We start from the raw sequence: 576,716 nt of genomic DNA on the forward strand, positions 1-576,716 counted from the left end.
AAATCCCCTACCCACAGACCCATCCCCCATAAAAGCACCGACCCGCCAACCCTCGCCAGCATTCAGCTACAGCCGCCTCACCAAGCACCAACCACCAGCATGAGAATCACCCGCGTCCAGTGGCTACCTTACGGCCAGCCGCCCATCAGAATCCGACAGACGCCCCAGCTTCTTCGCCGCCTACGCCGCACAAACCGCCCATCCTCCATCCGACTTTTCGTCAACCCAGCCCAGGAACCGACCACAATGACCAACCACTGGATCAACCTCCTGCAGCACCTCACCCCAGTCAACAGGACATTCACCACCATCACCTACCACCTGCAGTCACGGGGTCGTGACTTTTTCATGAGTGACGGTGGTAAATGCCCGCGGCCGGACCTTCCGCCCCGCCACCCCCCACACCACCACCGGGCCACCACCACCCCACCACCCAAGGAGGAGATAACGGACAGGTTAATGACCCAGGACAAGAGGGTCATCCAACCACCACTGACCTGTGCCCCTTTTTCCCGCAACTGCCCCAACACCAGGTGAGCCTAGATCTGCAACAACTTACACGGCGGGTTAACCATCGACAGCAGTGGGGTGGGACTGATCTAATATCAGTCCCTAGTAGTTTTGTGGTGACGACCACAGCTTCACCCCAACAGGGCAGGAGGTCCCTTGGTGAGCCACGAGGTGTTCGCACCTGCTGCCACAGCGAGCCACGAGGAAATACCACCCTCTGCCGCTATTCTGGTGAGCCACGAGGGTCCAGCACCCTCTGCCACAGTGAGCCACGAGGGAGAAATACCCTCTACCACTACCAGGACAGGAGGTCCTTTGACGAGGGAGAAACCCCCTCTATCACAAACAGGGCAGGAGGCCCAATCGTGGACTAGACGGGGCCAACACCCCTAGCCACCCCAAGGGTAAGAGCCCCTTGTATAAAGCCACAAGTGGGTCCCAGGGCCGATCGACCTGGTGCCACGGCTGTGTCGGAGACAAGAGAGAGAGTCGCCTCTGTGCTACCCTCCCTGTGTAAGAGAGAGAACACGGCCTCCATGTGTCCTCTAAATTCAGCCAACTCCTGCAGGAGTAGCTGGACACCACCCGGGAGAGTTGCCCCGAAAGTGTCACCCGAGCAGAGACCCGGTCTCAGTCGGGACCTACCTCCCACACCCGGGAAATTCTTGTCTTCCCCAGGCACCAGCAGGAGACGAGGCCGCAGCCCACACCTGACGGCGCGTCCCCTGACAGGCCTCCACAGCCCCCGTACCCCCAGGCAAGCCCAGCAGCCTACCAATGCTGACCTCCTCCTGCCGCAGACCCTCCGACGCCAGACACGACTGTTTCACCTGTTTGGCTCCAGTCCTGAGGGCCAACACAACAGGTCGAGGCCCCACATAGATGGGCCTCCCTGCACCACGACGACAGGACCCTGAGAAGAGGGTCTACAACAGGTCGAGACCCCAGGCAAGAGGGTCTCCCTGCACCATGACGACGGGACCAGAGAGGAGGGTCTACAACAGGTCGAGACCCCAGGCAAGAGGGTCTCCCTGCAACGCCTCAGTGGATTGGACCCGGGTCGAGTCTCCCCCCAGCGGGTATGGTGATTCCCGCCACGGGTGGAGCCCCCGGAGGTCCCCTTAAAGTGACAGAGTGATATCGCCCCAGAAAATCGGGCAAGATTAGTGACCTTCCCTCCTACAGTGAGACAGAGACAGTGATACAGTGACAGAGTGAATAAGAGGGATCCCATCTATAAGTGTCCGTGATTACTTTCCCTTGATTAAAGACTATGAGTTCTGGGCCCGTGAATCTAGTGTTATTCCCCAGCCCAGAGTAGAGGAGTTCCCCCTTACCAGTGCACGTGCGGGCGAGAGTCGCCGCGCCGAGCCCAGCCAGTAAATTATAGTGATCTGCTCCCCCTGTTCTCTTATAGTAGTAATCCTCCCCTGGCTCATCAAGCCCATACATCCCTATTGTACCAGTGCACTAAGACCTTTTGGACTTTAATGAAAGCCAGTCACATTCACTTATGGACCCTTAACCCATTGTAAAGTATAATTATAGTGTGTGTGAATATCCCGTGTTGTCTTAAAGTAACTTTGTATATCTGTATCCCCTGTCCAGAATATCATTCTATGTAATATTGTCACGGTGTTAGAATTAAGGTAATAGATGTGTTAAAGGTGGACTGCCTAGTTTTTATGTCCTGTTCCTTTGTTGGTGCTTTACTTCCGGTCCGGAAAGAGGACCCGCTCAGTAGCTAGTGTTTTTAGTACAAGGAGTCGGCCTAAAAACACTCAGCATAACAATTTGCATGTATTGTGGATAGATCAAAATAATAACCCCCAAAATATTGTTATGCTGGGTGTTTTTAGTCCGACCTCTCGTCCTAAGAACACCAGCGACTGAGTGGGGTCCTCTTTCCGGACCGGAAGTAAAGCACCCACAAAGGAATAGGACGTAAAAACCAGGCAGTACTCCTTAACACATCTATTACCTTAACTCTTACACCGTGACAATATACACAAAGAGATACTGGATATGTATAGAGACAGGAAACACAGAATTAGCCATCAATACAAATGGGTAGGGTTACACACACAATAGGTCACTCTTCACTTGTACATGGATATTCGATACTAATATTACAGTACCCAGATAATATTCCTAGGCAGAGACGGCGTTTTATATACTGAGTTCGTTTCACTAGGAGAGGACGTGACCAAGAGTGGGGGGAATGAATATTACCATAAGTGGGTAGGATGCGGGTCGCGACACTCGCGAGAGTTACTTAGTCACAGTAGCACTAGGTCATAAGTTTCTGATGAACTCCGCACGCCTCTGCTTTAACCCACGATTTCTATATGTTCTGTATATAGTTATCGGTCTTTTCTGTTCTGCCAGGTATCGGGTCACTGTGCACTGAGTGTAACTAAAGTCATTTATATATCACTTGGGCCTGTATTCTGTTATTTGTCACTGTACACTACTGTGGTGATTGTTCACTGTATTAGCCTTATTAGTGTCACTATGTACCCGTATTTTCTTTGGGTATCACCTGCTGCGCGTCCTGGACGTGAGAGAGGGGGCCCTACGGGGAGCCCTCCTGAAGGGGGCAGCGTACTGTTCGTAGGGACGTCACTGCCCGGGTGGTAGTCGTCGTTGGGGTGCAGGGAGGCCCTCCGATCTGGGGGCCTCGACCTGGGAGGAGGCCCTCACACTGGGGCCGCGTCGGTGGGGTGCAGGGAGGCCCTCCGGTCTGGGGGCCTCGACCTGTGATGTGGCCCTCGGGACTAGGGCCGAACAGCTTCAGGAGGCGGGCCTGGCGCCTCTGGCTCCAAGGAGAGAGGGAGCCTGGTGGTTCCACTATTCCTCTCTCTGCCAGTCGGGACGCGTTCAATAACTAATGCCCCGAGGCCGTCCCCAGAGGTGGCTGTGAGTGAGGGGCACATGGTGGCCACTCCCTCCCCCTTCACATGCGGTGGCCGTGATGGCAGTGTCATAGGGGGAAACAACCGAAGGGCGTACAGTGACCGTTCCTTCCCCGGTACGTACGGTGGCTGTACCGCGGTGTTGCCTGGGACTGACTGAATCAGCCCCACCCCGAACCTGCTGAGGGTTGCCCCACCTGCAGGGTCGTTGCCTCTTGCCGCTCACCTGGTGTTGTGACAGTTGCGGGGAAGAGGGGCTCTGGACAGAGGTGTCCTGGTGACCCTCTTGTCCTGGGTCACTAACCCCGCCGTGGTGTCCTCCTGGGGTGTTGGTGTGGTGGTGGCTTGGTGGTGGGGTGGGGGGTGGCGGGGTGAGTGATCCAGCGGCAGCGGGTATTTTAAATATTAATATTTGCTAGTTGTAAACATGCACAGCAACTTCAACATTTCAGTAACATTCAGAAAGCACTTTACACAATGTATACAACCTTACCAAGCAGGACAGTGGATCATATTGGCTGGTGGTGATGATTATGATGTTTATTTTGAAGAATTACATGGGTTTATAGCGTTTAGCGGATTTTGCTGGTCACTCTAGCGCATTTTTGTCAGTCCCATTTGGGAACACTGGCAGTGCCCAGTGGCCTAGGTACAGCTTACACGTTCGAATATTTAGTCTGGTCCACTGATCTTGCCACAGAAGATTTATTGATTTCTTTCCGAGAGATACTCGACCGTAGATCACGAGGAACGTCCCAAGTCTTCTCGAGTTCTACAGCCGACTTTGCAAGTAAGTCAGCCTGCTCATTGCCGTAGATGCAACAATGACCAGGCACCCAAATCAGCGTGAATGACTTGTTGTATGAATGCAACTTATTAATGATGTGGCCCTGGATCTCGTGAGTGTCCGTAGTACAAGATGCAATTGCCTGAAGGGCTGATTTTGAATCTGAAAATATGACAAATGAGTCATGCCTAGAATTGAGAGCATAGGCTATGGCTTTGTCAATAGCAAAAAGTTCGGAGGTAAACACAGATGTATGAGTCGGCAACTGATACCTGAGGGCACATTCGGTCGACCATGCACTTGCACCCACACATTCACTCGACTTGGAACTGTCGGTGTACAATTGGTGGGACCCCAATTAAAGCACGATGATGTTACGAAACAAGTGGTGGACCTCCGCCTCTGGCGCCTTGGCCGTTGGTGCTGGGAGCCATGATACATCAACGGTAAAGCCAGGTGGCTCCCAAGGCGCTAAATTTTTTTACACCAACTTGTCACAGTCACTCAGTAAAATGCCCGCCGTGCCCGCCGCCGGACCTCCCACCTCACTACCCCTCACACCACCACCGAGCCGCCACCCCACCACCACCCCAGGAGGACACACCGGTGAGTTTAGTGACCTCGGTCAAGAGGGTCATCAGGGCATCACGGTCCTACGTCCCTATTCCCCGCAAGTGCCCCAACCCCAGGTGATCAGGGGAAGTGAACTACTGTGCGGGCGGAGCAGTGATCGACAGAATAGGGGTGGGACTGAACCAAATTCAGTCCCAGGTAACACCGTATTGACGGCTTTGTTACACCCTCTAGGGCAGGAGGCCCAAGGGCAAGAGGCCCAAGGCTACGGCCTAATAAAAAGTAAAAAGGGGAAAGCGATCCCAGGCTACGGCCTAATAGAAAGTGTGAAGGGGAAAGCGACCCCAGGCTCCGGCCTTAACACACTAGGGAGAGAGAGTTGCCCCAGTGCATCACTCTCTTTCTGTTCTCCCCTTCAGGAGCAACATCCAGTGGACGGTCCCAAGCCACAGCGTGAGGGCGACCCCGTTTGCCCGGCAGATGTTCCTGTTGGGGCCGATCGGCTCCCAGCTACGGCCAGAGTACGGATCAGGGTAAAGAGCCCCTGCTACCGTACGTATAGCACTTCCCTATTACTGAAGCAACACCCCGTGAACGGTCCCAAGCCGCAGCGTGAGGGCGACCCCGTTCATCCGGCAGTTGTTTTTCATACGGGTAGACACTCGGCTCCGGCCGGGGCACGTACCAGGGTAGAGAATCCCCTGAAGGTAGACTCAATCCGTATTGGAGAGAGTGTGGCCTCTGTGCCCCTCACTCCGGCTTGTCTCCTACTACGGGAGCAACACCACGCCGGCGGTACCAGGCCGCGGCGAAAGGGCGACCCCGTTCACCCTATAGGTGTCCCCCGTACGCCGGGCAAGTTCACGGCTACAGCCAGAGTGTGTGACAGGGGAAAGCGACCCCAGGCTTCTGCCTCCAGACACACCCGAGAGGACACGGGCAACGTGAGTCCTCCTCCAGCCTCTTTCCCTTCGGGGAGCCCTTCGTCACCACCCGGGAATATAGCCCCGGAGGAGACACTAGAGTGGTGGCAAGGCCCGATATCGGGCTTACCGCCCACACCCGGGAGTTCCTTGTTCCTGTCCGAGCCCCGTAGGAGACGCTGCCGCAGTCCAGTCCTGACGGCGCCTCTCCCCCTTGGTGCCCGCAGTCCCAGGACGCCCAGGCTAGACTCTCCAACTCCCGACGAAGGTGATTCGGGCTCCCTCACTCCCCGGAGTCGGAAAAAGCAGGCCCGAATACTCCGGCTGTTTGGCCCCAGTCCCGAGGGCCACCTATCAGGTCGAGGCCCCCTGATCAAAGGGCCTCCCTGCACCCCACCGGCGTGGCCCTAGTACGAGGGCCGCCTCCCAGGTCGAGGCCCCCAGACGGGAGAGCCTCCCTGCACCCCACCTACGAGTGCAACTTAAAGTGACTATTACCCAGGAAACAGGGAAAACAGTGACAGTGACTCCGCAAGAAACCGTAGTCAATAGTGGCCCATCAGAACTCAATGCTAACGGGGCAGAATGTGAACTTTGTGAATTATCCTAGTCCCTCAATCGGTAGAGACGTGGCCTGCCGTTCTAATGGACCCAGGTTCAAATCCCCGCTGGGGCAGGGAACAGTTTAAGGATTTGAATTTCATTAAATCAGGCTTTACTGATCTACCAGAAGACCCGCCGACATGTCGTAAAAATACCCCCGCTAATACCAACACACCAGTCCTGTATGAGACAGCCCTGGCATGTATTCAATATGGACGGTGGGTGTTAGCGCCGAAGTGGTGACATGAAGAGGTGTATGGTATGTAGGAGGACTGTTGGGCCTTGATAGCAGGCTGTGAAGCCTATGCCCAGAGTCGAACACATAAAAAAATAAATAAATAAAAAATAAAAGAATCAGAGAGTTTTCTATGAACCTCGAGGTAAGGGCGCGGGCGAGTCAAAAGCTAAGTGTACGCGTCTCCGTGACAAGGTGACAGAGTCGAGTGTCCGCACCCTACTTCTTTTATAGTAATTTCCCAAACCAGACTCCCAACCTTGTTTATTCCTAAAGTGAACAATCCCATTTATATACTGCCTCCAAGTGACATGTAAACCCTATTATAGGAAACTCACAATCTCCCTGTGTGATTATTGTAGTGTGTATGATTACTCTGTGGAGCCAAGTGTTAACTCTGTATCTCTGTGTCCCTGTATCTTGAATATCATTCTATGTGTATTGTTACGAGTAGGATCAAGGTAATAGATGTGTTAAGGTATACTGCCTGGTTTTTATGTCCTGTTCCTTTGTTAGTGCTTTACTTCCGGTCTAGAAAGAGGACCCCGCTTCAGTAGCTAGTGTTTTTACGACGAGAAGTCGCCTTAAAAACACAGCATTACACTGAGGTCCACACCAAGCTAGTAAGTCAGTAAGTGGAGGCGAACGGCAACTGGCCAACGCACCCCCCGCAGAAGGTGGTGGTATTGACGCAGGGGGGTACAGGCCACATTGCCGACATTACTTTTCCTCGATGTTCTGAGGCCATAGGACCAAGCCAGGTGATCACGGCGAATACGGAGGGGAGGCGCAAACTTCCATTCGAGCTACACGGGTACACCGTACGGCTCCAAGACACATTCTCAAACATTTATTCTGCAACACATCCAATCCTTTCAGCGTGGCATTGGATACAGAGCCATACACCTGTGCGCCATAGTCTAGCTTTGATCGAATGAGGGACTTATACACCATTAATAAAGATTTTCTGTCGGCACCCCAGGTAGTACCCGCTAGGTAGCCTACTTGAGGACATTTACAGATTTATCACAAAGAGCAAGCAAATTATTAACTTGAATTTTGAAGTTCAACCGACGATCAAAATGAATTCCCAAAAATTTTGAAAAGGTACCACCTGATTATCCAAAGTTAACAAATTAGGTACGTTACGATTAGTGAAGACTACAGCGGCACATTTAGGGGCGGAAAACTTAACCCCACTGCAAGGCCCAATGGTGGACGGAGTCAAGGGCTGCTTGAATCCGCCCAGCCGAAAATTGTGCATTATGGGAAGAGTGCCATATTGCACAATCGTCAGCATAGGGCAAGTATTTAAGATTCCTCGGGATGGGAGCTGATGACAGAATATCATTTATCATAATGCTAAATAAAGTAGGACTAAGCACACTTCCCTGCGGCACCCCTTTTTCCTGGATAAATATAACCAGTGTTACGTTACGGGGCAATTTGACAGAGAAAGTCCTCTCCCTTAAGAAATTTGAAATAAAAATAGGCAAATTTCCTCTTAAACCATAGGCATAGAGCTTCATTAGTATATCGTGTCGCCACGTCATGTCATAGGCTTTATGGATGTCCAAGAACACCCCTATCATGAATTCTTTATTGGCAAATGCCTCTGCAATGCAATGCTCCAAATTCATTAAATGATCTCGTGAACTTCTGTATGGAAGCCACATTGTTGATCATTTAACAAATCCTTCGACTCTAAAACAAAAAGAAGCCTATTGTTTACCATTCGTTCCACGACCTTACTAGACAAGAAGTCAACACAATAGGACGAAATGAAGTGGGATTCATAAGATGACCAGCCTCTTTGGGTATCGGTATGATGTGCGCAAAGTGCCATGAGTTTGGGAACGTTCGAGAAGCCCAAATCTCATTGTACAATGCTAACATCTTAATCAGGTTGTCCTGATTAAGATGCTGGATCATACCATACGTGATGGTGTCTGGTCCAGGGCTGGTGTCTTTACAGGATTTAAGGGCAAGAAGCAGTTCATCTCTTCTCATCCACTCATCGACACACACATACCCTATCATTGCCTCTCATTCAACAAGTTCACCATCCATCCTCCTCATCTTCATGTATACCTGTGGATCATCTTATGCCGAAAGTGGATGTTAAATTGCCAACCTCTTACCAGCACAGATGTCCACCAAAGCACTACCATTCCCATCTACTTCAGCTGGCACACCGCACTGACCAACCACTCGTACATTCCCAACTTTGCCATTCATGTCTCCAATCAAAAGCACTCTCTCGCTCCTCTCAAATTTGTCCATACATGCTTCTACACTGGCCCAAAACTCATCTTTCACTCTTGCCATTCATTCCTCTGTCGGCACATATGAACATACAATCGCCCACGCCTGTATACCTACTTTCATCCTCACCCATACAATCTTTGCACCCACTGTTCCATACTCTCTTATATTCTCCTTCCACTTCTTGCATATCATCAGACATACTCCCTCTCTTGCCCTCTCATTCTCATTAACTCCCGCACATATACCTAAACCATACTCCCACTCGGTCAATCCACATATATCCACTCTTGCATCCTCAAGTCAGAGCGGTCCCGCCTTGGGGTCCGCGGGCTGGCCCTGGGAGGCCTGGGACTGTGGTCGCCTTTAGGTTAGGGCGCCATCAGGGGTTGGCCGCAGCACCTTGCCCGTGGGGCATCCATCAGGATCCGGCGTCATCCAGGGGCAGGCTGTAGGGTGCAAACCTTCCTTTGGAGACAGGGGCTCACCACCACTCCCGGACCAGCAGCACCTCCGGGGAACCACACCTGGAGGGAGAGAGAGAAGGATGTCCCACACAGCCAAGGGATATAGAGTGGGTCGCACAAGGGACCTTCCCCTCCGGGAGAACCCTCAGGGCTGTGGATGAAGGGCGCACAGTGGCTGTCCCTTTCCTGACGCGTACAGTGGCCATCGTCATGGGTCCACAGCCCCTTGGGGTAGCAGCAGAAGGACGTACAGTGGCCATTCCTTCCCCGGTGCGTACAGTGGCCGTCGTTGCAGGGCTGCTCCCGAAGGAGGAAGAGGCAGATGAGGGATGTACAGTGGCCATTCCCTCCCTGGCGCATACAGTGACTGTCACCGTGGGTCTGCCTGCCCAACAGGAAGTAGCTGAGGGACGTACAGTGGCTGTTCCCTCCCCGATACATACAGTGGCTGTTACCGCGGGGCTACTCCCGTAGGAGGAGGAGGTGGATGAGGGATGTACAGTGGCTGTTCCCTCCCCGACGCGTACAGTGGCCATCATCGCGGCTCCACTCCTCCTGCCTTTGCCTGTCAGTGTGTGCTCAGTAGCTGCCACACCGAGGCAGGCTCCAGATGTGGCTGCAGCAGAAGGACGTACAGTGGCCGTTCCTTCCCTGATGCGTACAGTGGCCGTCGTTGCGGGGCTGCAGAGGGAAACAGCTGAGGGACGTACAGTGGCTGTTCCCCCTCCCAGTACATACAGTGGCCGTTACCGCGGCGCTGCTTGGGACTGTTTCTGGAGCAGTCCCACCCCGATCTTGGCAAAGGCTGGTCTGGCCGGGAAGTAATGCCGCATTCCGGCGCCCGTCTTGCTCTGGGCCTGTGTCACATTTACCTGGCCCCCCATGGTGTCCTCCTGGGGTGGGGGTAGGGCTGTGGCTCCGTAGTGGGGTGGGGGGTACGTTGGTGGGGGCGCACATATTACTCTTAGTACCACAAGATGACCACGGTCTTTAGTAAAGAAAATTTGGAAGGAGTTAAGAAAAGAGATAAAGGTAGAAAGCAGGATGATTTCTACCAGGACCTGGTTGAAATCAACACTTAAAATAAGCTGGTAGAACGGGTATACAGATTAGATTTCTAATTATGTCATGCTTCCATTAGATGACTGTTTCTCAGCTTAGGATGGATCTCTCATAGTGAAGGGGTTATTCAAGAATATAACTCAGGTGTGGATTTACATGGGGATGAAAGACTTAAACCTCTGAATCAAAGCTTGTGGGAGCACCAAGAAATAAGTTCATATTGTATATCAGTAAGCCAGATGTGCAACTTATTCCTGTGCATTCACAGAAAGTATAGAAACTGCATAGCCAACCTGCGATATGTATGCTGATTTCGTTGAAAGCCACGATCTCACCTTCCTCTATTTCTGATCATTTAAATTTTGGGAAGGTGCTGACCCCCTTCTAAGAAAAAGGGGGGGGGTCATACTCCTTAAATATCATGTTATACATGAGAGTCCATTGTACAACATGGACTAAGATATCAAAGCCATATCTGCCCTCCTTTCATTACATCTGAGAATAATTGATTTGGTGAGGGGCTGACACACAAAAAAAATCATGGTTGGAAAATTATATACCGCGGAAGACTCTCAGAGTAACCAAACAAACTCTCCTGGAAAGTTTAACTCAAATCTTTCTCATTCCTGATTGTTTTTATTTTGGGGGACTGGCCCCCCCAAGAACCAGGAGGTTATGCTCCCCAAATATCGCATTATGGATGAGAATCCATTATACAACATGTACTACTGTAAGATACCAAAAGCATATCTACCTTCCTTTCCCTTATTTGAAAATTTATTACTTGGTTAGAGGGACTGACCCCCCTAAAAAATCATAGTTGGAAAACTGTATGTATTGGAAAACCTTCGAAGTAACCAGAAAAGCTCACCTGGGTATTATTTAAATCTTTCTCCTATTTCTGATCATTTTTATTTAAGGGAGGGAACTGACCCCCCCCCCCAAGAAAGACTAGGGGTGGGGGGGGTTACGCCTCCCAAATATAGCATTATGGGTGAGTCCATTGTACAACTTGTACTAAGATATCAAAGCCATATTTGCTTTCCTTTCACCACTGATAGTTTAATCTGGTAATGAAGCTTTCACCACTGATAATTTTTAATCTGGTAAGGAAGCTGACCCCCCCCCCAAAAAAAAAAAATAATAATAATAATGGTTGGAGAATCGTACAGTATATAGTCTAAGTGGAAAACCTTTGGAGTATCCAAAAGAACTCACCTGAGAATTTCAATTCAAATCTATCTCTTATTTCTGATTGTTTGGGGAGGGAGTTGACTCCCCCAAGAATCGTTGAGGGGATGACGTTCCCCAAGTATCGTATTATTGATGAGAGTCCATTGTTCAACTTGTATTAAGATATTAAAGCCATATTTGTTCTTCCTTCACTATTACCAAAAGTTTTTTATTTGGTGAGAGAAGCTGACCCCCTCTAAATATCACGGTAAGAAAACAGCATATAGAGGAACGCCTGCCTAGTAACCAGATGAACTGACCTGGAAGTTTCATTAAAATCCATCTAATAACCTAGTAGTTAAAGCACGCACACACAGAAAGACTATCTCGTACAATGGAGTAAGGAAAGATGCCGAAAATGATCTTTGCAGGATTGGTAAAAAAAAAGATCAACAAGATATAAGAACATGCCAAGCAAAATAGTGCGATAAAATCTATTATAATTGGATATACATATGTATGTAACTAAAAGGACCTCTAAGCAAGTTTAGCCTATAGCCCCTACTACTCCTAGTCCACAGCCCCTACAGTTTGAAAAATCTCTTCTAAATTTAATAAAATCCTCTGGAGGTGACAACAATAAACCAAACAGTTATGGCACTGGATTCGAGGAGTTGATGGACAGTAAATAAATAATTAAAAACACACAGGCAGTCTTATTCTCGTTGGCTATTGAGGCTTACAAATGTCTTTTCACCTTAATTTGTCCATTTTTTTTTTTCCCCCATTTTTTCAGCACCTTATTTCACACAGCATATTGGGAAAAAAATGCTACAGCTCTACATCTTTTACAAAGCACTTCTTTGTGATTAGCATTTTCTAGTATTAATCTAGTATTACACTGATCTCAGCAGTGAATATGGAGAGATGGCTAAGTTAACACTTTCCCAGGCCAGCCTTGCATAACTTTTCTACCCCGTTCCCGGGCCTGGGGTGAGTTTCCAATGAAATGAAGCTGTGTTGGCTGCGTTCACCAGAATGTTGTGCCATGTACTGAGCCGTGAAAAATCGCTCCAACAAATGATGCACTGATATGTCATCGACCCGGAATCGATTGGTCAACAAATGACGTGTCAGGGCGTTATCAGCCCAGAAGAACATTAAAATCTAAAGAGTAGGCCATGACACCTTCAGTTCTCTCTCTCTCTTTCTCTCTCTCTCTCTCTCTCGACAACTTCCAACAGTGTTCGGTGAAATGGGCTGTTGCCTATATATTTTCACTAATCTGCCTGTCACTACTCAGAAACAACCCCTTCCCCCAGGACACCATCCCCCTTCACCATCATCAGAGTGATAAACCTGAGAGAGAGAGAGAGAGAGAAAAATCCAAATTATTTAATGCCACAGCTGCTCATCATACATCTTGAAAAGTTGAAACAGTTCAGGTTAAACATGAAACATAAAACTGCAGCAAAATCATGTTTCCAACAGTATAAACAACAGGCAAAACAAAGCATAAGTATTATATAATTAGGTCATTCACTAAACAGTGCCATTATTAATGGATTACATTCTTTCACAGAAGTATACAGTACTCAAAAATATGTTGAAAGACTTTATAGAAAACAAATAAACAATAAGTACAGTACTTTTTTACTCCCAAGTATTAATAAGTACTTTTAAGTAGCTATCATTCTCAGGTTTTCTTTAATCCTAAAAACTTGATATTTACACAACTTTTACAAGACATTCCCAAACATACATTACTAAAATGGTGGCAAAATGATCAAACATTATGAAGAATGAAATCAACATCGCTGACAAGTCATACAGAGCAATCACAATACAAGCAATAGGCTCTAAGTGCACCGTAAGTAGAAACAAATGCCAGCTTAAAAATCAGTTGGCACTGGTTAAAGAAAAAATGAAGTAAGTATACTAAAGTATATGTTGGATGTGTAACCAGTAAATTTTGGTAGTCTTAAACCCACTCCATGCATGCTTTAATATTCTGATCAAAAACCTGTTTCATATATGCCTTGTGTGAAAAGGCAGCTTTGAACATTTCATTTATAAAGTCTATCACTGGCCTACCTCTTATTTTACTTTCTTCAAATGAACTACAATATATACTGTAAGATGTTGGAAAACAAGATGCCTAAAACTTTGGTATCATTCAATACATATTTCACCCAGTTGTCGTTGATCCACCCCAGTCTGTCTGACAGCAGATCCATCAAACACAGGCAAACAACCATCCCTGCAGGGCTGTCCTGTGCAATGAACCAATGTTCCCTTGTGGATGCTGCATTTGTATCTCTCCACCCAGTTAATAGGGGCAACATAGTAGCCTTCACTTCACCCCATGATCTGGTTATATGGTTACACCCAGGGTTGTACATGATTTTCTGGGTTATGGAAAATCATTAGACTTGTCACTCAGTGTAGAACCACCTGAGGTGGGAAGAAGAGTAATAAAAACTGACATGAAGGAAAGGGAGAAGTAAGAAGAAGGGATGGCTGATACAGGAATAAAATTACAAAGGTGAAGGAGGAAGTGACAAGGTGATGGTTGCCACCACCTACCACTAACATTTCACTCAGTAAAACATAATGAAGGTAGTATGGACAGCCTGTCACTATATAGTTACATGAAAACTTGATAACACATTCTTCTGAAACAAAATGTGACTGTTTCAAGAGGACCACAACCTCCATAGATGGAGAGTGGTGTCACACACAGTAAAAAGGGAATCTAATGTAAAAGCCTCCCCCCCCCCCACATCATCAGACTGCTATAACATCATAAAAACAAGCTACAACAGCAAATAAAGCTTGACAGGTACCTGTGACACCCTAAAGAGTTGCAATCCTGAATGATGACTCACTGAGGAAATCAGGCGAGATGGTTGAGATCCTCATTAGGTGAGATATTGATGTATGTTGTCTGGAGGAGAGAGACTGGAGATGAAGTGCTGAATTGTGAGTGGAAAGGATAGCAGGTACAAATGTTTCTGGAGTGGTAAGGAGTTTAGGAAAGGTAATGTTGCCATCATGAAGGCTGAGAGATGTATTTAAAAAAAAAAAAAAAAAAAAAGTGAAAGAACGATCATCAGACTAGTAGCTCAAAACACAATGTTAGTGCATCACAATGACACTGAAAAGGAACAATTTCATGAGAGTCTAACTGGTAGGTGGTGGTGACCATCATCTACTCAGATGATGTAGTGCTGCCTACTTTATCATTCGTTTTTTGTGCCTGCCCTCCTCTCTTCTTATTTCTCCCATCTTTCCTGTCACTTCTTATTCCTTTTCTTTCCTTTACAGGTGGCTTTACATTGAGTGACAAGCCAAATGGTTTCCTGTAAGCCAAGAAACCATTTACAACGCTGGGTGGTAACCATATAACCAAACTATTCGTGCTCCCTGTCAACAAGTGCGTTGGTGGAGGGTTAGTGCCCCTCTCCGTAAAACAAATAACTCAAGTCAAATGGCCACCCCTTATGGGATTATGGCGTCTGGCAGTAGATAGCTAGATAGACTAACTGCAGCTGCATCAAAAGAAATGACAGTGGTTGCAGTTGACCTAAATGGCCATGTAGGCCAGCACAGAGATGGGTACATATGTATACATTGTGATTTTGGCTATGGCAGCTGAAACACAGAGGATGTGAGAACTCTAGAATAAAGAGATGCCTTGGAAAAGCTTGTGGTAAACACAGCTTTCATATTAATATATAGCAGACAAGCAACATATCAACCCGGGGATGTATGTAGCCAGAAAAAATTATATAATGCTGTGTAAATGATATAAACAGCCTGTGGAACATAAGATATGCTGAGGAGTGTCACCCAAGAGAGACTGGTTGTGTGTGATGGTAATTTATGCTGGTCTATGAAAGATTAGGACATTTGCACTTAGACCAAACACCAGGACATTTGCACTTCAACCAAACATCTGGAGGTTAAAAAAGGAAACTGTTGGGGAAAGTTTCAGGCATGACAGCATTAAAGTAGATGAAGCAGAAAGGAAATGGAGCACAGTGATAGAAAGCCACCCAAATGCAAAGAATGCAGTCTGTGGATGGACTAAGGGTATTATTTTACAAGACACAAAGAAACCTGGTGGTGGAAAGAGGCAGTACAAAGCAGAATAACTTTAAAAAGAAGACTGTGGAAAGTATGGAAAAAGGGTGGCAGCAAAGCCTGATATAAAAAAGCCAGGTGACTGGCAAACTACAATGCGTATGAAGCAATGAAGACAGCCGAGTGAGAAAGATTCATGTATCCATCAGATGAGATATATATGAGGCGTCTAGAGCCAAAGGGGCATCCCCACCAATATACTGATTCTGAGTTAGGTAGGGGAGACAACAGGCTTAACCCTCTTCTCAGTGACAGCACTGGTTGCCATACAAGATTCGGCCTTCTGGACAGTGGTAGAGGGGCTCAAAGTCACGTGGGTTTGTCCATGCTGCCGGGCGAACAAATCAGAGCAGGCAGACATCTAGGCCACACAGCCCAAACCAATCAGCATTCTCACTCTCTGCCACTCCCCCAGAGCAGCCAATCAGCAAGCGTGTGGCCCGCCCGGTGTGCTGGTGAGGCTTCCCTCCTGTGTTCACTGAGGTGTATAATTATTACGTATTGGATTTTTACCCCATTTATCGTGGATTATTGGTGACAAGATGAGCTGTTGTTATTGGGGTTGAAGGGGGGGTGACAAGATGAGTTCATCACATAGTTACAGTGAGGAGGTGGTGCCTATAACCTCTCGTAAGTGTCAGAAGTGTGTGGAGAAGTGGAAAAAGGTAGAAAAGAAGAGGAAAAGAGAATGGTGAGGGGAGACAGCGGGAGGGGGTGTGGCACCGAGGAGGCAGAGTTGGATGTCGATCTCCTAGATGATGACCCCACCATTTAACCCCCCACTACCCCTTCTCAATTTACTTAAGCACTACACTACTTTTTTTTTTTAGTGTTATTATTTCAATCTATTATGGTAGAGGAAAAATAATAACTGCATTGATTTCAGTTTTAGTTGTCAAAAACGTGAAATTACAGTAATAATTATTCGTTTATTAAGTGAACTGGAATCTTCAGTTCATAAAGTTTTGTACATTAATACATTCGTTGATGTTTTTTCTGCTATGTTTTTAAATCCCTACAATATGTTATTATGCCCACTTATAAATTGGGGGTTTGGTTTACTGCCTATTTTGTGGTTACGGTTATTATTGTTTTGTTTTTTTGCCTTTACATGTAGAGCAGAGGCGCTGATGATCATTTTGATGTATAAAAGGTTTGTTTATTGCCTTCTGGTTATGACGTTGCCATAAACACAACTTTAAAGCGTCATAACTCAAAAGTACATTTTGGCGCCGATGCCTCTTTGGTTCTAGACGCCTCATATATATATATATATATATATATATATATATATATATATATATATATATATAAAGCAAAATCACAAAGCAGGTGATCAAGAACAAACCCGGACGTAAGAGATGAAAAACACATGAAGTAAGCTAATTATGAGATGCCACCCAGTGACAAAGAAGGAGGCCTGGAAAAGCCACTATAGCTGGTTGTTTAAAAAAATAAAAAAAATAAATAAAAAATAAGTTAATACAAGAACCAGCAGTCAGACAGAGCAGAACTGGGCTGGACAGGCAATTGCTCTGGTCGCAATGTAGGAGGCTTCTGGTGAGCCAGGAGCCAATCTATTATGTGGAGGTTAACCTACTGTACGTCATAAGCTACTATCAGGATAAGGATGATGCCTTGAGAAAATTATAGTTCTGAGGATGACTGCTTATGTAATGAAAGTGATGGAAGAAGGTACAGCAGACAGAGTAATGACAAGAAACAGCAGACTGCAAAATGGATGCAGGCCAAGCCATGAGACCACAGATGCATACCTGTATTTATAGTTATGTACCTGCACAGAATATACCTAGCTAAGAATGTGACTGCACACACATTTTGTTTCTGTGGACCTGGAAAAAGCTGTTGGTAGAGTCTCAGTGGAGGTAGTAAACTGTTCAATAAGAAGCTGAGGGCTGACAAATGTACAGTAGTGTCAGGATGGTAATGGCAAAGTATGAAGATGTTTGAAGCAGGACTGGGGTCAATTCATTTTTGTCAATTCAGTTCAATTCCAGTTCAGAATAAAATTTGAATTAAATCCACTTCAGTTCAGTTCATTCGTAAAAAAATCTTCAGTTCCAATTCAGTTGAATTCATTATGGTTGATATTTCATGCAATTAAAATGTTTTCAATTCAAAATCAATTTCAATCTAACCAGTACAAATAATCTAACAGAAAGAAATAAAAATGAGGTTTCAAATTTAACATCTTTATTTATTATAAAAAATGCTCAACCACACAACCCAATTACATTCTTTACCAGCTAAAAGTTCATATTGTTTAAATCTTTGTTGAGTCCAAGTTACTGAGGATTGCAGCTGATCATCATAAGTTGCTCAAATCTCTTATTTCCTAAACTGCACCTCTCTGGCCTGAAGAGCTTGCCAGCAATGGAGAAAAGTCATTCCACAGGAGCCAATGTAGCAGGAATGGCCAGGTATTTTGCAGGAAATAGTTTCTCAATTAAATGAAAATTAATATAAATTTAATAGGTTACTTCACTTGATATATTTTTACCTTTTTTTGTGACAGCAAACTGTATATTTTACTGTTTATTTGAGTATACTGTAAGTTAATTATTGTACAATAATGAATTCATATATTACAGTATAAATTATTATTTTATCAATTCAGTCATCAGTTCATATAAATTCACTTATATCAATTCCAATTCAATTAATTTTATTTTTATATTTTTCTCAATTCCAATTCACATTTTTTTTTTTAATCAATTCCAATTCAATTCATAACTGACTCCAGCCCTGGTTTGAAGTAGCATTAAAGTCAACAGAACTTACGGCAAAGAGTTTGAGGTTAAAGCCCAGGTGCATCAGAGATCAGTCTTGAGCCTACAGCTATTCATAATGGCAATGGAAGCATTGTCTCAAGACTTCTGGGAGAGGTGCCCATGAGATGCTACCCAAAAGTTCCCAAACTTCAGCCATATGGACATGTAGCCTTGTCACTGCTATCATCTTTCGAGTAATATCCTTGCGAGTTGATGCAGCAGTTCCAATGCCTTACTCACCACTGGGAACACCCCTGGAATTTTGTTTTTGTGACTGGCTTCAGCACACCCTGCAATTCTTCTCGTAGTTCCTCAATAGTGCCAAGTTGCCATTCTTTTATCTTCATTTTCAGTTTGGGGAGCAGGTTGAAGTCACAGTGGGCTAAATCTGACAAACAGGGTGAGTGGGAAACCACTGCATTAATGCCTATCAGATAGGACAGCACGTGTCAGCTTCTTGTCAGACTGCGGGAACTACACCCCAGTGCACCACTTTTATGGCTGAGTTGGGCTGTGAATGGGTCGCTGTAAAGTACTGACTGGCAATTTAATGGTTACTGACTGGTTTTACTGATGATGCAGTAATCCTTGTGAAGTTGCTGGCACTCCTGAGTGTTTGTCAGGCACTTCACAAGCCACTGGGAAAGAGATCTCCAGAGACTCAAGTATCAAAATGCTTACTGAATATTAATAAAATACTGTAATCTGTCTAGGTATGTGGTGAGGACATAGCAGTCTTGGTGAACCTATCTCGAAACTAGTCCATAACAAGAGGGGATCAGAATGGTCTGGCTTTTGTTGTTATGAACTCAATCTGAGTACTGTATCTGGTGTAACTGCTATTTATGCAGGACAAAGGTTTGCATTTTTAATATGCTGGTGCTCTTCGTCTTACTTTGCGGCTGTAATACAAGGATACTTAACAGTGCTTTGGACCAGTAAATTAATTTCCAATGATCTATCTATCTATCTATCTATTGCCAGACGCCTCAATCCCGTTCGGGGTGGCCACAAACAAATCGCCTCCATGTTGCCCTGTCCCTCGCCATTTCACTGCCCCACTCCCAATTCACACCCCCCTCTCTCATATACCTCTCCACCCCATCCCTCCATCTCATCCTCAGCCTCCCCCTCCCTCTTCCCCCCTCCACCTCACTCACATACACTCTCTTTGTCAGTCTTTCACCCTCCATCCTCTCCACATGGCCAAACCACCTCAGTGTATTCCTCCTAACACTTCCTATCACTGATATCTCTGAAATGATGGCTGAAATGCTTGAAGGTACTTGAAATTTTGGTGTGGAAATCAATTAATGCAACTGTACGGGAAGAAACAGAAAAAGAAAACTGGCTGAAGTCTGCCATGAATGTGTATAAAGATAATAATGATGCTGTGGAGGGAGAAAAGTATGATGGGTTACTTAAATTGTTCAATCAAATGATGAAGGCTATGAAAAGGATCACTGACAGCATGATCTGAGAGAGAGTATAAATACAATGCAGTTTGGTTTTATACCAGGAAGCAGTATGACTGACCCAGTAATCTTGCCTGACAACTACAAAAGAGAAATCCCAAAGAAAAAACAGAAAACTGCCTTTTCTGTTTTTTTTAGCTTAAACACAAGTTTTTGATCTGCACTGCCTATAATGTGAAATGGGAGTGATGTGAAATATGATCAACAAAAAGGGGGGGGGGGATTACATTTTGAAACAGGTTCATGATAAGAACAATAATGCATGCTCAGGAGGCTCAGACAAAAATTAGCTAACCTCCTAATCTCTTGCACTAAGCCTGACACTACAATACTGCTTTCATCTACAGGCGATTTGGAATCTGTCAGAATAAGCATTTCTTTAGTGACCAGAAACAAAAAGTAAGGCCATTTATCAAATGCAGTATGCTTGAACACACATTCTTTCATTTACAGTATTAAAATCTAAAACTGTAGGTAAAATTAAGTCATTTAATTTATATTGCATTAGTATTCAAAACCATCTTTCAGAACCCTTGACATGAGCAGCAAAAGTTATAATACTTTATAAGTATTTTGTTGGCAGTTTTAAAGGCTACCTAGTGGTTTCTGAATTCATGTAAAGTATTTCTCAAAGTAAGAAATACCTATACTGTACAAACACACCAGGTTATTCATTATTATTAGCTAGAGCTCCACTACCATTATTTTTCAGTAAGTGATAACTCTAAAATGCGCTTGAGTGTCTCCTCTTCCTGTCTACGCCGTGCATCCTCCTCTTCCTGGTGCTGCTGTGAGAGTGATAGTGCCATGGCCAACTCAGAGTCCATCACACTACCTCCTGGGGTCACAACTAGTCCTTCTGGTACCTCAACAGCAACTTTACCCTCACATTCCTTCACTATTTCATGTGGAGGACTGGGAGTAGTATCTTGGGCCTGGGTTCGCATGTTAAATGCCAGAGACTCTTCTATGGCTCTGAGAGGAAAAAGTAAATAAATAAACAGAGGTCAATGGCAAATTTGAAAATCTGTGTTCACTATTTCACAAAGAATTCAAGTCCTCCTTTGTGGCTCCATCTCCTTGTTTCCATAATGACACATACCTCTTTATAACATCTGCATGAAACTCTGATTATTGGAAAATGAACAGAAAATTCCAATCACAGTACAGTCCAACCTTATCATACAACTGGGTTACATCAAGTGACAACCAATCTTATAGCAATACCAGTATAACGTGGGTTCAATGGGGATATGGTTTTGGTTAAGGGTCATCCACCCTAAAAGGTCCAAAAACAGTTTCCATCCATCCATCATCCAGTCCTATGTTGCTCCATAGCAAAGCATAAGAACCCAGGGCTAGGTAAGTTGGTCCTGACATTTAAGATGATAGTGACCAGCCTCACCCATCCCTGAGTGGCATTACGTGAGCAATAAACCCCAACCATCCCTTGAACATAAACCTTCACCTGCTCAATCTGATTGGAGCACCTTAATTACCCACTCAACCACCAGGTTCCATACAGTAAAACCTCACTAGAACGGACTAATTGTGACTCAAGCCATTCTGAAAACAGTGCAACTCCGAAAAAAGTAACATACGGACTTCCCCCAGCTATTTTCATACATGAAAAGCATTATGGCCACAATCCTTCACCTCTCAGTTCCTTCTAACTCAGGCAATATCCCGTTTGCCTCTTAACTGTTCTCAAATGCCACTATAAATAATTTATTGCATAACACAGTATAATTTTAGTAAGGTTTAGACTCAATGAAGGCCATATGTAACACACAAAGGAAGATACAATATTTTCATTCATGAAAATGATCATGGCCACCATCCTGCTTCACCTCACCAGTTCCTTCTAACTCGAGGCAATATTCCATTTGCCTCTTAACTTTTCTCAAATGCCACTATAAATAATTTATTGTATAACATAGTAAAATTTAAGCAAGGCTTGGACACAATAAAACTCTTAAGGTGTGTGGTAGGTGGGGGTGCTCACCATCCACTCACTCAATGTAGTATTGCTTTGGGTGTCTGCCCTTTTCTCTCTCCCATCCTTCCTCTTCTGACCTTCTTTCCTTCATTCATTCCTCTTCTTTGCCTATGGGTGACTTTACACTCCCTTTTCTGTCTTCCTTTCCTTTATTCTTTCCTCTTCCTTCTGCCTATGGGTAACTGTACACTGAGTGACAAGCCAAATGGCTTCCTGTACACCAGGAAACCATTTACTATGCTGGGTGGTAACCATATAACCAAATTATGGCACCTGGTGGTTTAGTGGGTAATTAACCCCTACACCGCGGGCATGTTTACCGATGTTTTGCATGTGCCGCGGGGTTATTCGGGCTCCGACAGACTCTCAAAAAATATTTGCCAAAAATCAGTTATTAGTCCTAGAATATTAAAATTATATATGCTTTTGGCACATACCTTCAGCTTTCTCCTGGAATGTTTGTTGAGCCTTCGTCAGTTACCGTAGGACTTGTGGAGACCTCTGAAGTTGGGTAACGAAGTCTCCACTTTACATTTCCTGACAACCCGTAATATGATTACCACAGCCAGATATTAACACTATAAACACTACTCTATGATTTTCAAGTAGTTTGGGATCCATACTCCAAAAAAAAACCCAATGTGAAAGCAATGAAAATTACGAGCGCGTCTGACCGTCGCACTGGCACTAGTTCGCTCTTGGTACTCTGTCATTTATTATTCATAAAACCCCTCACACTTTATATTTCTATTACTATATAATACTTATATATATCTACGGTCTTTATCCATAAGTTTCCTTCAGTAGTATTAGTTTATTGTCACTGTAGGGATTCAATTTCTTTCAGTAAAATACGTAGCATTCACTTTCTCGTCCTGTATACTAGCACTGAGAGTGAATGTCACTTTCATCTTCACTCTCATAACTCATAGTATTCAGACATGCTAGAGTGAAACTTTCACTTTCATTACTCCTAGGGTATATACTAGTATTCTTATAATACTACTCATTTACATTTCTATTTACGTTCTCTATTTTATTTACGTTATTTACATTTCTATTTTATTTACACTGTGTTATGCACTGTCACTTGAAGTAACTTATAAAACTATTTTCCATTGTTCACGTATATTTACATTCATTACTTTCGTCTGGCAATGAATGAATGAATTACTTTCACTTGCTGTTTACACATTATTTACACATTATTTACAATTCCACTTGCACTGTTTTACTCAACAGAAAGACCGTAGTCACTCTTTTATCAATTGTCAGCCCTTTACCTCTTTCCACACGAGGTTTAGTAGGGGGTAAAGGTCACAGGGCCCTTTGCATGGGAGTGAAAAAGTCCCTGACGTCAGCAAGAAGAAACATACGTGCCCCCACTTCGGAAGATGAGAGTAAACTGATAAAGGAGGGCCGGGGTAGAGGCCTACTTAGGGGATATTCAGTGCTACCAATGTTAGCTCTTGAAACAGCTATGTCTAGCACTGAAATGATTGGCAGGAAATCTAGACAATACATTATAAATTAGGTAGTTCCAGGTGAATGTAAATATCACTTAGGCTTCTCCCTTCCCTCCTTACATGTATATTTATTACGAAAATAGATTATACGGCATATTTCAAGGGGAAAAAAACAGCAAAAATTAGCGAACGAGTGCACGTGAGGTGTTGTCAGGTGATAATTAGCCAATTCCAGGTGTATGGCACTCTCATTTACCTTATTTCTTTCTTGTATATATTATTTGGTATAAGAATAGGACATATGGCTTATTTCAATGGATGAAATCAGTGAAAAATTCCAGGGAAGATTTACTTAGTGTAGCACAGCCGGGCAGGCGAGAGGATAGGGTAATGGAGGGGGGGTAGGGAGGGGAGTCAAGAACGGGGAGAAATGGCTAAATTGTCAACAATGGATGGGAGTACAGATGAGATTAGGAGTGCTGACTAGTGTTGGACATTGGCAGTATTGATAGATGATACAAGCCCCCACTTGGAAGCCCGGGTGAATTCAAAATAACGCAGAATCACAAAAGCGACGCCCCGCGGTATGATCCCTTGCTCCCAAGCGTCACGAAAGTGACGCCCTGCGGTTAAGGGGTTAAGGAGCTCCAATCGGATTCAGCCCATGTAGGTTTGTACCTGAGGGTGGTTGGGGTTTGTTGCTCACATGGTGCCACTCAGGGATGAATGAGGCTGGTCGCTCTGATCTTGAATGTTAGGACCAACTTGCCTGGCCCTGGGTTCCTGCACTCCTTGTGGGATGACATAGGACTGGATGATGGTCTATCTATCTATCTAATGCCTTAATCCCATACAGGGTGGCCACAAACAAATCGCCTCCACATCACCCTGTACCCCACCATTTCACTGCCCTGCTCCCAATTCACACACCCCTCTCTCATATACCTCTCCACTCCATCCCCCCATCTCATCCTTGGCCTTCCCCTCCCTCTCTCCCCCTCCCTCACTCACATATACTCTCCTCATCAGTCTCTCATTCTCCATCCTCTCCACATGGCCGAACCACCTCAATGTGTTTCTCCTAACACTTCCTATCACATCCACATCCACACCACACCGTTCTTTCACATCCTCATTTGTCAATCTGTCTCTCCATGTGACTCCACAGGCTCCTCTCAAATAGCCTAACTCATTTCCACTGCTCTCACTCTTGACTTGTGTCCCTCCAATGAGGTCCATGCTTCACTTCCATAAGTTAAAGCCGATATCACAATACTGTCATGTAATAACTTTTTCACTTCCATGCTCACTTCCCTATTGCTTATCACTGCTTTCAAGGAACCAGCAACCTTTCTTCCTTGTTGTACCCTTTCAAGCACTTTACTCTCTAAACTTCCATCCTTACTCATCACACTACCCATGTACTTAAACATACTCACATTTTCCTTTTCCTCATCAGCCAACCTCACTGTACATTCACTGACTTCACCTCTCTCGAAGACCATAACTTTACTCTTCCCTACATTCACCTTTAGATTCCATTTCTTACACGCTCTCCCAAACTCATCCACGAAGCCTTGCAGCTCCCCTTCGTCTTCACTTAACAACACAGTATCATCTGCAAACAACAGTACAGAGAGTTTCCAAACACTGCCCTCTCTCATTAGGGCCACTCCAACATCCACTGCCCTACCTTGTGTCTATTATAACCCCATCTATATACAGACTGAACAACCATGAAGACATGAAACAACCCTGTTTCAACCCAACCTTCAAATAGGAAAACTCACTCATTTCACTATCCACACGCATTGCAGCCTTAGCACCATCATACATACTATTCACAGCATTTAACAACTTCCCATCTACTCCATATATTCTTAATACTTTCCACAATCCTTGTCAATCTACCCTGTCATATGCTTTCTCCAAATCCATGACGGCTGCTTACAACTTCTTTCCCTTCTCTAGAAACTTTTCCATTAAAGATTTAAGAATGAATATCTGATTTACATACCCTCTTTCCTTCCTAAAGCCTCCCTGTTCTTCTCCAACTAATTGCTCTGTTATTTCCCTAACTCTGTCAATAAATATCCTGCCGTATACTTTTCCTATTACACTAAGAAGACAAATGCCCCTATGATTACAACACACTTCTTTTTCTCCTTTTCCTTTGTACAAGGGAATAATTATACCTGACTTCCAATCCTCCGGGACTTTACCTTCCTCCCAGGCCAATCTGCACATCTTCCGCATCCATTCTACTACTATCTCTCCCCCATGCTTCAGCATTTCACCACACACTCCATCAATACTTGGGGCTTTCCCCATTTTGACTTTCTTCACTGCTTCCACAACTTCCATCCTACTGATTTCTTCCTGTCTTCTCACCTCCCTCCTTCTCCCTGCCATTCCCCAGCCACTTATATTCGCATTACTTTCATTCTCTATGTTCAACAATTCATTAAAGTGTTCTCTCCATCTGCTCACTTTTTCTCCCTTCTCAACCAGTAATCTACTATTTTTATCTTTCACTCCCCTACTAACTTCACTGCCACCCTGTCTGACCCTCTTTACCTCTTTCCAGAACATTTTCTTACATTCCCTCCACTTGACATTCAAATTCCTTTCAAATTCCTCATCCACTCTCTTCTTACTCTCTCTTACTAATCTTTTCATCTCTCTCTTCCTTTCTACATGTAACTCTCTCTTCCGTCTCTCAACTTCTTGCACGCCCCTATTTCTCATCCATTCATTATATGCTTTTTTTTTGTGTGCCACAGCCTGTCTTACCTCTTCATTCCATCATGCTGTTCCTTGCACCCCCTTTCATCTCCACTTCACCCCACACACCACCTCACATGGATTATGGATGGAGTAATGAAAAAAAAAAAGAATCTTACGTAACCGTTCCAACTCACTTGGCTCACCCTACTCTACCCCCCAACCTTGCTGAGTGTTTATCATCATTCAGCACCTGGTGAAGGATCCATCAGAGCAAATCCTTCAAAATCATTACCCATTATCTTCAGGGTTATCCTCAAGAAACAGTGAATTATCATCCTGATTATCTTCACTGGCAGGAGATGAATCATAGATGGGAATTGGAGGTGTAGCTTCTACCTTGCATGCCATGTGGTGTACCTAATTTTAAGCATTTTTCAAATGCTGTATTGTACACCTTATAATTCTTATTTTTCATGATCTTACAAACTAAAGATGTTCACTTTGTCTGTATATTTCACTTATCACTTGTCACCCTCACACAGTATATCAGGGACTTCCAGGGAAATGATGTGGGTTGACTGAGGCACAGCATGGGAGAACAACAGTGACACTGCCAGCCCGCCACCAACCGACGTATGAACACACAAACTGCTCGTCATGTGATTAATGTTTTGTGTCTTGAATATATATGAATATTAATGCAGACCCCTTTTCAAATTTTTTAGCATTCAGAATGTACTTCATTGGTATTGCTTAATTTTAAACACTTTTCAAATACTGTTCTGTACACTTTATGTACCTTGTTATTTACGATCTTACAAACTAAAGATGTTCATTTTGTATATTTCACTTATCACTCGTCATCCTCAAGCAGTATATCTGGGACTTCCAGGGAAATGAAGTAAGGGGAAACGACATGAGTCAGACTGAAACCAGAGCACGGGGACACAACAGTGATGCCGCCAGCCCACCACCAATCAACGCATGGACACAAACCGTGTGAACAATATGGCCGCTCCAGCCTAAGGGTAGGCAGTCCGGACAGCTTCTAGCTTTTTCAGAGTTTTCCCGATATATAAGAAATAATTCCAGTCAGCTCCTTGACTCTGAAAAAAGTGAATTCTGGTCTAGTGAAGTCCATTGTAGTGAGGTCATACTGTAATTTGGTTATATGGTAACCACCCAGCATAGTAAATGGTTTCCTAGTGCACAGGAAACCGTTTGGCTTGTCACTGAGTGTAGAGTCACCCACAGGCAGAAGGAAGAGGAATGAATAAGGAAAGAAAGACAAAAGAGGGAGTGTAAAGTCACCCATAGGCAGAAGAAATAGGAAAGAATGAAGGAAAGAAAGACAGAGGAGGAAGGATGGAAGAGAGGAATGGGCAGACACCCAAAGCAGCACTACATCGAGTGAGTGAATGGTGAGCGTCCCCACAATTTCCAACTCATCTAAAGTGGTTCCTTTGCCAGACTGAGTCATTGCCATGGATCTCCCTCAAGGCTTAGGGACAGCTGGTATCCCGGGACACTCACTAATGGTCATCAGGAGCAGGTGATTAATGATGAGAAGAGTGATCCAGTGAAGCAGCAAGAGAGTGATGCAATGAGGCTGGAGGAGAGTGGTCCAGGAAGCTAGGCAGTGAGGAGGAGGAGAAGGCAGACAAAATTGAGGCAGATAAGCCAAGATGGTGCCTCAGCGTTCTGCTGGTAGTGGGTCTCAGCTCTTCTTCCACGTGGGTTGGAAGAATGATGTTATGCTGCAGCTGTCTGCCTTGATCCCCTCTTCTTGTGGGCAAAAAGCTCACATTATGTATGAAGATCCTTTTCAACTGCGTAACAGGCAGTATCATTCGTGGCAGGGTTGGGATCCTTTTTTTGAATGAATGACATATTGCTCCATCACTGCCAGAAATCCTTTCAATGTCTAAATATGAACCACTAGCATCGGTTTCTCCTCCCCCTCTTCCCCTCCCAGCACATGGTCCCACTGCTGCTTCAGTTCAATGAGGTCTTCAGTAAAAGGTTCCTCTCTTTGCCTGTCGAGCACCTCTGGGACATCGTTCTTGTCCAATTTGTGAAGCCCTGTCTCGTTTGACAGGCCCATGAACTTCCTTCACCACTGAAGCCCCTGGATCAGAATGAGTGCATGCACTCGGGCCACAGCTTGCACCAAACCCTATTCAGAGTGTGGTTCTTCACTTCCTTCCACATAGTTCTTTTTATGTTATATTTCTTCCACATGATTTTGACCAAGTCCCTGTCCCTGGAGTCACTAGCCCTCACCAGTTGCTCCATAGTGCACTGCAAGTAGTGTGCCTTGAACATCACTATTATACCCTGATCCATTGGGTGGAACAAAGTGGGACTGTTGGGGGGCAAAAACACCACTCTGATGATGCTGACCCAGTCTTCTAAGCTGGAGGAGTGACTAGGTTCATTAGCTACCACCAAGAGAAACTGGCTGGCTAAGCTGTTCCTACTGGCACTGTCCTGGAACACGGGGGATACGAAGCCAGGAAAATATGAGTGGCTGAGGGAGACTGTGAGTCATGTCTTGGGGTTTGACTTCCATATCATCACAAGGTTCTCTTTCCAGTACCTGGAAAGTGCCCTATAATTCTCCCAGTGGTAGACTAATAGTGGGTTCAGTTTGAGGTCACCCTCAGTACTGTCCCCCAACAGGAGCATCATGCAGTCCTTCACTGCCTTAAAACCAAGCTCATGCTTCTCCTCTTCACTCATGAAAGTCTTATTTGACATTTGTTTCCCAAAGAAAGTCAGGTTTCATCGAAGTTGATGACCTGCTTTGCACCACAGTAGACTCTCAATTTGAGTGGTTAACGTATCTGGGAATATTACCACATAAATCAAAATGTGTAAATCACACCACTGAAACCCATGGTATAAAGCTAATTGGTATGGTGAAATCCCAAAATTTTCCCAAAGTCCCCTCTTTGACCCTCTTGAAAATTTTTACCCCCTCTGGTCAAACATAACATTCATTGTAGTACACATACATCCTCTATGAACATCAGTGAGCATAAAAACGGGTTGATTAGAGTGAACAGGGTGATAAATAAATGATGGTCACTTTCCATCACAGAAGACAAAGCTATTTGGGTGCCAGGGTATCTTCACACAATGACCCATCTACCTAGAGGTAAGTGAAAAACTATTTCAAAAGTAAAGTTTAACAAAAACTGAAGGAAGAAAAAGAGCATAGCGAATGGTAGTAATGAGGTGAGAGAGACAAGAGATGTGTATATGTGAGGGGGGGAGGGGGCTGACTCAGTGTAAGCAGACCATTTCAAGTCCCATAATTTTAGCCATGCTGATTTATGATGAAAAACTTAGTACAAAGGTGTGAGAGACAAGAGGTAGGCAGTGAGCAATATGTGTGTAAGTGGCTAGCTGATCGAGTGTAAATGACCATTTTACATCCTGTAATTTTAGCCATGTCGAACTGTGACCATCTGCTTTAGCAAAATTCTACAGAATGACATTTTCTTTACTCCAGGTGGAGTGAGCATGTGTCTACGTGGTCTGACAGAGTAACTTTGGGGGGATGGCTGTGGATGGGGTCGAATTCTGGGATTTTCTCACAACCCCCCCCCCCCAGTTTATTGGGCCATGTCACGGTTTATCTTTCAGCCCAAAACGTGTTTAGCACAAATTGGGCCCATGTAAATTGAGGGTCGACTGTATAACCACCTTCCCCAATCCACGTTTTGAGTAGTTCTGGGAGCTTTTCAGTTATCTCATGATCACCACTGGCTGACACCATGCAGCATTATGTTTCTCACGCGAGCATGAGCCTTGAACCTGTCAAAGCATCCCGTGCTGGCTTTGAATGACTCTTTCACCTCTACCCCAATCCTCTCCTTCAGATCATTCCATAGGGACAAAGCCTTAGCACAAATAAGCTCGTCCCTAAAAATTAATCCTTCTGCTTACGCTGTTAATCTTTCCTCTCCGTTGGGCTCCTCCAATCACAACCTTATTACCTTAACCTGTCCTATCGCTCCGGTATGGCCTGTGGACCCTCCAAAGAAAAATCGTCTGTGGCACTTTGGAGCTGCGGATTGGGAGGCCCTCAGGCAGTACTTCTTTGATTTTCCATGGAATGATTATTGCTTCCATGGTCGGGAGCCATCTGAGTGTGCCTTGCACATTACGGAGGTTATTCTCTCGAGCATGGAAGCATGCATTCCCTTCTCATATCCTTTGACTAATGCAAGAAAGCCTGGGTTTAATCACGGTTGTTCTAATGCTGTCCGCAACAAGGAGAGGGCCTGTAAAAGGTACCGAAGCCAACCCACCCCTGAATCACATCTTGTTTATGTTTCTGCCCAGAATCGTGCTAAGGCTGTTCTTCACTCTGCTAAAAATAATTTCATCCGTACTAAATGTTCTCAACTCTCCAACTCAAATTCTTCTCGTTCCTTCTGGCACCTTGCCAAAAACTTTCTAACAACTTTACTTCATCATCCTTCCCTCCTCTTTTCTATTCTGATGGCTCTGTAGCTATTTCTTCTACTTATAAAGCAGATCTCTTCACTCACACTTTCTCATCCAATTCCACCTTAGACGATTCCGGTGCTGTTCCTCCATCACTTCCCCCCTCAGACTTCCTCATGGCTGACATTAAAATTTCTTCAGCTGATGTATTGTCTGCCATCACTGGCCTCAATACTAACAAGGCATATGGGCCTGATGATGTCCCTCTTGGTGTCCTGCCTAGGTAAACTTTCGCCTTTGTCTGTCAACTTGTACCTTTCCTTCATGCTGGAAGTCTGCTCTCATTCAGACAGTCTCAAAGAAGGGTGACCATTCCCAACCCTCTAACTATCGTCCAATTGCTTTAACATCCTGTGTCTCAAAAGTTTTTGAGTCAATTCTTAACAGAAAAATTTTAAAGCATCTTTCCCATCACAAACTTCTTTCTGATCGTCAGTATGGATTCCGTCTGGGGCGCTCCACTGGCGATCTTCTCACCTACCTTTCAGGCTCTTGGTCATCCTCCTTTCGGGATTTTGGAGAAAGCTTTGCCATTGCACTTGACATCTCAAAGGCTTTTGATCGAGTCTGGCATAAATCTTTAATTTCCAAACTGCCCTTTTATGGTTTCTATCCTTCTATCTGTGCCTTCATCTATAGCTTCCTTTCTTGTCGTTCTACAGCCGCTGTTGTAGACGGCCATCGTTCTTCTCCTAGATCTATCAACAATGGTGTTCCTCAGGGTACTATCCTATCACCAACTCTCTTCCTTTTATTCATCAATGACCTTCTAAGCTGTACATCTAACCCTATCCACTCGTACGCTGGTGATTCCACCCTTCACCTTTCCATTCGGTTCCCGCAACATCCATCTCAGCAGTTACTTCAACAAACAAGGGATGAGGCTATGGCACACCTACTGTCTGACTTGGCTCACATCTCTGACTGGGATAAAAATAATCTTGTTGTTTTTAATGCATCAAAGCCTCAGTTTTTACATCTATCAACCCGACACAATCTTCCTCAGGAGTAGCCACTAATGTTTATTCAGCGTAAAACTGCATCATCCTTTAACATGCTTGGGGTTTCATTCACTCGGGGGAAAGATCATATTGCATCTCTTGTAAAATCTACTTCCAAGAGATTAGGTGTGCTAAGCTGACTCCCTACCTTCTTTACCACGGCACAGTTGTTGACTTTATACATGGGTTTTATTCGCCCATTTAGAGTACAACTCTCATGTGTGGGGAGGCTCCCCACATACAGCTCTTCTCAATAGTGTGGAGTCAAAGGCTATTCGTCTCATCAACTCTCCTCCTCTTACTGGCTTCCTTCAACCTCTGTCTCTTCACCACAGTGTTGCATCTTTATCTCTTTTTCTATCGCTACTTCAATGGTCACTGCTCCTCTGAACTGTCTGCTTGCATCCATCCACCTCTACAAGCACCAATCTAGCAACAACTCCCATCCCTTTTCTGTCCAACTCTCTAATGCAAGAGTTAATCGTTACTCCCAGTCCTCCATTTAGGCAACAGGTCAACTCTGGAACTGTCTCCCTCTGTCTGTATTTCCTACTTCCTATGATCAGTCTTTCACATGCAATGTGCCCAGGCATCTCGAAATGAACGAATCTTCAATTTGGCTCTCTTTTGTTTTGTTTTTGTTTTTTCTTGGAAGGAATGGTTTGTGGGCTCCTGGCCTTTGGTTCCTTCTTTCTTGCCTTAAAAAAAAAAAAACTTCCACTGATTCTGGTCCTTCATCCAGAATGTGAGTAGCCGCTCTGTCTCCTCCATGAAAGGGTTCCTGATCCTTGTCAGTCGCTTTGCAGTTAGGAAGAACACCTGTTCCCCAGCTGCAAGGACTGCTTCAGACTTTTTTATAGTGTACTGACAGCTAACTGGAGCAGCTTAAGGGCTTCAATGATCCTACCGACCCCTTGTCCAACCTTATGCTGCTTCATTACATCCAACTTAACTTTGAGGGAAAGGCTTCACCTTACCCTCTGAGTCTTCCCTTCTTCTACGTTTGCCATTAAGGCCTGAAACTTTACCAAACATGATTTCTATGTGTAAAGGTACTGTAATTCACAAATAACTTGTACACATCCCACTATAAATCACAAAGAACTCTTCTAGTTACACACTTGCTCTGCAATATTATGACAGTGATGGCAGTCTGATGGCTATGCACATGCAGGACGGCGATGTAACACAATGCAAGGAAAGACACTACCACCGCAGTGAGACATGTGACTGAGCAGGCAAGAGGTACAGGGAATTCAAAAGATGGCAGAAAGAAGGGAGTGTGCGCAGCTGACTCAGAATGTGGTTCTGCACACATAAACACTGGGTGGCCATCTCAAAATGCATGAGTGTCAGCTTTCATGTCACCATGTGGATGCATGGGAGCATCATACAGGGATTTCTTGGATTGTACAGGCAAAGATTTGTGACTGCTACACGTGGAAAGGATGTAACTTCTTAATGATCACATAAGTGGATGACCATAAAGCAATCAATAATATAACGAGTTTGGACTGTACTATGAAAGTATGCCCTATAATGATTTATCATTCAAAAATGTTACTTCTATAATCCCAAGATTTTATAAAAATCTGGTCTTACAAATTAACTGATAAGAACAGTACAATATATGGAAACTTGTACAGTATACAGCAACCAGGTACAGCATCTCACCTCTGCAACTGTGTGTCTTCCACTGACTGTAGTCCCAAATGTGCTGGGGTGTTAGGTCGTGAAGCAGGCTTGGGGTTGGATCTGAAAAACAAAGTACTTACAGTATATGGCTTATTCTATGACTAATGTTTTCATTTACACTGAATAAAATTAGGTGCCTTCTTTAACCATCTGAAAAAAAATTAATAAAAAAACTTGAGGGAATACAGAGTGTCTCCATGGCCAAATATGTATTTTTTCCCCTCACTCAACATGGACACCCAAAAGGAGGAGAGGTTATGCCTCTCTGTGACAACACTGGCATTTCAGAGATCAGGCAGACTCATCCTAAAATGGCTATACCTGAAGTGTTCACCATCTACTGTATTTAACTATTTGCAGCCAAATGCCAGATGACAAAATTGCATTTAAAAAAAAAAAAAAAAAAAAAAAAAAAAAAAGCCTCCATAAAACTCTGCTATTAAATGGACAGTGGGATGGAAAGATACCTCGCACCATTTTCTGTCATATACAGTACCTCTCCACTCCATCCATCCATCCACCTCATCATCAATCTCCCACACTCAGTCTATGCCATCAACTTCCTCACATTCATGCCCCTAGTCAAATACTCATTCTCTATCCAATCCATATGGCTAATCTATTTCAGGGTACTTCTAACACTTCCTCCCTGTACATCCACACCAACACAACAATCCCAAACTTCCCCATGTTTCTGTCTTGTCTCTCCACATAACTCCACAGGCTCTGCTCAAACAGCTCATTTCCATTCCTTTCATTCTTGACTGAGGTCCAAGTTTTACTTCCATATGTTGGTGTGGCAATCATAATACAGTACAGAGTATCTTCAAGGTGGGATTCTGTTATTCTGGCACTAAACTTGAAAAGACTGGTAAATGAATGGATTTTAGAATAAAACCCTCCACTTGCTGGCTAAAATGGTTTGGGGTCTTCTTTGGCTGTCTAGCCTCTTCAGCTATCTTCCTTCCCACTCTGCCTCATATAATCAAAGGGCTTAGTAGTACCTTATACAGCCATCCTACCCCTCCCCTCCATCTCTCTCTCTCTCACTCAGACAACTTGGGTACAGCAGAATTAAAGTAAATACAAAAGATTTACATGGCACATCAGTTTCACATACAGGACATTATTAAAGTGGACAGATTCACAATAATGTACTGTCAGGCAACTGGCTGATGCTTTCATTCAGCATCAATTAGGTCGGTTTTTTTCCACCACAACAATTAGGTAATAAGGTAGCCTAATCTATGCATGAAATGGGATGCTTGGCTACTCAGTCACTAAACTCAAGCCAGCAAATGGGAAGATTTTATTCTATAACCTTCCATTTTAGTACAGTCAAAACCTCATTCTTCATTTGTTTCGTTTTGTTAATAAGGGCGCCAACATGCTTCCATGCGTCAGCCTTGGTCACTAATGGTGGCTCTCCATGCTGCTCGATCTCTGGCAGCCCCCCTATTCAGTACCTTCTCTCTGAGTCAAATGCTGACCTTGTCCCAGGTCTTTTTTGGTCTGCCTCTTGCAAGCCTACTCCCAACTTTAACACTTCTCACTTGCAGCACCCAACTGTCATCCCCCATCCTCTCAACATGCTCACACCATCTCAATCTACCTCTCATCACAGCATCTACACTCAGTTCCATCCTTCCTCTTAACTTTCCCATCATTAACCTAGCACCCTCCCGCCAGGCCTCACATTCAAGAATGCACTGCATGTCCACCTAATCACTGTCATTTCTGTACGTCTGAGCTTGCGAATATTCTCTTCCTTTACTGCCCAGGTCTCACTACCACACAGCATTACACATGCTGTATTCAAGGATCCCTTAGCATGGAGGGATAGCCCTCTCAATGTAAGGAGAGGAAACAGCTCCCTGAACTTCTTCCACCCACTCCTCACTCTAGCCACAGAGCTAGCTCCAGTCCCACCTCCCCCATATAACATGTCTCTCAAGTAACAAAACTCTTCCACACACTCGAGAGACTCACCAGTGAGACCATTCCTTTCACACCTAACAATTTCCACATACTCTCCCTGACACACTGCACACATGAAATTAGCATTATCTTGTAGTCTACCCCTAATACCACTACACCTTTCATGTACCCACTTATCACCAACACTGCACAAGATGGAATTACATTCCACAGCATTGTGGCAAACCGCACATGGTCACTCTCCCTCTTCTTTGACAGTACCGCCGCCAGCCCTGGATCCCGTCACCCTTGTTATATCTGCATTTACTCTCAAGCCCTTGTACCCTATACCATCTCTCCACTTCCTAAATCTTTCCTATGTCTCCCTTTCATTTTCTCCAATCAACACCAATTCATTGACATATAACATCTTCCACGGGAATCCATTTCCGAAGTTATGTGAGCAAGTTTCAAGCACCATGATAAACAACAAGGGGATCAAGACTGACCCCTGATGCACACCAGCATTCATGTATAACTTATCATCCAAATCTCCATTCACTCTTACCTAGGTTTGAGCACCGACATACATAGCCATAACCACTCTAACCAGCTACTCCTCAATGCCAAGCTTTCTCATTGCATATCTTACCACCTCCCTAGGGACTCTGTCAAAGGCCTTCTCCAAATCAACAAAAACAAAGTACAGATCCCTTTCCTTTCCTACATATTTTTCATGAAGCTGTCAAACAGTGAGTATGGTATCAGTGGTCCCTTTGCCTCACATAAACCCAAACTGCAGCTCATCAATAAACAGTCTTTCTTTAATCATACCTTCTATAACTCTCCCCATTACCTTCATGATCTGTGCCAAAGTTTTAAGCCTCTATAATTTCCTCTCTCCAGGGCATCGCCCTTCTCCTTGTACATATTTACAATGACACTCTTCAACCAATCATCTGGAACAAACACTCATATATAGTTGTTGTTGTACTGTAGTTGTATGCTTTGTTGGTCAAGGATTGAGATGTTTTGCACAGATCATTGATGATTAACTGAGAGTTATATTTACTGCTGATTAAGGTGCAGTTGGCAAGGAATATACACATGTTTTACAGTTGATTAAGGCACAGGATGGCAATGGATAAACACATGGTGAGAGGAGTTTTTTGATACGTGACAGGGGGGTCAAACTCGAACGTGTTTGTCATCTATCATGAGGAAAAGTGCTTCCACCACAGAAAAGTTGGGGCAGAAGTTAGTCTGGAGATGGAAGTTGGTGTGTCAATGCACAGAGTACGTGAGCTGAAGTGGCTAAGAGTGTGTCATTGCTGTAGGTAACAGTAACGTCAGTAGTCACATACTGTGCCCAAGAAGGCATAAAACCTCATAGGCCCTCACTACATAAGTCGCGTCATCATGTGCGTGGTGGCATTTAAGTGTTTAAGGATTGATGTAGCTGTGGCATGCATATGTGTGTAAATATACCATGTAATTACAATGGATAAGATAGGCCAGTGTGCTTATATTGGCAGTGTAAAGATATGATGCCTATGCTGTATATTAAACACTAGGTCATACGGATGCAGAGTCTCTCTCTGTTACTGCAAGTCTGACAAATACAGTATATCAACTTGTCCAACTGGCAGGTCCTGTTACTATCCAGAAGACTAGGTATAATAGTGTAGCGTCTACCTATCAAATCAGTAACCAACCCCACTCCTACATCTCCTTAGGCCTTCAGCATTTCAGCAGTCAACCCAGACACACCTGCTGCCTTCCCCACCTGCATCCCGCCTATTGCCCTGTTCACAGTAGCAGCATCAATCAAACATCAAGGGTCAAACACTGGATATGCTGATTCCAAACCTTCCCTGTTCCAGTTAAACTCCTAAATCTGCAACTGGTAAATAATGCTCTCATCAGGCACCTTTAATATCCTCACTGTTCACCACTACCTTTCCATCACCTTTCTTCACACACAGTTCATCTATGATATCCCTGTCTTCCCTCTTCATCTTCATTGCCACTTTAAATATTCTTCCTTTCAACACTATTTAGGCTATCCAGCAAATGTCTCTGAGACTCAGCTTTTGCCCTGTATACCTCTTTTACAGCTCCACGCTTGGGAGCCAAGTACAGTCAAGCCTTGAGTAACATATGGTAGAGTAACACATTTTTGTACCTGCACGGTAAGCATTAATGCAACAGGTCATACTTAAATCAGAGAAAATCTTGAGCTCACGCACGAGGTGTCAGCGGGCCGGGTGACGTACTGTAATTTGAAAGTTGCATGCAGTGATGTCACCGGCCAGACTTGCCGTGATTGGCCGACTTACATCTGGGTACTTCCACCTCCAGTAACTCACACCCTAATGCTGCTGCTGCATCAGATGATGAGGTCAACTCTGTTGTTTCAGCCCTTGACTTAGATGCTGAAGAAGGAAATGCTGGAGCAGCAACATCTCAACAATGACAACAACAACAATGGGGGTGGAGACTGGGGGGAAAGTGCTGAGAAGCTAGGCATCAACATCACACAGTACCCAGCCTAACTTCCGTTATTATGTATGACTGTGACACAGTATTTCCAGATTTCCTGTTGGAATGAAGTGTTGACAAGATCCTTTGTTATTTTTTATATATTAGTGTATAGTTTTTTTTTTTTTTATGTTTTTAAAAAATATTCATAAATAGGGGGTTCCATTATCATACGTCATACTGAGCCTTTCATATCACTCACTCAGTGTAGGGATGCCTGGTTTCTACACTGAGTGACAAGCCAAATGGCTTCCTGTGTCCAGGAAACCATTTACTATGCTCGGTGGTAACCATATAAACAGGGTTTTTGGCCGGGTTAAGTGTCCTCCAGATTCCCCACTCTAAAATCATTTAATCAAGGCAAATGTTTTGGAGAGCCTCAGTGGGCCCAATACCTGCCCAGGGCCCCAAGCAAATGGGAAGATTTGCATGACCATGTAGACTGTGAGAGGTGTGAATCAAAGCAAGAGAGTGGAAGTGGTGAATGTGTCCAAGAGTGCGAGACATGCTGTGATGGCACTGTGTGAAACAAAGATGAAAGGGTATGAAGTGGAAGAGTGGGAGGGTGTGAAATGTGTCAGATCAGGCACGAATGGAAGGATGATGCAAGGAAGAGTTGCTTTGTTGATGAATGAGGTGTGGCTAAGTGAAATCAGAGATTACAAATATATCAGCTTGAGATGTATGTATGTCAAGTTCAAGTCTGAGTAAATGAAAGTATCAGTGATTGTAGTGTATGCACCATGTGATGACAGGAGTGAGAGCGAGAAAGACAGGTTTTGGGTTGAGCTGGATGAAGCAGTGGGAGAAATGCCCAGGAGCTATAAAGTGATCGTAATGGATGATACGAATGGAAGAGTAGGCACTGGTGCTGAGGATGACATAATGGGTTGTAATAGAGTACCCAGAGAAAAGATAACGGGAAGTGACTGAAGGATATGTGTCAGGAAAGGAGTCTGTGTATTTATAACTCGTATTTCAAACACAAAGATGCACATAAATATGCATGGCATGGAGGGAACAGGGATTGTGCTGAAAGAAGCCTGATTGATTACATGCTCGTAGAGAGGTTGATACTGGGAAAGGTTGCTGATACGAGGGCCAGGAGAGGACGATGTGGAGGTCTGTCAGATCATATGACTGTGGCATGCAAGACCAAGCTGAGAGGAGTGAGGTGGACCAGGAGAGAGAGGAGCAGCCAGGAGAGAGACTGAAAGTCGAAAAGCTGAGGATCAAAGAAACGGCAGATGAATACAGGTCTACAGTATGGGAGGAGTTGGAATCAGTGAATTAGAATGAAATGGATCTGGACAGCCTGTGGAATGCACATAGGGATTGCTTGGTTAGGAATGTTAAAGTCGTGTGTGGTGTGGCAAGAGTAACAACAAAGAAGAAAGGTACTGCATGGTGAGATGAAGAGGTTAAGAGAGCAGTGGAGGAAGAGAGGAAGAAGTGGCCAGAGTGGTTACAGAACAGGGGTTCAATTGAAAAAACAACTGAATACACTGAGAGTAAGAAGCACATAAACAGACTAGTGAAGAGGAAAATGAAGGAGGTAAATGATGCTCGAGGAGAAAAAATGAATGCAAATTACTCTAAAAACAGGATGTTATTCTGGAAAAAGGTGCGGAAATGTAGAAGTGACAGCAGAAAGAAATGTGAAAGTGTGATGGATGAAAGTGGTAGATTATTAACCCATGCGGATGCAGTAAGGACTTTATAGAAAGATTATTTTGAAAGCCTGATGGGAACAGAGAGAGCAGAGCCACTGTAAACATGATTAGTTTGAGGGATGTGCAGAGAAGGAATGCAATGCCAAGAAGCATGACACTCGCACAGATGAAGAACACTATGAAGCAGCTGAAAAATAGGAAAGCAGCTGGTACTGATGAGGTGTATGAAGAGATGATTAAGTGTAGTGGAGACAGCAGAATGAAGTGCTCATTGGAGATATGTACGAAGGCATGGATGAATGAAGTTGTGCCAGAGGAGTGGAAAAAGGCTGTGATTGTACACCTGTACAAAAATAAAGGTGGGCAAAGTGAGTGCAAGAATAATCATGGCATAAGTTTATTGAGTGTGGCAGGGAAGGTATATAGAAGAATTATTATAGAGAACGTAAGAGAGATATCAGAAGTCTTAGTGAGTGATGAACAGGATGGCTTTAGGAAAGGCAGAGGTTGTGTGGATCAAATACAGTAAAAGTCCTGAAATCCAAATGGCAGGGGACCAAGGGTCTTTCGGACTATTGGTTTTCTCGGACTATTGGAAGGGACCTCCGAATATGTCACACATATGTACACTCACAATCACTAATTTCTGCCCATGGGTGCCCCCTTCCTCCCCTGCATACCCAGGGAAGAGGGGAGGGGGGGACAAAATGAGCTCCACCTGCCTCAACCCCAGCTACCGACCCTCCTCCATACCCCTACCCAACCTCCCACCCCACCCATCATTCTTAACTGGCAGTTACATCTCAAGCTGACTTCATGCTTAACACATGCAGGCGGGTACATCCAAGGCCAAGAGCAAGTTCAAGCCAGATATATCCTTAGATAAAACCCAGAAAATTTTAAAAAAAGACCAGAAAATTTCAAAAATTTTTGCCTTGACAAATTCGGAGTACTGGGATTTTCGGATTATTGGTGGCTGGATTAGACAACTTTTACTGTATTTGCAGTGAGGCAGATAGTGGAGAAGGCTTGTGAAAAGGACTATAAGGTGTTTATGGCATTTATGGATCTGGAAAAAAGCATATAACAACGTAGGCACAGAAGGATTGTGGAACGTTATGTGCATGTATGTTGTAGATGGTAACCTGCTAGGTGCTGTCAAGAATTTTTATGATGGTACTGAGGCATGTTTAAGGATAAATAGGCATCTACTGTAAGTCAATGGTTCACAATCAGTGTGGGTATGCAACAAGGTTGTGTCATGTCCCCATGGCTGTTCAATATATATATGGATGGAGTTATGAGAGAAGTACAAACACGAGTAATGGCATCAGTAATGAATGGTGATGGACGGAATATCCCAAATTTGTTGTATGCTGATGCAGTGCTACTTACAAATACTGGACAAGAACTTGGTAGGCTAGTGCAGGCTTTGCTGATGTCTGTGAGTGTCGTGCCTTGAAAGTAAATGTAGAAAAGAGTAAAGTGATGGTAATCAACAGAGACGATGACTCCCAGTGTGATGTAACAGTGAATGAAGAGAGACTGGAGTTGGTGAGAGAGATCCAATACCTGGGAATAGTGATAGTAAAGAGAGGAAAATGCGCAAAAGAAGTGGAAAGTAGAGTGAGACAAGGAAGGAAAGTAGCTGGTGTTATGAAGGTCTTGATAAGAAACAGAGGCTTGAGTGTTGCAGCTGCACGAGGCTTACATGAAGGGGTGTTAGTGCTGACCTTAACTTATGGATGTAAGACTATGGTGTGGCATGAAAATAAAAAGTCAAGAGTGAAAGCAGTGGAGACGGGACTGCTGAGGAATGTATATGGAGTACAGAGAGTGGACAGGATACAAAATAATGTGATTTGTGGAAGATGTGGAGTGAGGAAGTCTGTGGAAGCCAGAATTGAAAAGAGTGTACTGTGATGATATGGTCATGTGGAGAGAATGGATAACAATAGAGTGGTGGAAAAGGTATATCTGAGCAAATATGAAGGAGGGAGGAGGCAAGGTAGGCTAAGGAGAAGGTGGAGGGATATTGTGGATGAGTGTGAGAAGAAGGGAGGTATGGAAGTTGGTGTGGCCAGGGGACTGACAAGAGACAGAGCTGGCTGGATGAATGTTGTGAGAAGTGCATGATCAGAGATTTGGTACCCTTGTTTAACTTGACAGTGTTTGGATTGACTGTATCAGATACGTTTATGCGAAACTACAGAATGCGATGAAAGTTTTCTGGCTTATCATATAGAGCCAGGATTCCGGGGGCTTGAATGATGAGTTAAAGGAAGCATGGCCCACTGTATTGGGGAAACTTGGTCTGTCTGGACGTTCCTACCCCTCACCCTGTCCTAGGGTGGGAAAGGAGGTCCGGATGATGATGATGATGTAATTTAATTGCCAAGTGCCGTTTTCCTAACCTGTATCATATTTTAATGGATGCCTCATGTGTGATGTATATAAAGATTTGGATTATGATTGCACCTACCTTCACCATCGCATGGTTGTGTGATGACTGTGCCGTGATTAAGGAATGCTCTTAATGCACAATACTGTTTTGGCGCAAGTTTTACTTAATGCACATTTTAGTCAAGCTGTTAAGTAGGTTATCATCACTGTGGGGTCTGGGGGGCAAAACCCCCTAGTTAGGGTTCAACACATCCATTTAGGCTTCCAGTGCTCTTTATGGTTTTAAAATGTATACATTTGGCTTTGTTTTGGTGTGCTGACGTCATGTCTAGTTGGCGAGATTGGCAGTAAACACACTATCAGGGACATTCAGGCAGCTTTCTGCAATATCGTTAGGTAGGTAAATTTCGTTTGTTCTCCAATATCTTTTGATCAAAAATCAAATGCTAATCATCTGAGATATATCTAGTACTAAAATTATTTTCCTTGAGAACGAACGTCTGTAAGAAAGCTTGAATCATCGTGTCATGGTCGTTTCTACCTTTTTTATTTTGTTAATGCTATTTTAATACCATTCATGTTCTTAATTTCAGTACAGTTATGTCTCTTTCAGTGTTTTGCCTGATAGGAGGTAATTTATGTGAGGTAACGTGGCAACGAGGGGTAAAAGTGAGAATTTTGGAAAGTCATCAGATTACACGGTACATTATTCATGCAAACATATTGTCTGAGTAATGTGTGTCTGAGTATCACAGTCAGTGTCCAGACTACACAGTCAGCATTACTTAAGACTGACTGTACTCCTCTTTGTTACCAACCCTTTTGCCATTCACGGGAAAGCCTTCTTTTCTCCTTAACTGCAGTTTCTATATCCTCATCCCACAACTACATTACCTTATGATGAGTAAATCTGAAGACAAGTGCTATGAACAACCTTCTCGCTCATGGTGCACCAAACAAGTTCACTCACACTGGAAGCAGTGTCTAGTTTTGTACCTTCACTAAGGAGAAATGACATGATCCTGTACACTGACAAGTGCAAGGAATGCATCATGGGAACCTGCATAGGGTGCTCATGGCTCACTTAACCCTTGCCGAGCTGCAGACCTCATTTATGAGGCACAATGAAGGCCTGCATGGGTTATGCTGCAAGCCTCATATAAAGTACAATTTATATTGATTATGAGGTCTGTCCAAAAGAAAACCAAACTTTTTAAGCAGCATACCAACTACCAGCATATCATGATCATGACAGGAGGGCTGTGTAGCAGTAACTTTGAAGTTTAGTCTAACACTAATCACAGCAAGCCATGTCAACACTAAGGTAAATGTGCCTGAGTGAACTTGTGTTTAGTGCACTTGGTAAAGTTTCATCTATCTCTTCTATCATCTGAAATCAGCTACCTGAGTGGATTTTGACTACAGGAAAAAAAAAAATATATATATATATATATATATATATATGGATCAAATCTGGAAAGTAGGGCAGCTGGGGGACGATAGTCATCTCACGCTTTGCAAAAAGGTCATGAATAAGGAGCGATGCATGTGCAGGTGCATTTAGGTTTTGTTTGTCCACACCTCAAGCCTTTTCCTATGCACTGCCTCCCTCAAATGCTTCAGGACGTCCAAGTAAAATTCTTTACTGTCTGACCACATGGAACAAACTCATGAGGAACAATATCCTTCCAATAAAATAAAAAAAAAGACACAACATCACCTCCACATCTAAGCTACTCTAATGTGTGTGTGTGTGTGTTTTTTTTTTTTTTTCTGGTTGTGGTGATGACGTTCTAACCCACTGCGATGACTGTCTTTTTGCTTTGACATCATAGCCATACACCCACGTTTCATCATCTGTTATGAAATTTTTCATGTAGTTTTTATCAGCATTTGAACAATCAAACAGCTCCTGACTGACTGTGACATGGTTCTCTTTTTTGCTCATCTGTCAGCAGGCGCAGCACAACTTTAGCGGCAACATTATGCATTTTCAATTTTTCGGGTAAAATCATGTGACACAAACTTTTACAGAGGACTGCTTCTTTGAAAGCTTCACAGACATGCAACAATTTTCACCAATCACAGCATGCACTTTCTCAATATGATCATTGTCTCTTGACATGGGTGGCCATACAGATTTCGGATCATCTTCTGTGAATGTTCTTCCTGATATGAACCGCTGGAACGACTTGTGACATTATGTATGGCTCAAACAATCCTTCCCATAAGCCTGTTGCAACATCTGAAAAGAGTCTATAAAAGTTTTTCCCAATCTGAAACAGAATTTCACACACATATATGTTGCTCTTCAAGATCCTTCATTGTTCAACTTGCAACAAATCGTCGTGTACTTAAAACATGTTTGCTCAAATGTGTGTAACTCGATGGCTAAGTGATGTGGTGTGATGCAATTAGTGTTAGACTAAAGCTCAAAGTCACTGCTATACAGACCTCCCATCATGATCATGCTAAACTGGCTAGTTAATGGTCTATTTAAAAAGTTCAGTTTCTTTTTAGACAGACCCCATACAAATCAATGCCTCAAGGAGGTAAACTAACTTACAAAGAATCAGCCTGGCACAGGTTATATGAGCAGATAATCCAGGGAGGACAGTTACCAAGCCTTGTGAAGAATTTTAACAGACGATATAAAGAAAGAAAATATGTACCCTTTTTCAGATCCATGACTCTAGGATGGCTCTCCCCACCACCATTTAAAATGCCTGGCCAGTGGTGTAGTTCATATAAGCTCACTTCCTCTCAGAGTGACTCCAAATTCACTCACAATGACCGAAAAATGGGTTAAGGGCTTTCCAAACCAGCTTTTTTTTCTTTTATATATAATGCATAAAGTTAATTCTCCTTAGTCAAGACACCTTGTAGTCAGAGGCATCAGCTCACTTTGTAACTTTATAAACAGAACTTACAATCTGGTATAAGAACTGGTTATAACAGAGCCCTGAACAAAACAGATGACATGGATTGTTGAAGAGCAATAACTTTTTTAGGGGCACTACAGTACTCAGCTACTGAGGGATGGGGAGTATTTTCCCCTTGCCCCTCCACCCATTGCAGATTTTCTAATGGATAATGCCTGGAAATTTTATTCAGCTGAAGAAGACCTCCTGCACTTCAAGTTAATGAGCAAGTTAAACAACATCAATCTTATATGAATCCTTTGTGGTGCTTTATCATATCATGGATATAATGTACTTGTCTGAACATTTTCTAGTCCATTATACTATGAACAGCATAGCACTACAGCATACTGACCCCTGATGGCGTGATGTTGGTCGATGATCAGCCTGCAGTGCTTCCCAAATGTCTACTTGATCCTGCTCAGTCCCAGCTTCCACCAGTGACTGCTGGATGGCATACTGGAGTAGTGCATCATCCTCTTCTAGGCTCAGTTGCACGTGCTGCTGGTCTGAGTGACCTATTGTAATATGAGTAGCATTAGCACTCCAATACATTATGAAATGACATGCATCCTGAAACATAACACAATTACCTATACAAGATGACATACATCCGGTAACAAAACAGTTTCTTATACAAGTGCTGTAGGAATCACCCTGAGTTTGTCTGATTATGTGGAGCAAATGGAGAGATAAACTATGACAGTGAAACAAGAGAAGGGAGGGATGAAGGAGAATAAGGAAGAAGGAAAGTTAAGAAGTAAGAAGAAAGAAATATGTTGGAAGAAGTGTACACTATGTGTGTGAGTCTCAGGTTGGACCTTGATTCACTGTACTTGTGAATGACCTTTCTGCATAACAAAGAAATATATGGAATGGTAGTTACCAAGTATTTAGCCATACTTCACTCATATGCAGCAGATCTCAGGTTCATGGTAACCAGCTATCTTATGCTATATAATGGAAAAACAACAACAGTATGTTTCACAATCAACTTACCAACTACAATATAACTGGCTGGAGGATCAAACACAGCTTCATCAATTACACAAGATAGTCTCTCTTCCTCACTCACAGTTGTCACATAATCTTTAGGTTCATCAACACCAAAGATATTGCCAAAGGTGATTCTAGCAGTGAGCACATGGAAGAGTGGAATTTCTGAAAGAGACAGACATAAACATTTAATGACTGCATATTACAATATTAAACTGTACATTAATGTCAGTCAGGACCAGTGGAGTTAGCTGTCCACTTTCATTATATAAAATATTTTACATGTGCTATCACTAAACATGCAACTGTCTGAAAATTGGTAAAGGTAATTGCGTTATCCCCATAATTTAACAACTTACCAGGATTAATGGCAGAATTTATATACCAAAACAAGTACAAAATAAGTAAAACAGTAGTGTACTATAATGAAAAGGTTCAGGTGTCACTGGTATAGTAACAACTATGGGAAAAACCAACAACTTACTGTCTTAGCCACTTTCAATTTAGTGTTATGCATGTCCCACCTTGCCTATAACCTCTAAAGACCGAATCTTATCGGTTTCACCTCGGGCGCAATTTGGGGTCAATTTTTCAAATTTTACCAAAGTAAAATTTTTTCTTACATATTTGATAAGCTTGAATTTACACACCTGAAAATGCCAATCTCAGTCCCAGAGGCCTAATGGTTACTGCAAAACTGCCTGTCAAAGATTATATAAGTCCCTCCTCATGGCAGGCGGGAAAACAGGAAAACATCTACTGAAACCTAATTTCTGCTAAAGAATCTTACCAAAAATCAATGAAATCAATGCAAAATATGTTTCTATTGATGAAACTAGGCATAGGAGTCAGCATGAGTTAAAAAAATAAAAATTGCCAAACTCAAAAAAATTTGGCAAAAAAACTAATTTTCATTAAAGAATGAAATCAATGTAAACTATGTTTCCATTGATGAAACTAGGCACAGGAGTCAGCATGAGTTAAAAAAAAAAAAAAAAAAAAAAGTTGGTGAGTACACAGACACAGGCCGATCATGGCAGGGAAATTACTGCACCATACTCAGGACAAAGGATTGGGAGGGAGAGAGGTGGAGGTGGGGTGGGGGTCTCTGGTGGGAGTGAGGGGGGATGAGACACACCTCCAAGGTGGAGGAAGTAGTGGGGGGGGGTATTATGGTGGGAGGAAATACAAATCGATCATAGCAGGGATATTGCCACATCATGTGATATACGAGTAAAGGGGGGTGGGGGAAGGTGGAGGAGAGGTGAGGGATCTCTGGTGGGGGCTAAGGGGGGATGAGGCACATCCCCATTGCTGGGGAGGTGAAGTGAGGGGTAGCATGACAGGAGGAAATACACACACAAAGCAATCATAGCAGGGAAATTGCTGCGTTATTCAATATAAAAGGGGGGTGGAGGGAGGTGGAGGAAAAGGGGTGACCGGGCATGAGACACCCCCCCCCCATACAATGTAGATGTGGTATTGGTGAGTAGTTTGGGTGGGAGGGGACACAGCTGGCTGTATCCAATCAGTCAATCAGCCAGAGGGAGATGGGGAGTAGCTGGGGGGGGGGAGGTCCTCCCACAGACCTGGTGAAGGAGCGGGATCTTCCTTCCCACCATCTCATCCCTTAGTTCTGATTGGGTAGAAACCATTTACATCATCAAAGGGGCTGGCTTAGTGCTCGGCAGTTTTAGACAGACCTTCTACAATCATCATAGTCCTTTATGGGTTAAGGCAACCTTGTTGGTACATCTTACTTACAATAACCTTATTTCATTTAAACCATACCACAGACAAAGAGTTGAAAGTGAGGACAGCAGGTACAAGGCGTTATCCAAAATTTTCCAGATTGGGATCATGACACCTAAAGGGGTTGTAGTAGCACGATGAGCTGCTAGGTGGAAGTACTAACATGCATTGTGAGTCAGTGTGCCATGTGGCGCGGACCTAGGCGAACATGGGGGTTAGTGACGTTCATTTGTTTGCTGTTGTGCACATGTCATCAGGCAATTTTCGGGACAGAAATAAAATGGAACAGCAAATTTACATCAAATTTCGTGTGAATCTCAGGGAAAATGCAACAAAGACCCTGGCAATGATTCAACAAGTGTTTGGTGAGCAATTCCTTGGTTGGACACAGGTGTTTCAGTGGCATGCACTGTTCAAGGCTGGTCGAACAACAGGTGACGACGACAACCACACAGGGGGAGCCCTCAACCACCACAACTCCTCAGAATGTTGCAAAAATTCAGCAGCTCGTACACATGGATTAACGCTGAATACGATGTATGTGAGGAGGTGGGAATTGATTTTGGGACATGTCAGAGGATTCTCAATGAAGAATTGGGCATGTGCCATATTGCAGCCAAATTTGTATCCAGACTCCTGATGGCTGACCAAATGCCATAATGCCTCGATGTCTGCACTGAGCTTCTTGAACTCGCCTCAGAAGATGAAACCTTCTTGTCCAGGCCCCCTGTGACTTCTTTCTGTTCCCCAAAATAAATATCAAGCTGAAAGGGCACTGTGGACATCCAGAAGGAACATAAGGTGGTGCTCAACAGGCTCATTAAAAAGGACTTTCAGGGAGCGTTCGAATGACGAAGGACGTGCTGGGACCGGTGTATCAACACACAAGGGAACTACTTCGAGGGTGATGGCAGCCAACAGGAGCTGCGATGAATTTTTGTTTTCTTGTAACATTAGTCCGGAAAATTTTGGATACCACCTCATATATGAGCTTATATGCTAACAATACTGTTTTTGTGACAGAAATGAGTTCTCAGAGTTTGCAGTTTTGCACAAAAAGAAAACTGAGAGTTAATGGGAAGAAAAGTAATGATATATGAAAGGAAATAATATGACAACAGATACTGGCAGGCAGCGCAGGGCAGAGGGAAGAAACAGCGCACTGTAGGATTGAGAGAGGATGTGAAATATTTGAGGAGGATCATTTCATTTCATTTCATTTCATTTATAAAGGCTCCAATATGCTAGCATGTGAATAAGCTAATGAGGAGGGAGAATAGGGATAGCATAGGTGAGCAATGTGTGAAGAATGAAGGAAGGGTTGTGGTGAATAATGGGGATATTAAAGACGCATGGAGAGAGCATTACAGCCGGTTGTTGAATGAGGAGTTTGACTGGGACAGGGAAGGTTTGGATCCTACAAATCCAGGGTTTGGCCCACAACCTTTGATTGATGCTGATACTGTGAGCGGGGCAATAGGCAGGATGCAGGCGAGGAAGGCATCAGGTGTGTCTGGGTTGACTGCTGAAATGTTGAAGGCCTCAGGAGATATAGGAGTGACGTTAGTCACTGACCTGATAAATACTATTATACAGTAAACCCTCTCTAATTCGGATCCCTACAACTTGGATATCGGATAATTGGATCTTTTTGACCGCCAGACAAATAATTTTAATTTGGATAGAAATACGATTTAAGTGACACGAGTCCGGACGTGGTGTTCAAACAAAGGTCCCCTTGTGGGGAATTCCCTCCAAACATTGCCTCCACGCCACACTGTTCAGTTCAGCCCATGTCTCTCTCCGTAACGGATGTCCTCTGAATGGTCTCCATCCTTCATTTATTACAGTATTTGTGAACTTTGTGGCCCCTCAACCTTGGTTTATAGCATCGTGATTGCTTCCATGAATAAACTGTGCCTTCTACTTCCTTTGGTAAGGGGAAATATAAGAGCTTGAGCCTGGCTGAGAAAGTAGCTGTGATCGAGGCTCATGAAAGAGGAGTCACACAAGCACAACTCATGGCGCAGTATGACCTGAAGAGATCAACTCTTCACGACATTCTGAAGGGCAAGGACCATGTAAGGGAGGCAATGAAGAAAACTGAAGGTGGAAAAAAGGGGAAAGATGTTTAATGGTCAAGGAAAATCCAGCACGAGAACTTGGATGACGTGGTGTACAAGTGGTATATGCAGGAACGAGATGAGGGTGTTCCTGTATGAGGCCTGGACATTCAGTATGCTGCAGAACGGTTTTCAGCTCACCTTGGAATCTCTGATTTCAAGTACAGCAGTGGATGGCTGTGGCGATTCAGGAGGCGCCACGGCATAGTGAACCACACCATCACGGGGGAACTTCTGAGTGCTGATGCTAGTGCCATGGACCCCTTTGTTGAGCAGCTGCGTCAACTAACTGAAGAAAAAGGGCTGCGCGAGTTTCAGATTTACAATGCTGATGAGACTGAGCTATTCAGACAGGTCCTGCCCAGAAATACCCAGCCCACAAAGGACATTGGCAGCACTCCAGGGCACAAAACAATGAAGAAGCACCTCTCGATTCTGGCTTGTGCTAATGCTGATGGTTCTCACAGACTCAAACCAATGGTAGTGGGGAAGAGTTGCAAACCTTGGGCCCTCAAGGACATCATGAGGAAGCTACTGGTGGAGTATCATGGAGCTCCTTCAGCCTGGTTCAACCAGTGAATCACAGAAGAGTGGTTCAATGGTTCATTTGATCCTGCAGCAAGGCAGCACCAGGCAAAGTATGGGATCAAGCTAGAGGATGTCAAAGCAGTTCTGCTGGATAATGCTCCAGCTCACCCTTCGTTGTCCAAGTTGTGTAGCAAAGAGAGACGCATCAAGACCCTGTTTCTTCCCCCTAATACGACATCTATAATCCAACCCATGGACCAGGGTGTCATAGAGAGTGCCAAGAGGCACTATAGGAACTTATATCTCCTGCAGTACCTTGTGGTGACAGAGGATGGGATGGAGCGGCAGGTTAAGTCGACACCTGGGGGAAGAAGAAGATGCAAAACTTCAGGTGGTACACAATAAAGGATGTCATTTTGAACTGGACTGAGGCATGGCAGATGGTGCCTCTTGCAACACTCCACAATGCATGGTGCAAGCTGCTTAAGACTCCCAAGTATCCAGTGCTTGGTTGTAACGAGTTTGAGGGCTTTGAGACCAAAAAAATCGTGGCAATGTTGGCACAGGCTGGACAGGGAGAAATCCAGGAGGAGGAACTGGTAGAGCGGGTGGAGCAAGACTTCGGTGTGCCTGGCTACCACCACCTGACCAAGGAGGAAATAGCCGATGACGTGCAGCGTGGTGAGACATCTGTCGAGGAGGAAGAAGAAGAAAGAAGTTCTCAGGGCCCGTCTCTAGCAGCAAGGCTGGATGTGACTGCCTCCTGCCTCAAGCTCACAGACTGTGTAGGGGAGTCCATTGCCCAACACTATGAGGCACTATGCATTATGAGGAGGCAGGTTATGTGGCTGCAGCAGGAAAAGCAAGTGCAGCCATAGATCTCAACCTTTTTCATGCCTTTGCCATCCCCAGCCAGCAAGAGGCAGCACACAGTGTCTGAGGTGTCAGGTGTATCCATCTCTTCCTCAGTGTTATCCACCTCCTCAGCCAGTCTCCACATCTCTGATACAGATTCACGTACCACAACCCCCAGCATCTCTCGTGCCAGCACCCCTAGCTCCAGCATCTCCCGTGCCAGCACCCCCAGCTCCAGCATCTCTCGTGCCAGCACCCCTAGCTCCAGCATCTCCCGTGCCAGCACCCCCAGCTCCAGCATCTCTCGTGCCAGTACCGAGGACCTAACTGTGGCAATTGCCAGGGCTACACCTGAGGTGCCAAGGGAAATCTTTGAGGACAATTAGTGCATGTGGAAAAGTACTGTAGTGCAAGTGGACATGTACAGTTAGTGATAAGAGGACGTGTACAGTTAGTAATAAGTGGACATGAACAGTTACTATAGTGATAAGTGGACATGAGGTTACTTTAGTAACAAGTGGACATGAACAGTTACTGTTGTGATAAGTGTAGTAATAAGTGTAATTTTTATGAACTGTACAGTACCTTCAGTACACTGAAGTGTACTGTACTGTACTACTGTGTTGCATGATTTCAGTTTCAAGGTTTAACAATATTTTACTTATTTTATTATTGTGCACTATTTTTTAGTATAAGGTAATAATACACTGCACTCTTCAATGTTTTTGTGAAAAAGCCATGTTTTAGTGACAGTGTGTGTACTTTAGGGACAGGGGCAGCCATGAGCTCTGATAATTAGGATTTTCAGATATTTCGACATGGGGTTCCCCCCAGTTAGTCTGAATTAGAGAGGGTTTCCTATATATGAGTGTGTTGTCCCATATGATTGGCTGAAGAGTGTAAGTGTAATGTGTACATGGGGAAGGGTGATGACCTGGAATAGGGGAAATTATAGAGGCATAAAGCATTTATACCGGATAATGAAGGTAATGGAGAAAGTACTAGAAGGTATGAGCAGAGAAAGAGTGAATATTGATGAGATGCAGTTTGGGTTTATGCCAGGCAAAGGGACCACTAATGCCATATTCATCATTTGACAGCTTCAGGTAAAATATATAGGAAAGAAAAGGGAACTGATTTGGAGAAGGCCTTTGACAGTGTCCCTAGCGAGGTGGTGAGGTGGGAAATAAGAAAGCTTGGGATCAAGGAGTGGCTGGTTAGGGTAGTTTTGGCCATGTACTGGGTGCTCACACCCAGGTAAGGGTGAATGGTGATTTGAGTGATGAGTTTTCCATGAATGTTGGTGTGCATCAGGGGTCAGCCTTGAGCCCCTTGTTGTTTATTATGGTACTTGAAGCTCTATCATGTGACTTGAGAAATGGACTCCTGTGGGAGATGTTGTATGCTGATGATTTGGTGTTGGTTGCAAGGAATGAAAGGGAGGTGGAGGAAAGATTTACAAAGTGGAGAGATGGTATGAAGCACAAGGGCTTAAGAGTAAATGCAGATAAAATAGAGATGGTGTCTAAGACTGGGGGATGGTACTGTCAAAGAAGAGGGAGAGTGGCCATGTGTGATTTGACACAACAGCATGGGAAGTAATTTATCTTGTGCAGTGTTTGAGATAGGGGGGTGCATAAGAGATGTAGTGGCATTAGAGGTAGACTGCGAGATAATGCTAATTTCATGTGTGTGGTGTGTTGGGGAAAGCATGTGGATATTGCCAGGTGAGTCTCTTGAGTGGGTGGAAGAGTTTTGTTATTTGGGAGACATGTTACATGCTGGAGGTGGGGCAGGAGCTAGCTCTGTGGCTAGAGTGAGGAGCGGTTGGAAGAAGTTTAGGGAGCGTTGCCTCTCCTGACATTGAGAGGGCTCTCCCACCGTGCTAGGGGATCTTCGTATCCGGCATGTGTTAGGAGTGTAATGTTGTATGGTAGTGAGACCTGGGCAGTAAGGGAAGAGGATACTGTATTCGCAGGCTCAGACTTACAGATGTGGCAGTGATTAGGTGCAAGGCACCGTTGAGTGCAAGGCCTGGGGGGGGCTAGGATTACAATGGAAAATTTGAGAGGTAGGCTTGGACTTGAGTGTATTGGTGTTGTGATGAGGAGAGGTAGACTGAGATGGTTTGGGCATGTGAAGAGGATGGGGGATGATAATTGGGTGCAGAAAGTAAGAAGTGTTAATGTTGGGGGTAAGGTAATGAGAGGTAGACCGAAAAAGACCTGGGATGAGGTCAGTGAGTGTGACCTCAGGGTTAAGGGACTAAAATAGGAAAGCTGCCAGAGATCGAGCGGCATGGAAAGCCGTTGTTAGGTGACCAAGGCCAATGCATGCAAGCATGTTGGGGCCTTCAAAAACTAAAACGAAAACAAAAACGTGTCAGTTTTGGTCACCTAATGGAGGTGTCCATGCTGGCTGACCTCTAACAACCTCTCTGTTCAGTCCCTTATCCTTGAGGTCACACTGTATGACCTATATCCCAAATGTTTTCCAGTCTCTCTCCTTAGTTCACCCTCAACATTTACATCTCTCACTCTCTACACCCAGTTTTTATCCTCCATCCTCTCCACATGCCCAAAACATCTCAGTCTACCTCTTCTGATCACATCACTAGTACATTCCAGACCCATACTTACTCCCAAATATTCATTTGCAATCCTTCCCTCCCCCCAGCCTGTCATTCAAAGATGCACTACCTTTGTGGTAGGTGTTGGCAACCATCATCCACTCACTTGATGTAGTGATGATTACTTCTTCCTTTACCATATCATTCTTTTTCTGTGTATGCCCTCCTCACTTCCTATTTCTCCCATCTCTCCTGTCACTTTTTATTACTCTTATTTTCTTTTCAGGTGGCTGTACACTCAGTGGCAGGCCTAATGGTTTCCTGTAAGCCAGGATATTATTTACAATGCTCGGTGGTAAATATAACCAACCCATACATGTTCCCTGTTAACAAGTGGGCTGGCAGAGGGTCAGTGCCCCTCCCCATAAAACAACTAACTCAGAGTCAAACGGCCACCTCTTACATAATTATGATGTCTGGCTATAGATAGGTAGATAGACTACACATCCATATGCTCATTCTCATGTCTGTATATCTGAGCCTTGGTAGAATGAATGCCGATAATAAATAAATAAATAAATAAAAGTGGAGAGAGAGAGAGAGAGAGAGAGACAGAGAGAGACGGTAGGGAAAAAGGACAGGGAGGGGATGAGCAGTGCAGGTGACACGAGGAACGAGACGCAGAGGTGGAGCAGGAGGGGTGGGGGGGTCACTCTGTGGGGGGTAGTGGCCGAGCCAGAGTTGCCAAATGGGACTTTATGCTCGAGTTTAGTCTCCATACGTCCCATCTCGAGCAGCCCTGTGGCGGGGAGTTTGATCGCCAGTTTTGTACAGAGCTTCCACAATCAACGTTCATAGCACTCCGTGCACCAAACAGCGCCAATGTCGATCGTCGTCCATAGCACCTTAGGGGTTAATTGTAAACCAACCCCCCCCAAGCCTCTAATCATCAATGTTATATTTGTACATTTAAGCCTATGAATATCCTCTTCCTCTACTGCTCAGGACTCGCTACCGTATAGCATTGCATTCTTAATACACATCGATTATAAAGATCCCGTAGCACAGAGGGAGAGCCTCTCAGTGTCAGGAGAGGCAACAGCTCCCAGAACTTCCACCAGCCACATCATACCTTAGCCAGAGCTAGCTCCAGCCCCACCTCCAGCACATAACATGTCCTCCAAATAACAAACTCTTCCACATAGTTAAGAGACTCACCAGCATGATCAATCCATTCATGCCTGACAGTCTCCATATGATCTCCCCAACATACTGCATACGTGAAATCAGCATTATTTCACAGCCTGCTTCTAATACATCTACATCTTTTATGCACCCACTTATCACAAACACTGCACAAGACGGAGTTACCTCCCACACCCTTATGGCAAAGTGCACATGGCCACACAACCTTTGCTTTGACAATATTGCTACCAGCCTACTGTAGATGTCAATATTTTTGTTTTATCCACATTTACTCCCAAGCCCTTGTGCCTCATTCTGTTTCTCCACTTCCTAAATTTTTCCTTTGCATCCCCTTCAAACCCTGCAGTCAACACCAAGCCATCAGCATACAACATCTCCCATGGGAGTCCATTTCTGAACTCATGTGATAGAGCTTCAAGCACCAGGACAAACAGTAAGAGGCTCATGACTGACCCCAAATGCATGCCAAAATTCACGGAAAACTTATCGTTCAAATCTCCATTTATTTTCACCTGGTTGTGAGCACCCATATACATAGCCATAACCACTCTAACCAGTCATTCCTTGATCCCAAGTTTTCTCATTGCCCACTTCACCATCTCGCTAGGGACTTTGTCAAAGGCCTTCTCTAAATCATCAAGAACAAATGTACAGCTCATTTTTCATACCTATATATTTTCCCTGAAGCTGTCAGATAATGAATGTGGTCCCTTTGCCTCGCATAAACTCAGACCACATCTAATCAGTATTCACTCTTTTCCTTGTCATACCTTCTAGGATTCTTTCTGTTACCTATATTATCTGATCCAAAAGTGTTATGTGTAGGGACTCCCTCCTACAATGAGACAGGGCACAGAAAAGGAAGGGGATTGAGCTATCCCTGAATCCTGAAGATTTGGTCAATGAATGTGCATGGATGTAGTATGATTGAGGCTAAAAGGGAGGAGATTCGGTGAATGTTTGTGAGAAGAAAGTTGGATGTGTTAGCTTTTAGTGAATCTATCTATCTATATACCTAGGCTGCTTCCCCAAAGGAAAGGGAGGTAGCCAAGACAGGACAACACACTCCCCATTTACTCACCCATTCAAACACATTCATTCGCATCTTAGCCCCAAAGGGGAGAACGGACAGATCCTCACTGCACCACACCACACAAGGGTCAACTGCGCAATGCAATCAGTGACATCAACAGCAGGGCCCGACAGCAGAACTGGTTTACCCCTGCCACATCATAACAGAACGATTCCCTTACACACACCTGACCTGACTAGCTGAGCAGACCAAATGCGGGAGAATATCCCCGCACGGCTGCATCATCACTTATTCACAATTTCTCTCCATTTATTTCTGTCACTCACAGCCACTCTTCCTTGCTCAACAGACATCCCTCTCGCATCCAGCGCTCTCTTCACACTGTCCATCCATCCTGTTCGTGGTCTTCCTCTCAGCCTTACAGAGGAAGACCACGAATAGGATGGATGGATTGTGTCCCCCCCGCCACAGGGGGGGACACAATCTGGCTGCACTATAAGGTGGTACTACTACTCTGCGGCCAGGTTATGTTAGGAGAATACTGCCACCGTATTCCCTGCGTGTCGTAAAAGGCGACTAAAAAGGGCGGGGTGAGGGGACTAGGGACCCCCTCCTCTGTTTTTTAGTTCCTAAAAAGAGACAGGCCTTTTAGTGAAATAGAGATAAAAAGGAAAGGTGAACCTAAGTTTTGGAAATGTGACTGGAAGGAGGTCAAGTGTTAATAGAGGAAGAGTGAGAGGAGTGGCCTTGTTAGTGAGCTCAGAAGTGCAGCAGTGTGTGACTGAATGGAAGGAGGTGTTATCGAGACTGAAGTGGGTGAAAGCGAAATTTGGATGCGACTTGTGGGTATTTGTGAGAGCTTATGGACCCTGTTAGCGAAAGGGAGTCTTTCTGGAATGATGTTGATGAGTGTCCACAGAGTTTTGGTGTAAATATGAATGTGGTAATAATGGGTGATCTGATTGCTAGAGTGGGAAACGTACCAGTTGAAGATGTCGCTGGTATGCATGTTGTGCCTGGAAGAAAAGATGAAGGGGAAAGAATGATAGGAATGTGTGTTGAGCAAAAGATGTGATTGGAAATACCTTGTTGGAGAAGAAAGATGTAAGTACAATACATGAGTGAGACAGGATGGTGGATGGGTTGTTGATAGAGCATTGATGAATTGTTTGGTTGTGTCAAGGAATGTAAGAGGAAGATTGTTAGATGTGAGAGTTTTGAGAGGGAATGGTGGAGGTATGTCTGACCACTACCGGGTAGAGGGAAAGTTGAGAGTAGAGTTGGGAGTGGCAGGAAGGTTTTGAAAGTGGGTGAGTTGAACAAAAGAGAGAGAATGATAGAGTATCAGGAGAAGCTGAAAGATGAGTGGAGCACAGTGAAAGATCAGGAAAATGGCAGTCGTTTAAAAATGCTGTGGTGGGGTATGCAGAAAAGGTGTGTGGTGTGAGAAGAGTGGGTGGTGGTGTAAGAAAGAAGTGAATGGTGGTGCGAGGAAGTAAAAATGGCTGTAGCTGAGAAGTGACGTGCATATGAAGTGTGGCTGCAGGGGAAGGATGAGGTGTCATATGAGAGGTATAAGGATGAGAAGGGCTGTGCGTGACATTAAAGTGGCAGCGGATGAGAGGTGAGGTAGGCAGTTGACTGAGAATTTTCAACAGAATAAAAAAATATTTTGGAAGGAGGTGTAGAGGGTGTGAAAGGGAGAGTCTGGGAAGGAAGAGTGAGTAAAAGCAGAGGATGGAAGGATGTTAATTGAGATGGATGGAGTAAGGGAGAGATAGGCAGAGTATTTTGAAAGATTGTAAGTGTAGAGGAGGAAAGGGAGGCTGAGATTATGGTAGATGGAAGGAAGCAAGGAATAAATGTGTTGGGAGAGTTGAATGATTCTTTGATCATGATGGAGGAAGTGTAGGGAAAGCTGCAGCTATGGACAGGGGGGTTGGTTTACAATTAACCCCTAAGGTGCTATGGATGATGATCGACACTGGCGCTGTTTGGTGCACGGAGTGCTATGAACGTTGATTGTGGAAGCTCTGTACAAAACTGGCAATCAAACTCCCCGCCACAGGGCTGCTCGAGATGGGACGTATGGAGACTAAACTCGAGTATAAAGTCCCATTTGGCAACTCTGGCTCGGCCACTACCCCCCACAGAGTGACCCCCCCACCCCTCCTCCTCCACCTCTCAAAACCCCACTGCGTCTCGTTCCTCGTGTCACCTGCACTGCTCATCCCCTCCCTGTCCTTTTCTGTACTCCCCCCCTCTCTCTCTCTCTCTCTCTCTCTCTCTCTCCACTTTTATTGATTTATTTATTTATTATGAGCATTCCTTCTATCAAGTAAATATATTTTATGCCTTTATCATGGTTCCTTGTGTCATGTGAGCTGCCCAACCCCTCCCTATCCTTTATCTCTACCCTCTCTCTCTCTCTCTCTCTTCATTTTTATTTATTTATTTATTTGTGCATTCCTTCTACCAAATAAATGTGTTTTATATTGTATTCAATACTCTCTGTAAGACGTTTGCGAAAATTACGTTTTTTGTAAATTCCTCCGGGTTATTCTCCATTCTCTGCCATACATGAGCAGTTGTGCAGTAAGTATTTCACGCATGAGAATGAAATAAACATTTTCTGGTGTGTAAAATCAAGCTCTCCAAATGTCAAAGACCAAAATTAGTCTTGATGAAAATTATTGTGGCAGGGGGGCAAGACAAGGCAAGGGAATTATTCAATTTATTTATTGCTTCTTTAGCTCTCTCTCTCTCTCTCTCTCTCTCTTGTACACTTCAAACTTTTTTATTTTGATTTATTTATATGTGTTTTTGCTTACAAGATGCTATACATGTATATACTGTATTTTCTTGATGCAGATTGATTTTCTATTTTTGTTTATTTTCTTCACTTTTGTTTATTTATTTATTACTTACGTGCATTCCTTCTACCAAATAAATGTTTTATGAATTTATATCATATTGCATTCAATACTTTCTGTGATATGTTTGCGAAAATTATGTTTTGGGAAAATTTCTCTGGTTGTTCTCCATTTTCTCCCAAATGCGTGCACTGCCTATTTTCAGCGTAGATGCGTCACTCTGTGGTTAGCATTTGACATATGGAAATGGTATATACATTTTCTGGTATGTAAAATCAACGTCTTCAAATAACAAAGTAAAAAATTTAGCTTCGTGGAAGTTGAAAAATCGACCCCTAATTGCGTTCTGGGGGATAGACAGGGTGGAGGAATTGCGTACCTTAGGGGTTAAGGAGTTGAGAGGAAGGTTGAGACTGAGTGCATTGGTGCTGTGATGTGGATGGGCAGATTGAGATGATTTGGGCATGTGGAGGGGATGGAGGATGACAACTGGGTGTGGAAAGTGATAAGTGGGAATGTTGGGGGTAGGGTTGTGACAACTGGGTATGGAAACTAAGAAGTGTGAATGGGGGTAGGGTTGCGAGAGGCAGACAGATAAAGACCAGGGATGAGGTCGAAGGGTGTGAATTCAAGGATAAGGGACTGAAAAGGAAGGCTGCCGGAGATCAAGAAGTGTGGACAGCTGCCACTAGGTGACCAAGGCCGATGCATGCAAGTATAATGGAGCATTTATAAATGATATAATATGAAATTAATGAGACAAGCTATTTTGTCCCCATTTGGTGATCGTCAGTAAGACTTGATTTATGGAGACTGCAGTGCAGAGCTGGGAGTTAGAGATATCAATCTTTGTGAATGGGTGTTTAAGCGTGAAGGAACTGTGAAGCACTGAGTCATCTGCATATGAGTGATTGGGATTACGGGTGACAGACGAGATCATTAATATGAATGAGGAATAGGTTTGGGGCCAGGTCTGAACCTTGTGGCATACCGGCATTAACTAAGTGGAAATTGGATTACACATCATCTACCTTTACTCTTATCTCTCTGCTATTGAGATATGAAGAAATAAGTGGGACAAAAGATGATAGGCCACAGCAGGGGAGTTTAGATACCAGGGAACAGTGCCACACTCTGTTAAAAGCTTTAGAAATATCATGGGTTACTGCACAGGTCTCTCCATGCTGGCCAGTTGACTGATGGACTGTATGAGTAATGAGACTGAGTATATCAACAGTAGATCTTTCGTGATGAAAACCATACTGTCGTCACTAATTGCGTTACTGAATTTATGATGTTTGACAATGTGCTTATTAATGACAATCTCAAATACCTCACCATGAGATGTGATAGCTCTTGGTCTGTAATCAGAGAGATCACAGGAGCTTTCTTTCTTTGGAACTAGGTGGATGTTGGCTTCTTTCCATGAATTAGGGAATGAAAAAGCATGTACTGTATGCATAGTCTGAATAATTTAGTTAGAACAGGAGCAAGTTCTGGGGAACACATTTTCAAAACAAATGGAGGAATTCCATCTGGACCTGAAGCTTTGTTGCGTGGTAAACTGTCTAAGAGAGACTTTATGTATCTAGTTTGTATCTTTAGAGAAGCAATTTCAGGAGAGTCAAGTTCTAGTACAGGAACATTCTGACTGACTGTCTTGAATGTAGAATTTCTGGGAAATATACTGGCAAGAATGTCAGCTTTTCCAAGGGGTTTATTTACAGTGTTTCCATTTGAAGATTTTAGTAAGGAAGTGGGTGATGGCTTATTAAAGTTACTTCAGAATGAACTGAGAGTTAGCCAGAATATTCTACTGTCCTTAGGAGTACTGTACTGAATAGTTTGGGTGCTTGGTTGTGAAGAAAGTTTGATTTGACAAGATTTATTACTGCTTTTGCATGGTTTCTAGCAATTTTCAAGTGCTTGAGGGATTCAGTAGTTTTGGACTTTAAATAAGAATTATATGCCAAAAACTTTTGGGTAGTTTCTTTGGTACAATTGATGTCAAACTATTTTAGGGTGTTTGATCTTTTAGTAAACTGCTGGCTGGGTATGAACAATTCTCTACCAGCATGTATTAAGTCATTAATGTGGGATTGGGTTGAACTGACATAAGTGGAGAAGAAAGGCTGCCATGGAAGATCAGCTAGATAAATTCTAAATCTATCCCAGTTTGCCCTATCAAAGTGCCATCTGGTTACCATGACTGGTTCAGAATGGGGAGGTTTGGGGCAACTGACAATGAGGTTTTGATGAGATTATGGTTGAAGCATCCAAGTGGTGACAGCTGTATGGAGACTGTACAGTACTATATAACTAGTGGAGGCAGGAGTGGAAGACTAGGGAAATTCCCCCTATGCTTTCTTGTAGTGGCAATAAGATCGGACAGTCCTGTTGCCATTCATACTATTATTAGTTCCATGCCTCCTTCTGGCTTTGGAGGGGGCAGATTATACCTGAGGTTTCCTTTATCCTATGATTTATATTTCAAATTAAATCAAAGAGCCTTAGTTTGAGATCTTCCTCATTCATGTGACTGTAGGAATTCAGGTTTCGTTCATCCGTTTTTGAAGTCTCCAACATGTTTGCATGCATCGGCCTTGGTGACCTAATGGTGGCTCTCCATGCTGTTCGATTTCTGGCATCTTCCCTATTCAGTCCCTTATCCCTGAGGTCACACTCAATGACCTCATCCCAGGTCTTTTTCAGTCTACCTCTTGCAACCTTACCCTTACCATTAACACTTCTCACTTCCTGCACCCAATTATCATCCCGCATCCTCTTCACATGCCCAAACCATCTCAATCAACCTCTCCTCATCACAACACCCATACACTCCAGTCCCATCCTACCCTGCAACTCTTACATAAAAAATCTAGCCCCCCTAGGCCTCACACTCAGGGATGCACTGCACACGTGTCACGAATTAATTCGCGACACTTTATTAGTAGCATATAAGGGAACGTCTGAATTTCAATGAAATGTGTAAACTTTCGCTCAGACCATTAACTGCCTCGCTTTTGCATTCAGATCGTAATGAGTTTCATAATCCTTGTCATTGTTTCATAAGTGACTGTCTTTCTGTATAGACAGTGCGTTTCACTGAGCGAAAAATTTTGTGCAGTTGTCGTTTTCACATTGCTCCTTGTCCGTTGAGCCTCCCACTGTTTAGATGAATCAGTCGGTGTTTAGTAGCTACAGGAGTAGGGTTGCTGTGCCAGAGCTGAGAGAGGAGGTCTCCTATCGCCTACAGTCTCTACCAGTTCAACAATTTCCCGTATCTACCCGCCTAGTTTGGTGATCAGTTGCAGTGAGCTGAGCAACAAGCAGTGCCTGCCCCTGGCAGAGACACCCAGTCTTGTGTAGCTTCAGCTCCATTCCCTTCACTGACCAGTATTTCCGTTCATTTTCCTAGCCTTAAGCCTGATTAGCTTTTGAATGAGTGAGTGAGTGTATTTCCTTTGATATTTGAATTCACTAGTCCCCCTGCGACAGTGAATTCCCCGCTTGAATTCATTTTTGAGATTCATGTAACATAAATTTATTTCTTTGTAATTAATAAATTTATAGTTCTTTTCCTTGAGCTTAATGTAATGTAGAATTGTGTTTCATTTCTCCACATTAAGCTTACTTTAGGTTGCTGCTCCTACTTTGCACAAACTCCTTACATTATTCACGACTGGTATTTAAGCCAGTTCCTCCATATTAAAACTTAAATCCGTTGTGCCAGCAAGGACCTGTCCATTATTAGTATTAGTTACTGATTGTCAGAGGGTAAGAATACTTTCTCAGAGGCTAACGGTACTAATGATACAGCATTCATGAGTAGATAGTCTCTGCAGTGTACTGTTGAGAAAGTTTATAAAATTCTCATCTTTAGAGAACTGGCGAAGTAAGCCAGGATAAAGTAGAACTCACTATTTGATTTTCACAAGTCAATTCCTTGTCTTTACTTTCACGTAATATTTGCATTTATTCCTGAATTTACATTCCCCCGTGACAACATCCACCTAATCACTGTCATTTCTGTGTGTCTGAGCCTGCAAATATTCTCTTCCTTTACTGCCAGAGTCTCACCAGACATGGGGTCTGCTTCTGGGTTTCTATTACTATTAATTTCAATTACTCTATTAATATTACTATTATAATTGCTTTAGTGGTCATCTATTACTATAACTATTACCAATACTTGGCCATCTATTAGTATTACTATTACTATTAATACATTATTTATGATAACAGTATTAATTAAACTGAAAATGGTTTTTATTTTTATTACTGCTGGGGGGCTGCTCCACAGAATGCACAAGTATGTCTAGATGACCTGATGGCCTGTTGATCACTCTCCATTCTGCAGTTTCCTGTGGTGTACCTGCAGCTTGGAAAGCAGCCAACAGGTAACCAAGGTGAGAAGGCTGTTTTTATTGATTATGGTAAATGGTATTAAAGAAGTATCTGTAATGGGAAAGTAATATACAATTATCTATTACTCTGCCTTCTATTACTATTACAATTACTCTTACAGCCAGGAACTTGTGATCTATTACTATTATTATTACATATTACTATTATCCCATGTCTGTACTTTACAACATTACACCCCTAACACATGCTGTATACAAAGATCCCTTAGCACGGCTGGATTAAGCATGTGGGAGGCCCGGGGCCCGCTTGGAAGGGAGGCCCCCTTTCCAACTCCCCCAATGGCATACACCACGGACTGGTAACCTAAATCCTAATATATAAATAGGACACTTTTAGTTAGGAAATACTGAACGGGGACTATTCATCCAATGCTGTAATATGTAATGCATAAACACGAAACGAAATGAACACAAGTTGCTCTGGTGGGAGGCCCCCTCTTGGTGGGTGGCCCAGGGCCCGGGCCCCTTGGGCCCCCCCTTTAATCCGGCAGTGTCCCTTAGCATGGAGGGAGAGCCCTCTCAATGTCAGGAGAGGCAACAGCTCCCTGAACTTCTTTCAACCACTCCTCACTCTAGCCACAGTGCTAGCTTCAGCCCCACCTCCAGCACAGAACATATCTCCCAAATAACAAAATTCCACACACTCAAAAGGCTCATCAGCAAGTTATTCCTTTCAAGCCTCACAATCTCCACCTGCTCTCCCCAACACACTGCACACATGAAATCAGCATTTTCTAGCAGTCCACCTCTAATACCACTACATCTCTTACGCAGCAAGATAGAATTACTTCCCATGTCCTTGAGGCATATCACACATGGCCACTCTCCCTTACCTTTGACAGTACCGCCACCAGACCTAGATACCATCACTTTTGTTTTATCTGCATTTACTCTAAACCCACTGACTCTCATTGATGTAAATAGGCAGCCGAACGTTTTGTCACTGTGACTCCTGTTGATGTTTATGAACGCACCAGATTGCAAGGTCCGTCATTTGCACATATTTCAAATTTTGCACGTGATTTTTGGTACATGTACACGGGACACCTTCTTCTACCCGATGCCAGGCAGGGAAAATGCCTTACCCCGCATGACCTCCCTTCTGCCCTGCACGCCACTGTCTTGGCAACTCACCTGTTACCTGTGACCTGGCCAGTACAGACATGTCACATGACGGTATGAAATTCAAGGCCAGAGTGATTCCCCAATCGATGACAATGTGGAGGACAAAGTTTACGTGGCGTTAGAGGAAGAAAGAGTCAGAAATGATGATCAGGGAATGTCGCCAAAAAAGGTGCGGTATGTTGATGTGTTTGGTGAGTGAAACAATCCTTATATCGCCCACATTACTATGTGAAAACCAATATACTCTTGTACTACATATAAATTCGTACCAAATAAATAAGTAAATAAATATAATGAGTGGCTTGGAATAGTTACCCCTCCCACAGAACACGTTTTCTCTGGAACCAGGCCCCATGGAAAACGCAGCCAGGTGAGGGTATTGTTACCTGTATCGGAATTTTTAAGCTCAAGTGAGCGATTTCTCTATGAATTTTCGATGTTTCTCATACAAGGCGGAGGGTTTAGAGAAAAAAAAAAAAAATGAAAATCTACCAGGATTGGGGGAAGTCATTGGTTAAAAATCTGCCGGGATGGAGCGGGTTAAGTCCTTGTGCCCCATACCATCTCTCCACTTCCTAAATATTTCCTCCACCTCCCTTTCATTCTATGCAATCAACACCAAATCTTCAACATACATCTCCCACAAGGGTCCATTTCTGAAGTCACGTGAGAGGGCTTCAAGTTCAGTACCATGATAAATAACAAGAGGCTCAAAACTGGCCCCTGGTGCACACCAACATTCATGGAAAGCTCATCACTCAACTCTCCATCCACTGGGTGCAAGCACCCACATATATAGCCATAACCACCCTAACCAGCCACTCCTCGATCCCAAGCTTTCTCACTGCCCACTTCACCACCTCTCTAGGAACTCTGTCAAAGGCCTTCTCCAAATCAACAAAAACAAATTACAGTTCCCTTTTTTTTCCTAAATATTTTTCCCAAAGCTGTCGAATAATGAATATGGCATCAGTGGTCCCTTTGTCTGGCATAAACTCAAACTGCACCTCATCAATATTCACTCTCTCTCTAATCATACCTTCTAAAACTCTCTCCATTGCCTTCATTATCTGGTCTAAATGCTTTATGCCTCTACAGTTTCCTCTTTCCAGGGCATCACCCTTCCCCTTGTACACATTTACAATTACACCCTTCAGCCAATCATCTGGGACAACACATGTATAATTGTATTTATCAGGTCAGCGACTAACCTCACTCCTATATCTCCTGAGGCTTTCAAACATTTCAGTAGTCAACCCAGATCCACATGCTGCCTTCCCCACCTGCATCCTGCCAATTGCCTCGCTCACAGTAGCAGTATCAATCAATGGCCAAGGGCCAAACACTGGTTCTGCTGGCTCAAAACTTTCCCTGTCCCAGTCAAACTCCTCATTCAACACCTGGCTGTAATGCTCTCTTCATATGTCTTTAATATCCTCACTGTTCACCACTATCTTTCCTTCAGTAATTTTTTACACACTGCTCACCTATGATATCCCTATGCTCCCTCTTCATCTGATTTGCAACCTTCAGTATCATACTCTTCCCTTTCACACGATTTAGGTTATCAAGTAAAAGTCTCTGTGACTCAGACTTTGTCCTATAAACCTCTTTTCTAGCCCTATGCTTGGCAACCAAGTATTCTTCTTTGTTACCACCCTTCTTCCATTCCCAAAAAAGCCAACTTTTCCTCCTTTATTGCAGCTTTTACACCCTCAACCCACCACCAAGTTACTTTATGTCTTGGGGGGCCTCTTGTCCATCTACATATTGAATCAGTAACTCTCAAGAGGTTAGTCTTGAGGGCTCTGTACTGTTCATCAACACTTCCGTCCCTGCTTGGCCACCACTCTCCTCATCTTGCTATAGAAGGAATCTCTTACTGCTCGATTTTACAGCTTCCATATTTTTCTCCTAAGTGTAGAGATCCTCTTTTTCTTCACCTACTCTAGCACCATGTCACATATCAAGAACATGTATTGCTGCACACACTCCTCACTCCCTATAACTTTACCATCCCTCACTAACCTCATATCAGCTCGTGACCAGGAAATTGTCTATCTGGCTGCTGTTTTCCCCAGACTTGTAAGTAATGAGCCTACTCTCTCTCTTCCTAAAATGTGTGTTGCATACAATCATGTTCATTGCCTCTCCAAACTCAAATATCCTTCCCCCTTCCTCATTTCTTGTACCATATGCACATCCCCCACACACTCCTTTTATCCTTGAGCTGCTTTACCTATATATCATTTAAGTCCCCACGCAAAACAGTTTCATCATCCACCACACCACTTACTACACGTACTAAGTCATCCCAAAATCAATCCTTCTCTACCTAATCCATGCCTGCCTGTGGAGCATTCGCCAATATAAATGCAACCATTTTACACACTTAATATTACTACAGGTATTACAATGGAGACAATGGTGGTGACAAATACTGTAATAATCAATATCCTGGAGTACACAGAAAAGTGAGTGGGACATAAAACAGTTAATAGTTCCAGATAAAAAATTATATTAGGTTTTAAACTTAAATTCAAGTATGAGGTTGATACTTGAAATATCAGATGATTACAGTATCTAAAAAAAAAGGGGGGGGTTATAAACCGTAACTAGCCTACTTACCTATTTTGACCGGAAATCCATTTGGCAGTTGCATCTGAATAAAATGCTTAAGCTTTGCAAAGTGTGATGAACTGATTGCCATGAGATCCACAATTGGCATCACCTGCTCCTGTAGCCTCAGTGGATACTCCTCTGCCAGCCAAAGATGAGCCTGAACAATCATAAAGTAAAATTCTTGGACATTTATACTAATAAAACAGACACTAAGTATTATTTTCATTTTGATACCTCAGTCCCTAATGAGTACTGTGTAATTCTATTCTGCATTCAAATTTATACTGTTCTACAAAATCATCTGTACTAAAAGATTTTTTTTTTTTCTTTACCTCTACACAGTAGCTACTCTCTCTTTGGAGGCACCCTGAGGAAGTGGCTTTAAGCCATCTTATGACACCACCCAGTTATCTTAAATGGTGACTGGAGTCAACCCAGGCACAGAGAACTGAAGAGAGGGTGCATTACAAATGGGGAAGTGAAGGAGCATTGTGGTGTGGATGTGGATGTTAGAAAGCATTGGGAGAAATACACTGAAGTGATCTGGCCATGTGGAAAGGATGGGGAGTGAGAGACTAATGTGGAGAGTGTATGTGAGTGAGGTGGGGGGGGGGAGACCAAGGATGAGATGGAGGGATATTGTGAAGAGGTATGTGAGAGAGAGGGGTGTGAGCCAGGAAGGGGTCAGTGAAATGGTAAGGGACAGAGTGACATGGAGGCGATTTTTGACCCACCATTACGGGATTAAGCCATCTGGCTAAAGAAAGATAGATAGATACGGCAGACATAATACGTAAAGTTCCAAACACCATTGGTATACCGAAGTTGTACTGTTCTTTGTAATAAATGCCAGGAAAGGATGCTAAAGTGGCAGAGTACATAGTGACAATAAGGATGAGCACACCAATAACCCACAGGTTCATGTATGACAATGCAAGACGAAATTATATATAAATATACTGTACATACTGTGTGTGTGTGTGTGTGTGTGTATATATATATACACAGTATAATGTACATGCATATCTACACTGTATATACAGGGAGGTCCCAAAGATACGAGCTGTTAGGTTCCATTTGGCATAGTCGTATAATGAATTCTCCTATAACGAAACAAGTAACTAATGGTAAAATATTGGTTGGGTTCATGGACCCCATCAAAGGTAAGTCTTCAAGCTAAAATATACGATACCAAACGCAACAAACATACCTACATTACTGAATTGTAAAGAAAGCAAACTGACAGAGCAAATAACATGACTACATATTAATTAAACATATAAAACATGCATAACACTCATCTATAGGTGGTAAGGTTGTGTTCGTGGTGGGAAGCTGGCCTAGCATTCACCAGCTGAGCAGCACTGCCAGATTCCCAAACCCATATTATCGTACCAAGCATGTTAAAATTATCGCTTTTTTATCAAAATTATCGCACTCATAAACAAAGGCATTTCTACCTACAGTAAATCCTCGTTTTTCACGACCTGGATGTTCCGCCAAAACCTCACGAACCATGAAACGTCGAATTGTGAAGTTAAGAATCAATGGGAAAAATAGAGGACCATTCCAGTGGGACATGTACCTACCCTATCAGAAAGTACTATAACACCAAAGAGGTCCTACCCAAATTTAAATGAAGAGTGTTTGCTACTGCTAAAACAGCATAATACAATAAACAGGTGCATGAAATGACATTAAAACTGTTATAAAGAGCTGCAACACCAAAAATCCTTACCAGAAATAAAGCGAAGACTAGCTTGAGTGGGAAGTGAAGGTGTGTTGAGAGTGGATGGGCTAGTTCCCGAATTCACTAACCATGGAAAAGCTGCCACTTTTCACCAGATTATTTAATTTTTGACATCAAAGCAGGTCAACTAAACTCCGGTCATTTTATGTGCCCTCTTTGTCACTAAAAGGATGGGACAAATTATAACAACATTATTTTACTCACTGCTACAAGGAAGAGAGGTTGTATTATACACTCAATCCTCGTAAATCGCGGCAATTTGGGTCTGGACCACTGCCGTGATTTATGGATGCCATGATTTATGAACAAAAACTCTTATGTGAAATATTAATTTGGGTCTGGACTTTGGCCAACTCGCCCCCACAGCACCCTACCTACACCTATCTAGGCACCATCAAACACAACCATACAAATTTAGGAATATTCAGTGAATGTGTTAAGGGATCTCACCTTAATCCTATGACGAAATTGCTTAAGCGATTGGAGTGGGGTGGTGTTGGGAAGAACTTAGAACCTCTCAGCACTTGTTCTTCTCAAACTCTTTCACCAGCTTTGAAAACTTCTCTCCCCTCTCAACACGACAAATGAGCTCCAAACGTTGACTGTACGACAACTGCGGCAGCTTCTTGACGTCGTACTGCTTAGAGAGCTTCATTGGGGGGTCGGGAGGGGCCATGGCAGGTAGGAGGCAGGGGGAAGTTGCACAAAAAAGGCAGGTAACTCTCATACTCCACGACGACGGTCAGTAGTGTGCGGACTGGCGGGACAAGAACAACAACAACATGGCGGCATTAGTATTCACTTATGCCACCAAGGATGCACGGTGATTGGTTGTTGGGTCGCAGTTTTTAGTTTGAATGCCACGGTTTACAGTTCTCCTCAGAAAAGGCCCACCTGGGTGCCTAGATCTGCGATTTTCGTGACTTAACAGTGATTTACGGTTGCCGGCAGTCTGACAGCCACCTAGCCGTGATTTACAAATCCGTGATTTATGAACACGCGATTTATGAGGATTGAGAGTAGTCAAATAGAATAAAAAATTGGTGGGCTGAGTCTACCATCTCTGTATTGGCACGGTTATCATTCTTTCCTTCCTTAGATATCGATAAGCTTTATTTTACATCCATTTCAGGTATCTGTCCATCAAAACAAAAATAAATAGTATTACAAGAAACATGTAACAATTCTTTGTTAAGAAATAGTAGCACGACACGACTGAAGATCGTACATTACGATCACAAACAATAACAAACTCACATGTGTCTACTGCCCAGCTGGACCTGCTGAGTATTCACGACACAACTGAAGATCATACGTTATGATCATAAACAATAACAGACTCACATGTGTCTACTGCCCCGCTGGGCTTGCTGTATATAGAGCATGGAAAACTGTTGCATAGAAAAATGGACAGTGCCTAGACTAAGCATCGGTACGCATCATCTGCTGAGCGTCAGCTGCTGGCTGGGAGCATCGAATTGTGGGGAAATTCGCAAATTGTGAGACAACTTGGAAACTTTTTTCCTGTGCGAAAAACGAGGTGTCGAAGTAAATTGCGTCCAAATAAGAGGACTTACTGTATCTATATACGTAGGCTGCTTCCCCCAAGGAAAGGGAAGTAGCTGAGACAGGATGACACACTCCCAATTTACTTAAAAGGCATTTCTTCTCATAAATCAGTAATTACTGTGGAATTCATATATTTATATGTGACTTGAGTTATTTAAGAGGAGCCTGTGGAGTCATGTGGAGAGACAGGCTGATGAATGAGGATATAAAGGAGCGTTGTGGTGTGGATGTGGATGTGATAGGAAGCATTATGAGGAACACACTGAGGTGGTTTGGCCATGTGGAGAGGATGGAGGGTGCAAGACTGACCAAGAGAGTGTATGTGAGTGAGGTGGAGGGGGGAAGAGGGAGGGGGAGGCCGAGGATGAGATGGAGGGATGGGGTGGAGAGGTATATGAGAGAGAGGGGTGTGAGTTGGGAGCAGGGCAGTGAAATGGCGGGGAACAGGGCGACTTGGAGGCGATTTGTTTGTGGCCACCCCAAACGGGATTGAGGCGTCTGGCAATAGATAGTTAGATTAATTAACATTATTGAATTTGCTTAACTGTTAAGTACAGTGCCTACCAGATTATCATACTGGTTATCATAAGAGTTACTAAATTCTCCTGTTGTACAAGTCTTACAGTAGACTTGTTAATTTTGCAATCCCCGATTAATTTTTCTGACTATGAAATTATGAAAGTTATCGCATTATTGCATGCAGGCTGTCGCACATAACAAAGTGTGCCAAAATATCGCATTTTGCGATAATTATTGGACGTCTGGCAATGCAGCACCTGAGCAGTACTGCTATTTCTCTCTGAGGTTGAGAGAAAATGGCGATGAGTGCATTTGCTGGGATGACTGAGTTAGAATCCCCACACCTCACCCCAGACTGAATGTCGTATCACTGGATTTTCAAGATTGTACAATGAAAATAGTCCCTAATTTACAAAGGTCGTATCATCAGTTTCTTGTATATCGAGTGGTCGTATAATGGGACCTACCTGTATACAGGTATACCTCGATATACGATACCCCTGGATGCGATACCCCGGCTTAGTGATGAAGGTAGAAATACCACCATATCGTGCCAAACGATGGCCAAACCCCAGTTTAATGATTTTTTTTTTTTTTTACTGATTTTTATGATATTTTAGACTAAACTTGTGTGTGTAGCTTGATTTATAAACTGTTTTCAAACTAAGATTAATGTGTTCCAGTCATAGGTGGTGTGAACATTGTCATTTTGAGGTACGGTTTACTAAGTTTGATTTTTCCAGACAAAAATTTGACAATCTTCAGATATTATTTGTTGGTTTTAGTGAGTTATTTACAGATGTTAGGCTTTAGTTAGCTTCCTTTACAGCTGTTAGGCCATTCAGATTGGCTTTAAAATTGTTTTTGGACTCATGTAGGTGGATTTAGAACTTGGTTGGGGGGGAAACCCAGGCTCAAAAAAGCATCCCTATACAATACTATACTTTACATGAGGCGCTGAGTTCACTACCGGGCTAAGCGCCAAAATGGCCGCCAAGCACCTATATGCACCAACAAGTAGCTAAACCATCCCTCTATATGTTGGAAGTAAAAAAGTGCTAAGAAACAACCTACAAAGGGGTCAAAATCCTGGGGTTTTATCCGCCCCTGTGTGGAGTACAACTCTCATTTGTGGGGAGGCTCCCCACATACAGCTCTTCTCAATAGGGTGGAGTCAAAGGCTTTTCATCTCATTAACTCTCCTCCTCTTACTGACTCCCTTCAACCTCTGTCTCTTCACTGCACTGTTGCATCTTTATCTCTTTTCTATCGCTACTTTAATGGTCACTGCTCCTCTGAACTGTTTGCTTGCATTCCTCCACCTCTACAACAGGCGCTAGCACCCGTCTGGCAGCAAACTCTCATCCCTTTTCTGTCCAACTCTCTAATGCAAGAGTTAACCATTACTCCCAGTCTTTCATTTATGCAACAGGTCAGCTCTGGAACTGTCTCCCTCTGTCTGTATTTCCTGCTGCCTATGATCTCCAGTCTTTCAAACACAGTGTGTCCAGGCATCTCAAAATGATCGGATCTTGAATTTGGCTCTCTATTGTATTTTGTTACTGCGGGCTCATGGCCTTTGGTTCCTTCTTCCTCAAAAAAAAAAAAAAAAAAAATTGGAAACACAACTCCCGGTGATCAGGTGACTTTGGACATTCGGTAGGGAGGTGGACGGCCTCTGTCACCAAACATGTACATCTGTGTTAGACCCGCGGTGGCAGCTGAGAAAGACTTATGCTGGTGGCCGTGCGACTTTGGATATTCGGTGGGGATGCATATGGATCTTTGACACCACTTGTAGGATAAGGTCAGTACAGTATTACTCGGGTGCTGGAAGTTCATAGGGAGTGGTCGGACCAGTGCGTGACTATGACCATTCATTAAAGGGGCAGACGGACGTTTTAGTTCAGGTTGTGGGTTACGGCCTATTTCCTGCTCATGGCTAGAGCCCAGTAGCAATGATACCAAATGTCTGAACATGTCAGCTGGCTGGCTGAAGTTCTTGGGGACTTTTACGTCTGGAAAATAGCAAGTAAATTCAGATAATGGCATAACAGAGCCAAGGTCCAGTATCGGAATAATTAACATGTCTGGATAAATCAGGGATTCCTGTATCATTACCAAAGAAATGTGCCAGAAACAAGAAACACTGCACCCTCCCTTTAGTTCTTTGAGTCTGGCATAGTTTTTCCCATCACCAGTTACAATGTCTGGGTGGTGACATAAGTGGCTCAAAGCTCCTTCCTAAGGATGTCTGCAGAAAGGGAGCATACAGCAAGAAATGAGTTTTGGGACCATACAAAAACTGTTTTTTTTTTTTAATATACGTATATGAATTCATTACTGATTACTGTAAATTTCATTAAAAGTAAATAAGTAAAGGAGTGTGGTCCCACCTGTATATCACTGCTACTAACTTTTAATATACTAATCTAACCTAATCGAAATATGATGCCATGTTTCCTCTAACGGAATCCCTATACTGGTGTTGGCCATGGTACAGTTGATGTTTCCTATGGACTGGTAGCTAAACCAAGTATCAAAACCAGCTAATTTACTTTCCATCAGTTGCTGGAAGCTGTTGGGAAAAAATTATTCTGAGATGTATACTAAGATTTGAACAATGTGAGAGTTCATCCCTACGTGTCAAGTGGGGTTGGTGGAGGATTAGTGCCCCTCCCTGTAAAACAATTAACTCTAAGCCATTGGCCACCCCGTCTGGGATACATGGCGTCTGGCAATGGATGGATGGAGAGTCTCAGCTTGGACTCTGAATCAGCATACAGTCACTCAAATGAAGGCTCACCGAGTGACTTTACTTTTGGCTGAATGTTCTCTATCTAAGAATGAAGAATGTGTGGCCAACTACCAAGCTTGCAGCCACATTTAAATCTTACAGCAGTATCCAAGCTTTGATGGTAGCCATCCCCACTCCAGTACAATAAAGTCTTGTAGTTTATTAATGCTATTTCAAGACTATATTCCTTAGCATAGGAAAGCCCCTGGTGATAAAAGGGTTAACCCTCCATTTTCAAAAATATATCCTAAGCTCACTAAAATTTTCTGGAGAAAGCACAATTAAATTAAAAATATATCCTCTGGCTGATGAGATTATGACACACTCGTACATGTGCATAAAGAAGAAAAACGAGAAAAGATCAGCATACCTTAAAGCTCTGTACTTTCTTGGTGATCTCCTTGGGTCGGCCTATGTCCCTGCCTTTCAAATCAACATCAGGGTCAAAGTACTCTTCAGCCGTTATATTGCTGGGGTTATTCATGCTACCAGCTGCATTCTAAAGCAAATGAAAACAAGAAAAAAGTTACTTAGGATGAAACTCTTATACATACTATTTTTGAATGGGAATAAATCCAGTTGTGCTGCATTATACTGATAATCAACTACATAATAGCACATTCTATCTGCCTGCCTATCTATAGCCAGATACCTTTATCCCAGATGGCTCAAACTGCCTCCATGTCACCCTATCCTCTGCCATCAAGCTATTCTTCTTTCAGCTCACACCATCCTCAATCATTGTCCTTCTCTAGCCCCTCTCCACCTCATCCTCAGTTTCCCCCTCCCCCTTCCGCTTCCTCCCTTACAGCTCACTTACATACACCTTCCTAGTCAACCTCCCATTCTCATCTCTGTCCACATGGCTAAACCATCTCAGGGTACTTCCAACACTTCCAGCATCCACATTATCACTATAATGCTCTCAACCTTCCTAATTCATTGTCTGCCTGTCCCCAAATATAGTAATCTCTCATTTATCCGGACATAATAGAGCCAAGAGCATGTCCGGATAGGGACAACATCCGGATAATGAACACTATTCCCCTACCAAACCCAGACCCTACCTATACCCACCTTCAACCTATACCTAACTTATTTGTACAGTACCTATGCTTAATTTGGCAGAGTTTTCTGGTCATTAAGGCATATTTACACATCAAAACACCCACAGGAATATCCAAAATATAGGTAGGCCCTTAATTCACGCGAGGGTTACGTTCCCAGACCCTTCGCATATGTGGTAAATTCGAGTATACATTCTGCCCTTGTGTGCACATAATTACACATGTCTACTAAGTATATTACATCTGAATAATACTGTTTATGCATTACATACACCTTATAAACTAGCATAAAGTATGAAAAACAACAAAAATGTAAGAAATTTAACACTGAAACCTGACAAGCACAAGCATTGGTGGAGACACTTCAGCAGTCTAGTGCACAAACCCTCACTGCCTCCCATATGCTACATTCTGCCTTCTTTATTGTCCGAACAGTTGACTCATTCACCCCAAACATACGGTTCCTAGCCAGTTCACAGGCGTAGGTGGAGACACTTTAGCACAGTCTGGTGCACTAGCCCTCACTGACTCCCGTATGCTACGTTCTGTCTTCTTTATTGTAAGAACAGTTGACTCACCCCAAACACACGGTTCAGAGACAATTCACCATGAAGTCAATTCACCATCAACACATGGACGATTCCCTGTCATTCTATAATTATACTTATTATTGATTAATTAATACTTTAATAACTAATTTTCAGGGAGATTTTATAACTCATATAAGTAAAAAACTAGTGTACTGTACTTGCTAAATAAACTGGTATGTAAATAAATGACGGGGAATCGTCCTGACGGGGAATTGTCGCCGACATTCCTCCCTTAAGTTTGTCCAACACTTTAACTTTCTCTGTCAGCAACATCACTTTACGAGTCCGTTTTGGTGTGTTACCACATGCATCACGAGCACTATGCTTAGGCCCCAGGTTCGCAGACAAGGCAAGCAATCACTGAAAGGCAGAAAAATAAGCCACAAATAACAATTCGCGAGTCATACATGGTTCGACCGTCTGATTCAAACTGACTGTGTGGACCGACCTCTCACACACACACACACATACATATATGTATGCACACGGGCAGCAGGTAGGCATTTTTATATTTTATTTATCTCTCTTGTATATTAAAATTATTTATTTGAATACCATAATTTTATGTTTTAATTATTGTACGAAAAATTCGTGGATAACCGAAATCGCGTGAAAAAAGTTCACGTGAATTAAGGGCTTACCTGTAATGCTAAACACCAAGAAAACCACTTTCCATTAGAAAATCATAGATAGAATGGGATTTTCTGGTAAATTGTGATTTTTTCAATATTTTTTCCCCTCTCTCGTGACCTGCAGCCTACACACAGATGTTACGCACAATTGCTACTAAATACCTTCTTATGCTACACACAGATGCTGCCTATGCTAGTCACAACCCATAATGATACACACAGCATTCAGAACCCACAATAATAATAATAATAATAATAATAATAATAAGTAAAACAGTAAAAACCTCTCCTCCAAATGTGGGGGTTATGCACTTTTTTGCCAAATTATGCCTGACACAGGTAGCCATACAGCACAACGAAACTTGTGTCACGTGTGATGGTTGGCTATTCACAGTCTGAGTCCCCTTTCATTGGCACTATGGGAGGCACTGGGGTGATGGTGGGGCTGAGGATCATCAGAGATGGTGTGGGTGAGGGTGTTACAGCTGGTGTCCCTTGGAAAGAAGCTGAGGGGAGAGACACATCAGATTCTGTGGAGGGGAGGCTGCTAGTGGGTGACAAGGAATTATTGGGAGTCCAACTGTCCTTCCTTTCCTTGGTTGGATGTGACGGTGGTGGTTTAACCCCTTAACCGCGGGGCGTCACTTTTGTGACGCCTGGGAGCAAGGGATCATACCGCGGGGCGTCGCTTTTGTGATTCTGTGTTATTTTGAATTCACCTGGGCTTCCAAGTGGGGGCTTGTATCATCTATCAGTACTGCCAATGTCCAACACTAGTCAGCACTCCTAATCTCATCTGTACTCCCATCCATTGTTGACAATTTAGCCATTTCTCCCCGTTCTTGACTCCCCTCCCTACTCCCCCTCCATTACCCTATCCTCTCGCCTGCCCGGCCGTGCTACGCTAAGTAAATCTTCCCTGGAATTTTTCACTGATTTCATCCATTGAAATAAGCCCTATGTCCTATTCTTATACCAAATAATATATACAAGAAAGAAATAAGGTAAGTGAGAGTGCCATACACCTGGAATTGGCTAATTATCACCTGACAACACCTCACGTGCACTCGTTCGCTAATTTTCGCTGTTTTTTTCCCCTTGAAATATGCCGTATTATCTATTTTCGTAATAAATATACATGTAAGGAGGGAAGGGAGAAGCCTAAGTGATATTTACATTCACCTGGAACTACCTAATTTATAATGTATTGTCTAGATTTCCTGCCAATCATTTCAGTGCTAGACATAGCTGTTTTAAGAGCTAACATTGGTAGCTCTGAATATACCCTAAGTAGGCCTCTAATCTATTTTCGTAATAAATATACATGTAAAGAGGGAAGGGAGAAGCCTAAGTGATATTTACATTCACCTGGAACTACCTAATTTATAATGTATTGTCTAGATTTCCTGCCAATCATTTCAATGCTAGACATAGCTGTTTCAAGAGCTAACATTGATAGCTCTGAATAACCCCTAAATAGGCCTCCACCCTGGCCCTCCGTTATCAGTTTACTCCCATCTTCTGAAGTGAGAGTACGTATGTTTCTTCTTGCTGACTTCAAGGACTTTTTTCACCCCCATGCACAGGGCCCTGTGACCTTTACCCCCTACTAAACCTCGTGTGGAAAGAGGTAAAGGGCTGACAATTGGTAAAAGAGTGACTACGATCTTTCTATTGAGTAAAACAGTGCAAGTGGAATTGTAAATAATGTGTAAATAATGTGTAAACAGCAAGTGAAAGTAATGAACGTAAATATACGTGAACAATGGAAAATAGTTTTATAAGTTACTTCAAGTGACAGTGCATAACACAGTGTAAATAAAATAGAAATGTAAATAACGTAAATAAAATAGAGAACGTAAATAGAAATGTAAATGAGTAGTATTATAAGAATACGAGTATATACCCTAGGAGTAATGAAAGTGAAAGTTTCACTCTAGCATGTCTGAATGCTATGAGTTATGCGAGTGAAGATGAAAGTGACATTCACTCTCAATGCTAGTAAACAGGACGAGAAAGTGAATGCTACGTATTTTACTGAAAGAAATTGAATCCCTACAGTGACAATAAACTAATACTACTGAAGGAAACTTATGGATAAAGACTGTAGATATATATAAGTGTTATATAGTAATAGAAATATAAAGTGTGAGGGGTTTTATGAATAAATGACAGAGTACCAAGAGCGAACTAGTGCCAGTGCGACGATCAGACGCGCTCGTAATTTCCATTGCTTTCACAGTGTTTTTTTTTTTAGTATGGATCCCAAACTACTTGAAAATTGTAGAATAGTGTTTATATCTGGCTGTGGTAATCATATTACGGGTTGTCGGGAAGTGTAAAGTGGAGACTTCGTTACCCTACTTCAGAGGTCTCCACAAGTCCTACGGTAACCGACGAAGGCTCAACAATCATTCCAGGAGAAAGCTGAAGGTATGTGCCATAAGCATATGTAATTTTATTATTCTAGGACTAATAACTGATTTTTGGCAAATATTTTTTTTGAGTCTGTCGGAGCCCAAATAACCCCGCGGGACACGCAAGTCATTGGTAAACAAGCCCGCGGTGTAGGGGTTAAAGAATTCATGGATCTTGGTCTGCCATGGCTCATACAGATCCCTTTGAATCTTTATTTTTGTTCGCATCTCCCTCAGGTGGGGGTAGAAGCTCTGCAGATCCTCGTAGTTGGAGTCAAGGATGTAGTCAAGCAGAACTTCTACACAATCTGAGGCATGGGAGGCTCTTTTATTTGGATCTGCGAACTCTGTCATGTCTTCCTCGGGTGGAGGCTCCTCTGCTGTCACCTCGGCCACGATCTCATCCTCAGTCTGGGTGTGGAAGCCAAGGTCACCAGCATTGAGATCCAGCCACTCCTCCAGACCCACCTCAGCCTTTCCTGCTCGGTGGGAGACTTGCCTGCATTCCTCTGCCGTGAACCCTTCAAAGGTGGCAAACTCAACCTCCACCAGCTGAGCCACGTTCCTCTGCCCAAACATGGCATTCCACCCATGCATGATGGTCCTGTTGGCTATGACGTCCCATGCTTTCCAAATGTTAATGACTGTATCAGGCATGTTGTATTTCTTCCATGCCTCCACACTCCTCCTTCCCCTTGTATCCTTCTCTCCTGCCTCCGGCTCCATCTCCACCACCAGGATATCATCCAGCATTAACCTCCTGTAATGCCTCTTGAAAGTGTTTATGATACCCTGGTAGTGCTGGCAGGAAGCAACATGGTATGACTCTGCAGGTCATGCATCACCAGAATCTCCTCTGAGGGGTGAGCTGGGGCCTTATCAAGAAAGAGGAGAGCCTTCATCTGCCCCAGTCGCACATTATGCTCCCTCATCTTGTAGTTCTTTGCTGACTAAACAAACTTTGTGAAGAACCAAGATCTGGTTATGGTGCCAGTAAACCAGGCCTTGGTGTTGCTGTCATACTTGACAGGCAGATTGTCCATAATTGGCCACATCGCATGTGGTCTCTTTGCGGTCCCCACCACCATAGGCCGCAATTATGGACAATCTGCCCGTCAAGTATGACAGCAACACCAAGGCCTGGTTTACTGGCACCATAACCAGATCTTGGTTCTTCATAAAGTTTGTTTAGTCAGCAAAGAACTACAAGATGAGAGAGCATAATGTGCGACTGGGGCAGGTGAAGGCTCTCCTCTTTCTTGATAAGGCCCCAGCTCACCCCTCAGAGGAGATTCTGGTGATGCATGACCTGCAGAGTCATACCATGTTCTGTGGGTTGTGTCTGTGTTCACACACAGCAACACAGATACTCAAGACTTGCTTTGCTTGTGGCCTGGGACACTGGACTGGCTTCTTGATGCACATGTGCTGTTTGGCAGTGCCTTCCAAAACATCCCAGTCTTGCCAGCATCATAAATCTGCCAGTCCTGAAGGTCTGTTTCACTTTTTATTGCCTTTATTTTGTCGACAAACGGCAGCATGCTCAATACATCAGCACTGCACCGCTCACCCACTATCTTTTTATGCACGATATTGAGTCGCTTTGAAAAGTTTGAGATCCAACCATCACTTGCATGGAAATCTTTTATTTCTAGTTTTTCTGCAAACCTTCAAGCAGCATTCCTTATCTCAGGTCCACGCACTGGCATACCCTGGGCTCTCTGCTGCTGGTAATGCTTAAACACAGCCTCCTCAAGTTTTTCTTATTTAGGCTTATTTAGAGACCGCTTTTCCAAAGATGAAGATTTCTTCAAAGAACCAGCACTCGCATCTGGCACCATTTTCAATTTCTTAATTTCTTTCTTATGCTTTCGGATTTCATACACCTGAGTTTTCCTGACCCTATATTCAGTCACGAGCAACCCCATAGGTGTACCACGTTCTATTTTCTCGATTATTTCCAATTTCTGGCCCAGAGAAAGCCTCACCCTTTCTTTATTCTCCTGCACTTTAGGCATGGCAAATGACTGCTTTGGTTATTTTCAAAAGCAAATGCACAAAAAAGTTTAATGACATGGTAGTCATGCACACTCGATGAGATGACGCGAATGGTATGGCGGTTGCTGGTAGACTGAGGCTGGGTGAGCAGCCTGGGACAAAGCAGCTTGTTTCTGTTAGTGACACCCCACGCCTCGTGACTGACCAGAAAAGGTCCGGTAAATTGCAAGTATCTAATGGAAAAAATAGTTCCGCTTGGGACAAAGCTGCTTGTTTCTGTTAGGGACACCCCACGCCTCGTGATTGACCTGACAGTATATATATATATATATATATATATATATATGTAGGTCACCACTCGCATAACGCTAGAATATTGTTCTCTGAAGCTCTCACTTTATGAAAATTCCACGTTACAGGGTTATATGTTTACAAGTTAAGGGTTTCATGGTACCCAAGCCAGCCTTAAGTTCACCTTTTGGGGCAATTTTCAGTTTTTTTTTCCAGGACATTTACCTACCTAATAAAGTCTTCATTTCATACAAACACCAGAGGATTCCCCACCTTGAATGAAATAGGTTGTGGGTTTGCTGCAGGAAGGTGGAGTGGAGTTCCTTGGCCAAAAACAAGAGCAAAGATCACACAGAACATATGTGTAGCCAGAACAAGAGGAGAGAGTAGGCTCAACCAGGGCAGGAATGCTCAGTGGACTGAGGCGATACCCCACGCAGACACATGACATCCATATGTCATTGGCTGATGCACCCCGCGCTATGACTATCACTGACCGTGTTATGTCTGTTCCAACCATGTTATGACCTTATTTTTCAGCATTATGTTTGAATCATGATCTGGGGCCTGTGGCAGTTTTCAAAAAAATTTCCAGCTTCCTCCATCCGTGTTATGTCTATCATTTTCGCACTGTGACACTTATTTAGCCTCAAATTATGCCTTCCACATAATGTGACTTTCACGCACTAGGATCACGCATTGTGCGAGAGGTGACTATATATATATATATACAGTATATTAAATATACAGGGTGTAACGCGACGTCTGACAAAAACGTACACCAGTGATCTATCATGTAATTTTGAGTATATTTTGTTCTATAAACATATGCTCTCTGCGAGTCCAGTTCAGTACCCAGCATTCGGCTGTTTAAGTGTAAAAGCTTCATGGCTTGCATGTACCATTAGGTGAGAGCTTCGCAGGGCGACGGGAGACAAGTATTATAAGCTTATACTGTACTGTATATGAAAATCCCATATCCTATCAGTACACACAAGTTTTAAGAAGAAACTTTACATAGCCTATTGATTCTTTAACATCAAGTCATGCATTTCTGCAATTCTTTTGCACAAATCGACTGTAATTTTGGATTAAATTCAAATTTTATGGCTTGCAAGGGAGTAGGGAGGGAGGGAGGAGAGGCTGGTGTGTTGTTGCCAGTTATGTAATATTTGGTTTGTAGAATATTGTTACTAGCATTACCATAACACCCACAGCTCATTTAAGTGAAAACACGTTATTGTAAAGGGAGATTAGCCTCACTATAAGTTAGGAAGAAAATTATTTATAACAATTTTTCTGCTGCAAGTAAACTTGGCGCCATTGGGTATCTCCACCTGTATTCCTCTCTGCAGCACTGGCATTACCATCGCAGAATCCATAAAAAAATAGACGATATCAGCATATTCTTCATTGCTATTTGTATATGGTATGCTGTTTCACGAACAAGTGAGAAGCTGAACACAGTGAACAACTGAACGTGGAGAACAGTATTTGAAGTGTGTGCCTCCCCACCAAATGTACCCGTTCAAATGACAGTGGACACAGGGTTGCCAAGTCCATGTATTTATATACAGATAGATAGATAGATAGATAGATATACCAGTACATATATATATATATATATATATATATATATATATATATATATACAGTATATATATATATATATATATATATGTATATATGTATATACTGTGGTCCCTCGCATTTAACTAGTTTCAAGTCAGCGATTTTCATGTTTGGCGACAGATTAGGAAGGGTACCAATCCCAGACATTTAGCAATTTTCTTACACATTCAGCGATGTGGGGCGTGATATGCCTTGACCGTCCGCCACCAGACGGCCATTACTATCATTGTTTTGAGCATCTGGCGACCTTGGGTGCTTTTTTATCTCTCACAGTGCTAAGCATCTGGCGTTTTTCGCTGGTGAGTAATGTATAACCATACACTACTGTATCTGTATAATGTACTGCTAATACACTTGTGTTTCATTTTCAGCACTTAAAGTAGGAAATCAAGGGTCAAATGAGAGACTTGGAGGATGGGCACAGACTAAACTGATATTTTTCCCATATCAAATACACTTCACACATACCAATCTCATATTTAGCGATGGTTTTGCCAGACTAATTAAATCGCTAAACATAAGGGACCACTGCATATATATATATATATATACAGTGCTAGTCAGAAGTATTGAGCACCTATGGCAGGGAACGCAATACTTCTATTGCCAGACACCTCAATCCCGTTTGGGGTGGCCACAAACAAATCGCCTCCAAGTCACCCTGTCCCCCGCCATTTCACTGCCCTGCTCCCAACTCACACCCCCCTCTCTCATATACCTCTCCACCCCATCCCTCCAGCTCACCCTCGGCCTCCGTTTTTGGTACTAAAAATTGAGCCAGATGTTTGGGGCGATAACATGATGTCACGGGAGCTTGAGGCCTTACTGCGTGCTGGTTGGTTCCCGCCTCAGTTGCCTACGGGCTGCATGAGAGAGAGGAACTCCGTCGCGTCTCCCTTTCGTATTGCGCCATTTTTTACTGAGTGTCCCGCAGTGTTTTCGCAGTTTTGGCTTTCGCCACTTTGTTATGGCACCTAACCGTGAACTATCGAGTGAAATCATATCCCAGATCATTGCTCTAAAGGAGGCAGGCCACCAAACAAATGAAATTAGTGAATTGGTTGGTGTGGCTATCGACAGTGCGTAGATGGTGCGCCCGTTTTCGAGTGGAAAACAGTGGTGACGTTCCCACAAAGAAACCGTGGTCTGGTAGGCCCAGGAAAATTTCCCCGAGGTTTGTTAATGTTTTAAAACGTGCAGAGGAGTCTAATCCTCGTGTGAGTGCAAGGAAAATAAAGGAGAGCAACCCGGAAGTGTTTGGTGAGGTTTCTGTGCGCACAGTGTCTCGAAGAGTCCATGAACTTGGTTACACAAGTCACAGGCCTGTGAGAAAGCCTTTGCTTACACGTTACCAGCAACTTCGTAGGCTTGCCTTTGCTAACAAATACCTTAACTAGGTTGAGGAGCAATGGTTGTCAGTGTTGTGGTCTGATGAGGCAACATTTAGTGTTACCTGTAATCGAGGAGCACGGGTGTACCGGCACAAAGGTAGTGACCCGCTTGACCCCCGTTACGTGGAAAGCACAGTTGAACACCCTGATTCACTCATGGTATGGGCTTGTTTCTCTGGTAAAGGTTTGGGGAAGCTTGTTGTGCTTCCCAAGAACTGCATATTGAATCGGGACATTTATCTGGAGCTTCTTTGTGATCATTTACCTGAGTCCTTCGAGCTCACAGGTGCGAGAGTGTTTCAGTAGGACTGTGCACCAGCTCATAAGGCCAAATTGGTCACCAATTGGCTTCGTGACTGCGAGGTATCATTCATGAAAGACTGGCCAGGCAATAGCCCAGACCTCAACCCGATAGAAAACCTCTGGTACCTCGTAAAGAAGAATTTCAAAGGGAAGGACGTGAGCTCTCTGCCTAAGCTGGAAGCAGCCATTCGCAACTCTCCTGGGACAAAATACCCTCCAGCACCTCAAGAACCTCGCCCTTTCACTTCCAAGACGTCTCAGGTCCGTGAAGAAGCGTAACGGATACCCTACGAAGCACTAAAGGTAAATAAAATGCATTATACCAGCACTGTAGATATATATATACTGTATATATATATATATATATATATATATATATATACAGTACCCTCGCGTCCAGCACGCGTTAGTCCAGCACGATTCGAGTCCAGCACGGTGAGCAATTAATTAGTATTATTTAATACGATTTAATTACTGCAGCACGAGTGTGTCAGAATAACACGCACAGAGCTCCGAGAAGTGGGCCAAATCCGCAGAGTTCACTCTAGCACGATCACCCCCGGTCCAACACGGCCATACTGGACATTCCCATGATGATGATAGCCAATGAAAAACTTGTGATCAAGTAGCCTTCCCCGCCCGCTATCGTGACGTGATCGTGATGCCGCCCAATTAAAAATGCTTCTAGTGTCACGTGATGTTTTGTTTACATTTCTCCCGCCACAGAGCCACTCAGCCGCATAATTGCATTGGAAGGTGCTTTTTTCTTGCTGCATTTTCTGCCCTTGTTACTGCATTTTACCCTGCTTACAATGCCTAGGAAGCCTTCTGAGAACCCCAAGAAGCGTCGGCACCTCCCTCAGGCCACCAAACTAGAAAGCATCGAGAGGAAGAAGAAAAGGGAGAGGAAAGTTGACACTGCCAAGGCCTACGACATGAATGAAGCCAACGTGATCATAATAAAAAACTTAAGACAAGATCCTGGCAGCCGAAGGCTATCACACGGCACTTCATACCAGGTTTGCCGAGGATACGATGGTAAATCGGAATGGTAACGTGGTAAAATTGCCGACGATACCACGGGCATTTGGAATTCATCTGGATGGATTCCTGCTGAGGATACGATGGGGAAAACAGTGTGACCAAAACCCAGACGACTCGACAGAGAATGTATCATACTATAGCATTGAATATTTAGCCTGACACTGAATACATATTAATATTCTAGAATAAATATCAATCGTTTTGAAACCCTTCTCATCGGCATGCGTACCAGTTTATAAACAAAGTTGCTTCTCCTTATTCTCTACTGAGTCAGCGACAGCAATCACTTTCCACAGTCACGAGACGGGGCTCTGGCAACAGTGTGAGAAGCATGCACTTTGCCGAGGATTAATGGACGAAGATAGTGATTCTGAGTGTGATTTCGAAGGATTTATGAGGGAGGTTGAGGAGGAGCAACAACTATTACCCGCTAGTGATGCCAGCAGCCATCCTCTGGAGACCCAGTAGGACTAACTACAGCCTTGGATACCACCTTTCATTCCCAGCAAGCCCACCAACACTATCCTAAAAGGTTAGTTATCATTCATAGCACAGTACCATTTATTATAATTACAATAGTACCAATATATGTATAGGTATATGGTAGGTATTTAGGGTGACTTTTCCGAGGGTTGCTGACATAATTCATTTTTCCCCATAAGCTCTATTGTTAGTCCAACACGTTTTTGGTCCAACACGTGACCCATGCATGACAATATTACCGTGCTGGATGCGAGGGTACTGGATATATATATATATATATATATATATATGTGTGTGTGTGTGTTCTTACCTAATTGTATCTTTACAGGAATGAGTCAAGCTCGTACTGTCCCATGTCTTAAACCATATTTATCGTACATATCCTTAAATTTGTGAATTGTTTTTGCACACACTATTTCATTCGGTAGTGCATTCCACTGATCAATTGCTCTGTTTGGGAAACTGAATTTCCTTACGTCTTTATCACCTCTCTTCTTATGCAGCTTTTTGCAGTGTCCTCTTGCTGATGCTTCTCCATATGTTAAGTAATCATTTATGTCTATTTTCTCCTTTCCTGATATGCACTTATATAGCATTATCATGTCACCTCTTTTCCTTCTCTCCTGTAGTGTTGGTAGATTCAGTTTATTTAGTCTTTCTTCGTAGCTTAGGTCCCTTAAGCTTGGTATCCATCTTGTAGCGGCCCTTTGAACTTTTTCAATCTTGTCTATATGCTTTTTGAGATGAGGACTCCAGACTACTGATATATATTCCAGGGTTGGTCTAATGAATGATGTTATTATCCTTCTTAGCATGTCTTCATTTATGTATTTGAAAGCTATTCTCATATTTGCAAGCAGTGTATACATGTTCCGTACCTTCTCGCTGATGTGGTCAGCCGGAGATAGTCTGTTATTGATAATCACACCTAGGTCATTCTCTCTTTCTGATGTGTATAGGGTTTTATTTCCTAACTTATAATCCCAATCAGGTCTTTTTCCACTTTTACCAAACTTGATTACATGACATTTGTCCACATTGAATTCCATTTGCCATGTACTACTCCATTCATGAAGTTTATTTAATTCTTCTTGTAGCTCCCTACAAGAGTCTGTGCTAGTAATTCTCCTTTGTATTTTTGCATCATCTGCAAACATATTCAGATAGCTCTCATTTCTAGTGTTACTGTTTATATCATTTATATCCATAAAAACATGATTGGTGCCAGCACCGAACCCTGTGGTACTCCACTAGTCACTTCTTTCCATGATGAGTAGGTTCCTCTTAGTACTGTCCTCATTTCTCTTTTTATGAGAAAGTCTTGCATCCAACAAAACAGTTTGCCTCAAATTCCTCCTTGATGGTACAGTTTCCATAAAAGTCTTTGGTGTGGTACTGTGTCAAAAGCTTTCTTGAAATCTAAATAGATACTGTCCACCCATCCTTCCCTTTCCTGTATTGTGTTTGTTACTCTGTCATAGTAGCGCAACAGATTAGTAACACATGATTTTCCTTTTCTGAAACCAAACTGTCTTTCTGTTATCATACTGTGTTCTTCTAGATGATTTACCCAAGCTTTTCTTATAAGTTTTTCTAATACCTTGCTTACAACACTGGTCAGTGATACTGGTCGGTAGTTGAGAGGATTTTGTCTATTTCCTTTCTTGAATAAGGGGACTATATTTGCTTTTTTCCAAATATCAGGTAGTTTCCCTTGACTCAAGGATTTCTTGAAAATTAAAAATAATGGTTTACTTAACTCCTCTGCACATTCTCGTAATACCCAACATGAAATTACATCAGGACCACTTGCTTTTCCTCTGTCTAATCTACTTAACTCCTCCTTATTACTTTTTCTGCTATTTGTATATCTGGTAGTATGTGTGGACATGCGTGTTCCACATAGTCCCTCTCAAAATTTTTTTCTTCTGTAAAAACTAATTGGAAATTCTTACTTAGTGACTCACAAATATCTTTCTCTTGTGTATAAGTGATTCCCTCGTCCGTAATGGATTGTATTATATCTTTTACTTTGGTTTTGCTTCTGATATAGCTGTAAAACAGCTTTGGTTGATCACTACTTTTATTTATTATATCCTCCTCAAACTGTTTTTGGGCTTCCCTCCATATTCTTGTATAGTCGTTTCTTGCCTGTTTGTAATTATTATATGCCCTTTCACTATTGTGTCTTCTGTATCTATTCCACAACAAATCTCTTCTTTCTTTTGATTTTTTACATTCTGTATTGAACCACTTCTGTATTTTCTTATCTGCTTCTTTGTGCTGTGGGATGTACTTCTGGACTCCTATTTCATAAAATTCACAAAATTTTTTATATACAGCATTTAAATCTTGTCCTCTAAGCTCATTTTCCCAATCAACTTCTAAGAAATACTTCTTTAGGTATTGATAATTTCCCTTTTTATAGTTTAGGCTCTTTTTGTAACTATCATTGCTGTTTACTATGTCATATGCTATCCTGAAGTTATAATTTAGTACTGCATGATCGCTTTTGCCGAGTGGAGGGTGATATACTAAACTGTCAATGTCATTTTCTTGCCTAGTAAATATTACATCTAGCACTGAAGGTACATCAAGTCCTCTTTTTCTGGTGGTTTGCCTCACAAGTTGCATTAAGAAAAACTCTTGTACGAGATCCAGGAGCTTTTGGTCCCAACAGCTTTCTTGGCTATTTATATCTAGAGTATTCCAGTTTATATTTGTATTGAAGTCCCCAGTTAGTATAATTCTTTCCGATTTCTCTTCCATTTTATGTAGCAATGATCTTATACTCTGAATTGTACTCTCTGCCAGGTCCTCATATTCGTCTCTTTCCCAAGTGTTTGATCTGGGTGGCATGTACAAATTGGCTACAATTACTTTACCTTCAGATGTGTCGATCTCTACTGCAATCTGTTCTACTTGTGATGGTATATCTAGGTTTATTTCCTTGACTTTTAGATTTTTCTTAGTTAATATTATAATTCCTCCTCTTTTTTTTAAATTTCTGTCTCTTCTCCATATATTGTATTCCTCTAAGTTTAGTATGTCATTGGATATCCTTGGTGTTAATTTTGTCTCAGTTAGGCATATTATTTGTGGTTCATTTTCTCTGACATAATCATTCATCTCTAGTAATTTAGATACCATTCCATCCACATTTGAGTACATCAACTTTATCATCTTGTTTATATACTTGTCATGACATGGTTCTACTACCTTCCTCCTTTTTCTTCCATCCTGTTTGTGTACCACTTTCGTACCTGCAATCCTATTACTTTGTAAAAAAAATTTCTTCTTCTCCTCTTCTGATCTTTCCTCATTTTTTGTTTTTGCTTCCTCCCTTTTCTCTTTCAGTAATTCCAGTTCCTCTTGTGTTAGGCATCTTTTTATCCATCCATTTTTGAGCTCCTCTTTTTCCATAAGATTCTTTGCATTTTTTAGTATCTCTTCCACAGTGTTTACACTCTGGAAAGTCACCTTTAGAGGTCTTGTCTTGCTTTTCTCGTATTTCCCTAACCTTTTGTGTTCCTCCATGTCTTTACTACAGATTTCCTCTGATACTTCTTTCAGTAAGCTCATTACATTTGCCATCTCCTTTTTGTCTCTAGTGATCTTGTTTTTAACTTCTTCCTCTTCTATACCAGTGATTACTATTGATTTATTTATCTCTACTGAATCTCTGACTAACTTTGGATTGTTTTGGATTATTTTTTTCACTTCCTTTTTAATACTTTTTTCCTCCACCTTTGTTTCTAAGTCTTTCTTTACTTTCACCATTTCAGCATACTGTACATGGTTTTTACATCATTTTTGTAGCTTTGCACAGCTTCATTCACCTGTGTTATCTTCTCCTCAATATCACTGCTCTGGTCCATAAGACTGCTTGCTTGCCTAATTGTCTCTGTGTTATTTTTGAACTCTTCCATAACACTCTCGTGACTGACTAATGTACTTGCCATTTCACTCACTTTCTTCCTAAGCGTACTCAATTCCACTGTTAGTTCACTGATGGCTGTGTCTTTCTTATTGGCCTCCCTTCCTAGTTTTTTTTATCTCTTTCTTTTGCAAGTGCATTTGCTTCTTTATTTCATCAATTTCATTTTTGAAAGCTATTTCTAGTTTGTGTACACGTTCAACCAGTCTATTGTGAGTCTCCACTTCAACCAGTTCTTGGTAGAAATCATCATTTTGCTTTTTACTTTTATCCCTTTTCTTTTACAAATTTGTTTTAATGAAGTATGTATCCATTTTGTAATACTAAATGAACAGAGTATGTACTTACAGAGTATGTACACTTTCCCCGTGTTGCTGTAGTCTAAACAAACCCAGCTGACTCAGCGCATCGTGGTTCTTTGTTCTGTTTGAACCAGTCTTATTTAAACTTATTATTTCTTTTCCTTTTAATAATGAAAAATCATTTAGTCTAACCTGGTACAGAGCTTGACTCATTCAAAGATACTAATTTAGGTAATGCCACTGGCCATGTTGGTCTGGTACGGAGCGCCGATGACGGACGTCTACCTCCGATGACTCCCTCTGTGTGCTCATATGTATGTGTGTGTGTGTGTGTATATGTACAGTATGTATGTATATATTCGTCACCTTCATAAAAAAACTAAGTCATTTTTCAACGATTTCCAGATTTTTGCTGAAATAACTCTTCACCACATAGTGCACCTATTGATATAGCTGCCTTTGTCAAGTCTAGGGTGTGAGTGGTCTAAAATGCTTCTCACGATTCTGCCTAAGTCAATGAAAATTAAGAAGATGAGACAGTTCTTTTTGATGTCTCGAAAAGTAGAAAAAACACTTAAGCAGTTTTTATTACGAGGGTGACTGTATATATATATATATATATATGTATATATATATATACACACACACACAAAAGGTGATACCCGAAAGTTCCAGTATTTGAATAATGTAGGAAAATATGTTACCTTACCTCCTAATTCTCACTGTCGCCTTCGAAATAGTCCCCTTGGGCATGTATACAGTGGTCCCAGCATCTTTTCCACAAGTCCATGCATCCCTGGAAGGCTTAAGACGTGATGGTCATGAGCACCCGTTACTGTTGGCCATGCAAAGTAGCCTCGGTGTCTTCGTGGGGTGATGGATGTCCTTCCTGTCGTCTGGTACCATTCCTTGAGGACATGGTTCACAGGCCACATCTTCAATAACTGGTTCCACCGCCATTTTGTCAAGGAGGTCAAACATTACCAGACGGAGAAACTGGGAATCCCATGCGACCATGTAAAGGCCCTCCTTCTCCTCGACAATACATCTGCCCACCCGTGCGACAAGGACTTGGTGGCTGAGAATGGCCGCATTAGGTGCATGTTTCTGCCACCTAATACTACTGCTCTCATCCAACCAATGGACCAAGAAGTGATCGTGACAACGAAGCGGCTATACCGACGGAAGTTCCTGGACGATGTGATGGTTGTTCTCGAGGACGAGGATGAGCACAGGGAGGGACGGGACATGCGAGGCCAGCAGACTTTGGAAAACCTTCGCCGCTACAACATCAAGTCTGCCATTTACAACTGGGCCAGTGCATGGAAGGAAGTCCCTTTCAAGACTCTAGAAAATGGTTGGTCTCGTCTGCTTCTCGGAACGGATGTGGAGCAAGATTTTCTACGTTTCGACGTGGATGACTTCCATGCACGTCTACGTGCGCACGGCGATGATGTTGATGTGGATGAAGTGCATGAGTGGTTGGATGATGCCGAGGGCGATCCTGGGTATCAGACCCTGTCTGATGTCGAGATCGCATCTTCAGTTGCAGGTGTCAGTACCCAGCTTGAAGATTCCGATGAGGACGGCGACGATGATGCAGACTTCTCTCAACATGACACAACTCCAGCCATCCCCAAGCTAAGCGCACTCCGGGGACACCTAGAGTTCGTTCTAGACTACCTGGAACACCCGGACTGCAACAGGGAGATGGGGCCCTTTGGACTTGTGAAGGAAGTGCGGGATTTCAGGCAGCGCATCATAAATCGTCAGAATTGTCGTTCCTTGCATCAATCAATGATTGACAGCTTTTTCAGGCTGATGAACCCCATTGTGCCCAGCCCTGGCTCCACTCTGCTGCCTCCCCAAGACTGGCCCTCATGCTCCGAGCCACAGCCCAGCACATCAGCCACGGTGGAGTCCCCGCTCGATGTGAGTTTGCGTCTATCTTCTGAGTCGTCTGCAGTGGGTACGCCCCACCACAACCCAGCGATACTCTCAGACTCTGACAGTAATTAAACGGCAAGAACTTCTCCACTAGACCACACGGGAATTTAGTGTTGTGCAGTGAAAGAAAAACAGTGAATACAGTATTGTTAAGAAATTAGAAATTTGAGTGAAAAGACCCCGTGGGGGTAGGGTTTTTTTTCAAGAATACTTCCCCAGTATCCCTGCTTGTCATAAAAGGAGATTAATAGGGTTGGCGGAGGGTAAGTGCCCCTCCCCGGAAAACAACTAACTAAAAAGACAAACAAGAAGCCTCAGACAAGGACTGACCAAACGATGACGACCCAGGACCGGACAAAGGACTTGGTAATGGCAACATGGAATGTAAGAGGAGCGAATGATGAGGTGAATTAGAGAGAGATTGTCCAGGTGCTTGAGGGTGCGTAAGTGGATGTATGTGGAATAACTGAAACAAAATGATAAGTGAGAGTGTGAGAGAATGGGAGTATGGATGGGGTATTATGTGCAGGAGTAGGTGAGAATGAGAGGGCAAAGGAAGGAGTATGTATAGTTGTGAGTAAAAGATGGAAGAAGAGCATACGACAGTACGGATCACTTGGGTCAAGGATTGTGTGGGTAAGGTTGAAAGTTCGAATACAAATGTGGGCAATTGTGTGTGTGTATGCGCCAACGCAAGATCGTGCTAGCAGAATGAGAGAAGAGTTCTGGACAAATGTGGAAGTGTGCATGGAAAAGTTTGGAAGGAATGAGAGAGTGTTTTTGATCGGTGATATAAGTAGGGAATGTGAAGGCGGATGGAATAGTTGGTGAGTGGGGTGTGCCTGCTGAGATAGATGAGAATGGCAGTGTGTTAGTGGACATCTGTGCTGGGAGGGGGTTGGTGATAGCCAATACCCTCTTCAGGCACAAAATGATCCACAGTTATACATGGCGACTGATGAGAAGGGTGGGTGGTGAACTGAATGAAAGGAAGGCAATGATTGATTATGTGTGTGTGGATGAATGGATGCGAAGATGTGTAATGGATGCAAGAGCGTATAGAGGTTGGGGGAATGGACTTTCTGACCACTACTTGGTGGTGGCCAGAATTAGGATCCAAGTAAGATGGAGATATAGAAGAAGGGAAAGATGAGAGGAAGGAGTAGTTGCAAGGAGAGTGGAAAGATTACAAGAGGATGAGAAAAAGGCAGAGTATAAGAGAGACATGGAGGAACTATTGGGCAAATATGAATTGGAGCAGATGGGGGACGTGAAAGGTGTGTGCAGGATATTTACAGAAGAAATATGTGCAGCATGTGATGAGGTGTGTGGGAGGAAGAGAAGACAGAGGGGAGTGCAAGGAACAGCTTGGTGGACTGAAGAGGTGAGACAGGCTGTGGTACAAAAGAAGAAAGCATACAATGAATGGATGAGAAATTGGGGCGTGGAAGAAGTTGAGAGGCGGAAGAGAGAGTTATATGTAGAAAGAAAGAGAGAGGTGAAAAGATTAGTAAGAGAGAAAGTAAGAAGAGAGTGGATGAGGAATTTGGAAGGAATTTGAGTGTAAAGTGGAGGGACTGTAAGAAAATGTTCTGCAAAGAGGTGAAGAGAGTAATACAGGGTGGAAGTGAGGTTAGCAGGGGAGTGAAAGATAAAAATGGTAGATTACTAGTGGAGAAGGGAGAAAAAGTGAGCAGAAGGAGAGTACACTTTAAGGAATTGTTGAGCATACAGGATGGAAGTAATGCGAGTATAAGTGGCTGGGAAATGGCTGGGAGAAGGAGGGAGGTGAGAAGACAGGAAGAAATCAGTAGGACAGAAGTTGTGGAAGCAATGAAGTAAGTTAAATTGGGGAAAGCCCCAAGAATTGATGGAGTGTGTGGTGAAATGCTGAAGCATTGGGGAGAGATAGTAGCAGAATGGATGTGGAAGATGTGAAGATTGGCCTGGGAGGAAGGTAGAGTCCCGGAGGATTGGAAGTCAGGTATAATTATTCCCTTGTACAAAGGAAAAGGGGAAAAAGAAGTGTGTGGTAATCATAGGGGCATTTGTTTTCTTAGTATAATAGGAAAAGTGTATGGTAGGATACTTATTGACAGAGTTAGAGAAAGAACAGAGGAATTAATTGGAGAAGAACAGGGAGGCTTTAGGAAGGGAAGAGGTTGTGTAGATCAGCTATTCATTCTTAGATCTTTAGTGGAAAAGTTTCTAGAGAAGGGAAAGAAGTTGTATGCGGCTTTCATGGATTTGGAGAAAGCATATGACAGGGTGGATAGACAAGGATTGTGGAAAGTATAAAAAATATATGGAGTAGATGGGAAGTTGTTGAATGCTGTGAAGAGTATGTATGATGGTGCTAAGGCTGCAGTGCGTGTGGATGGTGAACTAAGTGAATTTTTCTCTTTGAAGGTTGGGTTGAAACAAGGATGTGTCATGTCTCCATGGTTGTTCAATCTGTACATGGATGGGGTAATAAAAGAGGTACAGGGTAGGGTAGTGGATGTTGGAGTGGCCCCTAGTGAGAGAGGATAGTGCCTGGAAACTCCCTGTACTGTTGTTTGCAGATGATACTGTGTAGTGAAGACAAAGGGGAGCTGCAAGGCTTGGTGGATGAGCTTGGGAGAGTGTGTAAGAAACGGAATCTAAATGTGAATGTAGGGAGGAGTAAAGTGATGGTCTTTGAGAGAAGTGAAGTCAGTGAATGTACAGCAAGGTTGGATGGTGAAGAATTGGAAAATGTGAGTACGTTTAAGTACTTGGGTAGTGTGATGAGTAAGGATGGAGGTTTGGAGGGTGAAGTGCTTGAAAGGGTACAGCAGGGATGAAAGGTTGCTGGTTCTTTGAAAGCAGTGATAAGAAACAGGGAAGTGAGCATGGAAGTGAAACAGTTACTACATGACAGTATTGTGATACCAACTCTAACATATGGAAGTGAAACTTGGACGTTGTTGGAAGGACACAAGTCAAGAGTGAGAGCAGTGGAAATGAGTTATTTAAGAGGAGCCTGTGGAGTCACATGGAAAGACAGACTGACGAATGAGGATATAAAGGAGCATTGTGGTGTGGATATGGATGTGATAGGAAGCGTTTTGAGGAACACACTGAGGTTGTTTGGCCATGTGGAGAGGATGGAGGGTGAAAGACTGACGAAGAGAGTGTATGTGAGTGAGGTGGAGGGGGGAAGAGGGAGGGGGAGGCCGCGGATGAGATGAAGGGATGAGGTGGAGAGGTATATGAGAGAGGGGGGTGTGAGTTGGGAGCAGGGCAGTGAAATGGCGGGGGACAGGGCGACGTGGAGGCGACTTGTTTGTGGCCACCCGAAACAGGATTGAGGCATCTGGCAATAGATAGATAGATAGATAGTGAAAAGACAAACAATTTTTGGACTAAATTTAACGTAAATAAACTTGTGTGATCTGTTCTGAAATTGGTTTTATGAGTGGGAAGACTTAAACTGCAGAGTGCAACACTTATTAACCCTCTCAGGCACAGTCATGCAATTCGTGTGACATGTGGATTTTCTCAATTTGATCAGTCACTCGAATCGCATTCCTAAGCACAAAAAAATTAGCCCAAAATTAAGTTTCTGGTGAAATCGCGTCAAATTTTGACGAATTGTAGCGAGCATAGCGCTTTCCAATGGTAAGGCATTGGCAACACTGAGCTGCCTCAGTGGGCCCAGCACGTAGCAGTATACCTCAGTTTCTTCCAAGCAGCCAGGCAGTGGGTTGCGTTGTGTCTTAAGTCCCTTTAAACTCCTCCTAATTCTCCCCCTCCTTCCTGAGCCGAAGCCCCTATGGACTCAGGGGGGTTTCAAGAATACCCCCCCAGTATCCCTGCTTGTTGTACGAGGCGACTAAAAGAGTTGGTGGCGGATTAGTGCCCCACCCCGTAAAAAGAACTAACTAAAAAAGCGAATAAAGCGCCTCGGAGCCGGACGGACCATACGTTGACGACTAAGGAACAGACAAAGGACATTCTTAGGGTGGGAACGTGGAATGTGAGAGGAGTGAATGATGAAGTGAAAGAGAGAAAGACTGTTCAGGTGCTTGAGGATGCAAAAGTGGATATATGTGGACTGACTGAAACTAAATGGAAAGGTGAAAGGGTGAGAGAATGGGAATATGGTTTAGGTATATGTGCAGGAGTCAATGAAAATGAGAGGGCAAGAGAGGGAGTATGCCTGATGATAAGCAAGAAGTGGAAGGAGAATATAAGAGAGTTTGGAACAGTGGGTGCAAGGATTGTATGGGTGAGGATGAAAGTAGGTATACAAGCGTGGGCGATTGTATGTGTGTATGCCCCGACAGAGGATCTAGTGGCAAGAGTGAAAGATGAGTTTTGGGCGAGTGTAGAAGCGTGTATGGACAAGTTTGAGAGGAGCGAGAGAGTGCTGTTGATTGGAGACATGAATGGCAAAGTTGGGAATGTACGAGTGGATGGAGTGGTTGGTCAGTGGGGTGTGCCAGCTGACGTAGATGGGAATGGAAGTGCTTTGGTGGACATCTGTGCTTGTAAGGGGTTGGCAACAGCCAACACCTACTTTCGGCATAAGATGATCCACCGGTATACATGGAGAGTAATGAGAAGGATGGATGGTGAACTTTTTGAACGAAAGGCAATGATAGACTACGTGTGTGTGGATGAGTGAATGAGAAGACAAGTGTTGGATGCAAGAGTGTGGAGAGGGTGGGGGAATGGAGTCTCGGACCATCACTTAGTGATGGCCAAGGTAGAGCTGCAAAGAAAGTGGTTGAGGAGACGAAGGGGAAGACAGGAGGAAGCAACTCCTGTGAGAAGAGTGGAGAAATTGCAAGATAGTGAGAAAATGACAGAGTATAAGAGCATAGTGGAAGAAAGATTGGGAGGTATGAGCTAGAGCAGATGGAAGGGGTGGAAGACATATGTAAGATATTCATGGAAGAGGAAGGCGCAGCGTGTGAGGCGGTTTGTGGAGTGAGGAGGAGATGCAAGGGTGTGCAAGGGACAGCATGGTGGAATGATGAGATGAAACGAGCTGTGGAACAAAAGAAGAAGGCATATAGTGAATGGTTAGTGAGTAGAGGTAGGGGAGAAGATGAGAGAGAGAAGAGAGAGGTATACGTGAGCAGGAGAAGGGAGGTTAAGAGACTGGTGAAGGAGAGTAAAAAGAAAGTGGATGAAGAGTTTGGGAGGAACCTGAGTGTGAAATGGAGGGAGAGTAAGAAATTGTTTTGGAAGGAGGTAAAGAAAGTAAGGCAGTGTGAAAGGGGAAATAGTTGGGGAGTGAAAGATAGGAATAATAGATTGTTGGTGGAGAAGAGAGAGAAACTGAGGAGATGGAAGGAGCACTTTGAGGATTTGTTGAATGTAGTGAGTGACAGCAGTGCGAGTATAAGTGGTTGGGGAATGGCTGGGAGAAGAAAAGATGAGAGGAGGGAGGAAGAGATCAGTAGGGCGGAAGTAGTGGAAGCGATGAAGAAGATTAAGTTGGGAAAGGCCCCAGGAATTGATGGAGTGTGTGGTGAAATGCTTAGGTATGGGGGTGAGATTGTTGTGGAGTGGATATGGAAGTTGTGTAGATTGGCTTGGGAAGAGGGAAGGGTTCCAGAGGACTGGAAATCAGGTATAATTGTTCCTTTATACAAAGGAAAAGGGGAGAGAGAAGTATGTGGTAACCATAGGGGTATTTGCCTACTTAGTGTGACTGGTAAAATATATGGTAGAATACTCATTGATAGGGTTAGGCATATGACAGAGGAGCTAGTTCGAGAAGAACAAGGGGGATTTAGGAAGGGAAAAGGGTGTGTGGATCAGATATTTGTTATAAGATGTTTAGTGGAGAAGTATCTAGAGAAGGGAAGGAAAGTGTATGCTGCCTTCATGGACTTGAAAAAAGCTTATGACAGAATAGATAGGCAAGGTATGTGGAAGGTATTAAGAATATATGGAGTGGAGGGGAAATTGTTGAGTGCTGTGAAGAGTATGTACGAGGGAGCTAGGGCTACGGTGCAAGTGGATGGTGAGCTGAGTGAGTTCTTTGATCTCAATGTGGGACTGAAACAGGGTTGTGTGATGTCTCCATGGCTGTTTAATATATACAGGTAACTCGCACGGAACACGTGGGTTTCGTTCCTACGGTGCCGTGTTAGATGCGAAATCGCGTATATTTAAACTACTCCGTATTTTGCTCCCTAGACCCCCCAAATGTGTTGTTTTGCTGTTATCTGTCACTGGTAATCACTAGAAAGCACTTTAAGTGGTTAGAAGGTTTATTTAATGTTATAACTCACAAATACAGTACTCCACAGCAAAACTTCAACACACAAATACTGTACGTAAACACAAGGAAACATTCCGACGCCGATCATAGGTAATCTTATAAATCAGGTTAACTGGTACCAGTGCTTTAACATACAAGTACATACCAGAACAGTACATATTTAACTTAGAAATGCAGTACTGTGATATCGAATGATTTCAGTACTGTTAGGAATGGCTGGAAAAAAAAAAAGTTATGAATACATTTTCACCTTTTTGATATATGTTTATAGTAGTTTCGAGTTTTTTTTTACGTTATCGTTGTGCCCATGCTTGGAAAAGGGAGCGAAAGAGTTGAATTTTCAGTCCTAAATGAGAAAACTGCACGTCCTCCAAGGCTAGACTCTGCCACGGGAGAATAAAGTGGAGGGTCAGTCCGATTAGCAATAAGGAAGTTGTGTCACAACTTCCAGCTCCCACACCACGAGAATGGCTAAAAATAGAATCGTAATGCAGTTTCAGAAACAACAATAAGGCTAATTATTACGAATACAGATACAAAGCAGAAATAAATACGTTTACAGACGGGGAAAACGTACTTCTTCCGTCATAACATGTTCATCTTTCTCTATCATTTTACATTCGTCTTTATCATTTTACCTTGTTATTTTCGCAATATATATTGCTGTCTCGTAAACAGAGTGGTTGTTTGTGTTTTGCAAGGGAGGAAAAAGATTGTATTTTCTGTCTGGGTCGAGATAACGGGTGTAACTATGTGTGGTTTGGCATGGCCACGAGCGAAAAAATCGTACATCTACTCATCACAATAGCAGGTGGTGAACTGACAGATGATACATGAGAGGGTGAAGTCAAGGTCAGTCTCATGTCCCAGATTTTCGTTCACTTCCCGAAAGTTTTCACAGTTTTCTACAAGTTGCAATGCATCAAATGATCCAAACCATTACAGCAAACCTGAGCAAATAGGTAAAGATACCAAGACAAAAATGTATTTTTCTCTTATTATAAGTTTTTAACGAACAAACAAAAAAGGCAATATTCCGACGCCGATCATGGGTAATCATATAAATCAGGTTAACTGGTTACAAGGCTTTATTTAATGCTTTAATTGCTTACAAGTACATACCAGAACAGTAAATATTTAACTTACAAATAGTTTGTACTGTAGAAAAGCAGTACAATAAGAGTTTAACGAACAAACAAAAAAGGCAATATTCCGACACCGATCATGGGCAATCATATAATTCGGGTTAACTGGTTACAAGGCTTTATTTAATGATTTAACTTTATTTAAGTGCTTACAAGTACAGTACATACGAGAACAGTAAATATTTAACTTACAAATACTGTACAGTACTGTGGAAAAGACGAACAAATAAAAAAGGCAATATTCTGACGCCTATCAGGTAAACTGGTTATAAGACTTTATTTCTTGCTTTAACGTTATTTAATAGTACTTTAAGTTGCACATAAACTTACCAGAACAGTACAGTACTGTAAATATTTAACTTACAAATACTGTGCTACTGTACTCGGGAATGTCTCACTCACTGAATAATTTCCCGCCTAGATCGTCACGTAATCAAAACAAACCGCGCGCTGCGGTGACGTTCGAGGATTTGATCTTTCAAAGGCCTCTCCTGCGTTAATTTGTAGTTTTCATAATGATTTTTTAATCTTACGTTGTCTTATATGTATCCCAGCCCTTACCGTATATAATTGCGAGCGCGTTCCGTGAGATCGTGTTCCGTGCGAGTTACCTGTACATGGATGGGTTGTAAAGGAGGTGCAGGGTAGGGCAGTGGATGTGGGGGTGGCTCTAATGAATGAGGGTGAGATTTGGAAGCTTCCGGTGTTGCTGTTTGCTGATGATACAGTACTGTTGAGTGAAGATGAATGGGAGTTGCAAGGTTTGGTGAATGAATTTGGGACAGTGTGTAGGAGGAGGAGGAATCTGAAAGTTAATGTAAACAAAAGTAAAGTTATGGTGTTTGAGAGGAATGAAGTCACAGAGTGTGCAGTGAGGTTGGATGGTGAGGATATGGAGAATGTGAGTGCATTCAAGTACTTGGGTAGTGTGATGAGTAAGGATGGAACTTTGGGGGATGAAGTGCGTGAAAGGGTACAGCAGGGAAGAAAGGTTGTTGGTACACTGAAAGCAGTGATGAGAAATAGGGAGGTGAGCATGGAAGTTAAGAAGTCACTGCATGATAGTATTGTGATCCCTACCCTGACGTATGGAAGCGAGGCATGGACCTTGCAAGAGAGGAACAAGTCAAGAGTGAGAGCAGTGGAAATGAGTTACTTGAGAGGAGCATGTGGAGTGACGTGGAGGGACAGGTTGACGAATGAAGAAGTGAAGGAACGCTGTGGGGTGGATGTGGATGTGGTTGAGAAGATTAGGAGAAATACACTGAGGTGGTTTGGACATGTGAAGAGAATGGAGAATGAAAGACTGACTAAGAGGGTGTATGTAGGTGAGGTGGAGGGAGGGAGAGAGAGAGAGGTAGACCGAGGATGAGGTGGAGGGATGGAGTTGAGAGGTATATGAGGGAGGGGGGGGGTGAGATGGGGGGAGGGTAGTCAAATGGTGGGTGACAGAGCGACTTGGAGGCGTTTTGTCTGCGGCCACCCTTTGCGGGATTAGGGCGTCGGGCTATAGATAGATAGATGCATACATATTTGTATGTGATATTGTCGATGGAACATAGATATATGTTACAAAAAAGAATTGTGTCCGTTATGAATAGTTAGGCCTACGAGCCGATATCCATGTTCATTGTTGCGGGGTTTCGCCTCTCGCCCTCCCCAAGGCCCATGGCGTGATGACAAATACGTATATAATGAAGCCAATGCCTAAAGTGTATTATGTGTGAAAGATATTGTGGCTGGCTTGGTGAAATTATGGTACCATAGTGTGGAATGGGCCAGGCATCACGTACAGTTTTTATAGTCGGGAAGGAAGAATTAGAGGTGTTTAGTGATGGAATTATTGTGATTCTGATAGCGAAAATGCGTATGGAATTGTGTGAAATATACGTCAAACATGCTGCGGGTGTTCGTGAAGGAGTGTGGTGTGTGCCAATACAATAGAGTCGCAGTGAGTGTTCACAGAGAAACATTTCATGCATTCACTGACTTTGCTAAAACAAAGTGCAAGTGTCAGAGACAAGAAATATGCCACAGCCACATATACATACGTATGTTGTGCAGCAAATGTTTGTGGAGAAATCTATTGTGTGGATCGCATCCACACCCACACGCTCACCCACATGCACACGCTCACCCACACGCACACGCTCACCCACACGCACACACTCACCCACACACGCACATGCTCACCCACACATGCACACGTTCACACACTACATAACTCCTCATCTTCAAGCTACTGCCAGCATCTCAACACCTCTGGAGGAAGTGAGTTATCCGTATTTTGTTGATCTGTATACAGTAAACCCTCACTTTATCGCGGGATTATGTTCCAAAGGCACCCGCGATAAGCAAAAATCCGCGATGTATCGACGCTACCCCTAAAATGGCTATTTATTGTCTACTAATAAGAAAAACCAGTACAGGCACTCACTGATGATGAATGAGACAAATTGAAGATGATGATGATCATGAAGTTCAGTACAAGGTGTATATTAGTTGTGCAGCTCTTGAGAGGGCGCCTATGACGACATTTCTGCGGGTGGTGAGCGAAACGTAAGTGCGGGAGGTCGGTCTACCACGTACCACACAGTTAGTTTGAATCCGATGGTTGAACCATGCGTGACTCGCAAATCATTATTTGTGGCTTATTTTTCTGCCTTCCAGTGATTGCTTGCCTTGTCTGTCAACATAGGGCCTAAGCATAGTGCTAGTGATGCATGTGGTAACACACCAAAACGGACTAGTAAAGTGATGTTGCTGACAGAGAAAGTTAAAGTGTTGGACAAACTTAAGGGAGGAATGTCGGCGACAATTCTCCGTCAGGACAATTCCCCGTCATTTATTTACATACCAGTTTATTCAGCAAGTACAGTACACTAGTTTTTTACTTATATGAGTTATAAAATCCCGCTGAAAATTAGTTATTAAAGTATTAATTAATCAATAATAAGTATATTTATAGAATGACAGGGAATCATCCATGTTTTGATGGTGAATTGACTTGATGGTGAATTGTCTCTGAACCGTGTGTTTGGGGTGAGTCAACTGTTCTTACAATAAAGAAGACAGAACGTAGCATACGGGACTAAACGGGAGTCAGTATGGGCTACTGCACCAGACTGTGATGGAGTGTCTCCACCTATGCCTGTGAACTGGCTCAGAACCGTATGTTTGGGGTGATTGAGTCAACTGTTTGGACAATAAAGAAGGCAGAATGTAGCATATGGAAGGCAGTGAGAGTTTGTGCACCAGACTGCGGAAGTGTCTCCACCTACGCCTGTGCTTGTCATGTAAACTGGGAGGTGCGGTATGGTGGTGCGGTGCGGTCCTGCTCCTCTCTTTGAGGAGGGCGCATCAGCAGCAGCCAATCAGCGGCAAGTAAAAATGTAAAGCGTGTTTGGATTGGCTACTGGTAAGGCTCCAGCCAATTGTGTGCCACCTACCAATGAGTCTGGGTATTTCCTCACCCCATGCCATGATTTCGCTTGTATTTTATCAAATATATTAGCCGATTTTTAATTATCATTTTAATAGCTATTAATATTTTAGAATAAATAAAGATGTAAAATACCATAAACATATCCATTTCAGAATACAGTACTGAAAATAAAGATGTAAAATATGTACTTTACCCTAAAAATAGCCGTAGTAGGCTTTGTGGAAACCGCGATGAGGCGGGGTTTCCCGCAATGTAAAAATACTTAGGTTCCAATGAAAATTCCGCGATAAAGTGAACCGGCAATATCTGAACCGCATTATAGCGGGGGTTTACTGTATTGACCTATTTCTATAGTTCAATATTTTTTACACATATAAATAATATTTTTTACATACACACATATGAGATGTAAGAAAGTTGAGCTTCTTTGTCAGAACCTGGCAAAAAGACTAGTGGTCATGTCGAGTTTCTGACAGCACTATCAAAAACCTTATGATATTTTACGTGTATACTTTGAGTAAAAAAAGAAAATAATAAAACGTAATGAGCAAAAATATGTAGCCGTGGGTGAGGTAGGGAAAGTGTTTTTTATCTCGCGTGCGGGTGGGGAAGAGAATTCTACGTTTGTCGTCCAATTACTCCAAAACTATTGGACGTATCGATTTCCCGTAAGAACCATGATAAAGAGCAGTAAATTCTACATATGTTCATTTGCAGAATATAGGCCTCTGGGAGCATTTTCTGTTGGAAAAGTTGGGGGAACAGACTTTTGGTAAAGTCGAAAGTGCTTGGAGGAGTAATCTCACTTTGTCGGCCAATTACTCGAAAACTATTGAACGTATCGATTTCCTATAAGAACCATGATAAAGAGCAGTAAATTCTACGTATGTACACGACATAACAATGTAATATCTATAATAAGAATTCGTTACGTAGGCGAGAATATTGCATATGCTGTGCGCACATCACGAAAGTGACGTACGGATGTGAGTTCCCAGTCGTTTTTGGCGATTTACTCGAGAGCTATGAGGCGTATGGGAACCAAGAAATGCTCATTAGAAAGCTGGTGAAATTCTGCATAATATTATGCAATAAAAACATAACATCTGCAAGAAAATTTCCATATCAGAGTTCCTTGATATTCTTTCAAAAATGGCTTTCAGTTTTTGGCTATTTTCTCGAAAACTACAAATCTTATCAACACCGGATTTGTCTCTTTAGAAAGCTGATGAAATTCTCTATCAAAACTTCTAATAATATTTTCCTGTATGATGGAAAACACTCGAATGGTGATGTTAGGAAGTGAACGTGACATAGCGAAATATTATTCACGGCCGCCTAATGTTGTTTTATTCGTGTTTTCCTGTTTTTTTGTGGTGCCTATCAGCTAGAACAAACATCGACGAATAAGATGACATAGGTTTCATGGCAGTATATTGATGTTTGGGTGGTGAAAATAAGGAGAGAATACGTGTTATTTGCCGCACGCGAGCAGCCGGGCCGGGCGGCTTCGCAGATAAAGTCGTGCGCCAGAAAACTTACTGAAACTTATCGTGCGCGAGAGGGTTAAGTTACAATGGAGCATAAGTAAGACAAGAGTGCGCAGTGTGAAGAGAATGGACTTCTGAGTGCGAATGACTAAGTTAAGTGCAAGACTTCATGAACAGTGTACTGCAAGTGCTTCAGGATATCCTTCTCACTGTCAGAGTCTGAGAGGAGGCAGTTATTCATCGAGATGGCCATGGACTTGCTGTAAGTAGGCAGAATGTTTCATACTGTACTGTACTGTATTTTCCATACTGTACTTACCTCAAACACCTCATTTCACTCTTTTATGTCCCTTATTGCTGTGAATATGTAGTGTCTTAGGTGCTATGCATGTGCAGTAGGGAGGTGTTTTTCTGAGTTAGGCTAGGTTAGGGTCCATAACTACCAGTCCAGGAGCCAGGGACTTGTAAGTACCCAGAATGTTTAATATTGTATTAACCTACCTCAAAAACCTCATTTTATGGTTCTTTTGCATTTATTTCAGTCTTTTATGTCCCTTATTGGTGTGATTTGGGTCTTAAATAGGTGCTATGCATGTCCAAAGGGAGTTGTATAGGTGTTTTTCTGAGTTAGGGTCCATAAGCACAAGTCCAGGAGGCTGGTGCCCACTATCCGGACGGGACCACTTTCCGGACATGCCTTTGGCTCTATGACGTCAGATAGTGGAGGGATTACTGTATATATATATATATATATATATACACACAGTATATCCCCACAGTACGCAAGTTCCAAGTACGCGATCCCCCTTGTACACGAGGACCTATTTACAGTTACCTCTCAACTAACATGAGTTTAAAAAACATGTTTTCATTTTAACACGAGGAAATATTTAAGACGATATGTTTAACTAACAAGGGTTTCTCGATTTAATGTGACTTTACAAGTCCGTGATGGTTTCAAATTAGTCGCGCACGCCTTGGACAGTCCCAAGCTGATAGACCGTGTGTTGCAGTTTATGCATAAATACAATTTTTTATCTGTCAGTTGCTTAAACTGGTTTTATTCGAACTATAATACTCAAAAATGAAGTTTGGCCTGATTCTGAGCAATTTGGCTCATTTTCAGACAAAATTTGGCCAGGAAAGTGATGGTAGATCTAAATAGTTACAACTTGATGCTGCAGAACAGAAAGAAGAAAACCACTCAGACCAAGATAAAGCAGTTCTTTATGAAGAAGACAGAAAACTTAAGGGAGTTATCTTCATCACCAGTAGCACGGGAGTCAGAGGAAGAGGAAGAGGAAGAGGTAGGACAGCAGAGCGAGGAGGGACAACAAATTTAGGGTGGGGAGTGGCGGGAGGTGGGGTAGAGGGGTAAGGAGGGACAGCAGCAGACGACGAGTGATGCATAGATGAAGTGAGGCTGTGTTGTTATTGCTTGTGACCTACTTACTGTAATGAAAATGTTGCTTTTACTGTAGTGTTTTTATGACCTACTAATGCATTAACCCCTAGGGTACGCAATTCTCCAGCCTCGACTGTCCCCCAGGACGCAAAAACAGGCCAATTTTTCGACTTCCTCAAAGGTTAAAAGTTTTATGCTCGATTTATAGAGCTTGAATTTACACACCTGAAAACGCAAACCCCACCCTCCTAGACCCAATAGTTACCCAGCTATGGCCCGTCAAAGTTTATAATAATTACCCATCGCGGCCCCGGCAAGAAATACGCCGCTTGCACCTGTTTTCTTCGCAACAATACGTACAAAAATCACCAAAATCAATTTTTTTTGGTGTGTATAGATGTTATAAACCATTGTAATGTGCTTAGAAAAAAATAAAATAGTGACAAACCCCCCAAATAAATATGATAAATAAAAATTATCCTTCCTTCCTCTCCTCTCCTCATACCTCCAATCCCCTCCCTTCCCTTCCCTTCCCTTCCCCTCGCCTAATCTCCTCTCCCCTTCCCTCCCGACCGAGCTGTCAAATCTAGCAAGGGAAATTGGTCATGAACACCCCCAATAAAAATATGATGAATAGTAAAAATTATCCTCCCCTTCTCTCCCCTCTTCAAACCTTCAGTCCCCTTCCTCCCCTTCCCTTCCCTCCCCTCCCCTCCTCTCTCCTCTCCTTCCCTCCCCTCCCCTCGCCTAACCTCTCCTTCCCCCTCCCCTCCCCTCCAACTTGTCAAATCTAGTTTTCGTTTCGTTTCGTTTCGTTTCGTTTTGTAGGCTCCAACATGCTTCCATGAGTCGGCATAAAATAAAATGTCTTTTTCAAGTGGGTTTTGAATAAAGACAGCTTAAATAACTGTGGTGTGCATATCTGTATGCAGACACCAATAAATTACAGGTCATCATCATCATCATTGCCAGACGCCATGTATCCCAGACGGGGTGGCCAATGGCTTAGAGTTAATTGTTTTACAGGGAGGGGCACTAATCCTCCACCAACCCCACTTGACACGTCGGGATGCCAACAGCATCTGGTGTTCCCAGGCGGTCACCCATCCAAGTACTAACCAGACCCAACGAATGATTCAAAAACACGTGCCATAAAGCGTAAAAAATACGCAAAATATTCGAGGCCGGGGAGGTGCTAGGGGGTTCGGGTGGGGCGTGGAGGGGTGGGGGGTGCTGGTAAGGCCAGGAGGGGGTGGATGGGGATGGAGGGATGGGAGGAGACCACCACAAGACACAAAGGAAGGGCCAAAATGGAGTACAGGGACATGGAGGGAGGGTAGGGGGGAAATACCTTCCCCCCAGTTGACTGGGGAGGGGGATGTGGGGGGGGGGATCAACATGGGAGTGGGGGATGCATGAGGAGGGGGTGGGAGGGGTTGTTGTGGTAGTTAGAATGGTGGGAGGTAGGGTAGTAACAAGGTAGTGGAGTAGAGGGACGTGGCAAGAGGGAGGTGGGGGGTACACCCCCCACCGCCTGGGTACGGGCCTGGGTCCCCCCTCCAGTGTGTCCAACACCTAGTTCTGATTGGTAAGAAGCCATCTACGTCACAGCTAGGGTGGAGCCAGCTGCCGTCAGTTTTTTGTGGATGTTGTACAATCGGTGTTGCTCGTCCTCTTAACCCCTTAAACATGGCCATGAACAGTCGACATCCCCCCAAGTGGCGGGGTTGTATCGCGGTCTGAGTACCTGTAGGAAAATATTAGCCAAAAATCAGAGATTAACCCTAGAACATTATACTTGGTATGGCAGATAGTACTTACATTCAGCTTTCTCCAGAGACAGGTGTTGAGCCTTCGTGGACTACCCAAGGACTTGTGGAGACTTGCAAAGTTGGGTAAACAAATCTTCACTTTCACATCTCCAGCAACCCGGTTTCCCCTCTACCACAGCCTCATTCTGTCACAGTAAACTTTACACTACAACATAAAGGTAGTTTGGAATCCGTATTTGTACAATAAGCACTGAAAATAAGGCTAAAATCAACGAAGCGTACGGCCGACATGCAGCGTGGCGGCGGTCTTCCCGTCACTCAACAAACATTTCCATTTTCACAGCTAAAAAAATGTATACTACATTATTTTCAACCATATTACTTCCCAAAAGATCACCGCGGCGCGCTTTTTATTCTGCCATACGCCCGTCACTTTATTCTCATTCCTGTTGGCCGCTTGCACTGACTCGGAAGAGCTAGAACTCGCCATAATGTCACTTTGAAAGCCTGCGGTAAACTGACACTAAACAGGGGCAAACCGTGAGGAAAAAAGCTAGTATTACAACTGGAGAAACAAGCGTTTCCTATTAGCATAAACTGCTTGTGAAAGGAGAGCGCAGATTTACAGTTCTGTTCACTCAGAGCGCTGCCATGTATCACAGCCAGGCTGGCTGGGCCGTGGTGGGGAGGGGATGGGGGAAAAACGCGATACTGTACTTGGAAACAACGGAGGTCAGTAGTACAAAGGTAAAGTATGCTAATTGTAGCTAAAGGGTGGTGGTACTGATAGACAATACCAGCTGGAGCCTGCCTGCCCGCGGTTATTTAAAATTTACTAGAATCGCAAACGCGACGCTCCGCCGTTATGTCCTTTTCGTCGAGCGTTTGCGACGATCCGCGTTTAAAGGGTTAAGAAATTGCACAAAAAGCCCAATCGATGAGATAAACACTTGAGGGGTTAATAATGTTGAGGAACTTTCGGAATGCCGTGAATGAAGCAGAATTGAAAAAGAATCCGCATAAAAAATGAAAACAGTATGTATTTGGGGAGAAGTAAACAATGCTTCGGCCCAACTAGGGCTCAAATGTTGTTTACTTCTCCCCAGATATACAGTTTTTGTTTTTTACGTGGATTTTCCTTCAAATCAATATTGTTGCTTTTAAGTTTAGAGAAGCATAACTCCCCAAATGGGTAGACTTTTCCAGAGTCCAGGAACGTAACCCCCAATGTTACCATTGTTTCTTATGGGAAAATTATGTTTAAAAAACGCGTTTTTAACTAACGCGACCTCTCCAGGAACCTAACCCTCGCATTATTTGAGAGGTTACTGTATTTAATTATTTTTTTTAGTGTATTTTTTATAGTATGCGAACTGAACTCCTTGTAAGCGAGACGGGCAGTGACGAGTGGCCCAAATCTGGGGTCACCCCAAGTACACGACATTGCCCCCCCAAGAAGTGATAACAGGTAAAGGTCTATCTATCTATCTATCTATTGCCAGATGTCATAATCCCGTAAGGGGTGACCATTTGACTTTGTGTTATTGGTTTTACAGGGAGGGGCACTAACCCTCCACCAACCCCCTTGCTGACACGTAGGAAGCACGTATGGGTTGGTTATGTGGTTACCACCCAGCATTGTAAATGGTTTCTTGGCTTACAGGAAATCATTTGGCTTGTCACTCAATGTAAAGCCACCTAAAGGAAAGAAGAGCAAAAAGAAGTGACAGGACAGATGGGAGATATAGGAAGAGAGGAGGGCAGGCACAGAAAAAGAATGATAAAGGCTAAGGAAGAAGTAGGCATCCCTACATGAAGTAAGTGGATGATGGTCGCCACCACCTACCACCAATGATTTTTAATAACATCATATTAGGAGGACAGCCACCTGAGGACTGGAGAGATAGCTGGACAATGCCAATTTATAAAGGCAAAGGAGATGCCCTTCTGTGTGGAAAGTAATGGGGGGTCAAACTGTTGGAGTATGGCATGAAGATATTTGAAAAGGTGCTGGAAGGAAGGCTGAAGCAGATGGTAAAGATAGATAACTGACAGTTTGGATTTTGCGCAGGTAAATCCACAATAAATGCAATATTCATCATGAGACAGTTCCAGGAAAAGTTTCAACAGAGGAGGAAATGCTTGTACCATGTGTTTGTGGACCTGGAAAAAGCTTTTGATAGAGTACCAAGGAGAGTTATAGAGTGGGTCTTGAGAAGACACTGTGCCTGAGAGACTCACTGCTGCTGTCATGTCTATATTAATATAAGATCAAAAGTCAAGACAACAGCGGGAACATCAGGAAATTTTGGAATAGGAGTTGGGGTACATCAAGGTTCAGCACTCAGTCCACTGCTGTTCAACATAGTAATGGAGGAGGCAACACGGGAATGTAAGGGGGAAGGCCCATGAGAATTGCTGTATGCTGATGACCTAGTGCTGACAACGGGCAGAAGTGGTGGAAATGTTTAATAGATGGAAATATGGAATGGAGAAAAGGGGAATGAAAATAAATATGGATAAGACAAAAGTAATGGTAACAGGCAGGAAACCAGTAGAAAGAACTCAGTCAGGAAAATGGCCATGTGGATGCTGTGGAAGAGGAGTAGGAGTGAACTCAGTGTTGTGCACGGAGTGTAATAAGTGGTGCCATAAAAGGTGTTTTGGTCTGCAAAATTTGAGAGGAGTGAAAAATTTCCACTGCCCAGTCTGAGTAAGAAGAGAGGTGGAGGGAGATGAAGAAGAGGATGAGCTAGAGGTGAATGGGGGCACACTACAGGAAGTGAAGCAGTTCTGCTATCTAGGAGATGTACTGGACTGTGAGGCAGGGATGGAGAGATCAGTTAGAAGAAGAGTGGCATCAACATGATTAAAGTGGAAGGAAATAGCTAGCCTACTGGTCAACCAACACATACCATTGAGACACAGAAGTAAAATATATGATGCCTGTATTAGACCAGTACTGATATATGGTGCTGAAACATGGTCTTTGACAGATAGACTGATGAATGTTCTAAGGAGTACTGATCGTAGAATGTTAAGATACATGGTGGGAGTGAGATGGGACAACAGAGTTTTGAGTGAGGAGGCAGCCAGAAGATGAGGGGTGAAGGATCTCGATATCATCTTGAGGCAGAGGCGGCTTAGATGGTTTGGTCACATGAGGAGGAGTGAGGAAGGGAGATGTGTGAGAATAGCAGAGGAACTGGAAGTGGTGGGACGTTGGCTGCCAGGAAGACCTAAGAAGACCTGGAAAAGTGTTGTAATGCAAGATATGGAAAGACTGGGTATTGGAGAAGATTTAATCCAGGATAGGAAGCAGTGGAGAAAAGCCATCTTACGTCCAACCCCAGTCTGAATATGGGAAGAGAAGGATGAATAACGAAGATGATGATGATGATATTAATATAAATGATGGATGCTTTTGCATTTCCAGTTTACACCATTCACTAAAAAAAAGGCTTCATCTATTCAAAACTAATTATAACTCAATTTCGTAACACTGGCATCTTTGTACCTTCAGTACTAGATGCCTTAGTTGGAGCAAAAAGTTTGCCTCATATTTCACCACTCCTACTTCTCATTTTCCTCTGCTGGCAAACATTCATTAGACAGGTGCCAGAAAATGTGCCTCTGGCCAAAGTGATGATTTTTTTTTTTTTTTTTTTTTTTTTTTTTTTTTTTTTAAGGCAAGGAAGAAGGAACCAAAACCCATGGGCCTGCCAATTGCTCCCTCCAAGAAAAAACAAAAATAAGATAAGTAAGAGCTAAATTCAAGATCCACTCATTTTGAGATGCCTGGACACACTGCATTTGAAAGACTGGGGATCATAGGCAGTAGGAAAAACAGACAGAGGGAGACAGTTCCAAAGATGGCCTGTTGCATACATAATGGACTGGGAGTAGCAGTTAGCTCTTGCATTAGAGAGCTGAACAGAAAAGGGATGAGAGTTTGTTGCTAGACCAGTGCTAGTGTCCACCGTACTGGTGGAGGGATGCAAGCAGACAGTTCAGAGAAGCAGTGACCATTGAAGTAGCAACAGAAAAAAAGAGATAAAGATGTAACAGTGCGGTGAAGAGACAGAGGTTGAAGGGAGCCGGTAAGAGGAGAGTTAATGAGACGAAAAGCTTTTGACTCCCCCCTATTGAGAAGAGCTGTTGTGGGGAGCCTCCCCACACATTAGAGTTGTACTCTACACAGGGATGAATAAAACCAATGTAGAAAGTCAACAACTGTGCCAGGGTAAAGAAGGTACAGAGTCAGCACACCCAATCTCTTGGAAACAGATTTTACAAGGGAGGTAATATGTTCTTTCCAAGAAAAATCCTGAGAGAATGAAACCCCAAGTACATTTAAAGATGATGCAGGATTGAGCTGGATATTATTAAAAATCAGAAGATACTCCAACAAAAGATTTTGTCGGGTTGATAGATAAAAGATCTGAGTTTTTGATGCGTTAAAAACAACAAAGGTATTTTTACCCCAATAAGAGATATGAGCCAAGTCACACATTAGGTGTGCCATAGCCTCATCCCTTTTTTGTTGAAGCAACTACTGAGATGGATGCAGAGGAAAACGAATGGAAAGGTGACTGGTGGAGACATCAGTGTATGAGTGGATAGGGTTCAATGTACAGCTTAGAAGGGCATTGATGAATAAAAGGAAGAGAGTTGATGACAGGACAGATCCCTGAGGAACACCACTATTGATAGCTCTAGGAGAAGAACAGTGGTTGTCTACAACAGCAGCTATAGAACAACCAGAAAGGACACTAGAGATGAAGGCACTGACAGAATGATTGAACCCATAAAAGGGCAGTTTGGAAATTAAAGATTTATGCCAGACTTGATCAAAAGCCTTTGAGATGTCAAGTGCAATGGCAAAGCTTTTGCCAAAATCCTAAAAGGAGGATGACCAGGAGTCTGAAATGTACGTAAGAAAATCACCTGTGGAGCATCCCCTGCAGAACCCATACTGATGATCAGAAAGAAGGTTGTGATAGGAAAGATGCTTTAAAATTTTTTTTGTTGAGAACAGACTCAAAAACTTGTGAATTACAGGATGTTAAAGCAATTGGGCGATAGTTAGAGCGTTGGGAATGGTCACCCTTCTTTGGGACAGACTGAATGTGAGCAAACTTTCAGCAAGAAGGAAAGGTGCAAGTTGACAGCAAAGGCAAAAGAGTTTACCTAGGCAGGGTGTTAGCACAGAAGCACAGTTCTTAAGGACAATAGGAGGGACCTCATCAGGCCCATATGCCTTGTTAGTATTGAGGCCAGTGATGCCAGCAAATACTTCAATTGAAGACATTTTAATGTCAGCCACGAGGAAGTCAGAGGGAGGGAAGAGATGGAGGAACAGCATTGGAATCGTCTAAGGTGGAATTGGAGGAGAAAGTCTCAGCGAAGAGTTTTGCTTTATCAGTAGAAGAAATAACTACAAAGCCATCAGCGTGGATAAGTGGAGGGAAGGATGATGAGGTAAAGTTCTTAGAAAGGTTTCTGTCAAGGTGCCAGAGGGAGCAGGAAGAATTTAAATTGGAGGGTTCAGTGCTTTTAGTACGGATGAAATTATTTTTTGCAGAGCATCAGGTACTGATGAGGTGTATGTAGACTTGCAGAAATGCTGTAGTTGTTGTTATGGGTAATTGTAGTGGAGAAAGTGACATGACTGTGTTTGTTGGATACAAGGAAGCCTTGGTGAGAGGTACTGTACCATGACAGCAAGCAGGTCAGAAATGCAAGTTCAGTCTCTCCCAGACTCCTTTGTAATTTCCTTTGGTTTTCATTCATGCATTTTAATTATGGTGTCCATGCATTACATGACTATGTTGAGTGCTGTTCGATGCACAAATGCACACCACATTCAAAATTACATGAATGTGGAAACTTTTTATCAGGATCATGGTCATGATGACGATCATCATCAACAGTATTATCATTCTTTTTTTCATTTCTATCTAAGGACAGGGTAATGGAGGATCCAGCAATAAAGAAAGCATGAAAGTGGGAGAATTAGCTACAGCACATCCAAGGAAATGGGCTAAAATATCATTTACACAACATACCAGTCCCTAGGATCATGGCTCCACCTCACAGGTCTACCCACTTGCACATTGTTTCCTTCATAGTTGCACCTCGTATTGGTTCTCATGAAGAAAATAATATGGTACTGAAATCACAATATACATCACGGGAAGCAGTTTAGCATTTTAAATTTTTATTAAATACAGTTGTCACAGGGATTCACCTAGTCACTTGCTTCAGTTGTTACTAGTTTAAGAGCACACCATTTGAGTATGATGTTTTTAATAATTTTCTTTTACTTGAGAGTGAATGATCACATGGGAAATGTCATGATACTGCTGCTTCATTGGGTCATTGATTTGTTAACAGGAGTTAGTGTAACATGCACAATGATGACACTGCAACAAAATATGTGTTCACAAGGGCAGCAGAACACACAGTCAGCTAGAGCAGATGCACTTTCAAATTGATCTGGCAAATCTGGAAATTTTTTCAAGCATTTTCATTGGCTTTTCATGAATTTTAGGGATGTCAATAATTCAGTGGGGAAAAAAATTGAGGTAAAGATCTGGGTAAAATTTTTTATCAAATCTAGCATTTTGGTATTCTGAGGTAAAACAATAACCTGACCTTTAGCCATGAACAGGTTGACAGTCGAGAACACTTCAGGCTAACAATACCTCAATTCATAAGCACATTATGTTTAGAACTGTAGTCCAAAAACAATTTGGCATTGTATCTATAAACATCAAACTTCTCAAGAAAACAAGAATGGCACCTAGCATTTCAGATTTTCGAGATCTTATTGTACTTTGTGGACAGAAAGTAGTTATTCCAGCACTGCACATTCTGTATGAATACTTACTTGTTCCGGACTGGAGGAAGCACTGTTCTTCTCTTCCACCTCTGCTATATTAAGGAAGGACTGTATGGGACTCCTCGGTGCTGATTTTTCCTTGTCTGCTTCAGTTAGGTGTTCTGTGCGAGTCTTTGTGACAAGCTCTACATTCACAGCTGAAAATACCTGAGGAATCCAGGATCATTACTTGTTGCTTTGTTCCTGAAACAGGTTATATCTGGCATGCTACATTTGTCACTCCATACTGCTGAGTTATTACAAATATAAGGAAAAAGTGGTCCTTGAAAGCAGGAAGAGATAATAGCTGGAATTCATTTATGTGCATTTACTGTAGTTTCTATAATTTCCACTTACATGGTAGGATAGATGACTGAAACCTACACTCAGCTTTTTTCATTGAGGCAAAGATGCACTTGACAGGCTGGTGATAATTGGCTGAATGCAACATGTACTAATAACATCATTGTATTTGAGTCAGTCAGTATGTTTCAATTCACATTACTGGTAATCATTTGAAATACAACAATATTATTCGTACATGCTGCATTCAGCCAGTCATCACCAGCTTGTCAAGTGCATCTTTGTCTCGATTAAAAAAAGTGAATACAGAAAACTCCTTACAGGGTATAAATTAAAATAATCTTACAGGGTATAAATTAAAATAATCTGGGGTCTGACATGCAAAAATGGTCCGAATTCAATACTGTAAATTAATGTTTACACTGGTGCCAAACAGTTTGGTAGAACTGGCAGCTGTGAGGTTTATTTCACAAAGATCTAGTTCCTTCAGCTTGCCTCACCCTTAGTCCTCACACCTGTGTTAAAACCTCTATGTACCTAACCTGTTTATGCATATAAAAACTTATGAGGCTACAGTGTGGTGCTGCTCTCAAATTTTCTCATAAAAGTACTAAATTCTCCAGAAAAGCTCTGTGCACACACTCTATGATTACATTAATAAAGAGGCAGTCATGACAACAGTTTGGCACAGGGTAAGTAAAAGCAGTGTATTCAAAAGTGTGGAATGTTTTTCGTAACCTGCATTTCGTACTCTACTCTTCTCAATTTTTTATTTCTGGGTACATACTCAGACATACAACCTGTCCTTGCTGTGTTACCCCTTTCTGACATAATTTTCTGGTAAAGAGTTCAGATTAATAGAAATCTTTTCCATTCAGATTCCATTATTACCTAACCATTTGTTCTGTCAGTTCCCCCAGTTTACAATACCAATGGTATGGATTTTTTTGGTTGGGTCAAAAACCAATTAACTCATTATGTGACTCCCTTAGGAAGAGACTTGAATCACATGTCACTACCTAGACATTAAAGATCGTGACTGGAGGAATCATCCATGACTCAATGAGCTGAGTAGAAGGTGGTGCACTGCTTGTCTCTGATTTCTAATCTCTAATCAGGCATGATGACCTTCCTTTAAGGTCATCAAATATGTCTTCCACTCATCTGAAATGAGTGTAATACGATACTACTCCTGGGCTTCTCTCATTGGACACATTTTGGAATGTCACCCTTTTTTGTGGCTGACTATCCATGCCAACAACCCGCGTGCATGGCTATACTCGATGTAAAGGGAAGCAACAGAGAGGAAGGCTCCCTCAAGCTGGGCCTTGAAAATCAGGTACCCCTGAATTTACTCACTATCAGTGATGTAAGTGTTTTGGAGACTGCGAATCCTATTTCTTCACTCAATACTCCCTCTTTGGCACCACCCTTAGTAAGAGTCCCTAAGACAGATGAAGAGATGGCCAGAATCGAGGAGAAGGACTTGTATACTGAGCATTTGAACATACACAGAAGCTTTTAAGTGTTTCTGGTAAGGTGATTGGAGCAGGACAGACATCACACTATTCCCCGAGGCTCAGCTCCTCTGCAAACATGAAAGTTATAATTATGAGGGTATGCTGAAACCCTTGTTAAACTGAGTTAGGGTCATGCCCTGTATGAGTATATCTGCATAATACTGCCCATCCAACCTGTGTCGAAGTACAACCAGCCCGAGCCTGGTCACATCCTTTTAATATACCTGTACAGTACTGAAATAGTATGAGTCGAGAAATGCCAAGTGGAAATATCATGTACTGACCTAGGGTCATCAGAGGAGCTGTGCATAACATAACATGACACTCCAACATGCTCAGGGAACAGGATACACTATAGATTTCACTTATGTGAGTTATGACTTACTGCATTTCACCCACTCTAAGGTTTATTGAAATGCAGCATACACTGTATGTTGCTAACATTCAGGTGCATAGGAACTGTCACTGTAAAGTCTCAAGGAAAAAACAAAAACAATCACTCAGCTGCAGTGGAATAATGAGAGGGAAAAAGTAAGACGAGCAATCACCCCAAGCAACATTCCCAGGGGGGATGGCAATCACAAACTATCCCAATTTTATTTTTTGACACAAAATTATTGGCGAGCACTGAAGTAAATCAGAAATAGGTGCAATATAATAATATCATCATCCTCATCATCCGGCCCTCCTTTCCCACCCTAGGGCACGATGAGGAGTCAGACAGCCCAGGTTTGCCCAATCCAATGGGCCACACTTCCATTCACTTATCATTAAAGCCCACAGAATCCTGGCTCTATTGGATACACCAAAAAATTTTCACCACATACTGTAGCTTCACGTAAACATATCCAATTGAGTCGATCCGAATGCCGTCACGTTAAAAAGGGGTACCAAATCCCTGATCATGCACTTCCTCTCACAACATTCACCCAACCAGCTCGATCTCTTGTCAGTCCCCTAGCCTCTCCAACTTCCATACCTCTCTTCCTCACACATTCATCCGCCATATCTCTCCACCTTCTCCTTGGCCTACCTCGCCTCCTTCCTCCTTCAAATTTGCTGAGATATGCCTTTTTCACCACTCTATTATTATCCATTCTCTCCACATGCCCATACCACCTCAGTACACCCTCTTCGATTCTCCGCAACTTTCACGGATCACATTATTTTGTATCCTATCAACTCTCTGTACTCCACATACATTTTTCAACAGTCCCACCTCCACTGCTCTCTCTCTTGGCTTTTTATTTTCATGTCACACCATGGTCTCACACCCATATGTTAAAGTTGGCACTAACATGCATTCATGTAAGCCTTGTAGAGCTGCACCACTCAAGTCTCTGTTTCTTATCAAGACCTTCACAGCACCAACTACTTTCCTTCCTTGTGTCACTCTACCTTGCACTTCTTTTGCACATTTTCCTCCCTCTTCTACCACTGTACCCACGTATTTGAGGGCCTCCCCGACCAAAGGGGGCGAAGCGACAAAAATAAAATTTTACAGGAGAGGCTTTTAAAGTTCAACAAAGTGTTTGCAACTGTAACTTCGCTATTTATTGACGTACATTGCTCATTTTGATATCAAATTAAACCTTACTATCGCAAGTATATGAATCTGATGGAAGATAATGAAAATTGTGAAAAATAATGTACCTATTGCTTGTTGTTACAGTTGCATAATGTTGCACACTTATTGAACTTTACAGGCATCTCCTGTAGCGAAATATTACAATAATACTGATATTATTATTGTTAATAAGAAAATTAATGCCCACACTCACCCATTAGTACTGGAGAATGCAGTACAGTGCCAGTAGTGCCATGTACAGTAGTGCCAAAGTCTTCATCCATTATCCATAATCCATTGTCCATTATCCAGGCCAGGGTCGTCAACAGGGGTGGTCAGGGCAGGTGAGGTGTGACACTATCTTCGTCTAGGTGCTGGCACTGGCACATAGTCCAGAGTGTCATTATCTGGGTCGTCCTCTGGTGATGCCCCGTTCTCTGGTGCCACATCATGTCCCTCACCCAGTAGTGCTTCCTGGCGATCGAGTAGGCCCTGTAACCACTCCTTGGCAGTGGATTCAAGTAGGTGCAGCATACTCCTGAGGTCTGCAGTCTTCTCCTTTGTGATGACTCTGTCGTGAGTTAGCTTAGGTGACAGTGCCACCTGTGACAGGTCGAAGGTTTTCCTTGAATACCTGCCTCTGCCCTTCATCAAACGAGCTTTGGTGAGGGTGTCTGGGGTATCTGAATAATCGTAGTCCTTCTTGATGTAATACCCCTCTGGATAAGCAGTGTCAACCACCAGTTGACAGGCTGTGGAGAATCCAGGAGTGTGCCGGTTGGTGACATGTGTTGCAAGCTGCTTGAAGTCAAGGAAGTCCTCCCTCTTCATGGCCACAACGGGGAACTTCCTTGTCACAGCTGATGCTATTACATCCATGTAATCTTTGGTACTGGGCAGGTAGTTTGTCTTCCTGATTTTCTTCTCGATGTTGCCAAAAGCCCGATCGCAGGGCATGTACGAGTGGCCTGGCTTCAGGAATACAAACTCCACCCTGCACAGACGGCGCATGTGTACCTGTTGCAGGGCCATAAGGATCACATAGATGTTCTTGTTCTGCCCTGCACAGTTGTCACAGAACACTCGTAGTCGGACAAAGTCGTGTCCTGCATCAGCCTAGATTTTCAGCCACTTCAGTAAGCAGCTGGCAATTTCGTCTGAACCACGCCCTGCAATAGTCTCATCCCAGATAAACATGGTGGCCTGTTGCATGCTGACGTCGTATACGCAGAAGTTGTAGACCCACAGCTTCCTTTTGTAGAAAGCCACTCCTGCTCGAAGACGTGGGCATGGCAGAGTTTGCTGCAGGTCCATGGCCACCACTCGAAGGTCGTCATCGTCTGCTGCTAATGGGGCTGCTTCAGCCTCCTGCAGGAGCCTACGAGGGACCTGGGCTTCATCCTTGTGTTGCTGAAGTTGCTCCTCGATGCCAGAGACGTCTTCGCCGTCACACCTGCCATTCCTCAGCTTGACATCGAACGTCTCACAGGTGGCACACACATCATTCTTGGGGGGTTTAAAAACGATGTTATAGTCCCGTGTGAAGATTGTGTGGTAAAAACGTTGTGAAACCTTCTCATCCACAGGGTAATGCTGGTTCATCCAGATGATGTAGGCATTGTGGAGCTCTCCAATACTAGTTCCCTCCTCTAAGTATCGTCGATAGGGCGTTGTCACATGGCTGTAGTGGCTGCTGGTCACAGGTAAAGACTGGATGTGTTCATGAACATGATCCAGCTTGGTGCCAATGATGGCCCTTGGTGATGGCTTGCACCCACGTCGATCCAACACTGGTGTGCCAGATGGTGCCTCCTTCCTCTTCTCCACAGAATCTGCATCTTCTTCTTCCCCAGGCCATAAATGGAAGTGAAGGCAGTCTTGCACACCTGCACGTCACTGTGTTGCACACGCACATGGTAAGCATAGTTGGTGGTCCTACTGCTCATCTCAGCTGTGGTACGCTTTCTCTTGACAGGAACGTTCCTTATCATGGACTGGAGGTAGGCATTTTGGTGATTATAATCACCAATAGACCAAAAATCAGCGAAAATCTGGTCAATTTCTTGCCTACCCACCTTGTTAAAGCATCCATCTGGGCAAGGAGGGCCAATCTTACATGCTTTCATCACCTTTTTTGTTCCATAACTGATGTATTCCTGCCCTAGGTTACATTTTTTCTTTGCTACAACCTTGCCCCATTTGTCCACATTACGTTTCCTGATACGTCCTTTCTTTTCTATGTGTGTGGCGGCATCACGCTTTCTTTTGGCGGGAACACGTGTAGCGGCACCACCACCCTCACCACCAACACTTAAGTCATTCCCAGGACTATCACCTTTCCCATTATTGTCACTATCATCATCATCACCCATCACTGTATCACTATCATTGCCACTCACGTCAGAATAACCCCTTTTTTCAGGCACATAATGTGGATCATCTACCGAATCATCATTATCATCACCACCACTCTCATCGCCTCTGCCACTACCATAAAACAGCCGCCTTGGTATGATTTTCCCTGTTCCAGAAGGACCAGGAACACACTCATCACGAACACCATCCTTAGATGCCATTGTAGTAGCACTATAATGCAGGTAATCCACGAGTTATCGTATAAAATTGCAACAAAATCAGGAATCCCTTTGGACGCGTCCGTACAGCACAGAGTCAGAAGGCAGACAAACATGGCGAGGGAGCAGTCTGGCCAATCAGCGCGGACCTACCGCCCGCCTCCTGCACGCTGATTGGCTAGACACCCATCACGCCACCACCACCTCCACCGCCGCGCTCACTGCATTGGATTTGCTACCCTTTGGTCGCGGAGTTTGTCTCGAGCCGAGGCAGCTGCGTGCAGGTTTTGATGCGGCACCCTTCCACGAAATATGAATTTCAACCCTATTTCCAGTGTCGGAAGGGGGTCATTTCACATCCAACCGTTAGAGGAAGGGTTAAAGTAGTGCTATCTGGTGCTAACACAAAACTGGCCGGGACGGCGCTTCACCCCCTTTGGTCGCGGAGGCACTCATTTGAACTCACACCAATTCCAGTCTCTCTCCATTCACTGTAACATCACACTGGGTGTCACCTTCTCTCTCAATTACCATCATTTTATTCTTTTCTACATTTACTCTCAAGGCATGATGCCCACAGACATCAGCAAACTTTCCACTAGTCTACCAAGTTCTTGTCCGGTATTTGAAAGTAGCATTGCATCATTAGCATACAACAAATCTGAGATATTCCATCCATCACCATTCATTACCAATGCCATCCCTCTCTCCATTACTCACGTTTTTACTTCTATCATGACCTCATCCATATATATATATATATATATATATATATTCAACAACCATGGGGACATCACATAACCTTGTCGAATGCCCACACTGATCGGGAACCATTCACTTAGATGCCCAATTACACATACCTCACTACCATCAAAAAAACTCTTGATGGCACCTAACAGCTTACCATCATCCACCATACATGCGCAAAACGTTCCACAATCCTTCTCTGTCCACTTTGCCCTATGCTTTTTCCAGATCCATAAATGCCTTAAACACCTTATACTCCTAACAAGCATTCTCCACTATCTGTTTCATTGCAAATATTTAATCCACACATCCTCTGCCATTCCTAAAGCTACCCTGTTCATCACTCACTAAGACTTCTCATCTCTCTCTTACTTTCTCTATAATAATTCTACCATATACCTTCCCTACAACACTCAATAAACTTACGACACATTAGTTCTTGCACTTACTTCACTCACCTTTATTTTTGTACAGGGGTATAATCACAGCCTTTTTCCAATCTGCTGGCAAAGTCTCACTCATCTTAGCCTTCTTACATATCTCCAACAAGCACTTCATTCCGCTCTCTACATTACACTTAGTCATCTCTGAATACACCTCATCAACCCCAGCTGCTTTCCCATTTTTCAGCCACTTCACAGCATTCTTCACCAGTGCAAGTGTCATGCTTCCTGGCACTGCATTCCTTCTCTGGACACCCCACAAACCAATCATGTTTACAGTGGCTCTGCTCTCTCTATTCCCATTCATCAGGCTTTCAAAATATTTTTTCCATCTGATCCTTACTTCATCCCAATGGGTTAGTAATCTATCATAATAATATACTAAAATATACTGATAACATTATATTTATTATTATGTTGCACCAATTGCTGACCAAGTTCCTCATTGCAGGAAGCAGGGAGGGCTGGGGAGGTTTGGCCCCAGGTCTTTTCAGAGATCCTACCGAGTGGCTTTATTTAAAGACTGGCCACAAAAAAAGTCACTTATTCATGAGATACACATAAATCACCATTAGTTGCCACTGAGCAATAAACTGAAAACTGACAAAACAAAATAAGTGTTGGACATGTACAAACCACGCCTAGCCCATCTAAAAATACCTGTAAGTGGCAAGAACACTCTTCATGATGGATGCCTTCAAATGAGGAAGCACAGAATGAAAGGCCTATATATTCTCCTACTAGCAAATGAATTTTGAGGCACTCTCTACACTATGCCCTGCCTAAGGTACCGCTTACCTCTCTTCCTCCAATACTGCACTGAGGAAAGCTGTACATGCATGGAATGATGGTCTATCTATCTATAGCCCGACGTCCTAATCCCGCAAAGGGTGGCCACAGACAAAACGCCTCCAAGTCACTCTGTCACCCACCATTTGACTCCCCTCCCCCCAACTCACCCCCCCCTCCCTCATATACCTCTCAACTCCATCCCTCCACCTCATCCTCGGTCTACCCCTCCCTCTCCCTCCCTCCACCTCACCTACATACACCCTCTTAGTCAGTCTTTCATTCTCCATTCTCTCCACATGTCCAAACCACCTCAGTGTATTTCTCCTAATCTTTTCAACCACATCCACATCTACCCCACAACATTCCTTCACTTCTTCATTCGTCACCCTGTCCCTCCACGTCACTCCACATGCTCCTCTCAAGTAACTCATTTCCACTGTTCTCACTCTTGACTTGTTCCCCTCTTGCAATGCTCACGCCTCGCTTCCATACGTCAGGGTAGGGATCACAATACCATCATGCAGTGACTTCTTAACTTCCATACTCACCTCCCTATTTCTCATCACTGCTTTCAGTGTACCAACAACCTTTCTTCCCTGCTGTACCCTTTCACATACTTCATCCCCCAAAGTTCCATCCTTACTCATCACACTACCCAAGTACTTGAATGCACTCTATCTATCTATCTATCTATAGCCCGACGCCCTAATCCCGCAAAGGGTGGCCGCAGACAAAACGCCTCCAAGTCACTCTGTCACCCACCATTTGACTCCCCTCCCCCCAACTCACCCCCCCTCCCTCATATACCTCTCAACTCCATCCCTCCACCTCATCCTCGGTCTACCCCTCCCTCTCCCTCCCTCCACCTCACCCACATACACCCTCTTAGTCAGTCTTTCACTCTCCATCCTCTCCACATGTCCAAACCACCTCAGTGTATTTCTCCTAATCTTTTCAACCACATCCACATCTACCCCACAACGTTCCTTCACTTCTTCATTCGTCAACCTGTCCCTCCATGTCCTCCACATGCTCCTCTCAAGTAACTCATTTCCACTGCTCTCACTCTTGACTTGTTCCCCTCTTGCAAGGTCCACGCCTCGCTTCCATACGTCAGGGTAGGGATCACAATACCATCATGCAGAGACTTCTTAACTTCCATACTCACTTCCCTATTTCTCATCACTGCTTTCAGCATGCCTACAACCTTCCTTCCCTGCTGTACCCTTTCACGCACTTCATCCCCCAAAGTTCCATCCTTACTCATCACACTACCCAAGTACTTGAATGCACTCACATTCTCCATATCCTCACCATCCAACCTCACTGCACACTCTGTGACTTCATTCCTCTCAAACACCATAACTTTACTTTTGTTTACATTAACTTTCAGCTTCCTCCTCCTACACACTGTCCCAAATTCATTCACCAAACCTTGCAACTCCCATTCATCTTCACTCAACAATACTGTATCATCAGCAAACAGCAACACCGGAAGCTTCCAAATCTCACCCTCATTCGTTAGGGCCACCCCCACATCCACTGCCCTACCTTGTACCTCCTTTACGACCCCATCCAGATATATATTAAACAGCCATGGAGACATTACACACCCCTGTTTCAGTCCCACATTGAGATCAAAGAACTCACTCAGCTCACCATCCACTCGCACCGTAGCCCTAGCTCCCTCGTACATACTCTTCACAGCACTCAACAATTTCCCCTCCACTCCATATATTCTTAATACCTTCCACATACCTTTCCTATCTATTCTGTCATAAGCTTTCTCCAAGTCCATGAAGGCAGCGTACACTTTCCTTCCCTTCTCTAGATACTTCTCCACTAAACATCTTAGAACAAATATCTGATCTACACACCCCTTTTCCCTTCCTAAATCCCCCTTGTTCTTCTCCAACTAGCTCCTCTGTCATATGCCTAACCCTATCAATGAGTATTCTACCATATATTTTACCAGTCACACTAAGAAGGCAAATACCCCTATGGTTACCACATACTTCTCTCTCCCCTTTTCCTTTGTACAGAGGAACAATTATACCTGATTTCCAGTCCTCTGGAACCCTTCCCTCTTCCCAAGCCAATCTACACAACTTCCATATCCACTCCACAACAATCTCACCCCATACCTAAGCATTTCACCACATACTCCATCAATTCCTGGGGCCTTTCCCAGCTTAATCTTCTTCATCGCTTCCACTACTTCCGACCTACTGATCTCTTCCTCCCTCCTCTCATCTCTTCTTCTCCCAGCCATTCCCCAACCACTTATACTCACACTGCTCTCACTCTCTACATTCAACAAATCCTCAAAGTGCTCCTTCCATCTCCTCAATTTCTCTCTCTTCTCTACCAACAATCTATTATTCCTATCTTTCACTCCCCTACTATTTCCCCTTTCACACATCCTTACTTTCTTTACCTCCTTCCAAAACAATTTCTTACTCTCCCTCCATTTCACACTCAGATTCCTCCCAAACTCTTCATCCACTTTCTTCTTACTCTCCTTCACCAGTCTCTTAACCTCCCTTCTCCTGCTCACATATACCTCTCTTCTCTCTCTCATCTTCTCCCCTACCTCTACCCGCCAACCATTCACCATATGCCTTATTCTTTTGTTCCACAGCTCGTTTCACCTCATCATTCCACCATGCTGTCCCTTGCACACCCTTGCATCTCCTCCTCACTCCACAAACCACCTCACACGCTGCGCTTATCTCTTCCGTGAATATCTTACATACGTCTTTCCACCCCTTCCATCTGCTCTAGCTCATACCTTCCCAATCTTTCTTCCACTATGCTCTTATACTCTGTCCTCTTCTCACTATCTTGCAATTTCTCCACTCTTCTCACAGGAGCTGTTTCCTCCTGTCTTCCCTTCGCCTCCTCAACCACTTTCTTTGCAGCTCTACCTTGGCCATCACTAAGTGATGGTCCGAGACTCCATTCCCCACCCTCTCCACACCCTTGCATCCAACACTTGTCTTCTCATTCGCTCATCCACACACACGTAGTCTATCATTGCCTTTCGTTCAACAAGTTCACCATCCATCCTCCTCATTACTCTCCATGTATACCGGTGGATCATCTTATGACGAAAGTAGGTGTTGGCTATTGCCAACCCCTTACCAGCACAGATGTCCACCAAAGCACTACCATTCCCATCTACTTCTGCTGGCACACCCCACTGACCAACCACTCCATCCACTCGTACATTCCCGACTTTGCCATTCATGTCTCCAATCAACAGCACTCTCTCGCTCCTCTCAAACTTGTCCATACATGCTTCTACTCTCGCCCAAAACTCATCTTTCACTCTTGCCACTCGATCCTCTGTTGGAGCATACACACATACAATCGCCCATATCCTCTCCATCCAACCTCACTGCACACTCTGTGACTTCATTCCTCTCAAACACCATAACTTTACTTTTGTTTACATTAACTTTCAGCTTCCTCCTCCTACACACTGTCCCAAATTCATTCACCAAACCTTGCAACTCCCATTCATCTTCACTCAACAATACTGTATCATCAGCAAACAGCAACACCGGAAGCTTCCAAATCTCACCCTCATTCATTAGGGCCAGCCCCACATCCACTGCCCTACCTTGTACCTCCTTTACAACCCCATCCATATATATATTAAACAGCCATGGAGACATTACACACCCCTGTTTCAGTCCCACATTGAGATCAAAGAACTCACTCAGCTCACCATCCACTCGCACCGTAGCCCTAGCTCCCTCGTACATACTCTTCACAGCACTCAACAATTTCCCCTCCACTCCATATATTCTTAATATCTTCCACATACCTTGCCTATCTATTCTGTCATAAGCTTTCTCCAAGTCCATGAAGGCAGCATACACTTTCCTTCCCTTCTCTAGATACTTCTCCACTAAACATCTTAGAACAAATATCTGATCTACACACCCCTTTCCCTTCCTAAATCCCCCTTGTTCTTCTCCAACTAGCTCCTCTGTCATATCCCTAACCCTATCAATGAGTATTCTACCATATATTTTACCAGTCACACTAAGAAGGCAAATACCCCTATGGTTACCACATACTTCTCTCTCCCCTTCTCCTTTGTACAGAGGAACAATTATACCTGATTTCCAGTCCTCTGGAACCCTTCCCTCTTCCCAAGCCAATCTACACAACTTCCATATCCACTCCACAACAATCTCACCCCCATACCTAAGCATTTCACCACACACTCCATCAATTCCTGGGGCCTTTCCCAGCTTAATCTTCTTCATCGCTTCCACTACTTCCGACCTACTGATCTCTTCCTCCCTCCTCTCATCTCTTCTTCTCCCAGCCATTCCCCAACCACTTATACTCACACTGCTCTCACTCTCTACATTCAACAAATCCTCAAAGTGCTCCTTCCATCTCCTCAATTTCTCTCTCTTCTCCACCAACAATCTATTATTCCTATCTTTCACTCCCCTACTATTTCCCCTTTCACACTGCCTTACTTTCTTTACCTCCTTCCAAAACAATTTCTTACTCTCCCTCCATTTCACACTCAGATTCCTCCCAAACTCTTCATCCACTTTCTTCTTACTCTCCTTCACCAGTCTCTTAACCTCCCTTCTCCTGCTCACATATACCTCTCTCTTCTCTCTCTCATCTTCTCCCCTACCTCTACTCGCCAACCATTCACCATATGCCTTCTTCTTTTGTTCCACAGCTCGTTTCACCTCATCATTCCACCATGCTGTCCCTTGCACACCCTTGCATCTCCTCCTCACTCCACAAACCGCCTCACACGCTGCGCTTATCTCTTCCGTGAATATCTTACATACGTCTTCCACCCCTTCCATCTGCTCTAGCTCATACCTTCCCAATCTTTCTTCCACTATGCTCTTATACTCTGTCCTTTTCTCACTATCTTGCAATTTCTCCACTCTTCTCACAGGAGCTGCTTCCTCCTGTCTTCCCCTTCGCCTCCTCAACCACTTTCTTTGCAGCTCTACCTTGGCCATCACTAAGTGATGGTCCGAGACTCCATTCCCCCACCCTCTCCACACCCTTGCATCCAACACTTGTCTTCTCATTCGCTCATCCACACACACGTAGTCTATCATTGCCTTTCATTCAACAAGTTCACCATCCATCCTCCTCATTACTCTCCATGTATACCGGTGGATCATCTTATGACGAAAGTAGGTGTTGGCTACTGCCAACCCCTTACCAGCACAGATGTCCACCAAAGCACTACCATTCCCATCTACTTCAGCTGGCACACCCCACTGACCAACCACTCCGTCCACTCGTACATTCCCAACTTTGCCATTCATATCTCCAATCAACAGCACTCTCTCGCTCCTCTCAAACTTGTCCATACATGCTTCTACTCTCGCCCAAAACTCATCTTTCACTCTTGCCACTCGATCCTCTGTTGGAGCATACACATATACAATCGCCCATGCTTGTATACCTACTTTCATCCTCACCCATACAATCCTTGCACCCACTGTTCCATACTCTCTTATATTCTCCTTCCACTTCTTGCTTATCATCAGATATACTCCCTCTCTTGCCCTCTCATTCTCACTGACTCCCGCACATATACCTACACCGTATTCCCATTCTCTCATCCTTTCACCTTTCCATTTAGTTTCAGTCAATCCACATATATCCACTTTTGCATCCTCAAGCACCTGGACAATCTCTCTCTCTTTCACTTCATCATTCACTCCTCTCACATTCCACTTTCCTACCCTCAGAATGTCCTTTGTCCGTTCCTTAGTCGTCAACGTATGGTCCGTCCGGGTCCGAGGCGCTTTATTTGCTTTTTTAGTTAGTTCTTTTCACGGGGTGGGGCACTAACCCACCACCAACCCTTTTAGTCGCCTCGTACGACAAGCAGGGATACTGGGGGAGTATTCTTGAAAACCCCCCTACCCCCAGGAATGATGGTAATATCTAAATTACCATGTAAGAGTGAGGTTCTAGCACATCCTGCAAGGAATGTGCAGGAAGAATATTGAATGGCACACTAACTGAAAAATACACTGACTCTGCGGGAAGCATGCAGTGCCCTGCGTGGCATTTTGTCTGGGGACAAGCAGCAATGCACTCTATCCCAACCCCTCCTATCACTATTCATAATACATGGGTGATATCATATGATGGAAAAAAAAGCCTCTTCTTCACAGTGCTTTGAAAAACCTGTTTATTATCAACTTCTCTGATTAACAATCATAAACAAGTCTACCTGATACTTACTGAATTCGAGCTTAACGATACCTAATCTTATGCATATCGCACCTTCATAATTATTTAACAACTTAATTTTTTTGGTTTGAATCCTGCCATTTAATTTTATCTTTGTATCTTGAGATACCACCACATTCAACCCTTTTCATTAATCAGTCACATTCTGTACAATCTACAGTTCACAGCCATATGTGTCAATTGCATTTTACAGAATTCTTAGCAGCAGTAGATTCTGATTTTGATGCTTCTGTGTCCTTTAAAATACCATGAAAGTACTGTTTTTAGCAACAAGTTTATTCAGCACATCTCGCATAGTAAAACAATTACAGAATAAACAATCTCCATTAGACTTTTCATTACACTGAAGTCTCTTATTTTCTCTTACTATAGCTGGGCAACTTTACATAAGTCTATGGAAAAACTTTTATAATGAAAGGGTCAAATGCAGAGCATGTATGGAAAGAAGAAAACTCGCAGTCCTACACCTCTCTTCCTGTATCTGAGGGGTCATGGAGCTCATTTCCTATGTGGTAAGTAATGTGGGGTATCACTTTCCCATATCACACTTCGACCAATAAAAGACTAAAGTTTCCGATATACCTGCCAAGACAGAGCAATACTGAAAGATGTCCTCACCTTGCATTCATGACCATTGATGTTCTCACTACGGTCACTTCTCCAACCCCAAATGCCAGCCTTGTCCCTGTAATGCAAAAACAGGGAATGGAAAGTAAATAATGTTATGCATAACAACCACTGTAACAATAATAATGCAGTACTGTGCTGTATATATAAACCACATTAAAGACTGAACTTGAACCTCACAGGGTGATGGATACATAAATTTCACCTGCTCTCTGCAAAACTCAGACACACACATATATTAAAGGCCCTTTTCAAAAACTGCTTAACCTGTGGATTGTGAGCCACAGCTTAAGCTGGGTAGTGTCCCGTTGCGTGACACAGCCCAGGCTGTGCTGGTCATGCATCACCGTTAACTACTCTATCCCTACGCAAACTTACGCATGGCACTACGCAAAGACAGAGAGGGAGAGATTTTTTTTCTTTTCACCAGATGATGCCCTGGACGTTTATCTTCAAGTTTATAATAAGCAAAAACAAAAAAACATTTTTTTTTTCATTTATTCACTACTCCCCTACGTAAACTTAAGCATGGTCCTACGTTAAGACGGAGAGAGGTATTTTTTTTCACCAGATGATGTCCTGGATGTTTATCTTCAAGTTTATAATAAACAAAAACTAAAAAAAAAAACTTTTTTCCTTCATTTTTTGCACACCATGGGTTGAGATAAAAAAAAAAAGTTAATTGCACAATCCATGGGTTGAGCAACACTTTTGATGAATTTATATGAATAAAATAAAATACAATTTATAAAAAATTTGTATTAAGAATATATGGAGTGGAGGGGAAATTGTTGAGTGCTGTGAAGAGTATGTACGAGGGAGCTAGGGCTGCGGTGCAAGTGGATGGTGAGCTGAGTGAGTTCTTTGATCTCAATGTGGGACTGAAACAGGGTTGTGTGATGTCTCCATGGCTGTTTAATATATACATGGATGGGGTTGTAAAGGAGGTGCAGGGTAGGGCAGTGGATGTGGGGGTGGCTCTAATGAATGAGGGTGAGATTTGGAAGCTTCCGGTGTTGCTGTTTGCTGATGATACAGTACTGTTGAGTGAAGATGAATGAATGGGAGTTGCAAGGTTTGGTGAATGAATTTGGGACAGTGTGTGGGAGGAGGAATCTGAAAGTTAATGTAAACAAAAGTAAAGTTATGGTGTTTGAGAGGAATGAAGTCACAGAGTGTGCAGTGAGGTTGGATGGTGAGGATATGGAGAATGTGAGTCCATTCAAGTACTTGGGTAGTGTGATGAGTAGGGATGGAACTTTGGGGGATGAAGTGCGTGAAAGGGTACAGCAGGGAAGGAAGGTTGTTGGTACACTGAAAGCAGTGTTGAGAAATAGGGAGGTTAGTATGGAAGTTAAGAAGTCACCGCATGATAGTATTCTGATCCCTACCCTGACATACGGAAGCGAGGCATGGACCTTGCAAGAGGGGAACAAGTCAAGAGTGAGAGCAGTGGAAATGAGTTACTTGAGAGGAGCATGTGGAGTGACGTGGAGGGACAGGTTGACGAATGAAGAAGTGAAGGAACGCTGTGGGGTGGATGTGGATGTGGTTGAGAAGATTAGGAGAAATACACTGAGGTGGTTTGGACATGTGAAGAGAATGGAGAATGAAGGACTGACTAAGAGGGTGTATGTAGGTGAGGTGGAGGGAGGGAGAGGGAAAGGTAGACCGAGGATGAGGTGGAGGGATGGAGTTGAGAAGTATATGAGGGAGGGGGGGGTAAGTTGGGGGGAGGGTAGTCAAATGGTGGGTGATAGAGCGACTTGGAGGCGTTTTGTCTGCGGCCACCCTTTGCAGGATTAGGGCGTCGGACTATAGATAGATAGATTTTTTTTTTTTTTTTTGGACCTAATTAATGGCATTCAGAGAATTTTGTTCAAATTTACATTGCTAAATGTAGAAATTTTGATGAACAAATGGTGAACAAAAACTTCTGGTCTCGTCATGTGATAGGGTTGTGTCAAAAGATGACCTATCACTATCTATCTATCTATCTATCTATTGCCAGATACCTTAATCCTGTTAGAGGTGGCCACAAACAAATCACCTCCATGTCGCCCTGTCCCCCTCCATTTCATTGCCCTGCTCCCAGCTCACACCCCCCTCTTTCATATCCTCTGCACTCCATCCTTCCATCTCATCCTTGGCCTCCCTCTCCCTTTCCCCCCCTCCACCTCACTTACATACACTCTCCTCGTCACTCTCTCACTCTCCATCCTCTCCACGTCCAAACCACCTCAGTGTGTTTCTCCTAACACTTGCTATCACACAACTGATCGCGTAGTGAGGTCGATATAACATGGGTTCGATGGGGTTGGGGAGGGTGACTGTGGCTGCAAAACCTAAAATGTCCCAGAAAACCTCTGCTGGTTCCTCACTACCCAGGTGTTTTGCCAAAGTATGTAAACAGACACTATTACTGTACCGTAGACCCTCGCTATAAAAGGGTAATTGGGGCGAAGCCAGATTTGTTAAAGCTGAAAGTTCATTAAATCCGAGGGTTCCCCTTCCTCCCCAGGTGGGAATTCAAGCATGTGTTGGAAAATAATTGAATATAATATATTGTTTCATTTCATTTATAAAGGCTCCAACATGCTTGCATACATCGGCCTTGGTCGTCTAATGGCAGCTCTTAATGATGCTCAATCACTGGCAACCTCCTTATTCAGTCCCTTATCATTAAGGTCACCCTGTATGACCTCGTCCTGGGTCTTTTTTTGGTCTGCCTCTCGCAACCCTACACCCAACTTCCATACTTTTAACTTTCAGCACCCAAGCATTATCCCCCATCCTCTCCACACTCCTAAACATCTCAATCTACCTCTCCTCATCACAACATCAATAAACTCCAGTCCCATTCTTCCTCTTAACACTTCTATCAAAAACCTAGCCCCCTAAGGCCTGACATTCAAGGACGCATTGCACATCCATCTAATCATTGTCATTTCTGTACATCTAAGCCTGAAAGCATCCTCTTCCTTTACTGTCCAGGTCTCACTATCATACAGCATTACACTCCAAATGCATGCTGCATACAAAGATCCCATAGTACAGAGCAGGAGTCCTCTCAGTGCCAGGAGAGCCCACAGCCCTTTGAGCTTCTTGCAACTATTCTACACTCTAGCAAGAGAGTTGGCTCCACCCCCATCTCCAGCACATTACATGTCTCCCAAGTAACAAAACTCTTCCACACACTCAAGAGACTTACCAGCAAGATCAAGCCTATTTTGCATGACAATCTCCACATGCTCTCCCTGACACATCCCACATATGAAATCAGCATTATCTCAAAGTCTACCTCTAAAACCACTACATCTCTAATGGACCTACTTATCACAAACACTGCACAAGATGGAATTGCTTCCCATGCCCTTGTAGTAAACTGCATTTGCCCAGTCTCCCTCTTCTCTGACAATATTGCCACCACCCTACATACCATCACCTTTGTTTTATCTGCATTTACTCACAAGCCCTTGTGCCGTATACTATCTCTCCACTTCCTAAATCTTTCATCTTTCTTCCGCCTCCCTTTCTTTCTCTGCAATCAACACCAAATCACCGGCATACAAAATCTCCCATGAGAGTCCATTTCTGAAGTCATGTGAGAGGGCTTCAAGCTATCTATCTATCTATCTATAGCCCGACACCCTAATCCCGCAAAGGGTGGCTGCAGACAAAACGCCTCCAAGTCGCTCTGTCACACACCATTTGACTACCCTCCCCTCAACTCACCCCCCCCTCCCTCATATACCTCTCAACTCCATCCCTCCACCTCATCCTCGGTCTACCTCTCCCTCTCCCTCCCTCCACCTCACCTACATACACCCTCTCAGTCAGTCCTTCATTCTCCATTCTCTTCACATGTCCAAACCACCTCAGTGTATTTCTCCTAATCTTCTCAACCACATCCACATCCACCCCACAGCGTTCCTTCACTTCTTCATTCGTCAACCTGTCCCTCCACGTCACTCCACATGCTCCTCTCAAGTAACTCATTTCCACTGCTCTCACTCTTGACTTGTTCCCCTCTTGCAAGGTCCATGCCTCGCTTCCATACGTCAGGGTAGGGATCACAATACTACCATGCAGTGACTTCTTAACTTCCATACTCACCTCCCTATTTCTCATCACTGCTTTCAGTGTACCAACAACCTTCCTTCCCTGCTGTACCCTTTCACGCACTTCATCCCCCAAAGTTCCATCCTTACTCATCACACTACCCAAGTACTTGAATGCACTCACATTCTCCATATCCTCACCATCCAACCTCACTGCACACTCTGTGACTTCATTCCTCTCAAACACCATAACTTTACTTTTGTTTACATTAACTTTCAGATTCCTCCTCCTACACAGTCCCAAATTCATTCACCAAACCTTGCAACTCCCATTCATCTTCACTCAACAGTACTGTATCATCAGCAAACAGCAACACCGGAAGCTTCCAATAATAATAAGGGGCTCAAGATTGACCCCCTGATGCACACCAACATTCACGGAAAACTCATCACTCAAATCTCCATTCACTCTCACCTGCATGCTAGCATCCACATACACAGCCATAACCACTCTAACCTGACACTCTTTGATCCCAAGCTTTCTCACTGCAATCTGCTTAACTGTGATGGTAAACAGGTTTGGTGTGACAGAGGGGGGATAAGCTTATGAGGCTGAGTGAAGCACCTACTGTATGCTGGCACAGTCTTCCCGCCATGTCTCTTGCCACATGTTTTGGACTACCCAAACTCGCTTACGCAATGGCAGACGATGTCAAATCTGGGCCATTACATTGGGCCTATTCATGTTAAACTAGTTTATGGATCTCACTGCCAGTTATATGTTAATTATACGGTGAACACAAGTTTTATAGGTGACTTCAATATTGCACAATGTATGGAAACTGTTACAAGGAGTCACTGGGAAACTTTAGTATCTCAAAGACCTTGTGGCCCATACCTAGAAGATGCTCTGACTCTGCTTGGGAACACATACCCAGTACACAATGTTTCTAGAGGATGTATGGTCCTATCATTTTTTTTTTTTTTTATTATTGTTCTACTGTAAAACTACTGATAAAATCCATGGGGGAGTCTGTTCCATGTGAAGCAGATTTTGTCCATTAAAAATTTTCAAATATGCTGGTGTTGAGTCTATTCAGTTCCAGTTTTCAAGCACGGCTGGGTGTTGAATTTATGTTAATAATAAACTTTATACAGCCAAGACTGTCAAACCCATACAGTATCTCAAACACTTCAATGAGCTGACCTTGTAGTCGGTGAGTTTCTAATGAAAACTCTCCCAGAGCCCTCAGGTGACTCTGATAATTCAGACTCCTCATGGACAAAATAATTTTTGCAGTCCTAGTTTGAACTCTTTCAAGTCGATCTATGTCTCTCTTAAGTTGAAGCGACCAGAAGCGCATCTTAAGTTGAAGCGACCAGAAGCGCACAGCACATTCCAAAAGCAGCCATATTTAGGAACTGAAGAATGTAAGAATTATTAATTTGTCTGTACAAGTATGCTGATGAGTAAGTTTTGGTGGCAGAATGTAAGAGTGATTTACAAAAGACTGTGTCTGAATCTGCAAGTTTGCACCATAAGAAATTGTAAACTGAAAATGAATGCAAGCAAAAGCAGGAGAAAAGAATACAAAACATTAAATACTGATATGATGGAGAGAGGAATCAAGATGAACTGCAAAGTAAAAATGGGATGCAATGTACTTCAAAAGGATGGATGTTTGGGACTGCAGCAAGCAAAACAGGCAGAGACCCTAACAAGGGCAAAAGTTAATTAAAGTTGGGTAAATATGGGAGCACCTAAAAAATTCAGTTGGCAAGATATTTCTCCTCCACCTCATTGAATACACTTTCCTGCTCAATCTCTCACTACCCATTCTTTCTACAGTGCTACACCATCCCAGGTATTTCTAACTCTTTGCAGAACATACACATCACCACCAAAACACTCCTGATTTCCTCAATCTGTCTGTCTCTCTCCATGTTACTACATACACTACTTTCAGTTTATACAATTTCACTTCTCTCACTCCTGACTTGTCTAGTTTCAGCAAAGTCCAAGTTTCATTTCCATATATCAGAGTAGGGATTAAAATACCATCCTGCAACAACTTCCTTTATTTCCAGGCACCCCTCCTCTCCCTAATCTGTATTACCAACATCACTGTACCGGCAACCTTCTTCTCCTACTGTACCATTTCTTGTAATTCATTCTCTGACTCAGAACCTGGCATATAAACACTACCTAGATATTTCAATGACCTCATGTTCTTCAATTCTTGATTATTGTGCCTTGCTATGTACTTCAAGATTATATTCTTCTAAAAAACCATAGCTTTACCCTTTGCTATATTCAGATTCAGTTTACAAACCCTTCCAAACTCATTTACTATGCCTTAAAGTGTTCACTCATCTCACTTAACTTAAAAGTATCATCAACCAACAACAGTTCAAGCAATTTCTACTTCCTATCCTTTCTCAATAAGGACACTCTAACATTGACTGCCCCTACCTTGTACTTCTTTTATAAAACTATCTGTCCATATCTATCTGTCTATCTATTTACCTATCTATCTATCTATATAAAATTTCATCATCATCATCCAGACCTCCTTCCCATCCTAGGGCAGGGTAAGGAGCAGTAATGTCCACACAGCCCAAATTTGCCCAGTCTAATGGGCCATGCTTCCATTCACTCTTCATTCAAGCCCCCGGAATCCTGGTTCTATTGGATATGCCAAAAACGTTCACCACGTTCTGTAGCTCAAATAAACACATCCAATGGAATCCATCCGGACACTGCCACGTTACAAAGGGGTGCCAAATCCCTGATCATGCACTTCTCCTCACAACATTCATCCAGCCCGATCTCTTGTCAGTTCCCTAGCCTTACTGACTTCCAAACCTCTCTTCCTCACACACTCATCCACCATATCTCTCCACCTTCTCCTTGGCCCACCTTGCCTCTATCCTCCTTCAAATGTGTTCAGACATACCTTTTTCACCACTCTGTTGTTACCCATTCTCTCCACATGACCATACTATTTCAGTACACTCTCTCTGATTCTGGTGTCCACTGACTTCCTCACTCCACACCTTTCACGAATCACATTATTTCATATCCTATCCACCCTCTGTACTCCACATACATTCCTCAGCAGACTCATCTCCACTGCTCTTACTTTTGACTTTTCATTTTCATGCCACACCATAGTCTCACATCTATATGTTAAACTTGGCACTAACACTCCTTCATGTAAGCCTCGTACAGCTGCAACACTCAACCCTGTTTCTTATCAAGGCCTTCATTACACCAGCTACTTTTCTTCCTTGTGTCACTCTACTTTCAACTTCTAATGCACATTTTCCTCTCATTTCTATCACTGTACCGAGGTATTTGAACTCTCTCACCAATTCCAGTCTCTCTCCACTCACTGTAACATCGCGCTGAGAGTCACCTTCTCTCTCAATAACCATCATTTTACTCTTTTCTATATTTTTACTCTCAAGGAATGACACTCACAGACATCAGCAAAGCTCTTTACTAACCTACCAAGTTCTTGTCCGGTATTTGCAAGCAGTATTGCATCATCGGCATACAACAAATTTGAGATATTCCATCCATCACCATTCATTATCAATGCCATCCCCCTCTCCACTACTCATATTTTTACTTCTATCATCACCCCATCCATTTATATATTCAACAACCATGGGGACATCACACAACCTCATCGTACGCCCACACCGATCGTGAATCATTCACTTAGATGCCCATTAACCCTTACACACGCTTCACCACCATCATAAAAACTCTTGACGGCACCTACCAGCTTACCACCTACACCGTACATGTGCAAAACTTTCCACAATCCTTCTCTGTCCACTTTGTCATATGCTTTTTCCAGATCCATGAATACCATAAACACCTTATGGTCCCTCTCACAAGCCTTCTCTGCTATCTGTCTCACTGCAAATATTTGATCCACACATCCTCGGCCACTCCTAAAGCCACCCTGTTCATCACTCACTAGGACTTCTGATATCTTTCTTACTTTCTCTATGATAAGTCTTCCATGCACATTACCTACCACACTCAGTAAACTAATGCCACGATAATTCTTGCACTCACTTCACTCACCTTTATTTTTGTACAGGGGTACAATCACAGCCTTTTTCCACTATGCTGGCACAGTTCCACTCATCCATACCTTCTTACATATCTCCAACAACCACTTCATTCCACTCTCTCCACTACATTTAAGCATATCTGCATACACATCATCAACCCCAGCTGCTTTTCCATTTTTCAGCCGCTTCACAGCACTCTTCACCTGTGCGAGTGTCACGTCTCCTGGCATTGCATTCCTTCTCTGCATACCCCCAAAACCAATCATGTTTACAGCTGCTATACTCTCTCTATTCCCATTCATCAGGCTTTCAAAATATTCTTTCCATCTGGTCCTTATTTCATCCCCATGGGTTAATAATCTACCACCTACATCCTTCACACCATCACATTTCTTTCCGCTTTCACTTCTACATTTCCGCACCTCTTTCCAGAATAAGTTTCTATTTTCAGAGTAGTTTGCATTCATTTTTCTTCTTAGATCATCATTTACCTCCTTGTTTTTCCTCTTCACTAATCTCTTATGTGCTTCTTGCTCTCAATATATTCAGTTCTTATTTCAACTGAATCCTTGTCCTGTAACCACTTTAGCCACTTCTTCCTTTTTTCCTCCACTGCTCTCTTAACCTCATCATCCCACATGCCGTACCTTGCTTCTTTGTTGTTACTCGTCACTCCACACACAACTTTAGCATTCATAACTAAGCAATCCCTATATGCATTCTACAGGCTGTCCAGGTCCATTTCAGTCCAATTCACTGATTCTAACTCCTCCTCTACTTTGGTCCTGTAATCATCTCCCATTTATTTGATCCTCAGCTTCTCAGCTTTCAGTCTTTCTCCCTGACTACTCCTCTCTCTCCTGATCCACCTCACTCCTCTCAGCTTGATCTTGCATACCACAATCTTATGATCTGAAAGACCTCCACATCATCCTCTCACGGCCCTCGTATCAGCAACCATTCCCAGCATCGACCTCTCTACGAGCACATAATCAATCTCTTTCAACACAATCCCCGTTCCCTCTATACGATGTATATATACATGTGCATCTTTGTGTTTGAAATATGAGTTACAAATGCACAACCTCCTCTCCTGACATGTATCCTTTAGTCACTTCCCATTATCATTTTCTCCTGGTACTCCATTACAACTCATTATGTTATCCTCAGGACCAGTGCCTACTGTTCCATTCATATTATCCATTACCATCACTTTATAGCTCCTGGGCACTTCTCCCACTACTTCATCCAGCTCATCCCAAAACCTGTCTTTCTCTCTCTTGCTCCTGTCCTAATACGGTAAAGGTCTATCTATCTCTCTGTCTATCTATTGCCAGACACAATAATTCCGTAAGGGGTGGCCATTTGACTTTGAGTTATTTGTTTTACAGAGAGGGGGACTAACCCTCCACCAACCCACTTGTTGACACATAGGGAGCACGTATGGGTTGGTTATATGGTTACCACCCAGCGTTGTAAATGGTTTCTTGGCTTACAAGAAACCATTTGGCTTGTCACTCAATGTAAAGCCACCTGTAAAGGAAAGAAGAGCAATAAGAAGTGACAGGAACAATGGGTAGGAAGAGAGGAGGGCAGGCACAGAAGAAGAATGATAAAGGCTAAGGAAAAAGTAGGCAGCACTACATCAAGTGAGTGGATGATGGTTGCCACCACCTACCACCAATGATTTACTTAGTAAAGCCATGATCTTGTAGGTTTACTTTATCTTAGGTAATATGCATATGCTACAATCACCGCCACTCTCACCTTCCCAAACTTGAACTTGACATACATACACTTCAAGCTGACACATTTGTAGTCTCTCATTCCACTCTGCCACAACCCATTCATCAACAGTGCAACTCTTTCCTTGCATCTCCCTTGCCCATTCATGCCTGATCTCATACATTTCACACCCTCCCACTCCTCCACTTTACACATCATCTTTGTTTCACACTGCCATCATGGCATACATATATAGATATATATATATATACAGTACATCCCCCTAGTACGCGCCTATATGGGCAACAGAGGACGTCGCTTACTAGGAATTCGCGTACTGTGAATACATAAACTCATGGGAAAAATTACATATGGGCGGCACCCCCCTTCATGGGCAACCCTTGAGACGCCATTCAGACCTAAGTATTGTACTATACAGGGAAACTATCTAAGACATATTACCTAAGATAAAGTAAACCTACAAGATCATGGCTTTACTAAGTAAATCATTGGTGGTAGGTGGTGGCAACCATCATCCACTCACTTGATGTAGTGCTGCCTATTTCTTCCTTAGCCTTTATCATTCTTATGTGCCTGCCCTCCTCTCTTCCTACCCATTGTTCCTGTCACTTCTTATTGTTCTTCTTTCCTTTACAGGTGACTTTACATTGAGTGACAAGCCAAATGGTTTCCTGTAAGCCAAGAAACCATTTACAACACTGGGTGGTAACCATATAACCAACCCATACGTGCTCCCTATGTGTCAACAAGTGGGTTGGTGGAGGGTTAGTCCCCCTCCCTGTAAAACAAATAACTCAAAGTCAAATGGCCACCCCTTACGGAATTATTGTGTCTGGCAATAGATAGACAGAGAGATAGATAGACCTTTACCTGTTACCGCTTCTTAGGAGAGCAATGTCATGTATTCGGGGTAACCCCGGATTTGGGCCACTCTTCGCTGCCTGTCTCACTTACAAGGAGTTCAATTCGCATATTAATAAAAAATAAACTAAAAAAAATAATAAGTCCTTGCATACAAGGGGGATCGCATGCTCGGAACTCGCGTACTGTGGGGATGTACTTATATACACTCGATCTTCGTAAATTGCGTGTTCATAAATCACGGATTTGTAAATCATGGCTAGGTGGCCGTCAGACTGCCGGCAACCTTAAATCACTGTTAAGTCACGAAAATCGCAGATCTAGGCACCCAAGTGGGCTTTTTCTGAGGAGAACCGTAAACCGTGGCATTCAAACTTCCCCCCGCCTCCTAACTGACATGGCCCCTCCCGACCCCCCAATGAAGCACTCTAAGCAGTATGGTGTCAAGAAGCTGCCGCAGTTGTTGTACTATACAATCAACATTTGGAGCTCATTCATTGTGTTCAGAGAGGAGAGAATTTTTCAAAGCTGGCAAAAGAGTTTCGGAAGAACAAGTGCTGAGAGGTTCTAAGTTCTTCACAACACCACCCCACTCCATTCACTTAAGCAATTTCATCATAGGAATAAGGTGAGATCCCTTAACATGGCTTATTTCTTTTAATACATGCACTGAATATTCCTAAATATGTATGTTTGTGTTTGATGGTGCCTAGATAGGCGTAGGTAGGGTGCTGTGGGGGCGGGTTGGACGAAGTCCACACCCAAATTCATTTTTCACATAAGAGTTATTATTCATAAATCACAGAATTCGTAAATCACGGCAGCGGTCCAGACCCAAATTGCCGCGATTTAAGAGGACTGAGTGTATACACATATATATATATATATATATATATATATATATATATATATATATACTGTATATATATATATATATACATACATACAGTAATCCCTGTACTCTCCGGACGCCCACTTTCCGGACATCCCCACTTACCGGATATTTTGGTCTTAGGATCCAATGTTCCCATAATGGGCCAAAAATCGCAAAAAATTAAAAAAAAATCCGACTTTTTTTCGCCCGTAATTTGAACTCGGTGCACGCGGCGCGGACCAGCTGTGTTTTGGTGCATAGTTCCGCCGCCGTCCGCTAGAGCACCCCTGCATCCTCCCCACTTACCGCCCGTCTCTTGTTGTGAGTGCATGCTTGTGATCATGGCCGCCCACGTGCTCACTTTTGTGGTGGTGCCTTACCTGCTGCAGGCTCTGCTGCTGCTCTCGTGCCTCTTGTTAGTGTGTGTGATGATGGCCCCGCCACCTGAGAAGAGGAAGAGAGCGGTTTTGACTCTGGAGAAGAAGAGGGAGATATTGGACAAGGTGGATGCGGGATGGTCAACCTCACGCATCCTTCGTGAATTCAGCCTGGCCCGATCTACTTTGTTTGATGTCAAGAGATCCCGCGACAAACTCATGCAGTACATGGTTCCACCGCCATTTCGTCAAGGAGATCATCCATTACCAGACGGAGAAACTAGGAATTCCACGCAATCAAGTAAAGGCCCTCCTTCTCCTGGACAATGCACCTGCTCACCATTGCGACAAGGACTTGGTGGCTGAGAATGGGCGCATTAGGTGCATGTTTATGCCACCTAATACGACTGCTCTCATCCAACCAATGGACAAGGAGTGATCGTGACAATGAAGAGGCTGTACCGAAGGAAGTTCCAGGACGAGGTGATGGTTGTTCTCGAGGACGAAGACGAGCGCAAGGAGGGACGGGACACTGAGGCCAGCGGACTTTGGAAAACCTTTTGCTGCTACAACATCAAGTCTGCCATTTACAACTGGGCCAGTGCATGGAAGGAAGTCCCTGTCAAGACTCTAGAAAATGGTTGGTCTCGTCTGCTTCTCGGAACGGATGTGGAGCACGATTTCCTAGGTTTTGACGTGGATGCCTTCCATGCACGTCTATGTGCACATGGGGACGATATTGATGTGAACAAAGTGCGTGTGTGGTTGGATGACGACGACGGCGATCCTGGGTGTCAGACCATGTCTGATATGGAGATCACATCTTCAGTTGCAGGTGTCAGTACCCAGCTTGAAGATTCCGACGAGGACAGTGATGATGATCCGGACTCCTCTCAGCGTGACACTACTCCAGCCATCCCCAAGCTCAGCGCACTCCGGGAACACATAGAGTTCATTCTCAACTACCTGGAACACCCGGACTGCGACAGGGAGATGGAGCCCTTGGGACTTGTGGAGGAAGTGCGCACTTTCAGGCAGCGCATCATTAATCGCCAAAATCGTTGTTCCTTGCGTCTATCAACCATTGACAGCTTTTTCAGACCCGTGACCCCTGCTGTGCCCAGCCCTGGCTCCACTCCGTTTCCTCCCCAAGACAGGCCCTCATCCTCCGAGCCACAGCCCAGCACATCAGGCACGGTGGAGTCACCACTTGACGTGAGTTTGCGCCTCTCTTCAGAGTCGTCTGCAGTGGGTACTCCATCACCACGACCCAGCGACGCACCCCTAGGCCACCTGCGTCAGCTACTCTCAAACTCCAACAGTGATTAAACGGCAAGAACTTCTCCACTAGACCACACGGGAATTTACAGTGTTGTGCAGTGAAAAAAAACAGTGCATAGTGTTAAGAAATTAGAATTCTAAGTGTAAAGACTAAAGTGCAGAGTGCAACACTGATTTTATTGACTTTCAATGGAGCACAAATTAACTAGAGTGTGTTATGTTTAGAAAATGGATTTATGAGTGCAAAGACACTAAGTGCTGAGTGCAACACTCATTTCATTAAGGTACAATGGAGCGCAAGTAAGACTAGAGTGCGCAGTGTTAAGAGAATGGAATTCTGAGTGCAAATGACTAAGTTCAGTGCAAGACTTCATGTACAGTGTACTGCAGGTGCTTCAGGTACTCCTTTTTAAAGTCAGAGTCTGAGAGGAGGTGGGTTATTCTTCAAGATGGCCAGGGATTTGTTGTAAGTACCCAGAATGTTTCATATTGTACTGTATTTTCCATACTTACCTCTAAAACCTCATTTCACTCTTTTATGTCCCTTATTGGTGTGAATAGGGTCTTAGGTGCTATGCATGTGCAGTGGTGAGGTGTTTTTCTGAGTTAGGCTTGGTTAGAGACCATAATTACCAGTCCAGGAGCCAGGGACTTGTTGTAAGTACCCACAATGTTTAATATTGTATAAACTCACCTCTAAAACCTCATTCTCTGGTTCTTTTGCATTTATTTCAGTCTTTTATGTCCCTTATTGGTGGGATTTGGGTCTTAAATAGGTGCTATGCATGTCCAGAGGGAGTTGTATAGGTGTTTTTCTGAGTTAGGGTCCATAAGTACAAGTCCAGGAGGCTGGGGCCCACTATCCGGACGGGACCATTTTCCGGACATGCCTTTGGCTCTATTACATCGGATAGTGGAGGGATTACTGTATATATACAGGTAGGTCCCATTATACGACCACTCTCGATATACAGTTACCTTTAGGGTGAGGCGTGGCTGAATCGGTAGAGAGGCGGCCTGCAGTCCTGATGGACCCAGGTTCGAATCCCGGCTGGGGCAGGGAACAGTTTAAGGATTTGAATTTCATAAAAGGCAGACTTTTCTGATCTACCAAATGACCCGCCGACATGTCGTAAAAACACCCCCGCTAATACCAATACGCCAGTCCTGTATGAGACAGCCCTAGCATGTATTCAGTATGGACGGTGGGTGCTAGCGCCGAAGTGGTGACATGTGGAGGTGTAGGAGGACTACTGGGCCTTGGGATAGGCTACTGCCCCTGAGATATAGGCCTTGAAGCCTTTGCCCAGAGTCGGACACACACACACACACACACACACAAAAAAAAAAAAAAAAAAAAAAAAAAAAAAAAAAAAACTAACACGAGTTTAAAAAATGCGTTTTCATTTTAACAAGAGCAAATATTTAAGGAGATATGTTTAACTAACAAGAACAAGAGCAAATATTTAAGGAGATATGTTTAACTAACAAGAACAAGAGCAAATATTTAAGGAGATATGTTTAACTAACAAGGGTTTCTCGATTTAACGCAACTTTACATGTATGTGATGGTTTCAGATAAGCCGCGTGCACCTTGGACAGTCCTGAGCTGATAGACCGTGAGTGGCAGTTTATGTATAAATACAATTTTTTATATGTCTGTTGCTTAAACTGGTTTTATTCGAACTATAATATTTGAAAATGAAGTTTGGCCCCATTCTGAGCAATTTGGCTCATTTTCGGACAAAATTTGGCCAGGAACGTGATGGTAGATCTAAATTGTTACAACTTGATGCTGCAGAACAGAGAGAAGAAAACCACTCAGACCAAGACAGTGCAGTTCTTTATGAAGAAGACAGAAAACTTAAGAGAGTTAACTTCATCACCAGTACCACAGGAGTCAGAGGAAGAGGAAGGACAACAGAGTGAGGAGGGACAACAAATTTAGGGTGGGGAGCGGCGGGAGGTGGGGTAGCGGGGTAAGGAGGGACAGCAGCAGACAACGAGTGATGCAAAGATGAAGTAAGGCTGTGTTGTTATTGTTTGTGACCTACTTACTGTAATGAAAATGTTGCTTTTACTGTAATGTTTTTATGACCTAGTAATGCATTAATAATGTTAAGGAACTTTCACAATGCCGTGAATGAAGCAGAATTGAAAGAGAATCCACATAAAAAACGAAAACAGTATGTATTTGAGAAGTAAACTACGCTTCGGCCCAACTAGGGCTCACATGTTGTTCATTTCTCCACAGATATACTGTTTTTGTTTTTTACGTGGATTTTCCTTCAAATTAATATTGTTGCTTTTAAGTTTAGAGGAGCATAACTCCCCAAATGGGTAGACTTTCCCAGAGTCCAGGAACGTAACCCCCAATATTACCATTGTTTCTTATGGGAAAATTATGTTTAAAAAAACGTGTTTTTAACTAGCGCGACCTCTCCAGGAACCTAACCCTCGCGTTATTTGAGAGCTTACTGTACGAGAAACCAATGATACGACCTGGGTAAACTGGGCACTATTTTTTATATACAATCTCAAAAATTCAACGATATGACATTCAGTCTGGGGTGAGGCGTGAGGATTCAGCCATCCCAGCAAATGCTGTCACCACCATTTTCTCTCAACCTCAGAAAAAAAGAAATAGCAAGACTGCTCAGCTGGAGCGTTGCCAGACGTGCAATAATTATCGAAACTGAGAAGTTTTGGCATACTTTGCGATATGCGACAGCATGCATGCGAAAATGCGAAAACTTTCATAATTTCATAATCTGAAAAATAAATTGGGAATTGCAAATATAACAAGTCTACTGTAAGACTGGTACAACAGTAGGATTTAGTAACTCTTGCGATAACCAGTACCATAATCTGGTAGGTACTTAACAGTTAAACAAATTCAGTAACATTATTTAATTACTCCACATATGAACACAGTATATTAATTCCACAGTAATTACCGATTTATGTGAAGAAATGCCTTTGTTCATGAGAGCCATCATTTTGATCAAAAAGCGATAATTTTAACGTGCTGGGTATGATAATATGGATTTGGGAATCTGGCAACGCTGCTCAGCTGACAACCGCCAGGCCAGCTTTCCACCTCCAACACAACATTACCACCTACAGATGAGTGTTATGCATGTTTTATATATTTAATTAATGTGCAGTCATGTTATCTGCATACTATTTGCTCTTTCTGGTTGCTTTCTCAAAAGTTCAGTAATATTGATATGTTTGTTGCGTTTGGTATCGTATATTTTAGCTTGAAAACTTACCTTTGGTGGGGTCCCAGAATCCAACCAATATTTTAAAATTAATACGTGTTTCGTTAAACGAGAATTCATTATACAGTACTCCCTCTGTTATTCGACGTAATACAGTCAAAGGCATGTCCAGAAAGTGGGCCCCAGCCTCCTGGACTTGTACTTATGGACCCTAACCTACCCTGACTCAAAAAACACCTATACAACTCCCTACTGGACATGCATAGCACCTATTTAAGACTCAATTCACACTAATAAGGGACATAAACGACTGAAATAAATGCAAAAGAACCAGAGAATGAGGTTTTAGAGGTGAGTATACACAATATTAAACATTCTGGGTACTTACAACAAATCCCTGGCTCCTGGACTGGTACTTATGGACCCTAACCTAGCCTAATTCAGAAAAACACCTCCCTACTATACATGCATAGACCTAAGACCCTATTCACACCAATAAGGGACATAAAAGTGTGAAATGAGGTTTTAGAGGTTTTCATTCATTCATTCATTGCCAGACGCCATGTATCCCAGAAGCGGGGTGGCCAAGGCTTAGAGTTAATTGTTTTACAGGGAGGGGCATTAATCCTCCACCAACCCCACTTAATACGTAGGGAGCTAATTATGGAAAATACAGTACAATATGAAATATTCTGGGTAATTACAACAAGTCCCTGGCCATCTTGTAGAATAACCCACCTCCTCTCAGACTCTGACAGTAAAAAGGAGTACCTGAAGCACCTGCAGTGCACTGTACATGAAGTCTTGCACTGAACTTAGTCATTTGCACTCAGAATTCAATTTTCTTAACACTGTGCACTCTAGTCTTACTTAAGCTCCATTGTCTATCTATCTATCTATTGCCAGATGCCATAATCCCATAAGGGGTGGCCATTTGACTTTGAGTTATTTGTTTTATGGGGAGGGGCACTAACCCTCCACCAACCCACTTACTGACACATAGGGAGCACTTGTGGTTTGGTTATATGGTTACCACCCAGCGTTGTAAATGGTTTCCTGGCTTACAGGAAACCATTTGGCTTGTCACTCAATGTAAAGTCACCTGAAAAGGAAGGAAAAGCAACAAGAAGTGACAGGAAAGATGGGAGAAATAGGAAGAGAGGAGGGCAGGCACAGAAAAAGAATGATAAAAGTTAAGGATGAAGTAGGCAGCACTACATCAAGTGAGTGGATGATGGTCACCACCACCTACCACATAGCTCCACTGTACCTTAATAAAATAACTGTTGCACTCTGCACTTATGTCTTGCACTCGTAAATCCATTTTCTTAACACACACTCTAGTCTAAAATCCACTCCACTGAATGTCAATAAAATCAGTGCTGCACTCTGTACTCAAGTCTTTGCACTCAGAATTCTAGTTTTTTAACACTAAGCACTGTTTTTTTTCACTGCACAACACTGTAATTTCCTGTGTGGTCTAGGGGCGAGTTCTTGCTGTTTATTCACTGTCATAGTCTGACAGTACCTGATGCAGGTGGCCTAGGGGTGCATCGTGTCACGAGTCGGCTAGTGACATTGGCTTTTGTGGGAAACCACGAACTCAAGTGGAATCCCAGTTTATCGTTCAGTAACCGCTCATTTGGTCGGGAGTTCTTTTCAAATCAATTTTTCATTGTCACACGTGATCGTCTTTGTGTGAGACATTAGCGCTTCCGCTGAGCGATTTGTTTTGGGCGCGTTTTGCTTACTCTTGCCGTTAAAAATGCGGCCCCTAGCGCTCCCTTTTTCCCACGAGTTTATTCAGTCAAGTGTCTGTTGTGACGGAGAGAGGTTCTGTGCTCCAGCAGTGGAGAGTGAGAGGTCAGCTAGCACCCAGACTCCACTAGACTACAGTTCTCCAGGCTCCCACCCTTCTTTGGGTGATACACCACATTCCTTGACCAGTATTTCCTTTCTGTATTTTCCTAGGTTTAAGAGTTTAGTTAAGTGTGCTGTTTCTTTACATGCTGGCCAGCTCCGCCGCATGTTGTTTTTCTTAGGCGTAAGAATTTAGCTCTTGAGTGAGTGAGTGAGTGCGATCTCATTAATTTGATTTTGAAATGTAACATTAAATTTATTTTGTAATCAATAAATTTAACAGTTCTTTTTCTTAAGCTTGATGTAGTGTAAACTCGTGTTTCATTTTACCATAATTAAGCTTATTTCCCTTATAGCTCCTAGCTTGCATAAGCGTTTGCCATTCATAACTGGTACTTAGGCCAGTCTTGTTGTATTAAGCTTAAAATCCGTTGTGCCTCCTACGAGTTAAGCATCGGCAAGAACCTGATATTATTAACTAGTATTAGTTATTTATTGTCAGGGGTGAAGTAACTTTCTCCAGAGGCTAACAGTACTAATAATCAGCATTTCTGAGTATTTAGTCTCTGCTGTGTACTGTTGAGAAAGTTTATAAATTCTCGTTCTGAGAAAATCGGCGAAGCAAGCCAGTATAAAGTAATCACTGCTTGATTTAGCAAGACAATCATTGTCCCCGCTCTTCAATATTATTGAACATTATAATCATTTAAATAATATTTGGATATATTTTAAAAACCCCGTGACAATTGGCGACCTCATTCCAGGATATTAACTCCTAGCTCTAAAGCTATTCAAGAGATAATACTCACTCGTTCATATTTAGGTATTTATCATTAAAGTTTATAGGCACAAGTTTACTGGTGTTTACCGTTAATTTAGCAAGTGAATTTTTGCTTTATTAATCCATAGAGTACTTAACTCTATTTAGTACTTTATTTTTGGTAATGCTAGACGATTTTATTCGCTCCTGGGTAGCCGCCGTACCCATTGTGTTAATTATTGAGTCTTCTCAGTTATTTGCATTTTTGCTTTATTCTTTTCCAGTTAACTAGATAAGACTGGTCACCGCTAGCTTGTGTCTGTATTCTTTACTTGTGTTATTAGCATTCGTTTGCGAAGCAGTCAGTACTCAGTTTCGGTTGCTTAGTAAATTAGCGCCATGGCAGCCAGTGTCTATGTACAGGAAGCTAAAGAAATGAGCCTCACTGACCCAGAAAAAATACAAACCTACGTCCTCTCACGGTTTAATTATGAGCAGGAACGTGAGAAAGATGCTCGTGAAGAGCATAGAATCCAACGCGAACACAAGCGAGAACAGCGTAAGGAACGCAAAAAGGAACGCGAATACGAGCGTGAACAACGAGACAGAGAACGAGAACACGAACGTGCCGAGCGAGAAGCACGCAAAAAACATGAACTTGAAGTGCTGAAGCTCAAGCGAGATTCCTTGGCTTCAGATACATCTGGTGCAGTTGGTCAATGCTCCACGAGCGTTCTCCCTGCACATGTCCTGGCGACCCCACGCATCAAGCTTCCTTCATACAAGGAAGGCGGACGAATCGAGCCGTACATAGCTCGTTTTGAGGACATGGCAGACGTGTATCAACTGGATGAGGCAGCTAAGCGGCTCCAATTTCTTAGTTTAGTTGAGGGCCCTGCCCTCGATATTCTCCAAAGAATTCGTGGAGACAATCTCACGTATGAGATGATGAAAGCTGCACTCACTATGGCGTATGGTCTCACAGTAGATGACGCCAAAGTTCAGTTCATGCGAGCTCGTCTCAAAGACAAGGAGACAGCTGTTCAGTTCCTTGACCGTCTCACTGCTTACTTAGGTGAGTGGATGGAGAAAGATGAAACTCCTTCCACGCGTGAGGGGATAACTGACCTTATGCTGCGTACACAGCTAGAGAGGTCGTGGCCTGCTGTGCTCATAGCACAGCTTAAGATCTGCCAGGCGAAAGATGCCAGCCAAATGGCAGAAAAGGCTGACGCATTCTTTACTGCATACGGGTATCAAACTCGTAAGCAAAACACCTGGAACAGCAGAAAAGATACTGCCAAGTCTGGGAAGCCGTCTCAGACTGAACCCCAGCAACAAGGCCATTCTCAGAATAATGGCCAAGGTCCAAAACCGCAGTGGAAGGACCAGGGGCAAAACACTTAGAAACCTGAGCGGAAGCGGTACAACAGGTACCCTAACCAGCAGCAGTATCAGCCACGCAACTGACCGTCGGGGACAAACTTTTTCACCACCAGCTCAAAAGAGGCAGGAAGTGAACGCAGCCTTCATTTCTCAGCAGCAGCACAGTGGTCACGTCCCTACCAGTATGGGTACTCCTCCACAGTTCACTGGTCCCACAGTGACAGTGAACCCCCCTCCACAGATGGCCAATGTTCCATCTCCGCAGGCAGTGAGTACGACCCCTCAAGTTTCTAATTCACAAGGCACAATGTTTGCCGCATCAATTCAGCAGCCTCACGAGTGGCTAGCTGCTTCCTCCACAGGCCCTCCCACAGGTGACAGTACCTTCCTTGTTCAGCCAGGGTTTGTGGGTGGCATTCCTGTGAAGGTCCTGAGAGACAATGGTTCCTCAGGTTGCTCTGTCAAGCATAGTTTAGTTCGGCCTGAGCAGTACACAGGTCGAAAGATCCATGCAAACCTTATTGATGGATCAGTGAGATTGTTCCCTGAGGCATGTATCCAGGTGGCATCTCCATTTTATACTGGTACGACACTCGCAGTTGTCATGCCAGAACCTCTATTTGACCTTATAATGGGCAACATTTCTGGTGTCAAGGATAGTTGCACCGAACATGACGCTACTCAGACTTTGGCTGCGGTAACACCAGCCATGGCCAAGGCTCCAAATCGCGTCACTCCGTTGACCGTCGCAACGCCGCAAGATCTGATTCGTAGTCAATATGTTGTCCAAGAGCAACAGACTGACTCAACACTTGCCTCAGTGCATAAGAAGCTGGAGGGTAAAGTGATTAAGTATTCATGGAGAGGACAAGCCAGGTTCCTTCGTAAGCGAGTACGGCTGTACCATGAGTCACAGACACCCCAGGGTGAGGTTCGACTGCAGTTTGTCGTTCCTGCAGAGTATCGCCGAGCAGTGTTTGAATTAGGTCATTGTTCAGCGATGGGAGGTCACATGGGTCAAAAGAAGACCTCTGACCGCATCCATGCTGACTTTTTCTGGCCAGGAATGGGACGGAAAATAACGAGGCTCGTACGTTCCTGTGATGTGTGTCAGCGTACCACTGACTGGGGACGTGTCCGTCCTGCGCCATTGAAACCAATGCCCATAATCTCTGAACCGTTCGAGAGAGTAGCAGTTGACATAGTTGGGCCAATCTCCCCTAAGGCTAGTGATGGATCAAAGTATATCCTCACTTTGTTGATTTCAGCACACGGTGGCCTGAAGCCGTGGCCCTTAGGAATATAGAGGCCGTCACTGTTGCTGAGGCATTAATTGAAGTGTTCTGTCATGTAGGTATCCCTAAGGAGGTTTTTAGCGACCGGGGTTCGCAGTTCACTTCAGCAATGATGAACGAAGTGTTCAGGTTGCTGTCCATCCGAGGCTTAAACTACGCCGTATCATCCCATGTGTAATGGGTTGTGTGAGAGGTTCAATGGGACTCTCAAGAAGGTGTTGAGGCGCATGACCGCCGAACAGCCAAAGGAATGGCCGCGGTTCATTGCTCCTCTTCTGTTTGCTTATCGAGAAGCCCCACAGCATTCATTGAAATTCTCACCCTTTGAACTGATGTATGGAAGGTCGGTCCTCATTATACAATGGTGTTCTGTTCCTGAAAACCCCATCGTAAAGCAATCCATCGTATAGCAATCCCATTATAACATGGAGTCAATGGGGATACGTTCCCAGACGTGCCTTAACTCTCACATACACACACCTTAGCACTCACATACATGAAATATCCTTATGTTTAAACATTTAAAGTAACACATTAATAATGAATAAAGAGAAAAAAGCATGAAAACTACAGTATACAGTAGATCTTACCTTTACTGAAGCAAGCAATGGTTGTTTATGTGGTTCCTAGACAATTCGCCATGAAGTCAACAATTCGTCGTCATAATATGGACGTTCCCCGTCAGGACAATTCCCCGTCATTCTATAAACATACTTATTACTGATTAACTGATACTTTAATAACTAATTTTCAGGGGGATCTATCAAAGTCTATTTTCATTCAATAGCATTGGCTTTGGGTAACATTTGTAAGTTGCACTTTTAGACAATATTTAACTTGTTTCTACCTTGCTGTAGTTGACTTAGAATTATGTTCTAGCATCACCCACAGCTGTTTTCATTAATTTCCATTGGTACTACAACATCCTGGGTATATTTTAAAACGACTTTGAAGAGGTACAAGTACAGTACTAAAAAACTAGTGTACTTCCTAAATAAACTGATATGAAAATAAACGATGGGGAATCATCCTGACGACGAAAAGTCCCGATGGCGAATTGCCTTGTTATTGTTTTGATGGCGAATTGACTTGATGGCGAAATATCCCGAAACATTTATATAGACGTACCATGAAGATTATTTGTATAATTCCAAAGTATGTCGATCGTTCACTTAAGGTAATTAGGCATTTATATAAATGCCAATGTCTCGTATGTAGCCTTATGCTAAGATGAAGGATCGATCATAAATCAGCTGATTCACGATTCAATATATTATTATTTTTCATTTAATGCCCATGATTTGATGCCATATTTTACATTTACTATATAAACAATAAACCACCATCACTTTTATAACTTACATAATTAAAAAACTAGTGTACTTGCTAAATAAACTGATACGTAAATAAATGATGGGGAATCGTCCTGACGGCGAATTGTCCCGACTCGGCCTCACAGTCACAGGGACTCACAGCCCTCACTCATCAATGTCAGAACTGCCTGGCTGGGCAGGGCTAGCTAATGAGGCTGGACCGGTGGACAAGTGTGTGTGGTCTAATGCCGACAATGTGAGGACGTTTTTGTTGCATTTGCACATTCACTGTTCACTGAGCCGTGGATGATCCATCGTTGTTGCAAATCATTCCCATTGTATAGTGGGCATAGGGTACTAAAATTTTGACACTGTATAAGCGAAATATTGTACAAAGAGGCATCGTATAATGAGGGTTTACAGTACTTATTTTTTATTAATTAATACTTTAATAACTAATTTTCTGGGGGATTTTATAACTCATATAAGTAAAAAACTAGTGTACTGTACTTGCTAAATAAACTGGTATGTAAATAAATGACGGGGAAACGTCCTGACGGAGAATTATCGCCGACATTCCTCCCTTAAGTTTGTCCAACACTTTAACTTTCTCTGTCAGCAACATCACTTTACTAGTCTGTTTTGGTGTGTTACCACATGCATCACTAGCACTACGCTTAGGCCCCATGTTGGCAGACAAGGAAAGCAATCACTAGAAGGCAGAAAAATAAGCCACAAATAACAATTCACGAGTCACGCATGGCTCGACCGTCGGATTCAAACTGCGTGGTAGACCGACCTCCCACACACACACACACACACACACACACACACACACACATACATACATATATGTATGCACACGGGGAGCAGGTAGGCATTTTTATATTTTATTTATTTCTCTTGTATATTAAAATTATTTATTTGAATACTATAATTTTATGTTTTAATTATTGTACGAAAAATTCATGGATAACCGAAATCGTGTGAAAAAAGTTCGCGTGAATTGAGGGCTTACCTGTATATATATATATATATATATACCGTATTTCGCGGCATATAAGACGCACTTTTTTGTCTCAAAGTTACCTTAAAATATCCCCATGCGTCCTGCACGTTAGACTAAGGCAGGTTAGTTAGGCTTCACTGAGAAGAAACTCTTATAAAGATGATCATCTCAATGCTTAGCAACCACAGGTGTTTTCTACAGTATGCAGACTTGATTTTATTTTTAAAAATAATATACACTAGTGTGTATATGCAGCAGATTTAAGAAACACCCGAGATCAGAAACACATAAAACTTTCACGGGTTTGTTTACAGCTCAACTGGCTAACATCGTGATGATCGTGAAGATATTTAGCGGTTTAGCAATTTAACAGTTTAGCATCCGCACTATTCCAGCAAGCTAACGTACATGATCACTGGTGAACTGTCTGCTAACCTTCTGAAAGGCAATCATGACCACTTTGCTTGCCATCCATTCACTAACGAGCAAAGCAATCATACTGGAGAGATGCTGGCTAGTGAAACTGCCAAGTCATCAAAACAGACTTTTGTCACGTATGGAAATTCAGTAACCCTAATTAGGTCAGTTACTTTTGTGATATTTTGTGAGTGTATATATGCAGCAGATATTAAAACATGCAAGTTCAAGAACACAAAGCATTCACGGGATTGTTTTCAGCTCAACTCCAATACCGTCAAGGGGTTTAGCGGTTTAGCAACTTAGCAGTTTAGTGTCTAGCGTACACCCTACTCTAGCAAGCTAACGAAGTTACAGCTTCACTTTTTCAGCTAAGTGAAGTACTTTAGCAATGTCTATGCAACTCAAGGCACACCCAATTACAGTATTTTGTTATGAAAATAGGATAAAATTCACTGAGTAGCATAACTGATGCAATATCTGAAATAGCAGTGCCTGACAGGCATTCATATCAGCGTCCGCCATTTCTGCTGTATTCTTAGCAGACGAAGCGATCAGAATGATTGACAACGTTCATTCTCTGCATCTCTGCTGCCTAAGCAAAGCTCTCATGATCGGCAATATGGATCATTTAGGCCGTAACGTCCAAATTTGTTAGGTTAGGTTAGGTTAGGTTGTAAAATCGTTTGCCATTTTGGACGTTACGGCCGAAACGACCAGAATCCTAAGGTGTAGGTGAGAGTTTGGTGTGGGTGTAGTTAAGGAAGTAGAAGTGGGAAGAGTCAGGCTAGGGAACTGATAATCCGCTTATTATAATCCCTTCAGCCCAGCAATGTATTTTATAGGGTAGTTTATTCATGCTCGCCATATGATTTTATTCAGTTCAGGAAACATGTACTGAGGAGGTTAATGTGGGCTGTATCAAATGCCCCAAGTCTGAATATCGCCTGTGCTCAGTTAAAACGATTGCCAAGTTAAAATCGTATGAAGTGTGGTATAAGCAATTCAATGGATGGTACTGAGGACCATTTACTGTATGAAAGTGACAGTGAAACAGTGATGATGACTGAGGTGATGACTTCCAGTGATGCTTCAGGACTTGGGGGAAGTAGTGATGAATTCTCAGGATTTGAAGACGAGTGAAATTTTCACCATGTCAGTAATATGAAGTGAATATAGGTTTTAGGTGATCATGACAGATGCAGCCATGGAAAATTTAGGATCAATGGTGCTGTACACCTTTAGTCTTGCACTGACGATGTTTGGATGAATAAATTGTTTGAGATGTTTCATGTCCTTAAGTGATGATATTTATATTGAACAACCAAATACATTTTGATGTTTTTGGCATATAATAAAGCCACTGGGTACTCCAAAACGGACTGATGTAAATGTTTCAGAGGTGAGCGAATGTTGCATGTGGTGTGTACATGTGTGCGTGTGTGTGTGTGTGTGTGTGTGTACCATAGCAACTAGGAGGCAGCAGTGTTAAGACCAAAAATGGATGTTTTCACAGTACTCGAATGTTTTGAGATGGATGTCTGTTTTTAGCAAATTCTGGTAAGAGAAATATGCATTTTTAATTGTTGATGCTGCAAGGAAAACAGCTGACAGTAAGGGAGTGATACTGGGAGAAGAGGGTTGAGCCAGTTGTCTAGCGCTTGGGATGAAGCAGTGTTGCTAAGAGATAGTTTCACCATTCTCGACATGTTTTGAGATGAATGTCTGTTTTTAGTAAATTGTGATCAGTGAAGAACGTATTTTTAACTGTTGATGCTGCAAGGGAAACATCGCTGACAGTGAGGAAGTGATACTGAGAGGAAGGGGTAGAGACTGCTGTCTAGCGACTGGGAGGCAGCAGTGTTACTAAGGTGTAACAATGGATGTTTTCACCATAGTATGTTTTGAAATGAATGTTTATAGTAAATTATGATCAGTGAAGCATACATTTTTAATTGTTGATGCTGCAAGGCAAACATAGCTGACAGTGAAGGAGTGATACTGAGAGAAGAGAGTAAAAACAGCTGTCTATCCTGTTCCCAAGCAGCCTTGCTATATTGAACTTTGGTTGTAAAACATTGTAATTTGTGTATTTACAAGTGCTACCTTTTTATATTATTTGTGGAGATAATTACAGGTTAGTTAGAGTGCATGATTAATGATGGTAGTCGTCTGATATTGTGCTTGAGTCCAGGCAATGTGAGGAAATTCCGTAACAGGTGTGGAATATGACGGGGTTCTTTTAGGATAAATGAACTGATGTGAACATTCATTGTATTTTATGTTTTCGTCAGTGAATGAAAGAATAGAGTTTATTGACTTCATTTGTGGTTTTAAATTCATAAAATATTAAAAACAGTGTTTAGATCAGTTTACTGATACATTTTTATCAACAAAGTTGAGATGGCCTCGTGGTTTGAAGTCACGTTTTGTTAAGATGGGGTTTTGTTTTCTCTTTTCCTGTATCATTCTTTGTACATAAAAGAAGAAACTAAAGGATGATGAGCAGTACTGAATAGATTCTGAAAGGTGAGTGTTGTATCTAAGTGATAGTGGCTCATATCAGTCACGTTTTGTCAAGAAGGGGCATTGTTTTCTTTTCCTGTACCATTCTTTGTATATCAAAAAAGAAACCAAAGGCTGATGATCAGTAATGAATAGATTCTGAAAGGTGAGTGTGTATCTGTGTGGTAATGGCTCTTATCAAGAAACCTTACTGCAGTCTTGGTTGGGGCAAACTTTTTTTTCACAGAACTGCCCTGCCAGAATTAGGGTGCGTCTTTCACAATGCTGCGTCTTACATGCCGCGAAATACGGTATACATATATATACAGTATATATATGCATATATTAATGGTACAGAGTCCCAACTGACTCTGTCAGATACATTTATGTGATGTTATAGAATGTGAAGAATGTTTTTGGCATATCAGATAGAGCCAGGATTCCGGGGCCTTAATGGTGAGCAAATGGAAGCGTGGCCATTGGACTGGGCAAATTTGGGCTGTCTGGAGATTGCTACTCCTTACCCTGCCACAGGGTGGGAAAGAGGTCCGGATGATGATGATGATGATGAATTATATATATATATATATTTTAATGTGAAGAAGGAACCAAAGGCCGCAAACCCGCAAAATTGTTCCCTCCATGAGAAAAACAAAATACAAGAGGGGGCCAAATTCAAGATCTGATCATTTCGAGATGCCTGGACACACTGCGTTTGAAAGACTGGATATCATAGGAAGTAGGAAATACAGACAGAGGGGGACAGTTCCAGAGTTCACCTGTTGCGTAAATGAAGGACTGGGAGTAATGGTTAACTCTTGCATTAGAGAGTTGAACAGAAAAGGGATGAGAGTTTGCTCCTAGATTGGTGCTATTTGCCCGTTGTAGAGGTGGAGGAATGCATGCAGACAGTTCAGAGGAGCAGTGACCATTGAAGATGCGATAGAAAAGAGATAAAGATACAACAGTGCGGAAAAGAGACAGAGGTCGAAGGGAGTCAGTAAGAGGAGGAGAGTTAATGAGACAAAAAGCCTTTGACTCCACCCTATTGACAAGAGCTGTATGTGGGGAGCCTCCCCACACATGATAGTTGTACTCCACACAAGGGCAGATAAAACCCCTGTACAGAGTCAACAATTGTGCAAGGGTAAAGAAGGAATGGAATCGGCTTAGCACACCTAATCTCTTGGAAGCAGATTTTACAAGATATGTGGTATGATCTTTCCAAGGTAAGTCTCGAGTAAATGAAACCTCAAGCATGTTCATGGATCATGCAGGATTAAGCTGATTGTTATTAAACATTAGTAGGTATACCTGTGGAAGATTTTGATGGATTGATAGGTGTAAAAACTGAGTCTTTGGTGCATTAAAAACAACAAGATTATTTTTACCCCAGTCAGAGATATGAGCCAAGTCAGACATTAGGTGTGCCACAGCCTCATCCCTTGCTTGTTGAAGTAACTGCTGAGATGGACAATGCGGGAACCGAATGGAAAGGTGAAGGGTGGAGTCATCAGCGTATGAGTGGATAGGGTTAGATGTACAGCTTAGAAGGTCATTGATGAATAAAAGGAAGACAGTTGGTGATAGGACAAAGCCCTGAGGAACACCACTGTTAATAGATCTAGGAGAAGAATGATGGCCATCTACAACAGCGGCTACAGAACGACCAGAAAGGAAGCTAGAGATGAAGGCATAGATAGAAGGAAAGAAACTGTAAGAGGGCAGTTTTGAAATTAAAGATTTATGCCAGACTCGATCAAAAGCCTTTGAGATGTCAAGTGAAATGGCAAAGCTTACACCAAAGTCCTGAAAGGAGGATGACCAGGAGTCTCAGAGGTAGGTGAGAAGATTGCCGATGGAGTGTCCCTGACGGAACCCATACAGACGATCAGAAAGAAGGTTGTGATAGGAAAGATGCTTTAAAATTTTTCTATTAAGAACTGACTTGAAAGCTTTTAAAGTAATCCCTCTAATATCCGAACGCCCAATATCCGAACATCCCCACTAACCGGACATAATCGTCCCGGGATCCAATATTCCCAAAATGGTCCGAAAACTGCAATAATAGAGAAAAAAAAAAAAAAAATTCCTACCGGTAATTTGAACTTGGCATGCGGGGCGCGGGACAGCTTTGTTGTGGCGCGTCATTCCTCCGACGTCTGCTAGAGCGCCCCTGCATCCTCCTCATTTTCCGCCTGTCTCTCGTCGTAAGTGCACGCTCGTTGTCATGGCTGCCCACGTGCTCGCTTTTGTGGTGGTGCCTTACCTGCTGCAGGCACTCCTGCTGCTCTCGTCCTCTCCTTTGTGTGTGTGATGATGGCCCCGCTACCTGAGAAGAGGAAGAGAGTGGTGTTGGCTCTGGAGAAGAAACGGGAGATATTGGAGAAAGTAGATGCGGGGTGGTCTTCTTCCAGCATCCTCCGCGAGTTCAACCTGGCCCAATCTACTATGTTTGATATTAAGAGATCCCGAGACAAACTCATGCAGTACACGGCTGACTTCTCGTCGAGAAGCAAACGCAACGTGGAGAGGAAGGTGATGTTTACTCCCAAGTTTGCTGAAGTCGACCAATCCACATTGATTTGGTATCGACAGCAACATGCTGCTGGTGTGATGGTACGTGGTACGGAGCTGAAGGCTGCTGCTGAGAAGTTCGCAAGGCTTCACGACGCCCTAGACTTCAAGGCATCCAAGGGTTGGCTCTTCGCGTTCAAGTTACGGCATGGCCTTACCAACCGTAAAGCTCATGGCGAAGCTTTGGACGCTAACGAGGATGGAGTTGAGTTTCGTCACAAGGTGAAGGGCTTGATCAACAGGGAGGGCCTCACCCTCGGTCAAGTCTACAATGCTGATGAAACTGGTTTATTCTATCGCTCTTTGCCAACGAACACTCTAGCCGAGGAGATGGAGAAGCGTGTACCTGGCCGCAAGCTCTCCAAGGAATGGATACCTGCTTTGTGCTGTGCCAATGCTAACAGCATGCACCGGCTTAAGCCCGTTATTGTTGGCCGTGCAAAGCAGCCTCGGTGTCTTCGTGGGGTGATGGATGTCCTTCCTGTCGTCTGGTACCATTCTTTGAAGGCATGGTTTACAGCCCAGATCTTCAAAGACTTGTTCCACCGCCACTTCGTCAAGGAGGTCATACATTACCAGACGGAGACACCGAGAATCCCGCGCAACCAGGTAAAGGCCCTCCTTCTCCTCGACAATGCACTTGCCCACCTGTGCGACAAGGACTTGGTGGCTGAGAATGGCCGCATTAGGTGCATGTTTCTGCCACCTAATACGACTGCTCTCATCCAACCAATGGACCAAGGAGTGATCGTGGCAACAAAGCGCCTATACCGAAAGAAGTTCCTGGACGAGGTGATGGTTGTTCTCGAGGACGAGGACGAGCGCAGGGAGGGACGGGACACGTGAGGCCAGCGGACTTTGGAAAACCTTCACCGCTACAACATCAAGTCTGCAATCTACAACTGGGCCAGTGCATGGAAGGAAGTCCCTGTGAAGACTCTAGAAAATGGTTGGTCTCGTCTGCTTCTTGGAACGGATGTGGAGTACGATTTCCTAGGTTTTGACGTGGATGACTTCCATGCACGTCTACGTACGCATGGCAACGATGTTGATGTGGACGATGTGCGTGAGTGGTTGGATGACGACGAGGGCGATCCTGGGTATCAGACATTGTCTGATATCGAGATCGCATCTTCGGCTGCAGGTGTCAGTACCCAGCTTGAAGATTCCGACGAGGACGGCGACAATGATGCGGACTCCTCTCAACATGATTACAACTCCAGCCATCCCCAAGCTGAGTGCACTCCGGGAACACCTAGAGTTTGTTCTCGACTACCTGGAACATCCAGACTGCGACAGGGAGATGGGGCCCTTGGGACTTGTGGAGGAAATGCATGCTTTCAGGCAGCACATCATCAATCGTCAGAATCATCGTTCCTTGCGTCAATCAACGATTGACAGTTTTTTCAGGCCCGTGACCCCCGCTGTGCCCAGCCCTGCTCTACTCCGTTGCCTCCCCAAGACAGGCCCTCATGCTCCGAGCCACAGACCAGCACATCAGCCACAGTGGAGTCACTGCTTGACGTGAGTTTGCGTCTATCTTCAGAGTCGTCTGCAGTGGGTACGCCATCACCATGACCCAGCAACGCACCTCTAGGTCACCTGCCAGTGATACTTTCGGACTCTGACAGTGAATAGACGCCAAGAACTTCTCCACTAGACCTCACGGAATTTACAGTGTTCTGCATTGAAAAAAAAAGTGCGTTGTGTTAAAGATTTACAGTTGTGAGTGAAAAGACAATTTTTGAACTAAATTTAACGTAAATAGACGTGTGTTTTTGCTTTAGAAAATGCTTAGAAGAGTGGGAAAAGTTAAAGTGCAGAGTGCAACACTTAGTAAGTTACAATGGAGCACAAGTTAGACAAGAGTGCGCACTGAGAAGAGAACGGACTTCCGAGTGCGAATGACTAGTTCAGTGCAAGACTTGATTGAACAGTGTACTGCAAGTGCTTCAGGAAATCCTTCTTACTGTCAGAGTCTGAGAGGAGGCGGTTATTCATCGAGATGGTCATGGACTTCCTGTAGGTAGGCAGAATGTTTCATACTGTACTTTACTGTATTTTCCATACTATACTTACCTCAAACACCTCAATTCACTCTTTTATGTCCCTTATTGGTGTGAATATGCTGTGTCTTAGGTGCTATGCATGTGCAGTAGGAAGGTATTTTTCTGAGTTAGGCTAGGTTAGGGTCCATAACTACCAGTCCATGAGCCAGGGACTTGTAAGTACCCAGAATGTTGAATATTGCATGAACCTACCTCAAAAACCTCATTTTATGCTTCTTTTGCATTTATTTCAGTCTTTTATGTGCCTTATTGGTGTGATCTGGGTCTTAAATAGGTGCTATGCATGTCCAGAGGGAGTTGTATAGGTGTTTCTCTGAGTTAAGGTCCATAAGTACAAGTCCATAAGCTGGGGCCCAATATCCGGACAGGAACACTATCCGGACCTGCCTATGGCTCTATTACGTCGGATATTGGAGGGATTACTGTACAGGATGTTAAAGCAATTGGACGATAGTTAGAGGGTTGGGAATGGTCACCCTTCTTTGGGACTGGCTGAATGAGAGCAAACTTCCAGCAAGAAGGAAAGGTACAAGTTGATAGACAAAGGTGAAAGAGTTTGCCTAGGCAGGGTGTAAGCACAGAAGTACAGTTCTTGAGAACAACAGGAGGGACTCCATCAGGCCCATATACCTTATTAGTACTGAGGCCTGTGATGGCAGAAAATACATCAGCTGAAGAAATTTTAATGTCAGTCATGTGGAAGCCAGAGGGGGGAAGTGATGGAGGAACAGCACTGGAATCGTCTAAGGTGCAATTGGAGGAGAAAGTCTGAGTGAAGAGATCTGCTTTAACAGTAGAAGAAATAGGTACAGAACCATCAGAGTAGAAAAGAGGAGGGAAGGATGATGAGATAAAGTTGTTAGAAAGGTTTTTGGCAAGGTGCCAGAAGGAGCAGGATGAATTTGAGTTAGAGAGTTGAGAGCATTTAGTATGGATGAAATTATTTTTAGCAGGGCGAAGAACAGATTTAGGATACAGTAATCCCTCCACTATCCGATGTAACAGAGCCAAAGGCATGTCTGGAAAGTGGGCACCTGGCTCCTAGACTGGTAATTAAGGACCTTAACCCAGCCTAACTTTGAAAGCCACCTGAATAATCCCCTATCGGACATGCATAGCATCTATTTAAACCTATTTAAGACCCTGTTCACACCAATAATGGACATAAAGCATGAAATAAATGAAAAGGAACCAAAGAATGAGGAATTAGAAGTACCTCAGCCAGGGTACTTACAGCACGTTTGTGGCCGCCTTTTGTAAGGTTTTGGCAGTGGTGAAAATGCTCTTGAAGCACGTACAGTAATCCAGTGTTGTGCTACACTTACAGTAATTCTTTGCACTGTGAGTTATAACTATTTAACACTGCACATTGTTAATTGCATAAGCCCAGTTTCAACAGGAAGTTTCAATCGTCAGGTTTGCACTCCACAGTTAATCCTTTGCACTCTAAATTCTAATTTCTTAACACTGCACAACACTGTAAATTCCCGTGTGGTCTAGTGGTGAGGTATTGCAGTTTATTCACTGTTTATTCACAAAAAAATGAGCACGTGTGGCTTCCATTACGATAAGCTACCACTCGCGATTGAAGTTAGGCAATAACTGTTTGGGTGTTCGTGAGGGGGAAACAGTTGCCAGATCGCAAAGGCCACATTACCAAACTCCTTAATTTTCACTACTAAATTTAACTCTTCATTACCAAATTCGTAAAGTTAGCATTTATTCTTCACTAATTATATATACAAGTGGAAATACATGTAATCACTCTTCTTATAATTAACAGCATCAGCGAAGTTAAGCAACGTTGGGTCTGGTTAGTACTTGGATGGGTGACCGCCTGGGAACACCAGATGCTGTTGGCATCCCTACATGTCAAGTGGGGTTGGTGGAGGATTAGTGCCCCTCCCTGTAAAACAATTAACTCTAAGCCATTGGCCACCCCATCTGGGATACATGGCATCTGGCAATGAATGAATGAATGAATGATTATTTTCACGCTATGTATGTTAGCCGATTATTCAGAGAGAGCAAACAATCCACCATCTCCATCCTGTGTATCCTCATATATGTGAAGAATCCGTTTGGTAATGCATTACTCTGATTCATTACCAAACGAATATTTCATGACCAAACTGGCCCACATTTGGTAGTGAAAAATACCAAATGGCAACCCTGACAGGGGAGGGGGGAGGGGGAGGAAGGAAGGGGGGAGGGTCCGTGGTGTAACAGCTGTTTGGCACCGCGCGGCAATTTCAAATTATGGGTGCTAAAAAATTCGGATATTGGGGGGGATTTTTTTCTTTTTTTGGCCATTTTTGAGTTCCGAAGGTCCAGGCCTACAATATCCAGTAAGTGGGGATGTCCGGAAAGTGGGCGTCCGGAAAGTACAGGAATAACTGTAATTCCAGGCAGAAACGTATAAAAGATGTGATTCAGGGATGGGTTGGCTCTAGTACCTTTTGTAGGCCCTCTCCTTGTTGCGGAGAGCATTAGAACATCCGTGATTAAACCAAGGCTTTCTTGCATTAGTCAAAGGATATGAGAAAGGAATGTATGCTACCATGTCCGAGAGAAAAACCTCTGTAATGCGAAAGGCACACCCAGATGGCTCCTGGCCACGGAAGCAATAATCATTCCAGGGAAAATCAAAGAAGTACTGCCTGAGGGCCTCCCAATCCACAGCTCCAAAGTGCCACAGACAACATTTCTTTGGAGGGTCCGCAGGCCATACCAGAGCAACAGGACAGGTTAAGGTGATAAGGTTGTGATCGGAGGAGCCCAACGGAAAGAAAAGATTAACAGTGTAAGCAGAAGGATTAGTTGTAAGGAAGAGGTCAAGTATGTTGGAGCTCTCTCCAAGGCGGTCAGGGATATGGGTAGGGTGCTGTACAAGCTGCTCTACGTCATTAAGGATAGAAAAGGTGTAGGCTTGTTCACCAGGTGGTTCAGTGAAAGGAGAGGAGAGCCAAAGGTGGTGGTGAACATTGAATTGAAATCTCCTAGAACGCAGATTTCAGAGAAAGGAGAAATGGATAGAATGCATTCCATTGTAGAAGTATGATAGTCAAAGAATTTTTGATAGTCAGCAGAATTAGGAAATAAGTAAAAAGCGCAGATATATTTAGTCAGAGAATGACAGGAAAGATGAAGCCAGAGTGTAGAGAATTCAGGAGAATCAAGTTCAGGAACACGAAAGCATGATAAGTTGTTGCGTATATATACACAACAGCCACCTTTGGCTTTGAAATGAGTATAGAGAAAGTAGGAGGATACAGAAAAGGGTCTGCTGTCAGTTGCCTCAGACAGCTGAGTCTCAGTTAGAAAAAGATGGTGAGGTTTAGAGAAGGAGAGGTGGTGCTCAACAGAGTGAAAGTTAGAGGCCAGGTCGTGAATGTTGCAGAAATGAAGAAGAGAGTCAGACAGTGGTTCCAGGGATCTCGGGTAGTCACCACGAGAGAGGCAGAAGATGGGGGCATTTATGGTCCCCCCCCCTGGGGACTCCAAGGCCATGTGTGTTGCTGCCATGATTTTTTTTAATTTTGGAAAAGGAAGTGTGGTGTGTACTATGCATGTAGTTTGGTGTTGATAGTTAGAGAAATTTGTATTGGAGAGCATGCTGGCCTACTCTCTGTGTTACTGAGACACTGAAAAAGTTCAGCAAAGGGGGACGGTCGGGACCTAGTCCTGAGGGCTGATGAAACGGGAGCTCCAGCTCTCCCTGTCATCAGCTTTCCATCCACCTTGGGAGTACTACCCTGCTCGACTGGTGCTACAATCTACTCCTCCAAATGTATATATATATATAGATATATACAGATACAGACATAGATAGATAGATATATATATATATATATATATATATATATATATATATAAGTACTGTATATATGTATATACAGTAACCTTGCATCCAGTACGATATTTTTGTCAGACAGTACTACCAAACTGGATTAAATCCGTACTGGACAAACAAAAAACCTTATGGGAAAAATGAATAATGTCAGACAAGCCTTGAAAAAGTCCCCCCCAAATTCAACTTAACTACATTCTGATACAACTAAGATTATACAGTCTTTCCTCATACAGTACTTCGACGGAGGTATGTTCCGCCAAAACCGAGTGAAGTGTGAAACGTTGAAGTATGAAGTTAACTGTTTATGTGAAAAATTTAAAGTATTCTGCAGGGACAGCTAGGTCACCTATCTAACCTTCCTAAAAAAAATCCTCAAACAAGAAATATATAACTAATGAACTGAAGAGTATTTTTGGGTTACATTACATTGTAATCAGGGTCAAATTGGATGATAGCAACAAGTAAAAATAAAAAATGTATGAACGAGTACACAATTTATTCAAAAATTGACAAAATAAAAAAGAAAATCAAATGCACGGGTTAGGTGCAGATGTTCTTGTAGGGCATTTGAGGTTCTGTACAGGGTGGATGGAGGATAGTGACTAAGCGTGTGCGTGCATGTGTTTCCCTGTGTGTGTGTATTTACCTATTTACCTATTTGTGGTATACAGGAATTGAGCAATGCTCGTGTTGTCCTGTCTCCATATCCACATTTATCAAGTCTACCTTTACACACATGAATGTTTTTCTCATGCACCATCTCTTTGTCTAAGTCGTTCCAAATATTTAAGTATTTACCTAATATACCTAATTGTGACATACACGGAATGTACAGTACTATGCTCGTGGGTTTCCGTCGCTGTTTCTCAATAAGTCAAATTTAGCTTTAAACTCGTTTAAGTTTTTAGACTGGATGATCTCTTTGTCCAGGCTATTCCATAAGTCTATACTTCTGTAAGGAAAGCTATATTTCTTGATATCCTTCATGCAGCTTGACTTTTTCAATTTCATTCCGTGTCCTCTTGTTGCTTTCTTATCCCATACAAACAGATCTCCTTTGTCAATTTTATCTACTCCCACCATGGTCCTGAACACTGCAATCATGTCTTCCCTCTTTCTCCTTTCCTCTAAGGAAGGCAAATCCAGTTTTTCCAGCCTCTCTCTGTATGACAGGTCTGTCAGACTGGGGACCATCTTGGTTGCTGTTCTTTGTATTCTCTCAATCTTGTTCATATCTTTCTTTTTGTGTGGGCACCACACTACCGCTGCATATTCTAACCTGGGGCGGATCATGGCCACTATCAATTTTTTCATCATCTCCTCATCCATATAATGAAATGCTACTCTTATGTTAGTCAAGAGTTTATAAGTCTCTCCAACTATCTTGTTAATGTGCTTTTCTGGTGACAAACTATCTTGGACCAGCACTCCCAAATCTTTCTCTTCTCTCCTTTTTGTGATTAATTCATTACCCAACAAATAATTCAGTGATGGCCTCCTGGTACTTTTACCCATTTCCAATATTTTACATTTCTTTACATTAAATTTCATTTCCCACGTCCGGCTCCAATTGTGTATCTTATCCAAATTTTCCTGCAGTATTTTACAATCCTTCTCAACCTCTACCTTCCTCAAGATCTTTACATCATCAGCAAACAGACTTGCATAACTGTTCACTCCATCTACCATATCATTTACGTAAATCAGGACCATTACTGGCGCCAACACTGAGCCTTGAGGGACTCCACTTGTTACTTCCCTCCATCCAGACATCTTTTCCTTTATTACTGTCCTCATTTGTCTGTCTCTCAAAAAGTCTCTCATCCATTCCAGAAGTTTCCCCTTTAGTCCTCCTATATATTCTAGTTTCCACATTAGTCTCTTATGAGGTACCTTGTCAAAGGCCTTCTCTAAGTCTAAGTACACACAATCCACCCAACCATCTCTCTCCTGTACCACGTCAATTGCTCTTGAGTAAAAGCTCAACAAGTTGGAAACACACGACCTTCCACTTCTGAATCCAAACTGACATTCTGCCAAAATATTCATCTCTTCCAGATATTTTATCCATCTGTCTTTCAGGATTCTCTCACACAATTTTGCGACCATGCTGGTTAGAGACACTGGTCTATAATTCAGGGGTTCTTCCCTGTTTCCTCCCTTGTAAATTGGTACCACATTTGCCCTCTTCCATTCTTGTGACACTTTCCCCTCTTCCAGTAAGCATACGATTAAACTGTGAATTTTATCTGCCAGTTGTTCTCTGCATTCCTTCAGTACCCAATTAGAAATTCCATCAGGTCCTGGGGCTTTCCTTACATCTTGAGTTTACAGTAATTTATACACTTCTTGTACCTCCACTTTTATATCTTTCATCACCGGAACATTACTAATCACTCCATCCCCTTCCACAAGCTCCTTTTCTTTAGTGAAAACTGACTGGAAACGTTTGTTCATTATTTCTGCTTGCATTGCCGCATCCTTAAAGACCTCTCCTTCTACTTTCAGTTTGGTGATTCCTTCCTTTTGTCTCAGTTTGCCATTAACAAATCTATAAAACAGTTTGGGTTCATCCTTGCATTTGTCTATTATACCTTTTTCAAAATTCCTTTCTTCTTCTCTACGTATTCTTGTGTATTCATTTCTTGTTCTTTTATATTCTTCCTTTGTTCTGTTGTTACCTCTCTTTCTTCAATTGTTCCACGCCTTATCTCTTTCTTTTTTTGCTATCATACACCTTCTATTAAACCATTCCTTTTTCCTGTTTCGTTTCCCTCTTACTCTTGGTACAAATTTTTCCACTCCCAAATTATAGAGGTCTAGAAAGATATCCCACTTCCTCTGTATCTCTCGTGTCTCTGAATTTTCTCCAATCCACATTTTCAATAAAGTTTCTCAATCCTGTAATATTTGCTTTCCCAAAGTTGTATCTTCCCTGTCTATGAAGCTTGTCTCTTGAGTCTCTTAACATCTGGAACCCAATGACCACATGATCACTTTTTCCTAAAGGACAGAGATATTTCAATGATTCTATTACATCGGGTTCTTTGGCGAACAGTAAATCTAACCTTGCTGGTGTGTCCTCACCTCGAAACCGTGTCTCTTCTTTGACCCATTGCGTCATCACATTATTCATTATTATATATAATAACACAGTGCCCCACGAATCCTCGCCGCCTCCCGTGTACCATTCCTCCTAGTTCACCTCTTTACAGTTAAAGTCACCCATCAAAATTATATTATTGCTTTTCTCAATTACCGTATTTCGCGGCATGTAAGACGCAGCATTGTGAAAGACTCACCCTAATTCTGGCAGTGCAGTTCTGTGAAAAAAAAGTTTGCCCCAACCAAGACTGCAGTAAGGTTTCTTGATAAGAGCCATTACCACACAGATACACACTCACCTTTCAGAATCTATTCATTACTGATCATCAGCCTTTGGTTTCTTTTTTTTATATACAAAGAATGTACAGGAAAAGAAAACAATGCCCCTTCTTGACAAAACGTAACTGATATGAGCCACTATCACTTAGATACACACTCACCTTTCAGAATCTATTCAGTACTGCTCATCATCCTTTAGTTTCTTCTTTTATGTACAAAGAATTATACAGGAAAAGAGAAAAGAAAACAAAACCCCGTCTTAACAAAACGTGACTTCAAACCACGAGGCCATCTCAACTTTGTTGATAAATATGTATCAGTAAACTGATATAAACACTGTTTTTATTATTTTATGAATTTAAAACCACAAATGAAGTCAATAAACTCTGTTCTTTCATTCGCTGACGAAAACATAAAGTACAATGAATGTTCACATCAGTTCATTTATCCTAAAAGAACCCCGTCATATTCCACACCTGTTACGGAATTTCCTCACATTGCCTTGACTCAAGCACAATATCAGACTACTACCATCATTAATCATGCACTCTAACTAACCAGTAATTACCTCCACAAATAATATAAAAAGTAGCACTTGTAAATACACAAATTACAATGTTTCACAACCAAAGTTCAATATAGCAAGGCTGCTTGGGAACAGGATAGACAGCTGTTTTTACTCTCTTCTCTCAGTATCACTCCTTCACTGTCAGCTATGTTTGCCTTGCAGCATCAACAATTAAAAATGCATGCTTCACTGATCATAATTTACTATAGACATTCATTTCAAAACATACTGAGTATGGTGAAAACATCCATTGTTACACCTTAGTAACACTGCTGCCTCCCAGTCGCTAGACAGCAGTCTCTACCCCTTCCTCACAGTATCACTTCCTCACTGTCTGCGATGTTTCCCTTGCAGCATCAACAGTTAAAAATACGTTCTTCACTGATCACAATTTACTAAAAACAGACATTCATCTCAAAACATGTCGAGAATGGTGAAACTATCCCTTAGCAACACTGCTGCATACCAAGCACTAGACAACTGTCTCTACCCTCTTCTCCCAGTATCACTCCCTTACTGTCAGCTGTTTTCCTTGCAGCATCAACAATTAAAAATGCATATTTCTCTTATCAGAATTTGCTAAAAACAGACATCCATCTCAAAACTTTCGAGTACTGTGAAAACATCCATTTGTGGTCTTAACACTGCTTCCTCCTAGTCACTATGGTACACACACACACATGCACACATGTACACACCACATGCAACATTCGCTCGCCTCTGAAACATTTACATCAGTCCGTTTTGGAGTACCCAGTGGCTTTATTATATGCCAAAAACATCAAAATGTATTTGGTTGTTCAATATAAATATCATCACTTAAGGACATGAAACATCTCAAACAATTTATTCATCCAAACATCGTCAGTGCAAGACTAAAGGTGTACAGCACCACTGATTCTAAATTTTCCTTGGTTGCATCTGTCATGATCACCTAAAACCTATATTCACTTCATATTACTGACATGGTGAAAATTTCACTCGTCTTCAAATCCTGAGAATTCATCACTACTTTCCCCAAGTCCTGAAGCATCACTGGAAGTCATCACCACGGTCATCATCAATGTTTCACTGTCACTCTCATACAGTAAATGGTCCTCAGTACCATCCACTGAATTGCTTATACCACACTTCATACGAATTTAACTTGGCAATCGTTTTAACTGAGCACAGGCGATATTCAGACTTGGGGCATTTGATACAGCCCACATTAACCTCCTCAGTATATGTTTCTTGAACTGAATAAAATCATATGGCGAGCATGAATAAACTACCCTATAAAATACATTGCTGGGCTGAAGGGATTATAATAAGCGGATTATCAGTTCCCTAGCCTGACTCTTCCCACTCCTACTTCCTTAACTACACCCACACCAAACTCTCACCCACACCTTAGGATTCTGGTCGTTTCGGCCGTAACGTCCAAAATGGCAAACGACTTTACAACCTAACCTAACCTAACCTAACCAATTTGGACGTTACGGCCTAAATGATCGCCACTGCCGATCATGAGAGCTTTGCTTAGGCAGCCGAGATGCAGAGAGTGAACGTTGTCAATCATTCTGATCGCTTCGTCTGTTAAGAATACAGCAGAAATGGCGGACGCTGATATGAATGCCCGTCAGGCACGCTATTTCAGATATTGTATCAGTTATGCTACTCACTGAATTTTATCCTATTTTCATAACAAAATACTGTAATTGGGTGTGCCCTGAGTTGCACAGACATTGCTGAAGTACTTCACTTGGCTGAAAAAGTGAAGCTGTAACTTCAGTACTGTTTAACGTTATAACTGTTTTTCCTGTTTTTCGCTATTGGTATAATAAGACTGTTCACTTCTATGATACTCTTGTCAGGCATGAAACAAAATGTCACTAAGAGAAGCCAACCATATGAGGGTGACTGAATTTCCATATGCGACAAAAATCAATTCTGATGACTTGTCAGGTTCGCTTGCCAGCATCTCTCCAGTATGACTGTTTTGCTAGTTAGTAAGTGGATGGCATGCAAAGTGGTTATGATTGCCTTTCAGAAGGTTAGCAGACAGTTCACCAGTGAGCATGTTAGCTTGCTAGAGTAGGGTGCACGCTAGACGCTAACCTGCTAAGTTGCTAAACTGCTAAACCCCTTGACGGTATTTGCCAGTTGAGCTGAAAACAAACAGTGAATGCTTTGTGTTCTTGATCTTGTGTGTTTTAATATCTGCTGCATATATACACTCACAAAATGTCACAAAAGTAACTGACCTAATTAGGGTTACTGAATTTCCATACGTGACGAAAGTCTGTTTTGATGACTTGGCAGTTTCATTAGCCAGCATCTCTCCAGTATGATTGCTTTGCTAGTTAGTAAGTGGATGGCATGCAAAGTGGTTATGATTGCCTTTCAGAAGGTTAGCAGACAGTTCACCAGTGAGCATGTTAGCTTGCTAGAGGAGGGTGTAAGCTAGACGCTAACCTGCTAAGTTGCTAAACCGCTAAACCCCTTGACGGTATTGGCCAGTTGAGCTGAAAACAAACAGTGAATGCTTTGTGTTCTGGAACTTGCGTGTTTTAATATCTGCTGCATATATACACTCACAAAATGTCACAAAAGTAACTGACCTAATTAGGGTTATTGAATTTCCATATGTGACGAAAGTCTGTTTTGATGACTTGGCAGTTTCACTAGCCAGCATCTCTCCAGTATGATTGCTTTGCTAGTTAGTGAATGGATGGCAAGCAAAGTGGTCATGATTGCCTTTCAGAAGGTTAGCAGACAGTTCACCAGTGATCATGTACGTTAGCTTGCTGGAATAGTGTGGATGCTAAACTGCTAAACCGCTAAATATCTTCACGATGTTAGCCAGTTGAGCTGTAAACAAACCCGCGAAAGTTTTGTGTGTTTCTGATCTCGCGTGTTTCTTAATCTGCTGCATATACACACTAGTGTATATTATTTTTAAAAATCAAATCAAATCTGCATACTGTAGAAAACTCCTGTGGTTGCTAAGCAGTGAGATGATCATCTTTATGAGTTTCTTCTCAATGGAGCCAAACTAACCTGCCTCAGTCTAGCGTGCAGGATGCATGGGGATATTTTAATATAACTTTGAGACAAAAAAGTGCGTCTTACATGCCGCGAAATACGGTATTTTTTGCATATCTGACAACATCTCATGGTATTCGTCATCCTTCCATGCTCTCGTCCTTGGGGGAACATACACTACCGCCATATCTCTCTTAACATTCTCTCCAGTTTCTAATTTCATATATATCACTTCAGCCCTGCCTTCTCCCATTTCCACAGTATCTACATTTATGTTGTTCTTCACTGCTATCATCACTCCTCCCTTTTTTTCTTTTCTGTCTTTTCTCCACAGTTTGTATTTACCATCTCCCAAATGAACATCAATATCTTCTCTTAATTTGGTCTCTACAAAGCACATGACATCAGGTTCATGTTCTCTCAAGAAATCGTTAATTTCGATCCTTGTCGATATGAAACCATCAACATTAGTATATATCACCTTCAAATTATTTTTGACGTTTTTAATACCCTCTTCTCTCCTACTCTCTGTCCGTACTACTTCCTCAACTTCTGATCTTTCACAGCCATCCCCCTTAGTTTCCTTCACTTCTATTTCCTTAAATACCATTTCCTTACTTTCATATCCAATACTCTCCAAAAAAAAGTATTACATTCTTCCTCTGTCCTCTTATCATTTTTTTCCTTTACTTCTTCCTTTAATGATTTTAAAACTTCTCTTTCTTCTTCATTCAGATCTTTTCTTATTATAATATTTTCCATCCCTGCCTCTTTGCTTAATTTCCAAGTCACTTTAACCCCTTAAACGCGGCCGTGTACAGTCGTTCCCCCCCGAGTGGCGGGGTTGTATCGCGGTCTGAGTACCTGTAGGAAAATATTCGCCAAAAATCAGAGATTAACCCTAGAACATTATACTTGGTATGGCAGATAGTACTTACATTCAGCTTTCTCCAGAGACAGGTGTTGAGCCTTCGTGGACTACCCAAGGACTTGTGGAGACTTGCAAAGTTGGGTAACCAAATCTTCACTTTCACACCTCCAGCAACCCGGTTTCCCCTCTACCACAGCCTCATTCTGTCACAGTAAACTTTATACTACAATGTAAAGGTAGTTAGGATTCCGTATTTGTACAATAAGCACTGAAAATAAGGCTAAAATCAACGGAGTGTACGGCCGACATGCACTGTGGCGGTGGTCTTCCCGTCACTCAACAAACATTTCCATTTTCACAGCTAAAATCATGTATACTACATTATTTTCAATCATATTACTTCCCAAAAGATCACCACGGCGCGCTTTTTATTCTGCCTTACGCCCGCCACTTTATTCTCGTTCCTGTCGGCCGCTTGCACTGACTGGGAAGAGCTAGAACTCGCCATAATGTCACTTTGAAAGCCTGCAGTAAACTGACGCTAAACAGGGGCAAACCGTGAGAAAAAAAGCTAGTGTTACAACTGGAGAAACAAGCGTTTCCTAGTAGCATAAACTGCTTGTGAGAGGAGAGCGCAGATTTACAGTTCTGAGCGCTCAGAGCGCTGCCATGTATCACAGCCAGGCTGGCCGGGCTGTGGTGGGGGGGGGGGACGGGGGGAAAACGCGATACTTGGCAACAACTGAGGTCAGTAGTACAAAGGTAAAGTATGCTAGTTGTAGCTAGAGGGTGGTGGTACTGATAGACAATACCAGCTGGAGCCTGCCTGCCCGCGGTTATTCAAAATTTACTAGAATCGCAAACGCGACGATCCGCCATTATGTCCTTTTCGCCGAGCGTCGCAAACGCGACGATCCGCATTTAAGGGGTTAAGTATCTCATTTATTACACTTTCTGATGTAAACTTGACTCTCATTGGTCTTGTTTCCCCTTTCTTATAAGGCCCTATCCTCCTTACTTCCTCAATTTCTTTTACCCACTTGTCTCCTTCGGGGTCAATCTTGCCTAATATTCCTCTCATCAGGTTCGTATCTTTATCGAGTCTTACGAACCTAACCTTTTCTTCCTCTTCCCTGTTTCCAAATACTACCACACATCTGTTCCTTTCTACAGTTTCTCTCACTATTTTCTCTTTTTTTTTCAGTATTTTCACTACATTTTCTTCCATTTTTTTCTTGTTCATTTCCCTTTCTTCCTGGATGATCTCTCTTAAGCTGACCACTTCTTTCTGTTCTTCTTCTACGTGTGCCCACTTTGCCTTATGCTCTTCTAAAACACTACTCACCTTCTCCGTTTTATTAGTACTGTGTGTGTGTGTGTGTGTGTGTGTGTGTGTGTGTGTGTATGTGTGTAAGTGCGTGTGAGAGAGAGGCTTGTGAATTTCTGTACAGGGTGGATGGGGATAGTGACTAGGTGACATGGGCCAAATCCTTTAAAGCCGAACCCTGGTCCCATTTCATTTGGGTACCTCTGGCACGCTCCTGGTGTATGCCTTGATGGTGGCTACCAGCTCTGTTACGGTGAACAGGCAGTGAGATAATTTTTGCATGCTCATCTTGCCCTCCCTTGGCTGCTCTGGGCTTTCAGTCTCTTCCTCACTATATATCTCTGCCTCTGTCATTACCTTCGCAGCTGCCTCCTTGTCATAATTTGCCAACAAGAGAGCATCGGTACGCATGGGTGGCATATTCTCGGCCAGGGAGTAACAGAGAAGTGTGAAATTTTCATCCAATTTTGAGGAAAACAGTAGCTTTTCGTTGTCGAAGCGTGAATAGTTGAAGTGCAAAACGTCGAAGTATGAGGAAAGACTGTACCAACCTTTAACCCTTTAACCGCGGGGCATCACTTTCATGACGCTCTGGTGCAATGGATCATACCGCGGGGCGTCACTTTTGCGATTCTGTGTTATTCTGAATTCGCCCGGGCTCTGAAGTGGTCGCTTGTATCATCTGTCAGTACTGCCAGTGTCTAACAATAGTCAGTGCTGCTATTGTCATCTCTTCTCCCATCCACTGTTGACAATTTTGCCATTTCTCCCCATTCTTGACTCCTCTCCCTACCTCCCCTCCTTTACCTTCTCCTCCTGCCTGCCCCAGCTGCGCAGCGCTAGGCAAATCTTGTCCGGATTTTTCCACTCATTTCATCCATTGGAATGAGCCCTATGCCTTATTCTCATACAAAATAATATATATAAAAAAGAAAAAAGGTAATTGATAGTGCCATGCACCTGGAATTGGCTAATTATCACCTGGCAACACCTCACGTGCACTCGTTCGCTAATTTTCCCTGTTTATTTCCCCTTGAAATATGCTGTATGACCTGTTCTCATAATAAAAATATATATATAAGAAAGGAAGGGAGAAGCCTAAGTGATATTTACATTCACCTGGAACTACCTAATTTATTATGTAGTCTAGATTTCCTGCCAATCATTTCATAGCGTATATATTAGCAGCTGTCACCACACGGACGTTGGCAACCCTTCACTGCCCCTAGACCCAGCAGTCAGTTTACTCTCGTCTCTCAAGGTGAAATCACGTCAGATTCGCGTCTGTCCAATTCCTCTGCTTTTTTAGCCCCGTGCAAAGGTCCCTGTGACCTCTACTCCTACTAAAGCTTGTGTGGAAAGGGGTAAAGGGCTAAGTGACTCTGCTGTGGAACGTGAACTAGTTAATTTATCAATGATAATGATGGACAGTGACTATGATCTTTCTGGTCTCTAAAACAGTGCAAATGAAAATGTAAATTATGTGTAAACAGCAAGTGAAAGCAATGAATGTAAATATAACTGAACAGTGGAAAATAGTTTTATAAGTTACTGCAAGTGACAGTGCATAAAAGTGTAAGTAAAATAGAAATGTAAATAATGTAAATAAAATAGAGAATGTGAATAGAAATGTAAATAAGTAGCAATATAAGAATATGAGTATATATACTAGGAGTAATGAAAGTGAAAGTAATGAAAGTGACAGCTTCGCTCTCTACGCTAGTATACACGAGAAAGTGAATGCCTGGAGTGAAAATAAACTACTAGTACTGAAAGAAACTTATAGATAAATATTGTAAAGTAGTAATATAAGAATACAAGTACAGTATATATACTAGGAGTAATGAAAGTGAAAGTAATGAAAATGAAAGTGACAGCTTCGCTCTCTAAGCTAGTATACATGAGAAAGTGAATGCCTGGAGTGAAATTAACTACTAGTACTGAAAGAAACTTATAGATAAATATTGTATATAGTACTGAAAGAAACTTATAAATAAATATTGTATATATAAATAAGTGTATTAAAGTACTAGGAATATAAAGTGTGTGTGTGTTTATAAATAATAAATGACAGCTCCGCCTCAGAATATCATCGGGGAACCAGCATGGGAGGAAAGCTCGTATGCGCTCATAATTTACATTGCTTTCACAGTGTTTTTTTTTTGGAGTATGGATTCCAAACTACTTGAAATTCAAAGAATAGTGTTTGTAGTTATACTATCAGGCAGTGGTAACTATATTACGGAGTGTCGGGAAGTGTAAAGTTGAGACTTCGTTACCCAACTTCAGAAGTCTCCACAAGTCCTACGGTAGTTGACGAAGGCTCAACAAACATCCCAGGGGAAAGCTGAAGGTATGTGCCATATGCATATGTAATTATAATATTCTAGGACTAATAACTGATTTTTGGCAAATATTTTTAAAAAGTTAGTCGGAACGCGAATATCCCCGCGTGAGGTGCACGGACCACCTCCGACATGCCCGCGCTTAAGGGGTTAAGGTGAGTGGTGATGGGCTTGGGGGGGAAAGAGGAGGGGTTTCCGAGGCTGTAAAAGGTCCTACTGACCCCCTAGAGGAGGGCCTTCAGGATCCTGAGGAGGCATCTCTACCTCAACCTCCATCATAAATCCCTCATTGTCACACACTGACATATCGTCATCTTCGTCATCAGGGGGAAGTGCAATACTGCAAATTGACTGGAACATGTCACGAGTCACGAGGAAGGCGTACTGGACTGACGCGGCAGTACTGGGAAAATGTTCCTCGATGTTGGCTATCTTCCCGCGTGCTCACAGGTAATTATACTGGACGCAGCACAGCAGTACTAGAGAACAACTCCTCGGATTTGGCCCATTTTGCGCGGCAGATCCATACTACAGTAATACATTATTTTATTTTTTTACCAACTGTAGTGGATGAGAATAGTACTGGACAAACGTGTACTGGACACGAGGGTACTATATACAGTATATATATATACCTGTGTGTATATATATATATATATATATATATATATACCTGTGTGTATATATATATATATATATATATATATATATGTATAATATATATATGTGTATATATACAGTACAATCCCAGCTATCCGGTATCCAGACAAACGGAATACTCAGAAAAACGGGAAAATTCAAGGGCTGGTAAAAATGTCAGTAGGTTATAACTGTGCACCAATTTGAATGGACCACCAAACCTCCGTTTGATCGTGTCACGCAAGGCTGGGTGAAGTCAGACAAAGCGAGGTGAAGGCATTTCCGGCTAATGTAAATCCCTAGCAAATCCTCTTAACCACCCCTCCTCTCCCCCTCTTTCCCCTACTTGAATTCAGTCATCCTCCACACCCTCCAAAAATCACCAGTCTGCTTTTTGCCACCGGACAGTAAACAAGCTCTCTTGCTATTGTGTTCCTCTGATAGACGGTAATTTGTACACTCCAAAATGCCTAAAGTGCAAACTAAACGTAAGCGTATCGTGCTTACCTTGAAACAGAAGCTGGACATATGCAACAGACTTGAAAAAGGCGAACATTATAAAACACTAATGGCTGAATATAAATGTTAATAGGAATGAAAGTTTACTTTGTTGGAAGAAAAATAAATAAATAATATGCCTGCATTTCATACATACATCATTTATTTTATTTTCTGCAAAACAGCTGAGTGGCGGGTGAGGGGTGGAGTGATGGAGGTCAGGTGGAGATGAAGAAGAACAGTCGGGGTCAGAAACGTAAACAAAACTCACGTGGGGGCACAGGTGTCGTGATAATTCTACAGTGCAGTCTTAACGCATCATCAGTTCACTAATAAATGTTCAGCTTTTATTTCTTTATTTTATTTTTCAATTTTTATGAGTACAGTACATATAATGAATACAGTAATTTGGTAAACAATGGACTGGTGCAATTTGCAGTACTGCAAATTGCTAGACATTGCACGCACGTGCATTATGACCATGGTGTGTGTTTACAAGGCAGTTTTTCAGGCGGAATCTCTTAGTGTAACCCCTAATGTGACTGGTGAGTACCTGAACTGTATTTACTGCTGTGATAGCCTTTGTATGGATTTGACTTGAAAATCAGAAATACGGGAAAAATCTGTAACCGGGAAGGTAAATTCCCCGAGCCACCCGGTTAACTGGGATTGTACTATATATATATATATATATATATATATATATATATATATATATATATATATATATATATATACTATATATATATATATATATATATATATATATATATATATATATATATATATATATATATATATATATATATATATATATATATATATATATATATATATATATATATATATATATATATATATATATATATATATATATATATATATATATATATATATATATATATATATATATATATATATATATATATATATATATATATATATATATATATATATATATATATATATATATATATATATATATATATATATATATATATATATATATATATATATATATAAATATATATATATATATATATATATATATATATATATATATATATATATAAATATATATATATATATATATATATATATATATATATATATTATATAATATATATATATATATATATATATATATATATATATATATGTGTGTGTGTATGCCTGCTCCAGATTACTGTAAGTACAGTAGAGTGCAAATCCCCAGAATCCAAATTCCACATTTCCAAAAATGTCAATTTTCCAAAAGAATTTTGAAAGTCAGTGTCTGAAAGAACGAAACATTTTTAAAGAAAATGTTCAGCACCTAAAAAACTCCTGATCTTGTTTCCAGGGTTACTGCTATTTGGAATGATTCCACAGTAGTCTACTGTAATCCAAGCTAGCTTAAACTAAACTCACTTGAACCACAAGATTGATTTAAGAATTTTTGTTCTGCAAAGCTGTCTCCATGGGAAAGGGAGAGAAGAAGTAATCATTGTTTATCAATGAGTTTTCACACCTGAACCATCAAAACCATGATTGTGGGATAATTAACCAAGTCAAGATGCAACAGGTGATAAATGGAATGCAAATTAGGTGGATGCCTATACAGTACATGTAGGTGATGGTAATGATCCAGTTCCAATTTTCTAAAAGCCTCTTGATCCCAACTACAGTAAAAGTCCCATTATTCGGCAGCTGATTATTCGGTAGATCCGACATTTCGGCAGTTTTGAGAAATAGTCCCATTTACAAAAATCTTTGATTGTTCGGCAGATGTCCGGAATCATCTCAGCAGTCCAGGAAGTGTTATCTGTGACTTGTAGGCCTAATGTTTCATTACACTTCTGTATGTTCACTAATTTCTATATTTTTTCAGACTCAGGTATAGTATTATATTGATTACAATATTGGATAGTATCATACAGTACAGCAACCACCCCCTCCAAATTAGCGAGGGTTACGTGCCAAGCCCCCTCGCTAATTCTTGAAATTCGTTCATTCTTGACGCATTCCTGAAAGTGTCATTTACTGGTAATTGCGTAGCCCATGAACCACTGATACTGTAATGCATTACCCATAAATAATGGTGCTTGTTAAATTAGTTTCCCCATTGTTTTTAGCTGTACGGCTGTGACAGCTCTAGTATTTTTATTCCTCAGCATATTGGAGGAAGGGACTGTCCTGTTTAACTAAACCTAATCTAACCGAGTTTAACTGTACCTAATAATTTAACCATACCTAACCTAACCTAAAGTCAGAAAAATACTTAAAAATAAACTGGAGGAATATGAATTGCTAAGGTCTCTCTGATGAAAGTTAAACGTACATTAAGCGCTCATTCTTTTGTTCGTTTTTGTGTTTAATGTGAAAGAGAGTACTGATGCAAACAGTAATATATCCCATTAACCCCTTCATAACCTCCGGCACTGAACAACCCTTTACAGTACCAATGTTAGTGATATCAAGTCAGTGTGAGCTATAAAGAAAATTGAACAATTATGGGGAGGGAACGAAGGTCACTGGTACGTTTACACGACTCTATGCTAAGATTCCAAGCAGTCAGGCGGTCGGTTAATCTCAGATGTTTTCGCCCATTTGGTAAATGCCCCGTAACTTTATAAGTTTCTCCGTGACTCATAGCGAATCATAGCATGGGTTTGGAAAGCTAAATAACATTGCTAGGTGAGCCAGACGATTATTTTCACGTCTTTAAGAAAAACAAATTGATAGAAGAATGGAAGAAACTTACTCTACGTACTCAGAGGGATTAAATTTCTTCCATTTTCTTAAAGATGTGAAGATAATCATCTGGCGCACCTAACAATGTGTTATTTAGTTTCCTAAACCCATGCTATGATTCACGGGAGAAGTTACAAAGTTACTGTGCATTTACCAAATGGGCGAAAACATCTGAGATTAACTGACCCTCTGACTGCTTGGAATCGTATCGCAGAGTCGTGTAAACATGCCAGTGACCTTCGTTCCCTTCCCATAATTGTTCACAGTTTTTTACTGTAATGGGTTGTTCAATGCCGGAGGTTATTAAGGGGTTAATGGAATACATTACTGTTTCCATCAATACTGTACTCTCCCTTTCACATGTAAACAAAAAAAACGAAGAAAAGAATGAATGCTACATGTACGATTAACTTTCATCAGAAAGACCTTACCAATTCATATTCCTTCACTTTATTTTATGCAATTTTCAGACTATTTTATTTTGTGTTTGGAAAAAATACTGTATACAGCACTCACTGCAAACATATATGTAAAAACATAAGTAGTGATGAGTTCACCAATACAAGTGATGTACTGAGCTGGTAGGTAATATTATGTATCATTTCGGCCATCCAGGAAGTGTTATCTGACTTGTATGCCTACTGTGTCATTACACTTGTATATGTTCACTAATTTATATATATATATATTTCAGATTCAGGTACAGTACTGTATTGATTGCAGTATTGTACAGTATACTCTCTCCAAACAGTTCTAATACCATAAGTGGTGATGACAGTGTTCACCAATATATTTAAGGTACTGAGTGGGTAGGTTTTTGATTATTCGGTAAATCCAACATCTCGCAATCATCCTGGTCCCATAGATGCCGAATAATGGGACTTTTACTGTATTTCATATTTAGAGAACTGTGCTGGACCATACAACTTCTTTCTCTTCCCTAAATACTTTTCATTTAAATATCTTCACGAGAATATCTCATCTCTCACTGTCTCCCTTTCCTAAAACCCTCTTGTTTCTCTCCTACCAATCCCTCAGTTCTCTCCCTCTGTCAATAACTATCCAAATTTATCTTTCCCAATACACTAAGAAGAAAAATACTGGTAACCATATGACTGCCCTACAGTACACTCCTCTTTCCCCTTAAACGGGGGAACTATTATACCTGACTTCCACTCTTCTGGCACCCTACCATTCTTCTAGATCCATCAAAACATTTCCCAGATCTATTCTCTCACTATTTCTCCTCACATTTCAAAATTTTGTCACTGGTGCTTTCTGTGTTTTGATCTTCTCCACTGCATCACATACATTTATCCTAGTGATCCCTTCCTCCTTCTTGTCTCTCTTCTTCTCCCAGCTATTTCCTTAACCACTTACACCAGCACTGCTTTTATTTTCTACATCTAAAACCTCATTAAAATATTCTCTCATCAAATCACTTCCTCTTTCTTCTCCATTAGCAATCCTGTCACTTTTATTGTTCACCTCTTTGCCATCTTATCACACTCCCTTATTTTCCTGGCCTCCTCCTAGAAATGTTTATTACATTTGCTCCATTTTACTTTCAGGATTTTTCTACAAATCCCACTGACTCTCTTTTACTCTTTCTCACTGGTCTCCTTGCATCTCTTCTCCCCACACTCTCCTTCCCTCAAATTTCCATTCAGTCACTCTATGCCTTCTTTTCTACTACAGCTTGTTTCACCTTCAAACTCCACCATGGTGTTTCTTTCATCCTCTTACTTCTCCTATTCCCCTCCCCCCCCACACACACAAGCTCACATACTGCATAAAAATTTTGTGTTTCTAACTAACAACTTCCACTTCTTCCATCTGTTCCAAGCTCTATATACTCAAATGCTTTTCCACTTCTCACATGTAACAATATTCCATTCTTGTTTCCTTCCACAGCTTTTCTACTCTGCAACATTTGCTTCTTTCTGTCTACCTATAACTCTGTTCACTTATCACTTTTACACCTTTATCCTTGATAATGCTATACAGTGATCACACAAGCCACTCCCCAATACCATCTGCATTTAAGAGTCATGAGCAAATCTCATTCAGTCATCAATAAACACATAATTAAATAATGTACTGCTTTAGTGCTCAGTCAACTCTCCCTATACCTGTGTATCAGACTGTGCCCAGAAGAAGGTACAGGTTATTACCAGGCCCTTCTCACCAAAAACATCCACAAAGGCATTACCGTTCCCATCCATTTCAATCAGTACATTCCACTGGCCAACTACTCTATCTATTCTTGCATTCTCAACTTTACCGCTGTTATCTCCATTCAAAATCACTAATTTCTATCAAACTTCTCCAATTATGCTTCAACAATCTCCATAAACTCTATTCTTACTTTAGCCACTTTATCATCATTTGGAGCATATCTATGTACAACCACCAAAATTTGTTTTCCTTTTCCACATAATCATTCATCTAATTGCACCATACTCCTCTGTAATCTCTTTTCATCTGTACATACACCAAGGTATAAAATATATCCTCCTTTGCTTTGTCATTCTCATCCACTCAAGCACACATGCCCAATCCATACTCCTACTGTCTTGCACATTTACCCTTCCATTTGATTTGTCATCCTGCATACATCCACTTTTGCATCTTAAGTGAACAAACAAAACTGCACAAACTCCTTCTCCTTTGCTTCATCATTTGCACCGCTGACATTCCAGATTGCTATCTGCAGACTGCCCTCAGCCGAGGCTGAGGTTGTTAAGTTGTTGGGCTGTCTGAGTCTAATTGGTGGGTCAATCTTCTTCTATTTCTTCTCACACAACTTTGCCCATGTTTACATGGGGTCATTGTTTCTGATTAGTCATCTCCATTCTCCTCTATGACCCTGCTATATTCTTCTCCCTCACATCTCACTGTATACAGTCCATCCACCGTCTCCCTTGCCGACCCCTTCTCCTTCTACCCTCCACTTTCATGCCCATCACTCTTCTACCCATATAGTCCTCATTCCTTCTCATTACATGTCTGGGCCAATGAAGTCGCCTGTCCTGCACCTTCTTTGAGATTTTCACAATCTTAATCTTTCCCCTACTTCTTTCATTCCTATCTTACCCATTCTCATGACCCTACTCATCCATCTCAGCATCCCTACCTCCACCACCTTCAGCTTTCTCTCCTGTGACTTTTTTATAGGCCAAGTTTCAGAACTGTATATCATTGCTGGCCTTACCACCATTTCATATACTTTTTCTTTCACTCTTGCACAAATTTTTCTGTTACATAACACTCCTGACATAGCCCTCCAGTTTCTTCATCCTGTCTGTATCCTATGGTTAATTTCTGCATCCAGTCCACCATCAGTGTTATATTCGAGCCCAAATACTTGAATGTCCCAACTCTTTTCAGCTTTTCTCCTAGCACACTCAAATCTCCCTGTTCTTCTTCTCCAATAATGCACAGATATTCCATCTTTCTCCTACTAATTTTACGTCCTCAATCCTCCATTTTCTTTCTCCACTCCTCCATAATTCAACCTACTGAAAAAACTGAAACATAAATTACCTTTCAAAGCTGATCTTCTCTGTATCAATGTATGTAATGGCGATGGGTGTGGTTAGGCGATGTGAGACCATGCCTGGGTGTGGGCGCAGGTAAGCCTGGGCCTGCTCTGGAGGCAACGTCCGGATGTTCTCAACAAACACCTTGAAAGGGAATCAGTATCATAATGGGTTACTATTTAAAATATATAGGCATCTTTGCTATAAGTGACCGATAAACAACATGCACAAACCCTTTCATGAAAGTGCTCAATTAACCTGTGGACTGTGCAATTACCTTTTCTGTATCCCACCCAGTGGTGTGCAAAAAATGGAGAAAAAAAAAGTTTTTCTTCTGTTTTTGTTTATTATAAACTTGAAGATAAACATCCAGGGCATCATTTGGTGAAAAAAAAAAAATCTTTCTCTCCCCGTCTTAGCGTACGGCCATGCGTAAGTTTACGTAGGGGAGTAGTGAAAAAAATGAAAAAACAAAAACAAATTTTTTTGTTTTTGCTTTATACACTTGAAGATAAACATCCAAGGCATCATCTGGTAAAAAAAAAAAAAAAAAAAAAAATCTCTTCCTCTTTGCGTACTGCCATGCATAAGTCTGCGTAAGGATGGAGCAGTTAGTGGTGATGCACAGCCAGAACAGCCTGAGCTGTGGCTCACAATGTGATGCTACTCAGCCTTAGCTGTGGCTCGCAAAGCGATGCTACCCAGCCCGAGCTCTGGCTCGCAATCCACAGGTTAAGGATTTTGTATGGACGGTCTGGGTTCAGTGTATGCATAAGTTGACGGCTTTCAGAGCATAAAACCCCCAGTGCCTCGAAATGCGATAAGTATACATGAAAAACCATACTGCAACAAGTACAGTGTAAGTTTTAATTTGACTATACAAAATAAAGTACTCCCTTGTTATCAATGGTTTGGACTAAGGATTTTTTTTTTTTTTCTCACATTCATCTCATCCAGTGCTGCCCCATGAGGCATGTAGGAGCCAGGGGTTAGGCAAGTTGGTCCTGACATAGAAAATGAGAGTGACTAGCCTCACTCACCCCTGAGTGGCATTACGTGAGCAATAAATCCTAACTACTCCTTGGATATAAACCTGAACCAGTTCAATCCAATTGGAGTGCCTTATTTGCCCACTAAAGTACCAGGTGCCATAATTTGGTTATATGGTTACCACCCAGCATAGTAAATGATTTCCTGGTGTACAGGAAACCATATGGCTTGTCACTCAGTGTAGAGTCACCCACAGGCAGAAGGAAGAGGAAAGAATGAAGGAAGAAAAGACAGAAGAGGAAGGATGGAAAGAAGGAAGGAGGAGAGGAATGGACATATTCCAAGAGCAGCACTACATTGAGTGAGTGGACGGTGAGTGCCCCCTCCAACCACTTTCATGACAGGAATTAATAATTGATTATTTCCAAGGTACTCACTGGCAGCATCTTCTTGCCAACCCAAGTCACTTGCTTTCAGCTCTACCCATTTCCTTCTATGAATCTCATTCTCACTTTTAATAAATAACAAAATATTCTTCGTGTCTGTAGCTCTTTCCGTGGGGGAGGAGGGAATGTTTATATTAATATGCACAAGGTGGTGCTAGCCTGTCTCCTGTATTGTATTACCATTTGAAAGTAGCTAGTCGCCAGCTTTTGGCTCTACTCATTTCCATATAACTCACGAATATCCATCCATTCATCCATCACCCAATCTTATCTTGCCCCATGAGAAGCGAGGGAGCCAGGCCTAGGCAAGTTGGTCCTGACATTTAAGATGAGAGTGACCAGCCTCACTCAACCCTGAGTGTTATTACGTGAGCAATAAACCCCAACCACCCCTTGGAGAAAAACCTACACAGCTCAATGCGACCCACTAAACCACCAGGCGGCATAATCTGGTTATATGGTTATCACCTCACGTAGTAGATGGTTTCCTGGTGTACAGAAAACCATTTGGCTTGTCACTCAGTATAGTCAACCACAGGCAGAAGGAAGAGGAAAGAGTGACAGAAACAGACAGAAGAGGGAGTGTAAAGCCACCTGTAGGCAGAAGGAAGAGGAAAGAATGAAGGAAAGAAAGGCAGAAGAGGAAGGAAAGAAGAGAGGAAAGGGCAATCACCCAAAGCCGCACTACATCAAGCGAGTGGATGGCAAGCATCCCCACCTCTCACAAATATCTGTCTATCTATCTATCTATCTACTGCCAGATGCCTGAATGCAGTAAGGGGTGGCCACAAACAAATCGCCTCCAAGTTGCCCGGTCCCCTTCCATTTCACTGCCCTGCTCCCAGCTCACACCCCACTCTCTCATATCCCTCTCCACTCCATCCCTCCATCCCATCCTTGGCCTCCCCCTCCTTCTCCCCCCCCTCCAACTAATTCACATACACTCTCCTCATCAGTCTCTCGCACCCCATCCTCTCCACATGGCCAACCCACCTCCATGTGTTTCTTCTAACACTTCCTATCACATCCACATCAACACCATAATGCTCCTTCATTTCCTCATTTGTCAGTCTGTCTATCATCATGACAACACATGCTCCTCTCAAATAACTCAGTTCCACTGCCCTCACTCCTGACTTCTGTCCCTCCAAAAAGGTCCAAGCTTCATTTACATACGTTAGAGTTGGCAACACAATACTGTCATGCAGTAACTTTTTCACATCCATGCTCACTTCCCTGTTTCTTATGACTGCTTTCAAGAACCAGCAACCTTTCATCCTTGTTGTATCCTTCCAAGAACTTCCATCTAAACTTCCATCCTTACTCATCCCACCACCTAAGTACTTAAATGCACTCACATTTTCCACTTCCTCCTCATCCAACCTCTCTGTACATTTAGTGACTTCATTTCTCACGAAGACCATAACTTTACTTATCCCTACATTTATCTTTAGATTCTGTTTCTTACACACTCTCCCAAACTCATTCACTAAGTCTCGCAGCTCCCCTTCGTCTTCATTTAACACAGTATCATCTGCAAACAACAATACAGGGCATTTCTAAACACTGCCCTCTATCATTAGGGCCACTCCATCATCCACTGCCCTACCTTGTAGCTCTTTTATAACCTCATCCATATACCAAATGAACAACCATGGAGACATGACATATCCTTGTTTCAATCAAACCTTCAAACAGAAAAATTCACTCAGTTCACTGTCCACACGCACTGCAGCCTTAGCACCATCATACATACTCTTCACAGTATTCAACAACTTCCCATCTACTCCATATATTCGTAATACTTTCCACAATCCTTGTCTATCCACCCAGTCATATACTATCTCCAAATCAATGAAGGCTGCATACAACTTCTTTCCCTTCTCTAGAAACTTTTCCACTAAGGACCTAAGAATGAATATCTGATCTACACAACCTCTTCCCTTCCTAAAACCTCCCTGTTCATCTCCAACTAATTGCTCTATTATTTCCCTAACTCTGTCAAGAAGTATCCTACCATATACTTTTCTTATTACACTTAGATGACAAATGCCCCTATGATTACCACACACTTTTTTTTCCCCGTTCCCTTTGTACACGGGAATATTTATACCTGACTTCCAATCCTCTGGAACTCTACCTTCTCATTCATTTCTGCTGTACACATCCTACGCACCCACTACTCCATCCACTTTCATATTTCCTACTTTTCCATTCATATCTCCAATCAAAAACACTCTCTCATTCCTTTCAACTTTTCCATGCATGCTTCCACATTTGTCCAGAACTCTTCTTTCACTCTGCTTGCACAATCTTGAGTTGGCACATACACATGAATATCACTCCCACTTATAATAAACAGCAAAATTTTCTTAGTGTCTGTAGCTCCTTATGTAGAAAATTATAAAATATTTTCACAAACATGAATGCTGGTGATCCCAGCCTGTTTCATTAGTGTTATGCAGCTATGTTACTAGTTGCGTGCTTTCGTCTCTTCTCATTTCCATGTACACATCTCACTCTTGCCTTTAGTAAATAACAATAGTCTTAGTGCCTGTAGCTGAAAAAGTAGTCAATGCATATGAGACAGGCCTATAGTGGAAAGGTATGTAGAGTATAAAGTAGAGGTAGTCCCCGCTATAATGATGAGATGCGTTTGGGAAAACCCATCGCTAAGCTGGGGTATCATTAAACGGGGACGTCATAGCACAAAAAATATAGAGATGCGTCTGGGAGCCTTGGGATTCCCCCCCCCAACTAAGTCCAAAACTCACCCAAATGAGTCCAAAAATAAGCTTTTAGCTCACCCACATCCCCAAATAGCTTTAAAACAAGCTAAACTAAATCTAAAAGCAGTTTATAACTCATCTAAACCCAAAAATAAACTCTTAAAAAAAAAAAAAAGTTCAAGAAAAAATCAAACTTAATAGACTGTACCAAAAAATGACAGTGTTCACCCCACCTGTGACTTAAACACATTACCATAATCTAAGTCTAAAAGCAGTTTATAAATCAATGGAAACACAAAATTTTAGTCATTAAAAACCATATTAACATAACATACAAGTGGCTGTATAAGCATTATATAATGATTACATTATGGCATCCATCAGAAAATCAGTATCAATGGGATTAACATATCAAAGGCATCCTAGGAATGTAATCCCATCAATAATGAGGGAGACCTGGATGATAGCAGAGCTATGTGCTGAATGGAAGTGGACATGCAAACCAATATACTGACACATTCTGCAGTAAGAAGGGTTACAGTATGTCTTATGTAGTGGTATATGCATTGGTCAACTGCTTGATAATACTCATACGTGGGAATGGAACTTCTTTGCCAGTGAAAGATAAGCTACTAAACTGAAAAACTGGATCTTGGAAATGTCATATTTAAAAGCACAATGGAATAAGTGATGAACAAGTTCTAGAATAACTTCTGATGACACATGTGAAGAGAAGAAACCACAGGACATAAATATTAAAATTTTCAGTCGTCAGGATGTATTTTTTCCTTTAAGATTAATGGCAGATTGTCTTGTTTTGAAGAAGATCCCCCCCCAATTGAAAAAATTTTTTTGCATGTCCAAAATATTTTTTCACTCTTTATAAGCAATTTTTGGGGGCACAATTCAGGAGGCTATCAAAGCCAACTGCAACATTCCACAGTCATTTGGAGTACTAACTTCAGTGTCAGAGATCTAAGGAGTGTCTGCTTGTTTCACATTATAACGTCTCACGGGTCACTGACCTTCCCCTGAAGTAATAAGTTACTTGTCCCCTCTTGAAAATAGTGCTTAACCTGATAACTACAACTAACATCACCTTATACCCAGTGGGCATCTGTTGACTTTTTTTTTATATATATATATATATTTTTTTTTAGGGTGGGGGGAATTACATCTCCTAGCAACTCTAAATGCTTATTACTTTTATGTCTTGGTATCCCATAGTTCCCTTCATAAGAACTGCAGTTTCCAAGAATACAGTCATGGCCTGAGGGGCATTCTCAGTGGTCTCTCAGTGAGGTTATGTTTTTAATGCTGCTTTGTTAAGTGAAATTAGTACTGCATACAGAGGAATATCCGATGTTCAGTGCTATCAACAGTACTGACAAAACTGGAATTCTGGGTAGGGGATTTGGTTTTACTGTGTCTGTATTGCTTTAAGGAAGGGTAACAGCCTGAAAATAGGCTTGCCAAAGCCACCTGTACTGATCTTGGAAGGTTTATTTTGTCTTTATGCTGCCTGGAATGCTGTCCAGAATATGTATGGATGGGTTCCATAATGCTTGTGGTAGGCTTTACCATGTTATTTTGTTTAGAAAGACTCTAACATGCCTGCATGCAGTGGCTTTGGTCACCTAATGGCAGCTCCCCAAGCTGCTCGGTCTATGTATTTAGTCCCTTACCCCTGAGGTAAATCTTTATGACCTTGTCCCAGGTCTTTTTCGGTCTGCCTCTCGCAACCCTACCCACAATATTCACACTTCTCACCTTCCACATCCGTCATCCTCCATCCTCTCAACATGCCCAAAACATCTTAATCTACCCCATCTCATCACAACTCCAATATATTCCAGTCCCATCCTTCCTCTCAACTCTTCAAATGCAATACTAGCCCACCCAGGCCTCTCATGCAAGGATGCATTATACATCCATCTAATCACTGGAATTTCTGTATTTTTGAGCCTATGATTATCCTATTCCTTTACTGCTCAAGTCTCACTACCATACATCATAGCACCCCTAACACATGCAGCATACAAAGGTCCCTTAATAAGGAGGAAGAGACCTCTCAGTGCTTGGAGAGGCAACAGCTCCCTGAACTTACTCTAACCATTCCTTACCCTAGTTCCAGCCTCACCTCCAGTACATTACGAGTCCCCAAATTACAAAACTCCTCCACACACTCAAGAGACTCACCAGCAAGGTCAATCCATTCTCATCTGACAATCTTTAAGTTCTCTCTGACACACTGCACACATGAAATCAGCATTGTTTCACAGTCTACCCCAGATACCACTACTTCTCTTATGCACTCACTTATCACAAATACAGTACTGCAAAAGATGGAGTTACATCCCACACCCTTGCAGCAAACTGCACATGGCCACATTCTCTCTCCTTTCACAGTACCACCACAAGCCCTAGATATCATCACTTTTGTCTTATCCATATTCTCTCATATCTTTGTAACACAATTTTCTTCTCACTTCCTAAATCTTTCCTCTGTATCCCTTTCATTCTGAGGAGCAGACTGTAGCACCAGTCGAGCAGGGCAGTACTCGCAAGGTGTGTGGAAAGCTGATGACAGGGAGAGCTGGAGCTCCCATTTCAGCAGCCCTTGGGACTAGTTCCTGACCATTCCCCTTTGCTGAACTTTTTCAGTGTTTCAGTAACACAGAGAGTAGGCCAGTATACTCTCTAATACATGTTTCTCTAACTGTCAGTACCAAACTACATGCACAGTACATGCTACACTTCCTTTTCAAAATTAAACATGAAAAATGGCATCCAGTAACCAAGCCTCGAAGTCCCCAGGGAGGAGACCATAAATGACCCCACCATCTGCCCCTCTCCCAGTGATGACTCTAAGAGCTGCCTGGAACCACTGTCTTCTTCATTTCTGCGACAGTCATGACCTTTCCTCTAACTTTCTCTCTGTTGAACATCACCTCTCCTCCTCTAAACCTCACCTTCTCTTCCTTACATTGACTCAGTTGTCTGAGGCAGCTAACAGCAAACCCTTTTCTGTATCCTCCTACTTTCTCTATACTCAGTTCAAAGCCAAAGGTGGATGTTGTCTATATGTACGCAACGACTTATCTTGCTCTCACGTTCCTGAACTTGATTCTTTTGAATTCTCTACTCTCTGGCTTTGGCTCTCCTGTCATTCTCTGACTAAATATATCTGCGCTGTTTACTTATCAAAAATTCTTTGACTATCTTAATTCTACGATGGAACGCTTTCTATCCATTTCTCCTATCTTTGAAATCTCCATTCTAGGAGACTGCAATGTTCACCACCACCTTTGGCTCTCCACTCCTTTCACTGATCCACCTGGTGAACAAGCCTACATCTTTTCTATCCTTAATGACCTAGAGCAGCTTGTACAGCACCCTACCCGTATCCCTGACCACCATGGTGAGAGCTCCAACATACTTGACCACTTCCTTACAACTAATCCTTCTGCTTACGCTGTTACTCTTTCCTCTCCGTTGGGCTCCTCTGATCACAACCTTATTACCTTAACCTGTCCTATCGCTCAAGTACAGCCTGCTGACCCTCCAAAGAAACGTCAGTTGTGGCACTTTGGAGCTGAGGATTGGGAGGCCCTAAGGCAGTACTTCTTTGATTCTCCCTGAAATTATTATTGCTTCCATGGCCAGGAGCCATCTGAGTGTGTCTTGCACATTATGGGGGTTATTCTCTCGGGAATGGAAGTGAACATTCCTGTCTCATATCCTTTGACCAATGCAAGAAAGCCTTGGTTTAATCACGCTTGTTCTAATGCTGTCCGCAACAAGGAGAGGGCCTATAAAAGGTACCAGAGCCGACCCATCCCTGAATCACATCATTTTTATATTTATGCATGGAATCTTGCTAAGTCTGTTCTTCGGTCTGCTAAAAATAATTTCATCCATACTAAATGCTCTCAACTCTTCAACTCGAATTCTTGTTGTTCCTTCTGGCACCTTGCCCAAAACCTGTCTAACAACTTTACCTCCTCATCCTTCCCTCCTCTTTTCTACTCTGATGGCTCTGTAGCTATTTCATCTACTGATAAAGCAGATCTTTTCGCTAAGACTTCCTCCTCCAATTCCACCTTAGACGATTCTGGTGCTATTCCTCCATCACTTGCTCTCTCTGACTTCCTCAAGGCTGACATTAAAATTTCTTCAGTTGATGTATTTTCTGCCATCACAGGCCTCAATACTAACAAGGCATATGGGCCTGATGGGGTCCCTCCTGTTGTCCTCAAGAACTGTGCTTCAGTGCTTACACCCTGCCTAGGTAAACTCTTTTGCCGTTGTCTGTCAACTTGTACCTTTCCTTCTGGCTGGAAGTTTGCTCTCATTCAGCCAGTCCCAAAGAGGTGTGACCATTCCCAACCCTCCAACTATTGTCCAATTTCTTTAACATCCTGTGTCTCAAAAGTTTTTGAGTCTATTCTTAACAAAAAAAACTTTAAAGCGTCTTTCCTATCACAACCTCCTTTCTGATCGTCAGTATGGGTTCCGTCAGGGACGCTCTACTGGCAATCTTCTCACCTACCTTTCAGACTCCTGGTCATCCTCCTTTTGGGACTTTGGCAAAAGCTCTGCCATCGCACTTGACATCTCAAAGGCTTCAATCGAGTTTGGCATAAATATTCAACTTCCAAACTACCCTCTTACGGTTTCTATCCTTCTATCTCTACCTTCGTCTACAGCTTTCTATCTGGTCGTTCTATAGCCTTCGTTGTAGACAGCCACCATTCTTCTCCTTGATCTGTCAACAGTGGTGTTCCTCAGGGCTCTGTCCTATCACCATCTCTCTTTGTTTTATTCATCATTGATCTTCTAAGCTGTACATCTAACCCTATCCACTCATACGCTGATGATTCCACCCTTCACCTTTCCATTCGGTTCCTGCAATGTCCATATCAGCAGTTACTTCAACAAACAAGGGATGAGGCTATGGCACATCTAATGAATGTCTTGATTCGTATCTCTGACTGGGATAAAAATAATCTTGTTTTTAATGCATCAAAGACTCACTTTTTACACCTATCAATCCAACAGAATCTTCCACATGAGTACCCACTTATGTTTAATAATATCCATCTCAAGCCTGCATCAACCTTGAGCATGATTGGGGGTTTCATTCACTCGGGATTTATCTTGGAAAGATCATATTACATCTCTTGTAAAATCAGCTTCCAAGAGATTGGGTGTGCTAAGCCGACTCCGTACCTTCTTTACCCATGCACAGTTGTTGACTTTATACACGGGTTTTATTCGCCCATGTGTAGAGTACAACTCTCATGTGTGGGGAGGCTCCCCACATACAGCTCTTCTCAATAGGGTGGAGTCAAAGGCTTTTTGTCTCATTAACCCTCCTTCTCTTACTGGCTCCCTTTAACCTCTCTCTCTTCGCCGCACTGTTGCCTCTTTATCTCTTTTTTATTGCTACTTCCATGATCACTACTCCCTTAACTGTCTGCTTGCATCCCTCCACCTCTACGTCAGGCGCGTGGTACCCGTCTAGCAACAAACTCTCATCCTTTTTCTGTCCAACTCTCTAATGCAAGAGTTAACCATTACTCCCAGTCCTTCATTTATGCAATGGGTCAACTCTGGAACTGTCTCCTGTCTGTATTTCCTACTCCCTATGATCTCTAGTCTTTCAAATGCAGTGTGTCCATGCATCTTGAAATGAACAGATCTTGAATTTGGCTCACTTTTGTTTTGTTTTTGTTTTTTTCTTGGAAGGAATTGTTTGTGGGTTCCTAGCCTTTGGTTCCTTCTTAATCGCATAAAAAAAAAAAAATCAACAAAGTCATCAGCATACATCTCCCACCAGAGTACATTCAAGTATCCTGACAAACAATTAGGGGCTCAACACTGACCCCTGATGCATGCTAAAATTCATGGAAAACTAATCATTCAAACCTCCTTTCACTCTCAACTGGGTGCGAGCACCCATACACACAGCCATAACCACTCTAATCTATAACTCCTCGATTCCAAGCTTTCTTATTGCCTACCTCACCACCTCCCTTGGGACTGTGTCAAAGGCCTTTTCCAAATCAACAAAAACTAAGTACAGTTTTTCCTGAAGCTTTCAGACAATGAATATGTCATCAGTGGCCTCTTTGCTTGACATAAACACAAATGGCATCTCATCAATATTCACTCTTTCTTTATTCATACCTTCCAGAACTCTCTCCAGTACCTTCACTATCTGGTCAAAAAGGTTTATGTCTCTATAATTTCCTTTTTCCAGGGCATCACCCTTTCCCTTGTACACATTTACAGTTAAATGTACATTCTTCAGCCAATCAACTGGAACAACACACTCATATATAATCATATTTATCAAGTAGTATTGCTCTTGGGTGGCTGCCCTTTCCTCTCTGCCTTCCTTCTTTCCTACCTTCCTCTTATGTCCTTCCTCCCTTCCTTCCTTCTTTCCTCTTCCTTCTGTCTACAGGTGACTCTACACTGAATGACAAGCTAAATGGTTTCCTGTACCCCAAGAAACCATTTACTACACTGGGTGGTAACCATATAACCAAATTATGGCGCCTGGTGATTTGGTGGGTAATTAAGCTGCTCCAGTTAGATTGAGCCGGTGCAGGTTTATATCCAAGGGGTGGTTGAGGTTTATTGCTCAGGTAATGCCACTCGGAAATGAGTGAGACTGGTCAATCTCATCTTAAATGTCAGACCAACTTGCCTAGCCCAGGGCTCCTACACTCCTCTTGGGGCAACACAGTATTAGATGATGATGATGATGATGATGATGATAATGATGATGATGATTTATCAAGTCAGTGACTAACCCCACTCCTATATCTCCTGAGGCTTTCAATATTTCAGCAGTCAACCCAGACACACCTGCTGAATTTCCCACCTGCATCCTGCCTATTGCCCTGCTCACAGTAGCAGCATCAATCAAAGCCCAAGGGATAAATATTGGATCTCCTGGCTCCACACCTTCCCTGTCCCAGTCAAACTCTTCATTCAACAAACAATTATAATCCTCTCTCCAGGTATTTTTAATATCCCCACTTTTCACCACTATCTTCCCTTCATCATTCATCACACACTGCCCACTTATAATTTTTTTTTTTTTATGCAAGGAAGAAGGAACCAAAGGCCAGGAACCCACAAACTGCTCCTTCCAAAGAAAAAAACAAAAACAAAATACAAAAGAGAGCCAAATTCAAGATCCATTCATTTCAGGATGCCTGGACACACTGCGATTGAAAGACTGGAGATCACAGGAAGTAGGAAATACAGAAAGAGGGAGACAGTTCCAGAGTTGGCCTGTTACATAAATGAAGGACTAAGAGTAATTGTTAACTCTTGCATTAGAGAGCTGGACAGAAAAGGGATGAGAGTTTGTTGCTAGATGGGTGCTACGCATCCATCATAGAGGTGGAGGGATGCAGGTACACAGTTCAGAGGAGCAGTGACCACTGAAGTAGCGGTAGAAAAGAGATAAAGATGCAACAGTGTGGTGAAGCGACAGAGGATGAAGGGAGCCAGTAAGTGAAGGAGAATTTATGAGATGAAATAACTTTGACTCCACCCTATTGAGAAGAGCTGTATCTGGAGAGCCTCCCCACACATGAAAGATGTACTCTACACATGGGCGAATAAAACCCATATATAAAGTCAACAACAGTGCAGGGGTAAAGAAGGTATGGAGTTGGCTTAGGTCACCTAATCTCGTGGAAGCAGATTTTACAAGAGATGTAATATGATCTTTCCAAGATCAGCACCGAGAGAATGAAACCCCAAGTATGTTTAAGGATGATGCAGGATTGAGCTGGATATTATTAAACATTAGTGGGTATTCCTGTGGAAGAGTCCGTAAAAACTACAAGCTTACTTTTATCCCAGTCAGAGGTACGACCCAAGTCAGACATTAGGTGTGCCATAGCCTCATCCCTTGTTTGTTGAAGTAACTGCTGAGATGGATGTTGCAGGAGCGAATGGAAAGGTGAAGGGTGAAGTCACCAGCGTATGAGTGGATAGAGTTAGATGTACAGCTTAGAAGGTCATTGATGAATAAAATGAAGAGAGTTGGTGATACGAGAGCACAGAGCCCTGAGGAACACCACTGTTGATAGACACAGGAGACGAACAGTGGTCATCTACAACAGTGGCTAAAGAACGACCAGAAAGGAAGCTATAAATGATGCCACAGAGAGATGGATAGAAACCATAAGAGGGCAGTTTGGAAATTAAAGATTTATGTCAGACCCAACCGAAAGCCTTTGAGATGTCAAGTGCAATGGCAAAGCTTTTGCTAAAATCCCGAAAGGAGGATGACCAGGAGTCTGAAAGGTAGGTGAGAAGATTGCCAGTGGGGCGTTCCTGACGGAACCCATACTAACGATCAGAAAGGTTATGAGGGGAAAGATGCTTTTAAATTTTACTGTTAAGAAAAGACTCGAAAACATTTGAGACAGAGGATGTTAAAGCAATTGGGCAAATGTTACAGGGGTTGGGAATGGTCACTCTTTTTGTGACTGGCTGAATAAGAGCAAACTTCCAGCAAGAAGGAAAGGTACAAGTTGACAGACAAAGGCAAAAGAGTTTACCTAGGCGGGGTGTAAGCACAGACGCACAGTTCTTGAGAATAACAGGAGGACAGTTCTTGAGGACAACAGGAGGGACCCCATCAGGCCCATATGCCTTGTTAATACTGATGCCAGTGATGGCAGAAAGTACATCACCTGAAAAAATTTTAATGTCAGCCATGAGGAAGTCAGAGGGAGCAAGTGATGGACGAACAGTGCTGGAATCATCTGATGTGGAATTGGAGGAGAAAGTCTGAGCAAAGAGATCTGCTTTATCAGTAGAAGAAACAGCAACAGAGCCATCAGAATAGAAAAGAAGAGGGAAGGATGATGAGATAAAGATGTCAGAAAGGTTTTTGGCAAGGTGCCAGAAGGAACAACAAGAATTTGAGTTGGAGAGTTGACAGCATTTAGTACAGATGAAATTATTTTTTGCAGAGCGAAGAACAGAGCATGATTCCAGGCAGAAACATAAGCAAGATGTGATTCAGGGGTGGGTTGGGTCCGGTACCTTTTGTAGGCCTTCTCCATGTTGTGGATAGCATTAAAATAAGCGTGATTAAACCAAGACTTTCTTGCATTAGCCAGAGGATATGAGATAGGAATGTACGCTTCCATGCCCGAGAGAATAACTTCCTTAATACGCGAGGCACACTCAGATGGCACCCAGCCATGAAAGTAATAATCATTCCAGGGAGAATCAAAGAAGTACTGCCTGAGGGCCTCCCAATCAGCAGCTCCAAAGTGCCACAACCAATGTTTCTTTGGAGGGTCCACAGGCCATACCGGAGTGACAGGACATGTTATGGTAGTAAGGTTGTGATTGGAGGAGCCCAACAGAGAAGACAGACTAACAGTGTAAGCAGAAGGACTAATTGTAAGGAATAGGTCAAGTATGTTGGAACTCTCTCCAAAGCAGTCAGGGATATGGGTAGGGTGCTGTACAAGCTGCTCTAGGTCATTAAGAACAGAAAAGATGTAGGTTTGTTCACCAGGTGGATCAGTGAAAGGAAAAGAGAGCCAAAGGTGGTGATGAACACTGAAATCTCCTAGAATGGAGATTTCACAGAAAGGAGAAATGGATAGGATTGTGTAATATCGTAGAAGTGAGACAGTCAAAAAATTATTCATAGTAAGTAGAATTAGGGGATAAGTAAACAGTACAAATATATTTGGTCAGAGAATGAGAGGAAAGCCAAAGCCAGAGAGTACAGAATTCAGAAGAATCAAGTTCAGGAACATGAGAGCAAGATAAGTTGTTGTGTACATATACATGACAGCCACCTTTAGCTTCGAAATGAGTATAAAGAAAGTAGGAAGATACAGAAAAAGTTTGCTGTCAGTTGCCTCAGACAGCTGAATCTCAGTTAAGAAGAGAAGGTGTGGTTTAGAGAAGGAGAGGTGGTGTTCAACAGAGAGAAAGTTGAGGAAAGGCCGCGAATGTTGCAGAAATGAAGAAGTGAGTCAGACAGTGCATCCAGGCATCTCACTGAGTTGTCACCGGGAGAGGGGCGGATGGTTGGGGCATTTATGGTCCCTTCCCCGGGGGCTCCGAGGCTTGGTTACTGGATGCCATTTTTCATGTTTAATTTTGAAACGGAAAGTGTAGTGTGTAATGTGCATGTAGTCTGGTGTTGAAAGTTAGAGAAACTTGCATTGGAGAGCATGCTGGCCTACTCTGTGTTACTGAAACACTGAAATAGTTCAGTAAAGGGGAATGGTCAGGAACTAGTCCTGAGGACTGATGAAATGGGAGATCCAGCTCTACCTGTCATCAGTTTTCCATCCACTTTCGGAGTACTGCCCTGCTCGACTGGTGCTACTGTCTACCCGTTTTCCCTCTCCATCTGATTTGTCACCTTAAATATCATATTCTTCCTTTCTACACTATTTAGGTTATCAAGTAAAAGTCTCTGAGACTCAGACTTTGCCCTGTAAACCTCTTTTCTAGCCTTACGCTTGGCAGCCAAGTACAGTATTCCTCTTTGTCACCACCCTTTTTCCATTCCTGGAAAAGCCTTCTTTTCTCCTTAACTGCAGCTTCAACACCCTCATCCCACCACCAAGTTACTTTATGTCTTGGGGGGCCTCTTGTCTATCCACACACTGAATCAGTAACTCTCAGGAGATTGTTCTTGACAGCTCTGTACTGTTCATTAACACTACTGTCGACGGATCCCTGTTCAGCCACCACTCAACTCACCTCGCTAAAGAAGGCATCCCTTCCTGCTTGGTTTTTCAACTTCCATACTTTCCTCCTAGGTACATAGGTCCTCTTTTTCATTATTCGCTCTTTAAGCACCATGCCACATATCAATAACTTGCGTTACTGCACACACTCCTCGCTCCCTACTTTACCATTCCTGACTAACCTCCTATCAGCCCTCTTGACCAGGAAATAGTCTATGTGGCTGCTATTTCCCCCAGACTTGTATGTAATCAACCTACTTTCTCTTTTCCAAAAAAGTAAGTTGCACACAATCATATTCACTGTCTCCCCAATCTCACATATCCTGTCCCCTTCCTCATTTCTTGTCCCATATGCACATCCCCCATGTATTTCTTCATATCCTTGAGCTGCTTCACCTACATGACCATTCAAGTCCTCTCCCAAAACTACAATCTCATCATCCCCTATACCACTTACTACACATGTTAAGTCATCCCAGAATCTATCCTTCTCTGCCTCATCCAAGCCTACCTGTGGAGCATACACCAATATAAATTAAGCAATATCCCATCGAACAAAATTTTCACTCCTAATGAACAAAATTTTCACTACTGTTATCCTTTCACGTGGTAGGTGGGGGCGCTCACCATCCACTCACTCGATGTAATGCTGCTCTCGGGTGTCTGCCCTTTCCTCTCCTCCATCCTTCTTTCCGTCCATCCTCATCTGTCTTTCTTTCCTTCATTCTTTCCTCGTCCTTCTACCTACGGGTGACTTTACACTCCCTCTTCTGTCTTTCTTTCCTTCATTCTTTCCTCTTCCTTCTGCCTGTGGGTGACTCTACACTGAGTGACAAGCCAAATAGTTTCCTGTACACCAGGAAACCATTTACTACGCTGGATGGTAAACGTATAACCAAATTTTGGCACCTGGTGGTTTAGTGGGTAATTATGGTGCTCCAAACGGATTAAGCCTGTGTAGGTTATATCCAAGGGGTGGTTGGGGTTTATTGCTCACATAATGCCACTCAGGGATGAGTGAGGTTGGTCACTCACACCTTAAATGTCCAGACCAACTTGCCTAGCCCCAGGCTCCTATGCTCCTCATGGGGCAACGTAGGACTGGATGTTGAAAGAATTATGAAAATGAAAATGCTTATCCTTTCACTTACTCTCATAACATTCATGACATATTCCACCCTTTCTCCCCAACTAACACACCCACACCACAATATCCATTTGTTCCACCCTGCCAGGGTAACTTGTAGCAACAATCTTTCCTGGCAATAATTCTGGCTGATCCTCCCCTTGACCTGACTTCTTGCAAACATCCAACAACCACCCACCTCCTACTCAACGCCTCAGTTACTTCCCCTGCTCTAACTTTCCAAAGTCCATGGCGCCACTCTGATCTCCTTGGGTGATTTAGTTTCCTTAGACTTGCTTTGATTACCTTTCTTTTTTGTCATAATTGGTAAATATAACTGGGAGAGACAGACCACAGGCCCCACCCACCCTCACAGTCCCAAGTCCAGGCATGGAATTTGGGACCTACAGCCCACAAGCCATGACCAATGGTTGTGGCAGTGGCCTCAGGGCACCCTGCCAGGACAGCTGCAGGGACACCCTCCAAGCGTGCCTTGATAATGTAACTGCCTCACCATTATTCATCCACTGATATGGGAGTCTCCTGGGTGACTACTCCCAGGTTCAGGCCCCTCTCTACTGAGTGGAAGCAGAAGCCTGGGAACCGCAATGCCCTGTACCCTCTAGCATAAATCTGAGCCCCATTCCATCCAGGTGTAAAAATCTATGCTGGCAGAGCCTTTGTCACACCTCCACTCAATAGGCCCGCCACTAGATAACACAGGCAAAGTTTTCTGGCTGCATGCCCTTGCTGGCATCAACCCCTGTGATGCAGTGGGGTACGTTATGTGATATGACAAACGCGTGTAGGATAGTGCACGTGATAGTCAGAGAAAAGTGTTTGGGAGAGTATGTTGGTCAACTCTCCATGTTAGTGACACACTGAAAAGGTCAGCAAAGGGGCATGGTCAGATATTCTGGTAGCTAAACACACACACACACACACACACACACACACGAGCAGCCGGAGAGAGAGGTCGTCCCAGGCATCGCTCCTAACCTTGAGTAGTTTCAGGAATTTTGTCTGTCCTGTCTCCTAGGGTCTTTCTTTAAATTTAAAATAATGAAAGTTGGTAGACTACCAAAAATGTAAAGATTTGTTGGCAATAGTATACATGAATGTTTGTGGCTTATTCGGTAACAGCTGTTTAGGTACTTTACCGGTACGTTAAAGATGGCCGAAAATGTAAACAATGAGGGAATGGAATTTCAAGGATTTGATGCTAATACTAATGTCATGGACCTGGTGAAAACATTAATTATGAGGATTAGTGAACTCGAAAAAAAAGTAGAGAATCTAGTGATAAAGGATGTGTCAGGAAATACGGAAACCACCATACAGAGTCTAATCCAGTCCAACGAAACAGCCAATGAAGAGATTAAGAATTTGAAGAGGGAAAATGTTGAACTGAGGAGGAAACTTGAAGAGAGTACTAATAAAACGGAGAAGGTGAGTAATGTACTAGAAGAACACAAGGCAAAGTGGGCACACGTAGAAGAAGAACAGAAAGAAGTGGTCAGCTTAAGAGAGATCATCCAGGAAGAAAGGGAAATGAACAAGAAAGAAATGGAAGAAAATATAGTGAAAATACTGAAGAAAAAAGAGAAAATAGTGAGAGAAACTGTAGAAAGGAACAGATGTGTGGTAGTATTTGGAAACAGGGAAGAGGAAGAAAAGGTTAGGTTCGCAAGACTCGAGAGAGACACGAACATGGTGAGAGGAACATTAGGCAAGATTGACCCCGAAGGAGACAAGTGGGTAAAAGAAATTGAGGAAGTAAGGAGGATAGGGCCTTATAAGAAAGGGGAAACACGACCAATGAGAGTCAAGTTTACATCAGAAAGTGTAATAAATGAGATACTTAAAGTGACCTGGAAATTAAGCAAAGAGGCGGGGATGGAAAATATTATAATAAGAAAAGATCTGAATGAAGAAGAAAGAGAAGTTTTAAAATCATTAAAGGAAGAAGTAAAGGAAAAAAATGATAAGAGGACAGAGGAAGAAAATAATACTTTTTTTTGGAGAGTATTGGATATGAAAGTAAGGAAATGGTATTTAAGGAAATAGAAGTGAAGGAAACTAGGGGGGATGGTTGTGAAAGATCAGAAGTTGAGGAAGTGGTACGGACAGAGAGTAGGAGAGAAGAGGGTATTAATAATGTCAAAAATAATTTGAAGGTGATATATACTAATGTTGATGGTTTCATATCGACAAGGATCGAAATTAATGATTTCTTGAGAGAACATGAACCTGATGTCATGTGCTTTGTAGAGACCAAATTAAGAGAAGATATTGATGTTCATTTGGGAGATGGTAAATACAAACTGTGGAGAAAAGACAGAAAAGAAAAAAAGGGAGGAGGAGTGATGACAGCAGTGAAGAACAACATAAATGTAGATACTGTGGAAATGGGAGAAGGCAGGGCTGAAGTGATATATATGAAATTAGAAACTGGAGAGAATGTTAAGAGAGATATGGCGGTAGTGTATGTTCCCCCAAAGACGAGAGCATGGAAGGATGACGAATACCATGAGATGTTGTCAGATATGGCTAGCTACTTGCAAAAAATAATTGAGAAAAGCAATAACATAATTTTGGTGGGTGACTTTAATTGTAAAGAGGTGAACTGGGAGGAATGGAACTCGGGAGGCGGCAAGGATTCGTTGGGTACTATGTTATTAAATATAATAATGACTAATGTGATGACGCAGTGGGTCAAAGAAGAGACACGGTTTCGAGGTGAGGACACACCAGCAAGGTTAGATTTACTGTTCACCAAAGAACCCGATGTAATAGAATCATTGGAATATCTCTGTCCTTTGGGAAAAAGTGATCACGTGGTCATTGAGTTCCAGATGTTAATAGGAAACGTCGAGCCAAGAGACGAGCTTCATAGACAGGGAAGATACAACTTTGGCAAAGCAAATTTTACAGGATTGAGAAACTTTTTTGAAAATGCGGATTGGAGAAAATTCAGAGAAACAAGAGAGATACAGAGGAAGTGGGATATCTTTCTAGACCTCTATAATTTGGGAGTGGAAAAATTTGTACCAAGAGTAAGAGGGAAAGAAAACAGGAAAAAGGAGTGGTTTAATAGAAGGTGTATGATAGCCAAAAAAGAAAGAGATAAGGCGTGGAACAATTGGAGAAAGAGAGGTAACGACAGAACAAAGGAAGAATATAAAAGAACAAGAAACGAATACACAAGAATACGTAGGGAAGAAGAAAGGAATTTTGAAAAAGGTATAATTGACAAATGCAAGGATGAACCCAAACTGTTTTATAGATTTGTTAATGGCAAACTGAAACAAATGGAAGGAATCACCAAGCTGAAAGTAGATGGAGAGGTCTTTAAGGATGCGGCAATGCAAGCAGAAATAATGAACAAACGTTTCCAGTCAGTTTTCACTAAAGAAAAGGAGCTTGTGGAAGGGGAGGGAGTGATTAGAAATGTTCCGGTGATGAAAGATATAAAAGTGGAGGTGCAGGAAGTGTATAAATTACTGGAAACTCAAGATGTAAGGAAAGCCCCAGGACCTGATGGAATTTCTAATTGGGTACTGAAGGAATGCAGAGAACAACTGGCGGATAAAATTCACAGCTTAATTGTATGCTCACTGGAAGAGGGGAAAGTGCCAAAAGAATGGAAGAGGGCAAATGTGGTACCAATTTACAAGGGAGGAAACAGGGAAGAACCCCTGAATTATAGACCAGTGTCTCTAACCAGCATGGTCGCAAAATTGTGTGAGAGAATCCTGAAAGACAGATGGATAAAATATCTGGAAGAGATGAATATTTTGGCAGAATGTCAGTTTGGATTCAGAAGTGGAAGGTCATGTGTTTCAAACTTGTTGAGCTTTTACTCAAGAGCGATTGATGTGGTACAGGAGAGAGATGGTTGGGTGGATTGTGTGTACTTAGACTTAGAGAAGACCTTTGACAAGGTACCTCATAAGAGACTAATGTGGAAACTAGAATATATAGGAAGACTAAAGGGGAAACTTCTGGAATGGATGAGAGACTTTTTGAGAGACAGACAAATGAGGACAGTAATAAAGGAAAAGATGTCTGGATGGAGGGAAGTAACAAGTGGAGTCCCTCAAGGCTCAGTGTTGGCGCCAGTAATGTTCCTGATTTACGTAAATGATATGGTAGATGGAGTGAACAGTTATGTGAGTCTGTTTGCTGATGATGTAAAGATCTTGAGGAAGATAGAGGTTGAGGAGGATTGTAAAATACTGCAGGAGGATTTGGATAGGATACACAATTGGAGCCAGAAGTGGGAAATGAAATTTAATGTAAAGAAATGTAAAATATTGGAAATGGGTAAAAGTACCAAGAGACCATCACTGAATTATTTTTTGGGTAATGAATTAATCACAAAAAGGAGAGAAGAGAAAGATTTGGGAGTGCTGGTCCAAGATAGTTTGTCACCAGAAAAACACATTAACAAGATAGTTGGAGAGACTTATAAACTCTTGACTAACATAAGAGTAGCATTTCATTATATGGATGAGGAGATGATGAAAAAATTTATAGTGGCCATGATCCGCCCCAGGTTAGAATATGCAGCGGTAGTGTGGTCCCCACACAAAAAGAAAGATATAAACAAGATTGAGAGAATACAAAGAACAGCAACCAAGATGGTCCCCAGTCTGACAGACCTGTCATACAGAGAGAGGCTGGAAAAACTTGATTTGCCTTCGTTAGAGGAAAGGAGAAAGAGGGGAGACATGATTGCGGTGTTCAGGACCATGGTGGGAGTAGATAAAATTGACAAAGAAGATCTGTTTGTATGGGATAAGAGAGCAACAAGAGGACATGGAATGAAATTGAAAAAGTCAAGCTGCTTGAAGGATATCAAGAAATATAGCTTTCCTTACAGAAGTATAGACTTATGGAATAGCCTGGACAAAGAGATCGTCCAGTCTAAAAACTTAAATGAGTTTAAAGTTAAATTCGACTTATTGAGAAACAGCGACGGAAACCCACGAGCATAGCACATTCCGTGTATATCACAATTAGGTATATTCTTAAATATTTGGAACAACTTAGACAAAGAGGTGGTGCATGAGAAAAACATTCATGTGTGTAAAGGTAGACTTGATAAATGTGGATATGGAGACAGGACAACACGAGCATTGCTCAATTCCTGTATACTACAAATAGGTAAATACAAATAGGTAAATACACACACACACACACACACACACACCATGTCATGACAAGTATATAAACAAGATGATTAAGTTGATGTACTCAAATGTGGATGGAATGGTATCTAAATTATTAGAGATGAATGATTATGTCAGAGAAAATGAACGACATAAATTATGCTTAACTGAAACAAAATTAACACCAAGGATTTCGAATGACATCCTCAACTTAGAGGAATATAATATACGGAGAAGAGACAGGAACTTAAAAAAAGGAGGAGGAATTATAATTTTAACTAAGAAAAATCTAAAAGTGAAAGAAACAGAATTAGACATACCCTCACAAGTAGAACTGATTGCAGTAGAGATAAATACATCTGAAGGGAAAGTAATTGTAGCCAATTTGTACATGCCACCCAGATCAAACACATGGGAAAGAGACGAATATGAGGATCTGGCGGAGAGTACAATTCAGAGTTTAAGAGCCTTACTACATAAAATGGAAGAGAAATCAAAAAGAATTATACGACCTGGAGATTTTAATACAAACATAAATTGGAATACTCTAGACATAATAAGCCAAGAAAGCTGTTGGGACCAATAGCTCCTGGATCTTGTGCAAGAGTTTTTCCTAACGCAACATGTAAGGGAAAGCACCAGAAAAAGAGGACTCGATGTACCGTCAATGCTAGATCTCATATTTACTAGGCAAGAAAACAACATTGACAATTTAATATATCACCCTCCATTCAGCAAAAGTGACCATGCAGTACTAAATTGCAACTTCAGGATTGCATATGACATAGATAACAGCAATGAAAGTTACAAAAAGAGTCTAAACTATAAAAAGAGAAAGTATCATGACCTAAAGAGGTACTTCTTAGAAATAGCTTGGGAAAAGGAGCTTAGAGGACAAGATTTAAATGCTATATATGAAAAATTCTGTGAACTTTATGAAATAGGAGTCCAGAAGCACATCCCACAGCACAAAGAAGCAGAAAAGAAAATAAAGAATGGTTCAATACAGAATGTAAAAAATCAAAAGAAAAAAGAGATTTGTTGTGGAATAGATACAGAAGACACAATAGTGAAAGGGCATATAATAATTACAAACAGGCAAGAAACGATTATACAAGAATAGGGAGGGAAGCCCAAAAACAGTTTGAGGAGGATATCATAAATAAACGTAGTGATCAACCAAAGCTATTTTACAGCTACATCAGTAGCAAAACCAAAGTAAAAGATAAAATACAATCCATTACGGACGATGGAATCACCTATAGACAAGAGAAGGATATTTGTGAAGCACTAAACAAGAATTTCTAATCAGTTTTTACAGAGGAAAAAATTTTTGAGAGGGATTATGTGGAACATGCATGCCCACACATACTACCAGATATACAAACATCAGAAAAAGATATACAGGAGGAGCTAAGTAAATTAAACAAAGGAAAAGCAAATGGTCCTGATGAAATTTCATGTTGGGTACTACGAGAAGGTGCAAAGGAGTTAAGTAAACCATTATTTTTAATTTTCAAGAAATCCTTGAGTCAAGGTAAACTACCTGATATCTGGAAGAAAGGAAACATTGTTCCCTTACTCAAGAAAGGAAATACAGTAATCACTCTAAAATCCGGACGCCCAATAACCGAACATCCCCACTAACCGAACCTTATCGTCCTGGGATCAAACATTCCCAAAATGGTCCGAAAATCCAAAAAAAAAAAAAAAAAAAAAAAAAAAAAATCGATTTTTTTGCCGTCCGGAATTTGAACTTGCCGCACGCGCCGCGTGAGAGCATTGTTTTGGTTTGTCATTCCTCCGATGTCCGATAGAGCGCCGCTGCATCCTCCCCACTTCCCGCCTGTCTCTCACCGCGACTGGACCTACGCTCTTCGCCATGGCTGCCCACGTGCTCGCTTTTGTGGTGGTGCCGTACTTGCTGCAAGGCCTCCTGCTGCTCTTTGCCCTCCTCTTAGTGTGTGTGATGATGGCCCCGCCTCCTGAGAAAAGGAAGAGAGTGGTGTTGACTCTGGAGAAGAAACGGGAGATATTGGAGAAAGTTGATGCGGGTTGGTCTTCTTCACGCATTCTCCGCGAGTTCAACCTGGTTCGGTCTACTTTGTTTGATATCAAGAGGCCCCGAGACAAACTCATGCAGTACACGGCTGACTTCTCGTCGAGAAGCAAACGCAACATGGAAAGGAAGGTTATGTTTACCCCCAAGTTTGCAGAAATCGACCGATCCACGTTGATTTGGTATTGACAACAACGTACTGCTGGTGTGATGGTACGTGGAACGGAGCTGAAGGCTGCTGCTGAGAAGTTCGCCAGGCTTCACGACGCCCTAGACTTCAAGGCATCCGAGGGTTGGCTCTTCGCGTTCAAGTTGCGACATGGCCTTACCAACCGTAAAGCACATGGCGAAGCATTGGACGCTAACGAGGATGGAGTTGACGAGTTTCGGCACAAGGTGAAAGGCTTGATCGACAGGGAGGGCCTAACTCTCGGTCAAGTCTACAACGCTGATGAAACTTGCCTATTCTATCGCTCGCTGCCAACGAACACACTAGCCGAGGAGACGGAGAAGCGTGTACCTGGCCGCAAGCTTTCCAAGGAACGGATATCTGCTTTGTGTTGTGCCAGTGCTAACGGCATGCACCGACTTAAGCCCGTTGTTGTTGGCCGCGCAAAGCAGCCTCGGTGCTTTCGTGGGGTGATGGATGTCCTTCCTGTCGTCTGGTACCATTCTTTGAAGGCATGGTTCACAGCTGTGATCTTCAAAGACTGGTTTCACCGTCACTTCGTCAAGGAGGTCATCCATTACCAGACGAAGACACTGGGAATCCTGCGCGACCAGGTAAAGGCTCTCCTTCAACTCGACAATGCACCTGCCCACCTGTGCAACAAGGACTTGGTTGCTGAAAATGGCCGTATTAGGTGCATGTTTCTGCCACCTAATACGACTGCTCTCATCCAACCAATGGACCAAGGAGTGATCGTGGTAACAAAGCGCCTATACCGTCGGAAGTTCCTGGACGAGGTGATGGTTGTTCTCGAGGACGAGGACGAGCGCAGGGAGGGACGGGACACACGAGGCAGGCGGACTTTGGAAAACCTTCGCCGCTACAACATCAAGTCTGCACTGTACAACTGGGCTAGTGCATGGAAGGAAGTCCCTGTGAAAACTCGGGAAAATGGTTGGTCTCGTCTGCTTCTCGGAACGGATGTGGAGTACGATTTTCTAGGGTTTGACGTGGATAACTTCCATGCACGGCTTCGTACGCACGGCGACGATGTAGATGTGGACGATGTTCGTGAGTGGTTGGATGACGATGAGGGCGATCCTGGGTATCAGACGTTGTCTGATATCGAGATCGCATCTTCGGTTGCAGGTGTCAGTACCGAACTTGAAGATTCCGACGCTGAAGGCAACGATGATGCGGACTCCTCTCAGCAGGACACTACTCCAGCCATCCCCAAGCTGAGCACACCCCGGGAACATCTAGAGTTCGTCCTAGACTACCTGGAACACCCGGACTGCAACAGGGAGATGGGGCCCTTGGGACTCGTGGAGGAAGTGCGTGCTTTCAGGCAGAGCATCATCAATCATCAGAATCGTCGGTCATTGCGTCAATCAACCATTGACAGTTTTTTCAGGCCCGTGACCCCCGCTGTGCCAAGCCCTGGCTCCACTCCGTTGCCTCCCCAAGACAGGCCCTCATGCTCCGAGCCACAGCCCAGCACATCAGCCATGGTGGAGTCACCGCTTGACGTGAGTTTGCGGCTGTCTTCAGAGTCCTCTGCAGTGGGTACGCCATCACCACAACCCAGCGATGCACCCCTAGGTCGCCTGCCAGTGATACTCTCGGACTCTGACAGTGAATAAACAGCAAGAACTTCTCCACTAGACCACACGGGAATTTTGAGTGTTGTGCAGTGAAAAAAAGTGTGTTGTGTTAAGGATTTAAAGTTGTGAGAGAAAAGGCTCTAGAAAAAAAATTTAACGTAAATAGACTTGTTTGTTTTGGCTTTGGAAAATGAAAAGAATGGGAAATGTTAAAGTGCAACACTTAGTAAGTTACAATGGAGCAATATTTAGACAAAAGTGCACACTGTGAAGAGAACGGACTTCTGTGTGTTATTGACTAAGTTCAGTGCAAGACTTCAGGAACAGTGTACTGCAGGTGCTTCAGGAAATCGTTCTTACTGTCAGGGTCCGAGAGGAGGCGGTTATTCATCGAGGTGGCCAGGGACTTGCTGTAAGTAGCCAGAATGTTTCATACTGTACTTTTTTCCATACTATACTTACCTCATTTCACTCTTTAATGTCCTTTATTGGTGTGAATAGGGTGTTAGTAGCTATGCATGTGCAGTAGGAATGTGTTTTTCTGAGTTAGGCTAGGTTAGGGTCCATAAGCACCAGAATGTTTATTAATGTATGAACATACTTCTAAACCCTCATTTTATGTTTCTTTTGCATTTATTTCAGTCAATTATGTGCCTTATTGGTGTGATTTGGGTCTTAAATAGGTGCTATGCATGTCCAGAGGGAGTTGTATAGGTGTTTCTCTGAGTTAGGGTCCATAAGTACAAGTCCATAAGCTGGGGCCCAATATCCGGACAAAACCAATAACCGAACCTACCTATGGCTCTATTACGTCGGATATTGGAGTGATTACTGTATATATAAATGATATAGACAGTAACACTGGAAATGAAACCTATTTAAATATGTTTGCAGATGATGCAAAAATACAAAGGAGAATTACTAACACAGACTCTTGTAAAGAACTACAAGAAGAATTAAATAAACTTCATGAATGGAGTAATACATGGCAAATGGAATTCAATGTGAACAAGTGTCATGTAATCAAGTTTGGTAAAAGTGGAAAAAGACCTGATTGGGATTATATGTTAGGAAATAAAACCCTACACACATCAGAAAGAGAGAAGGACCTAGGTGTGACTGTCAATAACAGACTATCTCTGGCTGACCACATCAGTAAGAAGGTACGGAACATGTATACACTGCTTGCCAATATGAGAATAGCGTTTACATACATAAATGAAGACATGCTAGGAAAGATAATAACATCATTCATCAGACCAACCCTGGAGTATGCATCAGTAGTCTGGGGTCCTCATCTCAAAAAACACATAGACAAGATTGAAAAAGTTCAAAGGGCCACTACAAGATGGGTACCAAGCTTAAGGGATCTAAGTTATGAAGAAAAACTAAATAAACTGAATCTACCAACACTACAAGAGAGAAGGAAAAGAGGTGACATGATTATGCTATATAAATGCATATCAGGGAAGGAGAAAAATAGACATAAATGATTACTTAACGTATGGGGAAGCATCAGCAAGAGGACACTGCAAAAAATTGCATAAAAAGAGAGGTGATAAAGACGTAAGGAAATTTAGTTTCCCAAATAGAGCAGTTGATCAGTGGAATGCACTACCGAATGAAATAGTGTGTGCCAAAACAATTCACAAATTTAAGGATATGTACGATAAATATGGTTTAAGACACGGGACAGTACGAGCTTGACTCATTCCTGTAAAGATACAATTAGGTAAGAACACACACACACACACACTGAGAGAGAGAGAGAGAGAGAGAAAGAGAGAGAGAGAGAGAGAGGAAGAGAGAGAGAGAGAGAGAGAGAGAGAGAGGACACACATATCACCTTGCTCTGCGCTGGCCACCCTTGGCCACAACTAGCCATATGAGTCAATCTCTGTACTAGGTTAAATTAAATGATGTTCTCATATAGCAGAGCAAGTACTGTATAAGCAAAAGTGTCATCCAATTAACAGAATACATCAAAGTAGTGCAAGAATCTGCTGACAACTCATCAACAGCTGGATGTTGTCTGTCGGCGGGTAGCAAGGGAAATGCAAATTTGTCTATCTATCTATCTATATACTTAGGCTGCTTCCCCCAAGGAAAGGGAGGTAGCCGAGACAGGATGACACACTCCCCATTTACTCATCCATTCAAACACATTCATTAGCATCTTGGCCCCAAAGGGGAGAACGGACAGATCCTCACCGAACCACACCGCACAAGGGTCAACTGCGCAATGCAATCAGTGACATCCGCAGCAAGGCCCGACAGCAGAACTGGTTTACCCCTGCCACATCATAACAGACCCATCCCCTTACCCGCACCTGACCTGACTAGCTGTTCAGACCAAATGCGGGAGAATATCCCCTCAGGGCTGCGTCATCACTTATTCATTCACAATTTCTCTCCATTTATTTCTGTCACGCACAGCCACTCTTCCTTGCTCAACAGACATCCCTCTCGCATCCAGTGCTCTCTTCACACTGTCCATCCATCCTATTCGTGGTCTTCCTCTCAGCCTTACACCTCTCACATCAGATCTAGTTATCTTTTTTACCAATCGCTTATTATCCATTCTCTCCATATACCCAAACCATCGCAACACCCTCTGCTCAACTCTACCAGCCATCTCTCGAACAACTCCAGTTCTCCTTCGCACTTCATCATTTCGCACCCGATCCATACGCGTCACTCCACACACTCCTCAGACACCTCATCTCCATTACATTCAAATTTGTAGGGACTGTATAACATACTTTTCTGAGTGAAAGTACCACCAAATGAACACCATCTTTAGTAAAGTGAATGTGGAAGGAGTTATGAAAAGGGATAAAGCTAGAAAACAGGACGATGATTACCAAGAACTGGTTGAAATGGAAACATATAATAAATTAGCAGAGAAAATGAACAAATTGAAAAAGCTTTCAAAGTGAAACAGATGAAATTAAGAAGCACTTACGCATGCAGAAGGAAGAAAATGAAAAATTAGTAAAGGAATTAAACAAAAAAGACATAACACTAGATGAGCTGTCAGTTGAGGTGGATTCACTTAGAAGTTTAGTGAAATGGCAAGTACAGTTGTCAACCATGAGAGTATTATGGAGTTCAAAATGATACAGAAACATTTAGGCAAGAAAGCAGTCTGACAGACCAAAGCAGTGATACTGAAGAGAAGATAACCCAGGTGAATGAAGTGATGCAAAGTTATAAAGATAATGTAGACAGTATGTATGCTGAAATGATGAAAGTAAGGAATGACTTAGACACAAAAGTTGAAGGAAAAAAGCATTAGAAAGGAAGTGAAGGAAATCATTAAAAATAACCCAAAACTGGTTAAGGTTCAGCAGATATCAACATAATCTGTAATAATCGCTGGTACAGATGAAGAAGAAATGAGAGACAAAATTTCAAGAGACAAAAGGAGATGGCAAATATAATGAACATATTGAAGGAAGTATCGAGGAAACATGTGATAAAGACATAGAAGAACACAAAAGTTTAGGGAAATATAGGAGAAATAGGTCAAGGTGAGGAATTGGAAAATGTGAGTACGTTTAAGTACTTGGGTAGTGTGATGAGTAAGGATGGAGGTTTGGAGGGTGAAGTGCTTGAAAGGGTACAGCAGGGAAGAAAGGTTGCTGGTTCTTTGAAAGCAGTGATAAGAAACAGGGAAGTGAGCATGGAAGTGAAAAAGTTACTACATGACAGTATTGTGATACCAACTCTAACGTACGGAAGTGAAGCTTGGACATTGTTGAAAGGACACAAGTCAAGAGTGAGAGCAGTGGAAATGAGTTATTTAAGAGGAGCCTGTGGAGTCACGTGGAGAGACAGGCTGACGAATGAGGATATAAAGGAGCGTCGTGGTGTGGATGTGGATGTGATAGGAAGCGTTATGAGGAACACACTGAGGTGGTTTGGCCATGTGGAGAGGATGGAAGGTAAAAGACTGACGAAGAGAGTGTATGTGAGTGAGGTGGAGGGGGGAAGAGGGAGGGGGAGACCGAGGATGAGATGGAGGAATGGGGTGGAGAGGTATATGAGAGAGGGGGGTGTGAGTTGGGAGCAGGGCAGTGAAATGGCAGGGGACAGGGCAACTTGGAGGCGATTTGTTTGTGGCCACCCCAAACGGGATTGAGGCGTCTGGCAATAGATAGATAGATAGATAGGTCAAGGCCTCTGAAAGTAACCTTCCAGAGTGTGAACACTGTGGAGGAAGTACTAAAAAATGTAAACACACTCATGAAAAAGAGGAATTTTTAAAAGTATGGATAAAAAAAATCCTAACTAAAGAGGAATTGGGAATACTAAAGGAGAAGAGGGAGGAAGCAAAAACAAAGAACAAGGAAAGATCAGAAGAAGAGAACAGTGAATTTTTTTTACAAAGCAATTGGATTGCAGGTACAAAAGTGGTACATAACCAACAGGGATTAAAAAGAAGAAAGGTACTAGACTCATTTTATGGCAAGTATGTAAAAATATGATTAAGATGATGTACTCAAATGTAGATGGAATGGTGTCTACATTATCCGAGATTAAACAATATACCAAAGAAAAGGAACCACATATTATTTGCCTAACTGAAACAAAATTAACCCCAAAGATACCAAATGATACCCTAAACTTAGAGGAATACAATATATGGAGAAGAGACAGAAATTTAAGAAAAGGAGGAGGATATGGAGAATGTGAGTGCATCCAAGTACAGTGGGCTCGCACAGTGCGCGAGAGACTGGGCAGCCCACGACCTCGTACACTGGGAATTCGCGTACTAGGAATACATAATCTTATGGGAATAATTACATATGGGCGGTACCCCCTCATATCTGGACATTTTTTGGCCCTTAGAGACATAATAAAGGTCATATGTTTCAAACATTGTACTAAAGCTATAGCTACAATAACAAAAATATGGGTAGTCACCTTAACAACAGTAGACAACAGGCCTGATGACCTTAAATAACAGGGGTTCCGAGGCACGGCAACACTTACAGTGCCGCACTCCCCACTGCACCAACACTTCCCTCCACAGACTCCTCTTGATCACCTTCCCCAGGAGCATCAAAGTCACTCACTTCGGCCATAAACCCTTCAAAGTCCAATGCTGACACCTCTGACATTGCATCCTCTTCATCCTCAACAGGAACAGGAGCAGACGATGTCGCTGGTTCCGCAATTTCACCAACTTGAGCCTGCTGTGTGTAGCTTGTTATGAGCGTCTGTCTTCTCCTGTTTATTTCTTCCCTGTGCCTGTCTGTGTAGAAACGGAAGAGTTTATCGATACCAACCAGAACTTCCTCCGTTCTTAGGTTGCTCACTTCCTGTTCCTTCACCTCTTCCTTGAGCTTATCCATGGCAGCAAGGATCTTGCTAATGTTTGAGATACACAGCTCAGTCCTGCCTTCCATCACATTAGGCTGCTCAACTTGACTGTCTGGTGTTCGGCTCTGTGTCAGCCTCGTCTATCCGTTGCAACACTTCCTCGGGAGGCTGTTCCTCAGTAGCAGTGTGCACTTCTTGTATGTCCGCCAACGTAACGTCCTCGAAACCTGGTACAGCTTGTGCTGCTGTAAATGTTGCTGCCTCAGCCTCAGCCAGTGGTTGAATGGCCGTCTCCTGGGTGATGCATAAGTGAGGCACGAGCATTCGCCAAGTATGGTTCACCATTGCAGGTATAATCTGGTGCCAGGCTTGTAGGAGAAATTCAACTGCGTCCTTCACAGCAAAGTTACGCCAAAATGTCTCAACAGTCATGGCATCTGTGGCAGGTCGGGATACAGGTGCTGGTGGAGATGGAACGGGAGCAGAATGCTCATCAAGGTCTTCGTCATGATCTTCTTGTAGGGCATGAAGCTCCTCTTGTGTGTCGGTCTTCCTGCGTAGGTAGTCGTACACCTGCTTATGGTAGAAATGCTTCACTGTGGCGATTAGTTCTTGATCCAGGGGCTGCACTAGTGACGTCGTGCGGGGTGGCAGAAACACAACACGACAATCCTTATGAAGATCTTCAAGGTATGGAGGGTGACTTGGTGCGTTATCAAGCACAAGGAGCACCTTAAATGGAATGCCCAGTTCCCGACACTTGGCCCTGGCATCAGGGACACACCGCCTCGTTAACCACTCTGCCATAATGTTCCCGGTCATCCAACCATTTGCGGACTTGTACCAATACACGCCACTTGCATCCATGTTCGTGAGGTTTTTGTAGCACCTTGGGTGTGAAGCTGTGTGTACAACAACTGGCCTCATCTTGTGGCTCCCAGACAGGTTTACAGCGAACATTACCGTCATCTTACACTTCTGGAGCTTGCGACCAGGGGCTTGTTTCTGTCTTTTAGCGATGTAAGTTGATTTTGGCATGGCCTTGTAATATAACGACGTTTCATCGATGTTGTAGATCTGGTCCTTGGTGTACTATCACTCTTCAATAATCGCTCGAAATATCGAAGGATAGTATCTCGCAGCCAGCTCATCAGCAGAGGCACGTTCACCAGACACTTTCACGTAATGGAGTTCCTTGCGCTTGAGAAAACGGTCCAGCCATCCAACCGATGCCCTGAAAGGTTTTTCCACTTTTAACCTGCGAGATGCTGCCTTGTAAAAGAGCTGGGCTTGGTTCCGAATAAATATTCCATTCAGTGGAACACCTTCCTTTTCTTTCCTCATTATGAAGGTGGCAAGATAGCACTCCATTAGTATCATAGCACGATTTCCCACCAGCGAACGGCCGTCTAGGTCAGAGGCACCCTACGTCTTCACTACAGCCTTTATGGCTTCACGGTTCTTCCACACAGTTCTCACTGTAGATTCAGCCAGTCCCAGGGTTCTCCCGATAGCCGTGTTTCCTTGACCCTCCTCCTTCATCTTAATGATCTTTAACTTGGTGGCGTGCGTCAGAAGTTTCTTAACTCTTGGGGTTGGAGCCATGGTGCGGCGAAGTACAGGCAGCACAAAAAAACACCACACGTTGTACACGACAGGTTAGCTGTAGAGAGCAGATCCACACAGTGCACAAGCCAGGACTGTTATGGCGCGCCCGCTCCCTTGTACCCCAAGCTGCGCAGTAGAATGCCCGGGAATTTCTGCGCATCAACATGACGACACGCTGTGTGACGGGTGGTCGCGCAGTAGTAGAAAATGGCATTTTTGAGCCACTCCTTGCCTCTGCCTCGCATTCTGTGCAGTAAACTCGCGCATTCAAGGGTTTTTGGTTATGATTTTTGGTCACTTGCGCACAATGCGAATCGTGCACTGCGATGACGTGCACTGTGCGAACCTACTGTACTTGGGTAGTATGATGAGTAAGGATGAAACTTTTGGGGATGAAGTGCTTGAAAGGGTACAGCAGGGAAGGAAGATTGTTGGTTCACTAAAAGCAGTGATGAGAAATAGGGAGGTAAGTATGGAAGTTAAGAAGTCACTGCATGATAGTATTGTGATCCCTACCCTGATGTACGGAATGGAGGCATGGACATTGCTAGAGGGGAACAAGTCAAGAGTAAGAGCAGTGGAAATGAGTTACTTGAGAGGAGCATGTGGAGTGACATGGAGGGACAGGTTGACGAATGAAGAAGTGAAGGAACATTGTGGGTGGATGTGGATGTGGTGGAGAAAATTAAGAGAAACACAATGAGGTGATTTGGACATGTGGAGAGAATGGAGAATGAAAGACTGACTAAGAGGGTGTATGTAGGTGAGGTGGAGGGAGGAAGAGGGAGGAGAAGACCGAGGATGATATGAAGGGATGGAGTTGAGAGGTATATGAGGGAGGGGGGAGTGAGTTGGGGGGAGGGTAGTCAAATTGTGGGTGACAGAGCAACTTAGAGGCGTTTTGTCTGCAGCCACCCATTGCGGAATTAGGGGGTCGGGCTATAGATAGATAGACAGATAGATAGATAGATAGGAGGAATTATAATCTTAAGAAAGAAAAATCTACAAGTCAAAGAAAGAGAACTAGATATACCCTCACAAGAAGAAATGATTGAATAAGAGACTGACACATCTGAAGGGAAAGTAACTGTGACAAATTTACAAACACCACCCAAAACAAACAGTTGGGAAAGAGGTGAATATGAAGACCTGGCAGAAAGTACAATTAACAATTTATGAACATTACTACATAAAATGCAAGAGGAATCTAAAAGAATGATATTAAATGGAGGTTTCAACTAAAATATAAAATGGAATACTCTAGATGTAAGAACAGATTAAGAACATTACTACATAGAACGGAAGAGGAATCTAAAAGAATTATATTAAATGGAGATTTCAACTCAAATATAAACTGGAATAATCTAGATGTAAGAAGCCATGAAAACTGTTGGGATCAAAAGCTCCTGGATCTTGTGTACTGCAGAAACTTTTCATAACACAGCATGTAAAGGAAAACACCAGAAAAAAGAGGACTTGATGATCCATCAGTACTAGATCTTATATTTACTAGGCAAGAAAATGATACTGACAATATAATGCATCACCCTCCATTCGGCAAAAGTGACCATGCAGTAATAAATTGCAACTTCAGGACTGCATATGACATAGTTACCAGTAATGAGAGTTACAAAAAGTCTAAACTGCAAAAAGGGCAACTACCATGTCCTGAAGAAGTACTTTATAGAAACAGATTGGAAAAAAGAGCTTAGAGGACAAGATTTAACCCATGGATTACAAACTAAAGCTCATGCTGGGTAGCGTCGCATTGCAAGCCACAGCTCAGGCTGTGCTGGCCATGCATCACCGCTAACTACTTCACCCCTATGCAAACTTGTGCATGGTGCTACGCAAAGACAGAGAGAGAGAGAGATTTTATCTTTTCACCAGATGATGCCCTGGATGTTCATCTTCAAGTTTAAGATGAACAAAAACAATTTTTTTTTTTTAAATTCATTTTTCACTACTCCCCTACGTAAACTTACGCATGGCCCTATGCAAAAACAGAGAGAGGGAGAGAGAGAGAGAGATTTTTCTTTTCACCAGATGATGCCCTTGATGTTTATCTTCAAGTTTATAATAAAAAAAAAAAAAAAAAAAAAAAATCTTCATTTTTTGTGCACCACGGGGTGGGATAGAAAAAAAGATAATTGCGCAATCCACGGGTTAAATATTATATACAGAAAATTCTGTGATTTCTATGAAATAGGAGTCCAAACTTACATTTCCCAGCACAAAGAAATAGAAATGAAAATAAAGAAATGGTTTAATACAGAATGTAAAAATCAATAGAAAAAAAGAGACTTGCTGTGAAATAGATACAAAAGATACAATAGTGAGAGGGCATATAATAACCATAAACAGGCATGAAATGATTATATGAGCATAAGGAGGGAAGCCCAAAGATGGTTTAACCCCTTCACCACGAGGGTGACTAATCTCGCGTAATACCGTGTAAGAGGCTTTCCCCCCCTCCCCTCATTCCCCCACACTACTTTTCCAGGGAAAAGCTGCTATCTTACAAAAATAGCTAAGGTGTTTTGTATGTTTGTTTATTTGTGTGTATGTGAGTATATGCCAATGTGTGCAAGACTGAATCTGTCACTGGTTGTGCTTGTAATAAAAACAACATACAGCAAGCTCGCCCCTAACGCAAGGGTTTCATTCCAACCACGTCGCGTTTGGCGCAAAACCGCGTAAGATTTAACTACTCCTTATTTTGCTCCCTAGACCCCCTAAATGTGGTGTTTTGCTGTTATCTGCCATTAGTAATCAATATGAAGCACTTTAAGTGGTTAGAAAGTTTATTTGAAGTTATAACTTACAAATACAGTACTGCACAGCAAAACTTCAACACACAAATACATAAACACAAAGCAACAGTCCGATGCCGAATGGTTTCGGGACAATTCGTTGTCAAGTCAATTCGCCATCACAACAATAACAAGACATTTCGCCGTCATTAATGAAGACAGCTGTGGGTGATGTTAGAATATAATTCAAAGGCGAAATAAGTATATTTATACAATGACGGGGAATCGTTCAGGGTGCAAATTGTCCTGACGGGGAATCGTCCATGTTTTGAGGGAATTGTCTGACGGTGAATTGACTTGACGGAGAATTGTCTCGGAACCTGCCGATCATGGGTCAGGTTAACTGATTACAAGGCTTTATTTAATGCTTTAACTTTATTACGTTGGGTCTGGTTAGTACTTGGATGGGTGACCGCCTGGGAACACCAGATGCTGTTGGCATCCCTACGTCAAGTGGGGTTGGTGGAAGATTAGTGCCCCTCCCTGTAAAACAATTAACTCTAAGCCCTTGGCCACCCTGTCTGGGATACATGGCGTCTGGCAATGAATGAAAATGAAAAACTTATATACCAGAACAGTAAATATTTTACTTACAAATACAGTACTGTGGAGAATCAGTGCAGCAAATCTTTAATGAACAAATAAAAACGGCAATATTCCGACGCCTATCGGGTAAACTGGTTATAAGACTTTATTTCTTGCTTTAACGTTATTTAATAGTACTTTAACTTGTACATAAACTTACCAGAACAGTAATGTAAATATTTAACTTACAAATACAGTACTGTGGAAAAGCAGTACAGCAAATCACATGATCACGTGATCAAAACAAACCATGTGCGCTGTGCTGAGGTTCGAGGATTTGGCCTTTCAAAGGCCTCTCTTGCGTAAATTTATAGTTTTCGTAATGGTTCTTTAATCTTATGTTGTCTTATATGTATCCCAGCATTAACTGCGTATAATTGCGAGAGCATTTGGCAAGAACGTGTTCAGGGCGAGCTTACTGTAATTTGAAAAATATTTTTGGGTAGGTTTATCATAAAAATTACAGTGCAGTGAAAGATTATGTATACTGTATATAAATTAATTCAATGTACTTACCTATTAGAAATGTTTCCTCTGAACTCAAATCTAGGCCAACATTTTCTTGGCCTTCTCTCCCCTGCTTGGCCCAGGCTGTGGCGTATCCTGGCTGGGCCTCTGACGATAGTGTTCTATTAAGCTGAGGCCAGGTTAACCTGTGTAACCAGGACGGTGGTACCTGATGTCTTTATGCTTTGGGTAGCACACCTGACATCTCTTTTTCTTGTTTCCAATCAACTTGACAAACTGATGGGTGTCACTGGACACAACAATCTTTCTTTTCTGGCATCCCTTTTCCTGTGATTCACTGAGAAGTACTGCACCACCCATGTTGTTTTCAAGAAGCATCTCTCTGATAATATCTAGTATGTTCTGGATACTATGAACGAGTTCCGTACCATGCAGAACATGAAATAAATACCCAGTGTCTTGAACCTGGCTGTGCTTTTGCGATTTACATATGGTTCAAGAAGCTGGTCAGCCATGTCTACATTGCCCACCAGTTCATTATACTTCTCTATGTGTTGGGGCTTATTGTAGAAAACAGTTTTGTGCCCAAAATAGGTCTTACACTTTTCCACCATGTTTGCCTCGTATTTAGTAGTGAGCACTGTGACATCTTTGTTGTCCTGCCACTTCACCAACAGCATATTATCTTTATGAGAAAATACAGATTGATGTCTTTCAAACTTTTCCTGCTCTAATTCTTTGGGTGGTCCCCTACCTTTCCTCACAACACCTGTCGTTGTGGTATTTCTCGATTCTAGATAATTCACCAACCTTACACTTAAGTACCAATTGTCTGTGATTACATACCTACCACAGTCCAGCAAGTCATTCATCAGAAACACCACCACTCTCTCTCACACATGGATAGATCACCAGTACCTTCAACATTCACGCCATCACCCATCTTATCATAATACAGGTGAAAGGTCCAAAAGTATCAGCACCACTCTAGGTTAGATGGGCACAGAACAAGGGCTTTCACTCCAAACCTAGCCCTCTTTGTCTTTATAAACTAGCGAAATCTAATTCGTCCTTCTATCTTGCATTTAGAAAAAAAAAAAAATGCCTCATCAAAAGCAACAACTTCACCTGGTTTCATTATCAATTGGCTCCCGTCTCTCAGCATGTCCAGGTAAGGCTCAATTATGTGTTTCAGGTTTCCCTTTCTTTACAATTTCAAGTGGGGTAAAACATAGGAGTGTCATGCTCACAAACTTGTCTCCATTCATCACTTCAGGGCAGAACACTGCTAGGGCACCATACAACATACTTCTGCTCCAGTACATGTAAATGTGGAGCAATTTCGTTATTCCCATGGCAAACAAAAGGCTGATAAAAGTGTCCATATCACTTTTTGAAACTGGACACCAAAGAGTGCTGTTTACTTTACTCTTTTTCTGTGGGTGTTCACTGAAAAATTTATTTGCCTTAAAATCTGTCAACTCACATATTTGCTTCACCACATCTGCATCAAAAAATAGCTTGAAAGAGTCAAAAGGCGACACAATTACAGATTCACTGATCACTGGGTTCAGGCCGAAAAAATCAGTCATAAATTCAGGCACGTGGTTGGGACGTGTGTCAGCAAATATGTCGCTTATCAACCACAAGCCACCTTCGATTTCTTTTCATGAACATAATCAAATTCATCAAATTCATCACTCTCAAGTTCTTCACATGACGAGTCACTGATATCTGACTCTTGAGCCGACGGCTAACAATCCTCATCACTCAAGCAATCGCGAGACTCCTCAAGAATACTCTGTGATTCAGTCAAAATTCACTGTGGAGGGAGCAATAGTACTCTCTCCTATGACACACAAACAAGACTGATCCCGGCAGGATGCAGAGTTACTGTCCACCATGCCATCAATCATGTGCCCTCCCATATATATTGGGATTTGCTGAAAAAAAAAAAAAAGTAGGTGGGCAAAGTGGGTGGAGCTTACTTTGTCCTTAGTAACATATACGAGCCAATATGAAAGGCCCTAGCACAATAAACTAAACCTTCCGCTGTCTCCTTTGGTGGTATTGATATATGATGACACAGAGGCATCATAGTGTGCGCGCAGTGGAGGGTTATGACATAAGCGTCATCGTGGCGAAGGGGTTAAGGAAGACATTACAAATACAGTAAAAGTAGTGATCAACCTAAACTATTTTACAGCTACATCTGAAGCAAAACCAAAGCTAAAGATAAAACACAGTCCATTACAGACAAGGGGATCATCTATAAACAAGAAAAAGATATTTGTGAAGCACTAAATAAAAAATTTCCAATCAGTTTTTACAGAAGAAAATAATTTTGAAATAGATGATATGAAACATGCATGCCCACACATCAGAAAAAGAAGTATCGAAGGAGTTAAGTAAATTAGACAAAGGAAAAGCATATGGTCCTGACAACATTTCAGGTTGGGTGCTACATGAATGTGCGGTAGGAATTAAACAGACCAATATTTTCAAAATTCATGGAATCCTTAAGCCACAGTAAACTACCCGATATCTGGAAGAAAGCAAACATTGTTCCCCTATTCAAGAAAGGGAATAGACAAAATCCACTCAACTGTTGACCAGTGTCACTGACCAGTGTTGTAAGATACTAAGCTGATAAGAAAAGTTTGGTAAACCATCTAGATGAACACAGTGTGACAGTAGAAAGGCAGTTCAGTTTCAGAATGGGAAAATCATGTGTTACTAATCTATTAAGCTACTATGATAGAGTTACAGAAACTTTACAGAAAAGAAAAGGATAGGTGGACAGTATCTATTTAGATTTCAGAAAGCTTTTTGACAGAGTGCCACACCAAAGACTTTTATGGAAACTGTACCATCAAGGAGGAATCCAAGGCAACCTGTACTGTTGGATGCAGGATTTTCTTAGAAAAAGAGAAATGACAACAGTACTGAGGGGAAATTATTCATCATGGAGGGAAGTGACTAGCGGAGTTCCACGGGGCTCAGTTTTGACACCAACTATGTTCTTAGTATATATAAAGGAAACAGACAGTAACATTGGAAGCTATCTAAATATGTTTGCTGATGATGCAAACGTACAAAGGAATATTACTAACACAGACTCTTGCAGACAGCTACAAGAAGAATTAACCCGCCGCGTCCCGTTGACATATATATACGTCCACACGTTTTGTCAGTCAGTCCTGTTGACGTATATAAATGCCCATCAATTGCAAGGTCCCTAATTTGCACAATTTTCAATTTTCGCGCATGATTTTTGGTATGTATACACGGGACACTTTCCTCTACAAGATGCCAGGCAGGGACAATGCCTTACCCTGCATGACCTCCACCCCCCCGCACGCCATTGTCTCGGAAATTCACCTATTACCAGCGACCTGGCCAGTAAAGACAAGTCACGCCTCAGTACGAAATTCCGGGCCAGAGTAACTCCCCAATCGATGACAATGTATTTACGTAGCATTAGAGGAAGAAACAGTCAGAAATGATGATCAGGTAAAGTCACCAAAAAAGGTCAGGTATGTTGATGTGTTTGGTGAGTGAAACAATGTTTATATTGCCTATATTACTGTTTGAAAACCAATATACTCTCGTGCTACATATAAATTTGTACCAAATAAATAAATAAATACCATTTATGAGCGGTGTGGAATAGTTACACTCCCACAGAACTCGTTTTCTTTGGAGCGAGCCTGATAGAAAACCCAGTAAAGTAAGGAGTACTGCTACCTGTATCGAGTATTTTAAACCTCAGGTGAGCGATTTCTCTATGAATTTTCGATGTTTCTCACCAAAAGTGGAGGTTTGAGCCAAAAATTTTTTTTTCCAAAATTGGTCAGGATTGGGGGGAGTCAGTGGTGGAAAATCGGTCGGGACGCGGCGGGTTAAAGAAGCTTCATGAATGGAGCAATAAATGGCAAATGGAATTTAATGTGGACAAATGCCATGTACTTAAGTTTGGTAAAAGTGAAAAAAGACCACGTTGGGATTACAAGTCGGGAAGTTCAACCTTACACATATCAGAAAGACAGGAGGACCTAGGACTGATTATCAATAACAGACTATAACCGGCTGACCACATCAGTGAGAAGCTACGTAACATGTATACACTGGTTGCAAATATGAGAATAGCATTCACATATATAAATGAAGACAAGCTGAGAAAGATAATAACATCATTCATCCGACCAACCCAGGAGTATGCATCAGTAGTATGAAATCCTCATCTCAAAAAATATAGATAAGATTGAAAAAGTACAAAAGGCGGCTACAACATGGGTACCAAACTTAAGGGATCTAAGCTACAAAGACTTGAAATATTGAATCTACCAACACTGCAGAATAAAAGGAAAAGAGGATACATGATTATGCTATATAAATGCATCTCATGGAAAGAAAAAATAGACATAAGTGAATATATAATCTATGGGGAAGCACTGGCAAGAGGACATTGCAAAAAACTACATAAAAAGAAAGGTGATAAAGACGCATGGAAATTCAGTTTCCCAAATAGGCCAATTGATCAATGGAATGCACTATCGAATGAAACAGTGTGTGCCAAAACTATTCATAACTTAAAGATATGTATTATAAAATTGGTTTAATACATGGGACAGTATGAGCTTGACTCATTCCTGTAATGATACAATTAGGTAAGAACACACACAAAGTAGAGAGAGAGAGAGAGAGAGAGAGATGGAGAAATGAATTCACCAAGCTAGGCAACAAAGGCCATATAGCCCTGCTAGGTTACAGGAGGGAGCTACCCCTCCCAGTAACAGTAGCTGTGGGTGGGGCTCGAACTTGCAACCCCCCGGCCACGAGCTTGATTCTCTACCACTGAGCTACTGTGCCCACAGAGAGAAAGAGAGAGACGACTACCAGAGAGTTAAATCCAATTTCAGGGATCAACACAGGTGTATGTTTATCTGCAGCTGGCAAATGATATAAATTTTGCATACCTTAAAGCATAAATGATATTTAATATTACGGCTAATGTGTGTCCAGCCAAGATTTTTTGTACAGTACTTTAAAGTAAAAATGCTGTGTTTCATTATTTAGGTAAGGACCAGAAGTTTACATGAGTAATGAATTTTATATATGACTAATTATCAAGATCTGGCCTAGTTTTTAAAAGCTAAAATATTTGTCTAATGATTAAGTGTTGTGTATTTTTAGAGTGGCACAAAAGATACAATAGGTGCCTATGTTGTTTCCCGTTATTTGGCCAATGGAAAAGACATTACTTTTGTATTAGTGTGGCTTAATATTTTAAAGTATTAAGGCATTTCACAGTTATCACTTTATAGCTTCTGTAAAATAAAAATGCAGATAAAAATGATAAACCACTTGTGATATTTTGATACAGTTTAATACATTAATCTATATATAATTCTATAAAGTATTAAGCCCTAATGAGAAAGGGCAGCATCTGAAAACTTCCTGCTGTATTGTTTACAAATGATGCTGTATTGTTAAGTGAAGATGATGGGGAACTGCAAGGCTTGATGAATAAGTTTGGCAGAGTGTGGAAGAAATGGAATCTAAAGGTGAATGTAGAAAGAATAAAGTTGTGGTCTTTGAGAGAAATAAAGTCACTGAATGCACTGTGAGGCAGGATGGGAAGGAAATGGAAAATGTGAGTGCATTTAAGTACTTGGGTAGTGTGATGAGTAAGGATGGAAGCCTGGAAGTTGAAGTGCTTGAAAGGGTTCAACAGGGAAGAAAGGTTGTTAGTTCTTTGAAAGCAGTGATATGAAACAAGGAAGTGAGAGAGAGAGAGAGAGAGAGAGAGAGAGAGAGAGAGAGAAAAGTTGCTGCATGATAGTAATGTGATACCTACTCTTAATGTATGGAAGCGAAGCTTGGACCTCGTTGGAAGGACACAAGTCAAGAGTGATAGCAGTGGAAATGGGTTATAAGAGAGGAGTATGCAGAGTTACATGGAGAGACAGACTGACAAATGAGGAAGTGAAGGAGCATTGTGGTGTGGAAGTGGATGTGATGGAAGGCATTAGGAAAAATACACTGAGGTGTTTTGTCCATGTAGAGAGGTTGGAGAGCAAGAGACTAACAAGGAGAATGCATGTGAGTGAGGTGGAGGGCGAGAGGGGGAGGAGGAGATCAAGAGTGAGATGAAGAGATGGAGTGGAGAGGTATATGAGATATGGAGGTGTGTGCTGGGGTGAGGGCAGTGAAATGGCAGGAGTCAAGGTGACATGGAGGCAATTTGTTTGTGGCCACCTGTTAAGGGATTATGGTGTCTGGCTATATAGAAATCCTTTGATTATCTGACATGATGGACCCAAAATGTATGTTCGGATATGGATGAAATCTGGATATGGAGCAATATCCTCTACTGTACCTATACCCAACCTACTGCCTATACCAAACCTATATGATTGGTACCCCTTCTATTTGTGGCAATGTCCCCCGGTCTTTCAGCTGTATTTAGACATCAAAACATACATGGGAATATGCAATAAAATGTTAGACAATAAGAAAACAATGCATAAACAACAAAAATTCACATATATCCTACCTATATGTACAGTACCCCTCCTGATCGTGGAAGTTTTTCGATCTTTCTGCTATGCAGACATCAAAACACACATGGGAATAACCATTATAATACTAGACACTAAGAAAAAAATGCATAAACAATAAAAATCCACAAATACCCTACCTACATGTACAGTACCCCTCGTAACTGTGGCAGCCATCTTCGGTCCATCAGCTATGTAGACATCAAAACACACATGAAAATATCCAGTATAATGCTGGACACTAAGAAAACAATGCATAAACAACAAAAATCCACAAAAAAATCAATGAAGATGACGGCTGCAAAAAGAATTTTAACCCTCTTGGGAACCGTAAACTTCCAATAAGCTTCAGGGACACCAACAGAGCCAAGAGCCCAGCTATGGCTGCTTCTGCACGCACAAAGAAAAACATTTCCACTGCCAAATTTGCCCCCGGAAGTTGGTTATATTGGTATAAATTGTATACCATCATCTTTGCTGGTGTTTATAAGCTGATAAAAATACACAAAACTGATGAGTAATAGAACAGAAATGCAGTGGGAATAAACTTGTTCAAGAGTACAACACAGCTTCAAATAACTTCCAAAAACATCCTAGCACAAAATTCTGCCCACACCATGCAAGAGTTAAGCACACGTCTAGATGTAGTATTTCGCGAGCTTTTTTGGGGTGTTTTTGAAATTTTGATACAAATTCGATTAAATCACCAAAAACTCAAAAAATCACTCATGGTGATGCAGGGAGGTAAGTGGTGGGAGGCCAGGCAGGCAGTGCACTAAGCAGGGGTTTGGGAGAGCAGGGGTACAGGGAGGGAGACATGCCTGACAGCACTAAGTGGGAGAGGGGATGGAGGAGGCACGGGTTGGGGCAGGGGGGGGACTTTAACCATTTAGTGATGAGGTAACAGGCATTTTTGCTCTGCTGGTTGGTTGGGGTCTGTATTGTTCACTCGCAGCGGTACGTTCCCAGTGATCCAAGCAGCCAAGGTACAACAGCCGTACAGTGAAGAGACAGACAGCAGTTTTTGCTCACCTCATGGGTTAGGGTCTGTATTATTCGTGTGTGGCTGGTAGCTTCAAAGTGATCCACGCAGCCGTGGGACTTTGACCGTTCAGTGAAGAGGTGGACAGCCATTTTTGCTCAGCTGATGGGTTAGGGTTTGTATTACTCGCACTGCGGAGGGTACGTTCCCAGTGATCCAGCAGCTGGGGGACTCTGATCATTAGGCAAAGAGGCAGACAGCCATTTTTGCTCAACTGGTGAGTTGCAGTCTGTTACCTGCACATGGCCAGAGAGACTGGCTGGCAGCCCAACCGATTTTTAAAAAAATATGTTGGCCACCCAACTGTCAGTGTCAGCAATTTTATGTTCCAATAAGGACAAAGAAATGCAGATAAATTAATGTAGTGTGTGTGTATGCACAAACACAAGATCGTGCTAGAAGAGTGAGAGAAGAGTTCTGGACAAATGTAGAAGTGTGCATGGAAAAGTTTGGAAGGAATGAGAGAGTGTTTTTGATCGGTGATATGAATGGTAAAGTTGGGAATGTGAAGGTGGATGGAATAGTTGGTGAGTGGCGTGTGCCTGCAGAGACAGATGAAAATGGGAGTGCGTTAGTGGACATTTGTGCTGGGAGCGGGTTGGTGATAGCCAATACCCTCTTCAGGCATAAAATGATCCAAAGGTATACATGGCGAGTGATGAGAAGGGTGGGTGGTGAACTGAATGAAAGGAAGGCAATGACTGATTATGTGTGTGTGGATGAAAGGATGCGAAGATGTGTAATGGATGCACGAGCTCAGAGGTTGGGGGAGTGGACTTTCTGACCACTACTTGGTGGTGGCCAGAATTAGAATTCAAGTAAGATGGAGGAATAGAAGAAGGGAAAGACAAGAGGAAGGAGTAGTTGCAAGGAGAGTGGAAAGGTTACAAGAGGATGAAAAAAAGGCAGAGTATAAGAGAGAAGTGGAGGAACGATTGGGCAAATATGAATTGGAGCAGATGGGAGACGTGGAAGGTGTGTGTAGGATATTTAGAGAAGAAATATCTGCAGCATGTGATGTGGTGTGTGGGATGAAGAGAAGACGGAGGGGGGTGCAAGGAACAGCATGGTGGACTGAAGAGGTGAGACAGGCTGTGGCACAAAAGAAGAAAGCATACAATGAATGGATGAGAAATAGGGGCGTGGAAGAAGTTGAGAGGCGGAAGAGAGAGTTATATGTAGAAAGAAAGAGAGAGGTGAAAAGATTAGTAAGAGAGAGTAAGAAGAGAGTGGATGAGGAATTTGGAAGGAATTTGAGTGTAAAGTCAAGGGACTGTAAGAAAATGTTCTGGAAAGAGGTGAAAAGAGTAAGACAGGGTGGAAGTGAAGTTAGCAGGGGAGTGAAAGATAAAAAGGGTAGATTACTAGTGGAGAAGGGAGGAAAAGTGAGTAGATGGAGAGAACACTTTAAGGAATTGTTGAACATAGAGGATGGAAGTAATGCGAGTATAAGTGGCTGGGGAATGCCTGGGAGAAGGAGGGAGGTGAGAAGACAGGAAGAAATCAGTAGGATAGTTGTGGAAGCAATGAAGAAAGTTAAATTGGGGAAAGCCCCAGGAATTGATGGAGTGTGGTGAAATGCTGAAGCATGGGGGAGAGATAGTAGTAGAATGGATGTGGAAGATGTGCAGATTGGCCTGGGAGGAAGGTAGAGTCCCGGAGGATTGGAAGTCAGATATAATTATTCCCTTGTACAAAGGAAAAGGGGAAAAAGAAGTGTGTGGTAATCATAGGCATTTGTCTTCTTAGTATAATAGGAAAAGTGTATGGTAGGATACTTATTGACAGAGTTAGAGAAAGAACAGAGAAATTAGTTGGAGAAGAACAGGGAGGCTTTAGGAAGGGAAGAGGTTGTGTAGATCAGATATTCATTCTTAGATCTTCAGTGGAAAAGTTTCTAGAGAAGGGAAAGAAGTTGTATGCGGCTTTCAAGGATTTGGAGAAAGCACATGACAGGGTGGATAGACAAGGATTGTGGAAAGTGTTAAGAATATATGGAGTAGATGGGAAGTTGTTGAATGCTGTGAAGAGTATGTACGATGGTGCGAAGGCTGCAGTGCGTGTGGATGGTGAACTAAGTGAATTTTTCTCTTCGAAAGTTGGGCTAAAACAGGGATGTGTCATGTCTCCATGGTTGTTCAATCTGTACATGGATGAGGTAGTAAAAGAGGTACAAGGTAGGGTAGTGGATGTTGGAGTGGCCCTGGTGAGAGAGGATAGTGTCTGGAAACTCCCTGTACTGTTGTTTGCAGATGATACTGTGTTGTTGTGTGAAGACGAAGGGGAGCTGCAAGGCTTGGTGGATGAGTTTGGGAGAGTGTGTAAGAAACAGAATCTAAACGTGAATGTAGGGAAGAGTAAAGTGATGGTCTTTGAGAGAGGTGAAGTCAGTGAATGTACAGCGAGGTTGGATGGTGAGGAATTGGAAAATGTGAGTACGTTTAAGTATTTGGGTAGTGTGATGAGTAAGGATGGAGGTTTGGAGGGTGAAGTGCATGAAAGGGTACAGCAAGGAAGAAAGGTTGCTGGTTCTTTGAAAGCAGTCATAAGAAACAGGGAAGTGAGCATGGAAGTGAAAAAGTTACTACATGACAGTATTGTGATACCAACTCTAACGTACGGAAGTGAAGCTTGGACGTTGTTGGAAGGACACAAGTCAAGAGTGAGAGCAGTGGAAATGAATTATTTAAGAGGAGCCTCTGGAGTCACATGGAGAGAGGCTGACGAATGAGGATATAAAGGAGCGTTGTGGTGTGGATGTGGATGTGATAGGAAGCGTTAGGAGGAACACACTGAGGTGGTTTGGCCATGTGGAGAGGATGGAGGGTGAAAGACTGACGAAGAGAGTGTATGTGAGTGAGGTGGAGGGGGGAAGAGGGAGGGGGAGGCCGAGGATGAGATGGAGGAATGGGGTGGAGAGGTATATGAGAGAGGGGGGTGTGAGTTGGGGGCAGGGCAGTGAAATGGCGGGGGACAGGGCGACTTGGAGGCGATTTGTTTGTGGCCACCCCAAACGGGATTGAGGCATCTGGCAATAGATAGATAGATACAGCAAATGCCTAACATCTGTATGCGGAGCATCTGGATAACTGAGTGATTACTGTAGACAGATAGATAAAAAGATTAGCATTTTCACATTAGCAAGACAAAATTAGATCTGCAAGCAATAACAAAATTTTGCACTAAATTCCTCAAGGTTTGAGAAATGTAATCGTAATCAAGTTGCATAAATGTTTTAATTACAGTAAAAGTCCTCCAATCCAGCCACCAATAATCTGAAAATCCCAACAGAGTACAGTACTCCAAATTTTTGAAGGAAAAATTTTTCTGAATTTTTCTGGGATCCATCTAAGGATTTATCAGGGTTGGACTTGCTCTTGGAATTGGATGCACCTTCCTGCAACTATTCATCTACACTTCTATGCATTTCCGGTGAGCAAAACAATAACCCATATCATTTTAAGTGTTTATTTAATGACCATGTACACTAACGATCACTAATTTCTGCTCAGGGGTGCCCCCTTTGTACCCATATATACCCAGGGAAGAAGGGAGGGGGGGACAAAATGAGCTACACCTGCCCCAACCCAACCCCCCACTTCTCATTCTTAACTGGCAGTTGTAGCAATTGGGAACTGCTGACCGGGAAGCCCTACGGCAGTACTTCTTTGTTTCTCCCTAGAATGACATTGCTTCCACGGCCGGGAGCCATCTGAGTGTGCCACTCGCATTACTGAGGTTATTCTCTCTGGCATGGAAGCATAGAATCCTTCCTCATATCCTTTGACTATTGAAAAAAAGCCTTGGTTTTATCATGCTTGTTCTAATGCTGTCCACAACAAGGAGAAGGCCTATAAAAGGTATTGGGGCCAACCCATCCCTGAATCACTTCTTTTTTATGTTTCTGCCTGGAATCGTGCTAAGTCTGTCCATCGCTCTGCCAAAAATAATTTCATCCATACTAAATGTTCTCAACTCTCCAACTTAAGTTCTTCTCACTCCTTCTGGCACCTTGCCAAAAGCATTTTTAACAACTTTACCCCGCGTTGGGTCTGGTTAGTACTTGGATGGGTGACCGCCTGGGAACACCAGATGCTGTTGGCATCCCTATGTGTCAAGTGGGGTTGGTGGAGGATTAGTGCCCCTCCCTGTAATACAATTAACTCTAAGCCCTTGACCACCCTGTTTGGGATACATGGCGTCTGGCAATGGATGGATGGATGGACCTCATCATCCTTCCCTCCTCTTTTCTACTTTGAAAGCACTGTAGCAATTTCTTCTACTGATAAAGCTGATCTCTGCTCAGACTTTCTCCTCCAATTCCACCTTACACGATTCCGGTGCTGTTCCTCCATCATTTACCCTCTCTGACTTCCACATCGCTGACATTAGAATTCCTTCAACTGATGTATTTTCTGCCATCACTGGCTTTAGTACTAACAAGGCATATGGGCCTGATGGGGTCCCTCCTATTGTCCTCAAGAACTGTGTTTCTGTGCTTACACCATGCCTTGGTAAAATCTTTCGCCTTTGTCTTTCAACTTGTACCTTTCCTTCATGCTGGAAGTTTGCTCTTATTCAGCCAGTCCCAAAGAAGGGTGACCATTCCCAACCCTGTAACTATCGCCCAATTGCTTTAACGTTGTGTATTTTAAAAGTTCTCGGGTCTATTCATAACAGAAAAAATTTAAAGCGTCTTTCCTATCACAATCTTCTTTCTGATCATCAGTATGGGTTCCGTCAGGGATGCTCCAATGGCAATCTTCTCACCTACCTTTCAGGCTATTCCCAACCCTGTAACTATCGCCCAATTGCTTTAACGTTGTGTATTTTAAAAGTTCTCAAGTCTATTCATAACAGACAAAATTTAAAGCGTCTTTCCTATCACAATCTTCTTTCTGATCATCAGTATGGGTTCTGTCAGGGATGCTCCAATGGCAATCTTCTCACCTACCTTTCAGACTCCCGGTCATCCTCCTTTCGGGAACTTTGCCACTGCACTTGACATCTCAAAAGCTTTCGATCGAGTCTAGCATAAATCTTTAATTTCCAAATTGATCTCTTATGGTTTCTGTCCTTCTCTCTGTGCCTATATCTATGGCTTCCTTTCTGGTCGTTGTATAGCTGCTGTTGTAGACAGCCACCGTTCTCCTCCTAGAACTATCAATAGTGGTGTTCCTCAGGGCTCCTGTCCTATCACCAACTCTCTTCCTTTTATTCATCAATGACCTTCTAGGCTGTACATCTAACCCTATCCACTCATATGCTGATGATTCCACCCTTTCCTTTCCATTCAGTTCTCGCAACGTCCATCTCAGCAGTAACTTCAACAAACAAGGGATGAGGGTATGGCACATCAAATGTCAGACTTGGCTCATATCTCTGATTGAGGCAAAAGTAATCTTGCTGTTTAACAAACAAGGGATGAGGGTATGGCACACCAAATGTCAGACTTGGCTCATATCTCTGATTGAGGTAAAAGTAATATTGCTGGTTTTAACCCCTAAAGCGCGGCCAATGGACAGCTGACCCCCCCGGGTGGCGGGATTTGATCGCGGTCTGAGTACCTGTAGGAAAATATTAGCCAAAAATCAGAGATTAAACCTAGAACATTATACTTGGTATGCCAGATAGTACTTTCATTCAGCTTTCTCCAGAGACAGGTGTTGAGCCTTTGTGGACTACTCAAGGACTTGTGGAGACTTGCAAAGTTGGGTAACAAAATCTTCACTTTCACACCTCCAGCAACCCGGTTTCCTCTCTACCACAGCCTCATTCTGTCACAGTAAACTTTATACTGCAACGTACAGGTAGTTTGGAATCCGTATTTGTACAATAAGCACTGAAAATAAGGCTAAAATCAACGAAGCGTACGGCCAACATGCAGCGCGGCGGCGATCTTCCCATCACTCAACAAACATTTCCATTTTCACAGTTAAAAACACGTATACTACATTATTTTCAATCATATTACTTCCCAAAAGATCACCGCGGCGCGCTTTTTATTCTGCCTTATGCCCGTCACTTTAATCTCGTTCCTGTCGGCCGCTTGCACTGACTCGGAAGAGCTAGAACTCGCCATAATGTCACTTTGAAAGCCTGTGGTAAACTGACGCTCAACAGGGGCAAACTGTGCGAAAAAAAGCTAGTGTGACAACTGGGGAAAGAAGCGTTTCCTATTAGCATAAACTGCTTGTGAGAGGAGAGCGCAGAGTTACAGTTCTGAGCAGTCAGAGCACTGCCATGTATCACAGCCAGGCTGGCCGGGCAGTGGTGGGGGGGGGGAGGGGGGAAAAAACGCGATACTTGGCAACAATGGAGGTCAGTAGTACAAAGGTAAAGTATGCTAATTGTAACTAAAGGGTGGTGTTACTGATAGACAATACCAGCTAGAACATCGTTGCCCGCGTTTATTCAAAATCAACTTGAATCACAAACGCGACGATCCGCCATTATGTCCTTTTTGGCGAGCGTCGCAAACGCGACGACCCGCGCTTTAGGGGTTAATGCAGCTGAGACTCAGTTCTTACATCTATCAACCCGACAAAATCTTCCACAGGAGTACCCACTGATGTTTAATACAGTACTCTTCCCAATATCCGATGTAATACAGCCAAAGGCATGTCTGGAAAGTGGGTTTGTCCAGATACTAGGACCCTGCCTCCTGGACTGGTATTTATGGACCCTAACTCAACCTAACCATGAAAGACACCTCAATAACTACCTACCAGACATACATAGCACCTATTTAATACCCTATTCTCACAAATAAGGGACAGAAAGCATTAAATAAATGAAAAAGGAACCAGAAAATGAGGAATTAGAAGTGAGTATGGATAATATTTTGCAGTGTACTGGGTACTTACAGAACCTCCATTGCCATTACGCAGATTAACCCGCCTTCTCTAAGGCTCAGGCAGCGGTGGAAATGTTCTTGACGCACGTACAGTAATCCAGTGTTGTGCTGCACTTAATTCTTTGCACTGTGAGTTATAACTGTTTAACACTGCACATTCTGTTCTTAATTGCGCCACGCCAGTTTCAACCACCAATTTCAACTGCCAGTTTGCACTCCACAGTTAATCCTTTGCACTCTAAATTCTAATTTCTTAACACTGCACAGCACTGTAAATTCCCACGCGGTCTAGTGGCAAGGTATTGCAGTTTATTCACTGTTTATTCACAAAAAAAGAGCATGTGCGGCATCCGTTACCATGAGCACATCTACTCAGGATGGTAGTTAGGCGGTAACTGGGGAGGGGAGGAAGGAAGGGGCCACAGGTAAACACAGCTGTTTGGCGCCGCATACCAAGTTCAAATTACGGGCCCAAAATGTCCAGGTAATGAGGTGTCCAGTTATTGGGTGTCTGGATAGTGGGCAGATTACTGTAATATCCAGCTCAATACTGAATCATCCTTACACACACTTGGGGTTTCATTCTCTTGGGATTTGTCTTGGAAAGATCATATTGCATCTCTTGTAAAATCTGCTTCCAAGAAATTAGGTGTGTTGAGCCAATTCCATACCTTCTTTACCCTTGCACAGTTGTTGACTTTATACATGGGTTTCAGTTGCCCGTGTAGAGTACAACGCTCATGTGTGGGGAAGCTCCCCACATACAGCTCTTCTCTATAGATTGGAGTCAAAGGCTTTTTGTCTCACTAGCTCTCCTCCCCTTACTGGCTCCCTTCAACCTCTGTCTCTTTGCCAAACTGTTGCATCTTTATTTGTTTTTTATCGCTAATTCAATGGTCATTGCTCCTCTAAACTGTCTGCTTGCATCCCTTCACCTCTACGATGGGCGTGTAGCATCTGTCTAGCAACAAACTCTCATCCCTTTTGTGTCCAGTTCTCTAATGCAAGAGTTAACCATTACTCCCAGTTCTTCATTTATGCAACAAGTCAACTCTGGAACTGTCTCCCTCTGTCTATATGCCCTTATTATCTCCAGTCTTTCAAATGCAGTGTGTCCAGGCATCTTGAAATGAACGGATTTTGAATTTGGCTATCTGTTTTTTTTTTTTTTTTTTTTCTACTCTCATCTTAAATCACTCTCATCTTAAATGTCAGGACCAACTGCCTAGCCCCAGGCTCCTACGCTTCTCATCGGACAACGTAGGATTGGATGATGGATGGATGGATTCCTTGGAAGGAATGGTTTTCGGGCTCCTGGCCTTTGGTTCCTTATTCCTTGCATTAAAAAAAAAAAAAAGTTACATCTCAAGCTAACCTCATACTTCACACTCTACTGTAGTCACATTACTAATACACAAACATAAAACACTAGGATATGTAAAAGATATATAACAATGAACATACTGCAGCAAGAAATTAATGCATTATAACGTTGACAGTAAAACAAAAACCTTAACAACAGCCAACCCAAGCCTCATGCGTCTGGTGCTTTCATTCGTGCGTGTCTGTTTCTGCATGTGTGTGTGTGTGTGTGTGTGTGTGTGTGTGTGTGTGTGTGTGTGTAATGTGTGTGTGTGTGTGTGTGTGTGTGTGTGTGTGTGTGTGTGTGTGTGTATTTACCTATTTGTAGTATACAGGAATTGAGCAATGCTCGTGTTGTCCTGTCTCCATATCCACATTTATCAAGTCTACCTTTACACACATGAATGTTTTTCTCATGCACCACCTCTTTGTCTAAGTCGTTTCAAATATTTAAGAATATACCTAATTGTGATATACACGGAATGTACTATGCTCGTGGGTTTCCGTCGCTGTTTCTCAATAAGTCGAATTTAACTTTAAACTCGTTTAAGTTTTTAGACTGGACGATCTCTTTGTCCAGGCTATTCCATAAGTCTATACTTCTGTAAGGAAAGCTATATTTCTTGATATCCTTCAAGCAGCTTGACTTTTTCAATTTCATTCCATGCCCTCTTGTTGCTCTCTTATCCCATACAAACAGATCTTCTTTGTCAATTTTATCTACTCCCACCATGGTCCTGAACACCGCAATCATGTCTCCCTCTTTCTCCTTTCCTCTAACGAAGGCAAATCCAGTTTTTCCAGCCTCTCTCTGTATGACAGGTCTGTCAGACTGGGGACCATCTTGGTTGCTGTTCTTTGTATTCTCTCAATCTTGTTTATATCTTTCTTTTTGTGTGGGGACCACACTACCGCTGCATATTCTAACCTGGGGCGGATCATGGCCACTATCAATTTTTTCATCATTTCCTCATCCATATAATGAAATGCTACTCTTATGTTAGTCAAGAGCTTATAAGTCTCTCCAACTATCTTGTTAATGTGCTTTTCTGGTGACAAACTATCTTGGACCAGAACTCCCAAATCTTTCTCTTCTCTCCTTTTTGTGATTAATTCATTACCCAAAAAATAATTCAGTGATGGTCTCCTGGTACTTTTACCCATTTCCAATATTTTACATTTCTTTACATTAAATTTCATTTCCCACGTCCGGCTCCAATTGTGTATCCTATCCAAATCCTCCTGCAGTATTTTACAATCCTCCTCAACCTCTATCTTCCTCAAGATCTTTACATCATCAGCAAACAGACTCGCATAACTGTTCACTCCATCTACCATATCATTTACGTAAATCAGGAACATTACTGGCGCCAACACTGAGCCTTGAGGGACTCCACTTGTTACTTCCCTCCATCCAGACATCTTTTCCTTTATTACTGTCCTCATTTGTCTGTCTCTCAAAAAGTCTCTCATCCATTCCAGAAGTTTCCCCTTTAGTCCTCCTATATACTCTAGTTTCCACATTAGTCTCTTATGAGGTACCTTGTCAAAGGCCTTCTCTAAATCTAAGTACACGCAATCCACCCAACCATCTCTCTCCTGTACCACATCAATCGCTCTTGAGTAAAAGCTCAACAAGTTTGAAACACATGACCTTCCACTTCTGAATCCAAACTGACATTCAGCCAAACTATTCATCTCTTCCAGATATTTTATCCATCTGTCTTTCAGGATTCTCTCACACAATTTAGCGACCATGCTGGTTAGAGACACTGGTCTATAATTCAGGGGTTCTTCCCTGTTTCCTCCCTTGTAAATTGGTACCACATTTGCCCTCTTCCATTCTTTTGGCACTTTCCCCTCTTCCAGTGAGCATACAATTAAACTGTGAATTTTATCTGCCAGTTGTTCTCTGCATTCCTTCAGTACCCAATTAGAAATTCCATCAGGTCCTGGGGCTTTCCTTACATCTTGAGTTTCCAGTAATTTATACACTTCCTGCACCTCCACTTTTATATCTTTCATCACCGGAACATTTCTAATCACTCCCTCCCCTTCCACAAGCTCCTTTTCTTTAGTGAAAACTGACTGGAAACGTTTGTTCATTATTTCTGCTTGCATTGCCGCATCCTTAAAGACCTCTCCATCTACTTTCAGCTTGGTGATTCCTTCCTTTTGTTTCAGTTTGCCATTAACAAATCTATAAAACAGTTTGGGTTCATCCTTGCATTTGTGTGTGTGTGTGTGTGTGTGTGTGTGCATATTTACCTAACTGTATTTACCTAATTGTGATATACAGGAAATGAGCTACGCTCGTGGGGTCCCGTCTCTGTTTCTCAGTAAGTCAAATTTAGCATTAAACTCGTTTAAGTTTTTAGACGGGATGAACTCTTTGTCCAGGCTATTCCACAGGTCTATACATCTATAAGGAAAACTATATTTCTTGATACCCTTCAAGCAGCTTGGCTTCTTCAATGTCATTCTATGTCCTCTTGTTACTCTCTTATCCCGTACAAACAGATCTTCTTTATCAATTTTATCTACTCCCATCATGGTCCTGAACACAGCAATCATGTCTCCCCTCTTTCTCCTTTCCTCTAAGGAAGGCAAATCCAGCTTTTCCAGCCTCTCTCTGTACGACAGATCTGCCAGACTGGGGACCATCTTGGTTGTTGTTCTTTGTATTCTCTCAATCTTTTTTGTATCTTCCTTTTTGTGTGGGGACCATACTACTGCTGCACATTCTAACCTGGGGCAGATCATGGCCACTATCAGTATTTTCATCATCTCCTCATCCAAATTTGAAATGCTACTCTTATGTTAGTCAAGAGTTTATACGTCTCTCTAACTGTTTTGTTAATACTGTAGTCAAAAGTTTATACGTCTCTCTAACTGTCTTATTAATGTTTTTCAGGTGACAAACTATCCTGGATCAGCACTCCCAAATCGTTCTCTTCTCTTGCTTTTGTGATTGGTTCATTACCCATCAAAAAATTCAGTGATGGCCTCTTGGTACTTTTACCCATTTCCAATATTAGGAGGAGGAAGCTGAAAGTTAATGTAAGTAAAGTTATGGTGTTTGAGAGGAATGAAGTCACAGAGTGTGCAGTGAGGTTGGATGATGAGGATATGGAGAATATGAGTGAATTCAAGTACTTGGGTAGTGTGATGAGTAAGGATGGAACTTTGGGGGATGAAGTACGTGAAAGGGTACAGCAGGGAAGGAAGGTTGTTGGTACACTGAAAGCAGTGATGAGAAATAGGGAGGTGAGTATGGAAGATAAGAAGTCACTGCATGATAGTATTGTGATCCCTACCCTGACGTATGGAAGCGAGGCGTGGACCTTGCAAGAGGGGAACAAGTCAAGAGTGAGAGCAGTGGAAATGAGTTACTTGAGAGGAGCATGTGGAGTGACATGGAGGGACAGGTTGATGAATGAAGAAGTGAAGGAACGTTGTGGGGTAGATGTGGATGTGGTTGAGAAGATTAGAAGAAATACACTGAGGTGGTTTGGACATGTGGAGAGAATGGAGAATGAAAAACTGACTAAGAGGGTGTATGTAGGTGAGGTGGAGGGAGGGAGAGGGAGGGGTAGACCGAGGATGAGGTGGAGGGATGGAGTTGAGAGGTATATGAGGGAGGGGGGGGTGAGTTGGGGGGAGGGTAGTCAAATGGTGGGTGACAGAGTGACTTGGAGGCGTTTTGTCTGCGGCCACCCTTTGCGGGATTAGGGCGTTGGGCTATAGATAGATAGATAGATAGATACATTTCTTTGCACTGAATTTCATTTCCAACATCTGGCTCCAATCATGTATCCTATCCAGATCCTCCTGCAGCATATTACAATCCTCCTCAACCTCTACCTTCCTCAAGATCTTTGCAACATCAGCAAACAGACTTGTATAAATGTTCGCTCCATCTGCCATATCATTTACGTAAATCATGAACATTACTGCTGCCAACATCGAGCCCTGTGGGACTCCACTTGTTACTTCCCTTCATCCAGACATCCTATCCTTTATTACTGTCCTCATTTGTCTGTCTCTCAAAAAGTCTCTTATCCATTCCAGGAGGTTTTCCTTCAGTCCTCCTATATGCTCTAGTCTCCACATTAGTCTCTTATGGGGTACCTTGTCGAAGGCCTTCTCCAAATCTAAATTCACACAATCCACCCAACCATCTCTCTCCTGTAGCACATCAAATGCTCTTCAGTAAAAGCTCAACAAGCTGGAAACACATGACCTTCCACTTCTGAATCAAAACTGACTTTCAGCCAAAACATTCATCTCTTCCAGATATTTTATCCAAATATCTTTCAGAATTCTATTGCACAATTTTGCAACCATGCTGATTAGGAACACTGGGATATAAATCAGGGTTTTTTCCCTGTTTCCTCCCTTATAAATTGGTACCACATTTGCCCTTTTCCATTCTTGAGGCACTTTCCCCTCTTCCAGAGAACACACAATTAAACCGTGACTCGTATCCACCAGTTGTTCTCTGCATACCTTCAGTATCCAATTGGAGATTCCATCTGATCCTGGGGGTTTGCTTACATTCTGAGTTTCCAGTAATTTATACACTTCCTGTACTTCCACTTTTATATCTTTTATCACTACATTTCTAGTCACTCCCTCCCCTTCCACAAACTCCTTCTCTTTAGTGAAAACCGATTGGAAACATTTGTTCATTATTTCATCTTGCATTACCGCATCTTTATACACCTCTCCTACTTTCAGTTTGGTGATTCCTTCCATTTGTTTCAGTTTGCCATTGACAAATCTATAAAACAGTTTGGGTTCTTCCTTACATTTGTCTATTATACCTTTCTCAAAATTCCTTTCTTCCTCTCTACGTATTCTTGTGTATTCATTTCTAGTTTTTTTACATTCTTCCCTTGTTCTGTTATTACCTCTCTTTCTCCAGTTGTTCCACACCATGTCTCTCTCTTTTTTTGCTATCATCCACCTTCCATTAAACGACTCCTTTTTCCTGTTTTCTTTCCCTCTTAATCTTGGCACAAATTTTTCCACCCATGAATTATAGAGGTCTAGAAAGATATCCCACTCCCTCTGTATCTCTCTTGTTTCTCTTAATTTTCTCCAGTCTGCATTTTTGAAAAATTTTCTCAATCCTGTAAAATTTGCTTTCCCAAAGTTGTATCTTTCCTGCCTATAAAGCTCGTCTTTTGGCTCCACATTCCCTATTATCATCTGGAACTCAATGACCACATGATCACTTTTTCCTATAGGACACAGATATTTCAAAGATTCAATTACATTGGGTTCTTTGGTAAACAGTAAGTTTAATCTTGCTGGTGCATCCTCACCTCAGAACCATGTCTCTTCTTTGACCCACTGTGTCATCACACTGTTCATTGTTATATTTAATAATATAGTGCCCCACAAATCTTCACTGCCTCCTGAGTCCCATTCCTCCCAGTTCACCTGTTTACAGTTAAAATCACCCATTAAAATTATATTGTTGCTTTACTCAATCATTTTCTGTAGATAACTACCCATGTCTAACAACATCTCCTGGTATTCATCATCATTCCATGCTCTTGTCTTAGGAGGAACATATACTACCGCCATATCTCCCTTCCTATTCTCTGCAGTTTCTAATTTCATATTAATCACTTCAGCCCTGCATTCTCCTATTTCCACGGTATCTACATTTAAGTTGTGTGTGTGTGTGTGTGTGTGTGTGTGTGTGTGTGTGTGTGTGTGTGTGTATGTGTGTGTGCGTTCTTACCTGATTGTTCTTACCTAATTGTATCTTTACAGGAATGAGTCATGCTCGTACTGTCCCGTGTCTTAAACCATATTTATCGTACATATCCTTAAATTTGTTAATTGTTTTGGCACACACTATTTCATTCGGTAGTGCATTCCATTGATCAATTGCTCTGTTTGGGAAACTGAATTTCCTTACGTCTTTATCACCTCTCTTCTTATGCAGTTTTTTGCAGTGTCCTCTTGCTGATGCTTCTCCATATGTTAAGTAATCATTTATGTCTATTTTCTCCTTCCCTGATATGTACTTATATAGCATTATCATGTCACCTCTTTTCCTTCTCTCCTGTAGTGTTGGTAGATTCAGTTTATTTAGTCTTTCTTCGTAGCTTAGGTCCCTTAAGCTTGGTATCCATCTTGTAGCGGCCCTTTGATCTTTTTCAATCTTGTCTATGTGCTTTTTGAGATGAGGACCCCAGGCTACTGATGCATATTCCAGGGCTGGTCTAATGAATGATGTTATTATCCTTCTTAGCATGTCTTCAATTATGTATGTGAATGCTATTCTCATATTTGCAAGCAGTGTATACATGTTCTGTACCTTCTCGCTGATGTGGTCAGCCGGAGATAGTCTGTTATTGATGATCACACCTAGGTCTTTCTCTCTTTCTGATGTGTATAGGGTTTTATTTCCTAACTTATAATCCTAATCAGGTCTTTTTCCACTTTTACCAAACTTGATTACATGACACTTGTCCACATTGAATTCCATTTGCCATGTACTACTCCATTCATGAAGTTTATTTAATTCTTCTTGTAGCTCTTTACAAGAGTCTGTGTTAGTAATTCTCCTTTGTATTTTTGCATCATCTGCAAACATATTCAGATAGCTCTCATTTCCAGTGTTACTGTTTATATCATTTATATACACTAAAAACATGATTGGTGCCAGCACTGAACCCTGTGGTACTCCACTAGTCACTTCTTTCCATGATGAGTAGTTTCCTCTTAGTACTGTTCTCACTTCTCTTTTTATGAATAAAACAACACTCGGTGGCTGTGAATAAAATTTCGCAATGTCACGTTCAATTCCCAACGTCACCATTTGAGTGTTTTCCATCATACAGGAAAATGTTGTTAGAAGTTTTGATAGAGAATTTCATCAGCTTTCTAAAGAGACAAATCCGGTGTTGATACGATTTGTAGTTTTCGAGAAAATAGCCAAAAACTGAAAGCCATTTTTGAAACATAATCAAGGAGCTCTAATATGGAAATTTTCTTGATGTTATGTTTTTCTAACATAATACTATGCAGAATTTCACCAGGTTTCTAATGAGCACCTCTTGGTTTCCATACGCCACATACTTCTTGAGTAAATCGCCAAAAACGGCTGGGAACTCACGACCGTACATGACTTTCGTGATGTGCGCACAGCATGTGCAATATTCCCGCCTACGTAACAACGAATTCTTATCATAGATATTACATTGTTATGTCGTGTACATACGTAGAATTTACTGCTCTTTATCATGGTTCTTATAGGAAATCGATACGCCCAATAGTTTTCGAGTAATTGGCCGACAAAGTGAGATTCCTCCTCCGAGCGCTTTCAACTTTACCGAAAGTCTGTTCCCCCAACTTTTCCAACAGAAAATGCTCCCAGAGGCTTATATTCTGCAAATGAACATAAGTAGAATTTACTGCTCTTTATCATGGTTCTTACGGGAAATCGATACGTCCAATAGTTTTGGAGTAATTGGACGACAAACATAGAATACTCTTCCCCACCAGCACATAAGATAAAAAACACTCTTTCCCTACCTCACCCATGGCTACATATTTTCGCTTGTTACGTTTTATTATTTTCTTTTTTTATTCAAAGTATACACGTAAAATATCATAAGGTTTTTGATAGTACTGTCAGAAACTCGACATGACCACTAGTCTTTTTGCTAGGTTCTGACAAAGAAGCTGAACTTTCTTACATCTCATATGTGTGTATGTAAAAAACATTACTTATTTGTGTAAAAAATATTGAACTATAGAAATAGGTCAATATACAGATCAACAAAATACGGATAACTCACTTCCTCCAGAGGAGTTGAGATGCTGGCAGTAGCTTGAAGATGAGGAGTTATGTAGTGTGTGAGCGTGTGCGTGTGTGGGTGAGCGTGTGGATGTGGGTGAGCGTGTGGGTGTGGGTGAGTGTGTGTGTGTGTGTTTCTGTGGCTGCGGCGTATTTTCTTCTCTCCTTGCGATACATTTGCCTAAAACACATGCGATCCATACAATAGATTTCTCCACGAACATTCACTGCACGACATACGCATGTATATGTGGCTGTGGCATGTTTCTTGTCTCTGACACTTGCGCTTTGTTTTAGCTAAGTCAGTGAATGCATGAAATATTTCTCTGTGAACACTCACTGCGACTCTATTGTATTGGCACACACCACACTCCTTCACAAACACCCGCAGCATGTTTGACGTATATTTCAAGCAATTCCATACGCATTTTCACTATCAGTATCACAATAATTCCATCACTAAACACCTCTAATTCTTCCTTCCCGACTATAAAAACTGTACGTGATGCCTGCCCCATTCCACACTATGGTTTCATAATTTCACCAAGCCAGCCAAAATATCTTTCACACAAAATACACTTTAGGCATTGGCTTCATTATATACGTATTTGTAATCACGCCATGGGCCTTGGGGAGGGCGAGAGGCGAAACCCCGCAACAGTGAACATGCATATCGGCTCGTAAGCCTAATGCTTCATAACGGACACAATTCCTTTTCGTGACATATATCTATGTTCCATCGACAATATCATATACAAATATGCTCACAAATATTGCATTATCACACTGAGTTCATAGGGGCTTCGGCTCAGGAAGGAGGGGGAGAATTAGTAGGAGTTTAAAGGGACTGAAGACACAACGCAACCAACCGCCTGACTGCTTGGAAGAGACTGAGGTATATCGCTACGTGCTGGGCCCGATGAGGCAGCTCAGTGGTGCCAATGCCTTACCATTGGAAAGCGCTGTACTCGCTACAATGCGTCAAAATTTGACGTGATTTTGCCAGAAACTTAATTTTTGGCTATTTTTTTTGTGCTTAGGAACATGGCATGCGAATCGCGTGACTGTGCCTGAGAGGGTTAATGTGCTTTTCTGGTGACAAACAATCTTGGACCAGCACTCCCAAATCTTTCTCTTCTCTCCTTTTTGTGATTAATTCATTACCCAACAAATAATTCAGTGATGGCCTCCTGGTACTTTTACCCATTTCCAATATTTTACATTTCTTTACATTAAATTTCATTTCCCACGTCCGGGTCCAATCATGTATCCTATCCAAATCCTACTGCAGTATTTTACAATCCTCCTCAACCTCTACCTTCCTCAAGATCTTTACATCATCAGCAAACAGACTTGCATAACTTCACTCCATCTACCATATTATTTACGTAAATCAGGAACATTACTGGCGCCAACACCGAGCCTTGAGGGACTCCACTTGTTACTTCCCTCCATCCAGATATCCTATCCTTTATTACTGTCCTCATTTGTCTGTCTCTCAAAAAGTCTCTCATCCATTCCAGAAGTTTCCCCTTCAGTCCTCCTATATATATTCAAGTTTCCACATTAGTCTCTTATGAGGTACCTTGTCAAAAGCCTTCTCTAAGTCAAAGTATACACAATCCACCCAACCATCTCTCTCCTGTACCACGTCAATTGCTCTTGAGTAAAATCCCCACAAGTTAGAAACACATGACCTTCCACTTCTGAATCCAAACTGACATTCAGCCAAAATATTCATCTCTTCTAAATATTTTATCCATCTGTCTTTCAGGATTCTCTCGCACAATTTTGCGACCATGCTGGTTAGACACACTGGTCTATAATTCAGGAGTTCTTCCCTGTTTCCTCCCTTATAAATTGGTACCACATTTGCCCTCTTCCATTCTTGTGGCACTTTCCCCTCTTCCAGAGAACACATGATTAAACTGTGAATTTTATCCGCCAGTTGTTCTCTGCATTCCTTCAGTACCCAAGTAGAAATTCCATCAGGTCCTGGGGCTTTCCTTACATTTTGAGTTTCCAGCAATTTATACACTTCTTGTACCTCCACTTTTGTATCTTTTATCACCGGTACATTTCTAATCACTCTCTCCCCTTCCACAAACTCTTTTTCATTAGTGAAAACCGATTGGAAACATTTGTTCATTATTTCAGCTTGCATTGCTGCATCTTTATAGACCTCTCCTTTTACTTTCAGTTTGGTGATTCCTTCCATTTGTTTCAGTTTGCCATTAACAAATCTATAAAACAGTTTGGGTTCATCCCTGCATTTGTCTATTATACTTTTTTCAAAATTCCTTTTTTCTTCTCTACGTATTCTTGTGTATTCATTTCTAATTCTTTTATATTCTTCCTTTGTTCTGTTGTTACCTCTCTTTCTCCAATTGTTCCACGCCTTATCTCTCTCTTTTTTTTGCCTATCACACACCTTCTATTAAACCACTCCTTTTTCCTGTTTTCTTTCCCTCTTACTCTTGGTACAAATTTTTCCACTCCCAAATTATAGAGGTCTAGAAAGATATCCTACTTCCTCTGTATCTCTCTTGTTTCTCTGAATTTTCTCCAATCCCCATTTTCTAAAAAGTTTCTCAATTCTGTAAAATTTGCTTTCCCAAAGTTGTATCTTCCTTGTTTATGAAGCTCGTCTCTTGGCTCGACGTTCCCTATTATCATCTGGAACTCAATGACCACATGATCACTTTTTCCTAAAGGACAGAGATATTTCAATGATTCTATTACATCGGGTTCTTTGGTAAACAGTAAATCTAACCTTGCTGGTGTGTCCTCGCCTCAAAACCGAGTCTCTTCTTTGACCCATTGTGTCATCACATTATTCATTACTATATTTAATAACATTGTGCCCCACCAATCCTCGCCGCCTCCCGAGTACCATTCCTCCCAGTTCACCTGTTTACAGTTTAAGTCACCCACCAAAATTATACAGTAAAAGTCCAATATTTCGTCATCCAAATCCCCGGCAAATCTGACATTTCGGCAGTTTTGAGAAATAGTCACATTTACGAAAATCTCCGATCGTTCGGCAGATTCTCCGATTTTTTTCGTCAGTCTTGAAATTCTCCATGAGGCTCGCCAGCTAGCTACCCGCCTTTACCCGCCTTAGTGAGTGAGATAGTGAAAGTGATGGAACGAGTCTACCACTGCCATGAAGCTCAGAGGCTAGCTCTTTCTCCTATAGCATAAAGAGAGGACAAACATGTAGTGAGTCTAGCATGGGAAAGAGAATCTGTTTCGCCATTCTTCCGCCATTCTTCCGAGTTGTTGCCGTGCTGCTGCCGACTTCTCTTGATTCTTCTGTGTGCTTTGTGAACTTCGTATCGAAATACCTCTGAAATTACTATTCGAGTGTGCTGTAAGCACTGTAACATCAGACAGGAGCTTTGTAACACCTGAGTGGACCAGCCGTGTGTTGTGAACAGTATAAACATCTTCTGCGTGCTTTGAAAATGGCCTCCACGTGTGGAAAGTTTACTGGTGTTAGCAAGAAGCGTACACATAAGATGTTGACTATTGCTCGGAAAATTGAGCTGTTGAAAAAATTAGAGGCTGGCATGAGTAGGAAACAGATTATGGATGAGTTTAACGTAAGCTCCTCTGCTCCCTCCTCTCCATCACCAACAGCAGTCTCTGACCCTCAAGCTCAACTGCCGCAGCAACAGGGAGAAGAGTCCTTAGAGCCTGTTGCAGGACCCTCCACTGCTGGGGACTTCTTCCAGCAGTAGCAGACTCCAATCAACCCCTTCTATTGTACATATGTAAATAAGGAACCTACTATAAGTTTAGGTAAGTGCATGTGAACTTGTAGGCCTACTGTACCATTAAATTTATATACAGTATGTTCACTAATTTCTTTATTTTTCATATTCATGTATAGTACTGTATTCATTACAGTATTGTACAGTATCAAACAGTATACAGTACTCTCTCCAAACACATTTGTAATGATGTGAGTAATGATGATAGTGTTCACCGAAACATATAAGGTACTGAGTGGGTAGGGTTTTCGATAATTCGGCAATTTTGATATTTCGGCACTTGCCTGGTCCCATAGATGCCGAAAATTCGGACTTCTACTGTATTACTGCTTTTCTCAATTATTTTTTGTAAATAGCTAGCCATATCTGACAACATCTCCTGGTATTCGTCATCCTTCCATGCTCTCGTCTTAGAGGGAACATACACTACCGTCATATCTCTCTTAACATTCTCTCCAGTTTCTAATTTCATATATATATCACTTCAGCCCTGCCTTCTCCCATTTCCACGGTATCTACATTTATGTTGTTCTTCACTACTATCATCATTCCTCCTCCCATTTTTTGTTTTCTGTCTTTTCTCCACAGTTTGTATTTACCATCTCCCAAATGAACATCAGTATCTTCTCTTAATTTGGTCTCTACAAAGCACATGACATCAGGTTCATGTTCTCTCAAGAAATCGTTAATTTCGAGCCTTGCCGATATTAAACCATCAAAATTAGTATATACTGTATCACCTTCAAATTATTTTTGATGTTTTTTATACCCTCTTCTCTCCTACTCTCCGTCAGTACCACTTTCTCAACTTCTGATCTTCCACAGCCATCCCCGTTAGTTTCCTTCACTTCTATTTCCTTAAATACCACTTCCTTACTTTCATATCCATTACTCTCCAAAAAAAAGTATTACATTCTTCCTCTGTCCTTTTATCATTTTTTTCCTTTACTTCTTCCTTCAATGATTTTAAAACTTCTCTTTCTTCTTCATTCAAATCTTTTCTTATTATAATATTTTTCATCCCAGCCTCTTTGCTTAATTTCCAGGTCACTTTAAGTATATCATCTACTACACTTTCTGCTGACAACTTGACTCTCATTGGTCTTGTTTCCCTTCTTATAAGGCCCTATTCTCCTTACTTCTTCAATTTCTTTTACCCACTTGTCTCCTTCGGGATCAATCTTGCCTAATATTCCTCTTACTAGGTTCATGTGTTTCTCGAGGCTCACGGATCTAACCTTCTCTTCCTCCTCCCTGTTTCCAAATATTACCACGCATCTGTTCCTTTCTACAGTTTCTCTCACTATTTTCTCTTTTTTCTTCAGTATTTTCACTACATTTTCTTCCAGTTTTACCTTGTTCATTTCTCTTTCTTCCTGGATGATTTCTCTTAAGCTGACCACTTCTTTCTGTTCTTCTTCTACATGTGCCCACTTTGCCTTATGCTCTTCCAATACACTGCTCACCTTCTTCGTTTTATTAGTACTGTCTTCTAGTTTTCTCCTCAATTCAATATTTTCACGCTTCAAATTTCTTATCTCTTCATTCGCCATCTCATTAGACTGGATCAGACTCTGTATAGTAATCTCCATATTCTCAGACACATCTTTAAACACTAGATTCTCCACTTTCTTTTCAAGTTCACTAATCCTCATAATCAATGTTTTAACCAGATCCATGACATTAGTATTTCTATCAAATCCTGGAAATTTGAGTCCCTCAGTGTTTACATTTTTGGCCATGATTGAGGTTGGTTACAACTTACAGTACGAAAACAGCTGTTACCGAAAATACTACAAACATTCATGTATACTCTTGCCAGTAAATCTTTACATTTTTCGTAGTCTATATTAACTTACACTATTTTAAACCGAAAACAAAACCATAGGAGACAGGACAAACATAATTCCTGAAAACTACTTAAGGTTTGCAGCTGTGGGTGAGCCTTGGCCTGGGAGCAGTCAAGACATTTCCGTTCGCTATGGCTGATCGCTCTTGTGTGTGTGTGTGTGTGTGTGTGTGTGTGTGTGTGTGTGTGTGTGTGTGTGTGTGTGTGTGTGTGTGTGTGTATTCTTACCTAATTGTTCTTACCTAATTGTATCTTTACAGGAATGAGTCAAGCTCGTACTGTCCCGTGTCTTAAACCATATTTATCGTACATATCCTTAAATTTGTGAATTATTTTGGCACACACTATTTCATTCGGTAGTGCATTCCATTGATCAATTGCTCTGTTTGGGAAACTGAATTTCCTTACGTCTTTATCACCTCTCTTCTTATGCAGTTTTTTGCAGTGTCCTCTTGCTGATGCTTCTCCATATGTTAAGTAATCATTTATGTCTATTTTCTCCTTTCCTGATATGCAATTATATAGCATTATCATGTCACCTCTTTTCCTTCTCTCCTGTAGTGTTGGTAGATTCAGTTTATTTAGTCTTTCTTCGTAGCTTAGGTCCCTTAAGCTTGGTATCCATCTTGTAGCAGCCCTTTGAACTTTTTCAATCTTGTCTATATGCTTTTTGAGATGAGGACTCCAGACTACTGATGCATATTCCAGGGTTGGTCTAATGAATGATGTTACTATCCTTCTTAGAATGTCTTCATTTATGTATGTGAATGCTATTCTCATATTTGCAAGCAGTGTATACATGTTCCATACCTTCTCGCTGATGTGGTCAACCGGAGATAGTCTGTTATTGATAATCACACCTAGGTGTGTATAGGGTTTTATTTCCTAACTTATGGTGTGTGGAAGGAAGAGAAGATGGAAGGGGGTGCAAGGAACAGCGTGGTGGACTGAAGAGGTGAAACAGGCTGTGGCACAAAAGAAGAAAGCATACAATGAATGGATGAGAAATAGGGGCGTGGAAGAAGTTGAGAGGCGGAAGAGAGAGTTATATGTGGAAAGAAAGACAGAGGTGAAAAGATTAGTAAGAGAGAGTAAGAAGAGAGTGGATGAGGAATTTGGAAGAAATTTGAGTGTAAAGTGGAGGGACTGTAAGAAAATGTTCTGGAGAGAAGTGAAAAGAGTAAGACAGGGTGGAAGTGAAGTTAGCAGGGGAGTGAAAGATAAAAATGGTAGATTACTAGTGGGGAAGGGAGAAAAAGTGAACAGATGGAGAGAACACTTTAAGGAATTGTTGAACGTAGAGGATGGAAGTAATGCGAGTATAAGTGGCTGGGGAATGGCTGGGAGAAGGAGGGAGGTGAGAAGACAGGAAGAAATCAGTAGGATAGAAGTTGTGGATGCAATGAAGAAAGTTAAATTGGGGAAAGCCCCAGGAATTGATGGAGTGTGTGGTGAAATGCTGAAGCATGGGGGAGAGATAGTAGTAGAATGGATGTGGAAGATGTGAAGATTGGCCTGGGAGGAAGGTAGAGTCCCGGAGGATTGGAAGTCAGGTATAATTATTCCCTTATACAAAGGAAAAAGGGAAAAAGAAGTGTGTGGTAATCATAGGGGCATTTGTCTTCTTAGTATAATAGGAAAAGTGTATGGTAGGATACTTATTGACAGAGTTAGAGAAAGAACAGAGAAATTAGTTGGAGAAGAACAGGGAGGCTTTAGGAAGGGAAGAGGTTGTGTAGATCAGATATTCATTCTTAGGTCTTTAATGGAAAAGTTTCTAGAGAAGGGAAAGAAGTTGTATGCGGCTTTCATGGATTTGGAGAAAGCATATGACAGGGTGGATAGACAAGGATTGTGGAAAGTGTTAAGAATATATGGAGTAGATGGGAAGTTGTTGAATGCTGTGAAGAGTATGTACGATGGTGCGAAGGCTGCAGTGCGTGTGGATGGTGAATTAAGTGAATTTTTCTCTTTGAAAGTTGGTTTGAAACAGGGATGTGTCATGTCTCCATGGTTGTTCAATCTGTATATGGATGGGGTAATAAAAGAGGTACAAGGTAGGGTAGTGGATGTTGGAGTGACCCTGGTGAGAGAGGATAGTGTTTGGAAACTCCCTGTACTGTTGTTTGCAGATGATACTGTGTTGTTGAGTGAAGACGAAGGGGAGCTGCAAGGCTTGGTGGATGAGTTTGAGAGAGTGTGTAAGAAACGGAATCTAAAGGTGAATGTAGGGAAGAGTAAAGTGATGGTCTTTGAGAGAGGTGAAGTTAGTGAATGTACAGCGAGGCTGGATGGTGAGGAATTGGAAAATGTGAGTACATTTAAGTACTTGGGTAGTGTGATGAGTAAGGATGGAGGTTTGGAGGGTGAAGTGCTTGAAAGGGTACAGCAGGGAAGAAAGGTTGCTGGTTCTTTGAAAGCAGTCATAAGAAACAGGGAAGTGAGCATGGAAGTGAAAAAGTTACTACATGACAGTATTGTGATACCAACTCTAACGTAGGGAAGTGAAGCTTGGACATTGTTGGAAGGACACAAGTCAAGAGTGAGAGCAGTGGAAATGAGTTATTTAAGAGGAGCCTGTGGAGTCACGTGGAGAGACAGGCTGACGAATGAGGATATAAAGGAGCGTTGTGGTGTGGATGTGGATGTGATAGGAAGCGTTAGGAGGAACACCCTGAGGTGGTTTGGCCATGTGGAGAGGATGGAGGGGGAAAGACTGACGAAGAGAGTGTATGTGAGTGAGGTGGAGGGGGGAAGAGGGAGGGGGAGGCCGAGGATGAGATGGAGGGATGGGGTGGAGAGGTATATGAGAGAGGGGGGTGTGAGTTGGGAGCAGGGTAGTGCAATGGCGGGGGACAGGGCGACTTGGAGGCGATTTGTTTGTGGCCACCCCAAACGGGATTGAGGCGTTTGGCAATAGATAGATAGATAATCCCAATCAGGTCTTTTTCCACTTTTACCAAACTTAATCACATAACACTTGTCCACACTGAATTCCATTTGCCATGTACTACTCCATTCATGAAGTTTATTTAATTCTTCTTGTAGCTCTTTACAAGAGTCTGTGTTAGTAATTCTCCTTTGTATTTTTGCATCATCTGCAAACATATTCAGATAGCTCTCATTTCCAGTGTTACTGTTTATATCATTTATATGCACTAAAAACATGATTGGTGCCAGCACTGAACCCTGTGGTACTCCACTAGTCACTTCTTTCCATGATGAGTAGTTTCCTCTTAGTACTGTCCTCATTTCTCTTTTTATGAGAAAGTCTTGCATCCAACAAAACAGTTTGCCTCGAATTCCTCCTTGATGGTACAGTTTCCATAAAAGTCTTTGGTGTGGTACTGTGTCAAAAGCTTTCTTGAAATCTAAATAGATACTGTCCACCCATCCTTCCCTTTCCTGTACTGTGTTTGTTACTCTGTCATAGTAGCTCAACAGATTAGTAACACATGATTTTCCTTTTCTGAAACCAAACTGTCTTTCTGTTATCATACTGTGTTCTTCTAGATGATTTACCCAAGCTTTTCTTATAAGTTTTTCTAATACCTTGCTTACAACACTGGTCAGTGATACTGGTCAGTAGTTGAGGGGATTTTGTCTATTTCCTTTCTTGAATAAGGGGACAATATTTGCTTTTTTCCAAATATCAAGTAGTTTACCTTGACTCAAGGATTTCTTGAAAATTAAAAATAATGGTTTACTTAACTCCTTTGCACATTCTCGTAATACGCAACATGAAATTTCATCAGGACCACTTGCTTTTCCTCTGTCTAATCTACCTAACTCCTCCTGTATTACTTTTTCTGCTATTTGTATATCTGGTAGTATGTGTGGACATGCGTGTTCCACATAGTCCCTCTCAAAATTTTTTTCTTCTGTAAAAACTAATTGGAAATTCTTATTTAGTGCTTCACAAATATCTTTCACTTGTGTATAAGTGATTCCCTCATCCGTAATGGATTGTATTATATCTTTTACTTTGGTTTTGCTTCCGAAATAGCGGTAAAACAGCTTTGGTTGATTACTACTTTTACTTATTATATCCTCCTCAAACTGTTTTTGGGCTTCCCTCCTTATTCTTGTATAGTCGTTTCTTGCCTGTTTGTAATTATTATACGCCCTTTCACTATTGTGTCTTCAGTATCTATTCCACAACAAATCTCTTCTTTCTTTTGATTTTTTACATTCTGTATTGAACCATTTCTGTATTTTCTTATCTGCTTCTTTGTGCTGTGGGATGTACTTCTGGACTCATATTTCATAAAATTCACAAAATTTTTTATATACAGCATTTAAATCTTGTCCTCTAAGCTCATTTTCCCAATCAACTTCTAAGAAATACTTCTTTAGGAGGTTAAGAGACTGGTGAAGGAGAGTAAGAAGCAAGTGGATGAAGAGTTTGGGAGGAATCTGAGTGTGAAATGGAGGGAGAGTAAGAAATTGTTTTGGAAGGAGGTAAAGAAAGTAAGGCAGTGTGGAAGGGGAAATAGTAGGGGAGTGAAAGATAGGAATAATAGATTGTTGGTGGAGAAAAGAGAGAAATTGAGGAGATGGAAGGAGCACTTTGAGGATTTGTTGAATGTAGAGAGTGAGAGCAGTGTGAGTATAAGTGGTTGGGGAATGGCTGGGAGAAGAAGAGATGAGAGGAGGGAGGAAGAGATCAGTAGGTCGGAAGTAGTGGAAGCGATGAAGAAGATTAAGCTGGGAAAGGCCCCAGGAATTGATGGAGTGTATGGTGAAATGCTTAGGTATGGGGGTGAGATTGTTGTGGAGTGGATATGGAAGTTGTGTAGATTGGCTTGGGAAGAGGGAAGGGTTCCAGAGGACTGGAAATCAGGTATAATTGTTCCTCTGTACAAAGGAAAAGGGAGAGAGAAGTATGTGGTAACCATAGGGGTATTTGCCTTCTTAGTGTGACTGGTAAAATATATGGTAGAATACTCATTGATAGGGTTAGGCATATGACAGAGGAGCTAGTTGGAGAAGAACAAGGGGGATTTAGGAAGGGAAAAGGGTGTGTAGATCAGATATTTGTTCTAAGATGCTTAGTGGAGAAGTATCTAGAGAAGGGAAGGAAAGTGTACGCTGCCTTCATGGACTTGGAGAAAGCTTATGACAGAATAGATAGGAAAGGTATGTGGAAGGTATTAAGAATATATGGAGTGGAGGGGAAATTGTTGAGTGCTGTGAAGAGTATGTACGAGGGAGCTAGGGCTACGGTGCGAGTGGATGGTGAGCTGAGTGAGTTCTTTGATCTCAATGTGGGACTGAAACAGGGGTGTGTAATGTCTCCATGGCTGTTTAATATATATATGGATGGGGTCGTAAAGGAGGTACAAGGTAGGGCAGTGGATGTGGGGGTGGCCCTAATGAATGAGGGTGAGATTTGGAAGCTTCCGGTGTTGCTGTTTGCTGATGATACAGTATTGTTGAGTGAAGATGAATGGGAGTTGCAAGGTTTGGTGAATGAATTTGGGACAGTGTGTAGGAGGAGGAAGCTGAAAGTTAATGTAAACAAAAGTAAAGTTATGGTGTTTGAGAGGAATGAAGTCACAGAGTGTGAAGTGAGGTTGGATGGTGAGGATATGGAGAATGTGAGTGCATTCAAGTACTTGGGTAGTGTGATGAGTAAGGATGGAACTTTGGGGGATGAAGTACGTGAAAGGGTACAGCAGGGAAGGAAGGTTGTTGGTACACTGAAAGCAGTGATGAGAAATAGGGAGGTGAGTATGGAAGTTAAGAAGTCACTGCATGATGGTATTGTGATCCCTACCCTGACGTATGGAAGCGAGGCATGGACCTTGCAAGAGGGAACAAGTCAAGAGTGAGAGCAGTGGAAATGAGTTACTTGAGAGGAGCATGTGGAGTGACATGGAGGGACAGGTTGACGAATGAAGAAGTGAAGGAACGCTGTGGGGTAGATGTGGATGTGGTTGAAAAGATTAGGAGAAATACACTGAGGTGGTTTGGACATGTGGAGAGGATGGAGAATGAAAGACTGACTAAGAGGGTGTATGTAGGTGAGGTGGAGGGAGGGAGAGGGAGGGGTAGACCGAGGATGAGGTGGAGGGATGGAGTTGAGAGGTATATGAGGGAGGGGGGGGTGAGTTGGGGGGAGGGGAGTCAAATGGTGGGTGACAGAGTGACTTGGAGGAGTTTTGTCTGCGGCCACCCTTTGCGGGATTAGGGCGTCGGGCTATAGATAGATAGATAGATAGTTTAGGCTCTTTTTGTAACTGTCATTGCTGTTTACTAAGTCATATGCTATCCTGAAGTTATAATTTAGTACTGCATGATCGCTTTTGCCGAGTGGAGGGTGATATATTAAACTGTCAATATCATTTTCTTGCCTAGTAAATATTAGATCTAGCACTGAAGGTACATCAAGTCCTCTTTTTCTGGTGGTTTCCCTCACATGTTACGTTAAGAAAAACTCTTGTAGTGTGTGTGTGTGTGTGTGTGTGTGTGTGTGTGTGTGTGTGTGTGTTCTTACCTTACCTAATTGTATCTTTACAGGAATGAGTCAAGCTCGTACTGTCCTGTGTCTTAAACCATATTTATCGTATAAATCCTTAAATTTGTGAATTGTTTTGGCACACACCATTTCATTCGGTAGTGCATTCCATTGATCACTTGCTCTGTTTGGGAAACTGAATTTCCTTACGTCTTTATCACCTCTCTTCTTATGCAGTTTTTTGCAGTGTCCTCTTGCAGATACTTCTCCATATGTTAAGTAATCATTTATGTCTATTTTCTCCTTTCCTGATATGCACTTATATAGCATTATCATGTCACCTCTTTTCCTTCTCTCCTGTAGTGTTGGTAGATTCAGTTTATTTAGTCTTTCTTCGTAGCTTAGGTCCCTTAAGCTTGGTATCCATCTTGTAGCAGCCCTTTGAACTTTTTCAATCTTGTCTATATGCTTTTTGAGATGAGGGCTCCAGACTACTGATGCGCATTCTAGGGTTGGTCCAATGAATGATGTTATTATCCCTCCTAGCATGTCTTCACTCATGTATGTGAATGCCATTCTCACATTTGCAAGCAGTGTATACACGTTCCGTACCTTCTCACTGATGTGGTCAGCCGGAGATAGTCTGTTATTGATAATCACACCTAGGTCTTTCCCTCTTTCTGATGTGTATAGGGTTTTATTTCCTAACTTATAATCCCAATCAGGTCTTTTTCCACTTTTACCAAACTTGATTACATGACACTTGTCCACATTGAATTCCATTTGCCATGTACTACTCCATTCATGAAGTTTATTTAATTCTTCTTGTAGCTCCCTACAAGAGTCTGTGCTAGTAATTCTCCTTTGTATTTTTGCATCATCTGCAAACATATTCAGATAGCTCTCATTTCCAGTGTTACTGTTTATATCATTTATGTGTGTGTGTGTGTGTGTGTGTGTGTGTGTGTGTGTGTATTTACCTATTTACATATTTGTAGTATACAGGAATTGAGCAATGCTCGTGTTGTCCTGTCTCCATATCCACATTTATCAAGTCTACCTTTACACACATGAATGTTTTTCTCATGCACCACCTCTTTGTCTAAGTCGTTCCAAATATTTAAGTATTTACCTAATATACCTAATTGTGATAAGCAACGTTGGGTCTGGTTAGTACTTGGATGGGTGACCGCCTGGGAACACCAGATGCTGTTGGCACAACGTTCTCCCTACGTGTCAAGTGGGGTTGGTGGAGGATTAGTGCCCCTCCCTGTAAAACAATTAACTCTAAGCCCTTGGCCACCCCTTGTGGGATACATGGCGTCTGGCAATGAACGAATGAATGTGATATACACGGAATGTACTATGCTCGTGGGTTTCCGTCGCTGTTTCTCAATAAGTCGAATTTAACTTTAAACTCGTTTAAGTTTCTAGACTGGACGATCTCTTTGTCCAGGCTATTCCATAAGTCTATACTTCTGTAAGGAAAGCTATATTTCTTGATATCCTTCAAGCAGCTTGACTTTTTCAATTTCATTCCATGTCCTCTTGTTGCTCTCTTATCCCATACAAACAGATCTTCTTTGTCAATTTTATCTACTCCCACCATGGTCCTGAACACCGCAATCATGTCTCCCCTCTTTCTCCTTTCCTCTAACGAAGGCAAATCCAGTTTTTCCAGCCTCTCTCTGTATGACAGGTCTGTCAGACTGGGGACCATCTTGGTTGCTGTTCTTTGTATTCTCTCAATCTTGTTTATATCTTTCTTTTTGTGTGGGGACCACACTAACGCTGCATATTCTAACCTGGGGCGGATCATGGCCACTATCAATTTTTTCATCATTTCCTCATCCATATAATGAAATGCTACTCTTATGTTAGTCAAGAGTTTATAAGTCTCTCCAACTATCTTGTTAATGTGCTTTTCTGGTGACAAACTATCTTGGACCAGCACTCCCAAATCTTTCTCTTCTCTCCTTTTTGTGATTAATTCATTACCCAAAAAATAATTCAGTGATGGTCTCCTGGTACTTTTACCCATTTCCAATATTTTACATTACTGTACTTTACATTAAATTTCATTTCCCACTTCTGGCTCCAATTGTGTATCCTATCCAAATCCTCCTGCAGTATTTTACAATCCTCCTCAACCTCTATCTTCCTCAAGATCTTTACATCATCAGCAAACAGACTTGCATAACTGTTCACTCCATCTACCATATCATTTACGTAAATCAGGAACATTACTGGCGCCAACACTGAGCCTTGAGGGACTCCACTTGTTACTTCCCTCCATCCAGACATCTTTTCTTTTATTACTGTCCTCATTTGTCTGTCTCTCAAAAAGTCTCTCATCCATTCCAGAAGTTTCCCCTTTAGTCCTCCTATATATTCTAGTTTCCACATTAGTCTCTTATGAGGTACCTTGTCAATGGCCTTCTCTAAGCCTAAGTACACACAATCCACCCAAACATCTCTCTCCTGTACCACATCAATTGCTCTTGAGTAAAAGCTCAACAAGTTTGAAACACATGACCTTCCACTTCTGAATCCAAACTGACATTCAGCCAAAATATTCATCTCTTCCAGATATTTTATCCATCTGTCTTTCAGGATTCTCTCACACAATTTTGTGACCATGCTGGTTAGAGACACTGGTCTATAATTCAGGGGTTCTTCCCTGTTTCCTCCCTTGTAAATTGGTACCACATTTGCCCTCTTCCATTCTTGTGGCACTTTCCCCTCTTCCAGTGAGCATACAATTAAGCTGTGAATTTTATCCGCCAGTTGTTCTCTGCATTCCTTCAGTACCCAATTAGAAATTCCATCAGGTCCTGGGGCTTTCCTTACATCTTGAGTTTCCAGTAATTTATACACTTCCTGTACCTCCACTTTTATATCTTTCATCACCGGAACATTTCTAATCACTCCCTCCCCTTCCACAAGCTCCTTTTCTTTAGTGAAAACTGACTGGAAACGTTTGTTCATTATTTCTGCTTGCATTACCGCATCCTTAAAGACCTCTCCTTCTACTTTCAGCTTGGTGATTCCTTCCTTTTGTTTCAGTTTGCCATTAACAAATCTATAAAACAGTTTGGGTTCATCCTTGCATTTGTCTATTATACCTTTTTCAAAATTCCTTTCTTCTTCTCTACGTATTCTTGTGTATTCATTTCTTGTTCTTTTATATTCTTCCTTTGTTCTGTCGTTACCTCTCTTTCTCCAATTGTTCCACGCCTTATCTCTCTCTTTTTTTGCTATCATACACCTTCTATTAAACCACTCCTTTTTCCTGTTTTCTTTCCCTCTTACTCTTGGTACAAATTTTTCCACTCCCAAATTATAGAGGTCTAGAAAGATATCTCACTTCCTCTGAATCTCTCTTGTTTCTCTGAATTTTTTCCAATCCGCATTTTCAAAAAAGTTTCTCAATCCTGTAAAATTTGCTTTCCCAAAGTTGTATCTTCCCTGTCTATGAAGCTCGTCTCTTGGCTCGACGTTTCCTATTAACATCTGGAACTCAATGACCACGTGATCACCTTTTTCCAAAGGACAGAGATATTCCAATGATTCTATTACATCGGGTTCTTTGGTGAACAGTAAATCTAACCTTGCTGGTGTGTCCTCACCTCGAAACTGTGTCTCTTCTTTGACCCATTGCGTCATCACATTATTCATTATTATATTTAATAACATAGTGCCCCACGAATCCTCGCCGCCTTCCGAGTACCATTCCTCCCAGTTCACCTCTTTACAATTAAAGTCACCCACCAAAATTATATTATTGCTTTTCTCAATTATTTTTTGCAAGTAGCTAGCCATATCTGACAACATCTCATGGTATTCGTCATTCTTCCATGCTCTCGTCTTTGGGGGAACATACACTACCGCCATATCTCCCTTAACATTCTCTCCAGTTTCTAATTTCATATATATCACTTCAGCCCTGCCTTCTCCCATTTCCACAGTATCTACATTTATGTTGTTCTTCACTGCTATCATCACTCCTCCTCCCTTTTTTTCTTTTCTGTCTTTTCTCCACAGTTTGTATTTACCATCTCCCAAATGAACATCAATATCTTCTCTTAATTTGGTCTCTACAAAGCACATGACATCAGGTTCATGTTCTCTTAAGAAATCATTAATTTCGATCCTTGTTGATATGAAACCATCAACATTAGTATATATCACCTTCAAATTATTTTTGACATTATTAATACCCTCTTCTCTCCTACTCTCTGTCCGTACCACTTCCTCAACTTCTGATCTTTCACAACCATCCTCCTTAGTTTCCTTCACTTCTATTTCCTTAAATACCATTTCCTTACTTTCATATCCAATACTCTCCAAAAAAAAGTATTACATTCTTCCTCTGTCCTCTTATCATTTTTTTCCTTTACTTCTTCCTTTAATGATTTTAAAACTTCTCTTTCTTCTTCATTCAGATCTTTTCTTATTATAATATTTTCCATCCCCGCCTCTTTGCTTAATTTCCAGGTCACTTTGTGTGTGTGTTTGTGTGTGTGTAATTCACCGGTTCGGTCAGGATCACTTGATGGTCGTGATCGTCAGCTTTTACCCTCCCGGAAGGGAGCTGAGAGCTCATATAGTCCGATCACACAAGCACACACCCGTCCCCTTGCTCCAGGGGGACAGTAACCACCCACTTCGTCAGTGAAACTTTTCGCAACCTGAGCGAGGCGCGAACTCCCGTCCACCAGTTGGCAAGCAAGAACGTTACCACTGCACCAGCGAGCGGTGTGTGTGTGTGTGTGTGTGTGTGTGTGTGTGTGTGTGTGTGTGTGTGTGTGTGTGTGTGTGTGTGTGTCTTAGTGCATGCAAAGCGTGCACCCAACACATGAGGCCTGAGGTGGCCATTGTCAACATTTCTGTTTCACTGTCCATGCCATAATGCATTAACATCTTGCTGCAGCATGTTGATGGTTATATTATATGCTTTTTACATATCCTAGTGTTCTATGTTTGCATCAGTAATGGGACTAAGATGTTACGCATCAAATCAGCCAGAGATGTAAATGACAGTCAAGAATGAGGGGTGGGGGGGTTGGGGTATGGGGGATGGTTGGGAACTAGGGTAGAGGCAGGTGGGGCTTCTTTTGTCCCCCCTTCCCTCTTCCCTGGGTACACAGAGGTAGGAAGGGGGCACGCTTGGACAGAAATTAGTGATCGTGAGTGTACATATTTCTAATGTTTTCAGAGATCCCTCCTAAGTCAAAAAAAAAAAAAAAAAGTCTGAAAGACCCTTGGTCCCCTGCCATTCGGATTACAGGACTTTTACTGTATATACATTTTAACGAAGAATGAAGACTAATAGAAAAAAGTTAAAGGATAATAAGTTACTACATTTGGCGGTAGGTAGTGGCAACCATCATCCACTCACTTGATGTACTGTCGCCTGCTTCTTCCTTCACATATATCATTCTCTTTCTGTGTCTGCCCTCCTCTCTTCCTATTTCTCCCAACTTTCCTGTCACTTTTTATTACTCTTCTGTCTTTTTCAGGTGGCTTTACACTGAGTGACAAGCCTAATGGTTTCCTGTAAACCACGAAACCATTTACATTGCTGGGTGGTAACGAACCCATATGTGTTCCCTACGTGTCAACAAGTAGGTTGGGGGAGGAGTTAGTGCCCTTCCCTGCAGAACAACTAACTCAAAGACGACAGTCACCCGTGACTATAGATAGATGGATGGTTTCCGCTTCCAGCTCTTGCACAAGAGAAAGTAATCATTATGCAAAAGCCATGCCACTGATGGAACATGATCAGAGTATGCTGCGCGTGTGCGTGTGTGCTCTGATCAGTTTATTGCCTGACTTGCACGTTCATACCTGTCCGCCACAGCTCCTTGACAGAAAACTACCATCCAGGTACTGTTTTTGTTTCAAGATTCATTTTATCTACAATAATATAATACCTAAGTTATGATCTAAATATTCGGTATGTTTTGGTTCCACCATTTTACCATTTATGACAGTGACCAGGTGTGGGATATGAAGATATATTTAAAAACAAAACAAAAATCATCCCAGGCTTAGTTTACCCCTAAAATGGTATAGGAAATAAGTGCTGAAAGACTTATAAATGTCTAGGGCCACTAGGTAAAACATTTATTTATATTCCACTGATACTCAGCCAATTCTGATATGATTCCGATTATTGGATAATTTTCCTCTTCCAGTAGATACCGATATTAGTCGGCTTTTGCACGCCAATATACAGCAATAGGGGTCCCCTCTAAAAAAAATTCCTCATTTCATGCGCATCTGTGGAAGCTAACCATGCTATTTTAAGTTTTCCGTATTAAACCAATTTCTCATTTTACTAAATATTTTGAGTGTCTACCAACTAAAGGCAATTAGTACTAAAGTAACGCATGTTGGATGCAACCTGTTTCTGAAGGGTGACACACAAATTTCTGACAAATATTCTGTATATATTTTTCTGTAGCATTAAGGGGAGTGGACACCAGCAGGGACCGATTTTTGACTGACAAAGGGATTTTGCAAAAGTTACCCCATAAAATAGCTTGAGTATCAGTCGTTTTCTGTAAAAATTTGACAGCCGTACAACAATTCTTTCCTTTTCAAAAAAAAATATTTTGTAATTTCAATTTTGAACTTCCCTGCAGAAATCTCCATTTTCTATGCAATATATAATATGACCACTTTTTTCCCAATTTTTTTCCTTTTTTTTTTTGTAAAAAAATTATGTCATACACCTGGCAATGAGAGTGTGAGTGTGTGGAGGGTGGCAGTGAGGCAGGGAAATGCCAGAGATAATATGACACTGGGAGAGGTGAGACGTGCCAGCCTTGGTCTCAACCTGTTCTCAGTCTGCGCTAATCTTGGCCATTTCTCATCATTTTTGCACAATTTTTGAAGATGAGGCAACCGTCTAAGAAGCTACCGCAACATCAGAAAGTAGCAGAGAAGAATTTGATGCCATTTTGAGGGGAGAAAAATGTGTTGGGATCAGCAGTTCTTTCTCCACCATCGCCACCTCCTCTCTCACCTGCCCCCTGCACTGCCACCTCACCTGACAACCCCCAATCTTCTACGTCTTTTTCTCCAACTTTGTCTTCTCCAACATCCTCTACCTCTTCATAACCATCCCTAATCCTAACTCACAAAATAAAAAAAAGTACCTAAGCTGTTTCTAATCGTACAGACACTGCAAGTAAACAAAAAATGAGTGGTATCTCAGAACTAAACTTATTGTCCTTTGGAGTGATGTAACTCCATTAGTTCTGAGCATAAGACAAAAAGCAAAATACCTACAGAAGAGGAATGAAAGAGGAACATTTTGTGCATATATTTTTTTCAGAGACTGACAAACATAACTGTAATGATTTTTTGCACATGGCAAAAAGGGAGTAAAATTTGGGATAAATACATAGGCATTTTGGGATTTTTTTTGTTCTGCAATGGTGAAGAATATTAAAAAACTTTTAGGGCAATTTATTAATGAGGGTTTTATTACTAAACCTACCAAAAATCATACAGATCAGATGAACACACTTCCCCTGGTTTCCTATTTCTTGCATCTTCCTTTTTTATACGTATTATGCATATATTATTTTTTTTCTGTAAAAACTAATCAACCAAATTTACTCAAACTCTGCAATGTTATTGCTCATATACAGTAACAAAACATAAAAAAAAATCAGACAAATATAGGAAAAACAAATGTACCATCATAAGTAACAACAGTCCACTCCCCTTAAGATGGTTGGAAACATGATGCCAAGGGAGGGGAAAGCTTATAATATAGCATGGATAAGTGAAAATGAAGGAGCAAGGATAGCTTGAAGCACAGACTGATCGGATCCAACACTAAACAGGTCCCTACTGCTGCCAGTTTTTTTCCCATGCACCACACCTGGCAGGCTGAGAAATGCATTTCTCACACACAAACTCTTATGCATAAGGTGCTGAAACAGCCAATTCTGATTGCTGTTGAGCTTAAGGAAGTACATCTGAGATTCCAGCAGATCGGTCACTCTGCATAATTCAGAACTGCCTCAAGAAAAAATGGCACATTCTATTAAGAAAACCTGCTGTAAAACTTCTTGAAAGTTCTATGAAGCACATGTGGCTTGATTTTGCCAAGATGAATCATCATTTTACACAAGAACAGTTTTGTAATAAAATGTTTTCTAACTAGTCTTCCTCTTAATGAATCCAGTCAATGCAGAGAAGCATGTCATGACTGGTGAGGGCCAGTTATCCTGACTCGCAATTCACTGTTATGACTGTCACACATTCTGATAAATGTCATGGTATGGGGGGGTGGTTGGGTTCATCAGTGCTGCTGCCTGAGGTGGACTGTAATTTTTCCAATAATCAAGCAATGAACAGCAATCATTACCAATAGGTGTTAGATCCAACTGAGAACTCATGGAAGCATATAAAAATTTGATTGGGATTAAGTGACATGAAAACAATCTTACAATTATGTATGGTAAGTTGGATGACAGGATATCCTCAGAAGGACCAAGAAGATTGAAATGACTGAAATGATTTGGACATGTTGAAAGGACTGACAAGGATAGATGGGTGAGATGATATAGTAACACCTCAAAATGCGATGAGGTTGTCAAGTGAAAACTCACTGCATAACAGTTTATTGTATATATAACGAGGTTGAAAAAACATGGGGTCAATGGGGATACATTGGGGGTCAAGGGCTGCTTAACCTAAAGTCTAAAAAACCTTACCCTTTTGGGTTTAAACCTGGCATCCTCAGTAACACCATGTTTTCAACTAGAGGTAGCATCCTTTCCAGCATGATTTCCATTTCAAAAACTTCAGTATTTCACACCAAAAAATCACTACAGTTAGTACTGCAAACTGCACGATTCCACTGCTGTTCCTCCATCACTTGCTCCCTCTGATCTCCTCAGGACTCACATAAAAAATTTCTTCAACTGATGTATTTTCTGCCATCACTGGCCTCAAAACTAACCAGGCATATAGGCCTGAATGGGGTCCCTCCTGATGTCCTCAAGAACTGTGTTTCCGTGCTTACACCCTGCCTAGGTAAACTCTTTCGCCTTTGTACCTTTGTCTGTCAACTTGTACCTTTCCTTCTTGCTGGAAGTATGCTCTCATTCAGCCAGTCCTAAAGAAGGGTGACCATTCCCAGCCCTCTAACTATCACCCAATTGCTTTAACATCCTATGTCTCAAAAGTTTTTGAGTCTATTCCTAACAGAATTTAAAGCATCTTTCCTATCACAACCTTCTTTTGATCGTCAGTATGGGTTTCACAGGGGACGCTCCACAGGTGATCTTCTTATGTACATTTCAGACTCCTGCTCATCCTCCTTTCAGGATTTTGGCAAATGCTTCGCCATTGCACTTGACATCTCTAAGGCTTCCAATCAAGTCTGGCATAAATATTTAATTTTCAAGTTGCCCTCTAACGGTTTCTATCCTTCTATCTGTGCCTTCATCTCTAGCTTCCTTTCTGGTCATTCTATTGCTGCTGTTGTACACAGCCACTGTTCTTCTTCTAGAGCTATCAATAATGGAGTTCCTCAAGGCCCTGTCCTATCACCAACTCTCTTCCTTTTATTCATCGATGACCTTTTAAGCTGTTCATCTAACCCTATCCACTCATACACTGATGACTCCACCCTTCACCTTTCCATTCACTTCCTGCAGTGTCTACCTCAGCAGTTACTGCAACAAACAAGGGACAAGGCTATGGCACACCTAAAGTCTCACTTGGCTCATATCTCTTATTGGAGTTGATGTAATATTATTGTTTTTAATACATCAAAAACTCAGTTCTTACATATTTCAACCTGACAAACTCTTCTGCAGAAGTATCCTCAAATTTTTAACAATATCCAACTCAATCCTGCATCATCTTTAAACATACTTGGGGCTTCATTCACTATGGATTTATCTTAGATCATAGTACCTCTCTTGTAATAACTGCTTCCAAGATATTGGGTGTGCCTTCTTTACTCCTGCACAGTTGTTGACTCTAAACATGGGTTTTATTTGCCATGTAGAGGGCAACTCTCATGTGCGGTGAGGCTCCACACATACAACTCTTCTCAACAAGGTGGAGTCAATGGTTTTTTGTTTTATTAACTCTCCTCCTCTCACTGGTCCCCTTCAACCTCTGTCTCTTCACCGCACTATTGCAATTTTATCTTGTTTCTATCACTACTTCAATGGCCACTTCTCCTCAGAACTGTCTGCCTGCATCCCTCCACCATTACTACAGAAGGCGCATAGCACCTGTATAGCAGCAAATTCTCATCCCATTTCTGTCCAACACTCAAGTGCAAAAGCTAACCATTACTCCCAGCCCTTCATGTATGCAACAGGTCAACTCTGGTACTGTTTCCCTCTGTCTGTATTTCCTAATGCCTATGATCTTCAGTCTTTTACACACAAAGTGCCCAAGCATCTTGAAATGAACGGATCTTGAATTTGGTTCTCAGTTATCTTGTTTTTGTTTTTCTTGGAAGGAACAACTTGCAGTCTCCTAGCCTTTGGTTCCTTCTTCCATGTATTAAAAAAAAAAAAAAAAAATGCATTGTTACCTGGCAATAGCATGGCATTTCAATGACCTGACATGCACGAAACTAAACGGAATATAGATGACAATAGTGAATGTAAACATTACGCAGCCATCTTAGCTGTCTGACTATCGGCTTGTGTGGGAGGCACCGTGGATGCACCAGATTGTCGTAAGTGGCCACCACACTTTTCGTATCGTGAATTTCGCCATCGTTACAGCTAATCTGGGTATAACTTTTTAATTTATCATTCTATTGATTTACTGCATACCAAACTGACATATACCAAGGCCTGACTGTATAGCAATACTGAGATACTGGGATGTTAATGGAGAGGTAGACCAAGAAAGACTTGGAAAAAGGTGGTGATTACTTACCTCAAATCAAGAAGTATTACAGCATTGTACTAAACAACTGGCACAGAGCAAAACAAGGTGGATGAGTCTTTTCAGGTGAACTCACCTGATCCATGCCATATGAAAAACACATGGAACACATATGTAAGACAAAAACTGGTTAAAATGATGGTGAAATTAAATATGGCGACCCCTCTAACTATGCAGGTTTCATTTGTGATTTTCACCATTTACGAGGAGAGAGACCCCTACCCTGATTCATGTTAGGCAGGAAAGAATCTGGTTTGCACGGAAAATCCCAGAATCGCCCCCCCCCCCTAAAATATTGGGCAAAAACTTTGTGGAGTTCAAGGCCTAGCCTTATCCCCTGACAGGTTAGAGGCACTGCTCATTCCACCTCCTCTAGCCCCTCAGCTTCAGATACATCCCTCCCCGACACCCAAGCATCATTCCATCCCGATCATGGTAAGTGATCATTGCTTATTTACTACACTGTACACTCTAATTAACCCTTAGTTATGCCCTGTAATGTTCCCAGAGGTTGTATGTTTACTACAATAAAATATTAGGTATGATCTGGGGAGGAGGGGGAAATATTCAAGAGGGGCAAAAGGGAAACTTTGGGAAAATTTTTGGATTTCACCCTACCAATTAGCCTTATACCATGAGTTTCCATGGTACCATTTGCATGATTTGATTTCCATGGAAAAATTCTGATACATTAGTCATGTAACTGGAGGGGTCATTGTACTATGTATCATCATCGCAGAAACTATGTAATGAGGTAAAGTCTTGAGACTCAGCATATGGACCTACAGTACTGTGCTTAAGAGACCTAGAAAAATCCACATTATGACATATTAAGGAGATATTAAAACTAAAGGATGATGAAAAAATATTAGGCATAAAGGCCTCATGGGGTTCCTCCTACTGATTTCAAGAACTGTGCTTCCATGCTGATGCCCTGCCTAGGTATGCTCTTACTCTTGTCTGTCACTTTGTACCCCTCCTTCTTGCTGTAAGTTTGCCTTTATTCAGGTTTCCCTGAAGGATTTTCATCTGAGGGACAGTTGGGGTTTCTTGCTCACATGATGCCACTCAGGGCTGAGTAAGGCTGGTCATCTTTGCCTTAACTATCAGGACTGAGTAGACTAGCACTGGGCCCCTAGGCTTCTGTTTGCATGAGGCAAAATGGGACTAGCTGATGGATGGAAGGATGGAATGAATTGATGAATGGGATGTGGCTGAATGTCTCTTTCTACGGATGCCTCCAAAGAGGTCAGCCATTGTAACAATCACAATCACTCCTGGGAATGGAAAAAAACACACACACACACACACACACACACACACACACACACACACACATACAATGCATTAATGCTACAACATGAGATTTTGAACTACTAAATTCTACTGATATTTCTGGACATACCCTGTAGATTTAAAAAAGGAAATAAATGCATAATGCAGTACAACACTACTGTACTATCTACAGTCACAGGTGAAATCACAAGAGCAGCTACTGGCAAGACAATGAACTACTGTACAGTACTTGAGAGTCCTCAATACTGTACTGTAATCATAACAGAATCATCAAATTATCCGTCCATCCATCCATCATCAAATCCTATGTTGCCCCATGAGAAACTTGGGAGCCCGGGGCTAGGCAAGTTCTTCCTGACATTTAAGATGAGAGTGACCAGCCTCACTCATCCCTAAGTGGCATTACATGAGCAAAAAATCCCAACTATCTCTCGAAGACAAACCTGCAAAGGCTCAATCTGATTGGAGCACCTTAATTACCCACTAAACCACCAGGTGCCAAAAAATGGTTATATAGTTACCACCCAGCATAGTAAATGGTTTCCTGGTGTACAGGAAACCATTTGGCTTGTCAATCACTGTAAAGTCACCCACAGGCAGAAGGAAGGGGAAAGAATGAAGGAAAAAAGACAGTAGAGGAAGTGCAGGGTCACCCACAGGCAAAAGGAAGAGGAAAGAATGAATGAAAAAAAGACAGAAGAGGACGGAAGGAAGAGAGGAAAGGGCAGATACCCAAAACAGCACTACATCGAGTGAGTGGATGGTAAGCGCCCCCACCTACAACATATGATAATCCTATTATTAGCCTAGGGTAAAGAATATTTGGATTTTACCCCCTGAACATTTTCCTTCCACAAAAATGTCTCTACTGCCAAATGCCTTAATCCCGGAAGGGGTGGCCAAAGATGGAATGCCTTTAACCTCTAAAGTACTAAGCTCGACGACTGATGTTTTTTCACAACGTTTTAAATGGACAAGGAACGTCGATCGTGCAACTTCCACAAAAAATTACACAGCTGTGGTGTAGATGGTTTCTGACCAATCAGAACTAAGTGTTGGACATGCAGGAGGGAGGATCCAGGCCCGTACCCAAGGCCTGGGGGGTGTATCCCCCATCCCCCTCTCGCCAAGTCCCTCTACCCCACTACATTGTTACTACCCTACCTCCCTCTGTTCTCACCACCACCACCACCCCTCCCACACCCTCCTAATGCATCCTCCACCCCTCAGATGTGCATCCCCCAATGTCCCCCCCCCCCAAGTTATATGGGGGGAGGGTATTTCCCCCCCTACCGTCCCTCCACGTCCCTGTACTCCACTGGGGCCCTTCCTTTGTGTCTGGTAAAAGTTTCCTCCCACCCCTCCATCCCGGTACACCCCCTCCTGGCCTTACTACCCTCCACCCCCTAGCACTGAGTATCTTTAACCCCCCAGCCTCGAATATTTTGTGTAATTTTTACACTTTATGGTGCGTGTTTTGAATCATTATCTGTACTTTATTCGTGTCTATGCATACAGATATGTACACCACAATTACTTTATGTTTTATTTTTTTTGGAGGGGGGGGATTCTTGTTACCTGCCTACTTTACCTGCCTATGGATGTAACTGTGTACCAGTCAAAGATTATAGCGTGTTTTCTTCCTTCTTATGTATTTCTTTGTACGTTTTATATGTCCGAACATATGGTAACCCTCCTTATCACTTGCTTATAGTTTCAACTCTACCTGTGGGAAAAGTAAATAAATATACTATAAGCTATCTGGCTGTTACAATTAATATTTATTTATATTGTACCTTTTTTTCAGACATAAATTTTTACCTGTCTTTATTCGAAACCTACTCGAAAAAGACATTTTATTTTACCGAGTCAGATCTGACAGCTCGGAGGGGAGGGGAGGGAGGAAGGGAAAGGGGGGAGGGGATGGTAGGTTAGGTGAGGGGAGAGGAGGGAAGAGGAGAGAAGGGGAGGGGAGGGGAGGGGAGGGAGGGGAGGGGAGGGGTGAGAAGGGGAGGGTAATTTTTACTATTTATCATATTTTGGGGGAATTTGTGACCATTTTATTTTTTTCTAAGCACTTTACAATGGTTTATAACATCTATACAGATAAAAAAATATTGATTTTAGTGATTTTTGTATGTATTTTTGGGAAGAAAACAGGTGCGAGCGGCGTATTTTCTTTCTTGCCTGGGTCGCGACGGGTAACTATTATCAACTTTGACAGGCTATAGCTCAGTAACTATTGGGTCTATGAGGGTTGGGTTTGCATTTTCAGGTGTGTAAATTCAAGCTCTATAAGTCGGGCATAAAACTTTTAACCTTGGAGAAAGTTGAAAAACAGACCTGTTTTCGTGTCCTCGGGGGTTGTCGAGGCTGGAGAATTGCGTACCAGAGGGGTTAAGTCCTCCATTTTCCACCATCAGGCTGCCCTCCCTCCATCATACACTACCCACATGCATATACCTTTCCATCCTAGCCCTCCACTTCATCCTCAGTTTCCTTTTTTCCCTCCACCTCAATCATATTGGCTCTCCTAATTAATCTCATTCTCCATCCACTCCACATGGCTAAACCACCTCAAGTTACTTCTCCAAACACATGAAAGGGTGACTTCACAATTCTGTACTACAGTATATTCTCATCCCACCATCCCACAGGTGGCCAGAAATGCTGATATTCTCGTTTCGTTTCATTTTCGTTTCGTTTTTAAAGGCTCCAACATGCTTGCATGTCGGCCTTGGTCACCTAATGGCGGCTCTATACGCTGCACAATCCATTGCAGCCTCCCTGTCAGTCCCTTAACCTTAAGGTAACACTTAATGACCTCATCCCATGTCTTTCTCAGTCTATCCCTCATAACCCCACCCCCAATATTAACACTTCTCACCTTCCTCACCCAATTATCATCCCCCATCCTCTCCACATGTCCAAACCACCTCAATCTACCTCTCCTCATCACAACACCAATACACTCCAGTCCCATCCTACCTCTCAACTCTTCCATTGTAAACCCAGCCCCTCCAGGCCTTGGACGCAGGGACAAACTGCACATCCGCCTAATCATTGTCATTTCTGTACGTCTGAGCCGGCGAATATCTTCCTCCTTCACTGCCCAGGTCTCACTGACATACAGCATAACACTCCTAACACATGCTGCATACAAAGACCCCTTAGCACGTAGGGAGAGCCCTCTCAATGTCAGGAGAGGCAACAGCTCCCTGAACTTCTTCCAACCACTTCTCACCCTGGCCACAGAGCTACTGTAGCTCCAGCCCCACCTCCAGCACACAACATGTCTCCCAGATAACAAAACTCTTCCACACACTCAAGAGATTCACCAGCAAGTTCAATCCTTTCACGTCTGACAATCTCCACCAGCTCACCCCGGCACGCCGTACACATAAAATCAGCATTATCTCACAGTCTACCTCTGACACCACTACATCTCTTATGCACCCATTTATCACACACACCGCACAAGATGGAATTACTTCCCACGCCCTTGTGGCAAACTGCACATGGCCACTCTCCCTCATCCTTGACAGTACCACCACCAACCCTAGATATCATCACTTTTGTTTTATCTGCATTTACCCTTAAACCCTTTTGCCCCATACCATCTCTCCACTTCCTAAACCTTTCCTCCGCCTCCCTTTCATTCTCTGCAATCAACACCAAATCATCAGCATACAACAACTCCCACGGGAGTCCGTTTCTAAAGTCACGTGAAAGGGCTTCAAGTACCATGATAAACAACATGGGACTCAAGACTGACCCCTGATGCACACTAACATTCACGGAAAACTCATCACTCAAGTCTCCATTCACTCTCACCTGGGTGTGAGCACCCACATACATGGCCATAACCACCCTAACCAGCCACTCCTCCAAGCCAAGCTTTCTCATTGCCCACTTCACCACCTCTCTAGGGACTCTGTCAAAGGCCTTTTCCAAATCAACAAAAACAAAATAAAGATCCCTTCTCCTACCAATATATTTTTCCTGAAGCTGTCGAACAATGAATATGGCATCAGTGGTATCCCTACCTGGCATAAACCCAAACTGCATCTCATCGATATTCACTCTTTCTCTAATCATACCTTCTAAAACTCTCTCCATTACTTTCATTATCTGATCTAAAAGCTTTATACCTCTATAATTTCCTCTTTCCAGGGCATCACCCTTCCCTTTATACACATTTACAATTACACTCTTCAGCCAATCATCTGGGACAACACACTCATAAATAATCCTATTTATCAGGTCAGTGACTAAACTCACCCCTATATCGCCTGAGGCCTTCAACATTTCGGCAGTCAACCCAGACACACCTGCTGCCTTCCCCACCCTCATCCTGCCTATTGCCTCACTCACAGTAGCAGTATCAATCAAAGGCCAAGGGCCAGACACTGGATCTGCTGGCTCCAAACCTTCCCTGTCCCAGTCAAACTCCTCATTCAACAACCTGTTATAATGCTCTCTCCATGCATCTTTAATATCCTCACTGTTCACCATTACCCTTCCTTCATCATTCTTCACACACTGCTCACCTATGATATCCCGATTATCCCTCTTCAACTGACCTGCCACCCTAAATATATTTTTCATTTCCCTATGATTTAGGTTATCAAGTAATTGTCTCTGTGACTCAGACTTTACCCTGTATACCTCTCTTCTAGCCCTACGCTTGGCAGCCAAATATTCCTCTTTGCTACCACCCTTCTTCCATTTCCGGAAAAGCCTTCTTTTCTCCTTAATTGCAGCTTCTACACCCTCATCCCACCACCAAGTTACTTTATGTCTTGGTGGTCCTCTTGTCCAGCCACATGTTACATCAGTAACTCTCAAGAAATTGTTCTTGAGGGCTCTGTACTGTTCATTAACGCCTCTGTCTGCAGCTCCCTGTTCAGCCACCACTCTCCTCAACTCGCTATAGAAGGCATCCCTTACTACTTTGTTTTTCAGCTTCCATATTTTCCTCCTAGGTACATAAGTCCTCTTTTTCATCACTTGTTCTTTAAGCACCATATCACAAATCAATAGTTTGTGCTGCTGCACACACTCCTCACTTCCTATAACTTTAACATCCCTCACTAACCTCCTATCGGCCCTCCTAACCAGAAAATAATCCATCTGACTGCTATTTCCCCCAGACTCATACGTAATTAACCTACTGTCTCTTTTCCTAAAATACGTGTTGCACACAATCATGTCCGTTGCCTCCCTAAACTCTAGTATCCTTTCCTCTTCTGCATTCCTTAGACCATACGCACATCCGCCATGCACTCCTTCATAACCTTGTGCTGCTTCACCTACATGACCATTTCAGTCCCCTCCCAAAATCACTATCTCATCATCCCGCATACCACCCACTACACCTATTAAATCATCCCAAAATCTATCTTTCTCTGATTCATCCAATCCTGCCCGTGGAGCATATGCTGATATAATCGCAGCTATCTTTCTTCCCAACAGAATTTTCACTATCAATATCCTATCGCTTACTCTCAAAACATTCATAACATATTCCACCCATTTCCCTGCAACCATCGCACCAACACCTCCATATCCGTCTGTCCCCCCCTGCCAAAACAACTCATAGCAACAGTCCTTCCCAACAATCTTCCTGGCTGATCCACCCCTGTACCGGACTTCCTGCAAACACGCCACATCCACCCACCTCTACTGAATGCCTCAACGACTTCCCCTGCTCTTCCCCTCAAACTTCCCACATTTCATGAACCCACCCTCATCCCCACGGGTGATGTACTGTCCTCAGGCTTCCTTTGAAACTTATTTTGTTTTGTCATCTTCAGACACAGCACAGGTCCCACTCACTGCACAGTCCCAGGTCCAGGCAATGGATCTGGGACCCCTAGCCCACCAGCTTACCAGTGGCTGTGGTAGTGGCCTCGGGGCACCCTGCCAGGACAGCTGCAGGGACACCCTCCAAGCGCATCTTGGCACTGCAACTATCCCGCCATTATACACCCACTGATAGGGCAGCCTCCTGGGGCGCTACTCCCAGGTTTGGGCCCCTCTCTATTGGGCGGCAGCGGCAGCCTGGGAACTGCAATGCCCTGTACCCTCTAGCACAGGCCCGAGCCCCATCTCGCCCTGGACCCACGATCTATGCTGGCGGAACCCCCACCACGCATCCCCCAAGAAGTCTGCCACTAGGTAGCGGGGGCAAAGTTTTCTGGCCGCATGCCCTTGCTGGCGCCAACCCCTGTAACGTAGTGGGATACGTTGTGTGAAATGTAAAGTGCATGTGGTGTAGTGCATAGATAGTTAGAGGAAATGTTTGGGAGAGTATGCTGGTCTACTCTCCATGTTACTGTCACACTGAAAAGGTCAGCAAAGGGGGATGGTTAGATAGCTAGTGAAACAGGAGCTCCAGCTCTCCCTATCACCAGCATTCCCATTCCCCTCGGGAGTACTACCCTGTTCGTCCCGTGCTGTAATGAAATAAACATTGTCATTCTGACAATGTTTATTTCATTACAGATATTTCAAAGTTTTTCTCACCTGTCTTGAGTCATGATCTACTTCCATCATTGTGGCTCCATCAACTGAAAATGAGAAATAACTGTCATGAAACAAAATAACAACAAACTGTACATAACAACCTCAGTATCCTTATCCTATTTTCTGTTACTATAAACCCTCTATACAGTACAATGAACTACAGTAATAAGAGGGAAGGGTGCAGACTCATTAAATCTGAAAGTTTGTTACATCTGATGTTGATAATCACATTACAGTACCCTTACTTTATCGAGCCCTGGTACTATATCGCATTTCAGATTTATCACACAACTCTGAGCCCACCAAATTTTTCTTGGTTATACCTAACTAGGGTTCATAAATGGGATGCATCACGTGGCCGTTCTGAACCGCCAGCAACACACGTGGTGGCTCACAATACATCAAGGTAGATGGATATGAGCAGAACCAAAAGCAGGCAACTAGCTACACAAGTTACAGGTAACACAAAGGAGACAGCCTGGTGGCGTCAGCCTGGTGTCATCCGCATGCGTTTACATAAGCATTTTACTATTTTCCCCAGATGCTACAGGTACAGTGTACTAAGATTTTTTTTTTTTTTTTTTTTTTTTTTTTTTTTAATGAAAAGAGAAAGTGAGATGCAAAGATGGAAATCAGTTGAACCAAAAACAGGTGACTAACTGCAAAAGTTATGTGGCACATAGAAGACAGCCTGGGCCAATGTATCTGCATGCATATTTACATAATCGTTTTATTTTCCACAAAAGGACCTATACGCAATAAGATAAATGGTATTGTTATTTGTTATACGTGAGAGTGAGCTGCATATATGGATGCGAGTACAATTAAAAGCAGGCAACAAAATATGAAAAGTTACATAACACAAAGAGGGCAGCCTGGTAACATCACCCTCGCACCATCTGTGTGCATGTTTAGGTAAGCATTTTATTACATTATATATTCTGCTAAAGGACCTATAGGCATTAAGAATATTTTATTCACTAAAAGTGAATGAGATATATTGATGAACACAAGTAAAACTGAAAGCTGTATAAGATTGAAATTCTGGGCCAAGTTAATGTAAAATAGATGTAATTCTCATTTACGGTACAAGTCTTTCTCAACTTATGTACTTAATTGGCTCCTACAGCTCTTATGTAAGTCAGATTTTTATGTAAGTCTGTCAGACCAAATACACATGTCACATCACTCTTTCTCTCCCCTCTCTCTGCTCTCTTAATGATGTCCACTTTCATTTCCATCATTACAGTGTATTGTATTTTGCTGCTGCTCTCACTACTACCACTACTCTTTCATTTCTGAGACATGTTGAGGGTCAAAATAATGAAAAACACAACCATGTACCTCCTGCTACAACAATAATTACATGTGTACCAACAAAGCAAACTGAGAGGATGGATGCACACAGATGCCACCTGGTGTAAGACTAATGAAGTAAGACTTGGCATACATTTTATATACAGTACAGAAGGCAGAATACATATTTTTTTATTTTTTACCTTTGAAATTTCTTTTTGAGTACTGTATCTCTGAATTCAGGTCAGTAAAGGAATACCTGTACTAGAATGTAATACCGTATTTACTGTCCAAAATGTGTCTAAATTCCTACCTGGGGGGGAAGGGGGGACTTTGGATTCATCATACCAGGCTTTCCCCTAATTACAGTAGTTCAAGACAGTGAGGGTTTACACTATAATCCACATTCATTATACTGTATACCTACACAAGTTTGTTCTATCATTATGATAAACAAACTATTCAACTATTTTACAGAAGGTAATACTGCCATCAAATACATAAGAACAGTTACAATGAGTTATGCAGGAAGTGGTGTAATTAATCAGTTTCTGCTAACTCAGAATACAGTGGGTTCTCAGGTAGGGCACCATTTTGTGGCGTGAATACAAGTTATGCTGTAAGTAAAACTGTGCCCCCTCTCACAAGTGAAGCAGCTTGGCTTGATCCAAGCATAATGACACTCAGGATGGGTGTAGTGTAGACTGTAGTAGTAGTCATCTCTGTCTGTCTGTCTCATGGATATACATTTGTGTGTGTATTTACCAAGTTGTACTTACCTAGTTGTGATATACAGGAAATGAGCTACATTCGTGTGGTCCCGTCTCTGTTTCTCAATGAATCAAATTTTGCTTTGAACTCATTTAAATATTTAGACTGGATGATCTCTTTGTCCAGGCTATTCCACGGGTCTATGCATCAATATAAAAATCTATATTTTCTGATACCCTTCAAGCAACTTGGCTTTTTCATTTTCATTACATGTCCATTTGTTACTCTCCCACCCCAAACAAACAGATCTTTTCTGTCAGTTTTATCAACTCCCATCATGGCCCTGAACAAAGCAATCAAGTAGCTCCTCTCTCTCCTTTCTTCTAAGGAAGGAAGATCCAGCTTTTCCAGCCTCTCTGTGTACGACAGATCTGCCAGGCTAGGGGCCACCTTGGTTGCTGTTCTTTGTATTCTCTCAATCTTGTTTATATCCTTCTTTTTGCATGGGGACCACACTATTGCCACATATTCCAACTTGGGGCGGATCATGGCCACTATCACTTTTCTCATCATCTCATCCATGCAATGAAATGCTACTCTTACGTTAGTCAAGAGATAGTGCATCTCTCTAACTATCTCGTTAATGTGTTTTTCAGGCGACAAACTATCCTGGACCAGCATTCCCAAGTCTTTCTCTTCTCTCGCTTTTGTGACTGGTTCATTACCCACCAAATAATTCAGTGATGGCCTCTTGGTACTTTTGCTCATTTCCAATATTTTACATTTTTTTGTCTTGAATTCACACAGGGGTGTGTGATGTCTCCATGGCTGTTTAATATATATATGGATGGGGTTGTAAAGGAGGTGCAAGGTAGGGCAGTGGATGTGGGGCTAGCCCTAATGAATGAGGGTGAGATTTGGAAGCTTCCAGTTGCTGTTGCTGATGATACAGTATTGTTGAGTGAAGATGAATGGGAGTTGCAAGGTTTGGTGAATGAATTTGGGACAGTGTGCAGGAGGAGGAAGCTGAAAGTTAATGTAAACAAAAGTAAAGTTATGGTGTTTGAGAGGAATGAAGTCACAGAGTGTGCAGTGATGTTGGATGGTGAGGATATGGAGAATGTGAGTGCATTCAAGTACTTGGGTAGTGTGATGAGTAAGGATGGAACTTTGGGGCATGAAGTACGTGAGAGGGTACAGCAGGGAAGGAAGGTTGTTGGTACACTGAAAGCAGTGATGAGAAATAGGGAGGTGGGTATGGAAGTTAAGAAGTCACTGCATGATGATATTGTGATCCCTACCCTGACGTATGGAAGCGAGGCGTGGACCTTGCTAGAGGGGAACAAGTCAAGAGTGAGAGCAGTGGAAATGAGTTACTTGAGAGGAGCATGTGGAGTGACGTGGAGGGACAGGTTGACGAATGAAGAAGTGAAGGAATGTTGTGGAGTAGATGTGGATGTGGTTGAGAAGATTAGGAGAAATACACTGAGGTGGTTTGGACATGTGGAGAGAATGGAGAATGAAAGACTGACTAAGAGGGTGTATGTAGGTGAGGTGGAGGATGGGAGAGGGAGGGGTAGACCGAGGATGAGGTGGAGGGATGGAGTTGAGAGGTATATGAGGGAGAGGGGGGTGAGTTGGGGGGAGGGTAGTCAAATGGTGGGTGACAGAGTGACTTAGAGGCGTTTTGTCTGCGGCCACCCTTTGCGGGATTAGGGCGTCGGGCTATAGATAGATAGATAGATAGATAGATAGAATTTCATTTCCCACATCCAGCTCCAATCATGAATGCTACCCATGTACTCCTGCAGCATTTTACAGTCTTCCTTAACTTCTACTCTCCTCAAGATCTTTACATCATCAGCAAACAGACTTGCATAACTGTTCATTCCATCTACCATATCGTTTACATAAATCAGGAACATTACTGGCGCTAACACTGAGCGCTGTGGGACACCACTTGTTACTTCCCTCCATCCAAACATCCTATCCTTTATTACTGTCCTCATTTGTCTGTCTCTCAAGAAGTCTCTCATCCATTCCAGGAGGTTTCCCTTCAGTCCTCCTATACGCTCTAGTCTTCACATTATTCTCTTACGGGGTACCTTGTCGAAGGCCTTCTCCTAAGCTAAATACACACAATCCACCCAACCATCTCTCTCCTGTACCACGTCAATTGCTCATGAGTAAAAGCTCACCAAGTTGGAAACACATGACCTTCCACTTCTGAATCCAAACTGACATTCTGTCAAAATATTCATCTCTTCCAGATATTTTATCCATCTGTCTTTCAGGATTCTTTCACACAATTTTGCGACCATGCTGGTTAGATACACTGGTCTATAATTCAGGGGTTCTTCCCTGTTTCCTCCCTTATAAATTGGTACCACATTTGCCCTCTTCCAATCTTGTGGCACTTTCCCCTCTTCCAGAGAACACACAATTAAACTGTGAATTTTATCCGCCAGTTGTTCTCTGGATTCCTTCAGTACCCAATTAGAAATTCCATCAGCTCCTGGGGCTTTCCTTACATCTTGAGTTTCCAGTAATTTATACACTTCCTGTACCTCCACTTTTATATCTTTTATCACCAGTACATTTCTAATCACTCCCTCCCCTTCCACAAGCTCCTTTTCATTAGTGAAAACTGACTGGAAACATTTGTTCATTCTTTCTGCTTGCATTGCCGCATCCTTATAGACCTCTCCTTCTACTTTCAGTTTGGTGATTCCTTCCTTTTTTTTCAGTTTGCCATTAACAAATCTATAAAATAGTTTGGGTTCATCCTTGCATTTGTCTATTACACCTTTTTCAAAATTCCTTTCCACCTCTTTAAGTATTCTTGTGTATTCATTTCTAGTTCTTTTCTGTTCTTCCTTTGTTCTGTTATTACCTCTCTATTTCCAATAGTTCCACGCCATGTCTCTCTCTTTTTTTGTTATCATACACCTTCTATTAAACCACTCCTTTTTCCTGTTTTCTTTCCCTCTAACTCTTGGTACAAATTTTTCCACTCCCAAATTATAGAGGTCTAGAAAGATATCCCACTTCCTCTGTATCTCTCTTGTTTCTCTGAATTTTCTCCAATCTGCATTTTCAGAAAAGTTTCTCAATCCTTTAAAATTTGCTTTCCCAAAGTTGTATCTTCCCTGTCTATGAAGCTTGTCTCTTGGCTCAACGTTCCCTATTAACATCTGGAACTCAATGACCACATGTTCACTTTTTCCTAAAGGACAGAGATATTTCAATGATTCTATTACATCGGGTTCTTTGGTAAACAGTAAATCTAACCTTGCTGGTGTGTCCTCACCTCGAAACCGTGTCTCTTCTTTGACCTATTGCGTCATCACATTATTCATTATTATATTTAATAACATAGTGCCCCACGAATCCTCGCCGCCTCCCGAGTACCATTCCTCCCAGTTCACCTCTTTACAGTTAAAGTCACCCACCAAAATTATATTATTGCTTTTCTCAATTATTTTTTGTAAATAGCTAGCCATATCTGACAACATCTCCTGGTATTCGTCATCCTTCCGTGCTCTCGTCTTAGGGAGAACATACACTACCGCCATATCTCTCTTAACATTCTCTCCAGTTTCTAATTTCATATATATCACTTCAGCCTTGCCTTCTCCCATTTCCACGGTATCTACATTTATACTGTTCTTCACTGCTATCATTACTCCTCCTCCCGTTTTTTCTTTTCTGTCTTTTCTCCACAGTTTGTATTTACCATCTCCCAAATGAACATCAATATCTTCTCTTAATTTGGTCTCTACAAAGCACAAGACATCATGTTCATGTTCTCTGAAGAAATCGTTAATTTCGAGCCTTGTCAATATGAAACCATCAACATTAGTATATATCACCTTCAAATTATTTTTGATGTTTTTTATACCCTCTTCTCTCCTACTCTCCGTCAGTACCACTTCCTCAACTTCTGATCTTTCACAGCCATCCTCCTTAGTTTCCTTCACTTTTATTTCCTTAAATACCACTTCCTTACTTTCATATCTATTACTCTCCAAAAAAATTTATTACATTCTTCCTCTGTCATCTTATCATTTTTTTCCTTTACTTCTTCCTTCAATGATTTTAAAACTTCTCTTTCTTCTTCCTTCAAATCTTTTCTTATTATAATATTTTCCATCCCTGCCTCTTTGCTTAATTTCCCGGTCACTTTAAGTATATCATTTACTATACTTTCTGATGTAAACTTGACTCTCATTGGTCTTGTTTCCCATTTCTTATAAGGCCCTGTCCTCCTTACTTCCTCAATTTCTTTTACTCACTTGTCTCCTTCGGGGTCAATCTTGCCTAATATTCCTCTCACCAGGTTCATGTCTCTCTCGAGTCTCACGAACCTAACCTTTTCTTCCTCTTCCCTGTTTCCAAATATTACCACACATCTGGTCCTTTCTACAGTTTCTCTCACTATTTTCTCTTTTTTCTTCAGTATTTTCACTACATTTTCTTCCATTTTTTTTCTTGTTAATTTCCCATTCTTTCTGGATGATTTCTCTTAAGCTGACCACTTCTTTCTGTTCTTCTTCTACGTGGAGCCAGGGCTGGGCACAGCAGGGGTCACGGGCCTGAAAAAGCTGTCAATCGTTGATTGACGCAAGGAATGACGATTCTGACAATTAATGATGCACTGCCTGAAAGCATGCACTTCCTCCACAAATCCCAAAGGTCCCATCTCCCTGTCGCCGTCCGGGTGTTCCAGGTAGTCCAGAACGAACTCCAGGTGTTCCCGGAGTGTGCTCAGCTTGGGGATGACATAAGCAGTGTCATGCTGAGAGCAGTCCGCATCATCGTCGCCGTCCTTGTTGGAATCTTCAAGCTGGGTACTGACACCTGCAACTGAAGATGCAATCTCGATATCAGACAGGGTCTGATACCCAGGATCGCCCTCGTCATCATCCAACCACTCACGCACTTCGTCCACATCAACATCGTCGCCGTGCGCACATAGATGTGCATGGTAGTCATCCACGTCAAAACCTAGGAAATCGTGCTCCACATCCGTTCCGAGAAGCAGACGAGACCAACCATTTTCTAGAGTCTTGACAGGGACTTCCTTCCATGCACTGGCCCAGTTGTAAATGGCAGACTTGATGTTGTAGCGGCAAAGGTTTTCCAAAGTTCGCTGGCCTCACGTGTCCCGTCCCTCCCTGCACTCGTCCTCGTCCTCGAGAACAACCATCACCTCGTCCAGGAACTTCCGTCGGTATAGCCGCTTCGTTGCCACGATCACTCCTTGGTCCATTGGTTGGATGAGAGCAGTAGTATTAGGTGGCACAAACATGCACCTAATGCAGCCATTCTCAGCCACCAAGTCCTTGTCACACGGATGGGCAGGTGCATTGTTGAGGAGAAGGAGGGCCTTTACCTGGGGGATTCCCAGTTTCTCCGTCTGGGAATGGATGACCTCCTTGACGAAATGGCGGTGGAACCAGTCTTTGAAGATGTGGCCTGTGAACCATGCCTTCAAGGAATGGTACCAAACGATAGGAAGGACATCCAACACCCCACAAAGACACCGAGGCTGCTTTGCACGGCCAACAATAACGGGGTTAAGCCGGTGCATGCCATTAGCATTAGCACAACACAAAGCAGATATCCTTTGCTTGGAGAGCTTGCGGCCAGGTACACGCTTCTCCGTCTCCTCGGCTAGAGTGTTCGTAGGCAAAGAGCGATAGAATAAACCAGTTTCGTCAGCATTGTAGACTTAACCGAGAGTGAGGCCCTCCCTGTCGATCAAGCCCTTCACCTTGTGCCAAAACTCCTCTATTCCATCCTCGTTAGCATCCAAAGCTTCGCCATGAGACATACGGTTGGTAAGGCCATGTCGTAACTTGAACGCGAAGAGCCAACCCTCGGATGCCTTGAAGTCTAGGGAGTTGTGAATCCTTGCGAACTTCTCAGCAGCAGCCTTCAGCTCTGTACCACACACCATCACACCAGCAGCACGTTGCTGTCGATATCAAATCAACGTGGAGCGGTCGACTTCAGCATACTTGGGAGTAAACATCATCTTCCTCTCCATGTTGCGTTTGCTTTTCGACGAGAAGTCAGCCGTGTATTGCATGAGTTTGTCTCGGGATCTCTTAATATCAAACTAAGTAGATCGGGCCAGGTTGAACTCACGAAGGATGCGTGACCACTTTCTCCAATATCTCCCGTTTTTTCTCCAGAGTCAAAACCACTCTCTTCCTCTTCTCAGGCGGCGGGACCATTATCACACACACAAAGGAGAGGCACGAGAGCAGGAGAGCCTGCAGCAGGTAAGGCACCACCACAAAAGCGAGCATGTGGGATGCTATGACGACGATCGTGCACTCACGACAACAGATAGGCGGTAAGTGGGGAGGATGCAGGGGCGCTCTAGCGGACGTCGGAGGCATGACGCACCAAAACAAAGCTGCCCCGCACCGCATGCGCCAAGTTCAAATTACAGGTGGAAGAAAGTCGGATTTTTTTCAAATTTTTTGCGGTTTTCGGACCATTTTGGGAGTATTGGATCCCGGGACAATAGTGTCCAGTAAGTGGGGATGTCCGGAAAGTGGGCGTCTGGATAGTACGGGGATTACTGTATTTAGTTACAATATCTTTTTCGTATTTCCTTTCTTCTTCTCTCTGCACCCTTACATATTCATTTCTTACCTGGTTGTACTCCTCCTAAGCCCTTTCACTATACCTTTTTCTCACTTTATTCCATACTCTTTTTCTTGCCTCTTGTGCTATTCCACATCTGTTGTAAAACTATTCTTTCTTCCTTTCCACAGCTGCAAAAAATTTTGGGACATATTTCCTAATTCTTGTTTTATATACTTCTATCAAAAACTCATAACTCTCATCAACATTTGTGATCATATTCATTTTACTCCAGTCTACATTTTGGAAAATGTTCCTCAGGGATGCAAAGTTTGTCTTCCCATAACTGAATCTATTTTCTCTGTGTTTTTCATCTCTTTCTCCTTCCCTTACTCCCGTTACTTCCATCTTAATAACCAGATGATCACTTTTACCAAAGGGCATTGGTAGGTAATATTCTTCACATCATTTGGATCCTTAGCAAATACTAAGTCGAGCCTTGATGGTTCGTCGTCGCCCCTAATTCTTGTATTTCCTTTAATTGGGTTAACATGTTTTCCATTACCAATTCCATTAATTTATTTCCCCATGATTCCTCATTGTTCCCAGCATCCATACTTTCCCATTCAACTTCTCTACAGTTAACATCTCCCATTATTACTCCTCTATTTCTTCGTTCAATTACCATCTTTAGTTTGGTAACAGATTCTCTTATTAACTGTTCGTAATCTTCTTTTGTCCATGTCCTAGTTTTGCAGGGCATATAAAATACTATTACATCTGTTTTTTCTCCATAGGTGTCCTCTATTTCAATTCCAAAAAGTTCAGTCACAGTGTTTTCGGTTTCTATATTTTTTGCTCTTAAGTCATTACGGGTATCAACATTTCGGGGCAATTTAGTCTCCGCCAAGCAAACAATTTCAGGTTTCTTTTCATTTATATAGTCTCCAATTTCCCCTTTTTTAGATATTAACCCAAGATATTGATTGTGATTGGTAGTCAAGGGTAATTTAAGTAAATCAACCATGACAGTGTCCCAAGGTTGTCTAGGTACAGGATATTGTCCTATAGGTGCAGGAGATAACGTGTAACCTTTATGTTTTGCACATGACTCGCATCTGTCTATGTGATTATGTATGTCTTTGCATAACATTACCATACATGATACTTAGATTTACTGCCTTGATTTTATCTTTACTCATTCTACCCTTTTCCGTATTCATATCCATCCTTCTTGTTTCCTTCACTTCTAGTTCTTCACCTACCACTTCCTTACTTTCACATCCATCACTCTCAAAAAAAAAGTTTTACATTCTTCCTCTGACTTCTTGTCATTTTTTTCCTTTACTTGTTCCTTCAAAGATTTTAAAACTTATCTTTCTTCTTCATTCAGATCTTTTCTTACTATAATATTTTCCATCCCTGCCTCTTTGCTTAGTTTCCAGGTCACTTTCACTTTAAGTATATCATTTACTAAACTTTCTGAGGACAACTTAACTCTCATTAGTCTTTTTCCCCTTTCTTATAAGGCCCTATCCTCCTTACTTCCTAAATTTCTTTTTCCCACTTGTCTCCTTCAGGATCGATCTTGCCTCATATTTTTCTCACTAGATTCGCGTCTCTCTCGAGTTTCACGGATCTGACCTTTTCTTCCTCCTCTCTGTTTCCAAATATTACCAAACATCTGTTACTTTCTACAGTTTCTCTCACTATTTTCTCTTTTTCTTCAGTATTTTCATTACATTTTCTTCCATTTTTTTTCTTGTTCATTTCCCTTTCTTTCTGAATGATTTCCCTTAAGCTGACCACTTCTTTCTGTTCTTTTTCCACATGTGCCCACTTTGCCTTTTGCTCTTCTAACACACTACTCACCTTCTCTGTTTTATTACTGCTCTCTTCTAGTTTTCTCCTTAATTTGATATTTTCTCGCTTAAAATTCTTGATCTCCTGGTTCGCCGTCTCACTGGCCTGGATCAGACTCTGTATAGTATTCTCAGTATTTTTAGACATGTTCTTTAATACTACATCCTCCATTTTCTTTTCTAATTCACTAATTCTCATAATCAATGTTTTAACCAAATCCATGACATTTGTTTCACTATCAAATCCTGGAAATTCGAGTCCCTTGATGTTCACATTATCGGCCATGTTTAAGGCTGGTTACAGTACCAAAACAGCTGTTACCGAAAATACTATAAACATTCATGTATACTCTTTGCCAATAACTCTTTACATTTTTGGTAGTCTATATTAACTTACAATATTTTAAACTTAAAACAAGATCAAGGGAGACAGGACAAACATAATTCCTGAAAACTACTTACGGTTTGCAGCAGTGGCTGAGAGGCGGTCAAAACACGTCTGTTCGCTCTGGCTGTGTGTGTGTGTATTTACCTTATTGTATTTACCTAATTGTGATATACAGGAAATGAGCTATGCTCATGGGATCCCGTCTCTGTTTCTCAATAAGTCAAATTTAGCTTTAAACTCGTTTAAGTTTATAGACTTGACGATCTCTTTGTCCAGGCTATTCCACAGGTCTATACATCTTTAAGGAAAACTATATTTCTTGATATCCTTCATGAAGCTTGGTTTCTTCAGTTTCATTCCGTGTACTCTTGTTGCTCTCTTATCCCATAAAAACAGATCTTCATTGTCAATTTTATCTACTCCCACCATGGTCCTGAACACTGCAATCATGTCGCCTCTCTTTCTCCTTTCTTCTAAGGAAGGCAAATCCAGCTTTTCCAGCCTCTCTCTGTACGACATCTACCAGATTGGGGACCATTTTGGTTGCTGTTCTTTGTATTCTCTCAATCTTGTTTATATCTTTCTTTTTGTGTGGGGACCACACTACTGCTGCATATTCTAACCTGGGGCGAATCACGGCCACTATCAGTTTTTTCATCATCTCCTCATCCACATAATGAAAAGCTACTCTTATATTAGTCAGGAGTTTATACGTCTCCCTAACTGCCTTGTTAATGTGTTTTTCAGGTGACAAACTATCCTGGGCCAGCACTCCCAAATCTTTCTTTTCTCTCGCTATTGTGATTGGTTCGTTACCCATCAAATAATTCAATGATGGCCTCTTGGTACTTTTACCCATTTCCAATATTTTACATTTCTTTGCATTGAATTTCATTTCCCACATTCAGCTCTAATCGTGTATCCAATCCAGATCCTCCTGCAGCATTTTACAATCCTCCTCAACCTCTACCTTCCCCAAGATCTTTGCATCATCAGCAAACAGACTTGCATAACTGTTCACTCCGTCTGCCATATCATTACATAAATCAGGAACATTACTGGCGCCAACACCAAGCCCTGTGGGACTCCACTTGTTACTTCCCTCCATCCAGACATCCTATCCTTTATTACTGTCCTCATTTGTCTGTCTCTCAAAAAGTCTTTCAGCCATTCCAGGAGGTTCCACTTCAGTCCTCCTATATGCTCTAGTTTCCACATTAGTCTCTTATGGAGTACCTTGTCGAAGGCCTTCTCCAAATCGAAATACACACACGTCAATCGCTCTTGAGTAAAAGCTCAACAAGTTGGAAACACATGACCTTCCACTTCTAAATCCAAACTGACTCTCAGTCAAAATATTAATCTCTTCCAGATATTTTATCCATCTATCTTTCAGAATTCTTTCACACAATTTTGCGACCATGCTGGTTAGGGACAATGGTCTATAATTCAGGGTTTTTTCCCTGTTTCCTCCCTTATAAATTGGTACCACATTTGCCCTCTTCCATTCTTGAGGCACTTTCCCCTCTTCCAGAAAACACGCAATTAAACTGGGAATCTTATCCGCCAGTTGTTTTCTGCATTCCTTCAGTACCCAATTAGAGATTCCATCTGGTCCTGGGGCGTTCCTTACATCCTGAGTTTCCAGTAATTTATACACTTCCTGGGAATCTTATCCGCCAGTTGTTTTCTGCATTCCTTCAGTACCCAATTAGAGATTCCATCTGGTCCTGGGGCGTTCCTTACATCCTGAGTTTCCAGTAATTTATACACTTCCTGTACTTCCACTTTTATATCTTTTATCACTACATTTTCAGTCACTCCCTCCCCTTCCACAAACTCCTTTTTATTAGTGAAAACTGATTGGAAACATTTGTTCACTATTTCTGCTTGCATTGGTGCACCTTTATAGACCTCTCCTTCTACTTTCAGTTTGGTGAGTCCTTCCTTTTGTTTCAGTTTGCCACTGATAAATCCATAAAACAGTTTGGGTTCATCCTCACATTTATCTATTATACCTTTTTCAAAATTCCTTTCCTCCTCTCTACGTATTCTTGTGCATTCATTTCTAGTTCTTTTACGCTCTTCCTTTGTTCTGTTGTTACCTCTCTTTCTCCAATTGTTCCACGCCGTGTCTCTCTCTTTTTTTGTCATCATACACCTTCTATTTAACCACTCCTCTTTCCTGTTTTCTTTCCCCTTTACTCTTGGCACAAATTTTTCCACTCCCGAATTATAGAGGATTGTGGAAAGTATTAAGAATATAGGGAGTAGATGGGAAGTTGCTGAATGCTGTGAAGAGTATGTATGATGGTGCTAAGGCTGCAGTGCGTGTGGATGATGAACTAAGTGAATTTTTCTCTTTGAAGGTTAGGTTGAAACAGGGATGTGTCATGTCTCCATGGTTGTTCAATCTGTACATGGATGGGGTAATAAAAGAGGTACAAGGTAGGGTAGTGGATGTTGGATTGACCCTGGTGAGAGAGGATAGTGTTTGGAAACTCCCTGTACTGTTGTTTGCAGATGATACTGTGTTGTTGAGTGAAGACGAAGGGGAGCTGCAAGGTTTGGTGGATGAGTTTGGGAGAGTGTGTAAGAAATGGAATCTAAAGGTGAATGTAGGGAAGAGTAAAGTGATGGTCTTTGAGAGAGGTGAAGTCAGTGAATGTACGTCGAGGTTGGATGGCGAGGAATTGGAAAATGTGAGTACATTTAAGTACTTGGGTAGTGTGATGAGTAAGGATGGAGGTTTGGAGGGTGAAGTGCTTGAAAGGGTACAGCACGGAAGAAAGGTTGCTGGTTCTTTGAAAGCAGTGATAAGAAACAGGGAAGTGAGTATGGAAGTGAAAAAGTTACTACATGACAGTATTGTGATACCAACTCTAACATATGGAAGTGAAGCTTGGACGTTGTTGGAAGGACACAAGTCAAGAGTGAAAGCAGTGGAAATGAGTTATTTAAGAGGGGCCTGTGGAGTCACATGGAGAGGCAGGCTGACAAATGAGGATATAAAGGAGCATTGTGGTGTGGATGTGGATGTGATAGGAAGAGTTATGAGGAACACACTGAGGTGGTTTGGCCGTGTGGAGAGGATTGAGGGTGAGAGACTGACGAAGAGAGTGTATGTGAGTGAGGTGGAGGGGGGAAGAAGGAGGGGGAGGCCGAGGATGAGATGGAGGGATGGGGTAGAGAGGTATATGAGAGAGGGGGGGGTGAGTTGGGAGCAGGGCAGTGAAATGGCAGGGGACAGGGTGACGTGGAGGCGATTCGTTTGTGGCCACCCCAAACGGAATTGAGGCATCTGGCAATAGATAGATAGAATTACAGAGGCCTAGAAAAATATCCCACTTCCTCTGTATCTCTCTGGTTTAAATAATTTTCTCCAATCTGCATTTTCGAAAAATTTTCTCAATCCTGTAAAGTTTCCTTTCCCAAAGTTGTATCTTCCCTGCTTATAAAGCTTGTCTCTTGGCTTCATGTTCCCTGTTATCATCTGGAACTCAATGGCCACATGATCACTTTTTCCTACAGGACACAGGTATTTCAAGGATTCTATTACATCGGGTTCTTTGGTAAACAGTAAATCTAGTCTTGTTGGTGTGGCCTCACCTCGGAACTGTGTATCTTTTTTGACCCATTGCGACATCACACTGTTCATTGTTGTATTTAATAATATAGTGCCCCACGAATCTTCGTTGCCTCCTGCGTCCCATTCCACCCAGTTCACCTCTTTACAATTGAAGTTACCCACTAAAATTATATTGTTGCTTTCTCAATCATTTTCTGTAAATAACTAGTCATGTCTGACAACATTTTCTGGTATTCATCATCACTCCATGCTCTTGTCTTAGGGGGAACATACACCACTGCCATATCTCCCCTGCTATTCTCTCCAGTTTATAATTTCATATTTATCACTTCGGCCCTGCCTTCTCCCATTTCCACGGTATCTACATTTATGTTGTTCTTCACTGCTATCATCACTCCTCCTCCCGTTTTTTCTATTCTGTCTCTTCTCCACAGTTTGTATTTACCATCTCCCATATGAGCATCAATATCTTCTATTAATTTGGCCTCTATAAAGCACATAACATCAGGTTAATGTACCCTCAAAAAATCGTTGATTTCTAGCCTTGCTGATATTAAATCACCAACATTAGTACTGTATATGCCACCTTCCAATTTTCTGTTATGTTTTTTATACCCTCTTTTCTCCTTCTCTCCTCTGGTACCACTTCCTTTATTTCTGATCCATGACTCTCCAACAAAACACTGTCTTCTCTTCCTTCGCTCTCTGTTCATTTTTTAACTTTGCTTCCTTTACTAACGCCTTTATTTTAGCTCTTTTTTCCTCATTTGCATCTCTCCTTATCCAAACATCTTTGAACCCTTCCTTGTCAGATAATTTCCATGTTCTACTGATAATTTCGTTTACTGTTGCCTGAGACTTAAACTTTACCTTCAATGGCCTTGCCCCTCTTTGCTCGTACTTTCCTAACCTGAACACCTCTTCAATCTCTTCTTGAGCTTCGTTGTTCTCCTCCATGACTACTGATATTATTTCTTTAACTTTACTCAGTGCTTCTCTTTCTGATCTTATTGTCATACGTTTTTCTTTAACTCCTGAAATTATTACCCATTTTTTCTTATCTGCTACATCCCTAACAAAAGATTCTCTACTTCTCAGCATCCTAACCACTTCCCTCTCCACCTTTTCCTTGCTTTGTTGTTCTATAATCTCTTTCAAATTTACATTTCCCTCTTCCTGAATTTTCTCCCACCCCTTATGTTGCTCCTTGATTTCTTTAATGTGCCCGTCCTGTATTCTTTATTTGGATTCATACTCATCTAGTTTGCTTTTCATCCAGTCTCTTTCTACTTCCAACCTCTTATTCTCCCTTTTAAGCTGTTTTATTTCATTTGAGGCTGATTCATTGCTCACTTGTAATTCAGTAACTTCTCTTTCTTGTTTGTCACTATGTGTACAAATTTTTTCCAGTTTATTTCGCAGACTTTTGATCTCGTTTTCCTGCTCTATAGTCCATTCCTGTAACTCTTTAATTACTGCCCATACCTTTTTTATCTCCTGGACATTCCTCTCTGCTGTTTTCTCTACACCTACTATTCTTGTTTGGTTCAACTTAATACTTCCATTTGTGTGTGTGTGTGTGTGTGTGTGTGTGTGTGTGTGTGTGTGTGTGTGTGTGTTTACCTATTTGTAGTATACAGGAATTGAGCAATGCTCGTGTTGTCCTGTCTCCATATCCACATTTATCAAGTCTACCTTTACACACATGAATGTTTCTCTCATGCACCACCTCTTGGTCTAAGTCGTTCCATATATTTACGTATTTACCTAATATACCTAATTGTGATATACACGATTGTACTATGCTCGTGGGTTTCCGTCGCTGTTTCTCAGTAAGTCAAATTTAGCTTTAAACTCGTTTTAAGTTTTTAGACTGGACGATCTCTTTGTCCAGGCTATTCCATAAGTCTATACTTCTGTAAGGAAAGCTATATTTCTTGATATCCTTCAAGTAGCTTGACTTTTTCAATTTCATTCCGTGTCCTCTTGTTGCTCTCTTATCCCATACAAACAGATCTTCTTTGTCAATTTTATCTACTCCCACCATGGTCCTGAACACTGCAATCATATCTCCCCTTTTTCTCCTTTCCTCGAAGGAAGGCAAATCCAGCTTTTCCAGCCTCTCTCTGTATGACAGGTCTGCCAGACTGGGCACCATCTTTGTTGCTGTTCTTTGTATTCTCTCAATCTTGTTTATATCTTTGTTTTTGTGTGGGGACCACACTACCGCTGCATATTCTAACCTGGGGCGGATCATGGCCAATATCAATTTTTTCATCATCTCATCCATATAATGAAATGCTACTCTTATGTTAGTCAAGAGTTTAAGTCTCTCCAACTATCTTGTTAATGTGCTTTTCTGGTGACAAACTATCTTGGACCAGCACTCCCAAATCTTTCTCTTCTCTCCTTTTTGTGATTAATTCATTACCCAACAAATAATTCAGTGATGGCCTCCTGGTATTTTTACCCATTTCCAATATTTTACATTTCTTTACATTAAATTTCATTTCCCATGTCCGGCTCCAATGGTGTATCCTATCCAAATCCTCCTGCAGTATTTTACAATCCTCCTCAACCTCTACCTTCCTCAAGATCTTTACATCATCAGCAAACAGACTTGCATAACTATTCACTCCATCTACCATATCATTTACGTAAATCAGGAACATTACTGGCGCCAACACCGAGTCTTGAGGGACTCCACTTGTTACTTCCCTCCATCCAGACATCCTATCCTTTATTACTCTCCTCATTTGTCTGTCTCTCAAAAAGTCTCTCATCCATTCCAGAAGTTTCCCCTTCAGTCCTCCTATATATTCTAGTTTCCACATTAGTCTCTTATGAGGTACCTAATCAAAGGCCTTCTCTAAGTCTAAGTACACACAATCCACCCAACCATCTCTCTCCTGTACCACGTCAATCGCTCTTGAGTAAAAGCTCAACAAGTTAGAAACACATGACCTTCCACTTCTGAATCCAAACTGACATTCAGCCAAAATATTCATCTCTTCCAGATATTTTATCCACCTGTCTTTCAGGATTCTCTCACACAATTTTGTGACCATGCTGGTTAGACACACTGGTCTATAATTCAGGGGTTCTTCCCTGTTTCCTCCCTTGTAAATTGGTACCACATTTGCCCTCTTCCATTCTTGTGGCACTTTCCCCTCTTCCAGTGAGCATACGATTAAACTGTGAATTTTATCCGCCAGTTGTTCCCTGCATTCCTTCAGTACCCAATTAGAAATTCTATCAGGTCCTGGGGCTTTCCTTACATCTTGAGTTTCCAGTAATTTATACACTTCCTGTACCTCCACTTTTATATCTTTTATCACCGGAACATTTCGAATCACTCCCTCCCCTTCCACAAGCTCCTTTTCTTTAGTAAAAACTGACTGGAAACGTTTGTTCATTATTTCTGCTTGCATTGCCGCATCCTTATAGACCTCTCCTTCTACTTTCAGTTTGGTGATTCCTTCCTTTTGTTTCAGTTTGCCATTAACAAATCTATAAAACAGTTTGGGTTCATCCTTGCATTTGTCTATTATACCTTTTTCAAAATTCCTTTCTTCTTCTCTACGTATTCTTGTGTATTCATTTCTTGTTCTTTTATATTCTTCCTTTGTTCTGTTGTTACCTCTCTTTCTCCAATTGTTCCACACCTTATCCCTCTCTTTTTTTGCTATCATACACCTTCTATTAAACCACTCCTTTTTCCTGTTTTCTTTCCCTCTTACTTTTGGTACAAATTTCTCCACTCCCAAATTATAGAGGTCTAGAAAGATATCCCACTTCCTCTGTATCTCTCTTGTTTCTCTGAATTTTCTCCAATCCACATTTTCAAAAAAGTTTCTCAATCCTGTAAAATTTGCTTTCCCAAAGTTGTATCTTCCCTGTCTATGAAGCTCGTACCTTGGCTCGACGTTCCCTATTAACATCTGGAAATCAATGACCACATGATCACTTTTTCCTAAAGGACAGAGATATTTCAATGATTCTATTACATCGGGTTCTTTGGTAAACAGTAAATCTAACCTTGCTGGTGTGTCTTCACCTCGAAACCGTGTGTGTGTGTGTGTGTGTGTGTGTGTGTGTGTGTGTGTGTGTAAGCAGTTGATTTTTATGAGATATGTGTGCTGACAATGTGTGAGATACATTTTGGTAATGTATATGGCAAAAAGGGTTACTTTAGCCAAGTTGACAGAAGCTATTTGGCTTTTATAATGGTTTTCAAGTACAGTACACATATGTCAGTAGCATGGTTTGTGGTAGCAAGGCAACCTGCCAACATGAATTAGGCACACTACCCGAGACCCTACTGTACAGTATTTCAAACTGGTGTCACAGAAAGTGGATAATATAAGAGCTATTCATCAACTGCATTATTCCACACCTTGTAAAAGCACGAACTGCAAGAGAGATTTTACCATATAGCGCTGTGTTCTGCTGTGATAAATGACATAAGGCCACAAATATGGCAGAATTAACTGTATAGTATCAAACATACGGTGTCCCTTGAAGATGTAGCTGCGATTCCCTCGCTGCCAACTGGTTTGGTCAAATCCAATGAGTGTGGTGTCTATCCTCACATTGGAACCACTTTTGTATACCCTGTAGGTATCACTGGGGCACATGCGCGACACCAGCGGCACTGAAAATGGTACAGGTAATTACAAAGGTATTGGTATGATAACTGATAAAAAGATTACTCAGTATAGTTAATGATAAATGTTACAGATGATAACTTCTGAGATGACTCTCTTCTTGACCTTCTATAATATTATAATCTTTGTGACCCCTATTCAAAGTGCTTTGTGCTGACAAAACAATACTCACTCAATTCAAAATGCTTAAAAGGAAGTTTGTCACTCTACACTCCATCCTTTCGAAAGTACTCAAGGAAGAGGCTTTAAGTCATTTTCAACACCACTCAGGCATTAGAAATTGTGACAGGAGAAATCACCACAGACACAGAGCTGGGGAATGAGTGCCTGCATTTTGTCTCATTCTAGAAGTAGTAGTAGCATTTGTTCCCCGGACAGTCTGGCCAAACAGTCCTGAGTCCGTAAGGAAGGCCACAGCCAAGACCACATTTTCCCACAGAGCTCTCAAGGAATGCATGTTGTGTTGCTGGCATAGGTGATTGTGTGCAATGCAGTCTTCCTTAATGTGCTTAATAGTAAGGGGTGTTGTGTTGCATCCTGGAAAGGTGTCAACAACAGGGTCATCCAGCCTCTTCTGATAACTCAAGAGGGCTGGATGATGCCTATATCTCAGCCTGGCCAAGTGGACCCTGTCCTCAAGAGGGAGGTAGGATTCAGTAGGGTGGGTATCAGGAGGCCGTGAATACAACTGTTTGTTGACTTTGAGTGACTGAATGGAGCGGCGAGTGATCTGAGTATGGATATGCTTCTGGAAGCTGGTTTGAGACAGGTGAAGGGGGAGAGATGACAGTATTTGTGTATGATATTGTATGCTGCGTGTTGTTTTGATGTTCCTTGGCGTGGGTGGATGTGCTGCCATGTAGTGTAGTGGATGGTGTGGGTTTGTGGAGGCTGCAGCAAGAATTTGTGTTTCTCTCATGTCTAGATGATCCTTGACTTTGAGGATTTTGGTTTCTTGGTGTAGGTGGTCTGTGGGTGTAATAGCTGTGCAGCCTGTGTTTATTTTTAGGGCCTTGTTCTGTATGGTCTGTAGAGTGTTGTAGTGTGTTTTTGTGAGGTTAGAAGCCCAAGCAGGGCTTGCATAATTCATCACTGAACGTATATACTGTTTCTACACTGTTGTGGTGGTTTCTTTGTTGAGTCCAAATGTTGTATGGGCAAGTGACCTTAAGGCACTGAGTCTTGGTGTTAATTTGTTTTTAATGCTTGTGATGTGTTGTTTAAATATCAATGTATAGTATGTTACATCAAGGATTTTTTTGGGGGGGAGTAGGAAGTGTTGTTTATGGTGAGGTGTGGAATGCGGCTATGTTCTGCTATCCAGTTCGTGAGAGAGGTCACTGTAGATTTGGCTGGGGCTATTATGAGTCTGTTTGTGGTGGACCAGTCATGAAGTGTGCTGAGGAAAGGTTGGAGGATGTGTGTGGCTGTGTTTGCATTTGGGTGTGTACTGTACATGTAAGTGTTATGTCGTCCGCATAGGAATCTATGTGTTCCTGTGGTGTGTGGGGTGTGGGTATGTCATGAATGTATAGGTTAAAGAGTGTAGGGGACAAAACAGACTCTTGGGGGATGCCGTTTGTGAAGTGTCTGATGTTTGATGACTGACCTACAAATGTTACATATGAATATACGTCTGCAAAACAGTTTGCCAGTCATCTTTTTGTGTTGCTGTGCATGTTTGTGTTGAATATTTTGTTTGTGAGGTTGTGGCAAAGGATGGCATCAAAAGCTTTGCTAATGTCTAATGTGACTGGGAGTGTTCTGTGAGGTGGCCTTACTGAATTGTTGCCATCAAAAACTCTCCCTGTAACATCTGTAAGAAGAGTGTTTGTGGAGAGTAGCAGCCTAAAAACCATACTGTGATGGGGCTAGGGGGATGTGAGGTGTAGCTAATTGTAATATCAGTTGTTCAGTGACTTTGGAGGGGGTGCAAAGGAATATGACGGGGCGGTGTGAGGAAGGTAACATGGGGCCTTTGTTGGGTTTGAGGACAGTGATGATAATGCCATGCTTCTAGATGTTGGGTATTTTGTGTGAGTAGCTGTAGTTTGATATGTTGGTGAGTGCTTGTATGCATTGTAGTCCAAGGTGTTTAAGGTGTATGTTGCTTAAGTTGTCTGGGCCACAGGCAGATGAGTACTTAAGGATGCTAATGATGTGCTTCATCTGGTTGTAAATGAAAGGTGCGAAGTCTGGGTCTGTGAAGAACTGTCTCTTGCCTCGGATGACATGTCGGTCATCGCAATAGGGGTTTAGATAGCTGACATGTGAAAAGTGATTGATGAGAGTGTTTGCCTGTTGTTTGTTTGAGGGTATGGTGTCTGTTGTTGTGATGGCAGCGTGTGATTGTGCAGTGTGGCTGTTGGAGAGTGTGATGCTGTTTAGTGTTTTGTAGAGTTTGCTGGTGCTTGTTTTGTTATTGTTTGGAGATAATTATTCCAATTTTGTGTTTGATGTTCTGATATTTTATTGTTTATTTGTGTGTTGAGTTTTTGTACAGTATTTATTGTATGGTGTCTTGTGTATGGGGTGTAGGGAAGTGGTGTAGTGTGTCGCGTTGAATTTCTGGTGAGAAGTTGGGTTTGTGTCTCTTTCTGTTGCCTCTAGGGATGTGGCTCTTGTTTAAACTTTGAATAATTGTATTGAAAATGTGCACAGCGGTGTTGATGTTTGTGATGGGTGTACTGTTTAATGTTTCAAAGTGTTGTTCTGTGTCAGTTGTGAAAGTCTCTCAATTGGCTCTCTTATAATTACTGTATGTGCATCTGTGGCCAGCTGGGGTGATTCTGGTTTTAATAGTGATGATGACTGGGAGGTGGTCAGAGACAAGGGTTTAGACCACTCTCCAGGATGTTGTGGGGTTATGGTTTGGGGAGAAGAAGGTGATGTTTGGGGATGATGGGAAGAAGAGGGGCTCAATGTGGGATATGGGTATGATGATGGAGATTGTTGAGGATGAAAAGATTATCTGTTTGAGACTGTAGTATCAGCCCTCTATCTGTGTCAGGGTTGTTGACATGCCAGGCCGAAACCTTGGCACTGAAATCACCACCCAGGATGATGTTGGGAGTGTTAGTGATGTGGTGTTTTTGAGAAAAGTAATTGTGCGATACTGTGGGGGGATGACTGGGGCGGATTGCATGTACTGGCAATCGCTATGTGTAATTTGTTACCAGCGCGTATTTAGGAAGGGAAGAGGTTGTGTAGATCAGATATTCATTCTTAGATCTTTAGTGGAAAAGTTTCTAGAGAAGGGAAAGTGGAAAAGTTTCTAGAGAAGGGAAAGAAGTTGTATGCAGCCTTCATGGATTTGGAGAAAGTATATGACAAGGTGGATAGACAAGGATTGTGGAAAGTATTAAGAATATATGGAGTAGATGGGAAGTTGTTGAATGCTGTGAAGAGTATGTATGAGGGTGCTATGGCTTCAGTGCGTGTGGATCGTGAACTGAGTTTTTCTATTTGAAGATTGAGTTGAAACAGGGATGTGTCATGTCTCCATGGTTGTTCAATCTGTATATGGATGGGGTTTTTAAAGAGATACAAGGTAGGGCAGTGGATGTTGGAGTGGCCCTAATGAGAGAGGGCAGTGTTTGGAAACTCCCTGTACTGTTGTTGCAGATGATACTGTGTTGTTAAGGGAGCTGCAAGGCTTGGTGGATGAGTCAGGGAGAGTGTGTAAGAAACGGAATCTAAAGGTGAATGTAGGGAAGAGTAAAGTTATGGTCTTCAAGAGAAGTGAAGTTAGTGAATGTACAGTGAGGATGGATGATGAGGAAATGGAAAATTTGAGTATGTTTAAGTACTTGGGTAATGTGATGAGTAAGGATGGAAGTTTGGAGGGTGAAGTGCTTGAAAGGGTACAACAAGGAAGAAACATTGCTGGTTCCTTGAAGGCAGTGATAAGAATATCACTGAGCATGGATGTGAAAAAGTTATTATATGACAGTATTGTGATACCAACTCTAACGTACAGAAGTGAAGATTGGATGTTGTTGGAGGGACACAAGTCAAGAGTGAGAGCAGTGGAAATGAGTTATTTGAGAGAAGCCTGTGGAGTCACATGGAGAGACAGACTGATAAATGAGGATGTGAAGGAGTGTTGGTGTGTGGATGTGGATGTGATAGGAAGCGTTAGGAGAAACATATTGAGGTGGTTTGCCATGTGAAGAGGATGGAGAGTGAGAAACTGATGAGGAGAGTGTATGTAAGTGAGGTGGAGGGGGAGAGAGGGAGGGAAAGGTCAAGGATGAGATGGAGGGATGGAATGGAGAGGTGTATGAGAGAGGGGGGTGTGAATTGGGAGCAGGGCAGTGAAATGGCGGGGGACAGGGTGACGTGGAGGCAATTCATTTGCGGCCACCCCATATAAGGGATTAAGGCATCTAGCAATAGATAGACAGCTAGTATTTCTGTTGTGGTGTCATGGCGGAGAAGTGATTTTATGTGTGCAATGGTATCTGAAAAGTTGATGGATTGGTGTACAAGGGTAATGAGGCCACTGCCACTGCCATCAGCCCAGTCTTGTCTATTGGTGGTGAAATTATGAAATGTAGGTGTTTTTTTGTTCTGTATAGTTCTCATTTTAGTATGGCCAATAAGATATAAGACCTCCCTCCAAAGTTACAATGTCTCATCTGCTCCTCAAAATTAGAGCTCAAGTATATCACTTCCATGCCTGTTAGTGAAGGAGAGTCTATGAGAGTCTTCCTCTTTTCTGTTATTTTACCCACTGGTAAGATCTTAGTAGAATCAGCTTTTTTTCCTCAACAGATGACCACATCATGGGCCAATACCCCTACTGTTATCTTTACTTAGTATGTACTCCTATGTATGAGTACATGCAATTCACCTCATAGGTGGTAGCATTCTGTGCACAGCCACCCTACTGCTCTCTAAGATTTCTTTTCTTTTTAAATTTTTCTTCTGCCCTTCTCTATTATTAAACTGTCAAACTGGAGTGTGTGTTTCTACATTTTTCTTAACCAAGCTGACTTTTGTTTTGGGGGTAGTATTAGTAGTAGCAGTTGTTCCCTTGACAGTCTGGCCAAACAATCCTGAGTCCCTAAGGAAGGCCACGGCCGAGACCAGGTTATCCCACAGAGCTCTCAAGAGTGTTTGTCGTGTTGTTGGTGCAGGCAATTGTGTACAATGCGGTCTTCCATAATGTGCTTTATTAAGCACATTATTGTATTGGGTGCTGTACTGCATCCTAGACAAGCATCAGCAATGGAGTCATCCAGCCCCTTCTGATAACTCACATCTCAGCCTGGCCAAGTGGACCCTGTCCTCATGAGGAGGTAGGATTCAGAATGGTGGACAACAGGAGGCCGTTCATGCAGCTGTGCGATGTCTTTGAGTGACTGAGTGGAGCAGTGAGTGATTTGGGTATGGATATGCTTCTGGAAGTTGCTTTGAGGCAGGCAAGGGGGGGAGAGATGACAATATTTGTGTATGATATTGTGTGCTGGGTGTAGTTTTGATATTACTTGGTGTGTGTGGATGTGTTGCCATGTGGTGTACTGGATGGTGTGGGTTTGTGGAGGGTGTGGCAAGAATTTGTGTGCCTTTAATGTCTAGATGATCCTTGGCTTTGAGGACTTTGGTTTCTTGTTCAGGTGGTCTATGCATGTAGTAGCTGTGCAACCTGTGATTATTTTTTGGGCCTTGTTCTGTATGGTCTGTTGAGTGTTGTAGTGTGTTTTAGTGAGGTTAGAAGCCCAGAGCAGGGCCTGAATACTTCATCAATGAACATATATATTGTTTGTATACTGTGGTGATGGTTTCTTTTTTGTGTCCAAATGTTCTATGGGCAAGTGACCTTAGGGCATTGAGTCTTGGTGTTAATTTGTTTTCAATGTTTGTGTTGTGCTGTTTAAATGACATTGATGTACTGTATGTTACAGCAAGGATTGTGTGTATTTACCTATTTACCTATTTGTAGTATACAGGAATTGAGCAATGCTCGTGTTGTCCTGTAAAGGAAAAAAATGATAAGAGGACAGAGGAAGAATGTAATACTTTTTTTTGGAGAGTATTGGATATGAAAGTAAGGAAGTGGTATTAAAGGAAACAGAAGTGAAGGAAACTAAGGGGGATGGCTGTGAAAGATCAGAAGTTGAGGAAGTGGTACTGACGGAGAGTAGGAGAGAAGAGGGTATAAAAAACATCAAAAATAATTTGAAGGTGATATATACTAATGTTGATGGATTCATATCGACAAGGCTCGAAATTAACGATTTCTTGAGAGAACATGAACCTGATGTCATGTGCTTTGTAGAGACCAAATTAAGAGAAGAGATTGATGTTCATTTGGGAGATGGTAAATACAAACTCTGGAGAAAAGATAGAAAAGAAAAAACAGGAGGAGTGATGATAGCAGTGAAGAACAACATAAATGTAGATACCGTGGAAATGAGAGAAGGCAAGGCTAAAGTGATATATATGAAATTAGAAACTGGAGAGAATGTTAAGAGAGATATAGCGGTAGTGTATGTTCCCCCTAAGACGAGAGCATGGAAGGATGACGAATACCAGATGTTGTCAGATATGGCTAGCTATTTAAAAACAAATAATTGAGAAAAGCAATAATATAATTTTGGTGGGTGACTTTAATTGTAAAGATGTGAACTGGGAGGAATGGTACTCAGGAGGCGGCGAGGATTCGTGGGGCACTATGTTATTAAATATAATAATGAATAATGTGATGACGCAATGGGTCAAAAAAGAGACACGGTTTCAAGGTGAGGACACACCAGCAAGGTTAGATTTACTGTTTGCCAAAGAACCCGGTGTTATAGAATCATTGAAATATCTCTGTCCTTTAGGTAAAGGTGATCATGTGGTCATTGAGTTCCAGATGTTAACAGGGAACATTGAGCCAAGAGACGAACTTCATAGACAGGGAAGATACAACTCTGAGAAAGCAAATTTTACAGGCTTGAGAAACTTTTTTGAAAATGCAATGCTCGTGTGTGTGTGTGTGTGAGTGTGTGTGTGTGTGAGTGTGTTCTTACCTACCTAATTGTTCTTACCTAATTGTATCTTTATAGGAATGAGTCAAGCTCGTACTGTCCCGTGTCTTAAACCATATTTATCGTACATATCCTTAAATTTGTGAACTGTTTTAGCACACACTATTTCATTCGGTAGTGCATTCCATTGGTCAATTGCTCTGTTTGGGAAACTGAATTTCCTTACGTCTTTATCACCTCTCGTCTTATGCAGTTTTTTGCAGTGTCCTCTTGCTGATGCTCCTCCATACGTTAAGTAATCATTTATGTCTATTTTCTCCTTCCCTGATATGCACTTATATAGCATTATCATGTCACCTCTTTTCCTTCTCTCCTGCAGTGTTGGCAGATTCAGTTTATTTAGTCTTTCTTCGTAGCTTAGGTCCCTTAACCTTGGTATCCATTTTGTAGCGGCCCTTTGACCTTTTTCAATCTTGTCTATGTGCTTTTTGAGATGAGGACTCCAGACTACTGATGCATATTCCAGGGTTGGTCTAATGAATGATGTTATTATCCTTCTTAGCATGTCTTCATTTATGTATGTGAATGCTATTCTCATATTTGCAAGCAGTGTATACATGTTCCGTACCTTTTCGCTGATGTGGTCAGCCGGAGATAGACTGTTATTGATAATCACACCTAGGTCTTTCTCTCTTTCTGATGTGTATAGGGTTTTATTTCCTAACTTATAATTCCAATCAGGTCTTTTTCCACTTTACCAAACTTGATTACATGACACTTGTCCACATTTAATTCCATTTGCCATGTACTACTCCATTCATGAAGTTTATTTAATTCTTCTTGTAGCTCTTTACAAAAGTCTGTGTTAGTAATTCTCCTTTGTATTTTTGCTTCATCTGCAAACATATTCAGATAGCTCTCATTTCCAGTGTTACTGTTTATATCATTTATATACACTAAAAACACGATTGGTGCCAGCACTGAACCCTGTGGTACTCCACTAGTCACTTCTTTCCATGATGAGTAGTTTCCTCTTAGTACTGTTCTCATTTCTCTTTTTATGAGAAAGTCTTGCATCCAACAAAACAGTTTGCCTCAAATTCCTCCTTGATGGTACAGTTTCCATAAAAGTCTTTGGTGTGGTACTGTGTCAAAAGCTTTCTTGAAATCTAAATAGATATTGTCCACCCATCCTTCCCTTTCGTGTATTGTGTTTGTTACTCTGTCATAGTATCTCAACAGATTAGTAACACATGATTTTCCTTTTCTGAAACCAAACTGTCTTTCTGTTATCATACTGTGTTCTTCTAGATGATTTACCCAAGCTTTTCTTATAAGCTTTTCTAATACCTTGCTTACAACACTGGTCAGTGATACTGGTCGGTAGTTGAGTGGATTTTGTCTATTTCCTTAATTGAATAAGGGGACAATATTTGCTTTTTTCCAAATATCAGGTAGTTTACCTTGACTCAAGGATTTCTTGAAAATTAAAAATAATGGTGTGTGTGTGTGTGTGTGTGTGTTGTTTGTGTGTGTGTGTAATTCACCGGGTCGGTCAGGATCACTTGATGGTCGTGATCATCAGCTTTTACCCTCCCGGAAGGGAGCTGAGAGCTCATATAGTCTGATCTAAGGGCAAGGCTGTGACCTTCACACATGCACACACCCATCCCCTTGCTCAAGGGGGACAGTAACCACCCACTTCATCAGTGAAACTTTTCGCAACCTGAGCGAGGTGCGAACTCCCGTCCACCAGTTGGCAAGTGGGAACATTACCACTGCACCAGCGAGCGGTGTGTGTGTGTGTGTGTGTGTGTGTGTGTGTGTGTGTGTGTGTGTGTGTGTGTGTGTGTGTGTGTGTGTGTGTGTGTGTGTGTCATAGGCAAGTGTTGTTTATGGAGAGGTGTGGAATGTGGCTAGGCTCTGCTGTCCAGTTGTGAGAAGGGTCACTTTAAATTTAGCTGGGGCTATTTTGAGTCTGTTTGTGGTGGACCATTCATGTAGTGTGATGAGGAAAGGTTGGAGGATGTGTGCAGTTGTGTTTGCATTTTAGTGTGTATATGTAAGTGTTATGACATCTCCATAGGAAGCTATGTGTATTTGTGGTGTGTGTGGTGTAGATATGTCGTGCATTTATAGGTTGAAAAGTGTAGGGGGACAAAACAAATCCTTGGGGGGATGCCGTTTGTGAAGTTTCTGACATTTGATGACTTACTGGTAAATGTTACATGTGCACATCTGCCTGCCAAATAGTTCGCCAGCTATCTTTTTGTGTTATTGTGCAAGTTTGTGTTGAATATTTTGTGAGACTGTGGCAGAGGATGGCACCAAAAGCTTTGCTAATGTTTTGTGTGACTAGGAGTGTTCTTTGTGGTGGCCTAGCTGAATTGTTGCCATCAAAAACTCTTTTTGTAAGATCTGTAAGAAGAATGTTTGTGGAGTGTAGTGGCCTAAAACCTTGTTGAGATGGGGCTAGGGGGATGTGAGGTGTAACTAATTGTAATACCAGTCATTCAGTGACCCCAGAAGGATGCAGAGAAGTGTGATGGGGTGGTGTGAGGAAGGTAATGTGGGGTCTTTGTTGGGTTTGGGGGATACTGATGATAGTACAGTACCATGCTTCCAGATGTTGGGAATTATGCTGTGTGAGTAGCTATTGTTTGATATGTTGGTGGGTGCTTACATGCCTTGTGGTCCAAGGTGTTCATGGTGTATGTTGCTTATGTTGTCTAGGCCACAGGCAGATGAGTGCTTAAGGTTGTTAATGATTGTTTTTGGAGTTTGGGGGAGTGCTTGGATTTATATATGTGGAGCCAGGTGGTACATATGATGCATCCTGAAGTAATGGGATTCTTTGCCATGGTCTCATTTAGTGGTTTTACCAGTTAATTCCTTCTATTCTATCACTGTTGTTACCAAAACAGCAAATTTACATCTGCCCTGGAGACTGTTCAACAAATTTTACAATATCAATAAATCATGCATGTTATTCACTGTACAATGCAAGAACCAATGTATAAATGACTGCTTATCTATGCCTATTCCATGCACTCCAGCACCATTTTTGTCATAATATGTACCACCAACCTCACTCACTACCATGGGATCTGTTTATGGTACTCTTCATGCACATATGGTCACAGTGGTGTTCGTTCACATTGTTTCAATTATAAAGGCTCCAAAATGCTTGCTTGCATCGGCCCTGGTCACCTAATGGCAGCTCTCCATTCTTCTTGATTTCTGGTCACCTTCCTTTTCAATCCCTTATCCCTGAGGTCGCACTCAATGAAATTCTCCCATATCCTTTTTGGTCTGCTTCTCACAACCCTACCCTTAACTTTAACACTTCTCACACCTACTTGTCATCCCCCATCCTTTCCACATGCCCACACCATCTCAATCAACCCCTTCTCATCAGAAAACCAATACACTTCAGTACCATCCTTCCTCTAAACTCTTCAATCATAAACCTAGCCCTCCCAGGCCTCGCATTCAAGGACATACTACACACCCACCTAGTCATTGTCACTTCTGTATGTTTGAGCCTACAAATATCCTCTTCCTTTACTGCCCAAGTCTCCCTACCAAACGCATTACACTTCAAACATATGTCATATACAAACGGCTGGGAGAAGGAGGGAGGTGAGAAGACAGGAAGAAATCAGTAGGATAGAAGTTGTGGAAGCAATAAAGAAAGTTAAATTGGGGAAAGCCCCAGGAACTGATGGAATGTGTGGTGAAATGCTGAAGCATGGGGGAGAGATAGTAGTAGAATGGATGTGGAAGATGTGCAGATTGGCCTGGGAGGAAGGTAGAGTCCCGGAGGATTGGAAGTCAGGTATAATTATTCCCTTGTACAAATGAAAAGGGGAAAAAGAAGTGTGTGGTAATCATAGGGGCATTTGTCATCTTAGTATAACAGGAAAAGTGTATGGTAGGATACTTATTGACAAAGTTAGAGAAAGAACAGAGGAATTAGTTGGAGAAGAACAGGGAAGCTTTAGGAAGGGAACAGGCTGTGTAGATCAGATATTCATTCTTAGATCTTTAGTGGAAAAGTTTCTAGAGAAGGGAAAGAAGTTGTATGCGGCTTTCATGGATTTGGAGAAAGCATATGACAGGGTGGATAGACAAGGATTGTGGAAAGTATTAAGAATATATGGAGTAGATGGGAAGTTGCTGAATGCTGTGAAGAGTATGTATGATGGTGCTAAGGCTGCAGTGCGTGTGGATGGTGAACTAAGTGAATTTTTCTCTTTGAAGGTTGGGTTGAAACAGGATGTGTCATGTCTCCATGGATGTTCAATCTGTACATGGATGGGGTAATAAAAAAGGTACAAGGTAGAGTAGTGGATGTTGGAGTGGCCCTGGTGAGAGAGGATAGTGTTTGAAAACTCCCTGTACTGTTGTTTACAGTTGATACTTTGTTGTTGAGTGAAGACGAAGGGGAGCTGCAAGACTTGGTGGATGAATTTGGGAGAGTGTGTAAGAAACGGAATCTAAAGGTGAATGTAGGGAAGAGTAAAGTGATGGTCTTTGAGAGAGGCGAAGTCAGTGAATGTACAGCGAGGTTGGATGGTGAGGAACTGGAAAATGTGAGTATGTTTAAGTACTTGGGTAGTGTGATGAGTATGGATGGAGGTTTGGAGGGTGAAGTGATTGAAAGGGTACAGCAGGGAAGAAAGGTTGCTGGTTCCTTGAAAGCAGTGATAAGAAATAGGGAAGTGAGCATGGAAGTGAAAAAGTTACTACATGACAGTATTGTGATACCAACTCTAACGTGTGGAAGTGAAGCTTGGACGTTGTTGGATGGACAGAAGTCAAGAGTGACAGCAGTGGAAATGAGTTATTTAAGAGGAGCCTGTGGAGTCACATGGAGAGACAGGCTGACGAATGAGGATATAAAGGAGCGTTGTGGTGTGGATGTGGATGTGATAAGAAGCGTTATGAGGAACACACTGAGGTAGTTTGGCCATGTGGAAAGGATGGAGGGTGAAAGACTGACGAAGGGAGTGTATGTGATTGAGGTGGAGGGGGGAAGAGGGAGGGGGAGGCCGAGGATGAGATGGAGGGATGGGGTGGAGAGGTTTATGAGCGAGGGGGGTGTGAGTTGGGAGCAGGTCAGTGAAATGGCGGGGGACAGGGTGACGTGGAGGCGATTTGTTTGTGGCCACCCCAAATGGGATTGAGGCGTCTGGCAATAGATAGATAGATAGACAAAGTTCCCTTAGCATGAAGGAAGGGCCCTCCCAATGTCAGAAGAGGGAACAGCTTCCTGAACTTCTTCCAGCAACTCACTCTAGCCACAGAGCTGGCTCCAGCCCCACTTCCAGCACATAACATGTCTCCCAAATAATACAGCTCTTCCACACACTCAACAGACTCACAGCAAGATCAATCCATTAACACCTGACACTCTCCACGTGCTCTCCCCAGCGCACTGCACACATGAAATCACCATTATCTTTCAGTCTACCTCTAATACCACTACAGTCAACCTCTGCTATTCACAGGATCGCTACGGTTTCACTTAATTGCGGATTTTCTGGGACATTGTTTTAAAAATGCACAGAAGGATATTTCCTATTTTTCCCATGGCATCAGCTGTTCCCAGTGGTTCGTAGGTGATTTTTTTGCATGTTTTCCTTAAGAAATACTATCGTTATAGTTGAACTGTGCAGTTACCATGTATAGGTATGTGCTGTTCAGCAAAGGTCATCAGCACTCTACAGTACAGCACTCAGTATTTCACAACACAAATCTCCCATTCTTTTCTCGCACTGAGAGTTTGCTTGTGACTGGCTCCTAGGGTTGCATCCCTTATTATCTGCCTACATGTCTTCTTTCTCCCTATCCTACAGGCCGTTCAAAGAGGGGACACAATCATATGCCAGTGTGATGAATTACTGAATTGGTGGTCATTTACTGAATCAGCACAGCATTGGCACTTTTAATTAAAAAAAAAATTCATCTTTTTATCACATACAGGTTCATTCACACCTAATTATCTTAAATCCAGTAAAAAAAATTGTGCTTAGTTTAACTGTTAATAAAAAATCAGGTTTCAGACCTAAAATGAACTTAAGTTAGGGGATCTTTCCCCTTCATTTCATCAGCACCCCTTGACAAACTTATGTTTTACATAAATATTGATTTAGAATACATATAGATGTAACTCCATTGTAAATCAATATTTATACAAAACAAAAGTCTGTTATGGCAGGTTGTCGAGCTAGAAGCAAAGCACTTCCGCTAACTTTTGCAAATTTCCTCTCTGAATCCTGATTTTTTATAAATTAAACACAAGTTTCTGACCAGATTTCAGATAATTAGGTGTGTGTGAACCTATATGGTGATAAAAATTATAATATGTTCCAATTAAAAGTGCCAGTTCAGTAAATGACAGCCGATTCGGACTTTCGTCACACCCATCACATGCCACCATGCTCATTCTCTCTCAGTTCATCTCATGGGCTGTGCATCTGCCTGTGCTGTGCTTGTGGTTGTGGCCTTTTTAACGCCATTCTTTATCCCTGTGAAAAATGGGTCCTATATGTTCTGCTCAGGGCGAATCTGCCTCTAGGGAGCCTAAGCGACAAAAGAAAGCAATGTCACTGGAAGGTAAAGTGAATTGCTGAACATGAGGCATGTGGGGCAGTCAAGTGTGGCTGTCAAACACCATTTTGGTGTGAATAAGAGCAGTGTGATACATCATCACATGGGTGAGTACAGTACACTGTACCCAGAAAGGCTTGTGTATCATCCTGTACTATCTTTATGGGAAATATTAATGTGCCATAAAATGTATTCACAGGTCTTATAGTGGGTTTGTAGGTAACAGGAATACCTAAAACATTAAAATCAGTGACTTTTGCAGTAGGTTTGGGATATTCGCAGAATTCAGTACTCGCAGAGTGTTCTGGTACATAACTGCCACGAATATTGGGACCTAATCATGCATCTCTTATGCACCCGCTTATTACAAATACTGCACGTGATGGAATTAATTTCCGCACCCTTGTAGAAATCAGTAGGATGGAAGTTGTGGAAGCAATGAAGAAAGTTAAAATGGAGGAAGCCCCAGGAATTGAGGGAGTGTGTGGAGAGATGCTGAAGCATGGGGGAGAGATAACAGTAGAATGGATGTGGAATATGTGCAGCTTGGCCTGGGAGGAAGGTAGTGTCCTGGAAGATTGGAAGTCAGGTATTATTATCCCCCTGTACAAAGGAAAAGGAGAAAAAGGAGTGTGTGGTAATCATAGGGGCATTTGTCTTCTTAGTGTAATGCAAAAAGTATATGGTAGGATACTTACTGACAGTCATGGAAATAACAGAGGAATTAGTTGAAGAATAGGGAGGTTTTAAGAAGGGAAGAGGTTGTGTAGATCAGATATTCATTCTTAGATCTTTGGTGGAAAAGTTTGTAGAGAAGGGGAAAGAAGTTGTATGAGGCCTTGATGGATTTGGAGAAAGCATATGAAAGGGTGGATTGACGAGGATTGTGTTCCCCCCCTGTGGTGGGGGGGACACAATCTGGCTGCACTTTGGGGTGCTACTACTACTCTGCGGCCAGGTTGTGTTAGGAAGAATACTGCCACTGTATTCCCTGCGTGTCGTAAAAGGCGACTAAAAGGGGCGGCGTGAGGGGACTAGGGACCCCCTCCTCTGTTTTTTAGTTCCTAAAAAGAGACAGGCCAGAGACAGGGATGGGGGATTGAGTTATCCCTGTACCCTGAAGATTGGGTCTATGAATGTGCGTGGATGTAGTACGATTGAGGCTAAAAGGAAGGAGATTGGGAGAATGTTTGTGAGAAGAAAGTTGGATGTGTTAGCTTTGAGTGAAACAATGATGAAAGGGAAGGGTGAGTCTATGTTTGGAAGTGTGAATGAAAGATTGTTAGGTGTTGATAGAGGAAGGGCAAGAGAAGGTGTGTCCTTGTTAGTGAGTTCGGAAGTACAGCAGTGTGTGACTGAATGGAAGGAGGTGTCATCGAGACTGATGTGGGTGAAAGGGAAATTTGGATGTGAGTTGTGGGTGTTTGTGAGTGCATATGGGCCTGGTAGTGAAAGGGATGAAGAAGAGAGGGAGTCTTTCTGGAATGATGTTGATGAGTGTCTGCAGAGTTTTGGAGCGAATGTGAATGTGGTAATGATGAGAGATCTGAATGCTAGAGTGGGAAATGTAGCAGTTGAAGGTGTAGTTGGTGCGCATAGTGTGCCTGGAAGAAATGAAAATGGGGAACGAATGATAGCGATGTGTGTTGAGCAAGAGATGGTGATTGGAAATACGCTGTTTGAGAAGAAAGATATTTATAAGTATACATGGGTGAGACAGGAGGGTGGAAGGGTTGTTGATAGAGCTTTGATGGACTATGTGGCTGTGTCTAGGAATGTAATACAAAGATTGCTGGATGTGAGAGTTTTGAGAGAGGAGGGTGGAGGTATGTCTGACCACTACCTGGTGGAGGGAAAGTTAAGAGTAGGTAAGAGATGGGTGAGAGCTAGGAGGGTTAGGTGTGGCAGGGAGGTTTTGAAAGTAAGTGAGTTGTATAAAAGAGAGAAAAAGACAGAGTATCAGGAGAAATTGAAAGATGAGTGGAATGCAGTGAAAGATCAGGAAAATGGCAGTGTGGAGGAGGAATGGCAGTTGTTTAAGAGTGCTGTGGTGGGGCATGCAGAAGAGATGTGTGGTGTGAGACGTGTGAGTGTTGATGTAAGAAAAGGAAGTGAATGGTGGTGCGAGGAAGTAAGTATGGCTGTGGCTGAGAAGAGACGTGCATATGAAGTGTGGCTGCAGAGGAAGAATGAGGTGTCATATGAGAGGTATAAGGAAAAGGGGAATAGGGCAAGAAGGGCTGTGCGTGATGCTAAAGTGGCAGCAGATGAGAGGTGGGGTAGGCGGCTGACTGAGAATTTCAACAGAATAAGAAAATGTTCTGGAAGGAGGTGAAAAGGGTGCGAAAGGGAGAGTCTGGGAAGGAAGAGCGAGTAAAAGCAGAGGATGGAAGGAGTAAGGAAGAGATGGGCAGAGTATTTTGAAAGATTGTTGAATGTAGAGCAGGAAAGGGTTGCTGAGATTGTGGCGGATGGAAGGGTGCAAGGAATAAATGTGTTGGGAGAGCTGAATGATTCTTTGATCACAAAGGAAGAAGTGGAGAAGGCAGTAAAGGAGATGAAAACAGGGAAAGCTGCAGGTATGGATGGGTGTGCTGAGGAATGCCTGAAGGGTGGTGGAGTGACTATTGTTGACTGGTTAGTAAGAGTGCTGAATGTGTGTTTTGTGAAAGGTATGGTGCCAATTGACTGGGCAAGTGCTTGTGTGGTCCCATTGTATAAAGGCAAGGGTGATAAGTATGAATGTACTAGCTTTAGGGGTATAAGTCTGTTGAGTATTGTAGGTAAGGTTTATGGTAGTGTGTTAATTATGAGAGTTAGAGAGGGTACAGAAGGAGTGATTGGTGATGAACAGTGTGGCTTTAGGATAGGGAGGGGATGCGTGGATCAGGTGTTTACTGTGAGACAAGTGTGTGAAAAGTATTTGGCGAAAGGCAAGGATGTGTTTTGGGTATTCATGGATTTAGAGAAAGCGTATGATAGAAATGGTAAGGAGGCTTTGTGGACTGTTTTAAGATTGTATGGACTTCATGGTAGGTTACTAAAAGGGGTGAAAAGTTTTTATGTAAATAGTACAGCATGTGTAAGAGTGGGAAATGCTGTGAGTGATTGGTTTCCCGTGACAGTGGGGCTGCGACAGGGATGTGTGATGTCGCCTTGGTTGTTTAATATTTATATGGATGGTGTTGTAAGGGAAGTGAATGCAAGAGTTTTAGATGGAGGTCTGAGTCTGGTGAATGTTGATGGTGGAGATTGGAATCTGAAGCAGCTGCTGTTTGCAGATGATACTGCACTGGTGGCTGATTCAGAGGAGAGATTGAGACAGTTGGTAGAGGAGTTTAGAAGGGTGTGTGAAAGAAGGAAATTGAAAGTAAATGGGCATAAGAGTAAAGTGATGAAGTGTACGAGGTTGGTAAATGGTAGGGGGATGAATATGGTTTTGAATGGCGAGTTGCTTGAGGAGGTAGAGTGTTTTAAATATTTAGGGTCACATGTTGCTGTGGATGGAAGAATAGATGCAGAAGTGATGTTTAGAATGAATGAAGTAGGAAAGGTGCTGGGAGGAATGAAAAAAGTGTTTAGACATCGTTCACTTAGAATGGATGTAAAGAGAAGGCTGTATGAGGGTGTTGTGGTACCGACTGCATTATATGGGGCTGAAACATGGAATATGGGTGTAGCAGAGAGGAAAAGTTTGAATGTAATGGAGATGAGGTGTCTGAGGAGTATGTGTGGAGTGACGCGTATGGATCGAGTGTGAAATGATGAAGTGCGAAGGAGAACTGGAGTTGTCTGGGAGATGACTGGTAGAGTTGAGCAGAGGGTGTTGCGATGGTTTGGGCATATGGAGAGAATGGATAATGAGTAATTGGTGAAAAAAATAACTAGATCTGATGTGAGAGGTGTAAGGCTGAGAGGAAGACCACGAACAGGATGGATGGACAGTGTGAAGAGAGCGCTGGATGCGAGAGAGATGTCTGTTGAGCAAGGAAGAGTGGCTGTGCACGACAGAAATATATGGAGAGAAACTGTGAATGAATAAATGATGACACAGCCTTGAGGGGATATTCTCCCACAGTTGGTCTGATCAGCTAATCAGGTCAGGTGCAGGTAAGGGGATGGGTCTATTATGATGTGGCAGGGATAAACCAGCTCTGCTGTCGGGCCCTGCTGCGGATGTCACTGATTGCACTGCGCAGTAGACCCTTGTGTGGTGTGGTTCGGTCAGGATCTGTCCCTTCTCCCCTTTGGGGTTAAGATGCGAATGAATATGTTTGAATGGATGAGTAAATGGGGAGTGTGTTGTCCTGTCTTGGCTACCTCCCCTTCCTTGGGGGAAGCAGCCTAGGTATAAAGATAGATAGATTAAGAATATATGGAGTAGATGGGAAGTTGTTGAATGCTGTGCAGAGTATGTATGAGGGTGGTAAGGTTGTAGTGCATGTAGATAATGAACTGAGTGAATATTTCTATTTGAAGGCTGGATTGAAGCAAGGATGTGTCATGTCTTCGTGGTTGTTCAATCTGTATATGGATGGGATTATAAAAGAGATACAAGGTAGGGTAGTGGATGTTGCAGTGGCCCTAATGACAGAGGGCAGTGTTTGGAAACTCCCTGTACTGTTGTTTCAAGATGATACTGTGTAGTTAAGTGAAGACGAAAGGGAGCTGCAAGGCCTGGTGGATGAGTTTGGGAGAGTATGTAAGAAACGGAATCTAAAGGTGAATGTAGGGAAGAGTAAAGTTATGGTCTTCAAGAGAAGTGAAGTCAGTGAATGTACAGTGAGGTTGGATGAGAAGGAAATGGAAACTGTGAGTGCATTTAAGTGCTTGGGTAGTGTGATGCGTAAGGATGGAAGTTTAGAGGGTGAAGTGCTTGAAAGGGTACAATAAGAAAGGTTTCTGGTTCCTTGAAAGCAGTGATAAGAAACAGGTAAGTGAGCATGCAAGTGAAAAAGTTACTACAACACTGGTTAGTGATACTGGTCGGTAGTTAAGTGGATTTTGTCTATTCCCTTCCTTGAATAAGGGAACAATGTTTGCTTTCTTCCAAATATCAGGTAGTTTACCTTGTCCCAGGGATTCCTTGAAAATTAAAGATAATGGTTTACTTAACTCCTTTGCACATTCATGTAGCACTCATGAAATTTCATCAGGACCATTTGCTTTTCCTTTGTCCAATTTACTTAACTCCTCCTGTATTTCTTTTCCTGATATTGTATATCTGGTAGTATGTGTGGGCATGCATGTTCTATATCATCCCTCTCAAAATTATTTTCTTCTGTAAAAACTGATTGGAAATTATTTAGTGCTTCACAAATATCCTTCTCTTGTGTATAGGTGATCCCCTCATCTGTAATGGATTATATTTTATCTTTTAATTTGGTTTTGCTTCTGATGTAGCTGTAAAATAGCTTTGGTTGTTCACTGCTTTTAATTATGAAGTCCTCCTCAAATTGTTTTGAGGCTTCCCTCCTTATTCTTGTATAATCGTTTCTTGCCTGTTTGTAGTTGTTATATGCCCTTTCACTATTGTGTGTCCTGTATCTGTTCCACAAATCTCTTTTTTCTTTAGATTTTTTACATTCTGTTTTAAACCTTTCTTTACTTTCTTTTCTGCTTCTCTGCGCTCTGGGATGAACTTCTGGACTCCTATTTCATAAAGTTCACAGAATTTTCTATATATAACATTTAAATCTTGGTCTCTAAGCTCTTTTCCCCAATCTATTTCTAAAAAGTATTTCTTTAGGTCATGATAGTTGTCCTTTTTGTAGTTAAGGCTCTTTTTGTAACTTACATTACTATTAACTATGTCATATGCAATCCTGAAGCTATAATTTAATACCACGTGGTCACTTTTGCCAAATGGAGGGTGATACATTATATTGTCAATATCATTTTCTTGCCGAGTAAATATAAGATATAGTACTGATAATATGTCAAGTCCTCTTTTTCTGGTGCTTTCTTTTACATGTTGCGTATGTGGTAGGTGGGGGCGCTCACCATCCACTCACTCAACGTAGTGCTGCTCTCGGGTGTCTGCCCTGTCCTCTCCTCCGTCCTCCTATCCTTCCATCTTCTGTCTTTCTTTCCTTCATTCTTTCATTGTCTTTCTCCCTGCCAGTGACTTTACACTCCCTCTTCCATCTTTCATTCCTTCATTCTTTCCTCTTCCCTCTGCCTGTGGGTGATTCTACGCTGAGTGACAAGCCAAATGGTTTCCTGTACACCAGCATTTACTATGCTGGATGGTAACCATATAACCAAATTTTGGCGCCTGGTGGTTTAGTGGGTAATTATTGTGCTCCAGTCGGATTGACCCAGTGAAGGTTTATATCCAAGGGGTGATTGGGGTTTATTGCTCACATAATGCCACTCAGGGATGAGTGAGGTTGGTCACTCTCATTTTAAATGTCAGGACCAACTGCCTAGCCCTGGGTTTCTACGCTCCTCATGGGGCAACGTAGGATTGGATGATGGATGGATGTTAGGAAAAACTCCTGCACAAGGTACAGGAGCTTTTGATCCCAACAGCTTTCCTGGCATTTTATATTTAGAGTTTTCCAATTAATATTTGTATTGAAATCTCCAGTAAGTATAATTCTTTCAGATTTCTCCTTCTTTCTGTGTAGTAATGTTCTTAAACTTTGAATTGTTTTCTCTGCCAGGTCTTCATATTCACCTTCTTCCCAAATGTTTGATCTGGGTGGCTTGTATAAATATGCTGCAATTACTTTCACCCTGGGGAAGGGGGGATAGAATACTTCCCTAGTATTCCCTGCTTGTCGTAAGAGGCGACTAAAAGGGACACTTTTATCTACATTCTTTTTGCTCTCTTTCTTTCCCTTGTACTTTGTCTGTCCAAACCCTCTGCATTTTACTTTCATTTAGTTAATTTCCTCTCTCCACTGTCTGGTTCCTGCGAGCCACTGGCATTGGCTCCAGGGTAAAATATTTTTCTGCCTAAGAAATCTTGATGAACTCAAGTTATGAAGCAATGGCCCTCAGTTCCATGCAGCCCTTAAGTGGGCAGGGGGTGCTAAGAATTCCACGGTGTAGAAATAAGTTTATACATCCAAAAAGAACCTTAAGAATAGAAAACTGGAATGTTCGAACTCTCAATCAGGCTGGTAAAATGGAAGAACTTATTTTCAGTATTCAGGAATACAAGATGGATATTTGTGCTCTTACAAAAACGAGGTTGCTTGGAGTTGATAAAATGAATTTAGATTTTTTTTTTTTTTTTTTCATGTGACGAAGAAGGAACCAAAGGCCACGAGCCTGCAATAACTGTTCCTCCTACAGAGAAACAAAATACAGTAATCCCTCTAATATCCGGACGCCCAATAACCGAACATCCCCACTAACCGAACCTTATTGTCCTGGGATCAAACATTCCCAAAATGGTCCGAAAATCCAAAAAAATTGGAAAAAAAATCGATTTTTTGCCGTCCGTAATTTGAACTTGCCGCGCGCGCCGCGTGAGAGCATTGTTTTGGTTCGTCATTCCTCCGACGTCCGATAGAGCGCCGCTGCATCCTCCCCACTTCCCGCCTGTCTCTCACCGCGACAACACCTACGCTCTTCGCCATGGCTGCCCACGTGCTCGCTTTTGTGGTGGTGCCGTACTTGCTGCAAGGCCTCCTGCTGCTCTCTGCCCTACTCTTAGTGTGTGTGATGATGGCCCCGCCTCCTGAGAAAAGGAAGAGAGTGGTGTTGACTCTGGAGAAGAAACAGGAGATATTGGAGAAGGTTGATGCGGGTTGGTCTTCCTCTCGCATTCTCCGCGAGTTCAACCTGGCCCGGTCGACTTTGTTTGATATCAAGCGTTCCCGAGACAAGCTCATGCAGTACACGGCTGACTTCTCGTCGAGAAGCAAACGCAACGTGGAGAGGAAGGTTATGTTTACCCCCAAGTATGCAGAGATCGACCGCTCCACGTTGATTTGGTATCGACAGCAACGTGCAGCTGGTGTGATGGTACGTGGAACGGAGCTGAAGGCTGCTGCTGAGAAGTTTGCAAGGCTTCACGACGCCCTAGACTTCAAGGCATCCGAGGGTTGGCTCTTCGCGTTCAAGTTGCGACATGGCCTTACTAACCGTAAAGCACATGGCGAAGCATTGGACGCTAACGAGGATGGAGTGGACGAGTTTCGGCACAAGGTGAAAGGCTTGATCGACAGGGAGGGCCTCACTCTCGGTCAAGTCTATAACGCTGACGAAACTGGCCTATTCTATCGCTCGGTGCCAACGAACACTCTCGCCGATGAGACGGAGAAGCGTGTACCTGGCCGCAAGCTTTCTAAGGAACGGATATCTGCTTTGTGTTGTGCCAATGCAAACGGCATGCACCGGCTTAAGCCCGTTATTGTTGGCCGTGCAAAGCAGCCTCGGTGCCTTCGTGGGGTGATGGATGTCCTTCCTGTCGTATGGTACCATTCTTTGAAAGCATGGATCACAGCTGTGATTTTCAAAGACTGGTTTCACCATCACTTCGTCAAGGAGGTCATACATTACCAGACGAAGACACTGGGAATTCCTCGCGACCAGGTAAAGGCTCTCCTTCTCCTCGACAATGCACCTGCCCACCCGTGCGACAAGGACTTGGTTGCTGAGAATGGCCGTATTAGGTGCATGTTTCTGCCACCTAATACGACTGCTCTCATTCAACCAATGGACCAAGGAGTGATCGTGGCAACAAAGCGCCTGTACCGTCGGAAGTTCCTGGACGAGGTGATGGTGGTTCTCGAGGACGAGGACGAGCGCAGGGAAGGACGTGACACTCGAGGCAAGCGGACTTTGGAAAACCTTCGCCGCTACAACATCAAGTCTGCGCTGTACAACTGGGCTAGTGCATGGAAGGAAGTCCCTGTGAAAACTCTTGAAAATGGTTGGTCTCGTCTGCTTCTCGGAACAGATGTGGAGTACGATTTCCTAGGGTTTGACGTGGATGACTTCCATGCACGGCTACGTACGCACGGCGACGATGTTGATGTGGACGATGTTCGTGAGTGGTTGGACGACGACGAGGGCGATCCTGGGTATCAGACGTTGTCTGATATCGAGATCGCGTCTTCGGTTGCTGGTGTCAGTCCCGAACTTGAAGATTCCGACGACGAAGGCGATGATGATGCAGACTCCGCCCAGCAGGACACTACTCCAGCCATCCCCAAGCTGAGCGCACTCCGGGAACATCTAGAGTTCGTCCTAGACTACCTGGAACACCCGGACTGCGACAGGGAGATGGGGCCCTTGGGACTCGTGGAGGAAGTGCGTGCTTTCCGGCAGCGCATCATCAATCGCCAGAATCGTCGGTCCTTGCGTCAGTCAACGATTGACAGTTTTTTCAGGCCCGTGACCCCCGCTGTGCCAAGCCCTGGTTCCACTCCGTTGCCTCCCCAAGACAGGCCCTCATGCTCCGAGCCACAGCCCAGCACATCAGCTACAGTGGAGTCACCGCTCGACGTGAGTTTGCGGCTGTCTTCAGAGTCTTCTGTAGTCGGTACGCCATCACCACTACCCACCGATGCACCCCTTGGACGCCTGCCAGTGATACTCTCGGGCTCTGACAGTGAATAAACAGCAAGAACTTCTCCACTAGACCACACGGGAATTTTGAGTGTTGTGCAGTGAAAAAAACGGTGTGTTGTGTTAAGGTTTTCAAGTTGGGAGAAAAGACTAAGTAGAAAAGAAATTTAACGTAACTAACCTTCTTTGTTTTGGCTTTGGAAACTTAAAAAAACTTGGGAAAAGTTAATGTGCAACACTTAAATTTAATGGAACATTATTTGGACTAAAGTGAACACTGTGAAAAGAACGGACTTCTGTGTGTTAGTGACTAAGTTCAGTGCAAGACTTCAGGAAGAGTGTAGTGCAAGTGCTTCAGGAAATCGTTCTTACTGTCAGAGTCCGAGAGGAGGCGGTTATTCATCGAGGTGGCCAGGGACTTGCTGTAAGTAGCCAAAATGTTTCATGTTGTACTATTTTCCATACTATATTTACCAGAATGTTTCATATTGTATTTTTTCCCATACTATACTTACCAGAAAGTGTCATACTGTACTTCTTTCCATACTAAACTTACCTCATGCATGTGCAGTAGGAATGTGTTTTTCAGAGTTCGGTTAGGTTCGGTTAGGTTAGGTTCGGTTAGAGTCCATAAGCACCAGAATGTTTATTAATGTATGAACATACTTCTAAACCCACATTTTATGTGTCTATTGCATTTATTTCAGTCATTTATGTGCCTTATTGGTGTGATTTGGGTGTTAAATAGGTGCTATGCCTGTCCGGAGGGAGTTGTATAGGTGTTTCTCTGTGTTAGGGTCCGTAAGTACAAGTCCATAAGCTGGGGCCCAATATCCGGACAAAACCAATATCCGAACCTACCGATGGCTCTATTGATCCGGATATTGGAGTGATTATTGTATAAGAGAGAGCCAAATTCAAGATCCGATCATTTCGAGATGCCTGGACACACTGCGTTTGAAAGACTGGAGATCATAGGCAGCAGGAAATACTGACAGAGGGAGACAGTTCCAGAGTTGACCTATTGCATAAATGAAGGACTGGGAGTAACGGTTAACTCTTGCATTAGAGAGTTGGACAGAAAAGGGATGAGCGTTTGCTGCTAGACGGGTGCTACGCACCCGACGTAGAGGTGGAGGAATACATGCAGATAGTTCAGAGGAGCAGTGACCATTGAAGCAGCGACAGAAAAGAGATAAAGATGCAACAGTGTGGTGAAGAGACAGAGGTTGACGGGAGTCAGTAAGAGGAGGAGAGTTAATAAGACGAAAAGCCTCTGACTCCACCCTATTGAGAAGAGCTGTATGTGGGGAACCTCCCCACACATGAGAGTTGTACTCCACATAGGGGCGGACAAAACCGGAGTATAGAGTCAACAATTGTGCAGGGGTAAAGAATGAACGGAGTCGGCCTACCACACCTAATCTCTTGGAAGCAGATTTTACAAGAGATGTAATATGATTTTTCCAAAACATGTCCTGAGTAAATGAAACCCCAGGCAAGTTCAAGGATGATGCAGGATTAAGCTGAATATTATTAAATATTAGTGGGTACACTTGTGGAAGATTTTGTCGGGTTGATAGGTGTAAGAACTGAGTCTTTGATGCATTAAAAACAACAAGATTATTTTTACCCCAGTCAGAGATACGAGCCAAGTCAGACATTAGGTGTGCAATAGCCTCATCCCTCAGTAACTGCTCAGATGGACGTTGTGGGAACCGAATGGAAACGTGAAGGGTGGAGTTATCATCATATGAGTGGATAGGGTTAGATGTACAGCTTAGAAGATCACATATGAATAAAAGCAAGAGAGTTGGTGATAGGACAGAGCCCTGAGGAACACCATTGTTAATAGATCTAGGAAAAGAATGATGGCCGTCTACAACAGCAGCTATAGAACGACCAGAAAGGAAGCTACAGATGAAGGCACAAATAGAAGGATAGAAACCGTAAGAGGGCAGTTTGGAAATTAAAGATTTAAGCCAGACTCGATCGAAAGCCTTTGAGATGTCAAGTGCCATAGCAAAGCTTTCGCCAAAGTCCCGAAAGGAGGATGACCAGGAGTCTGAAAGGTAGGTGAGATGATCACCAGTGGAGCATCCCTCACGGAATCCATACTGACGATCGGAAAGAAGGTTGCGATAGGCAAAATGCTTTAAAATTTTTCTGTTAAGAACTGACTCAAAAACTTTTGAGATACAGGATGTTAAGGCAATTGGATGATAGTTAGAGGGTTGGGAATGGTCACCCTTCCTTAGGACTGGCTGAATGAGAGCAAACTTCCAGCAAGAAGGAAAGGTACAAGTAGATAGACAAAGGCGAAAGAATTTGCCTAGGCAGGGTGTAAGCACAGAAGCACGGTTCTTGAGAACAACAGGAGGGACTCCATCAGGCTCACATGCCTTGTTATTATTGAGGCCTGTGATGGCAGTTAATACATCAGCTGAAGAAATTTAAAATCAGCCATGAGGAAGTCAGAGGGGGAAAGTGATGAAGGAACAGCACCGAAATCGTCAAAGGTGCAATTGGAGGAGAAAGTCTGAGCAAAAAGATCTGCTTTATCAGTAGAAGAAATCGCTACAGAGCCATCAGAGTAGAAAAGAGGAGGGAAGGATGATGAGGTAAAGTTGTTAGAAAGGTTTTTGGCAAGGTGCCAGAAGGAGCGAGAAGAATTCAAGTTAGAGAGTTGAGAGCATTTAGTACAGATGAAATTATTTTTAGCTGAGCGAAGAACAGACTTAGAACGATTCCAGGCAGAAACGTTTAAAAGATGTGATTCAGGGGTGGGTTGGCTCCGATACCTTTTATAGGTCCTCTCCTTGTTGCGGACAGCATTAGAACAAACGTGATTAAACGAAGGCTTTCTTGCATTAGTCAAAGGATATGAGAAAGGAATGTATGCTTCCATGCCCGAGAGAATGACCTCTGTAATGCGCAAGGCACACCCAGATGGCTCCCGGCCATGGAAGCAATAATCATTCCAGGGAAAATCAAAAAAGTACTGCCTGAGGGCCTCCCAGTCCATAGCTCCAAAGTGCCACAGACGACGTTTCTTTGGAGGGTCTACAGGCTATACCGGAACGATAGGACAGGTTAAGGTGATAAGGTTGTGATCGGAGGAGCCCAACGGAGAGAAAAGATTAACAGCGTAAGCAGAAGGATTAGTTGTAAGGAAGAGGTCATGTATGTTGGAGCTCTCTCCAAGGCGGTCAGGGATACGGGTAGGGTGCTGTACAAGCTGCTCTAGGTCATTGAGGATAGAAAAGGTGTAGGCTTGTTCACCAGGTGGATCAGTGAAAGGAGAGGAGAGCCAAAGGTGGTGGTGAACATTGAAATCTCCTAGAATGGAGATTTCAGAGAAAGGAGAAATGGATAGAATGTGTTCCATTGTAGAAGTAAGATAGTCGAAGAATTTTTGATAGTCAGTAGAATCAGGAGATAAGTAAACAGCGCAGATATATTTAGCCAGAGAGTGACAGGAAAGCCAAAGCCAGAGTGTAGAGAATTCAGAAAAATCAAGTTCAGGAACACAAGAGTAAGATAAGTCGTTGCATATATATACACAACAGCCACCTTTGGCTTGGAAATGAGTATAGAGAAAGTAGGAGGATACAGAAAAGACTTTGCTGTCAGTTGCCTCAGACAGCTGAGTCTCAGTTAGGAAAAGAAGGTGAGATTTAGAGGAGAGGTGGTGCTCAACAGAACAAAAGTTGAAGGCCACGAATGTTGCAGAAATGAAGGAGTGAGACAGACAGTGGATCCAGGCAACTCAAGTTGTCACCGGGAGAGGGGTGGAAGGTGGGGGCATTTATGGTCCCCCCCCTGGGGACTCCGAGGTTGTGTGTAAGGATGCCATAATTGTTGAATTTTGTAAAAGGAAGTGTAGTATGTACTGTGCTTGTAGTTTGGTGTTGACAGTTAGAGAAATTTGTATTGAAGAGCATGCTGGCCCACTCTCTGTGTTACTGAGACACTGAAAAAGTTCAGCAAAGGGGGATGGTCGGGAGCTAGTCCCGAGAGCTGATGAAACGGGAGCTGCTGCTCTCCCTGTCATCAGCATTCCATACACCTTGGGAGTACTGCCCTGCTCGACCGGTGCTACAGTCTACTCCTCAGATGGTATTACTAATAATTACAAATAAGGATGGTGATGAAATGAAGGATGACTTTATGAGGAGCTGCAGGATGTAGTGAACAGAGTGGCAAGACATGATGTGTTAGTTTGCAATGGTGATTTTAATGCGATTGTTGGCAGTAGTAGGGATGGCCTTGAAGATTGTATGGGCAAGGAGGGTGTTGGTATAAGAAACGAAAATGCGGTGTGATTTGGAAGCTTTTGTTTGGCAAATGACCTTATAATTGGTGGAACTATCTTTGAGCATAGAAAAACACATAAGACTACTTGGATTTCACCATGTGGTAAATATTGTAACCAGATTGACCACAATGCAATTGGTAGAAGGCATAGAAGTTATTTGCAAGATGTTTGCATAAGGAGGGAGGCAGATATAGGTGGTGATCATCAACTTGTTGTGTCACAAGATTAAAGTAAAACTTAAGAGAAACATTAATGGTAATTGTACAGGAGGTAATAATTATGATTTTGATGAGCAAAGAAGTGATGAGAACACGAAGGAAAAGTTTCGGTGGGAATGTAGGAACAGGTTTCTAGTCCTGCAGATTTTGATGGAATCTGAAGACAATGATATTAATCAAATGTGGAGAGAGGTAAAAGAGGTTTTGCATGAGAGTGCTAAGGTTACTATTAGGAAAAAGAGAAAAGCAAGAAGGAAAAAGTGGATGTCAGATGAAACATGGAATGTAATTCAGAAAAGGAAAGAGGCGAAGTTAAGAAGTGAAGAAAATGTTGATGGCCACGTAGTTGAAGTACTTAGAGCAAAGTACTGGAGTTTACATTCTGAAGTAAAAAGACTCGTTAAGCGTAATAAGAAAGGGCTATATGATGAAATGGCAACAAAGACAGAAATTAAATTATGTAAAAATGACGGTCACAGCACAAGAGCAGCGTATCAGGTCATAAAGGAGTTAACTGGGACTGAAAAGAGAAGGAAGGAAATACCTGTACGAGATAGAAACGGTAAATTGATGACTAAAAATTTGGATATAAATGGAAGGTGGAAAGAGCATTTTGAATCTGTTCTAAATAGACCAATCCCAGCTGAAGAGGACATTTTGCCAACCGAGACAGATTTGCAGATAGAAACAGGGGATATAACCTTGGAAGAGGTAGCAAAATCTATAAAGGAGTTAAAGAATTTTAAGGCCCCAGGAGAGGATGGAATATATCCTGAAATGTTTAAGGTGGAAAATGACGAGTTGATGAATGCGCTTTTGAAACTTTTTAATGTGGCTTGGGATAATGGTGGAATTCCAGAAGAGTGGAAAAATGGAATTATTATAAAAATACCAAAAAAGGGAGATTTAAGTGTGTGCGCCAATTGGAGGGGGATAACTTTGACACCTATAGTTGCAAAAGTCTTTTCCAAAATCTTGTTGAACAGAAGAGAGCCAGTAATTGATAAAATTTTAAGAGAAGAACAAGCGGGATTTAGAAAGGGTCGAGGTTGTAATGATCAGATTTTTATTGTAAGGCATCTAATCCAAGAAGCTAATGAGATGAAAATGCCACTTAGTATGTGTTTTGTGGATTTTGAAAAGGTGTTTGATATTGTTTCACGTGGAGCTATGTTGAAAATTATGAGATTCTGTGGTATACCAGAAAAGTTTGTAAATATTATTAGAAGCCTACATGAAGGTACTTTTTGTAAGGTAATGGTGGGTGGTTCTTTGAGTGATCCATTTCAAGTTAGGTCAGGAGTGATTCAAGGAGGAGCTCTTTCACCACTGCTGTTTGTTTTGGTTATGGATTATGTTATGAGAAAGGTTGTAAGGAGAACAGGTGCAGAAATTAACTGGAAAGAGAATACGATGCTGATGGATTTGGACTATGATGATGATGTTGTACCGATTTGCGGAAGTATTTACGAGATGCAGAGAGTGCTTGATTGTCTGGTGGAGGAAGGAGAAAAAGTGGGTAATAAATTGTGGAAAGACTGAAATTATTAATATGAACGTGGAGAACCAAATTGATTGTGTAATTGGGAATAATGTGGTGAAGAATGTTGAAAACTTTAAATATCTGGGAATGATTGTATCATCTAATGGATCATTAAACAATGAAATTGAGGATTGGATTAGACAGGCCTGGCGAGCTGTTGGAATGCTGAAATTTGTTTGGAATACTAATATGCTTTCGGTACATACTAAAGTGAAAATTTACAAGTCCATGGTTAGACCAATTTTAATTTATGGGCATGAGTCATGGTACAGTACAATTGCAACAGATCAGAAAGTATTAGGATTTGAGAATAAAATACTGAGAAGGATTCTTGGGGTAAAGTGGCAAGACAGAGTTACAAATGAAAGAGTAAGGGATATTACGAGAGTGGAACCAGTTAATGAATATGTAAGACTGTCTCCCTGGAAGTGGCTGGGGCACATATGCAGAAAAGAAGGCAGTTTAATACAGGATGTGCCAGAATGGACTGCTAGAGGAAGAAGAGGTAGAGGTAGGCTGAGGAAAACCTGGTTGAGGACAATCAAAAGAGAAGCAGGAGAGGAGTGTTGGTGGGACCTGAAGGAGATGGCAAGAGATAAATATTGGTGGAGAGAGTTCATTGAGGCCCTATGCATCCCATGAGGTGCCACAGGGAATGATTGATTGATTGATTGATCAGATGTACTAATCTCTACTGCAATCAGTTCTACCTGTGAGGGTACATCTATTTCTATTTCTTTCACTTGCAGATTTTTGTTTGTTAATATTATAATTCCTCCTTTTTTTAAGTTCCTATCTCTTCTCCATATATTGTATTCCTCTAGGTTTAGTGTATTGTTTGATATCCCTGGAGTTAATTTTGTTTCAGTTAGGCAAACAATATGTGGTTCCTTTTCTTTGATATAATCATTCATCTTTAGTAATTTAGATACCATTCCATCTACATTAGAGTACATCAACTTAATCATCTTGTTTACATACTTGTCATGACTTGGGTCTACTACCTTTCTCTTTTTTATTCCCTCCTGTTTATGTACTACTTTCGAATTTACAATCCAATTACTTTGTAGAAAAAAAATGTGTTCTTCTCTTCCTCTGATCTTCCCTCATTCTTTGTTCTTGCCTCCTCCCTCTTCTCTTTTAGTAATCCAAGTTCCTCGAGAGTTAGGCATCTTTTTATCCATACATTTTTGAAGTCATCTTTTCCATAAGTTTGTTTGCATTTTTCAGTATTTCCTCCACAGTATTTACACTCTGGAAGGTTACTTTCAGGGGCCTTGAATTATTTCTCTCATATTTCCCTAGCCTTTTGTGTTCCTCTGTGTCTTTACTACAGATTTCCTCTGACACTTCCTTCAATATGTTCATTATATTTGCCATCTCCTTTTTGTCTCTCAAAATCTTGTTTTTTATTTCTTCCTCCTCTATACCAGTGATTACTATAGATTTGTTGATGTCTGCTGAATCTTTGACCAATTTTGGATTGTTTTGGATTATCTTCTTCACTTCCTTTTTAATGCTCTTTTCTTCAACTCTTGTTTCTAAGTCTTTCTTTACTTTCACAATTTCAGCATATGTGGTTTCCACAGCAATTTTGAAGCTTTGCATTGCTTCATTTACCTGGGTTATCTTCTCTTCAGTATCACTGCTATGATCTATCACAGTGCTTGCCTGCCTTATTGTCTCCATATCATTTCTGAACTCTTCCGTAATACTCTCATGGTTGACAACTGTGCTTGCCATTTCACTAATCTTCTGTCTAAGTGTACCCACCTCAACTGATAATTCATCTATTGTTGTGTCTTTCTTATTAATCTCCTTTACTAAATTTTCATATCCTTCCTTCTGCATGTGTAACTGCTTCTTAACTTCATCTATTTTACTCTGAAATGCCTTCCCTAATCTGTACACTCATTCTACCAGCTTATTTTGTGTCTCCATGTGTGTGTGTGTGTGTGTGTGTGTGTGTGTGTGTGTGTGTGTGTGTGTGTGTGTGTGTGTGTGTGTGTTTACCTATTGGTATTTACCTATTTGTAGTAAACAGGAATTGAGCAATGCTCGTGTTGTCCTGTCTCCATATCCACATTTATCAAGTCTACCTTTACACACATGAATGTTTTTCTCATGCACCACCTCTTTGTCTAAGTCGTTTCAAATATTTAAGTCAGACGTGAAAGGATTGAACTTGCTGGTAAATCTCTTGAGTGTGTGGAAGAGTTTTGTTATTTGGGAGACATGTTGTGTGCTGGAGGTGGGGCTGGAGCTAGCTCTGTGGCTAGGGTGAGAAGTGGTTGGAAGAAGTTCAGGGAGCTCTTGCCTCTCCTGACATTGAGAGGGCTCTCCCTACGTGCTAAGGGGTCTTTGTATGCAGCATGTGTTAGGAGTGTAATGCTGTATGGTAGTGAGACCTGGGCAGTGAAGGAGGAAGACATTCGCCGGCTCAGACGTACTGAAATGACAATGATTAGGTGGATGTGCAGTGCATCCCTGCGTCCAAGGCCTGGAGGGGTTGGGTTTACAATGGAAGAGTTGAGAGGTAGGATGTGACTGGAGTGTATTGGTGTTGTGACGAGGAGAGGTAGATTGAGGTGGTTTGGACATGTGGAGAGGATGGGGGATGATAATTGGGTGAGGAAGGTGAGAAGTGTTAATATTGGGGGTGGGGTTGCGAGGGGTAGACCAAGAAAGACATGGGATGAGGTCATTAAGTGTGACCTTAGGGTTAAGGGACTGAACAGGGAGGCTGCAATGGATCGTGCAGCGTGGAGAGCCGCCATTAGGTGACCAAGGCCGACACATGCAAGCATGTTGGAGCATTTAAAAACGAAACGAAACGAAACGATACCTAATTGTGATATACACGGAATGTACTATGCTCGTGGGTTTCCGTCACTGTTTCTCAATAAGTCGAATTTAACTTTAAACTCGTTTAAGTTTTTAGACTGGACGATCTCTTTGTCCAGGCTATTCCATAAGTCTATACTTCTGTAAGGAAAGCTATATTTCTTGATATCCTTCAAGCAGCTTGACTTTTTCAATTTCATTCCATGTCCTCTTGTTGCTCTCTTATCCCATACAAACAGATCTTCTTTGTCAATTCTATCTACTCCCACCATGGTCCTGAACACCGCAATCATGTCTCCCCTCTTTCTCCTTTCCTCTAACGAAGGCAAATCCAGTTTTTCCAGCCTCTCTCTGTATGACAGGTCTGTCAGACTGGGGACCATCTTGGTTGCTGTTCTTTGTATTCTCTCAATCTTGTTTATATCTTTCTTTTTGTGTGGGGACCACACTACCGCTGCATATTCTAACCTGGGGCGGATCATGGCCACTATCAATTTTTTCATCATTTCCTCATCCATATAATGAAATGCTACTCTTATGTTAGTCAAGAGTTTATAAGTCTCTCCAACTACTTGTTAATGTGCTTTTCTGGTGACAAACTATCTTGGACCAGCACTCCCAAATCTTTCTCTTCTCTCCTTTTTGTGATTAATTCATTACCCAACAAATAATTCAGTGATGGTCTCCTGGTACTTTTACCCATTTCCAATATTTTACATTTCTTTACATTAAATTTCATTTCCCACGTCCGGCTCCAATGGTGTATCCTATCCAAATCCTCCTGCAGTATTTTACAATCCTCCTCAACCTCTATCTTCCTCAAGATCTTTACATCATCAGCAAACAGATTTGCATAACTGTTCACTCCATTTACCATATCATTTACGTAAATCAGGAACATTACTGGCGCCAACACTGAGCCTTGAGGGACTCCACTTGTTACTTCCCTCCATCCAGACATCTTTTCCTTTATTACTGTCCTCATTTGTCTGTCTCTCAAAAAGTCTCTCATCCATTCCAGAAGTTTCCCCTTTAGTCCTCCTATATATTCTAGTTTCCACATTAGTCTCTTATGAGGTACCTTGTCAAAGGCCTTCTCTAAGTCTAAGTACACACAATCCACCCAACCATCTCTCTCCTGTACCACATCAATCGCTCTTGAGTAAAAGCTCAACAAGTTTGAAACACATGACCTTCCACTTCTGAATCCAAACTGACATTCAGCCAAAATATTCATCTCTTCCAGATATTTTATCCATCTGTCTTTCAGGATTCTCTCACACAATTTTGTGACCATGCTGGTTAGAGACACTGGTCTATATTTCAGGGGTTCTTCCCTGTTTCCTCCCTTGTAAATTGGTACCACATTTGCCCTCTTCCATTCTTGTGGCACTTTCCCCTCTTCCAGTGAGCATACAATTAAGCTGTGAATTTTATCCGCCAGTTGTTCTCTGCATTCCTTCAGTACCCAATTAGAAATTCCATCAGGTCCTGGGGCTTTCCTTACATCTTGAGTTTCCAGTAATTTATACACTTCCTGTACCTCCACTTTTATATCTTTCATCACCGGAACATTTCTAATCACTCCCTCCCCTTCCACAAGCTCCTTTTCTTTAGTGAAAACTGACTGGAAACGTTTGTTCATTATTTCTGCTTGCATTGCCGCATCCTTAAAGACCTCTCCTTCTACTTTCAGCTTGGTGATTCCTTCCTTTTGTTTCAGTTTGCCATTAACAAATCTATAAAACAGTTTGGGTTCATCCTTGCATTTGTCAATTATACCTTTTTCAAAATTCCTTTCTTCTTCTCTTCGTATTCTTGTGTATTCATTTCTTGTTCTTTTATATTCTTCCTTTGTTCTGTCGTTACCTCTCTTTCTCCAATTGTTCCACGCCTTATCTCTCTTTTTTTTGCTATCATACACCTTCTATTAAACCACTCCTTTTTCCTGTTTTCTTTCCCTCTTACTCTTGGTACAAATTTTTCCACTCCCAAATTATAGAGGTCTAGAAAGATATCCCACTTCCTCTGTATCTCTTTTGTTTCTCTGAATTTTCTCCAATCCGCATTTTCAATGTGTGTGTGTGTGTGTGTGTGTGTGTGTGTGTGTGTGTGTGTGTGTGTGTGTGTGTGTGTGTGTGTGTGTGTGTGTGTGAGAGAGAGAGAGAGAGAGAGAAAAAAAAATGGAGTTCCCCCGAGCTAAGCCCTGTATTGGACTATATAGCCCCGCTAGGTTTACAGGAGTGAGCTACCACTCCCAGCACGGCAGCCCGGGCGAGGCTCGAACTCGCAATCCCCTGATTACGAGGCCAGCGCGCTACCACTGTGCTACCGCGCCCCCCAGAGAGAGAGAGAGAGAGAGTTGGGGTTAGTATGGCAATTTGGCTGTCTTGTTTCCCTCCCAGTCCCCTTGCCCTCCCACTGTCCTCCCCCTTGCCTACTTGTCTCCCTCTGTCTCCCCAGCCCTCCCCCACCCCTCCTTGTCCCCCTCCCCCTGTCACCCCCCTCCCCACCTGCTTGTTTCCCTCCCTGTTCCCCCACCCTCCCCCACACCTGCTTGTCAAAGTCCCCACCACCCCCGCCCTCCCTCACCCCTGCTTGTCTCCTCTCCCATCTCCCCACCCTCCCCCACCCCTGCTTGTCTCCTTCCCCATCATCTCACCATCCCTGACCCCCACCTGCCTGGCCTGCTCGTCCAATCTCTCACTCTCGCTGAACCTGTTGGCCTGAATACCTTCCTGCATGTGATGTCGGATGTCTCATTTTTTAGCAACAGCATTGTTCATGAGGATAATAACATTACCTATGATGTTTTTGCATCAATCTCTATTGGCTGAATAAGGTATATGTGAGTTTGGGTCTGGGCCTGGAACCAATCTCTGGCTTTTCTTCAGAATCTCATGGAGAAACTACTTCGATATCTGACATACTCACTGACCGAACGCTCCCATTGGTACACAACACTGCCAGATATTGGGGTAGGCCTATACGAGAATACTGTAGTTGTCTATCTATCAATCTATCTATTGTCAGACGCCTTAATCCCATGCGGGATGGCTACAAACAAATCACCTCCACGTCGCCCTGTCCAATGCCATTTCACTGCCCTGCTCCCAATTCACACCCCCCCTCTCTCATATACCTCTCCACTCCATCCCTCCATCTCATCCTCGGCCTCCCCCTCCCCCCCTCCACATCACTCACATACACTCTCCTCATCAGTCTCTCACTCTCCATCCTCTCCACATGACCAAACCACCTCAATGTGTTTCTCCTAACGCTCCTTTATCACATTCACACCACAATGCTCCATCACTTCCTCATTTGTCAGTCAGTCTCTCCATTTGACTCCACATGCTCCTCTCAAATAACTCATTTCCACTGCTCTCAGTCTTGACTTCTCTCCCTCCAACAAGGTCCAAGCTACGTTTCCATATGTTAGAGCTGGTATTACAGTACGGTCATCTAGTAACTTTTTCACTTCCATGCTCACTTCCCTGTTTCTAATCACTGCTTTCAAGGAACCAGCAACCTTTCATCCTTGCTGTACCCTTTCAAAGGACTTCACCCTCCAAACTTCCATCCTTACTCATCACACTACCCAAGTACTGAAATGTATTCACATTTCCCATTTCCTCATCATCCAACCTCACTGTACATTCACTGACTACACTTCTCTCGAAGACCATAACTGTACTCTTCCCTACATTCACCTTTAGATTCCGTTTCTTACACACTCTTCCAAACTCATCCACCAAGCCTTGCAGCACCCCTTCGTCTTCACTCAACAACACAGTATCATCTGCAAACAACAGTACAGGGAGTTTCCAAACACTGCCCTCTCTCATTAGGGCCACTCCATCATCCACTGCCCTACCTTGTATCTCTTTTATAAACCTATCCATATACAGATTGAACAACCATGGAGACATGACACATCCCTGTTTCAACCCCATCTTCAAATAGAAAAATTCACTTAGTTCATTATCCACACGCACTGCAGCCTTAGCACCCTCATACATACTCTACACAGCATTCAACAACTTCCCATCTACTCCATATATTCTTAATACTTTCCATAAGCCTTGTATATCCACCCTGTCATATGTTTTCTCCAAATCCATGAAGGCTGCATACAACTTCTTTCCCTCCTCTAAACACTTTTCCACTAAGGAACTAAGAACGAATATCTGATCTACACAACCTCTTCCCTTCCTGTAACCTCCCTTTTCTTCTCCGACTAATTCCTCTGTTATTTCCCTAACTCTGTCAATAAGTATTCTACCATATACTTTTCCTATTTCACTAAGATGACAAATACCCCTACAATTACCACACACTTCTTTTTCCCCTTTTCCTTTGTACAAGGGAATAATTATACCTGACTTCCAATCTACAGGGACTCTACCTTCCTCCCAGGCTAACCTGCACATCTTCCACATCCATTCTACTACTATCTCTCCCCCATGCTTCAGTATTTCACCAAACAATCCCTCAATTCCCGGGGCTTTCCTCATTTTGACTTTCTTCATTGCTTCTACAACGTCCATCCTACTGATTTCCTCCTCTCTTCTCACATTCCTCCTTCTCCCAGCCATTCCCCAGCCACTTATATTCGCATTACTTTCATTCTCTGTGTTCAACAATTCACTGAAGTGTTCTCTCCATCTGCCCACTTTTTCTCTCTTCTCCACTAGTAATCTACTGTTTTTATCTTTCACTCCCTGACTAACTTCATAGCCACCCTGTCTAACTCTCTTTACCTCATTCCAGAATATTTTCTTACATTCTCTCCACTTTACACTCAAATTCCTTCCAAATTCCTCATCTGCTCTCTTCTTACTCTCTCTCACTAATCTTTTCACCTCTCTCTTCCTCTCTACATATAAATCTCTCTTCCATTTCTCAACTTCTTCCATGCCCCTGTTTCTCATCCACTCACTATATGTTTTCTTCTTTTGTGCCACAGACTGTCCCACTTCTTCATTCCACCATGCTGTTCCTTGCACCCCCTTTCATCTTCTCTTCACCCCACACACCACCTCACATGCTGCATATATTTCTTCAGTAAATATCTTGCACACACCTTCCATGTCCTCCATCTGCTCCAATCCGTATTTACCCAATCGCTCCTCCACTTCTCTCTTATACTCTGCCTTTTTCTCATCCTCTTGTAACCTTTCCACGCTCCCTGCATCTACTCCTTCCTCCCGTCCTTCCCTTCTTCTACTTCTCCATTTTACTTGGACCTTGATTCTGACCACCACCAGGTGGTGGTCAGAAAGTCCACTCCCCCAACCTCTATATACTCTTTCATCCATTACACACCTTCTCATCCTTTCATCCACACACACATAATCAATCATTGCCTTCCTTTCATTCAGTTCACCACCTACCCTTTTCATCATTTGCCACGTATACCTGTGAATCATTTTGTGCCTGAAGAGGGCATTGGCTATCACCAACTCCCTCCCGGCACAAATGTCCACTAAAGCACTGCCACTCTCATCTATCTCAGCAGGCACACCCCATTCACCAACTACTCCGTCCACCTTCACATTCCGTACTGTACCATTCGTATCACCAATCAAAAACACTCTCTCATTCCTTTCAAACTTTTCCATGCACACTTCCACATTTGTCCAGAACTCTTCTCTCACTTTGCTTGCACGATCTTGTGTTGGTGCATACACACACACAATTGCCCACATTTGTAGTCCAACTTTCAATCTTACCCACACAATCCTTGAGCCAACTTTTATTTTTTTTATTTGTTTTTTATGAGGAAGAAGGAACCAAAGGCCACGAGCCTGCAATAACTGTTCCCTCCTACAGAGAAACAAAATATAAGAGAGAGCCAAATTCAAGATCCGATCATTTCGAGATGCCTGGACATACTGCGTTTGAAAGACTGGAGATCATAGGAAGCAGGAAATACAGACAGAGGGAGACAGTTCCAGAGTTGACCTGTTGCATAAATGAAGGACTGGGAGTAACAGTTAACTCTTGCATTAGAGAGTTGGACAGAAAAGGGATGAGAGTTTGCTGCTAGACGGGTGCTACGCGCCCGTTGCAGAGGTGGAGGAATACATGCAGACAGTTCAGAGGAGCAGTGACCATTGAAGTAGCGATAGAAAAGAGATAAAGATGCAACAGTGCGGCGAAGAGACAAAGGTTGAAGGGAGTCAGTAAGAGGAGGAAAGTTAATGAGACGAAAAGCCTTTGACTCCACCCTATTGAGAAGAGCTGTATGTGGGGAACCTCCCCACACATGAGAGTTGTACTCCACATAGGGGCAAATAAAACCCGTGTATAGAGTCATCAATCGTGCAGGGGTAAAGAAGGAACGGAGTCGGCTTACCACACCTAATCTCTTAGAAGCAGATTTTACAAGAGATGTAATATGATCTTTCCAAGTCAAGTCCTGAGTAAATGAAACCCCAAGTAAGTTAAAGGATGATGCAGGATTAAGTTGAATATTATTAAACATTAGTGGGTACACTTGTGGAAGATTTTGTCAGGCTGACAGGTGTAAGAACTGAGTCTTTGATGTATTAAAAATAACAAGATTATTTTTACCCCAGTCAGACATACGAGCCAAGTCAGACATTAGGTGTGCAATAGCCTCATCCCTTGTTTGTTGAAGTAACTGCTGAGATGGGCGTTGCGGGAACCGAATGGAAACGTGAAGGGTGGAGTCATCAGCGAATGAGTGGATAGGGTTAGATGTACAGCTTAGAAGGTAATTGATGAATAAAAGGAAGAGAGTGGGTGATAGGAAAGAGCCCTGAGGAACACCACTGTTGACAGATCTAGGTGAAGAATGAGGCCGTCTACAACAGCGGCTATAGAATGACCAGAAAGGAAGCTACAGATGAAGGCACAGATAGAAGGATAGAAACCGTAAGAGGGCAGTTTGGAAATTACAGATTTAAGCCAGACTTGATTGAAAGCCTTTGAGATGTCAAGTGCAACAGCAAAGCTTTCGCCAAAGTCCCGAAAGGAGGATGACCAGGAGGATGATCCATACTCTCTTATTTCTCCTTCCATCTGTTACTCACAACAATACACACTCTTTTGCCCTCTCATTCTCATCTACTCCTGCACATATACCCAATCCATACTCCCATTCTGTCACATTCTCATCTCCCCACTTAGTTTCAGTTAATCCACATACATCCACTTTTGCATCCCCAGGCTCCTGGACAATCTCTCTCTCTCTTTCACCTCATCATTTGCACCCCTTATATTCCACATCCCCATCCATATCATATCCTTTGTTCAGTCCTTAGTTGTCATCTTTTGGTCAGTCCTGGTCCGAGGCTTCTTGTTCGTATTTTTAGTTAGTCATTTTCCGGGGAGGGTCACTAACCCTCCACCAACCCACTTGCTGTCACGTGGTTGTCTACTGTTGGATATTGGAGTCGGCCTGTACCAGAATAGTTGCCTACTGAGGGCACACTGTTACCTCTGAAATTGATCTACAAAGTTCCATCAATTTATAGTACCATTTTCATGGGGAAAAGATATAAAGTGCTATTTTGGGATACATATCCGACTTATAACAAGGACTGCCTGCACTTCTTATGTTACTCCTGGAGATCTTACCCCAGCTGGTGAACTCCCATTTCATCTCCACATAAAAGTCTGGTGCCTGGAAAGGGAAAAATATCACATTAAATTGTTAAAATGATAAAAATTGTTATTTCCACAGCCAATACTGTAGAATCTCCTAAATCCATAATCCTAAACAGCAGATTCATAATACAGAGAAACATCATGCAAGAGACTGCAATATCGGCAACTCACAGAAATTACAGGAATTCATAAATGCAACCTCAAAGGTGAAGCTTTTCAGATGCCTCGTGTAATACGCGCCACCATTACCCCAAGCCCATGTGATAAGCTGGGCATAAACCAACTGTAGTCGAGCATGGCAATTACTATACAAATCACTTTCAAGCACAGCACTTACTTTATGCCAATACCAGCACTTCCCTCCCACGCAATGCATGAAGGATGCACATGATTGAACCCCAGCACCTGCCTGGTTCTGTGTATTGTCTCCTCTCTGTTGATAGCATGTGGTTCTGGTGTGGTTTACGAAGATTTTTTTCCCCCCCGTGCTTCCACTGCTTGCCCAGTGTTACTATGGCCGATCATAACCCTCCTAAGCCTACAACTTCTTCAAGGAAGGGGAAGAAGAAGAAGATGCCAACATTTACTTACACCCAAAAGTTAGATGTAATAAAGAGGATTGACGGCAGTGAGAAGAAAACCAAAGTTGACCACCATTACGGACTCAACAAATTGGCCATCAATGGCAACAAGGAAAAATTATGAAGTGTGTTCATGTCAATGGACCAGAATCTATTGATAGCCATGTAAAATACTGAAGCAAGGCTCTCATCTGGCCAGACAGGTGTTTGGAAATGTTCATAAATCAGCAGACACGATACAACATTGCAGTTGACGGACCAACACTGTGTGCGAAGGACAGGCTATTTCACAGTGTCACCTGTAGACGTCTTGGTATCACCTCTGAGATGCCTTTCTCTGCCAGTTACCGGTGGTTTGCAAGTATTCTCTGAAGGAAGGGGATCGGAAACATACATCTGACTCGCAAGAGGGCGTTGGCTGACACAGCAACGGCCTCAGATTTCCCTGATCTTCTGAAGGCTGTTATGGATGAAGGCGGTTACACCTGCCTGATGATATTCAACATGGATGAGACGACCCACAATGGAAAATGCTCCCCAAGTCAACGTACATCTCCCGTCAGCAAATGCGGGTTAAGTGACATAAGCCTGAACAGTCACAGGTCGCAGCCGTTTTGTGTACAAATGCCGCAGGGACCTTTAAAATGAGGCCCTTTGTCATGCACAAGGCCAAGAAACTGCACACCTTCAGGAATCTACAGGATGTGAGCCAATCAAGGGTGTATTGGCAGCAGTAAGACAAAGCTTGGTCTACAACTTCTCTCGTCACTGAGTGGTCTGATTTATTTGTGGAGGAAACTATGGAGCGTTGTTGGAAGGAGGGCGTCCCCATCAAGGTGCTCGTATTGATGGACAGTGCTCCATGCCACCCACAGCACCTTACCTCTCGCCACCCTGGAGTCAAGGTGCTGTTTTTGCCACCCAACACTACCTTCCTTCTCCAGCCTCATAACCAAGAGGTAATAGCAAACATCAAACTCATCTATCAGCAGCTAATGTATCAATGGTTCATTAAGGCTATGCTTCTGGACATAACAGCAGGGATGGAGAGGCCTGCGTGTGGTGGGGAACAGCAACAGGGAGCTGTTGGTGGCAACACCAGAGACGACGGTCACGACAAAGAAAAGGAAGAGGACGAAAATTTGCAGCATTACCCCATAGCCCCTCATTCTGTCTTGACAGCAGCAGAGTGTTGGTGTGGGTACAGTGTTAAGGACTCAACTGATGGGCTGCTTCAGGCATGGGGTCAGATGAATGTGGCAACAATTGTGCAAGCTTGGCGGCTCATCCTTCCTCACCTTTATCTGCCACCACCAGGTCCTGAACAGCCAGTCAACGAGGGAGCGGCCCAGGTTGTGGAACTTGCCCGCTGCTTGCCAGGGCTTAACGAGGTGACACTTGAGGATGCTCTAGAGGTGGCCAATGCCCAGCAGGAGATGAGAGAGGCAGTGTTGAGTGCTTTTATGGAGGATGATGAATGTGTGGTCAGGATGGAGTGTGAGAAAAAAAGAAGTGAAAATGCAACAGAAAATGTGGATCCTTCAATGAATGACATGAGTGATTTGCTTGTGATCACATATATCATAAAGTAAAAGGTGGAAAGCATGGACAGAGATGAAGTGAGGTGTAATGAGGTTAACAATGCCCTTCAAAAGGCAGTTCAGTGTTATAAAGATCTGCATAACACGTGAGTGAATGACTGTCACCAGGAGCCAAGCATCCTTTACTCTGGCCACTCTCGGCCAAATACACAGCCTGAGCCACAGCCTGGCCCTTCCCATGCAGCTGCCTCATATGACAACACTGAGGCAGCTGAGGATGACGATGACACCATTTCCATTGTCTCCACACTGGGCTTTGAGGGGTTCCTGAGGGAGGCTGATGAGGAGGAAGCGGCACACAGGCAGCAGCATGAGGCAGCAGCAAACTCGCCTCGTGCTGAGAGACCGCAGTCTGTCTCAAGCCTTCGAATCCCTTCCCCCTCCCACGTCAATTCAAGCAACGTTCAGTATGAGCCAGGTAAGAATCTCACTATACAATAAGACCTTGCTATAACGGACTAATTGGGGCCCAAACTATTCCAAAAAATGCAAAATTCCGATAAAAGCGACATCTGGACTTCCCCCTGCTAATCCAGACTTCTCCCGATATATTAGACATTAGTCCAGATCGTATGAATGGTTTTTAAACTGTTCTGATTACCACTGTGGTATTGTACTGTATTATAACTTCACTACATTAATCAGATGGTCTAATATATATAATAATACAGTAATCACTCTAATATCCGGACGCCCAATAACCGAACATCCCCACTAACCGAACCTTATCGTCCTGGGATCAAACATTCCCAAAATGGTCCGAAAATCCAAAAAAATTGGAAAAAAAACCGATTTTTTGCCGTCCGTAATTTGAACTTGCCGCGCGCGCCGCGTGAGAGCATTGTTTTGGTTCGTCATTCCTCCGACGTCCGATAGAGCGCCGCTGCATCCTCCCCACTTCCCGCCTGTCTCTCACCGCGACTGGACCTGCGCTCTTCGTCATGGCTGCCCACGTGCTCGCTTTTGTGGTGGTGCCGTACTTGCTGCAAGGCCTCCTGCTGCTCTCTGCCCTACTCTTAGTGTGTGTGATGATGGCCCCGCCTCCTGAGAAAAGGAAGAGAGTGGTGTTGACTCTGGAGAAGAAACGGGAGATATTGGAGAAGGTTGATGCGGGTTGGTCTTCCTCTCGCATTCTCCGCGAGTTCAACCTGGCCCGGTCGACTTTGTTTGATATCAAGCGTTCCCGAGACAAGCTCATGCAGTACACGGCTGACTTCTCGTCGAAGCAAACGCAACGTGGAGAGGAAGGTTATGTTTACTCCCAAGTATGCAGAGATCGACCGCTCCACGTTGATTTGGTATCGACAGCAACGTGCAGCTGGTGTGATGGTACGTGGAGCGGAGCTGAAGGCTGCTGCTGAGAAGTTTGCAAGGCTTCACGACGCCCTAGACTTCAAGGCATCCGAGGTTGGCTCTTCGCGTTCAAGTTGCGACATGGCCTTACTAACCGTAAAGCACATGGCGAAGCATTGGACGCTAACGAGGATGGAGTGGACGAGTTTCGGCACAAGGTGAAAGGCTTGATCGACAGGAGGGCCTCACTCTCGGTCAAGTCTATAACGCTGACGAAACTGGCCTATTCTATCGCTCGGTGCCAACGAACACTCGCCGATGAGACGGAGAAAGCGTGTACCTGGCCGCAAGCTTTCTAAGGAACGGATATCTGCTTTGTGTTGTGCCAATGCTAACGGCATGCACCGGCTTAAGCCCGTGCTATTGTTGGCCGTGCAAAGCAGCCTCGGTGCCTTCGTGGGGTGATGGATGTCCTTCCTGTCGTATGGTACCATTCTTTTGAAAGCATGGTTCACAGCTGTGATTTTCAAAGACTGGTTTCACCATCACTTCGTCAAGGAGGTCATACATTGCAGACGAAGACACTGGGAATTCCTCGCGACCAGGTAAAGGCTCTCCTTCTCCTCGACAATGCACCTGCCCACCCGTGCGACAAGGACTTGGTTGCTGAGAATGGCCATATTAGGTGCATGTTTCTGCCACCTAATACGACTGCTCTCATTCAACCAATGGACCAAGGAGTGATCGTGGCAACAAAGCGCCTGTACCGTCGGAAGTTCCTGGACGAGGTGATGGTGGTTCTCGAGGACGAGGACGAGCGCAGGGAAGGACGTGACACTCGAGGCAAGCGGACTTTGGAAAACCTTCGCCGCTACAACATCAAGTCTGCGCTGTACAACTGGGCTAGTGCATGGAAGGAAGTCCCTGTGAAAACTCTTGAAAATGGTTGGTCTCGTCTGCTTCTCGGAACAGATGTGGAGATGCGATTTCCTAGGGTTTGACGTGGATGACTTCCATGCACGGCTCTGTACGCACGGTGACGATGTTGATGTGGACGATGTTCGTGAGTGGTTGGACGACGACGAGGGCGATCCTGGGTATCAGACGTTGTCTGATATCGAGATCGCGTCTTCGGTTGCTGGTGTCAGTCCCGAACTTGAAGATTCCGACGACGAAGGCGATGATGATGCAGACTCCGCCCAGCAGGACACTACTCCAGCCATCCCCAAGCTGAGCGCACTCCGGGAACATCTAGAGTTCGTCCTAGACTACCTGGAACACCCGGACTGCGACAGGGAGATGGGGCCCTTGGGACTCGTGGAGGAAGTGCGTGCTCCGGCAGCGCATCATCAATCGCCAGAATCGTCGGTCCTTGCGTCAGTCAACGATTGACAGTTTTTTCAGGCCCGTGACCCCGCTGTGCCAAGCCCTGGTTCCACTCCGTTGCCTCCCCAAGACAGGCCCTCATGCTCCGAGCCACAGCCCAGCACATCAGCTACAGTGGAGTCACCGCTCGACGACGTGAGTTTGCGGCTGTCTTCAGAGTCTTCTGTAGTCGGTACGCCATCACCACTACCCACCGATGCACCCCTTGGACGCCTGCCAGTGATACTCGGGCTCTGACAGTGAATAAACAGCAAGAACTTCTCCACTAGACCACACGGGAATTTTGAGTGTTGTGCAGTGAAAAAAACGGTGTGTTGTGTTAAGGTTTTCAAGTTGGGAGAAAAGACTAAGTAGAAAAGAAATTTAACGTAACTAACCTTCTTTGTTTTGGCTTTGGAAACTTAAAAAAAACTTGGGAAAAGTTAATGTGCAACACTTAAATTTAATGGAACATTATTTGGACTAAAGTGAACACTGTGAAAAGAACGGACTTCTGTGTGTTAGTGACTAAGTTCAGTGCAAGACTTCAGGAAGAGTGTAGTGCAAGTGCTTCAGGAAATCGTTCTTACTGTCAGAGTCCGAGAGGAGGCGGTTATTCATCGAGGTGGCCAGGGACTTGCTGTAAGTAGCCAAAATGTTTCATGTTGTACTATTTTCCATACTATATTTACCAGAATGTTTCATATTGTATTTTTTCCCATACTATACTTACCAGAAAGTGTCATACTGTACTTCTTTCCATACTAAACTTACCTCATGCATGTGCAGTAGGAATGGGTTTTTCAGAGTTCGGTTAGGTTCGGTTAGGTTAGGTTCGGTTAGAGTCCATAAGTACCAGAATGTTTATTAATGTATGAACATACTTCTAAACCCACATTTTATGTGTCTATTGCATTTATTTCAGTCATTTATGTGCCTTATTGGTGTGATTTGGGTGTTAAATAGGTGCTATGCATGTCCGGAGGGAGTTGTATAGGTGTTTCTCTGTGTTAGGGTCCGTAAGTACAAGTCCATAAGCTGGGGCCCAATATCCGGACAAAACCAATATCCGAACCTACCGATGGCTCTATTGATCCGGATATTGGAGTGATTACTGTACTGTACTGTACACTGATAAACATGTCTTTTATTTACCTTATTGTGGTGAACATAGCTGAAGTGGTCGGACAGTCCAGACTGCTTCTGGCTTCATCGTACTTTTTCTGATATATAGGAATTTAGTCCGGTAGCTCCTCGAGTCCGATAAAAGCAAATTCCGGTCTACTGGAGACCGTTATATCGAGGTTTTAATGTATTGTTCATTTCCATTAAATATGCTTTACTAATTTCTTTTCCAGGCTGTTAGCATTTGCTGAAGACCAGTTTGATGTAGGTTTGGGGTAATGGGGGCAACTGGGGGAGGCATGGTTCAATCGGTAGAGAGGCGGCCTGCAGCTCTAACGGACCCAGGTTCAAATCCCGGCTGGGGCAGGGAACAGTTTAAGGATTTGAATTTCATTAAATCAGGCTTTTCTGATCTACCAGTAGACCCGCCGACATGTCGTAAAAATACCCCCGCTAATACCAATACACCAGTCCTGTATGAGACAGCCTTAGCATGTATTCAGTATGGACGGTGGATGTTAGTGCCGAAGTGGTGACATGTAGAGGTGTATGATATGTAGGAGGACTGCTGGGCCTTGATAGCAGGCTGTGAAGCCTATGCCCAGAGTCAAACACATAAAAAAAAAAAAAACTTTTCCAAGATGACAGACTCCCATAAGATTAGTTATTTCTAACACGAAGAATTCTCCCATAAGATTAGTTATTTCTAACACGAAGAATTCTTAAATCGCGGCACGTGTCCAGTCTCATAAAACCGGAATTTAGATCATTCATTCATCATTCATCATCCAATCCTACATTGCCCCATGAGGAGCATAGGAGCCCGGGGCTAGGCAAGTTGGTCCTGACATTTAAGATGAGAGTGACCAGCCTCACTCATCCCTGAGTGGCAGAACGTGAGCAAATTTAGATTCTACCGTAATTTATTTTTCTTAGAGGAAGAGCCTGTGCAGGCATTTAGGAAAGTTATTAACCCCTCAATGGTGGCAAGCGCTGAACGACACATTACTGGAGTGTGGCCTGTGGCACTGACACAGAGCAATCTGTAAAAAACTGCGAACAATTTTGGGAAAGGAACGAAGGTCTAGGTGATGCTGACACAGACTAACTCTACCCTCCAAACCATTCAGGTGGTCAGTACATCACATGAATCAGTCATCAGTGGATGTCCATCTTCAGCTTCCCTCAAGTGTTAGTGTAAGAAGAAGAAAGCAAGTGGGTAAGGAAAAGAAAGAAAGTGTGTTTCCCAGACAGTGGCTGCTTATCAATGGTTGCTTCTGACCTGGGAAGGGAGGGAAGAAAGATAAACAACCCTCGTGCCCACTCGCTCTCCACACCCTACAACCCACAACCCTACAAGTGTAAAAGGTAAGTTGCTTTTTCCTTTACTTATTTTATTTGCCATTATTTCTTTAATTATACTGTTTTCCTCTTACTTTTTTTTGCATTTGTAGGAGAAATATTCATATTCCTTGTTTATTGTACTTACAACTACGATTCACAACCTCACCATCCCATACCCCTCCTTCCCCAGCCCACTGTGCTCATCTCTGGCCTTATTGTTTTTTGACTGCATGGGTTGTCCCTCCACAGCCAGACCCATTATCCTCCTCCTCTCTTTCAGCTTCTATTATACTACCCAGAATTTAAAAAAAAGAAAAAAAAGAATAAACATTACAAACAAACAAAATAAAAGGGGGAAAACATTCATAACTATGCATGCAGTTGCTGAATGCAGTGAAGAGTATGCATGAGGGTGCTAAGGTTGCAGTGTGTGTGGATGGTGAACTGAGTGAATTCTTCTACTTGAAGGCTGGCTTGGAACAAGGATGTGTCGTGTTTCCATGGTTGTTCAATCTGCATATGGATGGGGTAATAAAAGAGATACAAGGTAGGGCAGTAGATGTTGGAGTGGCCCTAGTGAGTGGGGACAGTGTTTGGAAACTCCCTGTATTGTTGTTTGCAGATGATACTGTGTTGTTAAATGAAGACAAAGGGGAGCTGCAAGGCTTGATGGATGAGTTTGGGCGAGTGTGTAAGAAATGGCATCTAAAGGTGAATGTAAGGAAGAGAAAAGTGATGGTCTTTGAGAGAGGTGAAGTCAGTGAATGTACAGTGAGGTTGGATGACGAGGAAATGGAAAATGTGAGTGCATTTAAGTACTTGGGTAGTGTGATGAGTAAGGATGGAAGTTTAGAGGGTGAAGTGCTGGAAAGGGTACAACAAGGAAGAAAGGTCGCTGGTTCCTTGAAAGCAGTGATAAGAAACAGGAAGTGAGCATGGAAGTGAAAAAGCTACTACATGACAGTATTGCGATACCAACTCTAACGTATGGAAGTGAAGCGTGGACCTTGTTGGCGGGAGGGAAGTCAAGAATGAGAGCAGTGGAAATGAGTTATTTGAGAGGAGCATGTGGAGTCACATGGAGAAACAGACTGACATATGAGGAAGTGAAGGAGCATTGTGGTGTGGATGTGGATGTGATAGGATGTGTTAGGCAAAACACACTGAGGTGGTTTGGCCATGTGGAAAAGATGGAGAGTGAGAGACTGATGAGGAGAGTGTATATGAGTGATGTGGAGGTAGGAAGAGGGAGGGGGAGGCCAAGGATTAAATGGAGGGATGGAGTGGAGAGGTATATGAGAGAGGGGGGGTGTGAGCTGGGAGCAGGGCAGTGACATAGCATTGGACTGGGCGACATGGAAGCAATTTGTTTGTGGCCACCCCTTACGAGATTGAGGCATCTGGCAATAGACAGATAGATAGATAGATTTTTTTGTTTTAATGCAAGGAAGAAGGAAAAAACCAAGACTAGATTACCGAGCCAAATTCAAGAACTGTTAATTCTGAGATGCCTGGACACACTGCATTTGAAAGACTGGAGATTATAGGCAGCTGGAAACACAGACAGAGGAAGACAGTTCCAGAGGTGACCTGTTGCATACATGAAGGACTGGAAATAATGGTTAACTCTTGCATTAGAGAGTTGGACAGAAAAGGGACGAGAGTTTGTTGCTACAGTAGACGGGTGCTATGTGCCCACCAAAGTGGTGGAGGGATGCAAGCAGACAGTTCAGAAAAGCAGTGACCACTGAAGCACCGATCAAAAAGAGATAAAGATGCAACAGTGCAGCAAAGAGACAGAGGTTTGAGGAGGCCAGTAGGAGGAGGAGACTTAACAAGACAAAAAGCCTCTGACTCCATCATGTTGAGAAGAGCTGTATTTAGGGAGCCTCCCCACACATGAGAGTTGTACTCTACACTTGGATGAATAAAACCCATGTAGAAAGTCAAAAACAGTGCAGGAGTGAAGAAAGCACGGAGTCTGCCTAGCACACCCAATCTCTTAGAAGCAGATTTTATGAGTGAGGTAATATGTTCTTTCCAAGATGAAGCCCTATAGAATGAAACCCCCAGTATATTTAAAGATCATGCACAACTGAGCTGGATATTGTTAAGAATTAGAAGGTACTCTTGCGGAAGATTTTGCTGGTGATGCATTAAAAACAACAAGATTATTTTCACCCCAATCAGAGATATGAACCAAGTCAGACATTAGGTGTGTCAAAGCCTCATCCCTCGTTTGCTGAAGTAACTGCCGAGATGGACTCTGCAGGAAGCGAGTGGAAAGGTGAAGGGTGGAGTCATCAGCATATGAGTGGATAGGGTTAGATGTACAGTGAGCCCTCATGTTTCGTGTGATTTGGGTTCGCGAATTCATCTTTCACAGGAAAGCCCCAAATTTCCAAGAACTTATGTCTCACAATTAAGAATTCACCTTTCGCGTCTATATATGGGATGCCGGTGGGCAAGGCAATCATCACCTGTTGTCCGCCATGTTGTTTTCACAGTTCCTGCCAAACGTGAGAATGTGTGTGGTGCTCAGGTAGTGAGTGCAGCCATGGTCACTTTTTCTGCCTTTCCCTTTGTTCAGCTATTGTTCTCATGTGGCCTGCCTCTACATTATTATGGTTTCCTGTTCATTCACTGGAGGACCAGGTAACAGTGGTGACGGTGAAATACGGGGAAGTTCAAAGTAGGGAGACACGAAGAGAAAAGAATGTCGTGAGTATCGAGTCGGTGTGAAGAGGAAAAGTATTCGATAGAGGATAAGACTAAGCTTTTTCAGGCTAGTGATCCATTTATTTAATGCTTCTTAACATTTTTACCACATTTATATGGTTGTCAGTTAATCTGGTATCCTGTTTTATGAGAATTATATCTCAAAAGTGAGAAAAAAAAGTGACTTTGGGAGCAGCTCTAGAACCAATTACATTTATAACCAATGAATTAATACTTTTCAGCTCATGAAATTCAGGTTTTGTGCCAACCTCACGATACCAATTCGACGCAAAACTTAGGGGCTCACTGTACAGCTTAGGTTATTGATGTATAAAAGGAAGAGAGCTGGTGATAGGACAAAGCCCTGAGGAACACCATTATTGCATGCCATAGAAGCAGAACCATGGCCATCTACAACAGCAGCTACAGGACAAACAGAATGGAAGCTAGAGATGAAGGCACAGATAGAAGGATAGAAACCAAAAGTGGGCAGTTTGGAAATTAAAGATTTATGCCAGACTTGATCAAAAGCCTTTGAGATGTCTAGTGCAAAGGCACAGCTTTCGTCAGAGTTCTGAAAGGAGGATGACCAGGCAGCTGAAAGGCAGGTGAGAAGATCGCCAGTGAAGCGTCGCTGGCAGAACCCATACTAACAATCAGAAAGAAGGTTGTGATAGGAAAGATGCTTTAAAATTTTTCTATTAAGAATAGACTCAAAAACTTTTGAATTACAGGATGTTAAAGCAATTGGGCAATAATTAGCCAGATAGGAATGGTAATCCTTCTTTGGAACTGGCTGAATGAGAGCATACTCCCAGCAAGAAGAAAAGATGTAAGTTGACAGACAAAGGCAAGGAGCTTACCTAGGTAGGGTGTAAGCACAGAAGCACAGTTCTTGAGAACATCACGCCCATCTGCCTTATTAGTATTGAGGCCAGTGATGGCAGAAAATTCATCAATTGAAGAAATTTAAATGTCAGCCATGAGGAAGTCAGAGGGGAAAGTGATGGAGGAACAGCATCAGAATCATTTCAGGTGGAATTGGAGGAAAGTCTGAGTGAAGAGTTCTGCTTCATCAGTAGAAGAAATAGCTACCTGGCTATCAGAGTGGAAAAGAGGAAGGAAGGATGATGAGGTAAGTTGTTAAAAAGGTTTTTGGCATGGTGCCAGGAGCCATTGTCTCGGCAATTCACCTGTTACCAGTGATCTGGCCAGTCAAGACGCGTCGTGCCACGGTACAAAATTCGAGGCCAGAATGATTCCCCAATCGATGACAATGTGGAGATAACAAAGTTTACGTGGCATTAGAGGAAGAAACGGTCAGAAATGATGATCAGGTAATGTTGCCAAAAAAAGGTCAGGTTTGTTGATGTGTTTGGTGAGTGAAACAATGCTTATACTGCCTACCGTATATTACTGTGTGAAAACCAATATACTGTACTGTACTCTCGTACTACATATAAATTCGTACCAAATAAATAAATAAATACCTTTTATGAGTGGTGTGGAATAGTTACCCTCCCATAGAACTCATTTTCTTTGGAGCCAGCCTGATAGAAAACCCAGTAAGGTAAGGGGTACTGCTACCTGTATCGAGTATTTTAAACCTCAGGTGAGCGATTTCTCTATGAATTTTCGATGTTTCTCACCAAAAGCAGAGGTTTGTGCTAAAAAAAATAAATTTCCAAAATTGGTTAGGATTGGGGGGAGCCAGTGATGGAAAATCGGTCAGGATGGGGCAGGTTAACAGAGCAACGAACAGACTTAGCATAATTCTGGCAGATATATATATATATATATATATATATATATATATATATATATAAAATATGAGATTCAGGAGTGGGTTGGCTATGATACCTATTGTATTGTGGACAGCATTAGAACAAGTGTAATTACAAGGATTTTTGGCATTAGTCAAAGGATATGAAGATGGAATGTATGCTTCCATGCCTGAGAAAATAATCTCCGTTATACACAAGGCACACTTAGATGGCTGTCAGCCATGGAAGCAATAATCACTCCAGGGATTATCAATGAAGCACTGCCTGAGGGCCTCCCAACCAGCAGCTCCAAAGTGCCACAACCGACACTTCATTGAAGGGACCATAGGCCTTATTGGAGCAACAGGACTGGTTAAGGTGATAAGGTTGTGACTGAAGGAGCCCAACAGAGAGGAAATATTAACAATGTAAGCAGAAAGATTAGTAGTAAGAAAGAAGTCAAGTATGTTGGAAATCTCTCCAAGGCAGTCAGAGATGTGGGTAGGGTGCTGTAAAAGTTGCTCTAGGTCATTAAGGATAGAAAAGATGTAGGCTTGTTCAGCAGGTTGATCAGTGAAAGGAAAGGAGACACAGAGGTGATGACGAACATTGAAATCTCCCGGAATGGTGATATCAGAGAAAGGAGAAATGGGTAGGAAGTGTTCCATTTTACAAGTAAGGTAGTCAAAGAGTTTTTCATAGTCAGTAGAACTGGGCAATATGTAAACTGCACAGATATATTTAGTCAGAGAATGACAGGAAAGCCAAAATCAGTGAGCAGGGAATTCAGAAGATTCAAGTTTAGGAACACAAGGGCAAGGCACGACATTGGGTACACATACACGACAGCCCCCTTTGGCTTTGAAATGAGTATAAAGAACATAGGAGGATACAGAGAAGGGTTTGCTGTCAGTTGCCTCAGACAGCTGAGTCTCAGTTAGGATGAGAAGCTGAGGCGTACAGGAGGAGAGGTGGTGCTCAACAGAGAGAAAGTTAGAGGAAAGGCTGTGAATGTTGCAAAAATGAAAAAGAAGTGAGTGAGACAGTGGTACCAGGCATCTCACTGGGCGGACACTAGGAGAAGGACAGATGGTGGAGGCTTTGATGATCTCCCCCCATCCTCCACCGGGACTCCAAGACTTGGTTTGTGGATGCCCTTTTTTTTTTTTTTTTTTTTTTTTTTTTTTTTTTTTTTTTTTAATAAATAGGAAGTCTATCTATCTATTGCAAGACGCCTCAATCCCATTCGGGGTGGCCACAAACAAATCGTCTCCACATCACTTTGTCCCCCGCCATTTCACTGCCCTGCTCCCAACTCACACCTCCCTCTCCACCCCATCCCTCCATCTCATCCTCAGCCTCCCCCTCCCTCTCCCCCCCCCTCCAACTCACTCACATACACTCTCTTCGTTAGTCTTTCACCCTCCATCCTCTCCACATGGCCAAACCACCTCAGTGTGTTCCTCCTAACACTTCCTATCACATCCACATCCACACCACAATGCTCCTTTATATCCTCATTTGTCAGCCTGTCTCTCCATGTGACTCCACAGGCTCCTCTCAAATAACTCATTTCCACTGCTCTCACTCTTGACTTGTGTCCTTCCAACAACGTCCAAGCTTCACTTCCATACGTTAGAGTTGGTATCACAATACCGTCATGTAGTAACTTTTTCACTTCCATGCTCACTTCCCTGTTTCTTATCACTGCTTTCAAGGAACCAGCAACCTTTCTTCCCTCCTGTACCCTTTCAAGCACTTCATCCTCCGAACCTCCATCCTTACTCATCACACTACCCAAGTACTTAAATGTACTCACATTTTCCAACTCCTCACCATCCAACCTCGTTGTACATTCACTGACTTCGCCTCTCTCAAAGACCATCACTTTACTCTTCCCTACATTCACCTTTAGATTCCGTTTTTTACACACTCTCCCAAACTCATCCACCAAGCCTTGCAGCTCCCCTTAGTCTTCACTCAACAACACAGTATCATCTGCAAACAACAGTACAGGGAGTTTCCAAACACTATCCTCTCTCACCAGGGCCACTCCAACATCAACTACCCTACCTTGTACCTCTTTTATTACCCCATCCATGTACAGATTGAACAACCATGGAGACATGACACATCCCTGTTTCAACCCAACCTTCAAAGAGAAAAATTCACTCAGTTCACCATCCACATGCATTGCAGCCTTAGCACCATCATACATACTCTTCACAGCATTCAGCAACTTCCCATCTACTCCATATATTCTTAATACTTTCCACAATCCTTGTCTATCCACCCTGTCATATGCTTTCTCCAAATCCATGAAAGCCGTACAACTTCTTTCCCTTCTCTAGAAACTTTTCCACTAAAGATCTAAGAATGAATATCTGATCTACACAACCTCTTCCCTTCCTAAAGCCTCCCTGTTCTTCTCCAACTAATTCCTCTGTTCTTTCTCTAACTCTGTCAATAAGTATCCTAGCATATACTTTTCCTATTATACTAAGAAGACAAATGCCCCTATGATTACCACACACTTTTTTTTCCCCTTTTCTTTTGTACAATGGAATAATTATACCTGGCTTCCAATCCTCCAGGACTCTACCTTCCTTCCAGGCCAATCTGCACATCTTCCACATCATTCTACTACTATCTCTCCCCCATGCTTCAGCATTTCACCACACACTCCATCAATTCCTGGGGCTTTCCCCAATTTAACTTTCTTCACTGCATCCACAACTTCTATCATACTGATTTCTTCCAGTCTTCTCACCTCCCTCCTTCTCCCAGTCATTCCCCAGCCACTTATACTCGCATTTACAGTAATGTCCATTTACAGTGGTTTGGTGTTGACAGATAAAGGAACTTGTACTGGAGTGCATGCTGGCCTACTCTCTGTGTTACTGAAACACTGAAAAAGTTCAGCAAAGGGGGATGGTCAGGAGCTAGTCCAGAGGGCTGATGAAATGGAAGCTCCAGCTCTGCCTGTCATCTGCTTTCCATCCACCTTTGGAATAACGCCCTACTCGACCGGTGCTACTAAAGTAAATATACAGTATTATGTATTGAATTTGTTCATTTTACATATTTCTCCTTTTGCGCAAGCATTTCAACAACACATGAGGTGTTCTTGTGGTGAATATATGGATGTAAAACCTTTCCTTCCCTTCACACTAATTTCCTTGTGCAAGGTGCTGATCTTGGGTCATATCGAATCCTGGCTGCAATGGTTCAGACTATACACACAGAACAGCACTCATTATCTTGAAACAGGCTAAGAGTAACATCCTTTGCCTCTCTTTCCACATGAACTGTACCACCCAGAGTAAAAAAATAAATAAATAGATTTTTAAAAAATCCATACAGGAATAAACATTATAAACACAAAAAGGAGGGAAAACACTCATAATTATGAAATTTTTATTTATAAGTACACATATTATGCACTGAGTTTGTTCATTTTACATATTTCTTGTTTTGCACAAGCATTTCAGCAACATATGAGGTGTTCTCATGGTGACTATATGGATGTAAAACCTTCCCTTCCCTTCACATTAATCCCCTCGTGTGAGGTGCTAATCACGGATCTTCTCGAATTTTAGCCGCTGCAGTTCATCTTACATATGCATATAGGAGCACCCTTATTTGGTTAGAGTCTACAAATAGCAAATCATGCCTCTCTTTGCACACAAACTACACCACGGAGACTACAAAAATAACTCAATACTTGCATAAACACAATAAACATCAAAAAATGTGAAAAAATTTATAATAATTACTGTATTTTTAAATTAAATCACCCATAGCACTTTGAGGATTTGTTGAATGTAGAGAGTGAGAGCAGTGTGAGTATAAGTGGTTGGGGAATGGCTGGGAGAAGAAGAGATGAGAGGAGGGAGGAAGAGATCAGTAGGTCGGAAGTAGTGGAAGCGATGAAGAAGATTAAGCTGGGAAAGGCCCCAGGAATTGATGGAGTGTGTGGTGAAATGCTTAGGTATGGGGGTGAGATTGTTGTGGAGTGGATATGGAAGTTGTGTAGATTGGCTTGGGAAGAGGGAAGGGTTCCAGAGGACTGGAAATCAGGTATAATTGTTCCTCTGTACAAAGGAAAAGGGGAGAGAGAAGTATGTGGTAACCATAGGGGTATTTGCCTTCTTAGTGTGACTGGTAAAATATATGGTAGAATACTCATTGATAGGGTTAGGCATATGACAGAGGAGCTAGTTGGAGAAGAACAAGGGGGATTTAGGAAGGGAAAAGGGTGTGTAGATCAGATATTTGTTCTAAGATGTTTAGTGGAGAAGTATCTAGAGAAGGACAGGACAGTGTACGCTGCCTTCATGGACTTGGAGAAAGCTGATGACAGAATAGATAGGGAAAGGTATGTGGAAGGTATTAAGAATATATGGAGTGGGGGGGAAATTGTTGAGTGCTGTGAAGAGTATGTACGAGGGAGCTAGGGCTACGGTGCGAGTGGATGGTGAGCTGAGTGAGTTCTTTGATCTCAATGTGGGACTGAAACAGGGGTGTGTAATGTCTCCTTGGCTGTTTAATATATATATGGATGGGGTCGTAAAGGAGGTACAAGGTAGGGCAGTGGATGTGGGGGTGGCCTTAATGAATGAGGGTGAGATTTGGAAGCTTCCGGTGTTGCTGTTTGCTGATGATACAGTATTGTTGAGTGAAGATGAATGGGAGTTGCAAGGTTTGGTGAATGAATTTGGGACAGTGTGTAGGAGGAGGAAGCTGAAAGTTAATGTAAACAAAAGTAAAGTTATGGTGTTTGAGAGGAATGAAGTCACAGAGTGTGCAGTGAGGTTGGATGGTGAGGATATGGAGAATGTGAGTGCATTCAAGTACTTGGGTAGTGTGATGAGTAAGGATGGAACTTTGGGGGATGAAGTACGTGAAAGGGTACAGCAGGGAAGGAAGGTTGTTGGCACACTGAAAGCAGTGATGAGAAATAGGGAGGTGAGTATGGAAGTTAAGAAGTCACTGCATGATGGTATTGTGATCCCTACCCTGACGTATGGAAGCGAGGCGTGGACCTTGCAAGAGGGGAACAAGTCAAGAGTGAGAGCAGTGGAAATGAGTTACTTGAGAGGAGCATGTGGAGTGACATGGAGGGACAGGTTGACGAATGAAGAAGTGAAGGAACGTTGTGGGGTAGATGTGGATGTGGTTGAAAAGATTAGGAGAAATACACTGAGGTGGTTTGGACATGTGGAGAGGATGGAGAATGAAAGACTGACTAAGAGGGTGTATGTAGGTGAGGTGGAGGGAGGGAGAGGGAGGGGTAGACCGAGGATGAGGTGGAGGGATGGAGTTGAGAGGTATATGAGGGAGGGGGGGGTGAGTTGGGGGGAGGGGAGTCAAATGGTGGGTGACAGAGTGACTTGGAGGCGTTTTGTCTGCGGCCACCCTTTGCGGGATTAGGGCGTCGGGCTATAGATAGATAGATAGACCCATAGTACGTACTGATTTCGTCATAATACATATATCTAGTAATTTCAAACAATTTCAGCAACATTGAATTTCTTTGGGGGGGTGAAAAGATGGATATTTCTTAGTATGATGTTTTGCCACACATCTGCTTAGTTTTCACTAGCGTTTACGCAGTCATTTGGCAAAATTTTTTGCAATTGATTGTGAGGCACAGGATGGGTATAGGAAGTTAAAAATTGCACTGCCAAGAGCGCTAGGCATTTATATTCAATTTGGTAAAGAAAGAAATTTGATTTTCACCATTAAAAAAAACAGTGCTGGCGCAATGGGCCCCAAGAATTTCTGGAGGCACAGCCACAGAGGGGTTAACATTTACTTTCTTTTCTGCAGATGCAACCCAAGCCAGGGAGGAAGGTACTACAACTCCTATGTGTGTGTAAAACACTTGAAATGGACTGGCTGACAGTTGTGTACAAGTCACCTAAAGTAATAAAACAATCACTCGTACTCATCGGAATATCATTAATTTTTCTCTCCGATTTAATATTTATGAAAAAAAAAAAAAGTCAAACAAAGGTGGAGATTATCGTACCTCACGCGAAACCTGCATCCTCACTGTGATGTCACAACCCATCCTACCGCCACTCAAAACAATGTCTGGGAATCATACTCTGGTACAGGTTAGATTTCTGTGATATTCAGCTGTTATTATCATGCTAGGTAGTAAGACTTTGTGTGATAGCTCTCTTAAAGATGAAGTATGCTACGTTTGTGCTTTAGTGAAGTGTTTTATTGGTTTTAGGGAGACTTGTAGTGACGGCGAACCTTGCGGCAACCGGGCACGTATCTGTAGGACAACTAGGTAGCACAAAGATCAGATTTGATAAAGTCGTAATGAAGTGATTTAGGAACTGAATCAGTATAAGTATTGCTAGGTCCTGACTCCAAAGGCATATAGCCTTGAAACTGGGCAGTAATACATAGGGAAGATGTCACAAAGACCAATATGTTTCAGCGTTTTTACCTCCTACATAGGCCTGACCATGGACAACTAGACCTCTGTGGAGTATATGGCTATCTCATTTCTTGGTCTTATGTACTGGTCATGCCTGAACATCATTTTAGTAACAGCCAGTCTGATCTCGAAAATACAAGATTTTCACATCACTGCCAATGGCTTAAGCCAAAGTTAGGCCTGGTTTTGCTTGACAGGTGACTGTTAGCTTAGGGTAAGTTGTACATGTTATGCTATTATAATTCTTATCATCATAAAGGTTCATACACATCTAATTATCTGAAATTCGGTCAAAAATTTGTGTTTAATTTGACTATTAATAAAATTTCAGGATTCAGAACAAAAATTTGTTAAAGTTAGCAGAAGCGTTTCAACTCTAGTTTGACAATTTGCTTTGACAGATTTCTATTCTATGTAAATACTGATTTACAATGCAAATACATTTAATTATGCTTTATATAAATATCTGTGCAAAATGAAAGTCTGTCAATGCATGCTGATGATCTGAAGGGTAAATATCCGCTAACTTTAGCACGTTTTAGCTCTGAAACCTGATTATTTATTAATAGTCATATTAGGCACAAATTTCTGTCCCAATTTGTGTGTGCATGAACCTACATAATGATCTATCTATCAATTGCCAGATGCCTCAATCCCGTTTGGGGTGGCCACAAACAAATCGCCTCCACGTCACCCTGTCCCCCGCCATTTCACTGACCTGCTCCCAACTCACACCCCCCTCTCTCATATACCTCTCCACCCCATCCCTCCATCTCATCCTCGGCCTCTCCCTCCCTCTTCCCCCCTCCACCTCACTCACATACACTCTCTTCGTCAGTCACTCACCCTCCATCCTCTCCACATAGCCAAACCACCTCAGTGTGTTCCTCATAATGCTTCCTATCAAATCCACATCCAAACCACAATGCTCCTTTATATCCTCATTCGTCAGCCTGTCTCTCCATGTGACTCCGCAGGCTCCTCTTAAATAACTCATTTCCACTGCTCTCACTCTTGACTTGTGTCCTTCCAACAATGTCTAAGCTTCACTTTCATCCGTTAGAGTTGGTATCACAATACCGTCATGTAGTAACTTTTTCACTTCCATGCTCACTTCCCTGTTTCTTATCAATGCTTTCAAAGAATCAGCAACCTTTCTTCCCTGCTGTACCCTTTCAAGCACTTCACCCTCCAAACCTCCATCCTTACTCATCACACTACCCAAGTACTTAAACGTGCTCACATTTTCCAATTCCTCACCATCCAACCTTGCTGTACATTCACTGACTTCACCTCTCTCAAAGACCATAACTTTACTCTTCCCTACATTCACCTTTAGATTCCATTTCTTACACACTCTCCCAAAATCATCCACCAAGCCTCGCAGCTCCCCTTCGTCTTCACTCAACAACACAGTATCATCTGCAAACAACAGTACAGGGAGTTTCCAAACACTATGCTCTCTCACCAGGGCCACTCCAAAATCCACTATCCTACCTTGTAGTGACCGGAAGTGATAATGAGTTGTATCTAGTTCATTTTATATGACCAAAAGTTCGGTTAAGTGAGAGAGCGTGGCCGAGGCATGGCTGTTTCCATGCGGACGTTGCCAGTACATAGATTAATTACCTAGTTGCTGAGACATTTTTTTTTCCTACTGTAATTTACTAGTATTAAGTCTCTTTATAATATAGGAACTCGAGTGAGATGGGAACGTGTGCCTTTGTTCACGTAATCCAACATAATGTGCGCGTGCACAAAGTGACAAAGCACGATAATTTTCATTGTTTTTTGATGTAAGGGTATAAAGTGAGAGGTGTTGTTGAGTAATTATTGTAACTAGAGAATGTTATTTTTTTTGAGTAATCGATTGTAAGGGGAAAGACATCACACTGAGTCTATCTCGAGTCTGTAATAATTAAAATCTTAAATTGCGTACGCCGTCATCCCCCCCTTCCCTTTGCATATGCAGTTTTGGCATGTCTCACTCGCTCACCGGCCATGGTAGGTGGCAGTTGGTCGGTACTGTCGTCATCCTCTCCCCCCCCCCCTCCACGGAATTCTGAAGTGTAATGGGGACGCCATTAGCCATTGGAAGAGCGAGTCCCGAGTTTCCCGCTCCACTCTGGTATTGTGAGCTGAATAGTGAGCGGGTCCAAGTGTGGAGGTCGAAGTACCAGTGAGTGAGTCAAAATCCAAGTGTGGAGCTTTAAGTACCAGTGAGTGAGTCCAAGTCCAGGCGTGGAGATCAAGGTCCCAGTGCATGAGTCAAGGTCCCAGTGTGGAAGTTAAGGTCGGGAGTGGCAGAGGACTGGACCAGTGAAATTTGTGCTCAGAGGGATGATTATGAAGAAACATACTGGACTGGGACAGAGGAGCTAAGTTTTGTGGATTTGATATTAGGACCATATACTGTAGAGATATATTTTTCGAACAATGTGCCAACTGATTCATGTTTAATCTGTAAAGCATGTAGGTGGGGAAGATTTTTACTTTTTGGTCTTGTTAATACACATTCCCTCCCACTCGAACTTTATTGTTTGTATAACCCTTGAGAACTGGTGGTATAGAGCTTACCTAGTAGTTTATTAATGTGCAACTTAGAAGCATTCTGGGAAAATGCGAAGGTCGGGCTTGGGTTGGCCTAGTTGGAGACTGGCCCCGTCATTTAGGCATGCTACCACTCTTAACTTGGCCACTTGAAATGTAATAAACACAACCGAAGAGGCTGCTAATGGGAGAGAGTCTCCATCAATCTGAGTTCCTGACCGTTCCAGCACACATTGGTCATCAATAGTGACTTGTTTTCCGCCCCTTTTGACCATGTAAAAGTCTGGATCGCAGATGTGACAGTACAACCTTGTACCTCTTTTATTACCCCATCCATGTACAGATTGAACAACCATGGAGACATGACACATCCCTGTTTCAACCCAACCTTCAAAGAGAAAAATTCACTTAGTTCATTATCCACACGCACTGCAGCCTTAGCACCATTATACATACTCTTCACAGCATTCAACAACTTCCCCTCTACTCCATATATTCTTAATACTTTCCACAATCCTTGTCTATCCACCCTGTCATATGCTTTCTCCATATCCATGAAAGCCGCATACAACTTCTTTCCCTTCTCTAGAAGCTTTTCCACGAAAGATCTAATAATATCTGATCTACTGTACACAACCTCTTCCCTTCCAAAAGCCTTCCTGTTCGTTTCCAACTAATTCCTCTGTTCTTTCTCTAACTCTGTCAATAAGTATCCTACCATACACTTTTCCTATTATACTAAGAAGACAAATGCCCCTATGATTACCACACACTTCTTTTTCCCCTTTTCCTTTGTACAAGGGAATAATTATATCTGACTTCCAATCCTCCGGGACTCTACCTTCCTCCCAGGCCAATCTGCACATCTTCCACATCCATTCTACTACTATCTCTCCCCCATGCTTCAGCATTTCACCACACACTCCATCAATTCCTGGGGCTTTCCCCAATTTAACTTTCTTCATTGCTTCCACAACTTCTATCCTACTGATTTCTTCATGTCTTCTCACCTCCCTCATTCTCCCAGCCATTCCCCAGCCACTTATACTCGCATTACTTCCATCCTCTATGTTCAACAATTCCTTAAAGTGTTCTCTCCATCTGCTCACTTTTTCTCCCTTCTCCAATAGTAATCTACCATTTTTATCTTTCACTCCCCTGCTAACCTCACTTCCACCCTGTCTTACTCTCTTCACCTCTTTCCAGAACATTTTCTTACTGTCCCTCCACTTTACACTCAAATTCCTTCCAAATTCCTCATCCACTCTCTTCTTACTCTTACTAATCTTTTCACCTCTCTCTTTCTTTCTACATATAACTCTCTCTTCTGCCTCTCAACTTCTTCCACGCCCCTATTTCTCATCCATTCATTGTATGCTTTCTTCTTTTGTGCCACAGCCTGTCTCACCTCTTCAGTCCACCACGCTGTTCCTTGAACCCCCCTCCGTCTTCTCTTCCTCCCACACACCACATCACATGCTGCACATATTTCTTCTGTAAATATCCTGCACACACCTTCCACGTCCCCCATCTGCTCCAATTCATATTTGCCCAATCGTTCCTCCACTTCTCTCTTATACTCTGCCTTTTTCTCATCCTCTTGTAACCTTTCCACTCTCCTTGCAACTACTCCTTCCCCTCATCTTTCCCTTCTTCTGTTCCTCCATCTCACTTGGATAAAAATTATAATATTTTCCATTTAAGAGTGCCGATTCGGTAAATGACCATTGATTCGGTATTTTCTTGCACTGCTTCACAGCAGTATGAGGTGCCCTCTGTGGCAGGATATTCCTGACGCTTTTCAGGTCTCTTGGAACAAAGATGAATCTTTTTATCTGGTGTGATTCTACTGTATTTGTGTTCTTGCACAATGGTGGTTATTTGCTGACCTGGCCATGACAAAGCAAAGCTTGGCTAATCAGCAGAACCACGATCTCACAACGTTTGTCTCCCGGCTTGGCGGGTGTATGACGTACGACCACTCGAGACTTGCGCTGCCATCAACCTTTTTTTGTACAATATGAAGGATTATATATCCAAATTTTTACTTTGGTTTGTCAAATTAACTATATCAAAGGATAATTCAGCACATTTATCTGCCAAATAAATTGCTTACTTTAAAAATAAATTGACTGCCAACCAGTCCATTCACTTGAAAGTTTCAGAATTCCCCAAACCAGCGATATGGTCAGTGATACCAGAAATTATTAAAAGCAAACTTTATGATCTCAAATGACATCATGCTTCTTCTAAAAATATATCCATAATGTACTGAGGCTGGCTGTGGTACAGCTGATCACTTCCAAACAATTCCTGGAAACTCATGAGAAAACAGAAATGACAAATGTGTTATAAGATCTGTAACAATTTGAGAATCTCAACATGAACTTTGACTCTATTTATTTTTGAGTTTCCTGCCTGATAATGATGACTCTGTACAGTACCTAGTTATCAAACTTTTTGCCACATTTCACTCTCAATGGTAGCCAACCATCTACTATCTTCCCACAAACGATTCTTTATCGACTATCTTCTCGCACGACACCTTCATATAAGGAGTAAGCCAATAACAACATTCGTACTAGATCACTCCAACAGCAATAATGAGGTCTGTTCAAATGACTGCAGTCGGCACAAACTTAAGATGAATGAGGAAGTTTTACTCATATCACAATCCACAACTATCTCCAACTCCAGTGTGTGTATCAGACACAGTCTAATTGCTCCTAAGCCTACAGCTACTTCTATGCCAGACCCTTACACACCTGTACACTGCATAAGGAAATTATATTTACCTCTTTAAGTTTAGCAAGGAGGGATGGTATGCCAGCCACTCGAGAAGAGTAACGCTGTGTGTCTCTACCCTCCAACACTACACCCAGCAGCTCAGGATCTCCTGTCCCTGTTGCCTCCTGAACCACTGAGGGGCGAGAAATAAGTTTTTAGTCTAAAATATAGACAAGACAACAAGGATAACAATATCAGGTAAAAATACAGCACTGTACCAGGTATATGTTATAAATTTCCTGGCCCTCGAGAAGGATGCTTTCATGCTGGAGCACGATATAATGTAAGTGCTGCCAGTTACACAAACATCTTTCAACTCTCTTCTTATCTCCTGAAACAAGAATGGTGGACTGCCAGGTTTACAATCAGATGCCAGGGAAACAACAAGAGCAACAACAACTTAAATTTACTACTTATACAGCTTCTGCACCGTTTATAACATGAGAAGGAAGGAATAGTTTTCATTGTGAGTTAAGAAATGCAACATCATCACTATCTCTGATGCCTTGTTCCCTCCTAGGAACCAATAGACACGAATGGCCATGACAGACCTACCTCCAGGTTTTTATTTTTATTTTTTTCTCTCTCTCTCTCTCTCTTTCTCTCAATATAAAGCTCCACTATCTTTTCTTATATTCTGTCATTTTTCCATCCTACTGCAACCTTTCTACTCTCTTTATATAAACTGCTTCCTTGTGCTCTTCTCTCTTATCACCTATCTCATTCGTACCTTGACTCTCATCACCACCAAGTAGCGGTCAGAGAGTCCACATCCTCAACCTCTGTATGCTCTCCCATCCACCATATATCTTCTCTTTCTTCCATCCACACACACACATAATCAATCATTGCCTTCCAATCATTCAGCTCACCACTCACCTTTCTCATCACTTGTGTACAGTACATCTGTGGATCATTTTGTTCCTAATGAGGGTATTCACCAGTCCCCTCCCAGTACAAATGTCCACTAGAGAACAACCATTCTCACCCACTTCTGCTGGCACACTCCACTTACCAACCACTCCATCCACCTTACTTTTCCATTCATATCTTGAATCAAAAATATTCTCTCTCATCCTAAACTTTTCCATGCATACTTCCACAGATGCCCAGAACTCTTTGTTTACTCTGTTGAACGGTCTTCCATCAGTGCACATACACGTGTTATCGCCCATGCTTGTACTCTTATGTTCAATCTTACCCAAACAATCCTTGAACCAAATGATCCATACTCACTTATACTCTCCTTCCATCTCGTGTACACAACAATACATACACCCCCCTTCGCACCCTCATTCTCACCTACTCCTATATATAGACCCAATCCATACTCCCACTCTCTCACCTCTCCATTTGGTCTCAGTCAATCCACATATATCTCAGCCAAAGCACAAATGTCCATTTTTGCATCCTCAAGCACCTGGACCATCTCTCTCTCTTTCACCTCATCATCTGTGCCCCTCACATTTTGAGTTGAAATCTGCAACATGTTCTTTGTTCGGTCCTTGGTTGTCACCTGGAAGTCAGTCTGGGTCCAAGGTATTTTTTTTTTATCTTTTTAGTTAGTTGTTTTCTAGGGAGAGGCAGTAATTCTCTGTCAACCCACTTGCTGACACACAGGGAACACATACAGTGTGGGTTGGTTATATTGTTGTCACTCAACATATTAAAAGATATCCCGGTTTACAGGAAATCATTTGGCATGTCACTCAGTGTAGAGTAACCTTGGAGTAGCACTGCACTGAGTGACTGGACAATGAACATCCCCAACCATTCATTTCTCTCCTCTCCTTCTTGACTTTCTCCTGCTGTCTTTTGTAGATTCTTTACCTGGTACCTCTTCCTTGTTGCCTTCTCAATCATCTACTTCCACTCATTCTACCACTTCCAGTCCTCCTTTCTTATTTCTTATTTTTCTTTGGATATCCAGTTGGTCATTGAGAGGTGAAAAGAGCAATAGAATGTGAGGATAAGGACAGAAAAAGATGAGTGGTGAGGAATGGGGTGATGGACTGAGATTAAGTTACACAAAGAGAGAAGGAAAGGACTGTCAGAGGAAGAGGAATGGAGTGAGGGGGTAAATAAGGCAGGGTTATAAAAAACTCTCTCTCTCTTTCAATATAATGCTCCACTCTCTTTTTCAATATCACATTACATTTGCCTCTATTAGATTTTTCATCCTCAATCTCACTTCCAAAAATTTTCTTTGGCATCACACTACCCTCCCACATTGAACTCATTCCTCCCCCACCATGGCCAATCATAGCTAAGTTATTGCTTGTACAGTCACCACAAGAAGTGATGGTAGAGTTTCATATTGCTCTGGTCACTCTACACTGCCATACATTCAAAGAAAACTTAGTGAATACTATACAAGTATAATGTAAAAATTCTGTGCCTACATCACATCATATCAAATAAAATATATATGTACACCACGCAAAAGAATTATGTAAAATAAGTAACATGACACAATGATATATCAGACATTAACACTTAGATACGTTTGCCAATTTGAATGGATGCCTATCTATTTCTTGCCAGACGCCTTAATCCTGTAAGGAGTGGCCACAAACAAATTGTCTCCATATTGCCCTGTCCCCTGCCATTTCACTACCCTTCCCCCAGCCCATATCCCTCTTTCTCATATACCTCTCCACTCCATCCCTCCATCTCATCCTCAATGTCCCCCCCTTTCACCTCGCTCGCATACACTCTCATCATCAGTCGCTCACTCTCCATCCTCCCCCACATGGCCAAACCACCTCAATGTATTTCTCCTAATGCTTTCTATCAAATCCACATACACCACAACACTTCTTTGTTTCCTCTTTTGTCAGTCTGTCTCTCATGTAACTACACATGTGCCTCTCAAATAACTAATTTTCACTGCTCTCACTCTTAACTTGTGTCCTTCCAGCAAGGTCCAAGCTTCATTTCCATATGTTAGAGTTGGTATCACAATACAGTACCATCATGCAACAAAATTTTTACTTCCATGCTCATTTCTCTATTTCTTATCACTGCTTTCAAAGAACCAGCAACCTTTCTTCCCTGTTGTACCCTTTCAAGCACTTCATCCTCCAAACTTCCATCCTTACTCATCACACTACATAAGTACTTAAATGCACTCACATTTTCCACTCCCTCATCCTCTAACCTCACTGTACTTTTGGTGACTTTATTTCTCTCGAAGATCATAACTTTACTCTTCCCCCACATTCACTTTTAGTTTCCATATATTACACACTCTCCCAAACTCATTCACCATGCACTGCAGATTCCCTTCATCTTCACTTGACAATTATGTATCAATAGAATACAGTCACATGATCCTGTACTGAATGAATATGTAATGTATTATTCCGCAAGCAGCACACAGTACATTATAACCCCATGTTCTTGATGTATTTGCTTCCCAGGATTTCAAATACAGAAGCTCTAGTTTCAAAGTCCAATTAAGGAAAATTCTTGTGACTGCAGTACACTACGGTATTTTCGAATGCTACAGTGATGATATAGCAACAATAAGGATGCCACAACAATGAAAATCCTTCATTCATCCAGACATAATAGAGCCAAAGGCATGTCCGGGTAGTGGCAACATCCGGATAATGAACACTATTCCCCTACCACACCCAGACCCTACCTGTACCCACTTCCAACCTATACCTAACTTATTTGTATTGTACCTATGCTTAGTTTGGCAGTATTTTCTGGTCAATCAGGCATACTCAGACATCAGAACACACACAGGAATATCCAAGGTAATGGTAAACACAAAGAAAACCATGCAGAAAAAACACAGAAAACAAAAAACACTACCTAAACACTACTGTATGTACAGTACCCTTCCCTATTTTCGCAGTGTTTTCCGATCATTCTGCCATATTTTGACATCAAAACATACATAGGATTATCCAAAATAATTTTCAAAACCAAGAAAACCATTAGAGAAAAAAAAAATGAAAACCAAAAAACAACCTACCTATACACCACTGTACCATATATACAGTATCCCTCCTAATTAGGCCTGTTTTCAGGTCAATCTGCCACATTTAGACATCAAAACACACATAGGAATATCCAAAGTAATGCTAAACACCATGAAAACCATGAAAAAAAAAAAAAACACTGAAAACCAAAAAACACCCTACCTATACACCACTGTATGTACAGTACCTGCCCTACTTTTGGCACTGTTTTCAGGGCAATCTGCCACATTTAAACATCAAAACACACATACGAATATCCAAAGTAATGCTAAACACCAAGAAAACTATGAAAAAAAAAAATGAAAACCAAAAAACACCCAACCTATACACAACTGTAGTTCAGTACTCCTCCTAATTTTGGTACTGTTTTCGGGTCAATCTACCATATTCTGACATCAAAACACACATAGGAATATCCAAAGTAATGCGGAACACCAAGAAAACCATGAAAAAAAATGCTGAAAACCAAAAAACACACAACCTATACACGACTGTACGTACAGTACCACTCCTAATTTTGGCACTGTTTTTAGGTCAATCTACCATTTTTAAACACCAAAACACACATAGGATTATCCATATTAATGCTAAACATCATGAAAACAATGCATAAAGAACAAAAATCCACAAAAAAACTGACAACAGTTTGAAAATCTGTTGTCTGTGACGAGTGATTGGCCACGGGGCTCACAAAAAAATGGCCAGATATGCCACCATAAATTGCTTATATAGTATTGGTATAAATCATATACCTTCATCTTCACTGGTGTTTATACTATAAGATTAGCTAATAAAAACATATAAAACTGACAAGTAAGAGTATGAAATTCAAGCAAGAATGAAGTTTTCAAGAGTAAAACTTACCTTCATATAACTTCCCATCATCCTAGTTCAAAATTTTGCCACCATAAAGAGTTAAGCATATGTCTGGATGCAGAAGTTTAAGAACTTTCTCGTGGTCACCTCGGAATTTCCATAGATTAATAGTAGTTGAATAAATCGCAAAAAAATTTTGAAAACTCTCGAGTTAATGCTATCACCAAGGAAGAGGGTAAGGACTGAGGGAGTGAGGGGGGAGCCGGGAAGGTATGGAGAAGGGACGGGAGGAAGGGGGAGAGGCGAGGCTGGGGGCAGGATTCTCCTCCTTCTGTCAACATGCAGACAGGCGCTTTTGCTGTACATTTACTCGTGCCTTGCGGTCTGTTAGACGCTGAGTGGCCACTCGGAAACACAACGCACCATGACCGGGGGACTTTCGACCTTCGATAAAGAGGCGGATGGCCACTGTTGTCGAACATAAACTCATGGATTGTGGTCTGTTTTCGATGGAGGTGGTGGCTGGGCAAGACTTAGCCCCTGTGCTGCGCGATATTAGACATTCGGTGGGGAATGCGCACGGACATTTTGACACTGCTTGCAGGTTACAGTCATATTAATTGGGTGATAGGACGAGCACGTGATTTTGACCAATCAGACAGACATTTTAGATATGGTTGTGGGTTACAGACTACTCCCCGATCACAGCTCGAACCCAGCGGCCACGATATCGGATGTTTGGACATGTTGGCTGGCCGGCGGAAGTTCTCAGGCACTTTTACGTCCGGAAAATAGCAAGTAAATTCAGATAATGGTTTAATACAGCCAAGGCCCAGCATCCGGATACTGAACACACTTGGAAAATGAGCATTCGGATAACTGAGAGATCACTGTATTTCTTAGGATACCCTACCCGAGGCAGCAGCTAAGCCTTTCTGCCACTTATTGTTTGTCTTCCCCTTGCTTATAAAAATCATAATTAGCTACTTTATTCCCAAATGATGCCAAATTATTTTCAGATGTAAGGAGGTAATAACAGATTTTACCCTTTTCTCTTATGCTAGGCAATAAAGAGGACCAGAAAATGAGTTTATAAACTTTTGCAATGCAAAAGCACATACTTTGGCTCTATCTTTCAACTCTTTCTTTTTTAATGAACTGTCATGTCCTGCTTAACTGAAAATGCTGAATTGGAAGTTCTGAACTCAGTGATTTGTTTATAAACCTCTTCATTTTCTTACTCTTGCCAATCATTTATGCACTAAGGATACTAGGTTATGACAGAAGCTGGCGTTCTCCACAGAGCTCTGACTCTTGGCAACTTTTTGAGGTTCTTTCTTTATACAGGCATATCCTGGTTTAACAATGTAATTGGTTAGGTAAAACCCCATTGTTAGGCGGGATATCGTATATCGGGGTACTTTCGACGTGTAAAGTAATGGGAAGCGTTACCAGCCTTGGGTTTCCCCCCATCAAGTCCAAAACCCACCCAAATGAGCCCAAAAACAAGTTTAAACGTTACCCGCGTGCTGAGCCACTGGTGTACCATTTGATGTCTTCATTCCTAGCGTGTTGATACACTGGTGGTGCAATAATGAGTAATAATTTGTTTTCACTTTTTTATGTATTTCACCGTCACGATTATTTGCTGGGCAGATTTTTTGTTGCTGCTTCTACAGTAGAAGACATGTTGAATAGGATTATGATATAAGATTAGAGAAATGCCTATTTAGTTAGAGAATATACAGTATATCAGACTTCCAGTAGTGACTATTACATATCATTTAGATGTCAAACAATACTATTAATTACACAAAAACATTGAAAAACACCTCCGTGTTGCAGAACTAGGGCCATGAGATGCAAATACACTTTTCTTCAACAGACAAACAAACAAAGAATAAATTTACTAATGATAAATATTTGTGATTTTTTACTAGAAGAAAAAATGGAGTAACCACTCTCTTTTCGAACAGTTCTACATTTACTTTGTTAGGAAACAACAAAAAAAGATAAGTGCTGGATGTTTTTGGTTACTGAACTTTTTTTAATAATTATAAATGATTAATTATAACCAATACTTGTAATTATCCCTGGCTGGACACTGATGATTACTATTACGGCATTCAACGTACCCAGCTATCATTATGCTTGGTTGCAAGAAACACTGTCTTCAGTTATGCAAAAAAAAACTTTAGAAGGTTGGTGAAGAGATTAGAAGGAGGAAAAATGAACAAGAAACAGGATAATAATAAAAAAGGTAGTGTTGGACCTTTGGTTGGACTTCCTTCAATTACCTAAATAGGTAAGTGCCACCTGGAACTTCACGACAGAGAATGAGATGGTAACAAACCAAAGAAAATTGAAGCACCAGGTAAGGGTGAGCTGAGACTGCGCTACCTGGGCCAATTTTTTTTTTTTTTTTTTTTTTTTTTTTTAAATAAATAACAGAACAGAGGAAGGAAAAACAAATGGGTAAAAAAAAAAAATATTGCATACACCAGATTACTGGTGTCCTCTGTTCATAAGATATCTGTAACAGCTAGACTTGAACAGTTGTGGGTTGAAATTTGGAGGAAAACAACTCTGGGGAAGCGAGTTCCAGAGATGCAGTTCGGGGAATGAAAGAATTCTGATAGGCAGAAGTTCTGCAATATGGTTGAGTGACATTCCAGTCATGAGCGCTATCAGATGCCCGTGTAGCATGAGGGAAGGCATGGAGAGGTGGCACCATGGACGCAACTTCGTCTGAGCATTTGCCAAAAAAATATCTGTAAAATAATGCAAGGGAGGCAACATTCCTTCTTACTTGCAGGGGAGGTAGTTTATATGTAATGGCAGGGTTGTTAATGATTCTAACAGCTTTATTCTGAATTTTGTCTAGTTGTCTTAATGCAACCTCTCCACAACCATTCCACAAGGGTGAGCAATATTCAAGCTGAGAGCGCACATGACTCTTATAAATTATAGCCAACTGCTCATCGGCGAAGAAGTTACAGACTCTGTACAATAATCCAAGTTTCTTTGAGGCGGTTTTAGCAAGTGATCTGACATGAGAGGTCCAGCTGAGGGCACTGTTAAGTGAGATACCAAGAATTTCAATACTTTTGGAGATGGGAATATTAGTAGCACTGAAGGTAATGTACGAATCTGGCAATATCTGTCTATTAGTAAACTGTATATATTTAGTTTTACTAGCATTAAAAGAGACAAGGTTGTTTCGTCCCCATTCACTGATTGTAGATAGATCTTGATTTATGGAGATGGCTGTACTGAGTTGAGAGGTATAGATATTAGACTTTGTAAATGGATGTCTGAGTGTGAATGAACTATGTAGTGTTGAGTCATCTGCATATGAGTGAATGGGATTGTGAGTGACAGATAAGAGATCATTAATGTGAACCAGAAATAGGGTTGGCGCCAGAACTGATCCCTGTGGCACGCCGGCGTTAATTGAGTGGAAATTCGAATATACATCATCTACTTTTACTCTTTATTTTCCTGTCACTAAGATAAGAAGAAATCAAAGGAACAAAAGACGTTAGTCCATAGCAAGGGAGTTTGGACAGCAGGGAACGGTGCCATACTCTGTCGAAAGCTTTAGAGATATCAAGAGCTACTGCATGAGTTTCTCCAAAAAGATCAATTGATTGATGGATGGTATGAGTTAAGAGATTGAGTATGTCAATGGTGGATCTTTCGTGGCGAAAACCGTATTGTCTATCACTAATTAAGTTGTTGGATTCAAAATGTTTAACAATATGCTTATTAATTAAAGTTTCAAATACCTTACCAAGAGAAGATGTGACAGCTATTGGTCTGTAATTGGAGGGGTCAGACGAACTCCCTTTCTTCGGAACTGGGTGGATATTGGCTTCTTTCCATGAATTTGGGAATAAAGAAGTACGTATGCATAGTCTGAATAATTTAGCTAGGACAGAGGCAAGTTCAGGGGAACATTTTTTCAAAACAATTGGCGGAATTCCATCTTGGCCTGGAGCTTTGTTGGTAGGTAAATTGTCTAGGATGGATTTTACGTATCTTGTCTGTATTTTAAGTGGGGCAATTTCGGGAGAGTCAAGTTCCAGTACTGAGACATTCTGACTGGTATCATCTATGGTAGAATTTCTGGCAAAGGTACTAGCAAAGATATCTGCTTTCCCACGTGCGTCATTTGTAATATTGCCATCTGAAGATTTTAGTGGGGGAATGGAAGATGACTTGTTAAAGTTATTATTGAAAGAATTAAGAGTTGACCAGAATATTCTATTGTCATTAGGGTTGTTAAGTAGTTTTGATGCTTGCTTTTGAAGAAAGTTTGATTTAGATAGATTTAATACAGCTTTTGCATGATTTCTAGCAATTTTAAATTGGGAGAGTGATTCAGATGTTTTTGATTTTAAGTAAGAGTTATATGCTAATGACTTTTGGGCTGTTGCTCTGGCACAATTGCCATCAAACCATTTTGGAGAGTTTGATCTTTTAGTGAATTGTTGAATTGGTATGAATAAATCCATACCAGCTAGTATTAAGTCGCAAATGTGGGACTGGGTAGAATTGGGATCACTAGAGAAGAAAGACTGCCATGGAACATCAGCAAGATAATTTCTAAATCCATCCCAGTCTGCCCTGTCAAAGTGCCATCGGGTCACCCTGACAGGTTCAGAATGGGGAGGTGTAGGAGGGTTAACTAATGAGGCTTTGATGAGATTGTGGTCAGAGGATCCAAGTGGTGACAGTACCTCTATCCTGTATTGATCTAGATTATTTGTCAAGAATAAATCCAAGAGATGGGCATTATGATCAGGATTATCAGGTATTCTGGTTGGTTGCTTTACCAACTGGGTGAGATTAAACGATTCCGCAAACAGCTCGCACTCTAGACCAGCGTCGTCAGTCCGGGCAGAATGCAATAACCATTCAACATTGTGTATGTTAAAATCACCCAAAATGGTAATTTCACTGCCAAGGGCAAGGTCAAGGTTACTCAACTGCGTGGATATGGAATCAAATACACTGGGTTCCGAAGAAGCATTGGGGGAACGATAAACTACACAGATATATTTGGTAATGTTTTGGCAATTTAATTTATATAATGAGTAATCAAAACTGGATGAAGTGAAGTTTAAAATAGTGTCAACTGCATATTGGGATTTGATATAACAACAGGTGCTGCCCTTGTTACGAAAGTTTGTAAGGAGATGGTAACCGGGAAAACAAAATGGAGATATATCGGTAGAGGGTGAGATTTGTGGTTCTGTGAGGAAAAGGGCCAAAGGGGATATGGACTGAAGGAAAAAATGAACTGAGTTTAAATTTGTGGTAAGGCCGCGGATGCTGGTAAAGAATAAGGCCGCACCGTCACCTCTTCGCCGACGAGCATTCCCGGAAATAGCAACAGTCGCTGCTGGCACAGTCGCTTGATGGCGACCGGGAGGACCCTGTGCCTCCAGCCCTACCCTGCCGGTGGTGGCAATCCGAGGTACCACCTCATTTGACAGTAAGATTGCAGCGGCCATTACTAAAGATGTGAATAGAAGGTGTGATATGTTATGTGCATGCAGTGTGGTGTAGACAGTTGAAGGTAGAGGTATTATGAGAGCATGCTGGCCTACTCTCTGTGTAAATGAATGCACTGAAAATGTTCAGAAAAGGGAGATGGTCAGGATCAAGTCCTGAGGGCTGGTGAAACTGGAGGTCCAGCTCTCCCTATCACCAGCTTGCCATCAACCTTGGGAGTACTGCCCTGTTTGACTGGTGCTACAGTCTACTCCTCCACTACCTCAGTGATCCACCAGTGGTGCATCATGCAACATGAGAAGAAAATGTCAGGATACCACGTGTTGGGCCACCAGTGACGCACTACTTTTATGAAGGCATATCCCTCATTGGTACTCAGTAAAGCGACATAAATCCTTTCACTGTGATAGCTCCTTACAGACTGCTGGGAGAGAGTTCTGAAGTGAAACGCGACCAGGGAGAGAACTCATATTGCTGAAACGCGGGGAACGTGTTAAACCCAATCTAAATGGCCTAACAGCTGTAAAAACGCTAACCTAAGCCTAACACCTGTAAATAACTCACTAAAACCAACATATAAAATCTGAAAATCATCAAATATAGTCTGGAAAAGATCAAGTTCAGTAAACTGTACCACAATATGACAATGTTCACCCCACCTATGGCTAAAACACATTAAAGTTAGTCTTAAAAACAGTTTATAAATCAACCTAAACACACAATTGTAGGGTTAAGGGACTGAACAGGGAGGCTGCAATGGATCATGCAGCGTGGAAAGCCGCCATTAGGTGACCAAGGCCGACACATGCAAGCATGTTGGAGCCTTTAAAAATGAAACGAAACAAAACAAAACAAAACCCATCATTAAACCGGGGTTTGGCCATCGTTAGACGGGGTATGGTGGTATTTCTACTCTCATCACTAAGCCGAGGTACCGCATTTAGGGGTATCATACATAGAGGTATTACTGTATTTCATTCACTGATAGTCCTCAGGCTTATATTAAATCTTCCAGAGATTTTTCTTAATGTCTGGCAGTAATTACTGCATGTCTCGGAGTAAAAGTTGTCTCTTTTCGTGCTTGTTGATTGAATCATTTAAAGTAGCCTACTAACTTATGCCACTTTCCCGCTTTCTGTCGTCACCCGTGGAGAACTTAGGCACAGAAATATCTATCTATCTATCTATCTATCTACTGCCAGACGCCATAATCCCATAAGGGGTGGTCGTTTGACTGAGTTATTTGTTTTACGGGCAGGGGCACTAATCCTCCACCAACCCACTTGCTGACACATAGGGAGCACGTATGGTTTGGTTATATGGTTGCTACCCAGAGTTATAATTGGTTTCTTGGCTTACAGGAAACCATTTGGCTTGTCACTCAATGTAAAGCCACCTTTAAAGGAAAGAAAAACAATAAGAAGTGACAGGAAAGATGGGAAAAATAGGAAGAGAGGAAGGCAGGCACAGAAAAAGAATTATAAAGGACAAGCAAGAATTAGGCAGCACTACATCATGTGAGTGGATGATGGTCAACTTTAAAGTATTCCCTACTATTGTAACAGAAATTATTCTACAAATAATAATGACTTGTGGTAGGTGGGGGCGCTCGCCATCAACTCACTCGATGTAGTGCTGCTCTCGGGTGTCTGCCCTTTCCTCTCATCTCTCCATTCCTTCCTTCCTCTTCTGTCTTTCTTTACTTCATTCTTTCCTCATCCTTCTGCCTATGGGTAACTTTACACTCCCTCTTTTGTCTCTCTTTCCTTCATTCTTTCCTCTTCCTTCCGCCTATGGGTGACTCTACACTGAGTGACAAGCCTAATGGTTTCCTGTATACTAGGAAATCATTTAATACTCTGGGTGATAACCATATAACCAAATTATGGCGCCTGGTGGTCTAGCGGGTAATTACAGCGCTCCAATTGGATTGAGCCGGTAAAGGTTTATATCCAAGGGGTGGTTGGGGTTATTGCTCATGTAATGCCACTCAGGGATGAGTGAGGCTGGTCACTCTCATCTTAAATGTCAGGACCAAATTGCCTTGCCCCGGGCTTCTACACTCCTCATGGTGCAACACAGAATTGGATGATGGATGGATGGATAATAATGACTAACTTTAAATGTTTATTGAAGCCCTTTTCTCCTCCGTCTAAAACTTATCGCATGTTACCATACTAGATTTGGACTTGTAACTTGGTCCTGACTGTCCTTGAGTGACAGTTTTGAAATTTCATTAAGTTCCGTTTAGAATTTCCTGTTATCGTACGTAACGAACTGCTTCCTACAGTTTTGAAATATGCCGTACTGGTACTCTGGCATTTACTTACTGTATTCTGTAACAATTTTACATAACAGGTTTCACCTTGTAAAGATAAATGGAAAAGTACAGTGCTCGTCAGAAGTATCGAGCGCCTATGGCAGGGTGCACAATACTTATGGCCAAAAAAGCATCACCCGTTTTTGGTACTAAAAATTGAGCCAGATGTTTGGGGGCACTAGCATGATGTCACGGGAGCTTGAGGACTTGCTGCGCGCTGGTTGGTTCCCGCCTCACTTGCCTACGGGCTGTGTGAGAGAAAGAGGAACTCCGCCGCGTGTCCCTCTCTTATTGCGCCATTTTTTACCGAGTGTCCCACAGTGTTTTGGCTTTCGTCGCTTTGTTATGGCACCTATCCGTGAACTATCGAGTGAAATCATATCCCAGTTCATTGCTCTAAAGGAGGCAGGCCACCAAACGAAGGAAATTAGTGAACTGGTTGGTGTGGCTCGATCGACAGTGCGTATGTGGTGCACCTGTTTTCGAGCGGAAAACAGTGGTGACATTCCCACAAAGAAACTGCGGTCTGGTAGGCCCAGGAAAACTTCCCCGAGGTCTGTTAATGTTTTAAAACGTGCAGTGGAGTCTAATCCACGTGTGAGTGCAAGGAAAATAAAGAAGAGCAACCCAGAAGTGTTTGGTGAAGTTTCTGTGAGCACAGTGTCTCGAAGAGTCCATGAACTTGGTTACACAAGTCACAGGCCTGTGAGAAAGCCTCTTCTTCCACGTTACCAGCGACTTCGTAGGCTTGCCTTTGCTAACAAATACCTTAACTGGGGTGAGGAGCAATGGTTGTCAGTGTTGTGGTCTGATGAGGCAACGTTTAGTGTTACCTGTAATCGAGGAGCACGGGTGTACTGGCGCAAAGGTAGTGACCCGCTTGACCCCCGTTATGTGGAAAGCACAGTTAAACACCCTGATTCACTCATGGTATGGGGTTGTTTTTCTGGTAAAGGTTTGGGGAAGCTTGTTGTGCTTCCCAAGAACTGCAGAGTGAATCAGGACGTTTATCTGGAGCTTCTGTGTGATCACTTACCTGAGTCCTTCGAGCTCACAGATGCATGAGTGTTTCAGCAGGACAGTGCACCTGCTCATAAGGCCAAATTGGTCACCAATTGGTTTCATGACTGCGAGGTATCATTCATGAAAGACTGGCCAGGCAATAGCCCAGACCTCAACCCGATAGAAAACCTCTGGTACCTCGTAAAGAAGAATCTCCAAGGGAAGGACGTGAGCTCTCTGCCTAAGCTGGAAGCAGCCATTCGCAACTCCTGGGACAAAATACCCCTCCAGCACCTCAGGAACCTCGCCCTTTCACTTCCAAGACGTCTCAGGTCCGTGAAAAAATGTAAAGGATGCCCTACGAAGCACTAAAGGTAAATAAAATGCATTATTTATATGTTTTTTCAATGTTGAAAGGTTTGTTTCATAGGAGGGACGCAGGGCGCTCGATACTTCTGACGAGCACAGTATGTGCATTATCGCTGACCGAAATCTTCTGGATACTCTGCTGTCGCTTCTTTAGGCGACTGTAACAGATCCTTATGCTCCTAATGGAGAAATAAAAGGTGTAACCCTGTAACAAACATGTGTAATCTTGCATCTGTTGCCCCAAAATACCATCAACTGAGAAGATCCCTCTTATCCTTACTTAAGACTTAACTAGTCTTGTCAGATGTTGATATCCTTTGTATGAGTGAAGAAATAGGTAATCTTGATATAATCTCAAGACAAATAAAATAAGTGCTGCTCCACCAGCGATGATTTTAAATGATCCTTTTTATAGTGACAGGCCAAATGGTTTCCTGTGCACCAAGAAACCATTTACTATGCTGAGTGGTAACCATATAGCCAAATTATGGCACCTGGTGGATTAGTGAGTTATTAAGGCGCTCCAATTGGATTGAGCCGGTACAGGTTTCTATCGAATGGGTGGTTGGGGTTTATTGCTCACATAATACCACTCAGGGATGTGTGAGGCTGGTCACTCTCATCCTAAATGCCAGGACCAACATGCCTAGCCCCAGGCTCCTACGCTCCTCATGGGGCAACATAGGACTGGATGATGGATGGACAGATGGATGAGTGAGAAAAACTTAATACATGTATCGTAATATCTTCTGAAGGCAAAACTAAAGTAACTACTGTTGAAACTCAATAGTGATATTAAATTAGGAATACTTACCAGTCCATCCATCACTGGTCTCAACGTTAACATTACAGTGGTGACGCAGCAGGACTCTAGCAGACTCCAGGTGACCTAAGGTAACTGCCAACATGAGAGGAGTTCGACCCCGAGGATCACGCACTTCCTTGTTGTGCTGCAAATGAATACAATATTACTGTACAAACTTTTTGTGGAGTTTAATACAAATACTTATATAAACAGTACATACACATACATATATACTATATGTATATATACATACATACTATATATATATATATATATAAAAACATATATATATATAAACATATAAATATATATATATAAACATATAAATATATATAATATATATATATATATATATATATATATATATATATATATATATATATATATATATATATATATATATATATATATATATATATATATATATATATATATATATATATATATATATATATATATTGTGGTAGGTGGGGGCACTTACCATCCTCTCATTCAATGTAGTGCTGCTCTCGGGTGTCTGCCCTTTCCTCTCCATCCTTCTTTCCTTCCATTCTCTTCTGTCTTTCTTTCCTTCATTCTTTCATTGTCCTTCTGCCTATGGGTGACTTTACACTCCCTCTTCTGTCTTTCTTTCCTTCATTCTTTCCACTTCCTTCAGCCTGTGGGTGACTCTACACTGAGTGACAAGCCAAATGGTTTCCTGTGCACCAGGAAACCATTTACTACGCTGGGTGGTAACCATATAACCAAATTTTGGCGCCTGGTGGTTTAGTGGGTAATTATTGCGCTCCAATCGGATTGAGCCGGTGAAGGTTTATATCCAAGGGATGGTTGGGGTTGATTGCTCATGTAATGCCACTCAGGGATGAGTGAGGCTGGTCACTCTCATCTTACAGTAATTGTCGGGACCAACTGCCTAGCCCCGGGCTCCTACGCTCCTCATGGGGCAATGTAGGATTGGATGATGGACGAGTGGATGGATATATATATATATATATATATATATATATATATATATATACATTCAAACCTCGATTTAAGGGACTACATAGGGAATCAACTTGTCCCTTACTTGAAAATGTCCCTTACTTGAAAATGTCCCATACTTGATAATGTCCCTTACTTGAAAATGTCTCTTACTTGAAAATGTCCATTGTTTTACCACATATAAAGACAGTCTTATTATGAAATGCAATGGTTGTTTCACTTATCTTACTTATTTATATCTATCTATCTATCTATAGCCCAATGGCCTAATCCCGCAAAGGGTGGCCACAGACAATGCGCCTCCAAGTCGCTCTGTCACCCACCACATGACTGCCCTCCCCCCAACTCACTCCCCCCTCCCTCATATACCTCTCAATACCATCCCTCCACCTCATCCTTGGTCTTCCCCTCCCTCTCCCTCCCTCCACTTCACCTACATATACCCTCTTAGTCAGTCTTTCATTCTCCATTCTCTCCACATGTCCAAACCACCTCAATGTATTTCTCCTAATTTTCTCAACCATATCCACATCCACCCCACAACGTTCCTTCACTTCTTCATTCGTCAACCTGTCCCTCCATGTCACTCCACATGCTCCTCTCAAGTAACTCATTTCCACTGCTTTCACTCTTGACTTGTTCCCCTCTAGCAAGGTCCATGCCTCGCTTCCAACGTCAGGGTAGGGATCACAATATTATCATGCAGTGACTTCTTAACTTCCATACTCACCTCCCTATTTTTCATCACTGCTTTCAGTGAACCAACAACCACCCTTCCCTGCTGTACCCTTTCATGCACTTCATCCCCCAAAGTTCCATCCTTACTCATCACACTACCCATACACTTGAATGCACTCACATTCTCCATATCCTCACCATCCACCCTCACTGTGCATTCTGTGGCTTCATTCCTCTCAAACACCATAAATTCACTCTAGTTTACATTAACTTTCAGATTCCTCTTCCTACACACTGTCCCAAATTCATTCACCAAACCTTGCAACTCCCATTCATCTTCACTCAACAATAGTGTATCAGCAAACAGCAACACCAGAATCTTCCACATCTCACTTGCATTCATTAGAGCCACCCCCACATCCACTGCCCTACTTAGCACCTCATTTTCAACCTCATCCATGTATATATATAACAGCCATGGAGACATCACACATCCCTGTTTCAGTCCCACATTTAGATCAAAGAACTCACTCAGCTCACCACCCACTCGCACCGTAGCTGTAGCTCCTTCGTACATACTCTTCACAGCACTTGACAATTTCCCCTCCACTCCATATATTCTTAATACCTTCCACATACCTTGCCTATCTATTCTGTCATAAGCTTTCTCCAAGTCCATGAAGGCAGCATACAGTTTCTTTCTCTTCTCTAGATACTTCTCCATTAACCCTTTAAGTCCTAATCGCATCAATAGATGCGATTTGAGTTTTATGCCAAAATGCCTAATTGCATCAACTGAACGCGGCCTGTAAAAAACTGCGGAGTGCTTGCTCCACCCCGATTATGACGTACATGGCTTCAGGCCAATGAGAACTCGCCCTTGATGTGGCATGAGGTGGGATCGGAGCAACACGGGCAGTGGGGGGGGGGGCACCCCCCTCTCAGCTGCCTCTATGCCACCCTCTACTCCACTCTCTCATGCCCTCCTTGTCCCCCATCACACTCCCAACCCTCCACGCAACTGAACCTCTCCTCCCACAACAACCTGCGTCCCTTCCCACCCTCTCTTGCCCCTCCTCCCTCCCTGCTAGCCTCGTCCCCCCCCCAAACCCCACCCCATCTCTCCCTCCTTGTCCCTCACAACCCTTCCAACCCCCAACAGGCCCCCGAGTGTCAGCCCTGATGTACGTACCTGTTTCATATTATTTCTACTGCTTCCCAAATTTTTACACCTCACTCTGTTACTTTCTCACTTTGTACCTACCTGTTTCTGTACATACATAGTTGGAGAATGCTGTATGTTGTACTACATACGACGCATCTTATTTTTTTTCATTCTCCCTACCTGCCCAGATTTGCACCTCTGAGTAGTGTCCGTCTGTGCTAGTTTTCGAAAGACCATGAGGCCTTGTAGGGCTACTCCCCGCACCTGTCTCACCTCCCCATGCATATAAAACACCTGTTTTCATGACTGGTGTGATAAATTCCAATGAAATGGAGTTTCCACAAGAGAATTTGGTTGTTGCTGAAACTGTAATGATAAGTATGATGAAGTGTAATGATAATGTGATAACTGTAATGGTGTGATAAATGTGTAATGGGAAGTTGGGACAGTAAAATCAGACATCGGAAACAAATTAGTTTTTTTTTTCCTTTCTTATGCATGCATTTGTTGCATTATTCAACTTTATTTTGACGTCCTTGATGGTTATAAACATTTATATGCGTATGATAGGAGGTTAGTGAGGGATGTTAAAGTTATAGGAAGTGAGGAGTGTGTGCAGCAGCACAAACTATTGATTTGTGATATGGTGCTTAAAGAACAAGTGATGAAAAAGAGGACTTATGTACCTAGAAGGAAAATATGGGAGCTGAAAAACCAAGTAGTAAGGGATGCCTTCTATAGCAAGTTGAGGAGAGTGGTGGCTGAACAGGGAGCTGTAGACAGAGGCGTTAATGAACAGTACAGAGCCCTCAAGAACAATTTCTTGAGAGTTACTGATGTAACATGCGGTTGGACAAGAGGACCACCAAGACATACAGTAACTTGGTGGTGGGATGAGGGTGTAGAAGCTGCAATTAAGGAGAAAATAAGGCTTTTCCGGGAATGGAAGAAGGGAGGTAGCAAAGAGGAATATTTGGCTGCCAAGCATAGGGCTAGAAGAGAGGTATACAGGGCAAAGTCTGAGTCACAGAGACTATTACTTGATAACCTAAATCATGGGGAAAGGAAAAATATGATACTTAAGGTGGTAGGTCAAGTGAAGAGGGATAATCGGGATATTATAGGCGAGCAGTGTGTGAAGAATGATAAAGGAAAGGTAGTGGTGAACAGTGAGGATATTAAAGATGCATGGAGAGAGCATTATAACCGGTTGTTGAATGAGGAGTTTGACTGGGACAGGGAAGGTTTGGAGCCAGAAGATCCAGTGTCTGGCCCATGGCCTTTGATTGATACTGCTACTGTAAGTGAGCCAATAGGCAGGATTAGGGTGGGGAAGGCAGCAGGTGTGTCTGGGTTGACTGCCGAAATGCTGAAGGCCTCAGGCGATATAGGGGTGAGTTTAGTCACTGACCTGATAAATAGGATTATTTATGAGTGAGAGTGTAATTGTAAATGTGTGTAGAGGGAAGGGTGATGCCCTGGAAAGAGGAAATTATAGAGGTATAAAGCTTTTAGATCAGATAATGAAGGTAATGGAGAGAGTTTTAGAAGGTATGATTAGAGAAAGAGTGAATACTGATGGGATGCAGTTTGGGTTTATGCCAGGTAGGGGGACCACTGATGCTATATTCATTGTTCGACAGATTCAGGAAAAATATATTGATAGGAGAAGGGATCTTTATTTTGTTTTTGTTGATTTGGAAAAGGCCTTTGACAGAGTCCCTAGAGAGGTGGTGAAGTGGGCAATGAGAAAGCTTGCCTTGGAGGAGTGGCTGGTTAGGGTGGTTATGGCCATGTATGTGGGTGCTCACACTCAGGTAAGAGTGAATGGAGATTTGAGTGATGAGTTTTCCGTGAATGTTGGTGTGCATCAGGGGTCGGTCTTGAGTACCATGTTGTTTATCATGGTACTTGATGCCCTTTCACATGACTTTAGAAATGGTCTCCCATGGGAGTTGTTGTATGCTGATGATTTGGTGTTGATTGCAGAGAACAAAAGGGAGGTGGAGGAAAGGTTAGGAAGTGGAGAGATGGTATGGGGCAAAAGGGTTTAAGGGTAAATGCAGATAAAACAAAAGTGATGATATCTAGGGTTGGTGGCAGTACTGTCAAAGACGAGGGAGAGTGGCCATGCGCAGTTTGCCACAAGGGCGTGGGAAGTAATTCCATCTTGTGCGGTGTGTGTGATAAATGGGTGCATAAGAGATGTAGTGGTATCAGAGGCAGACTGCGAGATAATGCTGATTTTATGTGTACGGCGTGTTGGGGTGAGCAGGTGGAGATTGTCAGACGTGAAAGGATTGAACTTGCTGGTGAATCTCTTGAGTGTGTGGAAGAGTTTTGTTATTTGGGACACATGTTGTGTGCTGGAGGTGGGGCTGGAGCTAGCTCTGTGGCTAGTGTGGGAAGTGGTTGGAAGAAGTTCAGGGTGCTCTTGCTTCTCCTGACATTGAGAGGACTCTCCCTACATGCTAAGGGGTCTTTGTATGCAGCATGTGTTAGAAGTGTAATGCTGTATGGTAGTGAGACCTGGGCAGTGAAGGAGGAAGATATTCGCCGGCTCAGACGTACAGAAATGACAATGATTAGGTGCATGTGCAGTGCGTCCCTGCGTCCAAGGCCTGGAGGGGCTCGGTTTACGATGGAAGAGTTGAGAGGTAGGATGGGACTGGAGTGTATTGGTGTTGTGATGAGGAGAGGTAGATTGAGATGGTTTGGACATGTGGAGAGGATGGGGGATGATAATTGGGTGAGGAAGGTGAGAAGTGTTAATATTGGGGGTGGGGTTATGAGGGACAGACCGAGAAAGACATGGGACGAGGTCATTAAGTGTGACCTTAGGGTTAAGGGACTGAACAGGGAGGCTGCAATGGATCGTGCAGCATGGAGAGCCGCCATTAGGTGACCAAGGCCGACACATGCAAGCATGTTGGAGCCTTTAAAAACGAAGTTTTGGAATGACTATGAGACCTTGTAGGGCTACTCCACACACCTGTTTTATCTCCCCACACCTACATACACACCTGTTTTCATGGTAGATGTTACAGAAAACAATGAAGTGCTTTCTTTTCATGAGAAAAGCTGGTTATTTCCAACCCCCATACCTACAGTCCTACTCTCCACAGCCTACTTTATCTTCCCACAGTATAGTAATCTCCCCACACCTACATACACTTGTTTTCATGGTTGGTGTGACAAAACACTTTGAAATGACCTGTTTCAATAAGAAAAATAAGTAGTTGTCAAAATTTTCATGTTTCTGATTGTTTTTGAGGGGTAATTATCATAAATTTTTTTTTTTATTTGACGCACAATTGTGAAGTAACCATTAGGCCTACGCGGGTACGGACTGCGTTGTCAGGTGTGTAAATTCTTCCTCTTTAGCCAGAACACAGTCAATTTGCCCTTGGTGAAAGTTGCCAAAACACCCCTGAATTGCAGTTGTGGGAGGTACCTTGCCTGAAACAATTGCGGTATTAAGGGGTTAAACATCTTAGAACAAATATCTGATCTACACACCCTTTTCCCTTCCTAAATCCCCCTTTGTTCTTTTGGAACTGGCTCCTCTGTTATATGCCTAACCCTATCAATGAGTATTCTACCATTTATTTTTCCAGTCACACTAAGAAGGCAAATACCCCTATAGTTACCACGTACTTCTCGCTCCCCTTTTCCTTTATATAAAGGAACATACACACAGCTCACTAAAACACTGCACAACTTCTGACACACACACACACACACACACACACACACACACACACACACACACACACACACACAGGGAGGAAGCAAAAACAAAGAATGAGGGAAGATCAGAGGAGGAGAAGAACACATTTTTTTTACAAAGTAATTGGATTGCAGGTATGAAAGTGGTACATAAACAGGAGGGAATAAAAAGGAGGAAGGTAGCAGAACCAAATCATGACAAGTATATAAACAATATGATTAAGTTGATGTACTCAAATGTGGATGGAATGGTATCTAAATGATTAGAGATGAATGATTATGTCAGAGAAAATGAACCACATATAATATGCCTAACTGAAACAAAATTAACACCAAGGATACCAAATGACATCCTAAACTTAGAGGAATATAATATATGGAGAAGAGATAGGAACTTAAAAAAGATGGAGGAATTATAATATTAACTAAGAAAAATTTAAAAGTCAAAGATATAGAATTAGATATACCCTCACAAGTAGAACTGATTGCAGTAGAGATAAATACATCTGAAGGGAAAGTATTTGTAGCCAATTTGTACATGCCACCCAGATCAAACACATGGGAAAGAGACGAATATGAGGCCCTGGCTGGAGTACAATTCAGAGTTTAAGAGCATTACTTCATAAAATGGAAGAGAAATCGAAAAGAATTATACTAACTGGAGATTTTAATACAAATATAAATTGGAATACTCTAGATATAATAAGCCAAGAAAGCTATTGAGACCAAAAACTCCAGGATCTTGTGCAAGAGTTTTCCCTAATGCAACATGTAAGGGGAAAGCACCAGAAAAAGAGGACTTGATGTGCCCTCAATGCTAGGTCTCATATTTACTAGGCAAGAAAACGATATTGACAATTTAATATATCACTCTCCATTCAGCAAAAGGGACCATGCAGTACTAAATTGCAATTTCCGGACTGCATATGACATAGATAACAGCAATGAAAGTTACAAAAAGAGCCAAAACTATAAAAAGGGAAAATATCATGACCTAAAGAAGTACAGTACTTCTTAGAAACTGCTTGAGAAAAGGAGCTTAGAGGACAAGATTTCTATCTATCTATCTATCTATAGCCCGACGCCCTAATCCCGCAAAGGGTGGCCGCAGACAAAACGCCTCCAAGTCACTCTGTCACCCACCATTTGACTCCCCTCCCCCCAACTCACCCCCCCCTCCCTCATATACCTCTCAACTCCATCCCTCCACCTCATCCTCGGTCTACCCCTCCCTCTCCCTCCCTCCACCTCACCTACATACACCCTCTTAGTCAGTCTTTCATTCTCCATTCTCTCCACATGTCCAAACCACCTCAGTGTATTTCTCCTAATCTTTTCAACCACATCCACATCTACCCCACAACGTTCCTTCACTTCTTCATTCGTCAACCTGTCCCTCCACGTCACTCCACATGCCCCTCTCAAGTAACTCATTTCCACTGCTCTCACTCTTGACTTGTTCCCCTCTTGCAAGGTCCACGCCTCGCTTCCATACATCAGGGTAGGGATCACAATACCATCATGCAGTGACTTCTTAACTTCCATACTCACCTCCCTATTTTTCATCACTGCTTTCAGTGTACCAACAACCTTTCTTCCCTGCTGTACCCTTTCACGCACTTCATCCCCCAAAGTTCCATCCTTACTCATCACACTACCCAAGTACTTGAATGCACTCACATTCTCCATATCCTCACCATCCAACCTCATTGCACACTCTGTGACTTCATTCCTCTCAAACACCATAACTTTACTTTTGTTTACATTAACTTTCAGGTTCCTCCTCCTACACACTGTCCCAAATTCATTCACCAAACCTTGCAACTCCCATTCATCTTCACTCAACAATACTGTATCATCAGCAAACAGCAACACCGGAAGCTTCCAAATCTCACCCTCATTCATTAGGGCCACCCCCACATCCACTGCCCTACCTTGCACCTCCTTTACAACCCCATCCATATATATATTAAACAGCCATGGAGACATCACACACCCCTGTTTCAGTCCCACATTGAGATCAAAGAACTCACTCAGCTCACCATCCACTCGCACCGTAGCCCTAGCTCCCTCGTACATACTCTTCACAGCACTCAACAATTTCCCCTCCACTCCATATATTCTTAATACCTTCCACATACCTTGCCTATCTATTCTGTCATAGGAGTCCAAATGTACATCCCACAGCAAAAAGAAGCAGAAAAGAAAATAAAGAAATGGTTCAAAACAGAATGCAAAAAATCAAAAGAAAAAAGAGATTTGTTGTGGAATAGATACAGAAAACACAAGAGTGAAAGGGCATATGATAATTACAAACAGGCAAGAAACGATTATACAAGAATAAGGAGGGAAGCCCAAAAACAGTTTGAGGAGGATATCATAAATAAAAGTAGAGATCAACCAAAGCTATTTTACAGCTACATCAGAAGCAAAACCAAAGTAAAAGATAAAATACAATCCATTACGGACAATGGAATCACCTATACACAAGAGAAGGATATTTGCGAAGCACTAAACAAGAATTTCCAATCAGTTTCTATAGAGGAAAAAAATTTTGAGAGGGATTATGTGGAACATGCATGCCCACACATACTACCAGATATACAAACATCAGAAAAAGAAATACAAGAGGAGCTAAGTAATTTAGACAAAGGAAAAGCAAATGGTCCTGATGAAATTTCACGTTGAGTGCTACGTGAATGTGCAAAGAAGTTAAGTAAACCTTTATTTTTAATTTTCAAGAAATCCTTGAGTCAAGGTAAACTACCTGATATTTGTAAGAAAGCAAACATTGTTCCCTTATTCAAGAAAGGGAATAGACAAAATCCACTTAACTACCGACCAGTATCACTAACCAGTGTTGTAAGCAAGGTAATAGAAAAGCTTATAAGAAAAGCTTGGGTAAATTACCTAGAAGAACACAGTATGATAACAGAAAGACAGTTTGGTTTCAGAAAAGGAAAATCATGCGTTATTAATCTGTTGAGTTACTATGACAGAGTAACAGACACATTACAGGAAGGAAAAGGATGGGTGAAGAGTATCTATTTAGATTTCAAGAAAGCATTTGACACAGTACCACACCAAAGCCTTTTATGGAAACTGTACCATCAAGGAGGAATTCGAGGCAATCTGTATTGTTGGATGCAAGATTTTCTCATGAAAAGAAAAATGAGAACAGTACTAAGAGGAAATTACTCATCATGGAAAGAAGTGACTAGTGGAGTACCACAGGGTTCGGTGCCGGCACCAATCATGTTTTTAGTGTATATAAATGATATAAACAGTAACACTGAAAATGAAAGCTATCTAAATATGTTTGCAGATGATGCAAAAATACTAAGGAGAATTACTAACACAGACTCTTGTAAAGAACTACAAGAAGAATTAAATAAACTTCATGAATGGAGTAATACATGGCAAATGGAATTCAACGTGGACAAGTATCATGTAATCAAGTTTGGTAAAGGTGGAAAAAAGACCTGATTGGGATTATACATTAGGAAATAAAACCCTACAAACATCAGAAAGAGAGAAGGACCTAGGTGTGATTGTCGATAACAGACTATCTCTGGCTGACCACATCAGTGAGAAGGTATGGAACATGTATACACTGCTTGCCAATAAGAGAATAGAGTTTACATACATAAATGAAGACATGCTAAGAAAGATAATAACATCATTCATCAGACCAACCCTGGAATATGCATCAGTTGTCTGGAGTCCTCATCTCAAAAAACACACAGACAAGATTGAAAAAGTTCAAAGGGCCGCTACAAGATGGGTACCAAGCTTAAGGAATCTAAGCTACAAAGAAAGACTAAATAAACTGAATCTACCAACACTACATGAGAGAAGGAAAAGAGGTGACATGATTATGCTATATAAATGCATATCAGGGAAGGAGAAAATAGACATAAATGACTACTTAACATATGGGGAAGCATCAGCAAGAGGACACTGCAAAAAATTGCATAAAAAGAGAGGTGATAAAGACGTGAGGAAATTTAGTTTCCCAAACAGAGCAACTGATCAGTGGAATGCACTACCGAATGAAATAGTGTGTGCCAAAACAATTCACAAATTTAAGGATATGTGCGATAAACATGGTTTAAGACACGGGACAGTACGAGCTTGACTCATTCCTGTAAAGATACAATTAGGTAAGAACACACGCACACACACACACACAGCAGAGTGCCACAGGGCTCAGTGCTGGCACCAATTATGTTTTTAGTATATACAGGTACAGTATAAATGACACAGATAGTAACATTGGAAAAGGAAGCTATCTAAATATGTTTGCAGATGATGCAAAAATTCAAAAGAAAATTACTAACACAGATTCTTGCAAAGAGCTGCAAAGAGGAATTAAACAAGTTTCATGAATGAAGCAATAAATGGCACATGGAATTTAATGTGGACAAGTGCCATGTAATTAAATTTGGTAAAAGTGAAAAAAGACCAGACTGGGATTATAAGTTAGGAAGATCAACCCTACACATATCAGAAAGGGAAAAGGACCTAGGAGTAATTATCAATAAGAGACTATCTCCAGATGATCACATCAGTGAGAAGGTACTTAGCATGTATACATTGTTTGCTAATATGAGAACAGCATTCACATATATACAGTAAATGAAGACATGCTGAGACAGATAATAACATCATTCATCACACCAACCCCGGAGTATGCATCAGTAGTCTGGAATCCTCATCTCAAAAAACACGTAGATATGACTGAAAATGTACAAAGGGTAGCCACAAGCTGGGTACCAAGCTTAAAGGATCTAAGCTATGAAGAAAGACTAGAAAAACTGAATCTACCAACACTACAGGAGAGAAGGAAAAGAGGAGACATGATTATGCTATGAAAATGCATCTCAGGGAAAGAGGAAATAGACATAAATGAGTATATAACCAATGGAGAAGTATCAGCAAGAGGACACTGCAAAAAACTGCATAAAAAGAGAGGCGATAAAGATATAAGGAAATTTAGTTTTCCAAATAGGGCAAATGATCAGTGGAATGCACTACTGAATGAAGTAGTGTGTGCCAAAACTATTCACAAATTCTAAGATATGTATGATAAAAATGGTTTAAGACATGGGACAGTACGAGCTTGTCATTCCTGTAAAGATACAGTTAGGTAAGAACACACACACTGCAAGAGCATATGCATTCTGGCACTACAGGGGTTCGCACACCTCTACTTTATATAAGTTTCTGTTCTCTTCAATTTGGGAACACATTTTGCTTGAATTCTAAAATACAAACTAAAGCATGACTTATATTTTCAAATTCTCTACTTGAAACAAACTCAGCATGATATATTTACTAAGGGCATTTGTACTCCCCCAGTATCCCTGGGGGTAGGGGGGTTTGTCAAGAATACTCCCCCAGTATCCCTGCTTGTCGTAAAAGGCGACTAAAAGGGTTGGCGGAGGGTTAGTGCCCCTCCCCGGAAAACAACTAACTAAAAAAACAAACAATAAGCCTCGGACAAGGACTGACCAAACGTTGACGACCAAGGACTGGACAAAGGACATTGCAATTGGAACGTGGAATGTAAGGGGAGCAAATGATGAGGTGAAAGAGAGAGAGATTGTCCAGGTGCTTGAGGATGCGAAAGTGGATGTATGTGGAATAACTGAAACAAAATGGAGAGGAGAAAGTGTGAGAGAATGGGAGTATGGATGGGGTATATGTGCAGGAGTAGGTGAGAATGAGAGGGCAAAGGAAGGAGTATGTATAGTTGTGAGTAAAAGATGGAAGAGGAGCATAAGACAGTATGGATCAGTTGGATCAAGGATTGTGTGGGTAAAGTTGAAAGTTGGAATACAAATGTGGGCGATTATGTGCGTGTATGCCCCAATGCAAGATCGTGCTAGCAGAGTGAGAGAAGAGTTCTGGACAAATGTAGAAGTGTGCATGGAAAAGTTTGGAAGGAATGATAGAGTGTTTTTGATTGGTGATATGAATGGTAAAGTTGGGAATGTGAAGGTGGATGGAATAGTTGGTGAGTGGGGTGTGCATGCTGAGATAGATGAGAATGGGAGTGCGTTAGTGGACATTTGTGCTGGGAGGGGGTTGGTGATAGCCAATACCCTCTTCAGGCATAAAATGATCCACAGGTATACATGGCGAGTGATGAGAAGGGTGGGTGGTGAATTGAGTGAAAGGAAGGCAATGATTGATTATGTGTGTGTGGATGAAAGGATGCGAAGATGTATATTGGATGGAAGAGTTTATAGAGGTTGGGGGAGTGGACTTTCTGACCACTGCTTGGTGGGGGCCACAATTAGAATTCAAGTAAGATGGAGGAATAGAAGAAGGGAAAGACGAGAGGAAGGAGTAGTTGCAAGGAGAGTGGAAAGGTTACAAGAGGATGAGAAAAAGGCAGAGTATAAGAGAGAAGTGGAGGAACGATTGGGCAAATATGAGTTGGAGCAGATGGGGGACGTGGAAGGTGTGTGTAGAATATTTACAGAAGAAATATGTGCAGCATGTGATGTGGTGTGTGGAAGGAAGAGAAGACGGAGGGGGGTGCAAGGAACAGCGTGGTGGACTGAAGAGGTGAAACGGGCTGTGGCACAAAAGAAGAAAGCATACAATGAATGGATGAGAAATAGGGGCGTGGAAGAAGTTGAGAGGCGGAAGAGAGAGTTATATGTAGAAAGAAAGAGAGAGGTGAAAAGATTAGTAAGAGAGTAAGAAGAAAGTGGATGAGGAATTTGGAAGGAATCTGAGTGTAAAGTGGAGGGACTGTAAGAAAATGTTCTGGAAAGAGGTGAAAAGAGTAAGACAGGGTGGAAGTGAAGTTAGCAGGGAAGTGAAAGATAAAAATGGTAGATTACTATACCTCATACCAATTAATCTGGCCAGGCATGTATGGCAACACTGTTCCCGCCGAGATTCTGATTGGCTGGAGGTGTTTGTTCGATTTCGTTGTTGCTTAAACCGATACCCTCTTTATTATCAGATGTGATACTGAGTTTGTCGACAATACAATCGTCAAAAGCAATACGAAATCCGATATATACTTAACAATGAAGTTTTCGTAGGAAGATAGAGATATGAGTCAACAAAGTGTTATAACAGTCCAAGTCAAGGTCAGCATTCTACCAATTCCTTTAAATCTCCAACACTACGTAATATAACAGAAAATTATGGAAACCTGCTTAATCTAAGCGTTGATATAACACACATTTAAATTTTAAGATCAGTCTGTACCCTTAAATCGTGCCACAACTCTGAATAATTAAAAATTCTAATGAAAAGACGAGTTCTGCGGGGAGGGAGGTTTGAAAAAATTGCGAAATTCAAAGTAGGCTAAAGGAAAACTATTTCATTATATCTCCTCTATTATCACAGTACGGACTGATCATAACACTAAATGTTTTATACCAACTCTTAGATTAAGCAGGTTTCTTGATTTTCTGTTATATTACGTAGTGTCGGAGATTTAAAGGAATTGTTCAAATGCCGACCTTGACTTGGACTGTTATAATACTTTGTTGACTCATATCTCTATCTTCCTACGAAAACTTCATTGCTGTTAAGTATATATCAGATTTCGTATTGCTTTTGACGACAGTACTGTCGACAAATTCAGTATCACATCTGATAATAAAGAGAATATCGGTTTAAGCATCAACGAAATCGAACAAACACCTCCAGCCAATCAGAATCTCGGCGGGAACAGTGTTGCCATACATGCCTGGCCAGATTAATTGGTATGAGGTATAGTGGAGAAGGGAGAAAAAGTGAGCAGATGGAGAGAACACTTTAAGGAATTGTTGAACGTGGAGGATGGAAGTAATGCGAGTATAAATGGCTGGGGAATGGCTGGAAGAAGGAGGGAGGTGAGAAGACAGGAAGAAATCAGTAGGATAGAAGTTGTGGAAGCAATGAAGAAAGTTAAATCAGGGAAAGCCCCAGGAATTGATGGGAGTGTGTGGTGAAATGCTGAAGCATGGGGGAGAGATAGTAGTAGAATGGATGTGGAAGATGTGCAGATTGGCCTGGGAGGAAGGTAGAGTCCCGGAGGATTGGAAGTCAGGTATAATTATTCCCTTGTACAAAGGAAAAGGGGAAAAAGAAGTGTGTGGTAATCATAGGGGCATTTGTCTTCTTAGTATAATAGGAAAAGTATATGGTAGGATACTTATTGACAGAGTTAGAGAAAGAACAGAGAAATTAGTTGGAGAAGAACAGGGAGGCTTTAGGAAGGGAAGAGGTTGTGTAGATCAGATATTCATTCTCAGATCTTTAGTGGAAAAGTTTCTAGAGAAGGGAAAGAAGTTGTATGCGGCTTTCATGGATTTGGAGAAAGCATATGACAGGGTGGATAGACTAGGATTGTGGAAAGTGTTAAGAATATATGGAATAGATGGGAAGTTGTTGAATGCTGTGAAGAGTATGTACGATGGTGCGAAGGCTGCAGTGCGTGTGGATGGTGAACTAAGTGAATTTTTCTCTTTGAAGGTTGGGTTGAAACAGGGATGTGTCATGTCTCCATGGTTGTTCAATCTGTACATGGATGGGGTAATAAAGAGGTACAAGGTAGGGTAGTGGATGTTGGAGTGGCCCTGGTGAGAGAGGATAGTGTTTGGAAACTCCCTGTACTGTTGTTTGCAGATGATACCGTGTTGTTGAGTGAAGACGAAGGGGAGCTGCAAGGCTTGGTGGATGAGTTTGGGAGAGTGTGTAAGAAACGGAATCTAAAGGTGAATGTAGGGAAGAGTAAAGTGATGGTCTTTGAGAGAGGTGAAGTCAGTGAATGTACAGCGAGGTTGGATGGTGAGGAATTGGAAAATGTGAGTACGTTTAAGTACTTGGGTAGTGTGATGAGTAAGGATGGAGGTTTGGAGGGTGAAGTGCTTGAAAGGGTACAGCAGGGAAGAAAGGTTGCTGGTTCTTTGAAAGCAGTGATAAGAAACAGGGAAGTGAGCATGGAAGTGAAAAAGTTACTACATGACAGTATTGTGATACCAACTCTAACGTACGGAAGTGAAGCTTGGACGTTGTTGGAAGGACATAAGTCAAGAGTGAGAGCCGTGGAAATGAGTTATTTAAGAGGAGCCTGTGGAGTCACATGGAGAGACAGGCTGACGAATGAGGATATAAAGCAGCGTTGTGGTGTTGATGTGGATGTGACAGGAAGCGTTAGGAGGAACACACTGAGGTGGTTTGGCCATGTGGAGAGGATGGAGGGTCAAAGACTGACGAAGAGAGTGTATGTATGTGAGGTGGAGGGGGAAAGAGGGAGGGGGAGGCCGAGGATGAGATGGAGAGATGGGGTGGAGAGGTATATGAGAGAGGGGGGTGTGAGTTGGGAGCAGGGGAGTGAAATGGCGGGGGACAGGGCGACTTGGAGGCGATTTGTTTGTGGCCACCCCAAACGGGATTGAGGCGTCTGGCAATAGAATAGAATAGAATAGAAAATAGATTTGTACTCATATCCAATGCATTGAAAGCTTTACTGATGCTTTACATGAAAAGTCAGTGTCAGTTTCTTCAAAAACAAAGAGAATCAATCAATCAATCAATCATTTCCTGTGGCACCCCACGGGATGCATAGGGCCTCAATGAACTCTCTCCACCAATATTTGTCTCTTGCCATCTCCTTCAGGTCCCACCAACACTCCTCTCCTGCTTCTTTTTTCATTGTCCTCAACCAGGTTTCCCTCGGCCTACCTCTACCTCTTCTTCCTCTAGCAGTCCACTCCGGCACATCCTGTATTAAACTGCCTTCTTTTCTGTATATGTGCCCCATCCACTTCCAGCGAGACAGTCTCACATATTCATTAACTGGTTCCACTCTCGTAATATCCCTTACTCTTTCATTTGTAACTCTGTCTTGCCACTTTACCCCAAGAATCCTTCCCAGTATTTTATTCTCAAATCCTAATACTTTCTGATCTGTTGCAATTGTACTGTACCATGACTCATGCCCGTAAATTAAAATTGGTCTAACCATGGACTTGTAAATTTTCACTTTAGTGTGTACCGAAAGCATATTATTATTCCAAACAGATTTCAACATTCCAACAGCTCGCCAAGCCTGTCTAATCCTCTCCTCAATTTCATTATTTAATGATCCATTAGATGATACAATCGTTCCCAGATATTTAAAGTTTTCTACATTCTTCACCACATTATTCCCAATTACACAATCGATTTGGTTCTCCACGTTCATATTAATAATTTCAGTCTTTCCACAATTTATTACCAATCCCACTTTTTCTCCTTCCTCCACCAGACAATCGAGCACCCTCTGCATCTCGTAAATACTTCCGCAAATCAGTACAATATCATCAGCATAGTCCAAATCCATCAGCTTCTTATTTTCTGTCCAGTTAATTCCTGCACCTGTTCTTCTTACAACCTTTTTCATAACATAATCCATAACCAAAACAAACAACAATGGCGAAAGAACTCCTCCTTGAATCACTCCTGACCTAACTTGAAATGGATCACTCAAAGAACCACCCACCATTACCTTACAAAAAGTACCTTCATGCAGGCTTCTAATAATATTTACAAACTTTTCTGGTATACCATAGAATCTCATAATTTTCAACATAGCTCCACGTGAAACACTATCAAACGCCTTTTCAAAATCCACAAAACACATGTTAAGTGGCATTTTCATCTCATTAGCTTGTTGCATTAGATGCCTTACAATAAAAATCTGATCATTACAACCTCGACCCTTTCTAAATCCCGCTTGTTCTTCTCTTAAAATTTTATCAATTACTGGCTCTATTCTGTTCAACAAGATTTTGGAAAAGACTTTTGCAACTACAGGTGTCAAAGTTATCCCCCTCCAATTGCCACACACACTTAAATCTCCCTTTTTTGGTATTTTTATAATCACTCCATTTTTCCACTCTTCTGGAATTCCACCATTATCCCAAGCCACATTAAAGTTTCAAAAGCGCATTCATCAACTCGTCATTTTCCACCTTAAGCATTTCAGGGAATATTCCATCCTCACCTGGTGCCTTAAAATTCTTTAACTCCTTTATAGATTTTGCTACCTCTTCCAAAGTTATATCCCCTGTTTCTATCTGCAAATCTCTCTCGGCTGGCAAAATGTCCTCTTCAGCTGGGATTGGTCTATTTAGAACAGATTCAAAGTGCTCTTTCCATCTTCCTTTTATATCCAAATCTTTAGTCATCAAATTACCATTTCTATCTCGTACAGGTATTTCCTTCCTTCTCCTGTCAGTCCCAGTTAACTCCTTTATGGCCTGATACGCTACTCTTGTGCTCTGACCGTCATTTTTACTTAATTTAATTTCTGTCTGTCGCCTTTTCATCATATAGTCTCCTCTTATCACGTCTAACGAGTCTTTTTACATCAGCATGTAAACTCCAGTACTTTGCTCTAAGTACTTCAACTACCTGGCCATCAACATGTTGTTCTTCACTTCTTAACTTAGCCTCTTTCCCTTTCTGAATTACATTCCATGTTTCATCTGACATCCACTTTTTCCTTCTCGCTTTTCCCTTTTTCTTAATAGCAACCTTAGCACTCTCATGCAAAACCTCTTTTACCTCTCTCCACATTTGATTAATATCATTGTCTTCAGATTCCATCAAAGTCTGCAGGACTGGAAACCTATTTCAACATTCGCACCGAAACTTTTCCCTCGTGCTCTCATCACTTCTCAGCTCATCAAAATCATAATTATTACCTCCTGTACAATTACCATTAACGTTTCTCTTAAGTTTTATTTTAATCTTTGACACAACAAGTTGATGATCACTACCTATATCTGCCCCCCTCCTTACGCAAACATCTTGCAAATAACTTCTATGCCTTCTGCTAATTGCAATGTGGTCAATCTGGTTACAATATTTACCACATGGTGATCTCCAAGTAGTCTTATGTATTTTTCTATGCTCAAAGATAGTTCCACCAATGATAAGGTCATTTGCCAAACAAAAGCTTGCAAGTCGCACCCCATTTTCGTTTCTTATACCAACACCCTCCTTACCCATACAATCTTCAAAGCCATCCCTACTACTGCCAACAATCGCATTAAAATCACCAGTGCAAACTAACACATCATGTCTTGCCACTCTATTCACTACATCCTGCAGCTTCTCATAAAAGTCATCCTTCATTTCATCAGCAGCCTCATTTGTCGGAGCGTACCCTACAACCATACAGTGCTCGTCAGAAGTATGGGGCGCCCTGCGTCCCTCCTGAGAAACAAACCTTTCAACATTGAAAAAACATATAAATAATGCATTTTATTTACCTTTAGTGCTTCGTAGGGTAGCCTTTACGTTTCTTCACGGACCTGAGACGTCTTGGAAGTGAAAGGGCGAGGCTCCTGAGGTGCTGGAGGGGTATTTTGTCCCAGGAGTCACGAATGGCGGCTTCCAGCTTAGGCAGAGAGCTCACATCCTTCCCTTGGAGACTCTTCTTTACGAGGTACCAGAGGTTTTCAATCGGGTTGAGGTCTGGGCTATTTCCTGGCCAGTCTGTCATGAATGATACCTCGCAGTCACGAAGCCAATTGGTGACCGATTTGGCCTTGTGAGCAGGTGCACCATCCTGCTGAAACACTCGTGCACCTGTTAGCTCGAAGGAGTCTGGTAAATGATCACACAGAAGCTCCAGGTAAACATCCTGATTCACTCTGAGGTTCTTGGGAAGTACAACAAGCTTCCCCAAACCCTTCCCTGAAAAACAACCCCATACCATGAGTGAATCAGGATGTTTAACTGTGCTTTCTGCATAAGTGGGTCAAGTGGGTCACTACCTTTGCATGCTCCTCTGTTACAGGTAACACTAAACGTTGCCTCATCAGACCACAACACTGACAACCATTGCTCCTCACCCCAATTTAGATATTTATTAGCAAAGGCAAGCCTACGAATTCTCTGGCTGCTAGAGAGAAGAGGCTTTTTCACAGCCCTGTGACTTGTGTAACCAAGCTCATGCACCCTACGAGACACTGTTCTCACTGACACCTCACCAAACACTTCTGGGTTGCTCTCCTTAATTTTCCTTGCACTCACACAAGGATTAAACTCCACTGCACGTTTTAAAACATTAACAGACCTTGGGGAAGTTTTCCTAGGCCTACCAGACCTCGGTTTCTTTGTGGGAACTTCACCACTGTTTTCCTCCCGAAACCGCGCACACCAACGACGCACTGTCGATCGTCCCACACCAACCAATTCACTAATTTCCTTTGTCTGGTGGCCTGCCTCCTTTAGAGCAATGATCTGGGATATGATTTCACTCGATAGTTCACGGATAGGTGCCATAACAAAGTTTTGAAGGCCAAAACACTGCGGGACACTCGGTAAAAAATGGCGCAATTTGAGAGGGACACTCGGCGGAGTTCCTCTCTCTCAGGCAGCCCGTGGGCAACTGAGGCGGGAACCAACCAGCGCGTCAGAAGGCCTCAGGCTGCCGTGACGTCATGCTCGGAGCTCAAACTTGTGGCTCAATTCTTACCCCCCAAAATGGGGTGATTCTTTTTGGGCCATAAGTATTGCGCGCCCGGCGGACATCGCTGAATACTTCTGACGAGCACTGTACTGATATTACCATGGTCAGATTTTAAGCGAGCATAAAGCAAGCGCTCATTAATTGGTTCAAACTCACATAGTGCCTTGCAAGCATCTCTACTCAGCAGTAAGCCTACTCCTTGGTAATGATTTCCATCAGTCCTACCAGAAACCAACATAGTAATACCATCTTCCAAATTCATTTTATCAACTCCAAGCAACCTCGTTTCTGTAAGAGCACAAATATCCATCTTGTATTCCTTGAACACTGAATATATATATAATTTTATTTTGATAAAAAAAAAAGTGGCAATTTCATTGAAATATAATTTTATTTAAAAAAAAAAAAAAAATTAATGAAAATGAAGGGAAAAAGTTTTAATAACTTCAACTTACATGAATTATTCACAGCATCTGACAAATACTGTGAAGAACTAGAAAGTGCATACCTCCACCAGTGACATTAAAAAGGATCCAGATTTGGATCCATGGATATAGGATCCAGATCCAGATCCAGATCTGCCCTAAAATTTTATCAATTCTTTCATCGTCCATGGCCCATCTTTCTTTAGAATTTCATTAAAATTCATTGAGAACTTTTGGATATATTGTGCGGGATACTCTGCATCCAGCCCAAAATTTCATAATTTCTTCCTTGGCCCATGATCCACCCTTCCACAAAATTTCATAAAAATTTGTTCATAAATTTTTGAGTAATTTCAGATCAAGATCCATGGATATAGTGTCCGGATCAGGATCCGCCCCAGAATTTAATTCTTTCTTGGTCCATGATGCACCTTTCCACAAAATTTCATTGAAATTCATTGAGAATTTTTGGAGATGTTGTGTGGGATACTCCAGACATGGATCTGGCCAAAAATTTAATCATTGCTTCCTAGGCCCATGGCCCACCTTTCCACAAAATTTCATCAAAATCCATTCATAAAGTTTTGAGTAATCCTGCTACCAAACAGACAGACAGACAGACAGACAAACAAACCAACATAAGGTAAAACATAACCTCCCTGGAGGAGGTAAAAATTACCTCGCCATTACTGTACATTAAAACTGTTTCAAAGACAACAGATCTGGTTGTTCTTAAACTCCAAAACTGTTACAGAAATCAAAGGAGAAAAGTTTCTTGTTTATAATTTTTAACCCCAGCTGAGCTGATTCTTTGTATGGTAGTTTACTTACCCTAGGTCACTTTCATAATCAATGTAAACTGTGCCTCATATGAGGATGGTAGTTTACTTACCCTCAGTCACTGTTTCATAACCAATATAAATTGTGTCTCACATGAGGCTTGCAGCTTGGCCCATGCAGACCTTCATTACATTTCATTATGAGGTCTGCAGCTCAGCAGAGGTTAAATTACGAGTACGTTGTGTGAACTTCAAAACTAGGTTAGAAAATGAGATACCCTGATATCTTGTATGGCTATCACACATGATACTGGATTACTGCATAAAGATTTCAAGTTCAAGGAACATCCACTCTAATACTATCTATCTATCTATCTATAGCCCGACGCCCTAATCCCGCAAAGGGTGGCTGCAGACAAAACGCCTCCAATTCGCTCTGTCACCCACCATTTGACTACCCTCCCCCCAACTCACCCCTCCTCCCTCATATACATCTCAACTCCATCCCTCCACCTCATCCTCAGTCTACCTCTCCCTCTCCCTCCCTCCACCTCACCTACATACACCCTCTTAGTCAGTCTTTCATTCTCCATTCTCTTCACATGTCCAAACCACCTCAGTGTATTTCTCCTAATCTTCTCAACCACATCCACATCCACCCCACGGCGTTCCTTCACTTCTTCATTCGTCAACCTGTCCCTCCACGTCACTCCACATGCTCCTCTCAAGTAACTCATTTCCACTGCTCTCACTCTTGACTTGTTCCCCTCTTGCAAGGTCCACGCCTCGCTTCCATATGTCAGAGTAGGGATCACAATACTATCATGCAGTGACTTCTTAACTTCCATACTCACCTCCCTATTTCTCATCACTGCTTTCAGTGTACCAACAACTTTCCTTCCCTGCTGTACCCTTTCACGCACTTCATCCCCCAAAGTTCCATTCTTACTCATCACACTATCCAAGTACTTGAATGCACTCACATTCTCCATATCCTCACCATCCAACCTCACTGCACACTCTGTGATTTCATTCCTCTCAAACACCATAACTTTACTTTTGTTTACATTAACTTCTCCTAATACAAAAACCATATAATTAAACTTAAAAAAAGCTTCCAGTTAAACCCAGGTGGGCTGGGTATCTGTGAGAGAGAGAGAGAGAGAGAGAGAGAGAGAGAGAGCATTCACTCCAATGTAATAAACACCCATAACCCGTCATCCGGCGCTTCACTAGACCGAACACAAGAAGCAGGGGAACATTCCCATAATCCGAACGACTTGAATGTCCGTTGCCGTGCTAGTTTGATACCCTGCCTCCCCTGACCAACACCCAGCTTCTCCCTAGGTTTGAAACAAGGCTCTCCCAGTCCTCCCGTCCTCCCTCCATCCCCTCTCTTCTCCCCTCCATCACTCCTCTCCCCCATCCCTCCTCCACCTCCCACCACACTCAGCACTGACAGGCATGTCTCCCTCCCTGTCCCCCTGCCCTTCCCCACCCCTGGTTGTCTTCTTATCCATCCCCCCCACCCTCCCCCAGCCCTGCTTGTCTCCCATGTGTGTGTGTGTGTGTGTGTGTGTGTGTGTGTGTGTTCTTACCTACCTAATTGTTCTTACCTAATTGTATCTTTACAGGAATGAGTCAAGCACGTACTGTCCCGTGTCTTAAACCATATTTATCGTACATATCCTTAAATTTGTGAATTGTTTTGGCACACACTATTTCATTCAGTAGTGCATTCCATTGATCAATTGCTCTGTTTGGGAAACTGAATTTCCTTACGTCTTTATCACCTCTCTTCTTATGCAGTTTTTTGCAGTGTCCTCTTGCTGATGCTTCTCCATATGTTAAATAATAATTTATGTCTATTTTCTCCTTTCCTGATATGCACTTATATAGCATTATCATGTCACCTCTTTTCCTTCTCTCATGTAGTGTTGGTAGATTCAGTTTATTTGGTCTTTCTTCGTAGCTTAGGTCCCTTAAGCTTGGTATCCATCATGTAGCGGCCCTTTGAACTTTTTCAATCTTGTCTATATGCTTTTTGAGATGAGGACTCCAGACTACTGATGCATATTCCAGGGTTGGTCTAATGAATGATGTTATTATCCTTCTTAGCATGTCTTCGTTTATGTATGTGAATGCTATTCTCATATTTGCAAGCAGTGTATACATGTTCCGTACCTTCTCGCTGATGTGGTCAGCCGGAGATAGTCTGTTATTGATAATCACACCTAGGTCCTTCTCTCTTTCTGATGTGTATAGGGTTTTATTTCCTAACTTATAATCCCAATCAGGTCGTTTTCCACTTTTACCAAACTTGATTACATGACACTTGTCCACAGTGAATTCCATTTGCCATGTACTACTCCATTCATGAAGTTTATTTAATTCTTCTTGTAGCTCCCTACAAGAGTCTGTGCTAGTAATTCTCCTTTGTATTTTTGCATCATCTGCAAACATATTCAGATAGCTCTCATTTCCAGTGTTACTGTTTATATCATTTATATACACTAAAAACATGATTGGTGCCAGCACCGAACCCTGTGGTACTCCACTAGTCACTTCTTTCCATGATGAGTAGTTTCCTCTTAGTACTGTCCTCATTTCTCTTTTTATGAGAAAGTCTTGCATCCAACAAAACAGTTTGCCTCGAATTCCTCCTTGATGGTACAGTTTCCATAAAAGTCTTTGGTGTGGTACTGTGTCAAAAGCTTTCTTGAAATCTAAATAGATACTGTCCACCCATCCTTCCCTTTCCTGTATTGTGTTTGTTACTCTGTCACAGTAGCTCAACAGATTAGTAACACATGATTTTCCTTTTCTGAAACCAAACTGTCTTTCTGTTATCATACTGTGTTCTTCTAGATGATTTACCCAAGCTTTTCTTATAAGTTTTTCTAATACCTTGCTTACAACACTGGTCAGTGATACTGGTCGGTAGTTCAGAGGATTTTGTCTATTTCCTTTCTTGAATAAGGGGACTATATTTGCTTTTTTCCAAATATCAGGTAGTTTCCCTTGACTCAAGGATTTCTTGAAAATTAAAAATAATGGTTTCCTTAACTCCTTTGCACATTCTCGTAATACCCAACATGAAATTTCATCAGGACCACTTGCTTTTCCTCTGTCTAATCTACTTAACTCCTCCTGTATTACTTTTTCTGCTATTTATATATCTGGTAGTATGTGTGGACATGCGTGTTCCACATAGTCCCTCTCAAAATTTTTTTCTTCTGTAAAAACTAATTGGAAATTCTTATTTAGTGCTTCACAAATATCTTTCTCTTGTGTATAAGTGATTCCCTTGTCCGTAATGGATTGTATTATATCTTTTACTTTGGTTTTGCTTCTGATATAGCTGTAAAACAGCTTTGGTTGATGACTACTTTTATTCATTATATCCTCCTCAAACTGTTTTCGGGCTTCCCTCCTTATTCTTGTATAATCGTTCCTTGCCTGTTTGTAATTATAATATGCCCTTTCACTATTATGTCTTCTGTATCTATTCCACAACAAATCTCTTCTTTCTTTTGATTTTTTACATTCTGTATTGAACCATTTCTGTATTTTCTTATCTGCTTCTTTGTGCTGTGGGATGTACTTCTGGACTCCTATTTCATAAAATTCACAAAATTTTTTATATACAGCATTTAAATCTTGTCCTCTAAGCTCATTTTCCCAACCAACTTCTAAGAAATACTTCTTTAGGTCTTGATAATTTCCCTTTTTACAGTTTAGGCTCTTTTTGTAACTGTCATTGCTGTTTACTATGTCATATGTTATCCTGAAGTTATAATTTAGTACTGCATGATCGCTTTTGCCGAGTGGAGGATGATATATTAAACTGTCAATGTCATTTTCTTGCCTAGTAAATATTAGATCTAGCACTGAAGGTACATCAAATCCTCTTTTTCTGGTGGTTTCCCTCACATGTTGCGTTAAGAAAAACTCATGTACGAGATCCAGGAGCTTTTGGTCCCAACAGCTTTCTTGGCTATTTATATCTAGAGTATTCCAATTTATATTTGTATTGAAGTCCCCAGTTAGTATAATTCTTTCCGATTTTTCTTCCATTTTATGTAGCAATGATCTTATACTCTGAATTGTACTCTCTGCCAGGTCCTCATATTCGTCTCTTTCCCATGTGTTTGATCTGGGTGGCATGAACAAATTGGCTACAATTGCTTTACCTTCAGATGTGTCGATCTCTACTGCAATCAGTTCTACTTGTGATGGTATATCTAGGTTTATTTCCTTGACTTTTAGATTTTTCTTTGTTAATATTATGATTCCTCCTCCTTTTTTTAAATTTCTGTCTCTTCTCCATACAGTATATTGTATTCCTCTAAGTTTAGTATGTCATTGGATATCCTTGGTGTTAATTTTGTCTCAGTTAGGCATATTATTTGTGGTTCATTTTCTCTGACATAATCATTCATCTCTAGTAATTTAGATACCATTCCATCCACATTTGAGTACATCAACTTTATCATCTTGTTTATATACTTGTCATGACATGGTTCTACTACCTTCCTCCTTTTTCTTCCATCCTGTTTGTGTACCACTTTCGTACCTGCAATCCTATTACTTTGTAAAAAAATTTCTTCTTCTCCTCTTCTGATCTTCCCTCATTTTTTGTTTTTGCTTCCTCCCTTTTCTCTTTCAGTAATTCCAGTTCCTCTTGTGTTAGGCATCTTTTTATCCATACATTTTTGAACTCCTCTTTTTCCATAAGATTCTTTGCATTTTTTAGTATCTCTTCCACAGTGTTTACACTCTGGAAAGTCACCTTTAGAGGTCTTGTCTTGCCCCGTAAAACAACTAACTCATAGTCAAATGGCCACCCCTTATGGGATTGTGGCGTCTGGCAATAGACAGATAGATAGATAGTCTTGCTTTTCTCGTATTTCCCTAACCTTTTCTGTTCCTCTATGTCTTTACTACAGATTTCCTCTGATACTTCTTTCAGTAAGCTCATTACATTTGCCATCTCCTTTTTGTCTCTTGTGATCTTGTTTTTAACTTCTTCCTCTTCTATACCAGTGATTACTATTGATTTATTTATCTCTACTGAATCTCTGACTAACTTTGGATTGTTTTGGATTATTCTTTTCACTTCCTTTTTAATGCTTTTTTCCTCCACCCTTGTTTGTAAGTCTTTCTTTACTTTCACCATTTCAGCATACTGTACATGGTTTCTACATCATTTTTGTAGCTTTGCACAGCTTCATTCACCTGTGTTATCTTCTCAATATCACTGCTCTGGTCCATAAGTCTGCTTGCCTGCCTACTTGTCTCTGTGTTATTTTTGAACTCTTCCATAACACTCTCGTGACTGACTACTGTACTTGCCATTTCACTCACTTTCTTCCTAAGCGTACACAATTCCACTGTTAGTTCACTGATGGTTGTGTCTTTCTTATTGGCCTCCCTTCCTAGTTTTTCTATCTCTTCCTTTTGCAAGTGCATTTGCTTCTATATTTCATCAATTTCATTTTTGAAAGCCATTTCTAGTTTGTGTACACGTTCAACCAGTCTATTGTGAGTCTCCACTTCAACCAGTTCTTGGTAGAAATCATCATTTTGCTTTTTACTTTTATGCCTTTTCTTTTCCAAATTTGTTTTACTGAAGTATGTATCCATTTTGTAATGCTAAATGAACAGAGTATGTACACTTTCCCCATGTTGCTGTAGTCTAAACAAACCCAGCTGACTCAGCGCATCGTGGTTCTTTGTTCTGTTTGAACCAGTCTTATTTAACCCCTACACCGCGGGCTTGTTTACCAATGCCTTGCGTGTGCCGCGGGGTTATTTGGGCTCCGACAGACTCTCAAAAAATATTTGCCAAAAATCAGTTATTAGTCCTAGAATAATAAAATTACATATGCTTATGGCACATACCTTCAGCTTTCTCCTGGAATGATTGTTGAGCCTTCGTCGGTTACCGTAGGACTTGTGGAGACCTCTGAAGTAGGGTAACGAAGTCTCCACTTTACACTTCCCGACAACCCGTAATATGATTACCACAGCCAGATACAAACACTATAAACACTATTCTACAATTTTCAAGTAGTTTGGGATCCATACTCAAAAAAAAAAACACTGTGAAAGCAATGGAAATTACGAGCGCGTCTGATCGTCGCACTGGCACTAGTTCGCTCTTGGTACTCTGTCATTTATTATTCATAAAACCCCTCACACTTTATATTTCTATTACTATATAACACTTATATATATCTACAGTCTTTATCCATAAGTTTCCTTCAGTAGTATTAGTTTATTGTCACTGTAGGGATTCAATTTCTTTCAGTAAAATACGTAGCATTCACTTTCTCGTCCTGTATACTGGCATTGAGAGTGAATGTCACTTTCATCTTCACTATCATAACTCATAGCATTCAGACATGCTAGAGTGAAACTTTCACTTTCATTACTCCTAGGGTATATACTCGAATTCTTATAATACTACTCATTTACATTTCTATTTACGTTCTCTATTTTATTTACGTTATTTACATTTCTATTTTATTTACAGTGTTATGCACTGTCACTTGAAATAACTTATAAAACTATTTTCCATTGTTCACATATATTTACATTCATTACTTTCACTTGCTGTTTACACATTATTTACACATTACAGTAATCACTCTAATATCCGGACGCCCAATAACCGAACATCCCCACTAACCGAACCTTATCGTCCTGGGATCAAACATTCCCAAAATGGTCCGAAAATCCAAAAAAATTGGAAAAAAAAACCGATTTTTTGCCGTCCGTAATTTGAACTTGCCGCGCGCGCCGCGTGAGAGCATTGTTTTGGTTCGTCATTCCTCCGACGTCCGATAGAGCGCCGCTGCATCATCCCCACTTCCCGCCTGTCTCTCACCGCGACTGGACCTGCGCTGTTCGTCATGGCTGCCCACGTGCTCGCTTTTGTGGTGGTGCCGTACTTGCTGCAAGGCCTCCTGCTGCTCTCTGCCCTACTCTTAGTGTGTGTGATGATGGCCCCGCCTCCTGAGAAAAGGAAGAGAGTGGTGTTGACTCTGGAGAAGAAACGGGAGATATTGGAGAAGGTTGATGCGGGTTGGTCTTCCTCTCGCATTCTCCGCGAGTTCAACCTGGCCCGGTCGACTTTGTTTGATATCAAGCGTTCCCGAGACAAGCTCATGCAGTACACGGCTGACTTCTCGTCGAGAAGCAAACGCAACGTGGAGAGGAAGGTTATGTTTACTCCCAAGTATGCAGAGATCGACCGCTCCACGTTGATTTGGTATCGACAGCAACGTGCAGCTGGTGTGATGGTACGTGGAACGGAGCTGAAGGCTGCTGCTGAGAAGTTTGCAAGGCTTCACGACGCCCTAGACTTCAAGGCATCCGAGGGTTGGCTCTTCGAGTTCAAGTTGCGACATGGCCTTACTAACCGTAAAGCACATGGCGAAGCATTGGACGCTAACGAGGATGGAGTGGACGAGTTTCGGCACAAGGTGAAAGGCTTGATCGACAGGGAGGGCCTCACTCTCGGTCAAGTCTATAACGCTGTGAAACTGGCCTATTCTATCGCTCGGTGTGAACACTCTCGCCGATGAGACGGAGAAGCGTGTACCTGGCCGCAAGCTTTCTAAGGAACGGATATCTGCTTTGTGTTGTGCCAATGCTAACGGCATGCACCGGCTTAAGCCCGTTATTGTTGGCCGTGCAAAGCAGCCTCGGTGCCTTCGTGGGGTGATGGATGTCCTTCCTGTCGTATGGTACCATTCTTTGAAAGCATGGTTCACAGCTGTGATTTTCAAAGACTGGTTTCACCATCACTTCGTCAAGGAGGTCATACATTACCAGACGAAGACACTGGGAATTCCTCGCGACCAGGTAAAGGCTCTCCTTCTCCTCGACAATGCACCTGCCCACCCCGTGCGACAAGGACTTGGTTGCTGAGAATGGCCGTATTAGGTGCATGTTTCTGCCACCTAATACGACTGCTCTCATTCAACCAATGGACCAAGGAGTGATCGTGGCAACAAAGCGCCTGTACCGTCGGAAGTTCCTGGACGAGGTGATGGTGGTTCTCGAGGACGAGGACGAGCGCAGGGAAGGACGTGACACTCGAGGCAAGCGGACTTTGGAAAACCTTCGCCGCTACAACATCAAGTCTGCACTGTACAACTGGGCTAGTGCATGGAAGGAAGTCCCTGTGAAAACTCTTGAAAATGGTTGGTCTCGTCTGCTTCTCGGAACAGATGTGGAGTACGATTTCCTAGGGTTTGACGTGGATGACTTCCATGCACGGCTACGTACGCACGGGACGATGTTGATGTGGACGATGTTCGTGAGTGGTTGGACGACGACGAGGGCGATCCTGGGTATCAGACGTTGTCTGATATCGAGATCGCGTCTTCGGTTGCTGGTGTCAGTCCCGAACTTGAAGATTCCGACGACGAAGGCGATGATGATGCAGACTCCGCCCAGCAGGACACTACTCCAGCCATCCCCAAGCTGGCGCACTCCGGGAACATCTAGAGTTCGTCCTAGACTACCTGGAACACCCGGACTGCGACAGGGAGATGGGGCCCTTGGGACTCGTGGAGGAAGTGCGTGCTTTCCGGCAGCGCATCATCAATCGCCAGAATCGTCGGTCCTTGCGTCAGTCAACGATTGACAGTTTTTTCAGGCCCGTGACCCCGCTGTGCCAAGCCCTGGTTCCCTCCGTTGCCTCCCAAGACAGGCCCTCATGCTCCGGAGCCACAGCCCAGCACATCAGCTACAGTGGAGTCACCGCTCGACGTGAGTTTGCGGCTGTCTTCAGAGTCTTCTGTAGTCGGTACGCCATCACCACTACCCACCGATGCACCCTTGGACGCCTGCCAGTGATACTCTCGGGCTCTGACAGTGAATAAACAGCAAGAACTTCTCCACTAGACCACACGGGAATTTTGAGTGTTGTGCAGTGAAAAAAACGGTGTGTTGTGTTAAGGTTTTCAGAGTTGGGAGAAAAGACTAAGTAGAAAAGAAATTTAACGTAACTAACCTTCTTTGTTTTGGCTTTGGAAACTTAAAAAACTTGGGAAAAGTTAATGTGCAACACTTAAATTTAATGGAACATTATTTGGACTAAAGTGAACACTGTGAAAAGAACGGACTTCTGTGTGTTAGTGACTAAGTTCAGTGCAAGACTTCAGGAAGAGTGTAGTGCAAGTGCTTCAGGAAATCGTTCTTACTGTCAGAGTCCGAGAGGAGGCGGTTATTCATCGAGGTGGCCAGGGACTTGCTGTAAGTAGCCAAAATGTTTCATGTTGTACTATTTTCCATACTATATTTACCAGAATGTTTCATATTGTATTTTTTCCCATACTATACTTACCAGAAAGTGTCATACTGTACTTCTTTCCATACTAAACTTACCTCATGCATGTGCAGTAGGAATGGGTTTTTCAGAGTTCGGTTAGGTTCGGTTAGGTTAGGTTCGGTTAGAGTCCATAAGTACCAGAATGTTTATTAATGTATGAACATACTTCTAAACCCACATTTTATGTGTCTATTGCATTTATTTCAGTCATTTATGTGCCTTATTGGTGTGATTTGGGTGTTAAATAGGTGCTATGCATGTCCGGAGGGAGTTGTATAGGTGTTTCTCTGTGTTAGGGTCCGTAAGTACAAGTCCATAAGCTGGGGCCCAATATCCGGACAAAACCAATATCCGAACCTACCGATGGCTCTATTGATCCGGATATTGGAGTGATTACTGTATTTACAATTCCACTTGCACTGTTTTACTCAATAGAAAGATTGTAGTCACTCTTTTATCAATTGTCAGCCCTTTACCTCTTTCCACACGAGGTTTAGTAGGGGGTAAAGGTCACAGAGCCATTTGCATGGGGGTGAAAAAAGGCCTTGAAGTCAGCAAGATGAAACATACGTCCTCTCACTTCGGAAGATGAGAGTACACTGATAACGCAGGGGCCAGGCCAGCTAGCCTAGAGGCCTGCTTTAGGGGTTATTCAGAGTTACCAATATTACTTCTTGAAACAGCTAAGTCTAGCACTGATATGATTGGCAGGAAATCTAGACAATACATTATAAATTTGGTAGTTCCAGGTGAATGTAAATATCATTTAGGCTTCTCCCTTCCCTCCTTACATGTATATTTATTACGAAAATAGATTAGAGGCCTACTTAGGAGATATATAATCAGAGCTACCAATGTTAAATCTTGAAACAGCTTTGTGTAGCACTGATATGATTGGCAGGAAATCTAGACAATACATTATAAATTAGGTAGTTCCAGATGAATGTAAATATCACTTAGGCTTCTCCCTTCTCTCCTTACATGTATATTTATTATGAAAATAGATTATACGGCATATTTCAAGGGGAAAAAAACAGCGAAAATTAGCGAACGAGTGCACGTGAGGTGTTGTCACGTGATAATTAGCCAATTCCAGGTGTATGGCACTCTCACTTACCTGATTTCTTTCTTGTATATATTATTTGGTATAAGAATACGACATAGGGCTTATTTCAATGGATGAAATCAGTGAAAAATTCCAGGGAAGATTTACTTAGCGTAGCATGGCCGGGCAGGCGAGAGGATAGGGTAATGGAGGGGGGGTAGGGAGGGGAGTCAAGAATGGGGAGAAATGGCTAAATTGTCAACAATGGATGGGAGTACAGATGAGATTAGGAGTGCTGACTAGTGTTGGACATTGTCAGTACTGATAGATGATACAAGCCCCCACTTGAAAGCCCGGGTGAATTCAAAATAACACAGAATCACAAAAGCGACGCCCCGCGGTATGATCCCTTGCTCCCAGGCGTCACGAAAGTGACGCCACGCGGTTAAGGGGTTAAACTTATTTTTTCTTTTCCTCTTAATAATGAAAAATCATTTAGTCTAACCTGGTACAGAGCTTGACTCATTCAAAGATACTAATTTAGGTAATGCCACTGGCCGTGTTGGTCTGGTACGGAGCGCCGATGACGGACGTCTACCTCCGATGACTCCCTGTGTGTGTGTGTGTGTGTGTGTGTGTGTGTGTGTGTGTGTGTATTTACCTATTTGTAGTATACGGGAATTGAGCAATGCTCGTGTTGTCTTGTCTCCATATCCACATTTATCAAGTCTACCTTTACACACATGAATGTTTTCCTCATGCACCACCTTTTTGTCTGAGTCGTTCCACATACTGTACATATGTATTTACCTAATATACCTAATTGTGATATACACGGAATGTGCTATGCTCGTGAGTTTCTGTCGCTGTTTCTCAATAAGTCAAATTTAGCTTTAAACTCGTTTAAGTTTTTAGACTGGACTATCTCTTTGTCCAGGTTATTCCATAAGTCTATACTTCTGTAAGGAAAGCTATATTTCTTGATATCCTTCAAGCAGCTTGACTTTTTCAATTTCATTCTGTGTCCTCTTGTTGCTCTCTTATCCCATAAAAACAGATCTTCTTTGTTAATTTTATCTACTCCCACCATGGTCCTGAACACTGCAATCATGTCTCCCCTCTTTCTCCTTTCCTCTAAGGAAGGCAAATCCAGCTTTTCCAGCCTCTCCCTGCATGACAAGTCTGCCAGACTGAGGACCATCTTGGTTGCTGTTCTTTGTATTCTCTCAATCTTGTTTATATCTTTCTTTTTGTGTGGGGACCACATTACCGCTGCATATTCTAACCTGGGACGGATCATGGCTACTATCAGTTTTTTCATAAGCTCCTCATCCATATAATGAAATGCTATTCTTATGTTAGCCAAGAGTTTATAAGCCTCTCCAACTATCTTGTTAATGTGCTTTTCTGGTGACAAACTATCTTGGATCAGCACTCCCAAATCTTTCTCTTCTCTTATTTTTGTGATTAATTCATTACCCAACAAATAATTCAGTGATGGCCTCCTGGTACTTTTACCCATTTCCAATATTTTACATTTCTTTACATTAAATTTCATTTCCCACATCCGGCTCCAATCATGTATCCTATCCAGATCCTCCTGCAGCATTTTACAATCCTCCTCGACCTCTACCTTCCTCAAGATCTTTACATCAGCAAACAACAGACTTGCATAACTGTTCACTCCATCTACCATATCATTTACATAAATCAGGAACATTACTGGCACCAACACCGAGCCTTGAGGGACTCCACTTGTTACTTCCCTCAATCCAGACATCCTATCCTTTATTACTGTCCTCATTTGTCTGTCTCTCAAAAAGTCTCTCATCCATTCCAGAAGTTTCCCCTTCAGTCTTCCTATATATTCTAGTTTCCACATTAGTCTCTTATGAGGCACCTTGTCAAAGGCCTTCTCTAAGTCTAAGTACACACAATCCACCCAACCATCTCTCTCCTGTACCACGTCAATCGCTCTTGAGTAAAAGCTCAACAAGTTAGAAACACATGACCTTCCACTTCTGAATCCAAACTGACATTCAGCCAAAATATTCATCTCTTCTAGATATTTTATCCATCTGTCTTTCAGGATTCTCTCGCACAATTTTGCGACCATGCTGGTTAGACACACTGGTCTATAATTTAGGGTTCTTCCCTGTTACCTCCCTTATAAATTGGTACCACATTTGCCCTCTTCCATTCTTGTGGCACTTTCCCCTCTTCCAGAGAACACATGATTAAACAGTGAATTTTATCCGCTTCTCTGCATTCCTTCAGTACCCAATTAGAAATTTCATCAGGTCCTGGGGCTTTCCTTACATCTTGAGTTTCCAGTAATTTATACTCTTCCTGTACCTCCACTTTTATAACTTTTATCACCGGTACATTTCTAATCACTCCCTCCCCTTCCACAAACTCTTTTTCATTAGTGAAAACCGATTGGAAACATTTGTTCATTATTTCAGCTTGCAATGCTGCATATTTATAGACCTCTCCTTTTACTTTCAGTTTGGTGATTCCTTCCTTTTGTTTCAGTTTGCCATTAACAAATCTATAAAATAGTTTGGGTTCATCCTTGCATTTGTCTATTAAACCTTTTTCAAAATTCCTTTCTTCTTCTCTAAGTATTCTTGTGTATTCATTTCTAATTCTTTTATATTCTTCCTTTGTTGCGTTGTTACCTCTCTTTCTCCAATTGTTCCATGCCTTATCTCTCTCTTTTTTTGCTATCATACACCTTCTATTAAACCACTCCTTTTTCGTTTTCTTTCCCTCTTACTCTTGGTACAAATTTTTCCACTCCCAAATTATAGAGGTCTAGAAAAATATCCCACTTCCTCTGTGTCTCTCTTGTTTCTCTGAATTTTCTCCAATCCGCATTTTCAAAAAAGTTTCTCAATCCTGTAAAATTTGCTTTCCCAAAGTTGTATTTTCCCTGTCTATGAAGCTCGTCTCTTGGTTCGACGTTCCCTATTATCATCTGGAACTCAATGACCACATGATCACTTTTTCCTATAGGACAGAAATATTTGAATGATTCTATTACATTGGGTTCTTTGGTAAACAGTAAATCTAACCTTGCTGGTGTGTCCTCACCTCGAAACCGTGTCTCTTCTTTGACCCATGGCGTCATCACATTATTCATTATTAAATTTAATAACATAGTGCCCCACGAATCCTCGCCGCCTCCTGAGTACCATTCCTCCCAGTTCACCTCCTTACAGTTAAAGTCACCCACCAAAATTATATTATTGCTTTTCTGAATTATTTTTTGTAAATAGCTAGCCATATCTGACAACATCTCATGGTATTCGTCATCATTCCATGCTCTCGTCTTAGGGGGAACATACACTACTGCCATATCTCCCTTAACATTCTCTCCATTTTCTAATTTCATATATATCACTTCAGCCTTGCCTTCGCCCATTTCCACGGTATCTACATTTATGTTGTTCATCACTGCTATCATCACTCCTCCCGTTTTTTCTTTTCTGTCTTTTCTCCACAGTTTGTATTTACCATCTCCAAAATGAACATCAATATCTTCTCGTAATTTGGTCTCTACAAAGCACATGACATCAGGTTCATGTTCTCTCAAGAAATCGTTAATTTCAAGCCTTGCCGATATTAAACCATAAACATTAGTATATATCACCTTCAAATTATTTTTGATGTTTTTTAAACCCTCTTCTCTCCTACTCTCCGTCAGTACCACTTCCTCAACTTCTGATCTTTCACAGCCATCCCCCTTAGTTTTCTTCGCTTCTATTTCCTTAACCCGCGCCGTCCCGAGGACGTACTTCAACGTCCTGCAATTGCAAGGTTCATAATTTCCACAATTTTCAAAATTCGCGGGAGATTTTCGTTTCGCCCGGGTACCCAAGCCTCCCCTACCTGCCGCCAGGCAGGCAGCGTCCTAGACCCCGTGTGACCCGCGCTCGCCCTTGTCTCGGTCACTCACCTGCCAGCAGTGACCCAGGTCAGACATGGCGCGGAAAGGTCTCTCAGACGAGGAAATCGCATCCGTCCTGGAAGCCTTCACTGGAGACAGTGATTCTCCACTCGATGATGATGTGGTGGATCGCGATTACGTCCAGCCAGAGGAAGAAATAAGTAGCAGTGATGAGGAGGTCCCTTCGCCCCGAAAAATGCGGTATGTGACATACCGTAAGGCAAGGGAAGGCCAGCCTGCTCCCCAACCACGTGCACAGCTATCTCTCCATCAAGATTCTGATCAGGACGAGGATGAGGACGATGAGGATGACGGAGGCCTAGGACGTGATATCACCGCGTGGTTAGGAAATGAGAAAATATCACCACGTGGATCAGAAGGTGGGGCGAGACGACACCTAAGGTATGGTCAAAGTACTTTGTCTGGGGAAGTGGCAAGTGGTGTGGTGGGATTGCTGGGAGAAAGGGAAAGTGTTGTGGCGGCAGCGCGGGGTGAAAGTGAGAGTGGTGTGGGGGTAGTGCGGGGTGAAGGGGCCAGTGGTGTGAGGGAGGCAGCACGAGCACGTGGTGCTCGTAGGCCTAGGGGAGAGGAGGTTGAGTCACTCCCCAGCACTTCTTTCGCCCATGAATATTCACAAACTTCCTCCCCACAGCCCCAGGATGTGGGGAAAGGAAAGAAAGGGAAGGGAAAAGGTAAAGGAAAAGGGAGAGGGAAGAGAAGTGCGAGTAATGAGAGGCGCCGCTCTCCACCTCCCCAACCTCCCCCACCATCCTCACCTCCCCACCCTGACGAAGGGGACGATGGTGACGTGGCTGGAGACGGTGGTGTCACATGGAACTGGGAGGATGGGAGTAATTTTACTCCCATCATTCACCCTTTCACTGAGGAGTGGCGGTCAGGTTGCACGGCTCCAGGTGTAAATGCTGGGTCGTCACGGTTAGATTTTTTTAACTTGTTCTTTGGTGAGGCATTTGTTGGGTGCATAGTAGAACAAACAAATATTTTTTCACAATCCCAGCGCCTTGAAAGTGAACGCTTAGGAACCACAAGCAAGCATGCAGAACAGTATGACTATCCCGTGACTATTTCAGAGATGTTCCTATTTTTTGCCCTGGTAATCTTGATGGGTGTGGTGAGGAAAAATCAAATTCCTGCCTACTGGACAACGGACCCAATCATCCTCACACCTTTCTTTGGAAAGGTAATGGGTCGTAACAGATTTCAGTTTATTCTCGGCCGCCTCCACTTTTTTGATGCAGATGATCCAGCCAATGCAAATAACACCGATAAAATGAGGAGAATTAGGCTGGTATCTGATCATTTACGGGAAATGTTCCGCTCCTCATTTTATCCCTACAGAGACCTCGTCATAGACGAGAGTCTTGTGTTGTGGAGAGGCAATATTTCCTTTAGGCAGTACATACCCAGCAAGAGACACCGTTTCGGATTCAAGATCTTTGTTATGTGTGACTGTAAGACTGGTTATGTGCAAGACATAGTCTTGTACACGGGCGCACAGACAGATATTATAGAAGATCGGAGTATAGGACTCTCTGGGGCCGTGGTGAAGACAATGATAGAAGAGTACCTTCATCGTGGTCATGTGTTGTACCTGGACAACTGGTACACTAGCCCTCTTCTCGCTAGGTTCCTCCACCAACACGACACCGGAGTCTGTGGTACAGTCAAGAGAAACCGTCGCCATATGGTCAAGATAGGGAGGAAACTTGACAAGAATGAGGTGGTTTTCTTCCAGGCCAATAACATCCTTGCAACCCTGTGGAACCACAACAGGGAAGTTTGCCTCCTATCAACTGTTCACAGCCCCCTGATGCACCGCACAGACTCCGTGGATCACCGTAGCGAGAGGAGGAGCAACGTATGGAAACCAGAGTCTGTACTTGCCTATAATCTGAACATGAGGCAAGTTGATCAGTCAGACTCGATGATTTCAAGTGTTGCCTGTGCCAGGACCATGATGAAGTGGTACAAGAAACTCTTTTTCCACTTGCTCGACATCACGGTCCTGAACGCCCACTACCTGCATGCAATGACCACCGGAGTATCCGAGACCTTTGAGGGGTTTGTGAGGGAGCTGGCACGTGAAATAATCGCCAAGCATGCCCAGGACAGACCCCCACACCGCCCCCGCGCCCCCCGTGCTGCTCAGACTCCCCTATGTCTTGCAGGCCGCCACTACCCCAGCGCAATCCCTTCCGAACCAAACCGTCGTAAACCCCAGCGTCGCTGCCATGTATGTAAGCACTCGACAGTCAGACCATCCATGCAGAGAAAAGACACAAGATACGAGTGTGTCGAGTGCAATGTTGCGTTGTGCCTTCAGCCTTGTTTCAAGGAATATCATAATTTCCTACACTTCTGAAACTGTGTGGGAAGGCGAAATGACGCTCATGATAATGGTAAGGCCAGTCAGTAGGTGCTAAGTCAAATATAAAGTTGAAACGGGTGTTATTTTTTCAGAAAAGTAATGTATAAGATGAGAATTAGTGTAAGTTGAAAGAATTGTTATCAAAACTACACCCACTGTGTAAATCTGGTCAGTAAATATGTGATAGCAAGGAAATAAAGTGGAAACGGGTGTAATGTTAGCATGAATAAAATGTATAAGTTGAACATTACTGTAAGTTGTCATAATTGATGTCACGAGTACACCCACATTCTGGTCAGTAAGTATGTGATAGGAATTATATACAGTGGAAGATGTTGTAATGTTAGTAGTAAGGTATTTTATAAGTTGATTACTAGTGTAAGATGAAACAAATGATATCGCGATAACACTCCCTGTGTAAGTACGCGCAAATATGACGCTAAGTTCCATCGTACGTTCAGAAATGATGTGATATCAATTATATCAAGTGTTTACATGTGCAATGTTAGTGTAGAATTATTATATAAGTACAAAAATAGGTTGTAAGTTGAATTAGTTGTCATAGCGACTTCACCGTGTGTGTTATTATGCGCTATTATTACGCTATATATTTACGTAAGGCCTGAAATAATCTCAAAACAGTTCTTTAAAGTTGAAAAGTGTATAATAATATTAGAAAAGTATTATGTAAGTAGAAAAAGCACAATACGAGTTGAAACAACAGTCACAGCGAGTTCACTCACTACATAAATAAGCGCTAACATTACGCTAAAAGTTATCAAAAGGCCTGTGAATAGGTAAAAACAGTTCAATAAAATGTAAAATGGTATAATGTTATTGTAGAAGTATTATGTAAGTAAAAAAAATTATATGTATCATGATTTTAGAATGTTAGCGATTCATCGTGACCAAGTTGGCCGATTTTGCTCGTTTCGCACAATGGTACAATGCTTATTTCTGCTCTATTTTTGTATAAAATCCAATATACTCTTTTATCACATGTTTTTATGTTTGTAATAAATTCATTTCTACTTACTTTCATTGGTTTCCCAAACTTATAATACCATAGAAAACGTTTGAGGCTCACACCGCCTAGGGAGAACACGGGGCCAGGTGGGACCAAGGCATACCTGGTTAAGCTAATTAGGGACCCCGGGGACCACTTTCTTTGCCACCGGCCATTGTTTCTGACCAAAAGCGAAAGTTTAAAAAAAAAAAAAAAAAAAAAAAGGGTCGAAAAATGCCCGGGATTGGGGGGTACCAGTGGTCGAAAAGTGGCCGGGACGGGGCGGGTTAAATACCACTTCCTTACTTTCATATCCATTACTCTCCAAAAAAAGGTATTACATTCTTCCTCTATCCTATCATTTTTTTCCTTTACTTGTTCCTTCAATAATTTTAAAACTTCTCTTTCTTCTTCATTCAAATCTTTTCTTATTATAATATTTTTCATCCCTGCCTCTTTGCTTAATTTCCAGGTCACTTTAAGTATATCATCTACTACACTTTCTGCTGACAACTTGACTCTCATTGGTCTCGTTTCCCCTTTCTTATAAGGCCCTATTCTCCTTACTTCTTCAATTTCTTTTACCCACTTGTCTCCTTCGGGATCAATCTTGCCTAATATTCCTCTTACCAGGCTAGTGTCTTTCTCGAGTTTCACGGATCTAACCTTCTCTTCCTCCTCCCTGTTTCCAAATATTACCACGCATCTGTTCCTTTCTACAGTTTCTCTCACTATTTTCTCTTTTTTCTTCAGTATTTTCACTACATTTTCTTCCAATTTTATCTTGTTCATTTCCCTTTCTTCCTGGATGATTTCTCTTAAGCTGACCACTTCTTTCTGTTCTTCTTCTAGTGTGCCCACTTTGCCTTATGCTCTTCCTATACACTGCTCACCTTCTACGTTTTATTAGTACTCTCTTCTAGTTTTCTCCTCAATTCAATATTTCACGCTTCAAATTTCTGATCTCTTCATTCGCCGTCTCATTAGACTGGATCAGACTCTGTATTGTAATCTCCGTATTTTCAGACACATCTTTTAACGCTAGATTCTCCACCTTCTTTTCAAGTTCACTAATCCTCATAATCAATGTTTTAACCAGATCCATGACATTAGTATTTCTATCAAAACCAAGAAATTCGAGTCCCTCAGTGTTTACATTTTCGGCCATGATTGAGGTTGGTTACAACTTACAGTACCAAAACAGCTGTTACCGAAAATACTACAAACATTCATGTATACTCTTGTCAATAAATCTTCACATTTTTGGTTGTCTTTATTAACTTATAGTATTTTAAACTGAAAACGAGACCATAGGAGACAGGACAAACATAATTCCTGGAAACTACTTAAGGTTTGCAGCGGTGGCTGAGCCTTGGCCTGGGAGCAGTCAAGAGACGTCCGTTCGCTGTGGTTGCGTGTGTGTGAATGAGTGAGTGAGTGAGGGTGAGTGAGTGGGTACGACTAGGGGGTGGGTAGTTGGGTTGTTTGGCCTTCTTGTCTCCTTCCCATTCCCCCCACACTCCCCCACCCCCACTTGTCTCCCTCCCCCACCTCTGCTTGTCTTCCTCCCCATCCCTCCACCCTACCCCACCCCCAGTTGGCACACTGCCAGTTGCCTGTCTGTCCCCCTGCCCATCACTCTGCTGTCTCCATGCTGTCCTCCTGCCCTCCCCCCACCCTCCCCTACCCCCACTTGTCTCCCTCCAGTCCTCCCACCCCACACCCCTGCTTGTTTCCCTCCCCATCCCCCCACCGACCCCCACCAATGCTTGGCACACTGTAAGCTGCCCTGCCTCTCAGTTGCCCAGAAGCATCTGACACTGCACATCCCACCCACATTGCCTTCTTGCATGTGATGTTTGCTGTCTCATTTTCTGGTAATAGCATTGTTTATGAGGATAATAACATTACCTATGATGTTTCTGTGTCAGTTTCTGTTGACTGAGTATGGTACAGTACAGTAGTGCACCAACTTTCGCTACAGCAGGATTTGCGGAATCCACTTTCACGGCATGCACCAAATATTCCCTAACTTCCACTTTCGCTTGAAAAAAATCGATTTTCGCGCACAAATTTTGGGTTTGGGACAATATTTTGAACTTTGAATTTCCTGCACCGCCCGACCGCAACCCACCGCCATCTTGAATGACGTCATGTCAACACTCTGTCCACCCATTCCCGCCATTGTGTACGAGCGTGCTAGCTCCAGTGCCATAGAGGAGCTTAACCTGGATGAAGATTTCGATGGATTTGTTCAAGAGAACCTAGCACAAAGGGAAATTCACCACAGAGTGGAAGTGTTGCATCAAGTTGCATCTGAGAAGGCAGAGAGAGAGAGTGGTAGCGAGGCAGCAAGAGGTGGCGCCAATACGTCTGGCGTGGCTAAATAAGCCCGCCACGCGCCTCGGATACTTACACCCAACATCCATTAAACATCTCAACCTGGTCTCTGTGGTATGTTTCTCCTCATATAATGTGTACTGTACAGTTTTTATTGTTTGTATCTCACAATGCAATGTACAATAGTGATCTGATGTACTGTATTGCAAGTGAAAATGAAAATCTGATGTTACTTTAGGATAACCGGGAACCAATTAGCCTTTTTGCCATAAAGACAATGCCCCAACTTTCGCTAATTCCACTTTCGCGCATTATTTTTGGACCCAATTAGGCACGAAAATTGGTGCCCCACTGTATATGAGAGGTTGGGTTTGGGTAAGGAATGCATCTCTGGCTTTTATTCAGTATTTTATGGGGAAAATTGCTTTGATATCTGACATACTTGCTGATCGAACACTCCCACTGGTTCGCACCACTGCCGGATATCAGGGTATGGGTGTACGCAAGTTTTGATGATGAAAAATGTAACCCCTCCAAGATCCGACGTAATAGAGCCCAAGCATCATCCAGGACTTGGTCTTGTTCGGGACTTGGGCAAAATGTCCCTTGACAGGTACTTACTGACCCCCAACCCAACCTAACTTTGAAAGCCATCTAAATACAGTGGATTCTCGAATTTCGATGGGCATGGGTACCTAAAAATCACCATGAAATTCAAATAATAGAAATTTAAACTGAACTTCTTATGGGAAAAATTAGTTTGGGTCCGGGGCCTCCGAACCTAACTACGTAAAATCATGATTTTTTGCCCACACCCCCTGTAAACTTTATGAACTATAATTGTGGTTAAGTAACTGTAATTCTGCAAAGTACTGCCATACCGTCAGCAAGTGTATACTTGGTGTATTTCTGCCCTTTCCTGTATTGCCATTTCTCCTTTGCCTGCGAAGATTTACAGGTGCCAGGCTGCTCTAGTTCATTACCCCTGCTACCCGAAGAACCACTCTTGCTTGCCATCTTGAAACAGGTAACTTGCGACGAAAATACAAAAAAAAATACATACAACTAAATTGCAGTAAAATGCATTTCCACACGTGGAAGGCACAGGCTGAAAGTGCCGCACTTGGCTGTAGAGGGCTGGCTGCTGGCATGACAGTCGCAAGATGGCCGCCGACAACAGAACATCACCTTGCACATGGCTTGTTGTTGGTGCCTACTCCTATCCAGCTCTTGTCCTTAAACAACATGACTTTTTTTTTTTTCTGTCTCTGTTGTTCAATTCTATGTTGCTCCTTATATTCATAATTACTGTACTTCACTTCGTTTGAGTATTCTGCCTACTGTATTTGCTACCACCTGTAATTCATTTTGTTTTAGTATTTCTATTATTGATTCATTTCCTTTAATTTCTCTTGTTATACCTTCGAGTTATTAAAGTATTGATTAATTAATAATAAGTATATTTAGAGACGTTGGGTCTGGTTAGTACTTGGATGGGTGACCGCCTGGGAACACCAGATGCTGTTGGCATCCCTAGGTGTCAAGTGGGGTTGGTGGAGGATTAGTGCCCCTCCCTGTAAAACAATTAACTCTAAGCCATTGGCCACCCCGTCTGGGATACATGGCGTCTGGCAATGATGATGATGATATTTAGAGAATGACGGGGAATCGTCCAGGGTGCGAATTGTCCTGACGGGGAAATCGTCCATGTTTTGATGGGAAATTATCTGATGGCGAATTGACTTGACAGTGAATTGTCTCGGAACCATATCATCGTGTGCTTCACATAATGAATAAATGATGTTCATTTTCGTTCTCTTCTTGACACAAGTCTCATACGATATTAGGTTAGGCTCATACTTTTTCTTATAATTTTCCTTCACTTCTAGCATTTTGGTTCGCATAAAAAATACTGTATTATCTTTGCTTGTTTTGGTTGGAGTCTGGCCCTGAGAGCACATGTCACATATGATGTTACGTTAGGCTCATACTTTTTCTTATAATTTTCCTTCGCTTCTAGCATTTTGGTTCGCATCAAAAATATCATCTTTGCTTGTTTTGGTTGAAGTCTAGCCCTGACAGCATCGAAATGTACGACTTTGCATCGAAAAGTGAGGTAGGCAGACCACTCCAAAATGCACTGAAATTTGATTAATTGAATTCTAAACTGTCGAAATTCGAGAATCCACTGTAAGTCCCTACCGGACATGCACAGCACCTATTTGAGACCCTATTCACACAAATAAGGGATAGAAACCATACAATAAATGAAAAGGAACCAGAGAATGAGAAATTAGAAGTGAGTTAGGTAAATATTTAACAGTGTACAGGGTACTTACAACACGTCCGTGGCCATCGCAAAGATTAACCCGCCTATTCTATGGCTGTGACAGTGGTGACGGTGCACTTGAAGCACATACAGTAATCCAGCATTGCACTGCACTTAGTCCTTTCCATTGTGCATTATAATTTTTTTTAGCATTGCACATACTTTCCTTACTTCCGCCACACCAGTCGTAACATGCCAGTGTTGCACTCTGCACTTAATCCTTTGCACATTGATTTCTAATTTCTTTACACTGCACAACACTGTAAATTCCCATGTGGTCTAGTGGTGAGTTATTGCTGTTTATTCACTGTCAGAGCCACAGAGTAAGTGTGGCAGGTGGCCCATGGGTAAGTCACTGGGACATGGTGGTTGGTTACCTACTGCAGATGACTCTGCAGATATCCGTTAACTTACATCCAGTGGACTCCACCATGGATGATGTGCTGGGCTGTGGTTTGGAGGTAGAAGGCGGTTCTTCGTGAGGCAGTGGTGTGAAGCCAGGGCTGGGCACAGCAGGGGTCATGGGCCTGAAAAAACTGTCAATGGTTCATTGACATATGGAATGGTGATTCTGGTGAGTGATGATGCACTGCCTAAAAGCGCATACTTCCTCCACAAGTCCCAAGGGCCCCATCTCCCTGTCGTAGTCCGGGTGTTCCAGGTAGTCAAGAACAAACTCGACGTGCTCCTGCAGTGCGTTCAGCTTAGGGATGGCTGGAGTGGTGGCATGCTGAGAGGAGTCCACATCATTGTTGCTGTCCTCGCCGGAATCTTCAAGCTGGGAACTTGTACCAGCAACAGAAGATGCGATGTTGATATCAGACATGATCTGATACCCAGGATCACCCTCATCGCCATCCAACCTATCATGTACTTTGTCCACATCCACCTCATCGCCAGCTGCACGAAGCCATGCATGGAAGTCATCCACATCAAAACCTAGAAAGTCATGCACCACACTGGCTCTGAGAAGCAGACGAGATCAACCACTTTCCAGAGTCTTGACAGGGACTTCCCTCCATGCACTGGTCAAGCTGTAGATGGTTGACTTGATGTTGTAGAGACGAAGGTTTTCCAAAATCTGCTGGCCTCGCATGTCCCATCTCTCCCTGCACTCATTCTAGTCCTTGAGAACAACCATCACCTCGTCCAGGAACTTCCGACGGTACAGCCTCTTCATAGCCACGATAACTCCTTGGTCCACTGGTTGAATGAGAGCAGTCGTATTAGGTGGTAAGAACAAGTACCTAATATGGCCATTCTCAGCCACCAACTCCTTGTCAGTCGGATGAGCAGGTGTACTGTCTAGGAGAAGGAGAGCTTTTAGCTGGTTGCGTGGGATTCCCAGTGTCTTCGTCTGATAATGGACGACCTCCTTGCTGAAGTGCTGGTGAAACCAATCTCTGAAGATCATGGCTGTGAACCAAGCCTTCACAGAATGGTAGCAAACGACAGGAAGGACATCCATCAACCCAAGATGGCACTGAGGCTGCTTCACACAGTCAACAATTACGGGCTTGAGCTGGTGCATGCCATTAGCACCGGCACAACACAAAGCAGATACCTGCTGCTTGGAGAGCTTGCTTTGAAGTACACGCTTCTCCATCTCCTCTGCTAGGGTATTCATGGGCAGCATGCGATAGAATAGACCAGTTTCGTCATCACTGTAGACTTGAACGAGAGTGAGGCCCCCCTTTTGATCATGCCCTTCACCTTCTGCCAAAACTCTTCTACTCCCTCCTCAATGGCATCCAAAGCTTCGCCATGGGCCTTATGGTTGGTAAGGCCATGCCGAAGTTTGAAGGCAAATAGCCAACCCTTGGATGCCTTGAAGTCTGGAGAGTCATGGAGCCTTGCAAACTTCTCTGCAACAGCCTTCAGCTCCGTACCGTGCACCAGCACACCAGAAGCACGTTGCTGATGATACCAAAATCAACGTGGAGCAGTCGGCTTCTGCAAACCTGGGAGGGTACATTATCTTCCTCTGCAGGTAGTGTTTGGTATTTGATGTGAAGTCTGGTCTGTGCTGGGTGAGTTTGTCCTGGGATTTCTTGATGCTGAACAAGGTACAGCAGGCCGGATTGAACTCAACATAGGATGCAGGAGGTCAACCATCTCGCATCCACCTTGTCCAAGATCTCCCTCTTCTTCTCCAGAGTCAGAACTACCCGTTTCCTCTTCTCGGGTGGCAGGGCCATCATCACACATACAAGTAAGAGGCAGCAGAGGAAGAGCTTGGCCTGCAGCAGGTAGGGCACCACCACAAAAGCGAACACGTAGGCAGCCATGGTGACAAGCGTGCAGTCACGATGGTAGGCAGGTGGAAAGTGGGGAGGATGCACGGGCGCTCAAGCGGACGTCGCCGGAACTACGCGCCAAAACACGGCTGTTTGTCACCGCACAGCAAATTTAGAGCAGGGATGAACACATATCGGCTTTTTTTTTTTAGTCTGATGTTTTTTGGCCATTTTTGGTGTCCCACTTCATTTGGGACATTCATCCAGATGGCCTTTTGTCCAGATATCTTAGGGAATATCCGAGACTTGGACTATTGGACCCCAAGCCCAAAATGTTTGGGTCTCGGGTGTCCGTCTTAGAGGGGTTACAGTATTCAAATAAACAGCAGCACAAGAGCTATGGCAGCAAGAATTCTGGGTGGCAATCAAAGGAAATAAACTGCATAAAACAGCAACCCGAACAAGGCAGTAAATAGAATGTCACTGGATGACTGCTCTGAAAAGAACAAAAATGAAGTATGGGTTCACTGCACACTAACACATATTATTCAAGGACACTATCTATCTATCTATCTATAGCCCGACGCCCTAATCCCGCAAAGGGTGGCCGCAGACAAAACGCCTCCAGGTCACTCTGTCACCCACCATTTGACTCCCCTCCCCCCAACTCACCCCCCCTCCCTCATATACCTCTCAACTCCATCCCTCCACCTCATCCTCGGTCTACCCCTCCCTCTCCCTCCCTCCACCTCACCTACATACACCCTCTTAGTCAGTCTTTCATTCTCCATCCTCCCCACATGTCCAAACCACCTCAGTGTATTTCTCCTAATCTTTTCAACCACATCCACATCTACCCCACAACGTTCCTTCACTTCTTCATTCGTCAACCTGTCCCTCCACGTCACTCCACATGCTCCTCTCAAGTAACTCATTTCCACTGCTCTCACTCTTGACTTGTTCCCTTCTTGCAAGGTCCACGCCTCGCTTCCATACGTCAGGGTAGGGATCACAATACCATCATGCAGTGACTTCTTAACTTCCATACTCACCTCCCTATTTCTCATCACTGCTTTCAGTGTACCAACAACCTTTCTTCCCTGCTGTACCCTTTCATTTACTTCATCTCCCAAAGTTCCATCCTTACTCATCACACTACCCAAGTACTTGAATGCACTCACATTCTCCATATCCTCACCATCCAACCTCACTGCACACTCTGTGACTTCATTCCTCTCAAACACCATAACTTTACTTTTGTTTACATTAACTTTCAGCTTCCTCCTCCTACACACTGTCCCAAATTCATTCACCAAACCTTGCAACTCCCATTCATCTTCACTCAACAATACTGTATCATCAGCAAACAGCAACACCGGGAGCTTCCAAATCTCACCCTCATTCATTAGGGCCACCCCCACATCCACTGCCCTACCTTGAACCTCCTTTACAACCCCACACCTCCTTTACAAGGACACACTGACAGGAAATGAAGTATTGTAGTAAAAAGAAATGAGACCTTGGCTGATGTTTTTTCCAACGTTAATATAAATTTCAAAATCTGACAGAGTGATCAGGTAGGTACTGTATTTGGGCAGCTTACTGTATGCCTACTAGAGGAACCTAGCTAACCTAAACTCTACATATAGCCTGCAGCCTGACTTTTCAGAGGTGTGTGTGTGGGGGGGGGGGGCAATCATTTTCTGCTGAACCTGGACTTGCACAGCAGTCAGCTGGTCAAAGGTCTGTTGCATGCTTGCTATGGGGGTCTAGGTGTAAGCATAAGCAACACTGAGAAACAATAAAAAACTTCTGAACAATGGAAAGTGACTCTTTTTGCAGTTATATTAAAAAAACAGACCGGGAGAAAATGAAAGGTAGGCGGGAGGGTCATCTGACCCCCCCCCCTGGCTATGGGCCTGACACACATAATTTATTTCTTCTTCATCCATCCATCCATCATCCAATCCTACTTTTCCCCACGAGGAGCATAGGAGCCCAGGGCTAGGCAGTTGGTCCCGACATTTAAGATGAGAGTGAACACAATATCAAGAAATATTCCTTGGATGCCATAGCAAAAGGAAGAATGAGAAAAACTAATAAAGCACAAATCATCTGTCTCACCTTGCCCTCCGTTAACTCCTTATCCAATTTTCGGTAGTTGTTGTGCCACACCAACCAATGCAGTGGGTAGTTATCTGGGCCACTGTTCACCTTATCAGCACCCTTGCATAAGCCTCTTTCTTCATTACCACTGCATAGACCCTTTTCTTCATCACCCTCATGGATACCTTCACCATTTCCATTTTCTTGAATTATATCTTTGGCTTCAGGTCTCTTCTCTTGAGGTAGACTGTTCCCTTCCTTGAGATTTGAAGAGGATGCTGAACTAGGATTGTTAATATTTTCTATGCTGTCACAGTCATTCATCCTGCCTCCTCACACGTCACTAATCTGAAATTTAATTGAATCTAATAATAACTCCAATATTAAACAGTACATGTTCCATTAATGTACAAATTACAATAATTATCCCTGTGAAACAGTAATACCATTAGTGCGATGGGAAACTTACTGTCCGTAACTGGCTGAACTTAAAAAAAATAAATACATAAATATATAACTATGCAAACATTTGCAAATGCATTTCTGAATATCACACACTGCTGTACAAAGTACAGTACATGCTGATCAGGTTTTGTAATTTTGTAATCCAAAATTTTAAGACAAATGGGGATATTATTTACAAAACAAATGGAGATAATATTTACAAACAGGCAGTCATGTTGTGCTGAGCTTTTGATGTATTCTATGGTTTTATTTCCTTATATAGCTACATCATCTTTTCTTATTAACACTTCCATTGCAAGTCAACTTTAATTCCCTTATAATATCTGTTTTGCTTACACTGGAAATGGCATCCCATACAGAGACTGTCCTGCTGGTTCTTTCTAAAAATGCTTGATTGTGTTAGGTTAGATGGAAGTGACTGATAAAAACCTTGAGAATCACATAAAAAACAGCAAGAAAATCATCAATACTGGCCCTTTAAAAATACTATCATACTAGGTTCGATTAGATTAATATCTTTATTACTGGCAAATGAAAAATTTATGATGGGAAAGAGAATCATACCATATGAATCGCATGAAAGACCACCGGAAAAATGTTTCTTTCCCATGAAAGCCATGAATGCCTGAGAGTAATAATGTACCTCAATGGAATACTTAGCTGGATTAGCTGACAAACCAGGCATTTTTTGGGGGGACATGAAGGGCATACACCCTCCCCTATTTTTGGCAGACCAGTTATCACATATCCATTACAAAAAGAACATTGTTATTTACTAAAATATACGCAATAAATATCTTACTGCATCTTACAGAACTTGTCTATATTATATTATTTTATTCATATGCCTGAGGTAAAGAACGTGAATTTTATTTTGATATATTTGAATGCATTAATTAGTAATTCTGCTAAGTCATGCTCCCCACCTTTCCAAAGTGCTGGATCAAGTCCCGCAAACTGCATGTACGCCATATTGATAGTAGCCTCTGAACAAGGTATAGCTACCACAAGACAACAGTGGATGAATATGACCAGATATGGAATGGAGCAGTGTGTGGAAAGAAAGATGAGGAAAAGGAATGAACAACCAAGCTGCTGCAAAATCAAAAACATGTTTTCTCCTTTTTACTAAGGTGGAGAAACCATCCACAGTTACACTGAGTCTACCTATCTACTCCAAGACACCTTAATACCATGGGGGGGGTGAGAGCTTGAACAAATCACCTCCATGTTAGCCAACTTATCCCATCCTTCATTCTCAGGGTGTGGCTATATTTGCTCAAAACATGTGTTTGGAACATGTATTTGACTTTGCCGCAAACCTGGTCACACACATGTTCGAAGCACTAGTGTCACACACGTTAGTAATGTTGTCTGACTAATGCTGGTAGCACTGGTGGGGAAGAGGCATATAAAGCTGCCAACACGAATTGAACGATAATAAACTGTGTGGAGCACGTCAGATTGTATAATACACATCTATTGACTGTAAATTATCATTCATAATGACATATATCAACACCATTAGCGTAGTGGTTAGTGAGAGTGCCAAGATGTACATTAGCCTTCTCTTCATATTCACCGAAGCTGACGACATGAGCAGCACACACTTCTCACACTGCCTGAGAAACAGACTGCTTGGATACCTTGAACAGGTAACTGAGACTACAGTATGAATCACCCATTACCAGATACCACGGTCACTGCCAGGCAATCAGCAGCAGACAGTGCTGGTTTGCTGAGCCTTGTTTCCACATTGTTGATAGTAGCTCCAACATTGTTGTGCAGGTGTTCAAAGTCTGACCAAAACATTTTAGAATGATGCACAGTTCCCTGGTCGTGCTGGTAACAATTCAACATTGTCTCTAATCAAAGCATTAGTCAAATTCAAATTTTGCCTTTAGCCACAGGGATTTGGTCTAAGTGATGGACACACACGAAATCAATGATGATCCCTTCTCTGTTGTCCTTGCTGTCCACATAATAGAACTGTTGCTGCTGCTGCTGTAGCAAGTAACACGTCTTCCCTTGCCTTCATGGTGCTGAGTAGTGTCTCAGACAAGTGTGGACCACACCACCACTTCATCTCTGTTTCCAACATGTCAATGACTTTGCTCAAAGCAATGCCCGTAGCAGTGCCCCAGTCAGGTCTGCGGTATGTCGCTAACATGCATGAGGCATGTTTCCAACACATCTCAAGCAGTGTTTCGGAGCATTTTCTAGGTCAAGTGCAGCCGCACCCTCAGGGTGACTGCTCAAGCTCACACCTCCCTCATTTTACATTAGCTATTTTTCCATCCTGCCCCTCCACCACATCCTTGATCATCCCCCTCTCCCTCCCAACCTCATTCACATGCAACCCTCTAGTTAACCCGCCCCGTCCCGACCACTTTTCCACCACGGACTCCCCCCAATCCTGACCATTTTTGGAAAAAAATTTTTTTGGCTGAAACCTCCGCTTTTTGGTGAGAAACATCGAAAATTCATAGAGAAATCGCTCACCTGAGGTTTAAAATACTCGATACAGGTACCAGTACCTCCTTACCTTACTGTGTTTTCTATCAGGCTGGCTCCAAAGAAAACGAGTTCTATGGGAAGGTAACCATTCCACACTACTCATAAATGGTATTTATTTATTTATTTGGTACGAATGTATATGTAGTACGAGAGTATATTGGTTTTCACATGGTAATATAGGCAATATAAGCATCGTTTCACTCACCAAACACATCAACATACCTGACCTTTTTTGGCGACATTACCTGATCATCATTTCTGACTGTTTCTTCCTCTAATGCTATGTAAAGTTTGTCCTCCACATTGTCATCGATTGGGGAATCACTCTGGCCCTGAATTTCGTACTGTGGCATGACATGTCTTTACTGGCCAGATCACTGGTAACAGGTGAATTGCCGAGACAATGGCGTGCGGAGGGGGGGCAGGTCATGCTGGGTAAGGCATTGTCCCTGCCTGGCATCTTGTAGAGGAAGGTGTCCCGTGTATACGTACCAAAAATCACTCGCGAAAATTGAAAATTGTGCAAATTAGGGACCTTGCAATTGATTTGCGTTTATGTACGTCAACGAGATTGGCAGTGACAAAACATGTGGATGTTTATTCACTTCAACGGGACGGGGCGGGTTAAGCTCTTATTCTCCATTTTCTCTATGTGGTCAAAACACCTCAGAGTACTGTACTTCTCTCACTTTCCCAGCATCCATATCAACACCACAGCACTCCTGAACATAGCTGGTATTCATCAGACAGTGTGTCTGTCTCATTACTATATGAAATACATTTTTGGCAGTGGTAATGATATTTGTACGGCATTCAAAATGGCTACATTCCTGGCTTGTGTACCCAACCTTAACTGACTGCCTGAATTAGATCAGGCGATCAGGCTTGGCCCAAAGAAACCCAACATCAAGCCAAGACTTCTGAACATAATGGTGATGAATGAGAAAACATGATCTGGACTATCTAGTAAAAAATGTAAACAAATTCAGAGACCTAAAAGGGATCATCACTCAACAGAGAGTTTTCTGTAGGAAGTAGACTGTAGCACCAGTTGGGCAGGGCAGTACTCCCAAGGTGGATGGATGCTTATGACAGGGAGAGTTGGAGCTCCTGTTTCATCAGCCCTCAGGGCTAGCTTCCAACCATCCTCCTTTGCTGAACTTTTTCAATGTTTCAGTAACACACAGACTAGGCCAGCATGCTCTCCAATACAAGTTCCTCTTAGTGTAAACACCAAACTACATGCACATTACACACTTCACTTCCTATTCAAAATTTAACAAAAACAACGGCATCTAATAACCAAGCCTCAGAGTCCCCAGGGGAAAGGGGGACCGTAAATGCCCCCACCATCCATCCCTCTCCAGGTGACGACCAAGCAAGATGCCTGGAACCACTGTCTGACTCACTTTTTCTCCATTTCTGCAACATTTGTAGCCTTTCCTCAAATCTTCTCTCTGTTGAGCACCACCTCTCCTCCTCTAAACCTCACCTTCTCTTCCTAACTGAGACTCAGCTGTCTGAGGCAACTGATAGCAAACCCTTCTCTGTATCCTCCTGCTTTCTCTATACTTGTTTCAAAGCCAAAGGTGGCTGTTGTGTATATGACCACAATGACGTATCTTGCTCTTGTGCTCCTGAACTTGAATCTTCTGAATTCTCTACTCTCTGGCTTTGGCTTTCCTGTCATTCTCTGACTAAATAAATCTGTGCTGTTTGCTTATCCCCTAATTCTACCAACTATGAAAAATCCTTCAACTATCTTACTTCTAAGATGGAACACATCCTATCCATTTCTCCTTTCTCTGAAATCTCCATTCTAGGAGATTTCAATGTTCACCACCACCTTTGGCTCTCCTCTCCTTTCACTGATACATCTATTGAAAAAGCCTACATCTTTTCTGTCCTTAATGACCTAGCACAGCTTGTAAAGTACCCTATCCCCTATCCCTGACCGCCCTGGAGAGAGTTCCAACATACTTTACTTCTTCCTTACAACTAATACTTCTGCTTACGCTGTTAATCTTCCTTCTCCGTTGGGCTCCTCCAATCACAACCTTATCACCTTAGCCTGTCCTAGCACTCCACTAAGGCCTGTGGACCCTCCCAACAAGCATCGGTTGTGGCATTTTGGAGCTGCTCACTGGGAGACCCTCAGGCAGTACTTCTTTGATTTTCCCTGGTACAATTATTGCTTCCATGGACAGGAGCCATCTGAGTGTGCCATGCGCATTACAGAGGTTATTCCCTCAGGCAACGAAGCACACACTCCTTTCTCATATCCTTTGACTAATGCAAAAAAAAACTTGGTTTAGTCACGCTTTTTCTGAAGCTGTTCACAACAAGGAGAAGGCCTACAAACGGTACCGGAGCCAACCCACTCCTGAATCACATCTCTTTTATGTTTCTGCCAGGAATTGTGCTAAGTCTGTTCTTCACTCTGCTAAAGATAATATTTTTTGTACTATATGCTCTCAACTATCCAACTCAAACTCTTCACGCTCTTTCTGATACCCTGCCAAAAAATCTTTAACAATTTATTTCATCATCTTTCCCTCCTCTTTTCCACTTTATGGTTCTATAGTTATCTTCTACAGATAAAGCAGAGATCTTCGCTCAGACTTTCTCCTCCAGTTCCACCTTAGATGATTTTGGTGCTGTTCCTCCACCACTTCCCCCCTCTGACTTCCTCATGGCTGACATTATGATTTCCTCAACTGATGTTTTTTTTGCCATCACTGGCCCTACTACTAACAAGGCATATGGGCCTGATAGGGTCCCTCATGTTCTCCTCATGAACTGTACTTTTGTGCTTACACCCTGCCTAGGTAAACTCTTTCACCTTTGTCTATCAACTTTTACATTTTCTTCTTGCTGGAAGTATGCTTTCATTCAGCCTGTCACAAAGAAGGGTGACCATTCCCAATCCTCTATCATCCAATTGCTTTAACATACTGTATTTCAAAAGTTTTTCAGTATATTCTTAACAGAAAAATTTAAAAACATCTTTCCTATCACACCTTCCCTTCTGATCATCAGTATGGGCTCTGCCAGGGATGCTCCACTGGCGATCTTCCCACCCGCCTTTCAGACTCCTGGCCATCCTCCTTTCGGGACTTTGGCGAAAGCTTTGCCACTACACTCAACATCTCAAAGACTTTTTATCAAGTCTGGCAAAAATCTTTAATTTCCAAACTGCCCTCTTACAGTTTCTATCCTTCTATCTGTGCCATCATCTCTAGCTTCCTTTCTGGTCATTCAATAGCTGCTGTTGTAGACAGCCACCATTCTTCTCCTAGAGCTATCATTAGTGGTGTTCCTCAGGGCTCTATTACCAACTCTCTTCTTTTTATTCATCAATGACCTTCAAAGCTGTACATCTAACCCTATCTACTCATATGCTGATGACTCCACCCTTCACCTTTCCATTCGTTTCCCGCAGCTTCTATCTCAGCAATTACCTCAACAAACAAGGGATGAGGCTATGGCACACCTAATGTCTGACTTGGCTCATATCTCTGATTGGGGTAAAAGTAATCTTGTTGTTTATAATGCATCAAAAACTTAGTTCTTACATCTACAAACCCAACAACATCTTCCACTTCCACAGGAGTATCCCCTAATTCTTAATACTACAGTACTGTATTCAGCTAAATCCTGCAACATCTTTAAATATACTTGGGGTTTCATTCTCTTGGGATTTGTCTTTGAAAGAACATATTACCTCTCTTGTAAAATCAGTTTCCAAGAGATTACGTGTGCTAAGTTGACTCCATGCCCTCTTTACCCCTGCACAGTTGTTGACTTTATACACAGGTTTTGTTCGCCTCTGTTTAGAGTACAACTCTCATGTGCGGGGAAGCTCCCCACCTACAGCTCTTCTCAACAAGGTGGAGTCAAAGGCTTTTTGTCTCATTAACTCTCCTCCTCTTACTGATTCCCTTCAACCTCTGTCTCTTCGCCACACTGTTGCATCTTTATCTCTTTTCTATCGCTACTTCAATGGCCACTACTCCTCTGAACTGTCTGCTTGCATCCCCCCATCACTACGCTAAGCACATAACAGCCATCTAGCATCAAACTCTCATCTTTTTTCTGTCCAGATCGCTAATGCAAGAGCTAACCATTACTCCCAGTCCTTCATATGTGCAACAGGTCAACTCTGGAACTGTCTTCCTCTGACTGAGCTTCCTTCTGTCTATGATCTCCAGTCTTTCATCCAGGCATCTCAAAATGTACAGATCTTGAGTTTGGCTCTCTGTTTTATAATATATATATAAATATATTTATATATATATATACAGAATATATATATATTTTTTCTAGCAGGGAACAATTTGGAGGCTCTTGGCCTTTGGTTCCTTCTTCCTTGCATTAAAAAAAAAAAACTCACCGAAACAAAAAGAAGGAAAACAAAAGCACTGGGAACTAAATGAGAAAAAGGAAAACACAAGAAACCAGGGCTGGATGATAAAAAAGGAAGGGTAAAGAGAAAAACTCCTTTGGCATTTCAAACAAACAAGAAAGCAATGTAGACAAACCGAACAAATATAACCCAACAATAACTCCACAACATCAAACAGTCCAATAAAGCCAACAATAAACAACATCCAACAAACCCGACAAGTGCACATTCAATGAATGTAAAGAGTAGTTTAGAATTAGCGCTAAGTGATGATCCCTCATGTGTAGCAAAGTTCTCACAAGTTTAAATCATAAGATCCTAATCAAAACCAAAGTTAATTGCCAAAGGAAAGATGTAGGTCAATTTAATGAATATTATTTTAAATGCATTTAAAAAATTGTGAAAGCATCAGAAACAAGCTTTCAAAATAATATTTAATTAGTATGATTAAACCAGACAATACATACCTGACCAAAACCTCGTGCCAACACCAAAATACTCCTGACAGTGGGCTGTGTAGTGGTATACTTAAAAAAGTACTACATGTGTCAACCCCAAATTATTCCCAACAGTGAGCTGTGTAGTGGAATAAGGAAAAAGTACTATCTGACCGAGACCTGTTGTCAACCCCAAAGTATTCTTGACAGTGAGCAGTGTAGTGGAATACTGAAAAAGTACAGTACAGTATGTCATGGAGAGAACACTGATGAAATCAGGGTAGGTAAAATAATGTATTTCCACAAATCTTGATGTAGTAGCAATAGTAGCTGTTCCCTAGGCAGTCTGGCTGAATAGCCCTGAGTCCCTAAGGAAGGCCACGACTGAGACCGGGCTTTCCCACAGAGCTCTCAAGCAGTGTATGTTATGTTATTGGCACTGTCAATTGTGTGCAATGCAGTCTTCAATAATGTGCTTAACAGTATGGGGTGCTGTGTTGCATCCTGGTCAGGAGTCAGCGACGGAGTCTACCAGCCTCTTCTGATAACTCAAGAGGGCTGGATGATGCCCAAATCTCAGCCAGGCCAGGTGGAACCTGTCCTCAATAGGGAGGTAGGATTCAGAAGAGTGGATATCAGGAGGCTGTGCATGAAGCTGGGTGTTGTCTTTAAGGGACTGAATGGTGTGGCGAGTGATTTGAGTATGGATACGCTTCTGGAAGCTGGTTTCAGGCAAGTGAGGGGGGAGAGATGACAGTATTTGTGTATGATATCGTGTGCTGGGTGTTGTTTTGATGTTCCTTGGTGTGTGTGGATGTGCTGCCATGTAGTGTAGTGGATGGTGTGGGTTTCTGGAGGCTGCAGCAAGAATCTGTGTGCCTCTCATGTCTCTGAACGTATATATTGTTTGTATACTGTGGTGGTGGTTTCTTTGTTGTGTTCAAATGTTGTAAGGGCAAGTGACCTTAATAAGACACTGAGCCTTGGTATTAATTTATCTTTAATGTTTGTGATGTGTTGTTTAAATGACACTGATGTATTGTATGTTACATCAAGGATTTTGTGCGTGTTTGTGTGTGTGTGATCACAGTATCTCCTGTGCCAGGTAAGTATCTTAAATGTCAGGACCAACTGCCTAGCCCCGGGTTCCCATGCTCCTCATGGGACAATGTACAATTGGATGATGGATGGATAGATGTGTGTGTGTGTGTGTGTGTGTGTGTGTGTGTGTGTGTGTGTGTGTGTGTGTGTGTGTGTGTGTGTGTGTGTGTGTGTGTGTGTGTGTGTGTGTGTGTGTGTGTGTGTGTGTGGTAGGGGAGTGTTGTTTACTGTGAGGTGTGGAATGTGACTGTGTTGTCCAGTTTGTGAGAAGGGCCACTGTAGATTTGGCTGGGGCTATTTTGAGTCTGTTTGTGATGAACCATTCATGTAGCATGTTGAGGTAAGGTTGGAGTATGTGTGCAGCTGTGTTTGCGTCTTGGTGTGCACATGTGTTATATCATTCACTTAGGAAGCCATGTGTATTAGTGGTGTGAGGTGTGGGTATGTCGTGTATGTATAGACTGAAGAGAGTGGGGGACAAAACAGATCCTTTTGGAATGCTGTTTGTGAAGTTTCTGACGTTCAGTGACTGACCGGCAAATGTTACATGTGCACATCTGCCTGCTAAGTATCGTAGTTTGCCAGCCATCTTTTTGTGCTATTGTGCATGTTTGTGTTAAATATTTTGTTTGTAAGGTTGAGGTGGGGGATGGCATCAAAAGTTTTGTTAATGTCTAGTGTAACTAGGAGTGTTCTGTGTGGTGGCCTAGCTGAACTGATGCCATCAAAAACTCTTTGTGTATGGTGTGTATGAAGAGTGTTTGTGGGAAGCAGTGGCCTAAAACCATGTTGTGGTGAGGCTAGGGGGATATGAGGTGTAACCAGCTATAATATCAGTTGTTCAGTGACTTTGGAGGGGGTGCAGAGGAGTGTGATGGGGAGGTGTGAGGTAGGTAACATGGGGCCTTTGTTGGGTTTGGGGATAGTGATGATAGTGCCATGCTTCCAGATGCTGGGCATTCTGTTGTGTGAGTAACTGTAGTTCGATAAGTTGGTGAGTGCTTGTATCCCTTGTGGTCCATGGTGTTTAAGGTGTGTGTTGTTTATGCTCTTTGGTCCAAAGGCAGAAGAGTGCTTCAGGTTGCTAATGATGTGCTTCGTCTGGTTGTTAGAGGAAGCTGCGAAGTCTGGATCTGTGAGGAGCTGTCTCCTGTCTCGGATGACATGTCAGTCATCGTGATGGGGGTTAGATGCCTCACATGTGCAAAGTGATTGAAGAGAGTGTTTGCTTGTTGTCTGTTTGAGGGTATGGTGTCTGTTGTTATGATGGCAGTGTGTGATTGTGTAGTGTTGCTGCTGGAGAGTGTGATGCTGTTTAGTGTTTTGTAGAGTTTGCTGGTGTTTGCTTTGTGATCAAGTGTCTGGAGATAATTATTCCAATTTAGTGTTTGCTGTTCTGATATTTTATTGTTTATTTGAGTGCTGAGTTTTTGTTCAGTATTTGTTGTATGGTGTCTTGTATACCAGGTGTTGGAGAGTGGTGTAGTGTGTCACGTTGACTGATGAGGCCTTGAACTTCTGGTGTGAAGTTGGGGTTGTCTCTTTCTGTTGCCTCTAGGGATGTGTCTTTTGTCTGTGTTTTGAATAATTGTATTGAAAGTGTGCACACCAATGTTGATGTTTGTGATGGATGTAATGTTTAATGATTCAAAGTGTTGTTCTGTTTCAGTTGTGAAGACATCCCTGTTGGCTCTCTTATAATTCGTGTATGTATGTCTGTGGCCAGCTGGGGTGATTCTGGTTAAGGTAGTGATGATGATTGAGAGGTGGTCAGAGTCAAGGGTTCTGACCACTCTCCAGGATGTTGTGGGGAGTGAGGTTTGGGGAGCAAAAGGTAATGTCTGCAGATAATGGGAGGAAGTGGGCTTGGTGTGGGATATTGGTATGTTGATGGAGCCTGTTCAGGATGAAAAGATCATCTGTTTGGGATTGTAGTACCAGCCCTCTGTCTGTGTCAGGATTGTTGACATGCCAGGCTGATGCCTTGGCGTTCATATCACCACCCAGGGTGATTTTGGGTATGTAAAGGATGTGGTGTATTTGAGGAGAGCAATTGTGTGGTAGCATGGGGGACGACTGGGGGGCAATGTATGTATCAGCGATTGTTGTGTGATTTGTTACCAGTGAGCATTTCAATTGATTATATTGCTGTTGTGATGCCATGTGGGGGGAAAAGTGATTTTGTGTGTGAACTAGTATCTGAAAAGTTGACAAATTGGTGTACCAAGGTGATGAGTCCACCGCCACTGCCGTCAGCCCAGTCTTGTCTACTGGTGGTGAAATTATATGTAAATGACTGTACTGAAGTGGATTAATATGCTGCAATCTTTTCAAATACACAGCTGAAATGGACCAAGAGAGGTGGCAACTCAAGAATACTCACAGACAATGCCTATTGCAAAGATGATTACAGGAGGAAATAACAATGTTATTCATGGTCTGTTTCAGGAAATTGTAGATGTGCAGTGCAGTTCACAGATTTTAATTTGATGAACGCTGACTGGGAAATGTCAATGACTTCAGCACCACAGAATTCTCCTGAACAAATGCTTTTGGAAAGCCCAGCAGGTAATTTCTTAACCCAAAATGTTACTAGATATACCTGGGTAAGAGGCAATCATAGACCTAACACACTCAATATAATCATTACCAGTGAAGAAATACCACTGGAAAAATACATATGTTGAATCTGTTGGAAGGACACAAGTTAAGAGTGAGAGCAGTGGAAATGAGTTATTTAAGAGGAGCCTGTGGAGTCACGTGGAGAGACAGGCTGACGAATGAGGATATAAAGGAGCGTTGTGGTGTGGATGTGATAGGAAGCGTTATGAGGAACACACTGAGGTGGTTTGGCCATGTGGAGAGGATGGAGGGTGAAAGACTAACGAAGAGAGTGTATGCGAGTGAGGTGGAGGGGGGAAGAGGGAGGGGGAGGCCGAGGATGAGATGGAGGGATGGGGTGGAGAGGTATATGAGAGAGGGGGGTGTGAGTTGGGAGCAGGGCAGTGAAATGGCGGGGGACAGGGCGACCTGGAGGCGATTTGTTTGTGGCCACACCAAACGGGATTGAGGCGTCTGGCAATAGATAGATAGATAGAATCTGCTGAGAAACAATGAATACAATGTCCAGGAATTTAATTACCTTCATCAATCTTCATCAGAGACAGAATCAGAAATGAGCAAGTTAAACTCTTCCATAGGTGTTCATGTTCAATTCAAGCACAAGATGTGGGGTGATTACTGAAAAGAATCTATCTATCTATCTATTGCCAGATGCCTCAATCCCGTTTGGGGTGGCCACAAACAAATCGCCTCCATGTCATCCTGTCCCCCGCCATTTCACTGACCCACTCCCAACTCACCCCCCCCCCTCTCATACACCTCTCCACCCCATCCCTCCATCTCATCCTCGGCCTCCCCCTCCCTCTTCCCCCCTCCACCTCACACACATACACTCTCTTCATCAGTCTTTCACCCTCCATCCTCTCCACATGGCCAACCCACCTCAGGGTATTCCTCCTAATGCTTCCTATCACATCCACATCCACACCACAACGCTCCTTTATATCCTCATTCGTCAGCCTGTCTCTCCATGTGACTCCACAGGCTCCTCTTAAATAACTCATCTCCACTGCTCTCACTCTTGACTTGTGTCCTTCAAACAATGTCCAAGCTTCACTTCCATATGTTAGAGTTGGTATCACAATACTGTCATGTAGTAACTTGTTCACTTCCATGCTCACTTCCCTGTTTCTTATCACCTATTTCAAAGAACCAGCAACCTTTCTTCCCTGCTGTACCCTTTCAAGCACTTCATCCTCCAAACCTCCATCCTTACTCATCACACTACTCAAGTACTTAAACGTACTCACATTTTCCAATTCCTCACCATCCAACCTCACTGTACATTCACTGACTTTGCCTCTCTCAAAGACCATCACTTTACTCTTCCCTACATTCACCTTTAGATTCTGTTTCTTGCACACACTCCCAAACTCATCCACCAAGCCTTGCAGCTCCCCTTCATCTTCACTCAACAACACAGTATCATCTGCAAACAACAATACAGGGAGTTTCCAAACACTATCCTCTCTCACCAGGGCCACTCCAACATCCACTACCCTACCTTGTACCTCTTTTATTACCCCATCCATGAACAGATTGAACAACCATGGAGACATGACACATCCCTGTTTCAACTCAACCTCCAAAGAGAAAAATTCACTTAGTTCACCATCCACATGCACTGCAGCCTTAGCACCATCATACATACTCTTCACAGCATTCAACAACTTTCCATCTACTCCATATATTCTTAATACTTTCCACAATCCTTGTCTATCCACCATGTCATATGCTTTCTCCAAATCCATGAAGCCGCATACAACTTCTTTCCCTTCTCTAGAAACTTTTCCACTAAAGATCTAAGAATGAATATCTGATCTACACAAACTCTTCCCTTCCTAAAGCCTCCCTGTTCTTCTCCAACGAATTCCTCTGTTCTTTCTCTAACTCGGTCAATAAGTATCCTACCATACACTTTTCCTATTATACTAAGAAGACAAATGCCCCTATGATTACCACACACTTCTTTTTCCCCTTTTCCTTTGTAAAAGGGAATAATTATACCTGACTTCCAATCCTCCGGGACTCTACCTTCCTCCCAGGCCAATCTGCACATCTTCCACATCCATTCTACTACTATCTCTCCCCCATGCTTCAGCATTTCACCACACACTCCATCAATTCCTGGGGCTTTCCCCAATTTAACTTTCTTCATTGCTTCCACAACTTCTATCCTACTGATTTCTTCCTGTCTTCTCACCTCCCTCCTTCTCCCAGCCATTCCCCAGCCACTTATACTCGCATTACTTCCATCCTCTATGTTCAACAATTCCTTAAAGTGTTCTCTTCATCCGCTCACTTTTTCTCCCTTCTCCACTAGTAATCTACCATTTTTATCTTTCACTCCCCTGCTAACCTCACTTCCACCCTGTCTTACTCTCTTCAACTGTTTCCAGAACATCTTCTTACAGTTCCTCCACTTTACACTCAAACTCCTTCCAAATTCCTCATCCACTCTCTTCTTACTCTCTCTTACTAATCTTTTCATCTCTCTCTTTCTTCTACATATAACTCTCTCTTCCGCCTCTCAATTTCTTCCACGCCCCTATTTCTCATCCATTCATTTTATGCTTTCTTCTTTTGTGCCACAGCCTGTCTCACCTCTTCAGTCCACCACGCTGTTCCTTGCACCCCCATCCGTCTTCTCTTCCTCCCACACACCACATCAGGTGTTACACATATTTCTTCTGTAAATATCCTGCACACACCTTCCACGTCCCCCATCTGCTCCAATTCATATTTGCCCAATCGTTCCTCCACTTCTCTCTTATACTCTGCCTTTCTCTCATCCTCCTGTAACCTTTCTACTCTTCTTGCAACTACTCCTTCCTCTCGTCTTTCCCTTCTTCTATTCCTCCATCTTACTTGAATTCTAATTGTGGCCCCCACCAAGTAGTGGTCAGAAAGTCCACTCCCCCAACCTCTATAAACTCTTGCATCCATTACACATCTTCGCATCCTTTCATCCACACACACATAATCAATCATTGCCTTCCTTTCATTCAGTTCACCACCCACCCTTCTCATCACTCGCCATGTATACCTGTGGATCATTTTATGCCTGAAGAGGGTATTGGCTATCACCAACCCCCTCCCAGCACAAATGTCCACTAACGCACTCCCATTCTCATCAATCGCAGCAGGCACACCCCACTCACCAACTATTCCATCCACCTTCACATTCCCTACTTTACCATTCATATCACCGATCAAAAACACTCTCTCATTCCTTCCAAAGTTTTCCATGCACACTTCCACATTTGTCCAGAACTCTTCTCTCACTCTGCTAGCACGATCTTGCATTGGCGCATACACACACACAATCGCCCACATTTGTATTCCAACTTTCAACTTTACCCACACAATCCTTGACCCAACTGATCCATACTGTCTTATGCTCTTTTACCATCTTTTACTCGCAACTATACATACTCCTTCCTTTGCCCTCTCATTCTCACCTACTCCTGCACATATACCCCATCTATACTCCCATTCTCTCACACTTTCTCCTCTCCATTTTGTTTCAGTCATTCCACATACATCCACTTTTGCACCCTCAAGCACCTGGACAATCTCTCTCTCTTTCACCTCATCATTCGCTCCTCTTATATTCCACGTAGCCATTATCAAGTCCTTTGTCCGGTCCTGAGTTGTCATCATTTGGTCAGTCCTTGTCCGAGGCTTCTTGTTTGTTTTTTTAGTTAGTTGTTTTCCGGGGAGGGGCACTACCCCTCCGCCAACCCTTTTAGTCGCCTTTTACGATGAGCAGGGATTTAATTATATGAAATGGGTACAGAAGAGGTAAGTAACCTAACTGAAATGAAAATATTTGGTGGCACAAATGAATTGGATGATGATGATGATGATGATGAAGATCAATGAATTTGTACCTAAAAGCATTGCAAATCAGTGGGCCAAAGGAAAACAGCCCTGCTTTAACCCCATCCCGTAAAGGGAAGAACGTAAATTCTGGCTGTGCGTGTAACTCTCACTCGAAAGCTTTCGGAACAGTCGCGTAGAGATATTTTACTTCTAACGCTCGTAATAAAGTTACTATTCATCACAGAAAGGCCACTTTGGTCTCATTTTGAAGACGAAGAGTTTTACTCTGTCGTACATTGTCTAAAAAGACAATATATACAGAATAAATTGGAAAAAAAGTTAGCAGAATTTAGTTGACATGCTAAAGTTTTACAGTGTCCCTTAAAAAAATATTCACCAAAAAAAAAACTTTTCAAGATATAATAATATTTTTTTCTTCAATACGTAGCAGAATAAATTTCCTTTCCAATAATGCATTATTTGTTGTATTTTCTTAAATAATACCGCCGCATATATATGCGAGAAAAAGGAGCATAAGTGTTCGGCAGGAGGTCAAGAGGTGTACATCCTACCTGTGAGGAACCTCACACCATAGGAGCCGAGCAGAACAAGTGAGAACGCACACACCAGCTGTAGCAGGCTTAGCTCTGCACACTTTTGCCCGTCATCCAACAAAAATGAAGACTCCCTAAATATTTCTTTAGAGATTACATCAGATGACTGGCAAAGTCAGTATACATCAGATGACAGTTAAAGTTGTCATACTGACTTCAGAGGTTGACAATCGCATGACGACCCAGGTCGTCATTGGTATGTCTATGGGTTAATATAGCAGCTAAAAGAGTAATGAGATATGAACTGTGTGCTTGCAAATGATATCAGGAAGTTAAAAAAAAAAAAAAAAAAAAAAAAAAAAAAAAAACAAGATGCATGATATATATGTCAGGATGGAATACATGTACAAGGTCTGTTCAGAAAGTACCCGACCTTAGGCTCTGAAAAAACAAACAGGTAACTGTTGAGCTAGGACACTAATCCTCCTCAAAGTAGGCCCCTTCTGACTTGACACATGTAGCCCAGCATTCTTCCACTGCCTGAAACATTTTTCAATGTCAGTTTTTGGTACCTCCTGCAGGTGCTTCGTCACATTCGTCAAGATCTCTTGTCTCATTTCAAATCAGGAGCCCTTCAGCGGAGTTTTAAGCGTGGCAAATAACCAAGAGTCACACAGAGCCAGGTCTGGTGAGCAGGGAGCCTGCCGGACCTGCAGGATATTGTGCTTGGCTAAAAATTCCTGAATCAGTTGAGAAGAATGGGCAGAGGCATTGTCATGGTGCAGCTTCCAACTTGCCACTTTCCAAAGGTCTGGTCTCTTCTGCCGAACTGTGTCACAAAGACAGCGGATAACGTCAAGGTAGTAATGTTTGTCGACAGTCTGATCTTCTTGATGCAAAACATCATGGTAGTGTTTATATATATATATATATATATATATATATATATATATATATATAATCTCATCTCATCAGCCGTTTGAGTGTCCACTGCAGGACTGGCCTATCCCTGCCGAACAGTGTTGCCAGGTCGGTGGGTGCTGTTGGCGCCCAATCCATCCCGAAAACGCGCCCAAAAAGCGCAGACAGCAAATGACACACACACACACACACCTCTCCTCCATCAGTCTTGGGAGTGGTGAGAGCCAGTTATTGTCATTCTTCTCTATTATTAACCCGTAGCGTGTGTGTGTGTGTGTGTGTGTGTGTGTGTGTGTGTGTGTGTGTGTGTGTGTGTGTGTGTTGGTAGTTGTAGTAGTAGTTGTAATAGGTGGCGGTCGAAAAGTCAGACCAGAGGAGTGGGGTCAGGTGAGAGAGGGTCAGACGGCTGCGCCTGTGAAACATTTACAAGGAGGTGGTAGGGGGATAACAGGATAAGTGGAGACAGTGGACTTTAATCTGGATGAGAGAGAAAGAGAGAGAGAAGGATAATACAGAAGGTATGGAGTGGCAGATGGGGCAGAGGGATAGCTTTGCGTCGTCAGTAATTATGGGATCAGGGTTGGATGGGCAGGCTTGGTAAAGGGTGTGAGGCGTTCAGACAAAGAGGTAGATGTAGGGGAGGAACAGGGTGGTCATTATGACTCTGGTGCTAATTGTACTACACATAAGTGATGGACATTAGCGCTGTAGTAGCAACGTATAGGGATGGACTTAAATTCGTTCGAAAATACACAGTGAAGAATGACAAAAATTTACATTGATATTCAGAACTTTTCATATGAAGAGAGACTAAGAAGACTAAATTTACACTCACTAGAAAGGCATAGCCTTGAGTCTTGAGGATTCAGGATTAAAACAAAAGGCTACCACACACACACACACACACACACACACACACACACACTTGGGGTCATGGAGAGGCAGGTCAGGTAGAGATGCTAATTGGCTGAGGCTTCACAATGCGTTTGGGGAGAGGCAGGGTAAGGAGTACTGAGTCATACGAGTATTAGTGCATCAGGCATACGTTGTGTCTTCTTACTTTTTTTCTTATTTTGATGAACATCGTATCCATAACACAAAATCGCCCAATACTCTCTCAGTCATTTCAAAAAGCGCCCAAGAAAGCGCAACGCGCAGCCGTTCAAATTCAAGCGCAAATCATCTTCCAAAGTCGCCCAATCTGGCGCGAAACGCGCGCACCTGGCAACCCTGCTGCCGAAGTGGGGATGATACAGCCAATGTATCTCTACCAAGTGGCTTAAGCTCTCTGGAAGAGATTGTAAGTAGGGTGAAACGTGCTTGTAAGTGTAATTGTTGTGTTGGAGTGGCTTTGGATGTGTGTGTAGTCTGTGAACCAAGTGTAATCAGCCCGCGCAAGCCAACTGGGTGCAAGCATACTTTATAGTATGCGACACTGGTTCAGCCAGAGCACCCCGTGTCCGCCAATGCAGTACGTGGTCAGAAGAACAAAAATGCACACTTTACACTTGTACCACAGAGGCTCCATATACGGTAAATATATATAGATATATATATATATATATATATATATATATATATATACAGTATACAGGTAACTCGCACGGAACACGAGGGTTTCGTTCCTACCGTGCCGTGTTAGGTGCGAAATCGCGTACTGTATATTTAAACTACTCCGTATTTTGCTCCCTAGACCCCCCAAATGTGTTATTTTGCTGTTATCTGTCACTAGAAAGCACTTTAAGTAGTTAGAAGGTTTATTTAATGTTATAACTCACAAATACAGTACTCCATAGCAAAACTTCAACACACAAATACTGTACGTAAACACAAGGAAACATTCCGACGCCGATCATAGGTAATAAATTAGGTTAATTGGTACCAGTGCTTTAACTTACAAGTACATACCAGAACAGTACATATTTAACTTAGAAATGCAGTACTGTGATATCGAATGATTTCAGTACATAATCTGTTAGGAATGGCTGAAAAAAAAAAAAAAATGTTATGAATACATTTTCACCTTTTTGATATATATTTATGGTAGTTTCGAGTTATTTTTTACGTTATCGTTGTGCCCATGCTTGGAAAAGGGAGCGAAAGAGTTGAATTTTCAGTCCTAAATGAGAAAACTGCACGTCCTCCAAGGCTAGACTCTGCCACGTGAGAATAAAGTGGAGGGTCAGTCCGATTAGCAATAAGGAAGTTGTGTCACAACTTCCAGCTCCCACACCACGAGAATGGCTAGAAATAGAATCGTAATGCAGTTTCAGAACTAACAATAAGTCTAATTATTACGAATACAGATACAAAGCAGAAATAAATACGTTTACAGACGGGGAAAACGTACTTCTTCCGTCATAACATGTTCATCTTTCTCAATCATTTTACGTTCATCTTTATCATTTTACCTTGTTATTTTCGCAATATATATTGCTGTCTCGTAAACAGGGTGGTTGTTTATGTTTTGCAAGAGAGGAAAAAGGTTGTATTTTCTGTCTGGGTCGAGATAATGGGTGTAACTATGTGTGGTTAGGCATGGCGAAAAAATCGTACATCCACTCATCACGATAGCCGGTGGTCAACTGACAGATGATACATGACATGAGACGGTGAAGTCAAGGTCATGTCCCAGATTTTCGTTCACTTCCCGAAAGTTTTCACAGTTTTCTACAAGTTGCAAACCATTACAGCAAACCTGAGCAAATAGGTAAAGATACCAAGACAAAAATGTATTTTTCTCTTATTATAAGTCTTTAACGAACAAACAAAAAAAAGGCAATATTCCGACGCCGATCATGGGTAATCATATAAATCAGGTTAACTGGTTACAAGGTTTTATTTAATGCTTTAATTGCTTACAAGTACATACCAGAACAGTAAATATTTTACTTACAAATACAGTACTGTAGAAAAGCAGTACGGTAAGAGTTTAACGAACAAACAAAAAAGGCAATATTCCAACGCCGATCATGGGTAATCATATAATTCGGGTTAACTGGTTACAAGGCTTTATTTAATTATTTAACTTTATTTAAGTGCTTACAAGTACAGTACATACGAGAACAGTAAATATTTAACTTACAAATACTGAACAGCACTGTGGAAAAAACGAACAAATAAAAAAGGCAATATTCTGACGCCTATCAGGTAAACTGGTTATAAGACTTTATTTCTTGCTTTAACGTTATTTAATAGTACTTTAAGTTGCACATAAACTTACCAGAACAGTACAGTACTGTAAATATTTAACTTACAAATACTGTGCTGCTGTACTTGGGAATGTCTCACTCACTGAATAATTTCCCGCCTAGATCGTCACGTAATCAAAACAAACCGCGCGCTGCGGTGACGTTCGAGGATTTGATCTTTCAAAGGCCTCTCCTGCGTTAATTTGTAGTTTTCATGATGGTTTTTTAATCTTACATTGTCTTATATATATCCCAGCCCTTACCGCGTATAATTGCGAGCGCGTTCCGTGAGATCGTGTTCCGTGCGAGTTACCTGTATATATATAAAACTCAACATGCATTTCACCTTGCTCCGGACCTGTCATGCTGTTTTTGCCTGAGGCAACTCTCCATGCTTCCACTGGGATGACTGTACTTTGGTTTCTGGGTCGTACCCATACACCCAATTCTTGTCTTCAGTGATAACAGTCCTCAGAAAGTCTGGATCAGGATTTGCACACTCCGATATGTCTTGAGTTATATTCACCTGCAGAGCCTGTTGCTCACGTGAAAGAAGCTTTGGAACAAACTTGATGGCATTTCTTCGTAGACCCAAATAATCTGTTAAAATTATGTGGGCTGATACAATGCTGATTCCAATTTCATTAATAATTTCTTCGACAGTCAACTAATGACTTCCCAAGACCAAATCACAGACTTCCCTCCCATTTTCAGCACTCCTGCTTGTTGATGGCCTCCTAGGATGTGGATCGCTCTCGACTGACATTCAGCCATATCTGAAGCGATTGTACTGTTCCTTTATTTGCGTTACCCCCATGGCTTCATTTCCAGAAATTTGCCAGAAGTTCCTGATAGTTTCAATTTGGGTATCACCTAGTTTGTGGCAAAATTTGATGCAGCAACGTTGTTCGACATTTTCACCCATCGTGGTGAACTCAGGAACGTGATGGGCATAACGTCACCGTCATAAAGAAACTGCCTAAGTCATTTTTTCTACTTTTCGGGAAATCGAGAAAAACCTGTCTCGTTTTCTTAACTTTCAATGTCTTAGGCAGAAACTTGAGGAGCATTTTAGACCACTCACACCCTAGACATGGCAAGGGCAGCTATACCAATAGGTGCGTCACGTGATGAAGAAGTGATTTAGGTAAAAAAAACAAAAATCACCAAAAAATGACTTAGGCAGTTTCTTTATGAGGGTGACGATAAGGTGCATGACAAGGAACACAGGCTGACTGACAGCCACCGAGTCACTCGTGGTGGCTGGCTTGAATCACGCTGGCATTAATCACGCACGTGAATCAAGGTTCTACACTACGCTACACAAAACCCCATCTCTATCCTCCAACTGGTTGGTAAGTGAGAGAAAAAAAAAAAGAAACTGAAACTGAAAATGTTTTATTTAGCAAAAACATGTAAACATTAAAAACAATAAAATAACATTAATATTTCATCGGCTGAGCCTTTTGAGAAACTCTCGTAAAAGGCACCTAATTTGTAACACTCTCAGGTTGCTGCTCTTTGTTTGACTATTTCATCATCATCATGATCATCATCTGACCTCCTTTCCCACCCAAGGGCAGGGTGAAGAGTAGCAATGTCCAGACAGCATGAACTTGCCCAATCCAAGTAGGCCACACTTCCATTCACTCATCATTCAAGCCCCCGGGATCCTGGCTCTACCGGATACATCAAAAACATTCATCACATTCTGCAGCTTCACACAAATGTATCCGATTGAGTCAATCCGGACGCTGCCATGCACACAAGGGGGGCCAAAATCCCTGATCATGCACTTCTCCTCACAACACTCATCCATCCATCTCGATCTCTTGTCAGTTCCTTAGCCTCACCGACTTCCAAACCTCTCTTCCTCAAACACTCAACCACCATATTCCTCCACCTTCTCCTTGGCCTACCTCGCCTCCTCCCTCCTTCAAATTCGCTCAGGTATACCTTTTTCAGCACTCTATTGTTATCCATTCTTTCCACATGACCATACCATCTCAGGACACTCTCTTCGATTCTGGTGTCCATTGACTTCCTCACTCCACACCTTTCACGAATCACATTATTTCGCATCCTATCCACCCTCTGTACTCCACATAAATTCCTCAGCAGTCCCATCTCCACTGCTCTTACTCTTGACTTTTCATTTTCATGCCACATCATAGTCTCACACCCATATGTTAAAGTTGGCACTAACTCTCCCTCGCGTAAGCCTCGTGCAGCTGCAACACTCAAGCCTCTTTTTCTTATCAAGGCCTTCATTGCACCAGCTACTTTTCTTCCTTGTGTCACTCTACTTTCAACTTCTTTTGCACATTTTCCTCTCTTTTCTATCACTATACCCACGTATTTGAACTCTCTCACCAATTCCAGTCTCTCTCCATTCACTGTGACATCACACTGGGAGTCACCTTCTCTCTCGATAACCATCACTTTACTCTTTTCTACATTTACTCTCAAGGCATGACGCTCACAGACATCAGCAAAACCCTGCACTAGCCTACCAAGTACTTGTCCAGTACTTGCAAGCAGTTCTGCATCATCAGCATACAACAAGTTTGAGATATTCCATCTATCACCATTCATTACCAACGCCATCCCTCTCTCAATTACTTGTGCTTTTATTTCTCTCATCACCTCATCCATATATATATTGAACAACCATGGGGCCATAACACATCCTTGTCGCACGCCCACACCGACTGTGAACCATTCACTTAGATGCCCATTAACCCTTACACATGCTTCGCTACCATCATAAAAACTCTTGACAGCACCTAGCAACTTACCATCTACATCATACATGCGCAAAACTTTCCACAATCCCTCTCTGTCTACTTTGTCGTATGCTTTTTCCGGATCCATGAATGTCATAAGCACCTTATGGTCCTTCTCACAAGCCTTCTCTGCTATCTGTCACACTGCAAATACTTGATCCACACATCCTCTGCCACTCCTAAAGCCACCCTGTTCATCACTCACTAGGACTTCTGATATCTCTCTTACTTTCTCTATTTCATAAGTATATTTAATAAACTAAAAAGACAAGCAAAACTTAACACAAATACGTATATAAGCAAGAACACTCACCAAAACAAAAATTCATACCTACATTCACAATATATGCACACATGTACACTTGCATACACACATGCCTGCATTCACAATACATGCATTTATACACACATACATACACACACATATCCATACTTGCATTCATAATACACATACCTTAATACAAAAAGATCATATTCTCATTCAATGTACAGTCATAAGCAAATTAATTTTCTATCCTGAATTTTTATAATGTAGCATAATATTACAGGGATTTAATTATTTGTTTATATTGCTGTATAGAAGTATACCTTAGGGTAGCTGAAAAGTGATTTATTAATAACTACATACGAATACATATTGAATACTAATAGTTAATTACTTTATTGTCCTGGCTCTAATAAACCATAATTAATTGAGGCCATACACCAAATACAAACATTCTCTATATACCCACACATATACTCTTTCTTATACATACTACATATTCTTACATAACTTTGCATGCATTTGCAAATGTATCTTTATTCACACACATACACCTTAACTATAGTACCGTATATACATATAGTGTATAAAGTTTGCTAGGCAGTTTACATGGACACCCACATACTGGTATATTCTATACATAAATATACATTCAAATATTCTAAATGTCTACCAACTGTACACTGGGCTATATTACTCATTTTAAAGTGATTCACCAGCTTACACAATTACTTTAGGTTTAAAGTATTTAAAAGTTGATGATTAGTATACCAATGACAAAACCCTTTAATCAGGAAATATTTCAGTGATCTCTTGAAACTGAACAAAGTACTGTTTTCTTGATGAGGTTGGATACTTTCTGAACAGGCCTCATATAAAAATCCTAATACGGGCCAGGTTACAGCATGAACTGAATCTCTTCAGAGAAGTAAAATCAAATCCTAAAGTTTTGTATATTTACACAAATAATGACAAAGGGATAAAACACCACGCTGCCAAATTCACAACACCTGAAGGAACCCTCACATCAAACAATAAGGAAACAGCCAATATAATACACTCTTTAAATCTGTATACAGTACATAAAAAGAGAATCACAAGGAAGAACTAAGGGAGAATGATTTCCATCACCAAGTTCATAGGGACAAAATACCTGAACCACTGGACATGAATTTGGCTCTCTTATTTTTTGTTTTTGTTTTTTCATGGACAGAACAAACTGTGGGCTCCTGGCCTTTGGTTCCTTCTTCCATCCATCCATCCATCCATTCTTCCGTACATTAAAAAATAGATCTATCTATCTATCTATCTATTGCAAGACGCCTCAATCCCGTTTGGGGTGGCCACAAACAAATCGCTTCCAAGTCGCCCTGTCCCCCGCCATTTCACTCCCCTGCTCCCAACTCACACCCCCCACTCTCATATACCTCTCCACCCCATCCCTCCATCTCATCCTCGGCCTCCCCCTCCCTCTTCCCCCCTCCACCTCACTCACATACACTCTCTTCGTCAGTCTTTCACCCTCCATCCTCTCCACATGGCCAAACCACCTCAGTGTGTTCCTCATAACGCTTCCTATCACATCCACATCCACACCACAACGCTCCTTTATATTCTCATTCGTCAGCCTGTCTCTCCATGTGACTCCACAGGCTCCTCTTAAATAACTCATTTCCACTGCTCTCACTCTTGACTTGTGTCCTTCCAACAACGTCCAAGCTTCACTTCCGTACGTTAGAGTTGGTATCACAATACTGTCATGTAGTAACTTTTTCACTTCCATGCTCACTTCCCTGTTTCTTATCACTGCTTTCAAAGAACCCGCAATCTTTCTTCCTTGCTGTACCCTTTCAAGCACTTCACCCTCCAAACCTCCATCCTTACTCATCATACTACCCAAGTACTTAAACGTACTCACATTTTCCAATTCCTCACCATCCAACCTCGCTGTACATTCACTGACTTCACCTCTCTCAAAGACCATCACTTTACTCTTCCCTACATTCACCTTTAGATTCCATTTCTTTCACACTCTCCCAAACTCATCCACCAAGCCTTGCAGCTCCCCTTCGTCTTCACTCAACAACACAGTATCATCTGCAAACAACAGTACAGGGAGTTTCCAAACATTATCCTCTCTCACCAGGGCCACTCCAACATCCACTACCCTACCTTGTACCTCTTTTATTACCCCATCCATGGACAGATTGAACATCCATGGAGACATGACACATCCCTGTTTCAACCCAACTTTCAAAGAAAAATTCACTTAGTTCACCATCCACACACACTGCAGCCTTCGCACCATCGTACATACTCTTCACAGCATTCAACAACTTCCCATCTACTCCATATATTCTTAACACTTTCCACAATCCTTATCTATCCACCCTATCACATGCTTTCTCCAAATCCATGAAAGCCGCATACAACTTCTTTCCCTTCTCTAGAAACTTTTCCACTAAAGATCTAAGAATGAATATCTGATCTACACAACCTCTTCCCTTCCTAAAGCCTCCCTGTTCTTCTCCAACTAATTTCTCTGTTCTTTCTTTAACTCTGTCAATAAGTATCCTACCATACACTTTTCCTATTATACTAAGAAGACAAATGCCCCTATGATTACCAAACACTTCTTTTTCCCCTTTTCCTTTGTACAAGGGAATAATTATACCTGACTTCCAATCCTCCGGGACTCTACCTTCCTCCCAGGCCAATCTGCACATCTTCCACATCCATTCTACTACTATCTCTCCCCCATGCTTCAGCATTTCACCACACACTCCATCAATTCCTGGGGCTTTCCCCAATTTAACTTTCTTCATTGTTTCCACAACTTCTATCCTACTGATTTCTTCCTGTCTTCTCACCTCCCTCCTTCTCCCAGCCATTCCCCAGCTACTTACACTCGCATTACTTCCATCCTCTATGTTCAACAATTCCTTAAAGTGTTCTCTCCATCTGCTCACTTTTTCTCCCTTCTCCAATAGTAATCTACCATTTTTATCTTTCACTCCCCTGCTAACTTCACTTCCACCTTGTCTTACTCTTTTCACCTCTTTCCAGAACATTTTCTTACAGTCCCTCCACTTAACACTCAAATTCCTTCCAAATTCCTCATCCACTCTCTTCTTACTCTCTCTTATTAATCTTTTCACTTCTCTCTTTCTTTCTACATATAACTCTCTCTTCCGCCTCTCAACTTCTTCCACGCCCCTATTTCTCATCCATTCATTGTATGCTTTCTTCTTTTGTACCACAGCCTGTCTCACCTCTTCAGTCCACCACGCTGTTCCTTGCACCCCCCTCCGTCTTCTCTTCCTTCCACACGCCACATCACATGCTGCTCATATTTCGTCTGTAAATATCCTACACACACCTTCCACGTCTCCCATCTGCTCCAATTCATATTTGCCCAATCGTTCCTCCACTTCTCTCTTATACTCTGCCTTTTTCTCATCCTCTTGTAACCTTTCCACTCTGCTTGCAACTACTCCTTCCTCTCGTCTTTCCCTTCTTCTATTCCTCCATCTTACTTGAATTCTAATTGTGGCCCCCACCAAGTAGTGGTCAGAAAGTCCACTCCCCCAACCCCTATACACTCTTGCATCCATTACACATCTTCGCATCCTTTCATCCACACACACATAATCAATCATTGCCTTCCTTTCATTCAGTTCACCACCCACCATTCTCATCACTCGCCATGTATACCTATGGATCATTTTATGCCTGAAGAGGGTATTGGCTATCACCAACCCCCTCCCAGCACAAATGTCCACTAACACACTCCCATTCTCATCTATCGCAGCAGGCACACCCCACTCACCAACTATTCCATCCACCTTCACATTCCCTACTTTACCATTCATATCACCGATCAAAAACACACTCTTATTCCTTCCAAACTTTTCCATACACACTTCTACATTTGTCCAGAACTCTTCTCTCACTCTTCTAGCGCGATCTTGCGTTGGCACACACACACACACAATCGCCCACATTTGTATTCCAACTTTCAACTTTACCCACACAATCCTTGACCCAACTGATCCATACTGTCTTAAGCCGCATTTTGGCGGCCCAAGCTACAGCTTCGGATTCGAAGCTCGTCTAGGGGCGCTTGGTTTCTATCCGCCAAAACAGAAAGCCGAAAAATTACACTTGCCGATTGCAGTGTAAACAGACCACAATCTCTTTTTAACATGAACTGGTCATTTTCCATAGAGCACAGGACAAGTATTTTACCACCAAAAATGTGCATTTAGACCGAAAAACCTATGATGAAAACCCCGCTCACTTAAAAACGTATAAAAGGGTGGGAAAAAAAGTACACAACTGTGTTGAACTTAACAATTACCTGTTGCTTTACAATTTTTTTTTCCTTACTTGTAGCATGGATCTTCAACACAGGACAAGTATTTTACCACCATAAATGGGAATCTTTACTTTCAACCAGCCGGCCTTCTAGGTTTTTCCACGCTACTTTTTGGCCTAAGCTACCAAAATTGGGGGTGGTGGGGGTGTTCTCTATAACATTTCTGTTGCAAATTTTTTTTACTGAACTTCTCCAGGTTAGGTTAAGATTGGTTGGTTGTTTTCAAGAGTAAAATAAAAATAATTTGCGACGGAAATGCCAGAGAAGAAACGTGCCTTAGAATGGTCGGAAATACTGGAAAATGATAGTTAAAAGTTGTAAAATAGGTATGGTTGAAACTATAAATTTACCCATAAATGTGCATTTGCAACCAAACAGTGTTAAGATGAAAACCCGCCTCACTTAAAAATTTCAAAAGAAAGAAAAAAATACACAACTGTTTTGAACTAAACAATTACCTGATGCTTTACCCAGTTTTTTCTCTTTTACCATGTTAATAATTGGAGTGAATTCCCCTTCCTGTCCTTTTTTATATCTACCAAACTTTTGGTGTTTTCATTAGACGTCCACCCAGCCATAACAATGTTTCGCCTATTCTTACCTGTACTTTCATTCTAGAGATTACAGCAGACCTGAATTAGGCAAGACCATCACAGAGAGTTTCCACAAATCAAAATTGTTTTTCATTCCCCTGCAAGAGTGGAAATATCTCGAGAATTAACCTGCTTGATGTGATATTAATTCACAATTCACAGTCTGCCCTTTTAATTATATCAACTGAACCTCTATATGATTATGTCGTTGGTATATGTCACCAGCAACCAGATGTAAGTATGGATAATTTCATGATATATTTACTTGTCTTTGCTGGCCATTGTGAATTGCTACACCAGAGTCTTCTCCTTCTTGTTTGTCCACCAAGACTGCTCCCAATCACGCTTCGGTGAGATACGAAGACGCGCTTGGTTTCTATGGCCTTGGATTGGGCCGAGCTTCGTATCCTTTGGTCCGCCAAAATGGGGTAGCTTGGTTTCACCGTAGACCAGCTTCGAATCCGATCCGCCGCTTGGTCCGCCAAAATACAACATTATGCTCTTCTTCCATCTTTTACTCACAACTATACATACTCCTTCCTTTGCCCTCTCATTCTCACCTACTCCTGCACATATACCCCATCCATACTCCCATTCTCTTACACTTTCTCCTCTCCATTTTGTTTCAGTTATTCCACATACATCCACTTTCGCACCCTCAAGCACCTGGACAATCTCTCTCTCTTTCACCTCATCATTCGCTCCCCTTACATTCCGATAACCATGTCCTTTGGCCGGTCCTTTGTCGTCATCGTTTGGTCAGTCCCTGTCTGAGGCTTATTGTTTGTTTTTTTAGTTAGTTGTTTTCCGGGGAGGGGCACTAACCCTCCGCCAACCCTTTTAGTCGCCTTTTACGACAAGCAGGGATACTGGGGGAGTATTCTTGAAAACCCCCCCTACCCCCAGGGGTAGAACTGCGTGAAGACTTAACGTCGGTAGCTACATACTGTATGAATAAAAACACACTACGGAAAAACCTGAATCATTAAATGAGTTCAAAGCACCAGGACCAGACAATGTACATGCAAAGGTACTTAATGAATTAAACAAAGAGGTAAGTAAACCTGCTACCATCTTATATGGAAAATCTGTTCTAACTACAGCAGTTCCTCATAGCTGGAAGAATGCCATCATTTCATCAATTTTCAAGAGCAGAAGCCGAGTTGAACCAGGAAATTACAGACTAGATGGTAAAGAGTCTAGAAGACACAAAGGCACTTTGCAAAAACAAACATGGTTTCAGAAGTGGCAGATCATACCTAACCAACTTATTGGAAACCTTAAATGATGGGATAAACCTGCATGACAACAATGACCTTTTTAAAGTAATTTACTTCAATTACGCCAAAGCATTTGACACTATACAACTTAGAGGACAAAGTTCCAAACTACAGTGGGGCCTTGCATCTGGTGGTTTTTTATCTGGCAGTTTCGCATCTGGCGACAGGTTGGAAACTTTCCAAAGCACCGCACGTGGTGGGCACTTGCCAGGGGAAATTCAGTGCGTATCCAGCTCGGCACTTGGCAGCCATCTTGTAACGACACCATTGAGTAAGCCGTCATTGCACAGATCACAGCTACCACCTTGCCTGGCTAGTTTTTGTGCCCGTGTCTTGTGTTATAATGATGTTTAGCATAATTATGATTAACTTCCTTGGGATAAAAGTAGAGTACAAAAATATATAAAACAGGGTAACCTTCAGGTGACAAAAGACTCCTGTTAATTTTTCCCCAATTAATGTACCAGGTAGGCTTATATCCAAGGGGTGGATGGGCTTTATTGCTCACACAATGCCACTCAGGGATGAGTGAGGCTGGTCACTCTCACCTTAAATGTCAGGATCAACTTGCCTAACTCCGGGCTCCTACACTCCTCATGGGGCAACACTGGATTAGATGGTGATGATAAAAAATTAAAGTTTGACCCAGATATGGTGGTTTCGAATCTGGTACGATTTTTTTAGACCACTGTATCCGCCACATGTAAGGCCCTACTGTAAACAGAATTGGTGGACAGAGGATTTTCTCACTAAGAGAACACAATGGGTAAGGGTAAATAAAGCACAGTGGAATCTCCTAAATCGTGCAATTCTAAATAGCAAATTCATAATACTTGGCAACATCATGCAAAAGTTTGCAGTATCAGATGTTTACCAACAATTTTTCCGACTGGATGCGTCAATGTATCATGCCTTCTAAATCCCCATTTATAGCTTTCAGAGGTATGATTATAAAAATTTTAAGTAGCTGTGACAATCATCTTTGTTTTTGTTTTTGAAGGCTCCAACATACCTGAATGCATTAGCCTTGGTCACCTAATGGCAGCTCCCCATGTTGCTCGATCTATGGCAGCCTCCCTGTTCAATCCCTTAACCCTGAGTTCACACTTAATAACCTCGTCCGATGTCTTCTTCGGTCTACCCATCGCAACCCCACCCCCAATATTAACGCTTCTCACCTTCTGCAGCCAATTGTCATCCCCCATCCTCTCCACATGCCCAAACCATCTCACTATTCCTCTCCTCATCACAACACCAATGCACTTCAGTCCCATCCTACCTCACAACTCTTCCATTGTAAACCCAGCCCCCCCAGGCCTTGCACGCAGGGACACACTGCACATCCACCTAATCACTGTCATTTCTGTACGTTTGAGCCTGTGAATATCCTCTTCCTTTACTGCCCAGGTCTCACTACCATACAATATTACACCCCTCACACATGCTGCATACAAAGATCCCTTAGCACCTAGGGAGAACCCTCTCAATGTCAGGACAGGCAACAGCTCTCTGAATTTCTTCCAACCACTTTTCACCCTGGTTACTGAGCTAGCTCCAGCCCCACCTCCAGCACATAGCATGTCTCCCAAAAAACAAAACTCTTCCACACACTCAAGAGACTCACCAGCAAGTTCAATCATTTCACACTTGACCGTCTCCACCTGCTCTCCCCAATACGCCGCACACATAAAATCAGCATTATCTCACAGTCTACCTCTAATACCACTACATCTCTTATGCACCCACTTATCACAAACACTGCATAAGATGGAATTACTTCTCATGCCCTTGTGGCAAACCGCACATAGCCGCTCTCCCTCTTCTTTGACAGTACCGCCACCAATGCTAGGTGTCATCACTTTTGTTTTATCTGCATTTACTCTTAAGCCCTTGTGCCTCATACCATCTCTCCACTTCTTAAACCTTTCCTTCGCTTCCCTTTCATTCTCTGCAATCAACACCAAATCATCAACATACAACATCTTCCATGGAAGTCCATTTCTGAAGTCTTGTGAGAGGGCTTCAAGTACCATGATAAACAACAAGGGACTCAAAACTGATCTGTGATGCACACCAACATTCATGGAAAACTCATCAATCACATCTCCATTCACTCTTAACTGGGTGCGAGTACCAACATACATGGCCATAATCACCCTAACCAGCCACTCCTCCATCTCAAGCTTTCTCATTGTCAACTTCACCACTTCTATAGGGACTCTATCAAAGGCCTTCTCCAAATCAACAAAAAAAAATTACAGATCCCTTTTCTTGCCTACATATTTTTCCTGAAGCTGTAGCACCAGTCAAGCAGGGAAGTACTCCCAAGGTGGATGGAAAGCTGATAACAGGGAGAGCTGGAGCTCCCGTTTCATCAGCCCTCGGGACTAGGTCCCGACCATCCCCCTTTACCAAACTTTTTCAGTGTCTCAGTAACACAGAGAGTAGGCCTGCATGCTCTCCAATCAGGATTCTCCAACTATCTACACCAAACTACATGCACATTACACACCACACTTCCTTCTAAAAATTTGGAAAAAAAATAATGGCGTCAAATAACATAGCCTCAGAGTTCCCAGGGGGGGGACCATAAATGCCCCCACCTTCTGCCCCTCTCCCGGTGACCACTCAAGATGCCTGGAACACTGTCTGACTCTTTTCTTCTTCATTTCTGCAACATTCATCGCCTTTACTCTAACTTTCGCTATGTTGAGCACCACCTCTCCTTCTCTAAACCTCACCTTCTTTTTCTAACTGAGACTCAGCTGTCTGTGGCAATTGACAGCACACCCTTTTCTGTGTCCTCCTACTTTCTCTATACTCATTTCAAAGCCAAAGGTGGCTGTTGTGTATACATACGCAACAACATATCTTGCTCTGGTGTTCCTGAACTCGATTCTTCTGAATCCTCTACACTCTGGCTTCGGCTTTCTTGTCACTCTTTGACTAAATATATCAGTGCTGTTTACTTATCTCCTAACTCTCCTGAGTATCAAAAAATCTTCGACTATCTTACTTATACGATGGAACACATTCTATCCATTTCTCCTTTCTCTGAAATCTTCATTCTAGGAGATTTCAATGTTCACCACCACCTTTGGCTCTCCTCTCCTTTCACTGATCCACCTGGTGACCAAGCCTACACCTTTTCTATCCTCAATGACCTAGGGCAGCTTGCACAGCACCCTACCCGTATCCCTGACCACCTTGGAGAGAGCTCCAACATACTTGACCTCTTCCTTACAACTAATCATTCTGCTTACACTGTCAATTTTTTCTCTCCGTTGGGCTCCTCCGATCACAACCTTATCACCTTAACCTGTCCTATTGCTCTGGTACGGCCTGAGGACCCTCCAAAGAAACGTAGTCTGTGGCGCTTTGGAGCTGCAAATTGGGAGGTTCTCAGGCAGTATTTCTTTGATTTTCCCTGGAATGATTATCGCTTCCATGGCCGGGAGCCATCTGGGTGTGCCTTGTGCATTACGGAGGTTATTCTCTCAGGAATGGAAGCATACATTCCCTTCTCATATCCTTTGACTAATGCACGAAAGCCTTGGTTTAATCATGCTTGTTCTAATGCTGTCCGCAACAAGGAGAGGGCCTATAAAAAGTACCGGAGCCAACCCACCCCTGAATCACATCTTTTATATGTTTCTGCCCAGAATCGTGCTAAGTCTGTTCTTCACTCTGCTAAAAATAATTTTATTCGTACTAAATGCTCTCAACTCTCCAACTCGAATTCTTCCCGCTCCTTCTGGCCCCTTGCCAAAAACCTTTCTAACAACTTTACCTCATCATCCTTCCCTCCTCTTTTCTACTCTGATGGCTCTGTAGCTATTTCTTCTACTGATAAAGCAGATCTCTTCGCTCAGACTTTCTCCTCCAATTCCACCTTAGATGCTCTGTAGCTATTTCTTCTACTGATAAAGCAGATCTCTTCGCTCACACTTTCTCCTCCAATTCCACCTTAGACGATTCCGGTGCTGTTTCTCCATCACTTCCCCCCTCTGACTTCCTCATGTCTGACATTAAAATTTCTTCAGCTGATGTATTTTCTGCCATCACAGGCCTCAATACTAATATGGCATATGGGCCTGATGGAATCCCTCCTGTTGTTCTCAAGAACTGTGCTTCTGTCCTTACACCCTGCCTAGGCAAACTCTTTCGCCTTTGTCTATCAACTTGTACCTTTCCTTCTTGCTGGAAGTTTGCTCTCATTCAGCCAGTCTCAAAGAAGGGTGACCATTCCTAACCCTCTAACTATCGTCCAATTGCTTTAACATCCTGTATCTCAAAAGTTTAAGAGTCTATTCTTAATAAAAAAAAATTTAAAGCATCTTTCCTATCACAACCTTCTGTCTGATCGTCAATACGGGTTCCATCAGGGACGTTCCACTGGCGATCTTCTCACCTACCTTTCAGACTCCTGGTCATCCTCCTTTTGGTGAAAGCTTTGCCATTGCACTTGACATCTCAAAGGCTTTCGATCGAGTCTGGCATAAATCTTTAATTTCCAAACTGCCCTCTTACGGTTTCTATCCTTCTATCTGTGCCTTCATCTGTAGCTTCCTTTCTGGTCATTCTATAGCCGCTGTTGTAGACGGCCATCGTTCGTCTCCTAGATCTGTTAACAGTGGTGTTCCTCAGGGCTCTGTCCTATCACCAATCCTCTTCCTTTTAGTCATCAATGACCGTCTAAGCTGTACTGTACATCTAACCCTATCCACACATATGCACATGACTCCACCCTTCACCTTTCCATTAGATTCCCGCAACGTCCATCTCAGCAGTTACTTCAACAAACAAGGGATGCGGCTATGGCACACCTAATGTCTGACTTGGCTCATATCTCTGACTGGGGTAAAAATAATCTGGTTGTTTTTAATGCATCAAAGACTCAGTTTTTGCACCTATCAACCCGACAAAATCTTCAACAGGTATACCCACTAATGTTTAATAATATTCAGCTTAATCCTGCATCATCCTTGAACATGCTTGGGGTTTCATTTACTCGGGACTTATCTTGGAAAGATCATATTACATCTCTTGTAAAATCTGCTTCCAAGAGATTGGGTGTGCTAAGCTGACTCTGTTCCCTCTTTACCCCTGCACAATTGTTGACTCTATACACAGGTTTTATCTGCCCCTGCGTGGAGTACAACTCTCATGTGTGGGGAGGCTCCCCACATACAGCTCTTCTCAATAGGGTGGATTCAAAGGCTTTTCGCCTCATTAACTTTCCTCCTCTTACTGACTCCCTTCAACCTCTGTCTCTTTGCCACACTGTTGCAACTTTATCTATTTTCTATCACTACTTCGATGGTCACTGTTCCTCTGAATTATCTGCATGCATTCCTCCACCTCTACGACGGGTATAGCACCCGTATAGCAGCAAATTCTCTAATGCAAGAGTTAACTGTTACTCTCAGTCCTTCATTTATGCAACAAGTCAACTCTGGAACTGTCTCACTCTGTCTGTATTTCCTGCTTCCTATGATCTCCAGTCTTTCAAACGCAGTGTGTCCAGGCATCTCGAAATGATAGGATCTTGAATTTGGCTCCCTCTAGTATTTTGTTTTTCTCTCGGAAAGAACAGTTTTGCGGGCTCGTTGCCTTTGGTTCCTTCTTCCTCACACACACACACACACACACACACACACACACACACACACACAAAATGAATATGGCATCAATGGTCCCCCTGCCTGGCATAAACCCAAACTGCATCTCATCAATATTCACCCTTTCTCTAATCATACCTTCTAGAACTCTCTTCATTACCTTTATTATCTGATCCAAAAGCTTTATACCTCTATAATTTCCTCTTTCCAGGGTATCACCCTTCCCCTTGTAAACATTCACAATTACATTCTTCAGCCAATCATCTGGGACAACACACTCATATATAATCACATTTATCAGGTCAAGTAACTAACCTCACCCCTATATCTCCTGAGGCGTTCAACATTTCTGCAGTCAACCTAGACACACCTGCTGCCTTCTCCACCTGCATCCTGTCTATTGCCTCACTCACAGTTGCAGTTTCAATCAAAGGCCAACGACCAAACACCCGATCTGCGGGCTCTAAACCTTCCCTGTCCCCGTCAAACTCCTCATGCAACAACAGGGTATAATTCACTCTCCATGCATCATTAATATCCCCACTGTTTACCACTATCCATCCTACATCATTCTTCACACACTGCTTACCTATAAAATCCTGATTATCCCTCTTCACCTGATTTGACACCTTCAAATATCATATTTTTCCTTTCCACACGATTTAGGTCATCAAGTAAAATTCTCTGTGATTCAGACTTCGCCCTCTATACCTTTCTTTTTGCCCTACGCTTGGCAGCCAAGTATTCCTCTTTGTTACCACCCTTCTTCCACTCCTGGAAAAGCCTTCTTTTCTCCTTTACTACAGCTTCTACACCCCATCCCACCACCAAGTTACTTTACATCTTGGTGGGCCTCTTGTCCAACCGAATACTGCATCAGAACAGTAACTCTCAAGAGGTTGTTCTTGAGGGCTCTGTACTGTTCATTAACATCTCCATCTATGGCTCCCTGTCCAGTCACCACTCTCCTCATCTCCCAATAGAAAGCAACCCTTACTGCTTGGTTTTCCAGCTTATTTCTCTCCTAGGTACAAGTCCACTTTTTCATCACTCATTCTTTAAGCACCATGTCATGTATCAATAATTTGTGCTGCTGCACACACTCCTAGCTCCCTATAACTTTAACATCCCTCACTAACCTCCTATCAGCCCTTCTGACCATAAAATAATCTATCTGACTGCTATTTCCCCCAGACTCTTATGTAATCAACCTCGTCTCTCTTTTCCAAAAATATGTGTATGTGTTGCACACAATCATGTTCACTGCCTCCCCAAATTCAAGTATCCTTTCCCCTTCCTCATGTCTTGTACCATAAGCACATTCCCCATGTACTCCTTCATTTTCTTGAGATGCTTCACCTACATGACCATTTAAGTCCCCTCGAAAAACCACTATCTCATCATCCCCCATACCACCTACTACACAAATGAAGCCAACCCAAAATCTATCCTTCTCTACCTCATCCAAGCCTGTCTGTGGAACATATGCCGATATGATTGCAAACATCATTCCACTGAACAAAATTTTCACTACTGATATTCTATCATTAACTCTCATCTCATAACATTCATAACATATTCCACCCATTTCTACACAACCAACACCCCCACACCCCAATATCCGTCTGTCCCCCTGCCAAAAGAACTTATAGTAGCAATCCTTCCCAACAATCTTTCTGGTTGATCCATCCCTATACCGGATTTCCTGCAAACATCCCACATCCACCCATCTCCGACTGAATGCCTCAACAACTTCCCCTGCTTTACCCCTTAAACTTCCTACATTCCATGAACCCACTCTCATTCCCCTGGGTAATTTAATGTCCTCAGGCTTGTTTTGAAGCTTATTCTTGTACTTGGTCATAGTCAGTAATAATAAAGGGGGAGAGACATACCACAGGCCCCACCCACTGCACAGTCCCAGGTCCAGGCAATGGATCTGGGACCCCTAGCCCACCAGCCTTATCAGTGCCTGTGGTAGTGGCCTTGGGGCACCCTCCCAGGACAGTTACAGGGAAACCCTCCAAGCACGCCTTGGCACTGTAACTGCCCCGCCACTATGCACCAACTGATAAGGCAGCCTCCTGGGGTGCTATTCCCAGGTTCGGGTCCCTCTCTATTGCGCGAAAGCAGCAGCCTGGGCACCGCAATGCCCTGTACCCTCAAGCACAGGTTCAAGCCCCATCTTGCCCTGGACCTATGATCTATGCTGACGGAACCCCTGTCACACCTCCCCTTAAAAGTCTGCCACTAGGTAGTGGGGGCAAAGTTTTCTGGCCTCATGCCCTTGCTGGCATCAACCCCTGTAACGTAGCGGGGTACGTCGTGTGATATGTAAAGCACATGTGGTGTAGTGCATAAAAGCGTTAGAGGAAATGTTTGGGAGTGTATGCTGGTCTAATCTCCATGTTAGTGTCACACTGAAAAGGTCAGCAAAGGAAGATGGTTAAGTAGCTAGTGAAACAGGAGCTCCACCTCTTCCTATCACCAACATTCCCATTCCCCTCGGGAGTACCTCTCTGTTTGGCCAGTGCTACAGCCTCCTCCAGGAATAATAAAAGGTAACCTATGAAATACTCATTTCAATTGGAAATAGGGAAAGGCCACGCCCGTCTGGTAAAGAATTAATCACACCGCGTAATTCCTCACTAGATGGGTGTGGCAATTCTGTCCATAATAACGAACTCATGATCTCAAGTTAAGTAATTCTGGTACATATGTAACACTGATAGTTAACTGTTGACTTGTGACTGCAAGAAGTGAGTGGAAAAAACAAATTGGGATATTCAAGGAAACTGGCAGGTTGCCATCGACAGTGTTTACGAACAACCTCTCCAACTGGCCGTGTTGTTTATCAACCACCGTTCCAACTGGATGTGTCAGTGTATCATGCATTCTAAACCCTCATTTATAGCTTTCAGAGGCATGTTTAAAAAAATGCCCAGTATGTGGTAATTCAGGAATAATAAGTAACCTGTGAAAGACTCATTTCAACAGAAAATATGGAAAGGCCACACCCATTTGGTAAGCTCAACAAACTGACAACTTATGACGACAAAGAGGCAGCTGAGGGAGACGACAACAGCGCTTCCGTTGCCTCCACACTGAACTCTGAGGGACTCCTGAGGGAGGCTGATGGGGAGGAAGTCACACAGAGGAAGCAGCATGAGGCAGCGGCACACTCACTTCGTGCTGAGAGGTTGTAGTCTGCCTCAAGCCTTGGAATCCCTCCCCCCGTGTCCTGGTTGTAAACCAGTTCAGCCGTAGCAGCCTAATGTGGCAAATGGCCGCACTGCCTTACAGCCAAAATATAGGTTAAGTTAGGCTAGGTATGGCCTAAACGTCTTCGGCCAAACAGGGTCACGACTGAAAATAAATACAGCTGGATAGTTCTGAACTCCTTCCCCCTCCCCCATCCATTCAAGCAATGTTGTCAGTCAGAGTCAGGTAAGAATCTTACAATATTGTTCATTTCCATTAAATATGAGGCGTCTAGCGGCAGAGTGACGTATGCACCAGGGGATTACTTCAGAGTAATTAAAGCTTAAATTTGAAGAATGTGTACATAAAAGGTATAAAGAAAAAACTGATGTTGTGTTATATCAATGTAATGCTCTCAAAAAATGCAATTTAATGAATCCATTGTTTAGAAAAAATAACAAACAAAAACCAAAACCAAATACACAAACGCACACACCCCATACATAAAAATATTAACATGGGTTATAATTATGTGATCCAAATAAAAATAAACATAAAAATTAATAAACTGTGAAAGTTTTATATTAATAATGCAATTTCTTGATTTTTGAATAATTTTTATATTGTAAATTTTTAATTAAAAGCACTCAAAGCACTCAAAATGGGCAGAGGACAGTGAAGCCCATCAACCACGTGCGAGATTTAAGGGGACACTGGTGGGGGACTGGCTGAGGCTGGGGGTTAGTACTGAGACGCGGCCTTCCAATGACTAGCCGCTCGTGGCCCATGAGTCTTTCTGCCATGTGGGAGCAGACTTCCTCTATGGGTTTTCAAGGCCTAAAACATGGGATGCTTGCCCATCTGCCAGCCAGCCATAAGGGTCGTTTTTTTGTATGTAGCTTTATACAGGGAGGATCTAGAAGGCTCCACCTACATATTGGTGGGAATAACTCACCATCGGCCATTTTTGGCGCATACATCACTCTGCCACTAGACACCTCATATGCTTTACTTATTTCATTTCCTGGTTGTTTGTGTTCACCGGTGACCAGTTTGATGTAAATTTGACAAGTCTGATGTAGGTTTGGGGGTAAGGAGGGCAACTTTTCCAAGATGAGAAGACTCATAAGTAATTTTCCCCATAAGCTTAGTTATTTCTCATTTGCAAAATTCTCAAATCGCAGCCTGTGCCCAGTCTCATAAGACCACGATTTAAGAGATTCCACTGTACTATCAGGCCTTGCAGAAGTAACAAGTGGTCTGTATTGGGCCATTTCCTCTTACTAGTGTAAATAACTGACTTCCTTAACAGCATAAACTCCACTTGCAAGATTTTTACAGTTGATATAAAAATATACAATCCTGTAAGAACATTACTGGAGAAGCAATTAATCTTTGAATGTGGCATTTGTTTAGGAGTGTAATGCTGAATGGTAGTGGAACCTGGGCAGTAATGGAAGAGGATTATCTGCAGACTCAAACGTACAGAAATGACAACGATTTGGTGGATGTGCAATGCATCCTTGAATGTCAGGCCTGGGGCGGTCAGGTTTACGGTGGAAGAGTTAAGAGGTAGGATGGGACTGGAGTGTATTGGTGCTGTGATGAGGTGAGGTAGACTGAGATGGTTTGGGCAAGCAGACAGGATAGGGGATGACAGTTGGGTGCAGAAGGTGAAAAGTATTAATGGATGGGCTGCGAGAGGTAGACCAAAAAAGACCTGGAACGAGGACAGTAAGTGTGATCTCAGGGATAAGGGACTGAACAGGGAGGCTGCCAGAGATCGAGCAGCTTGGAAATCCACTGGTGACCATGGCTGATGCATGCAAGCATGTTGGAGCCTTTATAAAAGAAACGAAACAACAGAATGGTCCAGTGCATGGCTTCCAGGTTTTAACAATGCTAAATGCAAAGTCATGCATTACGGGATAGCCATCCAAAGATATGACTACAGAATCATTATAGAAGTTCATCCATCCATCCATCATCCAATCCTATGTCGCCCCATGAGACGCATAGGAGCCCGGGGCTATGGGAAAAAAAAAAACAAAAAAAAACTAGGAATAATGTTCAGCAACAACTTAAATTTGACTGCCACATTGATAACACTGTCTTAAAGGCAAACAGCATCATAAAAATCATTTGTGAGACATTCAAATACTGTACAGAAGGCTTCCCCACCATGTACAGGACTTACAGTACATTTGCCTCCATCTTGAGTATGCAGTCCAGGTATGATCCCCTAAACTCTGGCATAACATCAAACAAGATCGAAAAGGTGCAACGAAGAGCAAATCGGATACACACTGCAAAAGAAACTGACTACACGGGGCATAATGTAAACAAAAATCACGCTCCATGGAATATAATAATTATACACATAAAACTATCCAGCATAATTTCATCCTAATGCCTGGTCATGTTGCCCCTGGCCTCAGTAACAATCTGCAGGTACAGTATTTCAACATGCTGTCTGCTAAATTTTGGAAGAATTTTACATTCATCTCCTTGACCCAGATGTTGTGAATCTCATCCATGAGGCAAGACACTGATGAGGTCTTGCAAGTTGTAAACCTGTCCTTCATATAATTCTATGCATTTTCAATGAAACTCAAATCTGCAAAGTTACCTGCCCAATCCAGAACTTCAATGTCGTGATCTGAGAGGAATTTCATAAGCCCTTTTGACTTATGTCATAACCCCGTCTGCCTTATGACATGGAGCAAAGTCCTGCACAAAATGTGTGCAACCATGAATGTCAAAAAACTGCAGGAGATAGTTGTTCTGCACCTGCATATGCCAGTCAGCATTCATTGTCATGTTTTTAAGAAGAATGATGAAGCCTCCCCTCCTCACTCCCCCACTAAAACAAACCCACACCATTGTGCTTGACTGAAGTGCGAGGCCTCCTTACTCGCATAATACGAGTACAAAAACACATAAAGGTGTCCTTATCAGAGAACATCATCTTCCTCCAAACTCCTGTGGTCTGATCTTTGTATTTTCTTGTGGTGTTTCTAGCATCATAAGTGGTTTCTTGGCTGGTAAGTATGATAGAAGGTTCAGGTCCTTCTGCAATTGGTGCTGGATGGTGAGGATAGAGACACTTTGTAGGAGCTTGGGATGATTAACTTTGAGATATGAAACTGTAATATCAGGAGTCTGAAGCACCTCACACCTTTGGAGACTGTCTGTAATCTTCACGGTATTCCACTGTCGTCCTGGATGAGTTTGTTTTGGCAGGACATTTACTGAGAGGCCAAGGGCACTCTCCTCACCAACAGTTCTGACCATCTGGTTTATTGTGCTATTTCTTAGGTACGGAAGTTCTCCTGCTTCCATGCCAGAATATAAGTCGTTTCCTCATTGGTTAGACTGGTAGGAATGAAGAACCAGCACCAAGCCATAATTTGACTGTATGGCACAAAGGCTGGAACTGAAGTGGTCTTGGAATGAAAGTGGTGTAAGGGAGAAAGAGTCAATGTGGCGAAAAGGGAGAAAGAGTCAATGTCAATAGGAAGTCCTTAATTACCTCCACTATGGAGGTTATGTTTTACCCTGCGTTCGTTTGCTTGTTCGTCTGTCCATTAGCAGGATTACTCAAAAAGTTATAAACAGATTTTGATGAAATTTTCTGCAATGGTGGGCAATGGGCCAAGGAAGAAATGGTTAAATTTTGGGCCAGATCCGGAGTATCCAGTGCAATATCTCCGAAAGTTCTCAATGAATTTCAATAATATTTTGTGGAAAGGTTCACCATGCACCAAGAAAGAACTGATTAAATTCTGGGGTGGATCTAGATCCACACACAATATCCATGGATCTGGATCCAGGATTACTCAAAAAGTTATCAATGGATTTTGATGAAATTTTGTGGAAGGGTGGGCCATGGGCCATGGAAGAAATGACTAAAGTTTTGAGCGGATCCGAAGTAACCCGTACAATATCTCCAAAAGTTCTCAATGAATTTGTATGAAATTTGAGGAAAGGTGAGTCATGAACAAAGAAATCTATCTATCTATTGCCAGATGCCATAATCCCATACGGGGTGGCCATTTGACTCTGAGTTATTTGTTTTACAGGAAGGGGCACTGACCCTCCACCAACCCACTTGACACGTAGGGAGCACGTATGGTTTGGTTATATGGTTACCATCCAGTGTTGCACGGCTGGATTAAGCATGTGGGAGGCCCGGGGCCCGCTTGGAAGGGAGGCCCCCTTTCCAACTCCCCCAATGGCATACACCACAGACTGGTAACCTAAATCCTAATACAGTAATCACTCTAATATCCGGACGCCCAATAACTGAACATCCCCACTAACCGAACCTTATCGTCCTGGGATCAAACATTCCCAAAATGGTCCGAAAATCCAAAAAAATTGGAAAAAAAATCGATTTTTTGCCGTCCGTAATTTGAACTTGCCGCGCGCGTTGCGTGAGAGCATTGTTTTGGTTCGTCATTCCTCCGACGTCCGATAGAGCGCCGCTGCATCCTCCCCACTTCCCGCCTGTCTCTCACCGCGACAAGACCTGCGCTGTTCGCCATGGCTGCCCACGTGCTCGCTTTTGTGGTGGTGCCGTACTTGCTGCAAGGCCTCCTGCTGCTCTCTGCCCTACTCTTAGTGTGTGTGATGATGGCCCCGCCTCCTGAGAAAAGGAAGAGAGTGGTGTTGACTCTGGAGAAGAAACGGGAGATATTGGAGAAGGTTGATGCGGGTTGGTCTTCCTCTCGCATTCTCCGCAAGTTCAACCTGGCCCGGTCGACTTTGTTCGATATCAAGCGTTCCCGAGACAAGCTCATGCAGTACACGGCTGACTTCTCGTCGAGAAGCAAACGCAACGTGGAGAGGAAGGTTATGTTTACCCCCAAGTATGCAGAGATCGACCGCTCCACGTTGATTTGGTATCGACAGCAACGTGCAGCTGGTGTGATGGTACGTGGAACGGAGCTGAAGGCTGCTGCTGAGAAGTTTGCAAGGCTTCATGACGCCCTAGACTTCAAGGCATCCGAGGGTTGGCTCTTCGCGTTCAAGTTGCGACATGGCCTTACTAACCGTAAAGCACATGGCGAAGCATTGGACGCTAACGAGGATGGAGTGGACGAGTTTCGGCACAAGGTGAAAGGCTTGATCGACAGGGAGGGCCTCACTCTCGGTCAAGTCTATAACGCTGACGAAACTGGCCTATTCTATCGCTCGGTGCCAACGAACACTCTCGCCGATGAGACGGAGAAGCGTGTACCTGGCCGCAAGCTTTCTAAGGAACGGATATCTGCTTTGTGTTGTGCCAATGCTAACGGCATGCACTGGCTTAAGCCCGTTATTGTTGGCCGTGCAAAGCAGCCTCGGTGCCTTCGTGGGGTGATGGATGTCCTTCCTGTCGTATGGTACCATTCTTTGAAAGCATGGTTCACAGCTGTGATTTTCAAAGACTGGTTTCACCATCACTTCGTCAAGGAGGTCATACATTACCAGACGAAGACACTGGGAATTCCTCGCGACCAGGTAAAGGCTCTCCTTCTCCTCGACAATGCACCTGCCCACCCGTGCGACAAGGACTTGGTTGCTGAGAATGGCCATATTAGGTGCATGTTTCTGCCACCTAATACGACTGCTCTCATTCAACCAATGGACCAAGGAGTGATCGTGGCAACAAAGCGCCTGTACCGTCGGAAGTTCCTGGACGAGGTGATGGTGGTTCTCGAGGACGAGGACGAGCGCAGGGAAGGACGTGACACTCGAGGCAAGCGGACTTTGGAAAACCTTCGCCGCTACAACATCAAGTCTGCACTGTACAACTGGGCTAGTGCATGGAAGGAAGTCCCTGTGAAAACTCTTGAAAATGGTTGGTCTCGTCTGCTTCTCGGAACAGATGTGGAGTACGATTTCCTAGGGTTTGACGTGGATGACTTCCATGCACGGCTACGTATGCACGGCGACGATGTTGATGTGGACGATGTTCGTGAGTGGTTGGACGACGAGGGCGATCCTGGGTATCAGACGTTGTCTGATATCGAGATCGCGTCTTTGGTTGCTGGTGTCAGTCACGAACTTGAAGATTCCGACGACGAAGGCGATGATGATGCAGACTCCGCCCAGCAGGACACTACTCCAGCCATCCCCAAGCTGAGCGCACTCCGGGAACATCTAGAGTTCGTCCTAGACTACCTGGAACACCCGGACTGCGACAGGGAGATGGGGCCCTTGGGACTCGTGGAGGAAGTGCGTGCTTTCCGGCAGCGCATCATCAATCGCCAGAATTGTCGGTCCTTGCGTCAGTCAACGATTGACAGTTTTTTCAGGCCCGTGACCCCCGCTGTGCCAAGCCCTGGTTCCACTCCGTTGCCTCCCCAAGACAGGCCCTCATGCTCCGAGCCACAGCCCAGCACATCAGCTACAGTGGAGTCACCGCTCGACGTGAGTTTGCGGCTGTCTTCAGAGTCTTCTGTAGTCGGTACGCCATCACCACTACCCACCGATGCACCCCTTGGACGCCTGCCAGTGATACTCTCGGGCTCTGACAGTGAATAAACAGCAAGAACTTCTCCACTAGACCACACGGGAATTTTGAGTGTTGTGCAGTGAAAAAAACGGTGTGTTGTGTTAAGGTTTTCAAGTTGGGAGAAAAGACTAAGTAGAAAAGAAATTTAACGTAACTAACCTTCTTTGTTTTGGCTTTGGAAACTTAAAAAAACTTGGGAAAAGTTAATGTGCAACACTTAAATTTAATGGAACATTATTTGGACTAAAGTGAACACTGTGAAAAGAACGGACTTCTGTGTGTTAGTGACTAAGTTCAGTGCAAGACTTCAGGAAGAGAGTAGTGCAAGTGCTTCAGGAAATCGTTCTTACTGTCAGAGTCCGAGAGGAGGCGGTTATTCATCGAGGTGGCCAGGGACTTGCTGTAAGTAGCCAAAATGTTTCATGTTGTACTATTTCCCATACTATATTTACCAGAATGTTTCATATTGTATTTTTTCCCATACTATACTTACCAGAAAGTGTCATACTGTACTTCTTTCCATACTAAACTTACCTCATGCATGTGCAGTAGGAATGTGTTTTTCAGAGTTCGGTTAGGTTAGGTTCGGTTAGAGTCCATAAGTACCAGAATGTTTATTAATGTATGAACATACTTCTAAACCCACATTTTATGTTTCTATTGCATTTATTTCAGTCATTTATGTGCCTTATTGGTGTGATTTGGGTGTTAAATAGGTGCTATGCATGTCCGGAGGGAGTTGTATAGGTGTTTCTCTGTGTTAGGGTCCGTAAGTACAAGTCCATAAGCTGGGGCCCAATATCCGGACGAAACCAATATCCGAACCTACCGATGGCTCTATTGATCCGGATATTGGAGGGGTTACTGTATATAAATAGGATAATTGATTAAATTTGGGGGCAGATCCGGGTCCAGATCCTATATCCTTGGATCCTTTTTAAAGGCAATACACTGGCGGAGGCATGCGCTCTCTGAGCACTTTCTAGTTCATGTCATGGAACCAAATGTCTATCCTGAAAGGAGTGGAGAGAAAATAAAAGCCGGAAGAAACACAGAAATATCAACGAGGCACCCAGTACGACAGAAGACAGTAAGAAACGACGAGAGACTAGAGACCCTTTTTAGTCACCTCTTACAACAATCAGGGATACTGGGTAAGCATTCTTACCTCTCCTCCCCAAGGGGTTGGCAACTCTAGGTTGTGTCCTTAGTTGCGAGGTGTCCAGCATGAGAGACCCTGCAAGGACCACTAGGCCACATAAGCTCCAACACCACAAGATGGCTGTCATCTTATCACTAGAGTGCACACAACAACATCAAATACAGTGAGAACCAATATCCAAGGGATCTGCCTAGGAGTGAAATCAGCAATACTACCCGACAGCTCAGTTGGTGGATGACTGGGTAGGGCTTAAATACTGCAGTCACAGCATGCACTTGAAGCAAGCCTAAAGGGAAACAAGATGTCATCATACAGAAATGAAGCTGATAGTATGGTGTGCACTGCAAATGAAACAGAACACTCTTGGCCAATGTATTTTGAGGCAGAGTGGCCAATTTCTTTCGTGTTGTCTGTGGTTCTAAGTCTTAAAAACCATGGTTATGAGGAACATTCACAAAAACTGGTCATAGCCTACCCAAGCTGCAGGACTGATGGAAACTCAGGGACATGATCAAGGTCTCAAAAATTATGAATGGATTAAAAAATTTAAATCAACGACACATTTTCAAGATGCCAACACAAACTTATGAGGTCGTTCCATACAACTGTTTGAGACAATTTAAAAAAAGACACTCAGGAAACACATTCATACAAAGCGATAAATCCGTGGAATACGACAGTCTACCAGATGATGTTATGAATGCTTCTTCTGTATTTAAAATACAAGAAGAGCATAAAGCTTGGCGGCAGGCAATAGGATTTATGCATATCTGTAGTAAACCACGAGTTTAATCCCTTGCTTTGCTACTTCATTCCATTACTGCAATTAATCTCAAAATCTGACCCAATCCCATGATACAGAACAGCCCAGTATCACACTTATTTAATTATATTCTCCTTGGCCTTACATTTTCTTCATTAAGCAAAGAACAGCCTAAACACAGGACAAAAACTATTTGCGGGGAAAATGAAATACTGTACTGTAAGTACTGCTACAGTACAGAACTTTAATGGATGAGTACAATTTCTTGTAGAACATTTATTCAAAGTGGCTACATGCTTAGAAAAGCTGTCAAAAGTGGCGACCAGCTTCTACATCAATAAAACAGAAACAAGCAAACTTCTTACTACAGCATGAAATCGCTGAGGAGGCGGTACGATGATTCACAGGTAGATCCGTCGTCTGCTGCCACAACAACTGTCATCGCATCGGCCGCTTATCTCGGATTGTGTACAACTTTCGTTATCATCATGTAATCATCTAACGTTAACAGAGATAATTTATTATTTTTTCAAATTTAAAAAATAATCGAATATAAATGTAAATTATTTTAAAACAGGAAATTTACCTGCACATTTCTGCGATAATTGTCGATATATCATCATGGTGTTTCCCCATCAAGTTCCGCGTCACGCACACGATAGCGAGGTACCATATGCACAAAGATCCCCCATGCAGAAAGTTCTCCATCTATCTATCTATCTGTCTATTGCCAGACGCTTCAATCCCGTTCGGGGTAGCCACAAACAAATCGCCTCCACGTCGCCCTGTCCCCCGCCATTTCACTGCCCTGCTCCCAACTCACACACCCCTCTCTCATATACCTCTCCACCCCATCCCTCCATCTCATCCTAGGTGATTAAAATCAAGGGGGGATTAGAGGGCTTCGCCCCCAGTTAGGGTAAACTATAGTGAATTCACCTGAACCTTGCAATTGGAGCTTACTGAAAGTCCATTCTTGCAACTAATTAGCTGTCATTATGTGAAGAACTCCAGTAATAAAAAGATCATCATGTTTCCATTTCCATCTTTATACTCTATAACTGTAATTAATATTAACAGGTGAGTATTAATCATGAATGATGATCCAATCTAAGAAAGTATTTAAGTAGCAATTGTGAAACAGTAATCTCCACTGCTACCCCTGTGTGATGCTACCCTTTCCACTGGTTCCTCTGCATGACTACATTGATACCCAAGCAAAGTATTGTTATGAGGTTCGGGTGCCTTGTTTGGGTAATGGGTCTTTTCTTGGTGCAGCAAACATTACCATGACTGCAACATTAATCTTATGGATCCTTGCACATGCCCAGAACAATAAAAACTTTGCTGAAGACACCATAAATCCTCTTGCACTCCCAGGTGTCCACTGGTTAAGTTGTGCATTTTTTCCAAGATCTCTGCTGTTTGGGGCTATGGTTTGGTTTGGTGAGATTTACCTCCCATAGGAGGGCCGGGCCAAATAAGGGCCCGCCAGAGAGAAGCTTGAAAATGAAGAGGACTCTTAAGAGAGCTGCGATGGTGTGAGCGTCGCCCAACTCTCAGCAGCAGATGGAGGAACCGAGGAGGGAAGGCCCTGATCCAGCTCGGCAGAAGATGGAGAGTCCTAAACGTCCAGATAGGTGGGAGAGATGGAGGGCGGAGGGCCTTCTACATCCAGATCGGCGGGAGGGACAGAAGCCCATCCCTCCTCGGTTGCTGACAGTGGAGAGTTGGTCTTGCCGAGTTCGGGGTGATGTTGACTCGGCAAGAGATGGACTGCGACTCCTGTCTGGAGCTGTATGGTGGCCATCATCACATTTCATAACTACACTCATTTATTTATTTATTTATTTTTTATCGAGGCGGAGTTGCACTTGGCAGGTTGGTGATGATTAGCTGAATGCAACATGTCCAAATAACATCGTTGTAGTCCAAATAAAATACCAGATTATGTGAATCGAAACTTATTTTGAAATACCCACCCCAAGGGGAGGCCACGGAAGGGGTGGAGCAACGCCCACCCCATGGAGGAGCCACGGACAGGGTGTCGCAACACCCACAGCAAAGAGAGACCACAGGGAGGTGCACAGAGCACGTAGTGGGCCTGGGCCAGACGGTCCTATGTCCCCCGCCACCATGTGCCCCTCTTCCTCTCAACAAGACCCAATGAAAGGTACGCAGTGCTGTTACACTACTCTCCAGCCAGACCGGCCCTCACCAGGATCAGGGTGGGACTTGTTGGGATACAGTCCCAGGAAGCACCATGATGACGGCCACCATCCGAATTGGGAAGGAAAAGACGGCCACTGCACGCTCCTCTGCTGCTACCCCCTGCAGGACTGCAGTGACAGCCACCATCCGCACCGGGAAGGAGGGGACGGCCACCGAACGCCCTTCGCCTGCAGCCACTCCTGAGAACTGCACTGTGGTGACGGCCACTGTCTGCAACGGGGGGAGAACGGCCACCATATGTCTCCTTACTGTGGCCCCAGAGAAGGGCAGAACCATGATGATGGCCACTGTCTGCACTGGGAAGGAAGAGACGACCACCATACACTTTTTGTCTGCCCGCCTCCTCAGGGTGCAGGACCGTGGTGACGGCCACCGTCCGCACCAGGAAGGAAGGGATGGCCACCGCACACCCATCACCTGCTGTCTCAGGGGCACGTGGAATCACGACGATGGCCACCATCCACGTCAAGGAGGGAACGGGCACCGTACGTCCCTAGTCCACTGCCCTTGCGACTACAACCATGGAGGACGTCCCTTGCTTGCCTCACCACCCATCCAGAGGCTGAGAGGGACACCCTTCTCTCTGTCCCCACAGGAGCAGTTACCAAGCAGAGTTATGGCTGGAGGAGATCTGGCAAGGCTCTGTCCTAAGCCTGGGAGTCCATGTCCTGCAGCCAGCAGCCAGGCGATGCCCCTCGCTGTCGGACTCCACAGGGAAGGGATGCCGCAGGCAGCTCCTGATGTCGACTTGACCCGAGAGAGACCGCAGCCCCCAGACGCCCAAGGGCACCCCCAGGACTCCGGGGCATGACCTCCCCAGCCCCACTAGCAAGCGGTCCTCCTCCAAGAGTAGGCTAAGAAAAGCACACCTGCTCGCCCTGTTCTTTCCCAGCCCAGAGGGTCGCCTTCCCCACCAAGGCCACACTAGGGAAGGGCCTCCCTCCACGCCGTCCAGCAGCCCACTCCGGATGCACCAGCCCTCGGCAGTGTCTCCTGCAGGAGGGCACACCTGACGAAATTCCTCCCACACCCGAAAAACACCTGTGAGCAGCCCAAGACCACAGCAGCCCAGTCCAGGGTCCACTAGTCCTGCTATGCCCCACTACCTGCTCAGAGTACAATGTTAATATTGCATTCTGTTCCAATTTGTAATTGAGGTAATGTATGTGTGAGGTTAGTTGACCCGAGTTTTTATGCCATTCCTCTTGTTGTGTATTCTAGACCCTGTCTCAAAAGAAAACCCCAGCTCAGTAGCTCGTGTTCAGAGGACGATAAGGCAACCCTAGAACATGTAGTATAACGTATTTTCTGAAATATCCACCCGGCGGACCGAGCCCGACACTACCACCCCAGGAGGAGGACATAGGGTGGTAGCCTCCACCCCACTACAAGGTGATGGGGAGGTATTTCCACATTCTGTGCAAGAGGGACATATGGCCCCCATGACCCAACACCCCTCTTCCATGCAGCTGGACCACCAGGCAGTACTCAGATCGAGTGCATTACTCTCTGACGGAGAGAGCACTTGCCAGAATTGGGGTGGGACTTGCATTCGTAAAGTCCCATGTAGACCCTAGGATGCAGAGTCCACTGAACCTTCCTGTAAGGGAGAATGAGCCACTCCTGGAGCTCATAAGCCTACTTCACCCCAGGGGAGCAGCGGCACAGTAGCATCCACTGGATCTCCTTCTGCCACCCACCTCCGGAAGCCGGCGTGTCGGACCGTCTCATGGACGACCTTCATCAGGGCTCCCCAGGAGGGCAGCAGGTCCCGTGGTGGTATCCACCCGATCTGCCACATGGGGAGAGACCACCGGTCATCCCCCAGCTGCACTATTCCTCAACAGCAGAAGGGCAGTAGAGTCCACTGGACCTGCAACAACAGCCAGAAGGCCCTACGGGACTTCTCTTCCAGCCGTTCCCGGGACGAGTGGTCCCCTGGCATATTCCACCAGACCTAAAGGAGCATCCACCAGATCTCCCTCGATCACCACCCCGGGAGGGAGCCTAGGCAGTGTCCTCCGGACCTACCCGGCTGAGGAAGTGTCCTCTGGACCTCCCTCTTATGCCCCAGCCTGGAGTTTTGGCAGGGACCGCCAGGCCCACCAAGCTGGGAAAGAGGCCACTGGTTGTTCCCCCTCCTCGACCCAGGAGGCTTCCTGTGAGGGCGACGCCCCTCGTTCAGCCCGCCCATCCTGTGGTCGAGTGAGGCGCCCCTCCCGCCTCCCCTCCTGCAACGAGTGTAGAGACTACTCCCCCACAGGACCCGTGTCAGAAAGTGCTGGGACGAGACTACCCCGCGGCCAGGTATCCTGTTGCTGCAGCACAGCCCCCAACGCCCGCAGCTGCTGACAGACTCCCCCATTGCGAGTAGCTACCTGACGGCCTCCTCCTCCTAGACTGCAGCCCCCAGGCAATGGCGAGCAGCCCCCAACACCCCCAGCAGCTGCTGGACTCCCCCAGGACAGGCAGCCGCAGCCAACCCCTGATGGCCGCTTCCTCCAGGCGAGACCGCAGCCCCAGGGAGGCGATGAGTGCCCTGCGGCCGACCCTTGGCTCGGGCCAGCCCAGGTCTGCCCCCAGGACTCCCACCGCTATGAAGGGCAGGAGCCGTGCTGAGCGCCTCCTAGCCCTGTTTGGCCCTAGCCCAGAGGGCCACCATATTCCCACTGGGAAAGGGCCGCCCATCACTCCGCCCTTCAGCTCGATCCGGGCCCCAGACTACACCGCCAGAGACTCGCACCAGGAACACACCCCAGGTGGCCCTCCTCCCACACCTGGCCACCACCTATGGCTGACCGTTTAGTGGCCATAGGCGCGACCCTCGTGCCCACTGATGACAAGCTATACCGTGAGTTGTAGTGCTACAGCCTTGTGTTTATTCCCCTTCCCCAGCCCCTAAAACATTGCACCCCTGTGTGTGCCCCCGACTTGTCCCCAATCACCCCTTTTTTGTGCTAGTGTATGGCTGTGTGAGAAGTTCCCCTGTTGCCCCAAGTGACATCCCTTCGTTTCACGTCCCTGTGCAGTGCCCTGACTCCTCCCCCAAGTGCCCTAGACTCTACCAGTGATAATACACCGTGATTCATTGTAAAGGGGCTACCCAACCCCGTCCCCATCACATACTGTAGTAGTACAACTCGGTGTAGTGGACCTATTCTCGGGCAATCAAGCGTGTTGTTCCCTTCCCCGTGCAATACATACCCGACTTGACTCTATACTCCAATTTAGTGTCTAAGTATTGTGTTTATACCACGTAGGTGTCTTGTGCTGTGTTATACCGTGCCTGTCGTCATATCCCGTCTATGTGATGTGCGTGTGGCATAGTGATATATCGCATCCCACGAGGTATTGCGTTCATGTCATGCGTGTATACTCATACCATGATATACTGTGTCATAGGCTGTACTGTGTGCAAACCCCTATGTGTGTTATATTGAGATATATCTATTGTCATTTGTCACAGTGTATTCAGGCTCCCCTGTGTGTATTGTATTGTGATGCATTTAGTCTAAGAGTACTTTATGTTGTACTGTGTCATGTATTTTATATAGGTTTGCTCATGTACTTGTGTGTGAATTGTTGTACTCTGTTTGTTTGGTAATATACATGTAAATCTGGTTAGCCGATGTTTGAGCCCTAACCCCTTGTCTGTAGACTCTGGTCCGGTCAAGAATAAAGAACCCAAGGCCTGCGCTGTATCTGAACCCAAGAAGTTGGGCGCAGAATACACTGCATAACATTTACTAACTTAAATTTCTCCCTCAGATATATGATGCATTCAGCCAATCATCACCAACCTGTCAAGTGTATCTTCTATCTATCTATCTATCTATTGCCAGACGCCTCAATCCCGTTTGGGGTGGCCACAAACAAATCGCCTCCAAGTCGCCCTGTCCCCCGCCATTTCACTGCCCTGCTCCCAACTCACACACACCCTCTCTCATATACCTCTCCACCTCATCCCTCCATCTCATCCTCGGCCTCCCCCTCCCTCTTCCCCCCTCCACCTCACTCACATACACTCTCTTCGTCAGTCTTTCATCCTCCATCCTCTCCACATGGCCAAACCACCTCAGTGTGTTCCTCATAACGCTTCCTATCACATCCACATCAACACCACAACGCTCCTTTATATCCTCATTCGTCAGCCTGTCTCTCCACGTGACTGCACAGGCTCCTCTTAAATAACTCATTTCCACTGCTCTCACTCTTGACTTGTGTCCTTCACCTTGATTAAAAAAAAAAAAAATGCGTATCAAATAATCAGTGGTACTGTTATGCTTGTGTAAAATTGGTTTCTTTGGATACTTCTAAACAGGAAGGAACACACAAAACACACTCATGATACACTAATATATATATATATATATATATATATATATATATATATATATATATATATATATATATATATATATATATATATATATAGACACACACACACACACACACCCAGGGTACATATACAGTATTAGCTTTCACTCTAATTCTAGGGACAATGATTTAACCAAACTCTTTAGAAATCACAAAACTATTAAGATAATATCAAATTCCTCCCCCCTCCCCCCCAGACTAATTGCCAAAAGGGTTAAAGGGAAATTACTTTGGCAGATAAGATCTATTACTATCACCAGTCTGTAAGTTTAGTTCCAGGGTCAGTATTCCTACGAATGAGAAACTGATATGGGCACTTCACAACGTGGTGTTCTCAGTCCTATGCTGTTCAATACTCTAATGGACAAAATAGCATGCCACACTTTCCCTCCAAGTATGGAGCTAGTAGTAGTAGTAGTAGTAGTAGTAGTAGTTTCCTAGGCAGCCTGGCCGAACAACCCCGAGTCCCGCAGAAAGGCCATGGCCAAGACTCCCAGGTACTTGGGCCCTGTGAGGGGCCGGGGGGGGGGGGTTCCGGTGGTCTGGCCCCCATGCCGTCCTCCTTCTCTGCTTCGACAGCCTTTGGAGGGTGGACCCACGATGAAGATGCCACCGCTCCAGGTGCAGTACGGAGGTAATAACATACACTGATGATACTTTACCTCAGTGTGAATCACCTTACGTTTGATGTAAACCCTTGCAACACTTGGAGAAATTGTGTGTACAGTAGCAGTATTAGTAGTAGTTGTTGTTGTTGTTCCCTTGGCAATCCAGCCGAGCAGCCCCGAGTCCCTACGGAAGGACATGACTGAGACTAGGCTTTCCCACAGAGCTCTCAAGGAGTGTATGCTTTGTTGTTGGTGCAGGCGACTGTGTGTAATGCAGTCTTCAATAATGTGCTTAATAGTATGGGGTGCTGTGTTGCATCCTGGCCAGGCATCAGTGATAGAGTCATGCAGCCTCTTCTGATAACTCAAGAGGGCTAGATGATGCCCACATCTCAGCCAGGCCAGGTGGACCCAGCCCTCATGAGGGAGGTAGGATTCAGAAGGGTGGATATCAGGAGGCCGTGCATGGAGCTGTGTGTTGTCTTTGAGTGACTGAATGGAATGGCGAGTGATATGAGCATGGATGTGCTTCTGGAAGCTGGACTGAGGTGAGAGGGGGGGGAGAAATGACAGTATTTGTGTATGGTATTGTGTGCTGGGTGTTGTTTTGATATTCCTTGGTGTGTGTGTGGATGTGCTGCCATGTAATGTAGTGGATGGGGTGGGTTTATGGAGGCTGTGGCAAGAATTTGTGTGCCTCTCATGTCTAGATGATCCTTGACTTTGAGGACTTCGAGGTCTTGGTGTACTGTAGGTGGTCTGTAGATGTAGTAGTTGTGCAGCCTGTGATTTTTTTTTTTTTAGGGCCTTGTTCTGTATTGTCTGTAGAGTGTTGTAGTGTTTTAGTGAGGTCAGAAGCCCAAGCAGGGCTTGCATTATTCATCACTGACTGTATATATTGTTTATATACAGTGGTGGTGGTTTCTTTGTTGTGTCCAAATGATGTATGGACAAGTGACCTTAGGACATTGAGTCTTGGTGTTAATTTATTTTTAATATTTGTGATGTGTTGTTTAAATGACACTGATGTACCGTATGTTACACCAAGGATTTTGTGTGTGTGTGTGTGGTAGGGGAGTGTTGTTTATGGTGAGGTGTGGAATGCGACTATGTTCTGCTGTCCAGTTTGTGAGAAGGGTCACTTAAGATTTCACTGGGGCTATTGTGAGTCTTTGTGATGAACCATTCGTGTGTGTGTGTGTGTTGAGGTAAGGTTGGAGGATGTGTGTGGCTGTGTTTGCATTTTGGTGAGTACATGTAAGTGTTGTCTGCATAGGAAGCTACATGTATTTGTGGTGTGTAGGGTGTGGGTATGTCGTACATGTATAGGTTAAAGAGTGTAGGGGACACCATTTGTGAAGTTTCTGATGTTCAGTGACTGATCTGCAAATGTTAAATGTGCAGATTTGCCAGCTAAATGGTTTGCTAGCCATCTTTTTGTTACTGTGCATATATGTGCTAAATATTTTGTTTGTGAGGTTGTGGTAGGGGATGGCATCTAAAGCTTTGCAAACGTCTAGTGTGTTCCGTGTGGTGGCCTAGCTGAATTGATGCCATCAAAAACTCTTGTGTAAGGTCTGTAAGAATAGTTTTTATGGAGTGTAGTGGCCTAAAACCATGTTGTGATGGGGCTAGGGGGATGTGAGGTGTAACTAAATACCAGTCATTCAGTGACTCTGGAGGGGGTGCAGAGGAGTGAGATGGGGAGGTGTGAGGAAGGCAACGTGGGGTCTCTGTTGGGTTTGGGGATAGTGATGATGATGTCATGCTTCCAGATGTTGGGTATTATGTTGTGTGAATAGCTGTAGTTTCATATGTTGGTGAGTGCTTGTATGCCTTGTGGTCCAAGGTGTTTAGGGTGTATGCTGGTTATGTTGTCTGGTCCTCAGGCAGATTAGTGCTTAAGGCTGTTAATGATGTGCTTCGTCTGGTTGTAAGCGAAGGGTGCAAAGTCAGGGTATATGAGGAACTGTTTTTTGCATCGGATGACATGTCGGTCATTGTGATGAGGGTTTAGACAGCCAACATGTGAAAAGTGATTGATGAGAGTGTTTGCTTGTTCTTTGTTTGAGGGTATGGTGTCTGTTGTGTGACTGTGCAGTGTTGCTGTTGGAGAGTGTGATGCTGTTTAGTGTTTTGTGATCAAGTGTTTGGAGATAATTGTTCCAATTTAGTGTTTGCTGCTCTGATATTTTACTGTTTATTAGAGTGTTGAGTTCTTGTATTTGTACAGAGTCCTGTGTATGGGGTGTTGGGGAGTGTTGTAGTGTGTCAGGGTGTTGGGGAGTGTTGTAGTATGAGGACCTGAATTTCTGGTGTGAAGTTGGGGTTCTCTCTCTTTCTGTTGCCTCTAGGGATGTGTCTTTTGTCTGTGATTTGAGAAACCGTGTTGAAAGTGTGCACAGCAGTGTTAATGTTTGTGATGCGTGTACTGTTTGATGTTTCAAAGTGTTCTTCTGTTTCAGTTGTGAAGGTGCCCCAGTTGGCTCTCTTATAATTAATGTGTGTGTGTCTGTGGCCAGCTGGGGTAATTCTGGTTTTGGCAGTGATGATGACTGGGAGGTGGTCAGAGCCAAGGGTTTTAACCACTCTCCAGGATGTTGTGGGGGCAAAGTTTGGGGAGCAGAAGGTGAAGTCTAGGCATGATGGGAGGAAGAGGGCTTGGTGTGGGATATGGGTATGTTGATGGAGATTGTTAAGTACAAAGGAGTGCAAGGGAGAGCAAACAGCAACAGACCTTAAGGTCCTTTTCAGACTCTTTGTTAACCCGTCACGTCCCGAGGTTTTCCACACCTTCGACATCCCCCAATCCCGAGGTATTTTCGAAAATATTTTTTTTTGGCTAAAACCTCCGTTTTTGGTGAGAAACATCAAAAATTCATAGAGAAATCGCTCACCTGAGGTTTAAAATACTCAATCCAGGTAGGAGTTCCTCCTTACCTGGTTGGGTTTTCTAACATGCTGGCACCAAAGAAAACGAGTTCTATGGGAGGGTAACTATTTCACACAACTCATAAACGGTATTTATTTATTTACTTGGTACGAATTTTTATGTAGTATGAGAGTATAATGGTTTTCAAGCAGTAATATAGGCATTATAAGCATTGTTTCACTCACTAACTAATCACCATACCTGACCTTTTTTTGCCACATTACCTGATCATTATTTCTGACTGTTTCTTCTTCTAATGCTATGTAAACTTTGTCCTCCACATTCTCATCGATTGGGGAATCACTCTGGCCCTGAATATCTTTACTGGCCAGGTCAGTGGTAACAGGTGAATTGCCGAGACAATGGCGTGAGGGGGGGAGGGGGGAGGTTATGCGGTGTAAGGCATTGTCCCTGCTTGGCATCTTGTAGAGGAATAGAGGAAGGTGTCCTGTGTATACGTACAAAAAATCACGCGCGAAAATTGAAAATTGTGCAAATTAGGGACCTTGCAATTGCACGACATACCAGTACGTCGCCGGGACTGGCAAATGCAAAATGTTGCAACGTACCCATACGTCGACGGGACGGGGCGAGTTAAAGAGTAGACTATGACTATGATATCTAACTCTACATGCTGAAGGATAAGGATAGTTTGGGACTGTAGTACCAGCCCTCTGTTAGTGTTAGGGTTATTGACATGCCAGTCTGATGCCATGGTGTTGAAACCACCACCGAGGATGATGATTTTTTTTTTTTTTTTAATGGAAGGAAGAAGGAACCAAAGGCCAGAATCCCAGAACCATTCCTTCCAAGAAAAAATAAAAACAATTCAATAGAAAGCCAAATTCACAATCCATTCATTTGGAGATGCCTGGACACACTACATTTGAAAGACTGGAGATCACAGGAAGTAAGAAGTATGGACAAAGGTAGACTGTTCCAGACTTGACCTGATGCATAACTATAGGACTGGGAGTAACGGTTAACTCTTGCATTGGAGAGTTGGACAGAAAAGGGATGAGAGTTTGTTGCTAGACAGGTGCTACGTGCCTGTCGTAGAGGTGGAGGAATGCAAGCAGACAGTTCAGAGGAACAGTGACCATTGAAGTAGCGATAGAAGAAGAGATAAAGATCCAACGGTGCAGCAAAGAGACAGAGGTTGAAGGGAGCCAGTAAGAGGAGGATAGTTAATGAGATGAAAAGACTTTGACTCCACATTGTTGAGAAGAGCTGTATGAGGGGAACCTCCCCACACAAGAGTTGTATTCTACATGGGTGAATAAAACCCGTGTATAAAGTCAACATCTGTGCAGGGGTAAAGAAGGTACTAGTTGGCACAGCACATTAATCTCTTGGAAGTAGATTTTACAAGAGATGTAATATGATCTTTCCAAGCTAAATCACAAGAGAATGAAAACCCCAGGTATGTTTAAGGATGTTGCAGGATTGAGATGGATCTTATTAAACATTAGTGGGTACTGTGGAAGACTTTGTTGGGTTGACAGATGTAAGAAGTGAGTCTATAATGCATTAAAAACAAGATTACTGTTACCCCAGTCAGAGATATGTGCCAAGTCGGACATTAGGTGTATCATAGGCTCATCCCCCTTTTGTGTGTGTGTGTGTGTGTGTGTGTGTGTGTGTCCAACTCTGGGCAAAGGTTTCAGGGCCTATTTCTTGGGGGCCGTGGCCTATCCCGAGGCCCGTTAGTCCTCCTACAACTCCACATGTCACCACTTCGGTACTAACACCCACCACCCATACTGAATACATGCTAGGGCTGTCTCATACAGGGCTAGTGTATTGGTATTAGTGGGAGTATTTCTACAACATGTTGGTGGATCTTCTTGTAGATCGGAAAAGTCTGCTATCATGAAATTCAAATCCTTAAACTGTTCTCTGCCCCAACTGGGATTCGAACCTGGGTCCTTTCGGACTGCAGGCTGCCTGAAATAACTGCTGAGATGGACATTACAGGAACCGAATGGAAAGGTGAAGGGTGTAATCATCAGTGTATGAGTGGATAGGATTAGTTGTACAGCTTAGGTCATTGATGAATAAAAGGAAGAGAGTTGGTGATAGGACAGAGCCCTAAGGAACACCACTGTTGATAGATCTAGGAGAAGAACGGTGGCCATCTACAACAGCAGCTATAGAACGACCAGAAAGGAAGCTAAAGATGAAGGCACAAACAGAAGGATAGAAACCATGAGGGCTGTTTGGAAATTAAAAATTTATGCCAGACTCGACTGAAAGCATTTGAGATGTCAAGTGCAATGGCAAAGCTTTCGCCAAAGTCCCGAAAGGAGGATGACCAGGAGTCTGAAAGGTAGGTGAGAAGATCACAATTGGAGCGCCCCTGATGGGACACACATTGACCATCAGAAAAAAGGTTGTGATAGGAAAAATGCTTTGAATTCTGTTAAGAACAGACTTGAAAACTTTTGAGATATAGGATGTTAAAGCAATTGGACGATAAAGGGTTGTGAATTGTCACCCTTCTTTGGGACAGGCTGAATAAAAGCAAATTTCCAGCAAGAAGGAAAGGTACAAGTTGACAGACAAAGGCGAAAGAGTTTACCTAGGCAGGGTGTAAGCACAGAAGTACAGTTCTTGAGGAAAACAGGAGGGACCCAATCAGGCCCATATGTCTTGTTAGTATTGAGGCCAGTGATGGCAGAAAATACATCAGTTGAGGATATTTTAATTTCAGCCATGAGGAAGTCAGAGGGGGGAAGTGATGGAAGAACAGCAACAGAATCATCTAAGGTGGAACTGGAGGAGATAGTCTGAGCATAGAGATCTGCTTTATCAGTAGAAGAAAAAGCTACAGACCCAAGAGAGTAGAAGAGAGGAGGGAAGGATGATAAGGTAAAGTTGTCAGAAAGGTTTCTGGCACGGTACCAGATGGAGCAGGAAGAATTTGAGTAGGAGAGTTGAGAGCATTTAGTATGAATGAAATTATTTTTTGCAGAGCAAAAAACAGTCTTAGAATGATTCCAAGCAGAAATATAAAAAAAGATGTGATTCAGGGGTGGGTTGGCCCCAGTACCTTTTATAGACCCTCTCCTTGTTGTGGGCAGCATCTGAACAAGCGTGATTAAACCAAGGCTTTTTTGCATTAGTCAAAGTATATGAGGAAGGAATGTATGCTTCCATGCCTGAGAGAATAGGCTCTATAATGTGCAAGGCACACTCAGATGGCTCCGAGTCTTGGACGCAATAATCATTCCAGGGAAAATCAAGGAAGTACTACCCGAGGGTCTCCAAGCAGCAGCTCCAAAGTGCCACAACCGACGTTCCTTTGGAGTGTCCACAAGCTGTACTGGAGCGATAGGACAGGTTAAGGTAATAAGGTTGTGATCGAAGGAGCCCAACGGAGAAGAAAGATTAACAGTGTAAGCAGAAGGATTAGGTGTATGGAAGAGGTCAAGTATGTTAGTGATGTGGTGTATTTGAGGAGAGTAATTGTGTGGTACTGTGGGGGATGACAGGGGGGAATGTATGTATTGGCAGTTGTTATGTGTGATTTGTTGCCAGTATGTATTTTACTTGGCTGTATTTCTGCTGTGGTGTCATGTCAGGGGAGAAGTGATTATGTGTGTGCTCTAGTATCTGAAACTGTGTGATATGGGCTCATTATTAAGGAATGAAAAACCAAAGTTGGAGGATTGGACACGAGATGCAAACTACTTAGTTTAAATTTTATTAAACTAGAGTGGGGTGACCTTTGGCCAAAAACATATCCCCACTGAGCTGTTATGACTGTCTAACTATACAATAATTGTTATGCACTGGATTTTTTTTCAAATATTCTCATTGTAAAATGAGGGTGTGCTGTACATATATCCTTTCCCTTATCCAAGGTATGATGGGGCTTCTTGATCTTTGAAATTAAAGATGCACTTGATGGACACAAACATTTTGAAATGATAAGGGAGATTAGTAATGTTCTATGCATGGCTTCACTGTATGAGATTAAAAGTGAGCAGTCACAAACACATGGAACTAACTGTGCAGCAGGACATGCTAAGGTAAGCAGTCTGGAGGTAAATAAAGCTTCTGAAACTATGAGGGCCACCTGATTAACTTACTGAAAATTATGATGATGATGAAAAGTACTGATGCCCTGCCAATAAATTTTACTTTTTCTCAAACTGATAACATGATGATGATATGAGATAATGATGATGACATGATTGGGTGATAATCCAATAACAATGTGACGATGAGATGAAATAATGATGCAATGGCAGATGCTCGCTGTAGGGCAACATGTGAGAGAATGGTAGATTTTGAAGGAAGCATAGCAAAGTGTGTAAGAGACACTTAGCAGCTGGGCTCAGAAACTTCTGTGGTGTGAGGTACAAAATGGAACTGGGGTGGGAGGGTGGGGATTCTCCAAATGAACAGAAACCCCATGAAAAATGTGGAATTACTGTACAGAACTGGAAAAGGGAACTCATAAATAATGCAGGGTAGCATGTAAATACAAAAGACACTCTCAGAATTCCTTTTGAGAAAGAAAGAAAAATTTTAAAAACTGTAGCCTGCTACACCAGTTATAATCTTCCATTCCTTTTATATAAATTAAAACCTATATAATATGAACATTTAAAAATGATGCATACTGCAGTATTATTTAGCATGCAACAACTATTTCCTTGATATGGTCAGCTATCAATATACAGTCAACTCGCATATACTGGGGGTTTGTTAGTCACGGTGGGAAAGGAGGTCCGGATGATGATGATGATGTTAGTCATGGTTTTCTAATTCAAGGTTCTTTTCCAGCCACACCGTGATTGCTTCTTATGTCACGTTATCCAATATAACCGATTTGACAGCTGCAGTCACTGTCCCAAGTGGGTCATTTCCGAGGAGTTTCCAGGTCATGGTGTCATTTAGCTACTTGTGGCCGGAAGCCAATCACGTTCAAGCATGACAAGCCAATCATAGCGCATCCCACCCACCCACCCCTAAAGGCAAGCGGGCGGATTAGTCTACCCTGTTGTCCCTGCTACTACCACACTCACCTTGTGCTAAGAGGCTGTAGTGTGCCTCAAGCCTCAGAACCCCTTCCATATCCAATTATGCATTGTCAAGAGAGAAACCTGTACTGTACTTGTTAATACACTGGATAAGCATTGTCAGTCAGAGTCTGGTAAGAACCTTACAATATTGTTCATTCCCATTAAATACATGCATTACATACTGTTTTGAAAGGGTGTTAGTGTTCACTGGTGACTAGTCGGGTGTAAGTGTGGTGGTAGGGGGCAATTTTGCCGAGAGGTTAGACTCATTAGTAAATTTCCCCATATGTTATGTTATTTATAATTTGTGGAATTTCTAAGTCATGGTAGATATTAAGACGAAAATAACTGCAAATGTTCATTCTGTAGGTGCAAAATACAGGTTTCACAATGGTAAGAGGTCGCTACAATTTTATAAATTAGTTGCACTCGCTAACATACTTATGAACCCGTTTCCTGTATTAAAACAGTACTTGTACAGATGATATAATTCTAAACTGAGATAATGAGATGAAACTTACAAGATTTTTAGCATCACCTAATCATCATCATGATCACTGTGGTAGATGGGGGCACCCATTATCCACTTACTCAACGTAGGGATGCTTTATGGTCTCTGCACCGAGTGACAGGCCAAATGGTTTCCTGTACCCAGGAAACCATTTACTTTGCTGGGTGGTAACCATATAACCGGGGTTTTTGGCCAGGTTAAGTGTCCCTCAGATTCCCCTATCAAAAATCACTTAATCATGGCAAATGTTTTGGGGCATCGCCTAACATGTACAGAATTTTAATTAATGTAAACCCTTGCTCTAATGGACATGGGCCTGGATTTACCAAATTTTCATAGAACAGATACTGACAGAATCCTTTTGTATCTCAATCAGACATCAAAACTTTTGCTATGGAGGAATTTTACTAACCATTAGCCAGCCAGCTGTGGTGACATGAGCCAAGAAGGATTGCAGGCCTCCTTAATCTCATTCGTAACAAAAGACAATAACAGTCTGAAGGGTGTTTTTAAATTTTTCCTTTATAAATAATATACCTGCCAAAAATCAGTTATATTAAATCAATTATGCCATCCCAGTCATTAAAAAGGAATGCAGAAATTCTGAGGGCAGCAGACAACATGCTGGGGTTGGTTAGGTCACACTCCATGTTCATTCTCTGAGTTGTAGACTGCGCTTACAAATACTCTACATCTATTTAACCCATTGACTGCGGCTGTATCATATATGACATCTGAGTCCAAATGGCTCTGACTGCGGCGGTATCATATATGATTTCTTGCTTTCAAAAATTCCGGTCAGAAATGGCATGAAATAAATCAGCTAGTAACCCATGGCACCCTATAGAATATTGCCATACATAGATTATGCATTTTTACAAGGAGCAGAGCTCAGCTCAGTTACCTACAAAATGCCAAAGGTAATGGTACAAAATCTTCTCAATGCCCCCGCTAGCAGTGGCCCAAGCAAATATTGGATGAATTCTCTGGATGAGTGTAGTGATGATAGTGATACACTGATAGATGATGATAATGATGGTTCAGATGCTGATTTACACCTTACCTGATCGCAAGATTGACACTGACGACACAGTGCAACCATAACACATCGTTCGCCTGGCACCACTGCACAGGAATATTTATTACTTCATGGACCTGTTTCAGAGAAAATTTTTTTGTTTGCTATATTGTGTTATACACCACTGAACCCAGGATTTTTTTCTCTACCTTTTGACAATATTATTTTAATTCTATTATTTTTCTCTAAATACCTGAAAACTGCCACACACAGGCAACACTGACGCTGTGAATGGGTTAAAACTGGTAAAGAGCACATTCTGAGTTGTCACTTGTCAGTCATTTCATTAAAACTGACTAAGAAGTCCTCATCCATTTTACTGTTGAAAAATCAACAAATACACAGACAATTTAGTGCATACTTAAATACCATCACATTCTCAATGAGCACTTACTTCCTGTATGAACTTGTTGGTTCAAAAGAAAACACTCATGCAGTACTTTTTCCAGTTATACCTAGATATCTAAGAAAGGAAATACTTAATATATTTGGTGAACTATTGGTGGTATATAAAGGAGTGTGGCTCTAGGTCTGAGACATGCAGAAGTAAATTAGCATACCAGTTACAGCTTCCTACACCAAGCATGTATTGATTTATTAATTACATGTATACTAAAGGTGCACTGTTCAACTATGAATTAAACAAGTGTGTTTATACAGTACTTGATAAATTACAGGTGTACTGTCATAATTCAGACAAGGCCAGATGCAGCCATGCCAATGTTCTCTTCATAAGGGACATTGCTCCCTTGCGTAAAAAATTGCTCCCTTGTGTGGCATGGGTTTGGAACTGCATTAACTAGACTCAGACATAAGCTGTTAATTGGTTACAGGCAGAAGTGATGTCACAGGTGGCAATTTCCTTAGCTCACAACAATCTGCACACCATAAAGGCCAAGGACTGGTTACAAAATACAACTACAGAATTTTCGTAAAATTCGGAACACTGGCTGTAAGATTATCTTTATCTAGGGTGCCTTAGCAACAGATTTCAGATTTAATGGGCATGTTTATGGGTCCTCCCTGCCATTAAAATAACTTCCTCAGCTGTCTGAACTGTGTGAGTTAACCATTTTCATATTTTCACCTATGCTGTCCCCCCAAGAGAGAGAGAGAGAGAGAGAGAGAGAGAGGTGGGGGGGGGGTCAAAAAATAATCCTTCTGTAGGGTGCATAAAGGCCAATTTTGAGTATAAACACCTACATAAACATGTATGCCCCAAACTGAGCAAATAGAGGGACTTGGTTTCTTTAATTCACTGACTTTCTTGAATTTCCTCCAATTTCCTGCTTTCTTTATAACCATTATGTGTTCCAAGAAGGGAATTCAGGAGAGAGAGAAACAGAAGCAACGAAAGATGGAAAGGAAAGAAAACGGAAATGAAAAAATGGAAGAAAAAGAAATGTACATAAGCAGGAAAGTGGGAGAAGGTATCTGTTCCGGTGGATTTTTCTCAATCATGTAAGCCTTTAACAACTCTACTCCATTTCACCAAGTCTCACACCATCAGTGATGTCCTCAACACCTGTAGCACTGATAACGGTCCTCATTACTGGATATACCTTTTTTATATTGCTTTTTATATTGGTTCTCAAGGTAATAAGTAGAAGTTCACCTTGCGCAAATGATTTACATGAACATACAGGGATTGAGGAAATCACTGATGTTGCCAACCTTGGTAAACTGGAGTGTAAATGGGGTCATTGTACTGCATTATAATCTATATATTCTGCATACTATAGTGTTTTCTAACGTTTTACCAATTATTTCATTATAAGCAATGAGTATGCTGCATGCATGGCATAGTTTATTAACTATTATTTAGGCTACTTCAGCAACATTTGGAACTAATGGACAACCATTTCTGCCAAACTGCCTTTCCCTCTAATTTGTCCATTAGAACAATGATTTCCTGTATCACAAATATGGTTGTATGTAAAATATATCTAATATCCTGAAGCCATCTTCTTTTTGGCTGCAGCTATGATCCGAGAGTGATTCAATGCAGTGGAATTCCTCATCTTGTAGCAATTGATGCAAAACCGTTCATTTTCATACACAGTAGAGCAACCTGGAATAAGAAGGAAAAACAATGAAGCATTATGGCTGCATTTTCTGCACATTAAAGGACAATAATTTATTCTGACAAAAAGCAGCTCCTGATAATCAATAAATACTCAGTGGGTTGGGAAAATCTTGAGCAAGACTTCTTCAAGAATATGTTTCACAACAGAAAATAGTACTGACATTATTCCCTGACCTGCATCATATAACCTCAATGACTGATGAATACTTGCACCATATGTGGTGAGAGCTGGGGTCTCCACATTTTTATGCCAGTGTTAATGTGTACTATATATGAATAAAGTTAAACCATTTTTCAGCTGACACGAGGAATCATTCCAAACTCAGGCAGCTGACAAGAGGAATCATTCCTAACTCAGACAGCTGACAAGAGGAATCATTCCAAACTCAAATAGCTGACAAGAGGAATCATTACAAACTCAGACGACTGACAAGAGCAATCATTCCAAAATCAGATGGCTGACAAGACGGCACACTGCTTATCGTCTCCAATTATCAGGCCACATGAGACACAATAATAATGATAATAATAATAATCTGGTCTTTTGTTTCTCAAAAGTGCCAGTTCTTCCATAGTGCTTGACACACATATACATTATTTTTACAAGAATTGTGACATCTCTCATATACAATACAAACTTCATCTATAAATATACAAATATATACAGTATATATATATATATATATATATATATATAGTAGAACCTCTTTGGTCTGGACCCCTTTAATCCGGATTTCTGTTAATCCGGACAAAATTTAAAAATAATAAGCTCCAAAAATATGTTGAAAGTAATTCTAAAGTCATTTTCAGTATCGGCGCTGAAAGTGATCGTCATTCGTTTAGTCTCGGATCACGCTAGGTGGCAACATGGGCGCCTGTTTAAACACACGGTAGCATTCGTTCCATCAACTAGTTCACCAACCATTTATATTTTTCCGCTATATTTCAAAAGTTAATCCTACTTACCATGCCCCTTCATGCAAGTGTAGTTTCTGTAATGAATAAAGGTGTTAAAAGGAGGAGTTTGCTTACACAAAAATGGGTCAGAATATTCTGCAGTGTTTAATGATTACCGTAGTTTATTTTTTATACTTAAATGTGCTTTACTTGTACATCAGACATTAGCTTCTTGCCCATATGGGTGTTATCAATATGCCAAAGATGACAATGTATTTTTTGCCTACATAAGTTTTATTTTTATTCCAAATATTACAGTTAATTAATTAATTTTTTTGCCTACACGGTCCTTAGCCACTTACTACAATTTAAAATGTAGGCTAGTTTCTTGTCATGGCCTTACCTGTAAATTATGCAATATAAAACTATCTTACATGATTAGTTTTGTTATTTTAGTACCGGTATCCTTTCATCTTTTGCAGTTACATAGGGTTGACATATGCCACATATGTTAATAATTAACAAACATACCATATGTAGATAGAGTTTGGCATGAACTGGAGATTACCCTGATGGTCCGGACAATCTGCTAATTCGGACAACCCTTCCCCCCATATAGTCCGAATGAGAGAGGTTCTACTGTATATATATATATACAGTAATCCCTCTAATATCCGAACGCCCAATATCCGAACATCCCCACTAACCGGACATAATCCTCCTGGGATCCAATATTCCCAAAATGGGCCAAAAACTGCAAAAAATTCGAAAAAAATCTGACTTTTTTTCCCTCCCATAATTTGAAATTCCCGCCTGGCGCCAAACAGCTGTTACACCATGGTCCCTTCACCCCTTCCTTCCTCCCCCTCCCCCCTCCCCTGTCAGGTTGCCATTTGGTATTTTTCATTACCAAGTGTGGGCCAATTTGGTAATGAAAAATTCGTTTGGTAATGCATTAGAATAATGTATTACCAAATGGATTTTTCACATGTATGAGGATACACAGGATGGAGATGGTGGATTGTTTGCTCTCTCTGATTAATCTGCTACCCTACATAGTGTGAAAATAATCAACATGGTGTTAGTTATAAGGAGAGTGATTACATGTATTTCCACTTGTATATATAATTAGTGAAGAATATATGCTAGCTTTACGAATTTGGTAATGAAAAGTTATATTTGACAATGAAAGTTGAGGAGATTGGTAATGTGGCTGTTGCGATCTGGCAACTCTGTTACCCCACCAACATCAACAGTCACAACTTAACTCCGATGGAGAGCAGATACTCATAACAGTGCAAGCCACAGGTGCTTGTTTTTTGTGAATAAACAGTGAATAAACTGCAATACCTTGCCACTAGAACACACAGGAATTTACAGTGTTGTGCAGTGTTAAGAAATTAGAATTTAGAGTGCAGAGGATTAACTGTGGACTGCAAACTGGCGGTTCAAACCAGTCCAAGACCAAGGGACTTGTAAGTACCCAGAATGTTTAATATTGTATAAACTCACCTCTAAAACCTCATTTTATGGTTCTTTTGCATTTATTTCAGTCTTTTATGTCCCTTATTGGTGTGATTTGGGTCTTAAATAGGTGCTATGCATGTCCAGAGGGAGTTGTATAGGTGTTTTTCAGAGTTAGGGTCCGTAAGTACTAGTCCATAAGCTGGGGCCCAATATCCGGACAGGACCACTATCCGGACCTGCCTATGGCTCTATTAATCCGGATATTGGAGGGGTTACTGTATATATATATCCTACCTACCTGTTGCAAGACGCCTCAATCCCGTTTGGGGTGGCCACAAACAAATCGCCTCCAAGTCGCCCTGTCCCCCGCCATCTCAATGCCCTGCTCCCAACTCACACCCCCCTCTCTAATATACCTCTCCACCCCATCCCTCCATCTCATCCTTGGCCTCCCCCTCCCTCTTACCCCCTCCACCTCACTCACATAGACTCTCTTCGTCAGTCTTTCACCCTCCATCCTCTCCACATGGCCAAACCACCTCAGTGTGTTTCTCATAATACTTCCTATCACATCCACATCCACACCACAACGCTCCTTTATATTCTCATTCGTCAGCCTGTCTCTCCATGTGATTCCACAAGCTCCTCTTAAATAACTCATTTCCACTGCTCTCACTCTTGACTTGTGTCCTTCCAACAACATCCAAGCTTCACTTCCGTACGTTAGAGTTGGTATCACAATACTGTCATGTAATAACTTTTTCACTTCCATGCTCACTTCCCTGTTTCTTATATACAGTAAGGTCCCGGGTTACGTCAGTATCGACTTACGTCAATTCAAGGTTACGACAGTCGGTCCGTGAGAGGAAATTTTAAAATATAAGAAAATAAAGAAAAAATACGTAAAGCGCGGGTTTTAAAGTGTTGCTGTGTACCGCGAGATGTCTCTGGAGTTTTCCCGCCTCATGCTTGACTACCAGCAATCGCTCTCAGTCTCACTGCTACCACCGCCTGATACAGTGATTCCCTCATTTTCTTGTGTTTTTCGCCATCCTGATTCCATGATGCCTAAGAGACAGCTTCCTGGTGACCATAACGACTCCAAGAAACGCAAGACCATCACATTACGTGAAAAAGTCGATATTATTAAGCGTAATGAGAAAGGAGAAAAGGCATCAGCAATCGGGCGTGCGCTAGGGATGAGCCGTACTACCGTAGCTACAATCCTTAAAGACAAGGAACGTATCTTGACTCACGTTAAAGGTGCAACTCCCATGCAATCAACTGTGATTACAAAGCAAAGATCGGGACTGTTGATTGAGATGGAACGGATGCTAATGCTGTGGATTGAGGACAATAATCAACGGTGCATGCCTCTGAGTGAACAGTTAATCTGTGAAAAAGCACGCACACTGTACCAAGACCTTAAGAAAGAAAAAAGTGAGGAAAGTGAGACCAACGAGACATTTGTGGCATCAAAAGGTTGGTTTACTCGTTTCAGGGCTCGAGCAAACCTAACCAGCAGAAGAATTTTCGGAGAAGCAGCCAGTGCAGATGACGAAGCAGCAAAAACATTCATTAATGAGTTGGAGGAGTTGATTGAGAAGGAAGGCTACATTCCAGAACTTATTTTTAATGTTGATGAAACGGGACTAAACTGGAAATGAATGCCTAACAGAACCTATATTGCTAAAGAAGAAAAAACCATGCCAGGTCACAAAGCATCCAAAGAGCACCTAACGCTACTTTTGGGGGGAAACTGTGGAGGCGATTTCAAGCTTAAACCGCTACTCGTGTACCACTCCGAAAATCCAAGAGCTCTTAAGGGGATCCTTAAAGCTAGCCTACCAGTTTATTGGAAAAGTAATTTAAAGGCTTGGGTGACTAGTGCAATTTTCATTGACTGGTTTTCAAAGTGTTTTGTGCCAGAGGTTGAACGGTATTGTGCTGTGAAGAATCTGCCATTCAAAGCTCTTCTCATTATTGATAATGCTCCTGGTCATCCTTCAAGCCTGACAGAGTTGCACCCTAATGTAAAAGTTGTGTTTATGCCACCAAACACAACATCAATCCTACAACCCATGGACCAAGGGGTAATAAGAGCATTCAAGGCTTACTACCTGAGAAAAACATTCAGACAGGCAATACGAGCAACAGAAAATGGTAAAGTAACACTCAAAGAATTCTGGAAAGATTTCAACATCTATAAGGCAGTTAAAAATATTGGAGAATGTTGGGCTGAAGTGACTGAGACGAATATGCACGGAGTGTGGAAAAAAGTGTGCCCTAACCTCGTAAATGACTTTAAAGGATTTGATGAAGACAGTATAAATGAAGTCAAGCGCAAATGTGTGAAAAATGGAAATGATTTAAATCTGGATATAGACGAGAGTGATGTACATGAACTTGTTGATTCACATGATCAAGAGCTGAGTAATGAAGACTTGCTATACCTAGGAAAACAAATGGAAAATGATGAAAAAGGTGATGAGGCAGAACCGCTAAGACAGTTTAAGATTAAGGAAATGGCAAATGCTTTTGACTTCTTAGAAAAAGCAATGGCTGCATTTGAAGATCAGGACCCAAATGCAGAGAGGTTTGCCAAAGTGTACAGGGGAATTGAGGATGCAGTGTCCTGTTATCGTCAAATCTATGACGAAAAGAAATATGCCGCCAAGCAGTCTTCAATTCTCCAGTTTTTCAAGCGAACTGAACACCGAGCCACAACTTCACCACCAGTTGCTGCCTCATCCTCATCGTCAACCCTTGACTCCCTATCTTCAGCCCCTGACTCCCCTGCTTCAGCCCCGGACTCCCCTGCTTCAGCCCTGGACTCCCCTGCTCCGGTCCCTGACTCCCCTGATGCAGTGCCTTCCACATCGCAACCCCAGTAACGAGTCAAGTTGATGTCAGAAGGTATGTAGTGACACACAGTATGCATCTTTTATTATAGTACCATACAGTAATCGGTCATTTTATCACTGAAATAATTTTGCTGTCCGAGAGAAAAAAAAAAAAACATCAAACTTGATGTTAGAAATGCTTACATTATCGTGCTGGTAATGATGTTATTTCATATTTTATGGCAGTAATTTACAGTAAACTTTATTGTATGATGAAGTATGAAAAGTGCTTGAATATAGGAATAAAATGTGTGTTGGCAGTGTGCACGTGTGTAAGGACGGGAGAGTGAGGAAGCGGCAGCCAGACTCAGTTGTGGGTGAGGCAGTGGTGGCGTAACTCTGCTGCCATGACGATGAGAAGTGCCGTTACCGCAGCGAGTGAGCTACTGTGACGAAGACTCTTAGCTAGTACAACTTATATTTTATTCAATAAATATCATCAGTTCAAAAGACTATGTTTCTTATACATACCTGTTATAAGATTATTACATGTATAGTATGCAATGTATGGTTGAAAAATCTGTAAGATGCATTGCGGTAAGTATAATCATACGACGAGTAATCCCTCTAATATCCGAACGCCCAATATCCGAACATCCCCACTAACCGGACATAATCCTCCTGGGATCCAATATTCCCAAAATGGGCCAAAAACCGCAAAAAATTCGAAAAAAATCTGACTTTTTTCCCTCCCATAATTTGAAATTCCCACCTGGCGCCAAACAGCTGTTACACCATGGTCCCTTCACCCCTTCCTTCCTCCCCCTCCCCCCTCCCCTGTCAGGTTGCCATTTGGTATTTTTCATTACTAATTGTGGGCCAATTTGGTAATGAAAAATTCGTTTGGTAATGAATTAGAATAATGCATTACCAAATGGATTTTTCACATGTATGAGGATACACAGGATGGAGATGGTGGATTGTTTGCTCTCTCTGATTAATCTGCTACCCTACATAGTGTGAAAATAATCAACATGGTGTTAGTTATAAGGAGAGTGATTACATGTATTTCCACTTGTATATATAATTAGTGAAGAATATATGCTAGCTTTACGAATTTGGTAATGAAAAGTTATATTTGACAATGAAAGTTGAGGAGATTGGTAATGTGGCTGTTGCGATCTGGCAACTCTGTTGCCCCACCAACATCAACAGTCACAGCTTAACTCCGATGGAGAGCAGATACTCATAACAATGCAAGCCACAGGTGCTTGTTTTTTGTGAATAAACAGTGAATAAACTGCAATACCTTGCCACTAGAACACACGGGAATTTACAGTGTTGTGCAGTGTTAAGAAATTAGAATTTAGAGTGCAGAGGATTAACTGTGGACTGCAAACTGGCGGTTCAAACCAGTCCAAGAGCAAGGGACTTGTAAGTACCCAGAATGTTTAATATTGTATAAACTCACCTCTAAAACCTCATTTTATGGTTCTTTTGCATTTATTTCAGTCTTTTATGTCCCTTATTGGTGTGATTTGGGTCTTAAATAGGTGCAATGCATGTCCAGAGGGAGTTGTATAGGTGTTTTTCAGAGTTAGGGTCCATAAGTACAAGTCCATAAGCTGGGGCCCAATATCCGGACAGGACCACTATCCGGACCTGCCTATGGCTCTATTGATCCGGATATTGGAGGGGTTACTGTACTGTATAAAACTCGAGTTACGTTCAAAATCGGCTTACGTCATGTCTCAGGAACGGAACTCTGACGTAACCCGGGACCTTACTGTATAAATATATATATATATATATATATATACAGTGGGCTCGCACAGCGCGCGAGAGATTGGGCGGTGCACGAGCTCGCGCACTGGGAATTCGTGTACTAGGAATACATAATCTAACGGGAATAATTACATATGGGCGGTACCCCCTCATACCTGGGCATTTTTTTGGCCCTTAGAGACATAATAAAGGTCATATGTTTCAGACATTGTACTAAAGCTATAGCTACAATAACAAAAATTTGGGAAGTCACCTTAATAACAGTAGACAACAGGCCTGATGACCTTAAATAACAGGGGTTCCGAGGCGCGGCAACACTTACAGCGCCGCACTCCCCACTGCACCAACACTTCCCTCCGCAAACTCCTCTAGATCACCTTCCCCAGGAGCATCAAAGTCACTCACTTCGGCCATAAACCCTTCAAAGTCCAATGCTGACACTTCTGACATTGCATCCTCTTCATCCTCAACAGGAACAGGAGCAGACGATGTCGATGGTTCCGCTATTTCACCAACTTGAGCCCACTAGGTGTAGCTTGTTATGAGCGTCTGTCTTCTTCTGTTTATTTCTTCCCTGTGCCTGTCTGTGTAGAAACGGAAGAGTTTGTCGATACCAACCAGAAGTTCCTCCATTCTTAGGTTGCTCACTTCCTGTTCCTTCACCTCTTCCTTGAGCTTATCCACGGCAGCAAGGATCTTGCTAATGTCTGACATACACAGCTCAGTCCTGCCTTCCATCACGCTAGGCAGCTCAACTTGACTCTGTCTGGCACATCAACATGACGACACGCGACGTGCTCTGTGAGGGGTGGTCGCACACTAGTAGAAAATGGCATTTTTGAGCCACTCCTTGCCTCTGCCTCGCATTCTGTGCGGTAAACTCGTGCATTAAAGGGTTTTTGGTTATGATTTTTGGTCACTCGTGCACAAGGCGAATCGCGCACTGCGGTGACGTGCACTGTGCGAGCCCACTGTCTGTATATATATATATATATATATATATATATATAAAAGTGGCAATAATTAAACCCTAAAATCATCTGCCATAGTACCTCTCTCCAGGTCGTAGCATTTTGAATAAACAAAGGCTTTCAGCTGTCTCTTAAAGGATTCAACAGAAGAGAGTTGTCTCATGGACAATGGCAATCTATTATATACACTCAACCCCCTGCTATCGCGCGTTCAGCCATCACGTTTATCTGCTATCATGCACACATCAAATGCATAACCATACATGCTATCACGCACCCCAAGACTGCTATCACGCATCGAGTTTGAAGACAGGCTAAACGAAACTTATTCACATGGCACTTCATACGAGGTTTGCAGAGGATACGATGGTTAATCGGAACGGTAACGTGGAAAAATTCCCGATTATAGCACGGGCATTTGGAATGCATCTGAACAGATTCCTGCCAAGGACACGATGGGCAAAACAGTGACCAAAACCCATTCGGCTCGAATGGGTTTAGCCTAACACTGAATACTTATTAATATTGTATTTTAGAATAAATATCAATCATTTTGAAACCCTTATAAAGAGTTAATATTTCTCATGCCGAAAAAACTGTGATGTCGATAAAGTAATCATGTGTTTACAACTGAGACGGGGCTCTGACGACAGTGTGAGGAACATGTGATAGTGTCCAAGATTTGTTCCACTTAAATGCTCCTCAGCCATTCCTGATATAAGGTACCATGTGATACCCCCTTTAGCTGTGGACACTAAAGAAATGAAGACAGCCAAAGAGATCTGGCGGCAACTAAGCCACTCCCAAGCCTCGGAACCCATCAAATCACCCAAGCTGTAATCCTTATAAAAGTTTGATGGCCTTTTATGTTGTTTATTTATTCATTATACCATTATTATTAATATAATAATGCTTTATTTCATGTTAGAGGAGAGATTGGCAGGAAATCGTAGGCATAAAATGGTTAAAAGTTAGAAAAATGGGCCACCGAAAAACCAATTAGAAATTTTCCCATTGATTGTTCAGTTCAGCTATCGCGTATTCAGCTATCACGTGCGTTTCCTGTGACCAATTAGGTGCGATAGCAGGGGGCTGAGTGTAATATACAGGCACTATACACAAAAGAACGACCAGGGAAAGATGACTGGTGAATGGCTCCAGGCTCGTCAGGACGAAGGAATCATATAGATAACATCATACCTGGGCATGCTGATGGGAAATTTTAACATTTCAGCAAGATACTTCAGTTCACCAAACTTAAGGACCTTGAATGTAATAAGACAGTTTAAGTTCAATTCTAGCCAATACTGGAAACCAATGCAGCTCAATTAGGAATGGTATAGTCAAAATTCTCGGGGAAGACCAAAGATAAGCCATGCTACCCTGTTCAACACAGACTGAACTTTTGTTAGTATATTATTTGGAAGACCAATCCACAGTGAATCACAATAATCAACACGAGACAAGACTACTGCATGGACCAGTGTTCAGAGGCAACGTCTATTCAGGAATTTCCTCACAGAGTACTGATTTCTGATATGCAAGTTACACCCTCTGACAACTTGATTAATATGTTCTTTGTAACTTAACTCTGAATTAAAACAAACACCCAGATTTTGAATAGAAATGACTGGATGAAATTGTGACATGCCAATGTTCAGAGCCAGGGCATTATCAGTGTCTTCACCCCTTCTGCTTCCTCTGATGATGATGATCTCAGTTATACCATCATTCAGCTTAAGCTCCTAGCCATCCAAATCTTAATACAGTAAAAGTCCTATTATTCGACAGCTGATTATTCGGTAGATCCGACTTTTCGGCAATTTTGAGAAATAGTCCCATTTACGAAAATCTTTGATTGTTCGGCAGATGTCCGGAATCATCTCGGCAGTCCAGGAAGTGTTATCTGTGACTTGTAGGCCTAATGTTTCATTACACTTCTGTATGTTCACTAAAAAGGCAGAGCATAAGAGAGAAGTGGAAGAACGATTGGGCAAATATGAATTGGGGCAGATGGGAGACATGGAAGGTGTGTGTAGGATATTTACAGGAGAAATATGTGCAGCATGTGATGTGGTGTGTGGAAGGAAGAGAAGACGGAGGGGGGTGCAAGGAACAGCGTGGTGGACTGAAGAGGTGAGACAGGCTGTGGCACAAAAGAAGAAAGCATACAATGAATGGATGAGAAATAGGGGCGAGGAAGAAGTTGAGAGGCAGAAGAGAGAGTTATATGTAGAAAGAAAGAGAGAGGTGAAAAGATTAGTAAGAGAGAGTAAGAAGAGAGTGGATGAGGAATTTGGAAGGAATTTGAGTGTAAAGTGGAGGGACTGTAAGAAAATGTTCTGGAAAGAGGTGAAAAGAGTAAGACAGGGTGGAAGTGAAGTTAGCAGGGGAGTGAAAGATAAAAATGGTAGATTATTAGTGGAGAAGGGAGAAAAAGTGAGCAGATGGAGAGAACACTTTAAGGAATTGTTGAACGTAGCGGATGGAAGTAATGCGAGTATAAGTGGCTGGGGAATGGCTGGGAGAAGGAGGGAGGTGAGAAGACAGGAAGAAATCAGTAGGATAGAAGTTGTGGAAGCAATGACGAAAGTTAAATCGAGGAAAGCCCCAGGAATTAATGGAGTGTGTGGTGAAATGCTGAAGCATGGGGGAGAGATAGTAGTAGAATGGATGTGGAAGATGTGCAGATTGGCCTGGGAGGAAGGTAGAGTCCCGGAGGATTGGAAGTCAGGTATAATTATTCCCTTGTACATAGTCTATCTATCTATCTATAGCCCGACGCCCTAATCCCGCAAAGGGTGGCCGCAGACAAAACGCCTCCAAGTCACTCTGTCACCCACCATTTGACTACCCTCCCCCCAACTCACCCCCCCCTCCCTCATATACCTCTCAACTCCATCCCTCAACCTCATCCTCGGTCTACCCCTCCCTCTCCCTCCCTCCACCTCACCTACATACACCCTCTTAGTCAGTCTTTCATTCTCCATTCTCTCCACATGTCCAAACCACCTCAGTGTATTTCTCCTAATCTTTTCAACCACATCCACATCTACCCCACAACGTTTCTTCACTTCTTCATTCGTCAACCTGTCCCTCCACATGCTCCTCTCAAGTAACTCATTTCCACTGCTCTCACTCTTGACTTGTTCCCCTCTTGCAAGGTCCACGCCTCGCTTCCATACGTCAGGGTAGGGATCACAATACCATCATGCAGTGACTTCTTAACTTCCATACTCACCTCCCTATTTCTCATCACTGCTTTCAGTGTACCAACAACCTTTCTTCCCTGCTGTACCCTTTCACGTACTTCATCCCCCAAAGTTCCATCCTTACTCATCACACTACCCAAGTACTTGAATGCACTCACATTCTCCATATCCTCACCATCCAACATCACTGCACACTCTGTGACTTCATTCCTCTCAAACACCATAACTTTACTTTTGTTTACATTAACTTTCAGCTTCCTCCTCCTACACACTGTCCCAAATTCATTCACCAAACCTTGCAACTCCCATTCATCTTCACTCAACAATACTGTATCATCAGCAAACAGCAACACTGGAAGCTTCCAAATCTCACCCTCATTCATTAGGGCCACCCCCACATCCACTGCCCTACCTTGCACCTCCTTTACAACCCCATCCATATATATATTAAACAGCCATGGAGACATCACACACCCCTGTTTCAGTCCCACATTGAGATCAAAGAACTCACTCAGCTCACCATCCACTCGCACCGTAGCCCTAGCTCCCTCGTACATACTCTTCACAGCACTCAACAATTTTCCCTCCACTCCATATATTCTTAATACCTTCCACATACCTTGCCTATCTATTCTGTCATAAGTTTTCTCCAAGTCCATGAAGGAAGCATACACTTTCCTTCCCTTCTCTAGATACTTCTCCACTAAACATCTTAGAACAAATATCTGATCTACACACCCTTTTCCCTTCCTAAATCCCTCTTGTTCTTCTCCAACTAGCTCCTCTGTCATATGCCTAACCCTATCAATGAGTATTCTACCATATATTTTACCAGTCACACTAAGAAGGCAAATACCCCTATGGTTACCACATACTTCTCTCTCCCCTTTTCCTTTGTACAGAGGAACAATTATACCTGATTTCCAGTCCTCTGGAACCCTTCCCTCTTCCCAAGCCAATCTACACAACTTCCATATCCACTCCACAACAATCTCACCCCCATACCTAAGCATTTCACCACACACTCCATCAATTCCTGGGGCCTTTCCCAGCTTAATCTTCTTCATCGCTTCCACTACTTCCAACCTACTGATCTCTTCCTCCCTCCTCTCATCTTTTCTTCTCCCAGCCATTCCCCAACCACTTATACTCATACTGCTCTCAATCTCTACATTCAACAAATCCTCAAAGTGCTCCTTCCATCTCCTCAGTTTCTCTCTCTTCTCCACCAACAATCTATTATTCCTATCTTTCACTCCCCTACTATTTCCCCTTTCACACTGCCTTACTTTCTTTAACTCCTTCCAAAACAATTTCTTACTCTCCCTCCATTTCACACTCAGATTCCTCCCAAACTCTTCATCCACTTTCTTCTTACTCTCCTTCACCAGTCTCTTAACCTCCCTTCTCCTGCTCACATATACCTCTCTCTTCTCTCTCTCATCTTCTCCCCTACCTCTACTCGCCAACCATTCACCATATGCCTTCTTCTTTTGTTCCACAGCTTGTTTCACCTCATCATTCCACCATGCTGTCCCTTGCACACCCTTGCATCTCCTCCTCACTCCACAAACCACCTCACAATTTGCGCTTATCTCTTCCGTGAATATCTTACATACGTCTTCCACCCCTTCCATCTGCTCTAGCTCATACCTTCCCAATCTTTCTTCCACTATGCTCTTATACTCTGTCATTTTCTCACTATCTTGCAATTTCTCCACTCTTCTCACAGGAGCTGCTTCCTCCTGTCTTCCCCTTCGTCTCCTCAACCACTTTCTTTGCAGCTCTACCTTGGTCATCACTAAGTGATGGTCCGAGACTCCATTCCCCCACCCTCTCCACACTCTTACATCCAACACTTGTCTTCTCATTCGCTCATCCACACACACGTAGTCTATCAATGCCTTTCGTTCAACAAGTTCACCATCCATCCTCCTCATTACTCTCCATGTATACCGGTGGATCATCTTATGACGAAAGTAGGTGTTGGCTATTGCCAACCCCTTACCAGCACAGATGTCCACCAAAGCACTACCATTCCCATCTACTTCAGCTGGCACACCCCACTGACCAACCACTCCATCCACTCGTACATTCCCAACTTTGCCATTCATGTCTCCAATCAACAGCACTCTCTCGCTCCTCTCAAACTTGTCCATACATGCTTCTACTCTCGCCCAAAACTCATCTTTCACTCTTGCCACTCGACCCTCTGTTGGAGCATACACACATACAATCGCCCATGCTTGTATACCTACTTTCATCCTCACCCATACAATCCTTGCACCCACTGTTCCTTACTCTCTTATATTCTCCTTCCACTTCTTGCTTATCATCAGACATACTCCCTCTCTTGCCCTCTCATTCTCACTGACTCCCGCACATATACCTACACCATATTCCCATTCTCTCATCCTTTCACCTTTCCATTTAGTTTCAGTCAATCCACATATATCAACTTTTGCATCCTCAAGCACCTGGACAATCTCTCTCTCTTTCACTTCATCATTCACTCCTCTCACATTCCATGTTCCGACCCTCAGAATGTCCTTTGTCCATTTCTTAGTTGTCAACGTATGGTCCGTCCGGGTCCGAGGCGCTTTATTCGCTTTTTTAGTTATTTCTCTTTACGGGGTGGGGCACTAATCCACCACCAACCCTTTTAGTCGCCTCGTACGACAAGCAGGGATACTGGGGGAGTATTCTTGGAAACCCCCCTACCCCAAAGGAAAAGGGGAAAAAGAAGTGTGTGGTAATCATAGGGGCATTTGTCTTCTTAGTATAATAGGAAAAGTGTATGGTAGGACAATTATTGACAGAGTTAGAGAAAGAACAGAGAAATTAGTTGGAGAAGAACAGGGAGGCTTTAGGAAGGGAAGAGGTTGTGTAGATCAGATATTCATTCTTAGATCTTTAGTGGAAAAGTTTCTAGAGAAGGGAAAGAAGTTGTATGCGGCTTTCATGGATTTGGAGAAAGCATATGACAGGGTGGATAGACAAGGATTGTGGAAAGTGTTAAGAATATATGGAGTAGATGGGAAGTTGTTGAATGCTGTGAAGAGTATGTACGATGGTGCGAAGGCTGCAGTGCATGTGGATGGTGAATTAAGTGAATTTTTCTCTTTGAAAGTTGGGTTGAAACAGGGATGTGTCATGTCTCCATGGTTGTTCAATCTGTACATGGATGGGGTAATAAAAGAGGTACAAGGTAGGGTAGTGGATGTTGGAGTGGCCCTGGTGAGAGAGGATAGTGTTTGGAAACTCCCTGTACTGTTGTTTGCAGATGATACTGTGTTGTTGAGTGAAGACGAAGGGGAGCTGCAAGGCTTGGTGGATGAGTTTGGGAGAGTGTGTAAGAAACGGAATCTAAAGGTGAATGTAGGGAAGAGTAAAGTGATGGTCTTTGAGAGAGGTGAAGTCAGTGAATGTACAGCGAGGTTGGATGGTGAGGAATTGGAAAATGTGAGTACGTTTAAGTACTTGAGTAGTGTGATGAGTATGGATGGAGGTTTGGAGGGTGAAGTGCTTGAAAGGGTACAGCAGGGAAGAAAGGTTGCTGGTTCTTTGAAAGCAGTGATAAGAAACAGGGAAGTGAGCATGGAAGTGAAAAAGTTACTACATGACAGTTCTGTGATACCAACTCTTAATGTACAGAAGTGAAGCTTGGACGTTGTTGGAAGGACACAAGTCAAGAGTGAGAGCAGTGGAAATGAGTTATTTAAGAGGAGCCTGTGGAGTCACATGGAGAGACAGGCTGACGAATGAGGATATAAAGGAGCGTTGTGGTGTTGATGTGGATGTGATAGGAAGCATTATGAGAAACACACTGAGGTGGTTTGGCCATGTGGAGAGGATGGAGGATGAAAGACTGACGAAGATAGTGCATGTGAGTGAGGTGGAGGGGGGAAGAGGGAGGGGGAGGCCGAGGATGAGATGGAGGGATGGAGTGGAGAGGTATATGAGAGAGAGGGGTGTGAGTTGGGAGCAGGGCAGTGAAATGGTGGGGGACAGGGCGACTTGGAGGCAATTTGTTTAAGGCCACCCCAAACGAGATTGAGGCATCTGGCAATAGATAGATAGTCTGTATGCTTGGCGGAGGTTTGATGATACAACTAGGGCTTAGACTAGCCCTCCAGAATAACACTTTGATAACACTTCCAGATGACCAAAATCCACCACAAGCACTATTTGTGTGAAAAATTTTCCACAATCGGTCGTACTTGCTGCTGGGAGGCCGGTAACCACAGCAACGACCTTGAGGCCAGCTGCCCGCTCTCCTCATTATCATCCCGCCTTACAGAATGGCAGACAGACACTCTTTCTCACTCACAGACACATGGAAATGTATGTCTGGCTTGCATTGTCGCTCGATTCTGGCACCGCTGTGCGACTAGAAGTCTGGGTATTACAACTACTACAAATAATACTGTTACAATAATGACTTCGACAAAAACGTTTTCGGCAATAACGGTAAGTTAGAATGGATACCCAGTTTCTATAGTAATGTTTGGATTCACCTGAATAACGGTTATATATTTTGCAAATGCCAAGTTGTTATACTGCAAATGTGTCCATAACAAGATGAGGACTGAAACAGACAAACAAGAAGAGATGAAGTAAATTGCCAAAAATGGGGGCAGTAGTGAGGAGGAGATGGAGGATCCTCCCCTCGCCACCTCCCGTCTCACCCGCCGCTGTCCGCTCCGCCTCCACTGCCCTGCCTGACTCACAATCTGCCTCCCCCTCCACCTCCACAGCCCCAAATGACTCACCTGCTCCATCTGGCATACCTGCAACCCCAAACATAATGACTGTTGCTGTATTCTGGAAGAAGTATAACATTCAACAGGCCATAAATTTCTTCATCAGTGCCTGGAATAATATAACACTGGCAGCCATTAAACATGCCTGGTCGGCACTCCAGCAACAAGTCTGCTGAGACAGAGAGCGGCCATCAGAATTAATGACTAATGATTGGACTTATAAATCAAAATTAAAGAAAATACCAGAAACAGTATCACAATCGAGTGAATGCCCGCCATCAGTCACTCATCACTCACTTTCTTTCACAAAGCTAGCCAGCTGAGGAAGAACAACAGAGAAGGGTTGAGTAGCTGATGACATTGGGGACTTTCCTGAAGATTCTGACTTTATGGGGTTTGATGAAGAGTTGATGGAAGTGGGTGACCCTGGCACGAGAGGCAGGAATGGGGACGAGGTCAGCGAGGGGTCAGGAGGTATGCTGCAGTAGCGTCCATGCACAAGCCTCGAAACAATCATCATACCAAACACCTCATAACTCCATCAAAGTGAGTTTTATATTACTCTTGACAATTTAGTAAGTAATCTTATTATTTCAGCTAGAAAAAATTAGTGATAGGAGGGCTCCAGATGGGAAAAGTGGATAAAAGTTTAGGAGTGGGGGCACCAATAAACCCTTTATACATGTATTTTAATGTCAGGCAAATAACATTTGCGCTAATAACGGCGTTTTTCTGGCACCAATTAGACGTTAAAGATGAGATCCTATTGTATTACTACTAATACTACTACAACTACTACTACTACAACTACTACTAATACTACAACTACCATTTCTACAACTACTACTACTACTACAACTACTACTACTACAAATAATACCACTACTACTACAACTACTACTACTACTACTACTGCATAAAACCAGAACAAAAAAAATATTGTGACCAAAATAATTATACATGTACTGTTTGTAATCGAAAACTGTATTTTCCACTATAACAGAATTTTTTTTTTCCAGTGATTTAGACTTTTTCATCATAATAAATATACAGTACACACATGAAAATTTTCAGTAAGAAATGTGGCACTGATTTCACCACGAAACAAACTTTCTGCTTCCATAATTCATGTAAACAGACAGAGCGGTGGTGCGAGACACCACAGTTCCTCCTCCCTTTCTCCACTCGACTACATTTTCTACTATAATTTTTTTTTTTTCCTGTAATTTGTACTTTTTCATCACAACAAACATATACACACGGAAACTTTCAAGAAAAAGAAAAAGGCATTGATTTCATCATGAAACAAACTTTCTGCCTCCATTACTCACGTAAATACAGTAGAGAGGGGTGGCGCGAGGTCGACACACCCCATTTCCTCCTCCCTTCTCCCTCCCTCCTCCACCTCCTCCCTTTCCCCACTCCCTACTTCCTCTTCCATCTCCTTATCCTTGCCAATATCCCTCTCTCCAGATACCTTCTCAATCATTCCCATAATCGGAAATAACAGATGAACATACAGGGGGAAACAATGGGCGCAGAGTCGAGTCACGTCCTCCATCCTCCTCACACGATGCATAAATATTGACACTCATTATGGCAGTCGCTTTCCTGAAAGGAAGAGTCACTTTCTCCACCCACAATTGGTGATAATGTGACCTTGAGTTCTCTCCCTATCGCGCTATCACTAAGGCCTTTTCTTTTCTAGCCGTTTGACTTCATTGGTGCAGAAGTCAGTGGCTGTGGACTCTCAGATAAGGATCTGGACACAGGGAAAACTTTTTGCGTTGGTCTATCCATTACGGTGATATGCAGGAGACTGGAGCATGACTTAGATGCATGCAGGAGGCTTGCCAGTGGCTGCGTGTGGTGGAAATAACCCGCGGAATATGCAAACAATGTCGTGAAACACTAAACCTCATACCAATTAATCTGGCCAGGCATGTATGGCAACACTGTTCCTGCTGAGATTCTGATTGGCTGGAGGTGTTTGTTCGATTTCGTTGTTGCTAAAACTGATACTCTCTTTATTACCAGATGTGATACTGAGTTTGTCGACAGTACAATCGTCAAAAGCAATAAGAAATCCGTTATATACTTATCAACAATGAAATTCTCGTAGGAAGATAGAGATATTGAGTCAACAAAGTATTGTAACAGTCCAAGTCAAGGTCAGCATACGAACAATTCCTTTAAATCTCCGACACTCCATAATATAATAAAAAATTAAGGAAACCTGCTTAATCTAAGCATTGGTATAACACACATTTAAATTTTAAGATCAGTCCGCACCCAAAAATCATGCCACAACTCTGAATAATTAAAAATTCTAATGAAAAGATGAGTTCTGCGAGGAGGGAGGTTTGAAAAAATCGCGAAAAATCAAAGTAGGCTAAAGGAAAACTATTTCATTACATATCCTCTATTATCACAATATGGACTGATCTTAAAATTTAAATGTGTTATAGCTTAGATTATGCAGGTTTCCATAATTTTCTGTTCCATTATGGAGTGTCAGAGATTTAAAGGAATTGGTCGAATGCTGACCTTGAACTTGGACTGTTATAATACTTTGTTCACTCAATATTTTTACCTGCCTATGAAAATTTCATTGTTGATAAATATATAACGGATTTCTTATTGTTTTTGACGATTGTACTGTCGACAAACTCAGTATCACATCTGATAATGAAGAGAGTATTGGTTTAAGCAACAACGAAATTGAACAAACACCTCCAGCCAATCAGAATATCGGCAGGAACAGTGTTGCCATACATGACTGGCCAGATTAATTGGTATGAGATATAGTTCATGTATATGTGTCACCCAGATGGCCTAGGGAGGACATGTAAACATGACATAAGGACGGGATGGGTTAAGTTGATGTACTCAAATGTAGATGGAATGATGTCTAAATTATTAGAGTTGGAAGGCTATACCAAAGAAAAGGAACCACATATTATTTGCCTAACTGAAACAAAATTAACCCCAGAGATATCAAATGATACCCTAAACTTAGAGGAATACAATATTATGGTAACGACACTGAAATTTAAGAAAAGGAGGAATTATAATTGTAACAAAGAAAAATCTACAAGTCAAAGAAATTAAAATAAATATACCCTCACATGCAGAAATGACTGCATTGGAGATTAACACATCTGAAGGGAAATTAATTGTGGCAAACTCATACATGCCACCCAAAACAAACACTTAGGAAAGAGGCAAATATGAAGACCTGGCAGACAGTAAAATTCTGATTTTAAGAAGATTACTACATAGAATGGAAGAGAAATCTGAAATAATAATATTAACTGGAGATTTTAATACAAATATAAATTCGAATACTGTACTCTAGACGTAAGAAGCCATGAAAGTTGTTGGAATCAAAAGCTCCTGGATCTTGTGCAGTAGTTTTCCCTAACACAACATGTAAAAAAAAAACACCAGAAAAAGAGGCCTTGATGATTCATCAGTATTAGATATATTTACTAGGCAAGTAAACAATATTGACAATATAATATCTCACCCTCCATTCGGTTAAAGCTACCATATAGTATTAAATTGCAACTTCAGGATTGCATATGACATAGTTACCAGTAATGAGAGTTACAAAAAGAGTAAACTACAAAAAGGGCAACTATCACGACCTGAAGAAAGACTTCTTAGAAATAGATTGGGAAAAGGAGCTTAGAGGACAAAACTTAAATATTATATATAGAAAATTCTGTGATTTTTATGAAACAAGAGTCTGAGATTACATCCCTCAGCACAAAGAAACAAAAATGAAAATACAGAAAATGTTTAATACAGAATGTAAAAAAATCAAAAGAAAAGAGACTTGTGGAATAGATACAGAAGATACAATAGTGAGAGGGCATATAAACAACTATAAACAGGCAAGAAATGATTATACAAAGATAAGAAGGGAGGCTCAAAGACAGTTGGAGCAAGACATTATAAATAATAGTAGTGATCAGCCTATTTTACAGCTACATCTGAAGCAAAACCAAAGTTAAAGATAAAATACCGTACAGTCCATTACAGACGAGAGCATCATCTATATACCAGAGAAAGATATTTGTGAAGCACTTGATAAAAACTTCCACTCAGTTTTTACAGAAGAAAATAATTTTGAAAGAGATGTTATGGAACATGCATGCCCACACATATTACCAGATTTACAAATATCAGAAAAAGATGAACAGGAAGAGTTAAGTAAATCAGACAAAGGAAAAGCATATGGTCCTGATGAAATTTCAGGTTGGTTTCTACATGAATGTGCAGAAAAGTTAAGCAGACCATTATATTTAATATTCAAGGACCCCTTAGGTCAAGGTACACTACCTGATATTTGGAAAAAAACATTCTTCCCCTATTCAAGAAAGGGAATAGAATCCACTCAGCTACCGACCAGTATCATTGACCAGTGTTGTAAGATACTAGAAAAGCTGATAAGAAAAGTTTGGGTAAACCATCTTGAAGAACACAGTACGATAACAGAAAGGCAGTTCAGTTTTAGAAAGGAAAATCATGTGTTACTAATCTATTAAGCTACTATGATAGAGTTACAGAAACATTACAAAAAAGAGAAGGATGGATGGATGGTATCTCCTTATATTTCAAGAAAGCATTTTGCAGAGCAAGAGCTTATAGAGGCTGGGGGAGTGGACTTTCTGACCACTACTTGGTGGTGGCCAGAATTAGGATCCAAGTCAGATGGAGAAATAGAAGAAGGGAAAGACGAGAGGAAGGAGTAGTTGCAAGGAGAGTGGAAAGGTTACAAGAGGATGAGAAAAAGGCAGAGTATAAGAGAGAAGCGGAGGAATGATTGGGCAAATATGAACTGGAGCAGATGGGGGACATGGAAGGTGTGTGCAGGATATTTACAGAAGAAATATGTGCAGCATGTGATGTGGTGTGTGAGAGGAAGAGAAGACGGACGGGGGTGCAAGGAACAGCGTGGTGGACTGAAGAGGTGAGACAGGCTGTGGCACAAAAGAAGAAAGCATACGATGAATGGATGAGAAATAGGGGCGTGGAAGAAGTTGAGAGGCAGAAGAGACAGTTATATGTAGAAAGAAAGAGAGAGGTGAAAAGATTAGTAAGAGAGAGTAAGAAGAGAGTGGATGAGGAATTTGGAAGGAATTTGAGTGTAAAGTGGAGGGACTGTAAGAAAATGTTCTGGAAAGAGGTGAAGAGAGTAAGACAGGGTGGAAGTGAGGTTAGCAGGAGAATGAAAGATAAAAATGGTAGATTACTAGTGGAGAAGGGAGAAAAAGTGAGCAGATGGAGAGAACACTTTAAGGAATTGTTAAACATACAGGATGGAAGTAATGCGAGTATAAGTGGCTGGGGAATGGCTGGGAGAAGGAGGGAGGTGAGAAGACAGGAAGAAATCAGTAGGAAAGAAGTTGTGGAAGCAATGAAGAAAGTTAAATTGGGGAAAGCCCCAGGAATTGATGGAGTGTGTGGTGAAATGCTGATGCATGGAGGAGAGATAGTAGTAGAATGGATGTGGAAGATGTGCAGATTGGCCTAGGAGGAAGGTAGAGTCCCGGATGATTGGAAGTCAGGTATAATTATTCCCTTGTACAAAGGAAAAGGGGAAAAAGAAGTGTGTGGTAATCATAGGCGCATTTGTCTTCTTAGTATAATAGGAAAAGTGTATAGTAGGATACTTATTGATAGAGTTAGAGAAAGAACAGAGGAATTAGTTGGAGAAGAACAGGGAGGCCTTTGGAAAGGAAGAGGTTATGTAGATCAGATATTCATTCTTAGATCTTCAGTGGAAAAGTTTCTAGAGAAGGGAGAGAAGTTGTATGCAGCTTTCATGGATTTGGAGAAAGCATATGACAGGGTGGATAGACAAGGATTGTGGAAAGTATTAAGAATATATGGAATAGATGGGAAGTTGTTGAATGCTGTGAAGAGTATGTATGATGGTGCTAAGGCTGCAGTGCGTGTGGATGGTGAACTAAGTGAATTTTTCTCTTTGAAGGTTGGGTTGAAACAGAGATGTGTCATGTCACCATGGTTGTTCAATCTGTACATGGATGGGGTAATAAAAGAGGTACAAGGTAGGGTAGTGGATGTTGGAGTGGCCCTGGTGAGAGAGGATAGTGTTTGGAAACTCCCTGTACTGTTGTTTGCAGATGATACTGTGTTGTTGAGTGAAGACAAAGGGGAGCTGCAAGGCTTGGTGGATGAGTTTGGGAGAGTATGTAAGAAACGGAATCTAAAGGTGAATGTAGGGAAGAGTAAAGTGATGGTCTTTGAGAGAGGTGAAGTCAGTGAATGTATAGCGAGGTTGGATGGTGAGGAATTGGAAAATGTGAGTACATTTAAGTACTTGGGTAGTGTGATGAGTAAGGATGGAGGTTTGGAGGGTGAAGTGCTTGAAAGGGTACAGCAGGGAAGAAAAGTTGCTGGTTCTTTGAAAGCAGTGATAAGAAACAGGGAAGTGAGCATGGAAGTGAAAAAGTTACTACATGACAGTATTGTGATACCAACTCTAACGTATGGAAGTGAAGCTTGGACGTTGTTGGAAGGACACAAGAGTGAGAGCTGTGGAAATGAGTTATTTAAGAGGCGCCTGTGAAGTCACAAGGAGAGACAGGCTGACGAATGAGGATATAAAGGAGCGTTGTGGTGTGGATGTGGATGTGATAGGAAGCATTATGAGGAACACACTGAGGTGGTTTTGCTATGTGGAGAGGATGGAGGGTGGAAGACTGATGAAGAGAGTGTTATGCGAGTGAGGTGGAGGGGGGAAGAGGCAGGGGGAGGCCGAGGATGAGATGGAGGGATGGGGTGGAGAGGTATATGAGAGAAGGGGGTGTGAGTTGGGAGAAGGGCAGTGAAATGGCGGGGGACAGGGCGACGTGGAGGCGATTTGTTTGTGGCCACCCCAAACAGGATTGAGGCGTCTGGCAATAGATAGATAGATTTTGACAGTACCACACCAAAGACTTTAATGGAATCTGTACCATCAAGGAGGTATCCATAGCAACCTGCAGTGTTGGATACAGGATTTTCTCAGAAAAAGGGAAATGAGAAAAGTACTAAGGGGAAATTACTCATCATGGAGGGAAGCAACTAGTGTAGTTCCACAGGGCTCAGTGCTGGCACCAATTATGATTTTAGCAATGGTGGGCAAGTTAATGAAAAACGTTAGTTTCATTAACCGTTAATCCGTTAATCAGTTAATTAGCTTCGTTACAGTTAAGCAGTCAATTCTGCGAAAAATGTACGAGAGTTAACTTAATCTCTTAATCTGCTAGTTTTTCATATGAAACTTGATTTTCCTTAATAAAATATACTCTTGCTGCTATAAAAATTTGATTAATAACCCAAAATATTTGGAAAATACAGTCAGAATTCCACTTCTTCAACTACTTCTTCTTTGAGTCCCTCACAGGTAGGTGCTCATTCCCTATCAAGAACATCAACATGTTGAAGCTGTCATCAGATAGCTTTGATCTCTTGGCTCTTATGATAATTATGATATGATTTATGATATGATAAATACTCATAATATTTCTGTCATATGACAGTAGCAGAAATATTCATTATGGGAATATAGTTGATTTTTCACCACTTCATGAGCTGCTAATTTTTTTTCTCCAGCGATATGGTCGAAGTATGCCGTTATGAAACCTGTGCAAAGTTGTGAACCATTTGTTATATTACAGATGGTTCACAACTTCAGATCTAAGTTCATATAACTTACATGAATTTAGATATGACACACACACACAAAATTGTATCGATTTCTGAAACACGGTATCACTCACCACTAACTTTGACACTATCAATTTGACTATTTAAATTTTGATTTGAAACATTTCTGACCTAAAGTGACCTGTTTTAGGACATAATTAACCCCTTCTTTACTGGAAATGTGTTTTGATGTACCCCCGTACATCGCCTGTTAACACCCGTGAGACACTGTAACTGCTATCGTGGTACGCTGATACACCCTCTAATGAATGGCAGCTCATGGGCCTCAGGGTAGCCTGGTAAGGCTGTTTCTGAGGACCTCGTGATAGCAACAGCTCTGTGTTTTGACAAAAAAGACTGTGACGAAGTTCTGACAAATTCTGTCATCATAAGATACGTCATGACTGAGTTGCGGTGGCACCAATGGCTTGCTCACTCATCTGTGACGTAACTTCTTTTAGACCAGTCATTTTTTTATTTATAATTTCTACCACAGATATCGTACTATATTTTCTGCTGACATACGGCAAAATTTACATCCCTTGGCCTGCCTTAGAGAGTCAGTTACCACGCACTTGACCACGAGAGTGGGTGTACAGGATATTTTTCTCTCACGGCGTCTCTGGTGGATTCTGATAGTGACGAGTTTATTCCTCATGAGGATACTTATTTAGATGCATCAGATGATGATGCAGCAGTGTCTGATGTGTCAGTAGATGACTGTGATCCTGAAAATGATAGCGAGGTTGATGTGAGTGAGGAGGAGGAGGAAATCAGTAGCAAGATTAGTGACGCCACACTCTCAGCAACAAGTGGGTCAAGGTCGCCATCACCGTCACGTGTGTCCACACATTTTATGCTCAGCTCACAAGGTAAATAAATAAGCCATCCATCTGTGCAGGACATTTTTTTCAAGCCAGTTTGTACAGTAGTTACCTGGGTAACAGTACTTCAGCATTAGATATTTAAACTTATATATTTTTTAATTTTTTTTATTACCATTATGCTGGATTTATGTGATCATCAGTATACAAACAAATCACAAAGAGTGAATAGTTTCGACAGGGCAAAAAATATACACTACCCCTCACACTATTGGTGGGGGAGCTGTCAGGTCGGTATGGGGGGTAAACATAGTGTTAACATTGGGGGTACGGGTCGGTAAAGAAGGGGTTAACAGATCAACGGATATACTAATGGAAGTTACCAATAATCCATTATGTTCAAAAACAAATTAACACTTTAACTCGTTAACAAAAACATTAGCTTCGTTAATAACGGATTAACGATTAGCACGTTAATGCCCACCACTGGTTTTTAGTATTTATAAATGACATAGTAACATTAGAAATTGACACTATCAACATATGTTTTGGATGATGCAAAAATACAAAGGAAAATTACTGACACAGATTCTTCCTGAGAGCTGCAAGAAGAATTATATAGACTTCATGAATGGAACAATAAATGGCACATGGAATTTAATGTGGAAAAGTGTTATGTAATTAACCCTCTCGTGCATGATAAGTTTTGGTAAGTTTTCTGGCGCACGGTTTTATCTGCCTGGCCGCCCGGCCCGGCTGCCCAAACATCAATATACTGCCATGAAACCTACAGTATATCATCTTATTCGTCGATGTTTGTTCTACCTGATAAGCACCACAAAAAAACAGGAAAACACAAATAAAACAACGTTAGGCAGCCATGAATAAACATTTCGCTATGTCGCTTTCACTTCCCAACATAACCATTCGAATGCTTTCCATCATACAGGAAAATATTATTAGAAGTTTTCACAGAGAATTTCATCAGCTTTATAAAAAGATAAGTCCGGTTGTGATAGGATTTGTAGTTTTTGAGAAAACAGACAAAAACTGAATGCCATTTTTGAAAAAAATTCAAGGGGCTCTCATTCTGAACTTTTCTCGCACAACTTATGTTTTCATTACATAATGTAATGCAGAATTTCACGAGCTTTCTAATGAGCACAGGTGGTTTCGATATGCCTCATAGTTTTCGAGTAAATCGCCAAAAACGACTGGGAACTCATGTCCGTGCGTCACTTTCGTGATGCGCACACAGCATACGCAATATTCCTGCCTATATAACAACCAATTCTTATCATAGATATTATTGTGATGTCTTGTACATACGTAGAATTTACTGCTCTTTATCATGGTTCTTACAGGAAATCGATACATCCAATAGTTTTCAAGTAATTGGCTGACCAAGTGAGATTATCCCTCGGAGAGCTTTGCACTTTTACCTCAAGCGAGGAAAAAAACATAGTCTGTTCCCCTGCCTTTTCCTACAAATAAAATGCTCCCAAAGGCTTCTATTCTGGTAAGGAACATATGTAGAATTTACTGCTCTTTATCATGGTTCTTACAGGAAATCGATGTCCAATAGTTTTTGATTAATTGGCTGACCAATTGAGATTATTCCTCGGAGAGCTTTCCACTTTTACCTCAAGCGAGGAAAAAAATCATGGTCTGTTCCCCCACCTTTCCCTACAAAAAAAAAAAATGCTCCCACAGGCTTATATTCTGACAATGAACATACGTAGAATTTACTGCTCTTTATCATGGTTCTTACGGGAAATCGATACGTCCGATAGTTTTGGAGTAATTGGACGACAAACAAAGCATACTCCTCCTCGACCGCACGCGAGATAAAAAACATTCTTTCCCTGCCTCACCCACACCTACACATTTTCGCTCGTAACAGAGGATCGAGTGGCAAGAGTGAAAGATGAGTTTTGGGCGAGAGTAGAAGCATGTATGGACAAGTTTGAGAGGAGCGAGAGATTGCTGTTGATTGGAGACATGAATGGCAAAGTTGGGAATGTACGAGAGGATAGAGTGGTTGGTCAGTGGGGTGAGCCAGCTGAAGTAGATGGGAATGGTAGTGCTTTGGTGGACATCTGTGCTTGTAAGGGGTTGGCAATAGCCAACACCTATTTTCGGCATAAGATGATCCACCGGTACACATGGCGAGTAATGAGGAGGATGGATGGTGAATTTGTTGAACGAAAGGCAATAATAGACTACGTGTGTGTGGATAAGCGAATGAGAAGACAAGTGTTGGATGCAGGAGTGTGGAGAGGGTGGGGGAATGGAGTCTCGGACCATCACTTAGTGATGGCCAAAGTAGAGATGCAAAGAAAGCGGTTGAGGAGACGAAGGGGAAGACAGGAGGAAGCAGCTCCTGTGAGAAGAGTGGAGAATTTGCAAAATAGTGAGAAAATGACAGAGTATAAGAGCATAGTTGGAGAAAGATTGGGAAAGTATGAGCTAGAGCAGATGGAAGGGGTGGAAGACGTATGTAAGATATTCACGGAAGAGATAGGCGCAGCGTGTGAGGCGGTTTGTGGAGTGAGGAGGAGATGCAAGGGTGTGCAAGGGACAGCATGGTGGAATGATGAGGTGAAACGAGCTGTGGAACAAAAGAAGAAGGCATATAGTGAATGGTTAGCGAGTAGAGGTAGGGGAGAAGATGAGAGAGAGAAGAGAGAGGTATATGTGAGCAGGAGAAGGGAGGTTAAGAGACTGGTGAAGGAGAGTAAGAAGAAAGTGGATGAAGAGTTTGGGAGGAATCTGAGTGTGAAATGGAGGGAGAGTAAGAAATTGTTTTGGAAGGAGTTAAAGAAAGTAAGGCAGTGTGAAAGGAGAAATAGTAGGGGAGTGAAAGATAGGAATAATAGATTGTTGGTGGAGAAGAGAGAGAAATTGAGGAGATGGAAGGAGCACTTTGAGGATTTGTTGAATGTAGTGAGTGAGAGCACTGTGAGTATACGTGGTTGGGGAATGGCTGGGAGAAGAAGAGATGAGAGGAGGGAGGAAGAGATCAGTAGGGCAGACGTAGTGGAAGCGATGAAGAAGATTAAGTTGGGAAAGGCCCTAGAAATTGATGAAGTGTGTGGTGAAATGCTTAGGTATGGGGGTGAGATTGTTGTGGAGTGGATATGGAAGTTGTGTAGATTGGCTTGGGAAGAGGGAAGGGTTCCAGAGGACTGGAAATCAGGTATAAATGTTCCTTTATATTGGAAATCAGGTATAAATGTTCCTTTATACAAAGGAAAAGGGGAGAGAGAAGTATGTGGTAACCATAGGGGTATTTGCCTTCTTAGTGTGACTGCTAAAATATATGGTAGAATACTCACTGATAGGGTTAGGCATATGACAGAGGAGCTAGTTGGAGAAGAACAAGGGGGATTTAGGAAGGGAAAAGGGAGTGTAAATCAGATATTTGTTTGACGATGTTTAGTGGAGAAGTATCTAGAGAAGGCAAGGAAAGTGTATGCTGCCTTCATGGACTTGGAGAAAGCTTATGACAGAACAGATAGGCAAGGTATGTGGAAGGCATTAAGAATATATGGAGTGGAGGGGAAATTGTTGAGTGCTGTGAAGAGTATGTACGAGGGAGCTAGGGCTACGGTGCGAGTGGATGGTGAGCTGAGTGAGTTCTTTGATGTCAATATGAGACTGAAACAAGGTTGTGTGGTATCTCCATGGCTGTTTGATATATACATGGATGGGGTTGTAAAGGAGGTGCAAGGTAGGGCAGTGGATGTGGGGCTGGCCCTAATGAATGAGAGTGAGATTTGGAAGCTTCCAGTGTTGCTGTTTGCTGATGATACAGTATTGCTGAGTGAAGATGTATGGGAGTTGCAAGGTTTGGTCAATGAATTTGGGACAGTGTGTAGGAGGAGGAATCTGAAAGTTAATGTAAACAAAAGTAAAGTTATGGTGTTGAGAGGAATGAAGTCACAGTGTGTGCAGTGAGGTTGGATGGTGAGGATATGGAGAATGTGAGTGCATTCAAGTACTTGGGTAGTGTGATGAGTAAGGATGGAACTTTCGGGGATGAAGTGCATGAAAGGGTACAGCAGGGAAGGAAGGTTGTTGATACACTGAAAGCAGTGATGAGAAATAGGGAGGTGAGTATGGAAGTTAAGAAGTCGCTGCATGATAGTATTGTGATTCCTACCCTGACGTATGGAAGTGAGGCGTGGACCTTGCAAGAGGGGAACTAGTCAAGAGTGAGAGCAGTGGAAATGAGTTACTTGAGAGGAGCATGTGGAGTGACATGGAGGGACAGGTTGACGAATGAAGAAGTGAAGGAACGTTGAGGGGTAGATGTGGATGTGGTTGAGAAGATTAGGAGAAATACACTGAGGTGGTTTGGACATGTGGAGAGAATGGAGAATGAAAGACTGACTAAGAGGGTGTATGTGGGTGAGGTGGAGGGAGGGAGAGGGAGGGGTAGACCGAGGATGAGGTGGAGGGATGGAGTTAAGAGGTATATGAGGTGGGGGGGGGTGAGTTGGGGGGAGGGTAGTCATATGGTATGTGACAGAGCGACTTGACTTGAAGGTGTTTTGTCTGCGGCCACCCCTTGTGGGATTAGGGCGTCGGGCTATAAATAGATAGATAGATAGACTCAAACTATACACGTAAAGTATCATAAGGTTTTTGTTAGTGCTCTCAGAAACTCTACATGACCACCAGTCTTTTTGCTAGATACTGATACTGAAGCTGAACTTTCTTCCATCTCATATGTGTGTATGTAAAAAACATTACTTATTTGTGTAAAAAATACTGATTTATAGAAATAGGTCAATATACAAATCAACAAAATATGGATAACTCACTTCCTCCAGAGGTGTTAAGATGCTGGCAGGAGATTGAAGAGTTGTTGAAAGATGAGGAGTTATGTAGTGTGTGAGCATGTGTGTGTGTATTTACCTATTTGTAGCACACAGGAATTGAGCAATGCTCGTGTTGTCCTGTCTCCATATCCACATTTATCAAGTCTAACTTTACACACATGAATGTTTTTCTCATGCACCATCTCTTTGTCTAAGTCGTTCCAAATATTTAAGTATTTACCTAATATACCTAATTGCGATATACACGGAATGTACTATGCTCGTGGGTTTCCGTCGCTGTTTCTCAATGTCAAATTTAGCTTTAACCCTTTAACCGCGGGTGTCATCTCAGAATGACATTCCAAAAACTGGACCAAACCGTGGGTGTCATTCTCGAATGTTTGTGAATATTTTGAATACCCCGCGTTTATTCCGTGCGCCAATTGTTTCAAGGGAGAGTAGCTATTAAGTTCTTTCACTCCAGCCGACCCCCACCTCCCTCCTCCCACCCCCCGGGCCCCCACCTCCCACCCCCCAGGTCCCCCACCCCACCCCTGACCAACACGCATCAGTATCTGTCCAGCTGTGTGAGTGACAACACCGCTGATGTGGCAGTGAAGTGCAGGCAATTACAGTGCCTTTTAGCTGCCTCAGTGAACACAGAGTGGGAGTTTATCGTATGTGCAGTGTTCATATATGTTTATAGTATTATTATCAGAATGAGGTTGGCATTTGGTAATGGTGTGTGAGCGAAAAATAGTGATTACAACACCGCTGATGTGGCAGTGAAGTGCGGGCAATTACAGTGCCTTTTACCTGCCTCAGTGAACACAGGGTGGGTGTTTATCGTATGTGCAGTGTTCATATATGTTTATAGTATTATTATCAGAATGAGGTTGGCATTTGGTAATGGTGTGTGAATGAAAAATAGTGATTACAACACCGCTGATGTGGCAGTGAAGTGCGGGCAATTACAGTGCCTTTTACCTGCCTCAGTGAACACAAAGTGGGTGTTTATCGTATGTGCAGTGTTCATGTATGTTTATAGTATTATTATCAGAATGAGGTTGGCATTTGGTAATGGTGTGTGAGCGAAGGTAATGGTGTGTGAGCGAAAAATAGTGATTTTAGATCGCTCACTTCTAACGGCACTGCCCATCCAGTGATAGTCAACGAAATCATGAAACCTACATCATTGCAAAGCCGAAGGTTAGTACTTTCTAATGGTACCTTATTTTTTGCTCTAGATTTATTCTGTGCAGAGTTATAAAGGTTTAAAGTTTGTTTACATTTTGGCTGAAACCCCCGCGGGAGAGGCCAGTCGGGGCAAAACAATGCCCGCGGTTAAAGGGTTAAACTCGTTTAAGTTTTTAGACTGGACGATCTCTTTGTCCAGGCTATTCCATAAGTCTATACTTCTATAAGGAAAGCTATATTTCTTGATATCCTTCAAGCAGCTTGACTTTTTCAATTTCATTCTGTGTCCTCTTGTTGCTCCTTATCCCATACAAACAGATCTTCTTTGTCAATTTTATCTACTCCCATCATGGTCCTGAACACTGCAATCATGTCTCCCCTCTTTCTCCTTTCCTCTAAGGAAGGCAAATCCAGTTTTTCCAGCCTCTCTCTGTATGACAGGTCTGTCAGACTGGGGACCATCTTGGTTGCTGTTCTTTGTATTCTCTCAATCTTGTTTATATCTTTCTTTTTGTGTGGGGACCACACTACCGCTGCATATTCTAACCTGGGGCGGATCATGGCCACTATCAATTTTTTCATCATCTCCTCATCCATATAATGAAATGCTACTCTTACGTTAGTCAAGAGTTTATAAGTCTCTCCAACTATCTTGTTAATGTGCTTTTCTGGTGACAAACTATCTTGGACCAGCACTCCCAAATCTTTCTCTTCTCTCCTTTTTGTGATTAATTCATTACCCAACAAATAATTCAGTGATGGCCTCTTGGTACTTTTACCCATTTCCAATATTTTACATTTCTTTACATTAAATTTCATTTCCCACGTCCGGCTCCAATTGTGTATCCTATCCAAATCCTCCTGTAGTATTTTACAATCCTCCTCAACCTCTACCTTCCTCAAGATCTTTACATCATCAGGAAACAGACTTGCATAACTGTTCACTTCATCTACCATATCATTTACGTAAATCAGGAACATTACTGGCGCCAACACTGAGCCTTGAGGGACTCCACTTATTACTTCCCTCCATCCAGACATCCTATCCTTTATTACTGTCCTCATTTGTCTGTCTCTCAAAAAGTCTTTCATCCATTCCAGAAGTTTCCCCTTCAGTCCTCCTATATATTCTAGTTTCCACATTAGTCTCTTATGAGGTACCTTGTCAAAGGCCTTCTCTAAGTCTAAGTACACACAATGCACCCAACCATCTCTCTCCTGTACCACGTCAATCGCTCTTGAGTAAAAGCTCAACAAGTTAGAAACACATGACCTTCCACTTCTGAATCCAAACTGACATTCAGCCAAAATATTCATCTCTTCCAGATATTTTATCCATCTGTCTTTCAGGATTCTCTCACACAATTTTGTGACCATGCTGGTTAGAGACACTGGTCTATAATTCAGGGGTTCTTCCCTGTTTCCTCCCTTGTAAATTGGTACCACATTTGCCCTCTGCCATTCTTGTGGCACTTTCCCCTCTTCCAGTGAGCATACGATTAAACTGTGAATTTTATCCGCCAGTTGTTCTCTGCATTCCTTCAGTACCCAATTAGAAATTCCATCAGGTCCTGGGGCTTTCCTTACATCTTGAGTTTCCAGTAATTTACACCACTTCCTGTACCTCCACTTTTATATCTTTTATCACCGGAACATTTCTAATAACTCCCTCCCCTTCCACAAGCTCCTTTTCTTTAGTGAAAACTGACTGGAAATGTTTGTTCATTATTTCTGCTTGCATTGCCGCATCCTTAAAGACCTCTCCTTCTACTTTCAGTTTGGTGATTCCTTCCTTTTGTTTCAGTTTGCCATTAACAAATCTATAAAACAATTTGGGTTCATCCTTGCATTTGTCTATTATACCTTTTTCAAAATTCCTTTCTTCTTCTCTACGTATTCTTGTGTATTCATTTCTTGTTCTTTTATATTCTTCCTTTGTTCTGTTGTTACCTCTCTTTCTCCAATTGTTCCACGCCTTGTGTGTCTGTTTTTTTGCTATCATACACCTTCTATTAAACCACTGCTTTTTCCTGTTTTCTTTCCCTCTTACTCTTGGTACAAATTTTTCCACTCCCAAATTATACATGTCAAGAAAGATATCTCACTTCCTCTGTATCTCTCTTGTTTCTCTGAATTTTCTCCAATCCGCATTTTCAAAAAAGTTTCTCAATCCTGTAAAATTTGCTTTCCCAAAGTTGTATCTTCCCTGTCTATGAAGCTCGTCTCTTGGCTCGACGTTCCCTATTAACATCTGGAACTCAATGACCACATGATCACTTTTTCCTAAAGGACAGATATTTCAATGATTCTATTAGATCGGGTTCTTTGGTGAACAGTAAATCTAACCTTGCTGGTGTATCCTCACCTCGAAACCGTGTCTCTTCTTTGACCCATTGCGTCATCACATTATTCATTATTATATTTAATAACGTAGTGCCCCACGAATCCTCGCCGCCTCCCGAGTACCATTCCTCCCAGTTCACCTCTTTACAGTTAAAGTCACCCACCAAAATTATATTATTGCTTTTCTCAATTATCTTTTGCAAATAGCTAACCATATCTGACAACATCTCATGGTATTCGTCATCCTTCCATGCTCTCATCTTTGGGGGAACATACACTACCGCCATATCTCTCTTAACATTCTCTCCAGTTTCTAATTTCATATATATCACTTCAGCCCTGCCTTCTCCCATTTCCACAGTATCTACATTTATGTTGTTCTTCACTGCTATCATCATTCCTCCTCCTTTTTTTTCTTTTCTGTCTTTTCTCCACAGTTTGTATTTACCATCTCCCAAATGAACATCAATATCTTCTCTTAATTTGGTCTCTACAAAGCACATGACATCAGGTTCATGTTCTCTCAAGAAATCGTTGATTTCGATCCTTGTCGATATGAAACCATCAACATTAGTATATATCACCTTCAAATTATTTTTGACGTTTTTAATACCCTCTTCTCTCCTACTCTCTGTCCGTACCACTTCCTCAACTTCTGATTTTTCACAGCCATCCCCCTTAGTTTCCTTCACTTCTATTTCCTTAACCCTTTAACCGCGGGCATTGTTTTGCCCCGACTGGCCTCTCCCGCGGGGGTTTCAGCCAAAATGTAAACAAACTTTAAACCTTTATAACTCTGCACAGAATAAATCTAGAGTGAAAAATAAGATACCATTAGAAAGTACTGATCTTAGGCTTTGCAATGATGTAGGTTTCATGATTTCGTTGACTATCACTGGATGGGCAGTGCCATTAGAAGTGAGCGATCTAAAATCACTATTTTTCGCTCACACACCATTACCAAATGCCAACCTCATTCTGATAATAATACTATAAACATATATGAACACTGCACATACGATAAACACCCACTCTGTGTTCACTGAGGCAGGTAAAAGGCACTGTAATTGCCTGCACTTCACTGCCATATCAGCGGTGTTGTAATCACTATTTTTTGCTCACACACCATTACCAAATGCCAACCTCATTCTGATAATAATACTATAAACATATATGAACACTGCACATACGATAAACACCCACTCTGTGTTCACTGAGGTAGCTAAAAGGCACTGTAATTGCCTGCACTTCACTGCCACATTAGCGGTGTTGTCACTCACACAGCTGGACAGATACTGATGCGTGTTTGGTCCGGGGTGGGGTGGGCGGCCCAGGGGGTGGGAGGCGGGGGCCCGGGGGGGGGGCTGCTGGAGTGAAACAACTTAATAGCTACTCTCCCTTGAAACAATTGGCGCATGGAAACAACGCGCGGTATTCAAAATATTCACAAACATTCGAGAATGACACCCGCGGTTTGGTCCAGTTTTTGCAATGTCATTTTGGGATGACACCCGCGGTTAAAGGGTTAAATACCACTTCCTTACTTTCATATCCAATACTTTCCAAAAAAAAGTATTACATTCTTCCTCTGTCCTCTTATCATTTTTTTCCTTTACTTCTTCCTTTAATGATTTTAAAACTTCTCTTTCTTCTTCATTCAGATCTTTTCTTATTATAATATTTTCCATCCCCGCCTCTTTGCTTAATTTCCAGGTCACTTTAAGTATCTCATTTATTACACTTTCTGATGTAAACTTGACTCTCATTGGTCTTGTTTCCCCTTTCTTATAAGGCCCTATCCTCCTTACTTCCTCAATTTCTTTTACCCACTTGTCTCCTTCGGGGTCAATCTTGCCTAATATTCCTCTCAACAGGTTCGTGTCTCTCTCGAGTCTTACGAACCTAACCTTTTCTTCCTCTTCTCTGTTTCCAAATACTACCACACATCTGTTCCTTTCTACAGTTTCTCTCACTATTTTCTCCTTTTTCTTCCGTCTTCCGTATTTTCACTACATTTTCTTCCATTTTTTTCTTGTTCATTTCCCTTTCTTCCTGGATGATCTCTCTTAAGTTGACCACTTCTTTCTGTTCTTCTTCTACGTGTGCCCACTTTGCCTTATGCTCTTCTAATACACTACTGACCTTCTCCGTTTTATTAGTACTCTCTTCTAGTTTCCTCCTCAATTCAACATTTTCACGCTTCAAATTTCTAATCTCTTCATTCGCTGTTTCATTGGATTGGATCAGACTCTGTATGGTAGTATCCGTATTTTCAGACACATCCTTTATCACTAGATTCTCTACTTTCTTTTCAAGTTCACTAATCCTCATAATTAATGTTTTAACCATGTCCATGACATTGGTCTATCTATCTATCTATTGCCAGACGCCTCAATCCCGTTTGGGGTGGCCACAAACAAATCGCCTCCAAGTCGCCCTGTCCCCCGCCATTTCACTGCCCTGCTCCCAACTCACACCCCCCTCTCTCATATACCTCTCCACCCCATCCCTCCATCTCATCCTCGGCCTCCCCTCCCTCTTCCCCCCTCCACCTCACTCACATACACTCTCTTCGTCAGTCTTTCGCCCTCCATCCTCTCCACATGGCCAAACCACCTCAGTGTGTTCCTCATAACGCTTCCTATCACATCCACATCCACACCACAACGCTCCTTTATATCCTCATTCGTCAGCCTGTCTCTCCACGTGACTCCACAGGCTCCTCTTAAATAACTCATTTCCACTGCTCTCACTCTTGACTTGTGTCCTTCCAACAATGTCCAAGCTTCACTTCCCGTACGTTAGAGTTGGTATCACAATACTGTCATGTAGTAACTTTTTCACTTCCATGCTCACTTCCCTGTTTCTTATCACTGCTTTCAAAGAACCAGCAACCTTTCTTCCCTGCTGTACCCTTTCAAGCACTTCACCCTCCAAACCTCCATCCTTACTCATCACACTACCCAAATACTTAAACGTACTCACATTTTCCAATTCCTCACCATCTAACCTCGCTGTACATTCACTAACTTCACCTCTCTCAAAGACCATCACTTTACTCTTCCCTACATTCACCTTTAGGTTCCGTTTCTTACACACTCTCTCAAACTCATCCACCAAGCCTTGCAGCTCCTCTTCGTCTTCACTCAACAACACAGTATCATCTGCAAACAACAGTACAGGGAGTTTCCAAACACTATCCTCTCTCACCAGGGCCACTCCAACATCCACTACCCTACCTTGTACCTCTTTTATTACCCCATCCATGTACAGATTGAACAACCATGGAGACATGACACATCCTTGTTTTAAACCAACTTTCAAAGAGAAAAATTCACTTAGTTCAACATCCACACGCACTGCAGCCTTCGCACCATCGTACATACTCTTCACAGCATTCAACAACTTCCCATCTACTCCATATATTCTTAACACTTTCCACAATCCTAGTCTATCCACCCTGTCATATGCTTTCTCCAAATCCATGAAAGCTGCATACAACTTCTCTCCCTTCTCTAGAAACTTTTCCACTAAAGATCTAAGAATGAATATCTGATCTACACAACCTCTTCCCTTCCTAAAGCCTCCCTGTTCTTCTCCAACTAATTTCTCTGTTCTTTCTCTAACTCTGTCTATAAGTATCCTACCATACACTTTTCCTATTATACTAAGACGACAAATGCCCCTATGATTACCACACACTTCTTTTTCCCCTTTTCCTTTGTACAAGGGAATAATTATACCTGCCTTCCAATCCTCCGGGACTCTACCTTCCTCCCAGGCCAATCTACACATCTTCCACATCCATTCTACTACTATCTCTCCCCCATGCTTCAGCATTTCACCACACACTCCATCAATTCCTGGGGCTTTCCCCGATTTAACTTTCTTCATTGCTTCCACAACTTCTATCCTACTGATTTCTTCCTGTCTTCTCACTTCCCTCCTTCTCCCAGCCATTCCCCAGCCACTTATACTTGCATTACTTCCATCCTTTACGTTCAACAATTCCTTAAAGTGTTCTCTCCATCTGCTCACTTTTTCTCCCTTCTCCAATAGTAATCTACCATTTTTATCTTTCACTCCCCTGCTAACTTCACTTCCACCCTGTCTTACTCTTTTCACTTCTCTCCAGAACATTTTCTTACAGTCCCTCCACTTTACACTCAAATTCCTTCCAAATTCCTCATCCACTCTCTTCTTACTCTCTCTTACTAATCTTTTCACCTCTCTCTTCCTTTCCACATATAACTCTCTCTTCCGCCTCTCAACTTCTTCCACGCCCCTATTTCTCACCCATTCATTGTATGCTTTCTTCTTTTGTGCCACAGCCTGTTTCACCTCTTCAGTCCACCACGCTGTTCCTTGTACCCCCCTCCGCCTTCTCTTCCTTCCACACACCACATCACATGCTGCATATATTTCTTCTGTAAATATCTTACACACACCTTCCACGTCTCCCATCTGCTCCAATTCATATTTGCCCAATCGTTCCTCCACTTCTCTCTTATATTCTGCCTTTTTCTCATCCTCTCAAATTCTTGAAATTCGAGTCCCTCATTGTTTACATTTTCGGCCATGTTTGATGTGTACCAAAACAGCTGTTACCGAAAAAAACTAAACATTCATGTATACTCTAGCCAATAAATCTTTACATTTTTGGCAGTCTATTAACTTTCATTATTTTATATTTAAAACAAGACCTTAGGAGACAGGACAGACAAAATTCCTGAAACTACTTAAGGTTAGCAGCGATGGCTGGGATGTCTGCTCTCTCCGGCTGTGTGTGTGTGTGTGTGTGTGTGTGTGTGTGTGTGTGTGTGTGTGTGTGTGTGTGTGTGTGTGTGTGTGTGTGTGTGTGTGTGTGTGTGTGTGTGTGTGTGTGTGTGTGTGTGTGTGGGTGATTGTGATTGTGATTGTGTGTGTGTGTGTGTGTGTGTGTGTGTGTGTGTGTGTGTGTGTGTGTGTGTGTCTGTGGCGTATTTTCTCCTCTCCTTGCGATACATTTGCCTAAAACACATGCGATGCACACAATAGATTTCTCCACAAACATTCACTGCACGACATATGTATATACAGCATATATGTGGCTGTGGCATATTTCTTGTCTCTGATACTTGCGCTATGTTTTCATTAAGTCAGTCAATGCAAGTAATATTTCTCGGTGAACACTCGCTACACTACTTTATACATATGTTTCACACTAAACCATATGGAATATAGCACTGTCTGAGATTGGTACAATACCTTTTCACTGAAGTCTGTGATTGTGTGGTGTATTTGTTGTCTCTGATACTTGCGCTAGGTTTGAGCTAAGTCAGTCAATGCATGCAATATTTCTTGGTGAACACTGGCTGCACTATTTTATACGTATGTTTCACACTAAACCATATGCAATGTAAAACACTATCACATGGTTCCATCCCAACCTCCTCTCTTATTCCCTTCCCGACTGTATGGCGTATGTGACCGCATGTTTCCTTAGCGACTGTTGCATATCTCTATGGCGTACATAATGCCTGCTATGGTAGTCAGTTGTTTCACCAATCCAGGCACTACATGTTTCACAAATATAAGTATTGGCTTCACTGTAAAAAGGTAAGCTACTCATCATTTACGGGTAGGGTGAAGGAGAGTGGAAACCCCAGTATGACAAACTAGACTCCAGCCTGTAGGCCTAATGGCTCATAACGGGCCCCAGTACTTTACAAACAATATATCTATGTTCCATAGACACAATCACTTCACATTATAGTAAAAAACACTGTACAATAACAATATTTCAATAATGGCTTCTACCTCAGGTGGGAGGAGGGAAAATGGCGGGTTTAAAGAGACAACTGACAGCTGCGCAACCCTCCAGTCCGGCTGCTTGTTAGATGCTGAGGTTTTTCTGCTACGCACTGTCTCATCAGAGCAGTCTTTGTTACCAATGCCTTACCTTGGGACAAAGACGTGCCTACTGGAATGCACCAATATTTCATGCAAATCGCCCCAAAACTTATTTTTTGGCGAATATATCTGTGCTTAGGACCGCGATTCGCATGACTGAGCTTTTTCCTACCAAACCACACGTCACGCGATTCGCGTGACTGTGCCTGAGAGGGTTAAGTTTGGTAAAGTGAGAAAAGACAAGAATGAGATTATAAGTTGTGAAATTCCACCGTACACATATCAGAAAGGGAGAAGGACCTAGGAGTGATTATCAATAACAGACTCTCTCCGGCATACCACATCAGTGAGAAGGTAAGGAACATGTACCGTATACACTGCTTGCTAATATGAGAATAGCATTCACATACATAAATGATGACATGATGAAAAAGATAATAGCATCATTCAGCAGACCAACCCTGGCGTATGGATCAGTGTTCCGGAATCCTCATCTCAAGAAACACAGAGATAAGACTGAAAAAGTACAAAGGGCAGTACAAGATGGGTGCCAAGCTTAGGGGATCTAAGCTATGAAAAAAAGGCTAGAAAAATTTAATCTACCATCACTACAGGAAAGAAGGAAAAGAGAAGACATGATTATGCTACATGAATGTAGATCAGGGAAAGAGATAATAGACATAAATGAATATATAACCTATGGGGAAGCATCAGCAAGAGGACATGGCAAAAAAATACACAAAAAAAAGGGGCGATAAAGACGTAATGAAATTCAGTTTCCTAAATAGGGCAACTGATCAGTGGAATGCACTACTGAATGAAATAGTGTGTCCCAAAACTATTCATAAATGTAAGAATAAATATGATAAAAATGGTTTAATACAAGGGACAGTACAAACTTGACTCATTCCTGTAAAGACATAATTAGGTAAGAACAATTAGGTAAACACACACACACACATATAAAAACTTAAACGAGTTAAAGCAAAATCTAACTTACTGAGAAACAGAGACGGGACCCCCACCAACATAGCTTATTTCCTGTATATCACAACTAGGTAAACTAGGTAAATACACACACACACACACACACACACACACACACGTATAAAAACTTAAATGAGTTAAAGCAAAATCTAACTTACCGAGAAACAGAGACGGGACCCCCACGAACGTAGCTTATTTCCTGTATATCACAACTAGGTAAACTAGATAAATACACACACACACACACACACATATGAAAACTTAAACGAGTTAAAGCAAAATCTGACTTATTGAGAAACAGAGACGGGACCCCACGAACGTAGCTTATTTCCTGTATATCACAACTAGGTAAACTAGGTAAATACACACACACACACACACACACACACACACACACACACACACACACACGAAGTGAACATCGTCGAGGTTGGACATGAATACTGCACTCTGCTGCTCTAATACCTAAGTGTATCAAAAATGAGTCTAGCTTGGTACAATAGAGATGATTTAACATTATAGAGCAAGTATACGCAAGAGAGTAAAGTCGAAAGAAAGTATATATAAAATAATCAGAGCTCTATGGAATTTGCTGACCAGCAGACAGACGAATGCAAGGGGTGTCTCACACTACAGCCATACGAGTAGCAGGGAGATGCCAGAGCTCTATGGAATTCGCTGACCAGCAGACAGACAAATGCAAGGGGTGTCTCACACTACAGCCATATGAGTAGCAGGGAGATGCCAGACTGTAAGTATCAGTAGAAGTTATCTTTCCGTAAGGTGGTGTACTTTCAAGAAGTGCCTCTAACCCTTTTGTGTTTATGGATGCAGTCCAAATTACACCCACTCATTACCATTCGATGCAAGCTGTGTCTGTGCACATTTCACCCGCTCATTACCATTCAACGAAGGTTACGTCGAATGAAATGGCACCTGGTTTCTTGGCTAGTGAATGATTTTGCGTCCATTTATGGGCGAGGACAAAGCACTACTTGCGTCCCCATGTATCCCTATGCCACGCTTGACCCTCGCTGCACACAGCGTTGCCCCACTTCCCCAGTCATCATATTTTACACAGAATAATCAAACACACACACACACACACACGTATGAAAACTTAAATGAGTTAAAGCAAAATCTAACTTACTGAGAAACAGAGACGGGACCCCCACGAACGTAGCTTATTTCCTGTATATCACAACTAGGTAAACTAGGTAAATACACACACACACACACACACACACACACACACACACACATGTATGAAAACTTAAATGAGTTAAAGCAAAATCTAACTTACTGAGAAACAGAGACGGGACCCCCACGAACGTAGCTTATTTCCTGTATATCACAACTAGGTAAACTAGGTAAATACACACACACACACACACATGTATGAAAACTTAAACGAGTTAAAGCAAAATCTGACTTATTCAGAAACAGAGACGGGACCCCACGAACGTAGCTTATTTCCTGTATATCACAACTAGGTAAACTAGGTAAATACACACACACACACACACACACACACACACACACACACACACACACACGAACGAGCAGCCGGAGAGAGCAGACGTCCTAGCCATCCCTCCTAACCTTGAGTAGTTTCGGGAAGTTTGTCTGTCCTGTCTCCTAGGGTCTTTCTTTAAATTTAAAATAATGAAAGTTAGTAGACTACCAAAAATGTAAAGATTTGTTGGCTATAGTATACATGAATGTTTGTGGTTTATTCGGTAACAGCTGTTTTGGTACTTTACTGGTACATTAAACATGGCCGAAAATGTAAACATTGAGGGAATGGAATTTCAAGGATTTGATGCTAATACCAATGTCATGGACCTGGTGAAAACATTAATTATGAGGATTAGTGAACTCGAAAAGAAAGTAGAGAATCTAGTGATAAAGGATGTGTCAGTAAATACGGAAACCACCATACAGCGTCTGATCCAGTCCAATGAAACAGCCAATGAAGAGCTTAGGAATTTGAAGCGGGAAAATGTTGAACTGAGGAGGAAACTAGAAGAGAGTACTAATAAAACGGAGAAGGTGAGTAATGTATTAGAAGAACATAAGGCAAAGTGGGCACACGCAGAAGAAGAACAGAAAGAAGTGGTCAGCTTAAGAGAGATCATCCAGGAAGAAAGGGAAATGAACAAGAAAGAAATGGAAGAAAATGTAGTGAAAATACTGAAGAAAAAAGAGAAAAGTGAGAGAAACTGTAGAAAGGAACAGATGTGTGGTAGTATTTGGAAACAGGGAAGAGGAAGAAAAGGTTAGGTTTGTAAGACTATGAGAGAGACACGAACATGGTGAGAGGAATATTAGGCAAGATTGACCCCGAAGGAGACAAGTGGGTAAAAGAAATTGAGGAAGTAAGGAGGATAGGGCCTTATAAGAAAGGGGAAACAAGACCAATGAGAGTCAAGTTTACATCAGAAAGTGTAATAAATGAGATACATAAAGTGACCTGGAAATTAAGCAAAGAGGCGCGGATGGAAAATATTATAATAAGAAAAGATCTGAATGAAGAAGAAAGAGAAGTTTTAAAATCATTAAAGGAAGAAGTAAAGGAAAAAAATGATAAGAGGACAGAGGAAGAACGTAATACTTTTTTTTGGAGAGTATTGGATATGAAAGTAAGGAAATGGTATTTAAGGAAATAGAAGTGAAGGAAACTAGGGGGGATGGTTGTGAAAGATCAGAAGTTGAGGAAGTGGTACGGACAGAGAGTAGGAGAGAAGAGGGTATTAAAAACGTCAAAAATAATTTGAAGGTGATATATACTAATGTTGATGGTTTCATATCGACAAGGATCGAAATTAATGATTTCTTGAGAGAACATGAACCTGATGTCATGTGCTTTGTAGAGACCAAATTAAGAGAAGATATTGATGTTCATTTGGAGAAAAGACAGAAAAGAAAAAAAGGGAGGAGTAGTGATGATAGCAGTGAAGAACAACATAAATGTAGATACTGTGGAAATGGGAGAAGGCAGGGCTGAAGTGATATATATGAAATTAGAAACTGGAGAGAATGTTAAGAGAGATATGGCGGTAGTGTATGTTCCCCCAAAGACGAGAGCATGGAAGGATGATGAATACCATGAGATGTTGTCAGATATGGCTAGCTACTTGCAAAAAATAATTGAGAAAAGCAATAATATAATTTTGGTGGGTGACTTTAATTGTAAAGAGGTGAACTGGGAGGAATGGTACTCGGGAGGCGGCGAGGATTCGTGGGGCACTATGTTATTAAATATAATAATGAATAATGTGATGACGCCATGGGTCAAAGAAGAGACACGGTTTCGAGGTGAGGACACACCAGCAAGGTTGGATTTACTGTTCACCAAAGAACCTGATGTAATAGAATCATTAGAATATCTCTGTCCTTTGGGAAAAAGTGATCACGTGGTCATTGAGTTCCAGATGTTAATAGGAAACGTCGAGCCAAGAGACGAGCTTCATAGACAGGGAAGATACAACTTTGGCAAAGCAAATTTTACAGGATTGAGAAACTTTTTTGAAAATGCGGATTGGAGAAAATTCAGAGAAACAAGAGAGATACGGAGGAAGTGGGATATCTTTCTAGACCTCTATAATTTGGGAGTGGAAAAATTTGTACCAAGAGTAAGAGGGAAAGAAAACAGGAAAAAGGAGTGGTTTAATAGAAGGTGTATGATAGCAAAAAAAGAGAGAGATAAGGCGTGGAACAATTGGAGAAAGAGAGGTAACGACAGAACAAAGGAAGAATATAAAAGAACAAGAAATGAATACACAAGAATACGTAGAGAAGAAGAAAGGAACTTTGAAAAAGGTATAATTGACAAATGCAAGGATGAACCCAAACTGTTTAATAGATTTGTTCATGGCAAACTGAAACAAAAGGAAGGAATCACCAAGCTGAAAGTAGAAGGAGAGGTCTTTAAGGATGCGGCAATGCAAGCAGAAATAATGAACAAACGTTTCCAGTCAGTTTTCACTAAAGAAAAGGAGCTTGTGGAAGGGGAGGGAGTGATTAGAAATGTTCCGGTGATGAAAGATATAAAAGTGGAGGTAGAGGAAGTGTATAAATTACTGGAAACTCAAGATGTAAGGAAAGCCCCAGGACCTGATGGAATTTCCAATTGGGTACTGAAGGAATGCAGAGAACAACTGGCGGATAAAATTCACAGCTTAATTGTATGCTCACTGGAAGAGGGGAAAGTGCCACAAGAATGGAAGAGGGCAAATGTGGTACCAATTTACAAGGGAGGAAACAGGGAAGAACCCCTGAATTACAGACCAGTGTCTCTAACCAGCATGGTCGCAAAATTGTGTGAGAGAATCCTGAAAGACAGATGGATAAGATATCTGGAAGAGATGAATATTTTGGCTGAATGTCAGTTTGGATTCAGAAGTGGAAGGTCATGTGTTTCAAACTTGTTGAGCTTTAACTCAAGAGCGATTGACGTGGTACAGAAGAGAGATGGTTGGGTGGATTGTGTGTACTTAGACTTAGAGAAGGCCTTTGACAAGGTACCTCATAAGAAACTAATGTGGAAACTAGAATATATTGGAGGACTAAAGGGGAAACTTCTGGAATGGATGAGAGACTTTTTGAGAGACAGACAAATGAGGACAGTAATAAAGGATAGGATGTCTGGATGGAGGGAAGTAACAAGTGGAGTCCCTCAAGGCTCAGTGTTGGCGCCAGTAATGTTCCTGATTTACGTAAATGATATGGTAGATGGAGTGAACAGTTATGCAAGTCTGTTTGCTGATGATGTAAAGATCTTGAGGAAGATAGAGGCTAAGGAGGATTGTAAAATACTGCAGGAGGATTTGGATAGGATACACAATTGGAGCCGGACATGGGAAATGAAATTTAATGTAAAGAAATGTAAAATATTGGAAATGGGTAAAAGTACCAGGAGACCATCACTGAATTATTTTTTGGGTAATGAATTAATCACAAAAAGGAGAGTAGAGAAAGATTTGGGAGTGCTGGTCCAAGATAGTTTGTCACCAGAAATGCACATTAACAAGATAGTTGGAGAGACTTATAAGCTCTTGACTAACATAAGAGTAGTATTTCATTATATGGATGAGGAAATGATGAAAAAATTGATAGTGGCCATGATCCGCCCCAGGTTAGAATATGCAGCGGTAGTGTGGTCCCCAGACAAAAAGAAAGATATAAACAAGATTGAGAGAATACAAAGAACAGCAACCAAGATGGTCCCCAGTCTGACGGACCTGTCATACAGAGAGAGGCTGGAAAAACTGGATTTGCCTTCGTTGGAGGAAAGGAGAAAGCGGGGAGACATGATTGCGGTGTTCAGGACCATGGTGGGAGTAGATAAAATTGACAAAGAGGATCCGTTTGTATGGGATAAGAGAGCAACAAGAGGACATGGAATGAAATTGAAAAAGTCAAGCTGCTTGAAGGATATCAAGAAATATAGCTTTCCTTACAGAAGTATAGACTTATGGAATAGCCTGGACAAAGAGATCGTCCAGTCTAAAAACTTAAACGAGTTTAAAGTTAAATTCGACTTATTGAGAAACAGCGACGGAAACCCACGAGCATAGTACATTCCGTGTATATCACAATTGTTTATATTAGGTAAATACTTAAATATTTGGAACGACTTAGACAAAGAGGTGGTGCATGAGAAAAACATTCATGTGTGTAAAGGTAGACTTGATAAATGTGGATATGGAGACAGGACAACACGAGCATTGCTCAATTCCTGTATACTACAAACAGGTAAATACAAATAGGTAAATACACATGCACACACACACACACAGACGAAGTGAACATCGTCGAGGTTGGACATGAATACTGCACTCTGCTGCTCTAATACCTAAGTGTATCAAAAATGAGTCTAGCTTGGTACTTAGCTACAATAGAGATGATTTAACATTATAGAGCAAGTATATGCAGGAGAGTAAAGTCCAAAGAAAGTATATATAAAATAATCAGAGCTCTATGGAATTCGCTGACCAGCAGACAGACAAATGCAAGGGGTGTCTCACACTACAGCCATATGAGTAGCAGGGAGATGCCAGACTGTAAGTATAAGTAGAAGTTATCTTTCCGTTAGGTGGTGTACTTTCAAGAAGTGCCTCTAACCCTTTTGTGTTTATGGATGCAGTCCAAATTACACCCACTCATTACCATTCGACGCAAGCTGTGTCTGTGCACATTTCACCCACTCATTACCATTCAACGAAGGTTACGTCGAATGAAATGGCACCTGGTTTTTTGGCTAGTGAATGATTTTGCGTCCATTTCTGGGCAAGGACAAAGCACTACTTGTGTCCCCATGTATCCCTCTGCTGCGCTTGACCCTCGCTGCACACAGCGTCGCCCCACTTCCCCAGTCATCATATTTTACACAGAATAATCAAACAAATATTTATACAAAAGGAAATATAAATGCAGTGTCTTTTACTCTGTGTTAGCATAAGATAATTTCCCTACACATTCTGTAAAAAATCAGCCCAGACTGACCAACAGTAATTCTTTATACACCAAAGTGTGGCCAAATAAATTCCCCATAACTCTTTCTCAGTCACATTTACCATAAAAATTATACTGTATTTCTATAAGAAAAACTGAAGTGAAGAAAAAACATCATAAATTAAGCCATAATTTATATTCGGCTAATCTTTTTTACAATACCATAAGCAAGTACACTTATTCAGGATTACGTGAAAAAAAAAAATCAGGAAGATAGAAGCAAAAAGAAAGGCAGAGGAAAAAAATAGTTTAGCAACATTTTAGGCTATGAGCTACAGCAGTCACACTGTGAAGCACGAGCGTAAGATAATTTCCTTTCGCATTCTGTAAAATCGGCCCTAACTGACCTACAGTAATTCTTTATAGACCACAATGCAGCCAAATAAATTCCTTATAGCTTTTTCTCAGTAACATTTACCATAAAAATTATATTTCTATGAGAAAAACTGAAATAACAAAAAAACATAATAAATTGAGGCATAATTTACGTTCAGCTGATCTTTTTTACAACACCATAAGCAAGTACATTTATGCATGATTATCGTGAAAAAAAAAAATATATATATATATATATACACATACATAAATAAAGGTGTAAAGATACATCGTTTATGAACTATCGAGTACGCTGGAATAGCGCGGTGACAGGAGAGGTCTCTCAGAGTTTGGCCTTGGACACCGAGGCCTGTGCCCTGAGTACTCGCTCACGGTAGGACGCAGCCTGCATCGAATGGCAATGAGAGGGCTAAGTAAGAGGAAAGGAAATTGTAGAAAACAAAATAGTGACTATACAGTCTTGGCTGAAATGGATACATTTAATACATTAGTGGAGAAAGTTAGCAAAGTGGAGGAAACTTTCAAACTGGAACTGGATGAAATAAGATAGGAACTGTTCCTACAAAAGGGGGAAAAATAAAATGAAGAATTAAGTAATGGAATTAACCTGTACCGTGCTAGCAACGTAGATTTATGTCCCCCTCTAAAATGCCAGTGATGTAGATCTACGTCCTGCAGCACTGAGAAGTCATTGTAAGCAACCAAAGTAAAATGGAAGGTAATAACATATCTTGCTAACTTCAGACATTTCTCCCCTATGCATACAACACTGATTTAGGAGCGTGGGAGGAGAGTGACAGTCTTCACAGCCTCACAGCCACCCAGCTCTCTCAGTAACCTTGAAGATTTCAGAGGTCAAGTGGCACCAACCTGACTTGATTCAACCAACTTCCTGGCTTTGGTGATTATATTTACTAGTGCCAGGGATCTTATATTGATGTATTAAGTCCATTTAGCCAGAAAAAAAAAAAATCCAAAATCAGTTCACAAGCTCACAGTTGCTCTGCTCTCTCAATACCTTGAAGATTTCAGAGGTCAAGTAGCACCATCCCAACTCGATTCAACCAACTTTATGGCATTAGCGATTACTTTTACTAGAACCAGGGATTTTATATTGATTTATTAAGCCCATTTACAAAAAAAAAAAAAAAAAAAAAAAAAAAAAAAAAAAAGGGGGCCAAAATCGGCTGGCATAGAGGGGTATCATTTTCTTTTTTTTTTCCCCCCCAGCTTGGTATGGGTTAAACAGAAAAGACACAACAATAGGTGAACTGACAGCTGAGGTGAACACTCTGAAGAAGAAAACGGGCAAAATGGGAAATGCAGTAGTCGCCCATGAAAGAGTTTTGATGGAGTACAAAAATGATGAAGACATAATTAGGCAAGCAGGCAGTCTGACAGAACATAGCATTGACACTGATGAGAAGATAACTCAGGCAAATGAAATGATGAGAAACTGCACAGAGGAAATACTGGTACAATGTACACGGGCAGAAATTGTCAAAGCAAAACGAGATTTACAGAACAAGGCTGAAGCATAAAACATAACAAGGGAAGTGAAAGAAATCATAAGAAACAGCCCAAAGCTGATAAAGGAAACAGCAGGGATTAACAAATCTATAGTAATCACTGGTAAAGATGAAGAAGAATTAAGGAACAAAATCACTAGAAAAAATAAGTCAATTGTAAATACTGTATAATGAACATACTGAAAGAAGTATAAGAGGAAATCTGTAAGAAAGAATAGAGGACTTTAAAAGGCTAGGGAAATACAGTAAGGCACCAGGTTTTGTGCCTAATAGAGACCGTGAAAAGTGCACTGAACTTAAGGGAAATAAGCTAATAAGGACAGGGCCCGTAAGATAACCCCTCCCCAGTGTATTTCCTACTTTTAAAATGTCCTAAAGTTATCTAAAATGTTGCCATTCACCTGCCTTTGAGCCTCTGTAGCCAACCCCGTGAAGCAGTGAATTCTGGGGATGACACAAAGTTATGCTTCTTTGTAACTGCATCATAAATTACGCAGGCCTGGTCTTGAATTTTGGGCTATGACACACTAACGCCTTCCCAGGTCCTCCTATTCAACCAATGTAACAAATAATATTCAGCTGCTCGCATAGTTGACATATACTCAGTCACTGCATTCGTTTGTCTACCTTCGGCACCCAGTTCAAAATACATCTTTGCAAGAGATAGATTGGCGGTTAATATACATATGTTCTGTACTGATCTGCCAATTTAACCCGTGGATTGTGCAATTACCATTTTTTATCCCACCCCGTGGTGTGCCAAAAATGAAGAAAAAACAATTTTTATTGTTTTGTTTTTATTAATTATAAACTTGAAGATAAACATCCAGAGCATCATCTGGTGAAAAGAAAAAAAATATCTTTCTCTCCATCTTCGCGTGGCGCCATGCACAAGTTTGTGTAGGGATGGAGTAGTTAGCGGTGATGCATGGCCAGCACAGCCTGAGCTGTGGCTCGCAACAGGACGCTTCTCAGCCTGAGCTGTGACTCACAATCCAAGGGTTAAATGTATTATTCTTAAAATTATATTGGTCCAGTGATCAAGAAAAAAAAATAATATTGTTGTGCAATTTGTATTTTTTATATTTATATCAAATTCTATTTCGTCAAAATTTCTGGGGTGGTAGCCACGGAGTACAACCTTTACCCTATGGCCACCAATACTGTATAATGACTAAGTTAGATCAGGTTAAGTTAGGAATTACAGTAACCTAACCTAACCTAACCTAATCATTTTTTTTTTTGGCAGTCGTACAGTAAAGCTTGCGCTCCGTGACTAACACCCTACAACTTTCGACAAGAAAAAGAATTCGGTATAAATATAAAAAATATAAATTGTACAACAAAGTTATATTTTTTTCTTGATCACTGGACCAATATAACTTTAGGAACAATACATTTAAATTGGCAAATCGAAGTACAGAACATCCAAATACAGACTGACTTTAAGTTCACTGAGCTGTTTTCTCATATTACCCACAGTCAACTCTTGCACATTATACAGTAATACCGTGATATATGATACCCCTAGATGTGATACCCTGACTTAACGATGGGGGTCGAAATACCACCATACCCAGCCTTACGATGGGCAAACCCCAGTTTAATGATGGGTTTTGATTTTTTGTTACCAATTTTGATTATATTTTAGACTAAAATTGTGTGTCCAGGTTGATTTATACACTGTTTTTAGACTTAGATTAATGTGTTTTAGCCATAGGTGGGGTGAACATTGTCATTCTGAGGCACAGTTTACTAAGTGTGATTTTTTAACCCGAGATGTCCCGTCGACGTATGGGTACGTTGCAACATTTTGCATTTGCCAGTCCCGTTGACGTACTGGAACGTCGTGCAATTGCAAGGTCCCTGATTTGCACAATTTTCAATTTTCGCGCGTGATTTTTCGTACGTATACACGAGACACCTTCCTCTATTCCTCTACAAGATACCAAGCAGGGACAATGCCTTACACCGCATAACCTCCCCCCTCCATTGTCTTGGCAATTCACCTGTTACCAGTGACCTGGCCAATAAAGACATTCAGGGCCAGAGTGATTCCCCAATCGATGACAATGTGGAGGACAAAGTTTACATAGCATTAGAGGAAGAAACAGTCAGAAATGATGATCAGGTAATGTGGCAAAAGAAGGTCAGGAATGGTGATGAGTTAGTGAGTGAAACCATGCTTATAATGCCTATATTACTGTTTGAAAACCAATATACTCTTATACTACATATAAATTCGTACCAAATAAATAAATAAATAAATGCCGTTTATGAGTGGTGTGGAATAGTTATCCTCCCATAGAACTCATTTTCTTTGCAGCCAGCCTGATAAAAAACCCTGTAAGGTAAGGAGGTACTCCAACCTGTATCGAGTATTTTAAACCTCAGGTGAGCGATTTCTCTATGAATTTTCGAGGTTTCTCACCAAAAGCGGACGTTTTAGCCAAAAAAAATTTTTTCCAAAAATGCTTGGGACTGGGGGGTGTCAGAGGTGTGAAAGTGCTCAGGACATGACGGGTTAAAGACTTATATTTGACGATTTTCAGATTTTATTTTGGTTTTAGTGAGTTATTCACACGTATTAGGCTTAAGTTAGCTTCCTTGACAGCTGTAAGATCATTTTAGATTGACATTAAACTTGTTTTGGGACTCATTTGGATGGGTTTTGGGGGAAACCCAAGGCTGGTAAACGCTCCACATCACTTTACATGTTAAAAGTGCCCCAATATACGATCCCCCGCCTTACGATGGAGTTTTACTTAACCAATTACATCGTTAAATCGCCTGTACATTCTGAATATTTCTGAGTTACAAGCACTTTTCTCCATTTCTGCCATGATTTTATTTTTCAACTCGTCATTCTTGAGTTTTTTCACCCCCTTGCGGTGGTAGTTGCTTGGCCTTCCTTTTACCACCTGCTGTTCCAGGTTCATGCCTTCTTACAACATTTCCACTATCACCTGGTCCACCTCCGGCTCCACTTGAAGCACAAGATGACATATTTCTGTCAATTACTAATCAAGGACGTGGGAGTGTAACACTCAACTTCCGGACACACTGAACATGTGCAGGGCAACAGGCAAAAATTGAGTGTTGGTGCTGGTATTGCCGTGGCGAGAATTTGAAACTTGTGGTGCTGGAAGGCACGATTTTTTTTTTTTTTTTTTTTTTTTTTTTTAAATGCTCAATCACAGGAATATTTGATGGCTGCTGCAAAAGTGCATTTCGCCAAACTGGATGTTGCCAAACCTGGTGCCCTACTGCATGAGAGAAATAAGTCAAGGCCCCTTACAGTAGCCTTCCAAAGCGTGAACACTGCAGATGTAATAAAAAATGGTAACAAACTTAGGAAATCAGAGAAATTCAAAGATGTATGGATAAAAAGATGCCTAACTCAGAAGGAATGGAGATCACTAAAGGAAAAGAGAGAAGCAAAAAGAAAGAATGATGAAAGATCATATGATGAAAGCAGTAAGTTTTTACTACAATGTAATAGGGTTAAAAAAAAAAAAAAAAAAAAAAAAAAAAAAAAAATAAAATTACAAAAATGGCACCAAAACACAAAAAAAAAAAAAAAAAAAAAAAAGTAGGGTGGTAGGCTCAACCAATGTCAAATATGTAAACAATATGACCAAGTTGATGTACTCAAATGTAGATGGACTGGCACCCAAATTATTAGAAATAAAGGACTATACCAAAGAAGAGGAACCATAATATTATCTGTCTAACAGAAATAAAATTAACCTCAAAGGCATCCAATGACTCCTTAACTTCTGATGAATACAATGTTTGAAGAAGATACAGAAATTTGATAAAACAAGAAGGAGTTATGATATTAACAAAGAAAAGACTCCAAGTCAATGAGACAGAACTAGAATACCCTCACAAGTAGAATTAATAGCAGTAGAGATTAGCACATCTGAAGGGTAAATGACCGTAGCTAATTTACGTATGCCACCCAAGACTGGGACAGGGAAAGTTTGGAGCTAGAAAGTCAGTGTTTGGCCCTTGGCCTTTGATTGATGCAGCTACTGTGCGCAGTGCAATAGGTAGGATGCAGGTGGGGAGGGCAGCAGGTGTGTCTGGGTTGACTCTGGAAACGTTGAAAGCCTAAGCAGATATAGGAGTGGGGTTAGTCACTGATTTAAAAAATACGATTATACAGTATACGAGTGTATTGTCCCAGATGACTGACTGAAAAGTGCAATTGTAAATGTGTACAAGGGGAAGGGTAGCATCCTGCAAAGAGAAAATTATAGAGGCATACAGCTTTTAGACCGGATAATGAAGGTAATGGAAAGAGCTCTAGAAGGTATGAAGAAAGAAAGAGTGAATATTGATGAGATGAAGTTTAGGTTTATACCAGGCAAAAGGACATCTAATGCCACAGTCATTGTTCGACAGCTTCAGAAAAAATATGTAGGAAAGAAAAGGGAACTGTACTTTGTTTTTGTTGATTTGGAGAAGACCTATGACAGAGTCCCTAGGGAGGTGGTGAAGAAGGCAATGAGAAAGCTTGGGATCGAGGAGTGGCTGGTTAGAGTGGTTATGGCCATTTATAAGGGAGCTCACACCAAGGTAAGTTACCTAGGTGAATGAAGTTTTGAGTAAGGAATTTTCCATGAATGTTGGTGTGCATCAGAGGTCAGTCTTGAGCCCCTTGTTGTTTATTATGGTACTTAATTCTCTCTCACGTGACTTCAGAAATGGACTCCTGTGGAAGATGTTATATGCTGATGATTTAGTGTTGATTGCAGAGAATGAAAGGGAGGTGGAGGAAAGATTTAGAAAGTGGAGAGATGGTATGGGCACAAGGGCTTAAAAGTAAATGTAGATAAAAGAAAAGTGATGGTACTGAGGGCAATACTGTCAAAGAAGAGAGGGAGTAGCCATGTGCGATTTGCCATAAGGGCGTGGGAAGTAATTCCATCTTGTGCAGTGTTTGTGATATGTGGGTGCATAAGAGATGTAGTAGTATTACAAGTAGACTGTGAGATAACACTGATTTCATATGTGCGGTGTGTCAGGGAGAGCAGGTGGAGACTGTCAGGGTGAAAGGACTGAACTTGCTGGTGAGAGTCTTGAGTATGTGGAAGAGTTGTGATATTTGGGAAACATTATATGCTGGAGGTGGGGCTGGAGATAGCTCTGTGGCTATAGAAAGGAGTGGATGGAGAAAGTTCAGGAAGCTGCTGCCTCTCCCGACACTGAGAGGGCTCTCCCTCCGTGCTAAGGGATCTTTGTATGTGGCATGTGTTAGGAGTGTAATGCTGTATGGTAGCAAGACCTGGACAGTAACGAAAGAGGATGTTCGCAGGCTCAAACATACAGAAATGGCAATGATTAGGTTCCTCCATCACATCCCCCCCTCTGACTTCCTCATGGCTGACATTAAAATTTCTTCAGTTGATGCATCTTCTGCCATCACTGGCCTCAATACTAATAAGACATATGGGCCTGATGGAGTCCCTCCTGTAGTCCTCAAGACCTGTGCTTCTGTGCCTGCACCTTGCCTAGGTAAACTCTTTCGCTTCTGTCTATCAACTTGTACCTTTCCTTCTTGCTGGATGTTTGCTCTCATTCAGCAAATCCCAAAGAAGGGTGATCATTCCCAATCCTCTATCGTCCAATTGCTTTAACATCCTGTGTCCCAAAAGTTTTCGAGTCAACTCTTAACAGAAAAATTTTAAAGCATCTTTCCTATCACAACCTTCTTTCTGATCGTCAGTATGGGTTCCGTCAGGGACGCTCCACTGGCGATCTTCTCACCTACCTTTCAGACTCCTGGTCATCATCCTTTCGGGACTTTGGTGAAAGCTTTGCCATTGCACTTGACATCTCAAAGGCTTTTAATTGAGTCTGGCATAAATCTTCAATTTCCAAACTGCCCTCTTATGGCTTCTATCCTTCTATCTGTGCCTTCATCTATAGTTTCCTTTCTGGTCGTTCTATAGCCGCTGTTGTAGACGGCCATCGTTCATCTCCTAGGTCTATCAATAGTGGTGTTCCTCAGGGCTCTGTCCTATCACCAACTCTCTTCCTTTTATTCATCAATGACCTTCTAAGCTGTACATCTAACCCTATCCACTCGTATGATGATGATTCCACCCTTCACCTTTCCATTCGTTTCCCGGAACGTCCATCTCAGCACTTGCTTCAACAAAGAAGGGATGAGGCTATGGCAAATCTAATGTATGCCTTGGCTCGTATCTCTAACTGGGTTAAAAGTAATCAGGCTGTTTTTAATGCATCAAAGACTCAGTTCTTACACCTATCAACCCGACAAAATCTTCCACAGGAGACGGAGTACCCACTAATGTTTAATATTATCCAGCTCAATCGTGCATCATCCTTGAACATGCTTGGGGTTTAATTTACTCGGGACTTATCTTGGAAAGATCATATTACATCTCTTGTAAAATCTGCTTCCAAGAGATTATGTGTGCTAAGCCAACTCCGTACCATCTTTACCCCTGCACAGTTGTTGATCTTATACACAGGTTTTATTCACCCCTGTGTGCAATGCAACTCTCATGTGTGGAGAGGCTTCCCACATACATCCCTGCTCAATGGGGTGGAGTCAAAGGCATTTCGTCTCATTAACTCTCCTCCTCTTACTGGCTCCCTTCAATCTCCGTTTCTTCGCCGCACTGTTGCAATTTTATCTCATTTCTATCGTTTCTTCAATGGTCACTGCTCCTCTGAACTGTCGGCTTGCATCCCTCCACCTTTATGACGGGCATGTAGCAACCGTCTAGCAACAAACTCATCCCTTTTCTGTCCAATTCTCTAATGCAAGAGTTAACCTTTACTCCCAGTCCTTCATTTATGCAACATGTCAACTCTGGAACTGTCTCCCTCTTTCTGTATTTCCTACTTCCTACGATCTCCAGTCTTTCAAACGTAGCGTGTCCATGCATCTCGAAAGAATGGCTCTTGAGTTTGGCTCTCTTTTGTATTTATTTTTTTCTTGGAAGGAATGGTTTGCGGGTTCCTGGCCTTTGGTTCCTTCTCCCTTAACCCCTTAACCGCGGGGCGTCACTTTCGTGACGCTTGGGAGCAAGGGATCATACCGCGGGGCGTCGCTTTTGTGATTCTGTGTTATTTTGAATTCACCCGGGCTTCCAAGTGGGGGCTTGTATCATCTATCAGTACTGCCAATGTCCAACACTAGTCAGCACTCCTAATCTCATCTGTACTCCCATCCATTGTTGACAATTTAGCCATTTCTCTCCGTTCTTGACTCCCCTCCCTACCCCCCCTCCATTACCCTATCCTCTCGCCTGCCTGGCTGTGCTACGCTAAGTAAATCTTCCCTGGAATTTTTCACTGATTTCATCCATTGAAATAAGCCCTATGTCCTATTCTTATACCAAATAATATATACAAGAAAGAAATAAGGTAAGTGAGAGTGCCAAACACCTGGAATTAGCTAATTATCACCTGACAACACCTCACGTGCACTCGTTCGCTAATTTTCGCTGTTTTTTTCCCCTTGAAATATGCCCTATAATCTATTTTCGTAATAAATATACATGTAAGGAGGGAAGGGAGAAGCCTAAGTGATATTTACATTCACCTGGAACTATCTAATTTATAATGTATTGTCTAGATTTCCTGCCAATCATATCAGTGCTAAACAAAGATGTTTCAAGATTTAACATTGGTAGCTCTGAAAATATATCTCCTAAGTAGGCCTCTAATCTATTTTCGAAATAAATATACATGTAAGGAGGGAAGGGAGAAGCCTAAGTGATATTTACATTCACCTGGAACTACCAAATTTATAATGTATTGTCTAGATTTCCTGCCAATCATATCAGTGCTAGACTTAGCTGTTTCAAGAAGTAATATTGGTAACCCTGAATAACCCCTTAGCAGGCCTCCACGCTAGCCCTCCGTTATCAGGTTACTCTCAACTTCCGAAGTGAGAGTACGTATGTTTCTTCTTGCTGACTTCAAGGCCTTTTTTCACCCCCACGCAAATGGCCCTGTGACCTTTACCCCCTACTAAACCTCGTGTGGAAAGAGGTAAAGGGCTGACAATTGATAAAAGAGTGTCTACGATCTTTCTATTGCATAAAACAGTGCAAGTGGAATTGTAAATAATGTGTAAATACTGTAATGTGTAAACAGCAAGTGAAAGTAATGAATGTAAATATACGTGAACAATGGAAAACAGTTTTATAAGTTATTTCAAGTGACAGTGCACAACACAGTGTAAATAAAATAGAAATGTAAATAACGTAAATAAAATAGAGAACGTAAACAGAAACGTAAATGAGTAGTATTATAAGAATACGAGTATATACCCTAGGAGTAATGAAAGTGAAAGTTTCACTCTAGCATGTCTGAATGCTATGAGTTATGAGAGTGAAGATGAAAGTGACATTCACTCTCAATGCCAGTATACAGGACGAGAAAGTGAATGCTACGTATTTTACTGAAAGAAATTGAATCCCTACAGTGACAATAAACTAATACTACTGAAGGAAACTTATGAATAAAGACTGTAGAGATATATATAAGTGTTATATAGTAATAGAAATATAAAGTGTGAGGAGTTTTATGAATAATAAATGACAGACTACTAAGAGCGAACTAGTGCCAGTGCGACGATCAGACGCGCTCGTAATTTCCATTGCTTTCACAGTGTTTTTTTTTTAGTATGGATCCCAAACTACTTGAAAATTGTAGAATAGTGTTTATAGTGTTTGTATCTGGCTGTGGTAATCATATTACGGGTTGTCGGGAAGTGTAAAGTGGAGACTTCGTTACCCTACTTCAGAGGTCTCCACAAGTCCTACGGTAACTGACGAAGGCTCAACAATCATTCCAGGAGAAAGCTGAAGGTATGTGCCATAAGCATATGTAATTTTATTATTCTAGGACTAATAACTGATTTTTGGCAAATATTTTTTGAGAGTCTGTCGGAGCCCAAATAACCCCGCGGCACACGCAAGTCATTGGTAAACAAGCCCGCGGTGTAGGGGTTAAAGAAAAAAAAAAAAAAATTAAAGTGCATGCTTCCCTGAGTGCAGGGCCGGGGGGAGGAGGATTTACAATGGAAGAGTTGAGAGGTAGGATGGGACTGGAATGTATTGGTGTTCTGATGAGGAGGGGTAGATTGGGATTGTTTGGGCATGTGGAGAGGATGGGAGATGATATCTGGGCACAAAAAGTGAGAGGTGTTAATGTTAGGGATAGGGTAGCAAGATGTAGACCCAAAAAGACCTGGGCCATGGCCACTGAGTCTGACCTCAGGGATAAGGGACTAAATAGGGAAGCTGCCAGAGATCGAGCGGGATGGAGAGTCGCCATTAGGTGACATAGGCCAATGCATGCAAGCATGTTGGAGCCTTCAAAAACGAAATACAGTAATCTCTGTAATAACCGGACACCCAATTCCCGGACACCCCAATTTCCGGACATGTTGGGCCTGAGCCTTTGGACCCCCCCCCCCCCCAAAAAAAAAAAAAAAAAAAAAAAAAAAAATCCGAATTTTTCCCACCCGTAATTTGAAATTGGCACATGGTGCCGAACAGCTGTGTTTACACATGGCCCCTTCACCCCTTCCTTCCTCCTCCCTCCCCAGTTACCACCTAACTACCATCGTGAATAGATTCTCATTGCAGTGGATGCCGCACATGCTCGTTTTTGTGAGTAAACAGTGAATAAACTGCAATACCTCGCCACTAGACCACATGGAAATTTCTAGTGTTGTGCAGTGTTAAGAAATTACAATTATGAGTGCAAAGGATTAAGTGTGGAGTGCAAAGTGGCGGCTGAAATCAGCATGGCGCAATTAACCCCTAAAACGCGGCTGTGTACACCCGACCCCCCCCGCTGTGGCGGGGTTGTAGCGGGGTCTGAGTACCTGTGGGAAAATATTTGCCAAAAATCAGAGATTAACCCTAGAGCATTAAAATTTTTATGGCATATAGTACTTACATTCAGCTTTCTCCTGAGACACATGTTGAGCCTTCATGGACTACCAAAGGACTTGTGAAGACTTGCAAAGTTGGGTAACAAAGTCTTCACTTTCACACCTCCAGAAACCCGGTTTTCTTTCTACCACAGCCTCAATCTGTCACAGTACACTTTATACAACAACGTACAGGTTGTTTGGAATCCGTATTTGTACAATAAGCACTGAAAATAAGGCTAAAATGAACGGAGCGCACGGCCGACATGCAGTGCGGCGGCGATCTTCCCGTCACTATTGTCACATTTGCCTTTTCACGGCAAAAAACACATATACTACATTATTTTCCATCATAGTACTTCGCAAACGTTCGCTTGTCACTATTACGGCCATAAAAATCACTGTCACTGCCAGTATTGTGGATGGGGACTGAGGAAGACCACCGCGGCGCGAGTTTATTCAGCCTTACGGCAGGCACTTTATTCTCGCTCCAGTCGGCCACTCGCACTTCATTTCTATCGCTCACTTTCACTGTAGCTGTCCGTTTTTTGCCTTATTCATCAGTGTCACTGTCCATTGTTATAAAAATAATATTTTCTACACAACAAACTGTCACTGTCAGAACATAGAATAGGAACATATGCTTTCATCTTCTTACACTGGAGTGACTGTCACTCGCAATACTTATATTATTACTATGTACAATTATTTACACCAAAAAACACTGTCACTGTCAGTGCTTTTACAAGTACATACACTAATTTACACTCATCAGGCTGTCACTGTCAGTACGTAAAGGAAAACTAAACACTAGTATCACTGTCACTCTCAGTATAATTTCAAAGAATCTTACCCTTATTTTCAAAATCTAGTCAGGCTGTGGCAGTCAAAGAAACACGGGTAAGCACAGAGGGGAACTTTGCACTCTTTGCACTGCAAGGAGGTGCGCCTAAAGGTTCTGTCCTGCCTGGTAGTGTGGCTGCACACATGACACCTCCTCAGTGCTTTTCCCCTCTTGGCAGTGGCAGGCAGTGGCTCCAGGCGGTGTCGCTGAAGGTAGGCCTGACACTGTAGGCGGTCTGGAGGTGTCTGAGGGTGGCGTTTGGGACCTGTTGAAAGTACCTGGCCATAACGCTGAAGCAGCTAGTAGACACAAGTCTTGGAAAATCTTCTGAGAGAGTAGTTTGCTGGCTTCCTGTTCTTGATTTTATACAGGATGAAGGCGTTCAGCATGCACATATCAATCAAGTGCAAGAACACCTTCCTGTACCAACGACGATTCTTCCTCAGGCAGTCAATCTCTCCGATCATCATATCAGACTTGTCCACCAGCCGCATATTGACGTTGTAGTCAATGACAGCATCAGGCTTCATCACAGGCTCGCCAGTCCTTCTGTCGACCTTCCCTGTTGCCAGCATTTCCCCCTTGTGTACTGTGGTGAGCATATTCACAACTCTCTTATCATGTCACCTGATCGCAAGCATCTTGTCAGATTTCTTCAGGTGCACGTCTCCCCGCTTTGACTTTTCAGCCTCGGGGAAGGCAGGGAAGTGTGCCCTATTGCTTCTGACAGTGCCACAGGATCCGACGCCGTGTTCAGAAAGGTACTTGGCGAGTTTAGGAGCTGTATAGTAATTGTCCGTATACAGGACATGATTCTCGCCAAAGTACTTTTCCAAAAGCACTTTCACGACAGAACCAGAGAATCCAAGGGGGTCAGTCTTGTCCAAATCGACATTGCTGGCGGTGTAAATGACGAAGTCTAAGATGAACCCCGTCTTGCAGTCGCACAGCACGAAAAACTTGATTCCAAAGCGGTGCCATTTGCTTGGAATGTACTGCACAAACCGAAGACGGCCCCTGAACAAAACCAAGGACTCGTCAATCACGACTTTCTTGAAAGGGCGCAGGAACCTCGTAAACTTATCCTTGATCAAGTTCAGGATTCCCCTCACTTTCCATAATGGGTCAGTTTGGGAAGGCTCATCATTGTTCGCGAAGTGAAGGTAAGTCATGAGCTGCCTAAAACGATCGCGGCTCATGTATTTATTGAAAATTGGTGTTGGGCAAAGATCGTCGGAACTCCAGTATTCCTCCAGCTTGTGTTTCCAATTGTGGGGCATCAGTAACATCAACCCAATAAATACAAAAAGTTCCCTGATCGTTAGAGGCACCCATGCTGCCATCCGCGACGTGGATGGCGTGGCTGCCTCACCTTCTCCTTCGCGAACTGCAGCAGATTGCCCCTCGTACCTGTTTGTCTCAGTACAAATCTGCTCCATTACCTCGTTGTCAAGGAAGGCCAACAGGTAGTCCAAGCATTCACCATCCTCGTCGACAGGGAAGTCAGACTGAACTCCACACCCACTGTCATCAAAAGGCACATCCTCCGGCACAAAATCTGATCCCTCTGACCACACGAAGGCATCAAGAGTGCCCTGCCTAGGCTGGGAGGTGCTGGGGGCGGCGGGGGGTGAGGCAGGTCGTGTGGGAGTGGGTGAGGCAGGCGGTGAGACAGTACGTGAGGCAGAGGCTATCCTAGGTCGTATTGGTGTAGTGGTGGTGGGGACATTATCTGAGGGTTCAAGGTCACTCGCGGTGGCGTGACTGCCGAGTTGCCTAGTGCGAGTTTCCTTACGAGCTAGCCTTACACTAGGGGACAAAGTTCTAGCTCTACCAACATGAACACTTGGCCTACGAAAACCTCTAGTACGTAAAGTAGACGTAACGTCTACTTCCCTTTCGAGGTGGTGAAGGCGACTCAGGAGACAGGGCAGCAGAAGAGGAGAACGAGAGAATGGGGCTGGGAGTACGTGGCGGGCTGGCGGTGGCGTGACGTGGCGTAGGGGACAATGGCAGTGAGCTTGGGTCACCACTCCTTTTTCTCTTTGCCCCCTTCCCATATTCAAGGCCCCTTCTCACAGGAGCCTTCCCTGCTGAGGTGCTAGGCACTGACACACTCACTTCAGGCACAGAAACAGTCACTTCTGGCCCAGACTCTGCACTTGATTGCGTGTCAGACTCTGCCAGGCTTGACCACACACCGACGTCACTCCCATAGTCCATCGAGGCTTTCAATAGTTCACTGGCTATTGCAGAGTCACTCAGGCCCTTAGTAGTTCCTGGTAAGGTTTTGAAGGGGGTTGAGGTCACAAAACCCTTTTTCGGAGGGCTGGAAGGCACAGACTCGGAAGAGCTTGAGTTGGACATGGTGTTACCGTGGAAGATTCGCATGGACTGACGCTAATCAGGGGCAAACCGCGCGAAAAAATCACAGTGTGACAACTGGGGAAACAAGCGTTTCCCAATAGCAGAAAGTGCTTGCGAGATGACGGCGCAGATTGACTTGTATGAGCCGTCCGTGCGTTGCCATATCGCAGGACGAGGGAGGGCCGCGCATCGGTGCGTGGGTGGGTAAAAAAAATGATACTTGGCAACAACCGAGGTCAGTAGTACAAAGGTCAAGTGTGCTAAACGTAGCTCACGGGTGGTGGTACTGATAGACAATACCAGCTGGAGCCTGCTTGCCCGCGGTTATTCAAAATTAACTCAAATCGCAAACGCGACAATCCGCCGTTCTGTCCTTTGGGCCGACCGTCGCAAATGCGACGATCCACGTTTTAGGGGGTTAAGAACGGAATGTGCAGTGTTAAACAATTATAACTCACAGTGCAAAGAATTAAGTGCAGCACAACAATGGATTGCTGTACATGCTTCAAGCATTTTCACCACTGCCAGAGCCTTAGAGGAGGCAGCCACAGACATGCTGTAAGTACCCTGTACACTACTAAATATTTTCCACACTCACTTCTAATTCCTCATTCTCTGGTTCCTTTTCATTTATTTCATGCTTTATGTCCATTATTGGTGTGAATATGGTCTTAAATAGGTGCTATACATGTCTGGTAGGGTTATTTAGGTGGCTTTCAAAGTTAGGTTGGGTTAGGGTCTATAGGTACCAGTCCAGGAGGAAGGGGTCCAATATCTAGACAAAACCAATCCCCGGACATGCTTTTGGCTGTATTACATCGGATGTTGAAGGGATCCCTGACAGAAAAAGTTTTTCCTAACACAACATCAGATATGTTTATGTGAAGCTACAGAACGTGGTGAATGTTTTTGGTGTATCTGATAGAGCTAGGATTCCGGGAGCTTGAATGATGAGTGAATGGAAGCGTGACCCATTGGATTGGGCATATTTGGGCAGTCTGGACACTGCTACTCCTCACCCTGCCTTTGGGTGGGAAAAGAGGTCCAGGTCCAGGTCCAGGTTCTCATTCATGATTGATGACGATGACGACGATGAGGATGTAAAGGACAACACCAGGAAAAGAGGACTAGAGGACCACTCATTATTAAATCTCACATTTAGTAGGCAAGAAAATTAAACTAACAATACAATTTCTCACTTTCCTTTTGGCAAAAGCGACCATACAGTACAGGTATTAGACTGCAATTTCAGGATAACATATGATATAGTTAGTCCATCTATCTATCTATTGCCAGACACCTCAATCCCGCTTGGGGTGGCCACAAACAAATCGCCTCCATGTCGCCCTGTCTCCCGCCATTTCACTGCCCCGCTCCCAACTCACACCCCCCTCTCTCATATACCCCTCCACCCCATCCCTCCATCTCATCCTCGGCCTCCCCCTCCCTCTTCCCCCCTCCACCTCACTCACATACACTCTCTTCGTCAGTCTCTCATCCTCCATCCTCTCCACATGGCAAAACCACCTCAGTGTGTTCCTCATAACACTACCTATCACATCCACATCCACACCACAACGCTCCTTTATATCCTCATTCGTCAACCTGTCTCTCCATGTGACTCCACAGGCTCCTCTTAAATAACTCATTTCCACTGCTCTCACTCTTGACTTGTGTCCTTCCAACAATGTCCAAGCTTCACTTCCATACGTTAGAGTTGGTATCACAATACTGTCATGTAGTAACTTTTTCACTTCCATGCTCACTTCCCTGTTTCTTATCACTGCTTTCAAAGAGCCAGCAACCTTTCTTCCCTGCTGTACCCTTTCAAGCACTTCACCCTCCAAACCTCCATCCTTACTCATTCCACTATCCAAGTACTTAAACATACTCACATTTTCCAATTCTTCACCATTCAACCTCGCTGTACATTCACTGACTTCACCTCTCTCAAAGACCATCACTTTACTGTTCCCTACATTCACCTTTAGATATAGTTAGTAATAATGAAAATTAAAAAACGAGGCTGACCTACAAAAATGGCAACTATCATGACCTAAAGAAGTACTAAAAGAAAACACTTTGGGTGAAGAAGCTAAGATGCCATGATATAAATGTTATATGGAAAACAAGAGTCCAAAATTATATCCCAGAGCACAACGAAACAACGATAAGTACAGTACAATCCCAGCTATCCGGTATCCAGACAAACGAAATACTCAGAACAACGGGAAAATTCAAGGGCTGGTAAAAATGTCAGTAAGTTATAACTGTGCGCCAATTTGAATGGACCGCCAAACCACCATTTGATTGTGTCATGCGAGGCTGGGTGAAGTCAGACAAAGCGAGGTGAAGGCATTTCCGGCTAATGTAAATCCCTAGCAAATCCTCTTAACCACCCCTCCTCTCCCCCTCTTTCCCCTACTTGAATTCAGTCATCCTCCACACCCTCCAAAAATCACCAGTCTGCATTTTGCCACCAGACAGTAAACAAGCTCTCTTGCCATTGTGTTCCTCTGATAGACGGTAATTTGTACACTCCAAAATGCCTAAAGTGCAAACTAAACGTAAGTGTATCGTGCTTACCTTGAAACAGAAGCTGGACATATGCAACAGACTTGAAAAAGGCGAACATTATAAAACACTAATGGCTGAATATAAATGTTAATAGGAATGAAAGTTTACTTTGTTGGAAGAAAAATAAATACTGTAAATAATATGCCTGCATTTCATACGTACATCATTTATTTTATTTTCTGCAAAACAGCTGAGTGGCGGGTGAGGGGTGGAGTGATGGAGGTCAGGTGGGGAAGAAGAAGAACAGTCGGAAACGTAAACAAACTCACGTGGGGACACAGGTGTCGTGATAATTCTACAGTGCAGTCTTAACGCATCATCAGTTCACTAATAAATGTTCAAGCTTTTATTTTATTTTTCAATTTTTATGAGTACAGTACATATAATGAATACAGTAATTCGGTAAACAATGGACTGGTGCAATTTGCAGTACAGTACTGCAAATTGCTAGACATTGCATGCACGTCCGTTATGACCATGGTGTGTGTTTACAAGGCAGTTTTTCAGGCAGAATCTCTTAGTGTAACCCCTAATGTGACTGGTGAGTACTTGAACTGTATTTACTGCTGTGATAGCCTTTGTATAGATTTGACTTGAAATCAGAAATACAGGAAAAATCTGTAACTGGGAAGGTAAATTCCTCAAGCCACCCGGTTAACTGGGATTGTACTGTATAATGAAATAGTTTAATATCGAATGTAAAAAAACAAAACATAAGAGAAAAGAGGTTTGCTGTGGATTACATACAGACGATATAATAGTAAGAGAGCATAAAACAACTACAAGCAGCCAAGAAATTATTAAACAAGGATAAGGAGAGATGCTCAACTGCAGTTTGAGGAAGACATTATAAAAAAAGTACTGATCAACTGAAGCTGTTTTACAGATACATACGAAGAAAAACTAAAGTCAAAGATACAATTCAGTCCACCATAAATGAAAAAGATATTTGAGAAGTACTAAACAAAAAATTCCAATCAGTTTTTATGGAAGAAAATAGATTTGAGAGGGATGAAAATTAACAAGCATGCCCACACATGCAAATAAATATACCTATATTGGACCAAGTCCAGGAAGAGACAAATAAATTAGACAATGGAAAAGCTAATGGTCTTAACGAGATTTCAAGTTGGGTATTACGTGAATGTGTAGAAGAGCTAAGCAGACCAATACATTTAATATTAAGGGAACCCTTAAACAAGGTAAACTATCTGATATTTGGAAGAAAGCAAACACTGCTCCCCTCTTCAAGAAAAGAAACAGACAAAATCCACTTAACTACTAACCAGAAACACTGACCAGTATCATAAGTATATCAGAAAAGCTGAGGCAGAAAATTTGGGTAAATCATCTAGAAAAACATAACATGTGACAGAAAGAGAATTTGGGTTTAGGAAGGTAAAAGCACGTGTTACTAATCTACAATATTAGCTACTGTGATAGAGGTGCAGAAACAAAGCAGAAAAGAGTTGGCTGGGAGGAAAGCATCTATTTAAATTTCAAGAAGGTACCTGACAGAGTACAGTGCCACACTAAAGACACTTATGGAAACTGTACCATATCTATACTGTTGGATCCAAGATTTGGAACTGAGAACACTTCTAAGGAGGAATTATGCATTATGGAGAAAAAGAGACAAATGGAGTTCTACAGGGCTAAGTGCTGGAACCAATTATGTTTTTAGTATATATATAAATGACATTGACAGCAACACTGGAAATGGAAGCTATCTAAATATGTTTGCTGATGATGCAAAAATACAAAGGAAAATTACAAACACAGACTCCTGCACAGAGCTACAAGAAGAATTACATAAGCTACATGAATGGAGCAGTAGATGGCAAATGGAATTAAATGTAAACAAATGTCATGTAATAAATTTTGGTATGAGTGAAAAATTACCAAATTGGGATTATAAGTTAGGAAGTTCAACCCTACGAGCATCAGAAAAGGAGAAGGATTTGTGAGTGATTATCAAGTAACAGAATAACACTGGCTGACCACATAAATGAATACGTATGGAACATGTACACGCTGCTTGCTAATATGAGAGAAGCATTACATATATAAATGAAGCCATGCTGAGAAAGATAATCACATCATTCATTAGACCAACTCTGGAGTATGCATCTGTAGTCTGGAATCCAAATCTCATTAATCACATACATAAGACTGAAAAGGTACAAAGGGCTTCTACAAGATGGGCTCCAAGCTTACGGAATTTAAGTTAAGAAGAATGACTACAAAAAATAAATCTACCAACATTACAGGAGAGAAGGAAAAGAGGAGACATGATTGTGTTATATAAATGCATCACAGGAAAAGAGAAAGTAGACATAAACAAGTATACTGTATAACCTATGGGGAAGCAAAATCAAGAGGACACTGCAAAACCCTACACAAAATGAGAGGTGATAAAGACAAGAAAATTCAGTTTCCCAAACAAAGAAATTGATCAGTGGAATGCATTACTGAACGAAATAGCGTGTCAAAACTATTAAAAAATTCAAAGAAATGTACAAGAAAATTCAGTTTCCCAAACAAAGAAATTGATCAGTGGAATGCATTACTGAACGAAATAGCGTGTCAAAACTATTAAAAAATTCAAAGAAATGTATGATAAAAATGGTTCAAAACACGGGGCAGAATGAGCTTGACTCAGTCCTGTAAAGATACAATTAGGTAAGAAGAGAGTGGATGAGGAATATGGAAGGAATTTGAGTGTAAAGTGGAGGAAGTGTAAGAAAATGTTCTGGAAAGCATAAAAGACAGTTAGACAGGGTGATAATGAAGTTAGATGGAAAGTGTAAGACAAAAATGGTACACCACTAGTGGAGAAGGGAGAAAAAGTGAGCAGACTGATAGAAAACTTTAAGGAACTGATGAAAACAGAGAATGAAAGTAATGAGAGTAAAACTGGGTGGGAAATGGCTGGGAGAAGGACGGAGGTGAGAAGGGAGGAAGAGATTAGTAGGATGGAAGTGGTGGAAGCAATGAAGAAAATCAAAATGGGGAAAGCCCAAGAAGTTGATGGAGTGTGTGGTGAAATGCTGAAGCATGGAGGAGAGACAGTTTTAAAATGGACATGGAAGATGTGCAGATTGACCTGGGAGGAAGGTAGAGTCTCAGAGGATTGGAAGTCAGGTATTATTATTCCCCTGCACAAAGAAAATGGGGAAAAAGAAGTGTGTGGTAATCATGGGGACTTTTGTCTTCTGAGTGTAACAGGAAGAGTATATGGCAGGACACTTACTGAGAGAGTTAGGGAAAGAACAGAGGAATTAGTTGGAGAAGAACAGGGAGGTTCTAGGAAGAGAAGAGGTTGTGTAGATCAGATATTCATTCTCAGGTCTTTAGCGGAAAAGTTTCGAGAGAAGGGAGAGAAGTTACAGGCAGCCTTCATGGATTTAGAGAATATATACGACAGGGTGGATAGACGAGGAATGTGGAAAACATTATGAATGTATGGTGTAAATGGGAAGTGGCTGAATGCCATGAAGAGCATGTATGCGGGCACTAAGGCGGCAGTGCATGTGGATAGTGAACCGAGAAAATTTTCCTATTTGAATGTTCGACTGAAACAGGGATGTGTCATGTCTCCATGGATGTTCAATCTGTATATGGACTTGGTTATAAAAGAGATTCAAGTAGGACATTGGATGCTGGAGTGGCTATAATGAGAGAGGGCAACGTCTGGAAACTTCCTGTACTGTTGTTTGCAGATAATACTGTAGATGAAAGGGAACTGCAAGGCTTGGAGAATGAGTTTGGGAGAGTGTGTAAGAAACGGAATCTAAAGGTGGATGTAGGGAAGAGTAAAGTTATGATCTTGGAGAAAAATGAAGTCCCTAAATGCATAGTGAGATTGCATGATGAGGAAATGGAAAATATGAGTGCATTTAAATACTTGGGTAGTGTGATGAGTAAGGATGGAAGTTTGGAGGGAGAAGTGCTTGCAAGTGTACAACAAGGAAGAAAAGTTGCTGGTTCTTTGAAAGCAGGGATAAGAAATACAGAAGTGAATATGGAAGTAAACGGGTCGCTGGATGATAGTATTGAGATACCATCTCTAATCTAACATATGGAACTGAAGATTGGACCTTTTTAGAAGGACGTAAGTCAAGAGTGGGACCAGTGAAAATGAGTTATTTGAGAGGAGCATGTGGAATTACATGGAGGGACAGCCTGACAAATAAAGAAATGAAGGAGCTTTGTGGTGTGGATGTGAAACAAAGCGTTAGGAAAAATACACTAAGGTGGTTTGGCCATGTGAAGAGGATGGAGAGTGAGAGACTAACAAGGAGATTTTATGTGAGGCAGGTAAGGAGGAAAATACAAACACACACACACACACACACACACACACACACACACACACACACACACACACACGAACAGTCGGAGAGAGCGGACGTCCCAGGCATCGCTCCTAACCTTGAGTAGTTTCAGGAATTTTGTCTGTCCTGTCTCCTAGGGTCTTTCTTTAAATTTAAAATAATGAAAGTTAGTAGACTACCAAAAATGTAAAGATTTGTTGGCAATAGTATACATGAATGTTTGTGGCTTATTCGGTAACAGCTGTTTAGGTACTTTACATTAAACATGGCCGAAAAGGTAAACAATGAGGGAATGGAATTTCAAGGATTTGATGCTAATACTAATGTCATGGACCTGGTGAAAACATTAATTATGAGGATTAGTGAACTCGAAAAAAAAGTAGAGAATCTAGTGATAAAGGATGTGTCAGGAAATACGGAAACCACCATACAGAGTCTAATCCAGTCCAACGAAACAGCCAATGAAGAGATTAGGAATTTGAAGAGGGAAAATGTTGAACTGAGGAGGAAACTTGAAGAGAGTACTAATAAAACGGAGAAGGTGAGTAATGTATTAGAAGAACGTAAGGCAAAGTGGGCACATGTAGAAGAAGAACAGAAAGAAGTGGTCAGCTTAAGAGAGATCATCCAGGAAGAAAGGGAAATGAACAAGAAAGAAATGGAAGAAAATGTAGTGAAAATACTGAAGAAAAAAGAGAAAATAGTGAGAGAAACTGTAGAAAGGAACAGATGTGTGGCAGTATTTGGAAACAGGGAAGAGGAAGAAAAGGTTAGGTTCGCAAGTCTCGAGAGAGACACGAACATGGTGAGAGGAATATTAGGCAAGACTGACCCCGAAGGAGACAAGTGGGTAAAAGAAATTGAGGAAGTAAGGAGGATAGGGCCTTATAAGAAAGGGGAAACAAGACCAATGAGAGTCAAGTTTACATCAGAAAGTGTAATAAATGAGATACTTAAAGTGACCTGGAAATTAAGCAAAGAGGCGGGGATGGAAAATATTATAATAAGAAAAGATCTGAATGAAGAAGAAAGAGAAGTTTTAAAATCATTAAAGGAAGAAGTAAAGGAAAAAAATGATAAGAGGTCAGAGGAAGAACGTAATACTTTTTTTTGGAGAGTATTGGATATGAAAGTAAGGAAATGGTATTTAAGGAAATAGAAGTGAAGGAAACTAGGGGGGATGGTTGTGAAAGATCAGAAGTTGAGGAAGTGGTACGGACAGAGAGTAGGAGAGAAGAGGGTATTAATAATGTCAAAAATAATTTGAAGGTGATATATACTACTGTTGATGGTTTCATATCGACAAGGATCAAAATTAATGATTTCTTGAGAGAACATGAACCTGATGTCATGTGCTTTGTAGAGACCAAATTAAGGGAAGATATTGATGTTCATTTGGGAGATGGTAAATACAAACTGTGGAGAAAAGACAGAAAAGAAAAAAAGGGAGGAGGAGTGATGATAGCAGTGAAAAACAACATAAATGTAGATACAGTACTGTGGAAATGGGAGAAGGCAGGGCTGAAGTGATATATATGAAATTAGAAACTGGAGAGAATGTTAACAGAGATATGGCGGTAGTGTATGTTCCCCCAAAGACGAGAGCATGGAAGGATGACGAATACCATGAGATGTTGTCAGATATGGCTAGCTACTTGCAAAAAATAATTGAGAAAAGCAATAATATAATTTTGGTGGGTGACTTTAATTGTAAAGAGGTGAACTGGGAGGAATGGTACTAGGGAGGCGGCGAGGATTCGTGGGGCACTATGTTATTAAATATAATAATGAATAATGTGATGACGCAGTGGGTCAAAGAAGAGACACGGTTTCGAGGTGAGGACACACCAGCAAGGTTAGGTTTACTGTTCACCAAAGAACCCGATGTAATAGAATCATTGGAATATCTCTGTCCTTTGGGAAAAAGTGATCACGTGGTCATTGAGTTCCAGATGTTAATAGGAAACGTCGAGCCAAGAGACGAGCTTCATAGACAGGGAAGATACAACTTTGGCAAAGCAAATTTTACAGGATTGAGAAACTTTTTTGAAAATGCGGATTGGAGAAAATTCAGAGAAACAAGAGAGATACGGAGGAAGTGGGATATCTTTCTAGACCTCTATAATTTGGGAGTGGAAAAATTTGTACCAAGGGTAAGAGGGAAAGAAAACAGGAAAAAGGAGTGGTTTAATAGAAGGTGTATGATAGCCAAAAAAGAGAGAGATAAGGCGTGGAACAATTGGAGAAAGAGAGGTAAAGACAGAACAAAGGAAGAATATAAAAGAACAAGAAACGAATACACAAGAATACGTAGGGAAGAAGAAAGGAATTTTGAAAAAGGTATAATTGACAAATGCAAGGATGAACCCAAACTGTTTTATAGATTTGTTAATGGCAAACTGAAACAAAAGGAAGGAATCACCAAGCTGAAAGTAGAAGGAGAGGTCTTTAAGGATGCGGCAATGCAAGCAGAAATAATGAACAAACGTTTCCAGTCAGTTTTCACTAAAGAAAAGGAGCTTGTGGAAGGGGAGGGAGTGATTAGAAATGTTCCAGTGATGAAAGATATAAAAGTGGAGGTACAGGAAGTGTATAAATTACTGGAAACTCAAGATGTAAGGAAAGCCCCAGGACTTCATGGAATTTCTAATTGGGTACTGAAGGAATGCAGAGAACAACTGGCGGATAAAATTCTCAGCTTAATTGTATGCTCACTGGAAGAGGGGAAAGTGCCAAAAGAATGGAAGAGGGCAAATGTGGTACCAATTTACAAGGGAGGAAACAGGGAAGAACCCCTGAATTATAGACCAGTGTCTCTAACCAGCATGGTTGCAAAATTGTGTGAGAGAATCCTGAAAGACAGATGGATAAAATATCTGGAAGAGATGAATATTTTGGCTGAATGTCAGTTTGGATTCAGAAGTGGAAGGTCATGTGTTTCAAACTTGTTGAGCTTTTACTCAAGAGCGATTGATGTGGTACAGGAGAGAGATGGTTGGGTGGATTGTGTGTACTTAGACTTAGAGAAGGCCTTTGACAAGGTACCTCATAAGAGACTAATGTGGAAACTAGAATATATAGGAGGACTAAAGGGGAAACTTCTGGAATGGATGAGAGACTTTTTGAGAGACAGACAAATGAGGACAGTAATAAAGGAAAAGATGTCTGGATGGAGGGAAGTAACAAGTGGAGTCCCTCAGGGCTCAGTGTTGGCGCCAGTAATGTTCCTGATTTACGTAAATGATATGGTAGATGGAGTGAACAATTATGCGAGTCTGTTTGCTGATGATGTAAAGATCTTGAGGAAGATAGAGGTTGAGGAGGATTGTAAAATGCTGCAGGAGGATTTGGATAGAATACACAATTGGAGCCGGACGTGGGAAATGAAATTTAATGTAAAGAAATGTAAAATATTGGAAATGGGTAAAAGTACCAGGAGACCATCACTGAATTATTTGTTGGGTAATGAATTAATCACAAAAAGGAGAGAAGAGAAAGATTTGGGAGTGATGGTCCAAGATAGTTTGTCACCAGAAAAGCACATTAACAAGATAGTTGGAGAGACTTATAAGCTCTTGACTAACATAAGAGTAGCATTTCATTATATGGATGAGGAAATGATGAAAAAATTGATAGTGGCCATGATCCGCCCCAGGTTAGAATATGCAGCGGTAGTGTGGTCCCCAGACAAAAAGAAAGATATAAACAAGATTGAGAGAATACAAAGAACAGCAACCAAGATGGTCCCCAGTCTGACAGACCTGTCATACAGAGAGAGGCTGGAAAAACTGGATTTGCCTTCATTAGAGGAAAGGAGAAAGAGGGGAGACATGATTGCGGTGTTCAGGACCATGGTGGGAGTAGATAAAATTGACAAAGAAGATCTGTTTGTATGGGATAAGAGAGCAACAAGAGGACATGGAATGAAATTGAAAAAGTCAAGCTGCTTGAAGGATATCAAGAAATATAGCTTTCCTTACAGAAGTATAGACTTATGGAATAGCCTGGACAAAGAGATCGTCCAGTCAAAAAACTTAAACGAGTTTAAAGTTAAATTCGACTTATTGAGAAACAGCGACGGAAACCCACGAGCATAGTACATTCCGTGTATATCACAATTAGGTATATTCTTAAATATTTGGAACGACTTAGACAAAGAGGTGGTGCATGAGAAAAACATTCATGTGTGTAAAGGTAGACTTGATAAATGTGGATATGGAGACAGGACAACACGAGCATTGCTCAATTCCTGTATACTACAAATAGGTAAATACAAATAGGTAAATACACACACACACACACACACACACACACACACACACACACACTCTCATGACATGTATGGGAACCAACTAAACTTGAATGGAGTGATGTCATGATGCTTGAATTGTCACACAGTTCTACATAAACAGCCTTTTCCAACTGCATCTCTGGCAAAAGAGTTCATTTTTATCTACCATGCTATAAAAAACTGCACTAAAAATGAACCTGTTACTTCAGATTCTCTATATACTATGTACATACCATGCCATAATTAGGTTCTCCCATCTCCTGAGTGCTCCAGTATTATTATTTTATATATATATATATATATATATATATATATATATATATATATATATACAGAGAAATTTCATATTATATTTCGATGGACATATGTACCTAAAAATCACCATGAAATTCAAATCATCGAAATTTAAACTGAACTTCTTATGGGAAAACTGTTTGGGTTCGGGGCCTGCAAACCTAACTACATAAAATCATGATTTTTTGCCCACACCCCCTGTAAACTTTATGAACTATAATTGTGGTTAAGTAACTTTAGCTCTGCACTGTATTGCCATACTGCCAGCAAGTGTATACTTGGTGTATTTCTGTCCTTTCCTGTAATGCCATTTCTCCTTTGGCTGCGAAGATTTAGAGGTGCCAGGCTGCTCTTGTACATTACCACTGCTACCCAAAGAACCAATCTTGCTTGCCATTTTGAAACAGGTAAGTTGGGACGAAAATACAAAGAAAAAACACAACTAAATTGCAGTGAAATGCATGTCCACGTATGGTTAGGCTCATACTTTTTCTTATAATCTTCCTTCACTTCTAGCAATTTGGTTCGCATAAAAAATATTACCGGTATCTTTGCTTGTTTTGGGTGGAGTCTGGCCCAGAGAGCACATGTTACATACAATATTAGGTTAGGTTCATACTTCTTATTATTATTTTCCTTCACTTCTAGCATTTTGGTTTGCATCAAACATATTATCTTTGCTTGTTTTGGTTGGAGTCTGGCCCTGAAAGCATCGAAATTCGTGAATTTGCATCGAAAAGTAAGGTAAGCAGACCACTCCAAAATGCATCGAAATTTGATTCATCGAATTCTAAACTGTCCAAATTTGAGATTTTACTGTATATACATAAAACAGTAATGTGGGTTAATCTCACTGGCCAGGCACTTAAAACCCTTGGAGTTATCCTACCCACTAATTCTTGCTTCCTGATAAATGAGATTTCATGTGCAAACGACATGCCAACTGGCTCAGACTATTCTTTTCAGTGACATATCTACCATGGTCATCCTCTTGTTCATCATCATCATCATCATCATCATCCAGACCTCCTTTCCCATCCCATGGCAAGGTGAGGAGTAGCAATGTCCAGACAGTGCAAATTTCCCCAATCCAATGGGCCATGATTCCATTCACTCATCATTCAAGCCAACAGAATCCTGGCTCTATCTGATATGTCAAAAACTTTCACCACGTTTTGTAGCTTCATATAAACACATTTGACAGAGTCAATCCGGACGCTGTCACATTAAAATGGGGTGCCAAATCTCTGATCATGCGCTCCTCCTCACAATATTCATCTAGTCAGCTCGATCTCGTCACTCCCGAGCCCCACCAACTTCCAAACCTCTCTTCCTCACACACTCATCCACCATATCTCTCCACCTTCTCCTTGGCCGACTTCGATCTCTTGTCACTCCTGAGTCGCACCAACTTCCAAACCTCTCTTCCTCTCACACTCATCCACCATATTCTCCACCTTCTCCTTGGCCGACCTCGCCTCCTCTCTCCTTCAAATTCACTCAGAGATACCTTTTTCACCACTCTATTGTCATCCATTCTCTCCAAATGACCATACCACCTCAGTACACTCTCTTCGCTTCTGGTGTCCACAGACTTCCTCACTCCACATCTTTCATGAACCACATTATTTTGAATCCTATCCACTCTCTGTGCTCCACATACATTCCTCAGCATTCCCATATCCACTGCTCTCGTTCCTGACTTTTCATTTTCCTGCCACACCATAGTCTCATATCCATATGTTAAAGATGGCACTAACACTCCTTCACGTAAGCCTTGTGTAGCTGCAACACTCAAGCCTCTGATTCTTATCAAGGCCTTCACTGCACCAACTACTTTCCTTCCTTGTGTCACTCTACTTTCCACTTCTTTTGCACATTTTCCACTCTTTTCTATCACTGTACCCAGGTATTTGAACTCTCTCACCAATTCCAGACTCTCTCCATTCACTGTAACATCACACTGGGAATCACCATCTCTCTCAATAACCATCACTTTACTCTTTTCTACATTTACTCTCAAGGCCCAACGCTCACAGATATCAGCAAAACTCTGCACTAGTCTACTAGGTCCTTGTCCGTTACTTGCAAGTAACACTGCATCATCAGCATACAACAAATTTCTACTAGGTCCTTGTCCGTTATTGCAAGTAACACTGCATCATCAGAATACAACAAATTTCATATATTCCATCCATCACCATTCATTACCAAAGCCATCCCCCTCTCCAGTACTTGTGCTTTTACTCATCACCCCATCCATATATATATATAATGAACAATCATAGGGACATCACACAACCTTGTCACACACCCACACAAACTGTGAACCATTATTCACTTAGATACCCATTTACCCTTACGCATGCTGCAATACCATCATAAAAACTCTTGTTGTCACTTAGCAGCTTACCAGCTACACCAGACATAAACAAAAGCTTCCACAATCCTTCTCTGTCTACTTTGTTGTATGTTTTTTCCAGATCCATGAATGCCATAAACACCTTATAGTCCTTCTCACAAGCCTTCTCCACTATCTGTCTTACTGCAAATGATTGATCCACACATCCTCTGCCACTCCTAAAGCCACCCTGTTCATCATTCACTAGGACATCTGATATCGCTCTTACGTTATAATAATTCTTCCATATACTTTCCCTACCACACTCAATAAACTTATACCATGATAATTCTTGCACTCACTTAGCTCACCCTTATTTTTGTACAGGAATACAATCACAGCCTTTTTCCACTCTGCCGTCACAGTTTCACTCATCCATGCCTTCCTACATATCTCAAAGAAGAACTTCATTCCGCTCTCTCCACTACACTTAATCATCTCTGCACACACCTCATCAACCTCAGCTGCTTTCCCATTTTTCAGCTGTTTCACACCATTCTTCATCTGCGTGAGTGTCACATTTCCTATCACTGCATTCCTTCTCTGTATTGTCATCATCATCATCATCAGGACCTCCTTTCCCACCCTAGGACAGGGTGAGGAGTAGCAATGTCCAGACAGCCAAAATTTGCCCAATCCAATGGTCCACACTTCCATTCACTCATCATTCAAGCCCCCAGAATCCGGGCTCTATCAGATATGCCAAAAACATTCACCACGTTCTGTAGCTTCACAAAAACATATCCGACAGAGTCATTTGTGGTGGATGGGGGTGCCCATCACCCATTCCCTCAGTGTAGGGATGCCTTATGATCTCTACACTGAGTTAAAAGCCAAATGGTTTTCTGTACCCAGGAAACCATTTACTACGTTGGGTGGTAACCATATAACTGGGGTTTTTGACTGGGTTTAGTGTCCCCCAGATTCCCCCTATCCAAAATCACTTAATCATGGCAGTTGTTTCAGATATTCTTTCAGAGAGCCTTCTCTGCACATCCCCAAAATCAATTATGTTTACAAAGGCTCTGCTCTCTCTATTCCCATTCATTAGGCTTTCAAAACATTCTTTCCATCTGGTCCTTATTTCATTCCCATGGGTTAATAATCTACCACTTACATCCTTCACATGTTCACATTTCTTTCCGCTGTCACTTCTAAATTTCTGCACTGCTTTTGAGAATAACTTCCTATTTTCAGAGTTGTTTGCATTCATTTTTCTTCCTAGATCATCATTTACCTCCTCCTTTTTCCTCTGCACTAGTCTCTTTATGTGCTTCTTGAGATAAATACATTCAGTTCCTATTTCAACTGAACCCCTGTTCTGTAACCATTCTAGCCACTTCATTCTCTATTCCTCCACTGCTCTCTTAACCTCTTCATTCCACCATGCCATTACCTTTCTTCTTTGTTGTTACTCTTACCACACCACACACTGCTTTAGCATTCCTAACTAAGCAATCCTTACATGCATTCCACTGGCTATCCAGATCCATTTCATTCCAATTCCCTGATTCTAACTCCTCCCCTACTTTGATCCTATATTCATCTGGAATTTCTTTGAAACTCAGCTTCCTGACTTTCAGTCTTTCTCCCTGCATTGCTCCTCTCTCTCCTGGTCCATGTCACTCCTCTCAGCTTGATCTTGCATACCACAATCATATGATCTGACAGACCTCCACATCATCTTCTCAAGGCCCTCGTATCAGCATCCAATCCCAGCACTGACCTCTCTACAAGCACATAATCAATCAGGCTCCTTTCAACACAATCCCCATTCCCTGTATACCACGTATATTTATGTGCATCTTTGTGTTTGAAATATGAGTTACAAATGCACATCCCCCTTTCCTAACACATATCCTTCAGTCACTTCCCATTATCATTTTCTCTTGGTACACCATTACAACCCATTATGTCATCCTCAGGACCAGTGCCTACTCTTCCATTCATATCACTCATTACGATCACTTTATAGCTCCTGGGCATTTCTCCCACTGCTTCATCCAGCTCATCCCAAAACCTGTCTTTCTCTCTCTGACTCCTGTCACCGCACGATGCATACACTACAAACACAGCCACTTTCACCTTCTCAAACTTGAACTGACATAGATAGCTTACATCTCAAGCACACATTTGTAATCATTCATTTCACTCTGTCATACTTCATTCATCAACAAAGCCACTCCTTCCTTGCACTTTCCTCACCCATTCATGCCTGACCTTATACATTTCACACCCTCCCACTCCTGCACTTCACATCCTTTCATCTTTGTTTCACACAATGCCATCATTGCATATCTCGTACTCTTGAACAAATTCACCACTTCCACCCTCTTGCTCTCCTCATTCACACCTCTCACATTCCACATGGTCATGCAGATCTGTCCATTTGGTTGGGGCCCTGGGAAGGTATTGGGCCCTCCAAGGCTCTCCGAAACATTTGCCATGATTAAAGGATTTTAGATAGGGGAATCTGGGGGGACTTAACCTGGCCAAAAACCCCAGTGATGTGGTTACCACTTAGCATAGTAAATGGTTTCCTGGGTACAGGAAACCATTTGGCTTGTCACTCAGTGTAGAGACCATAAGGCATCCCTACACTGAGTCAGTGGATGATGGGCACCCCATCTACCACTGTAGTAATAATAATAACTTTTTACAAATCATTTTTTCTCAGAATGGTTCACATTTTATGATAATGAATATTATAACATACCGGTATACTGTCAACTCAAAGTTGCCCACAGCAATTTTACTGTGCTTGATGAGAAAAGGTTGTTTTGTTCACAGTACATGTACACTATATTCTTTCTATCTGATCTCCAAAATGATAAAGGTCTTCCAGTATTTTTACTAATCATGGAATCCACATACCTTCACGATGAATATACTTCGGGCAATTCGAGCAGCGCACCATGCCATCCTCAGGGATGCTGCGGTAAACCTTGAGGCAAACATAACAGAACTGACGTCGTTTCCAGTACTTGTCACATGGTACACATAGGGTTGTTGCATACCGTAACTGCTTGTTATCTTTATCTTTCTTGAACTGAAATCATAAATAATTTTTATGATTCTACATAAGTGGTGAGCCACTGAAGAAATGAAGATGTACTGCAAATTATAAAGTATTACAAACAAGATTCACAGTTAAAAATTTTATTCTGGGTACAGTCTGACAAAATTAATTAGCAAGCGAAAACCCCTGGAAGGCTGCAGATAAATGGTTAAAATATATAGTAACTCCTCACTTATGCCACTTCATTGGAGCATTTTCATACTGCTATAACCACCATCCTTATTTTTTTTTTTTCCCCACTCAAAGACAAGGCAATATAGGATCACTAATGCAAGAAAAGAGAAAGACAAGATACAGGGATAACTTATTGAAAGCATTTGCAAAGAAATGGGCCAAACACTTACTCGTTCACCATTCAAAATAAGCCAGTAGTGGAGCTCTAACTGTGGCATGCCATTTTCCTCGATCTCATGGTATGTGTAACAATATACAACACGGAGTCAGTTATAAGGCCAAAATGAAACTTGCCACCTAAATCTAGGATAAAGGAGAGAGTTAAACCACTTGCTAATCGACTACATGGTGTTTATGCAAGTCATTACATGAAGATCATTGCAAGACTACTTTCTCTCCCACTTACTAATTTCTGAGTTTAAAACACTTCTAATGTGGTAGTCTAACACTGAAGGGCACCATTTGGGATACTGTTTCCTGGTAATAAAAGAGCCTACAGCCTGTCCCTAAAATGTATGAACACACTGCCAAGAGCCAAGTCTTACATCCTGCCACTGCCACTGATGTTGAGACCAAAATGAAACTTAACATATCAACCATGGTCTGAAGGAAAAATGAACCTTTAGTCCCACAGAATCTTAGTTCATCATATAACCAATGAACCAAGAGAAGTACTCCACTTGTCTACTGATACACATTTAACCTGACACCTTTTAGCTCAGTTGATAATCTACTAACCAAGGAAACTCATTCCTATCTCATAACCAAAGGTGACCAAATTTCATGTAACCATGATATAGTACTCATGTTGTGGGAGACGCTTAATTTTGTCAGGCCAAAACAAACCAACTACACACTAATCAGGTTATTAAACTGCAGGCCTACAAACTTATAACACCAATACTGCAATATTTGGTGTGATGTCTCCAGATCAATCATCACCTGAGGCACAGTGGGATCCGAGTCATTAACTCTACTATAAGAAAAAAAAAAAGGGGCAATGAGCAAAAATTTGATAACTATGAGTACTTTTTTTTTATACTTCCACAAAATAACTTGTACCAGAGCCTTTGACTCTCTTTTTCCTGATTACCTACAATCAAGAACACGTCGTTCCATAAACACCCAGTACTTATCTAAAATACCTAGCAACATCTTGTTAATATGTAAAATAATGAAATTAATTCACCCATAAATGCTGGCAGAAGAGTGTGAAAAAATACTTTTCAGGAAAGCTGGAGATGAAGTTAATGATTCATTCTCTCCTCCTCTTCAAAGGACCACTGTCACTTCTATTATTGTCTGATATCAAGCACTCAAGTGAGAGTGAACAGAAATCTGAGTGATGAGTTTTCTGTAAAGTTTGACGTGCATCAGGGGTCCATCTTGAGCTCCTTATTGTTTGACAAGGTGCATGAAGCTCTCTCATGTGACTTCAAAAGTGCACTCCCATGGAAGATGGTGTGTGCTGACAACTTGGTGTTGATTACAGATAACTAGAGATAGGTGGGGGAAATATTTAGGAAATGGAATGACAGAATGAAGCAGAAGGGTTTGAGAGTAAAAGCAGATAAAAATTAAACAAAAGCATTTGGGGATTTAATGGTAATAACCCACCAAAATATGTTATTGGCTAAGGTACGAGGTACCTACAAACCAAACTTGAAGAAAATTTGCAAAACTACAGAATTCAGTTACTGCATTTCACAAAAAGCCAACCTATACTAACCGCTTAACTGCAGGGCGTCACTTTCGTGACGCTTGGTAGCAAGGGATCATACTGCAGGGCGTCACTTTTGTGATTCTGTGTTATTTTGAATTCGCCCGGGCTTTCAAGTGGTGGCTTGTATTATCTATCAGTACTGCCAATGTCCAACACTAGTCAGCACTCCTAATCTCATCTGTACTCCCATCCATTGTTGACAATTTAGCCATTTCTCCCCGTTCTTGACTCCCCTCCCTACCTCCCCTCCATTACCCTCTCCTTTCACCTGTCCGGCTGTGCTACGCTAAGTAAATCTTCCCTGGAATTTTCCACTGATTTCATCCATTGAAAAAAGCCCTAAGCCCTATTCTTATACCAAATAATAAATACAAAAAGAAATAAGGTAAGTGATAGTGCCATACACCTGGAACTAGCTAATTATCACCTGACAACACCTCACGTGCACTCATTCGCTAATATTCGCTGTTTATTTCCTCTTGAAATACGCCGTATAATCTATTCTCGTAATAAAAATATATATAAGAAAAGAAGGGAGAAGCCTAAGTGATATTTACATTCACCTGGAACTACCTAATTTATTATGTATTGTCTAGATTTCCTGCCAATCATTTCATAGCATATATATTAACAGCTGTCACCATGCTGACACTGGCAGCATTGCAATCCCCCAAGGCCAACAAACTGTATTCAGTTTACTGTCGTCTTTCAAGGTGAAACCACGTCGGATTCACACCTGTCCAATTTCGTCGCTTTTTAGCCCCATGCAAAAAAGGGCCCTGTGACCTCAACCCCCTACTAAACCTCGTGTGGAAAAGGGTAAAGGGCTAAGTGACTGCTGTGGAACGTCAACTGGCTAATTTGTCAATGAAAATGATAGACAGTGACTACGATCTTTCTGGTGAGTAAAACAGTGCAAGTGGAAATGTAAATAATGTGTAAACAGCAAGTGAATGCAATGAATGTAAATATAAGTGAACAGTGGAAAATAGTTTTATAAGTTACTGTAAGTGACAGTGCATAACACAATGTAAATAAAACAGAAATGTTAATAATGTAAATAAAATAGAAAATGTAAATAGGAATGTAAATGAGTAGTAATATAAGAATACGAGTATATATACTAGGAGTAATGAAAGCGAAACTTTCACCCTAGCATGTATGAATACTATGAGTTATGAAAGTGGCAGTGAAAATGACAGATTCACTCTCAACGCTAGTATACAAGACGTGAAAGTGAATGCTACGTATTTTACTGAAAGAGAAATTGAATGCCTACAGTGACAATAAACTACTATTACTGAAAGAAACTTATGGATAAAGACTGTAGCTATATATAAGTGTTATAAAGTAATAGAAATATAAAGTGTGTGTTTTTATGAATAATAAATGACAGAACACCAGCAGCAAACGAGCGCAAGTGGGAAGGTCATACGTGCTCATAATTTTCATTACTTTCACAGTGTTTTTTTTTTTTGGAGTATGGATTCCAAACTATTTGAGAATCACAGAATTGTGTTTCTAGTGATAATATCAGGCTGTGGTAATCATATTACGGGTTGTCGGGAAGTGTAAAGTGGAGACTTCGTTACCCAACTTCAGAGGTCTCCACAAGTCCTACGGTATTCGACAAAAGCTCAACAAACATCCCAGGAGAAAGCTGAAGGTATGTGCCATATGCATATGTAATTTTAATATTCTAGGACTAATAACTGATTTTTGGCAAACTATTTTTAGAGAGTCTGTCGGAGCGCGAATATGCCCGCGAGACACGCAAGTCAAGCAAAAACAACCCCGTGGTTTAGGGGTTAAACAATATATGGCAGCTGGTATTCAGTCATCTCTGATCAAATCCTCGGCAAAAGTAAAAGGCTTCTGCACATCCACATAGTTACTATTTCCTGACCTTTTTGGTGAAAGTTCATTCACAACTTTTTGAGATATTTAGGGAACAGATACAAGCACACACAAACACACACACACAGACACACATACACACACACACCGCTCGCTGGTGCAGTGGTAACGTTCTCGCTTGCCAACTGGTGGACGGGAGTTCGCGCCTCGCTCAGGTTGCGAAAAGTTTCATTGACGAAGTGGGTGGTTACTGTTCCCCTTGAGCAAGGGGACGGGTGTGTGCGTGTGTGAAGGTCACAGCCTTGCCCTTAGATCGGACTATATGAGCTCCCAGCTCCCTTCCGGGAGGGTAAAAGCTGACGATCACGACCATCAAGTGATCCTGACCGACCCGGTGAATTACACACACACACACACACACACACACACACACACACACACACACACACACACAGAATCCTGAAAGACAGATGGATAAACTATCTAGAAGACATGAATATTTTGGCTGAATGTCAGTTTGGATTTGGAAGGTCATGTGTTTCCAACTTGTTGGACTTTTACTCAAGAGCGATTGACGAGGTACAGAAGAGAGATGGTTGGGGGGACTGTGTGTATTTAGACTTGGGGAAGGCCTTCGACAAGGTACCCCATAAGAGATTAATGTGGAAACTAGAGTATATAGGAGGACTGAAGGGGAAACTCCTGCAATGGATGAGAGACTTTTTGAGAGACAGACAAATGAGGACAGTAATAAAGGATAGGATGTCTGGATGGAGGGAAGTAACAAGTGGAGTCCCTCAAGGTTCGGTGTCGGCGCCAGTAATGTTCCTGATTTATGTAAATGATATGGTAGACGGAGTGAACAGTTATGCAAGTCTGTTTGCTGATGATGTAAAGATCTTGAGGAAGGTAAAGGTTGAGGAGGATTGTAAAATGCTGCAGGAGGATCTGGATAGGATACATGACTGGAGCTGGATGTGGGAAATGAAATTTAATGCAAAGAAATGTAAAATATTGGAAATAGGTAAAAGTACCAAGAGGCCATCACTGAATTATTGGATAAGTAATGAATCAATCATAAAAGCGAGAGAAGAGAAAGATTTGGGGGTGCTGGTCCAGGATAGTTTGTCACCTGAAAAACATATTAACAAGATAGTTAGAGAAAAGTATAAACTCTTGACTAACATCAGAGTAGCATTTCATTATGTGGATGAGATGATGAAAAAATTGATAGTGGCCATGATCCACCCCAGGTTAGAATATGCAGCAGTAGTGTGGTCCCCACACAAAAAGAAAGATATAAACAAGATTGAGAGAATATAAAGAACGCTTGTTGCCATGGCTGCCCACGTGCTCGCCTTTGTGGTGGTGCTCTACCTGCTGCAGGCCCTGACAGTGAATAAACTGCAATACCTTGCCACTAAACCACATGGGAATTTACAGTGTTGTGCAGTGTTAAGAAATTCAGAGTGCAAAGGATTAAGTGCAGAGTGCAACACTGGCGTGATGCAACTGGCGTGGCGCAAGTAAGAACAGAATATGCAGTGTTAAACAATTATAATTCACAGTGCAAGGGATTAAGTGCAGTGCAACACTGGATTATTGTATGTGCTTCAAGTGCACCTTCACCACTGTCAGAGCCATACAGAAGGCGGATTAATCTTTCCGACGGCCACAGATGTGTCGTAAGTACCGTGTACACTGCTAAATATTTTCCTTATTCACTTCTAATTTCTCATTTGCTGGTTTCTTTTCACTTATTCTATGGTTTCTGTCCCTTATTTGTGTGAATAGGGTCTTAAATAGGTGATATGCATGTCCAGTAGGAAGTTATTCAGGTGGCTTTCAAAGTTAGGTTGGGTTGGGGTCTATAAGTATGTATCCAGGGGCATTTTTCCCTAGTCCCGGACAAGACCAAGTCCCAGACATTGCTTGGGCTCTATTACATTGGATTTTAGAGGGATTACTGTATTAAACCCTAACTGCTGGCTGATATGTAAAGCTGTCATGATTTTGGGCACGGAGCAATGCCAGTTGACGTGTATATCCGCAAGCGTCTTCCTGCCACCCTTTGAACTTTAACTAATCCTTGCTCATCGACGGGACCACCTGGAGACATGGGGATATTTTCATTTGAAAGAGGAAGAGTTGGTGAATCTTATGTATCTTTCATTTTTTCTCTAGCTCTTATAGTGTGCCAGATATTAGGTTTGAAGTAAGAGTACTTTTTCCGTCACGGATACCCCACGTTGGGAGGAGCGTGCAACATCAGAAAACCCCCAGCGTGTAGGGGTTAATAACTCTGCTATTACAAATAAACCACCTCCCCTACAGGTAAGAAGGCATGTTGTCTCCCTTGCAATATTTTAGATACAGTATAACCTCAATATAACGGACTTCAACCGACCAGAATTCACTTTTACAGGAATCAAGGAACTACCAGACTAAATTCTTATATATTGGAAAGTCTGATAAAGCCAGAAGCAGTCCAGACTGCCTGACCACTTCAGTTATGTTCATTACAATAAGGTAAGTAAAAGACATGTTTATCAGAGTACAGTACAGTACAGTATTATTGCATATATTATACCACTTAATTATAGTGAATGTACTGTATAATACAGTACAGTAATGCAATGGTAGCGAAAAGTTTAAAAACTGTTGGCACAATCCAGACTAATGTCTGATACATCGAAAAAGTCTGGATTAACAAGGGGAGGTCTGGATGTCGCTTTTATTGGAATTTTGCTTTCTTTGGAATGGTTTGCGCCCCAGTTAGTCCGTTATAGTGAGGTTTTACTGTACCTACATGGAAAATACTGAGATGAAGTTGCATCCATTAAGCCACCTCTCCATGCCTTCCCCTGTGCTACACAAGCATCTGGTAGTGCTCATGACTGGAATGTCACACTGTTATATTGCAGAACTTCAGCCTATCACAAATTTTTTATTCTCTGAACTGCATCTCTTTGAAACTCGCTTCCCCAGAGTTCCTTTCCTCCTAAACTTCAGCCTACAGCTATTCAAGTCCAACTGATACAGATTTTTTATGAACGGTGGACACCAGTAATCTGGTGAATGGATTATTATTTTCTTTATTTGTTTGTTTTTCCTTGAATCAAGGTCCAAAGGAAATGGAGAAGTAGAAGAAGGGAAGGACAGGAGGAAGAAGTTCATGCAAGGAGAGTGGAAGGGTTGCAAGAGGATGGAAAAAAGGCAGAATATAGGAGGGAAGTCGAGGAGCGACTGGGTGAATATGGATTGGAGCAGGTGAGGGATGTGGAAGGTGTGTGCAAGATATTCACAGAAGAAATCTGTGCAGCATGAGAGGTGGTGTGTGGGTTGAAGAGAAGATGAAAGGGGGTGCAGGGAACAGCATGGTGGAATGAAGAGGTGAGAGAGGCTGTGGCACAAAAGAAGAAAGCTTATAGCAAGTGGTTGAGAAACAGCGGCATGGAAGAAATTGAAAGACAGAAGAAAGAGTTGTATGCAGAGAGGAAGAGAGAGATGAAAAGATTAATAAGAGAGTGTAAGAAGAGAGTGGATGAGCAGTTTGGAAGGAATTTGAGTGTAAAGTGGAGGGAATGTAAGAAAATGTTCTGGAAAGAGATAAGGAGAGTTAGACAGGGTGCCAAAGAAGTTAGCTGGGGAGTGAAAGATAAAAATGGATTATTACTAGTGGAGACGGGAGGAAAAAGTGAGCAGATACAGGGAACACTTCAAAGAATTGTTGAACACAGACAATGAAAGTAATGCGAGTGTAAGTAGCTGGGGAATGGCTGGGAGACGAAGGGATGTGAGAAGAGAGGAAGAAATCAGCAGGATCGAAATTGTGGATGTAGTGAAGAAAGTTAAAATGGGGAAAGACCCTGGAATTGATGGAGTGTGGTGAAATACTGAAGCATGGGAGACAGATAGTAGCAGAATGGATGTAGAAGATGTCCAGATTGGCCTGGGAGGATGGTAGAGTCCCAGAGGATTGGAAGTCAGGTATAATTATGCCTCTGTACAAAGGAACAGGGGAAAAAGAAGAATGTTATAATCATAGGGGCATTTGTCTTCTTAGTGTAAAAGGAAAAGTATATGGTAGGATACTTATTGATAGAGTTAGGGAAATAACAGAGGAACTAGTTGGAGAAGAACAGGAAGGTTTTAGGAAGGGAAAAGGTTGTGTAAATCAGATATTCATTCTTAGATCTTTACTGGAAAGGTTTCTCGAGAAGGGAAAGAAGGTGTACGTGGCCTTAATGGATTTGGAAAAAGCATATGACAGGATGGATAAACAAGGACTGTGGAAGTATTAAGAATATATGGAGTGGATGAGAAGTTACTGAAAGCCGTGAAAAGTATGTATGAGGGTGCTAAGGCTGCACTGTCTGTGGATAGTGAACTGAGTGAATTCTTCTATTTGAAGGTTGGATTGAAACAGGGATCTGTCATGTCTATATAGTTGTTCAATCTGTATATGAATGGGATTATAAAAGAGATACAAGGTAGGGCAGTGAATGTTGGAGTAGCCCTAGTGAGAGAAGGCAGCATTTGGAAACTCCCTGTACTGTTGTTTGCAGATGATACTGTGTTGTTAAGTGAAGATGAAGGGGAGCTGCAAGGCTTCGTGGATGAGTCTGGGTGAGTGTGTAAGAAACAGAATCTAAAAGTGAAAGATGAATGTAGGGAAGAGTAAAGTTATGGTCTTTGAGAGTAGTGAAGTCAGTGAATTTTTCAGTTAGGTTGGATGAGGAGGAAATGGAAAATGTGAGTGCATTTATGTACCTGGGTAGTGTGATGAGTAAGGATGGAAGTTTAGAGGGTGAAGTGCTTGAAAGGGTACAACACGGAAGATGGGTTGCTGGTTCCTTGAAAACAGTGATAAGAAACTGGGAGTAAGCATGGAAGTGAAAACGCTACTGCATGACAGTATTGTGATACCAACTCTAATGTATGGAAGTGAAGCTTGGACCTTGTTGGAGGGACACAAGTCAAGTGTGACAGCAGTGGAAATGAGTTATTTGAGAGGAACATGTGGAGTCACATGGAGAGACTGACTGACAAATAAGGACGCAAAGAAGCGTTGTGGTGCGGATGTGGATGTGATAAGAAGCATTAGGAGAAACACACTGAGGTGGTTTGGCCATGTGAAGAGGATGGATAGTGAGAGACTGACAAGGAGAGTGTATGTGAGTGAGGTGGATGGGGAGAAGAGCGAGAGGGAGGCCAACGATGAGATGAAGGGATGGAGTGGAGAGGTATATGAAAGAGAGGGGTGTGAGCTGGAAGCAGGGCAGTGAAATGGCGGGGGACAGGGCAACATGGAGGCAATTTGTTTGTGGCCACACCTTACGGGATTAAGGCATGTGGCCATAGACAAATAGATAGTTTTTCTTCCTCTGCTTTGTTTGAACAAAAAAAGTCAGCCCATCTTACTATTACTAAACTTTATGGACTGTTGACCTTACTGAAGCTGATGACAAAACAAGTTCTATCAGCTTAATGACCGCCATGAGTCAGCCTTCTCTATCCTGCGACTATTCCCCTCACTTCTGCACTCGCTGGGACTTATTCCTCTTGTGTCTGGAGACTTCATATACAAAAGCCAGGCATAACACTTTGTATCTTACCACCAATGGTAGGCTGCCAGCTCCCTGGTTATCAAAAGTTCTGTTATTTTGAGAGTTCTTCAGTTCAGGAACACTCGTGATAAACTATCCCCTTGAAAGTGGTGCCAAATGACACAGTAAGTCATCAATGACTTCTACACATTATTACATGGTCCAAATGCCACTGCCCCACAGACTGCCTACGTGGAATTCACCCTTAACCCCCAAGAAATCGGGATGTTTTTGGCACAGTACCTTCTCCCTATGGCTATTTTTCCCAGAATAGCCTTTTTTCAAACTTTCATATCTGGGAAAGTATAGCAGTTAGGGAAACAAATTAAGGACCACATTACTCACCAACTCTTCTACTTGCAAATAAAAGCATCCCCAGGTCTGCAAGTGGTCACGTCAATGAGTAAGGACGTGAGGATGAGTAACTTCTGGCACTTGAAACAGGATGTTTTTGTGTGCATGCAGCCCTGACTTTGGCTTCGCTCTCAACATGACAACTTCTCCACTACTGGATAAACCAGACACTGTGGCATCCAAGGCATGCCCTATGGCATTATCACTAAGCCCTTTCCTAGCATCCTTGGACAAAGACTTGACAGGGGTGGATGAGGCAAGTGGTCTGCGTAAGGCGGGAATGGAATCAGTTGTGGAGGTTTCAGAAAACATTCCTCAGCACGTGGCTAAGTCACAGAGAAGACTGAGGTACGTTTGCGTCAGGTAGGGGGAGTCTCTCCCTACTATTTGGTGATGAGACCAATTGGCGGGCACTTCAAACAGTGGCGGGAATACATTTGCGGTTCCTACCGACACGCAACAGTCTCCATCCAACCCTTTTGTGTCAGTCCATACCAACACCCAGTGGCTAGGGGCTGAGAACTGTCAACTCTGGATGTTGGGCCTCAACGCATGTGGTAGCAGAGGGAACAATGTCTTATTATTAAAGCTTAAAAGGGGTGATGGTGTATGTAAATATCACATGTCTGATGGTCACTTATGGAATAACTGTGATGACTAGAAGTGGTTTGCCTGCATGTCACATTACAGAGTAATCTCTCAACTATCCGGTGTAATTCAGCAAACCCCCACACCAGATATTGCAGAATGCCGGCACTGAGTTGGATACTGCGTCACTACCCTAAGCTATCCGTCTTGACCCTCTATCATAAAAACTTTCCTACAATATTACCCATGATTATATAATTAAAATTAACCCTATCAGGTTTCTGGGTCGGGCAGATTATGTCTGTGCTAGAGTCAGCCACTCACGCTGACCCACATTTTCGCAGTCTGATACTTTTCTTTTATCGCTCTGTGTAAATAAACTTTTCATGATAGAATGTTGATTTTGGTGTCATTTTAAAGCTGAATAGTTGTATCTTAAAGCAGTATGTTCAAAAAAGAAGAACAAAGAAAATAGAATGTCAAAATGACAAGTTGAAGTTAAGCAAAAAGCAAAACTTCTATACCTTGCCACAGAAAAATATTTGGAAAAAAAAAAAAAATAAAATAAAAATAAAGATATGTAAATCTGGTTTGGAAGGAATCAGAGAGTGTTTTTGATCAGTGATATGAATGGTAAAGTAGGGAATGTGAAGGTGGATGGAACAGTTGGTGAGTGGTGTGTGCCTGCTGAGATAGATGAGAATGGCAGTGCGTTAGTGGACATTTGTGCTGGGAGGGGGTTGGTGATAGCCAATACCCTCTTCAGGCATTAAATGATCCACAGGTATACATGGCGAGTGATGAGACGGGTGGGTGGTGAACTGAAAGAAAGGAAGGCAATGATTGATTACGTGTGTGTGGATGAATGATACGAAGATGCGTAATGGATGCAAGAGCTTCTAGAGGTTGGGGGAGTGGACTTTCTGACCACTACTTGGTGGTGGCCAGCATTAGGATCCAAGTAAGATGGAGAAATAGAAGAAGGGAAAGGTGAGAGGAAGGGGTAGTTGCAAGGAGGGTGGAAAGGTCACATGAGGATGAGAAAAAGGCAGAGTATAAGAGAGAAGTGGAGGAACAATTGGGCAAATATGAATTAGAGCAGATGGGGGACGTGGAAGGTGTGTGAAGGATATTTACAGAAGAAATATGTGCAGCATGCGATGTGGTGCGTTGAAGACGGAGGGGGGTACAAGGAACAGCGTGGTGGACTGAAGAGGTGAGACAGGTTGTGGCACAAAAGAAGAAAGCATACAAGGAATGGATGAGAAATAGGGGTGTGGAAGAAGCTGAGAGGCGGAAGAAAGAAAGAGAGAGGTGAAAAGATTAGTAAGCTAGAGTAAGAAGAGAATGGATGAGGAATTTGGAAGGAATTTGAGTGTAAAATGGAGGGACTGTAAGAAAATGTTCTGGAAAGAGGTGAAGAGAGTAAGACAGGGTGGAAGTGAAGTTAGCAGGGGAGTGAAAGATAAAAAGGGTAGATTACTAGTGGAGAAGGGAGAGAAAGTGGCCAGATGGAGAGAACACTTTAAGGAATTGTTGAACATACAGGATGGAAGCAATGTGAGTACAAGTGGCTGGGGAATGGCTGGGAGAAGGAGGGAGGTGAGAAGACAGGAAGAAATCAGTAGGATAGAAGTTGTGGAAGCAATGGAGAAAGTTAAATTGGGGAAAGCCCCAGGAATTGATGGAGTGTGTGGTGAAATGCTGATTCATGGGTGAGAGATTGTAGTAGAATGGATGTGGAAGATGTGTAGATTGGCATGGGAGGAAGGTAGAGTCCCGGAGGATTGGAAGTCAGGTATAATTATTCCCTTGTACAAAGGAAAAGGGGAAAAAGAAGTGTGCGGTAATCATACGGGCATTTGTCTTCTTAGTATAATAAGAAAAGTGTATGGTAGGATATTTACTGACAGAGTTAGAGAAAGAACAGAGGAATTAGTTGGAGAAGAACAGGAAGGCTTTAGGAAGGGAAGAGGTTGTGTAGATCAGATATTTATTCGTAGATCTTTAGTGGAAAAGTTTCTAGAGAAGGGAGAGAAGTTGTATGCAGCTTTCATGGATTTGGAGAAAGCATATGACAGGGTGGATAGACAAGGATTGTGGAAAGTGTTAAGAATATATGGAGTAGACTGGAAGTTGTTGAATGCTGTGAAGAGTATGTATGATAGTGATAAGGCTGCACTGTGTGTGGATGGTGAACTACGTGAATTTTTCTCTTTGAAGGTTGGGTTGAAACAGGGATGTGTCACGTCTCCATTGGTGTTCAATCTGTACATGGATGGGGTAATAAAAGAGGTACAAGGTAGGGTAGTGGATGTTGGAGTGGCCCTGGTGAGAGAGGATAGTGTTTGGAAACTCCATGTTGTTTGCAGATGATACTATATTGTTGAGTGAAGACGAAGGGGAGCTGCGAGGCTTGGTGGATGAGTTTGGGAGAGTGTGTAAGAAACGGAATCTAAAGGTGAATGTAGGGAAGAGTAAAGTGATGGTCTTTGAGAGAGGTGAAGTCAGTGAATGTACAGCGAGGTTGGATGGTGAGGAATTGGAAAATGTGAGTACGTTTAAGTACTTGGGTAGTGTGATGAGTAAGGATGGAGGTTTGGAAGGTGAAGTACAGCAGGGAAGAAAGGTTGCTGGTTCTTTGAAAGCAGTGATAAGAAACAGGGAAGTGAGCATGGAAGTGAAAAGTTATTACATGACAGTATTGGGATACCAACTCTAACATATGGAAGTGAAGCTTGGACGTTGTCGGAAAGACACAAGTCAAGAGTGAGACTAGTGGAAATGAGTTATTTAAGAGGAGCCTGTGGAGTCACATGGAGAGACAGGCTGACGAATGAGGATATAAAGGAGAATTGTGGTGTGGATGTGGATGTGATAGGAAGCGTTATGAGGAACACACTGAGGTGGTTTTGCCATGTGGAGAGGATGGAGGGTGAAAGACTGACGAAGAGAGTGTATGTGAGCGAGGTGGAGGGGGGAAGAGGGAGGGGGAGGCCAAGGATGAGATGAAGAGGTATATGAGAGAGGAGGGTGTGAGTTGGGAGCAGGGCAGTGAAATGGCGGGGGACAGGGCAACGTGGAGGCGTTTTGTTTGTGGCCACCCCAAACGCGATTGAGGTGTCTGGCAATGGATAGAAATCTGGTTTAAACCATGCAAAACTACAATAAATTACCTTTACAATGATATATAGATTATTGTAATTTTTGTATTTTTTTGCGCGGTAAAGTGAAAGGAAAGAGACACACAATTTTATTTTAGTCTCAGCCGCATATTCAATTCACAATCATTTTCTTTGATTGGTCAGTGTGAATACATTTTTTATGACAGGATGCTGGTTGTGTTGTTATTTTGAAGCTGAATGGTTGTACTTTATTGTAGTATGTTCAAAAAGGGAAAACAAAAAGTCAAAGTGACGAGTTAAAGTTAGGTAAAAACCAAAAATTTTATACTTTGCTGTAGAAAAATATTTGCCAAGAATAAAGTGATAAAAAAACAAAGCCATGAGTCAGACCAGCTGTGCAGTACCTGCCACACACACAGCAACCATTCCGTGATGTCGTGCTTGAGTTTCTTTGCTATGACGCGTATATGCAATTAATGGTGAATATTTTACAAAAGTTTCTTAAAATGATGATTAAAGCGTCATCGGAATCGCTGAGGTTGGATTTGAAATGACAATCAAAATCGTCATCAGAATCTCAAAGGGTTATGCATAAAATATATTGCAGTACTGATACAGTACAGTAATATAGTATACAATATAACCATAATCATACTGTACTCACCTACTGCTGGCATCAATGGAGGGTAGAGAGTAGTACACTATGCAGTACAGTGCACTTAATCACATGTGGTCTAGTAGTGAATGGCTC

General features: G+C 42.4%; 2 protein-coding genes and 1 pseudogene across 2 annotated transcripts in view; all 3 read right to left on the bottom strand.

Moving 5' to 3' along the window:
• Window positions 1-20,335: 20,335 nt before the first annotated feature.
• Window positions 20,336-419,002, bottom strand: LOC145401061 (ankyrin repeat domain-containing protein 13D; the record flags this gene model as incomplete). Its single annotated transcript, XM_080273433.1, has 15 exons — window positions 20,336-20,901; window positions 33,312-33,392; window positions 45,143-45,305; window positions 45,787-45,948; window positions 66,903-67,053; window positions 73,902-74,023; window positions 113,973-114,135; window positions 128,798-128,864; window positions 183,305-183,444; window positions 273,661-273,704; window positions 292,617-292,760; window positions 332,425-332,470; window positions 356,047-356,171; window positions 370,875-371,010; window positions 418,877-419,002. Coding segments are annotated over 15 exons (1,944 nt in total), but the record flags the coding sequence as incomplete, so codon positions are not given.
• LOC145400970 (uncharacterized) lies at window positions 118,474-119,933 on the bottom strand (annotated as a pseudogene).
• A 64,568-nt stretch (window positions 419,003-483,570) lies between the features above and the next one.
• LOC145401062 (uncharacterized) overlaps window positions 483,571-576,716 on the bottom strand; it is a 283,839-nt gene continuing 190,693 nt past the window's right edge. Inside the window, exons 10-11 of the mRNA XM_080273434.1 lie at window positions 562,331-562,505; window positions 483,571-484,289 (exon numbers count right to left, since the gene is read on the bottom strand). Coding sequence (XP_080129560.1) covers window positions 484,165-484,289; window positions 562,331-562,505 — 300 coding nt within the window. The 3' untranslated portion in view covers window positions 483,571-484,164. The remainder of the gene's footprint in view (window positions 484,290-562,330; window positions 562,506-576,716) is intronic.

The sequence above is a fragment of the Coenobita brevimanus genome, chromosome 54 (assembly GCF_032717465.1).
Source record: "Coenobita brevimanus isolate Jiangsu-jjx chromosome 54, ASM3271746v2, whole genome shotgun sequence".
Taxonomy (NCBI): Eukaryota; Metazoa; Arthropoda; class Malacostraca; order Decapoda; family Coenobitidae; genus Coenobita; species Coenobita brevimanus.